The following is a 549867-nucleotide window of genomic DNA, read 5'->3' on the forward strand; positions in this document are numbered from 1 at the left end:
TAACAAAACCCAGAGTCCGCCCAAAGTGGCCGAATATTCTTCTGTATATATGTAAAAGTCCAGAAGGCTATAGTTTGAATGTACAGAAACTGAAGAAACTCACTTGATCATCACATGAAGAAAACTTCAAGAAAAATGTTTGTCTTAAACTTGGCAATGGGTGCGAGAGAAACAATCACTTTCAGAGAATCAAAGCATAACCAGACTGGCTCACTCTCATCTAGAGAGACTAGAGAAACTCAGCGCAGACATTAGCATAAAATGGACCCAGAGAGGTGGTGCGCCAGGTGCCTGTCAGAAGCAAGTATCAGGAGGCTGGGGATCTGGCTCAGACACTATGGTGCATGCCTTGCAAGCATGAAGATCTGAGTGCAGACTCCTGGCACCCACATACAATGCTGGGTAAGCATCAGTAACCATAGTGTTGGAGAAGCAGGGGCAAGTAGATTGCTGGGGCTTGCTGGCCAAGTAGTGTTACTGAACTAGTGCTGCTAGATTTAGTGAGATACCTTGTCCCAAAAAATAAGGTAAGAAAAAAATAAGGTAGATCACAATAGAGGAAGACACTCTATTGTCAACCTCTGGTTTTCACATACACACGTGTGTATATGTGCACCTACACAGAAGCACACACACACAACACACCTCTTTATCAGAATGTTATGGGATAGTTCTTCACTTTAAATTCAGTTCTCAGGAAGAGGAGGTCGGAGGACCACCGTGAGATCAAGGCTAGCTTGAGCTACGCAGGGAGCCTGGGCTGTACATGGAGACTTGTGCCCTCAAAAGTAAACTCATTTTTTTCTAAGACTGAAAGTTATTCCCACTAAAAAAGTTCCAAAGAAAATGAGCACCCTACCCAAATGTCACTAAACACAAAAGTGACATTTGACCTCGTGCATTAGAGCTCCAGTGAGGGTTAATTTCATGCATCAAGTTGACCAGGTTAAGAGACACGCAGCTAAGTGGTAAACAACAAAACACCAAAATATTATTTCTCAGTAGGTTTATAAGCGTATTTCCAAAAGAGATTAGCAGTCTGGGTAAAGATCTATTCTTACCTAGGTTGACAGGCACAATCCAATTCACCTAGCGTCTAGTAGGACCAGGGAGATGTCATTTTTCTTCTTTGTCTTGGCCTGAGATATCCCCTTCTATTGTCTTGGTGTTCGATTGCTCAGTCCTTGGGCTTCAGACTGACATTTGCTCCAATAGCTCTGGTTTACATTGCCAGGTTTCCTTGCTTTCCAGCCTCAGAGAGCACATCGGGAAATCTCAATGATTCCACAGGCGTGTAAGCCCATTCTTCTGAAACATCTACTCCTGTACAGCTCCACCCAGTTAGGTCTGTTTCTCTGGAGAACTCTAACTAATGCAACCAGAAAAAACCAGTAAATCTGACTGGGGATGTAGCTGTGTGGGAGAGTGCTTGCCTAGAACACATGAAGCTTTGTGCTCAATCCCCAATACCACATAAACTGGGCACAGTGGCTCAGATGTGAGCCACATCCATAACCTCAGGACTTGGAAAATGGAACGAGGAGGATTGGGAGTTCAAGGTTGGCTGTGAAGGTTCAGAGTGAATTCAGGGTCAGCCTGGGAATACCTGAGACTTTGTCTCCACAGATTAGAGGTCGACCCAACTGAGAGGATGGGAAATGAAGGAAGGAATTAACAGGCATGAGCTGGGATTGGGTGGGCTGTGAGCTAGGAAGGGGACATACCAGCAGCAGCCCAGAAACTCAGCATGTTTACTATATAGAGCAGGCAGCTTAGGTAATCTGGTAGGAGTTCTCTCTGGGAGAGAACTTATGGTTTTACTGCTGTGAACAGACACCATGACCAAGACATCTCTTATAAGGACAACATTTAATTGAGGCTGGCTTACAGGTTCAGAGGTTCAGTTCATTATCATCATGATGGGACCATGGCAGCATCCATACAGGCATGGTACAGGAGGACCTGAGAGTTCTCCATCTTCATCTGAAGGCTACTAGGAGAAATTTGACTTCCAGGCAGCTAGGACAAGGGTATTAAAGGCCAAACCCACAGTGACACACTTACTCCAACAAGGCCACACCTCCAAATAGTGAAACTTCCTGGGCCAAGTATATACAAACCATCACAGAGAGCAATCTCGGGTTGCAGTCATGTGGGAGGGGGAAGTCCCGAGTGGTGGTGGCTTTAATCCCAGCACTCTAAAGACAAAGGCAGGTGGATCTCTGAGTTCAAGGCTACCCTGGTCCACAGAGTAAGTTCCAGGACAGCCAGGGCTACACAGAGAAACACTGTCTCAGAAAGAAAGAAAGAAAGAAAGAAAGAAAGAAAGAAAGAAAGAAAGAAAGAAAGAAAGAAAGAAGAGAGAGGGAGGGGAGGAGGGAGGGAAAGAGGGAGGGAAAGAGGGAGGGAGGGAGGGAGGGAGGGAGGGAGGGAGGGAGGGAGGGAGAGAGGGAGAGAGGAAGAGTAAAAAGAGTGTCCACAGTAACTTAATTCACAATGGGCCCTGTATTAGTAATACATATATATTATTAAAATAGGTAATGTGTACATATTTTAAAATGAAATTCATTACATTGGCTTATACGGTGAAGGACGGGAAGTCCAACAATGGCTGTCTTACACTCGAGAGGCTGAGAATACAGTAGTTGTTCAGTCAGTGAAACTTGATTTCTCAGCATCTTCAACCTAGCACTGAAGACATGGGGACTCCCAGAGAGCTGTTGGTCTTCAGCAATGTTGGAAGCCCTAAGAAATTGGTTCTAACACTGGTGAAGGGACACTGCACAGCAAGATAAATTGATTTCCAGTGAGAAGAAAGGCAAGCAAAGCGCAAAGCTCCCTTCTTCCACAACCTCTTATCTGGACGGCCACAAGGTGTGGCCCAAACTTAACATGAGTCTTTCCAGCATCAAATAATTGAATTAAAAAAAAAAATCCCTCACAGGCATGCCCAGCGTCTTTAGTTGATTGCAGATGCAGTCAAATTGACAACAGAGACGGGATATCAGACAATCCAACTGGAAACGACAAAAATGTCTACCAATGGGAAAAAAACAAGACTAAATTATACAATAATGTTAAATTAGAAAAACCATGCAGCAAATAGAAACTTTAGGAAGAGAAAAACTATTGTTAACCCCAACCCTGTGTTCCCAACACTTAGAGGACTGAGGCGGGAGGAATTGACAGGAAGTCAGGTCAGCTTGGACTATAGAGCCAGCTGCAGGCAGAGTAGATAAAGATACAAAAAACAGCATGCTCTCCTATAGAACATAATAGTCTAGCTTCACAAAATGTAGTGCCTAGGGGCTGGAGAGATGGTTAAGAACACTTGTTGCTCTTGCAAAGCACCCTGATTTGATTCTCAGCACCCCCACCCACTCACCCACCCACCCACACATACACACACACACACACACACACACACATGATGGTTCACAACAATTTATAACTCCAGTTCAGGTCATCTGACACCCTCTTCTGACTTCTCTGGGCCCCAGGCAGGCATGAGATGCACATGCGTACATGGAAGCAAGATATTCATACACATAAAACAAGTAAATCTTTTTTCAAGAGGTTTTTTTGTTTTTTTTTGTTTTTTTTTTTTTTCTCAAAACAGTGTGGTCCATAGACTAGCATCATGACCATTAATGTTCCCTGGGAGCTCATTACAAATGCATCTGGGCTATAGAGATCACCAGTTATATGTGGCTCAGTTGGTAGAGTGTTGGACTAGCATTCACAAGCACACACACACACACACACACACACACACACACAAAGAATAATATTTACAAAAAATAATAATCCAGGCATAGAAAAGGGAAGCTATAGCCAGAACTACTTAGGTAACTAAGGCACTGAGTCCAACAGATGGTAACTAGCCTAACAGTGTAAGCAGACCTAATTTCCATTGAATAAATAGTCAAAAGGAAACATTTAACATGTATTTTGCTCTCTGCATTTTTTTTTAGCTTAAACAATAAAATACCAGCTAGGTGGTGGTGGTGGCATATGCTTTTGATCCCAGCTCTTGGGAGGCAGAGGCAAGTGGATCTCTGAGAGTTTGAGGCTAGCCTGGTCGACAGAGTGAGTTCCAAAACAGCCAGGGTTGTCTTATCTCAAAAAAAAAAAAAAAAAAACTAAAAACATAAATTAAAATAAAATATCTAAGGTCACTAGTGTGTACCAAAGGTAACGGATAAAAGCTGATAAAGGTATCATAATAAACATATTTGGTTTGTTTTATTTTATCTTATTATTTTTAAAGACTTGTTTTCACAGAAACCAGAAGAGGGCACTGGATCTCCTGGAGCAGGAGCATGGAGCTTTGAATGAGAATGTCTCCACAGGCTCATAAATTAGAATGCTTGGCCCCAGTTGGGAAAACTGGAAAGAGTTAGGAGGCATAGCCTTGTTGGAGGAGGTGTGTCACTGGGGGGTGGGCAGCCCGTCTTCCTGTCTGCTGCCATGCTCTCTACTAAGATGGTCCTGAACTCTGACCCTCTGGAATACAAAATCCTGATAAACTCTTTCTCTCATAAATTGCCTTGGTCACGGTGTCTCTTCACAACACTAGAAAAGTAACCAAGACAAGGAGTCACAGGCAACTGTAAGTCACCTGACATGGGTGCTGGAGCACAATCCCCAGGCCTCTGCAAGAGCAGCTGGTACTATAACCACTGAACCATCCCACCAGTGCCCTCCACTGTCTTAAAAAAATTAATTTGTTTTTCTTTATATTTGTTTTATTATATGTGAATATGTGAGTGTGGGTTCCTTCTCCACTGGTAACTCCAGTTCAAGGGGATGCAGGCCAGAAGAGGGCACTGCATCCCCTTGAACTGGAGTTACAGTCAGTTATAAGCTGCCCAATGTGGGTGCTAGGAACCAAATTCTGACACAACAAATTTCGGCAGCAACAGCAAGTACTCTTCACCACCGAGTTCTCTACAGTCCTCCCTTTGTATATTTCAGTCCACAGTAACTATCTTCAGACACTGGGTGGAAATTCAGCTGCTGATTCACAAACAGGCCAATTAAATTGAGATATGGAGTACTGGGGCAAGCAAGGCAAGCTGATTGACAAAGGCAGCTAGACGAGAAGATGGAGACCTCTTATCCTGGTATCAGCCTTGCTAGGGAGCTGACTTCAGAGTGGGTTCGTTTGGTTTGGTTTGGGTTTGGGTTTTCTGAGGCAAGGTTTCTCTGTGTAGCCCTGGCTGTCCTGGAACTCACCCTGTAGACCAGGAGCGGCCTCAAACTCAGAGATCTGCCTGCCTCTGCTTCCCAAGTGCTGGGATTAAACGTGTGAGCCACCACCATCCAGCTTAAGAGTGATCTATTCAGGGACTTAAGGAGTAGCCATAGGCTGACAGGCTGATGGGTTCGTTGTTGCAGGGGTGCTTTAGAAGATTCACCTCTGATCCTAAAGACCCAGGCCTGAGATCCTTTTCAATTCAGTAAATCTCTAAAACAAAGATCATTATTTCCCCAGACTCTTCTTGTCACTGATTCATTTGCTCACTTGCTGTCCCCGACATATGACACACTGAGCAAGCTGGGGTGGGAAGCTGCCCAGAGAACCTCTTGCTCATCACCATACTCACAGTTGAGACGGGGGTCCTTAGTCCCCCCTTCAAACTGAGTTACATGCTCTTCTCCCAATGAGGACCAAAGGTAGCCTCTGCTTTTGTTTGTTTGTTTGGGTTGGTTAGGTTGTGTTTGTTTGGTTTTTCAAGACAGGTTTCTCTGTATAACAGAGCCCTGACTGCCTAGGAATTCACTTTGTAGACCAGGCTGGGCTCCAACTCACAGAGATCTGCTAGCTTCTGCCTCCCAAGTGTTGCAATGGTGCCTATGCCACTATGTCTGGCTTGTTTGTTTGTTTATTTGTTTGTTTTTAAAGGTGGCCTCTTTAAATTGGTCTCTGAATCCTCTACAACCTCCAAGATATTTGGAGCTTTCCTTGCCTTATAAAATAAAAAAGTGTTTCAACTCATTTTGTACTAGGTCTTAACAGAGCATTTTTTCCCCAGTGATCCAAGGTGCCATTAATTTGAAGTAGTCTTAAAAGCTTCAAACTGGAGACTGAGAGATCTCATTAATTACTCTAAACACTTTTGAGGAAGACCAAAGAGATACGATGTTCCTATCAGACATCAGAACTTAGGAAGAGATACAGCATCAAGCTCTTGTGTATAGGACTGGAGAGATGAGGGCCTAAGTTCTGTTCCAGCATCCGTTTCCAGGGGCTCACAACCACTTGTAACTGCAGCTCCAAGAGATCTGATGCCCTCTTCTGGTCTCTATTGGCAATGCATCCACAGACACAAACCGACACAAGAGACTCATATACATAAATGAAAATAAAGAATGAATCTTTTTTTAAAAGACCACGTGGTCTTTGCTGGCTTAGAGAGGCAAGACACTTACTACAATAAACTAGAGAGCATAAGCAGATTTATATATGGAAACTGGATTAACAGGGTGTAGTAGATAAAAAGAGAAAGGAAAAAACTGACCATCGATTTGGAAAAATAATAATAATAATTGAATCCCAAGTTCACACACACCACGTGCAACTCAGCTCCACTTAAATTGGATTAAGTCATTAAGGGGCAAGTATAAAGTTATTAACAGAAGTTACATTAATCTGGGTTTTGCAGAGAAACAGACCAGGAGAGGAAGAGAAAGAAGATAGCTTTATTATAAGTGGTTGGCTCTCCTGGTTATGGAAGCTTTGAAGTCTGAGGGTCTGTTCTGGGCAAGCTGGAGGCCCAGGAGAGCTGACGACCTCCATCCAATCTGAGACTCAAGCCAAGAGACAAAGTCCCTACCACAAGGCAGTGAGGCAGAGAGAAAGAATTCTTTCTTACTGTCATGAGAAAGCGACATCAGAAACAGGCAGACAAGCTTGTCTCTTTCTACAATATTAGAATTCACTGAATAATAGAAAATGAGATTTCATGGGCTCCAATTCACCACTCACTACAGGTTTCAGTTGATTGCTTGGCCACTGGCCATCACTGCTTCTTCCATTCCAACCTTAATTTTTAAATTTTTATAAAATTATATTTATGTATTTACTTATTTGTATGTGCAAAGATGTGTGGATGCACTTGTCATTGACTACTTGTGAGAATTGGTTTTCTTCTTCTACAATGTGAGTCCTAGGAATTGAACTTGGGTCATCTGGCTGTGTGGCAAGCATGCCTACCTACCCACTGAGCCACCTTGCTGACTCCTAACCTTAATATTTAATATATTAACTCTCAGGTTACACATTACAGTTCATACAAATACACATACACACATACATACACACACATACACACACACATACACACACAACATTACACATCACATCACAAAATGTATGTCTTTATTCCCAGCACTAAAAAGCAGAGGCAAGTGGATCTCTGAGTTTGAGGCTAGTCTAGTCTACAGAACAAGTTCCAGGACAGCTGGGATGACATAGAGAAACCCTGACTCATAAAACCTAAGAGGGCAGAGGTTTGAAGAGTTTACAGGATTCAAAGAAACCAAACTGGAAGAAGAGCTGATATGGGGGCAGAGTGGGTACAGGTGGTTCCATGAGATGTTCATGTAAGAACCCAGCCACAGAGTTTCAGCACCCAAGCTGGTTCCAAGCAGAGTTGGCTCAAGGCACTGAGTCAGATCCTGATGAACAGCAATTCAAATGGACTGTGTCAAACGGTAGCATGCTAAGCACTGTGGGAATGAGACTGAGGCTGGGGGACAGACTGGAGTCTTCCTCAGGATTGAGTGTGTATGCGTCAGGGGAGTTAGGTGTCTCCTTTTATTATAAAAGTCAATCAGTGGTCTAGTGTGTTTGGTTCGTTCGCAGGCCTAGTCTTTCTGATATGGTTTTTACATGCCTGTGTGCCTGTGTGTCTTAGATAGGATTGCATTGCTGTGAAGAGACACCATGACGAAGGAAATTCTTATAAAGGAAAACACTTAATTGGGGCTGGCTTACAGTTTCAGAGGTTCAGTCCATTATCAGCATAGCAGGGAGCATGGCAGCATCCAGGAAGCTGTGGGGCTGGAGGAGCTGAGAGTTCTACATCTTCATCCAAAGGCAAACAGGAGAAGACTGACTTCCAGGCAGCTAGGACGAGAGTCTTAAAGCCCATGCCCACAGTGACACATTTCCACCAACAAGGACACACCTACTCCAATAAGGCCACACCTCCAAAACATGTACTCCCTGAGCCAAACATATTCAAACAACCATACCATGGGTTCCTGGTTTAATCTGGTAAGTTTATAGATGGTGGTATCTTATTTGCGTAAATAAATTCTGTACCAGCCTGTGCCTTATGGTTTGTGCAGGGCAGATGCTCAGGGCTTACTTGCACAAAGAGGTGGAGTCTTTGCCTCAGTGTTCATGCCTACATTGCAGCAAATTGTTGCTCTGTACACAGTCTGTACAAGGCACACCCAAAAGCTGTTCACTGTTCTCTACAATTCGTTGTAGCATACATGAAGCACAGGCTGATCTTACATATCCTCATCCTTCAATAGACTAGTAAGACCATCGAAGTGAGGAGGGCAAGCTTCCAATTCATGATTTAAATGATAACCGTCTAAGAAACTCTCTTTCAGACACACCCCAAAACACTAGCCAACTGAATATTTGGGCACTCTGAAGCCCAGTTAAGTTGGCATATAACATGAACCATCTGTCTTAGTTAGGGTTTCTATTGCTGTGATAAAAACACCCTGGCCATAAGCAGCAGGGGAGTGGGGGGGTATTATTAATGTGTGTCTGTGCTTCAACATTATAACAAGCCTGCAAAATCAAAGATAAAAACAGGCACTTAAGGGTCTCTGTAGGCTGGAGAGACAGCTCAGCAGTTAAGAGCACTTGTTGCTCTTCCAAAGTATTTGAGTTCAAATTCCAGCATCTAGGTGAGGCACCTCACACCTGGCTGTAATTATAGTTTTAGATGATTCAATGCCCTCTTCTGGTCCCTGATGACACCAACAGATATATACATATACATGAGATAAATAAATAAAATAAAGCTTAAAAAAACATATCCAGTGACACAAGCCTTTAATTTTTATCTCAGTGCTTGGGAGGCAGAGGCAGGTAGATCCCTGTGAGTTTGAGGTGAACATCAATGATCCACATATAAATTTCTGGGCCAGCCAGGGCTGCATGGTAAAAGAAAAAAAAAACCCCAGAGGGACCTCAGAACACAGCTAACCAGTTTAGCTTACCCCAGAGCATGGTGTCCTGGATTTCATCTCCTGTGCCACAAAAACAAACAAAAGCCAAACTAGAGAACATACAGCTCTTTCAAGAATGAATGTCAGGCGCGGTGCTACAAGCTTTCAATCCTCCCAGCACTCTGGAGGCAGACTCAGGCAGATCTCTATGAGTTTGAGGCCAGCCTGGTCTTATATAATGTAAGCTGAGCCAGGGCTACACAATAACACTCTGTCTCAAAAATGAAGAAGAGGAAGAAGAGGAAGAACTTGAAACAGAAAACTGGCTTAATAAAGCAATACTGGAATCCAGAGGGCAGTGGAAGCATGTGTGTGTGTGTGTGTGTGTGTGTGTGTGTGTGTGTGTGTGTGTGTGTGTGTGTGTGTGTACAGTTGTGATTTGTTTTTATTTTTCCTTGGAAGAAGCCACTAGACTTATTATTTTGCACAGTAAAGGTTTATATTTATCCATGGACTCTCCATTTTCTTTTGTTTTTAATTGCTTCTGTACTGTTTGTCTTGTTTTGCTTTTGTTTTCATCTTAGTCAAGTTCTCAATATGTAACCCAGGCTGCCCTGAAACTTGAAAAGATCTTCCTGCCTCAATCTCCCTAACTGGGGAATTACAGGTCTGTCCTAACATGCTTGGCCTGCTTCTTATTACTTTCTGTATCCTGAGTCTTCAGCTTTTCTTCTTTTGTGGGTGGTTGAGATGGGGTTTTATTGTTGTTTGAGGCAAGGCTGTCTTGTAGCCCAGGCTGTCCTTAAACTTGATAGATAGCCAAGAATGGCCTTAAGCTTCCAATCCTCCTGACTCCACTTTACCAGCAGTAGGATTGCACATGTGCACTGCTCTGCTCAGCCAGAGACCTTCCCTCTGAGAAATGTGTGTATAAATCTCTCAAAGCTAACCAGAAACCAAACCAGGAACTTCAGATATTACTGGTTAATTAAGACAATTTGCATCCACTTCAATACAGCTAAATCTCAGGAACCCAAGACACTGAATTTTGCAGGCAAGAAACATGTGGAGTGTTTAGGCCATTGTTAGCTGAGCCAGCAATGTGCAGGCTCAGGACTCAATAGCTCAGGGAAGAGAAACTGCCCAGCCCTGGCAGCTGACTTCCCATCGCTGCCATGTGCCATTGTTAGTGGAATTGAAACGCTGCTGCTTTGGTTTGATGCCGGAGATTAAAGTTATCTCTTGTGAAATGGAAAGAACACTTTTTTCTGTGCTATGCTCAGCTGGAGAGGTCCCAGAGTAAAATTGCTTGAGCCGTTAGTTATATTGTTCTTTTGCTCAATGCCATGGACATCCAGGCAGGGACTCCATAACCTCAGGCCCTAATGATTCCAAAGAGTCATCCTCCTGCTGAAAGTCCATTCCTGCTGATGTTATCATCGATGCTACCACCAGGAACCATCGAAGCAGGAATTCGGCTGCACTACATGCTGGTGGAGCTGCAATTCAGCTATAGCCTGAAGGCCACAGAGCTTGAACACTTCACTGCAGAAAGTCCTCGAAAATGAGAGAGTGACTCCTGATAGCTGGGTAATGGATGAAAGGAGTGATATCGAGGCTGAGAGAGCTGCATGATGTCTGGAGACCCATCATTTAATTCTTCCTGAGCAGAATCATAACCCAAGTCTCTTGGGATATACACCTGCTAGCAGGAGTGAGACTGGCGTTAGCTTCAGGCTCATCACTGTGTTTTGTACCCAGAACCAGTAGTCTGAGAACTATTGATAGAGTTGGTCCATGAGTCCCGCTCCTTTCAGGCATAGCTGAGTTCTCAGTAGTTTCTGGAATACTTCTGTGCCATTACCCTGATCCATCTGCCATATCTATCTCTGTCTAAAGAAGAGTTCAGACCTTTTCTTTGGGTTCTTCAAGCCCTGGATAAACCCATGAATATAAATAGATCCAAAGAAAGGAGAATTCACCTAACCTCTCTCAGAAAGACCAGAAAGAACTGAGGCCTAATTTGTGCCTAAGCATGCCTTTCTGTTACACTTATGTTACCTAAAAGCAATTCTTAAAGATGACTTTAAATTTTCAATTAAGCTTAAATAATTTATTGAATTGCAGTTCCACTGTCTGTGCATACGTGCATATACATCTCTAGACTGTGGCACATGCCTACAATCCCAGCAGTAGAGAGTTAGAGGCAAGGTCATGATTCAAGGCCAGCCTTGGCTACAAAGTGGATTTGGATGAGACACTGTCTCAGATGCCTGTGGCCTGCCAACATAAGTCTGAGTTCTGGGACTCACAAGGTAGAAAGAACTAACTTCTGAAAGTTGAACTCTAGCCTGCACATGGGTGGCATGGCATGTGTGCAAGAGGCAAGAGTAAATACACACACACAGAGTAAGTAAATAAATAAATTTTATTTTTAAATTTAGTATGTAATTTGCAAGGCAATAGATCCCCATATTATATAATTATATTTTTATAATTATATTATATAATAGATCACTATATTTACAAGGCAACATCAGATCCCCATGTTAAGTGAAATAAGCCAGACCCAAGAAGGCACAGATCACATGTTATTTTCATACATAGAATCTAGGGAGAGCTAACAAAGGATGGAATACTCTGTATCTGTCCATTGTGTCCCTCTGATCTACATTGTAGCTGACTCTGATGCTTTGTTGGTTTTTTTTTTCTGGCTGATGTCTGTTGATGAAAGTAGAATACTGTATTGGACTTGTCTCTCCCTTTATGTCCTTGTGGTGTTTAATTTCTGAAATTAAGTGTAGCAACGTTGTGTATGTATTTATACTTGTTTTATCTTCTTGCTGAATTGTTCTCTGTATCAATATTTAGTGACCATTTTTGTTTCTCCTGGGTAATTTTGGCTTGAGCCTTTTTTTTATTGGCTACAAACAAAGCTCCTCTTGCTTCCATTCAGATTCTGATTCTGTGGAATGTCTCTTTCCATTCTTTTACTTGATGTCTCTATGTCTTTTCTAGTGAGGTGAGTTTCTTGCAGGCAGTGAACAGTTGTGTTTTATTTTTAAATCAAGTTATCCAGTTAATGTGTTTTCATTGCAGAATTATGATCCAAGTTTATTCAAGGTTATTGTTAAAAGGTATATAGTAGTTATTGAATAAAATGCAAGTAATTTTTTAATTTGATTAGATCAATGTCATACCTTTGTTTAATTTTTTTAAAAAAATGTATGTAGGGCTCAGTGGTTATTAGCACTGGCTGCTCTTTCAGAGGGTTCAATTCCCAGCATCCACATAGTGGCTCACAACTGTCTACAACTCTGATTCCAGGGGAACCAATGCCATCTTCTGGCTTCTGTGGGCACCAGGCATGCATATATGGTACATGTAGGCAAACCACTCACAGACATAAAGTTAAAAAAAAATAAGATTTATTTATTTTTATGTGTATGAGTATTTTGCCAGCATGTAAGTCTGTGCATTATGTGTGTTCCTGGTGCTCACAAAGGCCAGAAGTAGGCAGCAGATCCCCTGGAACTGGACTTACAGATGGTTGTGAGCTGCCATGTGAATTCTGGGGAGCTAACACTGGTCCCCTGGAAGAGCAGCCAGTGCTCTTAACCTCTGAGCCATCTCTCTAGCCTTTTCTTTCTTTAATTAAAAAAATATTTTTAAATGTGTGTGTGTGAGAGAGAGAGAGAGAGAGAGAGAGAGAGAGAGAGAGATTTTGTAATGCAATAGTGCTTATGAGGAAGACAAAGAAGAGCTTGTTGAGTCAATTCTCTCCTTCTGCCATGTAGGCTCCAAGTATCAAACTCAGGTTATCAGGCTTGTTGGCAAGTTCCTCTACCCACTGAGACACCTGACCAGCCCCTAATATTGTCTCTTTAGAGTGGTTAGTTCATTTATCCTTGCTCTAAATGCTGATATGTATTTTGGCTTAAACCTACCATCTTGCTATTTTGGCTTATAAAATATTTATTTTATTTATATGTTTGAGTATTTTGCCTGAACATATGTAATTGTCATTTCCATCTCAGTGTCATAAATAATTTGGGTACACTTTAACATGTAAAGGAGGACCAAAGGACAGATGACCCATGTGTTGCATTCTGTGGTTTATTTATTGTTTTTGTTGTTGCTGTTGCGTGATTTTTTGAAAAAGGCTCTCACTGTGTAGACTTCATCTTCCCACAGTTCACTATGTAGACCAGACTGGCCTTGAACTTTCAATGATTTTTTTTTTTTTATTTTTAAGTGTGTGTGTGTGCAAATATAGAATTCAGAGAACAACCTAAAGTGTCATTCCTCTGGAACCATTGATTCTTTTGTTGACACAGTATATTGATGACTTAGAACTTGCCAAGTAGGCCAGGCTGGTTGGCCATCAAGCCCTAGAAATCTGTCTGTTTCCACCTCCCCAGTTCTGGAATTATAAGCATGCCTCACCAAACCTGGCTTTCTTGACATGGGTTCTGGCAATCTAACTCAGGGTTTTGTGATTACAAGGTACGGAGATGAATGTGTCATCTTTCCAACACACACATACACACCTTTTCATATTGGGGCTTAAACTCAGGGTCTTGCTCATAGTCAGTGAGAACTACTGAACTACATACCCAACCCTGGATCCTCCATTTAAAAATATCCTCTGGACACGTCTGTTAGGGAAGAACATAGCTGTTCTATCTTGTCCTATCTTGTGTTGACAATAGGCTTTTCAGAATGGCCACTCCCCTGAATTGGCTTGAGGAAGGTTTTTTGTTTTGTTTTGTTTTGTTTTGTTTTTGCACAGCCTTTTGTTTTACTTAAAATTCACAATGCACAAGATAAATTACAGTACAGAATCTCAAAGGTCTCCACTTCTGACATTTGTGCTGATAATTAGTTTCTCCTTTTTGTTACATTGTCTCTGTTTTACTTCAGGAAAAAAATACACCAATGTAAATACATCTTACCTATCCAGATTCCCATTTCAATGTCCTGATGTATAAATTCATGCTTGTCTTGAGCCTGTAACCACAGCTTAACTGTCATAGTCTATAGCTTGTCACCGTGAATTCTATTTATTTATTTATTTATTTATTTATCTATCTTTGTCTTTTCCAGACAGGGTTTCTTGGTTTCACAAGGTTTATTTCTGTGTAGCCTTGGCTGCCCTGAAACTTGCTCCAAAGACCAGGCTGTCCTTGAACCCATAGATCCACCTGCCTCTGCCTCCTGAGTGCTGGGATTATAGGTGTGTACCACCACCACCCAGCCATTCATTTTATTCTGACACTGTTGTAGTAACAAATAAATCTTCCAGAAGATAAAAATTAAAAGGAAATTTTTTGAAATCTACATGACAATGAACATTTGACCCTCAAACATTAGAACAGAGCCTTCACGGCTCCTGGGGCTACTGCCCAAGTGCTTTCTGAGAGAGCTAATGAATACTGACTCTTCTGCAGCTAGTAAAAAAAAACCTGGACTTGATGGTCAAGCATTGCAAAGGGCTCTGTTGAAACATGGTGGGGCTGAGTTTTACCCCAGGTCTCTTGCTTCTAGATATTGTACTCTTTTCCATATGTGTTCCAGGTTTTTGCCATGACTTAGTTTCCCAGAACTTGCAATCCAAACAAAAAAAGTGAACTAAATGGAACATCTAATTATATATAATATTTAATATATACATATATATGTATGTATATATATGTATGTATATATATGTATATATCATTTTTTCCTTAGCTGAAATTTTACAGTTAGTTTCTTGCTATGGCTTGCCTCTGACCTATGAAACAGTAACTATTCTTTGAATTGAACTTTGAGAGAATCTATTCTATCTCTGGTTTTTCTTGAACACTCCAGGACAGAGCCCTGGCTGTCTACAGTACAGCTGAGGAAGGTATCTGACCACTTAGACTTAATCACAGCACTTGGGAGGCAGAAGCATGAGGATGTCTGTGAGTTTAAGGCCAGCCTCAGCAGTCTACATAGCCAGTTTCAGGGCCGCCAGGACTACATAGAGAGATCCTTTGTGGGAAGAGTTGGGTTAACACAATCTGAAGTTGAAGCTCCCCCCAAGGCTCTGGTTCCATGCCTTTACGGGGGGGGGGGTAGGGGGAGCTTCAAGCCCTTGTCAAGCATGTTCATGGTTTTAGACAAGAAACAAACTGCATTTCTCCTCCATACATCAGGCCTGGGGGAAAGCCTTGGATCAGCCTGGCTCCCACTAGTCCTCAAACCAAAGATGGTGTTGAACTTCTGACGCTCCTGCTCCCACCTCCTGAGTGCTGGGGTATGAACATGCATTTCTATTCCCAAAAAGTTAGTTAGTTGATTCGTTTGTTCTTTCTTTTTCTTACCCTCCCTCCTTTCTTTCCTACTTCCCTTCCTACCTGCCTTCTTCCTTCCCTCCTTCATTTTCTTCCTCTCTCTCTTTCTCTCCCTCCCTCTCTCTGTCCAGTCTTCCCTCATTTCCTCCTTTCCTCTCTCTCTCTTCCTCTCCCTCCCTCTGCCTGTCTTTCTTCCTCCCTTCCTTTTCCCATTTCTCATACTGGGCATTGACTACAGGCTTTGCACACACTAGGCAAGTGCTCTATCACTGAGCTGTATGCTCATACTTGCTAACCTCAATACATAGGATAGTGTGTGTGTGTGTGTGTGTGTGTGTGTGTGTGTGTATATATATATATATTCAATCACTAGGATAAATTATACAAGAGTTAATTCTATTTATTACCCATTACCCTGTTATAAAAGAATCTTGCCAAAATTATATTCTCTGTAGTTCTCAGGCCATTTGATTTATTTTCATGAATTTCAATTCTCTTTTAAAGGTATTTTTCACTCATTTGCCCATGTTTTATTTGACCATTTTAATTAATTTAATTACTTTAGAGCTCTTGTCTTCTTACTCCAATAACAGCCTCATTGCTGGGTCTGTTTATATTGTCTATTTATTTCCTTAATTTTCAGCACCATTTTCCTATTTGTCTGTATACTCAGAGACTCTGGTCTCTGTCATACAGTACAAGTACTTGTAGAATCAGTTTAAGAAATCCATAAACACCTGTATATAAAAGACCTTCAGGGACTGGAGAGATCACCTACTCACGTGGTATAGGGCTGGCTCTGCAAGCATGAAGACCTGAGTTCAGATCCCCAGCACCTATATAAAAAGCCAAGTGTGGTGGCATCTTCCTGTAATCCCAGTGCTGGGGAAGAGATGAGAGGATTCCTTAGGCTTTCTGGCAGCCAGTGAAGCCAATCAGTGAGTTCCAGGTAAAGTAAGGGGCTCTATCTCAAAACACAAGATGGAGACACTGACCTCTGGCTTCTGCCTGTATGTGCATACACATGAACACCCATGAACACACGCGCGCACACACACACACACACGCACACGCACACGCACACACACACTTTCCCCTTTTCCTTCTATTTCCCTCTGTTAGATAGACAGGATGGGTAACTGATTTCCTCAAGCTAAGTAGGAAAAACCAAAGCAGAGCTGAAACACAGCTCTTGGGACATCTGGTTGACCTCTTTTTAGGCTGGTGCCTTCCTGAGCTTTTTGACTGAAAGCATAGTGGTTTCCTGTCTTCTGCAAACAACTAAGCGTTCCCCCGTGTCTCCTTTGACTCCAGCTTCAAGCTGGCAGGTATTTTTACGAAGGACTCCAGTTCTGTCTTTGCATCAGACATCATTCCATTCTGTGTCTGTGTCTGTGTCTAAGCATCTAAAGGTTTCAGATCTCAATCTGCTTTTCGATGTTGCTGTTTCATTTTTTTTTTCACTTCCTTTTGCTTTCTCTCTTTATTAAACAGGGTCTCCTATAGCCCAGGCTGCCCTTGAACACTGTGCTCGAGGATGACCTCAAACTTCTGATCTTTCTGTCTCCACCTCAAAAGTGCAAGGATTACAGGCATAGAGCTGGGGATCCCAGGCCTTTATGCCTGCTAGACAAACATTCTACCAACTGAGTCCTCTCTTAATTTTTGGAAGCCCGGAAGCTTGAGAGACAGCTAGCTTGACCAACAAATAACAAAGAGACCCCTTCTCATATGAAGAGGATGGTAAGAACCAGCAGTTGACATTATCCTCTGACCTCTACATGTGCTTGAACCTACAAAGATGTATTCATGAACCTACAAAGATGAATATATGCAAATGCACACACAAAAATGTTTCAAAAGAAAAGAATATATAAACAAACTGGTATTTCAATAAAATAAAAGGCAATCAGAACAAAGGGAAAACATTTACGTGACAGTGAATAAAACTCATATGTAGACCAGGCATGGTGGCACACACCTTTAACACCAGCTCCTGGGAGGCAGAAATGTCGGGGGGGGCCTGTCCCGGTGTGGGTGAGAGGGGAGATGCAGCTGCTTCTTCTTTCTTCTCCTCCTCCATCTGGTTCTTCTTGAGGCAGCCCCTATGCTACTGTAGCTGACCTGCAGCCAGCATCCTATGGCCAGAAACTGGCACTTGTATCCCAGCCCTAAGACCAGCAAGGGGTTAAGTAAATAGCTTTGTACTATCCTAAAAACTTCTTCTGAGGGTAAAAGACTGCAGGCTAGGGTGATTAACACCTGCCAGCCTAACAGCAGAGGATTAGGCAATGTGGCCTTTGTTCTATCTCAGCAGGAACTCTGGGCTCTAGCTGCTAGTCTGAGGTCTCAGGAAGAAAAGACACTTTAAAAAGTTGTTGTAGATTTATTTAAGTGTAAAAGGTATCCTATGCAGCTGAGGGGAAAGGTGAAAAGTCCTGAGTGAGGAAGAAGAAAAGATTCTAACAAAGTAAAAATTCTAAGGGAGAAAAATTCTAGGCAGGGGGAAAAGAAAAGGAAAAGATGAAGGGCTCCTAACTAACTAACTAACTAACTAACTAACTAACTGACTCACTCACCCACTCATTCACTCACTCACTAACTAACTAACTAACTGACTTACTTTTTTGTCTTTGTCTTCAGTATTTATACAGCATTCGCAGTTCATGATCACATGTTACAAAGTTCATCACAAGTTCACACCAAAATTCAGATCATAAATTGAAATAGAAGTTTACAACACAGAATGTTTACATGAATATCCACTAGGAGTAATTATCTAACTAGACATTCATCACCTGTCTCGCTCCACAGGTTCACAGAAAGTTTGAAACTATAACTTAAGAAATTAGTGAAGTTTTGTATAGATAAACCCAGGCAATATTTTCTCTTCTGTCCTGGTACCTATAATAAATTGTGGATTCCCTTTAGTGACCTAGGTTAATTGGTTTACAACTTCTTGGAATGTGCTCTGAGCAAGAGGAAGTCTGGTTACTCTCTCTCTTAGGGCAATTAACTGATGACACTCAGGAGATTGGCAGAGTTCTCATTGCAGTTTCAACTATGCCTGAGGGACTTAATAGCAGTCCCGATATAAAAGAACTTAATAATCACTGATATAATTTTAGGAATTCTTATGGGATCATCAGTAAGACTTAAGAAGTCATCTATTTGCCTATATAGTGTCACTACAAGACAGTACATCTTCGTGGATCTGCAGAGATCTGCTACAAAAGGGTGTGCTATTGCTTAGTGATAGTTGCATATGTCTAATAATAATAATGGGAAAAGCATATTAATAGCAGGAATCTTTCCTAAAATCACGTTCACCACAGCCTTGCTAATGGGGCACACTCGTCGCAGATTATATAATAATCCGAGGCAAGAATTTCAAGATGATCATCTGCTCATTATTAGCTTGTCCCATTATGGATCTCTTTTTTTGTTTTGTTTTGTTTTTCGAGACAGGGTTTCTCTGTATAGCCCTGGCTGTCCTGGAACTCACTCTGTAGACCAGGCTGGCCTCGAACTCAGAAATCTGCCTGCCTCTGCCTCCCAAGTGCTGGGATTAAAGGCGTGCGCCACCACTGCAAGGCCATTATGGCTCCTGACACAGAAGCAGACAGATCTCTATGAGTTCTGGGTCAGCCAGGATTGCATAGTGAGACCTGGTCTTAAAAGGCAAAACAAAAATTAAAAACCAACAAACTCGCAGGCAGATAATCACAAAACGATTTCTTTCTTTTTTCTTTGTAAAGACACAGTCTCATATAAATTGACCTCAAAATTCACTATCCATCCAATAATGACTTTGAGTTCCTGCTCTTCCTACTCCCTCCTGCCCAGTGTTGGGATTACAGGATGTGCTGCCATACTTGGTGTGAACTCAGAATAGAAACGATGGCTTCAAACACTCTACCAACCCAAAGGCGTCCCCAACCCTCAAACTAATTTCTAGAGAGAATATAGATTTCGGTATAATCTTGATTAAAGAGAGATTTGAACAGTTTAGTAGTTAGCTGCCATTTGCTGATATACATAAAATAGTTCATTGTTGAAATTTAAAATAATGATCTGGAGACACTTTGTATGAATGTAAATGTGGCTTGAAGGAATGGTTAAAAAAAACTCACATTGTGAATGATGGTGACTTCTATGATGAAATTAAAGTGTTATATTTTCTGCAATAATTTATCACATATGATGCACATGCAATGCTTAAGCATAACGTTGTAAAATTGAATTAAATCATCTTTGATAATTTGCTGACTTTCAGCCTGAAAACCACAGTTTTACCCACATTTCTCCAGTTTGTCATTGCTAAGGTATATTTGTCAAGGCAGGCATATGAATGCATTTTAACTAATGTGTCAGCTCAATTTAAAGCTTTTAAATGCTTACAAATTGGGGTGCGGACCTCCATTTATACTCTTGCCAAGGGCCCCAGGAGCACTAACCTGAGAGCAGTACCCAAAACCAGTACATTCCAGAACCAAGCACCTGCCAAGAACTGTAGAAGAGAAGCCTGGCTTAATGACAAAGGTCTGTTAGGACTAGGTGGTTGACACACATGCTACACCAAGGACAGGAGAGCCAGCTGGGGTAAGTGGTAGAAGTGATGGTCCTGGAAAGGAGGCCATGATCCTTGGAGCTGGAATATAGTCCAAAGAAGTGGCCTCGGGTCAGTGAAGGACAGTTGTAGCTACAGGTCTACAAAGGCAGGCAGATCTTCCTGGGTTCAAGGCCACCTTGGTGTACATGGTGAGGATCCAGGACAGCCAAGGCTACATAATAGGGAGGCCCTGCCTCTGGAAGATGAAAAATAAGCTGCAAGGAGAGAGGCTTGGGACCTAATGACAAAGGGAGAAGACCAGGCAGCCTTCCCTATAGAGGCCAGAGAAATAAATAGGTGGAACCTGTGCTGGAAAGGAGAGATCCTAGCAGGAGCAGGCAGGGTCACAGAGGACGCCGAGCTGGCTGACAGGTCTCAGGGATCACATGCAAGCAGGTGCTGGCCAAGGACAAGACTAGGGTTGGGAAAGATGTCAGTGGGTAGCACCATTGTTTAATAGGCCTGACAAATCCTGGGAGCCCGCATAAACTCCAGGAAAGAGAGAACCAACTGTACAAAGTTGTCCTCTGGCCGGGCGGTGGTGGCGCACGCCTTTAATCCCAGCACTTGGGAGGCAGAGGCAGGCGGATTTCTGAGTTCGAGGCCAGCCTGGTCTACAGAGTGAGTTCCAGGACAGCCAGGGCTACACAGAGAAACACTGTCTCGAAAAACCAAAAAAAAAAAAAAAAGAAAGAAAGAAAGAAAGAAAGAAAAGTTGTCCTCTGACCTCCACACACGTGCCATGTCCTGTGTTCACCTGCTCTCACGTATTTCCACGCATTTTTTTTTTTTTTAAATTTAAAGAAGGAATACTGTTAAGCTGGTCTCAGACACTTTGGAGCTGTGACTGAGCTGAAGGATCGAGCAGGTCAACAGACAAGAGGAGCCTGGTTCTCTCTGAATGAAAACGACAAGACGGTTCCTAGGTGTGGTTGAGAAGGGTTTTATTGTAGATAAGAGGGAGAGAGCAGCTAGAGGCATCTGGAAGATTCCAGACTGAACCAGCAGAATAGTCAAGGCCGGGCATAGAGGGGTGGGGCAGGGAGCGGGGAGTGAAGAGGAAAAGAAGAGAGGGAAATGGGGAGAAGAAAAAGAACCAAGAGAGGCCAAAATGGCTGGGTTATATGGGAATCAGAAGGTAGGGGGAAGGGAAAGAAAGCTCAGAGCCTGGAAAGGTTAACGGTAGGGAGCAGGGCTCAGGGAGTGTTGAGAACAGCCAGTACTCTGTAACAGAGACTTGCCAGCATCCACTTTGATATGGTTTTTGGTTTGGTTTGGATTTTCAAGACAGAGTGTATCTTTGTAGCCCTTGCCATCCTGGAACTCTCTTTGTAAGCCAGGCTGGCCTCCAACTCACAGATAGGCCTACCTCTGCCGGAAATAAAGTGTGCTGGGATTAAAGGCAAGGTGGCCACCACGCCCCACCCCCATTTGAAGTGTTGATAGGCTCCTCAGCCTTTTGTTCTGGAGTATCTTTGGGACCTATGCTCTCTAGGTTAGGAGCTGCTTACCTACACCACAGCAGAATGAGTTCCGGGCAGGCAAAGGCAGGGATTGAAGATTCCTGGCTCAAGTCAAACTGAAGCACTGACTCCCTTCTTCTATAACTGAAGGAGGGTCTTGGGTCAAATTTTTAAAAGTTTGAAAAAAGTCTGGGGACCAAGTCCCAAAGGACTGATCCTGCACTGTGGCCCACTGTCTGACCTCCTGCACTGTGGCCCACTGTCTGTCATCTTACACTGTGGCCCACTGTCTGTCATCTTACACTGTGGTCCACTGTCTGTCATCTTACACTGTGGCCCACTGTCTGTCATCTTACACTGTGGTCCACTGTCTGTCATCTTACACTGTGGTCCACTGTCTGTCATCCTGCACTGTGGCCCACTGTCTGTCATCCTGCACTGTGGTCCACTGTCTGTCATCTTACACTGTGGCCCACTGTCTGTCATCTTACACTGTGGCCCACTGTCTGTCATCTTACACTGTGGCCCACTGTCTGTCATCTTACACTGTGGTCCACTGTCTGTCATCTTACACTGTGGTCCACTGTCTGTCATCCTGCACTGTGGTCCACTGTCTGTCATCTTACACTGTGGCCCACTGTCTGTCATCTTACACTGTGGTCCACTGTCTGTCATCTTACACTGTGGCCCACTGTCTGTCATCTTACACTGTGGCTCACTGTCTGTCATCTTACACTGTGGCTCACTGTCTGTCATCTTACACTGTGGTCCACTGTCTGTCATCTTACACTGTGGTCCACTGTCTGTCATCTTACACTGTGGCCCACTGTCTGACCTCCTGCACTGTGGCCCACTGTCTGTCATCTTACACTGTGGCTCACTGTCTGTCATCTTACACTGTGGTCCACTGTCTGTCATCTTACACTGTGGCTCACTGTCTGTCCTCCTGCACTGTGGTCCACTGTCTGTCATCTTACACTGTGGTCCACTGTCTGTCATCCTGCACTGTGGCTCACTGTCTGTCATCCTGCACTGTGGCCCACTGTCTGTCATCTTACACTGTGGCCCACTGTCTGTCATCTTACACTGTGGCCCACTGTCTGTCATCTTACACTGTGGTCCACTGTCTGTCATCTTACACTGTGGTCCACTGTCTGTCATCTTACACTGTGGTCCACTGTCTGTCATCCTGCACTGTGGCCCACTGTCTGTCATCTTACACTGTGGCCCACTGTCTGTCATCTTACACTGTGGCCCACTGTCTGTCATCCTGCACTGTGGCCCACTGTCTGACCTCCTGCACTGTGGCCCACTGTCTGTCATCTTACACTGTGGCCCACTGTCTGTCATCTTACACTGTGGCCCACTGTCTGTCATCTTACACTGTGGTCCACTGTCTGTCATCTTACACTGTGGCCCACTGTCTGTCATCTTACACTGTGGTCCACTGTCTGTCATCTTACACTGTGGTCCACTGTCTGTCATCTTACACTGTGGTCCACTGTCTGTCATCCTGCACTGTGGCCCACTGTCTGTCATCCTGCACTGTGGCCCACTGTCTGACCTCCTGCACTGTGGCCCACTGTCTGACCTCCTGCACTGTGGCCCACTGTCTGTCATCTTACACTGTGGTCCACTGTCTGTCATCTTACACTGTGGTCCACTGTCTGTCATCTTACACTGTGGTCCACTGTCTGTCATCCTGCACTGTGGCCCACTGTCTGTCATCTTACACTGTGGCCCACTGTCTGTCATCTTACACTGTGGTCCACTGTCTGTCATCTTACACTGTGGTCCACTCTCTGTCATCTTACACTGTTGTCCACTCTCTGTCATCCTACACTGTGGTCCACTGTCTGTCATCTTACACTGTGGTCCACTGTCTGTCATCCTGCACTGTGGTCCACTGTCTGTCATCTTACACTGTGGCCCACTGTCTGTCATCTTACACTGTGGCCCACTGTCTGACCTCCTGCACTGTGGCCCACTGTCTGTCATCTTACACTGTGGTCCACTGTCTGTCATCTTACACTGTGGCCCACTGTCTGTCATCTTACACTGTGGCCCACTGTCTGTCATCTTACACTGTGGTCCACTGTCTGTCATCTTACACTGTGGTCCACTGTCTGTCATCTTACACTGTGGCCCACTGTCTGACCTCCTGCACTGTGGCCCACTGTCTGTCATCTTACACTGTGGCCCACTGTCTGTCATCCTGCACTGTGGCCCACTGTCTGTCATCTTACACTGTGGTCCACTGTCTGTCATCTTACACTGTGGTCCACTCTCTGTCATCTTACACTGTGGTCCACTCTCTGTCATCCTACACTGTGGTCCACTGTCTGTCATCTTACACTGTGGTCCACTGTCTGTCATCCTGCACTGTGGTCCACTGTCTGTCATCTTACACTGTGGCCCACTGTCTGTCATCTTACACTGTGGCCCACTGTCTGTCATCTTACACTGTGGTCCACTGTCTGTCATCTTACACTGTGGCCCACTGTCTGTCATCTTACACTGTGGCCCACTGTCTGTCATCTTACACTGTGGTCCACTGTCTGTCATCTTACACTGTGGTCCACTGTCTGTCATCTTACACTGTGGCCCACTGTCTGTCATCTTACACTGTGGTCCACTGTCTGTCATCTTACACTGTGGCCCACTGTCTGTCATCTTACACTGTGGCCCACTGTCTGTCATCTTACACTGTGGTCCACTGTCTGTCATCTTACACTGTGGTCCACTGTCTGTCATCTTACACTGTGGCCCACTGTCTGACCTCCTGCACTGTGGCCCACTGTCTGTCATCTTACACTGTGGCCCACTGTCTGACCTCCTGCACTGTGGCCCACTGTCTGTCATCTTACACTGTGGCCCACTGTCTGTCATCTTACACTGTGGCCCACTGTCTGTCATCTTACACTGTGGTCCACTGTCTGTCATCTTACACTGTGGTCCACTGTCTGTCATCTTACACTGTGGTCCACTGTCTGTCATCCTGCACTGTGGCCCACTGTCTGTCATCTTACACTGTGGTCCACTGTCTGTCATCCTGCACTGTGGCCCACTGTCTGTCATCTTACACTGTGGTCCACTGTCTGTCATCCTGCACTGTGGCCCACTGTCTGTCATCCTGCACTGTGGCCCACTGTCTGACCTCCTGCACTGTGGCCCACTGTCTGTCATCTTACACTGTGGCCCACTGTCTGTCATCTTACACTGTGGCCCACTGTCTGTCATCTTACACTGTGGTCCACTGTCTGTCATCTTACACTGTGGCCCACTGTCTGTCATCTTACACTGTGGTCCACTGTCTGTCATCTTACACTGTGGTCCACTGTCTGTCATCTTACACTGTGGTCCACTGTCTGTCATCCTGCACTGTGGCCCACTGTCTGTCATCCTGCACTGTGGCCCACTGTCTGACCTCCTGCACTGTGGCCCACTGTCTGACCTCCTGCACTGTGGCCCACTGTCTGTCATCTTACACTGTGGTCCACTGTCTGTCATCTTACACTGTGGTCCACTGTCTGTCATCTTACACTGTGGTCCACTGTCTGTCATCCTGCACTGTGGCCCACTGTCTGTCATCTTACACTGTGGTCCACTGTCTGTCATCCTGCACTGTGGTCCACTGTCTGTCATCTTACACTGTGGCCCACTGTCTGTCATCTTACACTGTGGCCCACTGTCTGACCTCCTGCACTGTGGCCCACTGTCTGTCATCTTACACTGTGGTCCACTGTCTGTCATCTTACACTGTGGCCCACTGTCTGTCATCTTACACTGTGGCCCACTGTCTGTCATCTTACACTGTGGTCCACTGTCTGTCATCTTACACTGTGGTCCACTGTCTGTCATCTTACACTGTGGCCCACTGTCTGACCTCCTGCACTGTGGCCCACTGTCTGTCATCTTACACTGTGGCCACTGTCTGTCATCCTGCACTGTGGCCCACTGTCTGTCATCTTACACTGTGGTCCACTGTCTGTCATCTTACACTGTGGTCCACTCTCTGTCATCTTACACTGTGGTCCACTCTCTGTCATCCTACACTGTGGTCCACTGTCTGTCATCTTACACTGTGGTCCACTGTCTGTCATCCTGCACTGTGGTCCACTGTCTGTCATCTTACACTGTGGCCCACTGTCTGTCATCTTACACTGTGGCCCACTGTCTGTCATCTTACACTGTGGTCCACTGTCTGTCATCTTACACTGTGGCCCACTGTCTGTCATCTTACACTGTGGCCCACTGTCTGTCATCTTACACTGTGGTCCACTGTCTGTCATCTTACACTGTGGTCCACTGTCTGTCATCTTACACTGTGGCCCACTGTCTGTCATCTTACACTGTGGTCCACTGTCTGTCATCTTACACTGTGGCCCACTGTCTGTCATCTTACACTGTGGCCCACTGTCTGTCATCTTACACTGTGGTCCACTGTCTGTCATCTTACACTGTGGTCCACTGTCTGTCATCTTACACTGTGGCCCACTGTCTGACCTCCTGCACTGTGGCCCACTGTCTGTCATCTTACACTGTGGCCCACTGTCTGACCTCCTGCACTGTGGTCCACTGTCTGTCATCTTACACTGTGGTCCACTGTCTGTCATCCTGCACTGTGGTCCACTGTCTGTCATCTTACACTGTGGCCCACTGTCTGTCATCTTACACTGTGGCCCACTGTCTGACCTCCTGCACTGTGGTCCACTGTCTGTCATCTTACACTGTGGTCCACTGTCTGTCATCTTACACTGTGGCCCACTGTCTGTCATCTTACACTGTGGCCCACTGTCTGACCTCCTGCACTGTGGTCCACTGTCTGTCATCTTACACTGTGGCCCACTGTCTGTCATCTTACACTGTGGCCCACTGTCTGTCATCTTACACTGTGGTCCACTGTCTGTCATCTTACACTGTGGTCCACTGTCTGTCATCCTGCACTGTGGTCCACTGTCTGTCATCTTACACTGTGGCCCACTGTCTGTCATCTTACACTGTGGTCCACTGTCTGTCATCTTACACTGTGGCCCACTGTCTGTCATCTTACACTGTGGCCCACTGTCTGTCATCTTACACTGTGGTCCACTGTCTGTCATCTTACACTGTGGTCCACTGTCTGTCATCTTACACTGTGGCCCACTGTCTGTCATCTTACACTGTGGCCCACTGTCTGTCATCTTACACTGTGGCCCACTGTCTGACCTCCTGCACTGTGGTCCACTGTCTGTCATCTTACACTGTGGTCCACTGTCTGTCATCTTACACTGTGGTCCACTGTCTGTCATCTTACACTGTGGCCCACTGTCTGTCATCTTACACTGTGGCCCACTGTCTGTCATCTTACACTGTGGCCCACTGTCTGTCATCTTACACTGTGGTCCACTGTCTGTCATCCTGCACTGTGGTCCACTGTCTGTCATCTTACACTGTGGCCCACTGTCTGTCATCTTACACTGTGGTCCACTGTCTGTCATCCTGCACTGTGGTCCACTGTCTGTCATCTTACACTGTGGCCCACTGTCTGTCATCTTACACTGTGGTCCACTGTCTGTCATCCTGCACTGTGGCCCACTGTCTGACCTCCTGCACTGTGGCCCACTGTCTGTCATCTTACACTGTGGTCCACTGTCTGTCATCCTGCACTGTGGCCCACTGTCTGTCATCTTACACTGTGGCCCACTGTCTGTCATCTTACACTGTGGCCCACTGTCTGTCATCTTACACTGTGGTCCACTGTCTGTCATCCTGCACTGTGGCCCACTGTCTGTCATCTTACACTGTGGCCCACTGTCTGTCATCTTACACTGTGGCCCACTGTCTGTCATCTTACACTGTGGCCCACTGTCTGTCATCCTGCACTGTGGCCCACTGTCTGTCATCTTACACTGTGGCCCACTGTCTGTCATCTTACACTGTGGTCCACGGTCTGTCATCTTACACTGTGGCCCACTGTCTGTCATCTTACACTGTGGTCCATGGTCTGTCATCTTACACTGTGGCCCACTGTCTGTCATCTTACACTGTGGTCCACGGTCTGTCATCTTACACTGTGGCCCACTGTCTGTCATCTTACACTGTGGTCCACGGTCTGTCCTCTTACACTGTGGCCCACTGTCTGTCATCTTACACTGTGGTCCACGGTCTGTCATCTTACACTGTGGCCCACTGTCTGTCATCTTACACTGTGGTCCACGGTCTGTCATCTTACACTGTGGCCCACTGTCTGTCATCTTACACTGTGGTCCACGGTCTGTCATCTTACACTGTGGCCCACTGTCTGTCATCTTACACTGTGGTCCACTGTCTGTCATCTTACACTGTGGTCCACTGTCTGTCATCTTACACTGTGGTCCACGGTCTGTCATCCCATCTCAGGCTCTTGCCTCTGGGTATTAGTCCTAGCCCTTCTTTCCTCAGCTGACCTGGAGGGAGGAGGGATCCATACACACTGTAATTCTAGCCAGAGGATTTCTTTCCGTTACATTTGACCTCCCAGAGGCAATTGACTCTCAAGTTCTTTTTTTCTCCCTGGGTCAGACACAGAAGACTAAGCTGGACATTTCCCAATGGAAACTCACTACTTTGCTGGAGGAAATGTTACATCAAAAGCCTGATCGTACAAGACCACAGGGATGGATGAGGCCAACAGGAATCATTTTTTATTCGGACAGAATTGAATTCAGCCTCAGGAGATTCAGCTGGCCCTGGTGTGGACGCCAGGTCATTTCTCAAAGACCCAGCCTTGCGTAGCCTGTGGGGCTGAGCAATTCATCCAGGCATGAGCAAATGAATTCAGGATGTTGGAGGCCTCAGCTGTCTCTTGGCCTCAGGGTGAGATGCTGGGATGAGCCAGCGTGATTCCCAAGGAAGCAGCAAGAAGTAACAATAGGACTAGGATCTACTGGTGTGGTTCCTGACTCATTTTATTCTCCCAACAAGCAAGACAGACTAGGCTTTGGCTGATGTGAGGGGCACAGATGAGATCTTTCTTCTTTCTATTCCTGCTACATCAGGTTCCAAATATATATCAAAGAGATTGAGACATCCTCAAGAAAAAAGAAACAAGCCAGGCAGTGGTGGAGCATGCCTTTAATCCCAACATTTGGGAAGCAGAGGCAAGTGGATCTCTGTGAGTTTGAGACCAACTTGTTCTAAATAGTGAGTTCTAGGACAGCCAGAGCTATCTAGTGAGACTCAGTCTTGAAAAGGCAAAAAGAAAGGGAGAAAGGAAGGAAGGAAAGAAGGAAAGAAGGAAGGAAAGAAAAAGAAAGGAAGGAAGGAAGGAAGGAAAGAAGGAAGAAAAAAGAAAGGAAGGAAGGAAGGAAGGAAGGAAGGAAGGAAGGAAAGAAGGAAGGAAAAAGAAAGGAAGGAAGACAATTAACTCTGTTCATAGCTGGGAAGTAGATTATTCAGATCTGTGTAGAAGAATGAGCCAATGCTATGGTTCAATCCTGAAATGACCCTCCAAGACCCTCAGCTTGAAGGAACATCTTGATCATTAACTTTACACATCTAGTAAGAGAGAACTTCAGTTGAGGAGTTACCAACATCAGATTGGCCTACGGCCGCATCTGTAGAGGCATTTTCTTGATTGCTAACTGGCGTGGCAGGGCCTAGTCCACTGTAGGCAGCATTATCCGTAGGCAGGTGGGCCTGGGCTATATGAAATAGCAGCAGAAATTGCTCAGTAAACATGTCCATTGCTCTCTCAGAGCACCCACACAGCCCACAACTGCCTGTAACTCCAGCTCCAGAGGGTCTGACACTCTTTACTGATGACTACAAGCTCATACACCCATAGCACACACACACACACACACTCACACACATATGAAGTAAAGTTCTTTTAAAGGGATGGAGAGTTGGCTCTGCAGTTAAGAGCATCTGTGGTTCTTGTGGAAGACCGGGTTTGATTCCCAGCACCCATATAATGACTCACAATCACCAATCACCTGTCACTCTAGGTCCTGGGGACCCAAGTGCTTTGTGGGTCCCAGGCATGTACATGTTGCAAATACATACATGCAGGCAAAATACTCACATAAAATAAATAAATCGTAACAATATTAAAAACAAAGAAGGCTAGCAGAAAGAGCCTAGGACTTCAAGCCATTAAGAATCCTTACTCCATGGTCTCTGCTTCAGTTCTCGCCCCGACATCCCTTGATGATGGATTCTAACCTGTAAATTGAAATAAACTCTTTGCTCCCTGAGTTCCTTTTGATCACAGCATTTGTGACAGCAATAAAAAGTAACCTAGAGCAGCCCTGGATTGAAAGTTTGCTGCCCAGTGTAGCAATATTGGGAAGGACTGTGGTTTGTACCTACAATGTCTCCCAAAAGTTCATACATTAAAGATGAGGGCTCTAGTGTAGTGCCCAGGTGGGACCAAGTAGAAGGTTTATGATGTTGGGAATCCCTTCAAAGAGGATTGTGGGGTTTCACTCCATCCTCTCTCTTGAACTGTACTTAGAGGAAAGGTTCTTTCCAGCTATACTTTTTTTTTTTTTTTTTTTTTTTTTTTTTTTTTTTTTTTTTGCCATAGGCCCTCCCATCATTATATGCTGCTTTGTCACAGACCCAAAAGCAACAGGCCCACCAAGCCATGGACCAAAATCTCCAAACTGTGAGCCAAGATAAACCTTTCCATTTGTAAGTTGAGTGACTCAAGCATTTTGTTACAGTAAAGAGAAGTTGACTCACACAGGAGGCAGTGAAAGCTTTAAGAAATGGGGTCTGACAAAAGGTCTGTAGGTTATTGGTGGTGATGCGCCCTTGAAGGGGAGTGTGAGCCCCTGATGTCTGTCTTCTTGGTTCAGTTTAGCTCCCTGCCCATGAGTTGAGTGGTTTTATTCTGTCGGCTGCCCCTCCACGTTATGCCTGCCTGTCCGGGGCCCTCGGTGCTGGGAGCCAAGTGACTCATGGGACAAAGCTCCTAAAAGCGTAAGTCAAAATCAATGTTCTGTCCTTATAAGTTGATTTCTTTCAAATACTCGAGATTCTCATTTATTTATTTTTGTTTTGTTTGCTGTCCCAGAGATGGAACAAGAGATGGTCTTGTGCATCCTCAGCAAGTATGCTCTACCATGCGGTGATATCTCTGCCCCAGGTATCTGATATAGTAACAGGAAGGTTTTTTTTTTTTTTTTTTTTTTTTGGTTTTTCGAGACAGGGTTTCTCTGTGTAGCCCTGGCTGTCCTGGAACTCACTCTGTAGACCAGGCTGGCCTCGAACTCAGAAATCCGCCTGCCTCTGCCTCCCAAGTGCTGGGATTAAAGGCGTGTGCCACCACCGCCCGGCTGTAACAGGAAGTTAACACAGCACCAGTGAATGTACACATTGAAGAAGGCAGGAGTCCACCTACTGTGGACCCTCAGCAACGCAAGGACTGTTACATACTGGTGGTGGGGCTGTGATTGTGAGTGCTTTTTTTTTTTTTCTTTTTTTTCTTTTGGAGACAGTTTAACGATGTTATTAAACAATTCAATTGCACACGTGCACACATACATACTCCCATAGTCCGTGACACAGCAATTTCCCTGCCAGGAATTTATTCTATAAATTCACAAATATGCAGAGGTTCGTGAGCGAGGACGCCTGTTGCAGCATTGCTTCTAACAGTAAAATAATGGAAACAACTGTTCATCTGCGGGCGTTCGCCTGCGAGGGGGCCAACTGAGCAAAATAGGGACACCGTAATGAAGAGACTGTACACGTACAGATATTGGGGAGCTGCACAAGATAACTTGAAAGCAAATTACAGAAGAGTGTTGCGATGCTACCCCATTGGTAGCCTTCTGATAAAAACTGATCCTGTGCATTTGATTGAAATGGCAGACATTTGGAATAACCCACGCACACGCATGAACTGCAAACCTTGGCTACCACTGAGGGACCTTTCCTTTGTACTTTATATTTTCTCTGGTGCTTTGTATTTACTTCATGTGTATTTTCATGCGTTACTTTTAAAACATAAAGAAACAAGTTAAAGAAGAAACAAGGGATCAATAAGAGGGTAACTTATCAAAAAGGGAAGACGGAATTTCCTGAATTTATCACTAGAAGGCAGACTCAGTGAAAGGGCCCGTCCGTCGGGTGTGAAAACTGGGAAAGGGGCTGATTGCTAGACGTGGTTTGCTGTGCTTGCCTGCTGACCTGGAACTCCTTGGGACTCAAACCGTTCTGCTGTAGGGCTTCCAGTTAGACGGCGAAGAGTCGTTTTCTTCCCCACTGAAAGCAAATGGCTCAGTTGTCTGAACACAGAAAAAGGGAGTTCTTTACAGCCAGAGCCACTGACAGGAATCTGCACCCTGAGAGAGTCTCCAGTCAGCTGAAACTGAACATAGCCTGACTCGCCAATCTCTGTCCTAGCTAATGGCAAGAGAGAGCTCCAGCTTGATTACCACCAAGACTCAGCACAAGACTCTTGACACAGTGGAGGTGATGGCAGTGTGTTGTCAGTATTCAGTGACAATGAGAGAAAGAAATCCTAACTCTGTGTCAGAAATGCACCAGAGAAAGACAAACTTGTAGAATCCCAGAATGCTTGAAGGGAAGTTACTAGACTCCAGTATATCTGAGTCTTAAGTTTTTGGCTTTTTTTTTTTTTTTTTTAAGATTTATTTATTTATTTTACGTATATGAGTACACTGTAGCTGTCTTCAGACACACCAGAAGAGGGCATCGGATCCTATTACAGATGGTTGTGAGATACCATGTGGTTGCTGGGAATTGAACTCAGGACCTCTGGAAGAGCAGTCAGTGCTCTTAACCACTGAGCCATCTCTCCAGCCCAAATTCTAAGTTTTAAAATGAACAATATCCAGATTTCGTTCACTCATCTGAAACTGAGTTCTTCCTGTGTGCAAGGCACAAAATGATGTATAGGAAATAATATACTGAGCAGAAGAAACATGGGATTTATTAGGTTGAATTAAATTAAAATACAATTGTCAATATCCAACATTTGGGAACCCACAAAAAATGGCAATTCCTTATGGATTGGCATAAATACATCCTGACGAGAGAAAAGAAAAAAATTCTATTACCCAGTTAATGGCTTAATTATAGTTATGAGAAAGAACAATGAAGAAGCAATCACATTGGATCCAACTTTATGCCTGCTCGAATGTGCCTGCATGTTGGTAGTCAAGAAAGGTTTCCCTTTAAGAGTTAATTCTGGACCAGGCAATAGTGATCCCAGCACAGGAGGCCAAGGCAGAAGGATCTCGAGTTCAATGTCAGCCTTGTCTATAGAGTGAGTTCCTGGACAGCCCCAGGGCTATACAGAGAAACCCTGTCTTGAAAAATCAAAAGAGCAGGAGGAAGAAGAGGAGGGGGAGGAGGAAGGGTAGGAGGAAGAAGAATAAGAGGAGAAGGAAGATGGAGGAGGAGGGAGGAGGAAGGGTAGGAGGAGGAAGAAGAAGAGGAGTAAGATAGGGAGGAGGAAGAGGCAGAAGAGGAGGAAGAGGAGGAAGAGGAGAAGGGGGAGGAAGAGGAAGCAGCAACAAGACAGGCGCAGGCTTGGAAATTTGGCCACACATTGTTTATTTACCATGAGGCCCTGAGCTAATTTCTCAGCCTCACTGAGCCTGTCTTTGCTGCTGTAAAATGGAGGTTTCACTACCCCATGGGGATGTTTGATGAGGGAACAAGTAAAACCCTGAGCCTTGGCTGACACTGGGAAGAGACTTCATAACTTAGCCTCTGTCCCTTCTAGGCAGTACGCAAAAAAAAAAAAAAAAAAAAAAAAAAAAAAAAAAAAAAGCACACACTCACACATGCACTCCACACACAACAGAAAAATACCTGGGTGGCATCTCACCCTCTCCCTAAGGGGCAGAAGTGCATAAGCCAGTGTCTTCTTGCTGTTTTTGATACTTGCATATATTCTTAGTTCCCAAACTCAGTCTCTTCTGGTGTTGAAATCTGAATTCTCAGGTGCCTGCCCTTCCTAGGACAAAGTCATCTCTATCTATGTTGGCTCTAGCCCCTAGATGTTCCCCTAAACCTCTTGCTATTATGCCACTAGTTTATCCCCTTCTCTCCAGGTTTTAGTTGCTAGAGCTTGCTCTGGATTCCTGGCTCTAAGAAGTTGAGAATAAAGCAAGGGGTTGTTGGCAGATGACTTTAGTCTCAGCACTCGGGAGGCAGAGGCAGGCAGATCTCTGTGAGTTCAAGGATCAAGGTGAGCCTGGTCTACAGAGTGAGTGCCAGGACAGCCAGAGCTACATAGAGAAGCAATGTCTCAAAAACAAACATTAAAAAAAAAAGTTGAGAGTGAATTGAATCCCCATATCCCAGACCTTTCTAGTCAATTCCAGAATATGACATGGAGAATGGGCTCAGCAACTGACCAAGCAAGGACTTGCATGTGACAGCTGCATGCTGGATTTGTAGGGGTCCTGTCAGGACCCCCAGGGCACGGGAGTGTCTTCTGGGGCAAGAGGAAGTCAAACAGCTGGGAGTTGTGCCAAGCTGCCTCAGATATCTGATATGGTTCTCTGAAGCTTGGTTTCTTGAGTCTCTCAAGGCAATGCTGGGGCTCAAGACTGAACCCAGTTGCTACTCTACACTAGCTGGCTAATCCATTCTTCCAGTGCCCCGCCTATCCCACAGGTGCTGGGCCAGCCCCACCATCATGCTTTGGAGTCCGTATCTGCCTGTCAGCCTTGGTAAACAGGGTTCCCTCAATGCCAGTGCAAGAGCTTTTACTCAACATACTGGCTGGAGACAGGCTGGGTGTGCCATCCTGGGAAAGACAAGTAATTATGAGGCTGGGACACCAGGGGCTCCAGGCTCTACTTTAATGGGCTTTCAAGTGTTCCTGCATCCTGCCATTTCTGGAAAGTAGGGAGTTGAGCATGTTGTGGGTCATCCCTGGTCTCATGCCTGTAAATTTTCTTCTTGGCTGCTGAAACATTGAGAAAACAGTTTCTGGAACCAATCGGGTCTTAGTTTTAGTTCTGACAAGCACACAGTCTTTCCAGATCCGTATTCTCATTGGTAGGACAGAGATTCAATAATAGCATTTAATGGGCACTTATGTACCAAGCTGTTTGCTTTCATTTTCAGTGTTCTGTAAATAAACCAGGAAAAACCACACACCACTACCCCTCCCTTCTTGGTGATGAGTATGGACGGGGTTCAGTTGGTCTCAGTCCATCCTGGGAATTCCATTCCTCCTCATCAGTGTTTGGTCTAAGGATGGAAATGTAACTTCATTCTGAACAGTTAGATATAACGCATGGTCTGGGTCTGGGGTTTTCCGAAAGCTTTCCAGTCTCTATTTACTTACCCTTGGATATCACATGCAAACATACCACCTGGAGCAACTGTAGCTATTTTGCAACTCTGAAGGCAGTGACCAATACATTGATTGCTGAAAGAATAAGTGTTGGTCCTTGATGTCTTCATTAAGTAGCCCAGTTAACCAATGATGAAATTCAATCATCTCTGGACGAGAGAGAGAGACAGAGTGAGAGAGAGAGAGAGAGAGAGAGAGAGAGAGAGAGAGAGAGAGAGAGAGAGAGAGAGAGAGAAGATGAATGAATCAGAGGACAATCTTCTAGAGTTGGTTCTGGATGAAGCGGGTTATCAGCCTTGGCGACAGTCACCCTTATCCAGAATTCATCTCATCAGTCCCCTGCTATGATGGTGTCACATAATTTATGAACTGTCTGTCCATTGATCTCTATCCTTGCTATAGGTGAAGCGCATCACTGTGCTTTCAGACCCAACAAGATCCAACTAAGAATTATCAGCTTGCCCAAGGTTCATGCAAGCAAGGGCACAGCAGAAACTATCGTTCAGCCAGGCAGTGGTGGCGCACGCCTTTAATCCCAGCACTTGGGAGGCAGAGGCAGGCGGATTTCTGAGTTCGAGGCCAGCCTGGTCTACAGAGTGAGTTCCAGGACAGCCAGGGCTACACAGAGAAACCCTGTTGTGCAAGTCTTGTTCAAGACCAGCCTACAAAGTTCAAGGCCAGCCTAGACAACTTAGTGAGACCTTGTCTCAGAATAAAGATAACTAGGGGTAAGTCTCAGAAGTACTGTGCTTGTCTGTTATATGTGATGGTGTGAGTTCAGGCTCCAAAACTGCACATCATAAATTCTTTTTCTTCATTACCTTTCCTCATTGAAGAAACATCACTTCCCAAAAGGACTCCAGTGACCTCGGGCAGAGGGTCTGGGGATATGACACAAGGTGCCCTAACATTTTTCCCAGGAGCACTTGTCCCCTTCTTTTCTTAGAGACTGCTGAGCCATTGAGCATTACCAGGAGGTGCTGTCCCCCAACCTCCACTCAGGTGTTAAGGGACACTGGATTAAGTGCCACACCTCACTATTTTAGCAGGTGCCTGTCAGCACTGCAAGTGTAAAATAAAGAGAAATGGCAAGAAATCCCTCATGGGACCCAGGTGAGCACAGGCAGAGATCAGACACTTACACTCTGCAGTGTGAACTTGTAAATTTTAAAGCATGCTTTTAAATGTGCATGCTTTTTGAAACAGCACATTTACTTCCTGGGAAAGGAAATAAATATGCAGATGGAGCCAGGCAGTGGTGGCGCACGCCTGTAATCCCAGCACTTGGGAGGCAGAGGCAGGCAGATTTCTGAGTTCGAGGCCAGCCTGATCTACAGAGTGAGTTCCAGGACAGCCAAGGCTATACAGAGAAACCCTGTCTCGAAAAACAAAATAAATAAATAAATAAATAAATAAATAAATAAATATGCAGATGTTATTTACTGTGAGCTTTACACACACACACACGAACAACCCAGATATTTCTCATGGACAGGAGGAAATGGACTAAGTAGAGCACATCCTTTAAGAACATATTTATTTTATGTGCAGAAGTGTTTTGCTTTCATGTGTGTACCATGTGCATGACTGATGCTACAATAGGCCAGCAGAGGGTGCCAGATCCTTTGAAACCAGAGGTAGAGAGCTGTGAGCTGCCATGAGGATGCTGGGAACTGAACCCCAGCCCTTTGCAAAAGCAGCAAAAGTGCTCCTAGAACTTCAGCCACCTCTTCATCCTCAGCTCAGAGAACAGAGTAAAAGCCATGAACACTGATGAAGTAAAAACGTGAGTAACGTTAAAGAACTCTGGATCTTGACGGTGGGCAATAGGCTATACTGCCTCATTTCATTAATATATATATATATACACATACATACACACACACATATGTGTGTGTTTGTGTGTGTGCGTGTGCGTGTGTGTGTATCTGTATATAATCATAGAAAAGGTGGAGAGGCACAGTTACACCAAAACATTGAGATGATTACTTACTCACGGAGTATTAGAATTTGGAGTGGTTTTAATTTCTTTCCTGCTTATTTCCTGTTTTCGCGTGACATGAAGAGAGTTAATGCCCACCTCAGAACAGAGCAACATAGTTATTAGGGAAGACTGGGGCCTAGACAAGATATCTCTTTTACACTGAATGACTGTGGACCTAACAAAGTTGCAGACAGTGTGCTGTGACTGTTCCTGCCGTGGTAACTGCACGGTATAAAGACTCAACTCCTAGGGCTCCCAAGTGCAACAGGAATCTTCTTGCATCTGACCGGCCCCGTAGTTCGAGCTAAGAACTGGCAGGAATCCAGCAGCAGCAGGAGCCCCAAACAGACAACCGCTGGGATGTAAGTACTCGGTGACTCTTTCAGAAGCACCAAAGTGAAGACAGCCCCTAGAACAGAAAGGAAGACACCCAGGAAATCCAAGAACTCAAGGATTCCAGCCCAAGCTAACCCATTGCAGCTCAGGCCCTACCCTCCTCCCCCAATAATCACCCCTCCACACCTCTTCCCGACACAAGACAAAGAATCAGAAGCCTCTTGAGCTAATGTATGCCCTGGAGTAGGGGAGAGTCAAAGAGGGAAGATGGGAATGTAGAAACTAATTTTTCCCTTAACTCTTTCTTAATAATTCTAAATCTACTGGAGAATTCAAAATGGGGCCCAGGGGCTTGAGGAGAAAGTGTGGTAATGATCTGAAAATGAGGAAAGTTTTATAAGTGGAAAGAATGTTTTAGTGGCAATAATGTGACACTGGCCAGGAGATGCAAAACAGCACAAGGGTGTCCGGCCTCTGTAGCAGCAGCTGTCCTGTCTGTACACTGGCGTTTCTTGGTGGCACTCCTGAGAAAGTTCCTTCTAGAGAAACTCTCTGCCTCTTTGGTCAAGGGACTCCAGCTTTCCTGCTGGCTGCTCCAACACCCACAGATACATTAGACATTAAGTGGCAGCTGCTATTCCACACCTTCCAGGAGTGAGCGTTTATCAGAGAGTAGGCTATACGCTTATACTGGGACACGGTGTAGCCACAGACATGATAGGGAAAGTACGTGACAGTGTTACAGTGGCCAGGATATGGTACAAGACATTTCAAAAACTCCTAGTCTTAAGATTATGGAAGCAGGACTGATGAGGTGGTTCAGCAGTTAAGAGCACTGACTATTTGAGAGACCATGAGTTCAGATCCCAGCCAGCAACCACATGGTGGCTCACAACCATCAGTAATGAGATCTGATGCCGTTTTATGGGGTGTCTGAAGACAGCTACAGTGTACTTACATATAATAAATAAATACAAACCTTTGGGCGGGAGCGAGAGCGAGAGGGAGAAACAGAAAGATTATGGAAGCTATGGCAGAGCAGGAAGTGTTCCTAGTCCCAGAAGAGAGGAGAACATAAGTAAAAACAGATTTTTTTTCTACCATCCCCAGGAGACCCCAGTTGCCCCCTTACCCATCATGAGTAGGATCAAGAGCATGTTACTGATCTCTTGTAGCACAGGTGGACCCACGATCAGCAGCAACCCAGCTAGCAGTTCTAGCCAGCCCACGGCTGTTTGGTAGTTTATAGGATCTGGCTGGTAGCCGAACACCTTCAACGGACACACCTCAGCAAACTGCTTGAACAAGTCTTTCTAGGAGTGGTAGGGAATGCCAGTCAGTACTACTCGTCAAAAAATGCAGTGCCTGAAGGCACCACAGAGACCTCCTCTGCCTTGTAACTGGCTCCCCTAACAAAACTACTACAAGTAGAAGCCAAATCTTAGTTTAAGAACCCAGTAAGGAGGGGGCTACCCTATGGGGCTGACCTTTGGAATCAGGAGCAGACACGCCTAAGTAAAAAAAGGGCTTCAGGTGTAGAGACAGCTTTATGCCCTCCCCAGACCTCTCCTAGATGATAACCCAGCCTCAAATCCCAGGAGAAGGGAACAGGACTTGGACCTTCCCATCTAGGGCTAGGGCCTGGGAAAGGCTGCAGATTCTCTTTGTGCCAGGCCTAGTTTCTCTTCTCTCTGAGTATTTGCAGGTGGGATGCAAAAGCTCCTTATAGAATGACTTGACACTTTCCATCCCACTGTGGCAGACACAGGAACAGCTGAGGGGATGTAAAGTAACACACCTCACTCAGACCCTTCCCCGGGCCAGCTCCACCCTCAGGTTTCCTGTGGTCAAACAGCAGCCCTGCCTCTCCTACTCTGGCCTCCAAGGAGGAAGCCATGTTGTCATCTACAGAGTTGCTCCAGAACCCTACAGCTGAATTAAAAGGGGGGAAAAAAAACGTGTTTTAAACTTATGATTTTGTGCTGGGCTACAGCAGCAGATACCCTGGAGTACATGTGGCCCAAGGGCTGCACATGAGACACACGTGAGTTTAAGCTGTCTGGATTTTACCATATCTATCCCAAAGAACCCACCATCTTAGGGAAGAAGAGAAAAAGAAAAATGAGTCGGGCAGTGGTGGCGCACGCCTTTAATCCCAGCACTTGGGTGGCAGAGGCAGGCGGATTTCTGAGTTGGAGGCCAGCCTGGTCTACAGGAGTGAGTTCCAGGACAGCCAGGGCTATACAGTGAAACTCTGTTTCGAAAAATCCAAAAAAGAAAAGAAGAAGAAGAAGAAGAAGAAGAAGAAGAAGAAGAAGAAGAAGAAGAAGAAGAAGAAGAAGAAGAAGAAGAAGAAGAAGAAGAAGAAGAAGAAGAAGAAGAAGAAGAAGAAGAAGAAAGGAGGAGGGGAGGAAGAAGAAGAGAAGTTCGGTAGTATGCAGGCTTGGGAGGAAGCAACAGGAGTCTTCCACAGAGCCTGGCTTCTCTGAAGATCTGGAAGTGCTGGTGGACCCTCTTGGGATAAGAAATTACACTCAGTGACTTCTATGCTTCCTTCCCAGACTCCATGGAACACTAAGGAGTCTAGGTTAGACTAGTCTACTTTGGGTCTTGTTTGACTAGCTGTGTCATGTTTTGGCAAATTACATTTTACCTTCATGGCTAGTTTCCAAGCTTAAAAAAGATGTCTAAGGGGCTGGAGAGATGGCTCAGAGGTTAAGAGCACTGACTGCTCTTCCAGAGGTCCTGAATTCAATTCCCAGCAACCACATGGTGGCTCACAACCATCTGTAATGATCTGACGCCCTCTTCTGGTGTGTCTGAAGACAACTACAGTGTACTCACATGCATACAAAAATAATAAATCTTTAAAAAAATAAAAGGATTTCTAAGGTGGTGCAAGCCATTAATCCCAGTACTCGGGAGGCAGGGGCAGGTGGATCTCTGTAAATTCAAGGCCAGCCACTATATACAGTGACTTACTGGCCAGCCAGCCACAGCTATATAGTCAGGAGATCCGTTCAAATAAACAAACAAAAACTAAATAAAAGTAAAATTCTGCTTCCCCAACCTCCCCAAACTGGAAATATGGGTGGTGGATGTGGGATGCAGAGGGGTACTAGGTCACTTTTTTACTTTGTCTTCCTGGACCTCCTGAGTCCCATCACTTCTCCAGCTCTAAATCGGCCTGGGGACAACATGTTCGGCCAGCAGTGGAAGTCCGGTCCCCTCCCACCTGGAGAAGGTGTAGAAAACTGGAGGGAAGGCCCAGGCGCCCTCAAGCCCGGGAACCGGGCACACACTGTCCTTCCCCGGGTGCGGCTCACCATCTGTTGTGACACGGGGGCCGAGACCTGAAAAAGCTTAGCAGCCCCAGTGAGCGCGAAGAAGACGCCGAGCAGAACTCGCAACACACCTAGCTGGAGCGGCATAGCAGCGGCCGATTTCCTGGACAACTCTTCTTCCCTACCCGGAAGACCATAGTCGCCCCGCCCCGCCCCGCCCCGCCCCCCATACTCTCAACTTCCAGCCCCGCCCACTGATGACTACCTCCACTAAGACCCACCCACTGAGGCCTCTCCTCACTCTGTACTTATTGTGGAGGGGGCGGAGTGCAGTGTGTGTGTGTGTGTGTGTGTGGTGTGGGGGGGGAAGGGGGGTGTCCACGTGACCTGGCCTTCAAGCCTACTGGTGCTGGAAGAATCTGACACCACCCAACCTGGAGTGTCTCTGGGTTTGCATCTGTATGGAAGTTGCACACCGGCCTTCAGAAAGTTACTTGTAAATCAGTGAACCCTACAATTAATGAGCAATAAAGCAATAACTTAAGTTTTTCTTGCTACCTATACCTAAAATACCTGCCCCTCCCATTGCTCAACTGAAAGAAAAATGAGAAAGATATTTAAAGAATCCCTTACTTGCCTGCACTGGCAAACACAGGACCAATTTTTTTTCTGGCTGTCAAGTTTTTTAACACATGCCCAAAAGGAAAATAATAATAACACTCTAAAAATGACTAAACAACGTTCAAGAAATTTTCACAACAGTTTAAAATTATATAAAACTAACACCTTAGGGTACAAGGGTAAGTGTTGACCTGCATATGTTTGTATACCATCTATGGCTGAGCCACTGAAAACTATCTGACCTTTTATGAAACTCTGCTACAGCCAAGCAGGATGTGCCTGTAATTCCTGCACTAGTGAGGATGAGGCCTGAGGACTGCCCAGAGTTGAATGCCAGCATGGACTTCACAGCAAGAACTAGGCCAGTGAGGACTACATTACAAAACCCAGTCTCCAATTAAAATTTGAAAAAAAAAAAAATTTCCTAGCACTGGTCTATAGAGGTCCAAAAGGAAGCCCAAAATTATGGCATCAAACTCTCCTGCTGTTCATACTTGCTTGCTGGCCACCTACTTGGATCTGCTTTCCAGGTACACATAACTCTGAGGGCTGTCGACATGGCTGGTGACTAAGTGCTTATGTTTTTAAAGTGCACCTGCCTACTTGTTCATGCAGGAGATACTGGTCACTGGCCTAACTTAACTCTATTTTGTCATGTTTTTTTTCCTGAGTCACTTTCTCCTGTGATTACCTCAGATTCTAGGAAAGACAGACTGACCCATAAACATAACATACAGTGAAGAACCAAAGCTAGCTCCAAGCAACAGGGAACCTGGCAGAGCAGATCACCCCTTAAATAAGGGTGAACACCACCATGATGAGGCCAAAACCAAACTGCTCCCCTAAAGCCCTGACAGTGGGAACTTCTCCAGAACAATTTGCAGCACCAGAGCTGAAAGAACAATCAATCAGACTACTGTCCTTACCAAGAAGACGGAATGTCAGGCACCCAACCCTCCACTGTTCCCTTTTTCTGTGACAGTTCAAACGTCCCAGTTAGTCCTTCAAACTAAAGTGACATTGTGTTGGACACCTTTAATCCGGCAAGCCAGGAAGCAGAGGGAGTTGGATCTCTGAGTTCTAAGGTCACCTAGTTGACATAAGTTCCAGGATAGCTAGGGCTATATAGAGAGACCCTGTCTCAAACAAAACAAAACCGACCAACAACTGCTGAGCTGGGGTCAATGAATCACAATCAGTTCTTCCCAGCCCAATCTTGCTCTGCCCTTCACTGCTCACCTCTAACTGCCATATGGGGACAAGTGGGTTGACCTGGTCTCTTGGGGAACTCCGTAAACAAGGCATTTCCTCTGAAACTCCAAGAACAATCGCCAACATAAAGGCTACATTTTCTCCCTCATGTTATTAAAATTATATATAATTATGCTCAGTTCCACAACTCTTAAATCCCTCGACAACGAAGGAAAAAATATTAAAACATTTAATCACTGAAAATACAGATACATTAGCAAATTGTATTTTAGGATACTTATACAAAATTTAACACAAAATTATACACCCTGACAATAAGCAATACGGATACTACTCTCCTTTGCTAACTTGTCTATCCTTGGAACTAAGGACGTGACTGCCAGTCTGAGAGCGGGACCGTGAGTCCGAGGGTCTCTCCGTTTGGATGCAGTCAAGGCTGAGAAGGCAGCATCACAGAGACAGGTGCTTGAGAAGGGCAGTAGCAGCTTCATTGCCTTTTCATGGAGCTCGGGATAACTTGTCTTTGCATTGACCCAAAACTGCGTGACAGACATTGATTTATGAACTGACTGGAATCTCATATCGGAAGATAACGCTGCGAGTTTTTCTTCTTCGGAGTCAGTGAGATTGTTATTCTGGTAACTGGTAAAAGGATCCATGAGCCACAGATTCCCCGAACGCAAGTCCTCCTCTGGTGGGTAACAATCATGGAATAGCTGAGAAAGTCCTTCCAGGTGCTCAAAAATGATGCTTGCTGTGTTTCTCACACTTACATCTGCAGAGTCTAAGAACTCAGAAAATAGAGGGAACATGTCATAATTGTTCTCTTGTGCACGCTTCAACCACATTTTTAGCTTTTTCTTAAATACGTCAACTTTATTATACAAACTGAAAAAAGTAGTCATGGTTCCTTGGAGACTTGAATTTAATTTATTTATAAGTGAAAATATATCTGCTAAATAGGCTAGCTTTGCAACCCATTTCTCATCATGGAAATACCTGGCCAAATCTGAATGCTTTTGATTTAAAAATATTTCAATTTCATGTCTCAGTTCAAATAATCTTGTTAAAATCTCCCCTCTCGACAGCCAGCGTGCTTCAGCATTAAGTGGTAAATTCACATGCTCAGAGCCCATCTCTCCACACAAAATTGTCAACATTTGTGAATCTGAGGCACTGTTCTTTACAAAGCTTAAAATTTGTGATGACTGCAAAAGAATTTCATGTAAGCATGGAGATAGCTTTTCGGCTGCTAAGTGTTCACGGTGAATGAAACAATGTGTAAATGTCACTGTATTCTTGGCAATTTCTTGAATTTTTGACCTTAACCGAGAACACCTGTCAGTCATGCTTGCGGCTCCATCAGTACAGAAACCAACACAATGGTTCCAATTCAGAGATCTGCTATCAATATATTTATTTATTAATTCAAACACTTCAAGATCTGTGCTCGGAGAAGGCATTTCAGTGCAAAATAATAATTCTTCTTTCACATCTCCACAGTCATAGTCGATGAAGCGGACGTAGCAGAGGAGAAGCGGCACATCTGTGGCCTCAGACGTCTCATCCACCTGAAGGGCAAACCACCTGGACTCCCGGAGCTTCTGCAGCATCTGCTCTTCAATGTCTTCAGACAGTCTCTTGATCCTGCAGCCAATTGTGCTATTAGAAAGAGGGATGGTTTTCATTTTGTCTCCAGCACTTGAACCCAAAACTTCGGAACACATTTCTACTAAATATGGTTTAATTAATTCTTCAGCAATCGAGAATGGCTTATTCCTGGCAGCAATTTGGAAAGCGATTAAATAAGAAGCTTTCACAAGTGACTCTTCAACTAGTAAACACTTTTTTAAAGAACTGTTTTGACATTTCATTTCAAGTAATTTTTCCTCAAAAAAGTCTATTGGCTTGTTCTCTAAATCTGAGTGTTTTGCCTTCAAATGGTTAGAAAGACTCACTGGCGTCACACTTTCTCCAGGTAAGACCTCTCCACAAATGACACACTGTGGGCTTGGTGAACTTTCCTTTGATCCAGAACAGATAATGAAACCAAATTTGATATACTCTGCATTGTAAGTCTGGAAAAAGTCTAGTCTTCTTCTCTTTGCAGGTGGAGAATCAGGTTCTTCATTTTTCCCATCTGGCTGAGGTAAATCTAAAGAAAACATTTGAACCACTGTTATGATATGAACATGTATAATATGATATGAACAGATGTGTTATGAAAAACTGGACAAAGAACTATTAACACAGCTTGACCCAATTTTGCCTATAAAATTTAAAATCTAGAAGTTGAAAAGAACACTTAGGGGCTGGAGTGCAGCTCAGCAGAAGAGCGCTTTCCCTGGGATGATGACAGCCTGAAGCAGATCCTTAGCACCAAGGCAGACAAACCAACCACTCTAAGGCCAGCCCTGGAGTTTGGCTGTGTTGTGTACACTAGAATCTAATCCCAGCACTCAGGAGGCAGAGGCAGGTGGATCTCTAGTGAATTAAAGGCCAGCCTGGTCTACAGAGTAAGTTCTTGGATAGCCAGGGCTACACAGAGAAATCCTAACTCAAAAAACCAAATAAAAAGACCTAATAATACAGAACAAAATGAAAATGAAGCACAAGCATCCCGATGTCCACAGAGCCTTTACTACTGTTTACATGTAAAGAAAGGTTACAGAAGTTCATGTAAAAGGTAAGAGCACCATTTTCTACAGAAATATAAGACAATCAAGTTTCAAGAAAGAATTCTCCTACCAAAGAAAAGGAACTATTAGAATGTCAATGATCACTTTAATCAGAGTAAGCTTTATCTATTTGTTTATTTAGAGACAGGCTCTTGCTATTCACCCCAAAATGGCTTTAAACTCAAGATTTTTCTGTCTCATTCTTCCAAATAGCTGGGATTACAGTAGCTCACCACACAGGCCCAGACTAGGCTTTTTACATATATGTCAGTCTATGGGAAAAAGTTATGATTAACAACAAAAGAAACTGGGACTATAGCTCTGTGGCAAAATGCAAAGCCCTAAATTGACACATTGGCAACACACATACAACACACACACACACCTTGGGCAGAGCTGGCTACTAAAATAACTAAAAAACACAAGGAATATGAGTTTAAAGCATTACCACTGATTGGGGCAACACTTTATAGCTTTTCTATGGAGGAGTTCACACAATTTTCTATCACTAACACCCCAGACCTATCATCTATTATTTCAGTAACCTATAATTAAATAATTAAATACAGAGTTTAAAAGAAAAGAAGGAAGAAAAGAAGAAACAAAAGATTGAATGAACTAAGGCTAAACTAATGCTTTTAAGCAAATATGTATGTCAGTAATTATAATGGCTTATCTATACATTTGAAAGAGCAGCACACACTTGTATAAAATATTTATCTCTACATACAATACTCTGTAGCATATAAATTTAAAGTATTTAATTCAAGAATTAATATTTTACACTCAAAATTACTGCCTTTACCTTTTTATTTAAAAAAAAAAAAGAAAGAAACAAAGTAGAAAACAAACCTCAGACAAGGTGCCAGGACACTTACCTGTCTGGCATGCAGCATGGTGGGTATGTGGTTTGCACGAGGTGGCCTTGGTCTGTGTGACCGGCTTGCACAGTATGCCTTTGTTCTTCAGAAGTGTGGCAGGCTGCAGAGACTGAAGTCTCTTAGCAGGTACCTGTGTACTTCCCTAGTTAGAAACAAATCAATAAGCCAGAGTGTTTTTAGTGCATTACCTATGACTATATTGCTATTACATGAAAAGCAATGTTATCCCTTTAGAAGATAGTTACAAACAGAAAGCATTCTGGGGGAGAAATTACCAATACCACTAACTCCTAATTCCCCTAATCAGCATTGATTCCATTTACTGACTTTTTAAAAATATTCTGGAAGAGCCAGGCATGGCGGGGGAGGAGATAGGGTGCAGAAGCAGGCGGATCTCTGAGTTCGAGGCCAGCCTGGTATAAAAAGCGAGTTCCAGGACAGCCAGGGCTGTTACACAGAGACACTTTGTCTTGAAAAACAAAGAAACAAACAAAAAATTCTGGAAGATGGATATGGCTAGCATGGGCAAAGCCCTAGGTTCAATCCCCAGTAACATGGACACATCCACATTCACATACACACAAACATACACACTCTCACATACACACACAAACACACACATATATACATGTACACACACACACAAATTATTCTGCCTAAAACATGAACCAAATAAAGAAAAAATTTGCTGATAAAGGTAATTATTTTTTAAAAAACTACATCCAACCTCAGACTCCATAAAAATTTTTATATATAATCACTATTGATTAAAGATCTCAACTGGAAAACAGAAATCAAAAGGGGAAAAAAAGCATGGAGAATTTCAAAATGACCAGAACAGAAAGGAACTATTCTTAAGAGCAATGTAAAACCAAAGCAAAAAAAAAAAAAAAATATTGATACAGGGCTGGAGAGATGGCTCAGCAGTTAAGAGCACTCAAAGGACCTGAGTTCAGTTCCCAGCAACCACGTGGTGGCTCACAACCATCTGTAATGGAATCTGATGCCCTCTTCTGGTGTGTCTGACGACAGCTACAGTGTACTCGTATACATAAAATAAATAAACAAATCTTTTAAAAAATATTATATATTTGACAACCTAGAAATTAAAAAACAAAAAATTCTTGTAAACAAAGATCTCCATAAAGCAAAGTTAAAAGAAAATAGTGAGATATTTATTTAAAACACATTTATTTCATTCAGAAAACATTTACCAAATGTTTACCATAAGTCAAGCACTGTCTAAGCCCTAAGGAGACAACAGAAAACAGACAAACAAGAGCTCTGCTCTGATGCACCTCACATCGGAGAGGAGACACAGGAACAAACATCCATGTGAATGGTGGCAAGAGTGGTAGAGGGTGAGGGGGTTGAGGGTGACTCCCTGCGAAAGGCGTGTGTGCAGGAGTGAAGCCTGACTCTCCGAGTTACTCAAGAGCCAGCCAGCTTGGAGGAAACAGTTCCTCTAGTAAAGGCACTGCCACCCAGCCTGACCACCTGAGTTCAGGCCCCAATTTAAGTCCTGGAATCTCTGTAGTAAATGGAAAGAACAGACTCCTCTGACACCCACATAAGTACGGTTAAGTACAAAATTAAGGAGAGAAGGTGTGTGCACAGCTGACAGCCCTCTATCCAGACTCAACTCTGAAAATAACCACTCCTCCCGGCTGATAGATCAGAATGGCAGCATATATGGCAAATTTCAGCTCAGTGCCCTGCTCTTGTTTAGCAAGCTATGTTGGAGGTGTATTTATGTGACTTTATATGCAGCTGCCTAGTCCCTCAGACAGTATTCTATTACTAAATGAGCCAGAAGGACAATATAAACTTTGTGCAAGTACAAACAATGCCATGACGCCTCCCTATCCTTACACATAAACTCATCCTACATGTGCTAGTGTTTCAACACACTGCTCTTGAAAAAAAAGCTGTTATCTAAATGTGTGGCCACAAGAAATATATGTGAGGTCATTTTCCAATATCCTAGTTAACGGATTACTTTACTTGAGGCTACTCCTCGGTCAGTGGGTACTTAACCTACTGTAGAGGGTTATTCTTTATGTTTCCCCTTGCCTGTGAACAGTCCATCATAACAGTTACCATTTTCCTATAAACAAATTCACTCATCAGTCATAGTGCACATGATTTAATCCCAGCACTGAGGCAGAGTCTGGTAGATATCTATGAGTTCAAGGCCCACCTGGTCTACAAAGTGACTTCCAGAATAGCCAAGGCTACACAGTGAGATGCCTGTCTCAAACACCACCATCATCATGCCCACAAATTCTGTCTAGACATAGTGATGCACAGCCATACTCCCAGCACTCAGGAGGCAGAGACAGAAGGACAATCCTAGATTCAAGAGCAAACTGGCTACATACACAGTGAAGACTACTCTGTCTCAAATAAACTTTGTATGTTTTCAAATGAATGTGCCATGAAACAACTAGAAATAATTTGCCCTGTTAAAAATTCTTCCCCAATCAGTTTTTCTCAGAGGAACTCACTTACTTACTGGTGCCTTTCCAGGATATTCTCTATGTCTGGACAAGCAGATGTCCATGTGTATTTAAAGCACAAATGAGAGTGTGCTATACGAAGGTTTATGCCTTCTTTCCAGAAGCCTGTACACATAGGCCCTACTCTTTTTGACAAAGGCATAGTATCCCGTGACATGAATATAACAGGCTTACTTTAACTGTAACCCAGAGCCTCTGCACCTTTGTGCAGCCTCTAGGTAGGCTATGTAAATAGAGGTGAGACTGGAAAGAGGCACATCTCAGACCCTGCTTGTGTACTCAAGAGTGATCTATGGCTCCAGCCACTGATGCAAAAATTGGGTTTCAAGCTTCTGCAATTACAAACAATGCAAACCAATTATAAACCACACCTGCATTGCTCTGCTTTTCCTGTCTCTGCGTCTGAGTGATGAGATTACAGGAATATTCCATATAGTCAAGTTTCATTTCTTGGAAACAGTGAAGATGAATATTGTTAAGAATTAATGTCCAGGTCTGTAAACCAATAGATACATACTCTTGCCTGTTTCTACTGTTTGTTAGGTCTTTTTTTATTTATCCTCTTTGCATATTTTTAAAATCTAGTTTTGGGGGCTGGGTATTATAGTTGGTAATAGAACACTTGCCTAGCACTCCAAGGCTCTGATTCAATCCAAAGCACACATGCACTCAAACGGCAAAATCAATGCCACCTCTGCATTTAGCCAGTTCTTCCTTTCCTCTCCCTGAGGCAGTCTCACTGTGTAGTGCCAGGTGGCATAGAACTCACTAGACCAGACTGGCCTTGAACTCACAGTTATCTACCTGCCTCTGCCTCTCAAGTGCTGGGATTAGAAGTATGGGAGCCAGCATGCCCAGACCATTTATCTTTTGAGTCTGGAATACTGAAGTTCCCTTTCAGATTCCTTAGTGGCTTCTGAGTTTTGTGACATATTTGTGACATTTTCCTCTACATATTTCTTAGTTCTTTTGTTTCTTACATCTAAATTCCCATTTGAACTTCATTTTGTTAAAACTGGTTGGCAGAAATGCAAACTATTTTCTTCTATATGCCTAGTTGTCCCATTATTATTTATTGAATAATTCAATTTCTCCTACTGATCTGAAATATCACCATTTATTCTCACAATATAGAAATATATTTGAGTCCATTTCTGATTTTTTCATGTCTTAGGAATGCTGTGGGTTTCTGAAACCTCAATACCTACCCCAAGTGACAAATTTCTCCAACAAGAACATATCTCCTAATCTCCCTAAACAGTTCACCAACTGGGGATTAAGCACTCAAATATGTGTCTAAGGGGCCATCCTCATTCAGACTCCTGCCAGCTAGGTCTGACTTTTTGCATGAGGGTTGCTGGGACTCAGCCTCAGCCTTCCAGAACAAGTGCTCTTGCTTAGCCAGCTCCATCTCTTGCTTGGTCTGTCTTCCATCTCCCATAGTCGCACCTTCATTTACAGTAACAACTAAACACTGTTTCTGTCACTGTGCTTGATGACTATCTGTTAATTTTTAAATTTTGTGTGTCACTGATTGCTAATAGTTTTACATCTATTTCTATGGTTTTCCTCTGGATGGGTGGTTGGGTGGTTGGTATCTGGATTTTCCTTGAATTTCCTGTTATTAATTTTCCATCTACTGATGGTTTGAATTACCTTTTTCTTAGTGTTTTTAGGAGATGTTTATGCACAACAATTTCCTATTATGCATGGCTTTTGTTTCCACAGTTTCAGTTACCCACATCACCTGTGGTATGAAAAAAACTAAACAGGAAATTCCAGAAACAAGTGATTCAGAAACTTTAAACAGCATGCCATTTTGAGTAGCATTCTGACACGCTACACCGTTCTGTCCTTATACAGTGGTGGGTGTTTGATTGGCTGACTTTATCTTTATTTTTAGTTGTGGCACTATCAGAAGTCTTGCCTGTGTTAGGGAACTGCTCAGTCACTAACGCAGACCCTGAGCACCTTAGATTGTTGACTCTCTTCCTTTCTCATCCCTTCCTTCCCTGCCTCTCTCTTTCTTCCTTTTCTTACTTCCCTTCTTCAGGGCATCAATAAGTAGTCCAGCCTGGCCTAGAACTTAGGGTGACTCTCCCACATGTGCCTCCCAAATGCTGACACTACATGTGTGCCACCATATCCAGCTCCCTTGGGTCTCTTTAAAATATCATGTAGACAATGGTTGGTTCCAGACAGACTTTTCTTACTTTGACCTTACATCAAGTCTCCACTTGTCTACTGGTACTTATTCTTAGATGATTAATAAAGTGTCCCAAGTATGTCTTAAAAAGAGTCCTTCTAACCCCACAGCCTCCTCTCTAGTGTCCCCGACTCATACAGTCCCTGTTCCGCTGACTGGTTTCAGTGCCTTCCCACCTGTCTTCCTGATGCTATTTCTGTTCTCTGCAGGATTTTCCTCTACATTGTTGCCAAAATTTGTTTTGTTTTGTTTTGTTTTGTTTTTTATGAGACAAAGCTGTCCTACGCTTTGATATGTATCTGAGGATGATGTTAAACTTCTCATCTTCCTGCCTGCTGGCTACTCGGTTTATGCAGACCCAGAGCTTCACGCATGCTAGGACCTTATTCTACTACCTCTCTCACAAAGAACTTGGAAAAACACAAATCAATACAGGAGGGTGAGGCAGACCAATGATAACTCAGGAAGTCTGAATGAGGACATTGCATTAAATAAAAACAAAACAACAACAAACCCAGCCTCCCTGATTCAGACACGTCACACCACGTGACTCCTCTGCTTCTAAACATCAAATACAATCTGGAAAATAACAATAAGGACAGTAGAAAGGAGCTTGTCTCCAAAATTAATCCTTCCCTAAATTGATTTTGATAGTGGTATTTTATCACAGCAACAAAAGAAAGCATCTAATAGAAGCAAATAAACAAATCTAATTCTGGATGATGGAGCTATGGCAGATCAGGGTTTGGCAAAGTGCACTGTGGCGGTCTGAATGTAACTGAGCCTCACAGGTCCACAGGGAGTGGCACTATTAGGAGGGATGGCCTTGTTGGGATAGATGTGGCCTTGGTGGAAGAAGTGTGTCACTGTGAAGACAGGTTCTGAGGGCTCCTATGCTCACACCATGCCCAGTGACAGTCTCCTGCTATCCTAGAATCAAGATGTAGAATTCTTGGCTCCTCCAGCATCATGTCTGCCTGCAATGCTGTCATGCTTCCCACCATGATGATAATGGACTGAACCTCTCAAACTGTAAGCCAACCCCAACTAAATGTTTTCCTTCTAAGAGTTGCTTCAGTCATGGTGCCTCTTCACAGCAATGGAACCCTGAGACATGCACCTTCACTTGTTTTGATTCAAAGTTTTACTGGGAATGCACTCACCCACATATTGTCTGTGGCCTTGTTGGAGGAAATATGTCACTGGGGGTGGGTTTTGAGGTCTCAGATGTTCAAGCCATGCCTAGTATGGCATTTTCTTTTCCTGTAGCCTGCTGATCCATATGTAGAACTCTCAGCTACCTCTCTAGCACCATGTCTGCCTACACAGCACTATGCTTCTTGCCATATGATAATGGACTGAATCTCTGAACTGTAAGCCAACCCTAATTAAGTGTTTTACTTTACAGGAGTTGCTGCAGTCATGGTGTCTTTTCACGGCAATAGAAACACTAAGATAGAAATTATATAGACTATCTTTATAAATGTATGTTGTTATGGTTTGTATAAGCTGGGCCCAGGGAGTGGAACTATTAGAAGGTGTGACCTTGTTGGAATAGATGTGTCACTGGGTATGGGCTTTAAGGCCCTCATCCTAGCTGCCTGGAAGCCAGTATTCTGATAGCAGCCTTCACATGAAGATGTAGAACTCTCAGCTCCTCCTGCACCATGTCTGCCTGGATGATGCCTTGATGATAATGGACTGAACCTCTGAACCTGTAAGCCAGCCCCAATTAAATGTTGTCCGTATAAGAGTTGCCTTGGTTATAGTGTCTGTTCACAGCAGTAAAACCCTAACTAAGACATGTGTTAATAATACTTAATAACTATATACAGTAAAAATCATACTTGTATAATGAATGGCATAATTATTAGTGGTACAAGTGGTTAATCACAATTTAAAATATGATTTAGTATAAACATGTAATATATAAATTTGTACAATTTAATGGCTTTCATTAATGAGTATACTGTCTGAAAATAATTAAGTAGATATTATCACCTTCCAACAGTTTAAATACTGGGAGTTAGACGGATTGAACTGGACAAGCTACCTTTCTACAATAGTGACTCCAGGCAAGACTTCAGCTAAAGTGAATGTGATCTGAACCCTCAACTAAGGGTATATAGGTAAATTTCCCATTGTTTGCCTCTTTCCTATGGAACAGGAACCCATATTTGGATCATCACCTTCAAAAATAGTAATTACTGGTAGAATATGGTTAAATGTGACAGCAGATACAGCCGGACTGCTTATCTATAGCTTAAAACCTCAATGGTTGCTACACCCTGAGAGGTCAAGCCTGTGTGGCAGGCGTCTTTACCTGCTGAGCCATTTTGCTAGTCTACCTGCTTTCATTTCATCAAGAACAATTCATGCCGGAACTGCCAGTTTCCCCACTTCTTCTGTTCTACTTGCCTGGCTATTCTTTTCTAAGCTAGGAAAGTGGTTTGCCTGGTTTACCATGCGGCTTCGGGGTTTTGAGTGTACCTCTCATCCTGTACAGGATACATCTTCCTAGTGTAACAGCATGAGATGACAGTGGTGGTTTGGTAATCTTGTAGATTTTCATCAACTAACTTCTGTTCAAAGGCACTGGATGTGGGGCACGCTCTCAGCCCGAGCAGCACCACCGTGTAACACTTCAATGACACTGCTACGTAAGACTTATAATTTTATCAGGAGCAAATGGCCAGCAAAGTCATCAAGTCAAGATCTAACACTGTATATGTAAGATTAAACACGTGATGCTGACGAAAGCTGACGGGATTTTATCCTCCTGCTGAGGTGATGATTGGCATGGTGCAATCCTCAAAGCCTACCAGGTCTCCAAGTACACATTCTTGGAAATTATTTTAAATTTGGGGAATTTTCACATTTTTAAAATTTGGGACATACTGTAAGAGATTAAGTAAATTCACACTCAGTACTATTTTCAGCCTCATATAGTTCAAAATTACAATGGCACCATGCTGAACTTTCCAAAGACTTTCTAGACTAAACCAAAAATACTTAAATTTTGGAAGAGGAAAAATAAGCAGAAAGAAGAAGTTAGCAAGCAAGCACTTAAACAATTAAGGGACCTGAATATAAACTATAAGATAAATCAAGAGTACATCCTTATTAATGATCTAGAGTCCACTGATGTAGTTCAGAACAGAAAATGTATTACTACTCAACCTTTTGAAAAGACTAAAATGGAAAAGCATTTATGTAATATGTGTGTATATGCATATATGTCTATGTATATATACTAGATTATAACCAAAATGAAAGCCAAAGTAAGTGAGGGTTATCAAGTAACATATTAACAAAACAACTCACATTTCCAATGATCTTTGTTACCTCTATAGGACCAGCACCTGTTACAAATCAGAACACACATTATCATTCCTGAGATATTCATAAGTAAACATTGAAATCAAAGCACTTGTTTTTTCTCATTAAAGTGGGTTAGAGTGTGGACCAGAATTTCTCAAATAAAAAAAAAAAAAAAAAAAAAAAAAGAAAGAAAGAAAGAAAGAAAAGAAAAAAAAGTGATCCAAAGGAATACTGTGGTGCCTGAGTAAGGTAAGATCCCCTACCTCAGGCCCCTGCTACTTCACTAGAATGCCTGGCAACAAAGAAGCAAGCAGTGGGGGTTGGTGAGATGGCTCAGCAGCTATACTGCTTGGTATACAAAGCATCAGGCCCTAAGTTTAGACCCCCAGAGCCCATGTTTAAAAACAAGAACAACAGGCATGTCTCTGCATCTGTAACCCCAGTTGAGACAGGAGGATCCCTGGACTCTACTGTCCTTTCCAACGTAGCCAGTAAATGAACTCCAGGTTCACTGAAACCCTGTCTTAAAAACTAAGGTGGAGCCGGGCAATGGTGGTGCATGCCTTTAATCCCAGCAATTAGGAGGCAGAGGCAGGCAGATTTCTGAGTTTGAGGCCAGCCTGGTCTACAGAGTGAGTTCCAGGACAGCCAGGGCTACACAGAGAAACCCTGTCTTGAAAAACCTCAGATCCCAAGTCAAAGGAGAGAACTGACTCTCAAAAGTTGTCCTCTGACCTTCACAAACAAGGCCTGGCATGTGCCTGCCCACACTTGTGCACATATAACATACATACATACATACATACATACATACATACATACATTGTATACAATAATGAAATTTAAATTTTCAACAACTAGATGGATAGTGATGGAAGACGTCTAACATCAATCTCTGGCTTCTATGTCCACCCACCTATTCAGAAGTAAGTATATACGTACACACCCCACCCCCAATACACACATAGTGGGGTTATATTAAGATTGTTCAAATTATTCTTATTTATTTTATTTTATGTGTATGAGTGTTTTGCCTGCATGTATGTATGTGCACCACATGCATGCCTTGTGCCCATGGAACTCAAAGGGGGACATCAGCTCTCCTGGAACTAGAGTAACAAATGATGAGAGGCTCCATATAGCTGCTGAGAGCAGTACCCGGGTCCTGTGCAAGAGCAGCAGGTGCTCTTAACTGTGCACAGCTCATTAGACTCCTTTCACAGGTTAACTATACCCACCCTTTCCTTTCCAACTCATCCCTCACCCTACACAGTGGGCATACTTTCTCAGTACTATAAAGGCATTACCAATAAGAACTCTTAACTAGGCAATACTTGCCTCTTATCCAAATGCCTCTGCATCAAGTCATACCTGTTAAAACACTGTTAGTGTTTCTGGTAGGTTGAAGTGCAGGTATTTTTGCCAATGATGTCACACTGGTTATAACCGGTGTTGTAGCTATCCTTGGAGAAGGGAGTACTGTCACAGCAGTTTGTGCCTTAGGAATAATTACCTGTGCTGGCTTTGGGAGCACAAAAACAAAAAAAAAAAAAAAAAAAAAAAAAAAAAAAAAAAGGGTAATAATACAAATTAGCATGGCCCCTGCACAAGGATGGCATGCACACTCATGAATTGTTACATAAAACTAAGAAAACAAATAAATGCTGATTAAAATAGACAACAAAGTTAGATACAGTATAAAAGGGTCACACAGGAATATAATTGTTTAACAAGTAGTTTTTCAGGAAGTAATACAAAGCTCCACCTCTGTGTAACATCAGCTTGGGTGATTCTGGTAAAGTCTGTGTTCACGGGAACTTAGGAAAAGCCTGATTCTGTAAAATTCTAATTTCAAATGACAATCTAAAGTTTATATAAGACATCCCAAAATTTAGTAATTTTAATATCTAACAGGTAAAATGCAAGGTATTATCAGCTTTGGGATTAACTGGAAGTTGATGAAGAAGCTGCCCCTCCATCTAACACTTTTTCTCTTTTAAGTTAGCATACAAAATAGGCTTCATTTTCAAATTGTGTATCATTGTATTTTACTAATATTCATCCTCATTATTCTGCCACGTACACATGCCGCCTTGTCCCTTTCCCCCTGCAATAGCTCCCCTGCTGCTATATGCACATGAAAGAAAACAGACAGTCTTTCTTCTTTTCCTCTGCTCCTTAGACCCTTCCTCCCCAACAGTCTCCCTTCTAGTTGCAGTGCTTTCCCTCAACTATACTGTAAAATGGGTTTCCCACCACCAACCTGACAAATCCTAGATGGGCTAGCCACAGAGAGGCTTGGAACAGACATATCTAAGGGAGTCCAAGGTAACTAAGAGAAAACTGTAAGAAGCCAAAGCACACAGATTCTGTCAATCATTAGTCCTCGAGGCTCTTGCCGAGGATCGATATACGGTTTGGATGGGAGAGTACTACTGAGAGACACATTTTAGGGACATCCTGCACATCCACTCATCTCGATTTTTTTTTTTTTTTTTTTTTGACCACATTAGTTGTCCTACTTGTAAAGTTATTTTATTTTTCAGGAAAAAACTTTGCTACCCATGAAGAACTGGTCTACTTTATTTTTCCTAAAATAATTAATGTGTTGCTCTTTTTTCTTTAGCTACAAGCAAGTTCTGCATCAAATTCTACCCCAGGCACAGCAACCATGTTAACATACTTACAGCCTCTCCCTTCGTTTACCATCTTTTTAATTTTTATTTCTAGTTATATTAACTGAGTAGTATGGATCCCTTAGTTTTACATACTTAGATTCACATTGGTTGAATCAAAAGCAACCCAAGTAAATTTTCCTATGAAATAAGTATGTATTTATTAATTTCTTGCTTTGGTTATGACAGCAAAAAGCATCAGAATTAATTTTCTCTCAAAGGCCGGCCAAGTGATAAATCTGTAGGGTATTTTCTTGATTAGAGATTCAGGTGGGCAGTGTCACTCCTGGGCAGGTGGTCCTGGGTTGCATGAAAAAGCAAGCTGAGCAATGGAGAACAAGGCAGAGGCAGCACTGCTTCACGGTCTTTGTTCAGTTCCTGCCTCCAGGTTCCTGCCTGGAGCTCCTTTCCCTGGCTTCCCTCAGTGAGAGGGAAAGATGAATAAATCTTACTGAGAGCTGTAAGATGAATAAATCCATTCTTCCCCAAGTTGCTTTTGGCCACAGCAATAAAAACTACGACATACTTGTCATTAAGGCACCTTAAAGAAAGCTTTCAGGAGTGCAGGCTGTAGGAATGCAAGGAAACTTTGTTTTTATTGTAGTATTTCACTGGGTGTGCTGACAGTATATCGTAGCACTGACCAAAAGAGCCTGTAACCAAGCTTAATTTACCTTTTCTTTGTGGAATTGGGTCATTCACACTATACTGATGGCAAAACTTCAAGAGGCAAAACAGGTTACAGAAGTATTTGATGTTGCCTCTCCATTTCAAGGACTCGGTTAGCTTACCCTGACGCTTACAGGCATCACACCTGGCTGTCTGAGAATCAAAGGAAAGACAAGGAAGGATTAAAATTATGAAAATATAATATTGACCAGAAACCAGAAACACTAATGAAAATGGTATATAAATTAGTGAGATTATAAAACAGAAGGTTTCCTAGTTAAAATACTGTAGTTAAAAACAGATATTATTTGTCCCACATAAGATGTCCTAACAATTTTTTGTTTGTTTGCTTGTTTTTTCAAGACCGGGTTTCTCTGGGTAGCCCTGGTTGTCCTTGAACTCATTCTTTATACTAGGTTGGCCTTGAACTCACAGAGATCTGCCTGTCTCTGCCTCCAGAGTGCTGGGATTAAAGGAGTGCCACCACAACCCAGCCTAAGTACCGTCTTCTTAAGCACTGTGATTGGTCTTTGGCCATTTAATGGTTAAAATATATAATATTCCTCAGCAAGAAGATTACATTTAGAATGAGGTATTAAGTAAATACTGATTTCACTAGAGTGCTGTGGGTGCTATGTAGTTACCACCTACTAGCTTCCCCGAGGGCATGCTACTAACCTCTCTGGCTTCACTCCTATTTATAAAATGGCAACAATACACCCAACTCTCAGGCTGACACTGGGAATGGAACAATCAACAGGAAAGCAGCAGGTCTCTACTACCCTTATCTAACTATTCCTGCTACCATATGCCTTTCAAAACTAGGAAAGTAGGTAAGGCCATCAGTTTGTCCTCATGAAGGGAGGACAAGGTCTGACCTTAAATTCCAGAGTAACCAGAATGAGAGCTACTTAAAGCAAAGTTATGTAAATTTCTAACCTAAAAGCTACAAACAAGGTCATCATACTTTGTAAGAGAGAATAAAAGAGCATACATATCTTTACTCTGGCTAGCGATTCCTCTCAGTAGTACAGTTTGTCTAGCAGGCATGGGTTCTAAATTCAAGCCCCAACACCAGGATAGTGAGGAAAGAGACATCCAGAAATCCCAAACTCTAAATACATTCTTTTCATATAATTTGAACATACTTTAATTGAAAATGATTAGCATTTATTTCAAAATAAGACAAAGAACATGTCCTATTTACCTGATACAACAGAGCTGTAAACTTAGACATGCATTCTTCACAGCAGAAAACCTGGAGCTTGCCTTCCAGTTGATTTTCCACAAAATTTGCAGACGTCTGTAAACAGTAACTGCATGTCTTACAGTAGTTTCCCCATCTTTCCCCAAAGTCTCGAGCCGAGAGGACCTTGCAAACTAACCACCAGCAAGGAAGCAAGGAGAGACAAATATGCATTAGCTTTAAGGAGGTGAAGTGACTGTCTGGTGTCTGAGCTCATCTCAGCCAGCTGTGACGCTGCAGGCCTACAAGCCCAGCACCTGCCAGACGGAGGCAGGAAGATCACAAGTTCCAGACCAGCCTCAGTTACTTTATCAAGTTCAAGGCCAAAAAAGAGGCTGAAGAAATTGCCCAGCAGTTAAAAGCTCTTTCCAAAGACCTGGGTTTGATTTTCTGACATAATTATTTGCCTCTATATTATAGGATAACCTCCATACTCACAAAACAAACTCAAATTAACATTTAAATATGCTCTAAATAAAGAATCATCCATATTTTGAAATATCAGAGGCTATAGTTTCTTAAACCAAGTAGCAGCAATTGATTAAATTCCTACTTTACAAATAGGTAAAACAAAAAAATTAAAATCCTAGCTAAACTTACAAACTTTTCTCTACTAATGCCATTAACTATAGGTTTTTTTCTTCACTGAGATTACTGGCATGCTTAAATATAAACTGTATAAATTCAACGTTTTAAGAATGCTCAAGCAGCTGTGTGGCAGTGACACATGCCTTTGCCAGGGATGTAGAGGATCTCTATAATAAGAGTTTGAGGCTAGCCTGGTCTATAGAACAAGTTCCAGGATAGCCAAGGCTACACAAAGAAACTATGTCTTGAAGAAAGAAAAGAAAAAAAGAATGTTCAAGTAATGCTTCCTAAACAAAGGTTTTGAAAATAAAAACCGATCATGAACTCCACTACATATATGTAATACTGAACCTCTTTTTACCTTCACTACAGAACGGCTTGTCAACCCCTGAGAACCGGACAGTGTCCTCTATGGTTTTCTGTAGCTTACAGTAGTCGCACAAGGCCTTAACTTTATTTTGCCTTTTGTATTCATCACAGCAAGCCTTGCCACAAAACATAAACATTCTACCCTGCAAAAACAAGCAAGCAGTCGTTAAACTCTAACCAAACATGGGAACATGGGCTGAAAACATGGTTCAGTGGTCAAGAGTGTACTGTTCTTACAGAGGACTGAGTTCAATTCTCAGTACCCATGATAGGCTGCCCACAATTACCTAGAACTGCAGCTACAAAGGGGATCCAATACCTGTGGCCTCCATAGGCACTGTGATCACACGTGCACATCTACACACACACACACAAAATTAAAAATACATCTCTCTCTTTTTCAAAATCTATCTAAACAACAGCTTTCTCATTATCAAGCCTTTTTCCAGACCAATGAGATGGCTCAGCAGGTCAAGGCACTTGCTGCCAAGTCTGACAGTCCAAGACCCATCCCAGGACCCATGTGATGGAAGGAGAGAACCAACTCTTGCCAACTGTACTCCACGTGCACACCATGCAATGCTCAGATGCGTAAATAAACAAATAGACACAAAATAAATATATTTTTAAGTCAACACAAACTGAAGAACTGTCAAACTGGAAAAACCAGAAATGCTCTAACTGGATGGTTTACATGAATCTCTTTCCGGCCGTCTCCTTACCTTGTAGAAAAGCAGCTCTGGTTTTGTGGCAAACAGAAGGCTACACTGCAGGCACGTGAGTTTCAAGAATGAATGGGTCAAAGCAATCTGGTGGGACTGTTTAGCAAGAGTCTCCAGAGCAGTTGCAGCAGGGTTGCTGATGGGGCTACTGAAGGACGAGGCAGGGTCATCTTTTCTTGCTGACACCGCAGACTGCACCGGTGTGCTCATCACCTCCTGGCCCTGAGATATGGGTGTCAATGAAGAGTTTCTTCCCTTTGGCTTGTTAAATACATTCTAAATGAATACAAAGCAAAGGTTTTTACCAAATAAGAAATAATGTAACATATTGTTTTAATTTCCTCATTTTAATAAGTTCATTCCACGTTTTTTTAACTTATACTTCTAACAGAAAGAATCTCAGTGGCATACCTTCCAGTACAGAAGGTTAAAAAAATGAAACATTCAAAGGTGATGAACCAGAACAAAAGACTCCTGCAGACTCTCCCTGAGATGCCTTCCTCAAGCCCTACACACACCACCAACCAGCTCCTGATGGCTAGTGCCTCGGTGGACACACTAGGCCTCCTCACACCCAGGAAAACAAGAAAGTCTTCACTCTTTCTGCACTAAGTGGGCAGAAATGGGAAGGGGAACAATCCAGGCTGAGAATCATTATGGTTCTGGCCCAGGACACAAGGGCACATGAGCCTGGCTGAGCTTTTGAGCTTCACCATTCCACCTCTCAAACCACACTCTAGCCTCTACTCTTTTAAAAAGGAGAGAGCCAAAATTAGTATGGTGGCACATAACTACAATCCCAACATTTGGATCCAGAATTCAAGGCTACCCCTGTCTACATATCAAGTTCCAAGGCTAGCCTAGACTACAGCAGGAGACCCTGAAAGAAAAAAAGAAAGAAAAAGGAAACAGGGAATGAAGAGAGCCAAGAGGAGGAAGTGGGAGGGGAGGTACTGACTCAAGGACCATGAATAAGAAAGCCCGGAGTCTGGCCTCAAACAGTCTCAAAGGTTTGAACAAGTGACCTATGACCTTTGAAACACTGCTTGAATAGACTGTGGGTTTCTTTACCCCTGCATTTAAAACTTTAACACTAAATAGGTGTCACATGCTTGTAACTTGGGAAACAGAGACAAGATGATTGCCTCACATTCGAGGCCAGCCTAATTTGGGCTATGTAGCAAGACTGTCTCGGTAAAGAAAAAAAATAGTCTGGCAAGATGGCTCAGTCATGCTATCATGACACATAAGCATATACTAAGTAAATGTAACAGAAAACAATTTAGGCTGGGCTGTGGGGGGTGGAGGGTGGGGGGTGGGGGGGTGGGGTGGTATATGAGTTTAATCCCAGTACTCAGAAGGCAGAGGCAGGTGGACCTGAGTTCAAAGCCAGCCTGGTCTACAGAGTCAGTTACAGAATAACCAGGGCTACACAGAGAAACTCTAGCTTAAAAAGGAGAGGAGAGAAGAGGAGGAGGGAGGGGAGAGGAGGAGAGGGGAGAGGAGGAGAGGGGAGGGGAGGGGAGGGGAAGGGAGGGGAGGGGAGGGGAGGGGAGAGGAGGAGGGAGAGAGGGAAGAGGAAGGAAGGAAGGAGAAGGAATTAATTTAATCTTCTACAATGTTTTGCCATAGAATGGATCCCTTAGTGAAGGAGAGAGGGGAAACAGCACCTTGCATCATACCTGGAAAGCCAACACGCAGTTGGAGCTACAGAAACTGCAAATAGTTCCATTTGACATTGCTAGGTGATACTGAGGGACTGCTGCAGTTTTACAACTATGACACACAACCTGTATACCTTAATGACAAAAAATAAAAAGACAAGGAATGTTATACATATGCACAAATGACGCAAAAGTCTAGTAGTAGAAAACAATCAAATACTTATTAGCATGGTCTTTCCTATGTCCTTTGAGGGCCAGCTCCCAGACTTCCCCGGGGATATCCAACATCTGCAGATATGCTTATGTCCATCTTACAGAATGGTACCAGAGTATCTGCATAGCATCTGTGTGCACTCTAACTGTCCCTTCCAGATCATCTCTAGATTACTTAGAATACTTAAAAAAAAATGTAAGTACCATATAAATAGCTGATATGCTATATTAGTTCTAGAAAAATAAATTTAAAAAACCATAAAATTCAATTTTATTTGCTGAGGGTTTCTGGTTTTTGTTGTTATTGAGATAGGGGTCCTGGATGTCCTGAAATTCACTATGTAGATCAGGCCAGCCTCAAACTCACAGAGATCCCCCTGCCTCTGCCTCCTGAGTGCTAGAATTAAAAGGTGTGCAACACCATGCCTGGCATTTGCTGAATACTTTTGAGGAGCAGTTGGCTGAGTGTAGTAGAACCCATAAATATGGACAGTCAACTATAACATAAAAAATATCACAGAACTTTACAGTAATCTCTAAATTTAACTACAACAACTAACTCCGACTAACTCCTACTCATCAAAGCCTAATGGAAAGGCCTTGGAAGATGGCTCAGTGGTTAAGAGCATGGGCTGCCCTCCTTGAAGACCTGGATTAGATTCCTAGCTCCCACATGGTGGTTTCACAGCATCTCTAACTACAGTTACTAGGTCTAACTACAGTTCCAGAGGATCCAAAGGCCTCTTCTGGCGTCCACAGGCATGCAGGCACACAGACATACATGAGGACAAAACAGGCAAATAAAATACAATAAAATACATTCACTAAGAAAAAATTAGCTTAAAACTTACTAATTATTTTTTCTTACACATGAAACCATAAAATATATTCTATAAAAAAGAGCATCAGTGAAAATCTATTTTCCTTTATTATCAGTTCTTCAAAAGTAAATCAGTCTTGTGTTTTTAGCCATACTAAATAAGTTTACTATATAACAAAATTAAGTAACAGCAATTGTGGTCATCTTTTTTTAAAAATTTTTCTGGGGTTTTGTTGTCAAGTTGTTTTTTTTTTTTTTTTAGATTTATTTATGAATATGAGTACAGTGTTGCTGTCTTCTGACACATCAGAAGAGGGCATCCGATCCCATTACAGATGGTTATGAGCCACCATGTGGTTGCTGGGAATTGAACTCAAGACCTCTGGAAGAGCAGTCAGTGCTCTTAACCACTGAGCCCTCTCTCCAGCCCATGGTCATCTGTTATATGTGATTAAATCTATAAATGTATCAAGTTTACCTGAAGAAATAACGGTCTTAATTCTGTAAGCAGATAAGCAGTTAATAGAGCAGAAAAGCTCTGTTCTTCCCGAGTCATTTGTAGTCTCAATCATTTCCGCAGACAGCCTCGATGAGTTCCCCAGGGCATAGAGGGGCTTCGGGGCCAGGTTCTATTAGGACAGCAATGATATAAGATGTATATAAGCGTAAGTTCAAACATAATTACATCATTGTTTCAAATAAAAAAGGGGCCAGAGGCCAGGCAGTGGTGGCGCACGCCTTTAATCCCAGCACTTGGGAGGCAGAGGCAGGCAGATTTCTGAGAATTGATGCTTAATTAACTCATATTAAGAGATCCTACACAAACTTCCTTATCAAGCTGAGAATCGCATAAGTAGGGACAATTATATAATGAACTATAGTCTACCCATGTTTTAACAAATAATAATGACCACCACTTATATAGTATTGACTTCTGAATGCTTACCATAAGCCAAACCCCATGGGGAAGCATTTTTAACTCTAAAATTATCACCAACACAATAGCAAACCTTTTAGTAAGGAAGTAAACGGTAAGGAAATATAGTACATTGTGATGTTTCACACAATCTGCTTACTAAAAATGGTCCCCAGAAATCTGGAAGAGTACAATGCCAGTCCCAAGTTTGGGGAGGACTGATACTTAAGTCACAGATAAAAAGCAGCTGTTGGTTTCCTGTGACACTAGGAACTTGACTGCATACATACAGCAGCAATTCCTAAAAATAAAATACTTTTTAATGATAAAAGAGCATTTCAAATTGCTCCAACAAATTAACAAATCAAAAATTTGCTCAGGAATTGTGTTTTTGTGTGCAGGTTCATGAGTGTGTCATGCACGCACATGTACACGTATGTGTGTGTGTGTGTGTGTGTGTGTATGTGTGTGTGTCAGGGGCTGATCCTGGTGACAGTCTTTCACTGGTCTGGAATTTGCCAAATAAGTGATGCTAGCTGGCCAGTGAGCCACAGAGATACAATTTCATCCACTGGGATCATACGGACACACCAACACAACCTGTTATGTGGGTTACAAGGATGAAATTCAAGTCCTCGTGTCTGCAAGCACTCTACCAACTGAACTATCTCCTTAGTCCCTAAAACAACAACAACAAAAAATTATTATCATTTAAGTTCTTATCCTTTATAAGAACTTAAAAAAAAAAAAAAAAAAAAAAAAAAAAAAAAAAAAAAAAAAGAGGTTAGGATGATGGTCCAGTGGTGAAAGGACTTGCCACACAGGTAAAAGGACTAGAGTTTAAGTCCCTAGAACCCACATAAATGCCAAGTAGGTTTGGTGGACTCTACCTAATTCCAGCATTTGGAAGGCAGAAACGGCATATCCAGGACAAGAGAGCTAAATAGACTAGCTGAAACAGTGAGTCATGAGTTCAACTGTGAAGTGGGAACTTAAGGGTTCTTTGGAGAGTCAGTTGTGTTGGATGGTGTTTTTCTGGGGCAAACACACGGAGAAGTGTTTTCTTGACGTGGACACAGGTTAAAGGCTGAGGCAGACTCGTGAAGGAACATTTCACTGAAGCAGACACAGGAGAAAGGATGTTTTGCTAAAGCAAGCACACGAAGGACACATGATGAAGGATTCTTTGTTAATGACACGTATGTATTGGTCTGTCTTATATTGTGTAACTGAGCTCTATTTGTCAGGACTCCATAGAGGGAAACGTACCAAAAAACTTCCGGTGGTGTTACAGCTTCTTGCCACTTCTGTGGACTCAGACTAACTGACAGAATGATGTCAGCTGAGACAGACTTAAGTACTGAGGCAAGACCCAAAGAGGACAGGAGATGTTTAAATGGAGTATGAACAGGACTCAATGGACAGTGATAGACTGAGCTAGACTTGTTTACAGAGCTAGCTGTATAACCCTTGTTCGTCTCGAGTCTTTGCTTTGCTGAGAGAGACACAGCTGAGAACTGTTCCTGGTATTCCTGTTGGCCCTGGTCCCTCCTGCTGATCTGTGCTGAGGCTGAGACCTGGCTGTCTCTACTAGGTAGTGTCACCGCTGCTGATCCACGTCTGTTATCTGAACTCTATTGAACTGGACTGCTGGTTATCCATGAAGTGTTTGTGAGTGGACCCAGCTGTTGCTGTTGACCTGTGAACTGTCGGTTTCCAGAGAACACAGATGGGAGTTGTTTCAAAGAACCATTTCTAAATAGGTCCACTTCCCCCATATCCTTTCTTTTCTACCTTTGGTGGGTGGTGGGCTAAAAGGGAGGCTAAAGCATTTAAAAACCATCATTAAACATAAACACTAAAAAAATTAAAGTTACTCAACTTAGAAACATTGCCTCAGCAAGTAGGTACAAAGCAACTGATGAAGACTCCCAACAACTCACATATGCATGCCCTTATATAACACATATAAACACATACAAAGAAGAAAAAGAAATCTCAACCAGTAATAATTAAAATGGAAACAAATATCATACTTAATGATACCATTATTTATTACAGAAAACAGTACCTAATAAGTACCGGAAGTATTACAACAGGATGATGGTACCAGATCAACTAAGAATTCATTCCAAAATACATCTTTTAAAAAAACCCAGGGGGCACAAGCCAGCCAGGCATGTGAGCCTACTGGCTGAGTCCTGAGCCCTACTGAGGGCCGGAATGATGTCTATGGCACAAGTTTCCACTGAAGGCTGTGCAGAGATCAATGGTCCATGCTGCAGCCTGGGACCATGTCAAGGCCTGGGGCCAAGCTGCTGATGGAAGCCATGTTGATACAGGTGGCCTGAGCTGCCACCTGAGGCCATGATGACTTTGGGTCCTTGCTGCTGCCAAGAGCCGTATCTGTTTTTATTGTTTTGTTTTCCGAGACAGGGTTTCTCTGTATAGCCCTGGCTGTCCTAGAACTCACTCTGTAGACCAGGCTGGCCTTGAACTCAGAAATCCTCCTGCCTCTTCCTTCCAAGTGCTGGAATTAAAGGCGTGTACCACCATTGCCTGGCAAGAGCCATATTTGGGTCTGAGGCCCTACTACAGCTGGGGTCTGTGTTGCTATCCATGGTCCAAGTTACCACCAAAGAGCAAGCAGGTATCTGTGGTCTGTGCAGCCACCTGAGGCTATGTCACTGTCCATGGGCAATCCTGCCCTCACCTGATCTGAGCAATCTATGCTTCCAACCTGAGGCCTTGGTGATGTCCTGACCCCCTGCTGCTGCTTAGGGCCATGTCATGTCTGAGTCTGTGCTGATGCCTATGGCCAATGTTACCATGAAGATCATTTGGCTGTCCATGGTCTGTGCTGTAGCCTGAAGCTACATTGATGTAAGTAGGCTGCACTGCCATTGAAGGCCTTAGTGAAATGAGTTACCTGCATTGCTGTCTGAGGCCATAGTGATGTCTGGGTCCTTGTGGCTACAGAGGGCCATATTGATATTGAGTGGCCTGTGCTGCCACCTGAGACCATGTTGATGTTAGTGGTCCTACTGCAGCAGGTCATGTTTGTGGTCTGTGCTGTCAACAGAAACCTACTAGACATCCATGACCCATGTTCCCATTGAGTGTGAAGAACAAGGAGGCTACTTCTGCTGTGCTATCGATGACTGCAGATGCACAGTTGAGAAGACATGGAAAGCTGTGACTACCCATGCCAAAGGTAACAGCCTACACAGGAAGTCACCAAAGAGAACTCTTTAAAAGTGACAGAAATGCCAAAGAGCAGCTCTCCACAGTGGCTTCTGATGCAGGTGTGAGAGGGGAAGGACACAGGTCTGTTTCAAGGGGGAGGCCTCTGAGAATTTGACTGTGCTCCAGCAAGTATAAAGACAACACAAAATGAACTTCTTTTTCTTTTCTTTCCTTTTCCTTTATTTTTATCTTTTACTTCTTTGGTGGGGGGAGATCACAAAGAGGACAGACATGGAAGGATTGGGAAGGGACTGTGATTGGGGTATATGATGCGAAACTCCCAGAGGCTCAATAAAAATGTTATGTGAAAAAAATGTTTCCTTTAGTTTCAATCAGTTTTTTTGGCTTTTAACTCTTGCTCACAGTTTATCTACAAAAGTTTTTGCTGTCAATATTTCATACAACAAATCATGAAGTTCCTTCTCTTAAGTTCTGAGCCATGAATAAAATTGTAAAGTGGCCTTAGTTATGTCAATTACAACCCTCCCTCCGTGGAACCTCCCCCATTCCCTGGAGAGAAAATCCCAGCAGAAGAACACCTACCGAGGAACTCCTGCTTTCACTGTGTAGCTCACCCCCCTGCACAGTTGGCGCAGGGAAAGCCTATGTGCGCCGCAGCAGAAATCCACACTGCACACAGGACATGAAGTAACCTGACAGGGACAGAGGTCAGGGCTACTTGATCCACAGCTCCCACAGTTCTCACAGCAGTTCAGTGAGGTTGCTACTTGTGTGAAGTTTTGAAACACAAGCATCACTACAAAGACCTTATGTCACATTTTCATCCATCCATCCATCCATCCATCCATCCATCCATCCATCCATCCATCCATCCATCCGTTCATCCATCATCTATCTTTCCTCCTCCTCCTGTGCCTTCTCCTCTTTCTCTTCCTCTGCCTTCTTTTTTTCTTCCTCCTCTTTCTCCACCTCCTTATTCTTTTAACTTTTTTTCAAGACAGGTTTTTATTATGTAATCCAGTGTCCTGGAACTCAGAAATCTACCTGCTTCTTCCTCCCAAGTGCTGAAATTAAAGTTGTGTGCCACTATGCTTTGCTTTGATATTTAATTTCAAATCAAATCAAGGACATAATACAGATACACACAAATAAGCAGAGCCACATTTTAAAAAATCTCTGACTTTTAGCTAGGAATGGTGGCATTATAATCTCTGCACTTGGGAGACTGAAACAGGAAGACTGACTCATGGTTGAGGCCAGTCTGGAGTACATAGCAAAACACTGGAGAGGGTGACGGGTCAACAGAAATGGATAGAGAGAGGAAGGGAAAGAGAAAGGCAGGGAGGAGGGAGAGAGGGAAGAAGGGAGGGAGGGAGGGAGGGAGGGAGAGAGGGAGGGAGAGAGAGGGGGGAGAGGTAGATAGATGTCATCTCGAGTAGAATTGCAATGATAGTGAAATGTAACGTGTACTTACGTCAGTGCCCTTTTGACACATACTGCACTTAGCCGAAATGCCACTGGTATATATGGTAACAACAGGCTTCTTTAGCTCATAAGAAAATAGGCATGACTGGCTGCAGAAATCTTTGCAGAGAGAGGAATTTTCAAACTGAGTTGTGATCACATCCATCGGATTTAAAATGTCTCTAAAATCAAATAACAAAGACAAATGTGCAATGATTCTACCTTCTTCCTCTCTGGGAGCGAAAATGCTATTTTACTAGGAGTAACTATTGCACAGTAGAAAACACCTGCATAAATCATCTGAAACATCCCTTTGATGATTAGTTCAGTTACTTCTCAGTTAGATGATTATAAGGGAAGCAATTATTGTCCCTATTACCTCAAGTGTAAAGTAATATCTAATGTGTACATCTGTACAAGAATTATTTTTAACAAAAATAGACTTCCAGCTCTCTGCTGGAATCGATGAGACTAGACTTAGAACCTATTCTACAACCCGAGACCACAAGACAGGAGTCCTCTATTCAATAGCTGTCAATAGCAGAATCATGACTAAAATTATAATTTTTTAAATTAAAATTTTCAAGATGAACTATGAAGAGATTAATATAAATATTTGTTGGGGGCCGACTTTTAGCAGGAAGCGGCTATCAGCTTTGCAGCCATCTTGAGCCATATACCCTGACATGAGAATTGAATTACAATAGCCTACAAAAGCTGAGAACACTCCGATAATCTTGGTTTAGATACCTTGAGATTAAAGGTGTGTGAGATTAAAGGTGTGTGAGATTAAAGGTGTGTAACCTAAGATTATTATTTAGAAGTATAGAGATCAGAGTTAGAGACAAGACCTAAGGGCATGATTAAAGGTGTAACTTAGAGGCGTGGCTTAGAAGTAAGACATATAAAATGCAGAGGCAGACAGTAGGATTCAGACATTAGGGAGACACAGCAGAGAGAAGACATTAGGGAGACACAGCAGAGAGAAGACATTAGGGAGATGAGAGAGAGATTCATACACATCAGACATTAGGTAGAATCTGCCCTCACCCTCGCTCTTGCTGAAACCCGACCTGCAGACCGAAGCAGCAGCTTGGGCCGGGATACAGTGTCCGTCCAAACGTGGGTCGGCCTGGGCCTCAACATTTTGCCTGGGCTGCAACATTTATTTTGACCACCCCAACTTGGGGCTAGTGCTGTCCCCAACAAATATTAGCATGCTATATAAAGTTTAGCTATAAATGTCAGAAAGAGTACTACTGCTGGACTGTCTACTACCACCAACCTCCCAAGTAATGACACAGAGACAATGATTATTGATTATAGCTCAGGCCTTAGCTTAGGCTCTACTAACTCCTATAACTCCATTAACCCGTGTACTCTAGTCTGTGTTCTGACACATGGCCCGTTAGCTGCCTCTCCTTTAGTCCCAGCACCTGTTCATTCCTCTGTGTCTGGCTGACCAATCTCTCTCCTTTGACTCTTTCCCAAAGTTTCTATCTCTCCCAGATGTCCCACCTTCCTCTCTTGGCCTGATATAAGCCATTCAGCTCTTTATTAAGCCAATCAGAAGGTCATGAAGATGTTTACAGAACACTGAGACAGGTGATGCTTCATAAAAATGACAATACCAAAGTCCAGTCTGTACTCAAATCTCTGCCAGTACAGAAATAAAACCTTTACACACTGCACAAGAGATTATCCCAAGAGAATAAAACACAATTTAGCAGTTCTGTGAGATTTCTAGAGCCATTTTATAAGAGCAAATTATTGTAATAAGCATTGAAAGCAACTCCCAGTAAGATAGAGGCTAAATACTGCCATTCTTCTCACAAGTACAAAAATGGAAGGAAACATTCCAGCAGAAACACTAGAGGAGGGAGGACACTATAAATAATGATGACTGCAGTATTACATACATAAATACACTGAATTATGACTATATGCCAGGCATTAAATATCACAGAAAATACTATGAGGGAAGTATTACTATCATCTCCACTTTCTAACAAAGAGACTAAATGAGGTTAAATTGCCTCACAGTCAATTGACACCAGAATTCAAATACAGAGCATCCAGAGTTAATCATTCCATCGGCTTGCGCTTTGTACAACGTTGTATGTATATGCGCATGTGTGCAGAGACCAGAGTCATCCCTCCTCAGGCAGCATCCACCTTGTTTTTCAAGAGAAGATCTTTAATTGGGTCCTGAGGCTCTCCAATTACCATATGCTGCCTGGTCATGTGAGCTCCTGATGTGTTCACCTCCCAGTGCTGGAATTGCAAACATTCACCACTATGCCCAGCATTTTACATTTTTTTAAATAAGATCTCACCATGTAGCCTTGGCTGGCCTGGAACACACTATGTGGGCTAGGCTGGCCTCAAGTCATAGACTCATCCACCTCTGCCTCTGTCTCCCAAATGCTGAGATTAAAGGTGAACTACTGTACCCAGCAGTGTGCCCAGCATTTTATGTGGGTGCCAGGGATCAAATTTAGGCCCCCATTCTTGTAGAGCAAGCTCTTTATCTTTGAGCCATCTCCCCAGCCCACAGATTGCTATTATTCATAACTACTGCATGGTAAGCCATGAAAGAAAAATAAAATAAAAATAAAAAATTTTCTAAAATTCACCCAAACTTAAAAAAATACACATACCTCTACAAGGTCCAGTGGTATCTTGAGAGTTCAAGGTCAGGGGCTGGAGAGATGGCCCAGTGGTTAAGAGTAATAGCTACTCCTCCAGAGGTCCTGAGTTCAATTCCCAGCCCCTACATGACAACTCACAATGTCTACAACTTCAGTTCCAGGGGATCTAACACTTTCATACAAATATACATTCGGGCAAAACACCAATGCACATAAAATAAAAACTAAAAAAATAAGATCATTTAATAAAAAGTTAGCCCCAACCAGCTATGTCTGACCCTGTCTCACAAAGCAGTCATAAAAAGCCAGTAAGTCCGCTCAGCTGGCAGAGATGCTTATACCAAGCCTGATAACCTGGGTTGAATTATGGGGCCCTCATAGTAGAGCCAACTCCCACAAGTTATTTTCTGATCTTGTGTGTACGTGCATACACCATGCACATACACATGTATACACAGACAAAGAGACAGAGACACAGACAGAACATACAAAATAAATAAATATAAAAACATTCTTTGCACCAACCAACCAACCATGAAATCTTGAAAATAAGTGGATATGCTTGCATTCAGATCAAGTAGTGATTTTGAAGAGTGTTTTTTCACTAAAAACAGAAATATATGATACTTAGGTGGCTGTAATGGCACTTGTCTATAATTCTAGTACTTGAGAGGTAGGGGCAATGAGGATCTCGGTTTCAAGGTTAGCTACACAGTCAGTTCAAGGCCAATCTGGGATACATGAGGCCTTGTCTCAAAAGCTGATGTTTAGGAAAGTTAAAATATCAATGGAATACTCTGCCTCAAAAAAATAAAGTTAAAATGTCTAGCCAAGGTGTTTAAGTGATAGAATCTCTATTCTAAAACTACCTCCTATGACACTGAAAATGGACCCAGGACCTCTAGCATGCCAAGCCAGTGTCTACAGCTGAACTTAGCTTTAAAACCAAGCTTTTCTTCCTTTCTTCCTTCCTTCCTTTCTTTTCTTTCTTTCTTTCTTTCTTTCTTTCTTTCTCTCTCTTTTTCTCTTTCTTTCTTCTGTGTGGAGCCAACAGAAGGTGGCTATCATCCTTGCAGCCATCTTGAGCCAAATACCCTAACAAGAGACTTGTTTTCAACAGCCTATAACAGCTGAGCACACTCTGATAACATCTTGTTTTATATACCCAGGATTTTCCCGTGTGTGTGTGTGTGTGTGTGTGTGTGTGTGTGTGTATGTGTGTGTGTGTGACTTAAAGGTGTGACTTAGAGAGGAGACTTAAAGGCATGACTTAAAGGCATGACTTAAGAAGTGAGACTTATAAAAGTCGAGAGGCAGACAGAAGAGGGGACTGGAAACTTGGAACTTGGAGACTCTAGGGACTAGGAACTCGAGACTTGGGACTTGGACTAGGAACAAGGAACTTGGAAAGAGAGAAGAGAGACTTGAGAATAAACGGGACTCAATCACACTCTGTCTGGTCTCCATTCTTTGCATCCACCCTCACTCTCTCTCTTACTGAACGTTGCAGCAGTACGAGCCGGGACAATTTAGCCCCCAAAGCTTGGGGCAGTGAGGGTTCCAACACTTGGCAGAGTGGTCCCCGACATTCTTCCTTCCTTCTTTCCTTCCTTCCTTTCTTTTTCTTTCTAGGTTTTTTGAGACAGGGTTTCTCTGTGTAGACCTGTCTATCCTGAAACTCACTGCATCTAGAGCGGCCTCGAACTCACAGAATTCTGCTGCCTATCTCTGCCTCTCAAGTACTGGGATTTAAGGGGTGTGCCACCACTGGCAGGCAGCTACACAAATGTCTCAAAAGAAAACATGTATGTCAAATTCTGGAGCTATGGGATGACCACTGTCTAAGATCCCATTGGTTCCAAAGGATAAAACATGGTGGAAAACTAGAAGCTTCACACTACATTCATAGAAATAAAACACCAGAGAGATAGGCAAAAATGTTTCTTCACCAAATGTCCTGTGTTTATGTGACATTGATGTTTCTTCACTGTTGGGAGCCGACTTTTAGCAGAAAGCAGCTATTAGCTTTGCAGCCATCTTGAGCCATATACCCTGACAAGAGACTTGTTTTTCAACAACCTACAACAGCTGAACACACTCTTATAAATATCTTGTTTATCCCACATATCTTGTTTTGCTGTTTAGTGCCCACAGCTACAAGGCGCACGTGGTATCCACGCCTGCAAGGCACACGGTGCACATGCTATCCACGCTATACATGCCTGTAAGGTGCATGAAATATCCACGCCTACAAGGCACGTGGCAAAAGCGTATCTTCCCCTTTATCCCCACTCTCTTGATAGACCCTGATCCACAGACTGGAGCAGCAGCTCGGGCCGGGTCATTTTGGTGCCCAATGTGGGGCAGAGCAGTCAGGGACATTTTGGCAACGAGAGGCAGCAAGAACAATAGACCCAGTGAGGGACTTTACCGGAAGAAGGACCTGCTGAAAATTCAAAAGTAAAACAAAGGTGATTGCCGCAGGAATCTGCCACCTCGAGAAAGGTAAGTCATGATAATGAAAATGGGGCAAGAAATAAGTCAGTCTGAACTCAACTCTCTGTTTTTGTTTTGTTGTTTGCTGCTCATGTGTCTTAATTGTCTGCTTTTGTTTCGTTGTTTGAATGTTGTCTTTCATGTTCAAAATAAAAAGGTGGTTGTAGATCCCAAAAAGGAGTTACAGGGAAAAAAAATATCTTTTCTTAAACAACTAATAGAGTTAGAAAAAGAGTATCAGGACTTAATTAATCAGCTACAAAAATTAAAGACAGGGAAGTGGTCTTGAGAGGCCAACTGCGAAAATCCCCCAGATTCTTGCGTTCCTCAACCCAGAGTCCAAAGACAGTCCCTGTCCTCTAGCTTTAGTTTAGCCACAGATTAGCCAGAGGAGGGAGACACCGAGGCTTTCCCTGTATCCGAGACCAGATATGCTCAAGGTGTTGCTTGGAGATATCACACAGGGTTTAATTTTCAAATTATTAAGGAATTTAAAAATGCAGTATCATAATACGGTGCCACTGCTCCCTTTATTCTTGCAATTTTAGAGTTTGCCGCAGAGGAGTGGCTGACTCCTGGTGATTGAAATACGTTAGTGAGAGCAGTTCTTAGTGGTGGTGACCATCTTATTTGGAAATCAGAGTATCATGAGAATTGTAAAGAGACAGCTAGGAGAAACATTCAGGCAGGCAATGGTTGATCCATTGATACCTTAGTAGGAGAAGGGCAATTTGCTTTTAGTGATAACCAGATGCAATATGACCCAGGCTTATTCGCTCAAATTCAAAATGCAGCCATGAAGGCTTGGCATAAACTTCCGGCAAAGGGAGACCCTGGTACATCTTTAACAGCAGCCAGACAAGGGCCTGATGAGCGATTTTCTGACTTTGTTCATCAATTAATGACAACAGCAGGGAGGATTTTTGGTAATACAGAGGCAAGTGTAGATTATGTGAAACAACTTGCATATGAAAATGCCAATCCTGCCTGCCAAGCGGCCATTAGACCCTACAGGAAAAAGACAGACCTTACAGGGTATATCAGACTCTGTTCTGACATAGGGCCCTCCTACCAACAGGGCTTAGCTATGGCAGCTGCCATGCAAGGACAATCAGTAAGAAATTTTTTGGCAAGTAAAGACAAAAAGGCCTGTTTTAAATGTGGCAAGCCTAGACACTTTGCAAGAGATTGCAAGGTAGAAAATGAGTTAACCCAGAGACAGCCCAGTAAACAACCTGGGCTCTGCCCACATTGCAAACGTGGAAGGCATTGGGCTAGTGAATGTAGGTCCAAAAGAGACTCACAAGGAAACACCCTTTCCCACAATCAGAGAAACGGGAACAGGGCCCAGCTCCAGGCCCCAAACCAACACAATCCAAAACAGGCTTATGGAACAGTCAGTTTCATATCAGTAAACAACAATCCCTTTCTGAACTTAGTCAAGCAACACCAGGAAGCACAGGACTGGACCTCAGTTTGGCCACCCACACAGTACTAACCCCAGAAATGGGACCTCAGGCCTTACCCACTGGAGTGTTTGGACCACCCTATCCAAATGTGTTTGGCCTGATAATGGGAAGAAGCAGTGCTACTATGCAGGGACTACAAATTTTTCCTGGAGTTATAGACAATGATTATCAAGGTGAAATTAAGGTAATGGCCCAAGCAATTCAAAATATAGTCACCATTCCTACAGATAGCTCAAAAAGAAGATAGCTCAACTATTGTTACTTCCATTGTTCCCTAATAATCACAAATATAAAAATCCTAAAAGAGGGGATCAAGGCTTTGGTTCCTCTGATGCATACTGGGTACAGCCAATAGTTAAACAAAAACCTATGATGACACTATGGCTGGATGGAAAGGCATTCCAAGGTTTGGTTGATACAGGAGCTGATATGACTATCCTAAAACAAAGTGATTGGCCTGCCACCTGGCCTCTGATCCCAACCTTAACCAATTTAAGGGGTATTGGCCAAAGTCAAAATCCACAACAAAGCTCTAAGGTGCTGATGTGGAAAGATAAAGAAGGAAATACAGGAAATATACAACCCTATGTCATCTCGGGCCTTCCTATTAATCTCTGGGGCCAAGATCTGTTATCCCAATTGAGATTAATTATGTAATTATGTAAGCCCTAATAAAGTAATCATGGTTCAAATGATAAACTCTAGATTTTCCCCAGGGAAAGGATTAGGAAAAAGTAAAGATGGGATTACTCATCCTATTGAGGTTTATGGTAACAATGAAAGAAGAGACTTGGGGTATTTTTGATGGGGGCTACTGATTCAGCTGCATCCCTAGGGCATTGTGCGGATCCCATCACCTGGAAGGGGGACTAGCCCATCTGGGTGGATCAGTAGTCCCTAACTGAAAAATTACAAGCTGCTCAGTTGTTAGTGAAAAATCAATTTGAAAAAATTAAAAAAGAGGAATGGTATCCTACCAAGGGATCTTCCAGAAATTTTAAATTTTTTAACTTTGGATTCAAAGGAAAATCTGCTGCAGATAGATTCTGACATTCTGATACCAAAAGAAATTTTGCAACAGTCCTCTGGAGAGACCCATTAACTGGAACCTGGAATGGGCCAGATCCAGTGCTTATCTGGGGAAGAGGTTCTGTCTACATATATTCTCAAATGGCAGATGCAGCACTCTGGTTGCCAAAGAGACTGATTAAACAGATAGACAACAATAACAAATCTAGGAAGGAGTAAACCCCCTGAGAAGCATTTTTTTTTCTTTGCAGAAAACATGAAAGCCTTCAAACTGAAACAGATCAATGAGCAAACCTGATTTGGGAAGTTCTCAGTGCTGAAGGAGACATCACCACCCGCATCTCCAGGGTGGCTCTATTAGACTCTTGGTTCCCCAACTTATGATTTAGTGAAGAACATTGTTTAGACCCAGGAGAAACCCTACTACCACAATTATTATAGTTGGTTTTGGGGTTTGAGATTGACTGAACAGGGATGGAAATTTCCTTACTTGTTTTGTTAAGATCAAAGCTATGATCAGTTCTGTATTTCTATAGATTCTGCTATAACGCATTTGTAAAATTCATTATCCTCCATAGATACTTTTTACTCCTCTGACAAAGAGAGTTGTTTATTGCCCTTAAAAAGGAGCATTGCTTTTGCACCAACCATTTAGGCTTTGTTAAATCCCTTGTCTCTCGGGTTCATGCTGTTCAACAGACTGATGGCTTTTATACTACAAACAATAGACACTATTCAAATGAAACCCATACAGGTCCATTATTACAGGCTGGAAGTAGGGGACTCTAAAACCTCTGTCATTAAGACTGACGAGGATTAACCCCTAATTTACGCGCTAAGCCAGATAGTCAATGACGAGTAAGAGAACACCTCAAGACCCTTTCCCCTAACTGGGAGACTCACCATCCAAAGACAGGAGCTCAACCAATGGCTGTTGAGTATCCAAAGATGCGAAAGGGAGGCTGGGTCCTTTGTTCCAACCTAAGACAGACACGGTTTCCATACGTTTTCCCAGCCTTCCCTTTTGAAAAAAATTTAAAAAGGGGACCTGTTGGGAGCCGACTTTTAGCAGAAAGCGGCTATCAGCTTTGCAGCCATCTCCAGCCATATACCCTGACAAGAGACTTGTTTTTCAACAGCCCACAACAGCAGAGCACACTCTGATAAATATCTTGTTTATCCTACATATCTTGTTTTGCTGTTTAGTGCCCACAGCTTCAAGGCGCACATGGTATCCATGCTATCCACACCTGTAAGGTGCACGTGTATATCCAAGGCACATGGTATCCAGGCCTACAGGGCAAGGCACGTGGCAAAAGTGTATAAATACCCCAGATTTCCCTTTAATAAATAAGACTTGATCAGAACCTCTATCTTGTCTCCATTCTTGGAGTCTTTTCCCCTTTATCCCCACTCTCTCTCTTGCTAGACCCTGACCCGCAGACCCAAGCAGCAGCTCAGGCCAGGTCACTTCACCTCTATAACAAAGCATTACTGTAAAGCAACAATGACCCCATCAAGAGCCCGGAGATTCATAAGAACAGAGGCTATTTCTGTCACCACCTAGTTTCTACTTTCTAAAGATTTAAACAACTTTTATATCCTATTGAGAAACAATACTGTTTTCTGTTCCTCAATTAGTTTAGAGAACTGTTAATTTTTTTAAGTAGTGTCTATCCACAATTACAGAACTAATGAATTACAATTCTCACCAACTGTTTATTTCATTTCATAGTAAATTTTAAACTAAAGAAGAGAGAAAACTGGTTTAGACAATACTTCTAATACAAGTAGTCACCTGTTTAATGCTAAAACCTTTACAGTAATTCTAAATTCCTGAACTAACTAAAAAGAGATTTCCTTAGAAAAATGTTTAAGAGAATAAAAGTGGCCGGGCATTGGTGGCGAACGACTTTAATCCCAGCACTTGGGAAGTAGAGGCAGGCAGATTTCTGAGTTCGAGGCCAGCCTGGTCTACAGAGTGAGTTCCAGGACAGCCAGGGCTACACAGAGAACCCTGTCTCGAAAATCAAAAACAAAAAAAACCAAAAAAACAACAACAACAAAAAAAAAAAAAAAAAAAAAAAAAAAAAAAAAAAAAAAGGAAGAGAGAGAGAGAGAGAGAGAGAGAGAGAGAGAGAGAGACTGAGACTAAAAGTGGCGGCAATATGTTTGAGCTAAAATGTACACTTTATGAAGCAAGGAAGCCAGGCATGATGATGCATCCCAGCACTTGAGGGAAAGACAGGTAGATGTCTGTGAGTTCAGGGCCAGCCTGGTCTACATAGAGTTCTAGGACAGCCAGAGCTACATAGAGACCTTAAATAAGAAATCAAAAGGAAGTGAAAGTACAAGCTTAGGAACTGTACTTGGAGCAGTGTGCGCAGGTTCTCTTGGGAAGAGGAGGCAGGCAGACAGCCGAGGAGAATCTGATGACGCATCCCATGGAACAGAAAAGCTGAGCAGACCCTGCCTTTCGGTACGTAGGCTGCCCCTGACGAAGCAGTTTTTTACAACCAAAACATAACACTTGAGCAGCTGGAACTGCAGGAAATGAGGTACTCGGGCCAGGTGATGGTAGACCAACCTGAAAGCCTAGCAAGACGAGATAAGAACAAACAAAATAAAAACAGAAAAGAGAGCAATTTCAGTTTCACTAATTCATATATTTTCTTCTCAATATTTTCTTCTCAAGGTAAAAACTTTATTTGTTAGTGTTGAAAGCCACTATAGTAAGAAAATAATAACTATTCTCCAAAACAAGGCATTTCAGCTCTTTCTTACCACAACCCTTAGTAAGTATCTTGTTTTAGTTTAAAATTAGTTCTCATATACACATATACTGGACAAGATCTTTTTTTGGGGGGGTGGGGGGGGCACGGTTAACAGAGTGTCACTATTTATTGCCCAGGATGGCCTCAACTTACGATCCTCCTGTCTCAGACTCACAAGTACAGTGATTACAGGTATGCACCACTTTTAGCCACTTGTATACATATATTTGTCCAATGTATAACTTAACAGAAACAGAAGGGTTTTTGTTCAACTGGTTTTTGTTTCATTTTGTTTTCAAGACAGGGTTTCTTTGTGTAGCCCTAACTGTTCTGAACGCACTTTGTAAACCAGGCTGGCTGGAACCCAGAGTTCCTCCTATATCAGCTTGCTGAATGCTATGATTAAAGACATGCTCTACCACACTCCACACTCAACTAGAAGCAGAAGTGTTTTTTGTTTTTGTTTTTGTTTTTGGTTTTGGTTTTTCAAGACAGGGTTTCTCTGTGTAGTCCTGGCTGTCCTGGAATTCACTCTGTAACCCAGGCTAGCCTCAAACTCAGAAATCCACCTGCCTCTGCCTCCCAAGTGCTGGGATTAAAGGCGTGTGCCACCACCGCCCTGCAAAACATATTTCTTTATCACATATATCCCCTTCTGATATATGCTTCTTTTCTAAAAAAGATTTATTGGTTTATTTTATTTATATGAGTACACTGCCACTATCTTCAGACACAACAGAAAAAGACATCAGATCCCATTATAGATAGTTGTGAGCAACCATGAGGTTGCTGGTAACTGAACTGAGGACCTGTGAAAGAGCAGTCAATGCTCTTAACCTCAGAGCTATCCTTCCAGTCTCCTGATATAATCTTAATGTCTGTCAGTTTTTAAAAGACCAATGAGCAAGCCAGCGGTGGCCCAGCGGCTAAGGTAGCTGCCTGCAGAGGGTGAGCCCGTGCCCTTTGCTCTCTCTCTCCCCCCCCCCCCCGTTCAAATCCCACTTTCCCCGTGTGACTCTGCCCGAGTTTCATGGGGGGGGGGGGAGTTTTAAGCCGGGCAGTGGTGGCACAGGCCTTTAATCCCAGCACTTGGGAGGCAGAGGCAGGCGGATTTCTGAGTTCAAGGCCACCCTGGTCTACAGAGTACGTTCCAGGACAGCCAGAGCTACACAGAGAAACCCTGTCTGGTAAAAAAAAAAAAAAAAAAAAACCAATGATGATTGGGTACCACACTGAAACATATACTCTAAAGGAGGAGAGAGGCTTACAAGAAGAGGTGCTTCCCTCAGTCTTACTAAACAATACAAACTGTAACAGACTTAGCTCGTCTTAATTTCTTACCAAGAGAAGTGTCATTGGCTGAAAACACAGCACTGATTTTTAGTTCACTTTCTTGAGGTCCATATTCCTTAAAAACAGAGAGGAGAGAGGGAGAGAAATACAGTATGCGTGAATAAACTAGAAATTCAATTGAACATCTGATCCTGTCACATGCGTCTTTTATACATCCTAATCATAGCCTCCTTCACAAATACCTCAAAAATCAGAATTATTAGAACAGATACAATCTTTACAAAGACCATCGTTCAAAATTATAAAACATTTGCAGTTATATCTATTTTTCAGAAGTAATCTTAATAGATGAGAATATGTAGCCATTCAAACGCTGAACACTACTGCTCTGTGTATGTTTGTGTCTATGTGTTTGTGTGGTGCATGTGTGTGGGAGTGAACATGGCACATGCATGTAGATGACTGGGGTCAATGTCAACTATTTTACTCAGTCACGCTTCACCTTATTTACACCTTATGCTCAACTTTTTAAATTTGTTACCTAAATTTTTATTGTAAGTAATACAGAAGTTATTACAAATTTACAAACCATTGTCTGGTTTTACTTCAATCCAGTTGGCAAACAAGTGAATCCAACAAACAGTGACATCTAAACACTGATTTTTTAAAAATCCATGAATTAAAGTTACTCAACAATAAATACCTAAATTTACATTTTAGCACCCATTAAGACATCAAGTTTCCAAAGGAGCATTGATCTGTAACCCTCTAATTTCCTGACCAGATCCCTCTGCCACTGCAGCAGAATGACCACTGTAGCTCTCCATTTCCACAGGAGTCTGAATAAGATGCCTGTAGGAATCTCAGTCACCCCTTACCTGGCTTCTAGTGACTTCTAGCAATAGGGTATTTCATATATGGTGTGGTCTCTGGATGATATTTCAGCTTTTCAGGTGGATACAATCTCAGATTGATGTACTTGCATGAGTACCTTCACACTACTTAATATAAGTAAGTATCACTCTCTTATCACAACAGAGTGGTACATGAGATTAAACATGAGTGGCATAAAGTTTAGATCTTAATTAATGGCTAGCTTTTCCCTCTGAGACAGTCTTCTGTACCTAGGCTGATCTTCAACTTCTGATCCTTCAGGCTCCACCCAGTATTACAAGCTTGAGCTACCACACCTGGTTTATGCAATGCTGGACCAAACCCAAGATTTTGTTCATTTTAGGTAAACATAGTCTACCAACTGAGCTAAGGTCTTAGGCTCTAAAATAGTCAATAGATTTACAATCTGTCACATCTATTAATAATCAATGAGATACAAAAATTTCAATGCAATCTGCTTATTATATATAAAATCATCACAATGGAGGCTAGAGAAATGGCTCGTCACTTAAGAATGCTTCCTTCTCTCCCAGAGGGCCAAAACTAGGTTCCCTGTACCAGCACTGAGCAGCTTCTAACTGCCTGTAACTCCAGGTCCAGGGCACCCACACACATAAAAATTTTAAGTATTATTATAAGCTAAATCAGTTTTATCCTTAGTATATTTATTTTAAATGTTAGAAAATGAAGCTGGCTGTGTTGGTTTAGCCTATTAAACTCAATACTTGGGGAGACTAAGAAAAAGGATATAAGTTGTTGGCCAGTCTGGCATATATAGTGAATTCCAAGCCAAGGTATATTGTACAGGGTGAGACTCTGTCTCAAAAACCAAACAAACAAAAGAAAAAACAAAAACAAAAAAAAACATAGAATATATAAGCCTTAAACAACAAAAAATTGTTAATATGAAGCTACCTTTATGCTGAGGTCAATTATCTCATGGTTTTTTTCTTGCTGAATGACCTGACATATTTCAAAACAAAAAGTTGTTTTGAGGGGTGGGAGTGGGGTCAGACTTGGGATGTAGCTCAACTGATAGAGTGCCTTGGGTTCCATTCCTAGCATCACACGATGTAGGTGTGACAATAATCTCAGCTGGCAGGAGGCAGGAGGCAGGAGGGTGAGGTCACTCTTAGCTAGTTTCAGGCTAATACTTACTTCTGACACATGCAGAGGAGTGGAAGCACCACAGTCACTTTCTCCATGTACCAGAGGAATGCTTAAGATTTAAAAATTATAAAACTATGCTGTCTTACCAGCCTGTAATACTATCTAATGCTCTAGATACAGCTCCCTGGAGTTTTGTTTTGTTCAAGGGGCGAGGGCTGGGGGTAGTGGTGAGGTTCATTTGGTTGGCTGGGTTTTGTTTTGTTTTGTAGAGACAGGGTCTCACTAGCCTTGGTTGGCCTGGAGCTCCCTGTGTAGACCAGGCTGGTGTCCACTCCTAGAGACCCACCTGCCTTTGTCTGGGTTAAAGGTGTGCACTCTCACACCTTATTTCCCGAGTTTTAAACTTTCATTGCTTGCAGTTCCTATGTTTCTTGTTCACTGGTTTCAATTCACCAAGTGAAAATGAGCAACCATCTTTATTCTCCCTTCTCCTCTATCTATAAACCACTTAACAAACTGTTATCTCACCTTACAGGAAAAGGCACCTATGACTAAATGCTCAGACTCCTGTCCCTCCTCCTCCTCACTCCACCCAGTCCCCTCTTACCTTCCACTTCTCTCCAGGTTCCTTCCTCTCTACTCATATATTAGTGAAGATTATTAAAACTTATTACTATTCTCCATTTTCCCTCCTGTCAAACTTTACAAGAATTTCATTCTTGGGCTGGTGCTCAGAGGAAAATGGCTCTTGCTGTGCAATGACCTGAGCCATCTGCTGATCCCATGACAGGAAGAATCAAGCCAGGAAAGCTGCCCTCTTACTTCCACACACCTGCCATGGCACATATAAGCCCACGCTCACACAAATCACATATATACACAGAATGTTAAAAACAAGTACTTTATTCTTTCTCTATGGTCTCACTTTGAATTCAATGCAATTGGGCTACTAGTTAAAACAATTCTAAAACAGCCAATCATTTCCCAGTTGTTAATCTAATGGCTGCTTTTAAGTGCCTTTACTACATGGTCTTCAGGCACACCTAACACAGCCAATAATGTCAACATCCTTGATTTCCTCCTTTCCTCACTCTCGTTTTTCAGATCTACTTATTGTATTTGTATGTGTATTCTGCCTGCAAGTGTGTCTGTACACCATATGTGCCTGGCACCCACAGCAGTCAGAAAAGTGTGTCAGATCTTCTGGAACTGAACTTACAGTTTTGGACAGCCATGTGGATGCTGGGAATCAAACCCAGGTCCTCTGTAAGAACAGTCCTCTTAACTGCTCTGCCATCTTTCTAGCCCTCATCACTACTTTGTTTTTTTTAATTTGTTCTTGCGCCAGAGATGTAAACCATTGTAGATGACCTGAGTTCTGTTCCCAATACCCATCAGGCAGTTCACAACTGCATGTAACTCCAGATTCTAGGGAATCTGCACTTTTGGTTTCCTCAGACACCTATACTCATATGTATGGGGAAAGCCCATTAATTAAGGTCGAAGTCTACCATGACCAGATAGCTCATCTGAGCTTGGTGCAAAATAGAGGACTCCCTTTAGCAGCAGGCTTCCTCTTTTCTGACCTTGTCTGGGGATCCCAACTCCCCACACCCTCTACCTGAGGAAAGTTGAATATTCTTTGGCAAGCATACAAACTTCCTCTTTTCCCCCAATAAGTACTTGCCCAGCAAGTACCTGGGATTCCTAGAATGCCTCTCCATACAAATGAGGCATTCACACAACTTTAAACTCTAGCCAATGATTCTCATTTACCTGAAAATTCCTTCCCACTCTCCAAGGTCCATATATATCCTGGGTTCACCCTGAATAAAGATATTTGCACAAGCTAAGATCATCTAAGAGAGATGTTTCATTGAAGACCATCAAAGGCCTTTGTCTAAAAGAGTAACACTAAAATCCTCAGAGAAAGTCCCCTCTCTCTTCCCCCCTCTCACACACTGCACTCACTCCCAGCTGGACCTCCAGTAGAACCCCACCCATTCCCAAACTCTTCTTCATCCTTCCAGCCTGGATGTGCAGAGGCGTCTGGACACCCTGAGAGGGAGGAAGCAGAGGACTGGGAACCACAGCTGGCCCCCCACCATACCACACATATGGGCATACCTACATATAGGCACACACATTAAAAACACAAATAAACCTTTTTATACAGAAATAAAGAAAAATATTTTAAAGTATTTAAAAGAAATTTATTGGGTCTAAAGAGATGGATAAATGCTTAACAGCACTTGCTGATTTTCCAGAAGATCCAGAGTTCAAGTCCCAGCATCCACACAGGCAGCTCACAGACATTTCTAACTCCAGTTCCAGGCCCCAGGCCTTCTTCTGGCTTCTGTAGCATGTATGCATGTGGTGCATTTACACATATACAGGCAAAATATCCATACATGTAATTTTTTTGTGACAATTTCATACTTTTCCCACCCTGCCAATTCCTCCTTGCTGGGGCAAAACAGCTGACAGAGTTAAGAGAAAAGATACTTATATTGGTTCACAAGGATACAGTGTTCTTCATGGTAGAGAGGAATGCCAACTGAGATTCCAACAGTAGCATCTGTATTGGAGATCAGGAAGTACAGCAAGCTATATAATCCAAGACCTAGCCATAAGCAACCTATTTCTTCATCTAGGCCACACCTCCTAAAGGTTCCAAAACCTCCACACAGAGCACCACCATCTGGGAATCAGTGTTCAAGCTATGACCTTTGTGGGTTGGGGCTCTGAAGGGAACATGCCTCACAAAGATTCATGCAGTTGGTGATTCTGTTTAGCAAGGTTACGGAATCTTTAGGAGGTAGAGCCTTGCTGGAAAAAGTGTATCACCAAGAAATGGCTTTTAGATTTTATTCCCAATTGCATTATCAATGAACATGTTTACATAGAAAGGTAAACATTTAATGGAATTCTACCCCAACACAAAGAACTACAGGTAACTGATGACTGCTGGAAGACAGATTGGCCTCTTCCAGGAATATGAGCCTTTACTAAAGGCTGTCCAGTGCAGAGTGCAGAGTGCTCAGCCTTGAAACTACATACATGAGAAGTCAGGTTGTATTTACATATCTGTGTGTGCACATACACACACATACACACACACACACAAACACACACTCTCTACAATAAAGAAAAAAGGGTTCATCAACTTGGAGAGGGACACAGGAGGGTCTGGAAGGAGGGTGCCTGGAGGGAACTGAAAAAAAGAAAAGGAGAGGAGAAAGTGATTTAATTCTATTTCAATTAAAATATTTGGGGGAGGGGGGCTGAGCAGTGGTGGCACACATTTTTAATCCTAGCACTTAGAGGAGGCAGAGGACAGTAGATCTCTGGGTTCAAGGACAGCTTGGTTTACAGAATAAGTTACAGGACAGCCAGGGCTACACAGAGAAACCCTGTCTCAAAAAACAAAACAAAAAAAATATTTTTTCCAGTTTTTGTTGTAAATTGTAAATACATTTTTCATACAATATATTCTAATCACAGTTTCCCTCCCCTAACTCCTCAAAGGTCCTTTCCTACCTGTCCACCCACACAAATCTACACCCTTTTTCTCTCATTAGAAAATGAACAGGTAACAACAAAAAGCACAAGGAACACAAACACAGAGACACACATTCACACAGTAACACAAAATCAGAAAACATACACACAAAAGATCTATTAAAAAAAAAAAAAGTCCAGAAAAAGTATTACAAGCTGAAAGCCCTCTAAGTATACCATTGAGTTCATTTTGTATCAGCCATCTACTACTAGGCATGGAGCCTGCCCTTAAGTGTGCTTCATAAACTCAGTTAGACTCTGCTGGAGAAGACTAATTTTCCTTGGTCTTAGCTTCTGGGACAGGGATGTGCTGGAACCCCATCTGACTTAGACCTGCGCAGGCGCTGGGCACGCCACCAGTCTCAGTGAGTTCATATGTGCATCATCTGCCCTGCTATGTCTAGAAGGCCTTCTTTCCTTGGTGACTTTCATTCCCACCGAATCTTACAATCTTCCTGCCTTTTCTTCTGCAAAGTTCCCCAAGCATTGAGGAGAGGGATTTGATGGACCCCTTTCATTTATGAATGAGTGTTACAAGGTCTCTCATTCTCTGAACATAGTCTGAACACTGTCCAGTTTTGGGTCTCTGTATCTGTTCCCATTTACTGCAGGAGGAAGCTTCTCTGATGACAGCTGAGAAGACACTGACCTCTGAGTATAGCAGTGACCTTAGGAGTCATTCTATTGCTACATTCCTTTAGCAGTCCAACAGTATTGTTTTCCCCCCCTAGGTCCATGACCTATCTAGTTTCAGGTTCTCTGCCACCCAAGCACTGTCAGAGAATATGGGTCTATCTCTTGGAGTGGACCTTAAATCCAGATAGTAGTTGGTTACTGACACAACTTCCTGTGCCACTGTTGCACCAGTGTGTCATGCAGGCAGGTCACCACTCTAGATTGCAGAGGTTTTAAAAAAGAGAAAGAAATCTGACCTCCAATTTAACAGTCTTGAGAAGCAGTGGACTCCTCAAAGGTGATTAGGCTATTAAAACAGACTGGTTTCTTTCTTACAGTATGGGACTGCTTACTGAAAGTGGGACCATCCCCTCTGGTTTGTTTTTTCTATATACATTTACTTGCCCTTCCATTTTTCCACCAGGAGATAACACAACACCATACACTCACCAGGAAGCTATCGGTAACAAGTTCAGTATTGTTAAGAACAAGTTTGTGGGAGGAATATGGAAGTTTAGAACTCTGAGCTACCAAAACCCTTGAATACTCGAAGCAGAGCTTTAATGTGCCATTATGGTAGGAGCCTGGGTGAGAAGAATAGGAAAATACATGTGGATAGTGGTAGCCTGACACATGAGGTTTCAAAGGAAAACAAGGACTCTCAGAAACTAAGATGGGCTCATGCATGGGATAGTTCGGCCAATAATCTGTTTTTATTCTACCCGAGAACCTGAATGAAGTTGAATTTAAAGGAAACAAACTAATGGCTCACATGGGAAATTCCTAGATAGAAGAGCTTCTAGGATGCTGCTGAGACAGCAGCTGTAACTATGGCGGTGTGAATGAGATGGCAGCGATAGGCTCCTGAAGTTGCATGCTTATTTTCTAACTGATGAACTAACAGAGAATTAGGAGGTGTGGCCTTGTTGAAGGAGGTGTGTTCCTGGAGTGGGCTTTGAGGTTTCCTGTCTCTGTCTGTCTCTGTCTACCTACTGACTGAGGATCAGGATATAAAACTCTAGGCTACTTATCCAGCACCATGCCTAATCTTCCAGATGACCTAGGTTCAGCTCCAGGACCCAGTCAATCAGTTCACAAACATCTAAAACTCCAGCCAGGGATCTGATGCCCTCTTCTTGTCTCTAGAACACTCAAACTCATGTGGCACACACATAAACACACACACACACACACACATACAGATTAAAAACAGTATTAAAATTAAAAAATAAAACATAAAATAATTTTAAAATTTAATTAATAAAAGAAAAATCTGGGGACGGGGCTAGAGATATGCCTCAGTAGTTAAGAGCACTGGCTCCTCTTTCAAAGGCCATGGGTTCAATTCCTAGCACCAGCATGGCAGCTCCCAACTGTCTGTAACTCCAGTTCCACGGGATCTGACACCCACACACACACATAAGCAGGCAGAGCACCAATGTACATAAAATAAAAGTAAATAAGTAACTTTTTAAATAGAATACAATGGCACCAGTACTCGGTGTTTGAAGGACCACATGAGTGAAGGATAGGTGCAGGACATTTCACACGAAAAATAATCAAATGGGGAAATGGAAGATAGACTCAAAATAAATTTAAAAAGCAGAATCCACAAAACTTGGCAAAACTTGGTTATAGGGGATAAGGCAAGAGGAACAATTTTCCAGTTAAAGGGAAGGTAAGCACGAAAGGGGATGTCAGTCGACTGGAGACCTCCACCACTCACTCACTGCACACACTGCAAACACCACCTTCGAACTTTCTCAGCTCACTGCCAGGGCAGAGACAGCATGGAATTCATGAGCAAGACAAAACCTAACTGGCATTTCTGTTCTGGAATAATCCTGCTGTGAGATGGAATGAGACATTAAATCTTAACTTTCAGTATGCTTAAATACTATTGCTTTGTTTCTACGATAAACTCAGTAACTAAAGATCATAAAACAAAGAACTGCTAAAGAAGGTTAAAGAAAAAAATTATTGCCAAAATAACTGACTCTCTGCTCCATAGATTATTTTTGTTTCTGATCTCTACCTTTACCAAATAGCCAGAATGATCTTTCCAAATTGTATTTGAAAATTTGTTTCATATTACTATCCCTGCAATGAAAACTTGGCATGGAGGACCATGCCAGTAATTTCAGTGCTTGAGAAGCAAAGGAAAGGGGATCAGAAGTTAAAGGTCACCCACAGCTACATAGTAAATCTGAGGATAGCCTGGGTTACATGAGACTGTCTCAAAAACAAAAACAAACTAACCCCATATTTGTCTCTCCATTGCTCTTAAAATCAAAATCAAAATTCATAAGGTTCTGATCTGTTTAATCATCTTGACTCAAGTTGCATATGGAGGGCAGGTTTTCTGAATTCTTACCGTCTAGGTTTGAACCCTACCTAATGTTTACTAACTGATCCATACACATGCTTGGCTTTTTGAGCTCTGACATGCTCATGTGTAAAATAAGAATAGTATCATAGATGTGCGTGTGATAGTGGCACACTCTTAGGAATACAATGATATTAATAATCACATAAATGCCACATTCTATTATATGATGCACATTACACCATCTATTAGTGTTGCTAATTATCATTACCATTACCATACTTACTATACTTAAAATAAATATAAAGATATATTTATTTTATTTGTATGAGTACACTGTAGCTGTCTTCAGACACATCAGAAGAGGGCATCGGATCCCATTACAGATGGTTGTGAACCACCATGTGGTTGCTGGGAATTGAACTCAGGACCTCAGGAAGAGCAGCCAGTGCTCTTAACTGCTGAGCCATCTCTCCAGCTTCTATATTTGTTTATTTAACAAAAACAAATATCACACTTACCATGACCTTTTCTCACCCAAAGAACCTAATTAACACACCGTCTAAGCCCTTTTAATCTTGCTTTAAGAGAAAACCATGCAACAGGATCATTTAGAAGGAAAGGAATTTTCTCACAGCTCTGGAAGCTGTGAATTCCAAAACACAGGGGCTGCATTTAGTCAAGTCTTCTAGTCACAATACAGTGTGGCCAAGGGTAGGAGAGTGTCCAAGGAAGAGCAAGAGAGCAAGCAAAATGCCCAACTGGCTTTTAAAATAAAGCCACTCCTGGTAATGGCAGAACCTGTACTTAGGATCGGTAGCTCTCAGCAATGGCACTGCAGCAGGAGAAAGTCTCCAGTGAGTAAAGTTTGAAGGGTCCATTCATTCCGGACTAGCATGAGAACTGCACACTCACAGTGCCGAGAATGCACTCCACTACTTAACCAAATATCCCCGGCCTCCACAGGACTCATCTCATGGACAAAAAAAAACTATCAGTTGGGTTGTATCAACTTATAAACTAGAAACTATCGAGTGCCATTCACTTCCAATTCTCCAGACTAATAATAATAATAATTTTTAGTATTTTGAAAGTCAAAAGAGGGGGCTGGAGAGATGGCTCAGTGGTTAAGAGCACTAACTGCTCTTCCAGAGGTCCTGAGTTCAATTCCCAGCAACCACATAGTGGCTTACAACCATCTGTAATGGGAATCCAATGCTCTCTTCTGGTGTGTCTGAAGACAGCTACAGTGTACTCATTATATATATAAAATAAATAACATTAAAAAAAAAAAAAGAAGAAAGTCAAAAGAAAATGCTTACATGAGCATCATCAGGTTCTTCTTTAATTCTGTCCAGAAGCCCTTGTTGTGCCATTGCTTTGTCACATCCACCATCCAAAGGTTCTTTCATTCTAATTGTTTATGCCGAGTTCTTCTCCCTTCTAAAACTAAGATGACTCCTAAAACATAATATAAAGGATTGGTACTTGGGTTTTATTTTCCTTCATACTAACATGTTAATAGCTTTAGGGTCGAGCATTTGAGCAACACCCTTCTGGGACTAGGGCTGTTCTTTTTGCTCCTGGATTAGCTACCTTCCAATGAGAAAAGTCTTAGACAAGCACTATGGTCTTTACTATATTGAAGGTTGTTGAGATACAGACTGCCTGAACGAGCCACGGAAGAAAGCTATCAAGTGGACAACTGGACTCAGTACTTAATTTCTGATTGTGTGGGCACTGACTTGAGACTCATGTCCACTGTGATTTCTCCAAGTGAGGCAATTGCCTCACCTTTGCCTCTAACTCGGACTGCACTGGCATCAAGAGCCAATTTCTCAGCCTAAAGCCACTTCAGAGCCCCAGACATCATCACAGCAGGAACGCTAGGTTCCCGTTTGCAGGTGGACCAACTGGACATTCTGGAGGCGACTCCCCTAACGTCTTCCTATAAACCAGTGATTCTCAACCTTCCTAAACTCGATTCATATTGTGATGACCCTCAACTATAACATTTTTTCGTGGCTACTTCATAACTGTAATGTAAATCTCTGATAGGCGACCCTGTGAGGGGTCGCGACCCACAGGTTGAAAATAGCTGCCATAAACACCTGTCTGGGCTCTCTTCAGATTCCCAAACTGTACAAATGTAAGACAAGCTAAAAAGGAAACCCTCGCAAAAGCCTTTCATCAATTCCAGCCAGCCACAGAAACAACAGGTTTTAAAAAACCCTGTTGCGAAGCTGGGTCCAGAACTTTCCGCCACTTGCCACAGTTATAACAATCTACAGGCGCGTATCCCTCCTTTGAATGTCGCAAGCTCGTTCCCGTTCGTAACCAGAATTCCCCAGCCTGTCCCCAAGGGCCAGCGGAAGAACTCAGTCTCCAACGGAGCGCGCAAGCCAACAACCGCAGCGAGCCTGAGGATGCTATGGCACCACCGCTGCGCAGCCCGCCGCGCGTCACGTGATGACCTTCCACTCCGCCCCCGCCAGAAGATGACGGGCACTGTCACGTGAGGTTACCCAGAGGGGCCTGCGGCGTCTGGTCACGTGAGGGTCACGCCCCCATTTGGACACGTGGTGCGTTGCCCCTCCCACAAGCCCACAGGCCTGAGCGGCTTTCTATAACCCCGTAGGATACCCACCTCCAAAGAGACTCCAGTCGGAGAATGCACAATAGCATTCAAGGTCTCCCGTGGGGACGATGACAAATTCCTTTAACTGGAATCACTTGAGCAACTGCAACACAACGCCTTGCCAACTGCGAGTGCGCACTCCTATTTATGCGCTAGACCTAAAGTAATTGGATGTTCCCAGCCTTCATTCCCGCCCTCTATTCCCATCATGCCCTAGACCTGGCCGTCCCAGCATGCTCACTTCCGGTATTATTGATTTCTTAAAGAGACAGAGATTGGGCTATGAAAAAACTGAGGGGCTATAGAGTTGGCTCAGTGATTAAGAGCACTGACTGCTCTTCCAGAGGTCCTGAGTTCAATTCCCACCAACCACATGGTGGCTCACAACCATCTGTAATGAAAGACAATGCCCTCATTTGGTATGTCTGAAGACAGCTACAGTGTACTCATATACTTAAGAATAATAAGAGCTTTTAAAAAAAGAAAAACTGGAAGGAGAAATTTCAAAGAGGAGATCAAGAGTGTTAGATGGTGCTGTATATGCCCTTCTCTAGATTTTTAATGATCATCTCCTTAGGTGGATGCTAGGAGAACTTAGCATCACTTAGACATTTATTAATCAAAATTACTACTAAGCAATTACGTATCATTCCACTTAATGGTGATGGAACCTCTAATATGGTATAAATTTTTGTCTGGAAAGATTAAAATTTGGGGCTTTTATCCAGTTTTGGTTTTGAGATGATATTATCCTTGGTTTGTGAAGCTGTTCTTTATTTTGACTGCTGCATAGTATTCTATTTTATGAGAAGCCATGATTTGGTCATTATGGCTGATAGACTTGTTTTTGAGACAGCATCTAGGTATGTAGTACAGACTTGCCTCTGTTCGTTATTCACTGTGTTTCTGTCCTTCAGAAATTCATTGAGGGCTGGGGGGAAGGCTCAATGGTTAAGAGTACTGACTGCTCTTCCAGAGGTCCTGAGTTCTATTCCCAGCAACTACATGGTGGCTCACAACCATCGGTAATGGGATCCGATGCCCTCTTCTGGTGGGTGTCTGAAGACAGCTGCAGTGTACTCATATAAAATAAATAAATAAATCTTTAAAAAAAAAGAAAGAAAGACAAGAAAAGGGGGGAAAGGAGCAGAGTAAAGGTGAGGCTGTGCCTTCCTGTTTAAAAAATAATTCATTGAATGTCCCCTTATTTAAGGAGGATGGTTGCAGATAGAACTAGTTATGATAAAGCCAGAGGCTGGGGCAATGGCTCAGTGGGTAAAGCTCTTGCTGCAGGAACATGAAGACCTGAGTTCCAACCTACACACATCTGTAATTTGAGCGTTTCTACAACAGCAGAGACTGTAGCGCACAGCCTCGCTGATAAGGAGAACGCCACACTCAGGATTCTTCTGACAGCATTTATTGAACAGCTCTCATGATGGTGAAAAGGGGAAGGACGCCGAGCTCAGAAAGCCCGCTGCTTAAATAGAGCTTTGTGAGACGTGCAGATCCCTCATTGGCTCAAATCTTTCATCCAATTGTCATACTCGGTTTTCACGCCATGCGCAGGCGCATTCTAAAGTAAAGCTTCCGTGAAGAACCAGGAAGCAGAAGCCTGCGCCATCTTTTAATGGCAAATGCGGCTCCTCACAAGAGACAGAGTCAGGAGGCCAGCTAACCTACAGTATACATACATGTGCGTGCATCTGCAGGCACAACACAAATGGTTTTAAATTTTTGAGCAGAGACAGAGTCAGGAGGCCAGCTAACCTACAGTATACATACATGTGTGTGCATCTGCAGGCACAACACAAATGGTTTTAAATTTTTGAGCTACGTATTTCTAATATACAGTGTCACAAAATTCTATTTCAAAAATGGAAGAATAGGGGCACAGCAAGGATTGCTCAGACCAAAGCAAGTCCAAAACCCAACAGGGAAAACACCAAGTCCTGAAGTTCTATGTCTGGCATTTTGATGGACTTAAGTGGGCTCTAGGAATCTAGGTAGCCCAGCCCTTCCAGCTCTGCTGCCAGCAGAACATACCTCTTTGCTGATCACGCTCCACTCCATGCAGACAGTTTTCCTTTATCTGTCTTTCTATTTTTAACTTTATGTTGGAGGCACAAAGGTCTTTTTGCCTACAGATCACTAGGGAAACCAGAATGTTAAACATGAAGGGACCACTCCTCGATGGAAGAGATAAAATGTCTATTTTCGCATTCAGAAAGCCAGGCGTGGATTTTGTTAATGACCTGGTGATCTTTTTGCTATCTGTGGAGGCCCCACTCCACAGACCCCACCCAAAATGTTTACTCCAAACTCTCCCCGTCCCTAGACCTTTATCTTTAGCTTCCAGTTAATAGAACCCATCGTAGGGGGATGTCATATGTACAGTATAGCCTGCTGACCTCTATGCTATCTTTGTCAGAGAACACAGCAGATTCTAGGCCTCTTAGCTAGAGCAGCCTTATGGTCACATGTCCTTGGCAAAGGCGTTTCTGTGTGGTATCACTTTAAGTGTTATTATGTGCCTAGATTGAAATGATGGTTTCCCATAAACCTTTTCCCCAGAAGTACTCTGTTTTAAATTTGTTCTCAGTGACCCACCTGCCATCAGATGGTCTGAAGCTTGACAAAATCAATCTAAGCTGAGTTTTCTTGAGTTCTCATTCTCACCTCTTTCTTCGTGGTTTGTTTTCCTGCCTGCTGTGACAAGTGAATGGATCCTTCCCCCCCCCACACACACACACACCAACTTTATTGGGGGAGCATGTGCATGTCCCAGAATATAAGTAGAAGTCAGAGGACAACTTACAGGATTTGGTTCTCCTTCCACCATATGGGTTCTGGGGGGACAACTCAAGTTACCAGGCTTAGCGCCAAGAACCTTTACCTGCTGAGCCTTCCTACTGACCCACATGCAGCTTTCTTTGATGTGTATCCCATGGTTCTGGCATCTCCAACATCCTGAGGTTGCCAGGTCTCCATTGCAACTTAGGCTTTATTTCCACAGCTTTCTTTCTTTCTTTTTTCTCTGTCTGTTGGTGATTTGCCTGTGTGTCTGTGTGTCAGATCCCCTGGAACTGGAATTACAGACAACTGTGAGCTGCCATGTGGGTGCTGGGAATTGAACCTAGGTCCTTTAGAAGAGCAGCCAGTGCTCTTAACCACTGAGCCATCTCTCCATCCCCACCCACAGCTTTCATGTAGTGGCTTTTCAAGTCCCCCTTGCAGGGATTTCAACTCTGCAGGGATTTTCATCATCTGACCTCAGTGGCTCTTGGAAACTGTAGTACAGGATTCTACGATTCCCTAAGCTTCATCTTTCATTCTGTCACTACTAGTCAGATGATGCTGCCATACAGGGTCTCTGAGTGGTGGGCCACAGTTGCAACAGCCTCTTGTGATGACCCCGAGGAAACACATCCCCAGGCTGTTGCTTTGGAGAAGCAGGGAACTCCTTCAGTAGTTCTCTTAGTTTAGGTTCATTCCTTTCTAATAAAATTACCTTTTCACAATTTGAAAGATTTGCCGAGTCAGGTGTTGACCTGGGGTGGAGCCCTTCTCCTACTGATGCAGGGCAGGGCAGTGGGTTTCTCTTTAACAGGTCCCATCTCCGACACAACATAGAATTTGCTTGAACTCTCTGTTTTGGCAATATGCACATTTTATATCTGTTTACCTCACTTCTTATACCGATTTTATGTACTGATTACTTGTTTTGTTGCCATGAAAAATGTCCTGAAAAGTCACTTACAGAAGGAAGGGGCTTTTTTTTGTCCCCCAGCTCCAAGGTGCATTCTGTTGTGGTGAAAAGATCATGACAAGAACAGGTTGAGACAGTTGACCACAAACAAGGTCAGGGAACATAGAGAAAAGATGGCTATTGCTTAACAGTCTTTCTCTTTTTTGGCCCGTAGTCAGGATGAAGTCTCATACCTCAGTCAACTCAACCAAGAAAATCCCTCACAAACCCAGATAACCTGTCTTCAAGTTGATTCTAAATCCCATCAACTTAATAGGATTGGCTGTTACACTCATGGACCTGAACCCCGCTGGAGCTGGACTCCAGCACTTAAAGAGCAAAGATCTAAAAAGAGAGAAGGCTGAGTGTGAAAGATACTAAAGGGCATGAGAGGTAGGAGGATTCTTATTTGAGGAAAAGGGTCAACCAAAACAAAAATGTGTGAAAACACCAGAAGAAGTTTACCCATACATGGGGTTATAAATTATAATCAACTATTAGAGACAGTACACATAATTTCTATTTTAAAATTATGTTTTTGTTTTCTATTGTTTGATAATTTTATGCATGCCTATGTGCTTTGATCAAACCCCTCCCCCCTCCATTCACTCTCTCTCTTTTCAAACACACTTGGTCCACTTAGTATTGTCTGCATGTGGGTGTCATCTCATGTCCTATCCCTGAAGAAAATAGACCAATTTTTAAGGAAACATCAAAGTGTTGTTATTTATGTAATATAGTGTATACTAAATACATGTTTTTAAAGTATCTCCTTTATATGATTGATGGGTTTTTTTTTGTTTGTTTGTTTGTTTTGTTTTTTTTTTTTTTTTTGGTTGGTTGGTTGGTTGGTTCGGTTTGGTTTTTCAAGACATGGTTACACTGTGTGCCCCTGGCTGTCCTAGAACTCACCCTGTAGTCTAGCTGACATCCACCTGCCTCTACCTCTCAAGTGCTGGGAATAAAGACATGTACCACCACCACTGCTGCACCTGCTGCCACTGCCACCACCACCACTGCCGCCACCTGGCTGATTGAGGTTTTTCTAAAATAAAACATTTGCTTTAAAAAATGGTTAAATTTTTTAAACCTCTGAATTGATTGTGGTAGTGAGTGCCTGAAATCCCAGCACTCAGAAGGACAAGACAGCAGGAACAAGAGTTCAAGGCTATCCTTAACTAAACAGCAAGTTTGAAGGCAGCTTGGACTACAAGAAATACTATAATGAAAAAAAAAATCCATGAGCCTTCAGTTTTCTATCTACAGAAGGAAGCTGGCAAAAGCTAGTAGAGGAGCTGGAGAGATGGCTCAGTAATTAAGAGCATTTATTCTTGCAAAAGACCTGGGATCAGTTACCAGGACCAACATGGCAGCTTTCAGTCATCTGTAACTCCCGTTTCTGGGGACACGGTGCCCTCTTCTGACACCTGAGGGCAACAGACACACACATGGTATACAGACACACTTGCAGACGGAAGATTCATAAACTTAAAATAAAATTTTTAAAAAATTAAAGCTAGTAGACTGCAGTGGGGAGAAGATGGCTTAGTGGGTAAAGTGCTTACTATGTAGGCATAAAGACTTGTGCTCAAACCCTCAGAATGCACATAAAATCAGATGTAGCAGTACATACCCCATATCCTATCACAAGGCGGATTCTTGGTTCAGTGAGAAACCCTATCTCAAGAAAGTAGGTAGAGACGCAATTAAAGACGACACCTGTGGTGGCTATTCTTGCTTTTCAACTTGTCTACATCTGGAATTAACAGAAACAAAACAACCAAAATCTGGAACACACTTGGGAAGGATTTTTGCTTAATGTGAAGTGGGAAGATCTGCTTGTAATCTGGATCCACTTATAATCTGGGAAGATCCACCCTTTATTCTCATTTTTTGAAGTGGGAAACTCAGTCCCTACTGTGAGCCATACCTTCTGCTGGAAGCCAAGATAGTGACAAAGAAGGAGGAAACTTTACTCTTTGCCTGCCTACTTTTGCCTCGAGAGCAAGTCCATCCCTTCACTGGCATTATAGCCTACTACTTCCAGATTCTAGATACCAGGCAGACACTCTGCTACTGAGCTATGACCCAGCTCTGAGTTCTTACCACCTCACACTTTTTTAAAATAAAAAAAAAAAATGTTTTCCTCCTAAAACTGGAGTTAGAGACCATTGTAAGCTACCACGTGGGGTGCCTGGAGTTGACCTGGATCCTCTGAAAATCAGCCAGTGCTCTTAACCACTCAACTCTCTCCAGCTCCCATTCTCCCCCATGTGTGAGCAGGAAGGCCTGATGGGCATTTACCATTTCTGCTCTCTACTGTGCTACATGTTCCCAAGTCAGAAACTTTTCTAGTTGAGTTTCTCAAGTATGAAGGAGTCAGGAGTTTAGTGCTTGACAGGCTATCTTGACTGCTGAGGGGTGTTCTGGGGGATCTAACCATCCTAAATTTGGAGGTTTTATCCTTTGTATGTTTTCATCTCTATACTACCACCGGTCACCTAGTACCTCCACATCTTCAGCTTTTCTGGAGTTTATGGAGTGGGTTGGCTCCTTAGAAGGGTGGCTCAGTTCTATAGGTGGTTATTCCCATAATTTTTTTAGTCTTCAAAATTATGTGAAGGGGTCTGGAGAGATGATTCAAAGATTAAAAGCACTCTCTGCTTTTCAAGAGGACCTAAATGTGCTCCCCAATACCTGAATCAAGTAAGTTGAAGCCATCTCTAACTCCAGCTCACCGGGTATCTGATATCCTATTCTAGTATTCCTTTGCAAATGCGTTCTCTGCATTCTTCTCTCTCACACACATAAACACACCCAGATACACACACACAGAGATACACACACAGAAATACAGATACACTCACACACATACAAATACTCACAGACACACACACATAAATACGCACTCACACAGATATATATATATATATATATATATATATATATATATATACATATACACGCAGATACACACACACACAAATACCTATACTCTCACACACAGATATGTACATGTATATAAAATTTCAAAATATTTTTAATATGTAATAAGCTCTTCTTTAATATAACTTTTCTTGATCTTTTTATGCCTTTTGTGTTGTATAAAAACTCCTTTAATAACATTTATGTTTCAAGACATCTTTTGTTTTGTTAAAACAGGATCTCTCACTTTGTAGCCCAAACTGGCTTGAATTTACATTGCTCTAAAACTTGAGGCAATCTGTAGCCACCCAGCGGCCACAGACAAATTGAGTTCGCCTGAAAGGAGAGCTGGACATGAAAAGGAGACAGAGGAGCGAAAGAAGCATGAAGCCAAGACAAAGTTCTCTGGTCAAGGCTCAAAGTATAATATTCAGCACTTGTATCTATAGGGAAAGCCCCACCAAACCCATCCTTTGTTTCAGATGGATTATGTCATAAGTCAAAGTCAGCAGGCAGTCTATTCTTCTAAGTTCCAGTAGGAAGTTGCACGCGCAGCCAGAGTAAATGACTCCACCGAAGTCTATTGTGGTAAATAAAGTCTTTCCAGACCGCTCAAGGCTGGGGAAGGGCACAGCAATCTTCCTGCCATAATCTCTAGAATGCTGTGATTACAGGTTTGAGCCACCATGCCCAAACGACATATTTTTGAGTCACAGTTTCATATATTCTTGAGTACGCTGGCCTTGAGTTCTGTATAGCTGAGAATGAACTTGAATTTCTGATTCTCTTCCCTTTGCCCTCAGAGCGCTAGGGTTACAGCTGTGTGCCATGGTGTTGGGAGCCAACTCCTAGCAGAAAGCAGCTATCATCTTTGCAGCCATCTCAGGCCATGTATTTGCAGGTTGATACTTTTGCACCCTGACAAGAGACTTGGTTTTCTAGCATGATATTTTTGCAAACAGCACATAACAGCTGAGCACACTCTGATAACATCTTGTTTTTCTCAGACATATCCTGGACTTACGGTTTAGTGACCCCCAGCTGCAAGGCACTCATGGTTAAGTGTCTCCAGCTGCACTCCCCCACTTGTGCTTATATACCCATAATTGTCTTTCAATAAATGAGACTTGCCGGGCAGTGGTGGCGCACGCCTTTAATCCCAGCACTTGGGTGGCAGAGGCAGGTGGATTTCTGAGTTTGAGGCCACCCTGGTCTACAGAGTGAGTTCCAGGACAGCCAGGGCTACACAGAGAAACCTTGTCTCGAAAAACCAAATAGAAAATAATAAATAAATGAGACTTGGTCAGACAACTGTCTTGTCTCTATTCTTTGTGTCTCTGGCCCCTTCATGCCCACTCTCTCCCTTGCAGACCCCATTGACTGACCCACGGGCTGGGTCACCATGGCACCCAGTTTACTTAGGATTTTACCCACAGCTTTGCTGATTCCAGAAAAGCAGTCCACCAACTTAGCTACAGCCCCACCCCTAAAAAGACATCTTTTTAAAATTTGTTTATTTTATTTCATGAGTATGAGTGTTTGTATTCCATGTGTGAACCTGATCCTCACAGAGGTCAGAAGAAGGCGTTATATCCCCTGGAACTAGAGTTACTGATGGCTGTGAACCACCAAGAGCAAAAGGTCCTCTTAAGTGCCGGACTGTTTATCAACACCTTCCTAGATATTTTAAAATGAGAATTTAGTTCTGACAATTTTACACATAAAGATATATTCTCTCCACCCACTGACTCTCCTGCCTTAGGCTCCTGGGGGCAAGGGTTATGGTAGTTTGAATGAAAATATCCCTCATAGCCAGTCCTGCAGATCAAAAGCTGCAGAATCTCCATGACACATGGCAACAAGATGTCTCAGAAAAGTCCCAGTGAGGATCCAATATTGATAGTGTAGCAGAAGCCAGAGGCTTCAAACCAGACCGATGACTCATTGCAATGAACACTTACAAGCAAAGGAGTGTGAACAAAAGGGTGTACTATTGTACTGTGTGATACACTGTGACACACTACAGCTTCTACCACAAGGTGGTTTTCTATGCTTTTTTGTTTTGTATATTTTGTTTTTTATTTTCTTTTGTGGGGGGGGGCAGCAAGGGTGGATATGAAGGGACAGGGAGATGCATGGGACAGGGGTGCATGATGGGAAACTCACCAAGAATCAATAAAAAAAAATCAAAAAGAAAATAGCCTTCATGGACTCATATGTTTGAATATTCAGACTAAGGTCTAAATAGCACCAGAGAGTGAACTATTGTGACAGGCCTGACCATGATGTGTTTGGAGAAATGTGGAAGATTTTGTGACTCTGGACTAGGAAAGTGGTTGGCTGCTATAAGCAGGGTTAGTGGGCCGTCCTAGTAGAAGCTTGGAAGAGTAATAAGGAGAGCCATATGTACTGTGGCAGCTCTCAAGAGGTATCAGAAGGGAACAACATTAGCAACTGAACTAGAGACCATTCTTGGTGATATTTTGGCAAAGAATGTGACTGCTTTCTACCCTAGTCCAGAGGCTAAATTGAAAAACAATTGACTAATTTCCTTATCAGACGACATTTCAATACGCCTTAATACTGACTCTGTCACAGTTCCTCTTACGAACATCTATCATGGAAAAGAGCAAGTGGAACTGAAATACAAGATGCACAGTTTGAAGCAAAAAAGAGCATCAGGGAGATTTATGTTGTAGTGAAGGCTTGTGCTGAAAGTGTGAAAAGGAGGAATTCAGGGAGAGATGCTCTCAGGGCAAGACCCCACCAGCTAAGCTTCCAACGTGTAGAAAAGGCCTGAGGAATTTTCTGCTCCTAAAAAGCAAAGAGGAGCTGTTGCTCATGGAGGGGCCCAGCCTCCACCACAAGATGTCATCCAAACATGATTGTGGCTTTAGAATCATGAAAGGTAAGTGGATAACGAAGTTGTAGACTCTTCCTCCACATTTAGGAGAGATGCTGATGACAGATATGTGGCAGGGAAGGCCCTGCATGGAGGTCCTGAGAGGCCATTGTGTGAAGCTGTGAGACTGAAGCCTGGATTGTGTTGGCAACCATAAGATGTTAGAGATGGCAAGGCTGTGAGCTACCTGCCAAGGCAAGCTGTTAACAGGATGTGCAAGCAGCACAAGAGGAAGAAATGGGTTGTGGCCAGCCATGCGGGAAGGCCACGGCCACTTAGCCCTTTGACCTTGAGCATGGAGCAATAGGATTTGGAGTTTCTCCTACTGGGTGTTAGACTGGCTTTGATCCATATCTCCTCACTATGCCAATTCCCTCTCTTTGGAAAGTGGAATGGTAATGTTTGGTAAAGTCTGTGCCATTGTGTATTGGAAATATGTAATTTGCTTTTTTTGAGTTTATAAGATATTACAATTAGAAGATTGCCTTGAGTCTCAGAAGAGACATTGGACTTATAAGCTGTGTTGAGACTGTGAAAGACAATTGTATTTTGAATAAGGATGGGGCTGGAGAGATGGCTCAGAGGTTAATTGTACTGTCTGCTCTTCCTGAGTTCAATTCCCAGCAACCACATGATGGCTCACAAACATCTGTAATGGGATCTGATGCCGTCTTCTGGTGTGTCTGAATATAGCCTATATATATTCTTTTTTAAAAAAATGTTCCCCTATAGCCTCATATAGTTTAATGCTAAAACGTAAGGGAGTGGAACCACTTGAATAAGATTAAAAGGTATAGTATTGGCCTGGAGCTATTGCTCAGCCATTAAAGGCTGGGCTCACAACCAAAAATATAAGAGGTGTAGTATTGTTGGAGGATGTGTTACTTGGCATGGACTTTGAGGTTTCAAAAGCCGACATCAAGCCCAGTGTGTCTCTCTATCTCTCTCTACTAGTGGATCAGGATATAGCTCTCAGCTACTGCTCCAGTGTCTGCCTGTTTGTTCCCCTGCCATGATGACAAAAGACTAAACCTCTGAAACTGTAAGTATGCATCCAACTGAGTGTTTCCTGAAGTGGAAGTTTCTGGTAGTGTCAGGTGATGCAGACTCACATGGTGTTTTGCTGAGGCAAGACCCACGGGAGGACTTGTAATGTTTGGAGAGCATATAACTAGGACTCAAGGGGCAGTGATGGGATGCTTACAAAGTGTCTTCGCTGATTTTTGCTTTGTTAAGAGAGGCACAGCAGAGAACTTTTCCTGGCGTCCTGGCTCGTTCTGCTCGCTCTCACTGACTTGTGCAGATTTGGCGGAGGCCTGGCTCTTTCTGCTGGATTGAGCCACCTCTGCTGATTCGTGTTTGGTATCCTGACACTACTGAACTGGACTGCTGGTATTCTGACAAACAGAGATTGGAATAGCCCCAAAGAACTACTTCTAAACAAGTCCACATTCCCTTGTCCTATTTACCATCTCTTATCCCCTACCTTTGGATGGTGGACTAAAAGGAAAACCCTCATTAAAAGTAGGTTTTGAAAAATCTAAGCCCGGGGCTTTGTCCGGCTCTGGCTGCGGCGGTCCGACTGCGAGAGCGGCGGCGGCGGCGCGGGGCTTCTGTGGGCGTCGCTTGGCCGAGACCATGGCTGGAGGCAAAGCTGGAAAAGACAGTGGGAAGGCCAAGGCTAAGGCAGTGTCTCGCTCCCAGAGAGCTGGGCTCCAGGTATTGGAGTTGGCAGGTAATGCTTCTAAAGATCTCAAGGTAAAGCGCATCACTCCACGTCACTTACAGCTTGCAATCCGAGGTGACGAAGAGTTGGACTCACTTATCAAGGCTACCATAGCCGGGGGCGGTGTGATCCCGCATATCCACAAGTCTCTGATCGGAAAGAAGGGGCAGCAGAAAACTGCTTAGGACGTGAGTCACTGACCTGCTCTCCTCACTGTCTATGACTAGGGCAGAGGGTACCAGTGCGCTGTGTGGAAAAGCATAGACAATTGCTGTAGACGAGATAAAAGATACATTTGTATGTTTTTAGACTCTGAAAGTATGATAAGTCCCCTTTACCTGTGGTCACAGTCATGTGTTGATTGGCCAGGTTTCTTCCTTGTATTTTATACAAAAATAGAATTGATAAAACATTTTTTACAAAAGTAATTTGTCTCACTACTTCTTCATGATGTGTTAGAAATATTTTGTTCACACCTGGGCATGGCCATGTTGCCTGCAATCCCAGCATTTGGGAGGTGTGGGCAGGACCTTCAGAATTCACGCTGACCTTTGCCTACATTCCAAGTTCTACGACAACCTGGACTACAAGAGACTCTGTCTCAAAAGGAAAAAAAAAAAAAAATTTTATATATATATATATATATATATATATATATATATATATATAGTTCAGACATTTTGAATTGCAAATTAGTTATTCAGAATAATCTTAAAGCAAACATTGGAATGTAATGTACCTTGATCGGTACAGTGTTAGTTTGACTCTCAGATACAATCAATTTTTAGAAATATATATTTATTTATTAAAGTATGCAGTATTCTGCCTGTATGTATGCCTACAGGCCTTAAGAAGGCACCAGATCTCATTACATATGGTTGTGAGCCACCATGTGGTTGCTGGGAATTGAACTCAGGACCTCTGGAAGAGCAGCCAGTGCTCTTAACCTCTGAGCCATCTCTCCAGCCCTCCTCAGAGAATGTTATTACCCCATTGGATGAGCATCCTGTCCATTGCCCACAGGAATGGGGTGCCGAGAAGACAGTTGAGGTGGTAGACACTGGAGTCAGGACACAAACCTAGGTCTTTCTGGCTTCAGACTGCATACCCTGACCTGAAGTGGTGCTGCTAAATCAGACTCTTCTGATTTGGTCCTGGAATTTTAGTCCTGGAATTCTAACTTTTTGTGGTCACTCATTGATCCCACTAACTTGCAGTAACTTATAGTCTTTAAAGATGATGTCTGAGTAACTACAAGATGTAAGTTAATTCACTAGTAAATACAACAGCCTAAACTTTATTTTTCTTCAATATGTCTTTGTGAGAAATTGATGTTTTATAATATAACAGTATCAAAACAATTCATTTTTGAAGAAGTATTTTATTATGGAAATTCTGACGAATGCACAGAAATAAAGAGACTAGCACTAGTGTGACGAAAAAAAAAAGAAAAGAAAAGAAAAAAAGAAAAATCTAAGCCCACAATTTCCTTTTATAAGAGTTTCCTTGGCCATGCTTTCTCTTCACATCAGTAGACATACTATTAAGACATGTGTTTTGAAGTTGGACTAAATGCATTATGATATTTTCGCAAACCTATAGGAGCCAGGGAGTAGAATGTGATGGTCTGAGAAAGAATGCCTTCATAGGTTCATATGTTTGACTGCTTGGTGGAACTATTTGGGAAGGTTTAGAAGATGTGACCTTGTTGGAGATGAACGTGCTCCTACTCATACATGTGCACATATGCACATACCACATAGATTTTTAAAAATTCATTTTCAAGCTACTTATGGTGGCACTGTTATGGCTAACAATGCTTTAAGTCAATCACAAGGCTTTAAGTTAATTACTACGCTTATGAGAGCTGTGGAATAAGAATGCCTCTAGCCTGTGAAAGCTGTACCCTGTCAGCTTGCCCAAGAACAGATGACTTTGCAGAATGTTACAGGCTCTACTGTTATAACTATTTAGTCTTGTAAAATGTTAACATGACTTCTGTCCATTCAAGATAACTGTCATACTGCTAATGTCATAATCTAGTTCCACTTCTGTAAAAAGCTTGCTTGCTTAAGATAACCAGGTTATCCCATTGGTAAGACCAATGTTACAGATTAAGCCCCTGCTTGCATGTAGACAGGATATATGCTAACACAACCCCCAGAATGTCACCTTGTGATTTTTGAACTTATAAACCCTCAAATAAGGTGGCTACATACTACATCTTGAGAATCCTGAATCTTGATTATAGTCCTGGTACTAGTATCTGAATAGAGCCTTTTTTTTGTTAAAAATTCATTTGTGTACCTGGCAGTAGTGGTGCATGCCTTTAATCCCAGCACTGAGGAGGCAGAAGCAGGCAGATCTCTCAGTTCCAGGCCAGCCTGGTCTACAGAGTGAGTTCCAGGACAGCCAGGGCTACACAGAGAAACCCTGTCTCGAAAAATAAACAAACAAAAACAAAAAAAAAAAAATCATTTGTAGTCAGATTTGTAATCTCTGAATGACCCAAACAGCACCTGCCTATAATCCCAGCACTCAGGAGGCAGAGGCAGGCAGATCTCTGTGAATTTGAAGCCAGTCTGACAACCTGAGTTCATTCCCCAAAATCTACAACAGGGGAAGGAGAGAAAAGGTTCCTAAAAGTTGTCCTCTAACCTCCACATGAGTGTGCCATGGGTGCACACATCCCCACGTACATGACATACACATGCTCAAAAATGTATGCAAGCATACACAATAACAATAAATAAGTTTTGCCAGGCTGAGGTGGCGCACACCTTTAATCCCAGCACTTGGGAGGCAGAAGCAGGTGAATCTCTGAGTTTAAGGCCAGCCTGGTCTATAGAGCAAGTTCCAGGACAGCCAGGACTACACAGAGAAACCCTGTCTTGAAAAAAGAAAAGAAGGAAGGAAGGAGGAAGGAAGGAAGGAAAAACAAGTAAAAAGGAGGAATGAAGTCTTTAAGAAAATAGATGAAAGTGGAAAGTATTAAATCAAGTGTGGTAACTCAGAAAACAAAAACGGGCTGGAGAGATGGCTCAGCAGCTAAGAGCACTGACTGCTCTTCCAGAGGTCCTGAGTTCAATTCCCAACAACCACATGGTGGCTCACAACCATCTGTAATGGAATCATATACCCTCTTCTAGTGTATCCAAACAAATAAATAAATCTTAAAAAAAAAAAACAAAGACAACATAACCTCTCCTGTAAGTGGATCCTAGCTTCTAAGTTTTATATATGTGCATTTGTGTAGAAGTGAATGTATGAAGAGCCCAGGGTAGTAGACCGGGGGGGGGACAATTCTTTAAGGGGGATGTATGGGGAAGTCTAGTAGAATATATGTGATATAGAAGTGTAAAAGGTGAGAAGGTATATAGAGGAAAAGGTCGGTAGTCGGGAGATGGAGGGAGAAGGTGTTCTGGTTAGGTTTTTTATCATCTTGACACAGCTAGGGTTATTTAGATGGGGGCAGTCAATGGAGAAAATCCTTCCAACCATATAGCCTTGGGGCCAGTCTTATAGGGGATGTTCTTGACTGATGTGGGTGGGCCCAACCCACAGAACGTGGTGCCAACCACCCTACCAGCTGTGTGGTCCCGAGTTGCATCAGAAAGCTGACTGAGCACACCAGAGGGAGGGAGTCAGAAAGCAGTGGTTTTCCAGGGCTTCTAGGCACAAGGAGTCATAATTACAATGAAACTCAACTAAAGTATATGTCGCTTCTTCCAAGAAGATGGGTTCTAGAGATGAGGCTACATATGTTATCTTAACGTCCTAGGGAAGGATCTGTGTGGTTTCAGTCAAACAGCATAGATGTCATTTGGGCTTTTAGCCACCTCTGGTCCTTGTTGGAGGAATCTTGGGGGAGCCCCTGGCTATACAAATGGTGCAAATGTCACCTAGACTGTTAGTCATCTATGGTCCAGTTTATGGAAGTTTGGTGTGGCCTGGCCCCTCGGATCATGCAGACCAACATTCCCAGTCTTCTGGGTGGAAAACCTGTTAGATAGCTTTTCCTCTAAAAAGACAATCCTACATGTTTAGCATTCCTGGCTTCCCTTGAGCTATCTTTGAACACAAAGACCTTTGTACTCCTAACAGATATAACCTGAGCAAGTGGAAAGCTGATTCCAGAAGCTTTAGGTCACTAAACAAAAATCCCACTGCTTGGAGTGAGCTACCTCCCTATGAGTTGTTGGCCAGGGAGCTTTCTGAGGTTCCCCCAACAGTATCAAACAGGTCATTGCCACTGTTTATGGTTGCCTGCCAGAACAGAACAGTAAGGCCCTGTTACTTAAGAGGCTACATACATTCCTTGATTGTAAGAAAAAAAAATAAGTTGGAATTGGATGAGAGCTTCTTCCCTGCCAGCTTGGCCTCATGGTGCTGGAATGCACTATGCAGCTTTCAGAGGGGGAGTTTTCATCAACAATCTTACAAGATGTAAATGCAATATAAAACAATATCAACCATCGAGGGAAGATGAGCCCACCATGATAGCAAGTCTGTTATGGGGTTAGCCAACTGCTTTCTGATTGAATTTGATCTCTACTCCACAGAAAAGAACTTACATCAGGTCCTGAAAATACCCTTAAAGGCTTGGGACTGGGGAGCTCATAAACCCTACAAAAGCCACTTTTCTTATCTTGGAAAATGAAGAGGATGCTGTCATGTGACAAAACTTTTCCTGGGGAGTCACAACACACACATTTCTTCACCTCAGATAGGGAACCTACGACAGACCAAAGTACTGATGCCACCAAAGTTTAACATGGTGAACCAATGGCTTTGATTCAGACTATTTACAGGAATCTCCAGCATTAAGAGAGAGAGAGAGAGAGAGAGAGAGAGAAATAGAGAGAAATAGAGGAGAGGGTAGAGCAAGTGAAGGCTATGGTGGCACATACCTTTAATTCCAAGCACTCAGAAGGCAGAAAGAGGCAGATCTCTGTGCGCTCTAGGCCTGTCTACACAGTGAGACTTTGTCTCAAAAGAAAGAAAGAAAGAAAGAAAGAAAGAAAGAAAGAAAGAAAGAAAGAAAGAAAGGAAGGATAGATGGAAGTTATAGTCAAAGACAAGATGAATAGATTATTAAACTTTATGTATATTTTTCTTTACTATTATGACTTAGAAGTAATCAAAATTATCTGCTCCTTCCTTAATTCTTTAGCTATAGCCCTCCGTCTCTACCTTTTCATTTTCTGAGACTGTATTTACAACCATGTTTTTAAAGTTGTAACTCAACATTTGAGCCACTAATGTTGCATTAGCCCGTAATTTCCATTTATGTATGCATGTATGTGTTTATTGTGTTTGTGTGCACATTTTGGAGGTGAAAGCACAATTTGAGAGTTATCTGTTCTCTTCTTTCACTAAATGGATTCCAGTGATAGAACCCTGCTAGTCAGACTGTGCGATAAACTCCCCAATAGGCTGTCATCCAGTTGCCCAGGCTCAACCCCCCCAGTTTTTGTTGTTGTTGTTGTTGTTCTGCAGGGTTTGTAAAATAAGGTTGGTCTTGAACTTTTAACCACACGCCTTCATCTTACAGGCCTGTGCCCTTACTCCTGCTTTGCATTAGCCTTTAAGGACCCAAATATGCCCCTGTGACGACCTATTCCCTAAATGACTGAACTAGGAAGGCAGAGTCAGAATCTCTCTGAGTTCGAGACCAGCCTGGTCTGCATAGTGAGTTCCCAGACAGTCAGGGCTACATAAGTGAGACCCTGTCCAAAAAAAACAAAAAACAAACAAACAAAAAAACAAACAAACAGGCAGCTAAGCTAAAGGTGACATGAAGGATAGCCTAAGAATAACCCCCTGCCCCCTGCAGCCTCTCCTGCTTAGGCCACACCCCCACGCCCCAGGGGGACTGCGCTGCGCATGCTCAGCCGCAAAGGCCTCCGGGAGAGGGGTGGAGCCGGCGGGGTTGTTTGCACTGCAAAACCCGAGTGGGCGCTTCCCGCCGCTGGGTTGGCGACAGATTATCCATCCTCGTGGAGCCGCTCAGGCCGGCTTTTCCAGAGAGGGGCGGCGTTTCTCCCGTCCTGAGGAGGGTGACGCGACAGGTGGGAAGCCCACAGTGTCGGGAGAGTCGTGACCCCGGCCTCCGGGCTTCTTGGCGTCCTGGCCTCTGTGCGGTGACTGAGCTTGGTGCGTTTGGTCTCTTGCAGCTTCTTTCTGTAACTGTCTTCCGTTTACACCTGTGGCTCTCTTTCCATTAAGCACTGTATTTTTCAGACTTAAACAGATTGGGTGTGTTGGCGCTTGCTTTTAATCCCAGCACTCGAGAGGCAGGGGTTCTCTGAGTTCGAAGCCAGCCTGGTCTATAAAGTCAGTTCTAGGCCAGTCAGTGCTACTTAATGAGACCTGGTTTCAAAACACAAAAACATTGGGCTGGGAAGAGATGGCAGCAAATAGTTTTATCTGTAGGGTTATGTGAGTGAAATTTGCAAGCTAGCGCCGGTGGTGGCTGCCCATTCCTAGCGGGGAGACAGAGGCAACTGGATCTCTTAGTCTACAGTGCTACTAATAGGACATTCAAGGCTAAACAGAAAAATAATCTCAAAAAACGAAAAAAAATAGGAATTTGCAGGCCAAAATTCAAAAAGAATTGGGGCAAACTTGTAATCACCCCAGTCAGTACAAGGATTTACCTATATTTCCCTAGATATCAGAAATGGCCATTTTGTGCTACTATGACATATTAATGCTTTGGAGATGCCTAAATTTTCAATACATAATATATAACACAGTCAAGTAGTTCTCATAATTTTATTACTTTTGTTTTCAAAGTCTAAGGAATCTTCCAGTCTAACCTCCTGAGTGCTGAGATTACAGCCATGAAGCGCACTACACTCAATGATTGTATTACTTTTTCTCCTATTGGTATGTGCCAAGATTCTTTTTCCTGAGGAGACATAGCACACATCTGTTCATCCCAGGTAAAGAGCCCACAGCAGGCCAGAGTAGCTTGGTGAACCAGTGAGTTTTATTGGGCTTCCAGGAGTATGGGTGAGGGGTTACTGAAGGGAGCAGAAAAGACAGCAACAGAACCAAAGTGCACCCAGCATGGATGACAGCTCACAAGCCTGGCAACCTGCACACTGCACAGCCTGCTGGCACTTCAACAGGCTGGAGAGGGTCCTTTCCTAGTGACTCAATAGGTCTAGTCTTCTTCAGGTCCGCAGGTCTGATCTCAGAGTTATATTTGGATCTTGGCTTGTCTAAGAGTGACTGTTTTTCACTCTGGGAGGTAGGGGCCTATTGAATCTGGTCAGTTTCAGGGACTTCTTGGAGCTATTTTTGAGTTAGTTACCTTTTAAGAAGCTTCCCTGTGGATGAAATGTATCAGTCTTGGAAGAAACTGCTGCATGACAGGTGCCCACAACACATGTCCAGTTCTTGTTTAACTTTTAGTAAGTCTCCCTGTAGAGGCTTCCAGCCAGCTTGGTAGATACCTGCTTTCGTCTCCTAGGCCTTTTGCTTTGTGTTCTTGCCTCCACACCCAGCTAGTATGCACCAACATACTCATCTGCTCTAGGCTCTGTATACTTCATAGTTCCCTTTCAGGTTTACATATCTCTACTGGGATTTTGGCCCACTGCTTCCTTCACTTAGGGGAAATTGAGTTGTTCAGTAAGCCAGTTATGTCTTTCTATTGATTTAAGGCTTCCCTAACTGCCCTTAGCAGTGTTTTGACTTGAGTTTACAAAATTTGACAATCTTTCATTGGATTTATTTCTATATTTGGTGTTTACTACTGCTCTCAATGGGATCAACACAATACTCTACCATTGAACTATACCACAGCATCCTATATCTGATAAATATGTCATAGAAAATAGTTATATTTGCATTTTCTGTTCCTAGTGCAAAGAAGTAAAATTTGTTATTTCTAGAGCTGAGAATCGGCCAAACCCAAGGCCTCAATCCCCAAACCCTAAATTTTTAAAATATTGACCTTGTTAAAGTTATAGATTCTTCGGGGTTTTCTGTATATGTAATCATGAATTCTATAAATGATGACAAAAAAATTACATTAGTCTTTTTTGTTTTGTTTGTTTTATGAGACAGGGTTTCTCTATGTAGACCTGGCTGTCCTAGAACTAGCTCTGTAGACCAGGCTGGCCTCAAACTCAGAGATCTGCCTGCCTCTGCCTCCCAAGTGCTGGGACTAAAGGTGTGCACCACCACTGCCCAACAGTCTCCTCCCCACCCTTGTCTATTTTACTAAAATCTCTAATACAAAAAAGGAATGGTAAAAGAGAAATTTGTTTGTTTTGTTTTGTTTTATTTTAGGGTCTCCCAAAGTAGTTCAGTCTAACCTGGAACTCTACAGCCAAGGCTGACCTTGAAATCACAGTGATGCTTCTGTGTCTACCTCCCATGAACTGAGATTATACCCATGAGCCACCAAACCTAGAAAGAACTTAAAAATATCAACTAACTTTCATTCCTTGGTTTAGTTTTTTGAGATAGGATCTCACTTTGTAGAACTGGCAGGCCTAGGACTCAACAAGAGTTCTGCCTGCCTGTCTCCAAAGGAGATTAAAAATGTTGACCACTATTCTCACCTAAAATACTAACTTTCTATTAAGCTATGATTCAGCCAAATTCCCTTGTAATGTTCTCCCCTTATCCATGAAGAATACCTTCTACAAGCCCAGTGGTCATCTGAAACCAGGCAGTGCCAAACCATGTGTGTTTCATTTAAAGATGACCCTTTATGAATTGGCTCTAGCTTTATGGAATATGAATTGTCAGCATTTCCACTCCTGTGCTTTGAATTTTAGGAGTTTAAATTTTATGTGTGTGGGTGTTTTGCCTGCCTGAATATCTGTATACCATGTGCTTGGTACCCAAGATGGCCTAAGTAGGGTGTTGGATCCTCTGGAACTGGAGTTACAGGGTCCTCTGGAAGAGCCTTCAGTACTCTAAACCACTAAGCCATCTCTCCAGCCCCTCTTTCAGATCATTTTTAAATTAAAAAAAAAAAAAAAAAAAAAAGTTACTTGAGTAAAAACACCATAGTAGTCAATCAGATAACTCATAGAACAATGAACAGTTTAATACACAATTTAAAACTTAAAATCCCAGCACTTGGGAGGCAGAGGCAGGCGGATTTCTGAGTTCGAGGCCAGCCTGGTCTACGGAGTGAGTTCCAGGACAGCCAGGGCTACACAGAGAAACCCTGTCTTGAAAAACAAAAAAAAAAAAAAAAAACAAAAACAAAAAAAAAACAAAACCTTAAGAGTTGCTTACCTCCAGCACTTGGGAGGCAGAGACATTTGAATCTCTATGAGTTCCTGGATACCCAGAGCTTCAGGAATAACCTTACTTCAAAAAGAAGGTAGGAGGACATTGTTACCTCCAAATTTTTCCAGGTAATATTTTTGGACTATGGTTCATGGCTGGTAACTCACACCATTTATACCAATAGTAAGAGATTGCTATATGTTTGTTTGTTTGTTTTTGGTCTGGGGGTGGACAGTGGGTTGAAACTGGCTGTCATGTTGCTCACAGTTAACCTGAACTCCTGACTTCCAAGCTCTCCTATTTTTGGACTTGTTTCTTTGAGATATAAGGAGACTGCAGAGAAGAAAAGGGCAAGTGAGATGGCCCAGGGTAAAGGCTCTTGCCTCCAAATCTGATAACCTGTTTCATTCCCAGGCCCTACATGGTATAAGGAGAGAATGAATTCCCGTAGGTTGTCTTGGTATGTGTGTTTCTACTACCACCACCACCCCGAAACAAATAAATAAATGCAATAGTTAAAAACAACAACAACAAAAAAAAACCTATATTGAGAACCTGGAAAAATGGCTTGGTGAGTTTGCAGTCAAGCCTCACTTCCCCACACATACCATGTGTCATGAGTACAGTCCCACACACATACACTAATTAAATATAATTGTTAGAACTTTTACTTAATTATATGTGTGTATGCCTGTGTGAATTTCAGCATACCACATGTATTCTAGAGCTGGAGGAGGCCAGAAGCTGGGGTTGGATCTCTTGAAACTGGAGTTACTGGTGCTGGGAACTGAACCCAGGTCCTCCATAAGAGCAACAAAGTGCCCTTAACCAGTGAGGCACCCTTCTAGTCCTAAATGTAAGTCTTAAAATATATATATATATATATATATATATATATATATATATATATATATATATATATATATATTTTTTTTTTTTTTTTTTTTTTTTTTAATTGGGAAATAACTGAGTGAATGGGAAGAAAGCACATACAGAATCCCGTAGCTTGCTGCTCAGTGCTGTTATTTGAAGGGTCCAGCAGGCTCTCCCTTAATTTGCCATTTTCTGTTGAATTGGCTAGTTGACTTGAGTACATTTTGTACATTATTTTCAATTCTCTATTTTAAGAGCATTGTCAAACCCAACAACCCAAAATTCAGGAGAAAAGAAACTCCACATTTTCAGACATTGGTAATAGAATTAATCATAACTTTTTTTTTGATCAATCAAATAGCCAATTTAGTCTACTTTCTAAAATTGCCTTTGAATATTGTGGGCTCGATTTCATATCCAGAAGTAGCCTCTAAAGTGAAAGGTGCATACATATTTTATGTAAATGAAAATTCCGTTTTCTTCCTATTTCTCCAACTCCACAGTTGACGATCTTTTCTGCTCTCATCTGACGTGAATAAAATGCTTCCTGCAGTTCCAGGCACAGCTGTCCGGCTTTCCTGCTCCAGTTGTAAAAGAGTTTTTCTGGAGGGACAGACAGCTTTTCAGAGGAAAGGGTCTGCTGAGCTTTTCTGCTCAAGACTATGCATCGATGGGTACCCTTTACCTGCTGTGTCCCCAGCTCCCCGCAAAAGGATGTGCTTAAATTGCTCAAGGTATGGAAGTCTAACCAAGGCCTTTTATTTTGCTGCATAGATCTTGGGCAGAGTCTTGGTTATCATTTTATGTGTTTTCATCTTCTCAGAAGATGGGAAGCCATAGGTAAATGACAAGCATTTGCTTCTGCTTTCAGTTCCTTTAAATTACTCAGAAGTAGGTTTGGTTTTTGAAGGGTTTACACAAATTACGTGGAAGGGAGGAGAAGCATTAAGAATCTCTTTGTTAGAGTTTGCTTTGTTAAATAAATTTGAGAATTGAGAACATAGAATGTGGATATGGTATGGGTTTTTTTGGGTTGGTTTGGTTGGTTTCGGTTTTGGTTTTTTGAGGCAGGGATTCACTTGAAATGATTTTCTCATGTTTACTCCCAGTTCCCTTGGAGGGTTTTCTGTTTTGAGACAGAGTCTCACTATGTAGCCTTTAGCTATCGAGGAGTCCATTGTGGCGAGCAGGCTGGACTTGAACTCAGAGTTCCGCCTGTCTCCACCTTCCAAGTGTTGGGACTACAGGAGTGTCCACCACATTGGACTACCTACACTTAGAAATAGGCTCACAGACCCTTTGCTTCAATTCCTTATTTGGTTGGTGCTTCCAATGCTGTCTTTTGTTTCAGTTTCTATTTTCTGGAAATCTACCTATCTTTTTTTTCTTTTGTTTTTTAAGTTTGTTTACTTTATTTTGTGTGTGTGTTTTCTCTACTTGTATGTCTGTATACCACATGTATACCCTGTGCCTGCGGAGAGCATTTGATCCCTTAAAACTGACAGATACAGGCAGTTGTGAGCCACCATGTGGTTGCTGGAAATTAAACACAGGTCCTCTGCAAGAGCTCTTGAGCACTGCCCCACATTTCTGGCCCTCCCTTTGCTTTTTCCAATTCTATAGTACTATACTATGTCCAGGTTTTTTCTTGGCTATAAGTTATAGGGCATTCTCTTCAGTCTACTTTCTCTTTCTGCAGAGTCATAAACCTGGAAGGGACATTAGAGATCACCCAGTGCAGACCTTTTCTTTTGGTTTTGAGGAAACTGAGGCCCTGAGGAGTTAAGGCACTGTGTTGCTATGGTTAGCATATACGTACTACATTTCTTCAGCCACAGCTTTGCTACATGTCACAGGCGTTGAAAAAGACTCATGCAAGAAAGAATTTGCTGTGTAAGTTGTTCTTTTAAGGAGTAACAATCAGGTATGATGAGCAGAAATAGACAACCTTGGCTTCCTCTGGAAAATATACACACACACACACACACACACACACACACACACACACACACACACACATATATATATATATATATATATATATATAAATAAAAATTGTGGATTGGTTAAAAAGTGATAGTCATGCTTAGACTGGGAGAAGCCATCATTATTCATAATAATAACATGTTTTTATTGGGACTTTTTAGATCTATTTTCCTTTGCATGTATGGGTGTTTGGCCTGCATGTTTATATGTGTATTACATGCCTGCCTGATGCCTGGGGTAATCAGAATAAGGCATTGTATTCTCTGGAGCTGTAGTTACAGATGGTTGTAAGCTACCATGTGGTTGCTGGGAACTGAGCCAAGGTCCTCTGGAAGAGCAGTCGGTGCTCTGAATCACTGAGCCATCTCTACAGCCCCTTTATTGAGACGTTTAAACATTTCACATTCCATAGCGTCTTTTGGTTTTCTCAGACAAGGTTTCTCTGTGTAGCCCTGACTGTCCTGGGACTTGCTCTGCAGACCAGGCTGGCTTCAAACTCACAGAGATCCTCCTGCCTCTGCCTTCTAAGTGCTGGGATTAAACGCATGAATCACTGCCTGGCTGATGTCTCAAAATTTAAGTCATTTTTTAAGGCTTCTTTTTTAGCAATGATTTAATACCTTTAATACTTAATTTTCTGTTTAATGAAGCAAAATGAAGGATAACTTTGAAGGTGACATTTAAAAATTACAAAGAGGAGACTTTTTATTGAAAACTATTAAGATATGTTTAAGAAGCATCATTTCTACACTTTAGTATTGGAAATAAAATGAAATTCTGAAGACAAATCATTCCAGTCCAAAATAGGCCTGAATGTTCAGTAATGTTTAATGAATTTACAGGCTAGTTCATACTTGTGCTAAGTTCTTTTTAGCTAACTGTAAGAGTCCTTCAAACATGATCAACTTTTTTTAAAAATTTTTTTCTTTTCTTTTGAATTGTAAACTTCATTATATTAAAAAAAGAAAAAGAAAAAGAAATCACACACCAGAGTTAAGCAGACCCAAAGACTATACAACTCAGTGAGTTGTGCAGTTGGAGTAGCTATTGAGAATGGACGCTGTGGAACTTCGCATTGGGTTTTAACATTTTTACTATCAGATATATTTTTATACACTTATCTACCACAGAAAATAAAAAAATCCATGACAGAGTTAGAACTAGCATGCATTTTAAAAATCGCCACCAATCTCATCAGAAAAACTGTCAAGTATTAAGAATTGATCAAGCTAGAGATGACAGATACACGTTTTCTAAAATTTCTAATTTTTCTTTAATAATTTATTTTTATGTGCATTGGTGTTTTGCCTGCATCTGTGTCTGTGTGAAGGTATATGAGGGTGTCAGATTGTGGAGTTACAGACAATTGTGAATTGCTCTGTGGGTGCTGGCAATTGAACCCAAGTCCTCTGGAAGAGCAGTCAGTGCTCTCAACAGCTGAGCCATCTCTCTACCCCCCTCTAATTTTTAATTAAAAGTTTGTCGGTAAATACTGTGAGTTGTTTTCCTTGGAAATGGCAGCCTTTCTTCATTTTCCGGAAAATATCTCCCTGATCTCCCCTTCTAAACCATAGTTTAGCATATAGTCTCGTAGACATATGATTTATTAAAAAGAAGGCCAAGGTTATAACTCGGATTTTCTGTATAGACTGCCTTGAGACTGTAGCCAACCACTGATAAACATGGCAATGCTTTATGCTCTTGTCCCCTTTTATCACTGTGCTGGTTAGTTTCTCTCAACTTGACACAAAAGGGTCACCTGAAGGAAAGAACCTCAATTGAGAAAATGCCTCCATCAGATTGGTCTGTAGACAAGGGCATTTTCGTGATCAGTGATTGATGTGGGGGGCCCACCCATCTGTGAGTGGTGCCACCCTTGGGCGCATGCTCCTCCTGTGTTGTCTAAGAAAGGTTAGGCAAGCTATGGACAGTCAGCCAGGAAGCAGATTTCTCTGTGGCCTCTACTTCAATTCCTGTCCTTCCTTCACTGGTGGATTATGATCTGGTAGTTGTAAGAGTAGATAACTTTCCTGGTCACAGTCAGTAGAAACAAACTAGGACAGTCACACAAATATTCAAGTTTATTCTGTTGTCTGCTTTTGTGTATAAGTGCATGCATTGCCCCTGGAGTCCAGAAGAGGGCACTGGATCCCCTGAAACAAGAATTACAGACAGTTGTGAGCTGCCATGTGGGTGCTGGAGATTGTCAAGGTTCAAATTAAAATGACTTGACACTGTTGTTTCATTGACAGCATCCTTAATTTCTGGAACTAAATTGCCTTGTTCTGTTTTACAGTAAATGCATGGCAGAAGGATCCCAAGAGCTCCCTGCCCAACCAGCATAGCCCAAACAGTGACTCTTGCTCCCAATTCAGTGAGAAACTGGGTCAGGACAATACAGAGAGCAAGAGGGAAAGATACCCAACGCCCTGCTCTAGGCCCCTCTCATGTATACACAGAAACTCATAAGTTACTATATATATTTATTATTCTATTAACAAGCATTTATTGTTTGTTTTTAGAGATATTTTGAATCTAAAGGATATGAAGAGTGTTCGATTGGAGGATAGTAGTTGTAACAAAAACTTTTGTAGCCAATCTTGTCTTACATCATATGAAGAAAAAAGAAAGCCATGTGTTACTGTATATACTGATAGCACTTCACCTAAGTGCAGCATGTGTCAGAAGACATCTAATGTAAGTTTCAATTGTTTTTAACTTTTTAGAAGAATTCTTGTCATTCTGCTTAAATGTCATTTATTGCTGTTGTTTTAGTCTTTGCAGTAATGCCTACCTTTCACATTTTCATTCTGCTGACAAGTTTTGTTGTGAGCTGGTGTAAGAGCTGTGGTCTATAATCTGTCCCACATACTTCAGGGGAAGCAGTGTGCTCACTTGAGTAGTGCAAAGACTACGAATGCATAGAAGCAGGTCAGCAGAAAGAGCTGCTGTCCTGCCAGCTAGTCCGTGAGCATGTTTGGTGTCATTGGGGAACTCTTTGGTTGATAGTTAATGAACATGACAAAAACCTTTGGGTGCTCCTGAGAGCCGAGAAGCTAGCCTTGCTTTGTGGACTAAATGAGGTGAACACAGTTATTGGTTTGATCCCTTTATGAATTAGGATTAATATTTAATTTGATTGTTACATGATGTTTAGTAATGTAATACATAATCCTAGTATTTGAGAGACTCAGGCAAGCAGATCTCTGAGTTTGAGGCCAGTCTGATCTACAGAATGAGTTCCAGAACAGCCAGAACTACACAGATAAACCATATCTTGAAAAACAATAATATATAACTCATACTGGATACATCAGAATATCAAGAAATCAAAATCTCCAGCAACTCCTTTGGTAACCATGGTTGAGTGTGCCCTGATCCTTTTCCTGACTGGATGGCATTGTCAGTGAAGCTGGTGCCATAAGAGTATCTTGAACTGTACAATGAGCGCTGCCTGTAGATTGTGTCTGTGAGAGCTGGAAAATACAGCTCAGTGGGGAGCTTACTGCCTAACATGACTGCTCGGCCCCTAGTGTATGCAGAGAAAGGGGCCTTCTGTCTGAAAGCAGGAATTTTAGGAGCTCTTTGTGTTTTAGTAACAGGATGAAGAGCCAGGTGTGATGGCTCATGCCTATAATTGTGGTAGTCTAGAGACAGAGTCAAGCAGATCTCAGTGAAGTCAACCTGGTCTATATAACCAAGTTCCAGACTAGTCAGGGTTACTTGTCTCAAAGGAAAAAAAAAAGTCTTATTAATAAAAGACTAAAATGAAAATTATCCTGTGCTTCCTGCGCGCCCCCCCCCCCTCAATTTTCAAGACAGTTTCTCTGTATGGCCTTGGTTAGAAACTGGCTCTGTAGACCAGGCTAGCCTGAAACTCAAGAAATCTGCCTGCCTCTGCCTCCCTAATGCTGGGATTAAAAGTGTATACCACCATGCCTGCCTTGTTCTTTTTTTTAAAGATTAATTTATTTAGGAGTTGGAGAGATGGCTCAGCACTTAAGATCCAGAGGATCCAGTTTAATTCCTAGTGCCCATGTGATGCTCATAATTACCTATAACCCTAAGTCTAGGGATCTGGTGCCCTCTTCTTGACACTGCAGGAACTACATGCACATGATGTGTACATACATTCAGGCAAAACACTCATGCACATAAAAAAACCTGACAACCTGAATACAATCCTCAGGACCCACATGGTGAAAGGAAAGAGTGAGCTGACTGTGTAGTTGTCTTCTGACTTTCACTTGATGTAATGATGTTTTAAGTTCCCCCACATATACAAATAAGAAATAGAACTTTATTGAGGATTTGTTTACATGTATGTGCATGGCTGTGTGTGTGCTTCTACATCTGTGCAGATGCCCATGGCTGTGTGCTTCTACATCTGTGCAGATGCCCATGGCTGTGTGCTTCTACATCTGTGCAGATGCCCATGGCTGTGTGCTTCTACATCTGTGCAGATGCCCATGGCTGTGTGCTTCTACATCTGTGCAGATGCCCATGGCTGTGTGCTTCTACATCTGTGCAGATGCCCATGGATGCAAAAGAGGGTGTCATATTCTTGGGACAGGAATCACAGAGAATTGTACATAACTCAACACCGGTACTCAGAAACTACCTGGGTCCTCAGAAAGAGCAGGGAGTGCTCTTAACTGTTGAACCATCTTTCCATCCCATTTCCTGGCTCTTCTATCAATATTCTGGTCTCCACAGAAAAGAAACGCTGTGTATTTTTAGTTTTGTTTGTACTGTATACCAAAAAGCAATTAATTCTGTTCCACTGTTGCTTTCAGTGATGTAGAAAGATGAGATGGTAAAACTCCTCAGTCTACAGCCTTTCCCTTTGTCCTGTTCTTACTGACCTTGCTGTGTTCTGCTTCCTGTTTGTATGCTGCTTCTCACAATACGATGTGATTGATTTTCAGTGGGGAGTAGGGGGGTTAATCTTTTAAGACAAGGTCTCTCTGTGTAGCCTTGGCTGTCCTGGAACTCACTATGTAGACCAGGCTGGCCTCTGAACTCACAGAGCTCCACCTGCCTCTGCCTCCTGAGCTGGACTTAAAGGCGTGCGCCACCATACCCAGCTATGCTTGTGATTCTTTATCAGGAAGTTAGCCTAGAACAGCGGTTCTCAACTTGTGGGTCTCCACCCCTTTGGAGGTCACATATCAGATGTCCTACATATCAGACATTTACATTATGATTCATAACAGAACAAAATTCCAGTTATGAAGTAGCAGTGAAATAGTTTTCTAGTTGGGAGTCACCACAGCATGAGGAACTGTACTATTGAGTCACAGCCTCAGGAAGGACAGGCACTGCCCAGTGTCTTACAGTAGATACTAAGTACCCTTTTCTTTCTCGTTAGCCCCGGTGCAAGGGCTCATGTTCAAGGAAAAAAACTATAATTTAATTTGTGTTCTTATTTAGTAGGCTTCAGTTGCCTGGGATAATAAACTTCTTTGGTGGCCTTTCTTTTAATTGTGTATACATTATTACTATTACTGTAGCTGTTAAATGATAGAATAGTTTTCAGATAAGCTTATCAAATTGCTTCATTTGGTTTTTGTAGCCTATACTCTCTTCTAGTTTTTAAGGAAGTGTAAAGAATTGGTTTTGCTTATAATATTTCAGCTAAAAGCAGTTACAGTAGTATGCTTAGTGTTTTTAGTATTGCAAATGATGTATCAGAAATATGAATATTATTTTTAATCTTTAAACAGAAACCACCCAGAATACTTAGATCTTTTCCTTGCAAATCACTGAAACTGTCAGATGAGATGATTGTGATTACTAATGACTTGGGGAACATAGAGGTTTTCTGCTCTGTTTGTTTTTCTTCATACAACAGTGCTGTGATGGAATCTTCTTCAGGTAATCCCTAACAGCCTCAGGTTGTGCTATGTACTGGAATATGGCTACACTTTGCTTTAAGTTATAGCTTTGATTAACTTCCATATTAAAGTAACTTAAAATTCCAAATGAGTGCTGGAGAGATGTCTTGGCAATTAAGAATGCTTGATGCTCAGTCATGAAGACCCAAATTCAGACCCTACCACCCATGAAACAACACTCACCTCACAAATACAATTATCTTTATCAAAAAAAAAAAAAAAAAAAAAAAATCCAAACAGACTGGTAATGTAGCTCAGTTGTCAGACTACTTGCCCAGCATGCCTGAGGCCCTGGGCTCAATGCCCACCAGGTGTGATGGTGGCAGGCACTCTCCCACTGAATTATAACCCTCAGCACAAACCACTTACTGTTAGTATTTTCTGCTTGATTATAACAATGATTTTTGTTTATTTTTGTCAGTTAATGTTTCAATGGTGCACAGTGCTTCAAAAGAGAATCTCTGTCCTAAGAAATATCCAGTTATAAGCAATATAATGTCATTAGTAAACAATCGTGTTGACCTGGTCCTGAACAATGGTCTCTTACAAGGTAAACAGACATTTAACATATTGTTTTATCATATTGTTGAGTCTGTCTGTCTGTCTGTCTGTCTGTCTCCTGATATGAAATAAGCTGTGAGCTTATGGCACTGTTAAAGTATAAAATCTTGAATATGTGCTTTAATTTGTTTCAACAGGTACACTTTCTTCTGTACCTACAAATGTCATTGTGAACGTAAGTTTTATCCTGATTTTTTTTAATCTTAAGTAGATTTTTGTGTGTATGTGTATTTTCATACATAGATATGTTTTTATACACATATATGTGCTATAAAATATTCTGGCTGAGAGAGAGAGCTCAGCAGTTAAGAACACTAGCTGCTCTTCAGAGGTCCTGGGTTCAGTCCCAAGCCACCCATGTAACAGCCCACAACTGTCTGTAATTCCAGTTTCAATGGATCTAAAAAGCTGTTGGCCCCTGCAGGCAGTGGGCACACAAGTAGTACACAGATAAACATGCAGGCAAAACACCTATATATAATTTTAAAAAACTTCAAAATTTTAGAGTATTGTTACATTTTTATCTGAGGATCTTTTGTTTGATTGATTGGGGTTGTTTTTTAAATTTTTTTTCTTTGGTTTCTCAAGACAGGGTTTCTCTGTGTAGCCTTGGCTGTCCTGGAACTCACTCTGTAGACCAGGGTGGCCTCGAACTCAGAAATCTGCCTGCCTCTGCCTCCGCCTCCCAAGCGCTGGGATCAAAGGCGTGCGCCACCACTGCCTGGCTGATTGATTGTTTTTAAGACAATATTTCACTATATAACTCTGGCTGGTCTTGAACTCATAGAGATCTACATGCTTCTGTCTCTAGAGTGCTGGGATTAAAGGTGTGTGCCACATGCCCAACTTCCTTTTGAGTGAATAGTTCTAGTCATCTGAGTAATAAAAATTATTTTTCTGCTGTTATATACCTAGAGCTCCTTTAAACATTTAATGCTGAATTTAGATGGCAAGTAATTATGTTAATGCTGCTTATAGAGACTGCTATAACTTATTCACTGTACTGTGTTACTGCAATAGATATGTTTTGATATTTTTCATTATTTGAAAACTGCTTAAACAAGTGTTATTTTACCATTTCTGTCCTAAGAACTCAGCCAGTGAGTCCATCAGTGGTGTTGGTAATAGTGCGGACCAACCAAGCCTCCTCCCACCTTCCTTAGTGCTCTGTGAGGACACAGCTGCTCCCAGTGAGGAAGTACAGAACAACAGTGAGACAAACCAGGATCCTACACACAGCATGAAATCCATGAAAGGAAATGATAGTCCGTGTCTCTCAAAGTCTACATCCACAGAACAAAAAATTAAGAAAGAGCCACGGCCTACTGGAGAGCCTTGGAGCCCAGGTCTCCAGCATCTGCATCCCACTACTGTGAATGATGTTGCATTCTGCTATTCTTGCTACTTGTTCTTCCAGAAAAAAGTTAGCTGTCGGAGAGAAGCTTTTGCAACCCAAGGAACTGCTGACTGGCAGAAAATGCTGGAAAATTTCAGAAAGCATGAACAAAGTGAAGTGCATTTAAAGTCGCTGCAATTTTGGAGGCAATACCAGTTTCCCGATGCCGTTCCATGTGACAGTTCATCTATTTATTCAAAGCAGATTGAAGGAAATAAAAGGTACCTAAAGCTCATCATTGAGAACATTTTATTTCTTGGAAAACAGTGCTTGCTCTTAAAAGGAAATGACCAGTCTATTTCATCCGTTAATAAAGGCAATTTTTTGGAATTGCTAGAAATTAGAGCAAGAGATAAAGGAGAAGTGTTTCGGCTTATGAGTTCACACGTTGACTTCTATAGCAGTACACTTGTCCAGGAGGAGATTATTGAAATAATAAAGGGTGAAATGTTGCACGACATCGTAAGTGAGATCAACGCCTCCTCAGCCTTCTCAATAATCTGTGAGGAGGTAGCCGGTAGTGCCTCTGAAAGACAGCTTTCAGTGTGTGTGAGGTACCCACAAAAAACACCAAGTGCTGTCTTTGTTAAAGAAAGGTTCCTGGGATTTGTTACTGCTGAGGAGGTGACTGGAGTCCACGTGCACAGGCGTATCAAAGCTTACCTGCAGCAGGTTGGAGTTGATTTTAATAAAATATGTGGCCAAGCCTATGATAGTGCCACAAACTTTAGGGTAAAATTGAATGAAGTTGTAACAGAATTCAAGAAGGAAGAGCCAAGAGTTCTGTATGTGCATTGTCACGCACATTTTTTCGAGCTGGCGGTGGTGAGCTTTTGTAAGGAGGTGAAGGAGCTCCGCTGTGCACTGAGAACCCTCAGCTCTTTGTTCAGCACCGTTCGTGTGTCTGCAGAAATGCTGGCAAGTTTGCAAGCCGTGTGTAAGCTAAGTCTGAATAAAACCTGTAAAAAACACAGGTCACAGTCATGTTGGCCAGCCCACGACCATTTGTTACTGGCTGTGACAGACTGCCTTCCAGACATCATCGAGATGCTGGCGTCTGTGTCGCACCGCTCCTCAGGCACAGCTGCGGCTGCTGAGCTGGAGGATTTGTTGGCGATGGTTACCAAGTTTGAATTTATATTTTGTTTGAAATTTCTTTATCGAGTACTCAGTATTACAGGGATTCTTTCTAGAGAGTTTCAAAGTGAAACTGTAGACATCTTTTCTTTGTTTTCAAAAATAGAAGCAATTTTGGAATGTTTATCTTCTGAAAGGAATGATATATATTTTAAAACTATCTGGGATGGAGCAGATGAAATATGTAAAAAGATAACCAGCAAGGGTTTTGATGTTGAGAAACCCTCTTTTCAAAAACGAAGAAAAATTCAAAGAACAGTAGATCCCAGCAACTCAGAGCATATGTTTTCTCCAACCTCAGCAGATGAACAATATAAAATTAATATTTACTACCAAGGTTTGGATACTGTATTAAAAAGTTTAAAGTTATATTTTTCAGAGTTTGACTATTGCAAAATGAAACAGATTTCAGAGCTGTTACTTAAGTGGAATGAACCACTGAATGAAGCAACAGCCAAGCACATCCAGGAATTCTATAAGCTGGAGGCAGACATCATCCCCGAGCTCCGATTTTACCGACAGTACGCCAGTCTCAACTTCCTCCCAGAGAATGGTGCCCTCAGCTTCAGTGACCTGGGCTGTTTGTTCACTCAGCACGGTCTCCACAATAATATTCCTTGTGTCACGAAACTGTTGCATATTGCTTTATCTTGGCCAATTACTTCAGCAAATAATGAGAAGTCATTTTCCATACTGCCTCATCTTAAAACATACTTACTTCGTACCATGGGACAAGAGAAACTTAGTAGCCTGGCTCTGATAGCTGTTGAGCAGGAACTGGTAAATAAATTGATGGAACCGGAAAGACTCGGGGGGATTGTTGAAAAGTTCATTAGTCAAATGAAAGAAGCATAAGACAGACATGCAGCCTTGAGCTGCATGTGGTTTTATTAGAATCCTAACAAAGTTTTGTTTGCTGGAGGTTCTTTGAGATAATCTATGAGGGATCTTACTATGTAGGCTGGGCTAGTCTTGAATTTGTAAGCTCTTGTGACCGTCCAACCCTCTTACCTAATTTTTCTCTTTTAAAGTATTCTAGTTGACAGATTGTGTGTTAGACACATCTACATTTAACACATTTACTGAGCAACTACTACATACCAGATAATATTATAAGTGCTGGAGATACAGCAGAGAATTAGGAGTCTGGAGTCCAATTGAACATAGTTTTCTAATACAAAAAGCCAGTAAGAAGCCAGACACAGCGGCACACTCTCAGAATCCCACCAAACTATTTTCCCCAGGACTGTGAAGTCCAATTGAACATAGTTTTCTAATACAAAAAGCCAGTAAGAAGCCAGACACAGCGGCACACTCTCAGAATCCCACCAAACTATTTTCCCCAGGACTGTGACTCAGTGGTAACATACTTACTAACTTAGGTTGCATAAGGCTCTAGCTTCAATTCCCAGTGCCAAGGAAGCCCTGTAATGCTGTCATAACTGCTAGCAACTGTGTGTATTGTTAAATAAAATTTTAACTAAGACCAATTGCTGGGAAGAGAATAATTCTAGAGAAGCAAAAAAGACCTGATTGGAACAAGACCCTGGTACTGGCAGAGGGACATGGGGTGGCTGGCTTATGAGTTTAAGGTTTGAAATACAGAGTAGGTGAACTAGGCAGTGGTCTTCCTTAACTGTATCAGCTCATTCCAAGAGGGAAGTTGGGAGTTTAGCAAAGCCAGATTGAGCTTTGGTTCTCTCAGCTACCTGGTTCATGTAAAGAGTAAAGGTAAGAAGTTTAAGTGGGTGGTATCTGACCTTTCAAGAGCAAGGAACTCATTCCAGATTCTCAGCCCCCAGCTTAGAACTAGGCTGTTCAGAGCTTCAGCTGAATTCTGGGCCCCCAGTTGTCACTTAAGTCAGTTGTGCTGTCTTTATTCTCCAGAAGAAGCCAAAAGCCAGAACAGAGGGAGTTCAGCCCCTCATGCCTTTCATACGTTAATAGAAGGACCTGGCGCAGGTGGCATTTCCTCTGGGCTGCACAGAGTAGCACCACCAAGACTAGAATCAATTCCACGGGAGTTACAAGCCCCTAGAGCCGTTCCATGGTCTGTCTCAGTTTCCCCCGCATCTCATCAACTCCTGAACTGCGTCTGCTGGCAAGTCCATCTCTAGCCTCCATGTCCTCGGGTGGATGTGCTGTGGACAGAACTTGCTAGTTCCCCAGTTGTCGTCTGGTTAGTTCCGTCTTCACTGCCTGGGCCTTTATCACACCACAGCCCATTTTGTGCCAGAGTTCACTTGGATTCCCTATGGTCTCTGCCAGAGGCCTCTTGCTTGCTCTGTTGCTAACCACTCACCTCTCACTCTCAAGTGTAATGCACCCTGACTTCACTGGCCTGTATGGATTTGGGGACGGTAAAAATCCTAGATATTCTTAGCTGTGCAGTGAAGGTCAGCGTCTCAAACTGAGTCCAGCAAGAGGGCTGAGCAGTCAGGGACAAGGCTGTCTTCAGGTGTGGGGTCCTGTGACTCCAGCATGCAGGAAGGGGCTCTACCACTTGGGGCTCTAAGGACTGGTACCTGCCATGGTGGGGAAGTTAAGGATAGGCTAGCAGAACTAGGCCATTGTGTACACTTCTAGAGAAAGCAGTGCGTAACATGCTACTAGGATAGAATACATCTTTAGTCCCAGTGCTTGGGAAGCAAGGGCAGGTGGATCTCTGTGACTTTGAGGCCAGCCTCATGTACAGAGTAGTTACAGGACAGCCAAGGCTACACAAACAAATCCTGTCTCCACCAAAACAAAAAACAAGAATGAACTCAGTAAAGCCTTACCCAGTCACATAGCTCTTAGAGAAGTCTTTTCTAGGATTACATTTACAAGTGGACATAGGGGTCAAGGTCTTGTGCCTCTTACACTTGAGGTAGCCTCAGGTAGAGTTTTACATTCCCACCAGCGTGTTTTCCATTGTTCCACTGTTGCTATCATTCTTCCTTCTAGTTCTGAACTCACAAACAGCTGTTGGAAATAGTTAACCTTATATTGAATGTTTATCCCATGTATTTTTTTACTGTTTGATTTTTGTAAGTCCTTTAAGCCATTAACTTTTCTCTGAAGTCAGCTTCCTCTTCCACAGTGTTAGGATTTTATTGCTGTAATGAAACGCTACGGCCTAGGAAACTCTTACAGAGGCAAACATTGGGGCTGGCTTACAGTGTCAGAAGTTTGGTCCATTAGCACCATGGTGGAAAGCATGGCAGCACGCAGGCTGACTTGGTCCTGGAGAGACAAGAGTTGTACACTCTTAATCTGAAGGTAGTCAGGAAGAGATTGTCTTCTCTAGGCAGCTAGGAGGAGGCTCTGGTGCCATATTGGGTGGAGCCTGAGCATAGGAGCCTCCAAGCCCACTCCCACAATGATGCACTTCCTCCAACAAGCCCATTCCTCCTAACAGTGCTACTCCTTGGTCAAGCATATTCAAAACACCACACACATGTAGTTTTTAGTTTTGGTTATTTAATTTCCATCTTGTCAGAATCAATATTGGTGGATTTCTCCCCTCATCGCCCCGCCCCATATTTGGTTGGTCACCCACACCCCTTCTGGAAAGTAGAACAGGTCAATTGCCTATTATGTAACTGAGTACTTAGCAAATTACATTTAGTGCTCTCAGTAGCCTAAGAAGCAAGTTACTGGGGATTCGAGATGGCTTAATAGTTAAGAGCACTGGCTGTTATTCCAGAGAACTCTGGGTTCAATTCTTAGCACCTACATGGCAGCTCACAATGGCCTACAACTCCAGTTCCAGTGAATCCAATACCCTTACATAGACACAAATGAAGGCAAAACACCAATGCACTTAAGATAAAAATAAATCATTCAATAAATTTCTTTAAAAAGCTATGAGTCACACAACTAGTAAAGATCAAAGAAAACAAGTAGTCTATGAATGGTGTGATGGCTCATACTTTTAATCCCAGCACTTGGGAGGCAGGACAGTGGGGATATCTGTGAGTAGGAAGCTGTGATGATCTACAGAGTTAGTTCCCAGATAGCCAGGACCACATAGATCTATCTCTAAATAAATTAATATATTTTTCTTTGTGTGTATGGGAATGACCCATGTGCCATGGTGTGTGTAGGTCAGAAGGTTCTTTATTAGTAAGTTGAATGAAAGCATCCTTTCTACTTTGCTGTTTCTGATTTGTGGGGGAACTTACAAGCTTATCTTTTTTGTTGTTGCTGGTTTGGTTTTTCAAGACAGGGCTTCTTTGTGTAGCCCTGGCTGGCTTCAAACTCAAAAGATCTGCTTGGGAGATCTTGGGAGGCAGAGAAACATAAAACAAACTAGCTCCCAGTCAGTCACAAGGTTCAACTCTCAACATATGTGCCCTGTGTTGGCTAAACTATGCTGTTTCTCAACTCAGGATGTTTTCAATTTTCTGGTGGGTTGATTTATTGGGATATAAGTTGATCCTAAACTAAAGGGCATCTATATCCAAACTCAGGCAAGTGTGACTATATGTGGATTGACCACATGTTCAGTCAAACTACTTTTCTGGCCCTTTTGGGCAGGAAGGGGTCTCACTATGTAGACCCTGCTGGCCTTGAACTCACAGAGAACCACCTGTCTCTGCTTCTGGTGTGATGGGATGGGATTTAGGATGTGTGCCACCACTCCCAGCCTTTTAAATTATTTGTATGCTGGATGGTAGCATTAATGTTGTAGCTCTCTTAGGGAATCAAGCTCAGGTCATCATGAATGGTAGCAAAATTCATATATGTAGTCTCACAGTCTTTTTAAGATGTACTTATTTTATGTATGTGAGTGCACTGTAGCTGTCTTCAGACATAACAGAAGAGGGCATCAGATTGCATTACAATGGTTGTAAGCCACCATGTGGGTGCTGGGAATTGAACTCAGGATCTCTGGAAGATCAGACAGTGCTCTTAACCACTGAGCCATCTCGTCAGCCTGGTAGTAAGATTCTTTATCCACTGAGCCTTTTTGTTTGTTTGTTTGTTTGTTTTTCGAGATAGTGTTTCTCTGTGTAGCCCTAGCTGTCCTGGAACTCACTCTGTAGACCAGGTTGGCCTCAAACTCAGAAATTCGCCTGCCTCTGCCTCCCAAGTGCTGGGATTAAAGGCATGCGCCACCACTGCCCAGCACCACTGAGCCATCTTTAAGGTGCCTGCATTTCTACTTTTTATTCATAAAATTAAAATAGTACAAAAACTTAGCTGGTGACAGAGGTCAATTGCTTAGCATGCACAGAGCTCTGGACCAGGCCCCAGAACTGCAAAATTAAAGACAGGGAAAAAGAAAAGATAAAAGAACCCACTAATAGAGATATAAGTGATTAAATATATTTCATTCATGAAAAGCATTCACTGAGCACATTCTAAGACTCAGCTACTTTTATTGCAACCTATATGTTGCCCTCTTCCTTCAATAGGTATACAAGTTAAAGTATTAGCAAAATAAATCTTTCAGGTGAAAGTCAGTTTTTTGCTTTAAAGAATTTACAACTTTACTCAAACCTGGCAAAGCCATCAGGTAGATTTCCGTGTCTCATCGTTGGGGATTCTGAGTAGGCCAGTCTGGGGCAAAGATCATGAAACTAGTTTTTAAAGTTCCAGAGGTGATTTTGGTACAGTCAACTTTGGGAATCAACTGTGTTACTGAATGACATTCAAATCAGTTATTTCCTCTTGAGAGTGTCGTCTTCTAGTCCTAACAAGAGATAAAACATAGTCTGTGAAAACATATTCTTGAGAGCAACTTTTGAGAGTCCAAGCCCAACTACTGTCTTTGCCAAGTAAAAACGTACAGAAAACCAAAGGAGAGGAGGAAGAGGGAAGTGAGAAGGATAGCAAGGTTGTTGGAAAGGAGGAAGAGGGATGTGAGAAGGACAGGGTTGTTGCAGGAAATCTAGTAGAATCATATCTAGGATAAACATTAGAATGGTTGCTCTCTAGAGGTGTTTTGACCTTGGAATCTTTGTAGAAAACAGTGGTTGTTTTCTGTTACCTGTAGAGTTGTTTTTCTGGAGGAGCCTTACAGCTTTTGTATGACTTTGGTCACGAGATGATCCGGCACACCTGGAACGTCTTGCATTTACTGCAAACTGTGCCCAGCAAGGACTAAATAGATTTCACGGGTGCGATGTTTTCCTTCCAGAAACATGGATTAGATTAGACGTTTTGGTATGAGGAATTTGTGTCACAATCAATAGGCTATTGCATGGCTGTTTGAGATTCAGTCCACAGAGGCTAGATCTCCTGCTGTTCCCTGCAAGGCCATAATTTATCCTTGAGTGACTCTCCTTGTTCAACCCATGGAAACCAGGAGCACCTACACCAGGTAGTGGTGGTGCATGCCTGTAATCCCAGCTCAAGGAGGCAGAGACAGGCAAATCTCTATGAGTTTGAGGCTGGCCTTGAACAGAATCCAGGACAGCCAGTGCTACACAGAGAAACCCTTTATTATATATAGATAGATAGATAGATAGATAGATATTTTATGTGCATGTATGTCTATGCACTATGCCTGCTGCTGGAGGCCAGAAGTTGGTGATCCTCTGAGACTAGAGTTACAGTAGTTCCCAGCAGCCACGACAGTGCTCTGAATAGAACAAGGTGCTCTAGAAAAGCACCCAGTGCTCTTTAACCACTGAGTCATTTCTTTAGCTCTTTGTTCTATGTATGATATATTGGTGTTCAAGTCTGAGTTTGATTCCCTTGAACACATGTAGTAGAAGGAGAGAACCAACTTGCACAAATTGTTCTCTAATTTTTACACACTGAACTGTTGTGGTATGGGAATGTACACACTAAATAAATAATTATTTAAAAATTAAAATTATTTTTGGTAAATGTCTCCTTACATAGTATTACAACAGTATTTTTTTTTCTTGAGGTCTTTAAAGTTTTCTGGTCCTTGTTAAATAATGGTATTTAAAGTTGTGTGATGGTGGCAATGCCTTTTAATCCCAACACTTGGAGGCAGAGACAGGTGGATCTTTATGAGTTTGAGGTCAGCCTCGTCTACAAAGCTAGTTTCAGAACAGCACAGGCTAGATAGAGAAACCCTGTCTCAACCCCACCCCTGAAAAGTAGCTGTTTTTAGGAATGGTGCATAATAGTCTACTCATAGAGAATTTCAACTGAATCAAGTAGAATAATTAGTTTCTGGTGTTCCTTCAAATAGTTTTCATTTTCCCTTGAAAAATGATGCTCCTCGAACTTTTGAATCTATAAGCGCCCTGTTTGTTTTTAATACACTTAATAAATATATTTATTTGAGCTGGAGAGATGGCTCTGCTGTTAAAGGCTAGGCTCACCCAAACCATAAGATTTTTACTTATTTTTATTTTATGTGTGCTTCATGGAATGTCTCTACAAAATGTTTATGTATTGCCCACAGTGGCCAGAAGAGGGAATCAGATCCCTGGAACCTGAGTTAAGGATTGTTAACTGCTATGGAGGTGCTAAAACTCAAAACTGGGTCCTCAGCAAGAGCAACTTAACCACTGAGCCTTCTCTTCAGACCTTCCTTGGTTGTTATTTTTGTTAAGAGTTACTGTATTTATGTGTCTGTGTGGCTGTGTGACTATATGCCGAATGAATACAGATGTCCTTGGAGTCTAGAAGAGCATCTTCTGACCTTCATGGGCACTAAGCACACATATGACATAACACATACATACATGCAGGCAGAAGACTCCTACACATAGAAATAAATAAAGATCTGGGCAAGGTGAAACACACATTTTATTCCACACTTGGGGAGTAGACGCAGGCAAATCTCTGAGTTGGAGGTCAGCCTGACTTAAATAGTTTCAGGCAAGCCAAGGCTACCTCGTGAGACTCTAAACAAGCAAACAAACAAATTAAAAAATTCCATCTTTTAAACAAAACAAAATACCTAAACATGCTTTGATGACACTCCTCCTTGCTCCCTCCTCCTTGAATCTAGTTAGGACTTTGACTGCTTTATCCAGCAAGATTTGTAAAGGTAGTGACTGAAAAAAATCACTGGAAATTTCCACAAGTTTGAGGCCACCTTGGTTTACAGTATGAGTTCTAGGACAGCTAGGGCTACAAAGAGAACCCTGACTTAAAAAACAAAAATAAATAAATAAAAATAAGAAAGGACACTCCTAGCTGGGCAGTGGTGGTGCATGCCTTTAATCCCAGCACTTGGGAGGTAGAGGCAGGTGGATTTCTGAGTTCAAGGCCAGCCTGGTCTACAGAGTAAGTTCCAGGACAGTCAGGGCTACACAGAGAAACCTGTCTCCAAAAAAAAAAAGAAAGAAAGAAAGAAAAGAAAGAAAGAAAGAAAGAAAGAAGAAAGAAAGAAAGAAAGAAAGAAAGAAAGAAAGAAAAGAAAAGAAAGAAAGAAAAAGAAAAAGAAAGGACACTATTCTAGTTTTAATTTAGGTTCTCCACAAAAGAAAATTTCCTGGGCTGGAGAGATGGTTCAGTGGTTTAAAGGTCTGACTGCTCTGCCAGAGGTCCTGAGTTCAATTTCTAGCAACCACATGGTGGCTCACAACCATCTGTAATGGGATCTGATACACTCTTCTGGTGTGTCTGAAGACAGCTACAGTGTACTCAGACAAATAAAAAATAATGAATCTTTCAAAAAAGAAAAAGAAATTTTCCCAAAGTATTTTTTTATGGTTAGCATTTTTTTTCCTTTTTTTTTTTTTTTTTTTTTTTTTTTCAAGACAGGGTTTCTCTGTATAGCCTGGCTGTCCTGGAGCTCACTCTGTAGACCAGGCTGGCCTCGAACTCAGAAATCCGCCTGCCTCTACCTCCCAAGTGCTGGGATTAAAGGCATGCGCCACCACTGCCTGGCAGTTAGCATTTTTTAAATTGGATAGTTTATTTACATTTCAAATGTTATACCCTTTTCGGTTTCCCCTCTGAAAATCCCCTATCCCCTGCTCCCTTACCCTGCTTCTCTGAGGGTGCTCCCCGACCTACCTACTCCCCTTACTGCCCTAACATTGGGCACTACATCTACACTGGGGTATCAAGCTTTTACAGGACCAAGGACCCTTCAGCTCCTTGAGTCCTTCCCCTAACTCCTCCCCAAGTATTTTTAATTATTTTATGTACATTGATGTTCTGTCTGCATTTGTCTGTGATAGTGAATCACATCACTTGGAACTAGAATTACAGACAGTTGTGAGTTGCCATGTGTTGCTGGGAATTGAACCTGAGTCCTTTGGAAGAACAGTCATTGCTCTTAACTCCTGAGCCAATTCTCCATCCCCACAATACTTTTAAATCACATATATATGTGTGTGTGTGTGTACACATATGCATATACACATATATATATACATACATATATATATGTATATATATATACACACACATATATGCATACACACAAACACACACACATAATCAAGCAGCTGGGAAGTGGTGACACAAGCCTTTAGTTTAAGTACAGCCAGGGCTATTCAAAGAAATGCTGTCTAGGAAAACAAAAAACAAACCCACAAGTCAAGATACAGAGCAGTAATTTAAGATATCAAAGTGGTAGGGGTGAGTGAGGGTAAGACTATGGCTTTGCAGTTTTGAGACCCAACCTCAAAGAATAGGTTGAGTATTCCCTCTGTGTATTATGAATGCAATGAAACTTACAATTTTTTTTAAAAAAATTAAGAGCTGGAGAAACAATTCAGTAGTTTTCATCCTTTTCAAAAGTAGTTTGGGGCTGAAGAGAAGGTTCAGTAAGTAGTTTAGAAATCTAGCTGTTCCAGAGGACCCAGGTTCAATTCCCAGCACCCTCACAGTTCACAATTATAATCCACTTCCTGAAAAATTACTTCTGGCCTCCATTGCACCAGGCAGGCATTCCATGCACATACATACATATATACTACTCATACACGAATTTAATTTTTTTGAGACACAGACCTAGCTGTTGTGAAACTATGTCTAGGCTGATGTGGAACTTCCAGAGATCCACCTGTCTCTGCTGCTCAAATGCTGAGATTAAAGGCATGTACTGCCGTTCCCTAAATAAGATGCATTTTTTTAAGAGAACATAATTTAATAATTTTTTAAAAACTCTGGGGAGTGATGGGTTAAGAGCACCTATTGCACTCCCTACACTTATGTGGTAGACGTGCAGCTTGGTCTTCATGTGGGTCCTCCAACAATTGGGAGTTGGTGTTACCTGCCTTTGTATCCCTTTCCCCTAGCTGGGCTGCCATGTCTTGCCTCAGTGGGCAAGGATGAACTTAGTCCTGATGAGACTTAATGTGCCAGGCAGGGCTCCCTCCTCTGAGAAGGGAAGGGAGGAAATGGAAGAAGGTGGGTAGGAGAGTGAGACTGGAAGGAAAGGAAGGAGGGGAGCTGAGGTCAGGATGTAAGGTAAATAAAATTTTTAAAATGTAAGAATTCAAATACTGTCAAAATATTTGTATGAAAAAAAAAAAAGCTTTTGTTGCTCTTCCAAAAGACTCAAGTTGATTCCTAGCACCCACATGTGGTAGATGACAATTATTTATAACTGCAGTTCTAGGGAATCCAAAGCACTCTTGTGGCTTCCTTCGGCAACTGCAGACACACAGCATACACACAGACATACAAAATAAAAATCTTAAAATCTTACTGGAAAAAAAACATATATGAGAAAGATTTGAGTTCCCCCTTGTCATTATCAGACCTTCAAAGTAGAACATACTTCAGTCTTCCTGCCTTACTATCCTCAAAGGAAACAAGAGCTATCTGTTTCAAAGGATGAGGAGAATGTGCTCAAGGATAGCCTTGGCTAGTTGGGAGATTGAATCTCAAAACCATCACCGGTTATTCCCCATTATAGGAACTAAAACACAGCTAATAATTTTGTGAAGACAGAACCAATGCTTTACTTCTATAGTCCCTAGGAAGCTGACCCTAGGAGTTTCTCTTGCCCTAACCTCCTGCTGATCATAGCACAGCCCTCCAATCACATTAACCCTAATTACTCAAGTCTATTCAATTTGTAGTTTCCTTTAAAGTAATAGGTAACTGTGGTGACTAGCTCACATCAACCTGACAAGCTGGCCATTGAAAAGCATGAACCTCCATTAAGAAAATGCTGCTAACCAGATTGCCTGTCAAGCAATCCCTAGTGCCTTCTTTGGGAGGTCGCATCCCTGGCTGATGGTCTCCACATCAGCTCCTGCTTCCAGGCTCCTTCCATTGAGTTCCTACAGGGTTCTGAGGATGATGGATTGTGCAGAATAACTGCAACCTAAAAATAAACTCTTTCCTCCTGAAGCTGCTTTTAGCTGTATTTTATTCCAATAGAGACCACAATAAATGAGACTTGCCGGGCAGTGGTGGCACACGCCTTTAATCCCAGCACTTGGGAGGCAGAGGTAGGCGGATTTCTGAGTTCCAGGACAGCCAAGGCTATACATAGAAACCCTGTCCTAAAAAAACAAAACAAAACAAAAAAAAAAAAACACACACAAGACAGCAACCAACTTGTCAGCTGCAGTAGAAAATGAGTACAGCAGAATCCAACTGGGACACAATTTTTTTTACCTTTTCTGTGTTTAACAAGGGTCTTGCTATGCAGCCTAATTTTAGGAAGCTATTTAAACAGTACAGACTATGGGTACTCTTGTTCAGAATGCAGAAACCAGTTCAAAAATCAAGGATGATTGCACTAATCCTCAAAATGTCTGATCCTATCATGGGAAGCAGACCCACCCTGTTCTACACAACCTTGTTTATCCTGGTCATTTTATGTACATACATAGGACATGTGCTGAGAATTTATGCTGAAACATAACTCAATTGAATACTCATTTAGGCTTGTCATATCTAAGGTAGACTTGGCAAAAACTCATTCTAGTGTACCAGCATCTCACTAGAATTGAATGATTTTTTAAATTCCAGAAATTAAGTGGCCACACAACTATTATACCAGCAGTATATCATCATTTTCACCAGACTTACTATGACTTTATATATGCTTGGCGCAGAATGGTACTATTAAGGGTGGCTTTGTTGGGGTAGGTATGTATGTCACTGAGGGTGTAGGCATTAAGACCCTCATCCTAGCTGTCTGGAAACCAGTCTTCATATAGCAGATAAAGATGTAGAACGCAGTTCCACCTGCACCATGCCTACAGGGATTGTCATATTCCTGCCTTGATAACAGATTGAACCTCTGAACCTGTAAGCCATGGTGTCTGTTTACAGCAGTAAAAAACTAATATGAGCCGGGCGGTGGTGGCGCACGCCTTTAATCCCAGCACTTGGGAGGCAGAAGCAGGCAGATTTCTGAGTTCAAGGCCAGCCTGGTCTACATAGTGAGTTCCAAGATAGCCAGGACTACACAGAAAAACCCTGGCAAACAAAACACAAAACACTAATATGGATCTTCATGAGTGTGCTACAGGTAGAGGGGCCTCACATACCCGAGTCACACCAAGCTATATGTACCACCCTCATCTGAGTGCCCTACAGAAACAGAAGAGTTCTTAAAGAGCCACACTGATTTAGCTCAGTTTCCAAACACAATACAGAGAAATCCACCTCAACAGCTTTACTAGCTGTTTATATTCTTTGTATTTTCAGTTCAGCTGGTGACTGGTATTTCTAAATAAAACAGGGTTCGAAAGTGTATTCTTCCATCCTGTAGACTGGCATGAAAGCTAAATGTTCCCCCATTTGTCTACTGAACCTTTTTCCAAGTTATTAACTTGTGCACACCGCAGTCTCCATGTTAAAGACAGGAGACAATTGATGGAATCTGTTCTGTCCTTCCAATCACATGGGTGCCAAAGATTCATCTCAGGTCACAAACCCTGGTACAATGCACCTTTAACCTTTTCCAAGTTGGAATTCTTTGTCGCTTATTAAGCTCTAATTAGTCTTGTTCTTTCCTGTTTGGTCACATGTAAGAATCCTCCACCAAACTAAGAGCTGTAAGAATGTTTTCTTTTTCCTTTGAGGCAGGGTCTCACTATGTCTTGGTGCTACATAGACCAGACAAGACTTGCCTGAAACTCAAATCTGCCTGCCTCACTAAAACGGTTTCCTTTCAAGACTTTATTGGGTGTTTTGTAACCCTGCTATTCCTCAAACAATAAATGTATACGACAGTAAATTTAAAACCATTAAACTTGGGCACACAATCAAAAATCCTAGAAAGGAGTCCTAGTTGAACAAAGACAAGGTTTTAAAATAAAATATCTTTATTAATGTCAAGTTCATTCCTCTTTCGTCTTGACTCATTTTCTGATACAGCTCACTTGTTCCTGTCAATTAAAAAATATGATTAATCCAACTTATCAAAACTCCAAATGTAATTTACTAAGCTATAACACCACCCTGCTAAATAAATCAAGGAATGTAGTAATTAGTGACAGCTTTGTAGTAGCACAAGCTTCAGGTCAGTTTAAAACACTAGATCAGGAATGTATCTCAGCTATCTTGGCTTAAGTGTCTGCCTGACATCTTTCATGAAGCCCTTTGTCAATTCTTTAAACTATATACACACCAAGTTTGATGACACCTGCCCGTGTCTCCAAATTTGGATATCATTTCACTTACCTAGAGTCTTTGTCAGTCTAAACAATTTGTGGCTTTCCTTCTTAGCTGGCCCATGTTGTGTGATGTCTTGAGAACATCTAATTCCACCTATAATAAAACAAGATTTAATAGCTCCATATATTATTAAATTAAGAAAAAGTACTATTTTGTAACACAGGCTCTGAACAACTATTGTAAATATTAAACACAAAATAGACATGTGTGTGGCAAAGACCAAGGTGACTGACTACCTCTGACATGAATGAGATTTTACAAGTCTAAAAATATACCTTGTTTCATCTCTTTTTAAAAATGGTGGCAGTATTTTTTAAGCATGCAAGTTTTTCTCTTTTAAAAGATTCTTGTTTCAATGTGTTGAGTGCCATCATAAAGGTACTAAGATCAAACCCTGGTCCTCTGGAAGAGCAGCCAGTGCTCTTAATCATCGAGTCCATTCTCTAGACATAGTATCAGTCTTTTAAAATTTTTACTTGACAATTCCTTGTTTGTTTTAATTCCTCCTAAGCTATCTCTTCACTTTAACTATTTTTAAAAAACTAGAACTGGTATCTTGGTAAGTTTTCAAGAACCAAAGAATTTTAATCTCAATGTATTTTAGCCATTAAGCCAAAGATAAATCAGGTTCTAAACCCACGTTTCTAAGGACACTTACTTCAAGTAAATAAGACTCCAAAATCAGCCAACATCAATCATTCTTACCTAAAGAATAATAAGAAAAAGTTAGTATGAAAGACAAGGGCATATAATAAAGGCTTGAAAAATGCTAGTTAACTTCCAAATTCTAAAGAGCAAAATTCCAGAGATTAAGGACTGGAATAAGTTGTAGCATTAAAAAAAAAAGGAAGAAACTTTATGAAAGGGGTCTAAGATTATTCTTTAAGTAATAAGTAGATGACAGAATCAGAAAGAAAACTATCTTCTTTAAAATGCAAAAGCCTAATACCTTCTTTAAAATGCAAAAGCCTAATTCCTATTTCACCAGTCTGAGCACAATTAAGTTTGACTGCAACCCATAATATACTATCCCTTATGTGAAGGTATGTGACAACGTTTACCTGACTAAAGCAGCTATCAGCTTACAAGTTCCCTGCTTCCCCAGTCAATTCAGTGACTTTCGTTCTTAGTGCTTTGACCCTTTTCCTACAGCAAGCACACAACACTGCAGTTCTTTACCCTGCAATCCTATGTTATTTGCTTCAATTTTTGTCCTCCAAGTCCTCAACTATGCATTACTGGGACAGCAAGGGAAAAAAAAGGTTTTTCTGAGGGAGAAGTCATTAGCCTTCATTATGTAGCTGGCACAGTGCACAAGAAAACACAAAGCTCATCCTTAAATTCAAGTTCCAGGTTGTTCTTCTCACCTGGATCATTACTGCCACAGGTATACAAAATACTTCTCTGTTGCACATTGACCATCCATAAGGGATACTATATCGTTTTGCATTCTTTCCCCTTTCTCCAATTATCCCTATTTTATGTCCAGGTCCTTTTCTTTTCATCTTCATTTTTTTTCTCTAGCACTGGTGTTCAAAAACATTATTTCTATGGTTGGTTGTTTACCAATCACTGTTGATTTCCACATTTGAGTCTAAAAAATTGCCAATCATTATCTAGCAGCAATGACAGATGATAAAAGCAGTCAAATCTTCCCGATTCTCTCCCTAGTAGGGAGCCATTAAGAACTGCACTAGCTAAACAGCACTAACATTATCAGCTACAGCCAAAACCAAGAAAAGGCCCAGAACAAACACCCCAGAGCTCTAAAACCTGTCCAAATCATTAACACAAAAGGCTGCAGCAGCGGTAAATGCAGGACTGTGGGTCATGTCACTGCAGCTAACAATGATTAACAATAGGACATGCACCCCCATTAAGGTTAAAGACCAAAACCAATCACACGCATCTCCTCATTAGAGAGTGAGAGTATGCATTGCTGATAGGCTGCAGGCAGCCTTGTATGAGTACCCATTACATTACTTTCATCTTTCAGAAAGCACCGGGATCTGCTCCAAGGGCCTAACAGTACGATAATACATTCTGGCATCACACTTCTGAACTTAGTTTTCATTGAAAAAAAAAAACAAACAATAATTTTGGTTGCAACAAAATTTATGAAATACAATGCAAGCACCTTAGTATATAGTATTACTGGAACCCATTTAATTCCCAGCTTTTTTTTCTGAATGTTTTAAAAGCCCAATATACTATAAAATTCACAACTTATACCTTCATTCAAATTAACTATCAAGACTCTACTTAAGTCAATAGTTTCTCATTTTCATGTACAAAAGCCTAATAATCTTAAAGCAGACCAAGGGGGGGAGGGGAATCATCCCACCCCAAGTCCATGTTCAAATATAATCTCTCCCAATTTGTTTCTGTTCAGAAATAAGTCTGAGCTTTTGTTAACATTCAAATTTGCTGAGTCACGGTAACAAGCACATGCTACCGATTTAATAGACTATGACACTTCAATGCCCCCAGCAGGGTTTCAGGAAGGTTAGTGATATTCATGTCATACTGTTTGATCTGTATTGTATAAGGAGCTAAGTCACCACATTGCTTTCATCTATCAGTAATCACAAGTTGCTTGCTTGGAGTAACTACCCCACCATCTGACTTGCCTGACCAAGAGCAAGCCATTTCTCTTGATTCATCGAAAGGAAATTCTCACAGTCCTGAAGCTTTCAGCCGCACGTATGCAAAATGAACCAAACTTTCCAGTTATAAAGCAGAAAGCACTACAAGTGGTAGCTGTTTTCTCATGCATGCTAGTTGAACACCAAGGTTAAACTGAATTGAGGTCTGGAACAACAGGTGATAGAGAGTTCAAGTCCTAAGCAACAAGGAAGGTGCTTTGAAGACTTAAGTATCCCTGTGATTATGAAACCTTTTGGACTATAATCAATCACATCCCTAAGCTAGGGAAGTTCAAAGAGCTCCTCTGAACAAGTGCACTCACTCTACAGAATAAATACGACGAAGTCTCATGGTGGGGGAATGAGTCCCACCATGTTTTCAAATCTAAGTCACTGTTTCACACTAGTTTCCCAAGATTGGAGTATAAACATATTCAGACAAGCCACATAACTTAACTATTCGAAAGATTCCCATCTAAGCCCAAGTTAGTAACAAAAGTCTTCCCATGAAGCCCAAACCTGTAAAATTTTGATCACATTACAAAAAGGGGAAAAAAAAAAAAAAAAAAAAAAAAAAAAAAAACCAGAAAAAACCCACCACCCCGTGTCATTTAGTCTTAATTCACTCAACTTGCAGTACTGTTAAGATTGAATAATGAAATTAGACATTGCTGACCAAATGAGAGGTCAAGTTTGCTACTAAGGAGAGTAATCATCACATACTCCAGTCTTCACCAAGGTGCTCTGAGCACCCCAGGTCAATTATGATTTGGTTCCCTCACCCACCAACCAGCTGTGTTCAGTTTTATCTTCAGTTACAATGTAACTAAAGAAAACCACAAAACTGAGTCAAGACACAGGATTCAAGTTTGCACTTTTGAGAACTGCAACAATTCTTCCTAACAAATTACAGATCTAACCCCAGACCCAGATTTTAAACTAACCTACCTTACCATACAAGTATTAGGTGCTGCACTGTAATTTCACTGTCAGAAGTGTGATGTCAGAATGCCCACTGAATAAAAGCACATAGCAAGTCACCAAGTTAGATTATATTGCTTGTTACCTACCTGTATGCAGTCGGCAATGAGAATCTTGGAGCAAGCAGGAATACTACATCCGGGTCCTAATGTCCATTGCCATTTGCGGTACTACGTTCCTCACAGTTACGCACTGCAGAAATGCTGGCTAAATGCAGTTATGTAGCAGGCCACTACTTTAATAGTGCACAATTGCAGTCCAAGAACACCACAAAACATTCCGCCACAGCTTTGTGGCTTGTCCAAGCCAAGTACCTAAATTTTTATCTGCCATGATATGCCACTTGTAAGAATTGCACAGGAACATTACAATTTCCCAAATTATGTTTATATTAGTGGTACAACACACATTGAGTGGTGGGTTTAAGGTAAGTCTCACCACATAAATAAAGATGTCAATGGGTTCAGCTTATTATAGCATGCCTATTACACTACTGTCTTATAGAATCTAATTTTAAAAGGAGAAATTTTCTAAGTGTCCTCTGTAAACAAAATTTTGATAAAGTGAAGGAGGAAATGAGGGAAAAATGGTTTCTTCAAAGGGGAAATGTCCAAACTACAGCCTGACATCCTCCCCTCCCACCCTAAGTTTCCCTATTAGCTTTTGGTTCAACTGCTCAAGATGATTTAAAATCACTAGCAGGCTAAAACCATCACATATAAGACTTATTGAAAGTCTCAGTAGCTTACAACCCTTGGTACAGTTTCACGATCATGTTGGTTGACACTATGCAACCTTCATCTGCTAAACACTGTTTAGCAGCTCTAGAGCCCACAATAAAGGCTATCAAAAGCCACAATCTGAGGAAATTATCCTTTAAGCATCCTTTCACCACTCTTCAAGGGTATACTACTACCAAAGCTTATCTTAGGGGTCTGTGCCAGCATCCCTTATAAAGAAAGGCATGTAATCTGAAAAATAAACTGAAACATTAATTTTACAGGCAGATTTTCCCACTTCCCCTCCAGCCCCCACCCATATACATTCCAATTCACCCTCCATGGGTGTCCCATGAACACCCCTCAGTTTTCTCATTATTATAGTCCCTACTATTACAATTCAACCAGAAGAGCTCCTTCTCATCGAGACCTTTGTTTCCATACAGAAAACCTTCATGGATCACCAATTATTAACTTCAGTTGGGCCAAAAATAACGTTCTGATTGCTATGATTATAATAGAACTACCTATTTCCAAGTGTGCTGGTGATTCAAAGTAATTGTACTAAGGATTTTCCCCTTAATACACTATAAACCTGTCAGTCATACAACCATTTGATGACATGCTTTTTATAATCCAGTAGTGTTTTACTTTCAAAAATTACAACTTTCCTATGCATGAAATACTCAATTGTTTCCACAATAGGTCTCCTTTTGTACTCAAGCACAATACTCAACCTCAGCAAGTGATTTAGAATTTCTTTTGCCAATTAGCACCAAAGATAGAGGTGAAAAGGATGAAGACATTCCATAGTGAAAGTTCTATAAAATGTACAGACTGGAATGGAAATGTAACTAAGATCAGAGCCAAGCTATTCAATTCCTTTCCGTACTGTTAGTTTTCCTCGACATATTTACACTGGGAAGAATCAAGCTCCCAACAGTAAACAATCTACTTTATTATCAAGTCAGAAAGTCTCTTGCTCTAATGAAAGGAAGGTCAATGAAGTTGACAATCAACTGACATCATCAAAACATCCCCAAGCTTATGGTGGGAGGAAAGAGTATTTTTACTATGTAGCCTGAGCAACTCTCTCCAGGTTTAATGCTACACTATAAGACTGATATGAAAAACAGTTCAACTCCATAGTGAGAAGATTATTGGCAGTCCTACTTGGTAACAGTCACCACTAGTTCTCCAAGAGAACCAATATTTTCAGACTACAGCATTTGTTCAATAGAATACAGGGAGGTATTTGTTAAAGAGTACATAAGGCTAAACCTTCTATTATATAGTTAAGTAACTAAACCTTAACTCTTCAAGTTAAAATTCCCGACTAAATCCCATCTTTTAAATCACTTGAAGTAATACATGAAAAGGCTCCATGTTTAACAATCTTTAATTCAAATGCAAAAGTTTAGTACAAGCCATTTGTAGGGCTTGGGATTTAAAAAAAAAAAAACAGGAAACAATAGGGGAAATGCAACAAGATGATCCTTCCATTTTCAAAAGCTTTCAAGGAAAGAATCATAGCTAGGGCCGTAAGGGACCCATTTAACCAAACCCTTTTTCTCTCACTACCAGTAGTTTTCACCCACTCCATAATAATCTTAGTACATGTTCCTGAATTAAAACTTACAGTTCAACTTTTCTAACATAACCATTTAAAGATGCTAAGCACCAGCCTGCTTCCTGTAATACCAAACAAATCCGAATTACTTCAATATGCATTGCTTTTTAAACGGGGGTGGGGGGCACCATCTGTAGAAAGCAATATTTAGCCTCCAGTTACATGTCCCAGAAATGGCATATGCCACTCCAAGGCCTACATACACTCATGCTTTCCAAGTGAAATACCTAGCCTAATGTGCATAGAAGCATGGATAGCAAAGTTGAAGATCAGTATTGTAACTATTTTTTTTTCTATTTATTTGAAGCACAGTAAAAAAAAAAATGGTACACTTTGGAAATTCAGTGGCACAAGGTACACTGCCATTAACTTGAGAAACATTATACAGTTAAAAAAAAAAAAAGTAAATGAAAAATTGTTTTCTCCTGTTTCAAACACTGCGTTACATAATTTTACCTGCCCAAACAGGCCATTTACAAATATCAGGTCAATAAACTGCTAACATCCATAAAAAGGTAGCTTTCTTACTAAAATGCCAAGAATTAAAGTGGTATCTAAACAAGAAAAGACAAAACCAAACTGGAATGAAAGCCTAAATATCTAAAATCGGGGTTTTTTATTTGGACCTTCATACTCTTCTCTCCCTCTACCATATCCTGCTGGAGTTCCAGGGCCCATTCCTCTAGGACCCTGTCCACCCACAGGACCCGCACCTCCCTGCCCAAAGCGCTCAGTACGCTATTGGAACAGTAATTAACAGTTCATTAAATGTAGTTGATGTCCATGTGTGTTAAGTAAATATTTTAGAAGGTTCCGTAGTCAACGTTCGTCGATACAATCACCAATGAGTCGATCCACAGGTACCGGGAACATAGAAAGGAAAAAAGGGTAATTTGAAAATTAGTTTACGGTAATACATGCCTTGTGGTATGTTCCCACTTGAGCCATTCTCATACACCTGTTTCAAAGAATAGATCTTCCCTGTAGTGCTAAAAAAATTCAAAAATTAGTGCAGATGTGAAAACCCATTCCAAAATGAGTTCTACAAAATTCACATCAGATTAATCCACTGACACGCTTGTCCAGGTATGAACACAAAGTCATCTCCAAGCCTACCAAGTCCAGTCAGACAAAAGCAACTTGCTCAATGAAGGACAAAGGCCTACTCACCAGGTAGTGGCATGTGCTGCATAAGAAACCTTGTGCTTTTCAAGATCTTAAGACACATCTGCAAAGTTGCAGAAATCTTAAAAGGTTGGAATGAAGTTAATAAAATGCTACCAGACTACAAAAAAGAAAAAGCACAAAAAAAAAAAATAGTCGTTTTTTACTTAACCGGCACAGTAACTTCATCAAAAACTCATTTTGCCGCAGTCTCACAGGCATACCACACTTCAGAGCCATCACTACTAACCAGAGACACATGCACAGTATGTTTCTGCATTGTTACAAACACAATATACAGCCCACCTACTTCAAAGTCCAGCTTTTCTTAGTTTTGTAAAGTGCACTGTCACTTTGTTATGATTCCATGTTTTAGGTTATCTCTCAAAACAGCCTATCACCAAGCTAGGGTGACTGCAATAAAGCAGTAAATGACTTCATTAGCCATCTAGTTTTATGTACTTTGACTTTAAAACACAAAGTAAAATAAAACTCACATATCCTAACAGCAGAACCCTACAAGCATTCCAATTAAAATTCTACTCAAAATAGCCCAGTTACTGGTTACTAATCAAAATAAAAATAAAGATGATGCACCAGGCTTTAACTGCTCCTACAATTTCAACTTTTGAAAAACAAAATCCTACAAATCTGCTTGAACAGACTTTCAACTGTTTTTTTTAGTCTGTAAAGCTTCTACAAAAAAACTAAATATTTGAGGCTTCAGTTATATTATAATATCTAAGGAACCAGAAACTGTTAAACGTATAAACCTATGTCACAGAACCTAAACACATGTCAAACTAGTTACCTAATTTGATATATACACCTTGTGCCTTCTAGAAAGTACTTTTAAGACCAAAAAGTTAAGTTCAATTTAAGAAACCTATCAGTGTATCCAGCTAACTAATTCTCACGAAGCAGTAAGCAGGTTTTAAATGAAGTCTCACACTAAAGCCTTAAATTCCTATATATAAAATAAATTCTATGAGCTACAAATGCAGCTCCTTTGAGACAAAAGCCTATGGGTGAATTATTTAGATTCACTTTAGCTACAATTTTCCCACCAAAACGCAGTTCTTAAGGATCTGTAAAGCCCTACCCCTACAGCAGCCACTCAGACCAAAATTCATTTAACTATTTTAAAGCACCTGACAGGCTATCTCCATATAGATAAAGCATGATTGCATCAAGGGGTTCAGAACAAATGCACACCACCATCAGTATGCTTAAATTAGAGTTGACTTTTGCTACCCTGTAGCAAAGTTGAAGCATCAGGTTTTTTATTGTTTTTTTGTTTTTGTTTTTGTTTTTTTTTTTTGATGTACCTACAAAGAGACCCAACAGGTGGGAAACGACGAGTCAAAACACTAGACAGTTCCCCTTTTCATGGGCTAGAAACAGAAACCACAAATAAGGTCAAAGGCCTACCTGTCACACTAATGTGCTTAAGACTACAAGCCTCAAGTCTGACTCCTACTTATGGAAAACACCACAGAATGACACTGTGCCATTCCTCACTTGGATGCAAAACCATATACAATTATCTAACATCTAAAATTTGGATTTGCCATGCACTGAAGGTTCAAAAGTGCAGAGACAATAAAATGGAAAATACCTACATACTTATTGCCAAAGATAATTCCACATACTAACATGACAGCATTGACTCCTTGGTGGCAACCATATCTGTTTAGGTTACCACACACAGTTCTACATTGCCAAAGTAGCCCTCAGTATTATATATTTACACAATGGGGGAACTAAAAGTCCAGTCAGCTACTTTAAAAAAAGAGAGAAAAAGAGAGAGGAAAATAAAATACTGAAGTTGTGAAATAAGAATCTCCTTTGTACTATGTCCCACAGGATACATTACCATGTCGCTTCCCATCATGGAACCACTCATGGTTGCTGGTGGAACTCCAGGATTAGCTTCATAACCTATGCCACCACCACCACCTAGTGGTGGAAATTTCTGGCCTCCTGAACCATAGGGATCTAGGAAACAAAAACAGTGGTTACCCCAACAGAATGCTGCTGCTGTGCAGTGCTGTCCATAACTAAAGTCTCTCACTTACCTCCCATGTTCATTGTTCCACCACCACCCATTCTCATGTCTCTTTCTCTCTGGGGAGGGAAAAAAACACAAAAATAAACTTATGACGACACGTACACAATGTACTCAAGTAGAAAAAAATGTGAACACAAAAAATTTATCCAGTGGAATACAACCCCCCCCCATACACTTCTAATTCCAATGTTTTAGAGGTAGAGGTAGGCTAGTCTGTTTAACTCCAACCTACTGTACATAGAGAATTCTAGGCCAGCCAAGTCTTAAGAAAGACTTTGCCTCAAAAACCACAAAATAATTCAAGGCTCAAAATGCCTGTTTTTCTACTTCATTGTGGCATGCAGCATCCTAAAAACTGGTTAGACTATCAAAACAAGCTACGTGGTATTTGATCCAGTAAGATCTAGTAGCAGTTTGTATACGCAAAACAAAACAGAGCGGCTACCCTAGCAGAGTATGCACTTAGAATGGATAGCTGTCATGCTACTGACTACAACGGGACACTTACTGGGTCCATGTAGCCCATCCTGCTGTAACTCTCTTCTCGTTGGCGTCTCATTTGTTCCTCCATCTCACGTTGGCGAATCATCATCTCTTCCTCTCTTCTACGTCGTTCCTCCTCTTGCCTACAAATATTTTTCAGGCATATAAACCAGTGTTATCCATACCTAAAACTTAAGAAGCCAAGTGTAGTGGTAGTGGCCCTTGCCTTCAAACACAACACTTAAGAGAGGGAAATGGGCCAGGCAGTGGTGGCGCACACCTTTAATCCCAGCACTTGGGAGGCAGAGGCAGGCGGATTTCTGAGTTCGAGGCCAGCCTGGTCTACAGAGTGAGTTCCAGGACAGCTAGGACTACACAGAGAAACCCTGTCTCAAAAAAGCCAAAAAAAAAAAGAGAGAGAGAGAGAGAGAGAGAGAGAGAGAGAGTGTCTCCAGTTGGAGGGGCCACACAGTAACACCTGCTTCACAAAGAAGACTACTTGAAAAAGAGCTGAAGTTTGTCTTTGAATACAAAGTATAGGTTAAACTCTTAATGTTCATAAAAGAATAAAGTCTAGATTATGATTCTAGACATAGCAGCAACCTAGCAAATAACCATTTTTAAAACAAACTTGCACTTAGCACTTCTTGTCTAACATGTCAGAATACATGAGAAATAAAGGCTGAATTCAACACTATACCTCAATTGCATTTCTTTACGTTTCTGCATTTCTTGACTATGAAGTTCCTCCATTCGCCTTAATTCTTCCTGGCGTCTTATCAGATCTAAATATTGGAAATTATTTTAGATTTGTGTTAATGAGGCTCTGACCACTTTAAAATGCCAACTGATCTTTACCAATAAAATTCTGAGACTTTTTCACCTTGGCGCAAAAGATTTGCTTGGTGTTCATGGTAGGCATCTTCCATTTCACTTTCCAACTTGTCTTTTGCATCCTTCATGTTTTTTTCAACTTGTTCCCTTTGCTGTTTTTCCATTTCATCCAAGGATTTCCATCGCTGAGAATATTCATACTCAAATGTGCCATGCTGAGCAAAACGAGGTGGTGTTTCTCTCTCCCTGACAATACATAATTTATACAGAAATAATTTTGAGAATGCAGTATCATTGGACTTCCCAAGAAAACCAGAAACAAAGCAGGGTAGTGGCAGGCGGATTTCTGAGTTCGAGGCCAGCCTGGTCTACAGAGTGAGTTCCAGGATAGCCAGGGCTATACAGGGAAACCCTGTCTCAAAAGAACCCAAAAAAAAAAAAAAAAAAAAAAAGCCAGGAACCCATAAACCTGGCATAGCTATTTATATCTTTAATCATAGCATCAAGGCATTCGGATCTGAGTTCCAGAACAGGCATCACTACACAAAAGAAACCCTTACTCAAAAACAAAACAAACAACCCCCTCCCCCCAAACACCCAAACCTTAATAGTACCTGTATTCCTATTGCCCACTGTTAAGGCATTTGTAGAACATGTAATATAGTAATGTACAATGCCCTGGATCTGATTCCCAGCACCAAGAATGGATACAGAAACCACAAGAGGGTAGTCCTTTCCCTACCCTATCATGTTGTTTTTAAGGCCCCCAAACTTGCAATCCTAGCTAATCTGTGTTAAACACCATGCATAAGAGTAATCAATTAACTATACAATGAAAGGGGCTGGAGAGATGGCTCAGCTGTAAAGAGCACATATTTTCTTCTAAAGGACCAGGGCTTGTGTCCCAGGCCCATAAAGCAACTAAATAAGAGTGGAGGATATGACACCATCTTTGCCACAGTGGCAATCAGGCACACACATGCAGGCAAACCATACACACTCATTAAAAACTAAACTGACATTGCTTAAAGAATTCTTCATTCACATTTCATTTTCCTGAATCCTTAGCTTACTTAAGTCTAATACCATCTTCTTTATAATCCCCCACCCATTTGTGAGATAAGGTCTTACTATGTAGCCCAGGAACTTGCCTCCTAGACAAATGCCCACATAGCCATGGGTTATTTACCTAAATTGTATTAATTCTAGAAGTAGTTAAGTTACAATATAAAATAAAGCAAAAGGCCAAGAAGTCATGTCTGATATATAGACCATGTGTATAAACCTAAAGTGAGAGGAAAAACTGGGGGTCAGTGCTGGCACATGCCTTTAATCCCAGCACTAAGGAGGCAGATCTGAGGCCACCTGGTCTATAGCTCTAGGATAGCCAGGCTTAGGCAAAAAAACAAAACAAAACAAAAAACAAAACAAAACAAACAAACCCTGTGTTGGGGGTGAGGAACAGAAAAAGCAACAAAGAAACACTATCTACCCCCTTTTTCCATAGCCAATTCCTTATTCAGGCTTACTGTTCCCACAAGTAGATCCCATTCAACTTCAGCATGCATCTGGGACATTTGTGAATGTACTTTACCCAACAAATGTGGTTGCACATGCTTTTATTTCCAGCACTCTGGGAGGCAGAGAAAGGTGGGAACTTAAAAAAGGCCAGTTTGGAACTTACAAAACCAAGTTCCTGGACAGCCAACAGAGAAACCTTGTTCTCAAAAAAAGAAAAAATAAATAAAAAATACATCCGAAGCAGCGATATATATATATTAAGCATATTCATCGTAGTTATAAAACTGTGTGGCTTGATGGCTCACACATATGATCTTGGCACTTGTGGGACAGAAGTCAGGTGATCTTCAGCATTTTGGTCAGCCTGGTCTACATAACAGAAAATTCTAGACCAACCAGAAATAACCAGAGTTTCTAAAGTTCTAAGCAAAATTAGGAATCACTAGTTTCTTTTAGAGCACCAAAAAGCTTAGTCTTACTTTTGATACATTGGATTCTTCTGGGCCAATTTTTCAGGAAGACCATCTTCATCATCTAACTGTTCAAGTGGTTCCACAATGACTGGGCGAGGAGTTCTAGTAACAGAAATGATTCAACTTAACTTCCAATTTTATTTCAACTACCCCTCAAAATTATAAAAAAAAATTTAGTGTAAACTAAAGACAACTTACGTTGTCAGTAGGAAAACACCTTCACTGCATCTTTCAAATGCTTTTCTTGCTGCGGGCTTGGAAGCAAATTCAACAATGCCTTTCCCTGTAGATCTTCCTCGATCATCCACAATTACAACGGCCCTTTCAATAGGACCAAACTGGCTAAAGGCCTCTTCCAAAAGTTCATTGGACACATAAGGAGAGAGATTCCGGACAGACAGGGCGGCAGCATGTGTGGCAAACCGAACACGAAGCTGTCTACCTCTCATAGGAGTATCATCAAGTTCAGCTTTGGCGATTTCAGCCAAGGCTCTAGATTCCTGTAAATACCACAAACAATTTAAACTCCAAAACGGGCTAGTGTTCAATTTGTCACAACCCATGCCATTTCCACCGCTCAAGAACTGTCTTCGCGAAGTCCTCCCAACACCACGAGGGCTAGGTCTGTCCCAATGCACACTATGCTAATTCCTATCGATGATGAAAAACCCGTTAATTCTTCCCATTTAAAACCATTCCTTCAAAATTTTACAATTAAAAAAATATTACACTCACAAGTTTAATGAACCCGAACCCTTTGCCTTTGTTGATAAAAACTTCTCCGGGTTCTCCGTATTTAGCAAACAGTCTTTTGAATTCATCCTCTGTGATATCAGCTGGTAGGTTCCCCACAAACAACCGACAGCGCTGTGTATATGTTTTTTTCTCCAGGCCTCCGCAAGAGAGACAAGTTGGCTTTAAATCCCTAATGAAGAAATCGGACGGAATTCGCACACCAGTCAAAGCAGGAAAAAAAACCAAAAAACCTAGTTGTCCCAAAACAGGCCATCATGCATTAGTAACGATTTTCTCTTTTTCCATGAAAACTACCAAGTTGTACCATACTTGGGGATCCAACAGGAACACCAACTCTAGTCAATCAGCAGAGAATATACAAAATGCTTTGAAACACACCCGCCTGTATCAGCAAACGCCAAGCAATACAATACTCTGACGTCAACAAACAGATCTAAATGGAGAATAGAAAGACAGCACCAGGTTCCCCTGTTTTCTCTCTCCAACAGCACAGATGCCTCCGATATGCACTAGCTGTGTCCCAAGGGACCGCTAGCTTCTAGCTGCCCACTGCCACGAAGTACAGGCGCCCTCCCGCTGGAAGCCAATCCCTAGCGGACTACACAGACCCCCGCGCGGCTGCCCCGCCTTCGCAAGCATGCGCAGGAGCGCTTCCGGCAAGGGACAAAATGGAGGCCTACCAGGCCGCGGGCGGGGGGGAAAAAAAAAAAACGCCGAGGGTAGGCAGGCGCCGCCATCTTAGGGAAACGGACAGCTTGCTTGAGAGCCTACTCACCTCCGAGTCGGATATCTTCTCCTCTGTGCGCGGTCCCGGTCCGCCGGGAGGGGGCCCCTGATGGTGCTGCTGGTGGTAGGGCGCGTGGTGCTGCCGGCCCCCACGAGGCTCCCCGCCACCTCGGTGCGGTGGCTTCGGGTGGCCACCAGGAGCGCCCATTCCCGGACCACCTCCAGGCTTAGGCCCACCGGGCATCTTGCCGCCTTTGGGACCGCCAGGGCCTGGACCTTGCTTAGGCCCCGGACCGGAGCTACCAGCGGGCGGTGGCGGAGGGCCACCGGTCTGTGGAGGGGTTGTTGAGACTCCGCTTGTCGGCGTCGATGGGGGAGGCGGTCCGGGGGCAGTGGAGGGGACGGCGGGCGGCGGAGTCGGGGTAGGACCCGGGCCTGGCGGGGCGCCGGTGGTCGGGGGATTGGCGGGCGGAGCGGAGACGGCCGGTGGAGGCGCACTGCTCACTCCGGGCGCAGAGCCGGGGCCTTGGGGGACGACGGGCTTGGATTCCTGCGGCGGAGGCGGGGGCTGTTGATGGGGCGGCTGGTGTGGCGGCGGCTGCTGGTGCGGTGGGGGCTGCTGCGGCGGCGGTTGCTGCGGCGGAGGTTGCTGCGGCTGCTGGTGCGGAGGTGGAGGCGGGAGCGGTGGCTTCGGGCCGCCAGGGCCCGGGCCCATGGGGCCGCGGTTCTGGTTGAGGCCCATGCCAGGCGGCGGAGAGCGGAAGTCATGGAGGCCGCCCCGGCCACCGCCTCCTCCACGCCGATGAAAGCCTCCACCGCCACCACCGCGGCTCCGGAACCGATCCCGAGACATATCTGTAGTCAAGGGGCGGTCGAGGCAGAAGCGGAGAAGTCGCTCAGGGAACGTGGTTGCCACCTTGCTTAGCACAAAATGGCGGACGACACAAGCTGCGCGCCGCCTTTGTCCTCTTCTTAAATAGGACAGTTCGGCCTGGCCCGCCTTCCGTAGATTGACAGCTCGAACAGCCAATAGCAAGTACAGTACTTGATGATGACACCTAAGTTTTCCCTATTGGCTCCCTAGTGAGAGGCGGGAGGTAGGGAGGACTAGGGTTTCCTTTTGACCTATGAACGGGTAAGGAATTGTCCATAAGCGTTTGTGATTTGTTGGAAGAAATTTGAATGGGCATGCCCTGCAACTTTCTCGTGAAATCAAATATCCAAGGCCCTATCAGCTCTTGATAGAACTGAAAGGCTATTTTCTTTCCTCTTATGAGTAGTCCGCTATTCTTGTCCAGAAAAACATGCTCACTGGTTTAAAGTTATAAATTGAACTCCTGCTGTCTCTTCGTCCCACGCCAGTGAAGTTTGAATAAATTTCACAGAGTTTAATCACAACAGTTTTATTTTTATTGAAACCCCATCAGAGCCTAGCATATTGGCAAACACTTGAGCCCATAATTTGGAATTTGGGAGGAGGAGGCACAATAATCAGGACTGCAAGTTTATCTTTACATTATCAACTACATTGAGTTCGAAACCAGCTTGGGATATATGAAAGGTTAAACGAAACAAAAAAAAAAAAAAAAAAAATTAAGGCCCAGTAGTGTTAGCACATGACTTTAATACCAGCACTGTGGAAGCAGAAAGTAGAAGGGCTCTAAGTTCGAACCCAGCCTGGGCTGCATAGTAAGTTCCAGGACAGCAAGGGCTACACAGAGAAACCCTGTCTCCAAAATAATAAATGAATAAATAAAAGTAAAGATTTAAGAAAAAGGAAAAAAAGGAAAAATAGTCGATAGCAACCCGAGTTTGTTGTAATACTCTAAAATTTGCCATTAGGCTTAAGTGAATGCAGTCTCTGTCCAAGAGGGAAAAGAGGTAAGAGAACTGAGGACACAGCCTTTGGGGTTATGGCTTGTGTGACGTGCAAAAGGCTCACTTTAATCTCCAGCCTAGGGGTAAATGAGGTAGATGTGACTCCATGTGTGCATACAGTAACAATTTACAAGCACAAATCATGGGGGAGGAAAGTGAGTGTTTGTTGGTTTTGGTTTTTCAAGACAGAGTTTGTCTGCACAGCCCTGGCTGCCCTAGAACTAGCTCTGTAGACCAGGCTGGCCTCGAACTCAGCACTCCACCTGCCTCTGCCTCCCAAGCACTGGGACTAAAAGTGTGCATCCACCAGGTCAGCTGAGAATGTTTTTCTTTTTATTCCCTCCACGTAACACTTAATGGACACATAGGCACTTTAAAAATTAGCTGGGTTCTAACTGGGATTGGGGCTGGTGCATGCCTGTGATTCCAGCAGGCATGCAGTAGATGCAGACACAACTCTGAGTTTCAGTCCAGCAAGAAAGCTACACACTGAAACACTGTTGAAAAAAAAAAAAAAATGCAGGGCTGAGGCCATAACTCAGTAGTAACGTGCTTGCCTAGCCTGCTTGAGGCCCTAGATTTAATTCTCATCCCACAAAGACAAAAACTAATGTTTTGTTGTTTTGTTTTTGTCTTATGATATTTAGGTATCTGTAAGTATTGGTATGAAAACAACCAACTGGCAGCATCTCTTTTCCTTCAAATTTCCCAAACCCAATTGTGTTGAGGCAGCAAGATGGTTGGTTCATCAGATACAGGTCCTGCTACCAAGCTTGACAGTTTGAGTTCAGTCACTCAGGCCCACCTGGTGAAAGGAGAGAACAAACTCCTGCAAGCCAAGCTGACCTTCAGGGTCCACACATGTCACAGATACATGTGTCTACAAACTATAATCCCCAGTCTTCCCTCATATCTGGGAAAACCCAAGGTAGGCAACTCTCTACCATTAAGACACCTCCCCCCACGCCCATAGCTTCCTGATGACCACTAGTTATACCCTTTAATGTCCCTCCTAGTTATTGTCTCTCTTTTCCTTTATTATTTTAGTTTTGAGACAAGGTCTCTCTATAACCCTGGCTGTGCTGGAGCTCACTCTGTAGACCAAGCCAACCTTGAACTCACAGAGATCCACCAGCTTCTGCCTCCTGAGTGCTGAAATGGAAGGCATAAGCACACACTCAGCTTTGAAGTCCTATATCCAGGAATTTGTTTCATCTGTCTTAGATATTGTGATTGCCTACAAACATAAGAATTTTGTTCTCGCCGGGCGGTGGTGGCGCACGCCTTTAATCCCAGCACTTGGGAGGCAGAGGCAGGCGGATTTCTGAGTTCAAGGCCAGCCTGGTCTACAGAGTGAGTTCCAGGACAGCCAAGGCTATACAGAGAAACCCTGTCTCGAAAAACCAAAAAAAAAAAAAAAAAAAAAAAAAAAAAAAAAAAAAGAATTTTGTTCTCTCCTCTATACTAACCTGATAAAACGACTCCAAAAACTCTCCTTTCATAGAGCCTGAGGTTGTTCCATTAAATACTACTTTGTTTTGTTGTTTTACTTTTTACAGTTTGGGGAGGGGGCATACATGCACCTCTCTCTCTCTCTCTCTCTCTCTCTCTCACGCACACACACACACACACACACAAACAAAAACAAATGGCAGTCTAAAGTTACCCAAATGTTATATCCCAGAAGACAAGAGGTGTTTAGTCAGAGAAGTCTAATCAGTATATCAGGAAGTTTGTAATACATTTAAGAAGAATAAGAAGTAAATAAAGAAAATTATGACTCAGTTTTGAAATGTGTAGTAAATTATTGTGCTTGAGGGCATATAGAACAATTTTCACCTTGTAGCATTCTGAATGCAGGTGATCTTACCATCCAAACACTGTAATTAAAATACATGAAAGTTAAATCCTTTGGATTTAACAGCAAATTGAAAGAATAATCTGGGATATTACTTCATGCCTATAATCCCAATGCCCAGGAATTTATGGAAAAGGTCTGCAGTTTCAAGGCCAGGCTGGGCTACACAGTTCTAGACCAGCCAGGGCTGTATAACAAGACTCTTTCTAAAAAAGTGTGTCTAGGTGGTATATGCCATTATGCTCATCATAAAGATAATAAATTTTTTTTTATTCAACCTTTATTTAGGGCGAGGACTAAAAGCTTTATTTGGGGGTGGGAATATGTCTTACCCAACATTTGTGATTCAATGCCCAACACTGCATAAAAACCAGCATGGTGGTAGTGGTAATCTTTTAATCCTAGCACTCTGGAGGCAGAGGCAGACAGATCTCCTGAATTTGAGGTCAGCCTGGTCTACAGAGTGAGTTCCATGACAGACAAGGCTACACAGAGAAACTGTGTTGGAAAACCAGAAGGCAGAAACAAAACAAAATAAAAACAAAAGAGCCCAGCTTGGTTCAGTCAGTCAGGCTCACCTGGTGAAAGGAGAGAACCAACTCCTGCAAGCCAAAGCTGACCTTTAGGGTCCACACATGTCCACAGATACATGCTCATACCTGTGATCCCAGCTTTTGGGAGTCAGTACAGGGAGATCTGAAGTTTAAGGTCATACTCAGGTATATAACGTACTCAAGAGCAAGCTGAGCTATTTGAGATCCTCTCTCAAAAACTAAAATCTGTATTCTGTGGAATCAAAACCATTTGGATTAGAGTGTGCCAGCCCCTTAGGTCTCACCAAGGCTAGGTGACCCTGCAGAATGAGAGACAAAGCCATTGGAAAGTAGACTAGACCCAGCTTTATTCAACATTCCTACCAGCTATTGGGTATTGGTTCATTTCCATTAAGTCCTGCCTTTTGAGAGAAGAAAGGTAGTGGGTACAGTGACATTTTAGAGACATTGTCTAGCCTTGTATTCCAGAAAGTACAGCATCAGAGAGCAGGACCAGTAGCCTATAAGGACAGTAAGGATAGCTACATCATAGGCAGGATCACTGGCCCTCTCAAACCCATCGAGACACCCAAATGGTTTTTGGGTTTGTACCAGCCAAGCCTGTCCTGCACTATGTCAGATAACTTCCTCCCTTCTTAAGATTTTCCTCCTCCCTGCTTTTCCTGCTACTGCCCCACCTCTTCCAGATGTTCCAAATAGTGTACACAAACACACAGCACCAAACTAAGAGTAGGCATGTCATGTCATAGCCACCAGCCTCTGGCCTTTGCCTTCCAAATGCTGGGATTACAACTTGTATTTAGTTCTTACAATAGTTACTCACATTAACAGTTTAGAAACAGTGCTAAAATGTGTACATACCATGAGGGCAGTATCTAAGCCGTGTGTGTGTGTGTGTGTGTGTGTGTGTGTGTGTGTGTGTGTGTGTTTAATTATATACTTGTGTGTATGTGTGTGTGTGTGTGTGTGTGTGTGTGCGTGAGCGTGTGCCACAGAATACTTATGGAGGTCAGGGGACAACTTATGGGAGTCAATTTCTCTTCTTCCACAACACGGGTTCTAGGGAAACTAACCTTAGTTGGTGAAACTTGACAGCGGGCACTCCTATTATTATTTTTTTTTTTTCGAGGCAGGGTTTCTCTGTGTAGCCTTGGCTGTCCTGGAACTCACTCTGTAGACCAGGCTGAAATCCGCCTGCCTCTGCCTCTGCCTCCCAAGTGCTGGGATTAAAGGCGTGTGCCACCACCGCCCGGCTATTTTGTTTTTTTTTTTAAACAAAAGTTTCACTCTGCCACTCAAATTGGCCTTTAATCCTTGGTAATACTTCCTGACTCTGTGTCTTGAGTGCTAGGATTATGGGTATGACCCAACTCTGCCCACTCTGAACTTCTCTTTTAACCAGCAAAGCACAGAGCCCAGTGTTAATATCCTCAGAATGTACTGGAATGAATGAGTCCATTGGCTTTCTTTTTTGAACCATTGAAGAATGTCCCCAGGTATCAATTATTAATTTTAGATATTAAACACAGATCAAGCTAGAGTGTAGTGGCAAACATCTTTTAATCCCAGCACTCAGGAGGCAGAGACAGGTGAGTTATAGGCTAGCCTGGTCTACAGAGCAAGTTGCAGGACAGCTAGGGTTACACACAGAAATCCTGTCTCAAAAAAACAATGAATAAGTAAACAAATAAAATTCCAACCCCATTTTGAAATGTGTAGTAAATTATTGTGCTTGAGTGGCATATAGAACAATTTTCACCTTGTAGTATTCTGAATGCAGGTGATCTTACCATCCAAACACTGTAATTACGATACATGAAAGTTATAATTATCCTCTGGTTTGAGGTTTTATGAGGCCTAGAAGGATAGGAAGGGAGATAATATGCTTGGTGAAGCACAATTTTGCTTCCTAATAAATATTAACTAACTGAATTTGCATCTTCAACTGAGCCCGGAGGGCATGTGAAAACACAGCATCGGTCTGCGCATGTTAATTTAACTTTTCAGGTTTCTCGACCTTCCTCAGGCCTTTCTCTTTTGGATGTATTGCCATGCGTCTCTGGAGCTCCATTCATTGAACAAAAGACCTGAGATTACTTGGTTTGGGGACAAAACGGGGACAAAAGAAGGAGGGCACCTAAGGTTCTGTATTCACCATTCTACACTGCTGGTCCAGGGGGGCCCAACTGGCAAACCGTAACGGTGCAGTGAAGATCCTCACCACTAGGCGTCTCAGCGGCCATGTGACGTCCTCCAGCTCCTCGGTGGTCAGCGAGCTGCGCACACTCCATTACTCCATTGTCATTGAGACTCCAAGCAAGTAACCTTTCTGAAGGATTGATTTCAGTGCTTGGGTCAAATTTCTCAGCAGATATAATCAGTGTCTAGATCGCCTCTATAAATAATAGAAACAGTGGATTAACAGCTTTATCTCACCACTTTTGTTTTTGTTTTTTTTTATTTGGGGACAACATGCTGTATTTACAACATACTTAATTATTTCTATATCATCCGAATAATTCTTTGGAATGTGAGACAGGTAAGGAAAGGTTTTCCTTTAGCAGTAGCTTGGGGTGATTCGTTTGAGTGGACTGAGTTCCAGAACCTTTTATTCCCAGAGGGACCTAAAAGTCTTCCTAGACATTTATGTTGTTACGTTTACTTAAAAGCATTCTTTAATGCTCCAAAATTACACTTACATTTTAAAGGTGATGGGGGAAAAAAATAAAAGCTAGAGTATAAAAATTACCAAATGGAAGATGATGACTAAAAAGACATAGCCCATATATACATGAATTTTTGCCATAAGAAAATATTAGAAGCTGGGTGACTCAGGCCTTTAATCCCGGCACTCAAAAGGCAAAGGCAGGTGGATCTCTGAGTTCAAGACCAGCCTAGTCTACAAAGTGAGTTCCAGGACAGCCAGAACTACACAGGGAAGCCCTGTCTCAAAAACCAATAATAATAGCAATAACTTATTATGTGTGTGAGTGTATGTGTGTGTGCGCATGCACGTGCATAATATGTAATTGAGTGTGTATGGAGGTCAGAGCTTTGTGGTGTCAGCTTTGTAGATCTTGTTCTTTCCTTCCATTTTGGGTTCTGGGGGCCTACCTCAGGTTAGAAGACCTGCATTATTGGCAGCAAGTGACTTTACCACATTGTTGGTCCTGTAGCATAAATTCTAAATCCAGGACAAATGTAGTGTACCCATTTGTCATCTTAGCGTGATTAGTAACAACCTTGACTTGAAAATATCCCATGTTGTCCTCCATAGACAAGGTGACACATTTTCTGTTTTGCTGGGGACAATACTGGTTTAAGTGATGTTTCCTGTTTTGGGGACATTTTTCTGGCTAATAGCCACTTAGTATCTTGCGGACAGGCCAGTTTTTCTACTTTGTACAAGTGCATCATTGAGATTAGCCACTGTTCATTCAGTAGCTGAGATGAGATTTCTTTCTGTTTTCTTTTCTTTTTTTTCCTCCAATGTTCTGATCTTCTGCCTCTGCCTCTCACATCCTTGGCATGTGTGTGAAAGTATGGACGTGCATTTGAGTGTTTATGTATATGTGCACATATGTAGGGGTGGAGGCCAGAGGTCAACCTTGGGTGTTGTTCTTCAGGGCAGCTATTTGCCTTTTTTTTTTTTTTAAAGTTTTTAATATGTATTTTATTTTCTTTGTATGAATGTACGTATATGCATCTTGAAAATATATGTATATACATATGTATATATGTATATATATATGTATATATATATACACACACATATATATACACACACATACACACACACATATATATATATACACACACATACACACACACATATATATTATATATATACACAGACATACACACATACACACACACATACACACACACACATATATATTATATATATACACAGACATACACACATACACACACACACATACACACACACATATATATATTATATATATACACACACACACATATATATTATATATATATATATATATACACACACATACATATATATATATGCACACACACACATATATATATACACACACATACACACACATACACACACACACACACATATATATATATATATATATATACACACACACACATTCACATAGTACACATATACATGTGTATATGTACCTTGTGCATGCCGGGTGCTGCAGAGGCCGGGGGAGGTGCTGATTCATCTGAAGTTATACTTGCATGCAATCGTAAGTCTGGAAGCCAGCTGGTGAGCGCTGAGAGTTGAACCCAGGTAGTCTGCAAGAGAAGCAAATGCTCTTAGCCACTAGGAAATTGCTCCAGGCTCACCTTGTGTTTTGGAGCCAAAAATCTCTCATTGGGATCTGGACTTGCAAATTAGACTAGGACTTCTGCCCTGTGGGCCCCAGGGAGCATCTTGTCTCCACCCCCTACTCCCCCATCCCCCTCACTCCATTCACCCCACTCCCCCACTCCCCCACCCCACCCCTGTTGCATACATCACCACACTCACCTTTTTACTGGGACTCTGTCAGAATTGAACCTAAATCCTTGTTTTCAAGGCAAACCTTTACCAACTGAGCTATCCCCCTTAGCTTGCTATTTTTAAGCAGTGTCTCATTTCACTGTATAGCCCAGACTATTCTGGAGCTTACTGTATATCTAATGTAGCCTTAAACTTGAAGCAATCCTGCTGCCTCAGCCTCCCAAGTGCTGGGTGCTAGAAGTAAGCCACTTTGCCTAGCTAGCCATCATTATTGTTTTTTAGTTTATTTATTTATACAAGATCTAGCCATCATTATTGGTTTTAAGTTTGTTTGTTTGTTTGTTTGTTTGTTTAGACAAGGTCTCTCTATGTAGACCTGGCGACCTTTGAACTTCCAGAGATCCTGCTTCCAGAGAACTGTAATTACAGGTGTGTACCATCATGCCTGGCTACAGATTTGTTATTTGAGACAGGCTCTTGTGTAGCTCAGGCTAGCCTTGAAATCTCTATGGAACTGAGATTCATCTTGAATCCCTGGACCTCCTGCCTCTTCCTCGTAAATACTGGGATCATAGATGTGTTCCATGACGCCCAGCTCTGTATCCAGGCCTTTAAATGCTGAATTGTTCAACCTAATGGAACAAGCTATATTCAGTTAGGCTTTTTCTTCATACATGGTGTGGATCACCATTTCCCTCCCACCTGTGCTACTGAGGGTGTAGCTCCATGGTAGAACATTTGCCTAGTAGGGGTGAGTCTCCAAATTCAATGTTTGGGACTGGAAATAAAAATCAGCTATGGTGGGCTGGAGCGATGGCTCAGTGGTTAAGAGCACTCACTGACTGCTCTTCCAGAGGACCTGAGTTCGATCCCCAGCAACCACATGGTAGCTCAAAACCATCTGTAATGGGATCTGATGCTTTCTTCTGGTATGTCTGAAGAGAGTGACAGTGTACTCACATACATTAAATAAATAAATAAAATAAATCTTTAAAAAAAAAAATCAGCTATCACTTATTTGATGTAGGGGTAGCAGGGCAGAACTAACAAAAATAAGAGCTTATATGTTGTTAGTTATCATCAATTTCTTGTTTGTTTGTTTGTTTGTTTTTGTTTTCTTAAGACAGGGTTTCTCTGTGTAGCCCTGGCTGTCCTGGAACTTACTCTGTAGATTAGGCTGGCAGGAACTCAGAGATCCCCTTGCTTTTGCCTCCTGAGTGCTGGGATTAAAGGTGTGCACTACTAACTCCTGGACAGTTTTAAATTTCTTAAACAGATTCCCTTAATAGTCCTGCTAATTTTCATCTGACAAGAATAATTTTTTAAAAATTAAAAAAAAAATTAACTTTTCAGAATGTAAAGGAAAGACTAGCCACTGCACTGGCTCCTCCCATAAAAAAAATTAAATTTTTTTTAACGTGTGTGTGTGTGTGTGCCTGTGAAGGTGTATGCCATATTTGTATGGGTAACCGTGAAAGCCAGAAAAGAGTATCATAACACTTCTGCTGGAGTTATAGGTAATTGTAAGTTCCTGAGTTGGGTGCTAGAAACCAAACTCAAACTCTCTGGAAAAGTTCTTGGCCACCAGATCACTCCAGCCTATCTTTTAGTTAAAAAAAAAAAATCAAAAATTTTAAATATCCTTTTTAAAGCATTTATTGTGTATTCATGTATATGTGACATACATACAAGCACATGTGGAAGTTACATGACAACATACAGGTCAGTTCTTTTCTTCCTTCCTTCGGGTCCCAGGGATAGAACTTAGATATCAGGCTTAGCCACAAGTGCCATAACTGGCCCCGACATCTCATTGGACCTTAAATATCCTTTTATATTACAGGGTTGATTTTTTTTTTTTAAACTACTTGTGTTCACAAAAGAGCATATAAATAACAGCTCAAAAGAACTAGTTCCTAGAGTTAAATTCTTATATGTTTTTGGTGGGTATCCACAGTAATCCCAGTCACGTAGGAGGATGAAGCAGGCAGATTATCTGTGCATTTGAGGTCAGCCTGGTCTACAGAGGGAGTTCCAGGATAACAAGGACAGAGGAAGCCTGTCTAACAGAAAAAAAAAAAAAAAAAGAAAAAAGAAAGAAAGAAAGAAAAGAAAAGAAAGAAAGAAAGAACGGGAAAAGAAAAAGAAAAAAAGAATAAGAAAACAAACCAACCAAAAATGCTATAAATATAAAAAGGTAAATTTGAATGCAAAAACGAAAATATAAGAAAGACTGTAAGTTATAATTCTCACTTTATTTTTTCTTGTATATGTTAATCGTGTGTATGTGTGCATGTTTGTGTGCAGGTATATAGGTATCAGCATGCGAATGTAGGTGCCTAAGGAGATGGAGTAGCAGGGAGTTTTTCAGATGCTTGACCTGGGTGCTGGGAATCATCAGAAAGAGCCAATACATGCTCTTAATCAAGAGCCTCCAATACTAGAGACGGCAGCTAGGTCCTCGAACATGCCAGACAAACGTTGTGCCTTCTACATAGCCCCAGTCTTCTTTTTACTTCTTGAGTAAGAGGTACCAAGTTGCCCTGATTGGGCTTGAATTCATCCTGCAGCCCAAGTGAGTCTTTGAACTTTCACAGTCTTCCCAAGAAGGTGTGATAATTACAGGACTGCAGCCATCAGTCCTGACTGTAATTTCTTCCATTTATTTTCCTCAACTGACAACAGTGGGGACAGTAACTCCCTCACGGCGTTATTCTGAAGGCTAGACACTAATAATTTTAGGAAAAGCTGTGGTTCCTGGGCCTAGGAAATTTTAGGTACTCAGTAGGTAAGTTCTATAGCGTCTCCCTTCTCTTGGAGCTCATACCAATCATGGAATGAGAAGACAGATCCGGAATCCATGTTTCCAACATCTGAAAAATGCTCAGGCACTAAGACTCCGGGTGAATGTTAAGTCCTGATGTTGCCTGTGTTCAAAGCAAAGGCAGTGTTAGATAAAGGAAGCGTCTAAATGTGCTACTCCTGGGCTTACATTAAGCCTCTCTGTTGTTCGAGCACAGTGGATGACTTATACTTTGTAATCTTTAGAGTTGTTCCGGGCACGTTACTCAGGCGAGAGACCGCAGCCGCGCTTCTTCCTGAACCCCACGCTCTCACAGCCCGAGTTAACTGCATCTCTCTTCTCTCCAGCATCTTTTGTGAATCCCTCCCACAGCCCAGGATTCATGGCCAGTGGTCACACTGGCCTCAGGATTCATGGCGGACAGCAGGGAGGGGCCGAGTAAGAAAAGAGGGGGTTGGATTCTAAACAAACACAAGTCTGAGAGGGCAGAGGTAAAAGAGGACTGGGGGGGGGGGGGGGAAATAAAGAAGTGTTAAGTGGGTTTTCCGGAAAAGATCCCCCAAAGGCCAGAAGTTGGGCTTGCAGTCCCTTCAGGCAACCTCCACCCCTCCCCCAAGCCTTCTTCCCCGTGCTGAATTTAGAGCGAACCACGTGCTGGCTGCCTGCTCAGCGCCCCAGGGAGAGAGGATCCGAGTAAACTGGAGGATCTGTTTGCTCCGGCTGCTTTGCACAGTTGGCCACTGTGGTTTGGTAAGAACCTCTAAGTGCTGATGCCCTGAAACTTTGAGCACTGTCTTTGTAAAACTGGACTGAATGCAAGCACATTACCTATCCCTTGGGTCACTGTTTCTTCTCTGCCTGTTCCCTCCCTTATCGCTGACCAGAAACAAATGGCCTTTCTCCTTTCTCTTCTTGCAATCCCTCTCTTTAAATAAAACCATCACAGCCTCATAAATCTGTAACCTTTGATTCTAGATAAACTCAAAATCCTTGTAAAGGTTCATGATTCCCCAAGAATGACACCCCAGACTTAAATAGTATGTAAACACAAAGAATGTTTTGTTCTGCAGAAGTCCAGTATGCTGGGGTCTCCCTATTACCAAGATAGAGAGACAACCCAGAGAGCTTGCAGGCCTGATTTAAAGCACGTTAGCGAATTGAATTCTGGGATAGGTGACTCTCTGTTAATCTGTTGGGTCCATCTCCACAGACATTCCATTGCTGGGATGTAGAGGCTGGAAACTTGCTGGGAGGTCTAGAAGCTGTTGGTTGAGGAAGTAGCTGAGGAAGTCTGGAAACGGCTGCTGACCCCATTGTCCTTGCCTCTGGCCAGGTGGCTGGCCAGCTTCTGAGGCCTGGACTTGCCTGGAATTGCATAGTTCTTGGAAACAGAGATTTAACTGCCAATTTGAAGTCTGTAATGGAATCACTGTAGCCTTCTCACCCTTAAATCTAAAACACTAATATTTCCAATCTTCTACTGGGATATTTCGCCCAATTCCATAATAAAATTCCTTTAGGCTATTTTCCATACTCTCAAGAAATTGCCTATACCCAGTCTCTTTAAAACAACAACAACAACCTGAGCTGGAGAGGTGGCTCAGTGGTTAAGAGCACTGACTGATCTTCCAGAGGTCCTGAGTTCGATTCCCAGCAACCACATGGTGGCTCACAGCCAATCCAATGCCCTTTTCTGGTGTGTCTGAGCAACAGTGTACTCACCTACATTAAATAAATAAATAAATATTTAAAAAAAAACAAAGCAGGCAAAGATGTCTTACGAATAAATACAAATTTAAATAAATATTTATTTAAATATAAATAAATAAATATTTTTTTGATATTAGTTTTGAATCTAGAGCCTCATAAATGCTAGGTAAATTCTGTACTGCTGAATTACAGCTACACACACACATTAAAATTATATACATTTGTAGAAACTTAAAAAGCTATTTTGGTTTTTTGTTTGTTTGGTTTTTTTGTTGGTTTTTTTTTGTTTTTTGTTTTTTTTGTTTTTTTTGTTTTTTTTTTTTTTTTTTGGTTTTTCAAGACAGGGTTTCTCTGTGTAGTTTTCTGGCTGTCCTGGAACTCACTTTGTAGACCAGGCTGGCCTCGAACTCAGAAATCCACCTGTCTTTGCCTCCCAAGTGCTGGGATTAAAGGCGTGCACCACCACTGCCCGGCTCCTACTTCGGTTTTAAACTCAAACATTAACTTCCCCCAGGCACACATCTCAGGAGAAGGACATTGCAAAGACTCCAACAAACATTCCAGAGGAAAGGGCCCAAGATAAGGAAGATGAGCCCTTAATACAATACACTGATAAACACGTTTAGATTTGTTTACGTGTATGAGTGTTTGCCTGCATTTGTAGATATATACACCAGATGCCTGAGGACTGGGAAGTTGGGAAAGAGTGTCAGAATGGTTGTGAATCACCAAGTGGGTGCTGGTAATCAAACCTGGATTCTCTGAGACTGAGGAATGCTCTTAACCACTAAGACTCACTGTAAAGCCTAGGCTGGTCTCAAACGTTTGACAATTCTCTTGCCTCAGCCTCCTGAGCCTTAGGACCCTAATGAACCACCATGTCTCCCAGACTCCTTTGGGGTGCTTTTTGGATTTTGTTTTTTAATATTTTTTAAAATTTAAAAACATGTAGAGGATGGCTCTGAACGCCTGATTTTCCTGCCTCTACTTTCCCAAGAGTGGTGTTTTTTACTACATCTAACTAAAGAGCACTTCAACACTCATTGAGATGATAAAGTGGGTTATGAGGTACCTTGTGTGTGTAGGTGTGTGTGCATGCGTGCATGTGTCTGTGCAAGTGCTCTCAGAAGCCAAAAGGTGGTGTCTGGTGCCCTGGAACAGGGGTTATAGGTGGCTGTGAGTTACTCAACATAGGTGCTGGGAACTGAACTAAGGTCATTTGGAATAGCAGTAAGTGCCCTTAATTGTCAAACCATCTCTGCAGTTCTGGTGCATACCAGTTTATAGGATAAGAAGGTGAAAAGATGAATTGAACCAAATCAAAAGGATTCTTAACACACATTGGTTATGTAAATATGTTCAGGCATATATTTTTTATTTAAGTTTTTTTTTTCTTTAATTCCATGTATATGAATGTCTGCATGTATGTCTGTGTATCATGTATGTTCCTGGTACCTGGGGAGGTCAAAGGAGGTCATTGGATCCTCTAGAACTGGAGTGGTAGATGGTTGTGAGTCACTATGTAGGTGCTGAGAATTGAACTCAGTTCTCTGCAAAAGCAGCAAGTGCTCTCATCTAAGGAGCCATCTCTAATTTCAAGGCATTTATTGAATGTAATTATGGTTCATCATCTCATGTGTGAAAAGTACAGCTTTACAGGTAAGAAAGGAGAAGGTTAAATCCAGAGGTTGAACATGGTTTCGCCTTAAGCATGCTCCATTGCTATTTTACCTTTTTTCCCCTTTAAGAGTTTATCTTGGACTGGAGAGATGGCTCAGCGCTTAAGAGCACTGACTGTTCTGCCAGAGGTCCTGAGTTCAATTCCCAGCAACCACACGGTGGCTCACAGCCATCTGTAATGGAATCAGATGCCCTCTTCTGGTGTGTCTGAAGAGAGCAACAGTGTACTACTCACTTATATTAAATAAATCTTTTTTTTTTAAGAGTTTATCTTTGTTTAAATTTTATTGTTATTTTCAATGTATATTGAGTGATTTGCCTGCATGTATATATGGGTACCACATGTGTACTTGGTGCCCACAGAGGCCAGAAGAAGTCATCAGGTACCCTGCAACTGAAGTTATAGACAGTTACGAGCCTCTTTATAGGTGATAAGACCCAGATCTGGCTTCTCTGCAAGAGCAATAAGTACTCAACTGATGAACTATCTCTCTTTTTTGTAATCTTTTAAGATTTATTTATTTTATGTATATGAGTACACTGTACCTTTCTTCAGACACACCAGAAGAGGGCATGGGATCCCATTACAGATAGTTGTAAGTCACCATTTGGTTGCTGATAACTCAGGACTTCTGCAAGATTAGACAGCCACCATTGAGCCATCTCTCCAGCCTGATGAGCTATGTTTTTAGTCCCTTAATTTAACATTCTGTTTTAAAGCCCAGGCATGGTAGCACAAGCCTATAATCCCAGCACTCAGGAGACAGAAGCAAAGGCAGGTAGAGCTCTATGCATTTCAAGTCAGTCTGGTCTGCATAGTGAGTTCCACCATAGCCAGGGCTATGCAGAGAGATGTGGTCTATGTGCATGCTTGGTGTCTGCAGAGGTGAGAAGCATCCAAAGCCTTATTACTAATTTATTATTATTATTTTAAGACAGAGACTTACTCTGCCACATAGGCTAGCCTGCAACTCATTGTGTGCCCAGGCTGGCCTCAAACTCAAAAGCCATCCTTCTGCCTTAACCTCCCATGTGCTAGAATTATGGGTGTGAGCTACAACACCTGACTCGTCTAAGATCGTTAGGCAATCTTTACAAAATAATTCAGCTGCCTTTCTTCCTTCTCCTCCTACTTGAAAGGAAAATTCATTGAGCATTCTGCAAGGGCAGCAGGCTGAGCAGTAACTAAGGTTGCCTGCAGCCCACAAATGCTTCTTGATCGTAAATCCCTTCCTTCTCTGATCTATAGCAGGCTACAATGCTCAATAGCTCTCACCTCTCCCCAGGGCACTTGCAAATGAGGGGCTTCTGGAATCCAAGCTTAATTAACTTTTTGTAAATCCTTCTCCTCTCCTCTTTTCTTAATAGGGCACAGTGCTAATCTTTGTTCTAGTGCCCTTTGGTGTTGGCTGGCCTCTGCCTTTATGCACAAGGCCAGTGGTTTGGCTGGAGAGCACACTTGGCAGCATGAACCCCATTGCTCATGAGGTATAGGAGCAGGGGAAATGGCTCTCTGCTCCATTCACTCCAGGGAGCTTCAAGGAACCAAAGGTTCACAGTTCACATAGTGTCTGTATTTGCTTCAGCTGGGCTCTGAAAGTAAGATTTTTTTTTTTTTTTTTTTTTTTTTTTTTTTTGGCTTGCAGCAATTAATTTTAGTGAGGTGCAAAAGGACATGTCTCCTGTATTCCTCAGAGGTTCCCACTGAGTGTTTTAGGGTTTTTACTGCTGTGATGAAACACTGTGACCAAAAGCAGCTTGTGGAGGAAAGGATTTATGTCACACTTCCATGTAACAGTGTATCATCAAAAGCATTTATCTTACAAACTCAAACAAGGACAGGAACCTGGAGTCAGGAGTTGATGTGGAGGACATCCAGGTGGTGCTATTTATGGCTTTAAAACTATATATATACTGGGGCTGGAGAGATGGCTCAGCAGTTAAGAGCACTAACTGTTCTTCCAGAGGTCCTGAGTTCAATTCCCAGCAACCACATGGTGGCTCACAACCATCTGTAATGGGATCTGATGTCCTCTTCTGGTGTGTCTGAAGACAGCTACAGCATATAAAATAAAGTAAATAAAATATAAATAAATATAAAATAAGTAAATAAAATAAGTAAATAAAATGTTTTTAAAAAGGTATTGAACTCAAGTTGGAAGAGGCTAGTCCACTAGAAATGGAGGGCCGTGATCCAAGGAAACAGAGCAGCGGAGGAAGCTGATTATTGGTGGTCTGAGCATTGGAACCACTGATGATAGCTTAAGAGAACATTTTGAGAAATGGGGCACACTGACAGACTGTGTGGTAATAAGAGATTCCCAAATAAAACATTCCAGAGTCTTTGGTTTTGTGACCTGCTCTTGTGTTGAAGAGGTGGATGCTGCAATGTGTGCTTGGCCACACAGGGTTGATGGATGGACATGTGGTGGAACCAAAGAGAGCTGTTTCTAAGAGGATTCTGTAAAGCCTGGTGCCCATTTAACGGTGAAGAAAATTTTTGTTGGTGGTATTAAAGAGGATATAGAGGAACATAATCTGAGAGACTACTTTGAAAAGTATGCCAAGATTGAAACCATAGAAGTTATGGAAGACAGGAAGAGTGGGAAAGAGAGAGGATTTGTTTTTGTAACTTTTGATGATCATGACACAGTTGATAAAAGTGTTGTTCAGAAATACCACACTATTAATGGGCATAACTGTGAAGTGAAAAGAGCCCTTTATAAACAAGTGTTGCAGTCTGCTGGATCACAGAAAGGTAGTGGAGGTGGATCTGGCAACTTTATAGGCTGTGGAGTGTTGCAGACCACTCTGTCAATATTGGAACCCGCACTGCCAAAAGCCTTGGGGGCTAAACTGTTAGAGCCCGCACTGCCCCAAGCTTCTCTGGTCTGCGGGTCGGGGTTCAGCAAGAGAGAGTGTGAGGACCGATTCGAGGAATGGAGACCAGACAGAGTGTGATTCAATCCCGTTTATTCTTCAGTCTCTCTTCCTAGTCTAAGTCCCAAGTCTTGAGTTCCTAATCCCTAGTTCCTAGTCCCTAGTGCCTCCAAGTTCCAAGTTACTTCTTCCAAGTGCTAAGTGCCTAATGTCTAATTCTCTTTCCAAGTCTCGAGTGTCTAATCTCAAGTGCCTACTGTCTAATTCCAAGTTCTTCCTCCAAGTGCCAAGTGCCTAATACCTAATAATTTCTTCTGTTTGCCTCTCACCTTTTATATGTCTCACTTCTAAGCCATGCCTCTCAGTCACGCCCTTAAGTCACGCCCTTAAGTCTCGGCTCTAAATCACACCTTTAAGTCTCACACACCCAAGGGAAGATCCTGGGTATCTAAAACAAGATGTTATCAGAGTGTGCTCAGCTATTGTAGGCTGTTGTAATCAAGTCTCTTGTCAGGGTATATGGATCAAGATGGCTGCACGGATGATAACCACCTTCTGTCAGCTCCCCACAGTGGAGGAAACTTTGGTGGAAGAGGAGGCTATGGTGGTGGAGGTAGTGGCAGCAGGGGTAGTTATGGAGGTGGTGATGGTGGATATAATGGATTTGCAGGTGATGGTGACAACTATGGTGGTGGTTCTGGTTACAGTAGTAGAGGAGGTTATGGAGGTGGTGGACTGGGATATGGAAACCAAGGTGGTGGATGTGGTGGTGGAGGAGGATATGATGGTTACAATGAAGGAGGAAATTTTGGTGGAGGTAACTATGGTGGTGGTGGGAACTATAATGACTTTGGAAATTATAGTGGACAGCAGCAATCGAAGTATGGAGCCACGAAGAGCGGCAGTTTTGGTGGAAGAAGCTCAGGCAGTCCCTAGGGTGGTGGCTGTGGATCTGGAAGTGGAAGTGGTGGATATGGTAACAGAAGGTTTTAAAACAAGACAGAAATGGCTACATTCTTAGCAGGAGAGGGAGCAAGGAGTTGTCAGGAAAACTGCAGCTTATTTGAGACAATCGTCCCAAATGTGTTTAGAGGAACTGTAAAAACCTGCCACAGAAGGAACGATGATCCAGAGTCAGAAAAGTTACTGCAGCTTAGACAGGAAACCCTTCCTGTTCAGGACTGTCATAGCTACAGTTTGCAAAAGGTGCAGCTATTGATTAATGCAATGTAGTGTCCATTAAATGTACATTCCTGGGGGCGGGGGGGGGAAGTTGTGTTAACAAGGTAGCCATGCAGTTAATCAGCTAATTAATGCTGGGCTAATGTTGCCCTTAGCACAGTGGCCCCCAAACCATCCTTTCCCACCGTGCTCTTGATGATGTATAACAGCTATCTGTCTTAATTTGATAAAATCTCAACCCTCAACTGCATTCCTTTTTAATACTCTGTGGGCCTAACTCAGGGATATGGGCACACAGCATTTCTTTATGCTGTGCAGTCAAATATGGGATTTCAAGGACATGCCCATGTGACATTGGATCTAATTCTATTTGCTTTCTGATTTCTTGTCCTTTTTTTTTCACACCTCCCTCAAACAGTGTCTCGTGTAGCCCTTGCTATAGAGCTGCTAAAGAATGATGAACTTGAACTTCTGATCCTCTTGCCTCACTTCCTGTCTTAGGGATTTACTGCTGCAAACAGGCACCATGACCAAGGCATCTCTTATAAGGACAACATTTAATTGGGGCTGGCTTATAGGTTCAGAGGTTCAGTCCATTATCATCAAGGTGGGAGCATGGCAGTGTCCAGGCAGGCATGATGCAGGAGTTGCTGAGAGTTCTACATCTTCATCTGAAGGCTGCTAGGAGAAGACTGGCATCCTCAGGCAGCTAGGAGAAAACTCTCAAAGCCCACCCCAACTGTAACATACTTCCTCAACAAGACCACACCTCCCTGTGCCAAGCATATTCAAACCACCACATTCCACTGCCTAGTGTCCATAGGCTTGTTCAAACACGTGATTCTAGAGTACTATCTAAACATAGCATAATATAAAATACATTTAATCCAACTTCAAAGTCCCTTTAGTCTATAGCAGTCTCAATTATGTTAAAAGTCCAAAGTTCAAATTCTTTTCTGAGATTCATTCAATCACTTAACTGTAATCCCCTGTAAAGTCAAAATCAAAAAAACAGATCACATACCTTAAACATCACATACCATTCCGAAATGTCATTGTGAGTAAATCCTGGAACAAACAAGACTAAAAAGCAGCTGGGCAAACTTGAAACTCTGTATCTGCATGTCTGACGTGAAAGTCTTCTTCAGATCTCCAACTCCTTTGTTGACTGCAACACAATTCTCTTTTGCTGGTTCCACTCCTTGTTTGCAGCTTTCCTCGCAGATATCCCATGGCTCTGGCATCTTTAACATCTTGGTGTCTCCAAAGGCAACTTTGACATTACATCTTCTTGTTCCAATGTCTGGAATCTACACACGATCTTGTGGACTCTTCCAAAGGGCTTGGGTCACATCTCCAGCTCTGTCCTCTGTAGTACTCTAGACTCTGGTTGGTTTCACTCCACTGCTGCTGCAGTTCTTGGTGATCACCCCATGGTACTAGAATCTCTAGTGTACTGGGGTCTTCTGCTGCAACTAGGCTTCACCAACAGCCTCTCATAGGATCTCATAGGCATAGTTGAGGTGCCAAGCCTCAAATTCTTTGCATGACCCCATCAGTCCTGGGCCACCAACTGCAACTGAGGCTGCACCTTCACAATGGCCTTCCATGGCATCTCACAGTGCCAAGCCTCAGCTGCTCTCCATGACCCCTTTCATACCTTTAAAACCAGTACCACCTGGGTGATTCTTACACATTATCAAGTCCAGGTGCAGCATGAGGCACAACTTTGGCTATTTCTGGAACAGTTTCTTTGTGTTCTCAAAAAACACTTCCCAGAAGATTTCACCTCAGTGATGGTGGTCTTTTCTTAATCACCACTGATTCTTAGCTATAGCTAACCAGCATCAATTGTCCCAGTAGTCCCTTCTTTTTTTGACTCTAAAGCCAGAGCCACATGGCTATGCTGCTGAGTTCTGCTTCTTGCAGCAGCTGGAATATGACCCCCTGATTCTGTTATTACCAGCTTTCTTCACTGCCTGAGCTTGGCTGTCCTGGAACTTGCTCTGTAGATTGATCTTGAACTCAGATCTGTATGGCTCTGTCTCCTGATTGCTGGGATCAATGGAGTGTATCATCATGCCTGGACTTAAGTTTTTCTCTGCTTGGAACTCACTCTATACCAGGCTGGTCTTGAACTCAGAGATCTGCTTGCTTCTGTTATCTGGAATTAAAAATGTGTATCACCATGCTTGGACTTAAGCTTAGCTTTCCTTTTTCTTTCATCCCCCAACATAGTATTTTATTAATTATTTGGGAATTTCATACAGTACATCCAGTCCCACTTGCTTCCCATTCCTTCTTTCCATCTTTGAACCCCCTGCAAAAACAAAAATTTTAAAAACAAAAACCAAATCCAATTTGTATTGCTCATATAACTCACTGGAGCATGGTCAAACTCCTAGTAGCCAGCCCCTTAAAGATAACTGAGTCCGGGCTGGAGAGATGGCTTAGTGCCTAAGAGCACTGACTGTTCTTCCTAAAGGTCCTGAGTTCAATTTCCAGCAACCAGGAGGGCATCGGATCCCATTACAGATAGTTGTGAGCCACCATGTGATTGCTGGGAATTGAACTCAGGACCTCTATCTGGAAGAGCAGTCAGTGCTCTTAACCACTGAGCCATCTCTCCAACCCTTATTTTTATTGTATACAGTCTGAAGGCCAGACAACATCCTTATAAGCTATTCAGTGTCCCTCAGGAGACATCCATGTTTTGTTTGTTTTGATTTTTGATTGACTTATTTATTTCATGTATGTAAGTACATTGTAGCTGTTCTCACACATACCAGAAGACAACATCAGATCCCATTACAGATGGTTGCAGGCCACCATGTGGTTGCTGGGAATTGAACTCAGGACCTGTGGAAAAGCAGCCTTCTTGTGTTGATTTTTGAGACAGGGTTTGTCTGTGTAGCTCTGGCTATCCTGGAACTTGGCTAACTCCAAAATCAGATTTCTGTTTACTCTGTCCTGAGCACACTGAGTTTCAAGACCTGTGCCACCATACCTGACAATTACCATTTTTTTTTGACCTGCCAATTAAGCTGTAGTCTGTCTGACCAGCAAGCTCTGATGATCTACTTTTCTCTGCCTCTCCAGAGTCGGGATTATAAGCATATTCCCCATGCCCAGTTTTTTAAAAATGGGATTCTAGAGCTCAAACTCAAGTCTTCATGACAGCAAGCATTTTACTGCCTGAGCTGTCTAGCCCCTGGCTTTTACCACTTTATAACAGATATACCTACATCTGGTAGACTGGCATTTCTTAGTAAACCAGTCTTCCCCATTCCCCTCTTCTCGAGAGGGATTGTATTAGTTATGTTTATGTTGCTGTGATAAAATACAATGGCCAAGGCAGCTTATAGAAGATAGAGTTTACTTGGGGCTATGCTTCCAGAGGGATAAGAACAATAAAAACGCATCATGGTTGTTAGGCTAGGAAGAGTCATAGCAACAATTAGTAGCCGTGATGGCAGAAGCAGGAATCTGAGCAATTACAGTTTCAACCTCAAACATGAAAACAGAGTGCAAACTGGAAATAGGAGTAGGTTGTGAGTTCTCACCGCCTCCCCACCCGCCCCCAATGACGTACTTCCTCCAGCCAGCCCATATTCCATAAACCTCTCAAACAGCCTCCCACCACTGGGGTCCAAGTGTTCAAATGCTTGGGCATATGAGGGACATTTCTCATTTAAGCTACCACTGGGATCAAACCCAGGAATCTGTCCCTGGTGGGCAAGCACGATACCACTCAGCTACATCCCCAGCCCTCTACTGATATTTTCAAAATGGCTACTGCATGATTTGCAAAATAAATTGATAGGGAGAACATCCATTTGAGATACAAGATATACCGATGACTTTAAATGTAACCGAATACCAAACATATCACTGATAGGAAGTTAGATCCTACATTGGAATTCCCTGTTTAAAAAATCAATTACTGTTGCTGGGAATGGTGGTAGAGGGCTTTAATCCCAGCCCTTGAGAGGCAGAAGCTGGTGGATTTCTCTGAGTTTGAGGCCAGCCTGGTTTGCAGAGTGAATCCAGATCAGCCAGGGCTCTGTTACACACTATTTTGAAAAAACTAAAACCAAAACCAAATCAACCAACCAATCAAACAAACTACTACTACTATTTATTTGTTTACACTTTAGGCTTGAGGGATTGCTTAGTGGCAGAACACATGCCTACCTTGTATAAAGTTCTGGGTTTAATCCTGGGTATTGCAAAAGAAAAGAGGAGGAGAAGGGGGACGGATAGAATAGGAGGAATAGGAGGAGGAGACAGAGGAGAAGAAAGGGGGTTGGAGACAAAGGAAGGAGGGAAGATGAGGAGGAAAAGTGCTATTACTTGACAATTGTCAGTGTATGAACTGATGTATATCCATCATTATCTTGAAGGGGGCACCCAGACATGGATGCTTGATCCCCAGGTGACTCAATACCAAGCCCTGCTTCTGAACCAACACTGCACTTGGTTCAACAAGATATCAGCCCTCAATCCCGGGAAAAAATGACCCTGCAGAACCCCTGAATGACTGTCTTGACCTGGTCCAGTCTATCAGGCCTGATCTCACTGATGTCCCCTTGGTAACACCAGATGGGTGTATTGTTCACAGATGGGAGCAGTTTTATCCAAGGCAGGATCAGGTACACAGGAGCTGTGATGGTGACCCAAGTAAGACTATCTGAGGACAATCTTTAAGCAGGGAAACCGTGACCCAAGTAAGACTATCTGAGCACAATCTTTAAGCAGGGAAACCTTAGCTTAATAAGCTGAGCTTTAAGCTTTGATTCCTCTGGGAGAAAGACAAGACTATGCCATACACATTGATTGTCTACTTGCTTTCACCATGGCTTACTTATTGTCTATGAGGCTCTATACATGGAAAGAGGACTGCTAACCTTAGCAGGAAAAGAAATAAAACTGAGAAGAAATCTTTTTTTTGTTTTGTTTTGTTTTGTTTTGTTTTTTCCAGACAGGGTTTCTCTGTATAGCCCTGGCTGTCCTGGAACTCATTCTGTAGACCAGGCTGGCCTCGAACTCAGAAACCCACCTGCCTCTGCCTCCCAAGTGCTGGGATTAAAGGCGTGCGCCACCACCGCCCGGCCAGAGAAGAAATCTTAACCCTATTGGAAGCTATCTGGCTACCCAAGAAGATACTCCATTGCAAAGGACATCAAAAAGGAGATTCCCCCAAAGCCAGAGGTAACAGAGTGGCTAACTTGGCCACCTGGGAAGTGGCCCTGGAAACAGTGGGACCTCTCCAAGTCTTGGTAGACCAGCTGGAACCCAGCTTACTGGACCACCCAAAGTAACACCACCCCAGGTGGAAGTAACAGAGCAGAACAAGAACTGCCCACACAAGCTAAGCAAGGTTTGCAGATGTTGCCAGACAGCTAGGCTAAGAAGGCAACTTGTTACAGTCCTCCATCGAGCCATCCACCTAGGGACCACAGAGCCTGCTGATCTCCTCAAGGTCGGGTATGATGCTCCAAAATTGGAAAGACTGATTAATGGCACCACTTTTAGATGTACCACCTGTGCTCAGATAAACCCCAAAACGGTGTAAGATCCCACATGCATCCAGGCTCCAGGAAGTAGGCCTGGGGAACATTGGGAGTTGGACTTCACTGAAATTAGGCCTACTGGTTTTGACTATAAGCATTTGCTGGTCTTTGTAGACACTTTCTCAGGTTGAGTGGAAGCCTGCCCCACCCAAACAAAGCCTGTCCCAATAGGTGGTAAGACACTTGTTCAGGAAATAATTCCTAGATTTGGACTGCCCCTAAATTTGAGGTCTGACAATGGCCTGGCCTTCATGGTCAAAATGTCTAAAAATTTGACAAAAGTATTAAATATTAATTCAAAATTAAACTGTGCAAGTAGGCCACAAGATTATGCCAGGTAAAAGGGATGACTAAAACTCTCAGGGAGACTCTGATGAAATTGGACCTGGAAAATGGCAAAAATTGGGCTAACCTCTTCCCCTTTGACATGCTCAGGGCTCGGTGTCCTTTTATTTTTTTCCCCTTATTTCCTTATTTATTTATTTATTTATTTATTTATTTATTTATTTATTTAATGTACATGCATGGTCCATCTGCATATACACCTACATGCCAGAAGAGGCATCAGATCCCAGTATACATGATTGTGAACCACCATGTGGTTGCTGGGAATTGAACTCAAGTACCTCTGAAAGAGCAGCAGACAGTGCTCTTAACAGTTGAGCCTTCTCTCCAGCCCCTCAGTATATTTCCTACCGGGAGAGAATTGCTCCTTTTGAAATTATGTTTGGGAGACCACCTCCAAACTCCTCCACATGCTGAGGTATTCTCCTGACAAAAATATCTAATTACTCTCTTCTCAAGCTCTTGCAGGCCTTGCAGGAAGCTTGCTAGACCATTGACTGGATGGTGAAGGGAATCCTGCCATCCTCCACTTCTGACCCACCCACCAGTTCCAGCCAGGAGACTTGGTTTGGATAAAGAGGATCCCTACCCGGGCTCTGGAACCAGCCTGGAAGGGACTCTACTCAGCTATCCTCACTACCTCAACTGCTGTGGAAGTGGCTGGTGTTGCCCCCTGGATTCATCACTTCCAACTAAAGAAGGCTGCTAAGGACTATGAAAGACAGACCATTGATTGGGCTTCAGACTGTTAAAGATAAGACAGACTTGAAATCATTAACCTAGAATACTATGCCTTTGCTTTTCCTTTCTCTTTGTTGGAGACAGGCACCTACAACCTTCACTGTCCCCCTATCTGGACTTGGGAATTAAGAGTAACAGACATAGAGAAGGACGTAGTCACCTGACTACAAATGAGCATCCATAATCCATATAAATCCATATAATCCACTTTTAAAGATGTGGGCATAAAAGGGACAGTTGTAGGGACTTATCTTTTGAGAGAAAAAATACAGTCTCTGTTTATCTGGCCCCATGGCTGACCACCTTACTATCAAGCACTGGCTGGACCATTAATTAATTAATTAATTAATTAATTAATTCTTATCCTGTTTGGACTCACAGTAGGACCCTAGATCTTTAACTTTATGGCCAACATCAAACAGAAAATAAGTTTAGTTAAACTACTGGTCCTTAGGACCAGCTATGCTCCCTCTAGAACAGGTAACAGGGAAACACAGTGCAAAGTTTCTTCCATCTTGGATTTTTTTAAAAAGAATTTTTAAAAAGATTTATTTAATTGTATCTACAGTGTTCTGCCTGCATGTATATTTGCATGCTAGAAGAGGGTGCCAGATCTCATTCTAGATGTGTGTGAGTCCCCTTGCATTTGCTGGGAATTGAACTCAGGAGTACTCCCAACCTCTGAGTGATCTCTTCTCCTGTCATCTTGAATTCCTACTGAGGCCATTTTAGGTTTAACTAGTATTCCATCTCCTTGATTGGAACCTGTGTGGAAAATTACCTAACTTTATTCTAGTAACCCAAGGCCAAGATGACCCAGCTAACTTATCTCAGCTTCTGCTAAACTGCTTGCTTGCACAAAATCTTGGCAGGGAGATAACATGATAGTGGTTTTTTCTTTAAAAATCTGTCACTCTAAAAACTTGGTACCACTCTTGGGCCACCCAATAGCTGTGTGTAGTCCCAGCTGGCTGGAATAAAGACTTTCAGTTGGGTATAGACTGTGTCTGAGTGGTCTTCTCCAGTGTAACAATACAGTGATAAACAGAGGGCTCAGTAGGACTAACAAGTTTTATGGGTGCTGCCATAGTTGGTTTTTACCACATGGCTTCCTTAACCAAGATGGTGGTGAAGTCACATAGTATGCCATCTATTGTAACCTGAGCTCATCAGAAACACACCCTTTTTTTCTTTTTTCATTTTCTTTCTTTCTTTCTTTCTTTCTTTCTTTCTTTCTTTCTTCCTTTTGTTCTTTCTTAAGATTTGTTTATTTATTATGTATATAGTGTTCTGCTTGCATATGTGTCTGCATGTCAGAAGAGGGTACCAGATCTCATCACAGATGGTTGTGAGCCACCATGTGGTTGCTGGGAACTGAACTCAGGACCTCTGGAAGAGCAGTCAGTGCTCTCAACCTCTGAGCCATCTCTTCAGCCCTCTTTTTTATTTTAAAAAGATTTATTTATTTTATTTATATGAGTACACTGTAGCTATCTTCGGACACACCAGAGGAGGGCATCAGATCCCATTACAGATGGTTGTGAGCCACCATTTAGTTGCTGGGAATTGAACTCAGGACCTCTGGAAGAGCAGTCAGTGCTCTTAATTGCTGAGCTGTCGTCTCTCCAGCCTTCCTTTTTTTTTTTTTTTTTTTTTTTTCTTTTTAAAAATATTTTCCTAAACAGGAGTTGAAACCAAGATACATACAAGCATGCTGTAGTAAATTAAGATTACTTAAGTATAGATTTTTAAACTATTCCATGGTGGTTTTGTTTTGATTTTTGAGACAGGGTTTCTCTGTGTGGATGTAGCTGTCCTAGAGCTCACTCTGTAGATTTGGCATGCCTCGAACTCTGCCTCCCAAGTACTGAGCTTAAAGGTGTTTGCCACTGCCTTGAAGCACTTTCTGTTACAAGTTGTTTTGTTTTTTAAAGATTGATTTATTTTATTTATATGAGTACATTGTGGAGCTGCCTTTGGACACACCAGAAGAAGGTATCAGATCCCATTACAGATGGTTGTGAGCCACCATGTGGATGTTGGGAATTGAACTCAGGACGTCTGGAAGAGCAGTCAGTGCTCTTAATCACTAAGCCATCTCTCCAGCCTTCCTTTTTTTTTTTCAAAAATATTTTCCCTCCTCTCTTATAAGTTTTAAGCTAACGTTTTGTTACAGATTCTATAGATTTTTTTAAACTACATCCATTAAATTTACATATCCTGAGATACAGAAAGTATACAGTGATCTTACTAATCTTGAGGCAAAGTTTATACTTTGAAGTGATATCTATTCAAGTCTTTTGCATTTATCCAGTGCTGGACACGAGGTATAGTGCATTGTGTGTAAATATTAGGCAAGTATTCTACTGCCAAGCTATAGCCCTTCCCCCTTTGTGTTCAGTCGATCAGTCTTTCTAGTAAGCAGAAACCTTTAAGCTTGTTTACACAATGACAATCCTTCTGTTTACCTAGCCAAAGTCCTTCTCTTTAGGACAGTATCAGCAGCACCGCCATTTTGGGGCACTTTGGACCCTGACACCTTCCTCCAGCTAGTACTTATCTTTCTAGTTTGGGGAGGTTGGATAGGTGGAATTTTATTTTATTTTATTTTATTCATTTATTTTTTTGAAATGGTCTCTGCACTATGTAGACTGTCCTAAAATTCACTATGTAGACAAGGCTGGCCTTGAACTCACTTCTCCCTTAGAGCTGGGATTAAAATGCCCTGCCCCTGTTATAAATTCTGATTATGATATAATTGGTAAAATTATTCTTCAGAAGTACCACACATTTTCTTGAGGTGGGGCTTGAAGTAGCCTTGACTAATCTTAACCAAAATTCCTATGCAGGGGGCTAGAGAGCCAGCTCAGAGGTTAAGAGCACTGGCTGTTCTTCCTAAGGTCCTGAGTTAAAGTCACAGCAACCACATGGTGGCTCACAACCAACTATAATGAGATCTGGTGTCTTCCTCTATAAGTAGAACACTGTATACATAGTAAATAAATAAAGAAAGAAATAAATCTTTTTAAAAAATCCCTATGTATTAGAGGATGACCTAGAACTTCTGATTCTCCTACCTCCACCTTCCTAGTGCTGGGAATTAGCTCTGCCAGGCTGTATATGTGAGTATATGAAGCTCAGGCTTCATAGGTGCTGGGTAAGCACTCGATTAACAAAGCTACATTCCTAACCCAAATTATACTATTTATTATTATTATTATTATTATTATTATTATTATTATTGTAGTAGTAATAGTATATATAGCCCTGGCTGTCCTGGAACTTACTACGTAGACCAGGCTAGCCTACAACTCACAGAGATCCACTTGCTCCTACCTCCTAAGTGCTGGGATAAAAGATGTGAGCTACCCTGACCAGCTATTATATCACATTATTAATATATAATGATAAGTGAAGATTCTCTGTTCCTAAAGAAGTGACTTAGTCTGTAGGATCACAAAGAGGTTGTAAAGGTGGCTGTGACATTTTATGGTCTGTGAAAGAAGAGGCAGAGGCAGTAATTTGGTTGTGGCGGAAACTTTGGTAGAAAAGGAGGCCACGGTGGGGAAGCTGGTAACAACAGATCGGTGTGGAGGTGACGCTCGCCACCATGGCAGTCTTGAGGCGTGAACGTCGTGCTGCGGTTCTGGTTCTAGAAGAAGGACCGGGCTATAGAGATCATAGTGGTGGTGACGGGGGAGGGGAAGTCTGGCAGTGCTAGCAATGTATGTAACTGTAATGATTTTGGAAATTATAGCAGACAACTGGGATTCAATTATGGACCCTGAATGGGGTGCCACTCCCTATGGTGGGTGTTATCCAGTTGGCGGAGGAGATAACAGGTTTTTTAAAAACATATTTTCTTGGAGCTAGAGAGGTGATTTGGTGGTTAAGAACACTGGATTATTTATTCTTCTAGAGGTTCCAAGTTCAAGTTCCAGCAATCCTGTGGTGGCTTACAACCACCTATAAGGGGATCTCATACTCTCTGCCGGTGTGCAGGCATACACACAGACAAAGCACTCATGTAAAATAAAGAAATAAACCTTTAAAAATATTTTCTTAGCTAGACACTGATGGTGGTGATCACCGTTGATCCCAGCATTCAGAAGGCAGAGGCAAGCAAATTTCTGTGAGTTCAAGGCCAGCCTGGGCAAGGTTCAGTACAGCCAGGGCTATACGAGAAACCCTGTCTCAAAAAACCACTTTTTTTCCTTGAACATTTTATTATTACTAGTAAATTTTAAGGTTTATTATTATTATTACTATTATTATTATTAGTATTAGTAGTAATGGTAGTATTTGTGTGTGTGTGTGTTGGGTGGGGGGCTTGTGGCATTTCAAATCCACTGGGAGAAACCAAATACTTAGGCTCAAGTCAAACTTAGATTAAATGTATTTATTTTTTTTTTTTTTTTTTTTTTTTTTTGGTTTTTCGAGACAGGGTTTCTCTGTATAGCCTTGGCTGACCTGGAACTCACTCGGTAGACCAGAGACCAGGCTGGCCTCGAACTCAGAAATCCGCCTGCCTCTGCCTCCCAAGTGCTGGGATTAAAGGCGTGCGCCACCACCGCCCGGCTTAAATGTATTTATTCTTACAGCCAGCAGAAGGGCGGTAGCCTTAGAGCCAAACAGCGGTGCAGGAGGGGGCTTAAGGTAATCAGAAAGATCTGATCAGCAGAGATAAAAGTATGTATTACAAACTCCATAGAATCCTCAGCTGAGCAGAAAAATCGTTTTACTCCCCCCAGTTGTTTCTTATTTTCCCACTACATAGTAATCAAAAGACCATTTCATCCGTTTCCCAAAAGGGTAAGTAAGCTTTTCAGGAGCAAAGGCAGCTGTTAATACATCATAGCCCGTCATCCTATTATCTACCTGCAGGCCACTAAATCTCCCAGGCATTCCAGAGCAAAAGGTGAAAGGCCCTTAAGGGGCTTCCCAGGGGATCTGTGTAGATTATTACTTAGGTCTGAGCCCTCTAATGACTGGACTAGAGCAGTTCATTTATGGGCAGGCAAGAACACAGTGCCATCAGGTTAGGGCTGGCTCTCACGTTCTCATGTATGAGTGTTTTGCCCGCATGGATGCCTGTGCACTACCTTTGTGGAGTGTATGCAGAGGAGGGGTTGGATCTACTGGAACTAGAGTTACAGATGGTTACACGGTGAGCCACCATGTGGTTTCTGGGACTTAAACCTGGGTCCTTTGGAAGAGCAGACAGTACTCTTAACTGCTGAGCCATCTCTCTCCAGTCCCCCCTGCACAGCAGAAAGTTCTGAAGAGCTGAAGAGGGTCGGAACTGGTAGTGGAAGACAGAGGAAGATGATGCCAGGAAGCGGAAGGTTACTCTGAGACACTTGTGAATACATGAGAGCTGTTTTTTTCCTCAACCTTTCTGATGCTGCGACTCTTTAATACAGTCCCTCGTTGTGGTGACCCCCAACCATAAAATTATTTCATTGCTACTTCATAACTGTAATTTTGCTACTGTTATGGATTGTAATGTAAATATTGGATATACAGGATATCTGGTATTTGACCCCTGTGAAAGGGTCATTTGCCTTCCCCACAAGAGTCACGACCCACTGGTTGAGAACCACTGTATTAGAGGAACTTTAAAAATCAGCCACAGAAGAAATTTTGATTAATGCAATCTACTGACAATTAGATACAAATTCCAGAGGCTTTTCTTTCTTGTATTTCTTTAAAAAACAAAAACTATTATTAGGTGTATTACCCTATAAAGTGTGGTAGTGGGAACAGAAACAGAAGTTAAGACACTTTTACATGCTCTGGCACCTTGTGCTTGTAACTACAGTACTTAAGAGCCTAGGGCAGAGGCTAGTGCAATGGCTCAGTGGTTAAGAGCACTGGTTACTTTTCCAGAGGTCCTGAGTTCATATTCCCAGCAAACATATGATGGCTCAAAACCATCTGTAATGGGATCTGATGCCCTCTTCTGGCCTGTGGATGTATATGCAGCAGAACACTCATACATTAAATAAGTAAAATAAAATAAAATGAGGCTGAGGCAGGAGGATTCATAGTCTCAGGACAGTGTTAGGTGTTCAGTGAGACCATGATACCTCTCCCTTCCACATACAGAAACAAAACAAAGATCAAAGAATGTTTTCCTTTTCAACTGGTATGGTGTCCCACGCCTTTAGTTCCTGCACTCAGAAGGCAGGGCCAGGCAGATCTCTTGAGTTTGAGGCCAGCTTGGTCTATGTAGTGAGTCCCAGGATAGTTAGAGCTACATAGTGAGACCCTAAATCAAAACAAACCACAAAAAGAATGTTTACCTTTTCCGTGTTTTTGTGGTTCAGTTTTCCACATTTTAGTACAGAATTCTCCTTAAGATTTATTTGTGGGAACTGGAGAGATGGCTCAGCGGTTAAGAGCAGTGACTGCTCTTCAAGAGGTCCTGAGTTCAATTCCCAGAAACCACATGGTGGCTCACAACCATCTGTAATGGGATCTGATGGCCCCTTCTGGTGTATCTGAAGACACAGCTACAGTGTACTCACATACATAAAAGAAATAAATGTTTAAAAAAAAAGATTTATTTATGTGGATATTTTATCTGCGTGTAATATACATCTGTACACCAGACAAGGCCATCTGGTTTCATGAGACTACAGTTAGAGATGGTTGTGAGTCACAGCGTGGGTGCTGGGGATTGAACTCAAGACCTCTGGAGTTCAATTAAAAATAAATAAATATTTATTTATTTAAATTTAATGAAAAGTAAAAAGAAGACGGGTGATCTAGCTCAGCGGTAGCCTGAGTTCTGGAGGAGCAGTCAGTGCTCTTAACCGCTGAGCTGCCAGTAAATGCTTTTAAATGCTGAGTGTATCTTCAGCGCACCCCACCCCTCATCCTTTCTTAGACAAAATCGGGATATGGAGCCCTGGCTAACATAGAAAACTCTACATAGACCATCCTGTCTTCCAACTCACAGTGACACAATTGCCTCCCAAGTATTGGGCTTAAAAGGCCTGTACCACCATGCCTGGCTCAGCCCCTGCTTTTTGGCTATACAGAATGCCACTACATTTTGTAGCACAGACTGACCTTGAACTTTTTTTTTCATCTTTTTAAAAAAATCTTTTTATTTATATGGATACACTGTAGCTGTCTTCAGACACACCAGAAAAGGGCATTGGGTCCCATTACAGATGACTATGAGCCACCGTGTGGTTGCTGGGAATTGAACTCAGGACCTTTAGGAAGAGCAGTCAGTGTCCGTAACAGCTGAGCCATCTCTCCAACCCTGGCCTTGAAGTTTTAATCTACCTACTTGAGCCTGGTCCAGTTCCTTTGTATCTTTACAAATACATTTATTTATTTGTTTGTTTATTTATTTATCTATTTATTTATTTAATGTGTGTGTGTGCGTGTGTGTACAGAGCCTAGCAAAAATAATCTCTTTTCACCAGGTAGACAGTTTTGGGGCGCTTAGTTCATGTTAATGACATCTGTGTTCTTGCCTACTGAAACACTGTGGGAGCATGCTCATCCTGCATTTCCAGATTAGACTGTGGCTGTCTGAGCAGAGTTGGCGAGAATGAGAACCCTGGTGGAACTTCCCTGGGTGACTCTGGTACAGTTGTTGGTGACCTGACTTGCCTTCACATGGCTAATGAGGAAAAAGATAGAACACTTCAAAAAAAAAAAAAAAAAAAAGAAAGGAGAAGAGAGCAGAGGGGAGGGTAGGGTAGGGGAGAGGAGGAGAGGAGAGAACAAGGTCTTGAGTTGTTCTGAGACAGGCCCGAACCGATGACGTCCAGGATCAGGCCTCCAAGCACTACCAGGTCCAGCTTTATTTTTGTTCTTTTAGGTAACAGGCATTCTAACTGACTTTTAGTTTATTTGAAGAGATATCTATTCAAGTCTTTTCCCTTGTTTTCCTCAGGTACTACATATAGGATGTAGTGCCTTGTGAATACCTGAGAAATATCCTTCCTTCCTTCTTTTCTTTCTTTTTTTTTTTTTCAAGACAGGGTTTCTCTGTGTAGCTCTGGTGGCCCTGGAACTGCTTCTGGAGACCAGGCTGGCCTTGGACTCAGAGAGCTCTACCTGCCTCTCTGCTTCTCGAATGCTGGGATCAAAGATAGGCTTAGACTGGTATTCTCCTACCAAGCTATAGCCTTCCCCTCCCCAAATCTTTACTTGTTTTTTATTGCAGAATTGTAAGCTTTTGCTGTTTTTGCTTGTTTGGGTTTTTGTTTTGTTTTGAGGCAGTGTCTTACTGTGTAGCTGAGACTAGCTTAGGATCTGCTCCCTTCCTACCTCTACTTTCTTTCTCTTGACTCTTGATGTAGATCAGGCTGGCCTTGAACTCAGAGTTCCTCCTGCCTCTGCCACCCAAGTGTTGGGAGGAAAGGTGTGTGTGCTGCCGTGAAGGGCTTTGCCTCCACTTTCTTCGTGCTGTGATTATACTACAAACGCTGCAACTGGCTTTGTGTATATTCCCCATTTAGTCCAGACATCAGTCACATATAAAGACGGTTGTCTTCCACCTTTATACGAGCATGCTCCTGGCTAGTTGACAGTGTTGTGTATTAATGTTTGTAATTTTATATCTGTTAATGTTTTGCCTCCATGTGTGGCTGTGTGAGGGTGTCAGAACTTGGCGTCACAGACAATTGTGACTTGCCATGTGGGTGCTGAGATTTAACCCAGTCCTCCTCTGGAAGCACAGCCAGTGAGTGTGCTCTTAGCCACTAAGCCAGCTCTCCAATCCTGACAGTGGTGTTTTTTTTTTTTTTTTTTTTTTTATTATTATTCACAAAAGTTTAAATTTTAAGGAAGCTCAGTCTATCCATCTTTTCCTTTGACTGTGCTGCAGGCAATGTGTACAGTAAATCACCAAGAAATCAAATATTGTGACGTTTTTGCCCTTAGTTTTTCTTCTAAGAATTTTAGATTTTTTTTCTTAATTTTTTTTTCTTGTATGTGTAAGGGTGTATTGTCTACTTTGTGTCTGTGCACCACATAGAAGCCTGGCATTCACAGAGGTCAGAAGAAGGCATTAGATCCTTCAGGACTGAAGTTAGAGATAATTATGGGCTAACAGATGCATGCTGGGAACCAAACCTTGTCTCTCTGAAAAAGCAACCAATAAATACTCTTAACTACTGAGCCACCCCTCCAGCTCTTAATTAAAAAAAAAAAAAAATAAGTTTTATGCCAGGCTGTGGTGGCGCACGCCTTTAATCCCAGCACTTGGGAGGCAGAGGCAGGTGGATTTCTGAGTTTGAGGCCAGCCTGGTCCACAGAGTGAGTTCCAGGGCAGCCAGGGCTATACAGAGAAACCCTGTCTCAAAAAAAAATATATTTATTTTATGTGGATGAGTGTATTGTCTGCATGTGTGCCATGTGTACCACGTACACAGATCCTTGAATTACATGAAGTAAACCACCATGTAGGTGCTAGTCCCCTGCAAGAACAGTAAGGGCTCTTAACTGCTGAGCCATCTCTCTAGCCACATAGCTTAACCTTTCATGTTGAGGTCTTTTCCTTGCCTTACTTTTTGTACATGGAATAAAGTAAGGGTCCAACTTTCCCCGTTAGTCCCTGGGTGTCCTGTTTTCTAGTCACAGAGTTGAGGACTATTCTTTCCTCACCAAGTGCTCTTTACACCTTGGTCAAACGTCTTCTGACAAGGAGCTGGACACAATGGTGCAAGCTTGCAATCCCAGCACCTGGTAGGTAAAGGCATGAGGATCACAAGTTCAAAGTCAGCCTGGGCTATATAAGACCCTGTCTTTAAACATATAAGATTATCAGCTGGGTGTGTTCCATTTCATCGCAGTAGCATGTTGTCTTTTGAAAATCTGTTATTACCATGGAATAGTAAACTTTGAAATCTCTTTAGTCACTTCCTCACTGCGTTCCCCTTTAAAATATAGCTCATATGTATTTGTATATGTGTGTGCCTGTGTGAATTTCTGTGCACCCTGTGCATCTGCATGCCTACAGAGGGAAGAAGAAGTCGTCAGATCTGCCAGAGCTGGAGTTACAGGGGGTTGTCACCCACCACGTGGATGATGGGAATCGAACTCAGTTCTTATACAAGAGCAGTAAGTATACAAGGCCATTTCTCCAGCCACAGGCCTCCTTTTTATTATTAGTTTGAGACAAGATATCGTGCAGCTCAAGCTACCTTCCAACTTGCTATGTGGGTGAGATCAGCCTTAAACTCTGGATCCTCTTGCTTCTACCTCAAGTTCCTGCATTACAGGCTACCATGATTGGCTTTATTGATGATACTATAAACAATCTTGTTTTGTTGATTTCCTTCCTTTGGATTGTTTAACGTTAAGAAATAAAAATATAGGGGCTGGAGAGATGGCTTAGCAGTTAAGAGCACTGACTGCTCTTCCAGAGATCCTGAGTTCAACTCCCAGCAACCACATGGTGGCTCACAACCATCTGTAATGAGATCTGGCGCCCTCTTCTGGTGTGTCTGAAGACAGTGTACTCACATACATTAAACAGATAAATAAATCTTTAGATTTCCACTTATATAATTATGTTAAACTCTGAGATTGTTTTACATCTTCCTCTCTAGTTTGGATGGCCTTTCTTTTCTTTCTTTCTTTCTTTCTTTCTTTTTTTCTTTCTTTCTTCCTTTTTCTTTCTTTTCTCTCTTTCTTTCAAGTATAGAATAGAGTTTATTCAGGACATGGGGAAAGGAGTTGAGGGAGGGGGGAGAGAGAGAGAGAAAGAGAGAGAGAGAGGGAGGGAGGGAGGGAGAGGGAGGGAGAGGGAGGGAGAGAGAGAGAGAGAGAGAGAGAGAGAGAGAGAGAGAGAGAGAGAGAGAGAGGAGAGGCTGGCCATGAGCAGGTGGAGAGAGAGGAGGGAAGAGAATGGGGGGGGGAGTAGGAGTTGGATGGATTTTCTTTACTTTGCTTGCTCAGTGGCTCAGCCTCATAGTTCCATTGTTATGATGTATGAAAGCAGGTGTGTTTGTTAGGGAAAAAGTTTGGATTGGCTATGCATGTGTAGTGGTGCTTACCTCATATATGCAAGCTTTGATGCACTCCACAAACAAAAAAAAGAAAAAAAGTGCCAGGCAGTGGTGGGGAGCCATCTCTCCATCTACTTTTCTCTGTTTTTTTTTTTTTTTTTAGAATTATTTATTGCCGGGCAGTGGATTTCTGAGTTCAAAGCCAGCCTGGTCCACAGAGTGAGTTCCAGGGCAGCCAAGGCTATACAAAGAAACCCTGTCTCGAAAAAAACAAAACAAAACAAAACAAAAAGATTTATTTATTTTATTTTATTTTATGTACATGAGTACATTGTAGCTGTCTTCAGACATACCAGAAGAGGGCATCAGATCCCATTATAGATGGTTTTGAGCCACCATGTGGTTGCTGGGAATTGAACTCAGGACCAGGAGCCATGTCTCCAGTCGCGATTTGTTTTTATGTGAGTCTTTGCATGTATGTATGTTCACAATGTGCATGCCTAGAGTTCAAGGAGACCAGGTAAAGATATCAGATCCTCCAGAACAGGAGTTACTGATAATTGTGAGCTGCCATGTGGATACTGGAAACTAAACTCAAGTCCTCTGCAAGAAGAGCCAGTATTTTTAACTGCTGGGCCATCTCTCCAGCTCTTCAAACCAAAACTTCAAGTTGGTGTGGTAGTGTGGACCCTTAGTTCTAGCCCTCTGGAGGCAAAGGCAGGGGGAAGGTCAGTGTGTTGAGTCCCAGGTCAGCTAAATAGTAAGACCCTGTCTCAAAACACAAAAACAAAACAAAGAAAAAAACCAATACAAAACTTTCAAACACTGTTCTTGACAGAGCAAGTCTATAGTCTAGTCAATGGGTGGTAGTAGAACAGTATGTTCCAATGGGAAAAGTAAGAAATGTAGACATCTGTCAAAAAGCCGAAATTCTGATTCTTGTTTCTACATTTTCAAAATGAAGTCTATTTTTAGTATTTGAATCACTAATAAGTGATTGCCAAATGGTCATGAGTGTCCTTTTTTCCTTTTCTTTCTTTCTTTAGAGATTTATCATATATGAGTACACTGTCACTGTCTTCAGACACGTCAGAAGAGGGCATCAGATCCCATTATACATGGTTGTGAGCCTCTGGAAGAGCAGTCAGTCCTTTTAGCCACTGAGCCATCTCTCCAGCTTTTAGTGTCCTTTTATCTTTTATCTTTAAGTTAGGGTATCTTGATTTAGACCAGGCTGGCTTTGAACTCACAGAAATCGTCCATCCCCTGCCTCCTGATTGCTGTGACGGAAGGAGTGCGCCAATAAGCTTGTTTTTTTAAAAAAATTTTTTATTTTTATTTTATGCAGTGGTTTGCCTTAAGGTAGACCTGTGCATCATGTTCATGTAGTCACCAAGGAGGCCAGAAGGGGGCATCAGATCCTATGAAACTGGAGTTGTAAATCATCATGCTGGTGCTAGGATTAAACCCTTGTCCTTTGGAAAAGCAGCTAATGCCCTTCTCTCCAGCTCCATGAAAACCTTAATTTGGAAATAAGAATTTTTATTCCACTAAAATCAGTGTTGGTGTGGTTATTGTTACTATTTTAGGGAATAAAAATATCTGATGATTATTTAACTGGCTTGTAACATTTACTGCCACTTGGCCAGGCTATATCTTAACATTCCAAATGATCTTAACTTACCAGCACTGAATGTTTGTATCTTTAACATATAAGCACTAAACTTTTGTCTTATCCACTAAAACTTGAAGAACAAGGCTCATAGAAGCATAATGGTAGTCATTTTTTCCCCCTTTGAGATGGTGGTTTTTCTGTGTGTTCCTGGCTGTCTGGGAACTCATTCTGTAAGGCCTCAAATGTAAAGATTCAGTCTGGTTGTGGTCTAGCTAGTCCAATGATGACTCTCAACCAACCAAAAGTCCAAGAATCCAGTAGTTTTTCAGTCCCAAAGGCTGGGTATCTTAGCTGGTCTTCAGTATATGCCAGAATCCTGAAGAAGTAGGCTCCAATGTCATTGAAGGAGTGAACTTGCTAGTCAAAGGGAGGGCAAGCAGGCAAAGAGCAAGCACTTCCTTCTTCCCTGTCCTTCACGTAGGTGGCCATGAGAAAGGGTGGCCCAGATTTCAGATGGGTCTTCCCACCTTAAATACTTTAGTCAAGAAAAAATTCCCTCACAGGTATGCCCAGCCGCTTGGGGTTTAGTTAATTCCAGATGTAGTCAAGTTGACGACCAAGAATAGCCATCACACAAGGTCTCCTTATATAGCCCAGGCTGACTTGCAACTTATTCTGTAGATGAGGCTGGCCTAGAACTCACAAAGATCCGCCTGCCCCTGTGTCCTGAGGACTGGGATTAAAGGTGTGCAACACCGTGCTTACCCCTCTGCTTCTACGGTGAAACTTCTTGAAATGATGGTCCGTACTCATGGATTGTATTTCTGTTTTAAAAAAATATATATTTGCTTACTGTGTTGTGCTTTAGCCAGGACAACTGGCAAGAGTCAGTTCTCTCCTTCCACCATGAGGTTTCCCAGGTTTGAGTTCCAGTGCTGTTGCCCCTTGAGCCATCTCAGCAGCCCACTGAAAGGCTTTTCTGTTGGTCTCTGAGACCTCACATTCTGTCTTTCCTTATGTTTTATGGAGCCTCTTTCTCTTCCTGAGCTATAAATGTCAGCCTACCTCAGGGCATAGAGTGTTTTATAGTCCCTGGGAAAGCCTCTCTAGGCTAAGGTTTATACTGCCGACTTCCTGTCTTCCACTTCTAGCTCTGTTGTCTCTTCTGAAGCCCAGGCCCCAATATCCAGCCTCCTATTTGACACTTTTCCTGGGATGTGTAAGACACACATCAAATTCAACATGCAGGAGACATTCTTCTTTTTCTTCCCAGTCCCTCAAATCTACTCTACTTCATTTCAAATAATAGCCCTACACCAACCACAAAGTTAAGGTTAACAAGTAATCAATTAAGCCAGTCCTGTCTCTCCTCTTCCCCTATTCATTTAGCAATCTTATTGGTTAAATCTCAAAAAAAAAAAAAAAAAAAAAAAAAAAAAAAAGTTCTCTGAGTTCAGTTAGTTTCCATTGTCTCTGCTGCCAGTGTTTTTGACTGTTATTGTCTCCCCAGACTGCTACAGTGTTTCTTCATTTATAGCCACCCTTGTTCCCAGATGGTTAGCAGAGATCACATGACTTTCCCACAAAGTCTACAATAGCTTCCTCACATATGCAAAATAAAATTAAAGTCCTGCACATAAAATAAACAACCACAAAAAAAAAAAAAAAAAAAAAAAAAAAAAAAAAAAAACAACCCACCCTTGAAGCAAAGATAGCTGCTTGTGATTTCTGTGCTCAGAAGGGTGAAGGTGGGAGGATCAGAAACCCGAGGTGACCAGTTTGCTATATCCAAAACCCTGTCTCAAAAAAAAAAAAAAGAAAAGAAAAAAAAAGAAAAAGAAAAGAAAAGAAAAGAAAAGAAAAAAAGAAAAAAGGTCAGTCTTTCATCAACTGTCTTTTTTTACTTCTGACTTCACCTTCCATTTTCTTGGCTGCATATCGGGTTCTGGGAGCATTGGCTGTTTCTGAGCACTTCAGGTTCATTTCTGTAGAAAGGCTTCTTTTTTTCCTCTTCTCACTTTGTAGGACTGGCTGGCCTAGAACTTGCTATGGAGACCAGGCTGGCTTCGAACTCACAGAGATCTGCCTACCTTTGTCTCTGGAGTGCTGACATCAGCTGGGTTTGACAGGTTTTATTCTTGCTCCCTTTGCTTGGAATGCTTTGTATCAGATACTTGGTACACTAGACTCTTGGTCATTATTTAAGTTTTAGGTGACAAGTTTACCCCAGAAACAGTCTCTAACTAGCTGATCTAAAGTAACTTCCTTCCTTCCTCTTTGTATTCCGGTATTGTTTATCTTCTTAGGGGTCTCTGAGGTGTATCTCATCTATGTAACTGTCAGTTTCCATTGAAACCTATTTCAGTCAAATGGTTAGAAGTCTGTTTTAGAAATTCATGTAAATGCCCTATTTTTAAAATAGTGTCTCCATTTAGAGGCAGGCATTGCAGGTGGAAAAACCTGAGACCTTGGGTTCCATTTCCTTTCTTCCCTTCATGTTTAGCAAACTGCTGGTCAGTAGTGAGTGGTGCATCTTCTAGCCTGGCTATGATGAGCCTTTGCAGACCCTGTAGGCAAACAACAACACTTTCTGAGGTCTATTACTTTGTTTTAGACCTATATAATTTACATAGCCACTGACTGCCCATCAGCTTGCCAGTCATGATTTTTAGCTCCCCCTTGTCTTCTCTAAGATCTGTAGGAACTTCTGGATATATTCTGTATGACTCAGGATTAAAGGACAATTCTTTTTTGCAGGGTTCCTCCAGTAATGATCTCTATATAATTCTTGTCTATAAAATCTGGATTTGCCTGGCTTGAGCGAATCTCTGAGCTCGATGTAATCCTCTTCTTTTCCTGTCTACACTTGGACATCACTTTCATATGTGTGGCCAGTGTTTGTCATGCAGCCTGAGTCTGCAAGTTGTCTGTCATAGTAGGAAGGAAGCCTTTCTATATTGAAGAGTTGGAGAGGGGAGACTGCTCAGGCGTCCTGATGGACAACCCCTCCCCCCCCTTTTTTTTCTTTTTACCCTGTTGTTGAAAGCCAGGCTCTGTGCCACAGCCTTGTGGTTTAGCTGTTCTAGATGGAAGAAGTGTGTTCTCTGGAGTGTGAGAGAACTCTAGGCACAACTTGCACAACTAAGTAGATTGAATGCAACAGAGGCAATCCAGCAAGTTATTGTTATTTATTTATTTATTTTACTCCTTTAAAGCCTATTTAAATCTTTTCAGATTGGAGAAATTCTTCTCAGGGCTATCCTGCAAACAAGAGCCTGACTTAAGATGTTGAAACTGAATGACCTTGCCAGGCAGGGTGGCGCATGCCTTTAATCCCAGCACTTGGGAGGCAGAGGCAGACGGATTTCTGAGTTTAAGGCCAGCCTGGTCTACAGAGTGAGTCCAGGACAGGCAGAACTACACCGAGAAACCCTGTCTCAAAAAAACAAAAACAACAACAACAAAAAAGAAATTGAATGAGCTTGATAGTTGCAAAATACCACAACCCCCCACACCATTATATATTTAAGATTTATTTCTTTAGATGTCACGAAAGTGGATTTGTAGGTGAATAATCACTTAAAATGCTGTAATAGAATTTTAAAATTAGAAAGGTAAGATGAATAAATAACATAAGAACATATTGGCCTTCTGAGATGGCTCTGTGGGTAAAAGCACTGGGTGTAGAAACCAGATGATGACCTGAGTTGGATCTTTGAATAATGGAAGGGAAGAACCAGTTCCTGAAAGATGTTCTCTGATCTCCACACACGTGCCTGCATTAACCATTCCCCCAACGCATCATACACACACATACACACACACACACACACACACACACACACACACACACACACACTCAACAAATAATATAAATATACTTTAGCTGAGCTAAATAGTGGTGATGCACACTGTCTTAGTTAGGGTTTTACTGATGTGAACAGACACCATGACCAAGGCAAGTCATTATAAAGGACAACATTTAATTTTAATTGGGGCTGGCTTACACGTTCAGAGGTTCACTCTATTGTCAAGGTGGGAGCATGGGAGTATGGGAGCATCCAGGCAGGCATGGTACAGAAGGAGCTGAGAGTTCCACATCTTCATCTGAAGGCTGCTAGTGGAAGACTGACTTCCACAGGCAGCTAGGGTGAGGGTCTTAAAGCCCACACCCACAGTGACACACCTCCAACAAAGCCACACTTCCAAATAGTGCCACTCCCTGGGCCAAGCATATTCAAACCATGACATTGTGGAGTGAGGTCTATTATGGTTGGAAAGGGTAAATGGAAGCCTTTAGAGTTGCCTCTGCCAAAGAAAATTGTGAATCAAAAATAGTATTGTATTCCTGGAGGAATTGCAGAAATTACTGCCACTATTAAGGACTTGAAAGATGCAGGAGTGGTCGTTTCCACCACATCTTCCTTTAACTCTCCTATCTGGCCAGTGCAGAAGAACCAGAAGCTCAGACTTCTCCCTGGTCATTTTGGGCTTCTAATGTCTTTAAACTAATAGGCTAAAAAAAGGAATAACAGTGTTAGGAGGAGTGATAGATCCAGATTACCACGGGGAAATTGGATTGCCTCTCCACTATGGAGGTAAGAAGGATTATGTCTGGAGTGCAGGAGATCCCTTAGGGCATCTCTTAGTACTATCATGTCCTGTGATTAAAGTCAATGGGAAACTACAACAGTGTAATCTAAGTAGGATGACAAAGGACGCAGACCCATCAGGAATGAAGGTATGGGTCACTCCTCCAGGAAAAGAGCCAAGACCTGCTGAAGTGCTTGCAGAGGGTAGAGGAAATACAGAATGGGTAGTAGAGGAAGGTAGTTATAAATACCAGCTAAGGCTACGTAACATGAATGTTTCTGTTTTATTTAAGTACACATTTGTCTTCCAATTTCTTTAACATCAATTGGTATTTAAGTTGAGATACTAAAAGAATGTGCCCAAGGGACATTTCCCCATGGTAAATTTACAAATATGTTTGCGATTGTAAGAGGAATAGTTATATTATGTTAGGCATATTCATAATCTTGTTATTGCTTCTTGTGGACATGAGATATTATTTGTGTCAAGTTGACAAGGGGTGGATTGCAGTGGTTATTCCTGGTTGTCAACTTGAGCATATTTGGAATGAACTACAATCCAGAATTGGAAGGCTCACCTGTAATCCTGATCTTGAGGCTGGAAGATACAAGCTTCTGGATCTTGGCATGGAGATCTTGAGGCAAAGTGGCTATGAATCCCAGAATATTAAGGCAAAGAGGTCCCTAAGTTCAAAGTCATCTGGGACAAAGCAAGTCCCAGATCGAGGAGTGGTCGTATACCACTTTAATCTGGGCCACACACCTTCTGCTAGAGACCTACATAAAGACATTGGAAGAAGGAAGACTCTTCTTCACCTGCTTGTCTTGTGGGACTGAGCAACTGTTAGATCCTTGGACTTCCATTCACAGCTACTGCTGACCATTGTTGGGCAGGTGAACTACAGACTGTAAATCATCAACAAATTCCCTTCCTATATAGAGACTACCCTTAAGTTCTGTGACCTAGAGAACCCTGACATACACACACCTTTAATCCCAGTACTATGGAGGCAGAGGTAGAAGGATCTTTTGAGTTGGAGGCCAGCCTGGTCTATAGAACAAGTTCCAGGACAGCCAGGGCTACATAGAAAAAAACATGTCTTGAAAAACCAAACCAACCAACCAACCAACCAACCAACCAATCAACTAACCAACCAACCAACCAACCAACCAACCAACCAACCAACCAACCAAAAAACACCTTAAAAATAATAATGTTGGGCTGGAGAGATGGCTCAGTGGTTAAGAGCACTGGCTGTTCTTCCAGAGATCCTGAGTTCAATTCCCAGCAACCGCACGTGGCTCACAACCATCTGTAATGGGATCCAACGCCCTCTTCTGGTGTGCCTGAAAGCAGCTACAGTGTACTCATGTACATAAGAGAAAAAAAATAATGTTGATATGGTATGTGGTAGTTTGAATAAGAATGACCCCCATAGGCTCATAATTTTAATGCTTAGTGATAGGAAGTGTGTTCTTTGCAGAGGGCTTTGAGCTTTTAAAAAGCTCATGCTAGGCCCAGTCTCTCTCTTTCAACCAGTGGATTAGAATCTAGCTCTCAGCTACAGCCCTGCACCATATTCCCTGCCATACTGATAAAGGACTAAGCTTCTGAAACTGTAAGCAAGCCCTCAATAAAATAAGGATGAAAATAATAAATTTTATTATTAATAATACATATTAATATTAAACAGTAATAATAATGACAATTATTATTAGTTTCTCAAGGCAAAGTCTCTCTATGTAGTCCTGGCTGTCCTGGAACTTGTTCCATAGACCAGGCTGGCTTTGAACTCACAGAGATCTCTCTGCCTCTGCCTCCTGAGTGCTAGGATTCAAGGTGTGCACTACCACACCCAGCTGCAAGCCCTCAATTAAATGCTTTTTTTTGTAACACTTGCCTTGGTCATGATGTCTCTTCATAGCAACAGAACAGTGATTAAGATGCCATACCTGGAGCCAAAAGTGTTCTAAGAGATTTGCAGGTGTTTACTAATTTAATCTTCCAGTAACCCATTTCCAAATGAGAAAATCAAGTCATAAAATAAATGCTATTTACACACAAACTGTACTCAGACATGTATCAGATATGTATCTGTCAGACAGATTTGGTCAAAAGGTCATCGATTTGCAGCCTTTGTGAAATTTCAAGTATCCCAGGAGTACATATCTTTGCATTTTGTCTTGGTCTTGCTTTTAATGACCTTGGACGAATCTCTTGATCTCTATGAACTTCTTTGTAAACTTTGGTTACTCTGCAGTGCTCCCTACTTGCTTTTCTTTTCTCCTTCTATATAAATAATTGCATCGATGTCCCGGCATACTTGTACAGTATCTGGAATGTGCAAACCACAGGTATTATTCAAGACCCAACTTATTGGACCTCTAGAAACTTCCTGTTGTAGCAGAGAGCCTTAGACTGAGAGTCAAGACGCCTGTCCATCAGTCCTCTTGCAGTTACTAATCCTTTGTGTGATCTTGTGCTATTCTCATCTTTTTTTTTTTTTTTTTTTTTTTTTTTTTTTTTTTTTGGTTTTTCGAGACAGGGTTTTTCTGTGTAGTCCTGGCTGTCCTGGAACTCACTCTGTAGACCAGGCTGGCCTCGAACTCAGAAATCCGCCTGCCTCTGCCTCCCAAGTGCTGGGATTAAAGGCGTGTGCCACCACTGCCCGGCGTGCTATTCTCATCTTATCTGGGCTTTGGTTTCATCTTAAACTGTGGAAATGGGCCTTGGGGTGTGTCTCATTGGGTGAATGCTTTCTTAGCATGAGTGAGGGAGGTCCCCAGCACTGCAGAAGAAGAAAAATATAGTGTAGAAAAAAATCAATGTGTTAAAATCATTTTTTAAAAAAAAGTCCAGCATGTTTCTCATGATAGGAGGATGCATGAGTAGAGGAAGAGAGGGCAAGGGTGAAGCTGGGTCTCCCCACTTTCAGTTGAATATTAGAAGTTCCACTTTTACTGTATTTTTTTCCCTTTTCTTATTTTAGACAGTCTACATAGATCAGGCTGGTATCTGCCTTTCAAGTGTTCCCTTCAGAAGTTCCATTTTTAAGCTGTTGGATTTTATTAGAAGGAGTATTCTACAGCCCATAAAAAGGTGGAAACCATCCAGTCTTGTATTTAACTGCAATCCCTGAAAACATCTTTTCTTAACCTTTCTATTTGCTTTATTTGCTTTTTTTTTTTTAACCTTGGACATGTTAACTAAAGAGTCTAGCATATTAAAAAATTTATCTGGCAGATATATATATATATATATATATATATGTATTTCTATCCATAAATGAAACAAAAGATAACAGGCCTAAGCAAGAACCAAGGACCAGCATGGAAATGTTCAGCCATTTCAGTGTTCAGGCAAAGTTCCTGGGTTCAAAAAGCTTCTGACCAACACACAGAAGTATAGTTGTAGAATGACTCTCATCCTGTGAGTACAGGAGCTTCTAGGTTCTCTTTGAATAAGTATTGCCACGGAGAATGACAATTCTTCAATCAGAGACTTACATCCTTGGTTACATAGCAACCTAGCCCAAACCAACCCAACTCCAACCAACCTAAACTGATTTCCTTGTATTTCTTACTATATGTCAGTCTGTTGTGCCTAAGCCTTCATGAAGAATCCCATGTGAGGACTTCAGCTCTCATTCCCTTCAGCTTTCCTCGACATGCTTCAGCGAAGATAGTGCCTAATCTTGGGTTTTCTGCTTTGACAGTTCAACTCCTATCCTTTAGGTCAGACTTCAAGTTCCTTCAGTGGAGGCAAATGATGGCACACAGAAGTTGCAGGTCATCATCGTGCGACTTGCCAGGAGAGCGGCCATGTTCTTGAACTGATTATCAAGGCTCTTTACCTTTTATGTTCTTTTGCCCTGAAGACAGTTTTGTGTGTTCAGAATCCTGGAGGAATGTAATTCCAGACTGGGTTCTAGTTCCTTACCAGCCGCTCAATATCTTGAGGTAAGTTAATTTACTTCAAATGACCATACTGCCACGTTAACTTTGAAAGCAATGGAGTAGATGGTTTCTAAGATCCTTGTTTTAGTATTCTAATGGCAAGCAGGTACTGAAAAAAACTATCTTCAATTGTTGGTTCTGTCTTCAAAACCACCAGTGGGATCTGATTTTAAGGTTGGAAGTTGTTCCTTGATAGTCTTCGCCCTTTACTTGGCAAGCTGTTGGTTTCTCCTTGAGATAATAGTCTTGTTTTCTTCTTGGTTGGGTTTCTTCATGTCCAAAGGTTCACTGAGAACTTCAGCTTCTCAGCATTTTCTCCTTTTGGCAATATCTCTGTAGTCAGGTGTAGGGTGGTGATGTGAACCCCTCACTGACATTTCACCCAGTCCTCCAGATAGTCCTTCCATTAAGATCTTTCATTCTGACATCATCCCTTCGTCATGGTCCCTTTAAGGGAGCGGCCATAGTTGAGTGGTGGGAGCAGCTGCTGGCAGCCAAGAGACTAACAGGATTAGGCCTAGCCTGGGCCACTCACCGCGCACGCTCAGGACCGGGGGCTTGGTGGGAAAGGGAGGAGGGGCTTGTGGCGCGCCTGCGCATCAGGGGCGCGCGCAAGGGGCTGGTTTGGAGATCCCTTTAAGAACCCACAGGCGGAGGAATTTCTCTGAGAGAAAATAATCCTACTCACGGGGCCCCTTCGGAGGCCATTAACCCCCCGAGTCCCGGCCCCCCTCCGCCCCGGCAGGCCCTCGCGCCCACGCGCCCGCCCGTGGGACCCCTGGAGCTGCGGTCAGCGCACGGGCCTCCGCCCCCTCGTCACTCCCGCTCCAGGCCCGGCGGGGGCCAAGGGGACCGGACCGCAGCGAGTGAAGCGCCGTGTCTGCAGTGTGGGCGGGGGCCGAGAGGGGCCGCGGCCGCCGCGCCGGGAGCCGCCGCGGTTCCGAGCGGGGCCCAACATGGCGGAGCGGGAGGTGGAGACCGGCCCCCGAAAGAGGGTAGGTGAGGTGAGGCCGCGGGCGGGCTGCGGGCTGCGGGCTGCGGGCGGGCCGGCGGGCGGGGGGGCGGGGCGCGGCCGGCCCCGACCATCCCGGAGCTCTCGTGTGGCGCGGTGGTCGACGGCCCGAGGGAGGGGCGGCCGGAGGCGGCACCGGGGTCCTCTCTGCAGGTGGGACAAAGCTCGGTGGCCGGCGGGGAGGGGGAGGGGCGGGGGCCGTGGTCCGCTTGGGTCCCCTCCCTTTCCCGGCGTGTGGGTGGTGGTGCGTATTCGGGGAGCCGGGGGACGCAAGGTGTCAGTCTCCGCTTCTGCATCCTCGAGGAAAACGGAGTCTATGGAAGTTTCTCTGGGGAGAGGTCAGGTGGGGGTAGCGGTGGCGGGAAGAAGTGGTGGAGGATTGGTTGTCTCCTGAGGAGTAACCGGGAGGGTGCTGCGGGGAACACCGAAGCCAATTCATCTTCCTGCCTCCACTCCCCTCCCTCCCCCTTGACCGTTATCAAACCCCAAAGTGGACGTGGTACTCTTCACCTTAGAAGAAGTAGGGTTGTCGTCTTGATGTTGGGGGGACGTGTTTTGATAGCTACGGCTGTGGTCTGGCTTCTTTACCTGCAGGTAGGAACGTAGAAGAGTGACAAGTTTTGTCGTTAGGTTGTTCCCAGCCAGCCAGCCAGCCTTGCCTGCCTAGGTGAAGCCTTGTCTACACAGGAGTTGTAAGCCTTTTAAAAGTTTGTCTTGAAACTTTTCTTTTTATATTTTAAATTTAATTGCGAGTCATTTTCTTCAGATGGAGAACAACACTATCCATTGAGTAATGTTTTTCAAGACTTTTTTTTTTGTTTGTTTTTTTTGTTTTTTTAAACTACCCCTCACCCAGCATTTTGTTAGCTTCAGATTTGTCAATTTTCTTATCAGGAGTCTTCCTTTTGGAAATGGTCACCAAAGGATGAGTTAGTTGTTGAGCCAAGCTGGTTAAAATATTACTACTGAATCTTAACCAAAATTGCGTTTTCATTCAGCATAAATGTCTATTCAGAGATGCATACTGTTAACATACTGAGTGCTGACTGTGTTCCTGACATGGTGTGAAGTGCTTTGTGAAGAGTCCAACCTCACAGTAACCATGCAGCCTATTTGTGGCTGAAATGGAGACTTCTTTCCTATCTTATATATTAAATAAGTCTTCAAGGTCCAGAGTTTCGATCTGAGATTTGAATACAGGTTTTTAAATGCTTGTATTGGTTGCATTTAAGTTTGTTTGTTGGTTTGTTTTTTATTCTTCCAGTCCTGGCATTGGATCCTGCGCCTTAACTTAACATCTACTAGGCAAGTCTATACCATTGAGTCCTCTAGTCTGAGGACTAGGTCTCTCTCTCTCTCTCTCTCTCTCTCTCTCTCTCTCTCTCTCATATGTTATGTATATGAATGGTACACTGTAACTGTCTTCAGACACACCAGAAGAGAGGGCGTCATGTGGTTGCTAGGAATTGAACTCAGAACCTCTGGAAGAACAGAGAGTGGTCTTAACCACTGAGCCATCTCTCCAGCCCCTTGTTTCCCTTTAAAAATGTAAACAATGCCTTAGCAAATGTTTCTCTATAACAGTTCATTAGGAAATTGTTTATAACTGTCAAGAAAAGTAAAAATACAGTTTAAATTCAGGGTGCAATTGCATTCCCAAACCCCTAGGTTCTACTGTTGACAGTTTTCCTAGATCCTTGATTTCATCTAGCCATCTCTTTACCCAGTCATTCATTAGTCTTTTAAGTACACTGCATTTTAGCATTTTTTTTTTTTTCGAGACAGGGTTTCTCTGTGTAGCCCTGGCTGTCCTGGAACTCACTCTGTAGACCAGGCTGGCCTCAAACTCAGAAATCCGCCTGCCTCTGCCTCCCAAATGCTGGGATTAAAGGCATGCGCCACCACCACCTGGCGCATTTTAGCATTTTTAACAATTAAAATTTAATGTTGGTAGTCTTAGATTTCTCTTCATATATTAATCATAGAACAGGTTAAGCTGTATAATATATGTCCAAATAGGTCATTTACAATAAATACTGATATAGAATGCAAATGTTTTAAAATTCTGAATTGTTCTCCAATTTCTTCTGATTAGTAGTAAACTATCTTCATTATCTTGAGTGAATGCATATGACATGTGTGGTCTAATTTAAATATAAAGGATGAATAAACTATAGTGTAAATTCAGAGATACTCATTTACTAGTAAGACTGTTGTCATTTGCTTTATAGAATGTCTTAAAAAATCTAATCACTTTGCTGAAAAATTAGACTGTTTAAGTATATTCTTTTTCATGTATATAAATATTACATTTAACAGGTGGAAAAGGGATTGCAGGGATTTTTTTTTTTTTTTAAAGCAGCAAATGACCATCATTTTAATCTCAGCACTTGGAAAGCAGAGCCAGGTGGATCTTTGTGAGGCCACCTTGTTCTACACAGCAAGTTCCATGGTAATCAGGGTTGCATAGTGAGACTCTTTCTAAAAAGTGACCTCTTTTTTTCTTTTCAGTGCTGGGGATTGAACTCAGGGCTTCATGCATACTTCACCATTGAGCCACAGCCCAGCTTTCAAACATTAGATTTGACACTATGAAAGGCATGGAGCACTTGCACAGGTTTTACATAGTAAATTGTGGAGGATGTTTGCATTCTCTCTATATATAGATTTAAAGATTTATTTATTTTTAATGTGCATGAGTCTTCAGCTTATATGTGTGCCTGTGTATTATATACATGCATTGTCCACATGCATTGTCAGAAGAAGTCAGAAACTCTGGAACTGATAGTTGGGAGTCACCATGGGTGCTGAGAACCAAACCCAGATCCTTTGAAAGAGCAGCCAGTGTTCATTTATTATTTTGTATGTACGAATGTTTGCCTACATGTATGTTTGTGCCATGTGCATGCCTGGTGCTTTTGGAGGCCAGAAGAGGGCATTAGATAACCTAGAATTAGAATTTTAGATGGTTGTGAGCTGCCATGTGGGTGTTGGTAACTGAATCCAAGTTCTCTGCAAGAGCAGCAAGTGTGCTTATCTACTCTCCAGCTTCTACATTCAATATATGTATGTGTGTGTGTATTAAATTTTTAATGCATATGGGTGTTGTCTGTACTACATTACAGTGCTGTGGAGTCCAGAAGAGGGGGTTGGATTCCCTGAGACTGGAGTTCCAGACAGTTAGGAGGTGCCAGTGGGTACTGGGTTTTGAACTTGAGTCCTCTGGAAGAAGAGCCAGTGCTCTTATCTGCTGAGCCATATCTCCAGCTCCACATCTAATACTTTCAGTAGCTTTTGCATCCGTAATCCATTTTATTGTTGATAGTTTGTTAAAATGTTCAAGAGAGTTGATTTCTATAATACAAATGCCTTCTCTCACATCCAGAATGTTAAATCCATTATAGGCAGATTGATGGGAGTTGTTTAGTACAGTTTTCTTTTTCTTTTTTCTTAATTTTTTTGAAACTGTCTTCTGTAGCCCAGGCTGGCCTTGAATTAGCTTTGTATCTATGGTTTACCTTGAACTCCTGCCTCCTGCGTCCACTTTCCAAGAGCTGGGACTACAAGCATTTGCTTGCAGGCCTGACATTTAATACAGTTTAAATGCAATTGAGCTTTGTTGCAGTTATCTACATAGACTTATTCAATCTGAAATTTCATGGATGAAGTGGGATATAAGATTCTTTGATTTTTATCAGCTATGCTGTTTGATGAGATCCATGCCCTACCATGGGAGCCACACACCTTTAATCCCAGCACTGATTGTTTTAAAATATTTGTGTTGACTACCTTAAATTGTATATAGGTGTCTCATTTTCCTGTTTGTGTGCAGTTAGAACAACAGATAGCAGATAAACTATATTGGTTTAATATTTAATCAGTTTATATATGAAATTCCAGTCTCTCAGTTTGGGAACTAGGAGAAAGGAATATGTGGATGGATTAGTAGTACCATTACCTTCTGTGTTACACGGAGAACCAAGTTCATATCTTTCTGTGTATGGGAACAGGTCAGCATTTCTTCTCTTTGTCTCACATTTCAATGTAAGGTTATTTTGGGGATATTATTTATGAGTTATTTTAAAATTATAAATTTTTTGTCTTCTAAGGTTTTTACATTGATCAGGCTTATAAGTAGTTTACATATGACTCTTAATTGTGTTATGAAATAACAAGTCTAAATCTGATTGACATTTTTCATTGTAAAATAGCTATTTTTTAGTTTACGTTACAAAATAACTTCTGTAGTTGTATTTATTTTAATGCTTAATCTCTATATATTAAATTTGAGATACTCAGTGTGCTTAAATATAGAAAGCATATGCATAAACAGTATGCTTTATGTATTTGTAACATACACTTACCTTATCTCTATATGTGTCGGAATGCTTGCATATATCTGAACTTAGAGAAAGTTTGAATAGCACTTGTCAGACTTTAAGAGATAGAGATAGAAAGATGAGAGTGCAATAGTATATTAGGCTAGAGAGGTGCTCTCACAGTAAAGAGTACTGGCTGCTCCTACAGAGGACAAGAGTTTGGCCTAGTACCCACATGGTCTCACAACCATCTCTATTTCCAGTTCTAGGAGATCCAATGCCCACTTCTATCCTCTGCAGGTGGCAGGTATATTAGGTTCCTGGACAATACATGCAGAACACCCCTATACATAAAAATAAATAGATCTTCTAGCTAGATGGATGGCTCAGTTGTTAAAAGAGTGTTTACTGCTCTTCCATAGGACCTGGGTTCAATTCTTAGTATCTACATCAGGTAGTTTATAGCCACTTTCTGGTTCTACGGTATCCAGTGTCCTCCTTTTGGGCATGTGGTGCATATAAACTTATATAATCACACATACACTCATACACATAAATAAAAATGAAAATTAAAAACAGTGTATTACAAAGTATGGTCTGTAGTATTATAATAATATATAAACATTGACCTGCATGTAGATAGGAGTAAGAAATTACAGGAATAGGTAGATAACTTTAGATTGGATCAGAAACTTCTGTTTGGCCTTTGTTTTAATATTTTATGATAAAAATAAAAGTTTTCATTTGTTTTTGTTTTTAGACAGGTGTTTTTTTCCTTTTCTGGTTTTTTGAGACAGGGTTTCTCTGTGTAACCCTGGCTGTCTTGGAACTCACTCTGTAGACCAGGCTGGCCTTGAACTCAGAAATTCGCCTGCCTCTGCCTCCCAAGTGCTGGGATTAAAGGCCTCACCGAATCTAGAATGGTCTTATTTCCAGATCTTTATAATTAACCACATCTTAAAAAAACTTTTTTTGCAAATAAAATTACATCCTGATTCTTTTTAAAGATTTATTATTATATTTGAGTAAGGTGTATGTGTTTAGTGTGTGGAGACCAAATTATACACACATATATGTATATATATATATGTATGTATATTATATGTCTACATACTTATATAAATAATATATAATGAATACAAATGTATAATCTAATATATGACTGTATATATACACATCTAATGAATATACATATATATTTTAATGTAATGAAATTGAATAGAATGAAATGAATAGTTCAATATAATGAATACATATATTCATTCCATATAATGAATTAAGCTAGTTAGAGTAAGACAAAAATCACACCACACTTAATGCAGAATCAAAAACAATTGAATTTACAGAAGTAGAGTACAGTTTTCAGATCCTGGGAGGTGGGAAGATCTTGATCAAAGGATAGGAAGGTGCAGTTAGGAGCAGTTGGTAATGATGAATATGTTAATTAAGTTTTTTTCCCCCATTTTACTATATGTGTGTGCATGTGTTCACACATGTATGTGTACTGTGGTGTGTCTGTGGAGGTCAGAGGACAAGTTTTGAGAGTCAGTGCTCTTCTTTCAGGGGTCAAACTCAGGTATTCAGGCTCAGCATCCTTACTTGTCGAGCCATTTTCTTGGCCCAAAGAGTTAAGAGACTTTTTCCCTCCTCCTCTTCCCTTTCCTGGTCCTCCCCTCCCCTCCCCTCCCCTCCCCTCCCCTCCCCTCCCCTCCCCTCCCCTCCCCTCCCCTCCCCTCCCCTCCCCTCCCCTCCCCTCCCCTCCTAGACAGTATTTCAGTCTGTAGTCTGAGGCTGCCTTCTAAGCTTTCTGAGTGTTGTAATTATAAGAATAAACCACTATTCCGTCCTTTTTTCAATTTAAGGCTGCTTTTGTTTGGTCTGTTTTTGGAAGTTTTAGTATCACAGTTGGGAAATTAATAGCTTTCTTTGGAGACAGGATTTCTCTGTGTAGCCTTGGCTGTCCTGGAACTGATTCTGTAGGCCAGCATAGCCTTGAATTCACAGATATCTGCTTCCCTCTGCTTCCTGAGTGCTAGTATTGAAGGTGTATCACTACCACTGTGCTGGAAATGAAAACTCTTACAATGAAAATATAAATTGACTGTATATTACTGCATTGAAACATTGATTCACAGTAAATCAGGTACCTTTAACTCTTCGCCTCATGATTGCATGTTTAGGACAAGACATATAGAAAAGGGGTAATTATCTCATGAAAATTAGAATGTTGATCAGATAAACCTTAGTTTTCTCATCTGTCCTTTTAGATTATAAACTATTCTTACAACCAAATGTATTATATGTGCCCAAACTTATACAGACCAGTGAATTCTTGGTTGCAAGAGAGGATTTATTTTTGTATCTTTCATGGCCACCATCTTCTTTGAGTTTGTTAATTCATTTGATTCAGTTATTCCACCCTGTATACATCAGACATTATTATATATCCAATAATTATATGTAATTACAATTGACAGAAAGCAAAAAGAAAAAAATATATAAATCTTAACCTTTTTAAAAAAATATTTATTTATTTTATTTATAACTGTACACTGTTGCTGTCTTCAGACACACCGAAGGAGGGCATTGGATCCCATTACAGATGGTTGTGAGCTACCATGTGTTGCTGGGAACTCAGGACCTCTGGAGGAGCAGCCAGTGCTCTTAATCCCTGAGCCATCTCTCTAGCCCCAAATCTTAACCATTTTAACTTTTTTTTTGTTTTTTTTTTTTTTGTTGTTTTGTTTGTTTTGGTTTGGTTTTTCGAGACAGGGTTTCTCTGTATAGCCCTGGCTGTCCTGGAACTCACTCTGTAGACTAGGCTGGCCTCGAACTCAGAAATCTGTCTGCCTCTTGCCTCCCAAGTGCTGGGATTAAAGGTGTGTGCCACCACCGCCTGGCCCATTTTAACTTTCTAACTCTCTCTCTCTCTCTCTGTCTCTCTCTCTGTCTCTCCCTCCCTCCCTCTCTCTGCCTCTCTCTGCCTCTCTCTCCCTCTCTCTCTCCCTCTCTTCCCCTCTCTTCCCCCTCTCTCTCCCTCTCTCTCCCTCTCTCCCCCTCTGTCCCTCTCCCTCTCCCCCTCTCTCCCCCTCTCTTTCCCTCTATCCCTCTCCCTCTCCCCCTCTTCCCTTCTCCCCCTCTCCCTCTCCCCCTACTCCCCCCCTCCCCCTCTCTGAGACAGGGATTGTCTTTGTACTTGTGGATGTCTTAGAACTCACTAGTATGTAGATCAGGCTGTCCTGCTACTCAGAAGATTCATCTGCTTCTATCTCCTGAGTGCTAAAATTATAGGCATTTGCTACCATGCCCACAGCCTCATTTTAAGAATTTAAGATGGCTTTATAAGTATATTCATGATGTAATACAACTGTTACCAGTTATTTTAGCCCAGATAGAAAACTTAAACACTTAAGTAGTAATTCCACACAGTTTTTCTCCTCATCCCTGGTAAATTCTAATCTACTTCTGTGAGGTTGCCTATGATGTTTTTGTTTTGTTTTGTTTTGAGACAGGGTTTCTCTGTATAGCCCTGGAACTCACTCACTCTGTAGACCAGGCTGGCCTCGAACTCAGAAATCCACCTGCCTCTGCCTCCTAAGTGCTGGGATCAAAGGCATGTGTCACCACTGCCTGGCATGATGGATGTTTTATGTATTTTTCCTATGGAGTCTGAAAGATTACTCAGCACAACCTTTTCAAGGTTTGACTAGATGTCATATGTATCAGAATTTCCCATTCTTTCATATGCCTGAGGAAATAATCCCATCATTTATACCAGATTTTATTTTTTTTGTTCATCAGTTGGCCATTTGGATTTGTCTGTTGTAATTCTTGTAAACATTGTTGTAAAGTATGAGTCCCGGTCCTTCATTGGTTTGGTTACATACTTGACAGTGGATTTGCTAGGCTACATGGGATTCTGTTTATTGTTTTGAGGCACCATAGGACCATTGTACCTACTTGTTTACTGTTTTGTACCCATAAGGGATGCGTGGAAAAAACTGCAGTCTCTCCATGTCTGCATGGGGACCTCTTTTTTGTTTGTTTGTTTGTTTGTTTGTTTGTTTTTGGCAATAATCATACTTGTGAATATGATGTAACATCTTACTGTGATTCAGATTTGCTTACTTGCTGTCTTAATTTTGAAAAGGCATATTTTTTTTCTAGTTTATTTTGAAAGATTTACTCTTATTATCTGTATGTATGCTGGTTAGTTTCATGTCAGTTTGACACAAATAAGAGTCCTTAAGAGAGGAGGGAGCCTCAGTTGAGAAAATGACTCCATAAGATTGGGCTGTAGGTAAGCTTGTTGGGCATTTTCTTAATTAGTGATCAGTGGGGAAGGGCCCAGCTCATTAAGGGTATGGCTACCCTGGGCCAGTGGTCCTGGGTTGAGAAAGCAGGCTGAGCAAACCATGGAGAGTAAGCCAGTAAGCAGCATTTCTCTGTGGCTTGTGCATCAGCTTTTGCCTCTAGGTTGCACAAATTGTATAGCCACAAGCCTTACTGATCTTGGCTTTTTGTGCACAAAACCCATATTCTGATTGACACGCTTCTTTTAGCAATAAGCAGAGCTACAGAAGCCAGAAAGCAAGGTTAGTATAGTTAGGGACTTTTCCAGAATTATAGACTATGATAGATTAAGTCTTTGTTATTGTTTTGACAAGTGTTGGAGTCTGTGTCCTGGGCTTTTTGTCAGAATGAGTGGTGCCTTGGTGGCATCAGTTATCCTAAGGTCTTGAGACCTGTTAGAGTTTGTTTTAGGTAGGGTTTTATTGCTTTGAAGAGACACTATGACCAGGCCAACTCTTATAAAGGACAACATTTAATTGGGATTAACTTACAGTTTCAGAAGTTTAGTCTGTTATCATCGTGGTAGGAAGCATGATGGATTTCAGGCAGACAGTGGTGCTGGAGAAGGAGCTGAGAGTTCCACATCTTGATCTGCAGGCAGTGGAAGGGGACTGCATCACACTGGGTATAGATTGAGCATAGGACACCTAAAAGTCTAACTCCCCCCCCCCCCCATTGAAGTGGAAACTTAAAGGTTCTTTGGAGTGTCAGTTGTGTTGGATGGCGTTTTGCTGGGGGAAACATGTGAAGGAATGTTTTCCTGAAGTGGACACAGGTGAAAGGCTAAGGCACACTTTTGAAGGAATGTTTTACTGAAACAGACACAGGAGAAAGATGTTCTGTCTGCTAAAGCAAGCACGTGAAAGGACACGTGATGAAGGATTCTTTGCTGATGATAAGCATGGATTGGTCTGCCTTACATTGTGCAGTTGAGCTGCATTTGTTGGGACTCCGTAGAGAGAAATGCACCAAAACACTTCTTGTGGTGTGCTGCAGCTTACTGCAGTTTCTTCCTGCTTCTGAGGATTTGGGCTGATTGGCAGGGCGATGTCAGCTGAGCAAGACACATGCTGAGGCAAGACCCATGGAGGACCTGTGATGTTTGGAGGGAGTATAAATAGAACTCAGTGGACAGTGTGAGGCTGAGCTAGGCTTGTTTATAGAGCTAGCTGTGCAGTGCTTCTGGGTCTCTCATCTCTTGAGAGAAGCACAGCTAAGAACTTTTCCTGGCATTCCTCCCTGCTGACTTGTGCCTAGGCTGAGGCCTGGCTGTCTCTGCTAGTCTGTTACCACTCTTGCTAACCCAACTCTGCTGAACTGCTGGTGTATGGTAAAGTGTTTGCAAGTGGATCCAACTGCTGCTGCTGACTCCCTCCTTTGAGCTGAACTGCTGATTTCCTGACAACTTAGATAGGATTTGCTCTAAAGAACTGTTTCTAAACAGTCTACTTCCTCCATATCCTTTCTTTTACACTACCTCTTGTGGGTGGTGGTCTACAAGGGAGGTTAAAGCGTTTAAGAACCGTCATTAAAAGTAGACCTTGAAAAAAATTAAAGTCACAGCATGCTTCCTCTAACAAGGACCATATCTCCTAATAGTGCCACTACCTATAGGCCAAGCATTCAAACACATGAGCCTGAGGGCCGTACCTATTCAAACCACCACACAGTTCCTGCCCTGTTTCATTTCCTGTCCTGAATTTCTTCCTTGATATACAGTAATGATGACACATAAGCCAAGTAAACCCTTTCTTCCCAAAGGTGCTTTGGTCATGGTGTTTCATCCTAGCAGTAGTAACCCTGAGACAGTGTGTGTGTGTGAATATATGCAGGTACCTAAAGAGGCCAGAGGTATGAGATCCTTTAAGAGCAGGTGGTTGCTAGTTGCCTCAGTGTGGGTGTTGGGATCTCAACCTTGCTTCTCTTTGTTTTTATTGCATTTATTGTGTGTGTTTGCTCAAACATACCCCGTTGCACATGTGAAGATAAGAGGACAACTTTTAAGTAACGGGTTTTCTGCTCTCACTTCCTAGTTCTTAGGAATTGAACTCAGGTTGTACTGTTTGATGACATGTTCCTTTACTCACTGAGCCATTTTGCTGGCTCTTACATTTTTCACTTTATTTACTCTGTGTGTGTGTGTGTGTGTGTGTGTGTGTGTGTGTGTGTGAGAGAGAGAGAGAGAGAGAGAGAGAGAGAGAGAGAGATGCATGTGTGCCTAGTACAAAGTGGAGGTTACAGGACAACTCTTAGGAATCAGTTTTCTTCTCCTTTGTTTTTAGGTATGGTCTCTAGGCTACTTGGTATGTATATTTCACGCCACCTGACACATGAGCTTGTGGCTCCTGTATTACCCGTAGGAAGTGCTTAGATTTGGGTTGTGGTGATTTAATCAAGGACATAAAACTTGTAGACATGTTAGCCAGTGGAATCAGCTTGCTGGCCTGGATTTGCATTTTTCTTTCTTTTTTTGTTTTCTTTCTTTAACTTTATTGGTTTATGAATTTCACATCATGTACCACAATCTACTCATTCTCCCTTTCCCCTCATACCTGGCCTCCACTTTGCAACCGCTGCTGCCCCCTCTTCCCCCAACAGAAGAAAACATATCTTATTATAGAAGTCTGTCACAGTGTGTTCCACAAGTACACCCTTTGTCCACACTTTTTTGCTCGCAGATGTTGATTGCAATGATTCATTGGTCAGGTATGAGGCCTCTGGCTTCTGCTACTCTGTCGATACTGGAACCTCACTGGGACTCCTTGGATATTTTGTTGTTGCCTTGTGTCATGGAAGAGCCTGTAGTTTTGGATCTATGGGACTGGCCCCTTCATGCACTTCAGCAGTTTACTGGTGGGTTAGATGGTGGAGTGGACCAATTCAAAGCCCCAAATCTGGACCTGAGAGGTATCTGAGCTGGTCAGCTCTCCTGCTCTTCATGCCCCTGGCTGTCTCAGCAGCAACCCGCTATACCAGGGCAAGTTCTGTCTTACTGCCTAGGTGAGGTGTAGGACCCGCTCTCCCCCAAGTGTTGAGACTGCTGAAAGGCATGGCCAGTTCTCCCACTCTCATGACACTGGGGCCAGCTCTCCTGCCTGCTGTAGATGGCAAGGGATGAGGGAGGGGAGGAGGGTGTCCCTTCTTGTTGTGTGTGGCCCAACAGATAAGAGACAGGACCAGCTCACCTGCAACCCTCACATGCAGTGCCAGCTCTGTTGCACTGCTCAGGTGAGGTACAGGCCCACTCTCTTGAGTGCATTGGCAGGTGAGGGGCAGGGACAGCTCTCCTGCCTGCCATAGGTGGCAAGGGGCAAGAGTAGGGAAGAGTATCCCTCCGTTGCCCATGTTGCTGCACAGCAGACAAGTTGCAGGGCCTGCACCCCTACCATCAGGGTCATTTCTACTGTGCTGCCCAAGTGAGGGGCAGGGCTAGCTCTCCTGCTCTCATAACCCTATCAGGGCCATCTCTTCCACCCACTGCTGGTGGCAAGGGCTAAAGTGAGGAGAGGGGATTTCTCCTTTGTTGACACTACTATACAGCAGACAAGAAGCAGGGCTGTCTCTCCAATACTCATATGTCCTTGGGGGCTGGCTCACTCGTTAACCCCACTATGCTGCCCAGGTGAGGGGCAGGTCTTGCTTTCTGAGTGCTGCTGCAGGTCAGGGGCAGGGTCATCTCTCCTGCTTTGATGACTTCAGGGCATTTTTCTGGTGAGGATGATGATGTTGAGTATCTTTGTATGTTCATATTGGCCATTGACATACCATAATACCCTCTTTGGTAAAAATGTATATTTAAAGTCTTTGTTCTTTGTCTGGTTCTTAACAGGCTTTGTCCTTTTTTGCTGAATTGTAGAAATTTTTATATATGTATTCTTCATACTAAACTCTTCCTTGAGATAGGATCATGCTGTATAGCATGGCCTGGCTTGGAACTTGTCTTGCTTGAGCTAGCCTGGAATTTGTGAGTTCCTTAACCTCCCAAGTACTAGATTACAGGTATGTGCTACCATTACACCTAGTTTCTGGCTATTGAACTCTTCACAGGTGATTTGCAAATATTTTCTCCCATCCCTGAGCTATATTTTCATACTTGTGAACATATTTTTTTGATGCACAAAAGTTTAGAATTTTTGTTTTGCTTTTGTATAGCATGTACTTTTTATTTCACTCATGAAATTATCACCAAGTTCAATTTTAATTAGATTTTCCTATAAGAGTCTAATTCCTTCCTAGCCTTTCCCCCTTCTCTCCCTCCTACTCTTCATTCCTTCTCAGTTTGGCTCCCTCTCAAGCTGGTCTCACTTATAGAGATTGTTCTTCCTCTGCCTTTTGAGTGCTGAGATTAAAGGCATGTACCACCACAACAGGCTTCATCTTGGTGCTTAATGTTTCTTCTTTTTCTTTTCCTTCTCCACCCTCTTTTTATTTGAGACAGGGTTTTTCTACTGTGTAGCCCTGGCTGTCCTAGAACTCATTTTGTAGACCAGGGTGGTCTCTAACTCAGAGATTTGCCTGTCTCTGCCTCCTGAGTGCTGAAGTTAAAGGCAAGTGCCATCACCTAGATTTTTATTTTCTTAAATGAGTATTTTAGATTTAAAATTTTTTACATGATAAATATAAATATTTGCCTGAGTCTGTGCACTACATACATGCAGTGACCATGGAGGCCATGGGAAGGTGTCAGATTTTCTGACACTGGAGTTCCTGAACTGCTATGTTGTTGCTGAGAATTGAACTGGACTCATCTGGGGAAGAACAGCCTGTTTTCTTAACCATTGAGGCATTTCTCCAGACCTCCCAAAATTGTTGGATTTATTTGGGATTCTGGTTAAAAATACTTGTTGCTCTTGAAGAGAAGCAGAGTTTGATTTCCAGCCCCATGTGGTGGCATAGCGTCATTATAATTGAGTTCCAAGGCACCTGATGCTCTCTTCTTACTTCTGTGGACACCAGCCATATGCATTGTGTACATACATACATATGTACATACATACATGCAGGCAGAACTTGTATACACATCACGTGAAAATAAATCATCTAATTTTTAAAGAAAGTACGTGTGTGTGTTTCCTCAAAGGAATCCTTACCTTTAGTAGTACTTGAAAGGCTGTTTTTCTAGATTTATCTCTGCTTTTAATTCTACATATTACTATGCTAGTCTTAGAGCCGGGCAGTGATGGCGTACGCCTTTAATCCCAGCACTTAGGAGGCAGAGGCAGGTGGATTTCTGAGTTCAAGGCCAGCCTGGTCTACAGAGTGAGTTCCAGGACAGCCAGGGCTACACAGAGAAACCCTGTCTGGAAAAACAAACAAGCAAACAAACACCCCCCACTATGCTAGCCTTAGAAATAACCAATTCTTTTTCTTTTTCCTTTCTTCTTTTCTTTCTTTTTTTTTTTTTTTTTTTTTTTTTGTTGTTGTTGATTTTTTTTTTTTTTTTTTTTTTTTGATTTTTCGAGACAGGTTTTCTCTGTGTAGCCCTGACTATCCTGGAACTCAGTCAGTGCTGGGATTAAAGGCAACTACCGCTCAGTTAGAATGAACCAATTCTTGAAGAGTTCCTTGTACTTTTTTTCTTTCTCTCTTTTTTTTTCTTGTACTTTTTGTTTATAAATAACATTTAAAGACAAGACTCTAAGTTCAAGAGAAACTTTTTCCTCATTTTTAAAAACTTGTGTGTGTGTGTGTCTTAATGTTTTGTGTGAACATATGTGTATGGGGTACATGTAAAGGTCAAAGGACAACTTTCAGAGGTTGGTTTACTTTTGTGGTGGGATTCTTGCCTTTCATCAAGTGCTTTTATTTACTCACCGGTTCCCAGAGAAGCTATAAGTTACAGTTAGAGATTGTCCCAGTTGCTTATTTCCTGTTCACTTTGTGTCTGTATATTGGTCGTTATTTTTCCTTTTCTTACTTCAAGGGAGTAGTTTTTATTTTTGTGCCAGGATGCCTGGCTAAAAATTTCCTCTTTAAGATCATTTAAAATGGGAATGGAGAGATGGCTCAATGGCTAAGAACACTGTTTTTTTTTTTTTTTTGGAAGACCCAGATTCAATTCCCAGAACCCACATGGTGACTAACATCTGCCTATAAATCTAGTTCCAGGGGATCTGACACCCTCTTTGGCCTCTTGAGTGCACCTGGCATACATCATGCTTATTATATATGTGAAGGCCAAACAATCATATATATAAAATTAAAAAAAACAAAAACAAAACAAAACCCTAAAAGATCTAATCAAACCTATGCCTGATTTGCAGAGGTTTTTTGTTTGTTTTGTTTTGTTTTGTTTTTTTGAGACAGGGTCTCTTTGTGTAGTCCTGACTGTCCTGGAACATGCTCTGTAGACCATACTGGCCTTGAACTCAGAGATCTGCTTTACCTCTGCCTCCCAAGTGCTGGGATTAAAGACATGTGCCACACCTTCAGGCAAGAGATATTTCTGCTTGACATTTGATCCTGTTGCTTTTCTCTTCACGGAAGTCCTGTTATTTTATATGATAACATACTAATGATTTAGCTGAGAGCCCTGCTGCTTTGTAGTCATCCTTGTTTTCCAGTGGAGATTGTGTCCTTAGCCTGTTGTTTTCTTGCACGGTTTCTTCTCTAGTAGTAGTAGTAGTAGTAGTAGTGTGTGTGTGTGTTTGTTGCATTTAGGTGTGCATGTATGCATGTCTGTGGAGACCAGAGATAATAATTGAGTGTTGCTCCTCAGGAGCTGTTCACCTTGTTTTTGAGACAGGGTCTTTAATTGGCCCAGTTCTTTGCTGATTAGCATGTGTCTTTCTGTCTGGGGAGCCCTGTTCTGCCTCCCCATCACTTACTGGCGCATGCCACGATACCTGGCTTTTTTTTTTTTTTTTTTTTTTTTTTTTTTTTTTTTTTTTTAAATTTGTTGGTCCTGGGACTCCTATTCAGATTGTCTTGCTTGCAAAGCAAGTGATTTACTGACTGAGCCATCTTCCCTATGATAGTATTTAAAAAAATACATTATGTGATTTCCTTACTCTTTCTTTGCTTTTGTTTTGTTTCTGAAACTCAAAGTACTATTTCGCCAAAGTTTATCCTGGGGAACCAATGAGTGTTAGGCTTGCTTACTTACAGAGCATGGATGAAGAAGTTTCTTGCTGGAATGTGGACCCCAAAGCAGCCATACTGGAAAGTCTTCATACAGCATAGAATAATGGCTTTCTCCCTAGAAGCATAAATGGAGCCCTTTCAGGTAACTGTAGTCTATACACTCACTTCTCTGGAGACCTTGAGGCCATTTTGCAATTAGGGCTGAGTACAAATGGCCAGGAGTGTCTAGAAGGTTCAGTGATTCTCTCTTCCCTCTCCTCCTATGAAGAAATGTGAATAGTCCATTTAAGCTTGATTGTGATGGACGTATACAAGCAGGCACAGCTGATCTGAAGATGGCTGTTTTCCTCAGAAACCCACTTTCTACAACAGTGGCCCATTTAGGCATTTGCAGGGAAAATACTGTTTCATAATAGGTATGCAGATTATAAATTCACTCCATTGCTTTTGTCTCCTTAAGCCTGTGATTTTTTTCATCTTCAATATAATACTAGTGAAACTCTAATAATTCAACTTTATTAAATATGACTTTAATTGTCTTAAATTTCTACCAGCAACCAAGTAAGCTGTTAGAGGTGTTTTGTTAACAGTACTCTATTTTTTTTTTTTTTTTTTTGGTTGGGGCATGGTTGTTTTTTTGTTTTTGTGTAGCCTTGGGTGTTCTAGAACTTGCTCTCTAGACCAGGCTAGCCTCTTCACAGAGACCTGCCTGCCTCTGCCTCTTGAGCATTGGATTAAAAGGCATGGGTCACCACCACTGGCTATTACTGGAGTAAGCAGGTAAGCACAGTGCAATGGGAAGAGAAGACCCTTCTGGAGTATTCCTCTAAATGTTATTTACTTACATAGTTTAGCACTTTGCCCAGTGGCAAAGGGAGAAGGTTTAGAAGTGTTAACTTTGTTACATAAAACAAGGCAGAGGAGAATAGCTTTCAAGTTGAGGAAAAAAAAGTTATTTGTGTGAGTGTGCATGTGCTTATGTGTGCACCATGCCACAAATGTGTGATCAGAGACTAACTTAGGGTGTTATCTCCTTCTGTTTGTGTTTTGGAAATTAAACTCAGATCATCAGGTTTGGCAGCAGGTCCTTTTACCCACCAAGTACCTTGTTGCTTGCTGGCTCCTTAATTTGAAAATACATGTATTATTTATTTTTACTTTTTATATACTTGAGTATTTTCCATGTATGTATGTATGTATGTATGTATGTATGTGTGTGTGTGTATGTATGTGTGTATATATGTGTACAGTCTGTTTGCCACCCACAGAGTCTAGTAAAGGGAATTGGAGGCCAGTAGACATAATGGAATCTTCTGGAACTGAAATTATAGATGGTTAGCTGGCCACTTGGGTGCTGGGAACTAAACAGAGGTCTTCTGCAAGAACAGCAAGTGCTTTTTAACAGCTGACTAATCTTTTCAGTCTTACTTATTGTATGTGTGTATGTGGGGGTGGGGAGGTGAATGTGTGAATATAACATTCTCTATGGTCTGCTAAAAATACAACCCAAAACTTGTGGAAAGTTTTGTTTACTTCAAAATATCTCCCCACTCTTCAAGATCTCTTTTTCTTTTTTGTCATGGCTCTTGCTGAATATATACTCCGCTCTGGTCTTGATTGTAGGGTAACCCTTCCTTCTTCAGCCTCCGCAGTGCTGGGATTATTGGCATGAACCACCACAGTTTTTATTTTTACATATGATTATACAGAAGTATTTTTTAATTAACAAATTTTGGCATTATAATTATCTTGTTATTGATTCCTAATAACTGAGGTGAGATAAAACATTCTGTTTAAACTCAATTATTTGATGTTGTACTGATATGTATGGTTCAGTTTGTGATGTAGCATGGTGTTCTTTCTACATAGACTGCATATACATGTATGCTTTAGCTGTTTGAAATCATGTTTCTACAAATTAGGGCAAGTTGATTGATGAAATTGTTTAAAATATGATTTCATTTTAGTTGTACTAATAGCTGGCAAGTACTATATATCTAGTAAATATAGTTGCAGATCTTGCTAATTTTCATTTTGATGTTTTCATGCATTTTAAAGTTGTTTTAAAAACTTCATGTTATAGAATTATGTCTTACTGATGATTATGCTAAATTGTATGCCTACAAAAAGCTTTCTTTGAGTCTACTTTATCTGACATTGATATACAGACATATCATAAAGATGTTGTAGGTTTGGTGCCATGGAGGGTTCCAGGCCAGACTGGGCTTCATGATACCCTGTCCCAATAAATTAAAAAGAAACAAAGGAATCTAGGCAAATAAAGTACAGTAAACCAAAGGAAGTGAAGGAAATAATAAAGCTGCAAGATAGTCATGTGGTAGCTCACCCTCATAATTCCAGCACTTGCAAGGCCAGGGCAGCAGCGTTACTTGAGTTCAGACCACCCTGGCTACAGACTGAGACTCTCAAAAAGCAACTAGATGGGTCATTGTATAAAAGAGCTTGTGCGAAATTAAGTTCAATGTGAAAAATGTTCTAAGTAGACTGATTGAAGAAAAGGAAAATAAAGGCACAGTTGCTTTATTAGAAATGAAAATAGGGAGCAGGGCAGTGGTGGTGCATGCCTTTAATCCCAGTGCTTAGGAGGCAGGGTGACAGAAAGAAACCCTGTCTTGAAGAAGTAAAACAAATGCTTCAGTAGACCAGTTTATCAGAAATAAGAATTTAAAAGTTTTGTATCTGTTAACTGTTTTTGTTTTTTTGCAGTGCTTTGAACCCAAGACTTTACATGTCCTAGGCAAGTAGTCTGTCATTAAGTTTCATCTCCCATACCAAAAATCCTATGTTTTAAAAAAGCTATTCTTTTTTAAAATTTTATTTATTTATTTAGGCAAGGTCTTACTATGTAGCCATGGTTGGCCTAGAACTCATTATGTTCTAGGCCAACCAGGCTGGCCTCAGATTCATAGAGATCCTGTCTCTGCTTCTTTGAGTTCTGGGATTAAAGGCATACTTTAAATTTAAAAATTACATTTATGTATTTTAGTGAATGTGCACACATGCATGCATGAATGTGCCATGATATGTATGTGGAGGTCAGAGGACAACTTTCGGATGTTATTTTTCTTTTTCTATCACCATTTGGAACCTGAGGATTGAACTTAGGTGGTCAGGCTTGTCAGCAAGTGCCTTTACCTGTTGAACCCTCTTGTCAACCTTAAGCTGCTTTCTTTTGTCCAGTGAAGGAATATGCCAGGATTGAGGCAGCCATACAGAGAAAGAAAGTTAAGGCTTAGGTTTTACCCTTAACCTTGATCCCATTTGCCTGCCTTAGGCAAGTCACCAGCTACTGACTTCTGCACCCTAGGCAGAGGCTGGGAGAGAAAAGGCCTTTCAATGCCATATTCTACCTAGTGTGAGAGGGTATTAGGGATGATGAGGGCTGTTTGGTCTGTGTTATACTTAGTGTATGTCAGGGGTTTGTGTCTGTGTTAACAAATAGCACTTGGGGGTTTTGTCCATTAAATTGTTTGTCTAGGTCTAGGCTTAGGCTTTATATGAGGTTAAGAGCGTAAACAATTGTTCATAGACATCTAATTGGAAGGGCAGTGCTGGGACAAAATGCATCTGGACTCTCAGAGGTGATGTAGCACTTAGTATATGTGTGGCACAACTGTTGGTCATCCAAGCCAAGTGCTTAGGGTTCAGTGGCTCTCAGTGGCTCTTTAAAACACCAGTGACTGACTTAGCTTTGTATTACAGTTATATGGCCCAGTGTTACTTACTATAACCCACAGTTACTATAACCCTTGGTAAAAATTGAATACTTTTACTCTAAATTAGAAATAAGGCAAGGATGTCCACTTTACCACTTGTACTAGGACACAGCCAATTCAATAAATAAAAAAGGCATAGTGATCAGAAAGAAGTAAAGATGTTTTTATTTATAAACAATGTAGTTACATATACAACCCTTCCCCCCCTCCCTCCCTCCCTCCCTCCCTCCCTCCCTTCCCCCCTTCCCCCCCCCCCCAATCATTTGGTTTTTCAATTAAGGTTTCTCTATGTAGCTTTAGCTGTCTTGCAACTCACTTTGTAGACCATGCTGATTTTGAACTCAAGAGATTTGCCTGCCTCTGCCTCCTTAGTCCTGGGACTAAAGATGAACACTATCATCGCCAGGGATCCAAAAATGCTGTTAAAATGAATGACTTTCACACGATTACAAGTGAAAGCTTCAAAGTAAAAATTTCAGCTACATACTTACATACCAGTAGCAAGTGATTGAAGTGAAATGCTACTTTTCAGTTATGTAGATTGAGGTAGGAAACAAAAACATGAATGATTTACAAAATAATAGTAAGCTCTGGACATTAAAAACTATGCACCAGTTCTTAAAGGAAAAAAAAAGGCCTAAATAAATTGGTAGAACTCTCATGCTCATTGATTCCATTTGTATCCATTCTCATTGAGTTGATTTATGGATGAAAAATTATTTGTAAGATAATATTGAAGTTTCATCTCTGTCATGTAGAGAACCTGGAAGTAGTCTTTTGAATTCTTACAATATTTAAAATGTATAAATCATAATGAATAAGTTTTAAGAACATTTTTATTCATCTTTAAATTTTTTATAGCACACAATTGAAAATCTGTGAGCTACAATTTATTTCATGAAGATTTTTTTTTGAGAATAATTTATATTACTATGACAGTTGTGAGAGGATTGGAGAGTAGAAATGACCATAAAAACAGAAGCCAAGAATATAAAGCTTTCTGCAAATCTCAGGTGACAGTGGTGAAATGTATTTATAATACCAGTATTGTGAGACTGTAAGGAAGGGAGCACTCATGTAGGTTAAAGTTAGAACAGCTGTTTTCGGGAGCAAGTTGGCAAATATCCATGAAAATTATAACTACCAGTGACTTTTAGTACAGTTATTGCACTCCTATAAATTTATTGCACAACCATCAAAGAGATACCTGTGATAGTATCCATAACAATTGGTTGTGAGTTCTGAGAACCAAAACCAGGTCCTTTGAAAGTGTTCTTAATCACTGAGCCAACTCTTCAGCCCTTAAACAACTTATTTTGATCATATCCACCCCTAGCTTCCCATTCCCACTTCTTCACCACTCATGGCCTCTCTTCTTTTTTGGAATTCTCCAGGTCTAATGTATACTGCCTATTGGGATACAGACTGATTTTATTGGCTTGATCTTAAACAGGTAACTAACTATAGCTGTAGTGAGTTCATAAATGCAATGCTAAATAATGGTAACTTTTTTTTTAAACTATTTATTTATTTATTATATGTAAGTACACTGTCACTGTCTTCAGACACCCCATAAGAGGGCATCAGATCTCATTACAGATGGTTGTGAGCCACCATGTGGTTGCTGGGATTTGAACTCATGACCTCTGGAAGAGCAGTCAGTGCTCTTAACCACTGAGCCATCTCATCAGCCCTAATGGTAACTTTTTATACTGGGTTGGCATGTTAGCTGAGTGTGTGAAGGTGCCTGCTACCAAGCCACAATCTAAGCTCAGTTCCTAGAACCCACCTGGCAAAAAGAGAGCCAGTTCTTGAAAATTGTACTCTGGTTCCCTCACCTTTCACATAAATAAAAACATGTTAGTTTAAAAAAACCAAACTAACAAAATTTGGTGGAAGAAGCTCATGAGATTGGTCAGTGTGTAAAAAACAAACAAACACCCCCCTCTCTCCATATAGAAAGCCAGATGTGGTTGTGTTCATCTGTAATCCCAGAACTTCAATGGTGACGTGAGAGGTAGATACAAGAGAATCGTTTGGAAATTCACCAGCCAGTTATCCTGGAATACATAGAGCAGCACTAAGCATGGTAGAAGGGGGAGATTCCCAGCTCCTGAAAGTTATCCTCTGACTGCCGCACACAGTGTGCACATGCCCTTGTATGCTAATAATAATTAAAAAATATGTAAGAAAGGGTATCCATAACCTTTTAGATTTAAGATACTAGAAGGTTCCTGGAAAGATGGCTCAGCAGGTAAGATCGAGTACTATTTTATAGGACCCAAGGTAGCTTCCAGTATCCATGTAGGGTGGCTTAAAGCCTCCTATAACTCCAGCTCCAGGGGATCCAGTCCTCTCTCTCTGGCTTCTGTGGCCATGCATATATGTGACATACATTCACACATAAATAGTAATAAATCTTTGTTTTTCATAGTTTTTTTTTACGACTCTCTACATTTCTTAAGTTTATTTCCAATTTTTTTCACTGTTTGGATAGTTCTGAAGTTCACATCCAGAGCCTTGCCAAACAAGCCAGGTAAATATTTAACTACTTAGTAACAATTACAGCCCCCCAGAACCTTTTGTATGTATTTTTGTGAACCAGAATTTTGTGGGGGTTGGCATACTGGAATTTGGACCTAGTGCTTTACATATATTAGGCAAATGTTCTGAGCTATATCACGCAGCTTTCTTTTTACTTAAGGATTTTATCTTTAGTGTGTGTGTGTGTGTGTGTGTGTGTGTGTCTGTGTGCACTTGTGTGCTCACACATGCACTCACTTAGAGAGATCAGAAAGCAAATTGCAGGAGTTGGCTCTCCTCTGCCACATGTGACTTTTGGATAAAAAGATTTATGTGACTTTTATATATGAGTGCTCTATTGTATACATGCCTGCAGGACAGAAGTGGACATCAGAAAAGAGGGCATCAGATCCTAGCATAGATGGTTGAGAGCCACCATGTAGTTGTTGGAAATTGAACTCAGAACCTCTAGAAGAGCAGAGTACTTAACTGCTGAGCCATCTCTCCAACACCACCTTTTTTTTTTTTTTTTTTTAAAGATTTATTTATTTTATTCATATAAGTACGTTGTAGCTGACTTCAGACACACCAGAAGAGGGCATCAGATTCCCATTACAGATGGTTGTGAGCCACCATGTGGCTGCTGGGAATTGAACTCAGGACCTCTGGAAGAGCAGTTGATGTTCTTAACCACTGAGCCATTTCTCTAGCCCCCACCTTTTTTTAAAATGAAAATACTTTCTTTTCCATACAATATATTCTTATTATGGTTTCACCTCTTATTTCCTCTTATATTCTCCCCACTTCTCTACCCATTTAGCTCCATGCCTTGTTTCTGTCTTTGTTTAGAACAAAACAGGCAAATAAAACAAGCCAGAAAAAAAAAAAAAAAACCAACTAACCAACCAACCAACAAACCATGAGAAGTGTATATTCACAGAGAGACATATCTATACACAACAATAGCTATAAAAACAAAAAATTGAAAATCATAATGTATAATAAATGACCAGTAAGGCAAAAAAACAAAAAACAAAAAAAAAACCAAAAAAAAACAAACAAAAAACCCCAAAAACCCAAACAAAGTAATATGAGACAGAAAATCTCCAAAATTAATACCATCAAGTTGTGATTTGTGTTGGCCATCAACTTCTGGGCATGGGAGCTGCCCTTAAGTGTGTTATGCACACCTACTGAAACTGTTGAAACACACTGAGTTTTCTTTCGAAAGTGATTGTTAGTTGAGATTGCTCTTGCCTATTCTATCTCAGCACTGGGATTCCATCTGGCTTGGAGATATGCATGTCCTATTGCATGCTGCTAACAGATTCTGTATACGAGTCAGTCCTGTTGTCTACAAGACCCTGCTTCTTTGGTGTCCTCCATCCTCTCTGACTCTTAGAATCTTTTTGCTTCCTTTTGCATAATTCCCCAAGTCCTTAGGAGACTGGTTTCACGTTCCATATGTGACTGAGTATTCTAAAGTCTCCTGTCCCTCTGCACATTGGCCTGTTTGGTTCTCTGTACTAGTTCCCAGCAAAAGGAAGCTTCTCTGAGAGTGGCTGAGTGAGATACTGATTTATGGGTAGAGTGGAATGTTTCTGCATATTATATGGGACCTATATGCACTTTTTTTTTTTTATAAACTTGCATATTTTAGTTATTGGCTAGATGTTACGTGAGAGATACTTGGGTTTCCCCCCCTTTTTAGGATTGTGTGGCCTTGCTTAATATTACATGGTTTGAGTCTGTTCATTTTCTTGGAAATTTAAAATTTTGTTTAGAATGGAATACAATTCCATTTTATATACACAGCAGATTTTCATTACTATTCATCTGTTGGTGGACAACTATTATAATTCTTTGCTATGGTGAATAAAGCATCAGTAAACATGGGCTTGCAAGTTTCTCTGTGGTATGCATGGAGTTCTTTGGGTATGTGCCTATGAGTGAGATAAGTAGTCCATGTGGTAATTCTGTTTTTAATTTTTTGAGGCATTTCCAAACTGCTTTTCACAATGGTTATATTAATTTGTAACTCTATCAACAGTGAATAAGGGTTCTTTCTCTCTATATCCTCTCCAACATTTGTTGTTAGATTTATTGATGATAGTATTCTGACTGAGCTATGGTGCTATCTCAAAGTAGTTTTAATTTCCATTTCCCTAATGGCTAGGGATATTGAACACTTAAAAATGATCATTGACTCTGTGTGTGTGTGTGTGTGTGTGTGTGTGTGTGTGTGTGTGTGTGTGTGTGTTTGTTTGTGTGTTTTGTTGGTTTTTCTTTTGTTTTATTTTTGAGACAGGGTTTCTCTGGGTAGCCCCAACTGTCCTGGAACTTGCTCTGTAGACCAGGCTGGCCTTGAACTTAGAGGATCTGCCTACTACCACTGACAGGCTGTTTTCAGGTTTTAAATTAAGGTCTTTGATCCAGTAAAATTTTCTTTAAAAAAAAGATTTACTTTACATGTGAAAACCTTTTGTCTGTGTACATGTATGCATGCCATGTATGTATATGCCTGTTGGATTCCTCTGGAATGTGTGGTAAGTTACCATGTGGGTACTGGGAATTTAAACCCACATCTTCTGCCAAGAGCAACGGATGCTCTTCATTGCTGAACCATCTCTTTGACCCCTTTTTAATCAAGTTTGAAATGACTTTTGTACAGGTGAAGAATATAAATCTAATATCACTTTTTTGCAGGTAAAAATCCAGTTTTGTAAGTACCATTTGTTGAGTAGGTTTTTAAAATGTTAAATATTAAGTGGGCATAGCATTTGTTTTGTTTTGTCTTGTTTTGAGACAGGGTCTTTCTACATAGTCTTGGTTGTCCTGGAACTCACTACTAGGTAGACCAGCCTGTCCTCAAATTCACAGAGATTTGCCTCTGCCTCCCAGAAGCTGGTATTAAAGATATGAGCCACCATGCCGAGCAGCATTGCTTGTTCTTGTTTGTTTTTTAATTAGTTTATGCATGTACACTTGAGTACACTGTCGCTGTTTTCAGACACAGCAGAAGAGGGCATCAGATACCACTACAGATGGTTGTGAGCCACCATGTGGTTGCTGGGAATTGAACTCTCAGGACTTTTGGAAGAGCAGTCAGTGCTCTTAAGTGTTGAGCCATCTCTCCAGCCCCCCAGCATTGCTGTTTTAAATATGGATCCTTTATTTCATTGGTCTACCTGTCTACTTTTATGTCAGTACCAGGAAGTGTATCATTATAGCTCTGTAGTATAATTTGTTTTGTTTTGTTTTTTCAAGATTGGGATTAAAGGCATGCACCACCAATGCCTGGCATGATAAACCCTTTTTCCAAGATAGGCAGAGGCAAGCGTATTTCTGAGTTTGAGGCCAGCTTTGTCTACAGAGTGAGTTCCAGGACAGCCAGGGCTACACAGAGAAACCCTGTCTTGAAAAACCAAAAAAAAAAAAAAAAAAGAAGAAGTCTTTCTCTTTTGGTTAGATATATTCCTAAATACTTTTGTGTGTAGGAGAGTGTTATTTTAAATGGAATACTTTCTCTAATTTCCTGAGAGTAGTAAGTAGCCTGTTGATACACATGAAAGCTATTTTTTTTATTTATTCTTTAAATATTTATTTCGTACCATTTATTAGGTCCAAGAGTTTTTTAGTAGACACAGTCTTTAAATAATTATATCACTCACAAATATGAATAGTTTGATTTATTCCATTTTTATCCCTTTTGTTTTTTTCCTTTTAATTGATACAGTTAAGGCTTTGAGCACTATATAGTGGTCATCCTTGTCTCATTTCTGATTTAAGAGGAAATGCTCTCAGTTTTTCTTCATTTAATATAATGTCTATAGGTTTGTTGTAAATGGCTTTTATTATTTATTAATTTGGGATGTTTCATCTATTCATCTAAGTCTCCAAGGCCTTTTAAAATTTATTTTTTAATTATTTTTTATTTGTGCTTTTCGTCTCTCTTCACCTCCTTGCTGGCCCCTTCCTTCCTCCATTAGTCGTCTGTTTTCGTGTCACACATATGTACCTATCTCTATATATTGCTAAATCTAGATTCTTCTCGAGAAAAACATGCTATGTATTTCTGTCTTCCCTATTCTTACTAAACTCTTGCCAACTACTTGATAACTTCCTCACTCTGGTATTGATACTACAGTTCTGGGCTTTTCAAGCGCAGACCTGCAGATGTGGATGCTTTGTTTCCTTTTTTTTTTTTTAAAACACATTATATTTCTTTAGTTTTAAAACAAGACAAATTTGGTAATCATCTGTAATAATCATATTACCATTACAGTAATAATTAGATTATAAACCATTGGTGTTCCTTGCCAGCTTCAGTTTATTGTTAATGGGTGTGTGGAGTTTTGATGACATCTGTCTTTGGTAGGTAAGAGTGCTATGGCTGAGTAATGATGAGAAGAAAAGTAGAGTAGTGAAGGACACGTAGAGCTAAATATTTCCGGGTTTTAATTTTTTAAATTACATTTGAAGATCCTAGCATATTAAATATATTGTGTTCTATGTACTCATAGAAAAATACTTGTGAAAACCAAGAAGTAGCTTTATTGGAATCACAAAGGTGAGTCTCTTGGCATCAGTTAGTGTCATTTCCCGGTGTGATTCTAAGTTGTGTTAGTGTTATCTTTAAAAAATCTTCTATCACTAACTGTCTTTGAGAAATGCTTGCCAGCTGTTGGTGGCTTATGGAATCCCAGCACTTGGAAGGCTGAAGCAAAGATTATCATGAATTCCAGGAGTTGCCTCTGCTTTATTTCTGTTTGCTGTTTTAAAAATGTGGAATTACCTCAGACTTGGCTCTATTTCTGTCTTAGACCCTACATGCCCAACAGGAGGCATCACTGTAACACAATTGACTTTTGATTTTAAGATCAGCAGGAATTCTGCTGTAGGAGAAGGGGATTCCAAAAATAAGATTGAAATATTTGAGAGTAATGTTATTTTTTTCTCCCTCTCTCTTTTTCAGTTTGAACAGAAAAGTGATGCAGTTTTTGATGAAATTGTAGAAAACTGTAAGTACTATTTGAGAAAACAAGTTGTCTTTAGATAGTTAGGTCTAGCTTTAGCATGTACTCCCCATTAGAGTGTTTAGTCAGTAGTATTGAATTGTGTGATGGTCCAGTTTGGTTTAGCTTCAGTGTCATAAAGTTGAGGTGTTTAGAGTCTATTTTTTTTTAAGTAAATATTCTTTCAGTTTAAATTATGTTAAAATATAGCAATACTTTGTATTGATATGAATGGTATAGTTTGTACTTAACATTTTTTACAGTTTTTTTCTTAGCTTTCAGTCTTTGTAGATGCTGTATGATAGATTATAAAAGTAATACATTCAATTACAGTGCACAATGAATAAAGTAGAAAATAAATATCTTTTATTATTATTTTCAAAAGATTTAATGAGCTTTAAGAGTTTAATATATATCTTTCCAGACTTTTTCTATAAATGTATACATACATATAATATATGAGATTTACATTCAGGAACCACATGAATATTATTCCTGCTTTTTTAAATTTACGTGTCTAGACATCTTTCTGCATCAGTGAAAAAAGATCTAGTGTATGTCTTTTTAATTGCTACTGGGTATTTTATTACAGGGCTATATTGTAACCAGCTTCCCTTTTATAAACATACAAAGAATTTTGATTTCTTATTATAAACAGTAGTGAATATCTTTTGCTAAATATATTGTTTACTTGTTCAAGTATTTCTGTAAAATAAATACTAAGACTAGAATTGATGACTTTTACAGAATGTTTCTGCACTTTTATAAGCATGGTAACTTTTGTCATCTAGAAATCTTTTCTTTCTTTCTTTTTTTTTCTAGACAGGGTTTCACTGTGTATCTCTGGCTGTTCTGGAACTTGCTTTGTAGACAAGGCTGGCTTTGAACTCAGAGTGATTTGCCTGCCTCTGCCTCCTGAGTTATGGGATTAAAGGCATGTGCCATTACTGCCTGCCTGTAAACCCAAAACGTATTTCTTTTATTTTACATTCATCTCCATTTACAGATCTATGAGTATGTTTCTTCTCTCTCGTGCATCACCACTGTCTGGTGTTTCTTCTCTTTGTAATTAATTTGCTAACATTTTTTGAATGATAGCTAATAATGACTAATTCTTCTACTCTTCAGTAGATTTAGCTATTGAATGTCCTTGTTTCAAGCAGTAGAGTCTAGGTAGAAGAAACACACATTGATTGATTGATTGTAGCCCTAAGGTTTAAGTTCAGGGCTTCATATAAATAAGCCAAAGAAGTGCTCTGTCCCTGAACAAATTACTCCATCCTCAGAAGAAACATTTTAGATGTACAACAAAGTATTTCACAGTAATAGTGATGAAGTAAAGAACAATTTTAGAATCTTCAGAAAAAGATCACAGGCCTCTTGTCTTTGTAGTGCTTCCAGAAAGCAGTTTTGTTTGCTTGACTTTTAGGTGGGCGGGGCCTCGTTGTATAGTCCAAGCTTGTCTGAATTCAATATATGTAGATAAGGCTGGCCTTGAACTCACAGAGACTTTTGTCTGCCTTTACCTTCTGAGTGTTGGGAATGAAGACATTTACCACTGTGCCTTCCTTGACTGACTTTTAAAAAACATTTTTAAAATTTTGTGTCTCTGTGTGTTTTTGTATGTGTATATGCGTGCAAGTCTTGGAGGAGACCAGAAACATCAGAGCCTCCTGATGTTGTTCTTTACAAATGGTCTAACATAGGTGCTGAAATTGAACTCAGGTTTTCTCTAAGAACAGTATATGCTCTAACTGCTGAGCTATCTAAACTCTTTATTGACTTTTTAAAATACATTTTATTTAATGTATATGGGTATTTGGCCTGCATGTATGTCTGTGTACTACATCCATGTTTGGTATGTGTTAGATCCCCTAGAGTTATGGATGGTTGTAAGCTGTCATGTGTGTGCAATCAAACACTGGTCCTTATAAGAGCATCCAGTGCTTTAACCACTGAACACACTATCCGCCAGAAGTTTGTCCGTTTGGAGTTCTCTAGATTACTTTTATATAATTGTGTTTAAAAGTTTCTGTTTTGGATTTATTTGACAGTATTATAAAATCTCGTATTGAAAAAATAAGCTTAAGTCAAAACATTGAACAGTCCTTTCAATTTGAATAATTCAGTCAGCAAACAGAAATGACAATTTTGTAAACTAATTTGATACTATTGTCAGTTTCAATAAAAGAATATACATACTAGAGTAATATGAATTGAATTCTAGAGTAGAGATTTCTCTGTTTTCTTATTACTTTCTTTTATATATATTCATTAAAAATTGCAAGTTATATAGAAAGATTGTGATCGGTGGCCAATTTGATTTCTTTTATCTTTGAACTCATCATTGGTGGTCAGGAAAGCAGTAAGATATTAAAATATAGCAGCTAGAATTTAACCTCCCTCTACCATAATATCTTATTACTATTTTTTCCAACACACACACACACACCCTGCACGCACGCGCACACACACACGCACACACACACACACACACACGCGCGCGCGCACACACACACACACACACACACACACACACACACACACGCATGCGCATATGTAAATTTTTTCTTGAGGCAGGGTTTTTTCTGTAACAGAGCCCTGGCTGACCTGGACTTGATTTTGTAGACCAGGCTGACCTTGAATTCAGAGATTTACCTGCCTCTGTCACCTGAGTGCTGGGACTAAAGGTGTGCCACAGCTTTCACTGTATTTTTAAAAACCAAATAATTTCAAAATGTCCGCTGTAAATATACCTTTGCTCAATTCTGTGTGCTATTAATAGAAGTGAACTAAATGATTTTTTTTTATATTCATTATTTTGTTTTGTATTATTTCTTTTTTGAGACAGTTTTACTATGTAGCCCTGGTTGGCTTCCAACTCCCAAGAAATCTACCTGCCTCTGCCTCCCAAGTGTGGGATTAAAGACATGTACCACCATGTCCAGCTTCCATCAATGATTTGTGGAAAAAAATCTTTAAGTTAAAGTTCCTGAGATCTCCAAATCATCATTAAATAACAGTTAATACCATTGATAAATTAAGGTCATTGAGAACAAACTTAACAGTTTCAAAGGAAAACTGAGACAATTGCTAATTTGTTTATGAAATAGTTCCTTAGATTCAGAACACTTGTTTTGTTTACTTATACTAGTTTGTGAAAAGCCATATGTATATTTTTCTCTCTTGAATGGTAAAGAAAAGTTATATTGGAAAAATGAAGATGCGACACCTTGGATAGTTACGTTATAGAAGGGTCAGAAATCTGCTGCTGTCTTTGAAGACTTGGATTCCATTTACATGCGTCTCGTTCTTTTAAACATACTGTCAGTTTTATTAATTAGGAAACAATGGGTTCCACTCCTATTATAATTTTCTTTCATTTAATTTTAGTTGTAATTTATATTTATTATTGTATGCCCAGAGTTGGGGGCCAGGTGTGTCACAGCACACATTGGAAGGTCAGGGGACAACTTTCAATTTGGTGCTTTCTGTTCACTTTACATGGTTCCAGAAATTAACTCATGTCTGTAGACTTGCTCAGCACTGCTTCTCTCTTGTCTTTTTGAAACATGATCTCACTCTGTAGCCCAGGCTAGTCTCACACTGTATAATTCAGGCTGGACTTAATCCTGCATCCTACCTTAGTTCCTCCAGTGCTGGGATTATAGATGTGAGCCATCATACCTGGAAGACATCTATTTCTCATAATACAGAAGCCCCTGGTGATAATATGGCTTCATGGTTGCTGAAATCCAGGATTTTCAGCTTTCTGTGTTACACGGTTTGTGTGTGACTTCCATATTTATTTATTCTAGGATGACTGCTTTTTTTTTCCCCCAAACTGAGATAAGATATGGAGAAGAACAAAAAAGCACATTTCTAAACAGATCCGGGCACTTGAGTTGTCAGGATCACACTGTGTATCTCAGGCTGGCCTTAAATATGTGATCCTTTAGCCTAAGCTTCTGATGTAGTCAAAGTATCTATTGTTTTGATGAGACACCATAACCAAAAGCAAGTTGGGGAATTATACTTCCACATCATAGTTCCTTATTGAAGGAAGCCAGGGCAGGAACTCAAACAGGAGAGATCTGGAGGCAGGAGCCCCATCGAGGGGTGTTGCATACTGGCATGCTCTTCATGGGTTTCTCAGTCTGCTTTTTATAAGTAGAATCGAAGACTTCCAGCCCAGGGATAGCACTGCTACAGTGGGCTAGGCTCTCTTCCATCAGTCACTAATTAAGAAAGGGAGTAATTTTCTCAACTGAGGCTTCCTTTTCTCTGATGACTTGTGTCAAGTTAGTTAGCACAACCTCCTAGTATAGGGATTACAGGTGTGTGCCACTACACCCAAGAGCCTGTTGCACCACATCAGTGTCTTCACCCCATTAAATAATTAAATTGATTCACTTTTTTTATAGTGAAGATCAAATTCAGGCCCTCACACATGCCAGGCAAGCACTTTATCATTAAGCTATATACTCAGCCTTAGAAAATGTTCTTTAGTTGTATTTATTCTTAAAATTGAGCTATGTTAGCTGGACATGGTGGTGCACTCCTTTAATCCTGGCATTTGAGAGGTCAAGGTAGGCAGATCTTTGTGAGTTTGAGGCCAGGCTGGTCTACAAAATGAAATCCAGGATAGCCAGGGCTATACAGAGAAACCATGTCTTGTAAAACAGAGAAACATTAAAAAAACAAAACAAAACAAAAACAACAACAACAGCAAAAAACCAAAGAAGAGCCAGGCAGTGGTGTTGCTCACCTTTAATCCCAGCACTTGGGAGGCAGAGGCAGGTGGATTTTTGAGTTCGAGGCCAGCCTGGTCTACAGAATGAGTTCCAGGACAGCCAGGGCTACACAGAGAAACCCTGTCTGGAAAAACCAAAAGAAAAAGGAGGAGGAAGAGGAGGAAGAGGAAGAGGAGGAGTTGGAGGAGGAGGAAAGAAAAAATTGAGCTGTATTGATAGGGCAGATCTATTAAATATTGATACTGTGTCATCAACTACAGAAATTGATAATGGTTAATACTTATGTACCACTAGTGAATAAAGGTCCACTCACCCCAGATAGCAAACTGGTGACAGTAGAGATCGGGTGATAATCTGCATATGGATACCACCAGAGTCTTAGTAAATGAATTATCTTATTTATCTATTCATCCATCCATTCATCACCGAATGAACTGTCTTATTTCCTTCCCCTCCCCCTCCCCTTTCTCTCTCCCCCTCCCCCTCTCCTTCTCCCTCTGGGGCAGAAATGGTATTACCAACATTCTACCCTAGCATGGGTGACACTCACAAGGTAACAACTTAGAGTCTTGGAGTTCACTCCAGTGCTTGTAAGCAAGCAGCTCAGTAGGTAGAGGGTGGGTTTTTTTTTTTTTTTTTTAATTTTTAAATTTATTTTGTTTCCATGCAGTCTGGCTGGTTTCTGCTTCTTCTAGGTAACTTGGCTGATGTGTCTCCTCTAGACAGCTCAATGCTGTCTGTTTTCCGAATGAGAATAGTTCTTCTGCTTACATAAGCTCTGTGAATTAGAGAGGTAGGGATCTAGTATATCTGATGTGTTTCAGGGACTTGATAAAGCTCTTGAGTTGTTAACTTCCCAAGTATAGAGTCTCCATTTAGAATATCTTGAGTCTTCACTTCCCTGTAGAGACCAGAGAGATGTTCTCTAATTAACATATCCAGTGCTTCTAATCATGGGTACCTAAACTCCAGTGCACCCTTCCCACCCACCTCCATAATTTAAGGAGTGGGGCTGAATGTTTTATCTTAGGACATTGCTATACAATAATACTCTTTAAAATACTCTATAGTAGGCTGAGTGATGGTGATGCAGACTTTTAATCCTAGCACTTGGAAGGCAGATCACCAGATCACCATGAGTTTGAGGCCAGCCTGGTCTACAGAGGGAATAACAGGATAGCCAAGGTTACACAGAGAAACTGTCTCCAAAAAAAAAAAAAAAAAAAAAAAAAAAAAAGCAAAACAACAAAAAATCTTCTTAGTAACTTAATTTTTATTTCTTTCAGTAATTGTTATTTAAGTCATACTGTTTCTTTAAAAGTATTTATTTTACTACTGATACAATGATTTATTATTATTATTTTGAAACTAGTTATTTCTAAAGAGTCCTGGATGTCTGGGAAGTCACTGTACATACTGGGCTGGCCTCAAACTTATAGAGATCCACCTGCCTCTGCCTACTGTATGTGTATGGGGTATATGTATTGTGAATATAGGTTGCCAGAGAGGTCAGATACTTCGACTCTCCCCCCCCCCAGCAGCTGTATTTACAAACAGTGTGAGCCACCTGACTAAACTAGGAACTAAACTCTGGCACTTTGGAAGAGTAGCAGATGCACTTAGCCACCCAGCCATTGCTTAGCTCCTTTTATTTCTTTGTTTGTGCAAATTGAATTCTTTGCAATTCAGAAATAGGTGGTAGGTGCTAGGTGCTGAAGCAGGAGGACTCTAAGTTATATCGATCTGCCTGCACTACATAGTGTGTTGTTGCAGGCTGGCTGTAGCTATAATAGGAGTATCTCAAAGAAAACTAGGGGCTTAGGAGATGGCTTGGTTAAGAGTCCTTGATATTTTGTAGAGGAGTTGGGTTTGGTTTCCAGCACCCTCTTCTGGCATCTACAGGCACTATGCATGTGCACAGCACCCATATGTACACATAGGCAAACAACCTGTAAACATATACTTGAGGAAATAAATGCTTTTGATTTTTCTTTTTCTTTTTTTTTCTTTTCTTTTTCTTTTTTTTTTTTTTTAAGATTTTATTTATTTATTTTACATATATGAGTACACTGTAGTTGTCTTCAGGCAAGCCAGAAGAGGGCGTCAGATCTAATTGCAGATGGTTGTGAGCCACCATGTGGTTGCTGGGAATTGAACTCAGGACCTCTGGAAGAGCAGTCCGTGCTCTTAACCACTGAGCCATCTCTCCAGCCCCCGCTTTTGATTTTTCAAGATATATGTCCTTGCAGTACTGGCTGTCCTGGAACTTTCTCTGTAGATCAGGCTGGCCTCAAACTCACAGATCGGCCCAGCCTGCCTCTGCCTCCTGAGCAGGACTCACCACTGCCTGGCTAGAAATAAATGTTTCACAAGCCCCAAAATAATAATAAACATAGCACATAATAGTGTGTGTGTAAGGAAAGGGTGAAACTAAAGTATTAAATTTATTTAGGGACATAATAATTGGTAGAAAACTGAGATGTCATTATTTGAAAGACAATACAATTCTCAATGTTTTAGTATATTAAACAGTTAAACTATATTACAGTTCAAAAAGACTTGGTAGATATCTGTAGAATATTTTATCCAGTAGAAGCAGAATGTGTATTCTTAGCAGCACATGGGACTTTCTTTAAATGTACATTTTCAGACACAAAACAAATATTTGTTCATACGAAAGAATCTAAATTTGTCTTTTCAGATTAAAGTACAACAAAACTAGAAGTCAATAGCAAGATAAATGCTAGAAACCGCACCAGTACATTATTTAAAGTAGCTTACATTAAAAAAATAGAGAGCTAGAGAGATGGGTCAGCAGTTAAAAATACATACTATTCTTGCAGAACACTGTTTTTGCATATTTACCTGAGTTCAGTTCCTAGTGTCTACATATGTGCAGTTCACAGTCTCTGTAACTTCAGCTTCAGGGGAGTCCAGTACCCTTTTCTGACCTCCAAAGACAATTATATTCATGTATATATGCCCATCTACACAGATATAATAAAATACATAATTAAAAATAAATTTTTTAAAATTTAAAGGTCAGTCATGTTAATACTTTAATCCCAGCATTTGGGGGTTGGAGTTGAGACATCTCTGTGAGTTTAAGGTCTGCTTGATCTATATAACATGTTATAGGCCAGCCAAGGCTACATAATATGAGAATCTTTAAAAAACAAAAAGCAAGGGCTGGAGAGATGGATCAGTGGTTAAGAGCACGGACTGCTCTTCCAGAGGTCCTGAGTTCAATTCCCAGCAATCACATTGTGGCTCACAACCATCTGTAATGGGAATCTAATGCTCTCTTTTGGTGTGTCTGAAGACAGCTACAGTGTACTCATATAAACAAAGTAAATAAATCTTTAAAAAAAAAAGCAAAACTCCAGAAATAACTCAAATAAATAACCTAATGATATACACTTCAAAATTTCAAACCTTAAAGTAGTAAACAGTAAAAAATAATAAAGATTAAAGCAAAAATGTAATGAAATGGAAACTAAAAGAACAGTCCATATAATCATAGTTGATTCTCTGAGAGAAAAAGACAGGTATTGAAAAATCCCCAGCCATGCTAATGTGAAAAGACAGAGAAGTACCAAACTAATAAAATAAGATGAAAAAGGGGACGTTACTACAGATTCTAGTAAAAAAGAGTTTCAAAAAACTGGAAAATATTATAGAGGAAATGGATGAATTCCTAGACACATAGGACTTTTCAAATTAAACAACACAGATCCAGAGCAATCAGTGGAATTGAAATGGTAGTAATAAAATGTCTCCTAACAAAGCTCAGCCCAGGAGTGGACACATTCACTTCTGGATTATACTAAATCTTAAGTGAACAATTTACATCAGTGTTTCTCTGTTATGTAAAATAGAAATGGAAGGACCACCACCAAACTCATTCTCTTTTGGACTGGATAAGGGTGTGCACGCATGTGCGCATACCCCCCTCCCAATATATTAATTATTCTGATCAGAGTCAAAATTCTCTTAACACTTTTGCAAGCTGAATTTAAGAACACATCAAGAAGTCCATATATCATGAACAACTTTATTTTATTAAAGGTACATTACTTAGTCTCAAATCCCGGGAAAATGGTTAGCTGAGGTGCCTATTTAATATGTCATAGTGGACATGGTCTCCGGTGTGTCTGGCATACTCACCCTCTGCTCAAATTTCTACAGCCTCGAGGCTGGGCTGCCCTTCCCCCAGTGGCGTCTCTATCTAATTCACTTATTTTGCTCACTTGGCCCTTTTGTCTATATTTTACTCTCCTGCTTCTCCCTCCTTCCTCACACCTGGCTCAGGGTCAGGTTCATTTTGGAGTCTCCAAGATGCCCCTGCCTCTGGTAGTGCTCTCCCTTTATCTACAATAAAATTTCTTGAGACTCTACCATACCTAGCAGCAGTCATTGTCTTCCTTCATCAGGTGCTGAAACCCTGCTTCTTCCTGACAGGAAGTATAATTCAGAATAAAAATATACTTAAAGACAAAAACCACATGGTCTCAAATGATGCTGAAAGTCTTCATAAAAAGTTCAGCATCCCTTCACAGTAAAAAGTAACTAAGAAGTGAAGTAACATGTTTCCATGTAGTAAAAACTACATAAAGCAAACAGATACTGAACATTCTGTGAAACTGGGAAAACCTGAGATGACTTCCTCCAGGTCTGGAATGACACAGAGATTCTACTCTTAGTCGTTAGAGAGCCTAAGAGCAAATATAAGAAATACAAATAGGAAAGAAAGAAATCAAATTAATTCATATTTTCAGGTGACAGGATCCTATGCTTAAAAGATCCTAAGGACGCCAGTATAAAACTCTTAATATTTGAGAAATATTTGTGACAGTGTTTTAGGATACAAATTTCACCTACAAAAAGTTATACCTTTTTATATATGAGCAATAAACGTAACCAAGAAAGAAAAAGGAAAAAAAATCTCATCCATAATAATTTGAAAACAAAACCAGAAACAGACCAACTCTAGAAATAAACATAAGCAAGAAGTGAAAGACCTCTATAATAAAAACCATGAAGCTGGAGAGATGGCTCAGCGGTTAAGAGCACTGACTGCTCTTCCAGAGGTCCTGGGTTCAATTCCCAGCAACTACATGGTGGCTCACAACCATCTGTAATGGGATCTGATGCCCTCTTCTGGTGTGTCTGAAGACAGCTACAGTGTACTCATATACATAAATAATTAGAAAAAAAACCTAAAAACCTGTGAACACTGAAAAAAGGTAGGAAAGACACTAGATTTGGAAAGGACTCAAATAATCATGAATTGGCAAAAGTAATATTATAACAACAGCTATATTAGCAAAAATATTCTGCAAATTCAGTGTACTCTCCATCAAAATCCCAGTGGTATTCTTCACAGAATTAGAAAAAAATTAATATTGAAACATAAAGACTATAAATAACTAAGACATTTTTATGTAGAAAGAACAGTGCTGGAGGTATTATAGTATCTGGTCTCAAATCATATTCGAGTCTAGTAAGAAAACCAGAATGGTATTGGCACAAAAACAAACATATAAACCAATGCAGTAAATGTGAGGACCCTGAATACAAATCCATAATGCTGTAACCACCTGCTTTTTCTTTGAAAAGGCTGTGACAAAAGAATATTCGGAAAGAGCCTACTAACACAGTGGTGGGAAAACTGGATTTCTACATACAGTAAAATAAAACAATATCCATGCTTTCTGTGTTGCACAACATTAAGAATTGATTAAAGACTTTAATGTAAGAATCCTTGAAATTGTCAGAGAAAAACATAGGAAAAACATTTAAAGATAAAGGGACAGGCCAGGTTATGGTGGCACACACCTTTGATCTCACACTGAGCAGATATATGCAAGCTCAAGGTTAGCCTGGTCTACAGTGCCTATTTCTAGGACAGCCAGGGCTACAGTATCAAGAATTTACAGGGATTACAGTGAAATTGAAAGTGAGGGGAATGGGTATTTGGTAACTGTATGTAAGACAGAGGTTAGTATTTAGGAAATATAGAAAACTGCAAAAATCAAACACCAAAAACAAAACAAACAAACAAAAAAACACAAACCACATCATCTGTTCAATAAATTGGCTGATGTATGGGATAGTTCTCAAAAACTCTATTCCTGAAGTGGTATTCTGAGATAATATGGCAATTTTATTTTCATTTCTTTTAAACTGGGATTTTTGTAAATTGCTGACATTACATTTTAGTACCAACTATACCAGATTTTAATATCTATTCATCCCCAAATACCCATGCTGTTTTCTGTGTTTTTGATGCTATCTGTTGCAATTAATATGTAGTTAATATGTAATATTGTTAGTGCCTAGAGGTATTGATTGGGTAAGTTTTCTATACCAGTTAAAGAATGAAAAGAAAAATCTCTAGCATCTCAGGTAGCAGCAGAGAAATTCTCAAGTATAGCAGACCAGCAAAGAGTGGATTTAGAGATAAGGAAACAGGTGTGCACAGATATAGCAAACACACAGAGAAAAACCCTATAAAGAAGAAGAGGACACCCAGGAGCTGGAAAATCCATTCTCTTTGAGGGGTTGGGTTTTAAAAAAAATCTCCCAATCTTCCTTCCTTAAAGCTTAGTGGCTGATGGCCCCACAACTTGTTAGGTAAACATGTCCTGGTCTGCCTTGATTGGCTATCATGTCTTTGAAGAAATCTCAATCTTTAAGTCCTTTCTCTGGGTTATAGTCAGATTATTTAGGGTCTTTTGGTTTAATAAAGATTCTTCATATTTTTGACTATTAATCCTTTTTAGATACACGATTTGCAGAAATCTCAGATTCTGTTGTCTGTCTTCTCACTGTGATTGTTTATATATATAAATGTTTATATATATATACACACACATACATATATATGGACATATATATATAGAGGGGGGGCCTTTCTTTATATAGAGACATATGCACATTCAGGCACAGGTACACACATACTGGTGTTTTGAGTCAAGATTTCATTCTAGCACAGGTTGGACTAAAAAATACATAGTCTATCTGCCTTCTATCTCATAATAATTCTCCTGCCTGAGGATCTGCCACTAGAGCTCCATATATGCACTATAAGCTGATTATATGTGTGTTCTTCTTACCCCACATTCACATTGACCAGTAGTAAAAACAGGGATGGAGGGATGGCTCACTGGATAAGAGCAGTGTTTCTTACAGTGAGCCTCAGTCTGAAACAATTTTAAAATTCATTGCTCTACTTTAAAAAAAAATGGAAGATAGTAAACATTTTAGACTTTAGATGTATGTCTCTGCAGCAATACAGCTGTGATATGATTCAACTGAACTGTCACAGGCAGTATGTAAATGAGTATGTGAATGAGTGTTTGTTTCCAATTAAAGTTTATGGATGCTTTCTTTTTGTTGTTGTTGTTGTTGTTGTTTTTCGAGACAGGGTTTCTCTGTGTAATTCTGGCTGTCCTGGAACTCACTCTGTAGACCAGGCTGGCCTCAAACTCAGAAATCCGCCTGCCTCTGCCTCCCAAGTGCTGGGCTTAAAGGCGTGCACCACCACTGCCCGACTTTGGATGCTTTCAATTTCATATAATTTCCTTGTGTCAGGAAACATTCATTTCATCTCACCACCCCACACTTGAAATTTCATTTGGTTTCAACTCCCTGATAATTAATGACATTGAGCCTCTTTTGTAATTCTTTCTCATAATTGTTGAAAGAATTCACAAAAGACTGATACCTGTTACCTGTTTTTGTTTTGTTTATTTGTTTTGAGACAGGGTTTCTTTGTATCCCCAGCTGTTCTGGAACTCACTTTATATAGAACAGGCTGGCCTTGAACTCAGAGATCCTCCTGCATCTGCCTCCCAAGTGCTAGGACTAAAGGTGTGTGCCACTGCTCCCAGTTGCTGGGGAAGAAAACTGAAGTTGCTGGTTAAAAGGGTAGTTTGAGCCCCAAATTGGAGATAATTATTCAGAGGTAGTTGTTTATTCCCAGACTTCTATATTTTAGTAGTTTTTAATCACTGTAATTTTATAATTTTGAGTATGCATTTAGATTTGATAGTATGCATTAACATCTTGAATGTTTAGTTCTTGGGCTGGAAAGAATAGTTCAGTGTAAGAGCACTGGCTGCTTTTCCAGAGGATTTGGGTTCAATTCCCAGCATCCAGAAGACAGATGACAACCATCTATAACTCCAGTTCTAAAGGATCTGATGCCCTCCTCTTCTGGCTCCCCATACATACCAGGCAAGCACATTGGTGCACAGACATATATATATCCATACACATAAAATAAAATTTAAAAAAGAAAAGAAAAAAAATTGAGTTTCTTCTGTGAATTGGGACTTTATAGACTAGACAAGTCAGTAAAAATCACACGTGTCTCACTTTACCCTTCATCTCACCTAAAAGCAACCTAGAGTTGTGAAGATGGATTTAGTTAAGACAGAGCCATTATCTTGTCTGATCATCACATGATTCGAAATGCTTAATAATAATTATTAATTCATAAATGTTTAAGGAATTTATACTTCATGTTTAATGGTTTCTAGTTCTACATGAACATTGACTAATTGTTGAAACTATGTTTATAATCTTACAGTCTGACAGTCCTTTCATTGCATACATTGTTATTTGTGGATATAACTGGACAGTGAAAACACTTGTTGCACAGGTATGAAGAACAGTGTAGGAGCCCAGAGTCTACTAAAAACCCAGGTGGGTTCCCTAGTTGTGGTGGATTGTATTAGTTAGGGTCCTCTGGAGGAACAGAAATAAAAAAATGAATATACATAAATATTTATACATATACATGTATTTATACATATACATATCTATATACATATATAAGAAACACACACATACGGGACTAATTAATGTGGCTTAAAGGGCTGTCAGCTAGTCTAACAGTGACTGTGTATCAACAGAAAGTTCAAGAAAATCCAGTAATTGTTGTCCATGAAGCTGGATGTCTCAACTGGTATTTAGTATATGCCAGAATCCTGAGGAAGTGGGCTCTAATGCCAGTAACAAGTAAAGAAATGAATTTGTCAGCAAGAGCTCTAGAGCAAGCAGTCAAAGAGCAAAAGCTTCTTTCTTCAGTGTCCTTTATATAGCCTGCCACCAGAAGGTGTGGCTCAGATTAAACATGGATCTTCTTGCCTCAAAAGGTCTGGATTAAAGGTGGGTATTTCCATTTCAATTGGTTTAATTAAGAAAAGTCTTCACAAGTGTACCCAGCCACTTGGATTTTAGGTAATTATAGATATAGTCAAGCTAACAACCAGGAATAGACATCACAAGGTCCACCTGAGCAAGGTGACTTGGGTAGTGTAGCAAAAATGATGAGGTCTGTTTTTTAGCTAGAGGCCCTGATTTAATGTATAACATGGAGAGTGATTGAGGAAGAGTTCTGTTGTCAGCCTTAAGCCTCTACATGTATGCACACATGTGAACACAACGTACATATAAAGTCTATTAAATACAGTATCTGGTCATTTCAGAACTATTTTCCTGAAAAAGTGATAATTTAAATTTTTATATGAAATATACTGTAGTGTCAGGGAAAAGTTAGCAATCCCCAAAAAAGAGACAGGAGCTGATCCAATGCAGCCAGAGTAGGGCCTTTTTATTTGAGCTAGCTTGAGACCCTCTGAGTACCACTGTGATGCAAGACCGTTTGGTGGAGAGGGAACCCAGAATATCTATCAGGGCAAGGCTTTATAGAAGGGCTGCAACCTGGTTTGTGTTGTGGGTGTGTGTGGGTGTGGGTGGGTGTGGTGAGTGTGCAAAAGCATCTGATTGGAAAGTTACTATGGCCTTTAATATAATTGGCTGGTGCTTGGGTCATATCATAAACTTAATTCCTGTTTCCATTGATGGTCATTAGGCAGGGGGTGGGCTTGTAACCTGGGAGTTTAGGTTTGTTGAGGAAATAACCTGGAGATGCTGGTCTTGTTGGAGTGTAACCTGGAGACTGGAGCTAGGTTTAGGTTTTGTTGGGGGTGTTACTTGGAAGCTAATGTTATGAACCACCTGTTAGTTTGTCTGAGTTCAGACTTGGGTCAGGTTCTCTAAAATGGAGTCTGAACTTAAAAGATTTGGCCTCTTAATATGAAGATTATTTCATTTTTATACTGATTGTTTTTTGCATTTTCAAGAGTATGTGTTTTTGATGGGCACAGTGATAGATGCTTTTAATTTCAGTACTAGGAGGCAGAGGCAGGCAAATGCCTGAGTTTGAGGCCAGTCTGCTGGTCCACAGAGCTATTTCTGGGACAGCCAGGTTTTCCTATGTAGGAAAATTGTCTTGAAACACAAAAACAAACAAAAAGAGTATTTGTTTTGTGCTTATTTCTATTTCATTTCATGTGTGAGCATTTATGTTTGTACCTGCCATATTTCCTGTGTGGAGATTCTAGATTAATTTTTGGGGTTAGTTTTTCTTCTACAGCGTCTTCTGTGTAGCTTTTGGAGAGTAAGTTGTCTTGGGTCATCAGGATTGGTGGTAGGTGTCCTTTCCTAGTGAGGCACTTTTCTAGCCCAAGTCTGCTTTCTTTATATAGCAGAGAATAATAGCAGCAACCCCTTGTGAACCCCTCTCTCCCTCCCTCCCTCCTTTTCTTCCCTCCCTCCCTCCCTCCCTCCTTCCTTTTCTTCCCTCCCTCCCTGCTTTTCCTCCCTCCCTCCCTCCCTCCCTCCCTCCCTCCCTCCCTCCCTCCCTCCCTCCCTCCCTCCCTCTTTCCCTCTCTCTCTCCCTTCCTCCCTCCCTCCTTTTCTTCCCTCCCTCCCTCCCTCCCTCCTTCCTTTTCTTCCCTCCCTCCCTCCCTTCTTCCCTCCCTTCCTCTCTCCCTCCCTCCCTCCCTCCCTCCCTCCCTCCTTCCCTTCCTTTCCTCTCTTCCTTCCTTCCTTTTGGTTTTCCATGACGGGTTCTTTGGGTAGCCTTGACTATTCTGGAACTCACTCTGTAGACCAGGCTGTCCAAGAATAACTCACAAAGGTCTTCCTCCCCTGCCACCTCTGCCTCTGCCTCCCCTGCTTCCCTGTTCCTCTGCCCCATGCTGGTATCAGATGTGTACAGGCTAATTTCTAAAAGCTAAAATTATGATTGCTAGTACTTTATTCTGAAAATTACACTTTATTTTAAAGATTTTGTTCTACGTATGAATGTTTTTCAAATATCATATAGGTGTACTGGGTATATGCCTCATGCCTGCAGGGGAGCTAGAGACATCCCTAGATCCTCTAGAACTGAAATTACAGATGGTTGTGAGCCATCATGTACATGGTGGGAAGTGAATCCTGATCCTCTGAACAATAAGTTCTTTTAACTGCAGAGCCACCTTTTAAGCTCATAAGAATTTTTTTGATTAAACAGATTACAACTCTGTAGTATTCTTATGGGAATGATCCACTAAAGTGGTAATAACTAATAAAGTCAGGAAGAAAATCTTTATCCAGTAAAGAATTTTAAGGAATTTGATAATATTTTATAATGAAGTCAGATGAGAGTCATCTTTTACTTCTCCTTTTGCTTGCACTTAGTCCTTTAATGTTATACTACTGTTTTGTTATCATATCCAAGAAACATTTCAGAGAGCCACTACCAACTAAGGAATTCATCACCATGTGATTGAACACCACGAAGGGCTGCCACTTTCATGTCTCACATGATTGAATTCAACCTGCATATTTATAAATTTTTTTTAACAATTTATGTATTTATTTACTTGCATTTTATATGCATTGGTGTTTTGCCTAGATGTTTGTATGTATGAGAGTATCAGATTTCCTTGAATTGGACAGTTGTAAGCTGTCATGTGGGTGCTATGAATTGAACCCAGGTCCTCTGAAAGAGCAGCCGGTGCTCTTAACCACTGAGCCAGCTCTCCATTTTTACTGTTGATTGGTGTGCTGTTTCAGGGAATTGAAGGAAGGCTCATAGCCATCTAACTCGAGTGCCAGGGGTTCTAATTGATACCCTTTTTTAACCTCTCTTGGCATCAAGCACAAATACTGTGGCTCACAGCCTTCCATAACTCTTAGTTTCAGAGGATCAATTGATATCTTCTGACCTCTGGACACCGGACATTCACATGGTGTACATGCATACATATATACATGCAGGCAGAACACTCATGTAGAAAATATTGATAAACCTAAAATCTTAACAATTTTCACGAAAATAATCAGTGAGTGTTTCTTTTATGTGTTGAATCTAGCCTGGTTTTCTTAATTTAGAGAAGTGTTCCATTGAAGAGTTATCTATACTTAGAGTTCTCAGGGTCACTCTTTTAGTCTGTTTGGGGATCACTAGCTTGAGCACTCTTTTTTCCACTAATAACAGATTTTGTTAAGGTAGTTACTTTTAGTTTTACCAACTGTCTTAGTTTGGGCTTCATTGCTGTGAAGAGACACCATGACCAAGGCAACTCTTAATAAACATTTAATTGGGGTTGGCATATAGATTCAGAGGTTCAGTCTGTTCTCATCATGGCAGGAATCATCCAGGCAGATGTGATGCTGTAGAAGGAGCTGAGAGTTCTATATCTTGATCCAGTGGCAGCTAAGAGAGAGAAGAGACTGACTTCCAGACAGCTAGAAGGCTCTCAAAGTTCACTCCCACAATGACACACTTCCTCCAATAAGGCTACAACAACTCCAGCAAGGCCACACCCCCTAATAGTAGTACTCCCTGGGCCAAGCATATTCAAAGCACCATACAAATACTGTTAACCAGTTTTCAGTCTTCATTTGATTAGTTATGTTGGTATTTGTTATGTCATTTTTCTCCTTATTGGATATTCTATTTTCCCCACTTCCACACTAGGAATTGAGCAACCTGGCTTTACATGCTAACCTGTGTAGCCAGCCTATAATTGTTTCATCTTAATGCCCTTTCTGATTTCTTTCTGTCAGAGTTGTAAATGTTGAAGTAACCTAGGATCTTTCCTTTTTAATCAGAAATAAAAAACTTACTGAGTAATTTTACCTAGTTTCCTGAATTGTAAGTATCATCTCCCCAAATTTTTTTGGAGTTAGTTGTAATTAGTCCCAAATTTCTTATTACTTGCCAAGTATTTCATCTTTAATTATAGACTAATGTATTCAGCTACCTTCTTGATATCTCCATTTGAAGATTTAAGAAAGACATAAAAATAAAACATTTACCTATGTTTTTTTTTTTTATCATCCCCCCCCCCCCAATCTTAAGAAATGACGCCTTGTATTCTTGGGTCATTGCATACTCACCATCTGCTATTTCCATGTTTCTGGACCCTTCTACCTTCTGTTGTTGTACTGGTCATAATTACCAGTTTTCCCATGGATCATTGCAGTAGGTACCCTGTTCCATTTTTTGCCTCCTGTTAATCTCTTTTTAGAGGGGTGGGAGTGGTTGTGAAAGATTGAAAACAGGGTCTTAGTATTAGATTGGTATTAAACTTATTATGTAGCTGGGAGTTTCCTTATACTCCTTATTCTGCCTCCATTTGCCAAATGCTGGGATTATAGATATGTATTATCATTTATGCCTAAGGTTTAATAATTGCACCTGTTCATGGGGACTGTCACAGGAGAGTAAAGTCTGAATATATGATCATAATTGGCATAGGAAGATATTTTCTTAAATTTTGTTTTATGTATGTTTACATGTATGTATGTATGTATGTGAGTGTGTGTATATTTGTGAAGATCAAAGGACAACATTTAGGAGTTGGTTCTTCTACCATGTTGGTTCCAGGGATAGAACTCAGGTTACCAGACATGCCTGCCCATTTCTCTAGACTATCTTTTATGGTTTTTGGACTTAAAATGACACAAGAATAACAAAGTTGGAATCCAGGTTCTGAGGTACTTCGTCATACCAACAAGGAAGGAGAGAATCTCTTCCTTGAAGGTTGGGAGGTGTGAAGGACTACAAGAGTGAGTTTGTGGTTTTTGGGGATAACAGACATTTGTACTTAGCATGACTACAGTCATAGCTATGAGTACATTTGACCATTTATAATGTGACTGATCATTAACTTACACATCTTAATTATTTTTGATAGCTTAAATAAGATTAGGATTTTATAATTATATCCATGTTAAGTTTTAGCTTTAACGTTTGTAATTTTGAACCGAAGACCCGTTAGTATCAAAATAAATTTTAAGATCCTTTTCTTACAAAGCATAGTTTCTCCAAACAGCTATAGTTTAATAAAGTTAGCATAGACATGATACATATATCTTTAAGTCAGTTTCTGTTAGCCTGAATAGTTCATTATTACCTTAGGAATTTATCTACATCTAAAGTAATTTAGAGGCCTAGTATTGTCTTCTTAGTCTAGGGAAAATAAAATAAACGATCTTGAAAAAAAAAAACATCAATTTTTCTAAATGAGTTGAATATAAGTTACACATAAGTTAAGTTAAGTTACATAAGTTAATTTGCTATAGCAAATTAAGATTACTTACACATTTATTTTCTACTATTAACCCTCTATGTTACAAGTTTTAAGCCAGCTTTTACTGCCCAGGGCTTTATAGATTCTTTGAACCACTCCCTAATGGTTTTAGAAATTCTGAGATAAAGAAAGTTTGGTAGCCGGGCGGTGGTGGTGCACACCTTTAATCCCAGCACTTGGGAGTCAGAGGCAGGCGGATTTCTGAGTTCGAGGCCAGCCTGGTCTACAGAGTGAGTTCCAGGATAGCCAGGACTACACAGAGAAACCCTGTCTCGAAAAAACAAAACAAAAAACAAAACAAAAAAACCAAAAGGAAGTTTAAATTTCAATAAAAGCTTCAAAGTTTGCAAACAAAACCTAGGAAAAGGGTTGGGGAGGTCTTCAGAGAGTCAAACATCTTTGATTGTACGTAACTGTTAGGAACCTCTATATTGGAAGTTGTTTACCTCTTAGTTGTCTTTTTTCTGGGCCTTTCTGTTATGTTCTCCTTTTCCCTGCCATCGTCTCACATGGCCAGCCTGACCCGGAACAGTCTTCAAAGTTAGCTTTCTAGTGGTGTAGAACAGCACCTGACAACTTCCCCAACACTATCCATACCAATTCAAAAGGCATTTGAATTCTGTAAGACTGAATCCAGCGTTCAGAAGGAGGGACTGGAGAGATTGGAGAGCTTAGGGATAAAGACATTGTTTTGAAAGCATAGAGTAAAGAAAGCTTAGTGGTTAGGGATTTTTCAGATCATTTGAATCATTCAGACAATTGCAGAAATTGTCACAGTCTGAGACTTTGGAAATCAAGTGTGCCATTTTCTGGCCATTGGGACTGATTATTTAGTTTGAACTGAGGCCAAGCTTTATTACAGTTAACAATAGTCCTTCTATTTAGGACATTTTTTTTTCTATGATTGCCATTTTCAGTGGCTGCTGCTTTGTACCTGACTGTGTGTATGTGAGTATAGATGTTCATGTTCCACTTTGTGCATTTGGAGGTCAGAGGACAAATTTTGGGAGTATGTTTTCACCTTGTGTTGTAGATTCCTGTGATCAAAATTGGGTTGTCAGGCTTGTAGGGCAAGTGCTTTACCCATTACACAATTTTACTGATCCTGCATTCAAACTTTTTTTTCCCCCTTTGTCAGTAGAACTTGGGAATTTAAAAAAACATGTCAACTCCTTACTCCTGAAAAGGTTCAATCAGCTGGATGGTGGTGGCACACTCTTCTAAATGTCAGAACTTGGAATGCAAAAGCAGTCAGTTTTCTGAGTTTAAGGCTAACCTGGTCTACAAAGTGAGTTCTAGGATAGCCTAGGCTACATAAAGAAACCCTGTCTTGAAAAATAAAAAGAAAATTAAAACAACAACAAAAACAACAAAACCAGAAGAAAAGGAAAAGGTTCACTTTATATCCTTGGCTGGAAATCCACCTACCAAGGGCTAAGAGATGGATGGGTGCCACCGCATCTGGCCACCTTATTTTTAAAGTAGTTACCTAATAGTCTATTTTTGGTGTAATTTGCTTCACTGGTGAAAAGAGACACTGTCTACAGTATCTGTCTACCCACCCACCCATTTATTGACAGACTGATGTACCTCACTCTGGCCTCAAACTAACTTTCTTTCAGTTTGCATTCATTCTTATCACAGTATTTAACTATAACAGTTGGAAAATATTCTTTGCTGAGAATTAAACAGTACATTTTTAACAGTACATATTTTTGGGCTTTCCAAAGCCCATAAATGATCTCTGCCACAAACCTCTTCTCTATATTTTCATGGCTTTGGGTCATACTTTGCTAACCTTGTACTGAGAGCATTCTTGTTTTACTGCCAATCTGTATGTAGCTCATTGTATCTCTAATTGGCATTTCCCTTATTGACTATTGGTCTCTCCCTATCTGTGGAATGTTTGTTAAAATTTTTGTTTTTATATGTACTTGGTTGTTTCTTTGTTGCACTTTGTGGTATAGTGCAGTGAAGACATTTTAACCAGTTTATCCTTTGTCTTTTTGTTTTGGTTTTCTTTATTAGTGTGTCCAGTTAGATATATTTTTTTTTGTATTTTTACACTGAATTTTTTTGTCATTTAAAATACTGGTTTTTACCTTCTGACTTAATAATTGTAACATGGTTTCTCTTTTCTTTTAATGTTTGAACTTAGATAACATCTGAAGTTATTTCCATGTGAGTTGTATGTCAGGTTTTTCTGAGTGGCTGCTGCTTTCCACCATAATCCTTGTCTGTTAATGTAAATAGATAACAAAAGTTGCTTGCAACATTACTTGTTAGTATTGATTTCTTATTTACTATAGAACTTAAGTTGTTGACGTCGTAATGTACATTTCACACATGTAACAGTTACAAAATAGACAGTACATGTCTTGTTAATAATGATTAAATGATGAATAGAGAAGATGACTTAGGCTTCTAGTTCGTTTATAGGCTGGTAGAATGCTGGGTTGTGTACCTTCCAAATCTCTTAATATGAATTTTAAGTAATTGGAAATGCCTGTAGTGTTGCTTGTCTTGTGCAGCCTTTCAGTCCCTTCCTGTCTTTACTATATACCATGAGAAAGTAGGCATGTGCACTCTTAAGTGTGCATTTCCTCTAAGATTTCAGCATCTGAATCAGGTGCACACCTTTAATTAATCTCAGCATTTGGGGGGCAGGGACAAGGCAGATCTTTTGAGTCCAATGCTACCCTGGTCTACAGACCTAGTTCTGGGATAGCCAGGGCCACACAGGAAGCCCCCCCCCTACCCCCCCCCCAAAAAAAAGATTTTTAGCATATTTTACCATTTCATTTTTAATTTTTTCTTTATTATTTAAAAATGAAAACAAGGTTTCTCTCTATGTAGTCCTGGCTATTCTGGAACACTGTATGTATACCAGGCTGGCTTCAAACTCCCAGATCCTGCCTGCCTCTTGAGTGCCTGTCTCTAAGATTTATTTTGAAAATTTAATGTGGCTGGGCGGTGGTGGCGCACACCTTTAATCCCAGCACTTGGGAGGCAGAGGCAGGCGGATTTCTGAGTTCGAGGCCAGCCTGGTCTACAGAGTGAGTTCCAGGACAGCCAGGACTGCACAGAGAAACCCTATCTCGAAAAACAAAACAAACAAACAAAACAAAAAAAAAAAACAACAAAAAAAAAGTCAGTGCTGTTAACCACTGAAACATTTCTTTAGCCCCACTAAATCTTATCTTGGAAGAAAAGAGTAAGTTAAGGTTTGGGTATAGCTAAAGAAGAACAAAGTAGGTAAGGCTTTTTAAAAACAAATTTGTGAAGGAAAAGTGAATCTTTGTTTTATAATAGGACAGATTTCAGCATGTAGTTATGAAGGCTAACAGGATAGCTAAAGTCATTTTTATGTTTACATATTTAGCTTAGAAAACCTTAACTTTATTAAATCTGTGTTAGTGTTAGTTCAGAGAAACTGGGATTCTGGGACTAACGACCTATTATATCATAGTGAGTGTTTTGGTCTTAACTCTGCAGAACACACACTATAAAAATTATAACTAGCATTTTCATAATTCTTTGTGTTTATTAATTTGTGAGTGTCTCTTTATACATAACTGTCACTAAGCCTCACCACAAATTAATTTCCAAGGTGAGTATTAGATTGTTTTTTTATATAGACCAAGAATTTTGTGCTCTGTAATTTTAACACAAATGGTGTGATTCTGAAGTTTCTGCATATCATCTCGTCTCCTTTCTGACTTGAAGTAGTCTTTCAAGTTTAGGCTCCTGTTCCCTTAAGCGTCAGATAGGGATATTCTCATCAGAAATGTTAAGTGAATACTATTGTAATTTTCCTATATTTTGTTTGACAAAGAGGAAGTACATATGATGAAATGGAAGACAGACCTTATAACTGCAGTCATCCTCAGCACTGTTACTTGTCTAAACAGTTTCTTACTTTTTAAGGTGGTGTCATGGATACAGAAATGTCTGAAGATACAGACCACAACTTAACTCCCACCCTTGCCAGCATGTCTTATGGAATGCCGAATCAAACAGGATCTGAAAATTCATTGCTGGATGAAGATGATTATTTTTTGAACTCTGGGGATCTTGCAGGAATTCCGGTCGTTAGTAGTGACAATGAGGATGAACAGGATTTTAGTTCAAAGGACAATCTTGTCTCTTCAGTTCATACTGATGGTAGTTTGGAAGTAGAGAGAAGAGCTTCTCATCATGAATCAGACAATGAAAATGAAATACAAATTCAAAATCAATTAAAAAAAGACTTTCCTAAACAGTTCGATCAGGTTTCTGTCTTTAAATCAATACGAAAAGATTTTTGTTTAGGGAGAGAAAACAGCAAAGAGACATTTTCTGGAAAGGAGAAAAATAGAGACCTAACTTATCATGAACGTGAAAAACGCTTGGATAAACCCCATAAAGGTTTGGATTCAAGGTTGAAAAGCAGTTTTTTTGATAAAGCAGGTAATAATTGTTGGAATAGTATTATAAAACACAATAGTACCGATAATAGAACTTTTATTACTCTTTATGTTAAGGGAAATATGAACAATTTTAAGCTCCTTGTAAGCTCTCAGTTTTACTTTCTCTTATTTTACAAAGTGATTGAATTTTTCCTCATAACATTTCATTGTCATATAACTGGTTAAAAAATATCTCTAAACCTTATTTTTTTCCTTCTTGGCTTGCAATATTTTGATGAGAAGGCAAGATAATTCAATCACCTGTTTGGTTTTTTTGGTTGAACATTAAAATCTGAAGTTGGAATTAGCATCTTTGTGCTGGAAGCACTGGTTTAAATTGCTATCCCACCTGTTAGTCTAAACTAGGGAGTTGAAACAAATTTCCCCACTGTTTTAGGAGTTCATTGAAGTTCCTTTCGATTCTCTTTATACTGTGCACCCTGTACTCTAGCTCCAGTTCTGCTCTTGATATATCACACTTTTCTCACGTGCTTTCCTTTCTTGCTCTCTCATTAGTATGTCATTTTTTTTCTATGTATATATAAACTTGTAAAATTATTTCTTACTCAGTGAAGCATAATTCACAAATCTTTCCTACTTTATAGTTATTCCTAAGGATGTTCTCCTTATATTCTCACAGAATTTTGTTTTATGCTTTAATATTTATAGTATTTGTTGCCTTGTTTTGTTTCTGTTTCTTGACAGCCAGATTTTATCTTACTCTTCTTTGTATTCTTGGGACCTAGGCTTTTACAAGAAGATTGTAATCCTCTCTCAAATGTTAAATTTATGTTTAGGAAAGCAGGTACACTGTGTCAATCCATATATTTCTCTTCAGAAAATCCTAGGAAAAAGGTATTTTAGAAAGAGGAACCAGTATAGTGAAGGAGGGCAACTATATTATATACAAGGCTGTGCAAGGACATACTTTATTTCTAGCGTGTGTGTCACACACACATCTTAATGGATATTGAAATTTTAGGAGTCCTTTTTCCAAAGGAACATAATGTCTAGTAGTAGAAGGGACAACACAAGGTAGATAGTAGAGGTGCTAATGATGAATTGAATAGCCCAAGATTGAATGTGTAAGATAAGATAGTGTGAGAAGAGTTTGTCATGGGATACTGTAATATTTAAGTAACTGGAGTGTTAAAGTGATTGCTTTTTTCACATTTGAGAGAGACAAGCTGGCCCAGAGCTCACTGCAGTTCTGCCTTGTCTCTTCAGTGTTTTAACTAACAGGTGTGAGCCACCATACCTAGCCTAACTCTGTCATACCCCTCACCCTCCAGAGTGCTTGGTATTAGACTCTGGACCTTTGTGCATACTAGACAAGTCCCCTACCACTGAGCCACATTCCTAACTCACAGGAAATTCTTGGGAGAGACTTAGTGGATAAGGAAAGTTTTTCTACAGAGGTGGGTTTTGAACTGAGCAGAGTTTGAAAACTATAAATACTGGGGTAGACAGCAGAGACTTAGTGAACTTAGTAGAACTGCAAAGGAGAACAGTTTTCAGAGCATAGTGGATCAAGTCAGCACTTTGTATGAGCGAGGAAAGGTGTGTAGTAAGGGGAGACCAAGTTGTGTGGAACTTCGAGTGGAGCTTTTTGGGTTCTTTGGAACCTAGTTCACTCTTACGAGCATCTTTGTTGGAACAGAGAGATGATTTCAAATAATAGCCTTTTAGATCATTCTTTATGAGACTTGTTATTCATATACATGTGTTTGTTTGTTTGTTTTCTTTCAATAGCTAATCAAGTTGAAGAAACATTACATACTCATTTACCACAAAACCCAGAAACAAACTTTAGGGTAAGTTTTCAGTGTGTATGTAGATTGCTGTTAACTGTGGCAAGTGTCAAAGTTTTCTTTATGTCACTTTTCAAAATTCTGCTTGTGTTAGACAGAGCACTGATTTTTTAAAAACTTATTTGCATAATGACATCTTGGGAGATATTCTAAAAAGCCTTGAATCTTAGGTTCTTTGTTTACATTATTTAGACCATCAGCTTTTAGGCATAGGGACAGTAACATATGTCCGTCCATGTAGTTCATTTCCAGTGAGCTTTATTTTGGGTATTAACCCTGAAGAGGAATAATTTTTAAATTTGAATATTTATTAATCCTTTATATTGTGTTTTAGGACTCCAGCTACCCATTTGCCAATAAAGAATCCATTGGTTCGGAACTTGGGAATTCGTTTGCACCAAATATTAGAATTAAAGAAGAACCTTTGGATGATGAGTATGACAAAGCAGTGGCGCCTCAGCAGGGACTACTAGACAGAGTTAAAGACGAACCTGACAATGCTCAAGTAAACGCCTCACCCCTCCTGCCTCCTTCTGTGTCACAATGAGCTTACTCATTTGAGACAGGAAGTGCTTAAAGTGAAATAGTTCATTGACAGGATGAAAAGAATCTGTGATTGAAGTAGCTTGAATTGTTTTGCAAGGTTGTAGCAAGAATTACATGAAAATGTTTCTGAAGGGGAGTTAAGGCTTAGAATCCTTGTCTTTAAATAGCAGTGTGGCTTTTGTGGGCATTTTAGTACAGGATTGAGAGGCTGGTGAGTCTTTGAGGTTTCAGCAGGTGAAGAACTAGTAGGAGGGTGGTGGCACGTGGGCTTGTGGAATGACTTAATTCATAGACACGACTCAGCTTTTTCAGTTACTACTAATGAAGTACAGGTTAGGTATGCACTTAACTCTCTTTCAGGAGGGCTAATGGACATAATTATCTTAAAGGGTTAATTGATTGAAGAATCAGTTTATTGGAAAGGAGGCCTTGGTGAATGACTCATGATTCCATGTTTGAGATATTTGGGTAGTAAGAGCAAGGCCACAACTGTGCTGTTTCAGGACTGCTCTGGAAGTCAGTCAGGAATCCTGCAACAGAAATCATACACTCAGTTAAGTTACCCAGGCAGTTGATGGCATTGCAGTATTTGGATCGGAAGAAAGAAGCTGCACTGTGGGCTGTGGTTACTGTGAGATGTAGGAAGGGATTTAAACAATGAATACATAATAGTAGTAATTTTTTTTGAAAGTAGTCTATATTTTGTTCATATGGCATGAAGTTAGTGAAAAATAAAGATAGCACAAATGAGCTGTTTCTAGGAAATAATATCTAGTCTTAGGAAGCTTATCTTTTTCTTCTTATTACTTTATTCTAGAGGGTTTGTGAACAAGGCATGTATGGAAGAGAACTTTTATTTAGGCATCTTTAAGCAGGGTTTCTCAACATCAGCACCACTGATATTTAGAGCAAGACCATTCTTTGTTATAAGGCCCTGTTCTGCTTTTCGCAGGCTCTTTAGCATCCTTGGTTTCTCCCTATACTTGGTGCTGGTTGCAGCTCTTTTTCTCTAGTTGTAACAGTCAGAAATATCTTCAGACACTGCCAGGTCTTCCTGAGGAGCAAAATCAGTTATTATAGATAGAGAAGCACTGGTTTAGGTTAGAGAGAGAGGACTAGGTGACTAGAGTGTAAGAGAGGGAAAGCAGGTGGTTTGTGAAATGAGCTGACACATAATTACCTTTCAGAAATGGTGTTTATTGGGAGAGACCATTGTAACCACAGAAGCCATGTGAGGTTGGAAACCATTCAAAAGTAATAAGACAGTGTATCAGAAACAGCATAATAGGGCCTTAAAGGAAAAAAAAGACTTGAGTTTCATTAAAGAAGGATAGCTTAAAAGTAGGAGTAAGAGAAATGGTTGCCATGATGTGATAAAGGGGGAAACTTAGAAAGAAACCTTCAGAGAAATAACCTAACAAAGGAAAATCTGTGGTTTTTTGTCTTTTAATGGAGTGGCAGGAAGTTTCATACTACATGATTTAGTTTAGCATAGCACATGTGTGGGTGGTGTGGAGAAGAGAAAAGAGAGAGAAAGATAGTTCAGTGAGGTGTGTCCTATTTCTTCAGACTGTGGGATTTGACCTCTGAGAGTGACTAAAGTGTAGGCCCACAATCACACATAGTTGACAACTCAAGCAAAAAATTGACAATACTAAGGAAAAGGTAGATGAATTACGATGGTGGTAGACCTATAGAAATTGGATAAATAATGAGTGCGGTGGCTCAACAAAGACAGTAGAAGGAATATGAAAATATGTCAGGATGATAAATTAAGTGTAGTTTATAGAAAGAAGAGAAATGCAAACCTTGGGTATCTGAATTCGGTGTAATTGCCTGATTGCCAGGGAAAATTCATGTGGCCATGTGTTCCTGTGAAGATTATATACATCTTTGTTCAGGGTAGATCTCTAATCTCTCCATACTCCCCCTATGAACATGGAAAATTCCTAGGAAATCATTATGTTGAGAGAGTACTAAAGGCTTCTCTTTCTTTTTGTCTTTTTTTTTTTTTTTTTTTTTTTTTTTTTTTTGTCTTTTTCTCAGAGCTGAAGACTGAACCCAGAGCCTTGCGCTTGCTAGGCAGGCGCTCTATCACTGAGCGACATCCCCAACCCCTTCTCTTTCTTTTCTACATGACCCATTGAATTTTCTTCCTGATAAAGGCTAAGGCTAAATAAGTGGGGTTTAGAAAGCATTGGGAAAGTTATTAGTATTGTTGTTTTAAAGCAGAACTTTCAGTGGCTAGAGAAGATCAATAGGATGGGATGGATAGCAATGCCTGTGTTTTATACACTTACTAAAAATTACAAAATATGGTATAAAATTCTAAATATCAAGTTTACAATGTTTATTGGGAAGAACTTCCTCAGAGACGTACTACTTACTTGTTGGTCTCCTGAGTAGACAGTACTATGGGTAGGTCATGGTGAATGCAGGATTACAGAGCAGTCTTCATCCTGTCTCCACAGTAGAGCACTCCCAGCACATGAGTGGCTAAAGGTAGGTTTCAGTTGTCAATCATATAGATCCTGTTATTTGCAATATCAAACATTTGGTAGTTCTAGAAATCCTCCAAGGGAGGAGGCTGGTTCTTTCCCTTTCACTCTCTTCTTCCCCTTCCTTCCTACATTCTACTCCCTACTTGCTCCATGCATTTTTGTACCTCTCCTTGATCAATGGAAATCTAGATTTCTTGCTTTTCCAGTACTGTGTAACACTTTATTAATTTTACTCTTTCTATAGACCAAAAGTAAGAGTTACAAAGTAGTATTTATTTGATCTAGCAAACTGTACTCATAAAGTACTGACAGTTCATGACTCTGATAATGTCATAGTGATAACAGTGATTTTTCTCTGTGCTTCAACTTTGTAGTATTGCTTTCAGTTTGCTTTTTACAGTTTAAGATGGTCCAAAATACTAGGATGCTGAAATGTCTGCATCTGTGTCTCACTGCTAATCCATTGCTTTTAGTCACTTGTCAGTCACCTTGCTTCTCTTAGCTGACTTTTCATTGTCTGGCTTTTCAGTTTCACTCATTCTAATCTCATTGCATTTTACTATAGTGTTTTCTGTAGTTTAAAAAATAGTTGTTGCTGTTTTTAAGGTACTATATTGTTTCATCCTCGTAACAGGGGTGTATGTGTGTGTGTGTGTGTGTGGTCTAAAGTAATAAGCTAAATTTCACAGATTAATTTAGTTATTCAAGGCTATATAGCCAGGAAAGAATAAGTCTAGGTTTATAATCTAGGTCTAATTTTCACTAGATTATCTTTCTGTAACTATTTTTTTTTTTTAAATGTTTAGGTAGGGTTTTCAAATTGAAACTCTTTAGGAGAGACAAAGTCCTCTTTTTCTATCTTTTCCATAGGATCTGAGAGTTAGATGTCACTAACATTGGAATCTTCATTTTTTTTCCCTACTCACAGTAATAAAAAAAGAACTAATTTGTAGTCTTCTGTTGGAATAAATGAAAATAGGCTAGTAAATTGCTTAATTAGTCTAGTAATGATTCATAGACTCTTTGAAAGTAATGTAATCATGCAAATGTTGGACTTGACTTTATTTATATTATTTATTTGGCCGTGGAGGATGTTTTTTGTCAACATTGTTGCCCTGTGGTGTTTATAAGGCCTTCCTTTGTGTTCAGCAAGGGAAAGATAAAGTACTTTTTATTTTGACCTCTGGTTTTTTAGTTAGTTTTATTTGTTTTGTTTTGAAAGCTTTGAGGTCTTCAGGTATTTATTTCTCATAAATCCTGATTTAATAGTCATTGTAGGAGATGGACATACCAAGCATTTCTGCCTTGAAGATGTAAGTGTTTTATACAGAATATTTACAGACTTCTCTCCTCTTCCCTCTACCATTAATAATACATACCAATGACTTAAATAAGTCTTGGAAGTTTTGGAATTGCTATCACAGAATAAGAAAAGTGGACTAGCAGTCTGCCAGGTGTGATAGTGAATGCTTTTAATCCCAATACTTGGATACAGTCAGGCAGATCTCTGTGAGTTAGAGGGCAGCCTGATTTACATAAGTTCCACTTCATCTAGGGCTGTGCAATGAGATTCTGCCTTTAAAATAAAAGTATATATCACCAATGCTGCTACTTTGATTATCAGTATCTTTATTAGATTCCATATTATATGTCATATAATTGATGATACGTTTCTTACATATATTCTGTTCATTATGTCAAAGAAACAACTATGGTAGACCAAACTCTGAATTTGAAAACAAAATTATGGGAACCTTGTGTAGTTAATAACATAATACAGATTATTACATATTATTAATACAGTATTAGTACTTAACTGTTGTTGGATTTTTGGCCCAAAACATGCTAATTTATTTTATAGGAAATAAGATGAAGTAATAGAAATGGGAAATAAATTAATCACTTTTTTAGAGAATTAATAAAACTTGTGATAGTTGAGTGGAAATGTAGATAAAATAATAATTATAGAAATGACAGTACTAGTTCTATGTGTCAGTTTCCCATTTGAGAGCCACTATTCCCAGTAGCAACTAAAAAGTAATTGTAAAATAAGAGATGACTTGAATGAATGATGAGACTAGTTTTTTTTTTTTTTTAAATGTGAGAAGTGTTAATGATGTCAAGTATTCCTAAAGTAAGATATAGGTTTGATGAATACAGTGGTGACTAGATTCTGATAGTTTGCGTAGTAGGTATACACAAACACACATACTGTATGTACATACTTTTAAATGTATATGGGGATGTTCAGTGGAAAACAGTTTGGTTAAACATTGTATAGCTTCATCAGAATAGTGTGGTACATGATTAATCAGGCTGATCATGATATAGAATAGATAACCCATGATAGACATTTTTTTCACAGTTCAGTATATTCATGGTAAGAAGAAAAAATTTTCTATTTAGTGAAAGAAAACTTCCCAGTCCCAAATGGACCTAAGCCGGCATTAGCAAATTATCAGTGGCTAGTAAGATCTCATCCATCTTATATTTAAGCTTGTTTAAACACTACTCTTACAAATAAAGTTTTATCAGAGCTTGGCCATATTCATTTATTTATGTGTTGTCTGTGAGTGCTTTTGCTCTACCAGGCAAAGTTGGGCAGTTGTGACAGAGATCAGACCATGTGGCTTCCAGAGTCAAAAATATTTACTATCTGGCCCTTTGCAGATAAAGTTTGCTGATCCCTGGATTAAAGGACTGTATTATAAACAGTGAAACCACTTTATTATTTTTTTATGGAAGTAAAACTTTTAAGAGATAGAAGAAATCACAAAGGTAAAAATTGTCAGAATTTTTGCATAAGTGGAAACCTTAGTACATAAAAAATTTAACTCTAAAGAAATGTTAATAAATGTTACTGAGGTTACTATTGTCATCATAATGCACTTGTATGCAAACAAGATTTAAAGATTCCTGCAAGTTAAAGCAAATAGGAAAACACTTAATTGAGATTAGTTTTGTTTGAGAGCCATGCATGATGCTGTACACCTTTATTGCCAGCACTTGGGGATAGAGGCAGGCGGATCTCTTAGTTCGAGGCCTGACTGCTCTACAGAAGTAGTTCCAGGACAGCCAGGGCTACATGCAGAAACCCTGTCTTGAAAAACTAAAAGAAAACAAAAACAAAAATTACGGTTTTATTTGGACAAAACCAATCTCACAATGTCTCAAAAACTTTTTTAATGGATCTTGTGACTTAGTGATTCTACTTTAGGAATTAAGGATTTCATGGTGACATTTCACTGAGTCTGATGAATACATGCAAACATTAAGTAGACCTTTAGGAGCAGGGCCTGAGGCAAAACGTAGAAAAAAGTGAAAAGTGTTAGTCCTGCCTTTATTTACAGTTGTATTATGTTAGCTATTGAGTTTTACATACATTTTCGTTTTTAAAATATTCAAATTAGTCATTTTAGTAGTATTCACCTGTAATCCCAGTACTTTGGGTGCAGCAGGATTACTCTCAAGTTTGGGCTTCGTCTGGTCTATTTAGCAAGTACCAGGCCATTTATGGCTGTACATGGAAACTCTGTCTCAAAGACAGAAACAAAACACACACACAATAAGATTACTGTGTTAAAATACTATTATAATTGTAGGAGGTTTGGGCAATCTTCCTGTTTGTGTCTGAGTCAAGTGTACATATTCATGTCAGCTTCAGCTGCTTAATTTGATATGTGACTACACATATATAATAAATACCAGTATTGCTCAAGGCTGTATAGTGTATTAAATACTCCCACCACCAAAAGGGAGTAAGTCTGAGACACCCAGAATTTTAAAAATAATTGGTCTCTGTAGTATTTTGCAAGCTTTGTTGTGATAAATACCTTAAAATTTAAAAAAAGCCAACTATTGCTTACTGCAGTTATAGTTGAGCAATATAATTGTAAAGATAAAGAACAGCCCTGAAAAATACATAGTGGAACTCTGGTGTGTGGTGGCTGTGTCTGACTTAAAATGTTTACTTGTATTTAAAACTCATTTAAGGCTAGAGAGTTGGCTCAGTGGTTAAAAGCATACTTGAGAGGACCTGTGGTTGTTTCTTAGCACCTACATAGTGGTGCTTGCAACCATATATAACTCCAATCCCAGGGATCCAGTGTCCTCTTTTGATCTCCATGGGCACCAGTCATGCATGTGTTCTACACACACACACACACACACACACACACACACACGGTAGGAAAAATCTCATACATAAATAAATAAACCTAAAACCTTTTCCTTATAAGTCATTTAATACAGTTTTTCAAGTGTTTGTTTGGAATTCTCAGACTACCCAGACATCTGGTTCTTGAACTCAAGTCTTATAAATGCTGGCATTTAGCCAGTAGATGTTATTTTGGAGTAATATGCAAGAATACATAATAATTGAAATGAGCAGAACATGAATTCATAAGAAAAATTTGTTTAGAATAATTATAACTGTAAAGAAACTAACTTTTTTTTTGACTAGAGAAAGGAAAAGACTGGAAAGAAATATACTGGAGTCACAGAGGCCCATTAGAGGTGATGGAGGGGGTGGTAGTTTTTTGTTTATTTCTACTTATTTAAATGTTCTATCGTGATTGGGTATTACTTTTATAATAAACAGAAATTTATAATATTGTAATATTAAAAGAGAATGTCAAAAATAACTTAGAAATATCTGCTAGTGTGCCAGGCTGTTTTGGTAGCTAACATTCATTTTTTATCCTTCTTCCCTCCTAGCGTCTACTAGTTTATTTTGCCCTTATTGTTAAGTGTAGTTTGTTTGCTGTTTTGTATTTCATTATTCATTAATATTAATGCTGTAAACACCTCTATAGCAATAATAAAATGTCTTGATTTCTTGAAGAATTTGTTATTTTCTCTGTATTTATTTATTTTTTTCTTTTTTAAAGGAGTATAGTCATGGCCAACAGCAAAAAACTCAAGAGGGGGAACTGAAGATTAGTGCTGTGTTTTCAGTCAGTGGCAGTCCTCTTGGTAAGAATCAGATCAGAAGAAATGAATTGTATTTATTCTGGCCAACATCAGTGAGAGGCCGTTTCTACTTGTATTAATAAGCTAGGATGTCCTCTGTTCATTTAGAATCCTTTATATTGTATATTTCATAATTAATACTGGATTCCAAACTAGCTATAGAAGAGAAAGTACCAATGTATAAAATATAAGATAAAATAAAAGTAAATTTTTTTGCTGTGAATGTTCTTTTCTTTTCTTTTTATTTTTTAAAGCTCCACAGTTGACTACTGGCTTTCAACCTTCTCTGGCATCACCTGGCATGAATAAAATGCTTCCTTCAGTTCCAGCCACAGCTGTTCGAGTTTCCTGCTCTGGTTGTAAAAAAATCCTCCAGAAGGGGCAGACTGCTTATCAGAGGAAAGGGTCTACTCAGCTTTTCTGCTCCACCCTGTGTCTCACGGGATACACAGTTCCACCTGCCCGCCCACCACCTCCTCTCACCAAGAAAACTTGTTCAAGTTGCTCAAAGTATAGCAGAGTTTTAAATTATCTTTTGTTTTTTTATTTTGCTTAATGCTTGTTTCTTAACCTGTGTATTATTTGCATTTCAACTTTGCTGTAGGTTTTTCTTGTAAAAAAAAAAATCAACAACGCAAAAATACATATTATTTAGTGCCACCATGTTGCTGCTTTCTGGGAAGTACTCAATCTCTTTTAGTTCAACAACTGATTTTTAGACCAATCCTTTCATCTTTTTAAGTTAAGATTTCTTAGATTCTACTATTCTAGCACTGAAGCATTTTTTTCAAGAGTTTTCTGTGTAGCGATGGCTGTCCTGGAATTGACTGTGTAAACCATGCTGGCCTTGAACTCATCCAGATCACCCTGCCTCTGTCTCCTGAGTGCTGGGATTAAAGGTGTGCACCACCACCATCCAGCTCTGCATGTATGTCTTTGTACCACATGTGCACTTGGTGCCTTCAGAGGTCAGAAAAGAGTGTATAGCTGGAGTAGCAGACCATTGTGAGCTGCCATATTGATGCTGGGAATTGAAATCAGGTTCCTTAGGAAGAATAGCTGATGGTCTTAGCCTTTATGCTATCTCTCCAGCCCCTTATGCACATCTGTTTGTGTTCATTTCTCAGGGATAACTGAAAGAGTTAAATTTGGTTGTATTATAAAGTAGCATTGCAATTTAAATTACTGTATTTCATGTATCCCAGTGTAGAGTAGACTTTAGTTTCCTTTGGAAATTCTGCTTTTGTAACCTTGCTACTCCTTAAAGAAGAGAAACGCCACAGGTTTTTGTTGTTGCTGTTGGAGATTTTCTTTTAAGGTTATCCAGTTTGATATTTGCATTTCAACAAACACAAACAGAATCACAAACAGAAAAATCTAACATCTAGAAACTTTTTAGTAATGAAATAATACTCAGAAAATTTTGTGGTTTTGAGCATTCCAAGACTTTCAGATCAGGAATGCTTAATCAGCAAAATCTCTGCATGTGTTCCAAAATCTGGGGAAAAAAAAAAAAGTGAAAGTTGAAGCAGTTGTCCTGTGGATTTAAGAAAGGGTGTGTTCAGTTCGAAACAGTTAGTGTGTGAACTTCCTGATACTAAAATTTTATCTGGTGGATGTTTCTCTATATGCGACTATATGCGTCTATATGCGACTGAAAGTGATAAAGAGCTCTGCATGTTGATTAAAAAACGAGATTAGGAAATTTTGTGTCGTTCTATTCAAAGTTAAAATTAATTTAACAATAATATTGATGTTTTGGCGATTCAGAATTTGAGTAATAAATTCAAGCAATCTATTAGAAACTGTAGTGCTTGTAGTTAGTATATTTAAAAATTCTAAGTACAAAAGCCATGTGTGTGGGGCTGCAGAGATGGCTCAGCGGTTAAGCGCACTGCCTGCTCTTCTAGAGGTCCTGAGTTAAATTCCCAGCAGCCACATTGCATATGTATTCATATGCATAAAATAAATAAATAAATCTTTAAAAAGCCAGGCGTGGTAGTGTACTCCTTTAATCCCAACACTTGTGAAGCAGAGGCAGGTGGATCTTTAGAGTAGGAGGATCTGAAGAAGAGGTCTACAGAGTGAGTTCCAGGACTGCCAGGGCTACACAGAGAAACCTTCTTGGTGAAAAAAGCATAACAACAATAAAAAAAAATTAACCTAAGGAACCCCACCCCCCCACCCCCATCTGAGTTTATGTAAAGTATTCTTATAACAAAAGTGACAACTGATGTAATACGTTAAGTAACTTTAGCCATTTCACCATGAAGATATCCTTTAAAGCATCATATATAGTAAATATACAGTATTACCTGTCAGTGTTGAATATAATATAGCAGTTGGGTTTACAACTAATAGTCTGAGTAGACACCTAATATTATTGAGTGATTTTTTTTTTTTTTTTTTAAGAATTATTTATTTTATGAGAGTACACTGTAGCTGTCTTGAGACATACCAGACAAGGGAATCAGATCCCATTACAGATGGTTGTGAGCCACCATGTGGTTGCTGTGAATTGAACTCAGGACCTTTGGAAGAGCAGTCAGTGTTGTTTGTTTGTTTGTTTATTTATTGGTTTTTCGAGACAGGGTTTCTCTGTATAGCCCTGGCTATCCTGGAACTCACTCTGTAGACCAGGCTGGCCTGGAACTTAGAAATCCGCCTGCCTCTGCCTCCCAAGTGCTGGGATCAAAGGCGTGCGCCACCACTGCCCGGCCAGTCAGTGTTATTAACCACTGAGCCATTTCTCCAGGCCCCTAAGTGAATTATTTAATGACCTTAAGTTTAGAGAAAAGGTATTAAATTAGTATTACAGCTATGTCTTCGGTCAGGTGATTTTCCCATACTATTTATGGCTAAATTAATTTACCCAAGGCAGAGTTCTTTCTTTCTACTGGTTTGTGGTTTTAAAAACGAATACTTAGCTGTTTTGTCTAAGCTTTTATATTCTAGTACATGCACTATTAGGTTATTTCATGATTGAGTTAGACTGAAAACTATGATTATTTTAGCTTTCTTCTTTGCTGTTTTATTATGAAATAGTTTGAGTAGTTGATGTAATAGCTTTACTTGTTCATCTTTAACCATCTTAGGAGTCAGGAATTTCTAAGACATCAGTGATACTTTTTTCCCATGAGAACCATAGATATTTCTATAAAGATTTATCATTTTATTTTTAACAATATAAACTCAATGTCTCACCTTTTATGTATATATTTTTAATAGTATGCAGATGAGGTCATGTGTGTGCATATGCACATGTGTACAGGTGTATGTACATATATGCACACAAATATGAAAGATAGAGGATAACCTTATCCCCAGGAATGCTATATGCCTTGTTTAAGACAGAATATCACTGATTCATTGACTTGGAGCTTAGCACTTATTCTAGGCTGACTTAGAATCCTTAGGGACCTCCTGTTTCCCTCAGGTATCCTCTTGTTTCAGGGATCCTCCTGTCAGGTCTTTTCTAGCATTGGTATTACAAGTGCTTATCACCATGCCTGGTTTTTTTATTTGGGTTTTAGGTATTGAACATAGGTCCTCATGTTTTCAAGGTTATGCTTTTACTGACTAAACTGTTGTCCTAGCCACACCATTTGGATGATGGATGGATGGATGGATGGATGGATGGATGGATGGATGGATGGATGGATACACACACACACACACACACACACACACACACACGTATGTGTGTATATATGTATATATATATACACACATATATATGTATATATACACATGTACATATATATGTATATATACACACACATACAAATATATATAAACATACGTATATATACATATATGTAGGTATATATGTGTGTGTATATTATAAAAATAGTAAATTTAGTGTGTAGAACTAAATTTAACTATAAGTATGAAGATAAATATTAAGAATGTAGTTAGGCATTTTCTGGTTTAGTAAAGTGTCAGTTGTAGGTTCTCAGCTAAGATCCATGGCTTCACTAGCCCTGGGTAGTTGGTTAGGTTCCTAGTACTAAGCATGATTTTCTTCTTATTGAGAAGGCCTTAAGTCCAGTTTAAAAGCTGATGGTTGCCCCCAAATGTATGTGTGCCACTGTTGCACTCTTAGGGTTATCATGCTGAGAATATTTTTATCATCGTTTAACATCTAGTTTTTTTTTTTTTTTTTAAGAATTTATTTATTTATTTTGTGTAAGTACACTGTAGCTGTCTTCAGACACCCATATGAGGGCATCAGATCTCATTATGGATGGTTGTGAGCCACCATGTGGTTGCTGGGATTTGAACTCATGACCTCTGGAAGAGCAGTCAGTGCTCTTAACCACTGAGCCATCTCACCAGCCCATGTTTTTTGTTTTTTTAAATAGGAGGAATGTACATGTTTTAAATGGTTTCAAATCCTATATAAAATAAGTAGTTTAGGAATATAATTTTCTTAATTTTGTTAGGTCACATTTTTTATTACATTAAAAGAATTTTTTTTAAAAATTTTCTGTAGCTTTTCTGTATATATGCTAACAGAAATGTGATTGTTTCTTCTTACTCTGCCATGAGATACAATTTAATTGGTGTATAAATTCATTGAGATCAATGAGAAATGTTATGTCCATTGCCTTGATCTATGTTGGAAATCTAATTATTGGGGCTTCATTCTTCTTTGTCTTTATTACTGATGCTTACATATTAAATTTTTTAGATGTGAGCATTTAGATTTTATATAGCAATGCTTAATAATATATCACATAGGACTAGGTAAATAGCTTATTTATAAAAATGATTGTCTTTTGAGGATGTGAGTTCAAACCCTAGTACTGGGAAGGTAAAGAGTAGTAGAGTCCTTAGCTCAGTGGAGCAGCCAGCCTCGTTGAGTCTTTGAATTCCAGGTTCAGTGAGAGATGATGTCTTGGTAGTTCGGAAGATGATTCAGCGAGTAAAGACTTAGTACCTGAATTTATTCCTGGAGGCTACAAGTTGTCTTCTGACATACAGACTTAAAGACACACAAGATAAATAAACTTGAAAAAAAGGCAGAAGGAACAACACACACATACACACACTCTGCATATACACACCACAGATGTACACATGTACACTCACAAATTTAAGATGCAATGCCCCTGTAGGCTGGAGAGATTTAGTATTTGAGAACGTTGGTTAGTCTTTCAGAGGATCCAGCTTTGATTCCCGGGACCCTTGTGGTAGCTTACAGCCATCTAATTCCAGTTCCAGGCAATTCAAATACCTCTTCTGTTCCTTGAACACACCAGAAACTCAAGTGGTGCACAGGCATTCATGTATGCAAAGCACTCATACAATTAAAAATGTTTTAATTAAAAAAAGTTGCAATGCCTTTTATTGTAAGCCTAGTTTTATTTGGTTGCGTTAATATACTAACTAAGATGGTGGTAAATGTAATATCCTGTGCCTTATTTTATCTCTGTTATCATTTTAGAGACATTTTAAATCCAAAGGATGTGATCAGTGCCCAGTTTGAAAATAGCACCACCAGTAAAGATTTTTGTAGTCAGTCATGCTTGTCAACATATGAACTGAAAAAAAAGCCCATTGTTACCATAAATACAAATAGCATTTCGACCAAATGCAGCATGTGTCAGAAGAATGCTGTTGTAAGTTACCTTTTCATTTTACTTGGATGAGTAAGTTTAATGCTTATGCTTAAAGAACAATGTTTGATTCTTTGTGTTTGATGTTTTGGCTTTAATTTGTAATTCTTAGATTCGACATGAAGTTAATTACCAGAACGTAGTTCATAAACTCTGCAGTGATGCCTGTTTCTCTAAGTTTCGCTCTGCTAACAACCTCACTATGAACTGTTGTGAGAACTGTGGGGGTTACTGTTACAGTGGCTCTGGACAGTGCCATGTGCTTCAGATCGAGGGACAGTCTAAGAAGTTTTGTAGTTCAATGTGTGTCACCTCATACAAACAGGTATTTGATCTTTTTAATCTTGATTTTTCTTCATTTCAGGGTAGTTGAAACCTTTGGGTAGGATTATGTTTGAAACGGTTCAAAATAATGAGATAAGTATTTGGTTAAGTTTTTGCATGCAAATGATATTTGCCAAATGGATATTTATTAATTCTTCTGAAATAGAGTTCTATATGTCCCAGTTTCTGTACATGCATTAAGAAATGCATCTTTTAGCCAGGTAGTGGTGGTGCATACCATTAATCCCAGCACAGAGGAGACAGAGGTAGGCAGATCTCTGCAAGTTTGTTTGAGGCCAGCCTGCTCTACAGTGCTAGGTCAATTACAGCCATAGTTTCCCAGGGAGAACCTGTCCCCAAAACTAGTAAGAAATGCATTTTTAGACTAAGGCTCTGTTGTGTTCAGACAGGGTCTCACTATGGAGCCATGTCTTCCTGGAATTTGTCATATGACCCAGGCAAATCTTGAACTTGTAGCCCTCTTGCCTTTGCTTACCAAGTGCAGGAATTATCTGCATTTACTGTCATGCCTACCTACCTAGGGCATGGCTTTTTTTCAGATGCGGTTTGTGTTTTTGAGTAGTAATTTTTAAGTGACCCAAACATAAAGCAGAATTATGTCTCATAGGGGTATCCATTGTTTTCAGTATGTAGCCTTCTGAATTTTCAAATATATTTTGGTTTTTAGTTATACTTGTTCTTTAGCAAAAAGTTCCAGATTCCATGTATGTCTGTGCATGTGTATATGTATGTATATGCACACACATATATTTTTCTTAAAAAATGGAACCACATAATTACAGTTGTAAACCAGAAAATAAAATCTTAGTAGAGTGAAGGGAATTTTTTTCCTTAAGCAGAACAAATGAGGGCTGTTCATTACTTTGTAAATTAGAACTTTGCAGAGAATAAACTGGATAAAACTATGATAACAATCTTCTATGCTGTTTGGTTTTTTTGTTCCATGTTTCACCAGTAAATTTTGGTTAAATATTAGTTTCATAATTGGTTAACCTAAACAGTGGTTCTCAACCTATGGGGCACAACTCATTTGGAAGTCAAATAACTCTTTTACAGAGGTACTTTAATACTATTGGAAAACACGGATATTTACATTATGATCCATAGCAGTAGTGAAATTACAGTTCTGGCTGGGCGGTGGTGGCGCACGCCTTTAATCCCAGCACTTGGGTGGCAGAGGCAGGTGGATTTCTGAGTTCGAGGCCAGCCTGGTCTACAGAGTGAGTTCCAGGATAGCCAGGGCTACACAGAGAAACCCTGTCTCAAAAAACCAAAAAAAAAAAAAAATAAAAAAAAGAAAGAAAGAAAGAAAGAAATTACAGTTCTGAAGTAGGAATGAAAGTAATTTTATGGTTGGGGGTCACCATAATGTGAGGAACTGTATTAAAGAGTTGCAGCATTAGGAAGGTTGAGAACCACTGCCTGATGGGACAGTAAATACTCTTTTTGTAGTGGCTTCCTATTTTATTTCATTTGCTGATCGGACTTTTTTTCCTTTAATACATAGTGAATTTATATATAGGCCACTAAAATCAGTGAATACTGCCAGTCAGGTTTTACTGCATTCTAGTCTTTTGCTTTTGGGGGAGGGGTATTTTTGTTTTATTTTGAGAGTTAGGCTTTCACTATGTAGCTCTGGGTGGCCTTGGACTCACTGTAGAAATTCAGCATTTTTAAAATTATTGGTGATTTCAGTTTAAATCTAATTTTTGAAAGGGTTTAGCCGTCTTGCATAATATATATTCATGTTTTTCTCTTACAAATGAAAAAAAATTTAAAATTTTCTGAAGGCTGTTCTTTTCCTGATAGTATATATCAGGTACTAAAAGTTGAGTCATACTTCATAAAAGGAAAAATAGAATAAAACATATAATTTTAGATTAGGTTTTTAATTTTAATTTTGAAAGTTTGCTTTTCATATATTAAAATTTGCTGTGTTAGGGACACGTTTCTCAGGTTCCTACTCTCAGTCTTCCAAAAGTACAAGGGGCTGACATGGTGGTGCATGCCTTTAGTTCCAGGGATTCGGGAGTTAGCGGAAGGAAGGCAGATCCCTGAGTTGGAGGCCAGTTTGGTTTACATGGCTAGTTGCATTTAGAACTATATAGTGAGACTCTCTGTCTTCAAAGTAAAAACACAAACAATCCTTCCTCAACAAAAAAGACCAAATTATAGAATTTTAATTTAATGAGTGATAAGACCAATCTATTATGTTTACATACAGTTTTTCATGGGGAAAACACTTAGACTACATGGATTTTAGATTTTTTTGGTTTTTTTTTTTTTTTTTTTTACCTGCTAATGGCTGTGAATACTAGGCTGTATAAAGGAAGAACAAAAGCATTAACACACAGCCTGGCTCATTGTAGATGGTTATTGCTTCTGTTTTCCTTTCTTTAATTCTAATTTATTCAAACAAACATTGAATTCAGTTTCTGTCTTGTGGGAAGACATACTTTTGATAGATAAATAAATGAAAAGATGGTATGATAGAAGTTTATGAGGTTTTGTGTATCACAAAGCATAGCTGGCAGGACTAGGTGTGTCAGCAAAAGTTCACAAAGATAAGTTTTGACTCAAGTCTTGCGGTTACTGTTCTGATCTGGGAGTTACAAGATGTTACAGATCAGTCATATGCTAATATACACACATTTTAGGGTCACGTTTACAGTTTATCACAGAAAGGGAAGATCTCAAAATCTTTTAGTTCAAGCTTGAGCAGTGTTTTCTTAAGTGTATGACAGGTACTTGCCCTTACTTTCTGTTAAGTCCCTAGTTAAGTGGTGATTGCTCTGTCAGAGTCATTGTTTTCTGCTCTCATTTTGCTGCTTACAATATGCATTCTTAAGGAGAGGATTGTTACTGAGTTTCCTAAGTTTACTGATTTCCTTAGATTAGAACTGTGCTGCTTTAAATAGTATCTCTCATAGGAAGCTCTTCACACTTTTGGCTAATATATAAAAGAGAGCCAGTTGTGTTGTGTAAAAAACAATGTTTATCAGTTATTAGATCTTAAATTAACTACTAGGTTATAACTAACACTGTTTTCTAATGAGATACACTAGAAATAAAGAAATATACCATGGAGCCATGGTGTATCTATTGCTCAGTGAAATGCTTTTCACTTTTGTATGCATACATACATAATATGCATACTCAGAATTTCAGAATAACATACTAGTTTCCTTTGTGAAGTGTCTTTCTGAAGATTGAACTGTTGATTATTTGAAGATTACTGTTTAAAATACTTCATGAGTAAGGGGAAAAAATTTATCATGCAGTGTTCTGGGAGTGATTCCTACCACCACACATAAAAAGTAGTAATATTTCAACAGAGTTAAGTTAAACATTTCAAAGAATTATGCTTTATGAATTTGGTAAAAATGAATGTTGTTTTATTCTGTTACTAGAAATCAGCCAAAATAACACCATGTGCGCTTTGCAAATCATTGAGATCCTCAGCAGAAATGATTGAGAATACCAATAGCTTGGGGAAGACAGAGCTTTTCTGTTCTGTTAATTGCTTATCTGCTTACAGAGTTAAAATGGTTACTTCCGCAGGTAATACTGCTTTCATAAACTATAAAATGTAATCGTTGGAAAATTAGTTACTACTTTTTTGCTGGCCCAATTTTTTGTCTAAATTTAATTGATTTTTAGTACAAACATATTTCACACTTTTGTCGTAAAATATTACCTGTTACCTTATTTACTTGTTTGCCTATTTATGTATCCCCCTTACTGAATGGATTACAAATAATCTTCCTTAATGTATTTTCTTTATCCATATTCAGTATATTTCAAGATCCATTTATTTTTTAATTTCAGGGTAGCTTATGATTATTTGAAATTTTAAAACTTTTTAAATGTTCAGTTACTTTATGATAGATGTGGCATGATGGAGGTTAGCTTCAGTTCCTATAGCTTAACCTGAAAATTGAATTTTTGTCTGATACTTAATTCCTCCTAGGTTTATGTGTGACTCATTAGCTTTTACTTTCATTTGCTAAGGTGTACAAGTTCAGTGTAACAGTTGTAAAACCTCAGCAATCCCTCAGTATCATCTAGCCATGTCAGATGGAAGTATACGCAACTTCTGCAGCTACAGTTGTGTGGTAGCTTTCCAGGTAGGACCTTGGGAATCTTCCTCTTCCTCAGTCAGTGAATCACCTATAGTCATACAAACTTACTGTTTCCTTGTACCAGGGTTATTTGTTTCTATTATAGCTTTTCAGCTTAGATTGTTAGTTCAGCCTATACAGTCACTTAACTGTCACCCATGAAATTTAAATGGCACTACTGAGAGAATACTAGTTTTGAAGATTATTGGATGGTTTTTTTTTCCTACATGAATGAGACTTACCTCATTCAGTCTTAAGGTGTTTAAAGACAAGGTACCTAGCTTGTTGCATTACTAGAGTCTTTCTTGGCATACAGAGGGGCATAATTTCTAGTCTTTGAACAAGTGATTAAATAGACCTATTCTTATTGTTTTACTTTTTTCAGAATTTATTTAACAAACCAACTGGAATGAATTCTTCAGTAGTGCCCTTGTCTCAGGGTCAGGTAATCGTGAGCATCCCCACAGGTTCATCAGCATCTGCAGGTGGAGGGAGTACCCCTGCTGTGTCCCCCACCTCCATCAACAGCTCCGCTGCTGCTGGGCTCCAGAGGCTGGCTGCCCAGTCCCAGCATGTTGGGTTTGCCCGAAGTGTAGTGAAGCTTAGGTGTCAACACTGTAACCGTCTCTTTGCCACAAAGCCAGAGCTTCTTGACTACAAGGTAAGTGTGGGTTCATAGCTGCTGTGCAAGTGCATGCACATTGGATTTTGAGTTAAGGTTAGCCGTGACAACTCACTGAGAACTTCTTTCTATAAAATACAGAGGAAATAAAACAGCACAGTAGACATTGATGATAAGATTTTGAGTATAAACTCAAATGTATTTTTGATTTTCTGTCTTAAAATTGTACCATTGGGGTTTTTCATTTTTGAGAAAGGGGCTTACTATGTAACTCTGGCTAGCCTGGAACTCAGTATATAGACAGGTTGGTTTTGAACTCAAAGAGATCTTGTCTGTCTCTGCCTTCTGCGTGCTGAGATTATAGAAAGTTTTGAAGTAAGAAGGATGAAAATTTCTGTAACATAAACCAAATGACTAATTATTACTCAATATTTCTTTACAGGGTAAAATGTTTCAGTTCTGTGGCAAGAATTGTTCTGATGAATATAAGAAAATCAATAATGTAATGGCAATGTGTGAATACTGTAAAATTGAGAAAATTATAAAGGAGACTGTGAGGTTCTCAGGTGCTGACAAGTCATTTTGTAGTGAAGGTAAAAAGACAAATCTTATTATCTTATTATTAGTAATCTTATTATTAATCATGGTGATGGTTTCTAAAGTAGTCATTAGTTGAAGGGATTACTAAGTCTGTTTTGTCCTTTGTACAGACACACAGTATCTTTTTATTTATTGACAGATAATTTGCTATTTTTATCTACTTAATATTATGTAGCTATTAAAATGAAGTCAAAGATCTTGTAAAGTACAGTACATAAGTTGGTGACACAGGATATATTTGACCCTGTCAGCTTGATGGAGAACTCAAAGACCTTTATTTAGGTCTTCATTTTTAGATGGAAGGTTTTAAGTTCCTGTAGCACCCTCAGTTTGTGTTTCTGAATAGGGATATCAAAGTGAAATTAAGTTATTTCTTTTTTTTAGATTATATTTATATCTAAGAATGTTTTACTTGACTCTAAAATGGCAGTGTTATCATTCTTGACCAGTGGCTTTCAAATCATTTGACTGTTGTATAAATTAATTACATTTCACATTGCATCCTACTATAAACCTAGGATATTTTCACACTCCGAATGAAACAAAAACTTCATGAAATGAAACTTACTATATATAAATATATATATATATGAAATATATAACATATTTCAGTCAACACACACAGCTAGCTAGTTTTGATCCTGTAACTGACTTCATGACCTATCAGTTGGTTAAGCCCCATGTGTGCAAACATAGTTATTATTCAGCCCATTATTAATTTTATCTTTTCTGATTTCTTAGGTTGCAAATTACTTTATAAACATGACTTGGGAAAACGCTGGGGAAGTCATTGTAAAATGTGCAGTTATTGTTTACAGACATCTCCCAAATTAATACAGAATAATTTGGGTGGAAAGGTGGAAGACTTCTGTTGTGAAGAATGCATGTCTAAGTATACAGTTTTGTTTTATCAGGTAAAAAAAAATTCACATTCCTAGGTTTAGAGAGAATTAGCATTAGGTTCTTTTTCTTAATTCATATACAGGGACTTAAATTTATTCCTTTTGTTTTTAACTTATTGTAGAAGATACAGCTGATTTATGGTGTTAAAATATGTTAATAATTATTTTACTCACTTATTTAAATACATGAATCTGAATTCTGAAAAAATTATTTAATTAAAAAAAAAAACCTTCGTTTTTGTTTTTGTTAAATTTATTTATGTGCACAGTAGTGCATATATGTCAATGTAGGTGTATGCATGCCATGGCTTATGTGCTGGAAAGAGTTCATATGAGAACTTGTGTGGGCATTGTTTCTCTTTGTACCATGTGGGTCTGAAGATTGACTTCAGGTTATCGGGCTTGGCCATAAGTGCTTTTACTACTGAGCCTTCTTACAGGCCTAGAACTTCGTTTTTCAATTGCTACTTATTAGGGTATTCTACATATATGAGTTGGTTTTTTAAAAAGAGATTTTTTTTTTTTATGATGTCATTGTTAGGATTGGAGTGATGTCTCAGTGGATAAAGTAATTGCTATACAAGTGTGAAGACTGGATTTTGGATCTCCAGCACTCACATAAAATTCCACATGTAATTCCAGTGCTTGGATGCAGAGCCCCAGAGAGTAAGCTGGACAACTAGAGTATAGTTAATGAGCTCTGAGTTCAACTGACAGACATTCCTGTAGTGAATAAGATAGAGAGTGACTGAGGAAAGAACCCCTGCCTGTGTCAGTGTTGGCCGCCCGCCCTATGTTTGTTTAGATAGATGGTAAAATGTTCAAGCACATGTACTAGACACACACAGACACAAACTTTTTAAATCATTAGTATATGAATATTTACCATTTTCGGATAGTCACCTTTGACTTGATGATTTAAGTTCTATGAATAAAGCCTTGAGAGCTGGCTCAGCAGTTAAGAGTACTAACTTCCAGAGGACCTGAGTTCAATTCCCAGCAACCACATGGTGGCTCACAGTCATCTGTAACGGGATCTGATGACCCCTTCTGGTGTGTCTGAAGACAGCTACAGTGTACTCATGTACATAAATAATTTTTAAAAAGCTCTATAAATGAAAGCAAATATGCTATCTTGTCAAATTACGCATAAGTATATAAACAAATATATTAACTTCAAATTTAAAAAATTTGTAAGTTCTAAAGTTCATTTCTTGTTATCCTGATTTTATTCTGTCAGGCTAGAGATATTTTGTTTGTTTTTTAACTATTTTTTTTTATTATGCGTGTACTGGTTTTTCTGCCTGCAGGTATGTCTGTGCATCATATTTGTGCCTGGTACCTTCAGAGTTCAGAAAAGAGGCTGTCAGATCCCCTAGAACTGGAGATCATTGTGAGCCACCATGTAGGAGCTGGGAATTGAACCTTAGGTCATCTGGAAGGGCAACCAAGTGCTCTGACAGCTGAGCCATCTCTGTAGCCCCTGATAATTTGTTTCTTCTTTACTCTTTTCAATGTGTTTCAGATGGCCAAATGTGATGGTTGCAAGAGACAGGGTAAACTCAGTGAGTCATTGAAATGGCGAGGTGACATAAAACACTTTTGTAACCTGCTTTGCATCTTGATGTTCTGTCATCAGCAAACTGTATGTGATCCACCTTTACAAAACAATACAGGTAAACTGCAGTGAGGAGTAAGTGAACTCTTACCTGTACAAAGAGCTAATTACTTTATTTCTACAGATTAAAATATATACGTTGTCAGTAATTTTATGAAATACAAATCTTATTGTGTTCAAATACTATTAACAAGCTGGGCATGTTGTCACATGCCTTTAATCCTAGCACTTGGGAAACAGGCAGGCAGATCTCTGTGAGTTCACGGACACCTAGGACTGCTTAGAGAGACCCTGTTTCAAAACAGCAGCAGCCACAACAGTAACAAAATTAAACAAATACCATTAACATTTAAATAATTTATTGAATACCTGAAAGCAAATGATTTTATCTATCAATTAATGATCAATCGAGAGAGATAGGATTTCTCTAAGAGAGTCCTAGCTGTCCTGGACTAAGCTGGTCTTAAACTCATAGAGAGCCACCTCCCTCTGCCTCTGAGTGCTGGGACTAAAAGCTTGTACTACTATACCTGGCAGGCAAATTTTATTGTAGCTTTCTCTCAGAATACTGACTCGGCCCTACTCAATTTTCTGGAAAAGAGTGATGTTTACAATTTTAAAATTCTGTATACACTTGGCTTCCATAATGAAAGATTTCAGATTGCTTATAGCAAATGAAATGATGACTGAATCACATGGACCTTTAAATATACTATGTATGTATGTATGTATGTATGTATGTATGTATGTATAGTCAGGCTAAGGGGGTGATCAAGACTTCCAGAAGAGTATGAGCCATATAGTGAGTTTGAGGCTAGCCTGGGTTACATAGTGAATGAGGCCTGTGTCAATCAACAACCAACTATATACATATTTAGGGCATAAAAGTCTTAGAAGCTTTGTGATTTGGAGCACAAATTAGTTCCGTTTTGAAACCCAGAAGAGTCCAAGTCTAGTACCCTTGTGAGGAGAAGCAAGGGCCTACTCTAGAAGCTTCTTACAAAGTCCTTCACTTACGAAGGTAAAATTTTAGAAACATCTTTGTCTTATATTCTCATTAAATCTGCTTTGTGATTGTCATGGGTTGGAATTGTGCCTTTGGACATTTTTGTTGGTTTTAAGTGAGATAGATGCATTTCCATACAAAGGTAAAGGGCATGAGGAACTAGCAAGTTTCATTAATCAAAAACTAGCAATCAGTGCAGTAATTTAAGTGGGAAAGAAAAGGTATTACACTTGATCTTAACCAAAAGGCCAAGAAGTGATAAAACAAGTGTCATTATTTCAGAAGTTTCACTGCTCCATAGCTACTTACTCAATCATAGAAACATTGGTGTCCTTTGAGCTGTTGCTTTCTATGTAAAACATAAATAAATTATGTGAGCTTTGTTCTTTCCTTCTCTTTTAACCAGCAAGTATTTCCATGGTTCAAGCTGCTTCTGCAGGGCCACCCTCCCTCAGAAAAGATTCAACTCCAGTTATTGCTAATGTGGTATCTCTAGCAAGTGCTCCTGCTGCTCAGCCCACAGCAAATGCCAACAGCGTCTTACAAGGTATAGCTTGATTTGAATTGCCTTTCTTATTACTTGAATTAAATATTATATGTGATAAGTTATTTCTCCACTGGGAAAATGAGCCAGTTCTCCACTGGAAGAAAAAAAGCCATATTAGAATATATTAAAGGTAAGTCAATTGGGAAGCTGCTGTCAGGTGAATTCACTGACACTGCCCCCCCCCCCATACACACATAAAGACCAAGGCCAAGGAAGTCACCATAGGGGTGAGTGAGAGGTGGTAAGAAAGAGAGAAAGGGTGCATATGTAAGGGGAGGGGCAAGATCCAAAATGCCTGGATTATATAGATAAGATCCTCTGGAATAAAGACAGCCCATCCCTTGGGTGGTAGGTTCAGGGTTGGGGGCAGGATATATACCAGGTAGAGACTGAGGAATGCTGGGAGAACCTGGAGGCCAATTCTGCTTTGAGATGTAAAATACACACCTTAATCCCTTGTCCCTAAACCAAACTGTATGTAGCTCCTGTATGTAGCTTGCAGCATCACTGATGTGCACCATGCTGTTTTCACAAGCTCTCCATCTTTTTTTCTTGTTTTATACTTTGAAGTTTACTGCTTGCTTTTACCGAATTAAGTGGAAAGTTGCATATCATCATGACTAGTGATTATGGGCTGATAATTGGCTTTAATATTTGATGTTTAAATTTAAAAATCCTAAATTTTTGTTTGAATTTCTATTAAGGTGCAGTTCCAACAGTAACAGCGAAAATCATTGGGGATGTAAGTTAATTTGTTATTACTATATTTTTCATGTCTATTACATAAAGGTCTGAGCTAATATACTCTATTGAGTAATAGAATTGCTTATGAATACAGTTTCCATTATCTAATCCGGTCTTTTATATACCTTTATTTCTTTGAATGCTTGGTAGTTACCTTTATATAATGAATTACTGAAAGTTTTTTAAAATTATGTGTAATTAAAGCAAATGTACTGGTGCCAGTCATGTAATCTTAGAGACTGACTGTGTTGGGGGTTGTTAACACCCACACTAAGCTTCTTCACTCCCATTCCACGTTAGTCATACTATATATAACTTTTTTTCTACTCGACAATGTCTACATTGTCTCTTGAGTGAAGAATAAAGAAAGAAAATAATGAACAAAATATATGATGAAATAGTGATGTTTCTTGAAAATGTCCCTAGCCTCTGGGATAATTTTTATGTTTAAGTTACTTTTTAATTTTTTTATGGTGGCAAACTCTATGCCCCTGAACTGTAGTTTCAGCCCTTCAAGTTACTTTGAGTGATCACAAGTAATTCCATAAATGTTGGTTACATCTTTTAAGACTGTCTTAGCCTCTAAGTCAGTCAGGAAATAACAATTCTTATTTAAAACTTCCCATTGTACTGATTATCAGTGTTTTACAATAAACTTATTGGTATTTTTCTTGATAAGCAAATATAGTAAGTACATTGAATCAGTTGATAGTTATTAAAATATTCTTTGGTTACTATTAACACTTCAGGCATATGATGCATTTGGTTTACTTACATGTTGGTTCTTCTATGGAATTCTAATGATACGTCTTTTAAAGTTGAAATTTTTCTAATTACTCAAAACATTTTGAAAATCTTTTGGTTTCTGATTTTTTTATTTTTATTTTCTTATTTTTTTTTAACTAGGCAAGTACTCAAACAGATGCCCTGAAACTTCCACCTTCCCAGCCTCCAAGGCTTTTGAAGAACAAAGCTTTATTGTGCAAACCCATCACACAGACTAAAGCCACCTCATGTAAACCACATACTCAAAACAAAGAATGCCAGACAGGTATGTTTCGTGGGGTCTGTTGTTTTATTTGGGGCAAGGGAATGTAGCATTTGATTACCTTGAGTACACTGTTTCCTGCTTATATGGATTGCCCAGTATAGTTTGCACAGTTTGCCTGTGAATAAGACCTTTCTCTGTCTGAGGCTTAATAAGTTAGCTGAAATAAAAGTCAATTCATATACTATGAACACAGTTAACTTCTTTATTAATAACTAATGTAGGCTTACTATAAACTTTAGAATAATGTAGATAGGATTTGAATTCAGAGATGTATTTGTTTTTTAATGTGCTATTAAGTTTATACAAATTAATATTATCTTTTCATTTGTGTATGTGTTCATTTAGTGGTATGTATATATAGCTTTATGCTTCTTGGCATATAACACCTATCCCCGTTTTCTCCTACTATTTTAAAATGTCATTTGCATTGGTGGTGATGGTACATACTTTTAATCCCAGCACTTGGGGCAGAGGCATGTGGATCTCTTGAGTTTGAGGCCAGCCTGGTCTACAGAGTGAGTGAGTTCCAGGACAGCCAGGACTACAGAGAATCTCTGTCTCAAAAAAAAAAAAAAAAAAAAAAAAAAGTCATTTTCACTAAGGTTGGTGGTGCATACCTTCAGTCTTAGCATTTATGAGGAGGCAAACAGAGCTCTGACTTTGAGGCCAGCTCTGTAAATAATCTGAGGTAGAGTTATAAGGATCCCAGTGGTTTTTTGTCTGTCAGTTTTTAGTTACAACCTCCATCTTGTGAATGAAAGCTGATTGGAGCATAAGCTTCTTCTTGGCCACATACATCAGGAATTTGTTTGTTTTTACTATTTTATGTATCTGAGTACACCGCTTACATGTATATATGTGTACTGTGTGCATATACCTGGTGCGCATGGAAGTCAAAAGGACTTTGGATCATCTCTGAAAGGAATTAGAGACATTTGTGAGCGTTCCTGTGGGTAATGTGATTTGAATCTGAGCAACAAGTGCTTTTAATTGCTAAACCAACTCTCCAGCCCTCCTATTGAGTTTTCAAAGCTTTAACTGGCTGTTGAGAGTACAGAGAAGTCCATTTATTATTAACACAGCCAGTCAGAATTTAGCAGTCTTTTCAAGTTGTACTAAGCTGAGCTTAAGTGCTGAAGCAGGTAGAAATTTTAATAGAGTTTTTTGAAGAAATATTTCTGTTTGTTTTCCACACTTAAGGCAGTTGCCCAAGAATTACTCTTTTATATAGTCTTCATCTTCTTTGATTGTTTGCTTGTGTTTAGATAGCTTCTTTTGCTGCCAACTATAAGTTCCAGAATTTTCAAAGTAGAAAAGAATCCTAGATGCAAAGGTGTCATCCTATAGGCTGTTAATCCTGAATAAGATGCACACAAGTTAACTGAGACCCACTTAGGATGTTCCTTTCTGTGGAGTTGAAGATTCATCCTTTGTTTTACCTATATGGGCATGCATGTGTCATGGTGAGCGCATAGAGGTCAGAGGACAACTTGGTTCCTGGGAATTCTCATCATATCTTTTGAAGTATCTTATTATTATTTTCAACAATGGCTGTACTAATTCATAGTGCCCACTAGGATGTTAGAGAGGCCCCCTTTCTCTGTGCTTACCAGGATTTTTTTTACTTCTTTTTTGATAGTAATCATTCTCAAAGGGATAAGAGGGTATTTTATTTTAATTTTTTGTTTTTTGTTTTTTTTTTTAAGATTTATTAATTTATTTAATGTATATGAGTACATTGTCACTGTCTTCAGACACACCAAAGAGGGCATCGGATCCCATTACAGATGGTTTTGAGCCACCATGTGGTTGCTGGGAATTGAACTCAGGACCTCTGTAAGAGCAGACGGTGCTCTTAACCACTGAGCCATCTCTCCAGCCCTTTAATTTTTTAAAATTGATTTTTATTTATGTATTTGTGTGCCTTCTTGCCTGTATGTGCACCAGGTACATGCAAGTGTCAGCAGAAGCCAGAGAAGCTATTGAGTTCTCTGGAACTCAAGTTACAGATATGAGACCCCTGATATAGGTGCTGGGAACTAAACCCAGGTCTGTTGTAGGAGCAGCAAGTGTACTTACCTGCTGAGCTGTCTATCTAGCCCTGTCATTGTAATTCTGACAGACAGTTCTCTGGTGATCATTATTAACATTGAATATTTTTTATTGGTATAGTCACTGTTTGTCATTATAATGAAATACCCAAGGCAGATAATTTAAACAGAAATGGCTTATTTAGCACCTGATTTTGGAGATTATCACACAATGTTTGGGGATGCAATTTCTTGGCTCTTGTTACCCTATGGTGTGAGTAACATAGATGTGAATATCTTTGGGAACGAGCAACTGATTCCTTTACAAGAACAGATCAACTAATACCCTATACTTCCTAATAAGAGTATGGCCCTCACCCCGGTGACCTTAGGTTCTCCTAAAGGTTCTACCATCCATCAGCAACACCATGTGGACAAAGTGAGACCATTTGACCACTTACAAACAGGTTATTTGGGTTTTTGCTGTTTACTTGTTTGAATTTCTTCTGTATTCTAGATATTAATCCCTTGTCAAATGTATAGTTTGCAAATATTTTTTGCCATTCTGTAACTTTTCTCTTAGCTCCCGGATTGCTTCTATATATAACATTTTGAGTTTGATGTAGTTTCTCTGGCCAGTTATATTTTGTTGTTTTTGTTCCTGGAGTCATACCTTTAAAATAAAAACCTTTTCTCAGAACAGTATACTGAATTTTTAAAAATTATCTAATACTTTAATTATTTTGCTTGTCTTGCATTAAAATCTCTGATTCATTTTGAATTTTTTTTCTTTTTTCTTTTTTTTTTGTCTTCTTTTCTTTTATTTTTTAAATTTAGTTTTTTGAGCCAGGGTTTCTCTGTGTAGCCCTGTCTGTCCTGAAATCACTATGTAGACCAGGCTTGCCTCAAACCTGGAGATCCATTTGCCTCTGACTCCCAAGTGCTGGGATTAAAGATGTATCACCACTGCTTGGCACAAATTCTCTTCTTTTATGATGGAATTTCACTAAGTCATTTCTAACTCATTTTTTCTGTATGTGCTTTTTTCATTAGAAGACACTCCAAGTGAGCCCCAAGTTATGGTGGTACCAGTCCCTGTGCCAGTGTTTGTTCCCATACCTCTTCATCTTTACACCCAGTACACTCCTGTCCCCTTTGGGATTCCAGTTCCTGTGAGTAATCATTGAGAGATGAAATCTAACTTAGCTTGCATTTTCCTCATTTAAAATTTTACAGCTGTGTAATAAAATGTCATACTTGTCGGTTAAATATACCTACCTCATTTTGGTTGGCTGCTGTTATATTGCCTTTGTTACTTATTTAAGAGAGTGTAGACATTTTCCTTCACTCATACCTTATCTTCTGAAAGAGTGTTATGATGTAGCATGGTTTCTCACACATGTAATCCCAGTACTTGTGAGGCTGAGGAAGCAGGATTTGTGCTCCAGGCCAGTTTTGGCTGCAATGAGACTCTGCCTCAGCATAACACAAACAAGGGCTGGGGAGTCAGAGGAACTGGGTTTGAGTCACAGCACCCATGTAGTGGCTTACCTACTTGTAACTCCAGTTCCAGATCTACTGCCTTCCTCTGATCTCTGTGGTCACTAGACATGCATGTGGTACACAGACATACATGTAAGGAAAATATTCATACACATAAAGTAAGTGTGACAGCAGCTAAAGAAAAAAAGAAAAAGTTAGTTTTGAGATCATTCAAAAAGAAAAATCAAAACTATTTATGTTAGAATTCTAAATTCTGGGCCAGCGAGGTGGTTGAGTTGGTAATGGTGCTTGCTGTTCAGTCTAGCTAGCCTGATCATCTGAATTCAATCCCTAGAACCTACATAAAGGTAGAAGGATCAAAGTGACTCCACACATTGTCCTCTGACTGTGGCAAATATATCCACCTGAAGAACATACTAAAAAATAATAACAACACTACTAATAATAGGAATGCTACTATTACTGCTACTAATAATGACAGAACAAAAATTAAGAGTCCCAAACTGTAGAAGAGGTAAAAGAATATTCCTGTCATTATTTCTTACTTTCTTTAAAATATATTGACAGTTTTGAAACGAAACTGATTTTTATGTTGTAGGTTTATTCTTTTGAAGGACTCAGAAGCACTTTGAGTGTCTAGAAAAGTACTTAGTAGTTGTTGTTTTGTTTTTCATAATTATTTTTGGTTTTCAGACAGTGCCACTAGGTAGCTCTAGCTGGCTGCAGATATAAAATGTACTCTGTAGACCACACTGCCTTCAAATTTCAGAGGTCCACCTGCCTCTCCCCTTCCATCTGCTGGCTTTAAGGCATGTGCCACTATGTGCAACTTGCTTACTAGAGTTTGGGTTTTTTTGTTGTTGTTGTTGTTTTTGTTTTGAGACTGGGTTTCTTTGTGTATCCCTGGCTGTCCTAGAACTCTCTCTGTAGACCAGACTGGCCTTGAACTCACAGAGATCCACCTGCCTCTGCCTTTTGTTTGCTGGTATTAGAAATGTGTACTACCACCACCTGGCTTAGATTTTTACTTTAATCATTCTTGTCTATTAAAAATGAACTACCAAGACTCATAAGTCTTATCAATGAGAATATCTTCCCCCCCCATCTCCATTATTTTAGTACTTACATCATTACACAGATTCAGACAAGAAATTTATTGTGTAAGAAACCCTCAGGCTGGGGAGATGGCACACTTGGCATAGTACTTGCTGTAAAAGCCAGGCATTGTTGTTCACACCTATAATCCCAGTGTTTGAAAGTCAGAGACAGGAAGATGCCTAGATCTTGCTGGCCAGCCTCTCTAGCCCGTCTACTGTTTCTGTGTTCTGGGGCAGACCTTGTCTCATAAAAATAAGATCGTAAACAACTGACCAAGATAACTGCTGTGTACCACCCCCCCCCCCACACACACACACACATGGGAAACATAAGAAACCTTCAGTCCTTGTTTTTTCAGATGCCTGTTCCCATGTTTATTCCATCCTCTATGGATAATGAAGAAAAAGCCACTGAGGGCATTGAAGACATTAAAGAGAAACTTGCCACGCATCCATTTGAAGCAGATCTCCTTGAGATGGCAGAAATGATTGCAGAAGATGAAGAAAAGGAGAAGACTTTATCCCAGGGAGGTTGGTGCAATTTAAAAAAAAATTTTTTTTTTTGAGATCACTTATAATTCTATAATTTTGTTGTAACATTAAGTTTTATATTATTTTCGTTTTTTGTTTTTTTGTTTTTTGTTTTTTTTTTTTGGTTTTTCGAGACAGGCATTTTTGTATTTTGTCATTACATTCAAACCTATGTTCCATGCCCAAGAATCTTTAATATGTAATCAACTGCATGCTGATGTTGGCTAATTAGAAGCATAGGACAGACGCCTTGTTGTCTCAGTTACCTATAGAGAAGTCTGATTCTGTTAGTTTGGAATAAGGATGATACTAGATGATGTTTATTTGTGTGTGTTCTCACAGTCTAGACAAAGTTCTAGTGTATTGTGTGTTTTGCTGCATTTAGTCTTCATAACCAGCCTGTGAAGGGAGTATTGGTTACCTTATATTTCTCATCTGCCGGAAGCCTCCCAGCCCTGAGAGGGTAGTGGCAGGGGGCACAGAGTAGGACTCTAGTGATGGCTTTAAAGTCTGAGGGTCTCAGGGTTTTCTGGCTCTCTAGCCTGTACTGAAATGCTGATGATAACTTTTAAAAAGTCCTAAAAATGTCTTGTTCCTTCTGAGGGTAAGAGACTTCAGTAGGCTTAGGTGATTAACAACGGTAGCCTAACAGAGGAGGATTGGGCAATGTGGCCTTTGTTTTGTCTCAGCAGGAGCTGCTGGGCTCTAGCTTATGCCTGCTAGTCTGAGGTCTCAGGAAGAAAAGACACTTAGAGAAGTTATTATAGAGTGTTGGGGCCCAAGCTTGAGTCCCTGTTCGGGCGCCAAAATAATGTTGGGGCCCAGGCAAAATGTTGAGGCCCGGGCCGACCCACGTTTGGGTGGCCACTGTCTCCCGGCCCAAGCTGCTGCTCCGGTCTGCGGGTCGAGGTTCAGCAAGAGCGAGGGTGAGGGCAGACTCAAAGAATGGAGACCAGACAGGGTGTGATTCAATCCCGTTTATTCTTCAGTCTCTATTCCTCTAAGTGTCTCCTGTCTGATTCTCCCTCTATAGTCTCATGTCTGGTTCTGTCTTCTATAGTCTGTCTTCTGGTTCTGATCTGTTCTGTCTCTGCCTTTTATATGTCTTACTTCTAAGCCACGCCTCTAAGTTACACCTTTAATCATGCCCTTAGGTCTTGTCTCTAACTCTGATCTCTATACTTCTAAGTCATACTCTTAAGTCACATACCTTTAATCTCACACACCTTTAATCTCAAGATATCTAAACCAAGATTATCAGAGTGTTCTCAGCTGTTGTAGGCTATTGTAATTCAAGTCTCATGTCAGGGTATATGGCTCAAGATGGCTGCAAAGCTGATAGCCACTTTCTGCTAAAAGTCGGCCCCCAACAATAGAGTTTATTACTAAGTGTAGAAAGTTTCCTATGAAAGGTATCTAAGGGGAAAGCAGAAAGATCCTACGCGGGGAAAGGAAAAATTCTACTCTATCTCTCTGTTCTATCCATCTATTCTCTCTGCCTCTCATCTCTTTCCCTCAGTACTTACACATCTTTCAGAATACATGATCACATGTTACAAAGTTCACCACAAGTTCACACCAAAAATCAAATCATAAATTGAAATAGAAGTTTACAATAAAGAATGCTTACATGCATATTCGTTAGGAGTAATTATCTGGCTAAACATCCATCACCGGTCTAGCTCCACAGATTCACTGAAGGTTTAAAACTATAACTAAGTTATTAGTGAAGTTTTGTATAGATAAACCCAGGCAATATTTTATCTTCTGTCCTAGCACCTGTAATAAATCATTAGTTCCCTTTTAATGACCTTTGTTTAATTGTTTTACAACCTCTTGGAATGTGCTCTGAGTAGGAGAAAGTCTGGTTACTATCTAAGAGCAATTAACTGGTGACACTTGGCAGACTGACAGAGTTCTAATCGCAGTTTTGACTATCAGAAAAGGACCAAATAGCAGTCCTATTATAAAAGAGCTTAATAGTCATTGATACAATTTTAGGAATTCTTATAGGATCATTATTAAGACTTAAGAAGTCATCTATTTGTCTGTATAGCATCACAAGACAGTACATCTTCGTGGATTTACAGAGATCTGCTCCAGAGGGGTGTGTTATTGCTTAGTTATTGTTACATATGTTTAATAATAATAGGAAAAGCATATTAATAGTAGGAATCTTTCCTAAAATAAGTCTCTTACAACCTTGCTGAATAAGGGCTCACTTGTCGCAGATTATATAATAATCCAAGGCAAGCATTTCAGGATGATCACCTGCTAATTATTAGCTTGTCCCATTATGGCTCCTGACAGTCATCTTGAAATTGAGTATTAGTTTTGTACCAGTTATATAGCTAGGAAATGATAGAAGCAGAATTTGAACCTCAGAACACATAATTAAACAGAACTTTCCTGATTATATTCCAGGAAGCTTTCTAACCTTGATTCTACATTTTTAATTTGTGATTGCAGGAAGAAGTAGGAAAAAATAGTTGTTGAAATGTGAAGCACAAAATCACTTTCATATGTCTTGAGTAAACTAAGAATGTTCTTTGTGTTTTTTGAGCCAAATACCATTTTTCCCCCTTTTATTCAGTCATTGGTAGATTTTTAACAGATAGTGAAGTTTTGAGGTTTTTATTTGTTTTTAAGAAGTAGTATCTCATGTGGCCCAAACTGGTCTTGAATTGCTGATCTTTCCAATCCCTGGTCCCCCACTGCTATAATCATCATTTTGGACCAGCATGTCCAGCTAATTGTTGGGTTTGATTTTACATAATAGTTAATAGAAAAAAATTTTCATCATTATTACATATCAAGAAACAATAACGTGAACTTTGCTGTTACATGGCCATCAGGCTTGGGTCTTCTAAGATTTGTTTTGGTTTTAATTATGTGCAAGTGTGTATGTTTATGTCATGCATTGGTTTGTGCACTTAAGTGCAATGCCTGAGGAAGTCAGGAGCATCCCCTGGAGGTGGAGTTACAGGCATTTGTAAGCTGCCTAGTGTGGATGCTAGGATCAATTCCTAACATTGATCAGGTCATCTGCAAGAACCTAATGTGCTGACCAACAGGTCTGTAATTTGTACATAGTGTCATCATATTATCCTTATGTCTTATGTACTTTCTCTTTAATGTGTTATCTTATATTCCTAACTCGTTTGCTACTGAATGCCTTAGAATATAAGAGTATTATTTCTATGCCTGGACAGCTTCTAACTTCTCATAGTATATCTAGTTTAAAAGTTAAGATAACTCAACTTAAAAAAAAAAAAAAAAACCTTATTTTAAATTGGCCTTTATAGGTAGGTGTGGTAGCAAATACCCATTCTTTTAATATGTGAGAGGAGGCAAGAGATTCATGTAGTCAGTCTGAGCTGTAATGTCTTGGTAATGTAATTTCAAAAACTAGTTAGTATCCAACAGGGGGCTGGGGTGACTTCTGTCACATTACTATTTCACATTCATTGGGTTCTCCATTTACAGATGGAAAACTTTGCCTTTGTATGTCATTGAGTCAGAAAAGCTTTAGAAAATAAGCTAGTGTCAAGACAAACACTTAGAGTTACTTTAGTGTAGGTAAAATGAAATGGATAAGAAATACGGGAAGGAGAGAGGGATTTGGGACTAATTTTTCTTTGATTTTTATTGAAAAAGCAAAAGCCAAAGGTTTTCTTAAGTCAGTCGAGAAAGCATCCTTTTCTATGCTGACTTTCTGAACTTCATTTCACATACCTCGTCATTGAATTGGATCATCATCAGCTCCAGGTCTGTGTGCTTAATGCTCACATAACAATTACTTCTAAGTCTGTTGGCCTTCAGAGGCAAGTGGAAAAGGCATATTTGAGTGGAACAGCTTGACATTTTTGCATGGATGTGTAGCAGTATGAAAGGATTTCCAATGGAAAAACAAACACATCATGAAAAGTAAAGCCCTTTTCTCTGTGGCTTCTCACATGATGTCCAGAAGGGTAAACAGTGCTGACAGTGTGAATGACAGAGCTACTTTTATTACGATGTTTGAGTATATGATGAAGCAGGCCTTGTGTGGAGAAGTCTGTTTACCTAGAAGCCTCTATTGAGTAGTACTTATCAAAGTCACTTCATTTGAGATTTGTTTGCTTTTTTCTTTAGAATCTCAAACTTCTGAACAAGAACTCTTTCTAGACACCAAGATATTTGAAAAAGGTTTGTAGTTATTAATATATTTTAGTTTTTAGAAATACTATCCCCTGCTAACAATAGAAACTCATAAGAGTATCCTTGGGCTTAGTGTTTTATAATTTTACCTAGTTTGTGAGGGACAAGAATTGACTGTCCTGCTAATTTGTAATACAAATAATAAAAACTACCTCAAATATTTTAAAATTTAAGATAATGCATTGTAGTATTTACTAAGAATATGAATCTAATTCTGTGAAGCTGTTAAAGAAGTTACTTGATTCTTTGCCCATTGTGTGTGTGTGTTGCTTCCTCGCAGAAGCATCTGGATCAGAAAACTGCACAAGTAAATATAGCTATACATGTATGTGATCAATGTGTATTAAGGTTAGAAGACATCTGTGGGTATCATTCCTCAGGCACCATCTGCTTGAAAAAAACAAAGCCTTTTTTTCCTCACTGGCCTGGAACTAGCCAAGTAGGCTAGTCTGGCTGTCCAGCAAGCTCCAGAAATTCACCTGTTTTAGGTGCTGGGATTACATCCTGACACGTTCCCCCCGCCCTTTTTAAAAATGGGTTGTGGGGATCAATCTCAGGGCCTCTTGCTTACATAGGGAATACTCTACCGATGAAGTTCTCCCTCTAACCACAGTTACTTTTTTAGTTATGTCCTAATAATTATCTTCTAACCATATTTTGGTTTTTAGGATGTAGGAGTTCAGGAGAGTTTCTAAATATGTCAAGAGAGCATGTTTGATTTCTTCACTTTCAGACCAAGGAAGTACGTATAGTGGTGATCTTGAGTCAGAGGCAGTATCAACTCCGCATAGCTGGGAAGAAGAGCTGAATCATTACGCCTTAAAGTCGAATGCTGTACAAGATGCTGACTCAGAACTGAAACAGTTCTCAAAAGGGGAAACAGAACAGGATCTGGAGGCAGACTTTCCATCAGGTTTGTACAGCTTAGACTACTGAAGGTCATCTATTTCAAAAGATTGGGAGAGCTCCAAGTTTGCATTATTAAGCAGTTGTGAAGTGTTAGGGATTATGTAGGGCTGAGGAGTTTTCTGCCTTTATAAATGTGGATGTCTGTTACAAGGTTCTTGTAAGTGGTTACTTTGATTGTTTGCAATTTTTAAAGACCTTTTTAACAGTAACCATTTTTGGTCATTTTCCCTGCTAAGGACCTTTCATTCATATGTTAAAATCCTTTGTGTATCTTAAATATATAAGAGAAATTCTTTTATCACAAAGACTAGACTGATGATTACTAATACTTGTTTTCTGGTTTTTCTTTAAGTCTGTATATTGCATACCTCACATTGTGCTTTTTGCTGTTTTTTATAGAATCTTTTGACCCACTTAATAAAGGACAGGGAATCCAGGCACGTTCTCGAACAAGACGAAGACACAGAGATGGCTTCCCTCAGCCCAGACGACGAGTAAGCAGAAGCTTAATTTTATAGTTGTATTTTTTTGTTTTAGCAGTATTTATTAATTTTCTGTTGTCAAAGCTTTGTAGCAGCTCAAATTAACTATTTTCATTTTTTTTTTTTTTAGTTTTTTAGTTTTCTTGTTTTTGTTTCTTAGTGTTAAAAAAAAAAACCATACCATTTATTACATATTTCTTTTAATCAGGATGTTTTCTTTGGTTTTTAAACTTACAGGTTTTGATTTATTACTTTAAAGAGCTTTTATAGGTGCCTGGAGAGACAGGTCAGTGTTAAAGAGCACTGTTGTTCTTACAGAAGACCAAGGTTTGATTACCGGCACCCAGTGTAACAGTTCACAACTATCTGTTACTTCAGTCCCAGAGGATCAGAATGTCATCTTCTGGTCTCTACAAACATTGTGTAAACATACGTGTAGGCAGAATACCCATAAACATAAAATAAAACTGACGGGAGCTTTTTATAATAGTTTTTGAAGGGCCAATGAGATGGTTTTAGAGGGTAAATTAAAGGTGCTTGTTCCCCAGTTTCATAACCTGAGTTGGAACCTTGGGACTCACCTAGTAAAAGGTGCAATATGACTCCTCTAAGTTGTCTTCTGAACTTACACATTTAGACCGTAGCACATACAGGCCTATATTTGTCCACATGCATATGTGTACATGCACACACATATAATAAAAAGTAAATAAATGTAAAGTAGCTTAGTAATCCCGACACTGGAGAAATGACTCAGCAGTTAAGAGCTCCTATTGTTCTTGCAGAGAACCTGCTACCCCAGGGGATCCAACACTCTTTTCTGGATTCCAGGGACACCTTCACAAACCTGAACTTAGCCACACATACATATTATTAAAAATAATTTAAAGTTTTTAGTCCCAGCACTTGGGAGGCAGAGGCAGGAGGATCTCTGAGTTTAAGACTAACCTGGTTTACAAATCCAGTTCCAGGACAACCTAGATTACATAGAGAAACCCTATCTCAAAAAACAAATAGACAAAAAAAAAAAAAAAAATTGAAATTTTTTGTTTAAAGTCTCAGTTTGGCTAGTTTTACAAGTTCTAATAAAAAGTTAACTTTTATATGATAAGATTACCAATTATATTCACATAGGCCATTTTTCATGTTAAAAGGGTTTTTCCAAAAAATAAAAGAGGGAAAAGCCAAAGAGATGGCTCAATGAGTTAAGGCACTTGCTGCCTAGCCAAGTTCAGTCCTTCCTTCCTTCTCGCCAGTTACCAGTAATCCTGAAAACACACACACACACACACAGAGTAAACAGAGTAGTTCATCCTTTTTTATTGAACACTATTTTCACATGGTATGCTTTGACCATGCTTTCCCTCCTATTGCTCATAGAGTCCTCCCCACCTCTCAGCCACACAGAATGAAAATTCACAAACAAACAAAACAATGAAAGGAAAATTAAACAACCAAAAGGCCAAAAATAAAAAAAGCAAAATTTTAAAAAAGTTTACAAATACAAAATACTATTGAATTTGTTTTGTATTGGCCAAATGCTCCTGAATGTACAGTAAAGTATGGCTGATGGACCCAGAGAGACTCCATCGAGAGAGCTGACTTTTTCTTTGCCAATGGGTTTCAGTTGCAGAATACCTTCTTAGTTAGTGATGGGACCCTGTGTATACTTCTCCCTCTCAGGGCTGGGACTCCCGTCTGGCTTGAACCTGTATAGGTATTGTGTAGAGTGCTATAGTCTGTGAGTTCATGTTAGTCCTGTTGTGTCTGTAAGACCCTGCTTCCTTATTATCCATCACTTGTGCCTCTTAAGTTTAAAAAGAATAACCTTTTAAAAAATAGCCTCAAGTTTTAAAAATTGAGTTTTAGTTGTATTTAAGCTCAGAAGTTTGATGGGCTTTGACAAATGATCACTGCAACCACTGCTAACCAAGAACAGTTACATTATACGAAAATGTCTTAGTCTTTTGTAATCAGTCTTATCTCCAGATATTGACAACCAGTCTGTTATATAAATTGATGGAAAATGGTACTGTTTTGCTGTTACTGAAATTGTAGATAAGTAGTATCAGACATTATTGTCTTCCTAGTTTAGCTTTTCTGACATCAGAGAGCCTTTGAGGCTCATCTATCCGTTTTGTTTCTGAGTAGCATGCATTGTAAAAACACACCAAAATTTGTGTTGCTGCCTAAGAAGTGATGCAAATTTTGGACTGTCTAGAGAGGTGTTAGGATTGCTGTAGTGTAAATTTTCACATGAACATATGCTTTTATTTTTCTTGAGGAATAATATTTAGAAATAAAATTACTAGGTTTTATGCTAAGTATATTGGGTGTTCTGTTTTACATTCCCACATGCAGTGTAATATAGTCTGTATGCACCATGGTTTTTGCTAACACTAGCCTGTCTAGTAGTTTGTGGGACTGTTGGTTTGTTTTGCTCCTGGTGATAAAAGGTTAGTGAACATGTTTTTAAATTTGTGAACCATCTTTGGCAGGATCTCTTAGTCTTTGTGCACAACCTTTTTGGGATGCATGGTGAATGGTAGTTGTCAATGACTTATACTTCTTTTGTTTTGTATTTGTTGGTTTTGTTTGTGTGTTTTTTAAGAATGAGGTATTATTTTATTGTGTTTTTGTTGGGTGGTTGCCCTGGAAATCAACAGTATTTCTGTCTTCTTCTGCCTTCCAAAAGCTGAAATTACATGTGTAATCTCAATGATAAACGTGTATATTTTTTAATATGGGTATAATATAATTTTTTATTCAATCAGGAGTTTTTTCATATGACTCATTCCTTGATTCCGTCATTGATTTTATTGCACGGTTTGGAGTTGAACTCAAGGCTGTGTACACACTAGACTCTCTGTCACTAGGCTGTATTCCTGTTTCCCCTTTTCTTTCTTTTTTTGAGACAAGGTCTCATAGAACCCAGGTTAGCCCTAACTGTTCCACATAGCAGAAGGCAACTTTGAACTTCTGACCCTTCTACCTCTACTTGTTTGTCCTAATTTGCTTTCCCTTGCTGTGATATAAAACATTCTGACTAAAAGCAACTTTGGAGGAAATGGCTCATTTGCTTTACACGTACATGTCATATAGTCCATCATGGAAGTAAGCCAGGGCAGGAACTCAAGGCAGAAACCTAGAGGTAACGTAGAGGTATGAACTGATGCAGAGGCTGCAGATGAGTGCTGCTTAGTGTTTTGTTCTTCATTGCTTGCTCAGTTGGCTTTTCCAAACTCAAGACCACCTGTTCAGATATGGCACCATCCCCAGTGAGGTGATCTCTCCCACATCAATCGCTAACAAAGAAAATGCCCCACATATTTGCCTACCAGCCAATTTGATGAAAACATTTCTCAAATTTAAGTTTACCCCTCCCAGGTGACAGTCACCTGGGAACACAACCAGCAACCAACAACCGTCTTTTCTTTGTTTTCTTAAAAATAAATTTTAATTTTGAGAAATTCTGCTTTTCTAGTTTCGATAATTCATGCTTTAAAATATTCTTTCCAAAAGTCATTACCTCATAAGTGGTGTCTAAAATAATCTCTTATGTTTCCTTTTACAAATATTATGGCTTTATCTTTGATTTTCTGGTCTATTTTGACTTAATTTTTCTGCATGAGTTCAACTGAAGGTCAAGGCTGAATTCTTCCCACATGGCCATCCAATTACTACAGCATCACACGTAGACAAGACTGGCTTTTATCTCATCAAACTCCAGTTTCACTTTTCTTTAAAAGTCCAGTTTTGAAATCTCCATTCTATTATATTGCATTTTTTAAAAAAATACTTTTATACCATTAGCATGTTTCTTTTTTTAAGAAGGATTTTTATTTTTTACAGTTATGTTTGTCTGTATATTCATTTGTGTTCAATTTTCTGAACAAGCTGGAGATATTAGATCCCTCTGGAGCTAGAGTTGCATGTGGTTGTGAGCTAGGTGTTGAGGCCTAAACTTAGGTCCTCCTAACCACTGAGCTATCTCTCTAGCCCCCAATGCCAGTTTTTTTAAAATTATAGCTTTACAGTTGAGCCTCAAAGTTATCCTGGATCCATATAAATCATAGAATTGACATCTTTAGTAACTGTGCTATTTAGTCTATTAAGATACTATCTCCCCAGTTTATTTACTTATTTTGTGTGTCAGTGTTTATTGTATACCTGGGTGGCTTGCAACATTATATTTATTGTTCCTTGTAGGCTTTCTTTTAACTTTTCTTCAGTTTTAACCCTGGTTAGATAATGGACTTTATCAGGTGAACTTTTTGTATCTAATGATACAGTATCTGGTTTTTGTTGTTTTGTAGTCTATGTAAACTGGTGAAATACATTGATTTTTCTTTAACTGACTTACTTTTTCCTAATATATTCTTTTTTTTTTTTTTTTTGTTTTTTTGAGACAGGGTTTCTCTGTGTAGCCCTGGCTGTCCTGGCACTCACTCTGTAGACCAGGCTGGCCTCGAACTCAGAAATCCGCCTTCCTCTGCCTCCCAGGTGCTGGGATTAAAGGCGTGCACCACCACCGCCCGGCAATATATTCTTTTTATATAATGCTGGATTAAGTTTAACAAATGGTTTGTTAGGGTTTTAAGTTCTTTATTGCTTCTGCCTTCTCAAGCGTTGGGACATGTGCCACCATACCTTGCCTTGTGAGACGGTTTTAAATTATAAACCTGATGTCTTTGGATTTAGGTTATCTGATCTTTTCTAGTACAAGATTTTTATGTATCTTGTAACAATATGCATATGCTGGGCATTGAACTCCAGCATGCATGTGAAGCAAGTGCTTCATCACTTGAGCTGTATACCCAGTCCTTTTAATTATCTTTTTTTTTTTTTGAGACAGGTTGTCAATTAGTTGCCTAGGCCGCCATTAAGTTCACTATGTAGATTAACCAAACTTTTATTTTGAGATTCTTCTAAGTCTTGTACTTTTCATGTACATCACTGTATTAAAACTTTTTAAATAAGTTACCAAACTATTGATATAACAGTGTTCTACATAAGTTTGTTTTTAATTTATGTTATTTTAGTGTATAAGTGTTGATCTTTGTACCACATGTGTGCTTGGTACCCAAAAATTCCAGAAAAGGGCATTGGATTCTTTGAAACTGAAGTTACAGGTGGTTGTGAATTTCTATGTAGGTATTGGCAATTGCAGCCATGTCCTCTGGAAGAGCAGCCGGTGCTTTTAACTGCTAAGCCCTCAATCCAGTTACCAGAATTCTATTTAGATTTTAGGTATCAATTCACAAGTTAAAATCAGCAATAATGTTACAAATGATACTCCTTTTTTATCTCTATAGTGACAGTGTTTCTTGGTATTTTAAATTCTTAATTGTTTTCTTAGTTATTGTAGCTGAAGAATTACCATTGTTTAAATATATATATATATTTTAAAAGGGCCAATTTCTATTTTATCGTTTTTTTTTAAATCTTTTTTACTGCATTGTTTTTTCCATTATTTTTATTACCTTATTTAATGTTTTTGTTAGCATACATTAATTATATATATCAATGGATTTTATTATGATACATACAAGCACATGGTGTATTTAGATGATATTCTCTTTCTGTCTCCCCCAGTACCCTTTCTGGTCCTCATCCCAGAAATTAAATTAAATTGTTCTCTTCCTCTTTTCAGCTAACTTCTTGATTTTCATTCTTTGTTTTCTTAGTGACCAGATGAGTTTCATTCGGGTTGCCTACAGGAGCAAACTTCCGCACCCATGGATTGTTAACAACCCAGACTCCTGAGGATGTGTGGGCCTACATCAGCTCCTTTCTCTTAATCTTATTACTTTGCTTTGGCCTTTTGGAGACAGAGTAACACTGTGTAGCCATGGCTGACTTGACCTGGCTAAGTAGATCAGGCCAGCCTGAAAATTGCAAGAATCTGCCTGCCTCTGTCTTCCACATTCTGAGATTACAGGCATGTGCCATCATGGCCAGTCTTTAGTATTATAATATAGAAAGTTTAGATTGTGGATCTTACTTAGACTTCTTATTCTAGTTTCCTTCCCTCCCTCCCTCCTCTCGCTCCCTTCCTACTTTACTGGGGCTAGTGCCCTGAGTTTCACTCATGCTAGACACATGTTCTGCCTGAGTTGCACGACAGAGCTCTTTGACTTTTGTAAAAGCTTGTCAGTACTTTGAACGTCTGCATTTGTATTACCTCCTTACAGGGTTTTATGATTTTCACTTAAAATTATAGGATTTTCTAGTTGTAGCTGTAATTTCTTTCTTGATCTATGCAATATTTACAGGTATACCATTTATGGATTTGGGAAGATTTTTCTTGACTTCTTCCAGTATTGGCTTTAAGTCTGATTCTTGTGTGAATGATTTACAGGGGCCTATTTTATAGCTTGGAATATAACCTATTCAAGTGAACTAATAATAGAACACTTGATAATGGTTATATCTCAGTTTCTTAAATGTTGGTAATTACTATAGTAATTTCTTTTTCATATGAATTAGATTAAATAATTTCTTGGAGTTTTGTGAAAGGGTCCTATATTGTCTATACTGGTCTTGAACTTTCTATGTTGCTGAGAATGACCTTGTACTTTCTGATCCTCTTGCCTCCACTTCCCAAGTACTGGAACAGGTGTGTATCACACCACACCTAAATGAATAAGATTATCTTAAAAAACTATTTCAGCCCTGAATTCTAAATCTTTATGATATAAAATAAATTTTTTACTCAATAGGATTATTCTCTTTGCATCTCTGAGAACTTAGACTAAAATTTTCAAAGTAAATTTAATAGGTTGAATTTTTGGAATTCTCACAGGGGAGGAAAAAGCCTGTAGTACCTGTGGAGCCCAGGAGTCTTATTCAGGGAGCCTTGCAAGGGTGCTCAGTGTCCGGAATGACACTGAAGTATATGTACGGGGTGAATGCCTGGAAGAACTGGGTTCAGTGGAAAAATGCCAAGGACGAGCAAGGAGATCTGAAGTGTGGGGGTAAGTTCTCAGTATACATTGTGTTCTGGTGTGTGGGTATAAGAAACAGAAACAAAGCTGGGCCATGGTGGCGCACGCCTTTAATCCCAGCACCTGGGAGGCAGAGGAAGGCGGATTTCTGAGTTCGAGGCCAGCCTGGTCTACAGAGTGAGTTCCAGGCCAGCCAGGGCTACACAGAGAAACCCTGTCTCGAAAAACCAAAAAAAAAAAAAAAAAAAAAAAAAAAAAAAAAAGAAAAGAAAAAGAAAGAAAAAGAAACAGAAACAAAGTCATAAATGTATTCAAAGGTGATTAGAGCTTGGTTTTACACAACCCCACTTGATTATTGTTATTTACCTTTCTTATTTGTCTCATCAGGAGGTGAACATGCCTCTGCCAGTCCGAGTTCTGACTCATTAGGAAGTGTTCAAGACCAGGCACTCTCTCAAGAATCCTCAGAGCAAGGCTGTAAAGGTATTTGCTTCTGTCTCTTTGCTATAAGTTATTTATAATATAGAGGTTTAAAATTTTTTTAAGTGTGTGAGTATTTTGCCTATATTTATATCTGTGGAACATGTGCATGCCTGGTACATGCAGAAGCCAGAAGAGGGCATTAGATCCCCTAGAAATAGAGCTACAGGCAGTTATGAACCATCATGTAGGTAATGAGATAAGAATCTGGGTCCTCTGGAAGAGCAGTCAGTACTCTTAAACACTGAACCATCTCTCCAGCTCCTAGTGGTACTGTTGATTTAAGTTTGTGAGCTGACCAGATGTGGCTAGGTGTGCTAGTCCCAGCACTACAAAGGAAAGAAGATGGAGTTCAGGGTGATTTTTAGCTGCACAGTGAGTGAGGTCAAGGCCCCCCTAAAGAGAAAGGGTGCTGAATTAAGTTTTAAAATTTAAGATTTTGAGTCTTACAAGTAATTAATTTCATACCCCCATTTGTAAAGATGTTACTATGTATGCAACTGATACTGAGTTTATAAAGCACATATAATTTTTATTTTTAAGCATATATATAATTCCAAATAATCTATCTGTATAATAAACTGTATTAAACTGTAAGGATTTTATGACATATTAGATTAAAAAAAATCAAGAAAATACTTGCTGCTTCTGTAGAAATATTTTCAGCCATTGAGATCCCTATGTCTTTAGAAAAATTTTGATATAGTTTATGTGTATTCATGTTTTGCCTGCATTCATGTACATGCACCACATGCGTGCCTGGTGGCTGAGGAGGTCAGAAGAGAAGGTCAGATCCTCTGGAACTAGAGTTATAGATGCTGTGAGTTACCACATAGGTGCTGGAAAACCAAATCCAGGCCCTCTGCAAGAACAACAATTCCTCTTATCTGCTAAGTCATCTTTCTAGTCTCAAGATCCACAATGCCCTTTAATATTTGTTTTGTTTCAGTGTCTAGCCATTTGGAGTTAAAAAGTTCGAATATAGCACTCATGTACTATGACACTTTAATTTTCACTTTTTGTTGATTTGATATGCTAATTTAGACTGTTTTGTGTTTTGTTTTTTATTACTTTGTGTTGTATACCAATAGAGTCAGTATGGATGAAGTGAGGTTTGTTTGTTTTTTAATAAAGAGAGTTTTAACTTGGCACTTAATATTTTAGAGGGTTAGAGTTCATGACCATCATAGCAGGCAATATGGTGGCAGGCAGGCATGAGTATTAGTAAGCTTGTCCCCGGTTACATACCTTGTCCAACAAGGCTGCACCCTCTAATGCTTCCCAAATAGTACCACCAAATGGGGACCAAGCATTCAAATATATAACCTGTAAGGACCATTTTCATTCAAACCACCATATTCTACTCCCTGACCTCCAGGCTTGTAGGCGTAGTATAATGAAAAATGCATTCAGTCGAACTTGAAAAGTCTACACTGTTTCAAAGTCTCTTGTGAGACTCAAGGCAATCTTTTAATTGTAACCTGTAAAATCAAAAAGCAAATTATGTACTTCTAATTTTCACTTTTTGTTGATTTGATATGCTAATTTAGACTGTTTTGTGTTTTGTTTTTTATTACTTTGTGTTGTATACCAATAGAGTCAGTATGGATGAAGTGAGGTTTGTTTGTTTTTTAATAAAGAGAGTTTCATTAATTAATTTATTAATTTATTAATTTATTAAAGAGAGTTTAATAAAGAGAGTTACATTGACACAGAATATTTATTAATGTTTCAAAAGGAAGGAAAAGGGGCATACTGAAGAAATACTGAACCAAACAAAGCAAGACCAAAACCCAGCAGGACAAACTTTAAATCCTATAGTTCTATGTCTGATGTCAAATGGTTTAGATGTCTTCACCCTTCCAGCTTTGTTGACTCCAACACACTTCTCTCTCCTGGGCTGATTTCATTTCCTATCTGTAGCTCTAATGGCTCCAGCATCTCAAACATCTGGGGTCCTGTCCAGTGCAATCCAGGCTTTACATTCATAGCTTTACAAAATGGCTTCTCTGGTCCTCCAGAAAGGGGCTCCCCTGCCACATGCCTGACCTAAGGGTCTCTTCTTAACAGCAGAGGAAGACTGATGTCACAGCCTTCACCCCTGTATCCTTTATGACTCCAAAGCCAGGACCACATGAACAACACTGCTGTTGCTGGGGATGGGGCTTGGCTCCCCTGCCTCTCATTTGCATAAGCTTTCATTTGTTGTTCTTTGTTTGCTTGTTTGTGTGTATATTTTGGTTTGGGCTTGAGATTTTCCAACTATACATTCTCTCTTACAAGTAGGTGACTATCAGGTTTTGACTATTATTGCTAGTGGGCTATTCACTGACCTTGGAGTTCACCAGTTCTGATCAGAGTAGGTGGTTGCTACTTTGTGCTGGGATGAGTCACAGTCTCTATAAATCAAGTGTTAGCCTTTGTGCTCTAAAGGATCTGTAAATGCCCTGCTGTTGGGAGGTTGTGCCTATAACCATTTCCCTGTTGTGTAGCTTCCTTCATTGAGAGAACAAAGAGAGCCAGGTGCAATATATCTGTAGTCCTATAACTGCAACTATTGGGAGGCAAAGGAATGAAGATCGTTTGAGTTTACAAGTTCAGCACTAGCCTTGACAACTTAGTCAGACCCGAACTTAAAACAAAATGTAGGTAAAAAATGGTAGGAGTGAAAGTGGACTGATGTCTGGGCAGTGGTGACACACACCTTTAATCTAGCGCTTGGGCGGCAGAGAGAGGCAGGCAGATTTCTGAGTTCAATGAGTTCAACAGCAGCCTGGTCTACAGAGAGCTGTAGGGCAGCCAGGGCTACACAGAGAAACCCTATCTCAAAAAACTTGAGAGAGAGAGAGAGAGAGAGAGAGAGAGAGAGAGAGAGAGAGAGAGAGAGAGAGAGAGAGAGAGAGAGAGAGAGACAGAGACAGAGAGAGAGAGAGAGAGAGAGAGAGAGAGACAGAGAGAGAGAGACAGAGACAGAGACAGACAGACACAGACACAGAGACAGGGAGGGAGGGGAAGGGAGGGGGAGGGGGAGAGAGGGGAGAGGAGAGAGAGAAGAAAGAAGAAGAGAGAAACGAGAGAGACCACGAACATAGACTGGTAATATTGTTTTAGATTACCAAGTCTCAGTGTGATAGGAACAGAAGCTGTCCAACCATTTCTTAACATTTTTCCACAAAATCTGCAGTAATGTCTGTTACTCACCAGATATGCTGAGTACAGGGACAGTCCCAGGATCTTCCTTTACCTTGTGTAGAACAAACATAGAAGAATCCCAGGTGGGGTTTTTTTTTTTTTTTTTTTTTTTTTTTTTTTTTTTTTTTTTTTTTTTTTTTTTTTTGGGAAAGTGTAAGACTGTTGGAATGCAGAAAATCAGTGATGAAAGAGTTCATCACTGTGTATAACACAGATCAGTATATTCCAGTGGGATTTATACAAACAGGTATCTCTTCTGCTGGAAATACAGTTTTTCATTCCTTCACAGTCTGAATATGTAACACATGAAACTTGTGCTTGGGCTTACTTTATGTTTTTCTGTTCCCCAATTTCTCTGAACCATCTCACTTAATGACCAAACAACAGCAGTGCTGTGTTGTAACATCTCTAGGAGCATGATGGTCTTCTATGTCATTGGAAATATCCTTTATTAAGTTCTAAGAAAGAGAAAGCTATGCAGCTCTGTGGATCTTCCCAGTGCTTTTAATACACTAGTAGGCCTGGGAGTTCTTTGAATTCTTCAGAAGTAAATATAGTATTGGGTTTTTCAAATTTACCTGGTCTTGGTAGAAATCCAGTTTTCTCTAACTCCCATATAGAACTAGATTTCATATATCTGAAGCTGGCCTTGATTTCTCCCCCCCCCCCCCGTGTGTGTGTGTGTGTGTGTGTGTGTGTGTGTGTGTGTGTAGCCAAGGATATCTTCAAACTCGTGATCCTCCTGCCTGTGCTCCTGAGTGCTGGGTGCTGGGATTACAGGCATGTGCCACCATGACAGTTTATGGTTTTGCTCCGGATTGATCTAGGGCCTTGTGCATACTAAGCAAACACTCTCCCTGCTTCAGTACAGCCTTAGTCCAGGAAAAGTATTACTCAGTGTTTTCTGGAAAATCTCTTGCATCTTCAAATTGGCATTGTTTTCCTGCCTGCCTTATAAATCTTCATTTTTTTGTGGTATAGCCTGTGTTGCTTCCTTCAGACTTTTAACTGGACTCTTCCCTATTAGGTCTGTCTGTCTGTCTGTCCGTCTCTCTCTCTCTCTCTCCCTCCCCCTCTCCCCCCCTTGCTTTGTCTCTGTCTCCCTCTCCTCACTGTGTAGCTCTGGCGGTCTGGAATTTGCTGTGTACACAGGCTGAACTCAAAACTCAAAAGAGATCTGCCTGCTTCTCCCTCTTGAATGCTTGGATTAAAAGCGTATACCATTACACCCAACTTCTTTTGTTTACTTTCATAGAGTTCTAGTTAAACAGACTTCTGACATAGAAAATACCTGTTAAACCTCATGTAGTACCTGTATAGTATCTTATATAGTACCTGTATAACCTTATGTTATACTTTATCTTTATTTCTCTACTGGAAAAAAGGCTCTATTCTTTGATTGGTTTTTTTGATTCTGCACAGGGTTTTCTGTGTAGCCCAGGCTAGCCTAGACTTCAGAATCCTCCTGCTTCAGCATCTTGAGAACTCCGACTATAGTTGTGTTGTCATGATTTCTTTACAATATCTTTGTGATCCAGTAAAGTGTTTAGGGCACAATGATACTGGTGTTGATTCAGTAAACAATAGTCTTACTTTGTTTCTTAAAGTTAATGTTTCAGATGTGTTTTCTCCCTTTCCACAGTCCGCTCTATGAAACTGAAGGAAGATATTCTGTCCTGCACTTTTTCTGAGTTGAGTTTGGGCTTATGCCAATTTATCCAAGAGGTGCGGAGACCAAATGGTGAAAAGTATGACCCAGACAGTATCTTATACCTGTGCCTTGGAATTCAGCAGGTACCAATTTCAATAACTTACGCATTTGATTGTGGTTTCATCATCTAAGATCACTTCTGGATTAAGTTGAAAATGAATGTATATTGTCATTTAGTTTTGTTATAAACTTTTTTTTTGTAGTGAACAACTGCCTCAATTTAAAATGTAAAAGTCTTAACATCTAACCTAATCTAAACTAAGAATGTTGGTAGGCTAACAGATATAGGAGTCATGTATTTTACAGGTAAATGAACAAAAAGCGTGTAAATTGCAGTCTACCTAGAAGCAACTGTGACTGTCTGCACGTTTAAGTATTTTATTTGCACTTTTGAAGTACAAAGTAGAATAATAGATACATGACTACATTACATTTGCAACAATCACTTGTTCCTAAGAGTGCTTGCTCTAAGAGTCTCAGCAGCTAGAGGCAGTGCATACTTGGTACAGCAACTTGAGGATAGGATTTTGGAATGTTTTTTCCTTTCTTTCCCTAATTTTTTCCTAATTTTAGAAAAGTTTTATTCAGTATCTCTTCAACATTTGCATATGGCTAGACCTGATTGGGCTCATGCCTCTATAAGTCTCGTATTGGAGATGCTGAAACAGCAGGGTTACAATTACACAGTCATAAATCAAACTCACCCATTGCAGTTAAGTTCTGACATGTTTATAAGTTGCTGGATATAGTTAGTGCTCACCAGGTGTGAGAGTTAAGTAAATAGAGGGTAGTCATAAAATTGAGTATATTATTTAACCAATATGTTTGTTTACTAATTAGAATGTGGATATGGTAGCATATGCTTACCATCTCACCTTAAGAGGATGGAGCAGCATGACTGCAAGTTCAAGGACAGCCTAGGCTATGTGATGAGGCCTTAATTTAAAAAGAAGTAATGTCCAGTGACACTTTGAGTAAACAAATATAAATTATATGTATTACTATATAATTACATAGTGATATGAATTTATAACATGAAATAAAAATGTATGCAATGGTAATTGTCTCTGGGTGGTATTAATCTGACGGTTCTTGAACAAGGTGGTTGTTTTTGTTTATTTTGTTTTTAATTACATAATTAAGTGCTAAGGTGAGTAGCACATACCTATTATCCCAGCACTCAGGAGGCAGAGGTAAGAGGGTCTCCGTGAGTTCTAGACCAACCTTGGTCTACATAGCTAGCTCTAGGACAGTCAATACTACACAGACCTGTCTCAGGAAAAACAAAAAACAAAACAAAAAAAAAAAACCAAGAAAACAAACAAGAAATAAGTAGCTTGTGGTCTGGAGAGATGTGTTAGCAGTTAAGAACGCTGACTGCTCTTCCACAGGTCCTCAGTTTCTTCCTAGGCACATGCGCATGCCTTTTGCCCACAGGGATCAGAAAAGGAGGTTTGGTCAATCTTTTGGAACTGGAGTTATAGACAGTTGTGAGCTGCCATTTAGGTGCTGGGAACTGAATCCAGGTCTACTGCAAGAATATCAACTGCTCTTAACTGCTGAACCATCTCTCCAGCTCCTCCTTCATCATTTTTACTTTGTTTTGCTCTGCTGTATGTGTGTGTCTATGCCTCTGTCTATCTGAAAGAGAGGTATGTGTGTGTACATGTGTGTACACGTGTGGGGGTGCACATACATGCCCTGGATGTCAGGTGTCTCCCTGCATTACTCTTGCTTTATTCCCTTGAGACAGGGGATCTCACCAAATTTGAAACATGATGTTTGAATTAGACTTTGACTTGTCAAATTCTGCATGTCTGCATGTCTCCACACTCAGTGCTAGGGTTTCAGGCCCATCTGGCCATGCCTCTCCTTGGACTGAGGTGCTGAGGATTCAAACTCAGGTCCTTATATGCTTGTTCAGCAAGTGTTTTATCCACCAAGCCATATTCGTCTCCTCCCCCCCCCCATTTCACTTAGTTTTTATTTAGCACAGTAGGGTCCATACAACTTGTTTCTTTCAGTGAAGGATACCCTCTAGATTAGTTTTAATATCTCTCCCCCTCTCTCTTTCCCTCTCTTCTTTTCTCTCTCTGTCTCTCCCTCTCTCTCTCCCATCTTTTCCCTTCCCTTCCCTCTCCCATCTCTTCTCTTCCCTTCCCCTCCCCTCCTCAACTCTCCTCTCCTTCTTCCCTCCCCTCTTCTCCCCTTCCCAAGAAAGCAAAAAGGATAATGGGAAGTTTGAGGCCAGCCTGGTGTACATAATCTAGCTTCTAGCCTGCTGGACTCCTAGGGACCAAACCTCAGGAATTGCTTGCATAGCAGATGCTTTACAAACAGCATCTCAGTGCTCTAAATATATTTTTTAAAACATGGAAACATAAAAATTATATATTACTGCAGTATCAGTCTCTCCCACATAGACAGGCATAGGAAACACAACACAGCAAAGTAAAAATGATGGAGGAGGAGCTGGAGAGATGGTTCAGCAGTTAAGAGCAGTTGATACTCTTGCAGTAGACCTGGATTGAGATCCCAGCACCTAACTGGTAGTATCTACACATTCACATTGTAGATCAAGCATGCTTACCTCTTTGAACCATTGTACAAATGTTAAAACTCTTCCCCTCCCCCCTTTAAAGAACATTTATTAATTTATTTTGGGGCAGGCGTGCCATGGTGGCTTTTGGAGAGGCCAGGGAACAGTTTGTGGGGGGGATCTGTTCTCTCCTATGGGTCCTTGGGAGTTGAACTCAGGTGATTAGTTTGACAACTAGTGCCCTTACCTCCTGACCCATCTTCCTGGTTTGTCTGTTTTTTCTTCATCTTTCGAAATGCACAGCACATTACTGTCATCTGTAATCCCCTTCTGTGTCACAACACTCCACAGAGTCTTGTTTCTAACTAGCTGAATATCCACAGTTAGAAAGATAAAAAAATGAGAACGTTTTGTCTGTCTTTCTGTACTAAGCATATTTCAGTTGGCATAATATTTTCCAAGCCTATCCATGTTACTTACTTAAAATGAGTGCATACTCTTTTAAAGGCTGATAGTATTGCATTGTATATGGGTACCACCTTTTTGTTTCATCTTTTTTTTTTTTAAGATTTATTTATTTTATATATGTGAGTACACTGTTGCTGTCTTCAGACACACCAGAAGAGGGCATCAGAACCCATTACAGATGGTTGTGAGCCACCATGTGGTTGCTGGGAATTGAACTCAGGACCTCTGTAAGAGCAGAGGCCTCTGAGCCATCTCTCCAGCCTTTGTTTCATCGTTTTTATGCACATTATATTAGTTAACTTTTCTTATCACTGTGACAGCATAGCTGACAGCAGTAACTTTGCAGAAGGTTTATATTGGCACAGTTCAGAGTCCGCAGTCACTATAATGGATGAAGTGTGGTGGTGGAAGCTTATGGCTTTGTCTCACTCTGACCACTTAGACAGCTCTGTCCAGAAACTGAGCTAGGCTGTTAACATCAAAAGGTGTGTCTGGTAGGCCCTGTATCCCAAAGTGTTCCACAACCTCCCAAAATAGTACCCATCAGCTGTTGACCATGTTTCTAAACACACAAGCATATGGGAACATTTCACATTCAGATTTAACACATAGTGGTTGACTTCATATTTCAGTTGTGGGTAATGTTGGCATGAACCTAGAATACTAACAGTAGGTTGGAGAGAAGACTCAGTCATAAAAGTGCCTGTGGTATAAGCATAAAAACCTGAGTTTAGATCCTCAGAACCCCTGTAAAGCTGGCATGGTGTCTGCCTGTACCTCCCCAGTGCTGGGAGGTAGACCCTGAAGCTAATTGCCAGCCTGCCTAACATAATCAGTGAATTTCAGATTCCATAAGAGCTCTTTTTTCACAAAGTAAAAGGTAGAGATTGAATGAGAAAACCCTCCCAGCATTGACATCTGAGCTGGATGTTCAGGATGATCAGGGCATCCTGAAACTGGAGTTGTTGCAGGTGGTTGTGAATGGCCATGTTGGTACTGGGAACTGAGCCTGGATCCTCTGCAAGAGCAGTGAGGGCTGAGCCCTCTCTTCAGCCTTTACAGTCATATTTTGAAATCACTTTTTAGATCTAGAGTGACTTGTTGCCTTGCCAGCAGTTTATAGAATCATGTCCATTTGTTTTGTACTACTATGTTTAATTTGCATTAAATATGTTTTTAAAATATGTTTAAAAAGTGAGTTTACTTTGTGGCATTCATGTGCATGCACACACACAGTAGAGGGGCAAAACTAAACTCATTCCTTTTGTAGAGCAGTATATGCTCTTAACTGCTGGGCTGTTCTCTAGTCCAAGTATTTTAATCTTTATGATATTTTTATAAATGGACATTTGTTTGTTTTTTTTAACTTTCTACTTGGGTTGTTCAGAGAAAAAGGGTTTGTTGTCTATGTCCACAACCTCTGAGCTCACAGGTCTGATCACTTGTTTGTTGTAAGTGCATGTATGTGAACCTGTTATCTGAAAGGAAGGGTAATGTTTGACTCTATTTCCTGTGAGAATGGTTTATATTTTTCTCTGGTAGAGTTGTGGTTAGGGCTTTCAACACAGTGGTGAATAAGAGCGGCAAGGAATGGCGTTCAGATCTCATTTTTTTCCCAGGTTGGAGACCTTGGGAACCATGCATTTTATGTATTTAAAAATATGTATCTGGTAAGATTAAAATATCCTATATTTTACTGGTAGTTGGCTTTGTTAGCTTAGTTTTAAAGTCTGTCTTCTGCTTTTTAAACTTGGGAAAATGACTTTGTTAAAGGGACAAAAACAGGCTAGGGATTGAGTTCAAGGGTCAGTGCTTATCTTAGATCTTGCATGCACACAGCCTGAATTTAATCCCTAACACTACAAAAAAAAAGAAAGAAAAAGAGCAAAAAACTACTATCTAATAACAAAATGAATCAGGCAAGTAAAATAAGTTGCTTCTGAAAAGGTCTTAGTCAAATGGATATTGTAGTGATGGATACTTGTATTGACTAGGATAATATAAATGCAAATAATTTTCTCCAGCTTATACATAGCCAGAGATGAAAGACATTGTAATGGATGTTAGATAATACCTTTAAAATACTAAAGGCTCAAGCTATAGACTCAACAAATGCTTCCTGCTCTTTCAGAGGGCCAAAGGGCCCGAGTTCAGATCCTAGCACTTAGGTCAGGTAATTTACCACCTGTGATTCTAGCTCTATGGGAAGCAACACCTTTGGTTTACATCTGCACTCACATGTGCATACATGTACAGACACAAAAATAAATCTTTAAAAACAAAACTAATGCTACCTACCTTGTATTGTTCTGTAACTATATATTTTTTGTCTTAATTGATTTATATCTTATAAATGATAAACTGTGCTCTCGGTACATTTTAAACTGTAAAGTATCCAAACATTTTGTTTTATTTCTTGTTGTGATGGTTTTTTGGGTTTTTTGGTTGGTTGGTTGGTTGGTTGGTTGGTTGGTTGGTTTTTTTGAGTCGTGGTTTTACTGTATAGTCTTGGCTGTCCTTGAACTCAGTTTGTGGGCCAGGCTGGCCTCAAACTCACAGAGATTGACTTCTCCCTCCTGAGTGCTAGGATTAAATGTGAGCTCTACCACCACCACCTGGCTGTTTCTTACTCTGTGATACTAATAGTTGACCCTTTCCGGTTAGGATTACCTGTATACACCTTTAATCCCAGGACTGCAAGGCAGGTAGATCCCTGTGAGTTCTCAGTATGTTCTACATAGTGAGTTATAGGATAGCCAGGGCTATATAGAGAGACTCTGTCTCTCCCTCTCCACACACACCCTAACCCCCCCCCCCCCACACACACACACACACAAAGGATCATTCAAGATCCTTGTTCTAAGTGTTGAGAGCTGTGATTGGAAGGTCCTAAGTAAGGTTTCTTTTTCTTTCTTAATAATCTCTTCATTTTTATTTTATGCATATGGGGTTTTTGTTTGTTTTTAAGATTTATTTATTTTATGTATGTGAGTGCCTTGTCTGCATGTACACCTACCCTCATGCCAGAGGAAGGCAATCAGATCCCATTACAGGAGGTTTAAGGGATAAAACCATTTTTTACAATGTTTTCTAAACTTGAACTTTCTTTATACCAGTATGTGTTACTTCTTTTATCTTTTAGTACCTGTTTGAAAATGGTAGAATAGATAACATTTTTACGGAGCCCTATTCCAGATTTATGATTGAACTTACCAAACTCTTGAAAATATGGGAACCTACAATACTTCCTAATGGTAAGGGGATTGTTTTTAATTATTTTATGATATATTTGTATAAATTGATTTTTAAAAATATTTCATATATTGCAATATAATGTTTTTTTAAATACAGTATCGATTTTAAGGAGAAAGTCTTACTTAGATTTATTGTTGAGCACTTTAGTAAAATGCAACTGTCAACAGTGTATGAAACTAGTATACAGTGTAGATTAGAGGCACTAACAACTCAAAAACATGTATTCAATTGTTACATTTCTAGGAATGTTTTTCTGATAGTATCATGAAAGCTACATACTAATCACTATGGATTTAACTCAGATGTGTTCCATCATGCAGAGATGATCTTTTTGGAATGTTGGTGATCTGTGTTTGTTTTAGCCTTGTATTTTTAACCAGTGTTGTTAGAAAAGTCTGTGCTTCACCCCAGCTCTTAGGCTGTGATTGGAGAAGTTAGGGTAATAACCATGAATGTGTCCTTTCTGTTGAGCTCTGGGGAACCTTTGAAGCATTCAGAGCCACATGCTGTTTTGATGAATTTAGCAGAGAGGTGGCTAGCAACATAAATTTGGAAGTAATAAAGTCATGTTCATGGATGATCTTCCAAGAATGGAATATAGAAGCATCACCAGAGAGGACTGAAGAGAGAGCATTGGGTTAGACCTGAATTGAGGGATATGGAGAATCCTCTACAAGGAACAATACAGTTTGTTAAGACCTTGGCCTTTTCAATACAGCTTCCAATCAGTCCTGAGGTGTTAGTCCCGTGGCTGTTAGTGCAAGTTAAGAATGGGAGGGAGGGAGGGAGGGAGGGAGGGAGGGAGGGACAGAGGGAGGGAGGGTGGGTATATCTGCACCCTAGTGACTGTGGATTAACGCATGGAACTGACTAAAGGTAAACTTGATGGTCTGGGCAGTAGCTGCTTATTTTCCCATGGACCAAGTCTAGCTTTGTCCTGGTTCTGTAGTCTAAAGCTTAAAAAAAAAAAAAAAAAAAAAAAAGGAGGGGGAGGGGAGGGGGGGTTATTAATTAATTTATTTACTTTACATCCTAATCCACATCTCCCACCTCTCCTCCTAGTCCCTCCCTCTCACCTCCCTGTTGAATTTTTAGATGGTTGGAAACTTGAAAGAAAATATTTTGTGATATGAAAATTGCATAAAATTCAAATAACAAAGCCTTATTTTCTATGGTTCTTTGCTTTCTATAACAAAAAGTTGTTCAGAGAAAGTGGCTTTTTTGCGAAAGATAAAACAGAGCAATATAGGGCTGGGAGTCTGGCCGGTGGAGTGCTGTTCTTCCTGGTGCTGCTTCTGTTTGCCTGCAGAGAGAAGAGGTGGGAGAGAACGGTACTCGGTCAGTACTTGGTCGTCGCCTTGCTGTGCTCCTCCTGTGGAAGCAGACATGACATGGCTCTTTGTTCTTCTCCCCCTGTCTAGGTTACATGTTCTCCCGCATTGAAGAGGAACATCTGTGGGAGTGTAAACAGTTGGGTGCTTACTCACCCATTGTCCTGTTAAACACCCTCCTTTTCTTTAATACCAAATACTTCCAACTAAAGAATGTTACTGAGCACTTGAAGCTTTCCTTTGCCCATGTGATGCGACGGACCAGAACTCTGAAGTACAGCACCAAAATGACATATCTGAGGTTCTTCCCTCCTTTACAGAAGCAAGAGTCAGAGCCAGGTGTGTTGTTGTTAGTAGATCAGGTTTCTGTTTGAAGTGTTAAGATGGTTATCACTGAAGGTCATGGAGGGCACACTGAAACTTTTAACATTTCATTGCTTTTAACATTTGAGTATTTTTCTGTTTCCAACTATGTTACAAGCTCTCAAAATGAGAAAACTCTTTGGTTCATTGTAATTTTATTAACTTAAGTTAGAAATGCTGACTTAATTGTGTCGTGGCCCCTGATTTAGTTGAGTAGATCCCAAATAATCTACGTTTAAAACTTACCAGAGTATTTAAATCTGTAACCAGGGTAATGAGGTCACTATTTTCAGGTACCAGTCAAAAATTAACAGTTAAAAGAATCATGTTTAGCTTTTAATATATTGGACTAAAATTTTTGACAGGAGCATCTTTTAGTCAGTTCTAAAATTCTGAAAGAACTTAGAAGCTGGCCTAAAGTGGGCTGCTGTTAACTACTGTGGTCCTGGGTCAGCAGTAGCAGCTTCAGTAAGTAGATTATGATCATGTGTTTCAAAAACAGACTAAGTGGCCGGGCGGTGGTGGTGCACGACTTTAATCCCAGCACTTGGGAGGCAGAGACAGGCAGATTTCTGAGTTCGAGGCCAGCCTGGACTACAGAGTGAGTTCCAGGACAGCCAGAGCTACACAGAGAAACCCTGTCTCGAAAAACAAAAAACAAAACAAAACAAAACAAACAAACAAAAAAACCAGACTAAGTGACTCCAGGTCTTCGAAGTCTGAGAAATACTGCTATTCTAGAACTAGAAAGTAACCTTTTGGTCTCTGTTTGGTTTTGGTCTTTTTAAGCCTTGTCTTACTATATAGTAGCTCAGGCTATCCTTGACCTCATAGTCCTCTTAAGTCAGCCTTTCTGAGGGTTGCAATCGCAGCTCTATGCCATCGTGCATACACAGCATATGTCCACACAAAGACGTTCTTAATTTACATCAACATTAAATTCTCCCAATTGAGTTATGACTTTGAAGAGTAAATTACATACTGGAAATGTGAAGAGTTACATTTTCCGAATCTAAACTCTATGACTTGTTGGTATCTATGCCCTATACTCATAGCTTGTTGCTCCTTTAGCTTCAGAAATACTGTATCATCTTGCTCTTTCCACTGGTGTCTGTCTCTGGCTGAAGCGTGGTGCTTATGTGATCCACTTTGTAGTTTTGGATCTTGCTTTTTGAGACATTTCACTTTGTATCCCAGGCTGGCCCAGAACTCAGCTGTATTTCCCAAGCTGGCCTCAGTCCTGAAGCCACACATCCTCCTTGGCATCCTTAGGGTTGGGGTTGCAGGCCTGGTTCTCCTTCTGAAGGTCTGCTTTGTCCTCGTAGATAACATTAGCGAAGGAGGGAGCGGCAGTGTGTTATTTCTACTTTTGATTGAGTACTTGACAATGTTGATAATAAGTTCAACTTGTTTTTAAAGTAACTTGTAAAGCATTTCTATGTAGTAAGCTGGAGTGAATTTATTTTAAAGCAATAATACTAACAGCTGGAGAGAAAGAGTCCTAAACCATTTGTTTAAGGGTGACTATAAAAAATGGACTTTGGAGGGACCAGGAAGCTATGGTAGTTTAGAACACTGGATCTTCTCCCAGAGGACCTCTATTCTGTTCCCAGCACCACATGGCAGCTTAGCAGCTGCTTGTAACTCTGCTTCCAGAGGGATCTGATGGCCTTCTTTTGGCCTCTCAGGGCACAGCATGAAGGTGGTGCACAGGCATACTTACAAGCAAAATACTGACACACATAAAATAAAAACAAAGACATCTTTTTAAAAAATGGGTTGGGACTATGTCTCAGTGGATAAAAGTGCTTAAAGTGCAAGCAGGAGAACCTGGATTAAGATCCCCAGCTCCCTTGTAAAGCCAGCAGTGATGATGTATATCTCTTACGTCATTACTGAGGGGGCTGAGACAGATAGATCCCTGAAGCATGCTGGCCAGCTAATGTAGCATATGACTAAACTTCAGGTCAGGGAGAAAACCTGCCTCAAGAATAAAATGGAGGGGCAGCAAGATGGCTCAGCAGGTGACAGTGATTGTTTCTTAACCCTGATGACCTAAATTTTGATCCCTGGAACCCAAGGAAAACTACAAGGAGCGAGTCGGTGCTACAGAGTTGTTTTCTGACTTCACATGGGTACACATACGCACATTTGAGAGTGGCTTGGGCTCTTACATCCACATAGTAGAGTTCTGCTTAGATTGCTAAATGAACAGATGAGAAGCAGCAGCCATTTCTTAGAATATGCAAGTGGAGAGAACTTGAGCAAGAAGTCAATCTGTGCTAGTACCCAGGAGAGATCCATCCACAGAGATGCTTTGGTTTATGCGCCGTGGCACACAAGTTTTCTTTGTTTAACAGGGAACATACATGTTACAGGACAAGCCTAGTGTTTAGCATGTAAACAAAACACCTGGCACATAGTTGCCTGACAGATATTGCTGAATAAATGAAAGAGCAGGAGTTCCAGAGTCTGGCTGTGGAGCAAAGCTCACACGTATGCTGACACTTAAAAACCTTTGATTTTTTTTTTTTTTCTTTCTGTCTCAAGATAAACTAACTATTGGCAAGAGGAAACGGAATGAGGATGATGAGGTTGCAGTGGGTGTGGAGATGGCAGAGAATACTGACAACCCACTGAGGTGCCCTGTCCGGCTTTATGAGTTTTACCTGTCTAAATGGTAAGGATCTTTCTGTGCTGTATACAGGGCGCTCACCACCCAGCACAGTTTGCACTTGAAGTGACTGGAAACTGAAGCATAGCTGACTGTGACACAGGGTCTGCCTCTGTTTTCATATTTTCTCTGTCCTTCTATCTGCCTGGATTTGAACTAAGAAGCCAGCCATGTTATCTTAATGTTTTTCCTCTAAAATTTCTCCAAAGGGGAAAAACGTCACATTTCCTTTGACCTTCTGAAGCACTGTTGTTCATCCTGTATGTGGAGTCTTATCTATAGTGATTTACTTTTTTATATAGAAAACAAATTCTGAGGCTAGCTAGTTTTTGGCTAAAACCTTCAAGGAGGGGAAAGCTTTGAAGAAATTAAGTTTTGTATGTTAAAAGAACCAGCATCTAAACAGGCCCATCCCCATGCTGGGGGTATACTCTCCCCTTAGCCACAGTCTTAAGTCCATAGTTTAAAGTTTTGAATTAAAGAAACTCTTATTATGTATGACTCACACTAAAAGTACTTTTTTTGGTCAAAGAAATAATAGCATCAAGTGACCTATGCAAATTGGCCCATTTGATGTGAAATACATGGTTTGTTATTTTTGTTTTGTTTTGTTTTGTTTGAGGCAGGGTCTATGTTTCCCAGGCTGGTCTTGTCTTAAACTTGATTTGTAGCCAAGGATGACCTTGAACTTCCTGATCCTCATTCCTCCACCTTCCAAGTGTTAAGACTACACATGTCTGCCCACACCCGGCTGTGCTTTCTCTCCCTCACATTCTACCACTTTCAACCCTGTTCTGGGTTGCTCGTGGGAGGAACATACCTGTTATCCCTGTCTGTCCCTGTGGTTCTGGTGTTACTTACGAACTGAGACAGGGTGTCAAGAAGTTCAAAACTGTTAGCTAAGAAAGGATGATATATATTTCTGTTTTCCGATCTCAACTTTTTTTTCTCCCTTTTGCTTGTTCCCTCCTGTAAATAGTTCTGAAAGTGTGAAGCAGAGGAGCGATGTGTTCTACCTTCAGCCTGAGCGCTCCTGTGTTCCTAACAGTCCCATGTGGTACTCCACATTCCCCATAGACCCTGGAACCCTGGACACCATGTTGACGCGAATTCTCATGGTGAGGGAGGTACATGAAGAACTTGCCAAAGCCAAATCTGAAGACTCTGATGTTGAATTATCAGATTAAAATGGAAGTAAGGTTCCTATTTTCATGCACACTGGTATGCACCAAGCTGTGAATGCACTCAGCTGTTGGAAAGATGTTGAAATCCAAGTCCTCTTGACTTGCTTGTTTGGTGGGAAAAATGGCGGCTTCTGAGCTGTAGTTTGGCTGCAAATGAAACCTGAATGGAGAAGTGGGAGTGAATTGGCAGGGAGAGTTCATAGACATACATCTTCGAAAGACTAACCAGTTTCTGAGTGGTGCATAATCTTATTTTCTTTGGGAATAAGAAATTATGGAATATTTTTAAGGAAAATGGTTGTATAAAATTCTACCATAGTAACCTTAGTTAAGCGGGTAGCTTCGCAGTGAGACGCCGGCTGCAGTAGGTTACTTGAGCAAGCTGTCCATGAAAGTCAGGAGAGAGTGCACAGCTAAGAGTGCCATCAGATAGTGGGACTCAGCCGGAAGATCCAATAAAAATACTCGCGTTTTTATAAAAAGATAGTGGTCTGGATTGATTTTCACTGCCAACCTACTTATGTGAAGGATAGAAGCCTTTAGTCTTTTAACTGAAGGCCCCTCACATCAGAGGACACACCCTTCATTACTGTTAGTGAGCCCCTTTTCATTTAGGGTCTTGCCTTCTCAGCTGTGGGTGATTTAAGGTAAAAAGGATGATATTCCAGAAGCTAACTATGTACACAGAAAATCTGTGGAGCCCATTACACCCTGGTGTCTTGAAGTATTTATAGAAAGCCCACTGAAATGCCCACTTCTCTGGGTGCTGCTGTCTCGTGGCCGCAGCTGTGCTGTGCACAAGTGGGGCCTCCCTTTGTGTCCAGTTTTCCCACTGACAGCCTTTCTTCCCTGTCTCACTTTTCTGTTCCCAAATGATGCTGCTTGTCCTTTGTACCAGCTTCTGGAGGCCCTTGTCATTTCAAAAGAAATACCCTGACTCCATAATTCTGACAAACGTGGGTGATCCCACAAAGACACAGTATTATGTAGCTGTCCGAATTCTGGTAGTAGGTTCCTGTTCCTGTGTAAAGGCATTTGGAAGTTGACCTTATCGCCCCAAGGAACTTGAAAGTTAGGAATTCTGGAGCTGGAGTCTGAGGTGACTGACCTTACATATCCATGTGGTCTTTTTACTGCATTATTCCAGATTCTAGCTGCCTAGTTCATGAGGATGGCAAGGCATAGGTGTGTGTGACATTACCAGGCTGTCTCTCTCATCTCCATTCTCACTTTTTTTCCAACAAAATTTTGAATCAAGCATTTAATAATAATGGATAATTATTGAGCTTCTTTAATTGAAGTTAATTTGAGCTTACAGCAGAACTGAGAGAAGTCATAAGCTTCTCCAAAGTGTCATCTTAAAAGACTTCAGTATGTCCCATGTTATAGGTGGGAGTAGCCAGTTGTTTGTTTGTTTGTTTTTTTTAAACAAATAAAAGTCATTTAAATACAACAAAACTTTAAAATGGGCCTGTGACATTGTGTACTTGGTGGTTCTGTCCCTCTGCTTGTAACAAATATCCTTTTTGTTACTAAGAATTGTGTGAAAGACGTAAACCTGCCCCAGGTCTGTGTGATTAATTCCATCTGTGCTGTTATTTCTGACGGGGAAACTTCTTCCTTCCAAACCTTGACTGGTTGGAGGGAAAGCAGTTGCCCTGTCTGATAAGTCACCAATAAACCATCCAAAACACTAGATGTTCAGTCCTGCTGTATCAGTTTTGATTTGTGTAAACACTAACATTTCCCATCTATAGTTGTATGAAAAAAAATACTGTTAGCTTAGTAGATAAATTGTTATAAAATACCAAAAAAAAAATAAAAAAAAATGTATCTTTTAAGAGAACAACCACTACCCAGATAAATGACTGTATCGGGGCTCCAGCTGCATGTTAGTGAAGGGGCTTCAGACCCTAAACTAATTTTAAAAACTGGTTGATCATCAGTCATTCCTCATGAGTGTAGCTGTTTGCTGTGTCAAATTATTTGCTTTTTTTATTTTGTTAAAATTGTGTAAAACCATACTTACTCCCTTCTCTCTCTAAGGGGAGTGAGGAAAAAACCCAACAACTAGCACCTGAGCTCGTCCTGTCCGCTGTCCTTGGTCTTTAACTGTCTCTGGATTTTCCCTTTGCGGGAACCACAGAACTATTCCCTTAGAATAAAATAGTATATTTGTATTTGATGGGTGAGTTCTTTTTCTTTGTAGTTTTAAAGAACTTTAAATATATTTTTTATTTGATCTTATTGGTATGATCTAAGAGATATAAATTGGGGGGGAAAAAAAAAGGAAAGCAGCTTTCAGGAAAGTCCCTTGATTTTTATTCAGTCAAGTAAAGGCACCACTCCTCTGCCGTCTTCCTGTGGCTTGCTTGCTTTCTGTCAAGACTTGTTTCCATTTATAGGTAAATTTTAACCATATTAAAAGTCCCAGTAGCTAGACTGCCAGGTGGCATGCACACATGGACAGACCTCGTCAAGGTCATGTCACTGTGAGTGTTTGTCATGCAGGAGACTCGACAGAGTACAAGCTTGCTCTCACATGTGTATGAGGGGCTCACTGAGGATGTGGGACTAAAGAGTGTGTTTTCTTAGTCTGTAGAGGGGTCTTGGGTATTCCACCAAATTCTTTGTGGACCATTTGTGTATGCTATACAACATTCCTAAATCTATAAAACTCTTTTCCCAAAACTTGGAAAGTAAAATGTTTCTGTAATTGAGGTCAAGCTTCCACATGAATAAAAAAAATCCTTCCTAGTAGCTGTCTGAAAGCTGAGGAGATTGTGAGGTACCAATGCCCCACCTTCCTCTGTACTGCTAGTGTTCATCATGGTACTTTGTCCTGTCCTTGGTGTTTTTAATTGCGAGGCACTGTAACATTGGAATGGTTGCAGGCTCTGGGGTCTTTCTGCTTGCTGTCTGTATGTAACCCTAAGTAAATGAAACAAACTGTGCTCACTTTTCTCCTCTGTGAAGTGAAACTATAACAATTCCTTAGTTGTTAGGCATGGCACATTTTAGGCTTTCAAATATAAGCTGGCTCTTAAAGAGGCCCAGGCATTGCAGGTGTAGCTAGTGCTTTCCCGTGTACTTCAGTCGGTGGCAGGGAGGCTGTGTCTTCGCTCAGTGTGCTGACCCATGACTGTCTCTGGGTGATTGGTAGCCTGACATTCCATGAGAAAAGATGAGCCTGTGATGACCACCACTCTGGTGCCAGGCGAGCCTGGATGGACTACCAGGACTAGAAGCAAGCCTAAGACTACAAGAACCCCACATGGGAACCACAGGTCCCAGGCAGGAGTGAGCTCAAGACAGATGGCCACTTGGGTGGGCTGATAGAGGGGCAAGCCTGAAATGACCACCAGACTGGCACCATGGAGCCTAGACAGCAAGCTAGCCTGAGATAAACATCAGACTGGCACCCTGCCCCCAGGCCTGGGGCGGGGGCTAGACAGACCATGCTTGAGATGACTCCTGCCTTGTGGTGCCATAAAGCATGAGTGGGAATACCAGTGCTTTAGTCACTCCTGAGAGGATCCCAGACACTCAGAGACACTGGGAGGCACTAAGAGAAGCAAGTGAGTGGTGGAGAAATGGAAGAGAGAGAGAGAGAGAAACAGAAGGATGTGGGCACAACAAAGAGAGGTAGAACTGGACACTCAGGATAGCGGGGAACAGCCTGATGTGAGTAGCCAGTGGTGCCACCTGGAACCATCCATGGTGGGGTTATGGCCTGTGCTGACACTGGGGGCCACATCTGGGTCTGTGTCCCTGCAGCAGCAGAGGTCTGTTACCACCACAGGCCAATGGACTTCCTGGTGTGGGCCACCATCCATGGACATGATATCTGAGGGCTGTGCAGAACTGGTCCTACCCCTCACCTAGGCATCCTGGAAGAGCTGGTCATGTCCCTCACTGGCTGCAGCACTCCAGAGAGCAGGCCCTGCACCTCACCTGGGCAGCAGAGTAGAGCTGCCCCTAGATTTGGGGGTCTTAGGTGAACTGGCCTGGAGGGTATTTTGTGTGGGAGAGCAGCTCTTGTCTACCATGCAGCAGTGTCTCCCACCCTCACCCCTTGACACCTAGGGCAGGTGGGAGAGCTGGCACTGGAATAGTGAGAACAGGAGAGCTTGTCCTGCCCCCAACCAGGTGCAATACTCAGGAGAGCTGGCCCTGCGCCTTGCCTGAGCAGGATAGTAGAGCTGGCCCTGGATGTGGGCGTTAAAGGTGAGCTGGTCCCAGCAGTGGTATCACAAGAGAGCCAGCCATCTCTGCTTCTTGTTGCTGGGCAGTGGCGCTGATGAGAGAGAGAGAGAGAGAGAGAGAGAGAGAGAGAGAGAGAGAGAGAGAGAGAGAGAGAGAGAGAGAGAGAGAGAGAGAGAGAGAGAGAGAGACTGACTCTTCTCTTCCCTTCCCTTCCCTCATCCTTCACTGTGATAGACAGGATTATGAGTGGGAGAACTGGCCATGTCCCTCACCTGCAGCACACAGGAGAGCAGGCCCCTGCACCTCCCCCTGGGCAGCAGAATAGAACTGGTTATAGGGGGTTGCTGCCAGCCCAAAGGACTTGAAAGCAGGAGAGCTGACCACATCTGATACCTCAGGGGTTTGAATTGGCCCACCCATCTACTGCTGGAGTGCATGAAGGGGCCGATCCTACAGAGCCAAAACTATAGGCTCTCCATGACACAGGGCAACAACCAGATATCCATATCCGAGAGGAGTCCCAGTGAGGTTCCAGTATGGACAAAGTAACAGAAACCACCAGAGGCCTCATACCAGATCCATGGGTCATTGCAATAAACATTTGCAAGCAAGGAAGTATGGACAAAGGGGGGTGTACTGTGGGACACACTGACATACCACAGCTTCCAGCAGATGCTCTGTTCCAGGGGAACTTGTAAGGGTAGAGGGCAGGTGTGAGGGGCAGGGAGATGAGTAGGATTGGGGTACATAATGTGAAATTCACAACCAATAAAAATTGTGAAAAACCTTTTGAAAAAAAAAAATCAAAACAACCCATTTGGTATGTACCCACTTGCCACAGTGTGGTGTGGTGGTCAGAAGACATCTGGCTTGAATTGCTTCTCCTTCCATACCATGGAGTTCTGAGACAACTCTGGTTGACAGGCTTGGTGACAAGTACCTTTATTTTATCAGCCCTTGTTTTAATTATTAACATTGTGTGTGTACATTACACATACAACAGCAATACATGTGGTGGTCAAAGGACATGACCTGTTATCACGTGTGTTCTGTGGTCAGCAAGAACCTGTACCCAAAGTCATTTCACTGGCACCAAAGGTATGTATGTGTGGGTATATGGGTATGGTATTTATATATGTATGGTATGTATATGGTATGTATGTATATATGTGTGTATATGTATGCCTTTATTTGGATGCATATGTGAGGGACAGGATAACAAGAGTGAGTGGCTTCTCTCCACCACATGGTGTGTTTCAGGAGAGAACTCATGTCTTCAGGCTTGACCACAAGTGCCTCTGCCTACTACACTATCTCCCTGGCCCCAGGCTTTTACATTTATTTATAATAGACATAAGTTGCTTGGTATATACTAAGGTTTCAAATGCATGTGAAGAAATAGACAACATTGTAGATCCTGCAGAATGTTGTAATCTGCAGATCATTTCTGCATCTCAGAGTTAAGTATTCAGTACGACTTGGACCAGTAACTCTAAGCTCACTTCTGACCCACAAGCATGAAGCAGAGAGGGACGCAGATTGGTGTGAGCTTTTGAGACCTCAGAGTTTGCCCCCAGTGATGAGCTTCCTTCTGTAAGGCCATACTTCTAATCTATCCAAAATAATTCCAACTTTGGACCACGTATTTAAATATATAAACCTATGGGATGGTTTTTATTCAAACCTTCACATACTGTCGTTTTGGGGGACTTTTTGCCCTTTTGGGGGGGTAGCAATTTTTTTTTATTAATGTATGTGGAGTGGTGATGTGGAAAGTAGAGGAATCCCCAAGTGAGTAAAATTCACATGGGTGTGCCTGTCAAGGACTCTAGGACCAGTAGCAAGCCATTAACCCATATGCCCAGGCTTAAGAGATACAGTAAAACTTTTCTCAGGAATTCCAATTGTGAGCAAAGACCACTGCAGCTTCTTCCTACTGGATGTTTACAGCCTGAGACTGTTCACCTGCAGACACTTCCAACCCCCGCCCACTGTGCTGTGTATGAACTTACCCAATGAGCTTAATGAGATTCCAGTAGTAGTAGTTAGAGATACCCCCCCCCCCCATCATAGTTGTAAAAGTATCTTCATCCTATGTTGTCTAGGAGGCTTACCATCTCCATCTGCTAACCTAGGCCTAGTCCTGGAAGCTTCTAAGCCTCCGTACAGTCTAATATAGACCTAGACTCTTTTCAGTCCCTAAAACTTATTGCTGAATAAGCTCACCCTTTCTTGATTTTCCTGAACACTGGCAGAATCAACTCGGATGTTCTGGCTCAAACTCCTCTGCAAGCGAACTGATTCAGTCTAGCTTCTCTCTCAGATTCTAACTGAATTGCTCTGCTTGGCTTCAGACTATGGTAATCTGTTCTAATCTTCCGGCTCCTCATTCTCTAGCTCTGGCTGTCTTTACCTGTATTTAGCAATTCTTTCTCTGCAACCAGTCTCTGAACAACTGTCCTGCTAAGATTGTCTCCTCCTCCTTTGTCTTTTTTTTTTTCTTCCTGTCTGCACTCTCTTGGCCTCTCTTCCTCCCTCTTCTCTTGGACACATCCTACTTGATCAAGTCTGAGTCACTTAGTGTGCTTATCACTTAGTGTGCCTCCTCCACTAGAAGTCACTTTGAAGCATGGGTGTTTCCTTCTACAAACTAACTCTGCCTTCATTGTTGTTCTTTTTGATCATTGCTCCAAAAGGAATCCCCACTCCCACCTCCCAGGGCTGACCTCGATGGTGTAAGGATGACCTCTGAACTTCTCACCCATTGCCTAAAGCAGAACGTAAGACTGCAGGTTTGTGCTCCTGTATCAAGCAGAGAGCCTTTTGCACTCTAGCCACTGTTAGTGAGGGGAATTTTTTTTTATTTTCTTTTTTTATGTGCATTGGTGTGAGAATGTCTGATCTTCTGAAACAGGAGTTACCGTCAGGTGTGAGCTGCCATGTGGGTGCTAGGAATTGAACTAGGATTCTCTGGAAAAGCAGCCAGTTCTTTTTAACCTCTGAGCCATCTCTCCAGCCTCTTTTGCCTTAAGTTGGTGGTATGGATGGTGTGTTCATCTGCTGTCAGATTTATGGCATTTGAGTGAGCTGCCCTTCCCACAGCTGTCTGGTGGTCTTTTTTTGGAAAAAGACAAAAACCAGGCTCCGTGTACTGCACTTGTCAGTAGCTTAAGGGCAAGGCCATGACCCAGAGGCATCTCTCAGTTGCTATTCACTCCTCTCAGAAACTACTGTGAGATAGATTTTGGGGAAGCAGCAGCTCTAGGAGGGAGCTGTAGACATTGTAGACCACCCCACCCTACCCCGCCCCGCCCCGCCCCACCCCACCCCACCCCACCCCATCCCACCCCACCCCGCCCCACCCCCTAGAGCTTCCTTCCTCAGTAGAGCCTTAGCTCCTTCCAGTCCAACCCACTACTGATAGCAACTGGATGGGTTGGCCTCACCTTTGAGGTATGCTGTAAGACCATTGCTGTTGGTTTCTGGGATTGTCAAAATATTTGGGGATACCTTTATTCTTTGGGGTTTTTGTTTTTAGTAATACCTCCTTTGGAGAAAGGAAGTGGTAGTGATTTTATTATTTTAATAGGAAACAAAATTGTATATTACATTCTTAAATTTTCAATCACATCTCTTATAGAGATTTACCATTATTAATGGTGGTATTGGGGGTGGGGGATCAGGCACATATGCTGGAACTTCATTTTAAAGGCAAGCCTGGAACTCACCGTAGAGTCTGTGCTAGCCTCATTCATACTCCGAAATTCTGTTTCATCCTCACCATCGCTGAGCTGCCATGATGGGTTGTGGTGAGTCCATGCTTCCCACCCTCCTGTGGTTTTAATAACTGTTCCTCCACCCCATTTCTTGTGTTTTTGCTTTTCAAAGAATTATTTTATGTATATGAGTACACTGCAGCTGTCTCCAGATTACACTAACCAGAAGAGGGCATCGAATCCCATTACAGATGGTTATGAGCCACCATGTAGTTGCTGGGAATTGAACTCAGGACCTCTAGAAAAGCAGTCAGTGCTCTTAACCACTGAGCCATCTCTCCAGCCCCTGTTTGTTTGATTGTTTGTTTTAAAAGAGGTGTGTGTGTATGTGTGATTGTGTGAATACTAGAAGATCCCCCTTGGAGTTAGAGTCATAGGAAGCCACCCAGTGGGTTGCTGGGATCTGAATTCCAATCCTCTCCAAGAAGAGCAAGTGTTTCTGATGGTCAGCCATCTATTCTAGTTCATTTTTTTTTTTGAAACTAGATCTCTCTGTGTACCCTAGTTTAGCCTCAAACTCATGGCAATCCTACATCAGCCCTCTGAATGCTGGGATTGGAGGCATATACCACTATACTTGGTTCTATTCGTGCTTTCTGATTGGTTGGTTGAAATAATCTCCCTTGGCTGGTTAAGAGGTTATAGGTTCTTGTCCTGACATTTTAAGGGTTTTTTCAATATTTACAACATGGGGGTATGAGCATTCTATAAAATGATCTTACATAACCATGATTACGTCTTCATGGCCAGTCCTTCAGATGCCATACAGGAAGGACTGTTAGTTGGCAGGATGGGAGTGGTATCTCCATGTTCACTTCCTTGCTCACACTCAGGTGGCTGTTAGCTGCTGGCTTCCTTTGCTCTGGCCCTGCTAGTTGTTTTCAGCTGCCACTGGCTAGGGTCACTGTCTATTGTGACACACAGATGTGCATCCCAGCCCTGGTAGGACTGGGATATGACATTCATGTTGGTGTTCTTGAAATGCTGAGAACCTAAAAAGGAACAGTATTACCCCCAAATTCTTAGGATATCCTGAACCTTAGGATACTCTGTGACCGTTAGCACAAATCTTATATGGTCACAGGTAGACAGAAGTTATTTTTGTGTAATAAAACGTCAGAATCAAAGAGCATCTATGGCCAGCCAGCTCTCCACCCATGGCAGACTGGGGCCCTGCACCACCAGCCAGTATGCTGAGGCAGCCTTTGGGATAACAACCATAGATGTACACCAACACAGGTCACAGATGTAGCATGAAATAGCACAACCTTGTAGCCACGCACACAATTAAATAGCATGTTTAATTATCTCACAACAGATAGTGCAGTAGTAGAAATTAAGTCCTTTTTAAAAAGTCACTCTTCCCGAAACCCACTTCCTCAGCTGCCACACTGTGGCTGAGGAACTGGTGATCGGGCTGGAGGGATTAATAGTCTTTCAAGGAGCTGAAAGTCCCCAAGTTAGAAATGCCTTGAGAGCAGCCAAGAGACCTATGAGGAATGGACACATACACTCAAGCACTCACACGTGCAAAGGACACAGAAAAGACATGGATGGAAGGATGCGGAAGGTACCACAGTGGGGCAGTCACACATATGCACTCACATGCCACAGAGTTGCAGTCTGTAGCTGTCTCCTCTGGGAGAATGCGGGTGGCCTGAGCCTGGAAGCAGGTACTGGTAGTCATCCCCAGCAGCCCCCGCTATCCCTGATAAACCAGCCGAAGCTGAGGGGCCAAGCAGCAGCTCTGCGTCACCGCCAGCAACAGTTGGCAGCACGGATTTCTTTTGGCCTGGGGAAGGCAGGGCATACTGTCCCAGAGAAGCAAACAAAAGAATATGCCCAGGGCTAGGCCCCTGCCATCAGGAGGCTGGTGGCTCTTGGTTTTGTGCCAGGTGCAGGGGAGACACAGTAAACCTCATTATGTGTGTTCTGGGACCAGCTGCACTGCTCTAACAGCAGGAGAGGCTATGGGCTGTTTGTGTCTGCTCTCAGGCAGGGAGGCATGTGCAGAAAGGCCCTGAGATGAGGACATTTTGGGGGGCCTACCACATAGGCTTATAGAGAGAACCTCTTCATTCACAGCTTCATTCAGGGGATCCTATAAAGTATCTGTGGATTCAAGTACCAGTAGTTCTGATGGGGGCTTTTGGGATGGAGTGACCAGCACATGCTGGGAGAGCAGCTGCCCTCAGACCCAGGAGGTCAGGAATCAGCGTAGAGGTGCTCTGGGCCCTAGCACTGAGGCCCAGCCTGTTGAGACAGATCAAGGGGCTACAAGATCTCCTCTCGTGGGCTCCTGGTCTTCAATGGTGTTTGCCCGTTTGGCACAGATCCATTCTGACCATGCAGGAGTTTGCCCTTCTCCCGGTCTGGCCATGTAAAGATGGCATCATCGCTGTCCAGCTCCGACTCAGAGTGCATCAGGCTACTGCTCAGTGTAGGGCCTTTCTGTTTGCTGCCTGCCAAAAAGACAACCCGGTGTTAGGTAACCTTGCCCGGCCTGAGTCACAGACCATCCTCATCTCTTCCTGGAGAGGAGGCAGGGAAGGCCAGGCATCCCTCCCTCTGCTGGAAAAGCAGGTGGAAGGAGGGCCTAGCCTAGCTAGGACAAGTCCACAGAGAACCACGCCTGAAGGTTAGACCTGGACTGTCTCCTGCTATGCCTGAGCTTTGGTTGGGGTCACCCAGCTGTGTCCTGTTCCTCCCCTGTCCTGAGACCTAGAGCTACATACTGAGACCCTGTCTTAAAAAAAAAAACAAAAATTTAAAAGCAACAGTGGGAAAGCCTGACTGGGAGACTCTCATCCCAAATAGCCATGTCCTGATGAGCACCTAGGACTGAAGACACTGCGCAGCAGTTCAGAGCAGCAGTTGCTACTCTCAGAGGGCCTGAGTTTTCATTTCCAGCATCCACAGCATGTGGCTACTGTAACTACAGCTCCAGAGGATCCAACATCTCTGGATTCCATGGTCATGTGCACATACACTCATGGAAATGTGCATAATTACACATAGATAAAGCGAATCTTTGTCGAGACAGGGTTTCTCTGGGTAGACCTGACTGTCCTGGAACTCACTCTGTAGACCAGGCTGGCCTTGAACTCAAGAGGTCCAATTGCCTCTGCCTCCCTAGTGCTGGGGTTAAAGGTGTGTGCTACCATCTAGCAAAAATAAATCTTAAAAAAAAAAAATCTAGCCGGGTAGTGGTGGCGCATGCCTTTAATCCCAGCACTTGGGAGGCAGAGGCAGGCGGATTTCTGAGTTCGAGGCCAGCCTGGTCTACAGAGTGAGTTCCAGGACAGCCAGGGCTACACAGAGAAACCCTGTCTCGAAAAACCAAAAAAAAAAAAAAAAAAAAAAAAAAAAAAAAAAAAAAAAATCTAGAAAGCTGTCTGAGACTCTAAAGGCCTCAGCATTCACCTTCCCAGCCTTCCCCTCACTGTAGAGGCCCCAGGGATGAACTAGTCATGCTACAGAGATGGCTGAAGTGGGAAGAGCTCACTCCAGCAGTGCTCTGGACCCTGGCACTGCCTGACCACAGGAACTAGCTTCCCACCTGTTAACAGTGGAGACTGTCATGGAGTCGTACTTGAGTCAGGCAGTCTACAACCTTACCATCCATCACTCTCATAAACATCGGCAGCATCTTGGCAAGGATTGATGGTCAACCTGACAACTGACAAGTCTCCCAGGACTGAGTATCCAGACCCTGAGCACCTACACTCAGGATCATACCCTGCTATGGGTCTCATCCATGTGTGGCTATGCAGTGGGCCATGGCTTACTCAGTTTTGTGCATTCCAGGGGGTACAGTTCATCCAGAGCCTCAGGGCACCCGTGCAGCAGAGCTACAGAAAGGGCACTGGCAACATGGGGCTCTCCAGTGTGGTGGGGAAGTGACCAGTGGAATGCCCACTTGTGATTCTTTTATGATGATCCTACCCTGCAAGACCCTTCCTCCTTTGCCTCCATCCCGGGCACCTGGGCCTCTCTTTAGGGCTGAGACCCAGTTCTGAGATGTTGGTCCTCACCGCCGAGGAGTTCAATTTCATTCTTCTCTCTCTGAACAGCCTTGGTAACAGCTGCCCTGATTCTGTCAGCAGCTAGACAGGAATCATCAGCCTTGACCTTGTCTGCTCCTCTGCGCACTGTCACCACCTCCTCAGACCACTAGAAAATGTTTCTCCCTTCCTGCCTGCTTTATGTTGTCACCAGACCCAATGAACTTACTACGTTTTCAAGCACTACAGTTAGTATCACCCAGGCAGATGCTGGGCCCTAAACCCCTTAAAGTACCCACTGCTCTTAGAAGCTCAGCAAAGACCTGCTCACCCACACAGCATGGCTCATTCCCTCTGAGTCGCTGCCCAGCACATCATAGCTTCTGCCCTCTCCCCAGTGCCCTCCCAGCAGTGGGGCCACACCACATTGCCTGTGTCTGGAATCATCTGATGCTCAGCCTGCACAGCCAGCTAATTGTTTCTTCTTTAATTTTTTGAAGCTCTCTCACTCATGTCCCTCCTTCCATGCTGAGAGGGGGGTGGGGTGATTCTACTATGTAGTTCTGAAGCTTGAACTCAGGGTGTCAGGGTTGGGGACTTTAGCTCAGTGGTAGAGTGCTTGCATGCATCAAAGCTCTGGGTTCAGTCCTCAGCTGGGGGGTGGAACAAAAACTGACAAAATAAGGGCAGAGGAAAAGTGAGTTGTGATCTGGGCTCTGCCTGGAAGCCACTGACAGCAACCACAGGACCACTGAGCAAGAAGGAAACGAGCAGGTGAAGGAACTTGGAGGTGAAAGGGACATGGTGACAGGGCTCTTCATGGCCCCTCAGTGTCAGCTCCCACGGTCCTACCTGCTCGGGAGGTTGGCTTCAGCTCCAGGCTCTCCTGATCTGTGGCATCCAGGATCTTGTATCTGCTTTTCCTCTTGGGTTTTCCTTTTTGCCTAAAAAACACAAACCCCGTCTCTGCTCAGGAGGGTTTGAGGCATGTGAGTGAGGATGGGGCCGGCCTACCCCAAGCACAGTGGCTCCCCTCACCTCTCAGCCAGAGCAGGCGGAACCTCAGAAAGTCAAAGTAGAATGTTTTTTTTTTAAATTCTACTTTTCTAAGTTTTAAGGGAGGTCATATGTCAGGTTCTATCCAAGCCCTGCCTCAAACTGCTCTCAGACAGGTGATATAAGTATACTGTGCCTGGTGCCTTACCCGGGACTTAGGAGAGGGGTGCTGGAGGTACAAAAGAGAAAGCTTTCCGAGTGCTGTGGCACACAAACCCATACATTTGGCGCAGTAACTGGCACCACACACTGAAGTCTTGTACGTGCCAGGCAAATATTCTACCCCTGAACTATGCCCTTTTCTTGAAATCATGTTTAACAGTGACAGACACGCAATAATTGTAACATAGAATAAAGACTACATCTAGTTAGGCTTTCTCAGATAAAAACAAACAAACTAGAACAACCACTTATGAACTCAGCTGTGTGTGAAACCCTCTTGTGTCCAGGTGTGAGGCTGGGCCATAGCATTTCAGAGGATGTACACCTAACCACACCCTACCAGGGTCCCCACCTTGAAAATCTCTACAGTGACACCCCTTAAATGAGGGCATCTGCCCTCTGGTGTTGGTAATGAGAATTTTCTGCCACGGGTCTTGGGGTGGTCAACCCCACCATAGTGACTGGGAGCCAAGTGCAATCCTATAAGAAAGATGCCAGATACCTCATGGGAAAATTCTGTGACACAAAGCCAAATGGACTTCAAAGAATTCATCTTATCTCCCCCTCAAGACACACACACATCACCACCCCATCATTCTCTCTCTCTCTCTCTTTCTCTCTCTCACTCACTCTTTCTCTCTCTTACACACACACCACCCCATCATCCTCTCTCTCTCTCTCTCTCTCTCTCTCTCTCTCTCTCTCTCTCTCATACACACATATCACCCCATCATCTTCTCTCTCTCTCTTTCTCTCTCTCACTCACTCTTTCTCTCTCTCACACACACACCACCCCATCATCTTCTCTCTCTCTCTCTCTCTCTCTCTCTCTCTCTCTCTCTCTCATACACAAACACCACCCCATCATCTTCTCTCTCTCTCTCTCTCTCACTCTTTCTCTCTCTCACACACATACCACCCCATCATCTTATCTCTCTCTCTCCCTCCCTCTCTCTCTCTCACACCACCCATCATCTTATCTCTCTCTCTCTCTCTCTCATACACACACCACCCCATCATCTTATCTCTCTCTCTCTCATACACATATACCACCCCATCATCTTCTCTCTCTCTCTCTCTCTCTCTCTCTCTCTCTCTCTCTCTCTCTCTCACACACACACACACACACACACACACACACAACACCACTCCATCATCTTACCTTCTGCAACAGCAGACTGTAGTCCATGACAGGATCCCCAAGGCCACAACGATGACAAAGGACGCAATGATGACATAGAGCACACTCCATTCTGCAGAGGAAAGCAAGGGTGCGTGAGAGGCTGCCCTACCTCGTTAGTCACAAGGTGGCTTCATGATGGCTCCCTGGGGAGGATGAGTGGAAGCCTGTAAGTTTCTAGAATGCCAGGCTCCCAGGCCTTGCTCCAGAGGTACTCTGAGCACTTTGCAGTATGCAAGGATACACCTTTTCCCCCTCAAGACATGGCCTCGTTGTGTAGCCCTGTTGTCCTGAAACTTGCTAGACCAGGCTAGCCTTGAACTCACAGAGATCCACCTGCTTCTGCCTTTCAAGTGCTGGGATTAAAGATGTGTGCCTTTAAGATGGAGAATGTGGGTTTTCCTGAGGCCGTGGCATGCAGGCACTGCAGAGAGAGAGAGGCCTGTCTGGCAGCACACTCTCTAGGCTATGGAGCGTGTGCAGCTGCTCTGAGCGCTGCAGAACCCTCCGCTAACGTTCAGTAAGTGTGGAGGGAGAAGAGTCCTCTCCAAGCAGAAAGTTCTGCCTGTTCATCAGCCTCCAGCACCTGCCCCTGCAGCACAGCCACCTGCAGCCAAGCTGGCTGCTACAAAGCCACACACTCACCACAGTTGCTGTCTCCATCCCTCAGCTGCACCTTGATGAAATTCTCCATCCAAAATGGGTCACAGACACAGCGCTTGGTGAATGAGTCACAGTGTCCATGGTCGGAACAGTTCAGCTGACATGCTGAAGGTGGCAGAAAAGTCGTAGAAGTTAGAGAGCTAGGAGGACAACCAGCTTCAAGGGCTCATGAAAACTGAGGTCCCCTCATTTCATGTTGGCTTCATATGCTAGGCGGGTGCAAGACCCTGGCCAAACAGCTCTAGGGAGTCTCCTTTGCCATCTGAACTGGTGACCCTCAATCCTGCATGCCTCCTCCACAGAGTAACATAATTCCAGAAACAGTACATAAAGTATTATCAGACTAAGTCTGAAATCTTTAAGAACCCACGTTTTCTAAAGTAGATGTATGTATTAAAACCTTAGGGAAGAGGCCTGCAGTTGGCCCAAACAGCGGCGGATTCTGAGGCAGCGCTGAGGGACCGGCTGGAGCGTGCGGTGTGAGGCCAACTATCTGTCAGTTCCTTAGCCTCAGAGTCTCGGCTCCATTAATACTGCCAGCCTTCAAACCTTAGGGTGATGGTGAATTAGAAGTAAGGCTGGACAAAATAAAGATATAGTTATTCTCTTATTCAGGCTCAGGGTTCCCCTGAGGGCCCTGGGGTGAGTCCCGTGGGAATGTTTGCAGGGGGCCTTCGCTCACAGGTCCCACAACTTACTGGCTGTATTGATTTCCAGAGCTCTGAATATCAGGAAGTCGGCCTTCTGCTTCCGTAGCTCGCTCTTGAGCATGGCTGCCACCTCATGACCTTTGAAGAGCTGGTGAGGAGGGTCGTTCTGAACAAAAAATAACATCTTGGTGCTGCAGAGACAGACAATAGTGACACTGCTTAAGCGGTCCAGGGTAGCAGCCCGAGCCACATCTACAAAGCACCTTGTATCTGTGACAGACATCATACTCAGCCTGTGGTGACATGCACTGCCACAGCAGGCCAGTGAGAAAGGTGCTTCTGTCCTACCTTCATCTTACAGAGGACAACACAGGGAGGGCTCAGAGGAGCTGACTTACATGCCTAGGGTCACACAGTTAGTTATGGCAGAGCCAGATTCCCCATCTGTTACACAGGACCCTAAAGCTTACTCTTGACTGCTGGAGGCTGCAATCCAGTCAGCAGTGGGGGCGGGAGGTGGGGAGAAGGGAGTCTGGCTGTGGTCCCATCCCTGCTACCAGCCTTTGTGAGCTAAGACAGCTGGGCACCTAGGTTTGTACCCAGGTTATGTGTAAAGCATGCCAGTGCTTTGTGAATGTAAACACTGGGAAGATTATCTGTAAGCCAAACAACGGTTACTGTGACAGCAAAAGGACAGACCCTACATAGTGGGGTTGCTGCTTTGAAATGACATCACTCCAAGCCCAGAATCCGTTTGCTTTCTACCTGTTGTTTGAAGTCATGACTGTTTCCTCTGCTTTAACCTCAGTCTCTCTGAGGGCCTGCCCATCAGCACAAAGCAAACCTTCCCTGTCATCGGGCCACATGGGTTCTAAGTACACCCAAGATACTGACCCCTTAATGTGCAGGGCAGCCGAGGGCCCTAAGTATCCCAGGGGCCCTAGACCAGCTGCTGCCAGGACAAGCTATTTCAAAGTATAGCAGCACCTTCCACACATGACACGATGTAAAGTTTGGGCTGTACTGTCCGTGACTAAAAGCTAACAGTGGGGTCCTACAAACGCCAGACCACAAGCTTTACCATAAAAGATGGGGGGGGGGAGGGTCATTAATTACCATTCCCTCCTGTAATCCACGGGTTTTACTGCTGCCTTTGCCGGTAGCTCACACCTTTACCGTCTCTACCATGGTACCAATCTCTACTAAGTCATATCAGCAAAACTATGCCGAGATCATAGACCCCAAACCTTCCAGAGATGCCACAAGCCAGTAGGTCTCAAAATAAACTTCCTGTAATCACCACTGATCAGATAGCAAGGGTTCAATGCCACTCTAAGATACTTGAGGGAAAGTCACCCTGGATTCAGTAGTCAAATGAGCTCCCTTGTCATCGCTAATCCTAAGTCCCAGGCCGAATCACTGTGCGGGCCCCACTCACCTTCATCTCCACAGGTGCTGCCCCAGGGACAGCTCTGTCCCCACAGCTCCTTCTCAGTCCTCCTCACCACAGCCTGAGTGAGGATTCTCACTTTGTTGCTGCTGGACACGCCCAGAAGCTCCCAACTGCTCCCCACCAACCCCTCTTAGCCACCACACCACTCACCTCCCTGAAAACAAATCTCAGCTTGGGATTTCCTTGCTTTTAAAACAAACTAAGTTGAGTTCCTTTGTATGCAAGTTCCTAGTCTCCTTGGCCTCATCTCTGAGCACATCCTGGGTGTACTTAGGAAGCCTACACCGCCCATCCCACCTTGGGCCCACCACCCACATGCTCCCATCTTAACCCTTAATTTTCATATGCTGGGCAAGGCAGCCTTTATTTCTGGAATGTCTTTGGGCACACCTCTTCCAGCCCTCCTGGGAAAACTACTTGCCGTGGCTGTTTTCTGGAGGCTGCACAGTGGACCCTGCTCTGTAGTGAGGACAGTTATCTCCATCCCAGACTACAGCTTACACAGGATCTCTTCTGCCCTGCTTCCCAGAGCCTGTCTGAGCATATACTGCAGGACCCAAGCCTGACCAGCAGTGGTTCCTCATGAGTGGTTCCTGGTCAGCACTGTCCTCAGCCTAGCCCCACTGCTGCTCAGCTGGGAAGCCTGAGGACCCCAAGGCTTCCCTTTGCTCCCCACATTCATTGTCCAGCTACCTCTGCTCCGTGTATGGCTGAATCTTTTGCACAATGATATCGGAATCCAGGACCCCCAGGAGGACCCCAATCTGGCGGATGAACATCCCCTTCAGCCTCTCTGTCAGCTGACTGACGTTAACATCCAAGATGATCTCCACCAGGTTGCTCTTCCTGGGATCTGGGAAGCACGAGGAAGATCAGTCATGGCTTCAGAAGTGGGAGAGTCAAGACAGACCTGTCACTGTGTCTGCTTTGACATCGAAGAGGAAGTGGTGGCAGCAGTTAGACATCCTTCAAGTGGGAAAGAAGAGAGCGGACTCCTAGCAAAGCCACGGGAGCTGGCTTGGAAAGTTTCCCACCACCCTGAGAACTGCCGCACAAGTGCCAGGACGAAGCACAGGCCAGGAGCCAGGCTTCGTGGAGGGGCATGGGGGGGTAGAGGGAGATTAGACTCTGTGGTCTTTGTATCACAAGCCCTACCACTGCCACGCACAGCTAGACTCTTCGGCTAACTATGTGTCAGTGTGTGCCCTGAGCCTGCCTGACTTTCAGGGACATGCTGTACTTTGCTTATAAATATGGGAGGGACCAATTCGTGCACCCCGTCCCCCAACCATCCCAACCAGCGGTGTGAATGCAGCAAACACGGGAAAGTCTAAGTAGCCAAGAAATGGCCTCAGCACCATACTGTTAACCTCTAGAACCTGGATGTGGTTATGCTTGCTGGCCACATCTGAAGCAACCATAGGTTGCTCAGAAAACCTTGCTCGCAGACTTGAATGGAAGAGCCAGGGTGCACTATCTGTAGCCTGATTTTAAACACAAACGAGATCCTGCATGTCTCAGCCACTGTCCTTCCTAGAGACCAGGCAAGGGCTGAATGTTTTACCAGGACCCTCCCCAAGACAGAGGCCATGCCTGAGGCTGGCCTAGGGGCCATCAGCCCTGCCCACTCCCATTTTTCCCTATCACAAAAACAAACTTCTGTTTAAGGAGGGCATTTGTTACTGAAACCCTGAAAAGTATGAGGATATCACTTCACCTTCCCCATCATCTGATGAAGCCTAGGGTCAACTTACAAAAATAAACTGTTTTCTGCATTTAGATGCAGATGAGACAGCATGACTCAAGCTGTTCCTGGGCTCAGATTCCCATGGAGCCCTGAGCTGCTCTCCTTAGTCATGTACAAGAGAGAAGGTGCTTGGGGCACAGGCTCTGTCTGACACTGCCGGAAGGCTCTGAGTGAGCCTGCCCTCTCTGGGGCCGGGTGTCTGCTGCGTTGGGATGGAGGGCTGGCAGGCTAGGCTCACCAGGCTTCACTTCCACGGTCGTCCGGTCTGTGTCGCTCTCACCCTTAGCATCTGTCACTTTCAGGTGAAATGTGTATGTTCCCTCCACCAGGTTGGAGAGGAAGAGGACAGGGTGATGGTCTGAGTGATTCAGCACCTCCTGTGGGCGGGAACAACATGGCTGTGTCTGGGACAGAACACCACTCCTTTCTTGGAGTTAGCTACTGCTTGAGTCACACAGTGGACAGTCACAGCACCACCCTCCACAGCTCCTAGGATCAGGAGATACAAGCCCTGAGCACACCAGTTTGTAGAATGACCCACAGGAAGGCATTTGACCCCCCTGACTCCAGAGCACAATCTTGGTTTGATATAGGGGCTAAAATAGATCCTGGAGGGTAGGCTCCGGACCTGATCACATCCTGGCACACTCACCCCTGCGGCTGGGCTTGTCTCATCTCGAGTCCACAGGTAGCTGACTATCCCTTTGTCATCTGAGGACCTCGAGCCATCCAGTTCGGCCGTGCTCGTGGGCAAGGTAACCACCACATTCCCAGCGATCTTGGCTACTGGTGGTTTGTTTATTTCTAACCAAGGAGACATCAGTGAGATAAGGTGACATTTTGGGAAAGAGAGACACCACGTGTGACACTTCTGAGGGGCTCAGTACTAAGAGTACCTTAAATAGGGGGCTGGTTAGTGCTTATCCAAGAATGAAGAGCAAAAGCCACTAGACCCAGAGGCCCCTGGCTTTCCTGCAGCCATACAGAGGGAACAGCACGCTTTCCTGCTATGGCTCTGTAGCAGTTCTCTGCTTTAAAGGAATTTAGTGACTAGAAATGAAGGCTTAGAACTGGAAGCTCAGGTTTCGCTAGTTAACACCATAACCTCTTCCTTTGAGTATTGCTCTTGGGGTATCTTTCCTTGTGCTTCATAAGAGAAGAATGTGACCTCTCCGAGCTGTGGTCCCACAGACTATGGCATAGAAGCTCGGCTTGCCAGAGGATTCCTCAGCTTAGTCAGCACAATACTGTTTAGAAGTCACCCACTGAGGAGGTGGCTTTTCTACTACCAGCCCATGACCTCCCCAAGTGCCCCCAGTCCCTGTGAAGCCAAGGAAGATGTTAGCCAGAAGCTGCAGTGCAGCAGCCATCCCAGCTCCTGCCAGCAGGTGTCACTGTAGTTACCAGAGTCACAGAAACCCCAGGACTTAACATAGAGGCAAAATCAAACTGCAAAGAAAACAGTCAGTACTTCCAATTTCATGAGGGAAAGAGGGTTTAAAATTCACCTTACAGTTAATCTCAAAGCTTGTTGAGAAAATCACAGCTGCGCCCCCCCTTCCTATTTGCCTCTCTCAGTCCTGTATGACATGGCGGATTCCTGGGCTATCAGACCCACGAGGCTGCTGCACACGCACACAGCAAGACGCACCTTCTTTGACAATGACATTCACGGAGCTCTGGCTCTGTAGGTTCCTCTCATCTTTGACAGTCAAGGTGAATACATAAGTCCCCACTTGCAGCCCAGTCACAGTGGCAACACTGCTGTTGGCGTTCTCCAGCTGCACCCCCTCAGGACCCCTAGACAAGAGAGTAATCAGAGGGCGGAGTCGTACCTGTCTGCTGTTCCCCTGGCAGCAGGAAGAGCAATTATTGCCTCAGCTGAGACAGGAACAATTGTTTGCTAAACTCTGACAGGAAATGTTTAAAAATATTCCATTTGGAGAAAGTATCACTTGGTCCTAAAACAGGCTACTTCTGGTCAGAAAATTCCACTCCTCAGCTTTTAAACACATCTAGGCTTGTCTTCTACACACGCTTCTAGAGCATCCCCACCTTTCATTATTCTAGCTTATGTAACAGTCAGTCCTCTGAGCGGCTCTGTGAGCAATAGGAGGCTCTAAGGATGAGGTTTTGGAAAAGCATTTCTTGTCCAGCAGTTGGCTTGCTCTTGCTAGCAAGGAAGCACAATACACTTCTTCTTATCCACACTCCTGAACTGCCCTCCACCCCACCCTGATGAAAAGTCAGGGAAGGATGCAAGCCAAGAGGGCCAAGGGCTCTCAGGATAAAGCCATCTTCTCTATAACGCAGTCTCTTCTAGCCCTGGACAGCGCCACAAAATACCAGGACACTACATCCTGCCTCCTTCCCGCTGCATCTCACAGCACAGCCGCCTGCAGCAGGCTTCCGGCCAGCACACAGGAGAGGGCTGCATACAATCAGAGCCCTGCACACCCACGCATCTCTTCCACTAGGGGCAGCTAGAGAAGCTCCTAGCTCTGCTTTTGAAACTTACTACCTCTGACCCCAGTGGCCTCTCCGGAATCAGTCCCATCTAGGAAGCTCCACTAAACACTATTTACACTGCAGCCACCACTGAGCCTCTGCTTGGGCCTCACCAGGTCTGCCTGCAATAAACAGCTACAGGAAGAACACGTGGAGCTGAGAGAGACCCAGCTCTCCACAGCAGCTGAGGAAAGGATGTCTAGTGCCTAACATGCACTTCCTAGGGAGAAATTAAAATCCATTCCCACCCACCGCGCGTGTGTGTGTGTGTGTGTGTGTGTGTGTGTGTGTGTGTGTCTACGTGTACATAGATGTTAGGACCAGACCCCAGCCTGTCTTTGTGGCTGCTGTTTTTGGAAATAGAGAACTTTTCAACGTTCCCCAGAATCCCTTCAGTTCATGCAGAACCCCGTATACAAGTTAAATTCCATTCTCTATGGTTCATAAAAGCTCCAAGAAATTGTACAAACAGGAATAGCTTAAATAGGTAATTTCAATTTAAAAAGTATAATCTTGGCTGCAGTCTTTGCTCTTTGACTAACTTAACTGAAAAACAAAGTCTCAGGAGAACAGTAATACAGGCATGCTTTGCTTTGCAGATGAAAGTTCAGTTCCTCTCAGTAGCTGCCTCCCACCCCTCAGTTAACCTTACTAGTTAATTTTGAACAATGGTATCTTTCTGCTCCATTACCCCTTCCAACCTGCCTTTCAAGTGTAATTCAACTATGCATTTAGCAGATAGGTTGTACCTGCAAAAGCCCAGGATCCCACAGTGTTACCTGAGGCAAACTGATGAGATACATTCTCTCTTTAAAAAAAAATCAGAAAATTTCTTAAGAGTTGAACCTTAGGGGCTAGAGAAATGGCTCAGCAGTTAAGAGCACTGTCCCCTTTTCCAGAGGTCCTGAGTTCAATTCCCAGCAACCACATGGTGGCTCACAGCCATCTGTAATGGGATCTGATGCCCTCTTCTGGAGTGTCTGAAGACAGCTACAGTGTACTCACATATATAAAATAAATAAATCTTTACAAAAAAAAAGTTGAACCTTAGGATTATAAACCTTTCTTCCTCACTCTCCAGGCAAGGCTAGTAGAAATGAGTCAACTCTCAAAACAAATCAAACCTCGCTGTTCCAGCAGTCTCTGCCCAGACGGGCCTATCAACACTCACCGGCTCTGCTCCCAAAGGTAAGAGACGACTCTCTGGTCATCTGTGCTCTTGCTGCCGTCCAGGGTTGTGCTGTCCACGGGTAGGGTCAGCTCTTTGTCTGGGCCTGCATCTGCCTGAGGAGGCTTGTTGTTCTCTAGGACAAAGATGCAGCCATCAAAAGCAGCACTCCAGGTGGCACAGGAGAGGATCCATTGGGGCATCTGCTCTGGTAGTCATGGGAACTCTGCCTCTTAGCCCAGAGCAGTGCAAGATATGTGGGGGAGATGGATGCCGACAGGGGACTCAGAGGAAAATAAGACTGAATCATGTCAAACAATTCTGAAGTTTTTAGAGCTCACTGCCTCTGAGATCTAACGCGGTGGGCTGAGCAGAGGGAGACACAGCTTCTACACAGGGAGGGCTTTGCAATAACCCTTTAAAATCAAGTAGCATTTGGTATAGTGGTGACTCCATCTCCCAGGCCCTCACCGCCACACAGTAACTAGCAAGGGAAGGGCACACACAGAAGCTGAAAGAAAAGTAAAGCGAAGGGGAAGGCTGTGGTCCTCAGGCTCTGTGGGGTAACTGCCTGCCTTCTACCTCTCTGCCCTTATGGCCCCAGGCCTGGCAGGATCCAGGGGAGGAGCTTACCAGGCTGCACAATCACTGTCACTTGGGCGGTGGCCTGCTGTCCTGCGGTGTCAGTCACTGTGAGCTGGTAGGTATAGTCTCCTTCTTGCATGGCAGACAGCTGCAGGGCCGGCGTTCTGACTCCCTACATGCAGAAATTCAGGCATGAGGAATGACTCCTGGGATCTCAGCAGTGCACAGTGTTCACTCGGGAAGAAATGCTTCAGCCAGGTCTTTAAACCTCACTTGGTAATGGGGGTGCATCCCCGTTCAGCACAGTGAGTGACCATTGGCAGGACAGCATGAGACATTGTACTAATAAGAATTTCTATAGATTCGGTGGCAGCGGAGAAACCTATCAACATACATGAACTAAAGCCAGACAAAACATGCTTTGCGTCGTGCCTCTAGAACCCTGAAGATGCAGAGCCTTTCCTGCCTATCAGAAGGAACATTATAAATAGTTGGAGGGAAACTTCCAATGCAGGAGCTTCCTATAGAAAAACAGCAAACCCTGGTGGCCTAGGGCTGAGTCCTGCTTGCAGGCGTTTTGCTTGGCCTGTAGTGCTGACTGGTTGGAAAATTCCACCCAAGAGTCTCATTTATGTCTGCTCCTAGCAAGACTGTCAACTAACACTAAGCCCATATCTCCATGTGACAGCAGCCAGCAGGACTCAGGGGCAACAGCCGCCCAGGTTACCCCACTTGTTCAGGTGCCCTGTCTACTTTACAGACTTCTGGGGAGGACATCTTGTAGCCTAGACGATCTACTCCAATGAGTGTATGAAGGTCTGCACACTGGTGGCATCTGTGTGGTGTGACTTTCTGGGCTGTGTCACCCATAAGGGACAGATTTCTTACCTAGCCTCCTAATACTAAAAGTTTCAGATAATCTGTTAATTGGAGGCCTAAAACTTTCACTAACCAATTTTCTGAATTTGTTTGGGGATTTTAAAAATCTAAATGACAAGCCTGACTTTGAGAATAAAATGGGGCAGAGATAGAGCCTGCATAGCTGACGGAACCCAGAGACCCCCAGCCCCCATCCCAGAGAGAAGGAGTGAGGGCCTCTTACCTGCATCTCCACCACCTTCCCCTTGCTGCTCGGGCTGAGTGACCACTCATAGCTGGCGATGCCATGGTCATCAGTGCTCTGGTTTCCAAAGAGGGTGATGGAGTTCTGAGGCAGGGTAATCACTTGGTTGGGGCCTGCATTGGCCACAGGAGGGTAGTCCACAGCTTTGTTCACAGTGAGGCTTGCTGTGGTGGAGTTGGTCGCCCCATCAGAGTCAACAACAGTCAGGCTGTTGGTAGAGAAGAGTTAACAGGGAAGACTGAACATCAGGGCCCGGCAATATCAAGGCGGCGGGATTTCCTCTCCTACCCATCCTGCTGCAAAAGCAGATTAATGTTAGAACTACAGTTGACTGAGGCTTTCCTGTGTACCAGGTGATGTTCCAAATGCTTTATATCTATCTGAACATCCACAAAAACTCTCTAAAGTCTAACCTTCATGCCAGGCAGTGGTGGCGCATGCCTTTAGTCCCAGCACTTGGGAGGCAGAGGCAGGCGGATTTCTGTGTTCCAGGCCAGCCTGGTCTACAGAGTGAGTTCCAGGACAGCCAGGGCTACACAGAGAAACCCTGTCTTGAACCCCTCCCCCCCCAAAAAAAAAAACCAACAACAAAAGTCTAACCTTCATGTTTCTCCACACCCACATGAAGAGACTGAGAGTAAATTGCCCTGGGTCACACTGCTTGACAGCAGTGGCTTCGGGATCTATAATCCAGGCAGCAGTCAGTAGATGCCAGCAGCAGTTTGCACTGCTACCTGTGTCTATCCATGTGCTGAGGCCTTCCTTATAAGTGATGCAGAGTACACATCATGGATACCAAAGCACAGAGACCCTGGCTGGCCTCGAACTCACAGATCTGTCTGCCCGTGCCTCTGCCTCTCTGCCTCCCTCTCTGCCTCTGCCTTTCTGCCTCCCTCTCTGCCTCCCTCTCTGCCTCCCTGCTTCTCTGTCCCCCTGCCCCTGCCCCTGCCCCTGCCCCTGCCCCTGCCCCTGCCCCTGCCCCTGCCCCTGCCCCTGCCCCTGCCCCTGCCCCTGCCCCTGCCCCTGCCCCTGCCCCTGCCCCTGCCCCTGCCCCTGCCCCTGCCCCTGCCCCTGCCCCTGCCCCTGCCCCTGCCCCTGCCCCTGCCCCTGCCCCTGCCCCTGCCCCTGCCCCTGCCCCTGCCCCTGCCCCTGGAGTGCCAGGATTACAGGCATATACCTTGCCCAGCTCAGAAACCATTCTTAAGGAATAATCCCTGGCCTCCATTCCTACAGCGCTCACAGACAGCACACCATTCTGCCTACAACAGACTCTCTGCCATTGTCTGTTTTAGCCATGTGCACATCACAAAAATGGATGTGGACATGGGGCACAGAGCTCTGGTACAGACCATGAAGGCTGGCTCCAGCAAGGCCGGAGCTTGAGATGGCAAGGAATGAACACTCCTACACAACATGTCCATAGTATGTGCAGGGAGAAGCAGGATTTGAAAGGGGAAATATTCTTTTATAAGAGCAGACTTCCACCTAAACGATGCCTTCCAGCTGAACGGCCTAAAGCTCCTGTGCCACCTCAGAATGTTAATGCAAGTGAGCAGGGAAGTTTGGGATCCTCCCATTTTACTGATAGAAAGAGGAAAATCTTTGAAAAGACATGCAGTTTGTTTAAATCTCACCAGCAGCCTCAGACATAGCCAGATGTCTGTGGGGCTTCCTTTCAGTCTTACCTTTGACCTGTGGTCTGTAGGGCACTCTGGGTATTATAGCCTTTACAAAAAGACATAGATGCTTGCACTCGTAAACAAGAGGATCATGGGACTCTGCCTCTTTCCCCGGCCCCTGACTTCTCACAGGTGTCTGTGATTGTTGATGCACTACAGACACATGGGCCAGTGCCATTGTTCTGACTATTCTGGAAGGTTCCCTGGCAGGCCCTCAGAGACCTTAAAGAACAGCCCCTGGCAAACTAATGCCATGTAAGAACAGGAGTGAGCAGATATGCGAGCAATCAGACAGAATCAAAGTGCTAATCAAGTCTGCTCTCATCATATAGATTAAAAAAAGTGTCACTCCATACCCCCTTCTGCCCACAAAACCATAGGTTACCACTATGGTGAAAAGCTCAGACTCTGAAGTCAGACTACTATGTGACCTTGGGCAAATTACTTAACCTCCTTGTGCCCAAGTCACCTAATCTGTAAAATGAGAATAACCAGAATCCCTGTTTAAGGGATTAAATGAGATACTGTGTGGTAAGAGACCAGAAAACCACTTTGCACATAGTACATGTTTCAGAAATAGTGGTCATTACTGCCACCTTTGGGTTTGTTTGGGTTTATTTTTTGTTTTCTTTTGTTATGTTTGTGTGTGTGTGTGTGTGTGTGTGTGTGTGTGTGTGTGTGAGTGCGTGCGCGCGGGCCTTGCTATTTAGCCCAGTATGAGGTCCCTGCTTCAGTCCCCCACATGCTGTGGCTACATATCTGGGCCACTGTGTCCAATTTTGTCATTATTTTTTAAAAAGTATCAACCTAACTCAAGGTAAATTCTATATTAAGTGGGAAAGTTCCAATAAACTTAAGGTAAACATCAACTCAAAATTCCTGTTTAAACCAAAGAGAGGGCTCCAGCCTGCACTGGAAACCGCTGTCCCATCCTGTGCTTTAAGAGCCAGTAGAGTGCCATCAAGTCAGGGCACATGTACTGAAGAGCTGTGCTACGACATCAACTCCGTGTTACCACAGCGTCTAGAATTCAATAACCTTAGACCCACGGAGGACAGGCACCATGGGACTGACACACACACACTACAGTCTTCAAATAATATATACTATTCTTTGAATGCCCTTCTTAAGCTGTTGGCGTGCTATCTACTTTATAGACCTCAGTTTCCCATGAGGCACTCTGTATCTCTCCAGAGGAGAGTATGTCTCATCCTTCCTTGTATAGTCAGTGTCTCAGCAGCATCTGCCACTGTGTGACTCACGCCTATGTGTGAGTGTATGTATGTGTATGTAAGTGCATGTGAGTATGTGTGTCTGAGTATGTGTATGTATATAAGTGTCTGTGAGAGTGTGTTAGTATGAGTGTGTGTGAGCATGCATGAGTGAGTGAGTGTGTGTGTGTGTATGTGTTTATACATGCATGTGCGTGTATCCCGGGGTGAAGTGGGATGAGCCATGACTGGAGGATTAGAATATCTTTGACCTCTACTGTGTGACTCAGAGGTTACTAAATACAATCAACTCTATCTAAGCCTATCATCTACATAAGTGCATGATTACATTATGAGTATACTACAACATCAATTATGCAAATATACAGAATGCCCTAGAGTAAGCCCAAAGCCTCGTTCATAAAACACATTCTAAACGTCAATGCTAATTCTTGAAAGGACTGTCTTTGAATCGAATTTTTCAAAAAGTTTCAATAAAGAAAGATTCCACAAATCACCTTCAGACTGCTAGTAAGAAGTAAAGCTTGCTGGGTGTGGTGGTGCACACCTTTAATCCCAGCACTTGGGAGGCAGAGGCAGGCGGATTCTGAGTTGGAGGCCAGTCTGGTCTACAGAGAGAGTTCCAGGACAGCCAGGGCTACACAGAGAAATGCTGTCTTGAAAAACCAAAAAAGAGAAGAAAGCTGCAGGCATCTTCCACAGGGAAAGCATTTCCCTGAGGGAAAGGAAAACTTGTAGGTGTCGGTGCTGAGAAGGCAAGAGAAATGGGACCTTTCCCAACACGTAAATCCTGGGAGATGTTTGCAGTCCTTTAGACATGGCTTTTAGAGGAAGAATGTAGAGGTCCTGTAGAGATTATGCCCTAAGAAGCATCACTGTTGTGACCACTCACACACGGCTGAATTCTCCACCAACCCCAATGCAAACTGATATTTTCAGTCACTCCTACAAGGTCAACTTGAAGCTGAATCCTAATTTACCTGAAGGTGTAGTTCCCGGGGACGAGCTTACTTAGTTTTAGTATGGCTGTGTCTTCAGAGATCTTCTCTTCTCTCAGAGGCCCCTTAAGTTCCTCCCAGTGGTACTGGACAATTTTATCGTCATCCGTGCTCTCTGGACCACAAAGAAAATCGGTTATAACACAGAATGCTGGGCCTCAGCACTCACCCAGTTTACACGAACCAAGCAACCACTCGGAAAGCTCATGCTGGAAAAACAAAGTTAGACTCTCTCTCCAAAGCAGTTTTCCCCAGGAAGACTGGGTCAGTTGGCCTCTTGTGAATGTTCCTGTGCTGTTTGCTAAGGACTCTAACTTAGGAAATCTCGAGTTAAAATGCTATTGTACAAAAAAGAAATACTTTTAAACACATAAAAATATATTGAAACCTCACTTTAAAAGAAATGCAAAATAAAACAACTCTTTGATATACTATTTTTTAATCCAGCATACTGGTTGAAAAAAGGGTTCAGGGCATCAGGATGGCTCAGCAGACTTGCCACAAATCTGACCACCTGAGTCAATTCCCAGACCCTGTGTGGAAGGCAAAAACTGACCACAAGTCACCCTCTGACCTCCAATGCATGCACCACCCTCCTCTAGCATATACAATAAGAAGATGCAATAAAAAAATTCTTATGTTTCACAATATGGTAAAAGTATAAAGAAAAGGGGCCTCACATTAGCTGAATTGATAACAGCTCCTTGCGCTATGCAAAGTACTTTGGGGACAATTATCTTTGCTCCTGAAATAATTCTAGAAATTTATCTTACAGATACACTTTCATGTGTGTTAAACATCTTGTTGACAAGATTATTTGTGGTAGTCCTGTTCATCATAAGAAGAAAGCAGTCTAAATGGTCGCCAGCAAACACTGCAAACAAGCACACAGTCACCCATGACACTGTACACTCAGCAGAAGTCATCTTTGAAGAAGGGATAAGCACTTCATGCTCTGATTAGAAAAATTCTCCATAGACGGAGATGAGGTCATCATAAATGACAGTGTGTGTGATATGTGGCTGCCTGAATAAGGGGAAAGATATTGCATGTTTGGTTTACAAATCCACAGAAAGCCGGGCAGTGGTGGTGAACACCTTTAATCCCAGCTCTTGGGAAGCAGAGGCAGGTGGATTTCTGAGTTCCAGACAGCCAGGGCTATGCAGATAAACCCTGTCTTGAAAAAAAAAAAATCCACAGAAAAACTCTCAGCAAAGCCAATGCCACTGGCTTCCTGGAGCCTGGGAGACAGTCCCTTCATGGTGTCTCTACATAGTATTCAACTTTGACCTATTCCAAACTAAATGCAACACATGTTATCTGAACCCTTCTCCCCCTTCCTCTGACACCTGCTTCTTCCTGGTCCCTTCCTCTTAGCAGAACCGTTGACATAAAATGCTTAACCTTTTGAGTATCCTGTGCCAGAGCAGTGGCTAACTCAGCCAAAAAAAACAAACCATGTCAGCACCAAGACAGGCAGCATGGTGGGGACCAAGCAGACCGGAGGGCAGGACGGAAGCTACCTGAGCACTTTGATGTGGAGCTATTTCTTATTCTGTTTCCCAGTGCTGGGGACTAAGCCAGGCATTGACTGCTAGTCAAACACTGCATCACCGAGCCTCACCCACAGCTCCAGAAACCTCGGTCCATGGTCACAGGTAATAAAGAGAAGGGGCTGGAGAAATGGTGGCTTGTGCTCAGCACAGGCTGCTCTTCTACAGGACCGGAGTTCAGTGTCCAGAACCCGTGTCTAGAAACTCACACCATCTGTAACTCTGGCTCAATCTAGGGAATGGAATGGCTCTGGTGTCTGTGAATGCCTGCACTCTCATGCACACATGTGAGCATGCGTGTGCACACACACACACACACACACACACACCATGAATAATTAAAATAATAGAATTAAATCTTCAAAAATCATTAAAACAAATCCAAAGGGCTACAGTCCCAGGCAGGGATAGAGTGAGCCTCGCAGCCTTTGGGCAGTCTCTGAATATTCCTAGGGCAGCCCTCTTGGTTACTGATGTAGCCAAGAATTTGATTTCTGCAACCAAGAAAGGAAACATCTAAGCAAATATGAAAACTAGCCACTTTCAACTAAAGAAATTCTAAATATATACCCAATCTTCTTTTCTCTGAGTAGAAATGTTACTTTAAACAAGACTTTAACTGTGGCCTGGCTGGGGAATTTCTAATCAGTTGCTCTGCCTGGCTGACCTTCAGTTAGAAACCCTGACATAAGTAGACATGGATGCTGCTGCCCCGGCTCGCAGTGAGCACCATCCCACAGCCCTAGATACTCACGGCTGCCGTCGATGACAGTGGACGTGGTTGGCAGCGAGATCTCCTGGAACTGAGGTGACACCACAGCAACCGGAGGCCGGTTCTTACGGGGCTCTTCGAGAAAAGGACCCAAAAAGAAATTGGGAGAGAAATTTTTAAATTGTAGGAGGGGTAGACTATGTCTGTGTTGTTTACAAATTAGTAGTTTCACACAGGGTTTCTCTGTGTAACAACCCTAGCTGCCCCAGTACTTGCTCAGTAGACCAGGCTGCCCTGGTAACACCTGGTCAAGCCTGTTGCAAACCTGACTGTTCCTAAGACCAAGTTAGCACCGAGCCTGCTAGCAATGTCGTCTGGACTGACCTTCAACACACAACTTCCTGAGAGCTGGACTGAAATAAACGCATCACCACATGGCCCTGTGCATTCTGTCAATGCTCACATCTATCAAGCTTATGAGAAGTCCTGTGGGTACCAATCACTACTTTTGGGTCAGCTCAACTAGAAGTGGACAGGACATGAGCACTAAAACTTTAGCAAGCAAAACATCCTTTGGCACAAGCCTGCTAGAGATGTAGTGACCGCTCAGCTGTCTGAGATGACCGTGTACCTCAAGCCCTCTGGTCCACCTGAGTGAATGTGAGATGCAAAGCACTCGCTTCCTGCTGCTGCGTGACCGGGTGGCCCCCACGCTGAGCTTAAGTACATAGCCTTGATGTTTCTCCTGCCTGCTGAGCACGGCACAGGGCTCACCTGTGCTGTCAGCACCTCCCCATCGACTCCACCCTAGTCTACCGCTCACACATTCAATGTCTGGTGAAGCTTATTTTAGGTTCAGAGTTCAAGGAATAAAACTCTGTAGTGCCAACACAAGAAGAAGGTGGCACTGGTCCGTGCCAGAACAGACACTCATCTCTAGCTTCTTTGAAATGTCTGTCCAAGTGCAAAGTCCAGCGCCTTGCTGCTGTCCTGTACTCTACCAACAGGCTGGTTTTAAAAGAACCATGGTATGGATTTAGGATTGCGTTTCCAATGTGGGAGAGAACTGGTAGTTTTAAATGAGGAACTCTGGCTTCTGGAATTCACTTGGCCAGCTCTCCTGTGCTTCCAGCTTCCTTAGGTTTCTTAATTACAACAACATCTCTCAGGCCTGACCACTTGGAGCTTCTGGTAGACAGGCCATTCATTGCTCTGGCTTTAAGGAACAGACCAGTGACTACTGCTCCTGAGCCAAGCACAGTGCACTTTGCTACAGTTGCTATGCTGGACTAGGAAGTGCCCAGTAAATAGAATATGACCTCACCCCACCCCCACCCCCAAAGAATAGGAATCTCAAAGCCTGAGGTCAAAGCTCTGGCTCAGGAGTCCTGCAGCGGGAGCCATGGCAGTACCTGGCTTCACTGTCACGTTCACATAGCCTTCCCCATGGGCATTCTGGCCATCCACAGTCACCTTGAATTCATACAGGCCTGGAGTCAGCTGGCAAAGGAAGACAAGATCCTTTAGATGATGGCAAGGAGCCAGAGCTGTGCTCTGGACAGCAGAGGACCTGAGCCTTCCCTGACAGACAGCAGAGGACCTGAGCCTTGCCAGGATGAATCCTGCATCCTTTTCTTGCCCAAAGTGGAAACAAGCACACTAGCTAAAGAACTGAAGATGGGTTAAATTAATAAGAAATATGCTTTTTTTTTTATGTGATTCTCATTACTGGCTGTGCCTAGAACAGAAGGGTTTCAATTTCCCTATACTCCCATTTTCTTCTCAGAGGAACCACTAAAGACCCAACCATGCCACTTCACAGTTATCACATTTAAAAATTATGTCTTCAAAGAAAAACATCTTATTAAAAATAAAAACAACAGCCGGGCGGTGGTGGTGCACGCCTTTAATCCCAGCACTTGGGAGGCAGAGGCAGGCGGATTTCTGAGTTCAAGGCCAGCCTGGTCTACAGAGTGAGTTCCAGGACAGCCAGGACTACACAGAGAAACCATGTCTCGAAAAACCAAAATAAATAAATAAATAAATAAATAAATACAACAAATGGAGGGTGCTGGAGAGATGGCTAAGTAGTTAAAAGTATTGACTGCTCTTCTAGAGGGCCTGAGTTCAATTCCCAGCACCCACATGGCAGCTCATATCTGTCTGTTAACTCTAGTTCCAGGGGATCTGACAACCTCTTCTGGCCTCCTTGGCCTGCAAGTGATACACATACATACATACATGCATACATACATACATACATACATACATACACACATACACACACACACATACATAACACACATACATACACACATACATACACACATACATACACACATACATACATACATACACACACATACACACACACATACATACATACATACATACACACACACATCCATCCATCCATCCATCCATACATACATACATATACACATACATACATACATACACACATACACACATACATACATACATGCATACATACACACATACATACATACACACATACATACACACATACATACATACATACACACATACATACACACATACATACATACACACATACATACATACATACACACATACACACATACATACATACATGCATATGCAGGCAAATCACTAGTATATAGAAAAATAACTTTAAAAAGAAAACAAAAATCAAATAGTCTGGCAGTGTTGGTGCACACCTTTAATCCCAGCACTCAGGAGGCAGAGGAAGGTGGATCTCTTAGTTCAAGGATAGCCTGGTCTATAGAGTGAGTCCCAGGATAGCCAGGGTTACACAGAGAAACTCTGTCTCTAAAACCCAACAAATAAACAAACAAAACAAAACCAATCAAGCAAACAAACAACTAAATAATTCTTAAAATCTGATTTTCCCTTCCAATTTCTGCTAACTGTAGAAACAATACAAAGAGGGAGCCACCAGGGTCTCATCATCCCAACATGCCAGTGTTCAGTGTTGTCCCCTCTAGCCCCTGGTCACAAAAATTAGTTTTATCCAGATCTTTTCTTTTCTCCTCCTCCTCCTCTTCTTCCTCTTTCTCTTCCTTCTTTGTTGTTGTTTGGTTAGTTGGTTTGGTTTGTCTTTTTGAGACAGGGTTTCTCTATGTAGCGCTGGCTATCCTAAGACTTGCTGTGTAGACCAGGCTGGCCTCAAGAACACAGAGATACCTCTGCCTCTGCCTTCTAAGTAATGGGATTAAAGGCATGTACCAGTATCCCTGGTATCAGCTTGCTTCTTCAGAGCCAGTCATGTACCTGTTGGGGTCTAGCTAAAATATTAAGGTATCATACATTTTATTGTTATTATTCCCTTCACTTAGCACAAGTAACATTCCTGGTTATGATATAGTCTCTTTAACAGTTATTCATTTTAATGACTATAGACCGGTACATGAATATATGTATCATAATCCACACAAGCACTCCACATTGTTAGACACTTGGGTTGTTTCCAAGTTCTTCCTGTTATGATTAAAATGAACATCATGAGAGAAAATAAAGATTTTCTTTTTTTCATTTTTTTTTTGGATGAATACTAATCAGCCCATCTCTCCTCCAAATGCTTCCGTCCCAAGCGCCCCCCCCCCCCCGTCTGCCTTGCTCCTTCCACGTCTTCTGCCTTCCTGGCTTTAAAAAACAGCATGCCCCTGAATCCCAACCTTATTCCACATGCTCTCCTCAGCAAACCTCAGCTTGACTACAGATTTATCTCTCAAACCAGATTCACCTCCTGGTCTCTGGTCCTCTCCTCATCTGTACCTCAAATCACTGCTCCAAATGAATGACTCACCCATAAATCTCCCCTTGCTTCTTGTTCCCCCAGCGTTCCCATCCACCCGCCCTCATCCACACTGCCAGTGACCTGGTTCTCCAGCCGTTCATCACAGCAGTTATGAAGCATGGCCTCAGAGGTGGAACGTTCTAGATACAGCCAACCACTTTATGGCTTTATGGCTTTGCGAACTCTGGCCAAGCCATTTCCTTTTTAAATATTTTTATTTTTTATATGTGAAACAGAAATTAATACCTATTATCTTGAGATTTTATGACAATAAAGAAGAATCACTCAGTAAAACAATTAGCAGCATGTCTGCTGCACCATCTGAACAGAAGAAATTGCTTCTTGTTTTAATTTTTTATTTCAGAGTTTTTATTCAGGATAATATCATTTCCTACCTAAATTTGTCAGTAGATTCTGCACTTTTCTTCCCACTTTGAGTCTTATCTCCACCTCTGTGGAACGCCATATTTTTTAACTGAAAATATGAATGTGTCTCTCACAGGTTCTCTGCTCTATAGGAAGACTCGCTGATAAAGCCAATGAGATGGCCAGCAGGCAAGGCACTTACTGCTGTACCTGACAGCCATACACACAATATAAAAACTAATGAAGAGATTCAAAGGCATTCAAAGCTCGGCCACCAGGATCTGTTTCTCTGCTGCTGGTTTACACCTCTCTCTTCACATGCTGGACCGTGTGGCAGTCCTTCCTCCACAGGTTCTGCCTCAGTGTTCTGGCCCAGTGCTCCTTTTGCTAGAGTATTCTTCTACCCTTTACCTAGGAAGTAGGCCCCTGTCATGACTCAGGTAAGTTATCTGTAAGAGACACACTGTAAGCCACAGGCCTTCAGGTGCCCCAGCACTGACCAGGAACCCTCTGCTGTAATTATCCACTTCTTGGGTCACCTAAACTCTACTGTTCTTGACTATTAATGTTATGATTCTGGCCAGATGTGGTGCACACACCTTTAATCCCAGCCCAGCAGAGGCGGAGGCTGCGGAGGCAGAGAGAGGCAGAGGCAGAGAGGCAGGGAGGCAGAGGCAGAGAGTCAGAGTCAGAGTCAGAGTCAGAGTCAGAGGCAGGGAGGCAGAGGCAGAGAGGGATTTCTGAGTCTGAGGCCAGTCTGGTCTACATAGAGAGACTATGATAATTCACTGGGTAATCCTGACTGGCTGCTACAAACATGCAATGACCTGCCACTGGATACAGGAAGTGCTGGGCCAAAGGACACGAACACTTATTGCTCATAAAAAACTACACCAGCAGATAAAGTCATGTGGACACAAATAACCTCGCTCATCTCTGGAATTCTGAAATGCTTGTGCCACCTCACAGAGCTGTTAAGTGTATATTTTCAGCCATCACTACCATACTGGTACAGTCTTCTCACCAGCAATGAAAATTTGAGAATTATATGCTAAACAAACACTGGCTGTCCGCCATGGAGACTTTTTGAAGGCTTCACAACTGAAAGACTGTTCCCGACTTCAGTGTGAACAGGAGACTCGGTATTCTCTGTTTCAGAAAACCACCTCCTCTCCCTTTGGCCTGCAAGCGAGAGGAGACAGATTCACCTTGGACAGTTGGAGGCTCTGGGAATGTTTCCTCTCCACCTCTCCACTGTAGTCTGTAGGATGAGTGATCAGCTGCCAGTCGTAGGTGTAGGTTTCTCCTATAGAAGGACAGTGAGAAAAACCATGCAAACATGCACCTACACACAAAAGGCTGCCAATAACAAATCGCTCTGCAGCCTGCCAATAACAAACCTCCTTTAAACCCTGAGAAAGCCTTAGTTTTAAGATTCTACCCCAAAGCCTGGAGGGAAGCCAAACTCTTCCTGAGAGGGTTCTGTTGACTCAGCTACAGCCAGGGTCTCTCAACAGTGCTCTTCCTGCCCCATACCCATCCTTGGGCCATCTTCAAAAAAAAAAAAAAAAAAAAAAATCAGGTTGTTCATGGTCTGTTTCTCACTGAAAATACATGCCCTACCAAGCGCTACAGATGAACTCACTGGGAACAAAGGTCATTTTCTCACAAAACTTCTTTTGCAACAAAGAACAGCAATGATTTCTAAATAACATGGTTCAAAAATAGCTTTTTACAGAGTGCTAACAATGCTCGTCTAGCTGAGGTCATCACACCCTGGTGAGTTAAAAGAGCTACTTCATTCCTGCTGAGCTAAACAACACACTGCAGAAGATGGAAGGGCATGGCCCATTTAAAACAGGCCCCACTGAAATTAAGTAAGATCAAATGAAGCATTAAATGGTCCTTGTTTGCAACTTAGACTATCACTGCATAGCATGAAGCAGATCCTGTTATCCATGTGGAGTCCCTCAGTAAAGGGACATTAAACTGGAGACGGATGCATTTCTAGCTGGGAAAGGTGGGATGAGGTAGAAGGGTCATTTCTCACTCAAGAGAGAAAACAGGTCATGGATGCTTAGCAAAACTCAGCCCCCTTTCCCTTACTGACCTCCAATACTGAACTCAGTGCCCGCCCGAAGCTTCATCTTCCACAACTTGAGAAGTAATTTTTATTTTATAAGCCTTCCTGTACAAAACTAGCATGACTGTGGCCTTTTGTCATCCCTACCTATTCTCAAATATGCATACACAAAAGTCAAGTGTGAAGGCAGAGGAGCAATAGCCAGGACTCATGCTAAGAGATAATTCTTCAAACTGTAATTAAAAAAAAAAAAAAATCCCCACACAACAAACACATTCACAATGGTTTGGGAACTGATAATTTTGTATATCAAAAGCTAAAAACAGACTTCAAAAAAGGATGATATCCCTGTTCAGAGAACCTCAAGGAATGAATTATGCATCATAGGCAGAAATCCACCCTTGGGTGGGAATGGACATGCATAGGGGACAGGTGTATCGACAGAATGTTGACTGTCAATCTAGGGCAGGGGTTTGAAACCAGACCCTCCATCCTACAGAGATGCTAGTGAGCCATCACAGGGCAGAAGAGGATGAAGAAGAACATGAAGAGGTCCTTCCTGCCCCAGTGGCCCCAACTTTTAAAGTGTAATCATCTACTTCAGAGGACTAAAGAACCTGTTCAGGGAGCTTGAAAGAAATGCATGTTTTGGAAAGCAGCATGACAATAATTCAGAAATATGTGCACAAATAGAAGTTAGGGGAAAATCCTGCAGAGCAGGGCCTGACTTCCACAGAAGAGCAGAGCGCTACTTAAGGAAGTGCTTCCCTCACCTCCTTCTTCAAAGGTGACTGAACTCATTCACCTTGAACTAAACACTCAAGGAAACAAAGAGACAGTGGATTGAGCTTTTCATTCCTTCATGCCTGCCTTTAATCCCAGCATGTGAGAGGCAGAAGCAAGCAGATCTCTATGAGTTCAAGGCTAACCTGGTCTACAGAGTGAGTTTCAGGACAGCCAAGGCTATACGGAGAAATCTTCTTTCACAACAACAACCAAACAAACAAATGACAAGGTAGGAGAGATGGATAGCTCATTTAAAAAAATTAAATCTTAAAAAAAAAAAAGGCAACCCAAGTATAAAACATCTGGAAAATCTGGGACACTATGAAAAGATCAAATCTATGAATGATAGACATAGAAGAGGGAGAAGAAACCCAGGTCAAATGCACAAAAAATATTTTAACAAAATCATAGAAAATTTGTGCAACATATCAAGGTACAAGAAACATACAGAGCACTAGTGGTCTGGACCAGAAAAGAAATTCCCTATGACACATAATAATGAAAACACAAATATACAAAACAAAGAAAGAAAATTAGAATATACAAAGAAAAAAGACCAAGTCATGTATAAATGTAGGCCCATCAGAATAATACCTGACTTCTCAATGGAGACTCTGGAAGCCAAAATGGCCTGGACAGATGTTCTACTAACTCTGAGAGACAGATGCCAGCAAAACCATTGAACACAACCAACAAAGGAACAAAAATTCCACAATAAACCCAAACAAGCAATTTCTATCTATCAATCCAGTTCTACAAGGGCATTCATTATAAGGAAAACTTTAGTCTGAAGAGGTTAACCACACCCAAGAAGACACAAAGAATAAATACTCACAGAACAGTAAATTAAATCGGGGGTGGGGGAGAGAACTACAACTAAGAAATAGCAAGAATCAATAGACACTGTTCATTGAGAACTCTTAATGTTCTTGATTCCCCAATAATAAAGACATAGACTAACAGAATAGAACTGAAAATAGAATCCATCTTTCTACTGCATCCAAGAAACACATCTCACTATCAAGGATTGTTGTCATGACAGGGTAAAAGGATAGAACACACACACACACACACACACACACACACACACACACACACACAGAGAGAGAGAGAGAGAGAGAGAGAGAGAGAGAGAGAGAGAGAGAGAGAGAGAGAGAGAGAGAGAGAGACTATCAAAGAACCAAAGCAGAAGAGATAGATTAGGATGTTACATGCTCACTAGAGGAAAAATCCACTGAGAGCATATTTCAATTCTAAACATTTACGTACCAAACATAAGGGCACTCAAGTTCATAAAAGAAACATTACTACAGCTACAGTGGGCGGATGTACATACAAGCTCACAGTCATTGTGGCAGTACATACAAAAGCTGCACAGGTTCAAGCCAGATGGGGTCCCAGCACTGAAAGAGGAAAGTGGACACAGGGTCTCTCCTCTAATCAAGAAACTAACTTGGCAAAGAAAAAAGTCAGTTTTCACCAAGGGAGTCTCCCTGGGTATATCATACTAAGGGCAAGCCCCAGACCCAGGAGTAGCTGGCAAACACAAAACAAACTGAATGGTATTTGTATGGCCTTTTTGTTTCATTTTGCTTTCTTTTGGGCTTTTTTGCTTATTGGTCTTTTGCTTGTTTATTTTATTTTTGTTTTGTGGGGCTTTTGTTGTTTCTTGTTTTGGATTGGGTTTGTTTCTTGTTTATTTTATTTTTTGTCTTTGCTTTTGCTTTTAAAAGAGAGGGGGAAACAAGAACATAAAATTGAGTGGGTGGGGAGATGGGAAGGAACTGGAAGAGGGACTGCATGAAAACAATCTTTTCAATTGAGAAAAGAAATTGGAGTGAATTGATGGGAAATGTCATTCAAGAGCAATAATACATAATGGAAAGGATCCAGCTTGGGAAAGTCTACTCTGAACAAATGCACTATTTAGTATAAGACTCCAATATTAAGAATGCTGAATTCAGTCAGGTACACACCTTTCATCCGAGAACTCGAGAAGCAGAGGAAGGCAAATCTCAATGAGTTCAAGGCCAACCAGGCCTACACAGTGAGGCTCTGACTCAAAAACAACAAAGAATACATTTTTTTAAAAATGTATTTTCATTATTTAAATTATGCATAATGGGTGTCTTGTGTGGAGGCATGTGCAACAGAGTGTAGGTGCTCTATGGGTCCCAGACCCAATAGAGCTGGAGTTACAAGTGGAGTTACAGTGTGGGGACTGGGAATGGAACTCAGGTCCTCTGAATAAGCAAGTTCTTAAATACTGAGCAGTGTCTCCAGACTCAGCAACAAAGAATAGAATCAGAAACCCCCAAATATAAAATGAAAGGGCTTACCTGAAAGAGGAAGCACGCTCTACTTGTTCAGCCTTTAATATAAGTAATACAAAACTCAAACCAACCACTCCCAATGCTCTACTCCTGTCATAGGAGGTCTTAAGAGATTATGTTTGTTATATGAGTCAAATTTGGTATATTGACATACATTTAAAAGATGAAATGGAGGCTGGAGAGATGCCTCAGTGGTTAAGGGCACTGACTGCTCTTACAGAGGTCCTGAGTTCAATTCCCAGCAACTACATGGTGGCTCACAACCATCTGTAATGGGATCTGATGCCCTCTTCTGGTGTGTCTGAAAATAGTAACAGTGTACTTACATAAAACAAACAAACCCTAAAAAGAAGGAAAAAAAAGAAAGAAAGACGTAGATGGTAATACTCCAAGGTTTTAAATAGTGAATTTATCACCAACTCACTTATATAACTTTTAAATATAAATTTTGTGTACCATGTTGAAATTTGTACTTTTTCTTTAAAATCTTTTTGTTACATTTACCTCTCCACCATGTAAATATATGTGTCTGTGCCTATCTTTGTGTGTCTGTGTCTGTGTGTGTGTCTGGTTGTATGTGTGTGTGTCATTGGACAATCTGTAGGTGTTAGTTCTCTCCTTTTACCATATGGTCTGTGGGACTTGAACTTGGGTCATCAGGTTTGGCAAGAGCCATTATTATTCATTGAACCATCTTACAAGCCCTGACTTTTTAAATGTTTAAAAACTATTTATGTGCATTGGTGTTTTGACTGCTTATCTCTGTGAGAGAGTTGGAGCCACTGGAACTTGAGCTACAGATGGTTCTGAGCTGACATGTGGGTGCTGGGAATTGTACCCAGGAAGAGCAGTGATACTCAATCACTGAGCCATCTCTCCAACTCCCAGCCCTGACTTTTTAAGTAACAAATCTATAGTAGCAGTGTTTTTGAATACCTTCAAGTTCTGTATCTCATATGACAGTTGCTTAGCTAAAATAAACAGGTTAACTTGAATCTCGGTTCCTTCATCTTCTCCCAACCAAGTGTTTTACCACCGAGTTATATCCCAGCCTTGCTGTTCTTCTGTATATGGATACAACACAATCTTATATAAAAGATTAACCTACCTTGACCCTAGAAGTGTTGCAGGTATGGCTGCTGTGTCACATGTGCATCAGTAGGTGGCAGAGAGGACAGAGGCTGTGACTATGCTGAGTGTTCTGACCTATGATCATCTGAATGATTAGAAGCCTAACATTCCCTGAAAGACAGCAAGCCTGAGATGACCACCAATCTGGTGCTGGGGCCTGGGTCAGGGAGCTAGCCTAAGATGAACACCAGTCAGAAGTCTCGTAGGCCTAGGGGAGCAGACCATGCCTACAATGACCCCTGCTCAGTGTCATAATGCACGAGTGGGGCTTAGCACTCCTGAGAGGACCCCAGACACTCAGAGACCCTGGAGAGCCACTAAGAGAAGCAAGTGAGTGGTGGAGAAATGGAAGAGAGAGAGAGAGAAACAGAAGGATGTGGGCACAACAAAGAGAGGTAGAACTGGACATTCAAGGTAGCGGGGAACAGCCTGATGTGAGTAGCCAGTGGTGCCACCTGGAACCATGGTGGGGTCCTGGCCTGTGCTGACACTGGGGGCCACATCTGGGTCTGTGTCCCTGCAGCAGCAGGGGTCTGTTGCCACCACAGGCCAGTGGACTTCCTGGTATGGGCTGCTGCCCAGAGACATGTTGATATCTGAGGGCTGTGCAGAACTGGTCCTACCCCTCACCTAGGCATCCTGGGAGACGTGGTCATGTCCCTCACTGGCTGCGGTACTCAGGAGAGCAGGTCCTGCACCTCACCTGGGCAGCAGGGTAGAGCTGGCCCTGGTATAGGGGGTTACTGGTAAGCCGGCCGTGAGGGCATGATGGCAGGAGAGCTGGCGGCTGCCTAGTTCAGATGAGACCTCTCATGCCCTCTTGGCTTTGAATTGTCTCACCCCAGCATTTACCCCATGGGTGAACTGCTGGAGTTCATGAAGAACCTGGTCCTACAGATCCAATACTGCAGGAACTCCATGACACAGGGTAACAACAGGAAGCCTGAGAATCCAGTGAGGATCCAATTTTGACAGAGTAGCAGAAGCCAGACCAAGGAGTACCAGACCAAGGAGTCATCATAATGAACACTTGCAAGCAAAAAAAGTGTGGACAAAAGGATGTGCTGTGGTACACACTGTGACACACTACAGCTTCTGCCATGAGATTCTTTTTCTCTGTTGTGGGGGGAGGTTGCAAGGATGGAGGGTAAGTACTAGGGCAGGGGGACATGAGTGGGTTTGGGGTGCATCATGTGAAAGTTCATAAGGAACTAATCAAAAGTTTTTTAAAATGAAAAAAAAAAGACACTTACTAAAGAGCATCAGCTAGGCACTGAACAAGGTCACATATATAATGTCACCCTTTAAGGTGACACTGTAAAATAGGGATTATGGTCCTATCTTTACTGAGAAATAAAAACTCAGGAGTAATTTGCTTAAATAATTAAGCCAATGATTGAGTGAATTAGGATTTGACCCAGGGCCGGGCGGTGGTGGCGCACGCCTTTAATCCCAGCACTTGGGAGGCTGAGGCAGGCGGATTTCTGAGTTCGAGGCCAGCCAGGGCTACACAGAGAAACCCTGTCTTGAAAAACCAAAAAAAAAAAAAAAAAAAAAGATTTGACCCAGGCTTGACATCAAAGCCTACAGGACCAGGCTGGAGGGCAGCTCTATAGCAAAGCACTCATCTAGTGTATGTGGAACCCAGAAGTGCTAAGATCACAGCTGGGCAGCACATTTGCCTCCAGTGCCCATGCAAATGTGTGCCCACGTGTACATCCCATCCTCACAGTGCTGTTGCAAAAGCAAATGAACTGAGGCTTGTAGATACCAATGCAAACGGAAATGCTTCCCAAAAGGCATATCTTACCCGACTCTGGTTCTGGGAGAACGAAGGCGTTTAACTGAACTTCATTCTTAGGCAGGGTGATCTCGACGCTCTTCCCAGCAGACACCACCAGTTCCTTTATAACTGGAACAAAGTGGCAGCAGCGTACTGAGCAGCACATCCAGACGACACATCTCCCCTCCTGAGTCACCCCCAGCCACCGTCTTCATCTGCTACTTGTCTAGTCTCTAACCCCTCAAGTTTGATTCTGTACCTACTTTCCATTGGAAAGGGTCTCTCAAGGTCATCAGTGAGCTGCTGCTTAGCAAATCTAAGAGGAGGGTAAATCCTACCTGTCAGGCCCGTGGCCTTCACTCCTGCTCATTGCCCTCCCCTCCTTGAAGCACTTCACTGAACACCAGATTCAGTGCTCCGACTTCTCCACTGTACGTCACCTAATGTCAGTCTCCAGATGTGCGTCATAGACACTGTTTGCCAAAGAGTTCAAATTCTGTTTCAACGACACGTTTATTGAGTGAATGCTTTTTAAATAATATATAAAAACAAGAAAGGCAGAGGCCAGTCAGAAGGCTCACCTTTCTTTTCAATTGCTAGAAATACTGACTCATTGTTCCCAGTTAACGTTATCCCCAGCTTCTGAATTCCTCTCCCTCTTGTGCCCCACTCACTCCAGCCCATCGGTCTTGCTATGACACGTACGTCACTCTTTCTAAAGCACCCACAGTGCTACTCTCCTATGAGACACAGCTCTGACACTATTTGCCACCTGTCTTGTATGTGTTTGAGTCTCTCAGCATTGGCATTATTGATATTTTGTACCCAATAATTGCTGAGGGCTGTGAGAGCAGATGGTTCAGACCACAGAAAACCACTGATTCAGTCTTATTCCTCTGGCAATAATTGTTTACTTGATATGAGGCCTCAATTCCGGAAGACCTTACAGCAAACAACAGGCTAGTCAACTCATATTCCAAGGCTGGGTGGAAAGGGCTTCCTGGACAAACGGGAAGCTTGAGACTTCTCTGTCTCTGCTGGGGAACATTGCACTTAGAGAAAAATGAAGCCATCCTTTATGAAAGCTGCAGCTTGCAGCTGTCCCAGGAGAGGGAATAAAAGCTCTCTGGTATAACTCTGAGTGGTGGAAGGGGAGAAAAGAAAGAAAGGAAGCCATTATACTCAGAGAAAGTATAACTGACCAAAACCAGCTAGTCAATACAGCACAAGGCAAATCCTTCAGTTACACAGACGATCTGCAGGCATTTGCCTAAACACAGAGATCACATGCTGCTTCCGGACTGGACTATCTCAGTGCCATGTTCTATCACTACTAGCAAAGGAGACCCTGGGAAATGGAGAATGGCAAAAACCGTGATCACTGGTTTTGCTTCGCCTCTGATGTTTTTGGGGTTACCCACTAGTCACTGATGAACTGTCTCCACCTACTACCTCAGCTCCGCCCCATAAAGCAGGCTTGTTGAGGAAACTCTATGTCTAAGCTCCTCTCTATGATTGCTTTGGAAATAAAGGTGTTCTGAGAATCAGGCTGGCAATGCTTGACCCACAGCCAGGCCGCTGGGAGGCAGACGGGCGCACCAGCGCTATTTCTGCAATCATTAAGTGCCACTCATCAAATCTTCCCCCACTATCATTTTGCTTGTTTGTTTGTTTTAGATGGTCTCAGTCAGCTCAGGATTATCCCAAACTGACAGACAAGGATGACTTGAATTCATGCTTCTCCTGCCTCCACCCCCAAAAGATGACAAGTGTGCACCACCACTCCAGGAAATCCCCTGCCTTTAGGTCCTAACAGAATCTAGCTCCGAGAAAATGAGCTCCATCAAGTCCTCCAAGTTGGGCAGCTACTGACTTAGGGATCTGGGGCTCCAAAGCCCACAGTTTTGGAGGCACAGACAGGGCTATTTTATTTCTAGTGTACAGCAGTCAGGCATACCTCCCATTCTCTTCTCTAAATGAAAACTAAGTCAAATCAAATACTCCATGTCCTCTCATCTCCAAGGATAGGAGCCGAGGACTTACCTGGGTGTGGTGCTGAGGTGCTCTGGGAAGAGGTCTGGGGTGTGGGGGTGGCATAGCTGTAGGAGGGGGCCACTGGAAGTGGGGCATCAGTTGGACTGTGCTCAGTGCTTCTTACTTGCTGAGTACTGGATGCAGGACTGGAATGCTCGGATGGTTCAGGATGGATGGACATATTCTTGGGCCAATCAGGAGTCTGTGTAGTGTGGTTACTGGTGAAGGAACCAGGAACTGTAACATTTTTGCGGACCTGAAAAAAGTATGAAAGATGAACTGCAGCAGGCAAGAACCACAGATTCATGGGGCCAGCTGGGCTCATGAAATGATATCAGACATTGAGGAAATTAATCTTACCATTAAAATTCAAATAGTGTTAAAGTTTTCAGGTAAAGACTCATTGGCAGAATGTCTGCCAGACAAGCACAAGCCCTGGGTTTGGTCCCCAGAACCACAAATTAAAGACAAAAGGTAATGGAATCTTTTTCCATACAAAAAGTTCCTTCAGCTGGGCATGCTGACTCTCACCTATAATTCTAGCACTCAGAAAGTTGAGGCAGGAGGTTGCCAAGAATTTGAGACTAGCTTGGGTTACGGAGTTAGAGCCTGTCTCAAAACAAATAAACATAGTTTTCTTTAAAACAAAATAATCCTGGAGCTGACGTGAGCTCTGCTGCTCTCCCAGAGGACCTGGGTTCAATTCCCAGTCCCTACATGGTAGTCCATAGTCATTAGATTCCAGTTCCAGAGGACACAACAACACTCTTCTGGGTTCTGTGGGACCAGGCACACAGACAGTGTACAGATGAACAGGAAGACAGGGAAGGACAGGCAGCACTACTGGCCACTTTAAGGAGCCACACTGGTGAACAGTCAAAGGATCATATACAGAGAATGGCAGGACCAGGAGTCTGTCTATAGGTCACGTTGCACTGCTGGGTTTGAAGAAGTACAGGGGCAACAAGGACACCATCACATCAGCCAAAGAGGAGTGCAGAGCAGCTAAGCCAGGGTGGGGCAAGGACTCTCACGAAGCAACTTACCGGAAATATAATTCATATGACATAAACTCACACATCAGAAGAACACAAGGTCAATTTTTGGCAAACATCCACACCCACATGACAACAACCTAGAGACAGAATGTTGCTATTAGCCCCAAGATTCGCTGCTGTCCTCTCTAACTTCCTGCCTCCTCCAGACGCAGGCAGCCAGTGACTTGTTTTCTGTCACAGGAAGACTCATCTGGGGTTTCTTATACTTTTTATAAAAGAAACCACGTATATTCTATTTTTATCTCTAGCTGTGTTCCCTCACCATGGTTTTGAGATTCATCCATGGCACTGAATGTATTGGTAGTCCATTGGGTTTGGTTTTGTTTTAATTATTATTACTGAGTAGCATTCCCTTACAGAGATGCACCAACGTTCATTCCCATTCATTTACTGAGGGAGATTTACGTTGTTTTCAGTCCCCAGGTGTTACAAATGAAGCTGCTATGAATGCCTGGATACATATATTTGGATACAAACAAGTTTTTATTTATTTGTTTATCTAGAGACAGGATCTTATTCCATAGCCCTGGATGTTCTAGAACTCTAGATAAATAGACCGGGTTGGCTTTGAACTCATAGAGATCTGCCTGCCTCTGCCTTTGCTTTCAGAATGCTGGGATTAAATGTGTGGGCCACCACATTGGCCCTATTTTCATAGATTAATATTTAGGGGTGGAACTGCTGACTGTGCTTCTCGACACTGAATTACTGGGTGAGTTGCTGTGCTGGCTGACATTCCCATAGCAGAGAGCAGCAATGCCAGGCCCAGTTTCACCGCACTTGGCGGTACTGCACTTTTACCCTGCTTTTCCAGTGACTGTGACAGGAACCTTTCTGTGCATCTCACTAATGATGTAGGACATAATTTCCTGTGTTGCTGACCAGTCACCTTCCCTTTGCTAAGGCCTACTCAAATCTTTGCCCATTTAAGGCTTTATTAAGGTACAATTGACACATATATACTTGGTCAGATTTAGACAGATATAAGCACCTATGAACTCATCTGTTCAAATGAGCATACTTTTCACTTCCAAAACTCCCTGCCACCTACACTCCCCAGCAGCACCCTGCACAGACTCCGTCCCTAGAATGTTACATGAGCGGAATGACACAATGGCAGGGTTTCACTCTATAGCCCTTGCTTCCCACACTCTATGCTCCTGCCTTGGCCTCCCTAGAGGACCACTCTAGCTCAGAGAATTTTCCTGCGCCTTTGCTCCTCCTCTTTCTTCTCTTTCCACCTCCCTCTGTCTTCACTGTTAAGGAACAAACCCAGAACCTCACATATGCAAGCCCATAAGTTTCCGAGAAAATTATGGTGTGTCCCTGCTGATGGGGCATTCCAGACATCCTATGACCTTACCAAAATTTGCTACAGATGAAGGTGGGGGCTTTAAGAATAACAACAACAGGGCTGGAGAGATAGCTCAGCAGTTAAGAGCACTGACTGCTCTGCCAAAGGTCCTGAATTCAATTCCCAGCAACCACATGGTGGCTCACAACCATCTGTAATGTGATTTGATGCACTCTTCTAGTATGTGTCTGAAGATACCTGCAGTGTACTCATATAAATAAAAAAATAAATAAATCTTTAAAAAAAAAAGAATAACAACAACAATAACCCCATGGTTTCCCTTGTAATTTCCTAATGATTAAAGCTGAACATCTGCTCTGTAATTGCTAGAGACCTGAACAGTGGGTTTGCTGGGCTGTCTGCTTAGTGCGTTACTAAGTTTCTAGTTATAATACATCTTCTAGTTAGTTAAGGTCCTCTAACTTGGGTGCCGTTTTTTTTTTTTCCAAAATTGTTTTTGTGTTAAATACTAATACAGCTGGGCTATATTAGTTTCCTAGAGCAGCCATAAAAAATTACCAGTAGTTAAAACAACAGAATTTTCCAGGTGTGCTGGAGCATGCCTTTAACCCCGGCACTCAGGAGTCAGAGACAGGCAGATTCTCTGACATTTTCCACATGTCCATAATGAATTTTGTCACTCTCCATTATCCTCTCCCATCCCCCTTCCTCTTCTACTGAAACTCTTGCTCCCAACAAGTCCAGATCCGACTTCCATGTCCCTTCCCCACTGAGTTGAATGTGCTTGACTGCGTGGCCACAGCTCAGAAGTTATTCATGGAGTGTGGGCAGCACTTAGTCGATGAGGATAAGGAAACAGTGCCCCATCCTCCACTGACTGCCCACAGTTCCTTATAGAGGGAGAAGCCTCAGGAGCCCCTCCTCTACACAAGACAGAATGGTGACAGGCCAGTCTTCTGGGCATTAGGAACCACACACAGATGCAGTGAGTTTATGAGAGCGACTGTCACACTCTGTCTAGAAGACACATTTTAGTCACAGACTCTGTTCTCTGACATCTCAAAGCCTAAGCCTTCAGACTTTGACCACATGCTTCCAGGGTTAGGAGATGGATTTGGTGTAAAAGACCATGGACCTGAAGCTCTGCCTTGTGCAGCCTGTCTTCACAAACCTGCCTCTGTCTTCCTCATTGCTATGAGCTTCCTCCCAGGCCTCCTGCAGTCTTCCCATCATGCTTTAGTCAGGGACTACAGCTTACAATCATGGGGTTCATCATCTTCGTGGTTTATTGTTTTGCATTTTGTTTTTGTTGCTTTAAAAGGTCATCCTGCTAAATGTCTAAATAGTTTTACTGTGCACCCTGGTCCTGGCCACCATGAAACAGTCAGGCTTTCCCTTGGCACTCTCCTGCCAAGATGCTCTCAGGCAACATTTTTTTAACATGCAAATGACATTTTATCACCTCTGATCTCCATTTTTCAAAATTGAACTTTCCTCTAGTTTCTATATCTTCTGGGTTCTTTCTAGTTACTTTATGTCCTTTTTCAAAAAAAAAAAAAAGTCTTCACCACTATTATCTGTGAAGGTTCAGGAGAGCACTTCACTCTGCCATCACCACTGAAGATTCCTCCTGTGGGATGGATTTCAAAATATTAAAGATCTAATATGTGCAAAGCCAAAATAGATCTGAGATTTGGGGAAAATGAGTCTGAGTGTTTTCCAGTGCTTCTAGCCTGAGTGAAAGGCTGACTGTACAGTAATGTCAAAAACTAAGACAGACCACGGGAGCTCACGGGCAAGTTGTGTGAGACACAGTCTACACCACCTCTAGGACAAGGCAGTAGAATCTTAGACTTGGGCTCCTATTCCCAGGCAGAAGCTAAAGCCACAGGAAAAGGAAAGCCACAAAGAAAAAGCACATGAGCAAAGGAAACAAAACCCAAAGCAGAATCTGGGAAGGCCGATGCATGGCATGACCCCAGTACTACTGTCAGAAGGGACAGGAGTGGGCAGGGGCACACAAACGGGGAGAAAGCTGGTGTAGACTCCAGTTGGTATCTGTGGGAAAGCTGGAAGTAGACTGGGGTAGTAATGGAGAGGCAAGAAGATGGCCAGCGACACATTTGGTAGTGCTGAGCAGCCTGAAAACAGAGCAGGAGCAAGGAAAGCCTACAGTGAGTCTCAAAGGAAGAGGAGGGGTTCTGCTACAGTGAACAGCTAAGCATATCTAAGCAGGAGACCTGCACTGAGTCCCGGCACAGCGGACTCTCATTCTGTCTAAACGGGTCCTGCACAGAGCCGAGGAAAGGGATAGTTTTGTAAGCCTGATGACCTGAATTCAGCTCCCAGAACCAGGTCCATGAGGTTGTCCTCTGACCATCACATACACTGGTATATAGGTGTCCCCTACTCCACATCACATACATACACACATACATGCATGCATACCATACATATATACACAATAATAATGATTTTCAAAAATTAATTAAACATTTTCAAAAAGTGATCCAGGATGGTGGTATAATTAATTTAGTGGTAGAGACCTAATCTAGCATGTGAGAGGCACTAGGTTTCCAACCCTAGCACAGGGCCTTTAATGAAAAAGAAAAGAAAAGGGAAGGGAGGGGAGGGGAAGGGAGGGGAGGGGAGGGGAGGGGAGGGGAGGGGAGGGGAGGGGTCGGGAAGGGCTGGGCAATATATGGTGATGTACACCTTTAACCTCAGCACTTGGAAGGCTGACACAGGAAGACCACAGGAGATTGAGAACCGCTTGGGCTATGTAATAGTCTGTCTACATAAAGGACCCTGTCTCAAAGGTACCAAAGAGTTAGAGATACAGCACTTGTCTCCGGTGCACAGGCCATAGGTGTGATCTCCAAGCACCACAAAACAATAATCATCATATGTCATAGACATCCAAGAAGCTGTAGGAGAAGGTAAACATACAATTGTTCCTTCTAAACCATAATTTGGCTGGCTGTGGTTTCAGTTACTAGAGATCAATGCAACCTAAAATATTAAGATTTATTTATTTTTATTTATATGAGTACATTGCAGCTGTCTTCAGACACACACCAGAAGAGGGCATTGGATCCCATTACAGATGGTTGTGAGCTACCATGTGGTTGCTGGGAATTGAACTTATGACCTCCGGAAGAGCAGTCAGTGCTCTTAACCACTGAGCCATCTCTCCAGCCCCAGCCTGAAAATATTAAATGGAAACTTCCAGAACTAAACAACACATATGTTTTAAGTTGAGCATCATTCCCACAGCATCCGGGTGGAACCTGAGTCCCCCCTTGCAGTGTATCCACATAGCATTTGCTATCTTGGTTATTAGCTCAACTGTCACTGTAACACAGTGCACATGTTCAAGTAATCCTTACTTTACTAAGTACATTAATTTTTCTATTCCATTATCATTTATGTTAGTCTTTGTTATAGTTTGGGTCTGACATATTCTCCAAAGATTCAAGATTTGAAGGTTTGGTTTACCAATAGAACCTTTAAGAAGTAGGAAGTAAGGCCTAGCCAGAGGACGTTAAGGGGAGGAGCTACTGGAGCCTCTGCTGCACACGCCACCATGATGGGCTGTGCCCTGCAGACCCAAAAGTAAAGTCAACCAACCACAGACAAACTTCTGAACCTATGATCTACAATAAACTTTTATTCCTCATAATCTGATTAGCTCAGGTATTCAGGTATGGTGATAGAATACAGTCCCTGGTGGTGCCTAATTTATAAATTCAACTTCATCACAAGTATGCTCATATAATAAGACAATATAGTTTATACAGGGTGGAAACTACTGTTGTATTCAGTACAGATGTAGGAAGAAGCCTCTGAAAATGATTACCACAATATCTAAGATGAAAAAATGCACCATGGTGATTTTTGCTTGTGTTGTTGTTTTGAGATAAAGTTTCTTGTAGCACAGGCTAGCCTTGAACTCATGGTGTAGCAAAGGATAACCTTGAACTTTTATCCTCTTGCCTCCACTTCCCAAGTGCTGAGAATATAGGTCTGCTCCACCATGCCTTGCTTTTCCCTATAGAAAGTGTTGTAAAACGTAAAGAAATTTAATAGAAAGTATTTAACTGAGACAAAGAGAAGGAGAAAAGACCAGAAAGAAATGAGCAGAGCATCAGTGACTGACAAACCCAGGTTGCTACACGTATTTGGAATGAGAATTCCCAAAGGGAAGGAGGGTAGAGAAGGAGGGTGATGAACATCTGAGGAGACCTGGTCTACTACTTTCCAGTCTAAAGGAAGTGGCAAGCCCACATCTGTCACAGAACTGAGATGTGCAACAGGCCCCGAGCATGAAACTACCAAAGAATAACTACTGAAATGCTTAGAATGGTGCCAAGGAGAATTTCATCTAAGCAGCCAGAAAAATAAGACACGCATCTACTCAGGAATACAGATCTTAAGATTCTTCACCAACTAAGACATTATCACTCTTAAGAGTGCATACTGTTCTTGCAGTGGAGTAGAGTTCAATTCCCAGCACCCATGTCAGGTGGCTTGCAACCATCTACAACTCCAGCTCTAGAGGATCTGATGGCTCTGCCCTCCACAGACACCTGCACTCTCATGCACACACACAGCCATACACATAATAAAAGTAGATGTCTTTTTAAAGTGCCGAGAGTAGAGATGCAAGGATTTAAATGATGAAAATACCTTAATAATAAATAACAGCATTTAACATAAAGGTGTATACTATATACTTTATGACAATCATTATAATGATACCACAAACAATTAGAACTTTGCCAGGCACTGTGGCTCACTCAGGAGAGAGAGGCTGTGAGCTCATGGCTAGACTATACAAAAAGACCCTGTTTCAAAAAAAAGAGGGGGAAGAGGAGAGAAGGAGATGGAGAGACAGAGGAAAAATTAAAGAGTCTCAAATTAGTGACCTTACATTAAATCCTAAAAAAATAAAAATAAAGAGTAAATGTATTGAGTCAAAGAAGTGCAATAATAAAAATTACAATAGAGACCAACCAGGTAGTGGCACACACATCCTTAATCCCAAGACTCAGGAGGCAGAGGCAGGCAGATCCACACAGATAAATCCTATCTCAAAAAACAAAACTAAGGAGCTATAGAGTTGGCTTAGTGGTTAAGAGCACTGACTGCTCTTCCCGAGGTCCTGAGTTCAATTCTGAGCAACCACATGGTGGCTCACAACCATCTGTAATGGGATCTGATGCCCTCTTCTGGTGTGTCTGAAGACAGCTACAGTGTACTCATATAGATAAAATGAATAAATAAATCTTTTAAAAAACTAAACAAACAAATTAAAATAGAAACCAATAAAACAGAAAACAAAAATAGAGAAAAATGAGTGAAATCAAATATGAGAGCAAGTGCAACCAGAACATGAAAACAGAAATTATCAACCTTGAGAGGAACTACGGGTTTGCTGATGTTAGAATGGTAACAACGAAGTAATACGAACAACTTTATCCAAAAAATTCACAGGGCAAATTTTAGGGCAAAAAAAAATTTTAGGGCAAAATTCACAAGCCTTTGAAAGACACATCTGCAAAGGTCACCCAAAAGTGGATGGGAGCTTAACCTATATCTGTTGTACAGTGACTTCCCAGTTTAAAAGGCTCGGACCATGGCTTTACTGGGGAGTGTACACTTAAGGAATAAATAAGGAAGAATCCTATACAAACTAAAACCATCACTAATTGTAAGAGGCCAGCATCACACTGACAGTAAAGCCAGATAAAGATACCAAAGGGAGGCAGAGGAGGGAGACTCCAAGGTCATCCCTGTTATAAAGCAAGCTTGAGGCATGAGACTGGTTTTTTCATTTGTTTGTTTTGTTTTGTTTTAATGTGTAAGTTCTCTGCTGCATGTACATCTGCACACCAGAAGAGGGCATTGGATCCCATTACAGATGGTTGTGACACACCATATGGTTGCTGGGAATTGAACTCAGAACCTCTGGAAGAACAGCCAGTTTTTTTCTTCTGGTGGATTTTCTTACTCCTATTACACCACAGAGGATCCCTTGCTGCCCTTAATCTTCTCTGTCCTCTCCAGCATGGCCACTGTCCAGGCTCTCAGTCCATTAGATAAAGGGGCGTGGTGAGGAGCTTGGGACGTGACACAGTTTCTAGAGTGCTAGACTGCTTTAATCCCCAGCACCACATAAACTGTGATCTCAGAACCCTAAAATAGATGCAAGAGAATTACAAATTCAAGGTCATCCTCCACTACATCACTCAAGGCCAGCATGGGACAATATTTAAGAAAGAAAACAAGAAAAGCAGGAAGGGAAGAGAGAGGAGAGAGGAAAGAAGAAAAAGGTGGGGGTATGTGTATCAGGAAGGCAGGAGGGGCCAACAAGACGGACAGAGGGAGGAGTCAAACAAGAACAAAGTAAGTTTGGGGGACCTCTATTCCCAGCCCTCAGAGGCAGAGGCAGAGGCAGGCAGGTCATGGCAAGTTTGAGGCTTAGCTGAGCTTAATAGCAAACTCCAGGGAAGACTAGAGCTATGACCTACTAAGCTTGGGCCATGAGCTAATATCGAGAAGGAAAGATATAGACATGAAAATGTCACTGGGCAAGGGGGCTTCTACCTGTAATACCAACACTTGGTATCAATGTGAATTCGAAGCCAGCCTGGCTCATAGTAAATTCCAGGACAGGATTACACAGCAAGACACTATCCAGAGAGACAGAATGGATTAATACAAAACAAACAGCATCCTATCATTATGCACAGTGCTCTTTCTTTAGGAGTCATCGCTCAAGATTAGCTCCCCAGAAGCAAAAAGCTGGAAGCTTTTTAAAGTTAGAATTTTAGTTTTAAAGAAACAGCTTATCATTTATTTGTGTGCTTGCTTTTAAGGAAATGAGAGAAGGAAACTTGAAACAAAGTATTTTACTTCAAAAAAAAAAAACCCTATGAAGCAATACTGAAATTGGGGGCAGGCTAACAGAAGGTAAGATGGCAGAAGTTATTTTAGAAGGACCCCAATCTGAGCAAATTTTATTCAGAAGCTCTATGGAATGAATGCTGTGCACACTCCAAACTGTGTACTGAAATCTTTAGCCTCAAGGAGATGGTACTGAGGACACGAGGCTGTTGGGGGTGAGGGCTACCTTTCTAAAACAGGCTGATGGAGTCTGTTTCTCTCTCCTACCATGTGAGGGGAAACAAGTGCCTATGAAGAACAGGCTCCTCACTGCATATATGCTGAAGCCTTTATCTTGAACTTCCCCACCTCTGGAACTGTGAAAATCGGACTCTGTTGTCCACAAGTCACCCTGCTCATGGTGTACTGTTACAACAGTCCAAATGAACTACAACCACGAGCTGGCTAGCATGGTTTCAGTGGTGCATACAGCAAAGCAGAATATTAAAGACTCACTTAGGACAATACAAGGGAAGTTGGGCTGTTCTGAGGTAAGGGGAAATGGAAGGAGCTGTAAGTCAGAAATTAAGGCTTCAAGAAAGGAAGCCAGGCTGCAGGGACTTCTGCCATGCCACAAAACAAGGGAACAGCCTGCCTAATTTTTCTCATGTAATAAGCCATTTGTGTAAGATTACAGTGGAGAGAGGAGAAGCTTAGTGGTACATGTGCTAAGTCTGAGAAGAGTCTAAGTCAGAAGGAGCGAGACCCACACAAACTATCCAAGGCAGATGCCTGGAAGCAGACCTAGGGCTATAAAAGAAAAAAAAAAAAAATGGCAAAGACTGTTAGCTTGTCTGTTAGGTAACTAAAAATTAGAATTTGAAAAAAGCTAAGCCCCAAGGGATTCCAAATTTGTCAGAGTAATAACCAGAAGAATAAATGAAGTCTTGGCAATAATTTCACAAGCTGAAAGGGTTTAGAGGAAATTTAAAAATTCAAACCAAAAGCAAGCAAGCAAAAAAGCATGGAGAGCCGGGGCGGGGCATGACAAACAACAAAAGAACACCTGAGTGCAGGAGCCTGTCCTCTACAGTTATGTAAGTCTCCTCCTCGATGCACACACCCCTTGCCTTATCTTCCGATAAGAGGCAAGCTCAGGCTTTACAAAGAGTCAGCACTGGAGCTCTCGGGAAAGCAAGCAGCAGACAGCTGAACAGATGGAAGGCTGTGGAAGCCTCGGTAAATGGCTGCAGTGGTAGAGAACACCTGAGCCTTCCTACAGCCGAACTGTCATCCATGTGGACTTCCCTCCCGGCCTCCTCCACAAAGCAGGACTGGTGGCAACTAATTGCCTGGGGCTAAACCACATGTGCAGTGCCTGTTTCAGGACCCAATTAACCTGCCTCCTTGTCCCTTCTGCAACAATTCAAAGGTTCTTGACACAGAAAGTCCAGTGCTCAAGCCAAACAAGACCAACTTTCCCTCTTTCAAGTGGAGGAAAGGGAACAACGGCATTCCCCACCTCAAATGCAGACAGTCCACGGCACCTGCTCTGGGCATCATGATCTGTGTATCCAAAAGAATGAACAATTCACCCTGACAAGCCAGGGACTGTACAGTGTTGTGGACATTTCAGGAGAGACCACAGCAATGCAGGTTACAGTTTCTCTTAACTTTGGATGCAGAGTTACTTGACTTGCCTCAGAAAACAGAATAAACTAGAAACACTGGTGCTGGCCAGTCCTCTGTGTCTAGGACAAGAACTGTAGTGCAGATATATTCTTCTACTTCTCCCTGTTGATTACACAGAAGTTTGAACTCTCAAGCTGTCTCCTCAAAGAAAGGCCTGCCAGTTAAGTACTTGGAATGCACAACTTACCACCTCCCAGAGCTTTCCATGGCCTGAGGGGTGGGGGTGGGGGCATTAAGCTCCTAAGAACAGCATGGAGGGTCTAACAGATTCATGGCTGGGAAGACAGACTGCAGTTCTTGGGCGATAACATTCTGCAATGTCTCTGTGCGGGACTACCTGCAGCAAAGACCTATTCCTACTGCTGAGTTCATGTGCAGTAGTCCTCCTCCAGAGGTCCGGAAATCCTGGTCAGTAACAGCAAATTGAGTGCTGCTGCCACAGGTAAACAAGAAGCAGCAGCCTCCAGCCGACATATTCCTGTAAGCACACATCCCGACCACTAAGCTGGACTTCTTTCCACCCTATCAGGGTGCACTCACCACTCCTCCTCTCTCCAGGGAGTTGATGGCTGGCTTTCAAATTCCCTTCTCACCCCAACTCCCACCCAAGGAGTAAGAAGGTTCCAGTAAGAGACTTGATGGATCACACTGCTCGGGTCATAGACTTGAAGGGTGTCTAGTCTTTTTTTCCCTTTGTTTCTTCTTGCTAATAGGGATACTAACAGTACTGCATAGACTTGTTCCGTTAACGTTAGCTGTTGCTGTTGACGCCATCATGTTAAAGATCATCTCAGCTCCCACAAGGACAACTCACTAGTAGGCTCTTCGAGGCTTCCTGGGCTCTTTGAGTGACCTGTCCCCTGAACCTTCACCCAGCCAATACTCTGTTCTGGAAGATATCTGTACTCCCCCTGAACACCTACCCTCCTGATGTATTCCTTGTCACCAACAAACCTCTCCATTCTACTTCAGCAGTGTCTTCCACAGCCACACTTCCATCCTGTGCTATCAGAACTACAGCCCCACATCCTAAATTCAAGCATCCTACTCTCTGCATATGGCCTCCTGCCCTTCCCATAGTCTCCCTGTTCCCTCAATATCTGCACCAACCATGGCAACCACTAAATGACAAGCTTCTCCATGTAACTGTCAGCCCCTCCTGTCTTTGCCTTCTTTCAGAGCTTCTGTAGACTCTGTCATCCACTCCCTTGAAAACCTTAATTTCCATGCCCCAATTTCCTTCTGCACAAACCACCTAGCAAATTTCCTAACTTGGATGAGTCAAGCCACCAGCCTTCTCCTGGCAGGTTTGCTGGGAGCTACTGAGAAGGCTCACACAACTGGAGAGAGGCACATACAACTGTATGTTCACCATCTCCAGCTTCAAGGCTACCTAGAAGGATTTCCATTCCTTACTTAGTTTGCCATCTTCTATCTGTCACTAAGGCTATTTCAGACCCCTACCACCCTCCCCAACCCTTAATCTTCCCTCCTATTGTGCACCTGTCCCCATCCTGCTTCCAGTTTCCATAAATAATCTACCACACTTCAGAAGAAACAAGACATGACTTAAGAATTTCTTTTAGCAAACCTATAAATACCTGCTTTAGATATCCATGAAATCCTTCCTCCATACCACAATGACGAGTGTATCCTGCTTATGGCTAATCCCATGCTTAAGGATGATCCCAATGCTCCTCCCCACTTCTCCCCATCCTATAAGGCAGCAGCTCTAAAGTATGGTCCCTGGACCACAGCACTAGTGATCTCTGGGAACTTAGAAAATCAAATTCTGAGGCCCCACTCTAAACCTGTGGACTTTATGATTCTGGAATTGGGGCCTAGTGATCTGTTTTGAACACAGACTTCAAATGACACTGATAGATGCCAAAGTTTGAGGACCCCAAGTCTAAGGGAATTCTTGTTTATCTTCTTTTCTGTACCTTTTACTTATTTGATAGCAAAGTACTTCTCTAGCCTGAAGAGCTTACTTTATGGAGCTCTATATATTTTGTCCTGTTCCAGTCTAGTCATTGCACAGTGACACCTGACTAGAGCTGTCCTTCTTATCTGTGGTTTCCATGGTTTAAGTAACCGCTGGTCACTGCAATCATACATACATATGTACATACATACATACATACATACATAAGAAAAAGTCCACAAGATGAAACCTACCTGTAGGTAGACAGTCATAGGCTGTAGAGGAGAACCTGGTGCTAGTTTTCTGCTACCCGGACACAGCATTGAACTGACTCTTAATGACTTACACTATACCCATAGGTCACTGCAGTTCTCGTCCACATCAGAGAAGTTTCTATGTACAGTAGATGATGATGACTTAAACCCACAACTACATGGAGAGAATAAGAAACTATAGAATGTAGTATATATGGAACACATATACTACACCCTGTCCTCCAAAAGTCAGAGAAAAGGGAGAAGAAAGAATATAAGAACCAGATGTAGTGGATAACTGTAAGGAAATAGTGTCTTCTGGAAAAAGGCCAAGTGAAATATAAAGACAGACCTATTTGAATTACCTCTGATTTCTAAACAGAGACTCGAAAAGCCAGAAGGGCCTGGACAGATGTCTTGGAGACTCTAAGAAACTAAAAATAGCCCAGACTACTATATCCAGCAAAACTTTCAATCACCATAGATGGAAAAAACAAGATATTCCATGTCAAAACCAAACTTAAACAGTATCTATTTACAAATTCATCCCAACAGAAGATACTAGAAAACTCACCAAGAAAGCATAGGAAATAAATAATTTCTCAGCAAAGCCAAAAGAAGGGAAGCATGTGCACACACACATACACACACACACACACACACCCCACCAACATCAAATTAATAGGAATAATAATCATTGGTCATTAATATGACCAATTATTATGACCAACTGGGGACTCAATTCCCCAGTAAAAGGACACAGGCTAATGGAATGGATGTGAAAACAGAATCCATCATTCGGCAGCATACAAGAAGCATACCTTGAAAGGACAACAATAACTCCATTTGTCTCCTTTTAAGGACCAGGCCTGATTTCAAAAAAGGCCATAAGGCACACAGCTCCAGGGACAGTCCATACAATCCAGAACAAGATCATAAAACCCTCTCCCAAAGAACAGCCTAGAGATAACCACAAAAATGGGAAAATATTTTATCTCAGAATGGGCCATCTGTGCTGGGCACCCCTATCTTGTCCTATGGTTAAAAGTTTATGATATAGGAATATAGACCACTGACCACCTGTGACCCCTAACATCCACCAATGAAATTTTAGATTACCTAATCCTTCTAGAGAGTTTCCCCGGTTCCCTATAAGATGGCTTTTGATGCCTTTGTCTGGGTTGCCATTTCAAAGAATGGTTGAACCCCCCAACCCCCACCCCCTGCTGGTTGTTTCTGTAGAATAAATATTCTTTGTTTTTGCATATTATCTGAGTTGGTGTCTTCCTTCAGTGATTTTCGTACCCTCACAATCTCAGCAATAAAGATTCATTACCTCAGAGTAAAGGGTTGGAAAAAGACGTTCCAAACAAATGGACCCAAGAAGCAAACTGGTGTAGCCATTCTAATATCTAATAAAATAGACTTCCAACCAAAATTAATCAAAAGAGACTGGTAAGGACACTTCAGACTCAAAGGAAAAATCCATCAAGATTACATCTCAATTTTGAACATGTATGCCCCAACTGCAAGGGCACCTACTTTTGTAAAACAACAACAATTACTAAAGCTTAAATTACACATGAAACCCTACACATTAATAGTAGGAGATTTCAACACCCCACTCTCACCAATTGACAGGTCACGCAGTCAGAAACTAAACAGAGAAATAATGAAACAGATGCTATGAATCAAATGGACCTAACAGATACCTATAGAACCCAAACATAAAAGAATATACATTATTCTCAGTACCTCACAGAACCTTCTCTAAAACTGACCATATAATCAGTCACAAAGCAAGTTTCAACAGATACAAGAAAAGTGAAGTATGCCCCTGAACCTTATCAGACCACCATAGATTAAAGCTGGACTTCAACAACAGAAACAACAAAAAGCCTACACACTCATGGAAACGGAACAACTCTCTACTGAATGACCACTGGGTCAAGGAAGAAATAAAGAAAGAAATTAAAGATTTCCTAGAATTCACTGAAAATGAACGCACAACATACCCAAACTTATGGGACACAATAAAAGTAGAGCTAAGAGGAAAGTTCATAGCACTAAGGGCCTCCATAAAGAAATTAGAGAGACCTCATACTAGCAACTTACAGCACGGCACACTTAAAAGCTCTAGAACAAAAAGAAATAAACACACCCAAGAGGAGTTGGTAGCAGGAAATAATCAAACTTGGGGCTGAAATCAATCAATTAGAAATGTAGAGAACAATGCAAAAAAAAAAAATCAAAGAAACAAAAAGTTGGTTCTTTGAGAAAATCAACAACACAGACAAACCCTTATCCAAGCCAACTACAAGGCAGAGAGAGAGAGACAGAGCATCTAAAACTACAAAAATCAGAAATGAAAAGGGGACATAACAACAGACACGGAGCTGGGCGGTGGTGGTGCATGCATTTAATCCCAGCACTTGGGAGGCAGAGGCAGGCAGATTTCTGAGTTCGAGGCCAGCCTCGTCTACAGAGTGAGTTCCAGGACAGCCAGAGCTACACAGAGAAACCCTGTCTTGAAAAACCAAAAAAACAAAACAAAACAAAACAAAAAACCAAAAAACAACAACAACAACAAAAAAAACAGACACGGAGAAAACCCACAGAATCATTAAGTCATACTTCAAAAACCTGTCCCACACAAAATTGGAAAAACTAAAAGAAATAGTCTAGTTTCTCAATAGATACCACTTACCAAAGTTAAACCAAGATCAGATAAACAACTTATACAGACCTATAACCCCTTAGGAAATAGAAGCAGTCATTAAGTCTCCCACCCCCACCCCTCAAAAAAAAAGCCCAGGGTCAGATGGTTTTAACACAGAATTCTATCAGACTTTCAAAGAAGAGCTAATGCCAAATTTATCCCACAAAATAGAAACAGAAAAAAAATTACCAAATTCATTTTTTGAGGTTATACAATGGACTATTATTCAGTTATTTAAAAAATGACATCATGATCTATTTTTCTTCTAGTCCTAGGCACTGCAGGGCCAAGTCCAAGACATGGTCAAGTACAAGAACCACAGCACACACAACCAGTCCCACAAATGGCACAGGAATGGCATCAAGAAACCCCAGTCATAAAGATTCGAATCTCTCAAGGGGTTTGACCCCAAGTTCCTGAGGAACATGCACTTTGCCAAGAAGCACAGCACAAGAGAGACCTGAAGAAGATGCAGGCCAACAATGCAAAGGCAGTGAGTGCACACGCAGAGGCCATCAAGGCCCTTGTGAAGCCTCAGGTTGGAAGAAGATTCTGAAATAGGCCCAAACTAATAAGAATAGCAGGGCCCTGTGATTCCTTTTTCCTAACCTAAATAGTTAAAAATGCTTGTCAGCAGGTTTGGGCCCAGTTAATTAGTTACAGAGGATATGGAGTTACAGGACAAAAGCCTGTTGAATCATCCAAGGAACTAGCTGGCCATGAAAGATAAAAAGTATGCAAGGACATCCTTAAAAGAGCAGAGATATGTCCAAATGAGTAATGGGCCATCTGGTATTCTTCCACCCTTCCCCCTTTTGGGCCCACTAAGCCTTCCAAGAAAGTAGTTTAACCAGATGTTCTACTAGCCTAGATAAGCATTTGCCTACAGGAACTGTACTCTGTCCTGATTGGCCTGCACAGCCTGCTAATGTTCAAAAATGTAAAGCAACCAATCATGTGTACCCATATGTGAAAATCTCCCACTTCCCCCACCCCTTGCCTATAAAAGCCCTAAACCTTTGAGCCTCTGGGTCAGCTCCTCTGTCTCCTGAGTGAGATATGTGCTGACCCAGAGCTCTGATATTAAACTGCCTCATGTGTTTGCATCAAGTCGGTCTCTGGTGAGTCCTTGGGTGTGTGCCGTCCTGAAACTTGAGTGGGGATCTCCCTTTGGGGGTCTTTCAAGGTCACCAAGCCCAAGATGCCAAAGGATCTCAGCAGAAAACTCAGCTGTTTGGCTTTCATCGTTCACCCCAAGCTTGAGAAGCCGATTCGAAGTTACATGGCCAAGGGTTGTAGGCTCTACCAACCAAAGCCCAAGGTTCAAACCAAGGCAGAGGCCACAACTCCAGCTAAAGCCCAAGCTTCAGCTCCAGCTCAGGCTCCTGAAGGTGCCCAGGCCCCTGTGAAGGCCCCATGAAAAAGGCTCCTGCCAATGAGAAGACAGATGGACTGCTGTGACACACCTACCCATACACTATTTGCAGATGACCAGTGTCCTGTGCTGTTTTTACAAATAAACTTGAGGCAAGATCTGGGTTTTTTTGTTGTTGTTTGTTTTTGTTTGTTTGTTTTTTTAAAAAGGACATCATGAAATCTTGAGGAAAATGCATAGAACTAGAAAAATATCATCCTGAGTGAGGTGACCCAGACCCAGAAAAGCAAACATGATGTGTTCTGTCTGGATGTAAAGGATAGCCAGTCTACAATCCATAGACCCAGAGAAGTCAAGTAACAAGGAGGAGCCAAAGGGGGACATATGACTCTCACTGTAAAGGGGAAATAAAATAGATATCGTGGGTGGATGGGGGAGGGGTCTGGATGGAGGAGTGGGGTAGATATCACAGTGGACTGGGGCCAGATGGGGAAGGAAGCAGGAGGGATCAGGTGCAAGGAGGATACAGGGAGAGAATACTAGGAGAGACAAGTGGAACTGGGGGTCATCTCTGGGAGAATCTAAAAACCCAGTTTAAAAAAAAAAAAAAAACGTCCTAGGAATCTTGAAGGTGATCCTGTCTAAGACTCCCAGAAATGAGGGAGACAGAATCTGAACTGGCCGTCTCCTGTAACCAGGATTCCAGCTACAAAACCTTCACCCTACAATTGGTCCTGCCTACAAGAAGTGCTGGGGGGCTGGAGAGATGGCGCAGCAATTAAGAGCACCGACTGTTCTTTCCAGAGATCCTGAGTTCAATTCCCAGAAACCACATGGTGGCTCACAACCATTTGTAATAAAACCAAATATAACTTGGGGGTGGGGGGGAGAGGAAGTGAATGAAATGATTCCTAGAGTTATTCTACTATACTTATAGATTGATGCCAATTGACATCAGAGAGGCTTCAGCCAGCAACTGATGGAAACAGATGCAGAGACCCACAGAAAGGGAGGGAGATTGTAGGAGCCAGAGGGGTCAAGGACACCACAAGAAAACCCAACTAACCAGGGCTCACAGAGGCCTACAGAGACTGAACCAACAATCAGGGAGCCTGCATGGGCCTGACCTAGGCCCTCTGTACATATGTCACAGTTGTGTAACTTGGTCTTCTTGTGGGACTCATAACAGTGGAAGTAAGGGATGTCTCTGACTCTGTTGCCTTTTTGGGGGACTCTTTCCTCTTACTGGGTTGCCTCATCCAGCCTGAACAGGAGAGGATTGCCTAGTCTTACTGCAACTTGATATCCCTTGGCTGGTTGATATCCATGGGAGGGGAATGGGAGGGATGTAAACAAATAAATAAACAAACAATTGGTACAGTAGAAAAGTGGAAGAGAGTGAATATGATCAAAACAAATTGGATGAAATCCTCAAAGAACTAATAAGAAGTTAAAGAAAATCGTAAATTCCAGAAACGAACAATTTATAAGTTTTAAGTAACATTACTCTTATGATAAGCATCACAAAAGTCTCATCATTTTGTTTCATCTGAACTGGGACATAATTCTTTTTCCAGTGCATCCATGCTGTATATACTTCCTAACAGCTACACAATGAGGTATCAGATCAACTCCCCCATATTGAAGGCTTATATTGAAATAACACATAGTTTACATAATAGATGCCCAAAAGTGAAAGAATAGTAATACCAGAATGGAGGCTGAGACAGGTGGACATCTGTGAGTTCAAGGACACTCTGAGCTATTTGTAGAACAGCTAGGCTACACACACACACACACACACACACACACACACATACAACCAAAAAAAAAACCAAACAAACAAACAACAGCAAAACAGAATAAAATGGTGGCAGGAGCTGGAGAGATGGCTTAGCAGTTAAGAGTTTTTGTTCTTGCTGAGGACCAGGGTTGGATTCCCAGCACCCACATGGTGGCTCACAACTGTCCAGAATTCCCATTCTGTCCTAATGCCTCATTCCAACCATTGCAGGAACCAGGCACAGATGTGTGTATACACATACATGTAAGATGAAACTCATACAAATAAACAAATCCATTAAAAAAAAAAAAAAGAAAGAAATGCCATGCAGCTGTCTATACTGAGAACCAGTACTATTTTCAAGGGTCGACTGAGGGCCTCAGAACATACTTTCTTTGGATGAGGAAAAGCAGCCACCATTCCCCGCTTAAACTCCTTAAGCACTTAGCACTGCTTAGTAGAGCACGTGTGTAACATGCACAGGGTTAGGGTCTGTTCATGCCATAATCACACACCATTCTTGTGTCAGTGTCCCCTGAAGATCACATTTTATATGCCTTCACACTTCTAGTGCTTAGAGAAGTACCTCATATTGGTGGTAGGTTTCCATAAATGGCCGTGAACTTATTAAATCAAGAATCGTATTCTCTAATGCTTCAGTCAAAGTTTTTACTGAATAGTCAACCTGGATTCCAACCCCAGACCTGGTGCTCAGTAGCTGCATGATTTCAGTATTACCTACTTGGAAATATTGCCATGAAATTAAACAAAATGACATAGTACAGGGATTAGCACACACAGTGCCTGGCAAGTAGTAACCTCCCCACTCTGGTTTGGACTTGACAGAGACAACTAGGACAAAACAAATACAAAAATAAGTCACAGTAACAAGGCAGACTGAGCACAGAATGAGTCACTTGTTTTAATCATCATGCAGGAAGATCAACAATGAAGAAACATAATGAGCAGAATAAACTCTGTTGGTGGCATGTCCCTTAGCAGATAAGCTTGGTGAGACTGCTAGACTTCATGCATCCCAGCCCAGCAGGTCAGCTCTCGGTCGACAGGACCAGGACGGTTCATTCAGACTGGAATAGAAACCAACTCATAAGGAATGTGTTTATAGGCAGGAGACGGAGGAGGGAAACTTGACTGCAGCTACACCAATGACTGTTTTGCAATCTGGCAGAAAATACTGCAAAACCATTGGTAGAGGCTCACACCCACACAACAGCACTTACCTGTAGCCAAGAACTAGCTTAGAACAGATAATGAGCAGCTTTTTGCTCTAACGAAAACAGTTGTCAGACCTGTATAAAATGAACATTCCTGGGACCTGTGAAGAAACACCAGCCAGCTTTACAGACACGCCAGCCTGTGAGCACTGGCCACAGGCATCAGTGGCTGTGCTCATGCCTGGATGTGGAGGAACAGATTTAAGGTCTATTCCCTGGGAACCTGCTTACCTCTGCAGAGGCGCTGGGATTCACAACACCTGCTGCCTCCGAGCGATTCACTTTAGGATGCTGTATTGCTACATGTGTAGACGCCACACCGACACGATCTCTCTTCTGACGTTCCCTGAGTAAGCTCTGGTGGTCACTAGAGGGTACAGAAAGGGTGAGGGGAGCCCTGGGAAAGCGCTGCCTCCTCCACGATGTCCTGCCCCAGCCTAGCCTCAGAGGATGTGGTTCATTATCTTCAGGCAGAAGGTCCAAATCATTTGCAGTTTGGGATTTTTGAAAAATTATCAGCATGGAATTGGAAGAGTCTGTCCTAAAAGGCTGGCAGATGTGGGGCTTGCTGCAGTCGGCCTGAAAGCACATCCCTTCAAGCCACCACAGAGCGTGACAGGCAGAGTCCTGGCAGCAGGCAGCCCAACAGGCTTGGAAAGGCAGACTTCCTTGAAGAAGCCGGAGGTGATTTTCTCCCTCAGCTTTCAAGCCAACTCCATAAAGTGTCTTCCCCTGATGGCATCTGCTCTCATTAGCATCTAAAAACAAAGAATGAAGACACTTTAGGAAGAACCCAGACAGGGATTACTGTTCAGTAAAGAGTATCTGAAGCAGTATTGAAGACAAGTTTGTTGTTTTGTTTTACTGAGACAAAATCTCACTACATACCCTGGCTGATCTAGAACTCACAGAGATCCGCCTCCAGAGTACTGTGATTAAAGTGTGAAGTGGCATGCTTGGGTAAGAAGACAGTGTTGAGTAGAACAGAGTGGAGAACACATTTTGTTTTCAGGATATTAGCTTATAAGAGAATTGCTTCACACCCATGGAAGAGATTCCCTTTTCAATGAGTTTCTACCATGTAAAGCCTTTACAAAGAGTCCCAACTAATAAAACAAAATATAAAATAAAATGTAAGAAGGACTCTTCTGATGGAAGTGCAGAGTCCCCAAACTTGACCTTCTAACTTGCTTCCAAGGTGTATATCAGAAACAGTAAACAAAGAGACCAGAAGTGTAGGAAGATGAACAAGCTGCAACATTTTCCCACGGAACTAAGAGCAACACAAGCTGAGTGCTCCTGACTGCATGCAAGTCACAGATATGGTATTTTCTCATGAGTCGTCTGCCAGTCACATGATTTTGCATCAACCAAAGTAGTGATGAAAATTTCCAAAAATTGTAATTGAGAGAAATTATCCTAACTGAATTTTCTATATGACAACTCATACCATACCACATAAATACAAGGAAACACACAATGGTGTCCTACTATAAGTAATCTAGATAATAACATGATCCCAGATTCTCAGTTGAACTATTTTAGGCATGGAATTGATCCTCTTCAACATTACCTCTGACTAAACCCGCTGTAAATGGAAGTTGTCTTAAGTCTGTCTTAGGGTTTCTATTGGGATGAAACACTCTGACAAAAAGCAGCTTGGGGAGGAAAGGGTTTACTTCACTTACAGTCCCATGAAACATGGCCATTACCAAAGCAGAGAGGCAGGAACTCAAGCACACAGGGACCTGGAGGCAGGAGCTGATGCAGAGGCCATGGAGGGGTGCTGCTTACTGGCTTCCTCAGCCTGCTTTCTGGTTTTTAAAGCTTTTTTTTTTTTTTTTTAAGATTTTATTTATTTTATGTGTGAGTACACTGTAGCTGTCTTCAGACACACCAGAAGAGGGCATCAGATCCCATTACCAATGGTTGTGAACTACCATGTGGTTGCTGGGATATGAATTCATGACCTCTAGAAGGGCAGTCGGTGCTCTTAACCGCTGAGCCATCTCTCCAAGCCCCAGCCTGCTTTCTTATAGAGCCCAAGATCACCAGCTCAGGAGTATCTTCATCCATAAGTCTGAGCCCTCCCCCATGAATTATTTATTAAGAAAATGTCTTATAGGCTTGCCTGTCCCAGCCCAATCTTAAGATGAATTTTCTCAATTAGGCTTTCCTCCTCTAGAATGTGTCAAGTTGACATAAAACTAGCCTCCAACCCACCCACCCCGCCCCAAGTACTGGAGAGTAAACAGGGCCTCGGACATGTGTGTAAGTACTCTACCATTGGGCTACCTCTTCATCCACTTTTAATCTTTTACTTGGAGGTACAGTCTTACTAAAGGGTTCAGAGTGGCTCTGAACTCACTATGCACCAGGCAGACACTGAACTTGAATCCTCCTCTCAGTCTCCCTAACAACTGGATTATAGACCTTGCTGTTTTTCCTCAAATTTACAATGCAGCCAAGGATAGCCTTGAGCTCCTGATCCTCCTGCCTCCACCTCTAAAGTGCCAGGGTTGCTTGTAATCATGCACTACAATGCCCAACTGAAAACATCTCTTTAAACTCCCTATTGACCCACATCAGGGTGCTCTCTCCCACTGACTTAGTCCTGCCCCTGAAATTATAACATAGAAAACATATTTGAGAGCTGAGAGATGGCTAGGTAGTTAAGCATGGGCCACACAAGGGGAGGACCAGATTTTGGATCCTAAGAACTCAAGTAAGTGCCAGGAAGGTGTGCCTCAGAAGGCAGAGACAGGAGATGCCCAGAACAACGCAGCAAGCCGTATCTGTGAGCTGTCAGGTTGACTGAGACCTTCTTCCCACTGAGTACACTGGAAGAGTGATGGAGGATGATTCCTGACTCCAACCTCGGGCCTTCACATATACGTCTGCTCAAACACTTGCAAGCATACATATATACATGTATGCTGCACACATATAATAGTGGAAAAAAGAAAATGTAGATGTGTATATGTGCATACATGTGTGTAGATTTGAATTACAGATAGAAACCATGCAATAGGATTGAAGTGTTGAGGAAATGAATGAATACATCTGCATATACACATAACTGAAAACATTCTCTAACTAAAGCAACAACCTGTTAATTGGCCAAAACCAATCTGACTCCCACGAAATATTCACTAAATATCCAACAGACTAAATGTGGACACTAATCAACTGGGAAATAAAAAGAAGATAAAGGCAGACTTCTAGACTACTGAGTCAGAAGTTCTATGTATAGAAGCCAGTCTGCCATTATTCTCGGAAAAATGAGAGCTACACTGGCACCAACCTAACACCAGATAGGGCGATTTAGATAATCAGAGTAAACAGAACTTCCCTAAGAAAAGACAAGGACTTAACAAAGCCAAAATAAAAAAGAAGCCACTGAAATACCCTTTGTGTCTTTATCTACCTCTCCACAGTCATTCACAGCACTAGGCTTGGTAAGAGCTGTGTCTACAGTCATAGTGTGAGCAACAAACTGTGGCTTGGTGATTTATAAACATTGGTAAAAGCCAGGCATGGTGGCACAACACCTTTTTTTTTTTTTTTTTTTTTTTTTTTGGTTTGTTTGGAGACACGGTTTCTTGGTGGGATTATCAGTCTGGGATTAAAAATATGTGCTGTGTGCACGTGTACGTGAGGGCACATACACACACACAAACATAGCCAGAGCTACACAGTTAGATGCTGTCTAATAAGTAAATAAGTCAGTAAATATTGCTAGCTATCTTTGTATCATCAAAACAACTCTGAAATATTCCAAGACAGCAAGGATGTGGAAAGTCTTCAGATCTATTTGCTTCTTTATTAATCACCAGAGACACCATCACATCAAGACTCATGAAAGGTGATGAGCATGTCGTGATTTCCATGAACAAGCCATCCCATTGTCATCTCTAAATCACTCTCTAAGATTCACAGGCAAGCAGCTGTAGAAATGAGAGGCAATAGACATATATGTGATAAAGCCTTTAGCATGTCTCCATGACAAGAATTATGAATTCTAAACTTACCTGGCCTTGGAGACTTTGAAGTCAACAGTTTTGCACTGTGAGGTCCTGATCCCTAAAGTCACTGAGTATCAATCACTTGACAGCAAGCATCTCTGGGATCAGCTTCAAGTCCTGTCTGTTGCCCTCAGTCCACGGAATCATCCTAGCACAGAGACATCATAACTGGCATTCATGTAAAGAATCCAGTATCCACTGCCAGACAAACCAGCATCAGCCAACTGCTAACTAAGCTCAGAAGAATATGTATGAGTGACACATAAGGAAAGAGTCTTCTGTGAAAGGATGAGAGCACTCTCTGTCTACCTGCCCAACTCTTAGAAACATGAGGCTCCGACAGACAGTCTCCTGTTAAGGAGCTACTGAGGCACGGAGGGAGAAGCTACCATGGGTAATATCTGTATAGGAAAAGATTCAAGACAACAAGAGGAATCTGAACAAGGTGATTAGAGTAACCAGCATACCAATATGGTGCTTATGTCAATAGGAAAAGATGATTAGGATTAAGTAGAGTAGCTGCACCCGGCTTTCAAAAGAGAAAACACCAACATCTGGAGAGATCACAAAAAGAAGTCTGGTACACACAGCCACTCAAGAGAACTGAAGTCAAATGGTTCAAAATATTGAACAGCAAAAGGAGATCTATGAGGAACTCAGGGAATCGTAGGAAGACTGTTGAGCTGGTCCTTCCAAAAACACAAGCTGAATGAAGCCTTTGAAGACAGAGTTTGCAGTGAGACACTGAACTGCCAGACAGAGTTACCCATTACCAAGAAGAAAGTTCCTTCAATTATGAAGTGACCGATCAAAGCTCAGGCTGTTGGCAGGTGTGGGGGCTGGGATCTAGGGGTCTGGATAAGAAATATTGGTGTAATGCTTGAATCTGAGAGGGCATTTCTTTTTGTGTGCATGACAGATGATCACTAACCTGTGGACACTACTCCAGTGTTTCACCAATGTAAAGAAGTCTCTGGGGCTGGAGAAATGGCTCTGCAATTAAAATTATGTGCTGCTCTCGCAAATGATGAGAGTCCAATGCCTAGTACCCAAATGGCAGCTGAAAACTGCTGTGACTCCAGTTCCACGGGATCAAACACCCATTTCTGACCCTCTCAGGACTGCACTCAAGTGAACCAACCCATACTCAGACAGACAGACAGACACAGATACACACACATACACACACACACACACACACACACACACTAATTAAAATAAAATCTTTTAAAAATAACCTCTGGGGTCTGGCTGGTGTGTTTTTGAATCATGTGTGCACGTGACAGAGGAGGTCAGAAGCTAACTTGCTGGTCGGTTCTCTTCTTCCACTATATGGTTCATAGGAACGGAACTCAAGTCATCAGGATTGGCAGCAAGCAACTTTACATACTGAACCATCTTGCCAGTCTGAGGAGTCCTTTTTAATACAGCCAACTTTTAACTATTTTAATTAGTGTGTGTGTGTGTGTATGTGTGTGTGTGTATGTGTGTGTGTGTATCTGTGTCTGTCTGTCTGTCTTTCTGTCTGAGTATGGGTTGGTTCACTCGAGTGCAGTCCTGAGAGGGTCAGAAATGGGTGTTTGATCCTGTGGAACTGGAGTCACAGCAGTTTTATGTGTAGATAACCTGAAGGCTCCTCTTGGTTTCCTGTGACTGGTCAAATACACTTAGGGTATGTCAGGGACCTGCCCCTGTGTGTGTGTGTGTGTGTGTGTGTGTGTGTGTGTGTGTGTGTGTGAGTTCCATGTCTCAGAAAGCCCTTCTCAGAAGATAAAAAACCAAAAAACACATTATTCTGGTTTTTTGTTTTCTATTTTTGTAAGTTTTTTTTTAAATCATTATCAAATGGGAAAATATTGTGGTTCTCAATGTTTTGGTGTATTTTTGTCTAAATTAAAATATCTTTTGTGCCTTATTATACTTAAAAACCTTAAGGAAGATTCCACATTTATTAGTTATCAAATAAAACATGCAAGAAAGAACCCCTATTACCACGTGAATATGTAAATGTCTTCCGGGTAGTCCATCCTTCACTTCCATTCCCATCCACGTGACGGTTAGGGGGAGCTGACAACAAAGAGCTCAGTCCTTTGTGAAGAAGATGGAATTCACTGGAAAACCCACTTATCACCCACAAAATCTGAGGAAGCCTTAAGACACAGCAAACACCTTGTTGAGCTTCAGAGAATCCATACCTTATGAATATAGTATATTTGGAAAGTTTTTTTCCCCCAAAGTTCAGTCCTTAAACAATGTAAGAAAATTCATGACAAAGAATAGCTCAGTTGACAAGAGTGTCTGCTCAGCACGCACAAAGCTTCAGCACCACATAAAATCAAGCATGGGGACAGGAGGAAGAGGAAGGAAGACCAGAAGTTCAAGATCATCTTCAGCTACATAGCAAGTTCAAACCCAGCCTGCGGTATATGAGACACAATGTTGAAATATTGAGAGAGATGGAAGAGAACATATCATTCATTAAGTATGGTTGTAGTAAATTACACACAAGCAATTTATTCTTTTTGATTATCAAAAATGAAGAATTTGTACAATGATATGGCTCAACAGGTAAAGGCTGGGTGAACTTGAGTTTGGTCTGTCAAACCCATGTAAAGGAAGATGAGAATAGATCCATCCACAGTTATCGCCTAACCTCCACATGCACGACCTGACATGAGTGTGCATGCCCATGTATGTATGTACACATGTAAACAAATATATAAATGTAAAAACATTTAGGACAATTTACAGAAGTTGGTTCTCTCCTTCTACCATGTGGGTCCTAAGAAACAAACTCCTATTGCTGGGTAGTAGGCTTCTTTACCCACTGAGCCATCTTGCTGGCTCAGCTAAGCTTTTCTTACAGGGTCAGATAGTATTTTAGATTCTGTGGGCCTTAATTCTTTACTGTAACTACGTCATTGTCATAGAAGAACAAAAGCAGCCATGCCTTTCTAATAAAACTTTATGTACAAAACCAGGAAACAAAGATAAGTAAGGACAGCGAAGAGATGAATATGATTGAAGCATGTTATATGCATGTATGAAAACACATAATAAAACAATTATATATCATCAAAATGTCCTAAAAATGTTTTTTAAAACCAACAAAACAGGGAGCAGACAGTATAGCCTGGGAGCATTCAGTAGACCCCAGCTCACTGAGTCTGTGATAACACACCTTCTGACTTTATTGTTGTTGTTTTGTCTTTTGGGAAATTATCTCATTCCATAGTCCAGGCTGGCCTTGAAATCACAGCAATCCTCCTAGCTCAGCCTCTTGAATACTAGGACTAGTATAGAGTGAATCGACATACTCCACTCCACTCCTTTCCTGTTTTTGTTTTTGTTTTGTTTTTCCAAGACAGGGTTACTCTGTGTAGCCCTGGCTGGCCTGGAACTCATTCTGTAGACCAGGCTGGCCTCGAACTCAGAAATCCACCTGCCTCTGCCTCCCAAGTGCTGGGATTAAAGGTGTGCACCACCACCGCCCGGCTTACTCCTTTCCTTTTTAAATACTTGTTTTTCTCATTTTTAATGTGTGAGCACGTGAGTAATATAGATCCCTGGAATCAAGTTACAGGCAGCTGTGAGCCTTTCTGACACGGATGCTGGGACCCAGGCAAATGCTTTTTAACCTCTGCACCATCTCTCTGGTCCTACTCCTCTGCATTCTTGGTATTTTGAGGCAGTGTTCTTTTTCCTTGTAATCGCTTTGAATTTATTAGGTTTATTGATTTTCCAAACCACATTTTATTTTTATTGATTTTTTCCCTCTATTATCTTCTGTTTGCTTGCTTGTATTCTGTTAATTGTTTTTAATGTATTATTCTTTTTTAATGTTTTATAGAGGTATAAATTGCCGGGAGCCAACCCCCTCGCCCCCGGCTTGGGGGTGAGAGAAGGGGAGAGAGAGAGATGCAGCTGGTTCTTCTTTCTTCTCTTCCTCCCACCGTCTGGTTCTTCTCCGAGGCAGCCCCTATGCTACTGTAGCTGACCTGCAGTCAGCATCCTGGCCCTAAGACCAGCAAGGTGTTAAGTAAATAGCCCTGTGCTATCCTAAAAACTTCTTCTGAGGGTAAATGGACTGCAGGCTAGGGTGATTAACACCTGTAGCCTAACAGCAGAGGGTTAGGCAACGTGGTCTTTGTTCTATCTCAGCAGGAACTGCTGGGCTCTAACTTACAAGAAGAAAAGACACTTTAGAAAAGTTACTATAGAGTTTATTTAGTGTAAAAAGTATCCTATGAAAGCTATCTGAGGGGAAACGTGGAAAGGTCCTGAGTGGGGAAGAAGAAAAGATTCTAACAAAGTAAAATTCTAAGGGAGAAAAATTCTAAGCAGGGGGAAAGGAAAGGGCGATGGGGTCTAACTGACTAGTCTAACTCACCATTCTAACTGCCTCATTCTAACTTCCTATTCTAACTGCTCTATTCTAACTGAACTGTCATCTCTTTGTCCTCAGAACTTATACATCTTTCAGAGTACATGGTCACATGTTACAAGGTTCATCACAAGTTCACACCAAATTTCAAGTCATAAATTGAAATAGAAGTTTACAACACAGAATGTTTACATGAATACCCATTAGGAGTAATTATCTAACTAGACATTCATCACCTGTCTAGCTCTACAGGTTCGCAGAAAGTTTGAAACTATAACTTAAGAAATTAGTGAAGTTTTGTATAGATAAACCCAGGCAATATTTTCTCTTCTGTCCTGGTACCTATAATAAATTGTGGATTCCCTCTAGTAACCTAGGCTAATGGTTTTATGACCTCTTGGAATGTGCTCTGAGCAGGAGAAGGTCCAGTTACTATCACTCTTGGGGCAATTAACTGATAACACTCAGGAGACTGGCAGAGTTCTCATTGCAGTTTGACTATGCCTGAGGGACTTAATAGCAGTCCCGATATAAAAGAACTTAATAATCACTGATATAATTTTAGGAATTCTTATAAGATCATCATTAAGACTTAAGAAGTCATCTATTTGTCTGTATAGTATCACTACAAGACAGTACATCTTCGTGGATCTGCAGAGATCTGCTACAAAGGGGTGTGCTATTGCTTAGTGGTTGTTACATATGTTTAATAATAGTAATAATGGGAAAAGCATATTAATAGCAGGAATCTTTCCTAAAATTATGTCCACCACAGCCTTGCTAATGGGGCACACTCGTCGCAGATTATAAAATAATCCGAGGCAAGCATTTCAGGATGATCATCTGCTCATTATTAGCTTGTCCCATTATGGCTCCCGACAATAAATCATTAGTTTTCTATCATAAAAATCGAGCCTGCCAGATTTGGTAGCACACATTTATAAGCCCACCACTTGGGAAGCTGAGGCAAGAGATCACAGTGAGCTCCAAGCCAGCCTGGGCTACAGAGCAAGATCTTGTCTTTAAAAAGCAAATAAAGAAACAAAGTTTAGTCATTATTTACATAAAGACCTACACAAACAAAAATAGCATTAAATGCTATTTAATGGTGCTTACTTACTTTTTCCACTCTTGTGACCAAACACCTAAGAAAAAGTAGTGTAAGGAAGGAAAGCTTTTTTGTTTGCTTCCAGTTCAGCAGAGTGCAGTGCACCACAGAGGGGGTTGGTCTATAGTGCCAAGCAGTTGACAGAGAGAAGGGAGAGCCAGCGCTCAGCTGGCTTTTTCCTTTTCCCCTTTCTATGCAGTCTGGGACCTGAGCCCCTGGGTGATGCCACACATACTCAGCATGGGTCTTCAGTTTAACTCCCTCCCTGAAAATGCCTTAACATATACACTCTATGTGTGCCTCACTGATGCACTAAGTGCTTACTAATCCAGTGTGGCTGCTAGGAATTGAACTTCGGAAGGGCCAGTGCTCTTAACCACTGACCTGTCTCCTCAGCCCCAGTAATTAGCCATCTTAAACAGATGCCAGCTCTAACGTTAGCTCTGAACAGCAATTACTAGAAATTTAACCTATGAAGGATAACTTAACCTCTCCAAGATTCGATTGCTGCTGCTCTTGGAAAACAGTCGTTGAGAGGAGGGGGCAGGGGCATGAGGGAGTCAATATTGCATTCCACAAGTAACGTGGATAAAAGGTGAGGTGAAAATAAACTCCAATTTTAGATCAGTTCCTCTTCCTGCCCACGCCTCCATAGGCTGGCTCTGCTCCCAGGGCTTAGGCAAAGCAACATTAAATGCTTACAAAAAAGGGCTTACAGTTGGTAGAACCCAAGACTGAAAACCCTTTGAGAACGGCTGGAGCTCACTGTTGGGAGGAACATATAAAAATCTCAGCCAGAGTGGGAGCAATGCGCAAAGCTAATCACTGTCTATAATCACGGCAAAGCAAAGAAGACAGAACTCCCATATGTGTTACCTGGATGATCCCCAAAACAAGAGGCCCTGGAACTAGCAATGCTTATTCTTATCACTCCTCAAAAAAGCAGAATTCTAATAAATCTGGCACAAAATCTAGACCAGGTTCCATAATTCCAAGTAGCAGAGTGGAAAAGTCTGCAGAATAAATGAATTATTGCCAGGAGGAAATTCACTAAATACTTTCAGTAAGCTGTGAACAACTCTGGAAATATTTAGAGACACTGCAGTTGCCTCTGGCATTCTTAAAACTCAGGCAGGTAACAAGCCTGATTCCAGAAACAAATTTGGAAACTCTACTGGCTGGCAACCATGGGGGGTGGGGGGGTGGGTAGGGGAGTAAAGTCAGAACACCCACTACCTCAAAAACCACACTGAGACAGTGCCTGGGAATTAAACCAGATCCCTCACACTGCATCCAAAGGGAAGGGCTGTGATGGTGGAAATAGAAGTAAGGACCAGCGTTGCTTCAGAAAAGAAAAAAAAAAACCCAAGCAGCTGATCAGTTCTTCCCTTGGGTGGGGGTTTGTCTGCAGAAAACAGTGTGAAGACAGCATTGGTTAGTAAAATCTGCACGTTTTAGTGACTGTTTTAATTTATCAGAGCAAAAATTATTTTTGAAGTCTCACAATTCAATGTATAGAATTCATTAAATATTTTCTCCTGGACTCATTAATGAGATATTATCCAGCAGTAAAGCAGAAACCTAAAATCGGTACTGAACCTGTGAACTGCGGCTGCATGCCATCTACTTCCCAGCAGCCATCATCAAAGGCATGCTGTGCCTCAGCCATGCTGACTGCCACAGAAAACTGGGAAACAGGCACACTCTAGAACTGCTCAAAAGCCATCTTAGAAGCACCCACCTTTCTTTTGCTGTCAGGCTGTCTGTTGCCTACACCCACTGATGAACAAACACAAAAATGGTGCCACCTTCCTCCCCACACCAGTTCTCCTCTGCAGAGCATGCTGGGAAGGCCAGGTGGGGGGTAACAGAAATCCTTCAGCAGGGTGCAATTAGGTATTATGAAGGTTAGAAAAAGCTAGAGTAATACCATTCTCCCTCTCTTTTTTCTCAAAAGGACCAACGCTTTTTTCCCCCTTAACTGCACACATTGGACTAAAGGTAGCAGCTGCCTCACAAAGCAATCCTTTGAAAAGAAAATAATTGCTATGCGCTGCCTTTGCTGTGTGCCTAGATTGTTAAGAGCACAGTTTGTTTAATGTTATGGTGTAGGTAACTTGCTGAAACCAAACTCTCTGCTAAACAAGAGTCTTTAGCCTTTGATTCCTTCCCCTTGGCTGTAGCGTTTCTATGATCCTACAGGCCATTATGACAAACTTCCCAGGACACAGCTGCCCAACACATACATCTCTGCTGCTATCTGCATTAACCCTTGCTGATCTGTAAAAATGAAAAAAAAAAATGTTTTCAGAGTTGGAACGATGGCTCAATGGTTAAGAGCACTGGCTGCTCTTCCAGAGGACTGGGATCAATTCCGGGCACCCACATGGTAGCTCATACTGTCTGTAAGGCCTACATTTCTGTCCTGGATGGTCTCTGTCTACCTCATGTCGCCTTCATTCTGAAAGTGCTAGGCCTGTACCTTGTAACTTTGGATTCACAGGCTCTGCAAGATGCTTGACACTCAATAAACATTTGTCGCTTTTCCTTAGTTTTTAAAGTTCAGTCAGTGTTTGAACAAATTTGTTAGTTCATAAAACTGAGCAAAAGCTGTCACCTCTCATGTGGAGTCACTTGAGCTTCGGTCATTTGAGTAAGATTTTCATGCTGATGAGTCTCCTTGGAAATCAGTTTGGAAGTTAGGTGTGGTAATGCTGCCTGCAATCTCAGCACTCAGGAGACTGAGGCAGGAAGACCTGAGCTAGACCCTGCCTCACAAGAAAGAGAAGGAGGGAGGGGCACTGAGGAATGCACTTAAGCAGAAGCATGATGAATGTGTAGAGCAAACCTGAAGAAATGCTCCATGGCTGAAGAGACTGAGTAATGAACCAGCTAGGAAACAGGCTTTCCTGTCAAGACCCTAAGCTGGAAAGTCCTTTCAAAGCACAATGTAATTCTTTCTTTATGAAAGGACCAACCAAGTCTCAATTCCTTGAGCTGTCTATTTCAGACCACTCCACTTCACTTCAAGATGAGAGAGGCTTTTACCATGGAAACTTCTGAACAAAGTCCACAGTGGAGAATAGCTTTCTAGTTTACCTGGGCAGAGAGTCGCCCATTACTGCTAATACCTGTTCCACTCCCCTGCCCTTTGCTGACAAAGACAAGTTTTAAACATCTCAAAGTTCTGGCCACCTATGAGAAAACATGGAAACCATCCTATCTTGGTTTTAATTCTGATGCCTCCAGCTTCTGCCCATTACTTACTAATACATGAAAAGTTTGCATTAATTGGATATAGTTGTCATTACATTTCAAAGGCCCATCTGTCAAGGTTTAGCCCAGAGGCGTTTTTTACAACCAAGTGTTAATCAAATCACTGGTATAGCTGAAAATAGCTCTCTTACCATAAAGTCACCTGCTCAGAAACAATCCAGTCATTAAGGGCTTTATAATATTTAAAGGCAGAATGAAGGCAAATGATTAAAACATGTACTTTAAAAAAAAAAAAAAAACCAAACCTGTAACTAGGGAGGTTACGTTGCTGCATGTGATGTACTCAGAATCCGGCTTTGCTTTTTCTCCCACCACCTTATGACTAAAAGACTCTAGAGAATGCTGTCAGTGAGGAGCGCACGCCTCCAAGCCAGCGTGAAGGGAGCCCACACCTCTCCATGTAATACTGTCTTTGTATTGCAAAAAGCACAGGTATCAAATGATAACATAAGCTTTGATTTGTATATAAAAGTGTGGGCTCTGTAGAGGAAAGAAAATGTAAAAAATAAAAAGTCCCTAGATCTGACGCCGAGGACCTAGCAGCGCCCTGTGAGGGCCCTTGTCCATGTTATTGTTAAGAAGCTGCAGTTGATTGCCAGCTCTGACTGCAGTTATTATGAGCTGATAAATTATTTGCATTCAACTACAATCACACCAACCTCCTTCTGAAACCCACACAAAGAACCTTGAATCAGAGCCCTGTTTTGTTTTGGAGAAGGTTTTTCCCCCCACCCCTGGTTTGTTTTCTTGTTTCTAAAGAAAAGGTCATTTAGAAGGCTACAGCAGAGTTGTACAGATTAAATAAATTAGCAATAAGCATGAAAGGAAACAAAGAAAAATATAGCTAGCTATAAAGTGTTATTTCAGCAGATATGGCCAATAAAGAAAAGGTTTGTCAGTTTATTCATTGAAAGCCTCTCTTCTGTAGCATTACGTAAGTGTCATAAAAATAATTAAAAAAAAAAAAAAAACATCTGCAGCAGGCTGAACTGGGACATATGAGGACTCGACACAACTGAGCTTCCAAAACTTAAATATCTCAAAGCACTTTTTTGCTTATAGCAAATAAAACGGAGAGCTGCAGATGCTTCCTCATCTGTGTGTAAATGAAAGCGGAGCCGTGTGAGTAGTTAGTATTCTTAGAACTGCTGAGAGCCAGTTTATTTAAATTAAATCAAAGCCAATCTGTATCTGTACAAAAATAATGTTCTCAGGGCTCTGACTCTCTAGACGCTACAGAGCTGCAGCAGTCCCCCTCCATAGCTCCCTCTGACAGAAAGAAGTGAAAATCAGAGCTGGGCAGACTAAAACCACTTCAGAGGGATCCAGGAGAGGGAGGTTCAAAGGAATCAAAATAGCCTGTGTCTCACCAGCCACCTGCTATGGAGCAGGGCCGGGCTCTTCTCTGCCCTATTCTTTGTGCTCCCAGGGTACATCTTGGAATTTATCATGTGTCTATCCTTTCTCCCTCTTCCCTGCTCCATACTGTGAACTCTGATGGTAGGAACTAGGCTTATTTTAGTCTGGTATAGTATCTGTTGACCTGAAAAGTACCTACAGTATGTAATAACACCTAGATATTAGCTCTCAATAACTATTTGAGTTGCATATGTTAGAGAAGGCTGGAAAGGTAGCTCAGTTGGTAAGATGCCTACTGCAGAAGCATAAAGACCTGAGTTCAGAGCCCCAGAACCCATGAAAAAGAGCCAGGGGCAGTGGCTGGGGCCTGCAAGTCCAGATCTGACAAGGGAGCTAGTGGAAAGTCGTGAACATCCTGAAGCTCTCTGGCCAGCCAGCCTAGTCTACTTAACTGATGTTCTGGTTCAGTCAAAGGTTCTTTCTCACAAAATATAGGTAAGGCCAGGCATGGTAGCGCTCAGAAGGCAGAGGGAGCAGATGTCTGTGAGTTTGTAATCCTAGTCCATATAGTCGATTTTCAGGCCAGCCATAGTTACATAGTGATGACCTTATCTTAAAATATATAAATAAATATGTAGAGAGGATCAAAAAGACACCTAGCATCAACTTCTGGCTTTACCTACATACGCACACATGCATATATACTCCTGTGGTCATATATACATCCCACACCAAAAAATAACATTAAAAATAATAAATATCTTAGGAAATTTATTAAAAATGCAGCTGGTAGGGACACAGGGCTAGAGTACTTGCCTAATATGCTAGAGACCTTGAATTCAATTCCCAGTACTTGAAAAATTAGCATATTTGAAACCTCCAACTATAACAAAATACCCCTAAGGAGCCAAGGATTACAAATACAAGCTCAGAGGGCTGTGATTTTTATATGATTTTTGTGATTTTATATGATTTTTGTGATAAAAATCACAGCCCTCTGAGTGCTGGCGTTCATGTCCCCCTATCTAGCACAGACATGCAGTTTCAACTGGCTTTACTTCCATGACTTATATTTTGAAACACTGCTCTTTATCCTGTACTTTCAATTTCAAGCTTCATAATTTACACATTCTACTGACAAAAATAAAAATCTGGATGAGTTGGTCAAGGATCCTGACCACTAATTATCTATTATGGACTCTCTCTAAACACAGAGAGATTGTTGTCTGTATCTAGGAAATGACATCATTTCTGGGTTCAGTCAAAAGAAAGAATTCCAAGATTGATTCTAGTCAGGGCATCAAAACACAACATGTGTGTCTGTCTCTGACACACGACAACCTCTGGAAGCCTGTGGTATACAGGGGCTTTCACCCTCTACGGTTTCCTCCCCACTGACGGAGGCAGCCATGCTGCAAGTACTTCCTACAGAAGTACGGAAGGGTGGAGGCGAAACAGCTCAATCAAAGCAGTTTGGGAAAGCAAAGGAGAGAACACTTGTCAGAGAAAAGCTCCAGGGACAGACAAGAAAACTTCTGCTTCTGCCTTACCCATGCTGGGTAAATAATCCTGCTCCAGATCTGCCTTCCTGAGCTGAGAGGCCGAGCTTCCTTTAACCTTCACAGAAGGAACAACATTAAAATCCACCTTGTTATTTGGAAAGCACCTTGTGAGAAATGTCAATGTACAGCTTCTGAGCACCCCTGGGGAGCACCGTGGAGGGCAACTCTGAAAGCCAAGCAGTCAGGAGCTGGTAGAGGGGAGCACGAAGGGAGAGGAAAGCTGGGCTGCTACAGTGCAGACCAAGATGCCACAGACAGACCCTGCAGGGTACGGATTACTTGATTTTATAAAATGGAATATGGCTCCTGAGTGCCTGTCTACAAGGCACTTCATTTATTCTGATTAAGACTCCTTCACGCTGGCAGCCCATCCCCACAACCTCCAGCTGACACAGGTTGCTTTTGGTCAATAGACACTGAGTTGTGGGGTAGGGAACGTTTTTAACAGGTAGATAGCAGTTCCCTTAAAATTGTAAAACCTGAATCAGAAATGAACACTAAAAAGGTAAAACGAAACCAATGGAAACCCTACTCCTCTTCTCACCATCCCCTTTACTACCGACAAGAGCGAGAACTTGGGAGCACACATCTCAACTCAAATGTGTTGTACACTGAATCAAAACATAACATCAAGCCAGCTGGAAGAAAGTTCCTAAAGACATAACGTCTGCTGAGTGAGTTTTCAAGGGGGAACCAGGCAAGACACTCCAGCACCGTCTTTAGGGACAGAGGCTCCAGCGCTTCAAAGGGGTCTTAGCCAGGGTTGCTCTGTTTCATACTCCATAGACAATGTCAGTGATGTTTAACTCCTCATTCAAGGGTAATTCCTTCTTATCTTATGGTATTGTCTAGTTTCCCTTTGTTATTGACATGATCCTGGAGATCTTCACCTGAGTAACAAACTTGAAACCTAAAGGACAAGAACACCCTGATTCACGTAGACCTTTGAGTATTGATTGGCCGGCTCTATCCAGTGCCTGTGAATGGAATCATCTAAAATGGAACAAAGACTATAGCTGTAATACTTGTTCTGTCTGTCCAGATAAATACACTCACTGCTGACTAGGGATGTAGGCTATTCAAGGTAAGAGTAAGTAGCAACATAGCAATACTCTGTCTCAAAACATACAAGCTACTATCCTGACCAAAAGACAGAGCCAACATAGTCTAGCATGGGGCTTTGCCAAGCATGAACATGTCATGTTGAGGGAAGGGAAGCAGGGTGGAGGCTATAGTTGCAGTGTGGCAACAGAATGCAGTCCTCCTCTGGAGGGAGAGTAAGAGTAAACACGTGACCTGTGATGTTCCTCAGAAACACTACAACCATGGAGTACAGTTCATTCACACATGGACTTGAACCATGTTAAGCTTATGTAGAAATGAGTGAGGGTCTACTTTGTCTGACAATGCAGAAAGTCAGCTGCCTGTGCATTATACTTAGAATAGATTCCACTGGGCAGAGACTTAAATCAGCACAGATATCAAACTTGCTGCAGCTGGGTTACTCTGAAATTAAATAAGACTTTCACCAGATTGAATCATATATGAGAAAACATTTATTGAGTGAACCTAGAAATAGCATGAGCCCTTTGCATGAATATTTCTCATAACACCCATAACAACTCCAAGAGAAGTACTTCATCCCCACTTTATAGATGAATAACTTGATGGAGTTTAGCAATTCCAACCAGTCCATAAGAAACCCAGGACAGGGGCTGGAAAGATGGTTCAGCAGTTAAGAGCACTGACTGCTCTTCCAGAGGTCCTGAGTTCAATTCCCAGCAACCACATGGTGGCTCACAACCATCTGTAATGGGATCTGATGCCCTCTTCTGATGTGTTTGAAGATAGCTAGTCTCAGTGTACTCATATACATAAAATAAATAAATCTTTAAAAAAAAAAAAGAAGAAGAAGAAGAAGAAGAAGCCCCGGACATATTCCAGCTTGTCTGACTCTTATGTCCTTGCTCTTGGCTGAGGTGTACCTCTTACTTATTAAAAAACAGATAGTCAAGACTAATTTTTTTTTTTTGAGACAGGGTCTCACAATGTTGTCATGGCTAACCTGAAACTTGCTATGTAGACCAGTCTGGCCTTGAGTGCACAGAAACACACCTGCTTTTGCTTCCCAAGTGCCTAGCAAGACCAATTCTTTTTTTTTTTTTTTTCTTTTGGTTTTTCGAGACAGGGTTTCTCTGTGTAGCCCTGGCTGTCCTGGAACTCACTCTGTAGACCAGGCTAGATTTCAAACTCAGAAATCCAGCTGCCTCTGCCTCTCAAGTGCTGGGATTAAAGGCGTGCACCACCACTGCCCGAAGATCATCTCTTATATCATCTCTCTGAAACATACGCAGCACTATCTGCAGTCAACAGTAGCCATGGGAACTTATCCACATGGGCTGACTCTTACTTCAGACGCCCCTGCGGGGAGGGTCAGATTCAGTTTTTATTTTATTTTATTTTATTGAGACAGTGCCTCACTATGCAGGCCTGGCTGGCTTAGAACCTGCTATGTAGAACAAGCTAGCCTCAAACTCACAGAGATCCACTCACCTCTATGTGCCCTACCCCTAGGAGTGGGAAAAAAGCAAGAACCACAGGCCCAACCTCAGGTTTGTTTTTGGGTAGAGGATCAGAAAGACAGCTTAGAAACCAGAGCCACTGGGTGTAGTGGTGCATACCTATAATCCCAATATTCAACTTTAAGTCCTGTCTGAGCTATGAGACTCTGCCTTAACCTCTCCCTCTCTCTCACACACAAAACAAGCAGAGCCTAGGGCCTGGGGTTGTAGCCCAGTGGCAGAGTGGTAGAACGATGCTTCTCATGTGTGTGACCCTGGGCCCAACACTCATGCACACATTAAACAAACAGACAAAAGTAAACCAAGAGCCCATTAATTTTAACTCAAACTTATTGGCACTGCTTGGCTGGAAACAGGCATCTGGAACACCAACCACATACACTCCTGAGCACATTCCAGAAGTTTCTGACACAGTGCTTTAAATTAGCAGCTACGCTAATCTACCGAGGTTTTTATAAAGTCGACAAAAACAGGCCAAAGGCTGAGCTTTGACCTATCATTGTGTCATTATTCTAAACTCCATGGTTGCCTTGCTGCTTTTCCCCTGAAAAGACTCCAGGGAGAGTCCATGTGAAACGGCTCTTAACTTGTGGTAGGTTTACTGTCAGGTACTCCAGTTCCCCATCGCTCTTCACTTTCTTACACAAGTTAGTAAATAAGTTTATGCTGTGTTTGCATAGTGTTTCTAAAGGGCAAAGAAACCCCACTAAAAAGTGCTGTTTTCCGAGTTGGAAGGATTGAAGGTGATTTCCTCACTACAGAATGTCTAAGTTACAGATAATGATCTCCTGTCACCAGGAGAGAGGCCAATTGGGGAGCTCTGACCAGTCTCATAAACTTACATCAATTAAGTGTGATGTGACACGATCCCTTAGACTTGCTCATACCAGTTAGCTGAACTCTGGAATCAAAAAGCTTGCATGGGTTGTGCTAGCAGCCAGAAAACTCCCCTTTTCCCTGCTGCCAAGTACTCAAGTCATTACCCTACAATCTAAGGAGACAGATTTAGGATTAATAATTTATTACCTTCCTGTACTGCAATGTAGTTAAGAATACAGGACAGTTTGGCAGGAGAAAGTTCCTGCTGAAGGCTCATTGCAAGAAGAGATAGTCCATTAGTCATCCACCTCAAATTGGGTGCCCAGCATATAGAAGATGATAAATGGGATACCTCAAAAGGCCCCCAAAAATGCTTTTCCATGAAAATAAGACCAATGCATGTTTAAAATATACCACAACCTTTACTTAAAAAGATAAAAAAAAAAGCACACATGACTTGCTGTTATTGGGATAAGAGGGTACACAGACCACAAAGTACTAAAAAAAAAAAAAAAAAAGCAATAAGGAAGAAAGTGGGGTCACACTCTTGGCAGGCATTTGGAACACTTATCTGGGCTCATGAGCGAAAGCACACAAGAACAGAAAGGCATCAGGAGAGGAAGAAACCTCTTGCTAAGCCTGGAGCCAGCCATCTTTGTGTCCTATCTGCAGTCTTTGTGGCCTCTGAGATTGTTAATCTCTCTATGCAGAATTCTGTACTGATTAGAATACAGTTAAGGAACACAGAGATCAAAATATTATCTTTGCAGTGCGAGTGGTTGCAGAGGCTGGAGAATATGGCAGGGATGTGTAGCCATGGCCTTTCTTCTGCTTTCCATACTCAACTGGGCACATGCAGGGTGTCCTGGGAGGGGCAGACCAGCTAGAGCACGGCAGGGCAAGAAGCCCTCAACACTGGCTGCTATACACAATAGGGGTCAGTTCTAACTCATGAACCAGAAAAAAAAATCTCTGCCATTTGTGAAATGAATTAGTCAGAGAAACAATAGATACATTTTCCTCTTTGGATATGAAGAGCCCACATAATAGGCTGTTTGAAAAAATAGAGAAGAAAAGACCAGTTTACCCCAACATAAATGCTCAGAAAGGGGTGCTAAGGTTACTTTCACAACAGAACTTGTTACCTACTATATGTTCTGTATTAGAGAGGTTACTCTGAATAAGACAGCTTCATGGAGCAGACAGATATATGCAATAAAATTATCATAATAGACTCCTGTTCCTAATCAAGTTGGAGAACTCACCACCCCACCATAACCAACACGTACTATACAGAATATACCATAACCACTACCCAGAACACGGAATACACACCATAACTGCCATCTACCATATAGAATATCTGTGACAACATAAGACTGCAGTCCTAAGAGAAGGAAAGACCCTCCTTGAAATGACCCCCATGAATGCCCAGTTCTCTGTTTAAGGACAGTTTCCCTGCTCTAGCACAGAAAGCTGGAATCTATGCAGCACAGAGGAGACTTGCTGATGTTGAAAAGCAGAGACATTTAGACTTTTGGCTAAAATTTGAGGAAGTTGCTGTAAAAAGATGGGGTGAGTGCAGCAGTCTAGTGAGAACCAGTCTGTGGTAAGGGCTGCACTGCAAACACCACAGAGTAGGATCCCCAGGTGCTTACAAGATGAAGAGTACAGGATAGAGAAGCAAACGGATCATTAGGGGTCAAGCAGTGCTGGGGTAGGAGGCAGAAGCATGCTGGAGCTTGGCCCTGCTAGTGTTAAGCAATTATTTTAACACCATCTGCTAACAGAGACACACAAAAAAGACTTGCCTACCCTGGGGTTCTCTTCCCAAAGCCTAACACTACAACATAGGATGCAGGGTACAGAGAGAGCTGCCCAGCCATCACAAGAGCTTCACAAGGAGTTCAGAGCAGAAGTCTCAGAGGATCTGAAAGAAACTTAAGTTTGTGTGGTTCAGAAAACATTAGGCAGAGTGAAAATGACACATGCAGCAGAATGGAGCATAAAAACATGATATGAATGATGGTCTTTGGATATGGAGGAGGAAAGAAATGAGAATGACTCAGAATCTCTACCTCAGAGTATGGGTGGAGATGCTCTTTCTATGTTTATAGGGAATAAAGAGAAGAAAGGCTCTGGCTTCTGTTTGACATATTAACTTAACTGTAGTTATGAGGCATCCAGTTGGAGATGTGTGACATACAGGTGGCTGGGTAGTTTGCTGCTCAGCAGTGACAGATCTGGGAGTGGTAATCACAGTTATCAACCGAAGGGATGACTGAGCCTGCTAGAGTGCATGCAAGAGTGGGGATGATGGAACAAAGCCCTGAAGAACAAATAACTTAAGAGAGAAGCTGGGGAGGGACCGAGGGGGAAGTAATTGAAAAGTACAGAACACAAGGAGGAGGACAAGGAAGACGGTGTACATTAGGCCAAGTGAAGACAGGGTCTCGAGAAAATAAACAAAGATGCCAAATGCTGCACAGACTTTTCTAAAGGGTTATTTTATTTTTGAGAGGGAGGGTTTTTGAGACAGGGTTTCTCTGGATAGCCCATGCTATCCTGGACTTTGCTCTGTAGACCAGGGTGGCCTTGAACTCAGAGATCCACCTACCCCTACCTCCCAAGGGCTGGGTTTAAAGGCATGAGCCGCTACCACCTGGCTGTTATCTTATTTTTAATTATGTGTATTTGTGTATTTGTATGTGGGTGTGTACACTTGAATATAGGTGCTCATGTGTCTATGTGTGTGTGTGTGTGCAGGTTGATTCCTGTATGTGTGTGTGTATGTGTGTGCAGGTTGATTCTTCTGTGTGCACCCCCACACGCACACTTGAGTGTAAGTGTCCATGTGTCTGTCTTTGTATGCAGATGCGTGCACTTGAGTACAGGTACCCATGAGTTCCAGAGGCATCAGAGCCCCAGGAGCTGGAACCACAGGTAGTTAGTGGTGAGTAGCCAGGTGCTGGGAACTGAACTTGAGTTCTCTGGAAAAACAATAAGTTCTCTTAGCCATGGAACCATCTCATAGGCTTACTGCAGACCTCAGGTAAGAGGGTCTATGAAGGTCTCCAAGTAGGAAGGTCACCATCACCTTAGCGAAACCCAAGATGTATGTAGAAGCTAAACCTCATTAGATTCAGAAGGGGACAGAAAAAGGAAGAGAGAAAGCAAAGACAGCCTGCCCAATCAAGAAATGACAAAGCAAGGAAGACTAAGTCAGAACTACATGGAGAGCTGCCACAATGTAGAACCTGCCACAATAATACCTGTGAAATGAGTGAGTAACTTAAAAACAGAGTGAACTAAGGAATTCCCACCTGCTTCATTGTTCTGTTGTCCTCATTGTGTCTGTCTGTCTGCCAACTGAATTCATACTAGGCCTAAAGCAAGTTCTTCTCCATGAAGTCTGCTCTGATTTTCTGATCTTCAGTAGCCTACTCTACTATTTTTTTAAAAAAGAGGATTGGTGGAGACAAGCATGTGAGAGGCCCTGGGCTTGATCCCACTGCTGACAGGGGAAGGAGAGGTCAGATAATGAGGGATGCTGAGAAGAAGACAGAGGCATTAGTATATAAATGTTCAGAACACCATTACTTAGACAAAAAGTAGAAACCTCTGATGTCCACCAGCTAATGAACAGACAAGTCAAGTCAAAGCTGGAAGTATGGGGCTGGAGAGATGGCTCAGTGGTTAAGAGCACTGACTGCTCTTCCAGAGGTCCTGAGTTCAATTCCCAGCAACCACATGGTGGCTCATAACCATTTGTAACAAGATCAGGTGCCCTCTTCTGGTGTGTCTGAAGACACTACAGTGTACTCATATACATAAAATAAATAAATATTTTTTTAAAAGCTGGAGGTATACCTGAGCAATTAAGAGCACTTACTGCTCTTGCAAAAGACCAAGGTTCAGTTCCTAGCACCCACATGGTGTCTCACAATCATTTGTAACTCCAGTTTCAAGAGATCCAAGAGTCTCTCCTGACTTTGGTGCGTACCAGGCAGGCATGTGGTGCACATATACGATTGCAGACAAAACACTCACACATATAAAACAAAATAAATAAATGGGAGGGGGGATGGAGGGATGGCTCAGCAGTTAAGAGCACTAGCTACTCTTCCAGAGGTCCTAGGTTCAATTCCCAGCACCCACACAGTGGCTCACAACCATCTATAATTCCAGTTCCAAGGGTTCTGACCCCTCTTCTAAACTCTGAGGGCACTGGACACATGTGCATATACATAGTACAGGTAAAATATCTATACACATAAAATTAAAGTTACAGAGTTCAAGGCTATCCTTAGCTAAATTGCAAGTTGGAGTCCAGCCTGAGCTACATTGAATCCTATCCTAAAAGATAAATAAATAAATGGATAAGCACTGTAAGAAAAGAATGATCATCCATTTATAAAAACAAACATACCAGAATATTAGACCACTTAACAAAAACCCTTGAAAGAAAAAAACAAAACAAAAACAAAAAACATGCAGTGGTATATTTTAAGTCCTGAAAGTAAACAATTCCCAACCAAAATTTCTATATACAGCAAAGTTACTCTTAAAGTTAAAGTTGATGAAGAAACAAGGATCTTTTGAGAAAAACACAAACTGAAGTCATTCATGATGGCCAAGCCAGCACTGAAGAAGACACTAAAAAGAGCTATAAACACGGAGGATAAAGGGAGTGCCAAACAAAGAGGCACACTTAGGAATGTCACAGAGGGCTGGAGAAATGGGTTTGCGGTTAAGAGCACTGGCTGCTCTTCCAGAGGACCCAGGTTCAATTCCTAGCACCCAAATGGCAGCTCACAACTGCCTGTAACTCTAGCTCCATGGGAACTGACAAAACACCAATGCACATCGAATGAAGATAAATAGTTTTTTAAATCTTAAAAAAAAAAAAAAATTCACTGGGCGGTGGTGGTGCACGCCTTTAATCCCAGCACTTGGGAGGCAGAGGCAGGTGGATTTCTGAGTTCGAGGCCAGCCTGGTCTACAGAGTGAGTTCCAGGACAGCCAGAGCTGCACAGAGAAACCCTGTCTCGAAAAACCAAAAAAAAAAAAAAAAAAAAAAAAAAAAAAAGAATTTCACAAGAAAAACAGCTGAACAAAAAAGAAGCAGGAATATATCATGTCCAGCACCATAAACTAGCAAGCACCTCATACAAATGGTAAGAAAGACAAACACAAGCAACAACCTGAACATTAACTTCATAGGATACAGAATCACCTGAGAGACAAGCCTCTGGGCACATCAGTGAGATTAGGTCTGAGGTGGGAAGACCCACACTAAATGTGAGCAGTATCACTCAATGAAGGTCCCAGACTGAATGAGCACATTACTCTCAGCTTCCAGGGCTGTCTCCAATGGCCCGAATTCCTTCCCTGCCACTATGATGGATAATAGGTCCTTGAACTGTGAGCCAAAGTAAACTGTCCTCTAGATTGCTTCTAGACAAGAAAAGTAACTAAGACATCTGTGTAACCAAGAGAACAACTGACAAACCTATAGCAATTAGCAAATGTCTCTCAGTGACCCTAAGTATGAATGGTCTTAACTTTTCAATTAAAAGACAGACGCATGCTAGCCTACTAAAAACTATGATTTCAGCTGGGCGTGGTGGTGCACACCTTTAATCCCAGCACTCAGGAGGCAGAGGCAGGCGAGTCTCTTTGTACTTGAGGCCAACCTGGTGTACACAGTGAGTTCCAAGACAGCTAGGGCTATACAGAGAAACCCTGTTTCAAAACAAACAAAACCAAGATACAACTATCAGTGTTCCTTAGAAACACATCTCACTGGCAACGATATCTACAGACTGAGCATCAAAGGATGGAAGTCGAGTACCAGGCAAATAAAAGTCAAAAACCAAGCTGGCACTCTTGTTTTATAACTGATAACATAGACATCAAACCAAAACTAAAAAAAAAAATAAATTGGCTTTTTGTTTTTTGATAGAGTTTCTCTATGTAGCCCTGGCTGTTATGGAACTCCTCACTAGCTGGCCTCAAACTCACAGAGATCCACCCAAGTCTGCTGAGCACTGAGACTAAAGGTATGCACCACTATGGCCAAATAGAAAATACTTTTAAAGGCTACTACATATTAATAAAAAAATAAAAATGACATAAAAATCATAAATTACACACAACAAATGTTGAGGCTTCTAATTTAAAAAACAAACCACTAATGGAAATGAAAGGACAGATCTTGACATAGTAACAGTAGGTGACTTCATATCTCACCCATAAAAAATAGGACATCAAGGACCAGCAAGATGGCTCAGTGGATAAAGGAACCTGCCATCAAGCCTCAGCTTGATTCCTGGGATGCATGTGATTGGTAAAGAAAGTCCTCTAACTTCTATATCAACACTGGCATACGTGTGCACACACAAGCACACACAGAAAAATACATGTAACCAACAAACAAAAATAGGTTATCCAGGCTAAAAATCAATAATGAAACTTCAAGGGATGGAGATATAGCTTAGTTGGCAGAGTGCTTGTCTAGCACTAGGCCCTCGGTTAGATCCCCAGCAATGCATAAACCGGGCAGGATGATACACTTTTACAAATCTAGCACTTAAGAGATAGGGGCAGGGGGATCTGAAATTCAGGGCCATCCCCAGTCTCACAGTGAGTTAGACATCAGACTTGGCTACATAATAACCTGTCAACAAAACAAATTGTCATTTTTCTTATTCGAAACCTGTTTAACTTGTGACTTCCACCATGAAAAATAAATAGGAGTTCAGGTATTTTTTTTTTATATAAACAGCTTTAATGTAAAATATAAAACAAAATAAACTTCAGAGTTAATCTACACAATAAATCAAGCGGAACATTTTCAGAATGTTCTATCCAAGAGCAAAACAAAAGTTCTTCTCAGTCAACCAGTGGAACATTCTTTAAAATAGGTCATAAAGTAGTTCTTATGAAATGCAAAAGAAATGAAAAAACTTCCATCTTAACACAACATAGTGAAATAAAACTTGAAGTAATTAACAAGAAAACCACAAGTATTACATAAGCTTTTAAAGACTGAACACAGACTCTTGGGTCACTGAAGATGTGAGAGAGGAAAGTTCTAAGAGAAAAGCCAACAGCCATGAGTGCTTATGTTAAAAGACCACAGACATCTCAAATAAATTATTTATATTCTTAGAAAAACAAGAACCATCCTAATCCAAAAGTAATGGGCAGGAATAAATAATGAAGGTCAGGGCAGAACGCAGAGAACCAGCCGATGCCTATCAAGAGACAAGCGGAGGAAGATAATGGGGCACACACACACAATCAAGCTTTGTTCAGCCACGAAGAACGAAATTAGGTGATTCCAGGAAAGTGGATGGAACCGAAGAGCATCGTGTCATCAGAGTCAGAAAGGCAAGTGCCTCTGTTTTCTCACGAGGAATCTAGGTTTTACACATGCTATATGTAGTGTACAAAAAGGCTATAATGAAATTCATTCTGTATACTAAAATAACTAATAAAAAAAATTAAAACTTTGGACTAGTGAGATGGCTTGGTAGGGTAGGTCTTAGCATATAAGCCTGAAAAGTGCATTTGGCTCCCAAAAGCCATGTAAAAGATGGTTAGCAGTGAAGCAACTCCACACAGTTGTCCTCTGACCTCCATACGTATCCCAATGGTATGCATGTGTTCCTATGTACACATCATATACACACACTAAAAACAATTTTTAAATTGCTTAAAATTTTAAATTGTTTAAATTTTTAAATTACTTCATATTTGCTTTTTATTAATGTCTTTGAAATTTTTGTTTTGAGCTTCTCTAATACATGCATATAATATTATACATGCATATAATATATTCATATCATATTATTTGATATAATGTTTCAATAAGTAAATACAGGCTACCGCTTCAACTTTTTTTCTAGATTATGAAACATAATAAAATGAAAACCAGGTGTGGTGGCTCATGCTCACGATCCCAGTGCTGGGAAGGATAAGACACCAACTGCGGCAAGTCCAAGGCCAGTCTAGGTTATCCCGTCAGTCCCAGGATAGCCTGGGCTACAAAAGCTAGCCCCTGTTTCAAAGAAACCCCAAACCAGAGCCGGATATAGCTCAGTAACAGAGCACTTACCTGGCATGTACAAGCACTGCAAAAAGAACAGGAAATGAAGAGTGGAAGAGTATGGATGTGACCCAGGCCTACTGGCACAGGCTTGCAATCCTGGGATACTTTAGCTGAAGCTGGTGCAGGAGAGATGGCGCAGCAGTTAAGAGACCTGACTGCTCTTCCAGAGGTCCTGAGTTCAATTCCCAGCAACCACACGGTGGCTCACAACCATCTAGTCATCTTTGTAGACCTCTCCCCTCATTATATTGCTTTCACAGTTTAAAGATAATCCCCTATGGCTAATGTAGTATTCAGCCTACAAATACTTTTATAGTACATTTATGTGCCAAATTTAATACTTGCTTAGAATACCTCACATAAGCAATAAGGGCCAAATTCCTGCTCTTAAGAAGTTGACTAACTCCTGAGGAATTTCCAAGTTCTTAGGGGAATCTCACATTCGTTTCCAAATGATAATCACCAGGTCCAAAATGCTATTTTCAAACCACATAGCAGTAAAATTATACAGAAAGCACCAACTCAATAGCCCACAAGGAAGGAAGGGTAGCTCTTATCACACAAATCATGGTCGCTCACTTCCGGCAGTGGGCTTCACTACTGAGCCCAGAGCAGAAATGAAAAGAAGCCACCTAAATGAAGTCAGTGTGCACCTGGAGCTCTACCAAAGAGGGGTCAACTGGTAAGTGGTACCCAGGAATGGGCGGTAACTGCAGAGTTCCCAGATTTCTCATTATTTGTTCAGGAAGAATTCATATAATCCATGAGCTAAATGGTAACAGATTAAAAAACAAAACACCTTGTATCAGGGGAGGGGAGGGGACGTAATGCTCAGGTAAAAGCTGAGTATACACAAGTAACGGGCACCAACTCAGGAGACCCAGACAGCTTCACCTGGGTCATTTTATTGTTGCATTGCCTGATAGATTTTCATCTCCTTATTTAAAAAAAGAGAGAGAAGCTGTTGTTCAAAAACAGTGGAAAACATAGAAGAATAAAAAGAGATCTTAACAAATAAACATTTGATTATACATTTTATTTTAGATTATTTTCTATTATGTGATTTTTTTCATTTTATACCATTGGTGCCATAGTAAACATGTAGTTATTTATCTTGCTTTTACCATTTTGTGTAGGATGTCTCCCCATATACTCATTCTTCTAAAGTAGGAAACATTGGATAATATCTGTACTAGTTACTTTTCTGTTGCTTTAATAAAAAACACCATGAGCAAAAGCAACTTGGGGAGAGAAGAATTGATCTCAGCTTACAAGTTACAGTCTATCAGCAAGAGAAGCCTAGGCAGGAACTCAGCAGAAACCAAGGAGGAGAGCTGCTGCCTGGCTTGCTACCTCCAGTTTGCTCAGCTACCTTTCCTGTACACAGCGCAGGCCCTCCTGCCTAGGGATGATACCACCCATAGTGGGCAGGCCCCTCCTATATCAGTTAGCAACTAAAACAATCCCTCTCTCAGTATCCATAGGCCAATCTGACAAACAATTCTTCAGTTGAGGGTCCCACTTCCTAGGTGATTCTGGTTTTATGTCAAATTGACAGCTGAAAGTAATTATGACACTATCTATCTCATAAATACGAAAAAACCGCTGGGTCATTGGGCAGGAGATAGCAATGTTTCAAAGTACAAAATAAACAAGTGTCAATTACTGTTCTTATTCCCAACAACTATCTAAAGATATACTTAAGATAAATTTCTTTTGTTTCTTTTTTGCATTTATTTATTTTGTTTGTGCACATATGTATGTGTGTGGGTGCACATATACCATAGTGTATGTATATACACATATTCCAGTGTGTGTGTATATATACATGTACCACAGTATGTGTGTGTATGCACATATGCTACAGTATGTATGTGTGTGTGTGCTCATGTGTCACAGTGTATGTGTATAGTTATGTAAGTGCTGTGGTGCATTTCTGTGTGTGTATATGCCCATGTGCCACAGTGTGTGTGTGCGCACGTGTGCATGTGTGACGGCTAAAGTCAGCTTGTAAGTCAGTTCTCTACATCCACCATGTAGTTTTGGGGACTGTCAGACTTGTCAGCAAGCATTTATCTCCCTGGCCCAATCTGGCCTGGAACTCACAGGAGTCTTTCTGTTAAGAGATTACATTAAAGAGCCAGGTGTAGTGGCACACAGCTTTAGTTCCAGCATTAGGAGGTAGAGGCAGGTGGATCTCTGTGAGTTCAGAGCCAGCCTAGTCTACATATTAAGTTCTAGGACAGCCAGGGATATCTTGAAAGACCCTGTCTCAAAACACACAAAAAAACAAACAAACCAGAAAACAACAAAAGGATTACATTATAGGCATGAATTACCATGCCTAGCTCTTGAGCTATATATGCATATACATACACATATACCAAAAATATATATACATACACATATGTATATATGTACATTTACATACACATATACCAAAAGCTGGCCACCTGACATAGGTCCTGGGAACCAAACCCAGGACCTCTGGAAAAGCAATAAATGTTCTTAACCACTGAGCCACCTCTCCAGTTCCTCTCAACTCCCACACCAAAACCAACTCTTTATTTTTTATAATTGCATGTGTATGTTTTGTTTGCATGTATATATGTGTACCATTTGTATGACTGGTTACCTGCAGAGGTCAAAATAGGGGGTCAGATCCTCACAAGTGAAATTACAGATGGTTGTGAGCCACCATATGGCCTCTAGCAAACAATCCTGTGTCCTCTGGAAAAGCAGCCTGTGCTCCTAACCACTGAGCCATCTCTCCAGCTCTAAAACTCTTAAAAGAGGAAGTGAGTCAAGGGATATGGACTTGTTAGATCTCCGGATATTTATGCCTCTCTGTTTGCTGCTCAAGTCTTCTAGCACTATTTGAGGGCAGCCACATCTCCCTTGGCAGCACTATGTTTTTCTTTGCTTTGTTTGCAGGGTGGAGTTGAACCCAGTGCCTTTCAAATACTGGTCAAGTGTTCTAGCACCAGCCTATATCCCAAGTACCTAGGTATTTTCACTTTAATCCTCATCAGGACTGATTAAACATAATTTCTTATCTAAATCTGAAACTCCCCACAATTCTATTCATAACCAAGTATAAGGGAAAAATACAAAAAGACTCAGAATTACTTTTTGAGACTTTGCATTCCTCCCCTTGAACTCTGAATCTTTCAAATAATCTTTCAAGGTCCTGGGGAAAAACAACAACAAAAAAAACTTTGGTCTTCCAAGAATCATTGATGGTCAGAAGGAACTGTGGTGGAACGGAAGAAAACAGACACTACAGCAAACAGGCTGGGTCAGGGTCCTGCTCTGCCCTGGCCTCACTATTTGACTCTAGCCAAGTAACTTTGCTTCTCTAGGTCTCTATTCCTTATTAATACAATGAGTGTAACCTATGTATTTCAGAATTATCATAAAAATTAAGTGAGAAGATATGCAATGTTCCTACAAGTCTGCTATGTTGTTGGAACACTTTCAAAGAAGTGATTTTCCTACTGTGATAGAACTAAATTAATTACTTAATTCAAATTATCTCACATAAAACGATGCCCAGAATTAGCCAACAAAGCATCATTTTATATAAAAACTAAAGATTTGGGTCCGCTTTCTATGTACTGCAACCTCCACCACTATAATCATGCAATCACCATCTACTGCAAGACAGCAAAACCCGTCATCAGTGCTATGAAAATTGCTTAGTATAGTAATTACTTGATTTTCAAGATCATGACAACAACAGAAATCTTCATAGCTGTCAGAGCACAAGCTGAGTAGTCAGCCATGACAGTGGTCTCTGCAGCAGAATGTTTTGGGTCTTTGTCCAGAATAAGGGCACACTCAGAAGATCTCAAAATGCTGCCTTCTTACACTCTATATTATGTCAACAAAGGAATGAAAAAAGTAAAGACACAGAGAGAGCGTATGTTTAAATTTGGCTTTTGGCATCAAGCAGGTGAAATAGTCTTGAGTAGGGCAGTTTACATTGTCAAGTCCATCAACATGGTTCTCTTCTACTAAAAACAACAACAAAGCATACAGAGCCAACAAGACAGCTCAGCTGAGCAAGCCTGACCACCTGAGTCTAATCCTCAGAATCCACACAAAGATGGAAGAAGAGAATTGGTTTCACAAAGCTGTCTTCTGATCTCTACATACATAGACCATCATTGCAGGCACGTGCAGCCCTTTCAAATTAAAGTAAATAAATGAATTTGTTAAAGTAGTAAGCATCTACCAGGCATGGCAGCTCATATCTTCAATCTTAACATTCAGGAGACAGAGGCTGGCAGATCACTGTGAGTTTGTAGCCAGTCTATGTATCCAGTTCTATGCCAGTCAGAGCTAACACAGTGACATCCTGTCTCAAAAACAAAACCAAGTGTTCATTTCTCTAGGTAAGAGAGCCATGCATCACTTACTAAGCAGGTATGGTCACACAGCATCACATGCTTTTACTATATTATCTCTCATGTCAAGCTATGAGGCAGATCTAAGGTTAATAGAGTGAGGCAAGGGGATCATGAGGTCAGGGCCAGTCTGGGCTACACAGCAAGTTCCCACTTAAAAAGATAGAAAGACTTTAGGTAATGTGCCCTGGGCCTTAACACTTAATGTGCATCAGTCATGTGACAATGTCCAGCTCCAGGACCTCAATCTATCCAACTCTGAATATTTGTTTATTTGTTTTGTTTTGATTTGTCAATCTACCTTTATAAAACTGAATACCAAGTCTCCTTTATGAGAAAAAAAAAATCCAATTCTTATCTTGATTCCAAACCAAACCAAACCAAGCAGGGTATGGTGGCACTCAAGAGGCAGAGGCAGCCAGATCTCTGAGTTCCAGGCCAGCCTTGGCTACACACACACACACACACACACACACACACACCCTAAAAACCTGTCTCAGGAAAAACAAACAAACAGACAGACAGACAAAAGCATACCCAACAAGTAAACACCCACCAAAATGATGGCCATTTATGTCAGCAGATGGCTTTTCTGCCTTCCGGCAGGTCTTTAAAACAAACCCATAGAGTCAGGATGCTGATTGTTTGGAGGGGATGCAGTGTGGAAGAGGTTAAATCTTAAATCTCAAAAATGATACCTGTTGACAACCACAGAACGCTGAAGTAGAAGAAACTGTAAAGCAGGTACAGGCTTCTCAGTGGCTTCACTGATGTCTGCCAACAATATACTGGCAAAACCCAGGAAGCAGGACTTGGCTTGACTCCCAGTCTCTTCTCCATGGCCTTCCAGAGAGGCGGAACCAGTACACTAGAAAGACAGAAAGAGAAGAAATTATATGCCAAGCAATTAATAATTGATTCCTGGAAATGTGGAATGCTAGAAAAATGTGACAGATCAGGAGAAAGAGAAATTTCAAGTGTGTCTTTCAATGTTCATCCCTGCCAGTAAATTTTCAGCCTGAGCTTCAGCTTAGCCTATAATTATCAGTGTAACAACAGAGCAGGGATATATAAAATGAATCTGCTGTTAACTGATTTTATATCCCATTGTTGTCTAATCTAACGTCTGTGTGAGCATGGGGAAGAGCACCAACCTGAGGAAGCAGCTCTGATTTTCTACTTCAGCTTCTACTAACTGCTCTGTGATTTTGACCAAAGTACTTCGTTATCTGTAGAGAGGTTGGACTTCCTCTAACTAATCCTGATTATACTGCCCAGCCTTGCTATGGTTTTTCAAGGTGCAGCAAGCACTGCCCAGTGTGCTACCATCCGTACCATCACTATCTTACAAATCTACCCAGTTCACACTTTGACATCACCTGCCTGATCCAAGTCATTTGCAATTCCTGTCTTAAGTTCTCATATACGTCTCCCCATATGTTTAACTTAGGCACCGTGCTGGCTACTCTAATCTGGTGGCAATAGGATGGAGGGGAGAGGAAAGCGAATGACGCTAATTTTCCAGAAGTTTCTTCCCTCTCCTACAATTCTTGACAACATGAGTTGACAGGGTTCTGAAGAAACAATTCAAAACTCTGGAGGCTAGGCATGGCATCTCATACCTGAAGTTCTAGCTACGAGGAAGGCTAAGGTAGAATTATTTAAATCCAGGACTTCAAGGTCAGCCCAGAGAATATAATGAGACATTGTCTCAAAAAAAATAAAGATCTGGTGCCAGTAGTGGTGGTGCATAACTCTAATCCCAGAATTTGAGAGGCAGAGGCAGGTGGATCTCTGTGAAGTCCGGGCTCCCTTGATCTAGAGAGCAAGTTCTAGGACAGCCAAGGTTACAGAAAAACCCTGCCTCAAAAATAAATAAATAAATAAATAAATAAATAAATAAATAAAGCAAACAAACAAATTAAAAATCTTCTGTCCTAAATCTGAAGCTGTCATCCACAACAGATAAACAACACAGGTTGACAACCCTAACCCTCACTTCCAGCCAGCATACAAGAAGACCAGCTTTGTCTGCAATGGATTTCAATGCCAATGCCAAGAAATAAAGAGACACAAACAGACCATTCCAAATCGAGGCAATGCCTTTCCCTGAGCCATAGGCACCAGAAGGACTCTTATCTCTCTCATTCTCTTCTACCCATTCCTATCCTAGTCTTCCTATAATTGTACACTAGGGAATAGGGGGCAGAAAAGAGGTGTGTTGAAAAGATCGTGAGATGTAGCCAAAGAAGCTATACTCAGAAACTTCACTAGCCTCCCTGGATGGCGCAGAGAGTGTGTGTGTGTTCGTGAGTGTGTGTGCGGATCTTACCCAACGTTTCTGCCTACCACAAAAGGATTTAAAACTAAAGGTGACTCAACACCTGTCATCAATATCCTGGCAGGTGGGTGGGAAGAGCAAAAAAGAAATGAAAAGGCTTTGAAAACAGAAGTAATAAATACCATTGGACTAGCACACTGGTTACAAGTGCCTGGGAGACGCAGAGCTAATTGCATTTGCACTCCCAGCCATTTATTCGGCTCAAACCTACAATTGCCTATGGGCACAAATCACTGCTAGGGTCCAGTTAAAGGCTCGCTGACCAGAGGCAGGAACAACAAAACACTGCTAAGATCCAAAATGTTTGTTATCAAATCAAAGGGTAGCAACCCAGGGAGAGAACACACACCCCCACAATACTTGACAAATGAAAATCTCGAAAAGCTCCCAGTAGTTCTGGCATTTAGGGCGTTACAAGTACACCCGAAATAAAAGCACTCTGTTGCAGCAGCTGTTCAGACAGAGCAGGGGGTAATGTTTACTTAATACTTCAGGTTGATGGGGAATGTATCATAGTTCAGTCTGTCAGCTACATACGTGGAACTCCATTTATGTACCCAGCGATAAGATATGTTTGAATAACGACAGAGCCCGTCTATTCAGCGGGTGTGAGTAATCAAGAATAAAGCTTAAGGAAGAAGGAAAAAAAAAAGTCCTAGATGTTTGAGAAAGTTACAGAACAGACTGCCATGAATAGCTTTGCTTATATTTGCAGACACTGTTTTCCAAATAGCTGGAAAAATGAACAGATTGTTCTAGGAGGTCGTCTTTCCAATTTGTTCCTAGTTTCCAGTCTGTTAATCACAAGATAGCACAAGGAGAGTCAGCTAATGCGCTTTAACAGCTTCTATTGTCGGTTGGGCACAACTGAGGTGAGACCAGGCAAAGCATTCCTGGAACCCCACCTGAGGTCTTCTACTTTGACTTCCCTTCACTTCGCTTTTGTGCTCACTGCAGCCACTGCAGGACCCTCTAAGGGGCATAATTGTCAAAATTCTCAAGGAGGAAGGTTTTCGCCAACGAGCCCCGCCCCGCCCCCTTTATTCTGTATCAACTTTTTTTTTTTCTTTTAATCTCGATGGGAAGATCATCAAACACCAGAGACAGCAACTCGGACGAGGCTGCAGAGGTCGCGGGTATCAGAAGGACCGCAGTGCCTGGAGCCTGGTCTGCCAGTCTGTCAGGGAATAGAGGGAGCTGCCTGACCAGGCCTGAGCCCCAAAGCGGGAGTTCAGCTTGGGACTCTGGCACCTGCAAGGCTAGAAACAGCTGGTTTGTCCTGTCCCAGCCAGGAGCGCCATCTCCGGGACCCGACGCCCGGTCAGCGTACCCCGAGGCATCGCCCGTCCCGCCTCTGCCCCTCCCCTGAGCTCATGGTCCTCGACCTGGCAGCCAGCCGCCCCGGCCACCTACCGGGGCTCAGGGCCACATAGAGGGGTGCCGGCTCTCGGCGGCCTCCGCCTCCTCCCGATCCATGGGCTCGGGGGGCCCCCAACCTTCTCTCCCCTCACGCAGAGGAGGAGGAAGAGAAAGAAGGAAGTGCTGGCTCCCCACCGGGACAGCTCCCTCTTGCCTCAGCCTCCCTGGACAGCGACCGCGGCCGGAAACGCCGCCTTCTCCCACCTCCCGGGGCTCAACCCGGAAACACACTCTTCATGCTGAGCCAGTCCTCCAGCCCCCACCCTCCGGAAGCGCAATTCCAGCCGCGAGCCCAGGGTGGGAGGAGGGGCAGCGCTGAGGGGAGAGCTACGCACAAGCGAGGACGTCCGGGCCCTCAGCCTTTTGCCGCGAGCCCTCGCGGGGCGGCCTGCACCTTTCTGCCTTAGCACGAGCACCCAGGCCCCAGACTCGGGCAATGCCCACAAACAAGATGGCCGCATCGGAGGCAACCCCCTACTGCTTAGCGCCCTGCTGTGCCATTGGTCAGAGTGCGGAGTGAGGCCAGCGCCGATTGGTCGAGAGCGATGCGGGGGTGGGGGTGGAGCTGTAGCAGCCTGGAGCCAAGAGTGGGCAACGCGGCGTGAGCAGCAGCCCCAGGCTCCCGGAGCATCGCGCCCGGAGAAAGACTTCGCCGCTCGGGGCCGCAGCCTGGTGAGCTCAGCCCCCTTCAAGCCCTCCCCTGCATCTCAGCCGGAGCCTCTCCAAACAGACGCTGATCGATGCCGAGACTCCCCTGGGACCCTATCGCGACTCCATCGTGCCATATCTCGACATCACCGTACCCTGTCGAGACTCCATTTTGTCACAACCCCTTTCAATATTTATCTATCTATCTATTTTTTAAATTTGCCTTATCATATTTGGGGGCTGTCCCCTTCATGTCGTGATTTCGCTGTGATCTCTCCGTGACATCACCGCGCCATCGTGAAGTGTGATCTCATCGCTGCCCTGTCGTTCGACTTCATCAATGTCGTGTTGTGACCTGGCTGCGGCGGGACAGGTGGTGACCGCCAGGATCCCTTCTCCCCTTCTCATCTCTCCATCACTGCAGGCCCGCTTCGATTATCCGGCTTTTGGATTCTGTTATCCTGAGAGCCACCCGACCCCTCTTTCCTTCTCCAGCCAGTGCCGGCACCCACAGGCTGTTAGCGGGACGGGCAGGGAGAGTACAGGTAGCACAAGGGGTTAATGCTGCTGCTGCTGCTGCTGCTGCTGCTGCTGCTGCCCCTGCTCTTGCAGCCTCTGCAGCTTCTGCAGCCTCTGCCTGAGGGAGGGAAAGAAGCGAAGGCAAGGAGGCTGCGGGGGCGATTAAGAGCCCTGGCTGGAGGGGTGGGTCCACAGGGGATCCTTTAAAGCCTTCTTTAGAGAGCTTGCCTTCTCACTCCTGCTGAAGCCAGTCTACTTTCTCTGAAGAAGGGAGGGGAAAGGAACCCTAGAATGTCTTTTTCATCCTTGTCGGCGTGAGTCCGGATAATCGAACTTCACCCGTGTATGTCTTCATTCCTCCCTGTCTGTCCTCACCACTCACTCCTCGTGTACCTCCTGGAGAGAGATAAAACCCGGTATCTGGTGCCAGGGCCTGCTGAGCAGTCGGGCCAGCTCCTTCCCACTTCTAGACTGGTGAGGAAAGCTGTCCAGCTGAGCAGCATGCCTGGTCCTCATAGCCCACTTTTCTGGAGGTGACCTTGGACCAGGGTCCCTTCTTCATCCTAAACAATTTGCAGGTCCAGCCTCTTAAAGGGGCTCCCCCAAGGGAGGTCAGTCATGAGGAAGCCACCCTTCCAAATCCACCCTCCCCTCCCTCTGTGCTAATCCCTCCCTACATCCTCCACTTCCACCCCCGCCCCCGCCCCTCCTCTGCAGAGGGATGCTCAGTCCCTCTTGTGTTCACAGTTGGGCAAGGCGGGCATCATGGCCTCGGATTGTGAGCCAGCTCTGAACCAGGCAGAGAGCCGAAACCCCACCCTGGAGCGCTACCTGGGAGCCCTCCGTGAGGCCAAGAATGACAGCGAGCAGTTTGCAGCCCTGCTGCTAGTAAGGACCTGGAAGGTGGGAGGGCTGGACAGGAGGGCTCCCCTATAGAATGGGGTCAGCAAGTCCCCAGGGATATCTAAGTGGTATTGGCAACCTGGAGGCACCAAAAAAGGCCCAAGACCTCTACCTTTGTACTCTGCTCCCTTGGGAATGGGGGAAGGGGAAAAGAGAGGTGAATAAGGCTGTGGCATAGGACCACGGAGGAGGCTGCCTGGATTTGCTTTTTGGGGCGTCCCAGAGCAGATGGGAGCTGACTCATAGGGTAACAGCAGCAGGTTGTAACTAGTGCAGAGTACTTGTGGGCTGGGGTAGCTTTTCTTCGACCTGAGAGAGTAACAGGATTGGGAGTAACTAGCAAGAGGTTCTAAGAGATGACCGACCGGAGTGGTAATAGGTGTGTTAAAAGTAAAGGGTCTCAGTCCGCTAGAGGAACCCTAGCTGGGGACGGTGGAGCAGGAGCTGCAGTGCTTGGGGTGGGGGGGGGGGATGAGTTGGTGTGTGGGGGGTGAAGGGAGGAGGGAGTGCAGCAGTTGCTTGTTTGCCATGGCAACAGGGAGAAGGCTCTGGAGTCAAGGGCTCACACTGCAGCAGAGGAGGTGTTTAGGTGAAATGTAAGGGGAAATGTTTTGACATGCGGAGCAGCGAGACACAGGAGCCATTTCCCATGAGAAGGTGGCAGAAATGGATCAGAGACTTCTCTGGAGACGAGTACTTAGGGAAGGACCCTGAATCCTTGGAGGATTTTAAACACTGAGTTCTGAAGCCCCTTGCCTCTCAGGTCATGGGCGTATGGATTAATGGCCAGGTGATCATTTGCCCAGATGAGTAGTTAGGGGCCACCAGACAGCCTCCTTTCCACAAGACAGTCATAGATGACAGCGATCCCAGAGGTCACACCTGTCTGTCCCCAAGGAGAAAGGAGGAGCTGGATAAAATGACCCCAGAATGGATCCTATTGCATAACCCACTCCTGCCAGCCCGCAGTGCCAGTAAACAGGGTAGGGACAGTCTTTGCTGCACTTCCTTTTATTCTGCTGATAGTGTATTACCTCCCCCCATCATAGGTAACCAAGGCAGTCAAGGCAGGTGACATTGACGCCAAAACCCGACGTAGGATCTTTGATGCCGTTGGGTTCACCTTTCCCAACCGACTCCTGACCACTAAGGAGGCACCTGATGGCTGCCCTGACCATGTTCTCCGGGCCCTGGGCGTGGCCCTGCTGGCCTGTTTCTGCAGCGACCCTGAACTAGCCAGCCATCCCCAGGTCCTGAACAAGATTCCCATCCTTAGCACGTTCCTTACAGCCCGGGGGGACCCTGACGATGCTGCCCGCCGCTCCATGGTTGATGACACCTACCAGTGCCTGACAGCTGTTGCAGGCACACCCCGAGGGCCCCGACACCTCATTGCTGGTGGCACAGTGTCTGCCCTGTGCCAGGCATACCTGGGGCACGGCTATGGCTTTGACCAGGCCCTGGCACTCCTGGTGGGGCTGCTGGCTGCTGCAGAGACACAGTGCTGGAAGGAGGCGGAGCCCGACCTGCTGGCTGTGTTACGAGGCCTCAGTGAGGATTTCCAAAGAGCCGAAGATGCCAGCAAGTTTGAGCTCTGCCAGCTGCTGCCCCTTTTCCTGCCCCCAACAACTGTGCCCCCTGAATGCCACCGGGATCTGCAGGCTGGGCTGGCACGGATCCTAGGAAGCAAGTTGAGCTCCTGGCAGCGCAACCCTGCACTGAAGCTGGCAGCCCGCCTGGCACATGCCTGCGGCTCCGACTGGATCCCAGTGGGCAGCTCCGGGAGCAAGTTTCTGGCCCTCCTGGTGAACCTGGCGTGCGTGGAGGTGCGGCTGGCTCTCGAGGAGACAGGCACAGAGGTGAAAGAAGACGTGGTCACCGCCTGCTATGCCCTTATGGAGTTGGGGATCCAGGAGTGTACCCGCTGTGAGCAGTCTCTGCTTAAGGAGCCACAGAAGGTTCAGCTTGTGAGCATCATGAAAGAGGCCATCGGAGCTGTCATCCACTACCTGCTGCAGGTAAGGACCCACTGGCCTGCAGAGGAAGTCAGAACATAATGGGAGGTGGCATAGCTGCAGTACATGCTGGCTGGTTCTGTAGCAAGCACTCTAGGAGTAGTGTGTGGCCGAGCCTCCTTCCCTCTCCCTCCCTGCCGTGGGCCTCCACACAAGCGCCATACCACACACCATATGTGCACTCTGATCACAGCACACACACACAACACAGTAACCTCCCACTCACATACACTCTCCAGTACACACACTCTACACATCACACACCACGTCGAAGCCAACCGTTCTGCTCACTCTAAAGCATCGTCTCACATACCAACCAACTTGTCTACATATTTACATGCTTTCCATGTAAACTTGTAGGATGCAGGAGAAAAATAGGGGGCAGGGAGTGGCCTGGTTCCTGCCTCTGGAGTTTTGGCTAAATCTGTTTTCCCCTATCATTCATCCCCTTTACTCTCTGTATTTGCAAGACTGCTTCTTCTGTTCTGTTAGGATTCAGGCATGATTGGTCTCTTTAATGGCCTGCTTCAGACACTGGACTTATGTCTAATAAATCATGCTAAGCTCTGATTTTATTTTCTGATTTAACCCAAACGTAGGTGACCTCTCACTACTTAGTGGCAAGTCTTTTCTCTTCCCTGCCTCAATTCAGAGCCTCTCTAAAGAAATGTTAAGTTTCCCTTGGTTCCCCAGCTACCTTAGAGGTACAGAGTTAGAGATAGGTGACTTGAGTCTTTAAACATTAGACATGCTGTCTGAGACCCACTTGATTGAGTTGTCCACACTGAAGTCCTGCTAGATGACCAGCCCCTGTGGGGTGGGTCCCTCCCATGTACTAGGTTTTGAGTAGAGGTAGGCTTGTTGCCCCTGCCCCCTTTAAGTTATGTTTATTTATTTCTTAGATGTGGAGGGACGATGTGTGCATGCCATGCACACATGTGGAGCGTGGAAGCTAGTCAGTTCTCTTCCCTTCACCCTGTGATTCCCAGGAATCAAAATGAGGTTGTAAAGTCCCCACTGAGCCATCTCACTGGCCCTCGGTGCCCACTTGTAATGGGCACACAGGCCAGGGTTTCCCTCTGTGTTATTGGCAGGCAGAGAAGGGTACCTGGTTCAGCTCTGTTTCACTGGGGTCTTGTAACAACAGGTGGGGCCAGAGAAGCAGAAAGAGCCCTTTGTGTTTGCCTCGGTGCGGATTCTGGGTGCCTGGCTGGCGGAGGAGACCTCATCCCTGCGTAAGGAGGTGTGCCAACTGCTGCCCTTCCTTGTCCGATATGCCAAGACACTCTATGAGGAAGCTGAGGAGGCCAGTGACATTTCGCAGCAGGTGGCCAACTTGGCCATCTCTCCCACTACACCAGGACCCTCTTGGCCAGGGGATGCTCTCCGGTGAGTTTATGGTTATGGGTTGTCCAGACAGACCATTCCAAAGAAAAGGGTTTCCAGGATTGGTGGCACATGCCTGTAATCCCAGCAGTTAAAAGGCTGAGGCAGGATATTCTAAGAGTTCAAGACCTGTTTGGGCTACATAGAAAGTACCAGTTCCCCCAAGGCTACATCAACAGAGCAAGACCCTGTCCCCAAAAAGAGAAAAAGACGATAGATAGATAGATAGATAGATAGATAGATAGATAGATAGACAGACAGACATAGAGATACATAGATAGATACATAGATAAAAGTGTCAGATAGGGATGCCCTCTTTCCCGTAACCTGGGCTCCCTGATGTCATGAGTGTCCCCTTAGGATCATTTTTTATTTGCTTCTTCCCACAGAACTCCTGAACTGTCACATGCCACTTGCCATCTCCAGATTTTTTTTTTTTTTTTTTTAAACGGTCTCATCATGTAGCCCTGGCTGGCCTGGAAGTTCCTGTGTAGACCAGACTGGCCTCAACCTTATAGAGATCTGCTGCCTCTGCCTCCCAAGTGATGGAATTAACATATGCACCCCACGCCTGGGTGATCCCCAGATATTTATTAGAAACAGAACTTAGGTTTACTGAATATCTGCTACAAAGCAAGGTATTTTGCTGTATACTTTTCTAAAACAATTTCATTTGGTCCACATAGCAAGTCTCATGATGTATAAAAATTTCATCCACACTTTTAAATTAACCTGGCTGAACTTGCTGGCTTACACCTTTAATATTAGCACTTGGGAGGCTGAGGCAGGATCGCTGTGAGTCTGAAGTCACTCTGGGCTACAGAGGAAGACTCTGCCTCAAAAATTACTTAAAAAATAAAATGACGGAAATGACCTCAGAGGTTGAGAAAGAAGTACATAGGCCACAGTCAGACCGTGGGCCCGAGCCCTGTGACCTGGGGCCTGTGTGCCTGACGTCTGAGCTCTTTCAGCAGTACTGTGAAAGTGGGAGTGAGTCCACATTCCCTGATTTCTACGGTTTTTTTTTTTTTTTTTTTTTTTTTTTTTTTTTTTTTAGTCAGGATGCTCTGCCCTTATCTCTCCCACCTCACATTCATCTGTCCCCACATGCCAGGCTCCTCCTTCCCGGTTGGTGCCACCTGACTGTTGAAGATGGTCCCCGGGAGATTCTGATCAAAGAGGGAGCGCCCTCACTTCTGTGCAAGTACTTCCTGCAGCAATGGGAGCTCACATCCCCTGGCCATGATACCTCAGTGCTGCCCGACAGTGTGGAGATCGGCCTGCAGACCTGTTGCCACATCTTCCTCAACCTGGTGGTCACCGCTCCAGGGCTGATCAAGTGAGGGACTTGGGAGAGGCTGGGAGGAGATCTCTGGAAGCAGAGGGAGCTGCCCTGGCACCCATTGTCAACCTCCAACCTAGTGTCCGTGTCTTGTAGGTTTCTCTGAGTGTTAGCGTAAGCGGGTTTCAGAACAAACAAAGCCAGTGCCACTTGAGGATTTGTTGTAGCAGACCCCCAGGTGTCCCAGGGCATGTCTGTCTGCTCCAGCTACTTGGCATCTGACCAAGCCAGATGGCAGGGTTGAAAGTCAGAAGTTAACACTTCACCCTGCTTCACAAAATCCTGCCAAGCCCTGGCCTGGTAAAGCTAGAAACCTCAGATGCCAGGTTTTCCAAAGGGCTTAGTAGAGTCTACTAACCCTCTGCCTGCCCCATCCTCTGCTCCTTCCTCCCCAGGCGGGATGCCTGCTTCACATCTCTTATGAACACCCTGATGACGTCACTGCCCTCACTAGTGCAGCAACAAGGGAGACTGCTTCTGGCTGCCAATGTGGCCACCTTGGGGCTCCTAATGGCCCGGCTCCTTAGCACCTCTCCAGGTAAGCCTTGGGGACAGAGTACCTGAGTGGACTTGCAGTGTTCAGAGTGTAAGCCTTCACTTTCAGAAAATGGTTTAGCAGAATTTTCCCATCGAGAGGCAATTTCTCCAGTATTTCTCCATCCTCCACCCCCACCCTTCTTCTCAAAATGATTAACATTCTCTGCCTTTTAAAGACTTTTAAGGCAAGACCTGGTGGGAGTTCAGTCCAGACCTGTTCAGAGACATAAGCATAGGCACCTGGAATCCCTGGCAGCCTGGGAACTCTGAAACCCCTATTTTCAAGGTGGAGCTGCCCCCATCCAGGCCCAGAGGCACAAACCCAGTGTGCTGCATTGAGATTTTTACCACTTAGCACTCCACCCCACTCAGTGACACGAGTCAGCACTATTCTCTATGCACAGCTTCTCCCTGGTCTACCTCCCTCTGGCTGTGTGTAGGGGGCAGGGCGTCCCCTTCAGCCCCTGACAGCCCTCAGTGTCTCCCACTTTGACCGTGGGTGTCTGCTTGGGTCCCTCTGTCCCCGCCTGTTCCCTGTGCCCCATCTGTCAGGTTGGAGGAACTGAGCAGATGCCTGGGAACAGGGTGTAATGTGCCCATACCCTCAGCTGCCTCTGTTTTCTGTGTGGGGATCCCAGCAGGGTACCCTGCCGTGGAAGGGGAACATAGCTCTGAACTACGAACCCCTTTCATTTAGCCCCCAAGGAGAGTCACCATGCTATGGATCCAGAGCTGGCTCACCCGCAAATGCTACCACATTGGTTGGACAGTTTCCTAAAAGTCTGAAGAGGGGTCTCCTGAACCCCTGAATGACAGGTGCACGCCAGAATTGTATTACTGTTCAGGATCCCCTTTGGCGCCCTCTTCTGGCCAGAAATCAAATTAGTTCATTCTCAGCCTGGTGAAGAAGCTCTGGGCCACCAGCTGCTGGGGGCCCCTGCTGTGGAAACCCAGAGGAAGGTCCTTTTTTATATATGATATGAGGTTTACTCCCATGCATTTAGAGGTTTTGATGATGGAGTGTACCTGGATTATTTAATTCTTATGACAAATTGCTAAGATTGGCTTGCTACTGGCTCCATCTTGATAAAGAAACTGAAATTCAGAAAAGTTTAAACACCCAGTGTCACACTAAGTGTAGAAGGTAGGCTTTGAACCTAGGCAGTCTGAATCCAGATGATGCTTCTATTCTCTGAGTGTGTCCACACAGGAGGGATGGGAGGCCCTGGTCCAGTGCTTGGCCTGTCTGATTTATTCTAATACATTCTCCATTCCTTTCAGCTCTCCAAGGAACCCCAGCCTCCCGAGGTTTCTTTGCAGCTGCCATCCTCTTTCTGTCACAGTCCCATGTGGCACGGGCCACCCCTGGCTCTGACCAGGCGGTGTTGGCCCTGTCCCCTGACTATGAGGGCATCTGGGCTGACTTGCAAGAGCTCTGGTTCCTGGGCATGCAGGCCTTCACAGGTTGTGTGCCGCTGTTGCCCTGGCTGGCCCCTGCCGCCCTGCGCTCCCGCTGGCCACAGGAGCTGCTACAACTGCTAGGTAGTGTGAGCCCCAACTCCGTCAAGCCTGAGATGGTGGCTGCCTACCAGGGTGTGCTGGTGGAATTGGCGCGGGCTAACCGGCTATGTCGGGAGGCCATGAGGTTGCAGGCGGGTGAAGAAACAGCCAGCCATTACCGCATGGCTGCCTTGGAGCAGTGCCTGTCTGAACCCTGAGGGGCACCCAGTGGGCATAGTCCCCGGGGCGGGCAGCGAGGGAAGGAGGGAGGAGGCATCTTCCCTGAAGCCCCCAAACTGGACCCCTTCTTCAGACCCCCACAAACATCCCAGCTTTCTGGCTTTTCTGAGGGCTAGGGCATGATGCCCACCTCTCAAGTATAAGAAACTACATCCTGCCCCCAGCCCCCTTGGGGCAGGGATTGGCTTGGAACAGAGGTTGGCCCCGCCAGGCCGGGGAAGGTTGGAGAAGCCCCCAGGAAGAGGGTAACTAAGTGTCATTATACCCAGCGTCTGGCTCCCTGACAGGAGGGAGGTCCCAGGGTAGGAGCGGGCTGGCAGGCGCTGACTGCCTCAGCCCATGTGCCCTGCCGGCCAGGGCGTGGCCTCCCCAAGACTGTGGTGCCCCTTCTGGCTCCCCCAGGTCAGGTCCGCCCTTTAAATTGGCCGTTTGGCTTTTGCCTTTGGTCCTCTTGGACAGAGAGCAGGCTCAGGCCACTGACATCACAGTTCTTCCTTTCAACTCTAGTGACCCAGGTCTGAGTTGCCCCTATGCTTCCAGGGCAATTTGGAGTAGACAGACCAGTGGGGGGTGGGGAACCTCGTTCCACCTATGCTTCCTTGAAGGGACCTGAGAGCCCTTGGTCCCAGGTTTCCTGAGCTTTTGTGTCATGTTACAGCAGAGTGAAGATGGGGGTTGGGGGTTATTTATTTTGCTTGTCCTTATCCCTGCTTGGACACCTGAGCATCAGATCCCTGTACCCCTGGTGCCATCTGGCCTGGCTGGAGCCAGGAACAGGAGGACACACCACCCTAGAATCCGCATGTTTTCCCTGTGATTGCACTCCACTGCCACCGTGGTGCCTGGCTTCAACTCCTCTCCCCCAGTCCCTGCTAAGACTCTTCTCTGCAGGGAGACGCGACTGGCGGCTCCAGCAGGAACTACCTTTCTGAACCCGTGGAGACCCACATACACCTGACCCCTTGCTGCCTCCCCCCCCCCCCCCCCCAGTGCGTTCTGTGATCGCCAAGTTCAAAGCTGTGCACATGTGGACACTCAATAAATGTTTATTGGTGATGAGAAGCCTCCTTTGTGGTCCCCCCTGCACCTCCTCTGCCTTTCAGGCTCCTGACCACTGTCTGCTGGGGTCTATCCTAAATACTAACAGATGTTCTCACTCACCTCCCCCAGGAGCTCGGAAGAAAGCATGCAGTTCTAGTTCTACATGCAGGGAAGTTTTAGACACACACTACCCTAGTACAACAGGTTCATAAACCCAAGTGTTGATGTGGCTGGGCCTGGTGGGGTAACTCTCTTGTCAGCAACTTGTTTCCAGGGTCAATTAAAACAAAACTTGTTATTGGGGTATGTGGTTGGGGGTGGGGCACATGTGCCATAGCATTCATGGAGGTCAGAGGACAACTTTGGAGTTCGTTCTCGCCACTGTCGTGGATTCTGGGGATAAATCTCAAGTCACCATGTTTATGTGACAAGTACCTTTACCCACTGAGCCACCACACAGACCATGTTCCAACTTCTAAAGAGATCAGAAATCCTAAGTTTTGTATGGCATCCATCTCAAACATGGAAAACTTTATTTTCAGTTAAGTCACTATTGGCCTAACAAGACACAGAAGCCAAGGGTGGCTTTCAGGCTACCAGTTGTTGACCTGCATTTCATGCCAAATAAGAGGAAGGGCCAAGTACCCTTTGCCAGTCCAGGCTGGAGCCAAAGCTGTCAGGTTGGAGCCAGAACAGTTCCACCCCGACCCCTACCCTGGTCTGTTCTCTCTACAGGCTCCATCTAGGCCCCCAAGCCTGTAATCATCTACAGAGTACATCCTGTTGCTTACCTGTGGTTGGCTATGCAAAGCAAGGATATTCATTTGAAAACAATTCAATTCTCAGGTAAACCTGAGAAGACAGACGAACCTGTACCAAACAGTTTAATACCCAGGAGACAATGGGACTTAAAGGTATAGCAATGACTTCTATGGAGGCCAAAACAAAATGTGCCTGGGATCTCAAGTTCCCTAGCCCCTTGAACAAGTCCAGAGAACTAAACACTGGCTCTGGGAGCTGAGGGTTAGAAGGCGGCTTGCCAGGTAGACAAGCAGAAGAATGGTAGGTGTGAAGACAGGCGATTCCTAAACCATGGTCCAGTGGGAAGAAGCAGAGGATGAGGTTGGACCAGATCATAGTGTGCAATACCCAGCATTTATTATGATGATGATTATTATGGTATTTTTAAGATAAGGTTTCTGGGTGTAGCCTTGTCTGTCCTGGGACTTGTTCTGTAACTTGTTATTTTGCCTCAAAATAAGAGATCTGCCTGGCTCTGCCTCCTGAGTGCTGGGATTAAAGGTGTACCCAGCATTTTAAATATGTGATCATGCCAAAGGACCAGACTGCAGATTTTGGAGCAGATTAAATGGAATCCAGTTTGCATTTTAAAAAGATGGCTGACTGCAAAAGGAACGTCTGGAGTTGGCTGGGTGTGACGTATGTCTGTTGGAACCTAGCACTCTGGAGGCTAGACCAGGAAGGAGGTTTAGGGGCCAACTTGGGCTATATAGCAAATTCTGGGCTGGGAAGGAAGCAAAGAGGAGAGACTACTGAGGCAGGAAAGGGAGGGCTCAGACAGAGGGGAAGAAATCAGAAATAAGCCAGTATGATGTATAGGCAGGAGTTAGGAAACGGGACTTAGAAATTAGTACTATGTGAAAAGGAGCGAAGAACGGGGAGCCAGTGATACCCCAGGTTACCGACTGTAACCGCTGTGTGGATGTAGGACCACTCTGTCACGGCAAGCATTGGGAGAGAGACAGGTTTATGAGGAAATCGGTTTGGTGGGTGGTTTGTGTTGTTTATGGAACATCCTAGGAGTGATTTTCTCCCCTAGCCTAGAGCATGGGAAGACGTCTGAGAGGATAACAGATTTGAGAGCTGTCAGATATTCTTTAGAATCATGGGAGTGACAGACAGTCTGGGGAAGTGAGGGAAGGGCCACAGAGCCAATGATTACTGTCCATGGTTCTTCTGGTTGAGTTGCTCTCCTGCATGCCAAGGCCAGCAAAGCTTGAGAACACAAGGCAGACTGAGACCTGTCCTCTCATGAGGCTCAGTGAGAGGGTTCCAGACTGGAGTGAGCAAGAGGCTAAGCTAAAACTTGCAAGATTGCTGGCTCTGTCTGGGTACTTCAATTGACAGGCAGGGGAGTGTTGAGCTGCAGTAGTAAGCTCCAACCACTAGATGGGGCCTCAGCATCTTTTGCGAGATTTCCCGTCATCGCAAACATTTGCAGACAGACCCGTTAGGAGAGGAATGTGGCTCTGTCAACAAAGGAGGACAAAAAAGTTTTTGTGTGTTTGTTTGGTTTGGTTTGTTTTAAAAGAGGAGAAAATGTAAATCTTGGAAGAGAATAAGCCAAGAATGTCAACTGAGAGTCCATATGTATTTGAGCATACATACCTCTGTGTACATGTCTTATCAGTGTATCTGTACCTGTTGTATACCCTGTTTTCCCAGGGGTATCTCTCTTCCTTCCTCATGTCTTCATCCAGGTGTATGTGTCTCAAAAAAAAAATAGGCCGCAAGAGCTCGTCACCTGCATGCTTTACAATGTGAAGAACCCTTGTCCCTGAAACAGAAGGGCCCAGTCTGAAACCCTGGTATTCCACAGCTCTACTGATCTCCAAGGAAGAAGTAGACATGGAGCACGTGTCCCTCCCTAGAAGAAATAAGCAAAATTGCTCATTTGTCTGATGCGCTCCTCAGATTATAACTGGGCCTTATGTGTAGCTATGCTAGGTCGCGTTCACATAATTGTTTTATGCGTGGAGGTGCTGCTACATGAATGTCTGTCTGTACAGCACAATGCCTGTGAGGGCCAGAAGAGGGCATCAGGCCCACCAGATTCACCAGGACTAGAGTTACATACAGGTAGCCATTCTTGCCATGTGGGTGCTGGAATAGAAGCTGGATCCTCTGGAACAGCAGCCATGCTCTTAGCCTCCGAGCCATCTTTCCAGCCCTCCTCCTCCTCTCCCCCAACATCCTTAGACTTCTCGTGAAGTAACTCACAGAGCAGGAAAGGAAAAGTGACCAGTGCTGGCTAGTCAGCTTCATTCCTGGAGTGGGCCATGGCCATGGATCCCAGAAACGTTTTGGGTAGGAAAGGGGCATGGCCCAGGTAGAAGATGCTCAGCAAAGGAGTTGGAAGTGGATCACAAGTACAAGAAACTCAGGTCACTTGTTAAAGGTTCATTGCCAGGGCCTACCCAGCACAACCCAGATCACACTAGGAATTATTAAAACAGATTGCTGGGGGCTGGAGAGATGGCTCAGTGGTGAAGAGCACTGACTGCTCTTCCACAGGTCTTGAGTTCAATTCCCAGAAACCACATGGTGGCTCCCAACCATCTATAATGTATCTTGTGCCCTCTTCTGGTGTGTCTGAAGGCAGTGACTGTGTGTTTACATAAAATAAATAAATACATCTTTAAAAAAAAAAAAAAAAAAAAAAAAAAAACAGATTGCTGTACTCTACCGCAGTGTTGCTGATTCAGGGGGTCTGAAGTAGAGTCCAAGAACTGGCACTTCTAACAAGTCCCCAAATGTCATTGGTGATGAGGGACTAAGTCTATGAGAAAGAGAGTGAGGAAGCTAAAGCTCTGAGAAGGGCCATGTGTTTTCTGAGGTACCTATTCAGTCTCTTTCATGGTGGGTGCTTATGGATTCTAAGTAGAAACACTCAGGCTTTGATGTGGTGTTTTATGCCTCTGATCCCAGTACTTTTGAAGCTGAAGCAGAAAGTTCATGAGTTCTAGGCTACTCCTGAGCTATATAGTAACACCCTATTTCATAAGCAAAAACAAAAACAAACAAACAAAACAAAGAAAATTGGCACGGTTTAATGTTGTATTCAGTGTCCTTTATGGTGCTGCAGAATTTGCTAGGATAAGCAGGTGGGGGTTGGGACGGCAGAGGAAATGTGAGTTCAGCTTTAACTTATAAACGTTGAATAGCTGCAGGAGATGTCCTAAGGCAGTGGCTTTCAACCTTCCTGATACTGTGACTGGTTTAGTACAGTTCCTCATGTTGTGGTTACTCCCGACCATAAAATTATTTTCATTGCTACTTAAATAACTGTAATTTTGCTACTGTTATGAATTGTAATATCTGTGTTTGCTGATGGTTTTAGGCAACTCCTGTGAAAGGGTCATTTGACTTTTCTAAAGGCATCACAACCCACAGGTTGAGAACTGCTGTCCTAAGGGATTGTCCAGTTGGCATCTGTGTGTTATGGTTTTGGATTCCTAATCAGGTTGACAGACTGGGAAGGACACATTTGGGGGTAACAGGGAAACAGATGGTCATTAGACTTGGGAGGGGAATGGCCTTGCTCCTGAAGAATGTAGACAAGGGGTTGATGAGATGGTTCAACAGGCAGAGGCACTTGACACCAAGCCTGATGACCTGAGTTCAATCCCCAGAACCCAAGTTATGAAAAGAGAGAACTAAGTCCCCAGGTTGTCCTCTGATCTTCACACACACACACACACACACACACACACACACACACACACACACTTTAAAAATAATGTAGACAGGAAGAGGTAGAAGCTGCTCTAAGCATGAACAACTGACATTAAGAATGGACTTCTTGGGTCTGGAGAGATGGATCAGCGGTTAAGAGCACTGACTGTTTTCCCAGAGGTCCTGAGTTTAATTCCCAGCAACCACATGGTGGCTCACGACCATCTGTAATGGGATCTGATACCCTCTTCTGGTGTGTGTCTGAAAACAGCCACAGTGTACTCATATACTTTAAATAAACAAGTAATTCAAAAAGAAAAAAGAATCAATTTCTTGGGGGCTGGAGAGATGGCTTAATGGTTGAGAGCACTGGCTGCTCTTCCAGAGGACCCGGGTTCAATTCCCAGCTCTCCACCAACTGTCTGTAACTCCAGTTCCCAGGGACCCAACCAACACCCTTATGCATGCCAGTAAAATGCTAAAGCACATGAAATAAAAATAAAATTTTGGGGAAAAAGCTGGTAATGATGAGAGGAGGTAAAAATGCAAAGAAAAAACAGAGTAAGAGAAGCTGGTGGCAAGAGTGAGGGAGGCCAGTGAGGCAGAGACAGAGCCCATCCCAAGCCTGTCGGAAGAGCAGAAGGGTCCTCACGCTGGGCCCAGGTATCATCCTTATCCCCCATCGTGGGTTCTGGACTTTTTCCCACAGGAGTCCACCGACCTGTGAGCTATGGACTGACACCTATCTCTGAGATTAATTTCAGATGTCTCATGACTGAGGTCAAGGGTAGAGGATGAGGGAAGTAGGTCCAGGCATGGATAACAAACACAAACCCACACCAGATCTTAGATCTGTCCTGACAAGGGAGGCTACATAGTCCCCCCGTTCCCCCCCCCCCCCCCCCCAGCTGCCTCCCCTGCCATCCTAGCTGCTGGTTCTGGCCTTTGGGAAGCTCTTTAAAAAAATCCTCAGATGCTAGCTAGCTTCCTCCTCTCCTCACAGTCCCCGCACCCCCATCCCGTGTGTCAGGCTGAAAGAGATCCAGTCTGAGCTTAGTTCCAGCCATGTGCATTCTGGGATGCCATCTAGAACATAAGTTAACCTTCTAACCTCTCAATGGTATCACTTTTACCTTCTCATCTGTTTCTTGACTAGAAACAGTTCCTCTCTACCCTCCCTTACTTTTGTTGCAGAAACAGAGCTTGGAAAGGAAGCCAGACTTGCCCAGAATCACACAGCCACTCAGGACTGAGACTAAATTGTAAGTGACCAAGTCCAAGACAGAAAAGAATAATGAGCCTGAGCACAGAGAAAGGCTGGAGAAGGGCCACCCCAGCACTGCCACTGAAATAGTTGTTTGACCGTAGGCCAGAAAGTCACCTAGCCTCTCAGTGCCTTGTTCCTCACTTGAAAATGAGGGTGACAAAGGACTTGGTGAGTCAGGAGACTTGATATTCATGGTGTGTGGTGAGTGGGCACTGTGACTATTTCTATCTCTCTCCATTTTCAACATGAAAAAGAAAACGTTCTGCTTTTTAAATTCTCATTGCCATTAGGATTTCTCCCACTTGCCTTTTTTAAATCCCCATCTCTGCTTCTTAGAACGGAAGAAGGGTTAAATCTGGGGAGAAAGAAGAGGGATTGGTAGTAGTGATTAAGTAGTGTCATGCTTGACAGACAGAGGGAGACAGCACCTGCCATGGTAACACTCAAATACATAGACTGCATAAGTGTGACAATGCACCCCTTCTACCCTGTGTCAGCTACACACCAACCATCTCTGTGCCACGGGTTGATCACAGCCAGTCCAGGATCCTGTGGCTTCAGAAACATGTTGGCCTCTTCTTAAGGGCAGATCATATCAGACTCCAACTCTCCTCGGACTAAGTCGTGTCCTCAACATCCAAGGATCCTGGCTTGGCATTGAGGGTTACCAGCTCAGCAAGTCTAAGAGAAGCCAGCATCTTTAGAGAGTTTTCTGACCCCAAACCATGAAGGAGAGACTGCTAACACCCCCCCCCCCACACACACACACACTGACACAAGTGTGCACAAGAGCTGATGGACTTGAATTTGCCACTCACCAGTGTCTTCCACATTCACCATTAGGTGGTCAGAGAAAAGACCATTTAACAGGAAAGAAAGCTGATACCAGAAAGGAGGAATGCTTTGCTCACACTCAAAGGCGAGCACGTGCAGTTGTTTAAGCATTCATTTAAAAAGATTTAGAAGGGAGTGGTGAGATCGTTTATTGGGTTAATTCAATGGCCACCAAGCTTCAGGACCTGAGTTCGAACCTTCAGGACCCACAGGATGGAAAAACTGACTCCTGCACGTTGTCCTCCAACCTGCACATTGGCATCTGGCACACGCGTGCTCCCCCACCCCCACTAAATAAATTAATGTAATAAGCAAATGTAAATAGGAAATGCACGGACCCAAGCGGACACAGACCCCTGAGTTGCATTCCAGCCTCGAATCCCATTTGATCTGATCGCAGCTGCAAGCTTGGGAGGCCACAAGGAGCTCACATCATCAGCAGGGCTCGAATTCATTCACTCCTCACCCCACCGGTTCCCACCAGAGCCACGCCTCCCTTTCGGCAGCCAAGGGAAAAAGGCTGAGATAGGCCATAGCTTGTCTCTTTAATGCGCGCCCCCAGAGGCCCGGCGCGCCCCCGCCACTATAACTAGAGTGCATGGAGCGGGCTGAGCTCAGAGGGCGGGCGCTGGGTACCCGTTGCCCGACTTTTTTTCCAAGTGCCATCAGCTCCCGTCCCGCCCATCTCCATGGACGCACCCGCGGGCGTCCCCCGCTGAGCACACCGTACCCTCTGGACTCCCCGTAGACTTACCCGCCCCCACACCTACCAGACGGTGATCACCCCGCGGGCTGTGAGGGCTCCCGGCTCGAGTTCTCGCCTTGCCGTCGGACGAGGGCTGTGTCTCCGCCACGCCTCACGCCCCACACAACCCGCCCCATGTTGGTGCACACATACTCCGCCATGGTGAGTAATCTCGGGTCCCGGGCACACTGGGCAGAGGGCATCGAGGAGCCTGGCTGCTGGACCCTTCAAACCTCCTGCCCCCTGCACCAACGAAATCGCGAAGGTAGGGGACCGCAGGGCCTCTTGGCAGCCGAGGAAGTGGTGGCGGAGACCCCTGGTTGGTCTCCAGCCTGGGGCCGCTGCGCCCGCGGGGGCCACTCGCCGGTGGACAGCTGCAGGACACCGGCGAGCTGGTGGGGACCTCGCGGGCTGGTGTCTTTTCGGCCGCTCATGGGTCACCTAACGCACGCCTCCCCTTCTGCAGGAGCGCCCCGACGGGCTGGGCGCAGCGGCTGGCGGGACCCGCCTGTCGTCTCTGCCCCAGGCAGCCTACGGGCCCGCGCCGCCACTGTGTCACACTCCCGCCGCCTCTGCCTCCGCAGACTTTCAGCCTCCCTACTTCCCGCCGCCCTACCCGCAGGCGCCGCTGCCCTACGGCCAGGGCCCGGACGCCGCCGCCGCCTTTCCACACCTCGCCGCCGACCCCTACGGCGGCCTAGCTCCCCTGGCGCAGCCGCAGCCCCCGCAGACCGCCTGGGCCGCACCCCGCGCGGCCGCCCGCTCCCACGACGAGCCGCCCGGCTTGCTGGCGCCACCCGCCCGCGCCCTGGGTCTCGACCCTCGCCGAGACTACGCCGCCGCGGTGCCCCGGCTCCTGAACAGCCTGGCCGACGGCGCGCACGGCCTGGCCGATGCTCCCCTCGGTCTTCCCGTGCTGGCGGCGCCGCCCGGTCTGGAGGAACTGCAGGTAAGCCCAGAGTGGGCCATGGTGGGTCGGGATGGGCAGCGATTTAGCATCCTGGCTTGGAAAGCAAAAAAAGTAACAAAAGCAGGAGCCGGGACTCTTCTCCCTGGTGCAACTTTCCATCTCCGCCTCGGACAGGGAGTCCTCCGTTAGATGCTGTCTGGCCAAAAGGTGGCCTCGAACTGAGTGTTTGCGGTGCCTGAGTGGCAGCGACCTCGTGGAACCACTTCTTTCTCTCCCCACTGTCGGGTTGAGGCACAGTGGGCATCCATACCCTGTCCCAGTCCGCCGAGGCAACCTGGACAAGGGTTAGGAGAGGCGCAGGAGTTGTCTATTAAGGCAATGTGATCATCTAGGCAGACCCGCAGCTTGGACGCAGATGGTGCCGAGCCCAGGCGATTCCTGGTCACGCCTGTCCCCCGTAGCCGCCTCAGGCAGCCGGTGGTGCGCGTAGGGCGGAGCAGACGTGGACTAGGGACAACCTGGCGATTAAGTCCATACCGGCCCTCACGGCCAACCTCTTCTATTTGCAGGCGATAGATGACCCTGGAATGAGCCTCCTGGACCAATCCGTGATCAAGAAAGGTAAGGAATGGAGTGCAACTTCCAGGGCAGAGCCAGGCGTGATGGTGCAGGCCCTGGGTGCTCAGACCCATTTTCTTTCTCCCTGGTTGTTGTTTCTTGTGCGCCGCCAGGCTGAGTGGCCATGGAACATCCTTCCTCGCCCAGGAGAGGGGCAGTGGCGCTGGCTGGCTGATTTTGCTCAGGAGTTTGCCGCCTGAGGTGGGCTTGCACTATCTAGGTTACAACTGCTTGGCCTCTCCTCTCGGAAGGAAGGGCGGAAGGAAGGGCGTCCTTGTGGATCTGGAGTCGATTTGCAGAACGAGTTAAACCACTTCCCTGTTTCCTAAGAAATGGGAAGGGGAGCGCTGTTGCCACAGATTTTGTTCAATGGTTTCCCCTTTATTGAGCTTTAACATTTTGGAGTCTGGCAAATGCTTTCTGCTCCTTTCTTCCCAGCAGAACCTGGGGGGGGGGAGTGTGGGGGGTCCATCTTCCCTCACCTCCCAGGGCAGGGGATTTTCTTTCTGTCGAAGCGATGACTAGCTTGTGAAGGGTTGTGTGCTCCTGGTCAGGTCTGCTGCCTCCGGGAGTGTCTGTGTCTCTGAGCTCAGGGTCCTGTGCAGACTATATGTTCCTCTGCTGGGCAGCAACGTTTCTTGGTGTGTGTTTGCTGCTGTGACTGTATGTGTGATTTGTATCTGTGCATGTTGGGATATAGTTTCTGGTTTGGGGGTTCTCTGTATACCTGTGTCCTGGAATTTGTCGTATGGTATTTGGGGTGTTCTAAGAATGTGAGGGGCTCTTCCTGGTAGCTTGTTGTTTACTTCCATATCTGTTTGTCTTTTGAATTAGTAAAAGGCAGGAGAGGGAGACACCCCCTGAGTAGAGTTTTGGGCCTGAAGACCAAGGTCTGACCATGCCTAGAAAAGGTAAGACAGAGGCAAATCAGACAGAAACAGAGACCCAGACCTTGGGCAAGCTTCTTAGAATTGGGGTGGGTGCCCAGAGGAATTCAGAGGCACTTGGGAGCCTGTAGTGCCCAAGGGCAGGCACACCTCCCGCAGGATTTGGCTGGAGCTGTTTTTCCAACAAGTGAATTCAAGCCCAGGCTGTTTGCCCTGCCTAGGTTCTCAGGGGAGGCTTGTGGTGGGAGTGGAGCTGGTACAAGGGGCTGGACTTCCAGGAACGAGTGCTAGGTATGGAGTTCAGGAGATTAGTGAACACAGTCTCCCAGAATTTGGTGAGGGGTGCCTCCAGGAATCTAGGACTGTCCCCAGAAGCTGGGAGTACAAGGAAGAGGCTCACAACCCAATGGCCACCTCACCACAGGTTTGCTGTCTGCACTTTGGTGGTTTCCTGGACAGCTCTTGTTTTGACCGGGTAGAAGGGAAAGTTGGATCTGGAGTCTACAATAACCTGCAACTGGACTCTTTGCAAGTCCCCCAGATCCTGGCTCCTGCCCAGGCTTAAGGGCAGGGAACCCAGGTTCATTGACTCCCCAGAGACCTAAGCTCTGCGTTTTAGGAAGGTTTCCCAAGATAGAAGAATCTACTGTTGGCCTGAGTACTTTAGGTCTTGGGAGTTCCTTGTAGGTTTCTGGGGCTTGCAGGGCTGCCCAGATCCCAATGTGTACACCCGGGAGTGAGTTGAAGCACCCACAGAAACTAATTCAGCCTGAGGCACTGCAGCAGTTTGGGAAAGGGAGGGAATAAAGCTCGGGGCAACCTGCGGAAAGAAGAGCCTGGATCCACAAGCTTGGCGATCTGCTGCCCAGTGGGCCTCTGAAAGAGAAAAGGGGGCCAATGCCCTGGGACAGCGGGCTCCCACGACCAACCCCAAGAGGAGTGGCTTTCGCGAGGCAGGCAGCACTACCACTGGATGTATTCCCTGGGGAGCCTCGCAACACGCAGGCTTTTTTGTTTGTTCGTCCCCCTTGGCTCCCGGGTTCTACACTGTGAACCTGCTTCGGCTTCCCCGGGTGGGTGGCCATAGGTGACAGGTTAGCACTGCTGTTGATCCTCAGGCCCTTTCACCGTTATCTGGCGGCTTCTGAAGACTCCAAACACTGTTTTTGTGTGGTGAGCGACCGCCCACTGCTCAAACTCTGCCTTTGTGAAAGAAACTTGGTCTTGGAACCCTGAAGTGTACCGGCACGAAGGGATCTTGCACCGCTAGGACTTGGGGTCCAGCACACGAAACCCTTGCGGCCTCGGGCCCCCCAGCAGAAGCGGCCCTCCTCCTGGGGATGTGGGCAAGCCTCAGGTATCCATCTCACCAGTGTTGCTTGGCACCGGAGCCTGGACAGCGTCACAGCCCAGATCTGCACATCTCCGCGGACTACAGGCACTTGTCCTGGACCGGAGGAGGTAGAGTCATTCCCGCCGCATCACCCCATGCCCCCATATGACTTCTAGGCCGGCGCATTGCAGTCACCTTGTGAGTTGGGGGTGGTCCGATTACTCTGAAGAAACCCGAGGGCAAATCAGCAGCACTCCATCTTCTGCGCTCAGCTGTCGCCTTTAGTTTTAACAACCTATTGCAGACAGGCAGAAAGCAGGGGGACTTGAGAAATGGTGGCATTGCTCTGCGTCTGTGCAGGACGTTTTAGGAGCTCACAGCAGAGGCGGTCATCCCCCAATCTCCCCCCAGGTCAGAGGCTTCCTAAAGGAAGACATTTAGGTGCTCGGTCAACCCCCAATCTCCCCCCAGGTCAGAGGTTTCCTAAAGGACAGACATTTAGGTGCTCGGTGTGTATCTGCTCTGTGAGTGCTGGGTTTTGAATTCTAAGCATGCTGGGACAGTTACTACACCTCACTAAGCACAGCTGGCACAAGCGCCTTACCTGTGGGGGGCGAGTGATGGGCAGGCGAGGGACATTGTGGATATTAGACATGGGGTGGTGTGGAGATTAGAAATGCGGCTGGGTTTTAGATTAGAGAGGAGATGGAGGGAGCTGGTTGGGTATGAGACTGGAGCGACATCCCTCGCTTCTTCCAGAAGACCGAGGCTGGTAGCCTGAGTGGGCACGCAGGTGGTCTGGATCTCAGGGGAGTCTCCAGAATAAAGACTAGGAATTAAACAGACACCCTTCCCTCTGCTCCCTTTAGCTCTGGAGGAAGGTTTAAAAGGAAGGCTAGGGGCTGGACCAGTCACTCCAGGACTTGAGAGAAGGGGGGAGGCACTCGTCTCTGTAACAGAGTGTTAAAAAAAAAAAAAAAAGTAATTAAAACAAGTAGAATATTTTAATTTTTTTGATAATTTCACACATGTATATAATGTGTTTTGGGTATTTTCACCCCCACCATTGTCCTCTCTGGTTCCCTCCTACTCATGCTGAAACCTTTCTCACCAACACACCCCCTCTTACTTTCATGTCTTTTTTTTTTCTTCGTGACCCACTGAGTTCAACTATGATTGCCTGTAAGAGCATAGGCGTGGTGTGTTACCTACTTATCATTGGCTGTACCTCAGCCCTAGCGACTATTAACTACCCATAATCCTTGAGGGTGGGTTACTGCCTCACAAGCCCCTCCACCACAAGAAGTAATTTTGAAAAACATTTTTTACATTTTTATTCATTTCTGCATGTGTGTGTATAAGTGGGTGTGGCAGTCGAAGGACATCTTATAGGAGGAGGGTTTCTCCTTCCACCTTTATGTAGGTTCCAGGGATCAAGTCCAGGCGATGAGCTGGACAGCAAGCACCTTTACCTGCTGAGCCATCTCCCTGGCCCCATAAGTAGTATCTTTCTTTATGTATTAATTTAAAATCGGGAACAATGGAAACAAATCCATGAGGAACTATTTGATTTTTATGTAAAGTCAGAATCTAGCCCAGCATTTCCACAGTTCTTCATTTGCCTGCTAGGACTTTCACACCGTACGGCAACTGAAAGAACCATGGCCTGCATAGAAATAATGTTAAATTTGCCTGAGGATGGTCGGAGGCATGGAGTATATGAGGATCTAAGGGGTGCACCATCACCACCCAGCTCAATTGAATGGTTTTAATTAATTAATTAGTTTATTAATTTAGCATTTGTAAGGTCAGAGGGCAACTGACTTATGGGAGGGAGCTGGTTCTCTCCTTCCACCTGTGAGTTAATGGGATTGAATCTGGGTCATCAGGTGCAGTGGCAAGCACCCTTCCTAAAGGTTTTTAACAAATGTATAGAGTTGAACAGTCACTACCACAATCCATTCAAGACATCTGTCACCCCTTGAGAAATTCCTTCGTTCCTATCTGTAGTTAATCTCCATTCTTGCTTGAAGCCTTACACAATGCCTGATCTGCTTTTGTCCCACACATTTGCATATTCAGGACCTTTCCTATAGACATGTGACTGTACAGACTTTGGCATGCAGGTTCTTTTTAGCAAATGCTTTCAGGGTTTGTCTCTACTGTAACATGACGGTTATTGGGTTTGGGCTTTTGTTTGGGTTTTTAGTGCTGAGTAGTTTTGTACTGTTGCTCTGAATGGCTTTCATTTTAACCTTCTTGGGGAGCTGGAGAGATAGTCTGGTGGTTAAGACCTCTTGCAGAAGTCCAGAGTGTGATTCTCCACAGCCATCCGTAATTCCAGTGCCAGGAGGGATCCAAAGCTCTCTTCAGACTCTCTCAGGTACCAGGCATGGATATGGTGCACGTACTTGTATGGAGGCAAAATATTTGTACACAAAAGAGGTTAAAATAGGGTAATGGTGGGTAATAGTGGCTTTGATCCCAGCATTTAGGAAGCAAAGGCAGGTGGATCTCAGTAAGTTTGAGGCCAGCCTGGTCTACATAATGAGTTCCAGGTTAGCCAGGGCTACATAGGGAGACCTTGTCTAGGGAAAAAAAAAAAAAAAAAAGGAAACAATAACAACAATCCAAGAAGTTAAAATAATTCAGCCTTCTTTTTTAGACTTAATTATTTATGTGTATGAATGTTTTTCTTGCATGTGTGTGTACCACATGCAAGCCTGGTACCTGTTGAGGTCATAAGAAGGTACAGGATCCTCTGGAGTTAGAGAAATGGGTGGTTGTAAGCCACCATCTTGGGACCTAGGAATCAAACACCAGCCCTCGGTAAGAATAGCAAGTGTTTCAAAACCTTGAGGTCTCTCTCCAGCCCCTGAATGGAGTTTTCTTCCCTGGTGAGATGGTAGGGACGCTAAGTTCACCCCCTTTGTGGCTGTTATGAATAATGTTGCTACAGACGTTCATATAGATGCCTTTGGTCGTCGTGATTTTCCTGCTCCGGGGGAAATTCCTAGGAATGGGATTGCTGTGCTGTGTGTTCCATTGTATTTATTTATTTGTCAGGTGAGTGTATGTGTGTGTGTGTGCACATGCACATACACAGCATGGGCACACTCTTAGAGGACAATTTTCTGGAATTGCAAATTCCTTTCACGACGTTGGCACTGGGGATTAAACTCATGTTTGGTGGCAAGTGCCTCTTACCCACTGAACCTTCTCTCCAGCCCCTGGTCCATTTATGTTTAATTGTTAAGAAACTTCCAGTAGGCAGAGTCTGTCTAGGGAAGCTAAGGGAGGATGGAAGGGAGAGTGGACAGAAGGAAATCCAGGAGTGCTCGGCTATTTCCTCAAGTTGTTGGGCTGTTTTACATTCCTACCAGTCACGTGTGGCGCTTGGGTCTCTCCACCCCGCCCACCTCAGATTGTCTATCATAACCACTGAGTGCTTCATACTTCTCTAACTTGTGTTTTCCTAATGACTAGTTTATTTTAACTTGTGTTTTCCTAATGGTAAGTCTTTTTTCGTGTGTTTATTGACCAGTTATTTTTTTTTAAAAAAGATTTATTTATGTATATATGAATACACTGTAGCTGTCTTCAGATATACCAGAAGAGAGCATCAGATCACATTGCAGATGGTTGTGAGCCACCATGTGGTTGCTGGGAATTGAACTCAGGTCCTCTGGAAGAGCAGCCAGTGCTCTTACCTACTGAGCCATCTCTCCAGCCTCAGGCTTTTGATTCTTTTAAGATTTATTTTATATATATGTATGTGTGTGTATCTACACATAGACGAAGGTTACCCTGAAGCCAGAGGCATTTGATTCCCTAAAGCTGGAGTTATAGGCAGCTGTGAGCCAAACAATATGGTGTTGGGAATCAAATTCTGGCTTTCTGGAAGAGCCATCTGTCCTCTTGTTTTAAAAAATTTACTTTTATTTTATGTTCATTAATGTTTTGCTGACATGTATAAGGGTGTCTCTAGAAGTGGAGTTATAGACAATGTGAACTGTCATGTGGGTGCTGGGAACTGAACCCAGGTCCTTTAGAAGAGCAGCTGGTACTTTTCTCCACTGAGCCATCTCTCAGCTGGCAATATGGCTTCTTAACTGCTGAGCCATCTCTCCAGCTTTGGAGGCCTAGAGATGGTTCTAGAGATAGCCCAGAAACAAAATGGCTTTGTTTTCTTTTCTTTTGTTTTATTTGAGATAGGGTTTCTCTATGTAGTTCTGGCTGTCTTAGAACTTAATTTGCAGACCAGGCTGGATTCAAACTCGCAGAGATCTATCTGCCTCTGCCTTTCCAGTGCTGGGATTAAAGGTGTGTACCACCACTACCTGGCTTTGTTCTAAAACTTTTAATGTGCGTGAATGTTTTGTCTGCATATAGTTCTGTGCACCATATGCATGCAGTGCCCACAGAGGCCAGAAGAAAGCATATGGATCCCTTGGAACCAGAGTTACGGATGGTTATGAGCCGGTTGTGGTATGGGTGCTGGGAATTGAACCCTGGGTCCTCTGGAAAAGCAGCCAGCACTCTCCACACTGAGCCATCTCTCCAGCCTCAACCCAAGGTTTTCTGACAGGATTTCTGTTATGTTGTTCAGGCTGGCCTTGAACTTGCTATCAAACTGCCTCTCTTTCCCAAGTGCTGAGATGATAGTTGTGTGCCCACCATGACTGGCCATCTTTTTATTTTCTTAACTGGAGATATAGAAGTTCTGAGTTTCCTTGATGTCCAACTTCTCATTGTTTTCTCTTGTGCTGTGTTTTAGGTATGGTATAGCTAGGAATTCTTTGCCCACCTAAAGATCTTGAAATGTTTTATTCTGTATTTTCTTCTAGAAAGGATTATAACTTTAGCATGTTTTCTAGAAGAGTATTACAATCCTAACACTCAGTAAGTGTTTGCTTAGCATTTGTGAGGGCCTAGGTTAGATCTTCAAGACTGGGGGGACAAAAGACACTCACCTGGTGGTTACCATCCTCCCAGTCTGAGTTCCAATACCCTTGCCTCATGGACTTATTCCACATTCTCTGATGGCCACCTGTGCCAAGGCCCTGAGCCCACAGACTCCTAGCTGGTGGGAAGACAGCTGTGGAAACAGACAAGGACATCAAGAGCTGTAAGGATGGGGACAGGTATGCAAGGGGTTGGGGTAGAAGGGGGCCAGGAGACTCTACCAACAAGATGGTGCCACAACTGAAGCTGAGTAGGGTGGACTTGAGTGATTGGGTCTGAGACCCAGGGAGCATGGTCAGCTGACTGCAGGCTCGGGGCAGGTGCCTGCTCCAGGGAGAGGCTCTTCAGACTCCAAGTCTCTTGTTAGTGTTATGTTACGTGTCGGGTAACATATGTACTCACCTTTTCAAGGTTGAGCCATTCATTGTGGTGGCCCACTAGCCACAAAACATATAGAGCTGTGGGTATTTGAAAAGTGACTGGCCTGAATGGAGGAGGGATGGCTGTATGAATACACTGCACATTAGAGTTCGAAGACTAAGTACGATGAAAGAATGTATTCCATCTCATTAAATATTTTTAAAATATTGATTACACATTGAAATTACTTTAGCTCTGATTAGGATAAATAAAACGCTAAGCCTTTATATGCTATTTATTATATTGTAATTAATATTTTATTTATTTATTTATTTATTTATTTATTTAGAGACAGGGTCTCACTCTATCACTGGCTGGCCTAGAACTCGCAGAGACCCACTTTCCTGCCTCTGTCTCCTGAATGCTGGGGTTGAAGGTGTATACCACCTTACCTGGCTCTCATTTTCTTCTTTTTAAAGATTTATTTTTATTTACGTGAACGAGTCTTACCTGCCTGTGTGTACATGCACCACATGAGTGCTCTGAGGCCAGAAAAGGACATTGGATCCCACTGAACTGGGGTTACAGATGGTGATGAGCCACCATGTGGTTGCTGGAAAATAAACCCAGGTCCTCTGCAAGAGCAGCCGGTGCTCCTATCCACTGTCTCTCCAGCCTCTCATTACTTTGTTGCTGTTGTTGTTGCTGTTTGTTTTGTTTTTCCAGACAGGGTTTCTCTGTGTAGCCCTGGCTGTCCTGGAACTCACTCTGTAGACCAGGCTGGCCCCTAACTCAGAGATCTGCCTCCTCTGCCTCCCAAGTGCTGGGATTCATTCAAAGTGTGTGCCACCACGGTCCTGCTCATTACTTCTTAATGTTCTTCCCTAAATTATGTTTCTCTGAGTCAGTTTTTAGTCTAGATCCTAAAAGACCAAGGGGAACCAGGCAAGATCCAGAAAGGGATGCAGGAGCCAAGACATGAAGGAAGATGAAGTGGGCAAAGATAGATTAGGGACATGACCTTTGGGAGCAGTGGCCCGAGTCCATGACCCACTTCTGCTCAGTGGATGATGTCATCCTGACCTCTGAACTTTCAGTCTCTTCCTTCTAACCGTGGGATATGGAGAACGGTGCTGCCCGTGAGGAGATTGTGGGGTATAATTGGCACTATTGATAGAGAGCGTCACCATATCTGGCTATGCGCTAGGTTTGATTCTCAGGGAGCTGACCAGGCTGTGGTGGGTTGCAGGCTATGATCTGTGTTTCAGAAAGACTTCTCTAGACTAGAGCAGGGGACCAGAACGAGGGCTGCACAGACATTCAGACAAAGAGTAAGTGTCTGTGTAAGTGAGAGAGGGGCCTGCTTCTCAGGCAGGTTAAGAATGCAAGCCATAGAACACAGTCTGTGTGGGATGCAGCAGGCAAGGAGAGGCCAGGAGTATTAGAGAGGTTTCTGCCCTGAACCTTGGGATCATGTAGGGTTTTTTTTGTTGTTTTTGTTTTTTTGTTTTTGTTTTGTTTTGTCTAGGCCTAGGGCCTAGGAGTTCTTGATATGGGGGTGCTGGGAAAGTGTTTTCTGAACATTGGGGAGGCTATGAGTCCTGTGTTTGAGACCCTGGTCCTGGGTTTGCTACTAGTTCAATCAACCAGCTACCTGACCGCAGGCACACTATCTCACCTGTCTGGGCTTCAGCCTATGGGAACAAGGGTAGCTCCATCATGGGTTGTCCTGTAGGTTCAAGGGGTGAGGCAGAATCTGCATGCATGCAGCCTTGAGTGCAGACTTCACATTGATGTTCACACACAACACACACAGGCCTTCCCTCCCAAAGCCCCCTTCCTTGGATGAGAGAACCAAGAGACCTCTAAAGAACCATGTGCCTGGCCCCCTCCTTCCTCTGCAGTTAAGAAGGAAGATGGAGACACTGCATGAAGAACTTCCTTCCTGAGCCAAGAGTTTAGAGAATCCTGGTTCTCCTTACTCTACACAGAGAATATGAGGTCTTATGGAGCTTATAGATCCTTATTTCCTGTCTTCTGGACTTGGCACAAAGGGGAAATACTGGAGGCCTAATAGAGCCCTAACTTCCTGTTTCCAACATGTAGGGCTCCAAAACCCCACGATGGGAGGGGGAGACTCATAGTAGAGAAAGGGCATTGGGAATCTGGGTGATTTCCCAGACTCTGTCACAGTGACCCAAGAATCCCACCTCCTTCTCTGATGGTGCCAACACTGGGCTCAGGAAGGGGATACAGGAGCAAGAGCCAGACAGCTCTGGGTTCAGTGTCACGCCCATCAACTTACTTGGGCATGTCACTTTCACCACACTGTGCCTCAGTTTCTCCTTTTGTAAAGCAGGGATAATAGAACCCTCCCTTTGGAAAGTGTTGGAATCATTCAACAACATACACAGTTGGTGAGTCAACCTGCCTGCCCCTCAGCTGACTGATGGATGGCTGTCCTGTGGTCGCTGGCTCAATGTTCCCCCCCTCTCTCTTCCCTTGCTTCTGCTCCACAGTCCCCATTCCTTCCAAAGCCGGCAGCCTCTCCACCCTCTCACTGTCCAAAGACAGCCTGGTTGGCGGTATCAGCAACCCCAGTGAGGTCTTCTGCTCCGTGCCTGGCCGGCTGTCGTTGCTCAGCTCAACATCCAAGTACAAGGTGACCGTGGGGGAGGTGCAGCGGCGACTCTCACCTCCTGAGTGCCTCAACGCCTCCCTCCTGGGGGGTGTCCTCCGAAGGTAGGAAGGCCAGCCCATAACCCTACATAGCACCCCAGCTAAACTCTTTAGTCACTTCGGACATTCTCACAGCATCAGAGGAAGGGTCAGCTTCACTCCAGGCCCGAATGCCAGTTCCACCTCAGGTTCTGATAGAGCAGTGCTCAGGGGCCCCAGATTGTACATGGTCTGGAGGCAGGGCCAGGGGCAAAGAAAGATGTGGGTACAAAGAATAAGGCCCATTCACTCTTCTGGGAAGAGTAGACCTTCCTTTATCTTTTTCTCCGCAGCAGCACAGGCCTAATTGGTCTGAGTTTGGAGTGAGCAGCATGGTGGGCCATGTATTTCTTTCTGCATGCTCTTGTGGCCAGGAAGGGACTCTGCTTCAGGACTAAGGTGTAATGATCTAAGGACTGCATGTGTATGTGTGTTCAGGGATGACATTTCCATAGTGTGGGGTTCTGCAGTAGTGCATCTGGAGCTAGTTGGGTTTTTGTTTTCTTTTCTTTTTTCTTTTCTCATACATGTTTTTCTTTTTCTATACAACTAGGTTTTTAGATGTGGGTACCTCTATTTTGTTGGGGGGATGCATTTGTGTAGCTAGAGGGGGTATCTTCTTACTCTCGGTCTCTGAACATCTGGTAGGGACCCAGGTTGAAGCTCTAAGATTCTGTATAAAATCTCTGGGACTCTGATTTGACGTGAACATGTGTCTCTGCACGTTTCTTGGGGTCCATGTTTGTGTGTCTCTAAGGTTATATGTGTGTCTCCATATTTTTGGAGACCCTGAGGGTGGGCTTTTCTGTGTATATGTGTGTCCGTGTGTATCATCCCTGTGTGTCTCTGTACACAGTTTTATGTGTTCCCAGCCTCCCCTGGGCTGCCCTTGCTCTTGAGAGGACTTGGGTGGGGGGAACAAAGGGCTGCTGCAGTGGGTGCTGCTCCTCACCCCAATCTGCACAAGAGTAAGGGTCAGAATAAGGTTGGGATTTGCTCAGAGACCCTAAAAACAAGGTCATACCCAAGCCTTAAGAGGGGCAAATAACAGGGAGCAAGGAAGGTCTCCTGGAGTCACTTAGCCCACAGGCTTTTCTCTGTCTGTATATGTTAAGGGCTAAGTCCAAGAATGGGGGCCGGTGTCTGCGGGAACGGCTGGAAAAGATTGGGCTCAACCTGCCAGCTGGTCGTCGGAAGGCTGCCAACGTGACTCTGCTCACCTCACTGGTGGAAGGTGAGCAAGGCTCGAATATACGTATGGATGTGAGGGACATGTCATCTGGCGGGACTTCCTACTGTAGGATATTGTTTAGTCATGGCTGTGAACACTGCTATATCTAGGCACGTACTCCCCGTGCTATGTATGTAGGTATGTGCACGTGATTCACATGGACAGTTGCCACATATGAGAACTTTACCACCTGTGGTTAGAAACAGCTGAAAAAGTTGCACCTGCCCTGAACAAATGCAGAAATCTTTTTGGCCATTACTACCAACAATGCAGATAGCTATTCACATAGCATCTGTATAGCTTTAGGTATTGTAAGTCACCAAACAATAATTAATATATTAATTATTAATATATTAATTATTAATATATTAATTATTAATATATTAATGTAATATATCAATAATTAATGATATACAGGAGGATGCATGTAGATTTGTATGCAAAAACGGTGCTATTTTATGTAATGGATTTTGGTACCCATGTATTTTGATATTTGTGGGAAATTCTGAAACTAATACTTTTTTCTTATGTGTCTGTACATATATGTGCACATACAGTAGAGCTCTCTCTCTGTCTCTCTGTCTCTGTGTGCGCGCGCGCGCGTGCGTGCGTGTAGAGTGGCTGGCCAGTATTTGGACATGGTAAGGTGAAGGGGTGCCTTCCTCTTCCCTGGAGGTTGGCAACTCTGGACTCTGGCTCTGTGATACACATTGGTCCCAGCTCCATCTTTGAGCTGAGACTGTTGGAAGTAAAGTTGAAACTGAGAAGAGAAACCAGACAGGGCATCTCCTGATGCAGGATGCTCCTTAGCCTAGGAGAGAGGGAGTTCAAGGCTAGGCTCTGGTCTCAGAGGCACACCCAGGAAGATCTCCTCTTTCCCCAGGAGAAGCTGTGCACCTGGCCCGGGATTTTGGTTATGTTTGTGAGACGGAGTTTCCAGCCAAGGCAGCTGCGGAGTACCTGTGCCGACAGCATGCTGACCCTGGGGAGCTGCATAGCCGGAAGAGCATGCTGCTGGCTGCCAAGTGAGTAAGGGCACCGTGCATGGGTGCAATGCAAAGAAACACACACCAGGCCTGTACATCAGACACGGGATTCAACCACACGCATGTTCACACAGTGCATATGGCACCACATAGCAGTCCATGTTTATGTTCACATTGGAATGGTTGTACATGCCATTCAGGCACACATGAGTAGATATCTTTTTGTTGTTGTTGCTGTCCTGTTTTGTTTTTTTCTAGACAGGGTTTCTCTGAATAACTGCCCTGGCTGTCCTGGACCTACCTCACTTTGTAAATCAGGCTGGTCTCGAACTCACAGAGTTTTAATCCAAGTGCTGGGATTAAAGGCGTGTGCCACCATGCCTGGCTTATTAAGTAGATAGCTTTAGGTACCATGTTCATCACAAGTAACGCTCATGAACACTTCTACAAGTTCCCAGGAGTACACACAAACACCATATGTGAACATATCTATTATACACATACATCTTTTTAAAGAAAGATTTATTTATTTATTTTATGAATGTGTGTACACAGGCTGTCTTCAGACACACCAGAAGAGGGCATCAGATCCCATTACAGATGGTTGTGAACCACCATGTGGTTGCTGGGAATTGAACTCAACCTCTTAACTGCTGAGCCATCTCTCCAACCCCAATATGCAAACATTTTTAAAGGTCATCTACAGGCTTACAGACCTTGTGTGGGTGCTACATTCAACTACATGATAGGTGTGACCACCCTAGATCCTGGCATGGGTCCAAGGCTCCCCAACAAGAGTTATTCTGTGTTTGTGACCTTCTCAAGACCTGAGGGTATTCCTGACCCTGTTGCAGGTCCCATTGTCATCTCTCTCATCACAGACAGCATGCTAACACTTCTCATCTCACCCCTGAGCCTTCACTGGAACCCTTCTGTTCTCTGTCAACCTACAGGTTGTCAATGGCTCCCATTGCTGTTGCATTATCATCACATCAGATTCTCCAAAGGTGCCTCAGAGCCTGCTTAGCAAACTGGCATCTCAGTAAAATATACTATTAGTCCATTTGGGTAGCTATAATAAAATGCCCTGCGCTGGGCAGCAGCTCATTTCCCACATCCCTGGAGGTGGTTCAAGATCAAGGTAGCCTGCTTTCTTACATACACACAGCACTTTGATGCTGCTATGATCTCCACATGGTAAAAGGAGCAGAGCATCTCTCTGGCCGTCTTCATAAAGGTACCAATAGCATGTAGAACAGTGGTTGTCAACCTGTGAGTCTTCACCCCTTTGGAGGCACATATCAGATATACTACATATCAGATATTCACATCATAATTCATAACCATAGCAAGATTACAGTTATGAAATAACAATGGCATAATTGTATGGTGTGGGGGGTTACCACAACATGAGGACCTGTATTAAAGGGTCACAGCTTTAGGAAGGTTGAGAACCACTGGTCTATAGGGTTCTATCCCCAAGATCTAGTCACCTCCCAAAGACTTTATTGTCATATCTCAGGAGAGGTTTTAATATCTAACTTATGGAAAGCTACTATTTGGATGTTAGTAGTCTCACTGAGGGGGAAAAATCAGAGGGGTGACAACAAAGGGACAGAAGGGTTTCCAAAGTCTGAGGGCCATCATCTATAGGCTAAAGTCTAATGCCTGAGAAGCTGGACCACTCAAATGTCCAGGCCAGCTGACCTTTGTGGGTGTGGCCTTCAATTCACAATTCCACCCTCTCCATGGGGCTTTCCTTCTTTAGGCAGAAAGGAACCAGCCTCACAGGACAATTCAATACAGAGTCCTGGAAAGCTTCTTCCTGTGTTGAGCCCACTTCATTCATGAATATGAATCAGCTCTTGCATCAAATGCTTTTGGGACCTGAGTTTGTCTAAGACGCATGGCCGGGCACCAAGACGAGTGATAAGGGTTCCTCTAACCTGAGTCACAAAGGAATGGAAGGAAACAGCCATGGGCTGGACCTGGATTTGTCTCATCTCAGTGACTCTGGCAGGTCACCTACTGTGTCTGAAACCTTAGGGTGAGGATAATGGTATAGATTTGTGGGATGATATAAAATGATATATACCATGTATGTGATATTGATCTAGGCATCAATATATGCTGCTAATTTAATTATGAAAGGCAGATTCTGGGCTGTTCTCATGCCTTCACAGACAAGTGTTCAAGAAAGCACTGGGTTTGGGGAGGAAGAAGGGATCACAGAAAGTTTAATAGGCAGTTGAGTTGAATCCCATAAACAGGACCGCTAAGGGAGTCCTGTTTATGGGTATCAGCATGTGCTGTTTATAGGTATGCAGCACTGAGCTGCTAAGTTAACTTCTGTGAAAGATGGTTTCCATTTTTGCTAAATGGTATGATTGTTACTCGTAAGCAGTTGGGAAGATCAAACTGAAGAGATAATGTAAGGAATCCAGCTAATTGCTGGGTGAGGTGGTGCATACCTTTAATTTCAGCATTTCAGAGACAGAGGCAGGTAGATTTCTGTCAGTTTGAGGCCAGCCTGGTCTACATAGAGTTCTAGGAGAACCGGGGCTACGTAAAAAGATCCTGTCTCAAAAAGTCAACAAGCAGGTCCTCTTCTGAGTTTAGAACCTTGTTCTTTAACCTGTAACTATTCTCTTTCCCCACCAGGCAGATCTGTAAGGAGTTTGCAGACTTGATGGCTCAGGACCGCTCCCCACTGGGCAACAGCCGCCCTGCACTCATCCTGGAGCCTGGGGTGCAGAGCTGTCTGACACACTTCAGTCTTATCACTCATGGCTTTGGAGGGCCTGCCATCTGTGCTGCTCTTACTGCCTTCCAGAACTACTTGCTAGAGTCGCTCAAAGGACTGGATAAGATGTTTTTAAGCAGTGCAGGCAGCGGGCATGGAGAAACCAAGGCCTCAGAAAAGGATACCAAGCATCGAAAGTAACTTGTCTCTTGTTCCCAGGCTAAGTGACTCCCAGAGCCTGAGATGGGGCCTTGGTTCCTGGGGATAGCCCTGAAAGGACTAAAATGTGGGGTTCTATTCAGGCCAGAGAGAACATTTTTCCAGAAGCCCAGAGTGGGACCTAGTTGGGTAAAAGAAGAAGGCCTTTCTGTTGTTTCTGGTAAGGACTCATATGCAAAGCTGGCATGGAAAAGTCTGGCTCATGGGACAAAGCCCTTCTCACTGAGATGCCTGGGCAGCCATGGGTGCCCTGAGGCTGGTAACAAATCAGAGGTGCTACTGAAGAATTAGTGACCTTCACTTCAGTTTCCTAGCCTCAGAACCCAGAAGGAAGTTCCAGTGGGCTCTTTGGATCCCTCAAGGCTCTTGAAGACGAGAGGCTGGAGAGTCCCCTAAGGAACAAGATGGTATAGAACAAATCACAGAACTTGAACCCAGGCTACATTCCACAGTCCTGTTGCTGCCTGTCCTATTTATTTATGTACGATTTAATTAAATCTGAAAATTAAAAAAGCCTTAATAAGTTATTTATCCTAATGATTTGGGGATTCATTTTACTGATTTCTGCTCATGCACCAGAATGTCCACCTGGGCAAAGATGGCGGGTGCTGTTCACAAAGGGCAATGAGTCCGCTGAGAAGGAAGGGTAAGTTAGACAGTGGGTTCTTCTGAGTATGGGTACCGATGTTAGGAGTCTACGTGCCCTGCCACGTATGTGTGTGAATACTGTGTGTATCTTATTTATTGTGACTTGCTGGGCCTGTCTGTTTGGTCAATGCAATGTATTACCATGGCTGTAGGTAGACAGTTTGTGACAGTGTGAGATAGGTGACTGTTTATGTTTGTGTGTCTGAACTGGACAGATGCTAATTGAGCTCTCTCATCTTCTTGAGGATTTCCCTCTCCAGGTATCTTTCCTGATAGTCTTTCCCTCTAAGTAATCACCCGCTAGACCACACCTAGCACACACATTCTAGGAGTCACTGTACAAAATGCAGGGCCTCTCTCTTTTGCAGGTAAACTTTTGTTTTTTGTTTTCCAAGACAGTGTTTCTCTGTGTAGCCCTGGCTGTCCTGGAACTCACCCTGTAGACCAAGCTGGCCCAAACTCATGCCTCTGCCTCCCGAGTGCTGGGATCAAAGGTGGGCGCCACCACTGTCCGGCTGGTTAAACTTTTTTGAAAGACTGCTACATCCTTTCTTTTATTTCCTCACTCCCAATGCACTCTTGCCACTGCAAGTCTGTTTACATGTGTTTAGCACGGCCATCGGTGGTCCTGTCAAAGCTAAAGCAGCTTTCTTTTGGATTTGTTGGGACTAGCCAAAAATTATGGGGTGAGTGGGTGGGGGGAACAGGAGAGAAGCCCAGAGGGTAGGGAGAATGAATAGAAATATGCAGCTGTGGAGGTGGGGCGGGGAACTTCTAGAAAGTTCCAGAGACCTGGGATGTGAGATGTGCCCAAGACTCAATGGGGATGACCTTAGCCATAATGCCTAACAGTGGGGAGATGGAACCTGAAGAGACCATCTCTAGCACATAGATGGGACCCCCAGTGGAGGACCAACCTACCTTCAAATTTTTTGACCCAGAATTGTCCCTGTCCCGAGGTCCCTGGCACATAAGCAGCAGAGACTCACTTGTCTGGCCTCAGTGGAAGATTATATGTCCAATCCTGTGGAGACTTGATGCTCCAGGGAAGGAAGATGTGTGTGTGTGTGTGTGTGTGTGTGTGTGTGTGTGTGTGTGTGTGTGTGTGTTGGGGAGCACCCTCTCAGAGGCAAAGAGCAGGGGGAGACTAGGAAGAGGGACAATATTTGGAATGTAAATAAATAAAACAATTTAAAAACCTTGTTTGGGGGACAGGTGTTCACATAGTTCAGGCTGGCCTCTACTGGAGCTGCAGGTGTGTCACACGCACATGCTGCACTTGGTCTCTGGAACACCGTGTGGTTGGCAGCCTTTCCTGGTTTCACTTCACTGGCCAGGTCCCATTTTATCTCCTCTTCCTCATCTTTTCCCACCTGACCTCTCAACCTTGGTCCTTGGGGCCAATATCTCCCTAGATGGCTTCACTCCAGTTGGGACTTTCTATGCCATAATATATGCTGTCTCCAAGCAGCAGGCTGGGATGTGCCATTGTCGCCATTTTTCCTCAGGCCTGCTACAGCAGCCGCCCACCTGGTGTTTTCACTAGTGCACCTCCATCCCCAGGCTGTGCTATCCAATGAGCCGGAGGTGGCTGCTGGCTTTCTCCTCATTGCTCACTTACAGCAGCCATACTAATTTCTTTCTACTCCCAGCATCATGTGTCAGGGCCATGGCATATACTGTTCCCTTTGTCTGAGATACTCTTCCCTTAGTGTCTGCACATGCATTGTTAGACAAAGATGTTGGGGTCTCTGTTAGGAACCCAAGGATGTGCCTGACTCAAGACATTGTTTTGTTTGAGACAGGATCTCATGTATCCCAAGCTGGCCTCCAACTCTCTGTGTAGCTGAGGATGACTAACTCCCAAGACTCTCCATTCCAGAGCTAGGAATATTACCATACCGGGTTTATGCAGTACTAGAAACAACCCCAGGGCCTCTGTATGCTAGACAAGAACTCTAACAACTGAGCTATCAAGGTGTCTTAAGCATAATCTATATATACAAAAGAATATGAGAATGTGGACATATACTCTCCTTTAACCAAAACTTTTGGTCTGGCAAGATATTTGAGAATTAAAATTATGAGACTGCCAAGCATGGTGGCACATACACTTAATGCCAACACTCAGGATAAATAGGTAGGTAGATTTCTGTGAGTCTGAGGCCAGCCTGATCTACATATAGTAAGTTCCAGGACATCCAGAGCTATGTAGACACCCTATCTCAATAAACACACAAACAAACAAACTCTCAGACTATGTGAGGTTGAAAGTAAATGAAGTACAAACAAATAGTACTTATACAATATTGGCCAGTCATATAGTAATAAATCAATCAAACATTGGTAAACAGAAGAAACCGATCTCTCAACAGTTTTTTAGTTCTGGGTAACTTTTCCCAAAGAAAAGGCCAGATAGTCATCAGTCCTATTTTAGGATAAAATTATAGCTGAGTAACTTGCCTGATGCCTGTGATATCCCAAAATTTTAGTTTGTTCATAACTGTTTGAACCAAGTCTCCTTTCACTGGACCTCACCGGCCTGCCAGAGAAAGGCCTTCAGGCTTGACCCCAGCAGGGGGAGCAGGATCTCCCTGTCCTCCAGGCCTCTGTTGTGCCAGCATCTGGTTAGACTCATTGCACTGCAGAAGCAGCAGTATTGCAGTGTGAGTGTTCTAAGAACATCCCATGAAGCCTGGGCATTTGATTCTTCCTTCTTCGCCTCCTATGTAGCTAAAGAGCACTTCAGCTTCTGACTAGCTGGGATTAGCCAGAGGGAAAAGATGACTAAAAACCCATTTATACAATGCTTACACTCTTCCTCTTGTGTGATGCAAGCTCAGAATTAAGCAGGGAATATTTTGACTATGTATGGATCAGGATTTTCAGAATGAGTGCACTTATGTTTAAAGGTCTTGGTGTTGAGAAATAACCAAAGTAGTAAGATGAAGTTTCTCAGGATCCAACTAAATGGACCCTGAGTTTTCTGACAAGCCAAAGAGAGGAGGGAACCCAAGGAACTGAGATGGGTGTGGATTACAAGATGTCTAGTACACCAAAGCAAACAGCTGGGAGTTTGAGGCCAGAATGGTTTGCGTGGCAAGTTCCAGAACAGCCCATGCTATAGACAGACCCTGCCGCAAAGCCACAGGGACTTCAAAAAGATGTAGGAAGCAGAAAGGGCAGAAGCTGGTGACTATGTGAAGACAGCAAGAAGATAAAGGGTGGCAGGAACTGCATCAAGAACAGAAAAGGGGACAGGAGAAAATGAAGTCTGAACAAAAGCTTGTGTCACGATGAATGAATTCATGTCAGCTTCTCGGTTTGGACAAATGCACCATGGTTATGTAAGACACTACGATAGCAGACACTGGGCAGGGAGGGCTATAAGGAAACCCATCGTTATAACGTTTCTGTTAAACCAGTTATGCTCAAATCAAACTCCTGTAAAATAAACGAAGGCCAGTGAGGTGGTTCAGTGAGTTATAGGTGGTTGTCACCATGCCTGATGACCGGAGTTGAATCCCATGCTGAGGCAGAAGGAAACCTGGCTAAGATAAACTACTAGATAGGCCTGAAGTGGGCAGGTGGTAAGGTCAGCTTTAGACAAGCTCATGTGCTGATGTCCTTAAGCTAAAGCTGATGTTGCAGCATCTAAGTTGATTTGTAGCTCAAAAGAGACCTAGGGGAAAGAAGCTGGGTCTAAGAGCTTGCAGGAGGCTCCCTGGGGACATGGATACTGAAAGGCAGTGAGCCTTCCACTCCTGGTGCATCCTGTTTGTGGACTGTGGTTAGCGATGGTTGTGGTTACTGAGCACTTCACTGTAGTATGGAGTGTATCACTACACACATATCACTGCATATAATACTCAAGACTATCAACCTCCTCTTTCAACTATTTTATAGAATATGGGTTTCAACAGGGCCCCACCCAGGGAGCGATGAGAAGCACCCATGCAGGCAAATGCCTAGAGATCTAGAAACCCAGAAGAGTCAAAGCTCTTCATGTGATGTTGGAGGTGGAATTACTTGTAATGTGACTCATCTCTCTGCCCAGTTCCCACTACACTAAGCACTTAGCATAAATGAATAAAGTAAGCCTATGAGGTGCCAGAACTGACTTTTCCTTCAGTATTATGAATATAAAAGACAGACAGCTATCTCAGAAACAGGAGATGCTTCTCTCCGGCAAACCAAAAACCTAGCTATATACGGTATTAATATTATTTTTGAGTCAGGGTTTCTCTGTGCAGCCTGGACTGTCCTGGAACTAGCTCTGTAGACCAGGCTGGCCTCGAACTCAGAAATCCACCTGCCTCTGCCTCCTGAGCGCTGGGATTAAAGGCGTGCGCCACCACCGCTCAGCTTCTGTATGTGGTGTTACCACAGATGCTAGGTGTGGTAGTGCACAGAGGCAGGAGGATTGTGAATTTGAGGACAGCATGCACCATATGACAAGACTATAAAAGTCAGGAGTAGTGCAGAAGTGGATAAAGAAGGACTTAACCTTAGTCTAAGGTGTGTGAAAAGTCCTTAGTGAGGACAGAGGCAGAGGCAGGTGGGTCTCTGTGAGTCCAGGGCCAGCCTGGTCTACACAGTGAATTCCAGATCAGCCTGGGCTGAACAGCGAGATTCTGTTTAAAAACAAAAAGAAAACCCATGCATAGCTCTTGAGGGGAAGGTATGCAATGACCAATCATCCCAGCCTGACTACCCGTCTGATCCCCAGAACCCACATAAAAGTGGAAGAACCAATTCCAGAGAGTTGATGTCTGACCAAGACACATATATAAACACATTAACATTATTTAAAATAAAAAAAACTCTACCTCCTTTAGGGGAAAAAAGACCTTAAAAAAACAAAACAAAACAAAAACCCTAAACCAACCCCTTAGGTTATGAGTAGCCTTGATTTTTGTGTGATGCTGTAGATCAAACCCAGAGCCTGATACTTGTTAAGCAGGCGCTCTACCACCGAGCTACCCTGTGTATGCTCGTATTTTACTTGTTTTTGTAAATAACTTGTTCATTTTTATTTTACGGGAATTGGTGTTTCACCTGTATGTGTATCTGTGTGAGGGTGTCATGTCCCCTGGAACTGGAGTTATAGATAATTGTGATCTACCATGTGGTTGCTGGGAATTGAACCTGGGTCCTCTGGAAGAACGGACAGTGTTCATAACTGATGAATCATCTATTTAGCTTCTACTTATATCTTTAAAAACAGGGAAGGAAGCTGGGCTGGGCTGGGCTGGAGGGCTGGCTCCAGCAGTTAAGAACACTAGCTACTACTCCAGTCACAGGGGATCCAATGTCGTTCTCTGGCACCAGGCTCAAACAGATATACATGCAGGGATGAATCCATATACCAAAAATAAATAAAAAGCACACAGGCAAGCAGGCTGGGCCTGACAGCAAAAGCCCATAATCCTAGCTCCTAGAGAGGCAGAGGCAGGAGCACAGAAGTGAAAGGAGGATGGAGCTCACTGGCCCAGGGGCCTACCAGTGCCAGGCTCTGGGTTCCACCCCCAGAGTCCCTTTGCTAACACTCCAGTACAAAGACTGAGCACAGTGAAGCAGGCCTGGATCCAGTTTCTGGAAAGTAGAGAAAGAACAATACAATAAAGGGTTGATGATCATCCTTCTTGAACACAGAGTTCAAGACCAGCCTGAGCTACATGAAGTCCTGTCTCAAACAAAGAAACATGTAAGAAATGAGTGGCTGAGAAAGTGATCAGAGTGAGATAGGATGGAAACTTTCTGGCTGTTTTTGCACTATCGACACTCTTACTAAGTACACTGAAATTAATCAATGGCACAAGATCTAAGAGCTGGGACATAGTTCAGTTGCTAAAATGCTTGCATCCTAAGCACAGTACCTGAGTCTGAGCCCAAGAATACCTGTTTTTTTTTTTTTAAACTTATTAATATTTATCTTTATTTCATTTTTGTTAGTGTTTTGCCTGAATTTATATCTGTGTGAGGGTGTAGGATTCCCTGGAACTAGAGTTATAGAGAGTTGTGAACTGCCATGTGGATGCTGGGAATCAAACTCAGGACCTCTGGAAGAGCAGCCAGTGCTCTTAACCACTGAGCCATCTCTCCAGCCCAAGAATATAGGTTTTTAATAAAACCAAACATGGGACTGTTGGTGCAAGGTAGACTGTCTATTCCTGAGAATAATACCCAAGGTTGTCCTATGGCCCCCACACAGCACACACATATTTCAACACAATACAATACAACACAACACAGTTTTTTCTGTCTTGTTTTGAGACAGGATCCCTCTACATGTCCCTGGTTATCCTGGAACTCACTATGTAGACCAGGCTGGCCTCAAATTCAGAGATCCACTGACCTCTGACTTCTAAGTGCTGGGATTAAAGGCATGCACCATCCTGTCTGGCCAACAAAAAAAGACTTAAGCTTAAAGGCCAAAAGATCCACTGCTTTAGATAACAAGCAAGAGAGTGAAAAGCTAGAGGAAAGAAGCTGGACAGTGAACAGAATTCTGGGGCTGTGAGCTGGCAAAGCCACTTAGATCATTAACATAGGGAGAGACAGAGGGACCATCCTGACAAGACTACAACCACCTTTCGGTTCCTTTGTAATGTGAGGTTGGGTAAACTGAGGCCAAAACCAGAAAGCTCAATTTAGCTATATTCAGCTTTATTTTGAATTAACCATCTATCAAGAGTGAACGTCAAAAGAGTAGAAAAAAATAAAAGGAGCCCATCAAAAAAAGGTTCCCTGGTAAGTGGGAGGGAAGGACGTGCTGTTAGGAGCCCCGCTTAGAGAAGGTAATGTCCTCCAGATTGTGGATGCCATCTTTGTCAATGACCCGAACACTGAAGGTAGGCAGACTCAAGATGAAGCGCTTCTGGAGCTGCAGGGACACGAAAGAAATCAGTCAGCAAGCAGTTATTGAATACTAACTATGTGGCAAGTTCTGTTCTAAGAGAAAATGTCAAGTGTAAAAAACCTCTCTTTTTTTTGAAACTGAACCAATATTCCACTAGGGGCAGCCGGTACTATGTCATGAAGTGTCTAGACAGTAGCTGGAGGCTGACTGAAGGTAGTGACCAACATCTGTGAAATGTAGCTGTGAGCCTGCCTCTGCTCAGTCAGCTGGCACACAGGACAATCCAATGTTTATCCCCACAGCCTGCTACCAATCAGTCTACAAGAACACACTTGCCTCTTTAAAAAGCCTTCAGGTAGTAAGCTAGCAAGGAACTAAAAACAGAGTCCAGAACCACACCGGCCACCTTAGGTGTCAACAGTGTATGTAGTCATTTCCCTGCATTAGAAGGACAAGATAAGGGAGTGTGTCTGAGTGTGCAGCTGCAGGGATGCTGGGATGATGTCCACCGAATCCTGCTGGCTCTCCCAGTCCAGGTAAAGGCCGTTCTGGAGAAAATAAAATCTCAACAGCACCTGATATAGTTCCTTTTCTGGCTAACCTTAGAATATTTGTGGGTAATACTGTCTCTCAGCTAAACGGCTAAGAAACACACGGGCTGACCCTCAGCATCTCTGGTGGAAAGGAGATTTAAAAAGAGAAGAGGGAATGGGCTGTGGTGTAGAAGTTAATGGGGTCCTCCACAAGGCAACGGAACCCAGCAGCCAATGCTCTCACCGGTGCTCCCCCTGCTCTCTTTGGACACTTATGTCATTCCCATTCTTAGGCCATGAGAAAAATAAAAGGATGAAAAAAATCTAACAAGGCCAGTTTTTGCCACTTTACCGTATATCCTTACGCTCTTACTGCAATCATCAGAGTTGGGGTTCTTAGCCTTCAAAATCAAAGATTTCCCCCTACCTCTGACCCAAAACTTCCCAGGTGCTTTCTATGTTGGTCCAAATGCAGTGTTAAGGGAATAGGGAATAGGGTTTCTAGGTGGCACAACAGGGAGTGTATGAAGTCCAGATTGTCTCTTACAGCACCTGTTATCACCTGTATTAAAATCACTTGGTTGCCAGTTAAAACAAAAGACTCATCTCTACCTACCTATAGAAGATTCAGAACTGGGTGTTGATGCCTACCAGGGAAAAGGAAAGTTCCCCCAAGATAATTCTTACACACAGTGAATTTTGAGAATCACTAGTCTGAATGAACCAGAAAGGAATTGTAATTAACTTAACTTTAGTTAAATTGTAAAACGGACATAAACGAGGCAGTGACCCATGAGAGAATAAGCCCATCCCCCACATCAACCTCCATCACTGGCATCAACTTCACATTTGCTCAGAGGGTATTTATTATTACCTTCTGGCAAGGAGAAAAAAAAGCAACCAAGAACAAGAATGGTACTTCAGACTGAGAGAAGCCATTCCTCCAGGATCCCCTGGGAGCTACTCACCTCCTCCAGACACTTCCTAAGAAGCTCCACTGCTCTCTCACGTGAGATAGCTGAAAGAGAACACAAGAGGCCGAGCACTGAAGGCTGTCTGTGTCCAGCACTCAACAGCTTGTTTGAGCTTCCTCAGGTCAGAGTGCCACACAATTGGAAAAGATAAAACATGTCCAGCCTTCTAGCCTGCAACTGACTTACTCTACATGCAGAGGAGGGCGCCCCAGACCCAGTGCTCCCACGGCAGAAAGCCATTACAAATCGATTTGCTACAGAGAAGGGTAAGCATGACGGAATTCTGTCTCCCGGCTTGGACCCGCCTCTGAAGAAGTCCAGCAGCCAGCCTCTCTTTTTCATGGCTCACCCTCACCAGTCCTTTAGTCCAGGGCTTAAATCAATTCCATCTGCCTTTGCCAGCTGCAAGTCAGGGAGAGGGAGGACAAGGCCGGAGTTCCATCCTCACTCTCCCAGCTGGGCCTCAGCTAACAATGGGAAGACAATTAAGAGGATGGGACTGGGACTTCTAGACGGGATGCAAAGGGGCTGTTGTTAGGCATGGCAAACTGGGATGACATATTATGCATTAGGCTTCAAGGGTGGCTGCTGGTTATTTTGGTGGGGGAATCAGCTGTATTATTGACAGATGCCAAATCAGGAGACAAGTCACCAGGAGGCCAGGCTAATTCTTTTCAGGATGTGGCCTGGAGCTCTAGCACGGCTGAGGTTGAGTGAGAGGGCAACACCAAAAAGAAAGACTATGCCAGTTGTCATGATGCTGACAGGAAGATGGGAGCATAAGGAGCGAGTGGTTAACTGCTGTAGTATATCCTGTGACAGCTGGACTCAAGTCCTCCCTGACCACAGTGGCTACAGAGGAGCATGAGACCGGGGTCAGAAGACAGAACTCAGCACAAAACCACTGCTTATCCCAAGTTTTGTTGAACCGTCAGTTTAGGTACAAGAGAAGAAACAATTTTATATGCAGGAGGGAGTGGTCTTCAAAAGCTTTGATGTTTAAACAAACAATTCCTCGCAAGTTCAAAACATAGACATAAGCTGCTTGGCTCACTTTCTACAGCTGAGATAGAACAGTCACCTAGGGAGGAGGATGGATGTGAGCGAGGCTAGAGAGCCGACCAGAAAGCCTCTCACTCACGCTGGCGTCTACTTGCAGCATCTTAAAGCAAAGCAAAACCCAGCACCAAACACAGGAGTATCTTATTTTGATTTGCAGGAAGACTTTTATCAATAAGGTTTTTTTGTTGTTGTTTTTTTTTTTTTTTTTTTTTTTTGGTTTTTCGAGACAGGGTTTCTCTGTGTAGCCCTGGCTGTCCAGGAACTCACTCTGTAGACCAGGCTGGCCTCGAACTCAGAAATCTGCCTGCCTCTGCCTCCCAAGTGCTGGGATTAAAGGGGTGCGCCACCACCGCCCAGCATCAATAAGGTTTTTGAAGACTGCATTGATTCACAAAAGAGAAACCAGCTTCCAGAGAGGACTTGTCCTCTACCTAGGGTGTAGCCAGCCAACTCCAAGGTTTGACAAGACCGAGAAGAGCTAAGGGCAGGGCTGTGCACTGCTCTCTCCCTAGAGTGGTAGTACTTACTCGGTGTGTAGTATCGGTCAAGGATGCTGAGAGTCAGGAAGGCACCATAGCCATGAGCTGCAAAAGGAGCCTTGGCCAAGGCTGCCAGGTAGTCCATGTAGTAAAGTGCTGGCCCTTCATGCTCGTCATAACCAGCCAGGAGGAGGTTCACATGATATGGGGTCTGCAAAGGAAAGACATAGCAACCTGCTGATGAGGGCAGAACAAAACAATGCAAACAGGAGTATTTTGGCTCTTGACAAATAAAATTTAGCCACAGTGGCAACAACAAAAAAAAAACCCACCTACCTGGAAGATTTCTAGTATGGTCAGAGATAAAGCAAAAACCTTTTCTGTTTCTATTTAAAGTCTATGGAAAACGAACCTGATTTGGGCAGTTGGGAAGGCACAGCAGATAAGGAAGCTGACTTACAGCCAGGCCTGATGATCTGAGATTGATCCCTAGGACCTGACTCCCACAAGTTATCCTCTAACACACACGCACGCACGCACGCACGCACGCACGCACGCACGCACACACACAGAGGGGGTGTTAAGAGCCTGATTTAAAACCACTTCAAAGGCTTATATGTTCTTGGGTTATTCTTTACTTTACTTGGTTTCACTCAAGAGCCCAGGAGGCTAGGTATGGTAACATCAGGGATCCGGCCTTCTCTGTCCCTAGGAATCAGGCAACCGGAGGGAAGATGGTTTACACCTTGAATGGTCAAGTGTTGGACAGCCTGAATCAGTCCTCATGGAAATTATCTTTCATAACAAATTTCTTCTGGGGAATAGCAGAATGTGTGTGTGTGTGTGTGTGTGTGTGTGTGTGTTTTCCTCAAAACTCTTGCTTCAGCAAGATGTGAAGAAAAGAAGAGGCTATGGGAGCTCCTCTGATTCCAGATACAATGATGAAAGAGGGCCACCAGGAAACCTCCATGAAGAATGGGTTGGATCAGTCACCTTCATGACCCCAGCCCTCCTCCAGTGGCTAGTGGATGAGGAAGGTAAACGTCTGCTCTGAGAAGCAGATAACCAGACAGACATACATACACACACACACACACATACATACACACACACACACACACACACACACACACACACACACACACACACACACACACGTAGAAGGAAGTCATCAGGAAGCGAAGAGCGGCTCATGCAGGAGAAGATGGTGTACGTCCAAACAAGGATTGCTCTGTGTCCTCACAGATGAATGAGGTCATGCTGGGAATTCCCTCTGCAGGATCTGGCCTGACTGATATGCAGTTCTATAAATGTACCTGTTAGTGTCCTTATCTTTTTGTCTAGTTTACTAAAGTATTAATATAGGTTTAAGAAGTAAATATTTTTAGGTTGCAAAACTTGATTGTTAATCTTTATATGATTATACCCAAAATCTTTGATTTGGAAGAAATAAAGGCCTATATTATGTATTTAGTCCTGAGTTTTTGTTTTTGCTTGTTTGGTTTTGTTTGTTTTTGGTTTTGTCTGGCTTTTCCAAGCCACCATCCCCTTCTCCAATGTATATAGTCCTGTTAATGTTCCCTTTCTCAGCTTTTGAAATGCTGCTCACTGTTACTTTGTTCTCATTTATAAATAAACCACAACATAATTTGAAAGAAAGAAAGAAAGAAAGAAAGAAAGAAAGAAAGAAAGAAAGAAAGAAAGGAGGAAGGAAGGAAGGAAGGAAGGAAGGAAGGAAGGAAGGAAGGAAGAGCCAACCAACCAACCAAGAGCCTGGACTCCCAGCACTTGGCAGGCAAAAGCAAGTAGATCTCTGTAAGTTCCAGGTAAGTCAAGGCTACAGATTGAAATCCTATTCACAACAACAACAACAACAACAACAACAACAACAACAACAACAGCAACATCAAGAGACTAACAAACACAATTATGTGTCAGGCCAGAGATGGAGTCCAATCATGCCATTCAAAATAAGCCAGCTTAATGAGCCCAGGAGTTCAGGCCTGGGGCCAGCCAGGGCAACACAGTGAGGCATATCTCAAAAACAAAAAACCCAAATACCTCACACCACCAAAAGACTGCATCACAAAACAATGTACCAAACAGTAAACTGTATGTTCTATAACTGAGAAGGGACTGGGAAGGACAGAAGTACACAGGTATCAAATATGTAAGTTGGAGTCACTAGACTTCTCAGCAAGGTCCGTGATAACAAAAAGCAGCCTCAGCAGCCTCAGAGGAGATGTAAATAGCATTTTTCTTTTTTAAACTGCATTTATTTATCGTGTGTGTGTGTGTGTGTGTGTGTGTGTGTGCACGTGCATGTACAACATTTTTCTTTTCTTTTTGGAAAACTCCATTTGCTTAACTGTATTTGTGTGTTTGTATAGGTTGGAGGGCAACTCTGTGGGGTTGGCTTTCTCCCTCCACCATGTGGGTTTTGGGACTGAACTTAGGTTATCCATGCTCCATCAAAGACTTTTGACTTTTCCTACTGAGCCATCCATCCCATTAGCCCAACATTTTTCTAATACAACAAGACTCCTTTAAGATGAATAAAATCTACTTTTCATCAACAAAACAAATTAAAGAATGGTTGTAATTTGCATTTAATATTTTCTTCAAATTACCTATAAGTGTAAAACAACAAATTACTACAGTAAATCTTGACTAAGTCTGCCTTGCTTACATTTCCAAAGGAATAATTACTTTTCCTATATCAGCTGAGTATTTGCCATATTAAATTCATCCTGTCTATGCTCCAGGCACTAGTGGTGGGAATCCCATTTTGTGGGGTTTCTTTTTGTTTGTTCTTGTGTCTGCTTCAGTGGCATCAGTGAAGCCTTGCCTGTGGTTTGTGCCCATTGCTATACGTATGCCTGTGTTCAACTGAATGAAATATCATGGAACATGAAGTTGCAATAAACAATGGTTCTAAAGGGACACTACGTAGTCTTTGCACACCGATCACTGCGGGTACTGGGCAACCTGAAGATGCTCACGGTAGAGCACATGAGTGTGCCTACTGGAATCCTACTAGCCCAACTGTGCTAGTAGGTAGAAGAGTTGCTAATGTCTCTTGAAAATTACATGAGCTTCAACTTCCAAACAGGTGCCTATCCATGGAATAAAATAGTAGACAGCTCAAAAAAAAAAAAAAAAAAGATTTAGCCATTAGTAGTCAGGACTTCTGGAAAATTAACTGCTGGCCCATCATATTTCCAGTTAGATGTGCTGTACTCAGCCATGCTTTGGACTGTGCTTGGGGTGGGGATATCACCTACATTTCTAGTATGTTAGCTACATCCTAACCTTTTGATAATGCATACTTTGAGCAACAAAAGCTCTGTTTAAATTAGCTAAAGATAAAAATAAAAATATATATAAAGTGTAAAAACAGCACTACAAAGTCTGACAGACTTAGTTAAAATTAGGAGACGAATTGGGGATAGGGAGATAAAGAGCCAAGTGTCTTCAATTACTATTCTTCCCCAAGAGAATGCATGATAGTTTGTGTTCTCTTTCTCTCTCTCTCTCTCTCTCTCTCTCTCTCTCTCTCTCTCTCTCTCTCTCTCTCTCTCTCTCTCTCTCTTTCTCTCTCTGGTTTTTGAAACAGGGTTTCTCTGTGTAGGTTTTGGCTGTCCTGGAACATAAACTCTGTAGACCAGGCTGGCCTTAAACTCACAAAGACCTGCCTGCTTCTGCCACCCGGCATAGTAAACTTCTTACCTGTTATAAAGTAAGTTTAATCTTTTCTCTAAGTGTATAACTCACTCTTCCCAACTCCATGTAGCTAGAATACCCTTGGAACAATTAACCAAAATGGTTTTACCAAGTTATATGGTATATTAGGAATCCATATAGACACTCAAAGAGGCCTCAAGCAGCAGTGTCCAGGAATATTCTATCTAATGAAGCTGTTGCCCACAGTACGAGATTAAATCATGTTTCAGAACAATTCACATTATTTAAGAGCCATCACCAGAAGATTTTACAAGAAACCCCATGTAAACACAAGTTCAGAAGCAGCTGTGTTTCTTAGTTCATCTACATAATATAATTTATTTGTGCTTAAGTATCTCATGTACACTCAGTGAGGTTGGTAGTCAGAAACTACAACTTGTGGTATAGAAGACAACTCCCAAATACTGTGTGACTTCGAGTTACCGACTCTTGCATGTGTGAGATGTTGGAGCATAAATAAGTGGTGTTATCTAGACTAATTAAGTCAATACATCTGTGTAACAACTTGCAGTTTCAGAAATTCTGACAATGTTCCATCAAAGACTTTTGACTTATACTAGTTTCTTTTTTTCTTTAAATTTCAAACAAATTTTTATATGTTGTCACTGTTTTCCTGAAATTAGACCAAGTATTCATTTGTGTGCTATTCTAAGTGGTCCTACACAAAAGTTAATAGCTCTGAGTTCCTACAGTTCTGTTCTATTTAACAACTTACATAACCGTGACTTCCTGTGGTGTAATAGGAGAAAACAGTATACAATTCACCTATCCACAAATACTTTATATAGTATAAACTCTGTGAAGGCAGGAGTACTTCTGTCTTGTTCAATGACAGACAGGTATACAGCCTGTAGCTAATAAACATTTTTTAAATGAGTGAGTACTAATACATCAGAGAAAACATCATATGTTTAATATACATGTGGTCAATGCTTAATATTACAAGCAAACATTAAGAAAACAACTAAATTACACAAGGATGCGATGAACCCTATTTTTTCTTTTAAAAATATTTATTTTAAATATATGTGTGTATGTCTGAGTGTTATGTGTGTGTACCACATGTGTACAAGAGCCCTCAGTGGTCAGAAGGGGTATTGGAAGTGGAGCTACAGATAGTTGTGAGCTGCCATGTGGGTTCAGGTTCTCTGCCAAAAGCAGTGCTCTTAACTACTAAACCTTCTCTCCAGCCCCAAAGGCCCCGTGTCTGAAAAGTGTTTCTAGTTTGAGTCAAATGCCTGCATCCCCATAAGCAAGCAGATTTGTTGCTTCTCTTCCCAACCTCCCTCTAGACACTAGTTGCTAAGGAAAAACCGCTTAGGAAGCAAGTCAGACATTAAGTAAATAAAGAGGACTAAATAAAGAGGAAACTAACAGCACAAAAAACACCTCAGGAAGAATCAGGCCATGTAACAAAGGGCTGGACATGAGTTTGAATTCTGGTTCTATTAGTATATGTGTTACTTTAGAAAAAGTCTGAATTCTAGAGTCTCAACTAAAATAATGCCTAGTACAAAAGGGCTGCAGTGGAGGGTCAGAGATAATGCATGGCAAATATCTGAAGCATAGGTACAGGCTTGATAAGTGGGAGACACTATCAAGGAAATAAACCAATTTATGAAATAAAAAGTGAAAGAAATTAGGAAACCCAAGCACTCCTGGCACAAAGTAAATTCCTTCCAGGATGTATCTTTATAAAAGGATTCAGAGAGATGTTTACTAAAAGTGGCTAGCACATTGCCTGGAACATGCAAGTAAAGTAGTAAACGAAGTTTTCCTACTCTCAGCAGGCCTTGGTGGTACCAGCATTTGGGAGGCAGAGGTAGGCAGATGATTTCTGAGTTCAAGGCCAGCCTGGTCTACAGGGTGAGTTCCCGGACAGCCAGGGCTACACAGAGAAACCTTGTCTTGAAAAACAAAACAAAACAAAACAAAACAAAACAAAACAAAACAAAACCCAAAAGTTTCCTAGTCTTTACTTTGTAGGATTCTTTACCTACACCCTAAGGTTGACATCGATATTAGACACCTACAGTGTTATCTTACTGACAGTATTATCATCAGTCTACCTTAGGGCCACAGAAAAAATGCAGACCCACATTTGGAAACCTAGTCAACACATATTAAGTATTTTCCTACTGTCTCCTGCAGATGTGTCCATCCTAAATATTAAACATCACTTTTTAGCCTATGTACTTTTCCTTGCACAGTATCACATGAAAGAATCTGCCTAACTATTTAGAAGTGCAAACACCAATGACAGGACCCAAAATCCTGTCTTTTACCAAGTAACCTCTATTCTGTCAAAGATGTAGGACAAAGTTAGGAGGTCTGCCAGCAAAGACCCGTGTGTGCATTAGATGACTAGACATGTTCTATAGCAAAGGCTGAGACTGGATGTTGTATATATTTTAACCAATGCAAATACTCAACTGTCCATCTTGTAAATGAATCCATACATTTAGTTAAGGCACTCCCTATTAACAGTCTGAGAATCACTACCAGAGGTTTATAAATACCAACACACTTAGTTTTAAATTGTGTATAATATACAAAGGAAAAAAAATCAAATAAATCATTCTGGGGACTTAAAAATAGCTTTTAGCCTCTAGAATAAGATATTGCAAAAATTTTGCCTTTCTCTTTTTGGGAAGCAGGTGGAGAAAGGGTCTTGTTAGACAGTCCTGGCTGTCCTGAAACTCACCAGGTGAATTAGGCTGCTCTTGAACTGGCTGTGAACATTGTCTCATCTCTCCAGTGTGGGGATTATAGACATGCATCAACATACTCAGTCAAAAAATTTTGCTTTTGGGCCAGGAGGTAGTATTTCACACCTATAGTTTCAGCACTCAGGAGGTAGAGGCAGAGGCAGGCAGACCTCTTGAGTTTGATGCCAGCTTGGTCTACAGAGTGAGTTCCAGGATAGCCAGGGCTACACAGAGAAACCCTGTCTCCAAACAAAACAAAACAAAACAAAACCAAAAACCAAAATACAAAACAAAACTCCGAACCTCTTATTCCAAGTGGCGTGTTGAGGTGAGGGGTTAGACAAATATATTCTCCCCTCTTAAAAAGTACCTAAGGACACGGTAAGCTTATTTACCAAGTGAAGAGATCCAGGCCATCTTAAGATTTCCTGAGGCTTAAATACATATGAAGCACCCAGTGCAATGCCTGATACGCAGTAATATCAAAACCTAACTGCCTCTACCTGCTCATTCTTAAGATTCAGACAGGTAATTCGAAGATCAAGAAGATGCTACCACAGGGAATATAATTATCCACCTTTTTATGGTTGCCAAAGAGATAACATTTAACTGTGTATCACTAACTGTGGAGAGTGTGTATCATACACAGAAACTTACTTCAATTAGATGGAACATTCCCTTCCATCTAACTTTTGTGCATATCACTCTTTGTCTGTTTCCTCTATCAGGAAAAAGAAACACTGTAGTGATTAACAAGTGCTTGAAATTCCATAAATTTTACAGCTAAGAAAAACAGTTGTGACAAACACTGAAACAACAAAATCAGCGACTACAGAGTCTGGGCGGTGACAAGCAGCGGTGTGACATCTGGCGGAAGCCAAAGTCACAGCAAGGGGGAGAGAGGTGGGCGTGAGGAAGCATCCTGCCGAGCGTGGACACAGACAAGAGAGAGGAATTGACAGTCTTCTTTTGGAGCCAGGCCAGCCTCTGCCACCTCTAATTGAAGAGGATGACATTACTATGACTGAGGGGACCTGAAGAACTGAAGATCAGTACAGTTTCTTTGGGGCCATGTTAACACTTTGGAATCTAAGCAGTGTGGGAAGCCTACGTCTATGCCTGGTGGGTCAGTAATGTGGAAGTAGATACTAAACCACCATGGGACAAACGAGATGAGCATTTTAATCAATGGATTTCTAAATATTTTAAACATACAATATATATTAAAAAAAATACTGTGGCCATTTTGGGGGTGGGGGTGGTGGTGGTGGTAGGAATTAAAACCAGGGTCTTGTGCATGCTAAACACATGCTTCAGTAGAGATCCTCCAGCCCGAGGCTTGGTATTTCTTTTAGTACGGGAGACTGCCAAGATTCCATCTTTTATCTTCAGCTATCTCATAGAATGTAGTTTGCACGCAGGGCAGGGCAGGGCGAGCTGAGCTCTCTGAGCTTATCCAGCATTCCTCTTACATGCATGGGCTTAATGTTCACAGAGGAGACTGTGGTGCACATGGGTCCCAAGCATTAGTCAGGACCAGAATTCAGGCCTCCCAATTATTAAGTCCTATATGCTTTCCCAGAAAACCATTCTGCCTCCACAAAATGGAAATAGGGTTAAATTAGGTAAATTCATTATTTTCTGTGAATTTCATACTCAAATGTTCCCCAACTTTTTATACCAGCACCTATGTTCTGTATCTCACTTACCACATCAGTTGTGACCAATAATCTCTCCGGTCTTAGAGAGCAGGTGAATGCCACAGCTAAAAGCTTCCAAGCATCTGTAGCAGCTGTTCAATAAATACTTGGGACACCAATTGCTTTGTCAATATCTATTTTTACCTTCATTACTAAGCAAATTGAATCAATTATTTTTCTACACCAGTGCTCTGAACTTTAAATCTAGAGCTTGTTTTCAATAACCAACAGAATTTACTATGTTTGGGTGGTTTCAGAGCATAATTTAAAAATTCTAATTCTGCCATTTTAATAGCAGATTAAAAATATTTGTCTATACCTAAGTGCCGCAGTACACACATGGACACCCGTGGAAGTCTAGTTATGTCTTAATACCATTTAAGTTCCATAAATCACACCCAGGTATGAAGGCAAGCACCTTTTACCTGCTGAGCTATCTTGCTAGCCCTAATTACAGATTCTCACATTAAAAATAAAATTCACTCCAAATGTTTTATAATTTAACAGCGTCCAATCATTGTGATTAGACAGTTTTACTTAATCTAAACTATTGCAGCCTCTAGTCCTAAGAATCATTCCACACATAAGAAGTCTTAGTAACCCTCGTTGGCCTTGACCTTGTGACAATCCTCCCCAAGTGCTGAGACTACAGGCCCAAGCCAACACATCTAAAGAAGACCACGTGCAGAGTCAATCTTTTCTCATTGTAAATCGTTAATCAAATCCAATAAAAGTTTAAAAGTTCCCTGAAGTGGTGGCGCATGCCTTTAATCCCAGCACTTGGGAGCCAGAGGCAGGCGGATTTCTGAGTTCGAGGCCAGCCTGGTCTACAGAGTGAGTTCCAGGACAGCCAGGGAGAAAAGAAGAAAGAAGAGAAAACAAAACACAGGTCTGGATTGGTGGCTCAGTGGTTAAGAGTGCATACTGTGTCAGGTGTTGTGGAACATGACCTTTAACCGCAGCACCCAGGAGGCAGATGTATATGGATCTATGTGAGTTGGAAGCAATCCTGGTCTGTACAATACAGAGAGTTCCTGGCCAACCATGAGTATAGACGGACCCTTGGGTGGTGGTGGTGGTGGTAGGGGGAGGGGTGGAGGAAGAAGAGAGACGAGACAGAGACAGAGACAGAGACAGAGACAGAGACAGAGAGAGAGAGAGAGAGAGAGAGAGAGAGAGAGAGATGATTTTGAGGACATGAGGTCAATTTCCAGCACCTATGGCTGCTTACAACTGCTCATGACTCCAACTCCAGGGGATCCAGTATCTCTGGCCTCCAAGGCCACTTGCACTCCCCTCTGCCTGCCCCCACATACGCATAATTAAAAATAAATAAATTTTAGCTCAAGAGGTGGCTCAGAGGTTAAGAGCATCTGTTGCTCTTGCAGAGGGTCTAGGTTTGATCCCAACAACACGGTAGCTCAATTCCTGAGGATCCAAAGCCCTCTTCTGACCTCTTCAGGAACCAGGCACACATGTGGTGCACAGATACACACGCAGGGAAAACACTCATATATATTAAATAAAATAAGTAAGTCTAAAAAACATTTAAAATAGATTAAATCTGGGGCTGGAGAGATGAGTCAGTGGTTAAGAGCACTCATTCTTGCACGAGACCCAGGTTCAATTCACAGCAGGCACACAGCTGTTCACATCATTTGTAATTCCAGTTACACAGAATCTGACAACCTCTGTTGACCTCCACAGGAACCAGCTATACATGTGGCACACATACATAATACATAAAAAATCGACATCAAACAAAATTTAAAAAATCTTAAAAACTATAACCAGCTGGGTGGTGGTAGCAGAGGCAGGTAGATCTCTGAGTTTGAGGTCAGCCTAGTCTACACAGCAAGTTCCAGGATAGCCAGGGCTACACAGAGAAACCCTGTTTTGAAAGAAACAACAGTCTCAAACAAAAAGATATAAACTATTTCAGATGTAGCTCAGTGATTAAGATTTTCCCAGCATGTATGAGGGGCCCTAGTCTAATCTCTAGTAACTAAATGTCTATAAATGTTTGTGCTACACTGAGAACAAAGGAAGCAATACACTTCAAATGAAATAATCATGTTGTGAGGAATCACAGCGCTTACCTGTATTAAAAGTTCCTAGAAGTGAACAGTAAGTGTTAAATAAATCTGAATTGTAGGAGCCGGAAAAAAAAAAAAAAAGAAATTAAATAGCATGTAATTTCATTGTTTATTTTAAGAAAATTGGACTTTAAAGTCTACCCTACAAAATGCTATCAATTTTATTTCTCTAAAAGCCAAGCTCAAGTTTGGTTGATTCTATTAAAAGCTGTAACCTTACTGTAATTAGAAGTTGAGAAATTTAATGAGTTGAAATGCAACATGGCACAGATGCCTTATTATACCAACTAGTTAACACAGTATTTGTTTTCTACATTAATTTTACTTGCTAATCAAAAATACTGCTTTCTCCCAAATAACATTAAAATAAAATTGCTGACCCTGCAATGGCAAAACCACCAAACGTTTGCAGCAAGGCCGCTTGGGTCCTTTCTCAGGAACCAGCAGTTTCTAGGACAAATGTAGGGTTCCATGTACAGTCAAGTGGTCCCTAAAACCCAAAGGCAGAAGCCATGCTTTGCTACAGACACACACACACAACACCGGGTACATATTAGATGTCTATACTGAGCATGTTCATAATATCTGGGAATGCTGAATGCATAGCAGATTCATCTGCGTTGTCAGACATTAATGGTCTCCTGGGAGAGAATACTTAGAATATATATGGTTGTCTATGTTTTCAGATGCCAACAGTACAAATGAAAGTAATAATGAATTCCTGAGGAAAAAAAGACTATTTAGGAAGCATTCTGTGAGAACAGTGTTCCGATCAATACCTCACATCCAACGTAAGTTATACTACAGCCACAGTGGATATGTGGCTCATAATTTCCCCATTCCCTCAATTCTTTCCTCAAACAGTCCAGGGAGCAGCAATAATCTAACCAACAGCCTCTCAGAAAGGCCCACTGCTCTTTTGTTTCATGCTTTTAGATTTATTTATTCTTATTTTGTGTGTATGTGTTTGTCTCCGTGGTATGTATTTATGCATACTGGATGTATGCCTGGTGCCCAAGGAGGCCAGCAAACGGAATGAGATCCACTGGAACTGGAATTACAGAAGGTGGTGAGCTGTGAGACAGATATTGAAATCTAGGTTCTCCTTAACCAGTCAGCCTTACTCACCAAACTACAGATTTTTATATACCAAAAGAATGTGTCATCTACTTACATTTTTAAAAATGTTCCCACAGCACCGTTGTACACATGTATTCCAGCACTTCCATTTTGCAGTGCAAGTGACTTTTTACTTCTCCATTTCCCCACCTGAAGGCACACACTGGACTTTGTACCTGTTTCCTCAGCCCCAAAGACAGTGCAGGCTGAAGACCCACTGAACTAATGACTACCAGTGATTAAAAGAGCAACTTGGCTATAAAACCACCCCTATTCAAAGGGACCCAGAAAGGGAAGTATGAGATTCTAGTATAACATTTCAGTTATTCAGAGATTACTATATTGGGGTTGGGGATTTAGCTCAGTGGTAAGCTTTTGCCTGACAAGCATAAGGCCTTAATTTTGATCATCAGCTCCCAAACAAACAAACAAATAAACACACACCCCCCCCAGGCAATCAGGAATTATAACCTGTCTCTTCCCTTTTTTCTTTCCAGTCTGTTAACTATATTTACTAGAGTGTTAAATTCTCATTTTTAACTTAAAAACCGCTATGCTTCCTTGTTTAGTCTTTGTCTTTTCACAGATTACCCTTTTACGAATAACGTAAACACACAAAGCATACATGTATAGCTTAATAAATATAATATATATGTAACTACTTCCCAGGTTAAGAAATAAAAAAAGTCAACTCTTCCTCCACTTTGAAGCCTTTTTTCACTGTTTACATGCATTTTTTGGCAGACAATAAAAAGCGTTTTGGGACCAATCTTTATATCCATAACACTATGTGCTTCTGCAAAGATAAAAAGACTCACCAAGAAGCCAGGGCTTATTGTGTTTCTGCCTGAGTGTTAGGGTTTGCCCACCATTGTGCCTACCCTGACTGGTTTAAAGTAATCTTAAAAGATAGGGGTAAGTTGGTATTTCTAATGGTAAACACTTGAACAATAAACTGTGTTCTTACTAAGCAGACATAGCATTCTGTTGTTCTAGCCTTAAGTCAAACCTTCATAGGAAACCACATAATTTTTAAAGATATGGGTTTTAAAACAATATAAACTTAAACCAATTACTTGTATTTCTTCACCTCCACTGTGCTTAGGAAAGACATTTTAAGTGAAAAGGTGGCATTATGGGACTGTACAATTCCAGCCTCCAATAGGCTTGTTCCTCTCAGCCAGAACAGGGGTTCTCTCTGCTCACAGCAGGCATCCAACAGGGTAGCACATATATGCTCTCTGAGTGAGAAAGCAACACCTTCTCACATACAACCCCCTGGAGAGAGATGGGGAAGGGGAGGGGGAGGACTTTACACCTGCAAACTCCTAACTCTATCAGCACTGGGGCTGGGAAAAACACCACATTTTTTTTTTTTTTTTTTTTTTTAAAGAAGTGGGGGAAAGGGTTTTCAAATAAAGCCAGTAGCTTCAAAGAAGAAGAAGAAGCCATTTTCTTTTCCTTAGGAGCCAGTAGGCATAATAATTCAACAACCACTCTTTGTCTTCTTAATGGACTTAGTCAAGCCTTAATGACTAAATAAGCAAACTACTTAAAAGGACAGCTGTCAGAATTTTCACTCTGGTAGAAAAACACTATAAGCAGAGTGTTATCATATTAATTAAGGTACCTCAACTTCAAGGCACACCTGTCCCTGGGCCTTTGGATAATCAAAATGACCACTAAAAATAGAACGGTAGTATCTCCAATGGGGCAGACAGGAGCCATCCCCAATCCTAGGAGACTGCTGTGACCTGGGATATACATATGTTTTGCAGTACAAATGAATACCTATCTAAATGGAGCCCTGTTCCCAGCTTTCAGTCTGTCCTATCAATGACACAAACACACTTAACTCCTGGCCCACAATGAAAGTACAGTTAGCTGACTGACTGAGGCAATTGTGGGGGAAGAAAACTACTCCCCCACAGAAAATTGCTACTTGCACCAAAAGTCCAGGAATTGATTAACATCTTCATTCTGTTTTTCTCTCCAATTTCCCCATCACCAAGAGTAAGCCAGCTCTGTCTGTCAAGATGCCCAGGCTGTGTGGCAGTGGTGTCAAAGGCTGCCACTTGCTCCAAGGCACTGCCATCTGCAACAGCACAACATTTTGTCTCAGGAAAATAAACACATCTGCCTTTGTCAGTGTCCTCCCACTGTGCCACCCATCTGGAGCAGGTGAGCTGGAAGGCAAGCCTGGGCATGGCAAGATGGGGGCGAGCGGGGAAGATGAGGCCTCAAGGGAGATGGTGCAGAGAGGAAATGGCAGTGCTTCGTCATGTCACATCCTGCTAAACACATGTGCCAAAAAAGCACGTGAAATTACCCTTGTTAGTGATATTTTAATCACATGTAACAAATAGTTGGTTGTGTTTAGAGGATAAGATTTGCAAAGTCAAGGCTTCACCTGGGCTAGCTGTTCGCTGGATCACATGACCCAAGGATATCAATAAACAGGAGACAGTCTCTGTGCCAGCCATGTAAGGCATGAATAACTTCAGTGCAGAACTGAAGTCTCACAGCAACAGGATTCTTTTAGAATACAAGCTCGAGCTCGCTGCACCTACACCCCATCCCCGCTACCCAAAACAAATACACTCATATGCAGAGCAGACAGAGTCATCACTTCTAAGTGACTAATTGTCTTTCCTACATTTCTTTTCCTTTCACTGAAAAAACTACATTCAAGTGTTGACATCAGATCTTTGTATGTTTATCTTCCCGGAACCAGGATTAAACTAGGGCTTAGCTCCGTAGGTTTCTGCTCTACTGCTGAGCAACCCCTGCCCCCCACTAGCCCTTTACATCTGCTATCTGATCCAATCAGCTGCAACTCTCTCAGCACTTTCAACTAGCTCATAGTAGAGCAGATGCTAAACCTCCCATGGCAGGTTTTAACTATTAGATTTTAAACTACAGAGAAAAAAAATGGTAAAGCCACTTTTCAGGTTAAACTTTTACATCTAATTCCTGCATGTGAAAGATGAAAGGAAAGTCAATACGAGTGAATAAACTGAGGTTTTATCACACTAGGTTTTCCTGGTGTTTAATGGCAATTTATGGAACTAGAGCTGAAAACTATGTTTCATTATTTCTACTGTTTATTTACTAAGCATTCACAAAAGTGTGTGGGGAGGGGAGGGAAGGGACGGACGGACAAACGGACAAACGGAACCCCCCCCCAAAGGTTTGTGAAACGTATCAGATAAGTTCTATGAAAACACTGACCATTCAGTGAGTAGTAAAGCCCAGAAGACTACACACTACAGAAGCCAGTGTTCTGCTGAAGCTGCAACACAAAACTGCATATTCCCCAAGGACACTAGAGTGGGCTGGTCATACCTCAGTCTCACATCACTGACATGGAGATGGTATATGGAACAGTTAATTTAAGGGGATCAGATAATAAAATCATATAAATAATGCCACAGTGGGGCCAGTTGGCAAAATGACTCGATGGAATGAAAGTGGTTTGCTACCAAGCTAATGGTCTGAGTTCAATCCCTGACCCAAATGATGAGAGAAACGGCTCCCCAAAGTTTCCTCTGAGCTCCACAGCTATGCCATGGGTTGTAGAAGCTCAGTAACAGAGGATGCAGTTAGCATGCCTATGGCTAATTAAACCCCAAAACTAAGAAACACAACTTTCTTACTCAAGAAAAACCCAGAAGACACCTTCCTGGACTTTCTTATTTAATAAAATGCATTGAAATATTTGATTAGGTCCTAGGTTCAATAATGGTGGCATATGGCATGGGTGGGAGGGGTTAATTAATTGGAATTTAAATAACCCTTTATAGTTAGTGGTGTTCACACATACTGGGTAAATCTAGAACAAATTTTAACATGTAACAGATGTTCAATGTTAGATTATTTCTACATTGTCCATTAATACTAGTAAATTCCTATAGCCCCCACTTTAGTATGTCATCAGTTCAATTAAAATAACTCAACAATTCCCTACAAAGATAACATAGCCATTAAATTGCTTAAACCAAGCAATAATAGCATCATAAAAACAAAAAAGTCGTTCAATATATATATATTTTATATAATGTACAGAGCTTTACATGATTATGTTTTAATCCTTATAATAATCCTATGAGGTACTATTTTTTTGTAAATAGGAAAGTTGAGCTTAGAATTTGTTCAAAGACATACAGCTAACAATTGTCCAAAGACTACTTAACCACAATTCCAAATTGCCTGCATTTTATATAAGATTGATTATATACTCCCTAGTAAATGTCCTCCAACCAGATACCACAAGTAAGCACGAGTCAGGGAGCATGCATGAGTGAGCATGTGAGCATGAGCGCACACACACGTGTGCGCGCACATACACATGCACACACACACACACACACACACACACACACGCGCGCGCGCACACACAGTATATGAAAGTCAAACAACTCAGAGCTGTAGACATCTATATAAAGTTTCTTATATATAAAATCTGGATATGAAGTTTCTTATATATAAAATCTGGCTAACCTAAAATATGTATCATGTGCCAAACAATGTTACCATGTAAATACATCAAACATAGTGAATTCATATTAGGAGTATATAAAACTATTATCCTTTCTCTCTCTAGAATAAAATAAAGTACTAGGGCTAGAGGGATGGCTCAGCAGTTAAGAGCATTTGCTGCTCTTTCAGAGGATCTGAGTTCTCAGCACACACATTACCCAGCTTATAAGCACCTGTAACTCTAACCCCAGGGAATCCAATGCCCTCTTCTTGCCTCCCTAGGTACCTACACACACATGTGGAAGCATGTGCACCCCCCACCACCACCATACAATCTACTTTGATACAGGACTAGAAGAACAAAGAAACACGAGGCAGAAGTAGTCAACACTTAGATCCTTGTCCTTGTCTACAAGGGGTATTTACTTGTTCAAAACATCAAACATCTCTGTTAGTGGAGATTAGGTGAATTCACTATATGTGCATGAAGCAAATTTCCACTCTTATCTCAATTCTAAAAGGAGCTTAATTCACTTAATGTCTGCAGCATTTAATGGTAAAGCTTTATTATGCCCAAAGGTGGAATTTCTATTCCAGTTCTGCTTGGTAAATCAGAGGAACATTCTACACAGGGAGCCATGACATGTACACTCCTTCAGTAATTCAGGCACTTCTGGGTGGTAAGGAACCTGGTATTTGACCCACAATTCTCCCTCAAGGATTAAATAAGATCCCTAATTTTTCACCCAGATCAAAACAACGTATGTAAATCTGTCTTTACCTTGCAATCCATTATGTCTCTGATTTCTTTTCAAATATAATGATCACTTGCATGAACATCCTGCACAGACATACATGCAGGCAAAATACACACACACACACACACACACACACACACACACACACACACACAATTGTTTATAGATCAGACTGCAAAACACTTGATCAAAGCTAGCACTAGGACAGGCTCTACTTAATGACATGCTTGGGGTCTAATATTAGGCACTAGAAAAAAAAAGTGCTTTAAAGAGCTATAGTAGGTCTGGAGAGGTGGCTCAATGGTTAAGAGTCCATATTGCTCCCAGCATCCATGTCACACATGGCTGATATTTATAAATATCAGGTGGCTCACAACCTGATATTTATAGCTCCAGTTTTGGAGTGATCCAATGGCACTGGCCTCCTTAGGCACATGCACTCATATGCACACATTCATACACAGATACACAAACACATCTTTAAAACTAAATCTTCTAAACAATCGATAGCAAGCAGGTTTTTAAAAAATTTAATACCCATATTTGTTTTGATGACACGTGACTAAGTTTAAGAAGGTAGATGAAACCCCAATCACCAAGAGCACTAATTTTCTAAACTGCTACTGAAGAATCAAAGAATTGACCTTAAGGCAAACGGTCAAATTATGGTACAATTACCGTCGCTTTGTCTGACCTGCTGTGTGCCCTGAACTAGTCCCTCTGCCACTTTATGCTTCTCACTGAATCAGCAAGAGAATCAACTACAATTTGTCTCAGTGGAATAGTGAGTAGATTAAATTATTAAGCAAAATGCTTTGGGCAAAAGTCATATGAATGTTAAATATTATGATTTACAAACATTCATTTTCCTAGCACTCCTGTGGGGTTAGGAAGTTATCTAGATATCAAAGATGAATAAATAGGCACAGGGGGTAAGGTCACATGGCAAGGCTCCATTTACTTAGTCCCCATGGGGAAAATGTACAACCTTGACAATCACGTGAACTTTCTTGGCACATCCTACACAATCTTTAAGCTCTCAATCTTTAAATCAACAATGCCTACTCTTATATCAGATAGAGAATGCTACAATATACAAGATAAATAAAGATAACTCTCCATGCTTTGGCTAAACAGTCCCAGAACAATATACCTCCATTACTGTGTAGGGACCTTCAGCTACAGTTTAACAAAAATAAAAACACTTCAAAAATGTGTGGCACTCTCTTACAAAATTCTACATATTCTTACCATACAAACCAGCAACCATACTTCTTAGAATTTATGCAAAAACTGTAAACAAACCTAAAGAAATCCCAGATACAAACTGCCTCAAATTGGAAGCAATTAAGATATATCCTTCAGTAGGAAAAGGATAAATAACCTGCAGTATATTTAGACAAAGAAATACAATTCAGCACTAAAAAGAAATAACCTAGCTGGGTATAATGGCTTAAGCCTTTAATTCCAGCACTAGGGAGGCAGAGACAGACAGATCTCTATCAGTTCAAGGCTAGCCTGGTCTACAGAAAGAGTTCCAGGACTTCCAGGGTTACACAAAGAAACCCTATCTTGAAAAACAAAACAAAAACAGACAGACAGACAGACAGACATTGTCAAGCCATGAAAAGACATGGAAGAACTTTATTTTATTGTTTTTTAGATTATTTTTTACTATTTTAAATTATTTGCATCTACACCTGTATGTAGGTACATGTACACACGTGCAGGTCCCTGAAGAGGCCCACTGGCGTCAGATTCCCTGCAGCTGTACAGACTACTGTGAAGCGAGTAACATGGGTGCCAGGAACTGAACTCAAATCCTGTGGAATACAGCAAGTGTATGTAAGCAGAGCCACTTCTCCAGCCATATGTGAAGGAACTTTAAATCATATCACCAAGAAGCCAGTCTGAAAACCTAACTATGATATGGATTAGATGCTATCAGGGGTTCAGCAGAGGAAGAGAACAGGTCGGGCACAGAGGACGTTCAGGTCAGTGATACTGATGGATTTATGATACATGATACTGAAGCTTTAGGTCCTTACACATTTATCTAAACTCACAGAATATACGTCTCTGAGTCTATCCTAATGTAAACTATGAACCCACGCTGTCAATATAGGTTCATTAGTTGTAGAAATATATCACTCTGGTAGATACTGATAATACAGGGCTGAGTTTATATGGGGAAAATATTTCTATTTTTCTCTTAATTTGCTGTGAGTCTAAGATTGCTTAAAAAAAAAAAAAAAAAAAAAAAAAAGTGTCCAGGAGAGGGGTGGTTTATCACAATCCTTCATGCTAGCACACCACAACAAACAAAATAAAAAACCTTTCTCTGAGGCCAGAGAGACGGTTCAGCAGGTACAGGCAACTGCCACAAGCCTCCCAACCTGAGCTTGATCCCTGCGGCCCATAGAGCGGAAGGTGAGAGCCTCCAGACACACCCCACTGCACACGCTAAATAATGTTGAAACACTTTTAATTTTGTTCTTAAAATAAGGTATATTTTCACTGACTAGCCTGGGCTAGCCTAGAATTAGCTCCATAGCCCAGGTTAACCTGGAGTTCACTAGGCTTCATTAGCTTCCTAAGTGACAGAATTAGACTATAAAAAGCAACAATAACCAAAGAGAAAAGAAACCCAAATCTTAGCAATGGGAAGAGTTGAGGAAAGTCAAAAATGGCAAACAAAAGTAGTGTTCACGTCAAACAGAAGTGCAGCTGTCTGCTGTTGCTGAAGGCCACTAGCTGCTCACCCGACTCCGGAGACAGTCAGCCAGGTTTCGGCGTGTGAAATTAGCTGCTGCCGTAGGGGACAATTCATATCCTGGTAAAGACATAAAGGATCACATCTGAAGTAAAACAGAAGAAAATAACAACATTCACCCAAATCACTTCTCTATACCTTTTCTTTTTAGAGACAGGTCTTAAACTTGCGATCCTCCTGCTTCTGCTGTCTAAGTGCTGCCATTACAGGTGTGCACCACCACACCTACCCTAGCTATATGGTCATTGTTAAAAGCCATTTTTGCTTATTTATGTCTTTTGAAACATGATCTCATATAAATGGGGTCTCAGTCATCAGGCTGGCCTCCAATTCATTTACAACTGAGGATAGTCTGGAACTCCTGACCCTTCTACCTCCGTCTTCCAAACTGTACTTAATAAAGGAACTAACTTAAGAGTCTTTAAGGGTTAATTTAAACAAACACAATTTTTCTTTTAGGCATTGACTTTTAGCACCTAAACACATGTAACAAGCATCTCTTCCTTAGCTGTTCAGCCCTCTCTCAGGACAATCAATGAGAAGCATTAGCGGACCCTTCACCCTAAATATGTGTAATCTCAAGGAGCATACTTTTAGGTCTCTGAATGGCAGCATCTAAGTATTGATTGCATACTAATTTTCTTTCTTTTTTTTTTTTTTTTTTTTTTTTTTTTTTGGTTTTTCGAGACAGGGTTTCTCTGTGTAGCCCTGGCTGTCCTGGAACTCACTTTGTAGACCAGGCTGTCCTCGAACTCAGAAATCCGCCTGCCTCTGCCTCCCAAGTGCTGGGATTACAGGCGTGCGCCACCACCGCCCAGCGCATACTAATTTTCTACATTACTAAGCACAGTGCTTAATATTGATAAGAAAGAACTCAAAACATATTTAGGCAATTGGGAGAATAATGCTAAATGTGCTGCTTAAAACACATGTATGACTGGATGTTAATTTAGTCATTTCACATAAGTAAGCATATACAAATTAAACCAAAGCTATATTCTAAGTCTTTATGTTTTCCAAGATAGGGTATCTGCCTAGCCCATGCTCTCCTGGAACTCAAGCTGTCTCTCCAGCCCCAAAAGAATGCTTTTCAAGTACAGCATCTTATAATTACAAAGAACTTTAAGTTCACAAAGCATTTTTCTCTTTTTTGCAGTGCTAGGATCACACCCAGGGCTTTCCCAATGCTCAGTCAGGACTCTGCCAAAGAGCTACATCCCCAAGCCAGTGAAAACCTTTTCTTTCTCTCTTCTCCCCGTTTTTTTCTTTTGTTTTTTGTTTTTTGTTTTTTTTAAAAAGACAGGGTTTCTCTGTAGTTTTGGCCATCCTGAAACTCTGTAGATCAGGCTGGCCTTGAATTCACAGAGATCTGCCTGCCTTTTCCTCCCAAGTGCTGGAATTAAAAGCTTGTGCCATCACTGTCTGGCTATTTTGTTTTGTTTCTTGAACCAGGTCTCATGCAGCCCTCATACTTTCTTTGTAGCTGAACTGCTGAATTTGATCTTTAACCTCTGATTCTCCTGCTTCCATCTTCCAAGCGCTAGGATTACAAGCATGTACCCCACTCCTCGTCAAAACATCTTCATTAATATCTCATTTTAGACAAAATAAAGTTGCAGAGAGGACAAATGGCTTGTTATATACGATACTGTAAAGCCATGGAGCTGGAGAGATGGCTTAGCAGTTAAGAGCAAGAGCTGCCCTTCCAGATAGCCTAGGTTTAATTCTCAAAACCCAGAACCCTCTGTAATTCCAGTTCCAGGGGATCTTCTGGCCTCTGTGGGAACCATGTGGTGCACCAACATGTGTGCAAGGGAAACACCTACACACATGAAATAAAACAAAGAACTTAAAAAAATCCTGATTTCTATCATTCTATAACCAATATATCAGTGTTATAATAGAATGTTTGTAGAAAATCTTTAACAGCACAATTAGAACTTAGGGACTAGACTTTTGTTTGTTTTAGTTTTTTGAGAGAGGGTTTCTCTGTGTAGTCCTGGCTATTTTGAAAATTCAATTTGTTTAGACCACTCTGGTCTAAAACTCAAAGGTCATATACCTGCCTCTAATTTTTTTTCTTTTAGTAGGAAGATTCAAATAAAAAACTGTGATCTCATCAATCTAACAGTGAATAAGACTGTCAGTAAATAACACCCATCTTCAGTTCAAAATTAAGCATAAACCAATGGCTACAGACTGAATAGTATCCTTTAAAAATTCATACGCTAAAGTCCTAATCATAGACTCTCAAACTGTGACTGTATCTAGAGATAGTATGCAAAGAGACAATTGAGTCAAAAATGTGGTTATGAGGGTGAGCTCTAATGCAGTGTGACTGGTGTCCTTGTAAGAGGAGATTTGGATAGACCATACAGAGGAAAAGTCATGGGGGAAGATGGTCATCTACAAGCCAAGAAGAAAGCCTCAGAAAAATTCAACTCTGCTAACTTCTTAAGCTCACAACTGTAGCCTTCAGAGCTGTGAAAGAGTTCTGTGGTTTAAACTGCCCAGGCTGTGGTACCTTGTATGGTGACCCTAAAAAACTAATGCACCAGCCAAAGCCACCCTTTAATCTTACCCACCATTCCGCATTTTATAAAGCTGCACGTTTTTCTGGATATATTCTGCAAACTGTACAGTGTCTCCAGCCTCTCCAACACATAGGAGTAAGATTTTTTCACTCATCTTAAACATCTTGTCATGATCTGCTCAAAGGAAAAGAAATTCATATTAGAAACTACAACCACAAAAACTAAAAGCTATCTATATATGCAATTATAAACCGGTCTATTAAGTACTATACTAAAAAATTTTACCAACCATTGTTATAGTTTCACTAGCAAACAGGTCAACTATCTACATATTTTATTAATGTTAATTTATATTGGAAACTATATATGAAAGCAGACTATTTAAGATACAATTGCGGGGAAAGGTAGGGCTGGAGAGATGGCTCAGCAGTTAAGAGCACTGGCTGCTCTTGCAGAGAACCCAGGTGATCCCAGCACTGACATTAGGTTTACGATAATCTGTAACCACAGTTCCAGGGAAGCCCATACCCCTGTCTGACCTCTGAGTGTATTGCATACATACATCTATACACGTAAAAATAAATACTTTTTTAAAATTATGATTTGAGGCTATAGCTGTATCTCAGTGATATAGCATATGCTGAGTGTGTGTGAGGCCCAGAGTTCAATCTCTACCACTTACTCACTTACTTAATTAATTAAAAAATTAAGCTTGGTATGGGTCATATGCTTTAACCCAAACAAGCTGGTGTTGCAGGATATTTGATCACACTATGACCCTCAAGACTGTGTTATTTACTGAAAAAAATCTGTTTTTAGTATCTCAGCCCTTAGAAAACACATTTAAGGACTGGAAAGATGCCTCAGCGGGTAAGAGCACTGACTGCTCTTCCAGAGGTCCTGAGTTCAATTTCCAGCAACCACATGATGGCTCACAACCATCTGTAATATGATCTGATGCCCTCTTCTGGTGTGCCTGAAGACAGCTACAGTGTACTCAAATACCTGTAATAAATAAACAATTAAAAAAAAAAAAAAAGAAAAGAAAAGAAAACACATTTAATTTCTCTGCCTGGAATACAGACACACCATCTGTACACACCTTTAATCCCAAACAATAAAGGTAAAATTTGTTTGTAGAAGGAAGCACTCATGTTTGAAATTGATGTTTAATTGAGTGGCAGACAAAGTGACAAATAAGAGAAAGACTTGACAGAATAGGATACACCCAACTCTCAAGAGAAGGGAGAAGAAAGAGAAACTATTTAAGGTGTGGGGAGCAGTTTTACCAGGTCATTTATACAGAGACAGGTAAAGAGAGAACAAGCCAGAGAATGAGAAGGAGCCAGGAGATTATAACAGATGGCCAGATTACATAGGATAGAAGATCCCAGGATTAGGCCTAGGTTAGTTAGCAGACAGAGGCAGTAAGCCTCAGAGATGACAACTGTATCAGGCGAATAACATACTTTCACACTCTGAAGGCAGAGACAGGCTGAGCCCTATAAGCTTGAGAACAGCTTATTTATTCTACATAGTACACTACAGGACAGCCAGAGCTACATAGTGAGACTCTAAAAAACACTACTACTAATACAAATGTCACATTAACATTAAAAAACAGTGAAAAGAATGGATTCTACAGTTAAATTTAAAGAACCATCTCAAGAAAGAGGGAAAAAAAAATCAGCTGAGAATCCCAATTACTTTATAAAGTAACCCAGCTGCATATCCAAAGAAAAAAGAAAATCAGTTGCCAAAGCAGACACTTTAAGGAATGTGCTAACAGTGAGCTATCTAAATAACTAATGAAAGCCATAATACTCTAGCCTTATCTAGCTAAACCAGGCTTAGTCAGATTAAACAGATAAATACTCAGGTTGTAATTGTTGCCTAGGGAAGGAAACGCAGTATTTAGTCTGCAGCTTCAGAGCAAAGCTTTACTCTGCTATCTTACCCCGACTTTCACTTTTTATTTTTCTAATAGTGCTGAATAATCTCCCCTGGGAGACATGTTTTCCTGTATGAAAGCTTTTGAAATGTCAAAATCTCTTAATAGGATTTAAGGAACAAATGAAACTATCAAATACTTTACAAATGTTGGAGAGTTGTAGACAGTAATATTGTGGATATTTGGACTGGTGGTAGGATCCCACAGAAAATATGCCTATAGATAATGTTGAATTGCCTTAAAATTCCCAAGTAAACAAATTTTAATTTGTTACACATTCAAAGACTGTTAATTTGCAAAGTTGTTCTAAAAGGAAGATTCATTTAGACATATGTTACAAAGAAAAAGACCAGAAGGGTATATAGTCTAAATTCTTGACAGTGGCAAGAATCTGAGTGATTTTTATTTCCTTCCTTTTGCTTATCAGTATTTTCTAAATCTCTACAGTTAACTTTTGTAAGAAAATATTACTGAATAAATCTGCCTTATTTTTAAGGGAAAAAAACGCAGATAGGCAATATGGCTCAGCAGGTAAAGGCCTTACCCCACCCCACCCCCATCCAATCTCCAGAACCCACAGTGGACAGACAGAAATGACTCCTCCAAGTTGTCCCTGGACCTCCACACATGTGCTGTGACAAGGCTATGTGCATATACACACTAAACATTGGCGCAAAAGTAACCTTTTAGGGAGAATAAGTTTTATGTCACACTTCATTAAAAAAAAAGCTAAGATTTAAGACATCAAACTATTTATTAAATCAATGTAAATCAGGCCTACTTATTTTAAACAGTGAACATGCTCAGTGAATAGCAAAAGATAATGCCTCAAAACAGAACTGATGGATATTTATGGCCCTGAGTTGTACAAGAAGCTGCCTGTACAGCTCGAGAAAGTTCTTACTCTCGACAATAAACTCTTAAGATCCACAAACACACAACCAAATGAGTATCAACATGTAATATGCAGTCAAACTGACCAGAACCCATTAGACATACGTTGTGGTCAGACACAGTGGGCAATGATTTGCCTGTCTAAACTCTGGTTATCAACCATGTAAAATAGTGACACTATCACTTACTGATGCCTATCTCACAGATAAGGAAAACTGTTACACTCAGTGTTAGACAATGCAGTCTGTATCACATATATTGTAGGAATTCAGAATAGCAACTTTCTGGAGACATCAGAGTAACTTAAAAGTCATTCTGTTGCTAGGCAAGCAGTGGTGGTGAACACCTTTAGTCCCAGTACTAGGGAAGATGAGGCAGGAAGATCTCTGTGAGTTTGAGGCCAGCCTGGTCTACAGAGTGAGTTCTCAGACAGCCAAAGCTACATAAAGAAACCCTGTCTCAGAGAGGAAAACATCATTCTGTTTAGGCCAAGAGAAAAAGGGCAGGAAATGTAGCACATGTACAACCACATTGAGAGCTGTATTAGCTTTATAAGCAGGTGGGTTTTGGAAAATGTCTTCTACCTGGTATCAACATATTTTCCCAAGTGGCATTATGAAAAAAATGACAACAAGCAGTATGAACCAGTGTGGTGCTGCACACCTAGTACTCCAGGTCTTGGAGGCTGTTACATGTATCAGGTTAGTCAGAGCTACATAGCAAGACTCCATTTCACAGAGCCAAAAATCCTTCCCCTAAAAGTATTTGCAAAAAAAGTCTCCCTCAAAATTACTACAGTTCCGCATTCTTGACTTCCACACAAATGCCTTCAGACGACTGTGAACTCCTACCCCAAGCTTTTCATGCCAGAAACAGTTATCAGTTGAGTACAATTATTTCCAGTTCTCTTTTCAAGAACTTACTCAAACTCATCTTTTCCATACTATAATCTTTTTCGTCTCTGCGCCTATTCTAATGACTTACTTCTTAAATTGTTGATTTAAAAACTAGCCTAACACTAACTAGTAATACTTCTAACACATAAAAAACATCTTGTATTTTTTCCTGGGTTTTTCTTCAGTGTTTGATTTCTTTTTAAGAGAGCAACAGGAAAACAAATCTCAAAAGCAAAACAAAAACTACTTGGCAGTGGTTCACTCTTGAAATCCTAGTAGTGGGTAGGCTGAGGCAGAAACAGACAGAGTGTGTGTCTCTCAGTATGTACTCCTACAATGTCTCTGAATTCATTATGTAAACCTGGCTAGTCTCCAACTAGAGATCATCATTCCTCTGTCTACGGGATGGAATTATAGGGATACAGTATGCCTGGCTCTCCTTGTCTTGGCTTTTCTTCAGATTTTAGCTAAGAGGTTGCATCCCATGTAACATCTAGTATGGATAAAGGCATAGAGTACATTCTCCTTTTCAAAGTCATTCACATATTCACTGTGATGAAATAGACAGTACATTAACTTGATGATAGCCCCACCTACACTCTTCATGCTAAAATCAATTGCTGTCAAAGGCCTTGCTATTCAAAGAATGGACAAAATTACTCTCAAAATAAATCTTTTGAAGACTGGTTTACAAACATAACTTCTACAAACTAATCCTAAAATGTCATAAAGTCTCTTGAGAAACAATTAATACCATAGATGTTTGATTTCAAGTTCTTCAGAAAGAACAGAGTGCTAGCAAAGTTCACAGTAGTGTGTCTGTGTCTGTCTCTCTCTCTCTCTCTCTATCTCCCCAGATGGGAGCTCCAGGCTCACACAGGTAGGTGCCTTCTTTGTGAAATCAGTTGTGGCAATTGTGCTTTTTCAGCTCTGACAACACACTTCAGGAAACTCTAGATCTAATCATTTTTCTTCCTGGAATCTAGAATTGCTATACACCTTCAAAGCTTCTCCTAATGTCTAAACCAGAATCTATCTCTCCCTCATGATTGCTCCCTAAAAATAGTCTCCTTTTCTTATTAACCCAAACTTGACTGTTCTTTTCTCGACCCAGCAATAACTTTCTAGTTTGTGTTACAATTATTTGAATACATATCCAGTTCTTACTGAATTACTAACTTTGTGTGTGCATTACACATATGAATGTATGTTGTACCTGCCTCACCCAAGACAGAGAAAGAACATCAGGCCATCCTCCACCTTATTCTCAGAAAGCAGAAGCACCCTTTGGGTTTGACTGACTGCTCAATGAGCTCCCAGGATCTGTGCTTCCTGCTTCCAAGTAGGATTACAGGCACACAGCTATGCCTGTTTGATTTTTTCTTTTAAGTGAGTACTTGGAATTTAAATTCTTCATGCTTGAATAGCAAGCACTCTGACCTACTCAGCTATCTTCCCGACTACTATACTATACTATACTATACTATACTATACTATAGTATTCTTTTTTTTCTTTCTCTTTTCAGTACCTAGCACTGTAAAGTACACAGAGAGGCATGAGACAGGTCAAATGAACTTTTAATCCACTGAACAAAAGCTAATACCTTTCAAACATGATTGATAACATGTCTATGATCAATCATGAAAACACGCAGATTCTGTGGTCAACTGTCACTATAAAAGAAGGAGTGTAGTTGTTAAGGGTAAAAGGTCATTTTGCATAATGTCTACTAACTTGTTTTTGGAGTACTGAGACTGGAACCTGAGGCCTTGTACATGGCAAAAACATATGCTGCCACTGAACTGTATCCTCGATCCCAAATTACACAGATTTGAATCTAGGTTCTACCACCTGTAAACTTAGAATCTTTTTCCTTCATAAGTTTAAAAAAATATTTATTTATTTAGAGACTCTGTTCTGCGCAGGAGCACACCAGCCTCAGAACAGAGGTACAGGTCAGTGGACAACTTGCAGGAGGTTGGGGTGGGGTCTCTTCCTCTGCCATCTGGGTTCTGGGATCAAACTCCAGTTGTCAAGCCTGGTCAAAAGCATCTTTACTACTGAGTCATTTCAACATCTCCTTAAGAAAGTTTTATACAAAAAAAAAAAAAAAAAAAAAAAAGTTTTGTCGGGCAGTGATGGCGCACACCTTTAATCCCAGTACTTGGGAGGCAGAGGCGGGCGGATTTCTGAGTTCGAGGCCAGCCTGGTCTACAGAGTGCGTTCCTGGACAGCCAGGGCTACACAGAGAAACCCTATCTCAAAAAAACAACAAAAAAAGTTTTATACATTTTATATATATATATATACATATATATATGTGTGTGTGTGTGTGTGTTATATAATCTATATATTATGTATAAGTAATGTATATCTTAGTTATACATATTCTGTCTCCAACTAACTCTGCAAAAAGGGTACATAGTAGAGCCAATCATTTAACAAATTAAAATATTAACGCTGGACACACCTGTTACATATATGCTTCAGTTCGTTAAAGTATTTGTCCAATGCTAACTCGCTCACTCAATCCTCTCAACAAATTTTGAGTTGGGTATTAGTAATCTGAGAGATAAGAAAGAAAATCTGGGCACAGAAAAATAAGGTACAAAAATCATAAAGCAAATAAAGAGACGCCATCTAAGTTGCATTAACTATTTAACTACAAGGAAAACCTAGCAGCCAGTGAAAGCCGGAAGACGTTCTATGCTGAGCAACTGAAGACAGCGGAAGCAGAGAGGAATTGCCAAACTCTGGAGAGTCTCACTCTCCCCAAGATCCCACCTTAGGGCGCCCGCAAACTAACCTCTATCTGTGATGAGCGCAACTTAATTCAGACATCTGAGGCGCCTAGCGCCGCGCACACACTTGAGCTCTCATAAACTGAATTCCCCACCCTGGGCAACTCTCACTTGGCAAGCCTAATCTGGCCAAGGCAAGAGCACGGCCCTGACCGAGAATCCAAAGCTAGGGTCTTAAGCTTGTCTGCCAGCTTCCCAGCCTCTAAATCCTGCAGTGCCGGAAGGGCAGAGCACGTTGAGCTCCATCTTCCAAGCTGCCCAGAGGGAGGCCCACCCTACCCTTCACCAACTCCCGCCGACTGCCCCTACACCCAGGCCGGGCCTCCCCCGGCTTCCTCTCACCGTCCTTCATCTGGACAATATTGCTGGCGGCCACCCGGTCAGAAGCGACCAGGACATAGTCTGGGCCCTGGATGCCAATGAGGTATTCCATGGTGCCGGGAAGCGGGAGGCTGCAGGATCCACAGACACAGGTACTTCCCGGGTACACGGCCTCACCAGTGATACAGCACACCCGAACTAAGCTGGGTGTGACGCAAGACGCGCGACCGCCCAGTCATTGGCGAGGCCCAATGACGTCAACTCTCGCGAGAGAGCGGGCGTGAGCTTGGGTGCTTTTCGCACTGTGATTGCGGAGGAGGCTGGTCCAGAGGTGTCTTAAAGACATAGCTGTGGGTTGTGCAGCGTTCGGTTTCCGTATCTACCTATTCGAATTTCAGAGTTTGTACGTAGATAAAACCGCACCCTGGGTGAGACGTGCCAGCACATGTGAGTGCTACTGAGGAGAAGGTCTTCAGGTTTCTGGTTTTCATTTCCTTGCTCGTTAAACAAACGGAAATCTTTCCCTGCAAGCCAGATTAAAGAACAGTCATCCTGAGCCGTAGAGTTAAGAACCACGGGAGCAACATAGGAAAACAAATCTCAAAAGCAAAACAAAAACTACTTGGCGGTGATTCACTCTTGAAATCCCAGTAGTGGGTAGGCTGAGGCAGAAAGCATGTCAGCCAAGCCTTACTACCAAAGTTCAATCCCGCGAATCCACCTACGGTAGAAAGAAAGAACGGGCTCCCCAAAGTTTTCCTCTGACCTTCACACTAGCGCGTACTATGCCCCCTACAAATAGAAACAAAATGTTTTAGATTTAAGCATTTTATTATACTTCTGCTTCATTACATTTAAATTTTTTTAATTAATTTACATTCCAGCCATTGATCCACTCCCACACACAGTTCCTCAACCCAACAAATTTTTAAATGTTCACTCTTTTTTTTTTTGGATGGTCCAGACAGGATTTCTCTGTGTAGCCTTGGCTGCTCTGGAACTCATTCTGTAGACCAGGCTGGCCTCAAACTCAGAGCTCTACCTGCCTCAGCTTTCTGAGTGCTGGGATTAATTTTTTTTGTTTTTTGGGGAGAGGGGAGGAGAGGAGAAGAGGGGAAAGAGGAGAGGGGAAGGAGGAGAGGGGAGAAGAGAGAGGAGAGAGAGTCTTACTACTATGTAGCCTTGGCTGTCCTGGAACTAATTTAACTGTGTTGACCAGACTGACCTCAAATTCACAGAGATTTGCCTGCCTCTGACTCACCAGCTCTAGAATTAAAGTCCTGGACCACCATGCCCTACATGAACTATTTTGGAAAGAGTAAGATAGGGGGGTTAGGAATGGACTGGAGAGATGGATCAGTGCTGAAAAGCACTGGCTGCTCTTCCAGAAGACCTGGGCTCAACGTCCAGAACCCACAAGGAGACTCGCAGCGGGCTATCAGTAACTCTGATACATCTCTGCCCTCTGAAGGCACTTCACACACTTGTACACAAATACATGCAGGCAAAACCCCCATAAAACATAAAGTCAAAATAATTATTTTAATAAAAAAAAAAAAGGTAACAGAAGAGAGACTACAATTAAACTACATACAGAAATGTCTTAATGACCTTATGACTTTGTACAATTAACATACTTGGGCTGGCTAGTCTTCTGTCAACTTATCACACAAACTAGAGCTATGTGAAATGAGGGAACCTTAATTGAGAAAATGCCTTCATTAAGACACAGCTATAAGACCTTTCTTAATTAGTGATTGACAAGGGAGGGCCCAACCCATTATGGGTGGTGCTGTCCCTGAGTTGGTGGTCCTGGGTTCTGTAAGAAAGCAGGCTGAGCAAGCCATGGGAAGCAAACCAGTGAGCAGCACCCTCTCCCCCCACCCCCGATATGACCCCCACCAAGTCCCCAGCATCAGCTCCTGCCTCCAGGATCTTGACCTGTTTGAGTTCCTCTCTTAATTTCCTTCAGTGAAGAACAGTGCCGTGGAAGTGCAAGCTGAAAAAATTCCTGTCCTCCTCAACTTGTCTTTTGGTCACAATGTTTCATCACAGCAATAAAAACCCTAACTAAGATCATACTTTAATAATAAAAACCTTTTGCCAGTCGATGTGACTCACCTTTAATTCCAGCAGTCCAGAGGCGGAGGCAGGGGGATATCTGAGTTTGAGGCCAACCTGGTCTACAGAGCAAGTTTCAGGGCAGTCAGGGATACACAGAGAAACCCTGTCTCAAAAAAAACAGACAAAACAGAGTATATTAAATATACGTTATCTTTCAAATGTATCCAAAGAAATGTCTGCACAATAACCCAAACGTTTGTGCACAGACATCCGTTGTGTCGTCCACTGCGGCATCGATGAATGGAAGGCCAACTTCCATGTTTAAGTAGAAATGTTTTATATATGCTGCTATTCACCTATTCCAAAGAATGAAATGGGGCGGAGGCGATGGCTCAGTCGGTAAAGTGTTTGCTTCACAAGGTTGAGGAGCTCAGTTCAGAGCTCCGGAACCCACAGGCCTCGCATGGCGCCATGTGCCTGAAGCCTAGTGATGGGGAAATGAGAGGTGCAGACAAGGGGGTCCCTGGGAGCTCATGAGCCAGCCAACTTAGCATGAATGTGAAGTCCTAGGCCTCAAGAGATCCCATTTCAAAAGAAAACAAAAAAGTGGAATGTGCCTAAGGGGACACACACACACAAGGAATGAAATTAACTGCCCTATAGCTCAAGATATATTTCACTGAACTGAAAATGAATTTGCTTTCCTTTCTGTAGTGGGATGCCATTTTATTCAAACAGTGAATATTCGTCTGTGAATGGAAAATATTTAGGAACATTTCAAGATCAGTTATATGCAGTTATTTAGTGTGTATGATTTAATGGGATGATTTTTCATCAGGCAGTGGTGGCACAAACCTTTAATCCCAGCACTCGGGAGGCAGAGTCAGGCAGGTCTCTGAGTTTGAGGCCAGCTTGGTCTATAGAGTTCCAGGATGGCCAGGGCTACACAGAGAAACACTGTCTCAAAACAAAAACAAAAACAAAACAAAAGGGGAACAATGTTTTTCCCTGAGGTTAACAGATTTCTTCTGCCTCTCCATCCTGATTTCTGGGATGACAGGCACACTCCACTATGCTCAGATCGCTTTCTATTGTTTCTGTTTTGTTTGAACGCTTTACTATTCTCAAGTGACACTTGTATCTCTGCAAGTTTTGGGGTGTTCAAGTGTACGCTAGGGACTAAGGCCAGGGCATTCCTTATTATGTTAAACACACACTTTACCACTGAGTTACACCACAGCTAATTACTTGCAAATTATTGCATGAGACGGGGTCTTGTGTAGCTTAGGATAGCTTTGAACTCTTTATGCACCTGAAAGTGATTTTTGAACTCTCCTGATCCTCCTACCTCTACCACCCAAGTGCTGAGATTTCAGACAAATGCCACCACACCAGGATTTAATTAATAAGAAAACAGCCACCACTATAATTTATAAGCCTTGCAGCAATTCTGAAAAGGGGGAACTACCTCATTCTTAGGCTGTGGCTCATACAACTGAGTCCTCGTGTCAAATGGAAAGTAGGTTGCACTTCTATCTCCAAAGACAACTATGGGATCCCCTTGTCTCTGTAGAGATTCTAGTAATTACTTCAGTCTGCATGTTTCTCCCAGGTTTCTGCGCATAAAGGGACGTAGAGCCTGAGGAGGTTGGAGCAGCCTATCTATCATGGGATGCAGGCCAGGGGCAAGCGAGGTCATTAAGCCAGCCATCTCTATGAACACAACTGCATCCATCATTCTCAAAGAACTCTTTTCTTAAGCATCAGCAGAGAAAGCCCCACTGAAAGCCCCTCCTCCCTCTGGGTCAAATGCCTACAATTGTGTTCTTTAAATGCTAAAATTATACAGCTATGCTACATACAACCTGCACACAAATAATGCAAAGTAAACCGATAAATATCACTTCTTCCATCAAAGGGAACCACCCATCAAATGCCTGTATCTGTCGTGTTTTTTCTTTGTACATGCCAATATGAATTGATTCTCTCACAGAAGAGGCAGAACTTTGAACAGGAAATCTGATATACACACACCCACATAAACACACACCATATATACACACATATTGTGTTTATATATGTTATATATGCATGTATATGTGATGCATACATATATAAATATATATAAAGCAATCTCTTCAGTGAACACTTTTATCTTCTCCAAGACTTTTGAAATTCCTTTTAGCTTTCAGTCCCTAGAGATGCCTTACTTTCTTGTTAGTTTAGAAAAGAGGGGGAGAGCTTTTAGGAACTAAATTATGGTGACAGGAGAGATGGCTCTGGCTTTGTGTTGAAAGCATGAATACCCGATTTCAAACCCCAGAATCCATGTAAAATATCTGGGTGCTTTTTATCCTAGTACTGGGGGTGCAGAGATGGGTGGATCCCTGGGGCTCACTGTCCTGCCAGCCTGGCTTGCTTTCTTATACCTCTGCCACACTTCCTCCTCAACAGTGAAGGTGTTTTAAAGATGTTGGGAACTGAGAAGAAATGGAATGGACCTTTCCCTCTGCTTTGTGCTATGAATTATTTTCAAAACAAGGCCTCGTTGTGTAGTTCTGGCTGTCCTGGAACTCGCTCTGTAGACCAGACTGGCCTCAAATTCACAGAGATCTGTCTGCTTCTGCCTCCTGAGTGCTTGGATCAAAGGTGTGTACCACCACTGCTTGGCTGTGCTATGCACTGTGAGCTTTATTTAATGCTTGTGTTAACTGAGTTGGCATGCTTTGTGACTGTGTTAGCAGGCCCCACGAGAACCTTTAAGGGGAAGGAGTTTGAGTGGCTGGGCAGCCTTGCCTACATGACTAGGGTCTGGTGCATGTTCTTGGCACTTGGGGAGTGTGACAGACTGGTTTCTAGAAAGCTGTGGGTCATGACCTGACAGAGACACTATGCTGCCTGTTAGAGGCACAGCAGTTGTCACGGGGTCTTTAGGTGGTGAGAAAGAAAGCTGGGTAGCCAATAGGTTTTGAGTCGATATGCATCTCAAAGACTGGGTAAAGTTATGTTGTTTGACACTTAAGTTCAATCTTTCCAAAAGAAACCCCAGCTTCAAGGCAAATAAATAATAATGGTAAAGACCTAGCTAATTCTTGTTTATCTTTCCCACTGGCCTTGGCTGATTGAAAACCAGAGAGAACCAAGAAATTGAAATTCCCCACATATTTAGAGAAAGCTGTTGTAGGAGGTCATGATACAAGTCTACAGTTTATTCTGTGCCTGACTATGCAACCCATGCAAGTTCTGTAGCCTTGCTAACAATTAATGACAAGAACAGTCTTTAAAAATCTTTATGTTGGTTGGTCAACAGTACACACATGTGAACACACCAGCCATTTAGTCACAACTCTGTCAGCTAGTCAGATCACGTTTCAATGGACACATTTCTGAATGCCAACCATCAGTCTTACTTAAAGTGATCCCACTTTCTGAGATTCTGTCAGCCAGTTCATACCTGTAAAAACCTACTGATACCTGAAGTCCATGCTGTTACCAAACTATGATCAGTGGTATGCTTTTATTGGTGGAAGGTGTCAGCAACCAGGATATGCTTAAGCAAGCAAGTAATCAATTAAGCTTCATAGTTTTCTGTTTAGGTATTGAGTGATGATCTCATCCATTGACACAGGAAAGATTTTCAGCTCTGAGTGTGCGTAGAGCATGAAAGGGCTCTGGAACATTTTCATGCTCCCTTCCAGGTAACTGTCATCCCTAACTAGAAGGCTTCATTTTCACTTTGGTCAATAGCTGACTGACAGAAGGATGCAACAGATTGGAGGCTGGAGAGATGGCTCAGAGGTAAAGAATCCTGGCTGCTCTTCCAGAGTACCCAGGTTCAATTTCTGGCACCCATAGAGTGTCTTACAACCATCTGTAACTAGTCTCAAGGAATCTGACGCCCTCTGCTGGCCTCCTCAGGCACTTCATGCACATGGTGCACAGACACATGCAGGCAAAATAATACACATAAAAGGGGGTAAAAAAAGAATATAGAAGACCATCTTGTTCCTGCAGGGAACTAATTCTGTGGTCCCATTTGTAGCTTAAAAATATCTCCTATAGAATCATATAAGATTACATTCTTTCCAGCATTTTCTTTCCTATCCTTCCCTGCTTGTCTTCTTTCTTCTAAAAATTACTCCCTCAATTCACCCCCTCAAGACTGGAGTTTGATTTCCAGCACCCATATGGTGATTCACAGCCATCTGTAACTCTAGTCCTAGGGGATTTGATGCTCCTTCTGATCTTCAAGGGCACCAGAAACACATGCAGTGCAAATACATGCATAAATACACAAATACATACATACATACATACATAATACATACAGGCAAAATACACACACACATAAAATAAACAAACCTAACTTAAAAAATACACTCAGCCAGGTGGTGGAGGTGCACATCTTTAGTCCCAGCACTTGGGAAGCAGAGGCAGACCTGGTCTAAAGAGCTAGTTCCAAAACAACTGGGGCCACACAGAGAAACCCTGTCTGGAAAAACAAACATAAAAAATTAAAAAAAAAATAGATCTCTCATTAAGAACCCTGTCTCTAACTCTACTTCTAGGAAACCCAACTGAAGCCAATACGAATGGTTCGAATATTTTTATAATATTAGATAATTTTTTTCTGAAATTGAGTCTTGTTAACAGGAGGACTTATTTGACAGATGTTTGTGTCATGTGAAACATGTGATGCTTTTTATACATGTGAACTGGAGAACAAAATCCATAGGGGAGTATTTTTTTTTGTCCTAGGGTACTACACACTGCCTAAGCACTTTGAGAACTGTCTTGCCACTTCTAGATGCAAGACAGCTCTTCTATGGGCAGTTCACAGCAAGACAGGAAGCAGTCATTTGTCAGAACTGGGCTTGACCGAGTGGTCATCCTCAAGCCTTGTTGTCTCCTGCCTCATCTGCTTGTGCAGTGGTATCCTCTGATTGATCCTCAGTGAAGCCAGGATCACTGTTCACCCTGCCCTTGCTTTCTAGGTTGGTCTTGATGTTCAACCACCAGTATTCAATAGCTACGCTTCCCTTGAATGTCACCCTTATCTCTTTCTTTTTCCTTTTCCTTTTTTTTTCAGTGCTGGAGATCAAACGAACAGCCTTGGGCATGCTAGACAAGTACTCTACCATCCCTTTCCTTCATCCCTGTCACAGCCTCTGACATAAGCTACCTGCCCCTAGTGTGATGCTCTCAAGAGTATTGGTTCTTATTAGACTCACTGAGTGTAAACACTTACTTCATACCCAAGTTACTCATCCTATTTTACTTTATCTCAGTGGAACCACTCAGGCTGTCTAACTGAGTCAATATTCCAAGGCCACTTTTTATCATCCAGAGTCTACGTGTGATCAGGTACCTAAAATCATAAAAGGCATTTTTAACCTTTTAAGTTTCTTTCTTTCTTTCTTTTCCTCTATTTTAAAAGACAAGTTGAAGGCTTAGAATTTTCAAAGCTTAATTTAATTGTGGTTCTTTATTGCTTCAACCTCCTTTTGAGCCCACCAACCACCAGAGATAGGGGGAAAGAAAGGTTAATAGGAAAAGGGGATTACAGATCTGTTTAGAAATGGTTCTTTGGGGGGCACTTCCAGTTTTCTTTGTCAGCAGTCCAGTCATTCACGAATCAGTAGAAGTGGCTCTTTCCAGAGGAAACTAAGAGGCTCTGCAAATCAGCATGAGTCCAGCAAGAAGCAGCCAGGGTACCACCAGAAGTTCTTTGGCAAGCTTCTCTCTATGAAGTCATGACAAGTGAAGACCAGCCGCCCCACCCCCTGCAAAAAAAGCAAGACAAACCAATGCAAGAGTGTTGTCAGCCAAGACCAGTGTCAGAGAAGCCCAATGAAGACCAGCAAAGAGTTGCAAAGCAAACCAATGCCACACAGAGTCGTCCACTGTCTGTTGGGAAATACTTATACTCTTTTCCAAATATCATGTGTCCTCTCAAGTGTCCACATCAACAAAACATCAAATTCCCTTTCACCAAGTGACTTCCAGAAAAACACATGTCTGTTCCCAGCAAAACATCCTCTCACATGTCTGCTTCAGCAAAACATTCTCTCATAAGACAGTTTCTAGAAAAAACATCACAGGATACAACCGTGAAATGAAACCAGAAATTCCCACTTCAACAAGTTCTCACTATGTAGCTTTGGCTGGCTTGGAACTCATAAAGATCCACCTGCCTCTGCCTCTGAGTGCTGAGATTAAAGGAATGCACCACTTTGCCCACCTTAAAATTATTTCTAGAATTTGATGTGTGTTGAGTGTTTTGCTTGCATGTACATAAGCATACCACATGTGTGCAGTGACCATGGAAACTAAGAAGGGCATCAAATCCTTGAAATTGGAGTAACAGACAGTTGTAATTTACCACATGGGTGCTGAGAATTGAACCCTACTTCTCTGCAAAAGCAGTAAGTGCTGCTAACTGCTCCACCATCTCTCCGCCCCCTCCAAAGGAACTCTTTGGAAGTACTTTTGTACAGGAATTCCCATCAGCAGCCTTCTTTTCTATAGAGCATCTGTTTTGCAAATCTCTGGCCTCTGTGGTACCTTTGTTTTATTTTTCTTTACTTTTCTTTTCTTTCTTTCTTCCTTTCTTTTTTTTTTTGTTTTTGTTTTTTATTTTGTTTTGTTTTGTTTTTCAAGACAGGGTTTCTCTGTGTAGCTCTAGCTGTCCTGGAACTCACTCTGTAGACCAGGCTAGCCTCAAACTCTGAAATCCGCCTGCCTCTGCCTCCCAAGTGCTGGGGGACTGAAAGCATGCACCACCACCTCCTGGCATCCTTCCCACCTATTTATTCAGCACCATCTGAACCAGGACAAAGTTCTTCCAAATGTAGTTCTTCTGATGATTATATAATGGCCTCTATGTTTGTCAGGAATGTTCATCATATTCCAAAAAGCTCAGTGCCTCCAGTTGAATAGACAGTACAGTGTGATGGTTCAAAGCTTATGTTATATTAGCAAATCAAACAAGCCTGAGTTTGAATCCTAGCCCGACCATATAGTAAGTAGCTGGGAGAACTGAGCAAGATGCTCCATTCTTTCCAGTCTCAGTTTCATTTTCTCTAAAATTGAGGTGTGATCCTGACACTACTTAAGCTCTTAGAGAGTTAGTGAAGATAAAGTTACACACAACAACACACTTAGCTCATTGCTTGGTACATTGTGATTATTCAATACATATCTTAATCTTATCATTGTTGAACTTCCAGAGTTATCCCTACAGTTATAGAAGGGGCACCCCAAGAAGAGCTCTCCGTCAGTGCTGTCCATCAGCGTGGAAGGTCCTAGGGAATGTGTCAGAATAATGTCCATTATAGAATAGAGTGACCCAGAGGTAGGTCAAACCATAGGGATGAAAGGGTACTAAAGTACAGAAAAGGAAAGGTAAGCTTTCAAAGCTGCCTCTCCTGGAGCAACAGGACAAGGAAGAAGACCAGGGGTGGATACAAACATGTTTGGGGGAGTTGTGGATTAAAGCACAAAAGAATGAAGTACACCGGTTAGGTCCTCCTGGTCCCATCTCAGTAATAAAAGTCTTAAAAGACAGCCCCAGAACAGAGAAAGCCCCTTTGATTTCAGACTCCCTCTCTAACATTGACTTGCTTTCAGTCAGAAGGCTTGGTGATGAAGCTGTTCATAGGAGAAAGGTCACACTGAACATCACAGACCCACAGACTGCATACACTTCATAACTGAGGGGTTGGGGCATGATGATGCCCACTTGTAATCCCAGCATGCTGGAGACTGAGGCCAAAGGATCACCTAGGAGTTCTGGGTCAGCCTGGACTACAGAGTGAGACACTATCTCAAAGACAAAACAAAAAACTAAAAGCTTTGAAACTGAGTCTTATACTCCAAGCACTAGCTTCTCCACCTGGAGAAGAGGGCCCCTCGTTAGAAAACTGGCTCTTTGCCCACCTCCTGCCCCCCAGCTCCCCTGGGACATATGATTGGCTTAGAGTATAAACAGTGGGGGTAACTAGTGTCTTTTCAACAGTTTCTGGCATCCCAAAGGCTTCCAGACAGATGATGCCTTCTTATTTCTTGTATTCTCCCCAGGGGCCAGGGCAGTCACATCTGCTGATGGTCAACAACACAACACTCTCCTTGCAGGCCCCATAGGAACAGGCACAGCTCCCATAGCGCTGAACTGGCCTGTGATGAATCCTCTGCCTCACCCTATCTGGAACTGACTGTGCAAACACATCGCTGGCAAACAATTGTTATTTATCATTTGTAATTGCTTCAAACTCCTGCCCAGAGGCAGGAGAATGGGTCTAATGACTTTCGGAGAATTCCATTCACCTAGGAAGTCTGTAATAAGTCAATGTCGTGATGTTGGGATTTAAAAAAAAAAAAAATCACAGGGGACTCAGGAGACTTCTACATAAACATCGAAAGTGACACTTGTGCCATCTGACTTCTGGTCCCGCGAGGAGATGAGAGAATACCATGAAACCTCATGTGTTTCCATGATTTGAGACATCTAAGGCTCACAGGCCTCTGCTAATCTCTGTCTTATCTGTCTCCTCCCATTCTCATCCCAAATTCAACTTCAACATGGAACCCAGTCCATACCATTTACCACCCACTCAGACTCTGAGCAAATGGAAACTGGTGAGCCTTCTTGCTCAGGGCCCTATAACCTATTGGCTCCTTCCCTACAGCAAGCACCCCACTTCCTTATGCCTTCCCTATAAAGGGCTTTATCATGGCAACAAGAGAAAGATGACAATGTGCCCTGGACCTAGAGGCCAAGAACTGAAGTTTGGATTGCTGAGACCGGGCAGGAAGCCTGAATCTGGCCTCCTCACTGCTCATCTTTTGAGAGCATTTGCTTCCCTTTGCTTCCCTGATGCCTCTGCTCTGAGGAAGTGTGGCAGGCTGTCTTGCTGCTGGCACCTGCCACATTGTAGCATAACACCAACACTAATGGCAAAAATAATCACAGTGACAACGACGACGGCTTGATCTACATGCAGAAGGCACTGTCATCTCCTTGGGAACCTCTCATCCCCAGGCTTCATGCTGATGATGTACTTGGCCCTTGGCCCACAGTACACACGGTCACAGTCACAGTGGTTTCCTCTGAATGGTTGACATTGTCATTCCTGTTATAGCAATTGCGGATAACTCTTGGTTTATTCTTGCAAAGTACATTTACTGAGGACAAAATGAATATCAGTTTCCATCAAGGTTATAAAGGAGTTACACATCTGAAAAATACTTTTAAGAAATATTTTAAGAGGTTGGGGATATAATTCAGTGGCAATGCATTTCTTTGGCATGCACAAAGCCCAGGTTCTATCCACAGCACCAAGAGGAAAAGAGGAAGAGGAAGAGTACATGAAAAAGGAGGAGGAGGAAAATGAGAAAGAGGAGGGAGAGGAGGGGGATGAGTGTGCAGAGGAGGCAGGATCAACATATATTATACAGACAGTTGTAAATGGGTAGCTTCACGGTGACTAGAAAAAAACAGTGGTATACAGTAAGTGCTCGATGACTAAGTTTAGATTTAACGGAATGAATAAGTAAGAATGAATTATTATACAAAGGGCTTAGGACCTGAGACAGGGAACAGAATAGCTTATTAAGGGAACCAGGAAGGGAGCTAGAGAGATGGCTCAGCAGTTAAGAGCACTGACTGCTCTTCCAAAGGTCCTGAGTTCAATTTCCAGCAACTACATGGTGGCTCACAACCATCTGCAGTGGGATTCGATGACCTGGTATGTCTGAAGACAGCTACAGTGTACTTGTCATACACATTAAATCAATCAATCAATCAATCAATCAATCAGTAAATCAATCTTTTAAAAAATGAACCAGGAAGGCTTCTAGGGAGGTGATTGAGTTCTTTTTCTTTCTTTTCCTTACCACCCTCCCTTCCCTCATTTTTGAGGACATGGTCTCACGTAGTCTACTATGTACTGAGGGTGACCTTGAGCTCCAGTTCCTTCTGCCTCCACTTCCCACATGCAGGGATTTATGGTTGTATGCCACCACGCTTGAGTCTAAACGCTGAAGGCTGAAAAGGCAGCATCCAGTGCTGCCTGGACCTGGACACTTGGGTTGGAACATCACCTGTGCTTGAGGGAACATTGCTGAGCCGCTATGTTCCAGACCCTGGTCCCCATGAGGCCTTGGTCCCCATGTATACGATGAATTAACAACAGTAACCTTCTTCTGGTGTTATAAAAGAAACGTCAGTAAACATTTTCTATATAGCCAAGTATCACATAATTTCCAATAAATGAATGTGACAGGCTGGGAGATCCTGAGACTGGCAGGGTGGAAAGCTAAGGGCATGAGGAGTAGGGCTTTTCCAACAATGTATTGACGTTTCAGAAGGATGGTTTCCTCTGGAATCTGGGAAACAGCACAAGAGAAGTATTTGTCAGGGTAAGTGGTGTTGTGAGCTGTTCTTTTTTTAGGCTAACTTTTTATTTGTGAAATCATTTCAGATTTACTGAAAGTTGCAAAGTACTGAACGTTCTGGTACACCCTTTACAAGTTTCACCAAATGGTGATATCTTAAAGGGGCCATTGTGTTCAAAGTGAGACATAATCGGACAAGTACTAGAAAGCTCATTATAGCAGTTGCTGGGGAGGAAAAGCAGGAGGAAGAGGAAGGGAGGAAGAATGAACACACATGGACCAGGAAGAGGGGGGGATATCAGCATCATCCCGGTGGGCAAGATGAAGAATACAAGTCCAGTCATGGGGTAGATAGGATGGCATAAGTATGTGGAGACTCTTGAACAAAGGCAGCAAGTTATGGATGCCCTGGAAGAGAAAGGACCAAGAGTAGAGTCAGGGGCAGGAGAGAAAGGACCAAGAGTAGAGTCAGGGGCTGACCATCTCTCCATGGGAATAAGTAGACATTTCTATGAGCGGGAATTTCTCTAAGTAGTTCTGGAGCCTGGGAAGCTTGGAATAGGACAGGCAGTAGCCTGGCTTCTCTTCAGTGCCACAAGGCTGTGTTCTGTACATTACCTAGCAGAGAGGGGGCTTCCTTCAGTTACTCTTGGTGACTAGCTAGATATGATCAGCTGCCTGGCCCTCATCCTGGGATATGGGCCTAGATGAAATAGATTCATTCTAAGCCTTGAGGCATTCCACATTTGCACTGAGAGGCATGATGGGTAATCTGCACGATGGTATCAAATAGACTGGTTTAGAATCTCAGCACTGCCATTTAATGACCGTGTAACCTTGGACAGACATCTTTTCTATGCCTCAGTTTCCTAATCTGTAAAAAGGAGAGAGCTCATAGTAATACTGACCTTGTAAAGGGGGTTTAGTATTCAATCTGTTTGTTAACATACAACTCAAATCATCACAGTTCCTAGGACATTCTTAAATCCTATTGTGTTTAAATAATTTGATTAGTTCACTTAAATTTGCTTTGATTATTTAACACTACTGTGGTTCTCAGTTTATATATCTGAGGAAATTATCTCAATAGGGAACATACAGAGATTTTGTATTGCCCCCAGTATATGATTACATGTACTGTACTAACCTAGGTAGGTATTAATCTAGTATGGTAGCTGGAATAGTTAATTCAATACAGCTTTTTGAGACATCCTCATATATCCAAGGCTGACCTCTTTCTGACATGTTGGATGATTCTGAGTTCTACTTTTTCTATCTCTTCCTCCCAGGTGCTGGGATTACAGATGTATGTTTCACATCAGGTTTATGGAGTCCTGGGGATTGAATCCAGCCAAATGGCCTCCTAGTCAGTGTTTTATAATTCATCCTTCTCAGTGTGTCAGTAGTAACCCTATATGGTCAAACACTGTATAGCAAACAAACAAAAACAAAATCACCAGTTACAGTACTAGCGTCTGTTCTATATAGATGATTCTGTGTAGGTCGTTAGAAACAGCAGTGCCTGAAAGTCTGCCTTATGGGTGCTATATGCAATGAGATAGAGGAAAACTGGCTGAACCCTGTCATATGCACAAGAAGCACAGGTTGATTTGCCCTGCAACTGGAAGGCCATCGGTGTGGTTTCCTTTGTGGTTCTTCATTCTCCTCCCCTCTGCTGGTGTGGATGGATGGAACCACAGGCCTTGTATGTGCTAAGCTAGGCCATTGCCTGTGAGCCGTATTCACACATTCCCACCCTCCATTTTTATGTTTTGAAAAGAACACTACAGACTGTTTTATTTTGATTGTAGGGAGGACAGGGTCACTCTTGGTAGCCCATGATGGCTGAGACCCCTAAAAAGATTCCTCCCTTAGGCATACCAAGGACTTGTAAGCCACACTGCCTGGCTTCTCGGGAATCCTTGCCTCTCCATATTTCTGTACCTCGCTTCCAGGTTCTTCCAGCAAACCAGTTTCCTTTGTTTTCACATAAGTAAATGTGGATGGCCTCCCTCTTTAGAGCACATGGAGTTGGAATGAAGCTGTAACCAGTCTTGGCCAAGAATCTCCTAGTCCACTGAGTCACCAGTAGCCAGGAGCATAAGAAAATGAGTGGCGTCTCTGCAGTGTGATTCTCCTTCCTGGCACCAGAGCTCCTTCCTGAAGTTAGATTAAACTGATGAGCCTTGTCAAAATATCCATCAACTTGTGACAGCAGGTTTGCTTGCTTTTTTGTTTAAGACAGGGATTCACAATGCAGCCCAGGCCATCCCCAAACTCCCTATGTTGCCTGGGAGAGCCTTGAACTCACAATTCTCCTGCGTGATGGCATCATAGGCAGTGTCACTGCAGTAGTGAATGGCTTAGTTTTTGCTGCCTCTATGCTAAGTTTCTAGGGTTCTGAGGCAACTACCAGGCAGTCTGATCATGTCAATGGATCAAGTGCATGCATGCACACACGTGTGCCTGTGTGTGTGTGTGTGTCCATGTCCTGATACAACTCAAGGAAAGAGAAATTCTCTCCAAGTCTATATTAGGAGAGCTGCCCACCTAGCACATCAGTCCTTAAAGATGGGGCTGAGGTGAGAGAAAGGGCTGAGCTTGGAGATCCTAGCATCGGACATTTGTGCTTTAGATTTATGTTAGCCACAGTTTGTAGAAATTTGTCCAGTCTTGCAATCACTACATACAGCTGAGGCCTGTAGAAACCCCACGGAGCTGACATCTTTATCCCCATTACTCAGCTGATAAAATTGAGGTTAGAAGAAGTGAAAATTGAGGTTAGAAGTGACATAGAAAAAAAAAAAAGCAACATGATTGGTCCAACATCACACAATTAGCTGCTGATCAAAGAGTGGAACTTAGGCCTGTTGCCCTCCCTCCCCCACCTCAGAGTTCCCCTGTATTGCTCCACCAAGCAAAGCTTTGGGATTGTGTCTAGTAGAGAATCCAGAGGCAGACAGAACTCACAGGTACCTAGAGGTGCAGAGTTAAGCAGTTTCTCAGTCCCTGGAGGAGAGGTGGCCTGATGAGGCTGGTTGGGGACTTCAGAGAATGAGGAATCGATCCACCATTCTATGTGAGAATGGATTGTAGCCCCAGCCTGCGTGTGTCAATGGATCTGATTAGCACTTGCGTGAGTCTCCAACTATCGACTGGCAGGTGAGAATCGTTCTGGGACCAGCAGGGAGTCAGTCCCCTCTGTTCCCAGTCCTGCCAGTTCACCCCCTCCACAGAGGCATCTTCCTTCTTCTCACTACATCCCTGCCCCTGGAGGTCTCCAGATTCCTCCAACCCACAGACCCACTGGGAGCCATGGTTCCTGTAGCTGCTGCAGGCTAAGGAGGGGCACATGGCTGGCAGGAATCTCACTCAGCCATGCCAGGTTCAGCCCTTAAAAAGAGCCAGTTGGAATGAATGGGTACATTCACCTTAGAGCCTAAACCACACAAAGGAAAAGGCAAGGGCCTTTTGTATCATGTTACATGATACATCTGTATCATGTAACCTTGGGCAAATCATTTGTTTTGCAACACTCAGCTCCTCAGCATGATGATGATGAAGATGAAGATAAATAACTTAACCCCTCCCCCCCCCAGATTGTCTGTGTTTGATAAGGAAGTATATGTGAAAGTCCTCTCTGGCCGCTGGCACATATGACCTAACATGTCAGATGGAAATTCAATCTGCAGTGCTCCTGAGGATGTTTTGCTGTGGGAAACCCTCTCTAGTTGACCCTGCTTCTGCCTCTGTTCTCTTCATTTGAATGCCACACATAAGTGACAGATAGTAATTGCCTCCACATTTGGCCAGACCTGGAGCAGTTCTGTCTTCAAGGAACTTCAACCCGTAATACTGAATTTTCTTTGGGGGCGTTAAACTGTCAAATAAAGAAACAAGACAGGCTCAGCTTCTCATGCCCTAAGAGTTCCTTAACCCCGGAGATTGTATCCAAAGGTTGGCATGTGCTATCTAGAAGAGGGTGTTTTAGGCATTTTTCTGCCTGCCAGGATGGGGCCAGGAGGGAGCCAGTGGCCAGAGGCTGTGGCCTCTTTCATTATCCCCAACTGAAGCAAGTTCATGTGACAGGGGTGCTTTCTTTCTGGTTTCTTCCCTGTTCTTTCAAGGCTGGAACTCTGCCAGGCTCACAGTAACCCTGCCCCTTTGCCCTGATAGCGCCAGACTTCTCCCCTGGGGCCTACTAGACTTGTGTACTGATGGCTGGCCCTCTGCCCCACGTTCCACAAACCATCTGTTACAGGAGCTTGCCCTTAGTCTTGCCTGAGTAAGGCTCTTTTGGACCATTAAAGTCCCTGATGTCACAGCAAGAGGGAAAGCGTGGGCTGCGATGACAACCGAGAATTGTACTCAGGACCATGGACAAATGCTAAGGTTCCAGGATGTGTGGGGTCTTCCTAACTGTTCAAGCAAACAGAAGGGCATCATGAGCAGCACCATGGACAGACACCGCCGGCTGCCTTAGCCTAGAAGATCGGTCTTAGAGGAGTATGGTTTCCCAAAATTATTTTGATTATAAGAAATGAAATCCTGTGCAAGCAAACCCATGCACATTTGGGAGGCAAAGGAAAGTGAATCTCTGTGAGTTTAAAGGCCAGGTGGTTCCAGGATAGCCAGGCTACATAGTGAGACCTGTCTTAAAAATAAAGAAATAAATAAAAATAAAATAAAACAGAGCTATAGAGATGGCTCAGAAGTTAAAAGTGTTGGCTAGTCTTCCAGAGGCCACAGGTTCAGTTTCCAGCACCCACAGGGCAGATCATAACTGTCTGCAACACCAGTTTCAGGGGTCTGACATGTTCATGCAGGCAGAACACCAAATGTACATAAAATATAAATAAATATAAAATATAAATTTAAAATAAAAAATAAGCACACAAATGCACACACATGCATGCATGCCACACACATGCATACACACACAATATATATATATATATGTATATATATATATACATATATATATATTTAATTTTAGTAGGACAGGATGGTATTCACTTTTAATTTCGAGGCTGAGGCAGGTAGATCTTTGTGAATTCAAGGCCAGCCTAGTCTATATAGCAAGTTCCAGGTCAGTCAAGGCTACATAGTAAGACCCCATCTCGAAAATAAAGATCAATCATTATTATTATTATTATTATTATTATTATTATTATTATTATTATTTTACAAATGAAAATTGGTGGTGAGTTTGCTCAGCGTGTAGGAGCACTCGGAAGTGCAAATCTGGTGACCTGAATTTGCTCCTAGGAACCCATGTCAGAAAGGCATGTGGTGGCACATATCTCTAATCCTAGCAGTCCTATGAGAAATGGAAAAAAGAGACAGGAGACTCACTCGGAATCTCGCAGGGCAGCTAGCCTGAAGTACAGAGCTCAGCACGGCCAAGAGGGTCTCTGCCTCATGGGAAGAAGTGACTACCAAAACATGTCCTCTGACCTCCACATGCACACACGTCAAACATGCATATACATGATACTGAATAAAATAAAATTTAAAGAAGCAAAAAAGAGGTAGAAATCTAGTATAAGTTAGTCTAGAAACTAGTATAAGTTATTCTTTGCATGAGTCTGGGGTGGCACAGAAAGTCACAATTTGTTCCGTTGAGCACAACGAACTTAAAGGCACAGTATCCTTTTTTTGAGATTCTCTCTGTCTCTGACTGTCTCTGTCTCTGTCTGTCTTTGCCTCTCTCTCTCTCTCTCTCTCTCTCTCTCTCTCTCTCTCTCTCTCTCTCTCTCTCTCTCTCTGGCTTTAGCTGATCTGGGACTCACTATGTAGATTAGACTGGCCTTAAACTCAGAGATCTACCTGCCTTTGCTTCCCAAGTGTTGGGATTAAATGAAGTGCCACCACACCCAGCCCTCCTTTACTTCAGGAAAACAAAAATGAGGCTATTCAAGTCATCTATTTCTTCTTGAGTGAGCTTGAGTTGTTTAAAAAAAAATCTTTTTATTCAAGGTTTTTGATACATTGACACAAGCTTCTTCACAGTATGTTCTTTCAATTATTTTTTTTTCTTGAGACACAGTCTCATGTAGCCCAGGTTGGACTGGAACTTGTTAACTAGCCAAGGATAGCTTTGAACGTCTGGTCCTCTTGCCTCTGCCTCCCTGGTGAGTAGTTGCAGGCACATGCCATTATGCCTAGTTTATGAAGTGCTGGGGTTCCTGTGTGTTAGGCAGGTACTCTATCAGCTGAGCTGTGCCCTAGCTCTCTTGTCCTTTCCGTTTTTATCAGTCTCTTTTATATTGACAAACCCCTCTCTGCTTCCTGGTATTCATTTTGGTAAAGTGCATCTGCCTAATCAGAAGCAAATTTAGTTAAATCGTTTTTAATTAAATTGTGTTTTGCTTACTTCTGCCTCCACCTTTCAGCACAGAACATTGTAGCTTCACTGTGGCAACTTCCCAACAGGCTCCAGGCTCTGGGTTCCCACGATGGCTCATTCTGCTCATCCCTGCCAGAGGAAGCATCTAAAAAGGACTTTTAGTGGCTCCCTATTTCTTCTGAATAATTTCCAGCCCCCTCCATTTTCCTTTAATTCCCACCCCCACCATCTTGTCTGACAAGCAATCATAGCTCCACAGTCATTGCCCACTCCTCCCCTGCAGAAACCTGCCTCATTTCAGCTACTCGGGTCCACTCTTCACTTAGATCAAACCCAAAGGATTACTTTTAACTCTGTGCTTCTAAAACTCCAACGCTGATGAAGTAAGAAGACCTGATTTGGAAACTGTGGTCAAGCTTGGAAAGGATGGTATCCCTGATTATTTTAGGTCAACCTCACACAAGCCAGAATCATTGGGAAGGGGGGACTCTCAATTGAGAAAATGCCTCCATAAATTTGCCTATAGGTAAGTCTTTAGTGAGTTCTCTAGATCAATGATTGATGTGAATAGGCCCAGCTCATTGGGGGTGATCCCATCCCTGGGAAGGTAGTTCTGATGACTTAAGAAAGCAGGCTGAGGCTGGTTGATGGTGCACATCTTTACCCCCAGCTTTCAGGAGGCAGAGGCAGGTGGATCTCTTGAGTTTGAGGCCAGCCTGGTCTACAGAGTGAGTTCCAGGATAGCCAGGAGTCTATATAGAGAGACCCGTCTTGAAAGGAAAAAAGGAAAGGAAAAGAAATGAAGAGAGAGGGGGGAGGAGGGGGAGGGGGAGGAGGAGGGGAGAGGGAGTGGGAAGAGGAGGGAAGGAAGGAAGGAAGAGAGGGAGGGAGGGAGGGAGGAAGGAAGGAAGGAAGGAAGGAAGGAAGGAAGGAAGGAGACTGAAAAGGCTATGGAATCTAGCCAGTAAGCAGCACTCCTCCATGGCTTCTGCTTAAGTTCCTACTTCAGGCTTCCTGCCCCAAGTTTCCTTCATTCTGAACTACAGATGTAAGCTGAAATAAACCATTCTCTCCCCACATTGCTTTTGGTGATAGTGTTTTAGCACAGCAGTAGAAACCCTCAGAGAGAAGACAGGTGGTAACTTAGGGGCTGTATGAGCTCAGTATTTGAGCTGCAAAATGGGGTAAACAGTTTCTCATGTGGTGACCCCCTAACCATAAGACTCTCTTGTTGCTACTTCATAACTATAATTTTGTTGCTGTTATGAATCATGATATAAATATCTGATATGCAGGATATCTGATATATATATGACCCACAGGTTGAGAACCACTGGGATAAACACCCTTGATTTGCAGAATCTTCTCTCTCTCTCTCTCTCTCTCTCTCTCTCTCTCTCTCTCTCTCTCTCTCTCTCTGTGTGTGTGTGTGTGTGTGTGTGTGTGTGTGTGTGTGTGTGTGTGTGTGTTATACCTTTGTGTACATGAGGAGCCCAGGGAAGGATTTTGGGTACCCTGTTCTGTAACTCTTCATCTTATTTTGAGATAGGGTCTGTCACTGAACCTGAAGCTAGGCTGCCAGCCAGCAATCCTCAGTGATCCCCCTGCCTCTGCACCCCATAGTGATGGGGGGTTATGGGCATGCACAACCACACATGAGTTTTTACCTGAGCTCAAAGGATTTGAACTCAGTTCCTCGTGCTTGTATAGCAAGCACTCTTATCCCCACACTACCTCATCAACCGTTTGTTTGGCTGTTTTTTCTTGTTGTTGCTATTGTTTTTTGTTTGGGGGGGTGGGATTTGGGGGTTTTTTGTTTTGTTTTGTTTTAGTTGGTTGGTTGATTGATTGGGTTTTTTTGGGGGTAGGGCGAGTCAAGATAGGGTTTCTCTGTATAGCCCTGGCTGTCTTGGAACTCACTCTGTATTCCAGGCTGGCTTCCAGTGTACAGAGATCCCCCTGCCTCTGCCTCCTGAGTACTGGGATTAAAGGCGTGCACCACCACACTTAGCCTTTGGGTTTGTTTGGGTTGGGTTTTTTTGTTTGTTTGTTTTGGTTTTTTGGTTTTGTATTATGGTGCAGGCTGACCTTGAATTTATGACAACCTTGTCCTAACCTCAGGAGGATTACAGACACGAGATGCCATGCATAGCTCAAACTCAACCTGTGTGTGTGTGGATGGATGACATAGTCAACCATTGGTGTTATGTTAGAGAAGAGGCCTGAGTCTTGGGGAGACTTTCAAGCCATTCCCACAAAGTGTCTAGTTGTCATTTGCTATTTTTAAGACTTATTTATTTTATTTTATACATAATTTTTTTCAAATGTATGCCTGTGTACCACCTGTGTGCCTGTGCTCTCAGAGGTCCAAAGAAGGCATTGGGTTCCCTGGAATTGGAGCTGTCATGTGGGACTTGAACCCAGTGTCTCTGCAAGAACAACAAACACGTTTAACTACCAAGATATCTATCTTTTCTAACCTCTGTCTGTTTTCTATGTATCCCTGGTTAGCCTTGAACTCACAGAGATCCACCTACCTCTGCCTTCTGAGTGCTGGGTTAAAGGTCTGCTCCACCATGCCTGGCCATTCTAATGATTTTTAACTCAAACTTAACTCTCACCCTCTGTGGTATTTACAATGTCTGATCTCTCCCTAGTCCTGAGCCCCCAGTCTGCTGCCTTCTCTTTGACATCCTTGGTACACAGCTATCTCCATTTTCTCCATTTTTTTTTTTTTTTGTTTGTTTTTTGTTTGTTTTTTGTTTTTGTTTTTTTTTTTTTGTTTTGTTTTGTTTTTCAAGACAGGGTTTCTCTGTGCAGCCCTGGCTGTCCTGGAACTCACTCTGTAGACCAGGCTGGCCTCGAACTCAGAAATCTGCCTGCCTCTGCCTCCCAAGTGCTGGGATTAAAGGCGTGTGCCACCACCGCCCGGCTCTATCTCCATTTTCTTAACTCCCACATCCACTTGCCATCTTCTAGAAAAGAAATATGATGGTGATGGTGATGATGGTGATGGTGATGATGGTGGTGATGATGATGGTGGTGGTGGTGGTGGTGATGATGGTGATGATGATGCTGGTGGTGGTGATGATTATATAAGGTAGGTTGAGAGACCAGACACACATGTGTTTATTCCTCACGCTATGTAGTTAATCATAAAAAAAAATTTAAAAACTCACTCTTAGCTGCTCCACTATATTGCTTATCAAATGAGACAGAACTTCAAGGGTTCTTCAGTCCAATGAGTATGCAAGGGGATTACGCATGTGAATCCATTACATTTTGTAATGGAGTCAATATATATATTTTTCTGCCAAAACACCTTCCTTCCTCTCCTCTGTTCTCTGATTCCTTCCATTTCCAAGGCACAGCACAGGCTTGCCTCTTCCTGAGGGAGGTCTTGGATGGTCCAGCCCACAGGAGTATCTTTGCCCTCTCCTTGGTCTTATGAAGGGCTGTTTTCTTCTGCTGTGGTCACAAAGCTGAAATTCATACATGCAGACACACACATACACAGACATACACACATACACACACAGACACACACAGAGACACAGAGATACACACACATAGACACAGACACATATACACACAGACACACACACAGACACACATACATACACAGAGATACACACATACACACACAGACACACACACATACACAGAGATACACACACATAGACACAGACACACATACACAGAGATACACACACATACACAGACACAAACAGACACACACACATACGTACACAAACACACATACACACACTTACACAGAGATACACACACATAGATACAGACACACACAGAGACACACACAGAGACACATACATACACAGGCACACACACCACACATACACAATCTTTCCTCCTCCTTCCTACAGGACACATGAACTTATCTAAACAAAGTTTAGGAGCAGTGGTGAGGTTTGTTTTGGTTTGGGTTTTGGTGTATGTTTTTGTTTGTTTGTTTGTTTGTTTGTTTGTGGGTGGTGTTGAATCAGGGTCTCACTATGTAGCCTTGGCTGACCTAAAACTAGCTATGTGGACCAGGCAGGCCTTGAATTTACTGAGATCAATATCCTTCTGCTTCCTGAATGCTGGTAAGAAAACCATATATGACTCCACCAAGCCAGAAGTGAGATATTTGTTTTAGACAGAGTGTCACTATGTATCTCTGGCTGTCCCTCTGTAGACCAGGCTGGCCTTGAACTCACAGAGATCTGCCTTCCTTTGCCTCTCAAGTGCTGGAGTTAAAGGCATGCACCACTACACCCACCTTAGAGGTGAGTTTAAAACATAGTGTGGTTTCTGGTGCCCTGTGTAAGCTGTGGCTGTGGCCCTCAGACACAGCCTGCTTTTCCCTCCTGCATCTTTCTCTCCCAGGCCTCTCTCTACTGGGCGGTGGGGCAAGTGGCCATGGTGACATCAGCACCTGTGCTAACGCTCAGGGGCTTCACCCTTTACTATTATTATTAATTATTTTATTTCTGTGTAGATGGTGTTTGAGTGTGTGTGTGTGTGTGTGTGTGTGTGTGTGTGTGTGTGTGATTGTGTGTGTGAGTAGAAGTGCACGGCATGCTATGGAGGTCAGAAGACATTCCTCTTTGCCTTCCACTCGTTTGAGATCAGTGTCTCTCTTCTGTTGCTTACTATTGAGTGTGCAAAGCCAGGTGTCCTGCAAGCTTCCAAAGTTCGCCTTAGGAACACTGGGATTGCAGATGCTTGCTATTGCACTGTGCCTTTTCTGGAGGCTGGAGAGATGGCTTAGCTGTTAAGGGGACCCAAGTTCACCTGTCTAGTTTCCAGCACTCATGTTGGCAGTTTCCAACTGACTCCAGTTTACACACACACACACACACACACACACACACACACACACACACTTTTAAAATATAATAAAGTTATATTGCTCAAATCATTTTCTATTTCTATGTACTGTAGTTACAACACATATTCTTTCATTTCAATCAGAACCTGCCCTGATCCAACTGCTTGGGCTGGGCTCTGATGCCTCCAACTCAGTTCTTGACATTCTTTTCCACAGGCCTGAGGGCCCTCGCAGGATGGACCAATGAATGGGTGTGACATAGCCAGGCCATAAGAAGTCACTTCTTCCCTGGTCTCCTTTCCACCCCTCCTTCTGATCTGGGGACAGAGGGACAGAGGTACTTCCCCCTCCCCAGCTTGAAATCCCATTGAAGTCCCAGCAGGCAACTGCTTTCAAGTCTAGATTCAAGCCCAGAACTCTCCAGGAGGCCCAGTGTGGTCTCAGCCCACGCTGTCTGGTAGAGTACTGCCAGGTGGCCACAGGAGCAAGCTGTGGCTTTCTCCGATTTTAAGTTCTCTCTTCTTATCTGCCCTTTCATCCCCCAAACCTTCCCTTCTTTTTTAAAAGTCTAATTCTGAGCAGCCGGCTCCGTTCAGCCTGACTGGTTTGTTATGGCGTATATAATCTGCACCAGGATTAATTACCTAATTACTGACAAACGTCCGCTGGCAAGATTCCGCTCCGGCTTGTCAGCTTGAAGTGTTTAATTATTTTAATCATTTACTTTCATCTTCAAAATTTATGCTGCCAAGGGAGTTGCAGGGCATCTTTTAATTATGATTTGGGGTTTCTGCTGGGCCGTGCTATGTTACTGGGGAGAGGGAACGTCATTTTGTACCATCCCACCAAAGCCTGAACACCCTCTGACTCCTGGTGTCTGGCTCCCTGTTCCAGAGCTGGGAGGTAGGAAGCTCTCAGGCCTGCTCTCATCCCACTCCTGAATCCCCAGAACATGATGTGTGTGGGCATGGAGTGAAGGTTTGTACCTCAGGACTACTTATTATGTGCTAGACTACATGGTATGTGTTTGTTATGAACAGTGTTCACAAGTGTGAGCAAAAAGGATGTCGAAGCTCCTGACAATTGGACTGATGTGGAGACAGCAAGGAAGGGGTTCATTTTATTCATTTTCATGATATAATTTATTTTTGAACGTTTTATCGCTATATGTTAATTACATATAATAATGATACGACTATGGCATTGTTATACGTGCACATGCTGTTTGATCATCCTTGCCCACTGCTACCGTCCTGTGTCCCCTCCCACTGGCTCTGCTCCTCTCCACTAGCCCCTCTTCAGTCTCCATGTTTTTTCCCATTTTCCTTTCTTTCTTTCTTTTTTTTTTTTTAAATGATCCGATGAGTTTTCTTAGACTGCTTACAGGAACGTGGACGCCTTAGCAGTGGCTAATTACTAAAGAAATGTGTCACTCTCTTTCTTGGTTTTATTATGTGTTTATCTTTTAAAAACAAAAACAAAACAGGATATTTCCGGGCTTGGTGGCACAAGCCTTTTAGTACCAACACTTAGGAGGCAGAGGCAGGAGGATCTCTGAGTTCAAGGCCAGCCAGGGCTACTCAGAGAAACCCTGTCTCGAAACAAAACAAAACAAAACAAAACAAAACCCCAACAAAATAAGACCCTGTGTAACCCAGCCGGGCTTCAAACTTGACAGGCAGACAAGGAAGACGCTGAACTTCTGATCTTCCTGCCTCTATCTCCTGTGTACTGGGATGTTTATGTGATGCTGGAGATGAAACTCGGGGTTTCATGCATGCTAAGTCACTGAGCTACATGACCAGTCCCCAGGATATAATTTTGATATTATAATTGAGGTTCTCTTAAATTCAAATCTCTGTAAATTGTTGTAGCTAGGTCTACACGAATATATGTGCTCTGGAGAACTTAACAATGCCCAAACCAATCTGTGTCTCTCTGAAACAGCCACAGCTAACCCCTCTCACTGTACATGTACTGAGTCTTCGCTTTTCACATACATTGAATTCCATGCAATGGAATTCAACCTTTTGTCTATGAGCAGAAACATCCTCTAAGGCAGCGAATCAACTTCTTCCGGCCAATTGGTGCGTGCCTTTTCCTGGGGAGCCTCTTTCTGTTCACCCCACATAGAGCAGGCCAAAGAAACAAGTTGGTCCAAATCCACCTTGGTGAGCCAGCAAGTTTACGGAACCCACAGGACATAGGTAGTTCGTCTGCATCATCAAAGCACAGCTTAGCATGAGTTTCCTTTGTGGGTGGTCTCCCAGTTAACCTTCTACCTCTTGTAGTCTCTACTCCTTCCGTGACCACCTACATCTGGGCAAAGTCAGGCAGGAGAGAGGGAAGCAAGGGTCTAGCTACCCCTCCCCCAGCAGAGAATGTCCCAGCAGGGCTCCTGTACTACTGCTGAGTTAGGTCCAGGTGAGAGGTTTGCCACACTTTCCTCTTTTATAAACTCTGCCCTTTAATTTATTTTGTTTTAATCTTTCTTCCTCGGTCCTTCTCCTTTTATGCCCCCTTTTCTTCCTATCTCTGCTCTTCGACATGACACTCACTCTGCCCTTCCAAAACTCATTCCTGAGACCCTGCCATTCTGGGTGGCAGTTTCTTATAGACACACGGTGCTCACAGGATAGCCAGAGCTACACAGAGAAACTTTCTTGAAAATCAGAAACAAACAAACAAAAAAAACCAAGCAAAACCCAACAACAACAACAACAACAAGAAGCCTCTTTGCTCACTTATTATGACTATTAAAAAACAAGGATGAAAAGTTAAAGCCAGAGCCAGACAGTCCTGTGTCCTTCAGAGAAGACATGCTGGGGGCTGGCAAGATGGCTCAGGTGGCAAAGTGTTTGCCACACAAACACATTTCTGGAACCCACAGTAGAAGGGGAGAACCAATTCTGAAAGATGTCTTTTGATCTCCACATACTTGGACACACACACACATTCACACAAACACATGCATATACACGCGTGCCCATGCACACACACACACACACACACAAACACATGTACACACACACATGCACACACCAAACAAGAACAGAAGGAAGAGGAGGAGATTCTTAACCCCTATGTCCTCACAATGTTACCTAAACTAGAGATAGGCTCATCACAGAGGCAGCCAGGTTAAAATAAGGTCATTTGGATGGGAATTAACCCAATATGATTGATGTCTTTATAAAATAGGTGAACTTTGAACACAGTCCCCATCCCCATATGGAGAGAGAGAGAGAGAGAGAGAGAGAGAGAGAGAGAGAGAAGACAGAGACAGAGAACATCAGGCAAAGATGAAGACAGAGATGAGTCTATACGTCTACAAACCCAACACTATAGATTACCAACAAGCCACCAGAGGCCCCGGGGAAGACACAAAACGAAGGGAAGCCCTCTGACGGACCTCTTCACACACAAAAACATGACAGAAAAAAATTCTTGTCCCTTCTGCCTCTCAGTTTGTGGGGCCTTGCACAAGCATTAAGAAGCCAGCTACATCCCCTAACGGGAGTTCCGGTTGATTCTGTGGAATCTGTGTCACAGCACTGACAGCAGCCTGTGTAGGATCCTTAGTGTGGGAGCCACCGAGGGTTAACCCAGCCCCAGGCTGGGAGTGACAGAGGTGACAGCTCAGAACTGGAAGACTAAGGAGATGAAAAAGATCAACTTAATGAGCAATGTCACTAATGAGGCATTAAATAGCCAGGGGCTGCTAGCATGGCCAGCACCAGGGCAAGACAAGCCGAAGGGTGGCGGGAGCTAGGTCAGGCCCGGTCTTAATGTGTTGTGATTTGTCTTTTGGATGGGTCCTTCCACGGAGCCGAAGGTGGAGAATCTTCTCCCATTCTCTAGACCTGAGACCTAGACCTGCTCATGACATCACACTCCCTAACACACAGTTCATGTGTGAGTCCACTGCCGCGTGCATCTGTCCCTAACTGTGCTGGACTTGGCCTTGTGCCAGGCTCAGCAAGCCACTCTGATTGTGCTTCTCTTTCTTACAGCCACCCTTGGTCACCTTTGAGCTTCCGGGTGAACAGCATGCTTATCTCTGAAAAAGACACAGAAAGCCTGAATTCCACAAAACTTCATTTATCTAGGACCCTGAATGTTCCCTGTTAAACACCCCTCCCACACACCTCTCTTTCCACCTCGTCTGAGAACCCTGTCCCTCAGCTCAGAGCCAGATCTGCCCAAGTTCAAAAGCCCTGCCTAAGGATCACCTTCCTCCCCTACAGACACTGGTTCACGATGCCAGGTCTTGGGATTGGTGAGGGGGCATCTATGGGGAGTACAGACCTTCTCTTAGTCTCGCTCTCCTGCAACTAAACCTAGATGATCCTGTGTGATGAAGGGCATGGGCCAGTCATAGTGCAGTGTGGGTTTGTGTCTGGATGGCCTTATAGTGACGTAGATGGGAAAAAAAACAAGACCTGTGTCTGGCCCCAGTTCTGCCGTTAATGAAAGCCACCTCCCATCTAGGCCTCGATTTCCTTGCATGAGGAATAAAGTGTAATGTCTACTTTATAAAACTATAGAGTAGGGCAGAGATAAAGCTCAGGTGTTAGAGTGCTTGTCCAGCATAGATAGAGCCCTGAGTTCAAACCTAGCCCTGCCTAAACAGAGTGGTTGGTACATGCTATAATCCCAGCACTTAAAATGGTCAGAAAATACAAGATCATCCTGGGCTACATAATGAGGTCAGCCTGGGCTATATGAAACTCTGTCCCCACTAAAAGATGAATTAAACACATGTATATATGTATACATAAAAATTTTAATGTAAAAATAAACACTGGAGACTGAGGTAGAGTTTAATAATAAAGTCTGGGCTTAGCATGCCTGAAGTCCTGGGTTCAGTCCCTAGCACCAACAAGTGAATACCCAAATTAAAATATAAATGAGAAAGTTCTAAACGAACATGACATCAATACAAATGCTTTTACCCTTGGCTCTGGGGATCTCCCACCACAACATGATCCTCCCCTTTCTTCTTTATCACCTTTTAAAAATAATCTCCAGGAAGTGTGGGCCTCAGGCTTCACTTTCTAAAAGAAGGCTCTGATCTGTCTGAGTCAACAGAGCTGCGCTTGGCTGTGCTGTTAACTGGCTGCTCAGGCTTCTAATCTTCTCTGGGCCTGTTTTCTCATGGCAGAGGATTCTAACTGCATAACACAGACCTAATGGTGACATGAAGAGGTGCCATGGTGTGTGGGTACAGGGACTGGCATGGGGGGAGTGCCCAGCTATGAGGCAATGTTAGACACAGAGACTGAACAAGAACTTTTAAAAATTTATTTGTTTATGTGTTTGTTTGTTTGTTTGTTTGTTTAGGAAGAATATCACTATAGAAGCCTGACTGGCTTGGAGTTCACTCTGTAGACCAGGCTGGCCTTGAACTGCTAGAGATCTGTGTCTCTCTCCCAAGCACTGAGATGAAAGACTTGTACCACCAGCTTAAATAAAGATCTTTGTCTGTTAGTTTATCTGTTGCTATCAGACACCTGAAGAGTTAGAGAAAAGGAGGATGTAGGCTGGGCACTAGCACTGCCTGCCTGTTTGCCTCCTTCCCTTCTTCCCTCCCTTTCTCCCTCCCTTCTCTCCTCCCTCCCCCTTCCTTCCTTCCTCCCTTCCCTCCTTCCTTCCTGCCTTCCTTCCTTCTTTCTTTCTTCTTTCCAACTTAGTCTCCATCTGTGTTGACAAAAAAAAAAGAATCTTTATAGCTGGGCAGTGGTGGCACACGCCTTTAATCCCAGGACCTGGGAGGCAGAGGCAGGTGGATTTCTGAGTTCAAGGCCAGCCTGGTCTACAGAGTGAGTTCCAGGACAGCCAGGGCTACACAGGGAAACCCTGTCTCGAAAAAATAAAAATTAAAATTAAAAAAATAATAAAAATAAAAAAATAAATCTTTATGCCTAGCCTTTTTGAAACAGGGCTTCCAATATCCCAGGCTGGCCTCAAACTTGCGATATGTAGCTGAGGATGACCTTGAACTTCAATCCTCCTGCCTCTGCCTTGCTGATAATGAAATAACAGGTATGTACCATCATGCCCTGTCTATGCAGTGCCAACAGCTGAACCCAGGTCCTTTGCAAATGATGGTGCACACCTTTGATCCAGGTATTCCAAAGGCAGAGGCAGAGGCAGAGGCAGATGGATCTCTGAATTCCAAGCTAGCCTGGTCTACAGAGTGAGTTCAGGGACAGTCAGGGTTACACAGAGAAACCCTGTCTCAAAACAAACAAACCAAAAAGAGCAGTGAGTGTTTTTAAGCTCTGGGCCATCTCTCCGGCTGTGCATGCCTTCTTCTCTAGAGCGAGGGTTAAGCCCATGGCAGGCAGAGCCTGCTCACATTTGTGCTCATTTCCACCTCCTCCGCCTCCCATCTCACAATGTTCCTGGTTAATTGCTCACTGGTGTTCACATCCTACAGCTCTCAGCTCTCCTGGAAACCTGCTCTGACTATCCTTCCTTCCCCACCTCTTCCTGCATGTGTTTTTAGATTCCTGTTCTCTACTAGAACATGCCCCCCATACAAATATGGTCAAATCTCTCCCACCTTAAAATGTCGACTCTTCCAGGCAACGTGGCCTTCCACCATTCTCTCTCTCTGTCCCTCTCTGTCTCTCTCTCTCTTTCTTCTTCCATTCATTCTCTTAAGAGCGTTTCCCGCCCCCCCTCCTTCCCACCTTCTCCTCATTTCCTAAATCACTACAATCTATCCCTTGCTTGCTTCCCCAGGACACTCACAACTCATCAAGGACACCAGCCTTTTATTTTGGAGCAGACCGCTTAGTCCTGCAGGCGGATGCCCAGCAGTATTGGCTGCTGTTGACGGTGCCCTTCTATAAACTCCGCAGTGCTGACTCCATTATCTTCTCTCTTGACAAATACTGACACTTCTCACCTTTCTGGTCACCTAAGGGGTGAGGGACTGGGGACTGAAGCAGGGCCTGGGATATGTTAGACAAGCAAGCATCTTACCACTCAACCATATATCCAGCCTTCTCCCACCTCTCCTTTTATTATTACATTTGTTTATTTAGTGGAAGGGACACACATGGGGAGCTCAGAGGACCATGTTCAGGAATCAAATGTTTTCTTCCATCATGTGGGTCCTGGGTATCAAACTCAAGTTGTCAGGCTTGTCAGCAAGTACCTGCACCCACTGTCAGCAAGCACTGCACCAGTGCTCGGGCCCCTCTTCTTAATGGCCTCTTCTTTTGTTCTGTTCCTAGGGTTCCCGTGTCTAATCAATATTAATTATGAAGCTTCTAATTCTTAATATTCTCTAAATGAAGAGAACCCTCTTTCTCTTCTTTAAAACTTAGAAATCTCAGCTTTGATCTGAATTTAAACAACTTCCAGTCAGGAAGTGGTGGCACAGACCTTTAATCCTAGCACTTGGGAGGCAGAGGCAGGTGGATCTCTGAGCTCGAGGCCAGCCTGGTCTACAGAGTGAGTTCTAGGACAGCCAGGGCTACACAGAGAAACCAGGTCTTGAAAAACAAACAAAATAAATATATAAACAAATACATAAAAATAGACAACTCCCTCTACTTGGCCCTATATCTAATCTTTTCCAACTCACTATACACATCTCATGTAAATAGTCCTTTCAAAATACAAATATGGCCAGGTGTGGTGGCACAAGGTAGAAACAGGAAACCTCAAGAATCCAAGACTAGCTTGGGTTACAAAGCAAATTTAAGACCAGCCTAGGCTACCCTGGGCATTTATCTGGACCATGACACCATCCTCTACCCTCATTTCCTGTCCACACCTATCTCCTTCTTGTCCTTCAAGTCTGAACCCAGCCTTTTCCTCCTTAAAGCAATCACCTCATCAACCTCCCATCCCCCATCTACCTCCCACCCCCCATTACCACCCCATTTACCACCTGTCACCCCATCACCACCCCTCTACCACCCATCACCCATCTAATACCCACCACCAATCTACATAACATAAACAATGTATAAGTGTCACTTGGTGGTGGCACATGCCTTTAACCCCAGCACTGGGGAGGCAGAGGCAGGCAGATCTTTAAGTTCAAGGCCAGCCTGGTCTTCAGAATGAGTTCCAGGACAGCCAGGGCTACACAGAGAAACCCTGTCTCAAACAACAACAACAACAATGAAAACATGTAAAGAAAGAGTCTGGTTGGAAAGCCAGAATGACTAGAATAACTGCCTGACTCTGACTCATGGACACACTTGACGGGTACCACAGGCCCCAGGTAAATTGTGTTGCACACATTCCTGACCACAGTCCTGGCTCAGGGTAAGTGGTTGTATCCCCACTTTGCAGATGAGTCAAATTCAGAAAAGTTGAGTGACTTTCCTGAACTCTCATAGCAAATGACTGGCAGGCAAAGGTCAGACCCAACTCTGACCCCAATCCCTCTCTTGACCTTGATGTTCCTGTGCCCATCTTTGCTACCAGGATGGACTGGAGGGACAGAGTCTCCCATGCCAAGGATCCAGGAAGCCCATGAGTAGTTCCCACACTTAATGTCGCCATGGCACCCATCCTATGTGTGCTGACAGTTTGACAACTTATGCGGCAGCTGGTTTGCTTGGAGGAGATCTCCGTTAATTAAAGTAGTACAAAGGAGAACAGCCTGAACCATGTTGTTGGGTAATTAATGCAGAAGAGGGCCCAGGCAGCCAGAATGCTCAAGAGCTACCTGCCAGAACCAAGCGCCATTCATTGCCTCCAGCCTCCAGCTACTGCTCTGTTCCTCTAGCCACAAGCCGCTGCTGTCTGATGACCTCATGGATGAGAGGACAAGTTGTCCTCTGGGCCAGATCCTGGATCACTCCTCTGGTTTCCCGAGCCTTTTTGAACTGTCCATCTTGCCTGGGAGATAACTGGTAAGACAAGCTGGCACTAATGCATCCAGGACGCAGAGCTTGGGAATAAGAAGTAAGTGTTCCCAGCTACCTCTGCTCCAGCAGGCTGTCTGTCAAAGGGTGTTGCACATGTCTCAAGACAAGATCTCAAATCAACCTGTTTCAGGATCCAGCACACCGGCGTGAAAAGAATGTGGACCCAAGAGTGGCATCCGCCAAGGGCTTCCGTTTGCCTCCCTTTTCAGACCTTCATCCTGGTACCCAGATCTCACTAGGGATTCTCATTTCATTCTTGTCCTTTCTTCTATTTCATTATTACCATAACCCCAGCAGTGCAATGAGAAAGAAAGTTCCCCGTTTTGCAAATGAATCCACTGAAGTTCTGAGCGTGAAGCCACTTGTCAAGGACAAAGAAAGTTTCCCCTTCTTTCTCCAGAGGCTGTGTTTCAGCTGGGATTTCAGCCATCCAACCAGCCATATCTTGTTTTTCTGGTTCTCATTTCTTCTTTCTCCTTTTGGAGATGGCTTAGTATGTTTCCCAGGCTGGTCTCATATACTTAAATTATAGTAATTCACCAGGCTCTGCTTCCCAAGATCTGGGACTACAGGTGTGGACCACTGCCTCTGATCTTGCTTTTCTGTTTTTAACAAACTTCACTTGGGAGGCAGAGGTAGATGAATCTCTGAGTTTGAGGCCAGCCTGGCTACACAGAGAAATTCTATCTCAACACACACACACATACACACACACACATGCACACACACACATATATGTGTGTGTATATATATGAATTTATACACACACATATACAGATGAATTTATACACACACATGCACACACATATATGTACATATGAATTTATATACTCACACACACATGAACATGCACACACATGTATACACACATATATGAGTTTGATGCTGTGCATTTACTTTTGTGGCAGCTGGAAGCATCAAACTTGGGGCTTGTGTATGCTCGGCAAGTGTTCTATCTTTCAGTCACATAAATTTCCCATCACTGTGTATTTGACTTTTGTTCTAGGAAACACCCGCCCGCCATGAATTCTGGTTTCCCTCTTCTCCATTCAGACAGTGAGTACTTGTAATGTGGCCCCTTCAACAGACCCTTCCCCTACATTGGTACCTTGTCCAATATCTGCTTCCCAAAACCAGGAGGCCCATTCAGGAAGAACCACCCTCAGCATCAGTTGCTCAAAGTTTTGTTTTGTAACCTTTGAGAGTCTGCTCATCAACGGACTCTTCTCTGTTGCTCACTTAGTCAGTTGCCCTGAATTCCACCAATGGTATTTGCAGGTCCCTCTCACTGTAATGTCCCTAGGCAGATGGCCCTGACCTGTGTAAAGAAGACAGCTCAGCATAAACTGCCTGGTGAACAAGCATCCTCCTCCACAGTTTCTGCTGTATTTCTTGGCTGCAGAGTGAGTCCCTTGGTTGGCGGTTGCTCTGTGTGGAATAACAAACTGTCTTACCTTCAAGTTCCTGCCTTGGCAGGACCATCAGTGATGGTCCATAATCTGGAATTGTGAGCTGAAATAACCCTCTCCTCCCTAAGTTGTTTTCTGTCCGTGTGTTTTTTATCACAGCAACAGAAATGAAATGAGAACAGATGCCATAAATATATTTTTTTTAATTCAATACCTTTTTATCATAGAAACTCTCAACAAACTAGAAATGGAAGGAAATGACCTCAGCATAATGAAGCCTATACACAAAAGGCCCATAGTGATAGCACACTTGGTACTGGTGGTACTGGTGGTACTGGTGGTACTGGTTTATCCTTAGGAGAAATCCCAGGCTGTTGGTGTGGCTCAGTGGTAGAACACTGGCCTAGGATTCCTAAGGAGCTGGGTTCAATGTCCATCAAAGAGAAAAAAAGTTCTGTAAAGGTGAGAGGAGGGAAGAGAGTGGGACTCTCTGCCTCTGTCTTCACACTTGCCAGCCCTCCCAGGCAGGGCCACACAGTGTGGCCAGAGGGACAAACCCAGAGTTCTCCCTTAGCAGAGTAGGTCAGAAAGGTGGACAGGAACAGCTGGACAGATAGACACCCTCCTCCTTGAATTGAATTCTAGGCCCTGAACCCTCTATCTCTTCCTGCTGCAATCTGGACGTTCCAGTTGGATGGGGAGGGTCATCTGTAAAGCAGCCCCCCCCCCATCAGCCCCAAGTGAAGATTTGGAAAGCTGGTTCTGGGGTGGGGGCAAATGGCTGCTGGGATATTGGAGGACGCATGCAGCTGAAGCTTTTCAGGGGCGGGGGGTGGGGGGAGGTAGAGACAGAGCCTCCCTCATCCCCACCCCTAGGGCATAGAAGCTGCAGAAGTGTCAGAAATAGTGACTTAATGACAAGCCTGGGGGGTCTACCTGCACAGATGAGCAGGCTGGGAGGTGGGAGCTGTGGAGAAATTGGAAAAGGGACACAATCATTTTTCAATGCACATCTACACACACACACACACACACACACACACACACACACACACACACACACACTTAATAGAGAGCCGAGGCTTCCTTTGCTATGGCTCTCCTTTTCTACAGAGGACCCATGGGAGAGAGGTTGTAAAGAGGCAGAGAGGGGAATGCTATCTCCCTTGGGTTTTGCCACTGTCTGCAGGATAGCCTGGGGGGACATTGCCAGCCTTGCAGGCCAAGACCACCTAGTGTGTGGGGGTGGATGGAGCCTGAGAACCAATAAGGAGGAGAAAGGTTGGAAAGCTGCCTTGCACTCCAGCAGGTATTTAACCAGAACCCTGAGCCTCTGGCATCCCAGCTCAGCTCCTCAGAATAGACCTGACTATAGCCTGGGAAGAATTATCAATACCCTGCTCCTAGCACCCATAGGAATTTAAAGAGACAGACAACCTGCCTGGCCCAGGCATGGTAGTACACACCTATAACCCCAGCTACCCCAGAGGCTAAGACACCAAGATGAAGAATCTGAGTCCTGCTGGCCAACTTGGCAGAGAACAAGACAGAGAGTTTGTGCAACATGTGAGGCCCTGGGTTCCATCTCCAGCATGAAGGGAAGGATGGATAGAGGACAACTCACTAAGCCCAGCTCCTGTGCAGACAACTGCAGCTCCAGTGCAGGAACAGAAGTAACCATGGGGCTGGGCTGACTTGAGCCACTGGGTCAGGGAGGGACTGGGAGCCTAGGAGCATTTTACAACCTGACACCAGCCCTCCTGTCCTATACCAAAATTCTCATCAGTTTGGGAGAGCGGAGGAGCTCCTGGGCAGGGGAGGAAAACCTGTCCTTCAGCTTCATCCGCTGTTCACACTTGTTCACACATCCGTCACGTGAGACTCTTGTACAGGACCACATGAACCTTTGAGGCAGTATTCAAATGATGCGGTAAGTTCAGTATCTATCCTGGGTGAACATAGAAGCCCAGGAGTCTCTTGATTCTTTCTGAGGATTCTAGGCGATGTTTTTCTATCCCTTAGATCCCAAACTGCTACTCAAGGTACTCAGTTTGTCTGTGAAGGTCATGGGCTGTACATTTCTAGGGTGCTGGTTACAAAGTCCTACCAGGAGATACCCATCTCTGCACTTCTTTCCAGTCACTGTTAGTCTTCAAGACCACTGGCTCAAGTTCAGATTCTTCATTTCCAAAAAGTCCTGGTGACCTTAATCAAAGAGTCACGTGCAACACCCGATTTAAGCTTCCATCCTTTTTAATTTGTAAACTTTAAAATTTTTGTTTCTGGCATGAACCTGACCTGACTTTGTCAATGACAACAATCGAATGTTTAAATTATGACTTCTAGAACACTACATCTCTGGAAGCATTGAATTAGCTCCTGAGCACTCTGGCTGCTGGGGTCACCTCTGTGAGCTACTTATCTGAAGATGACACCTCTGAACTTGACTCATATAGAGATTGATAAGTCTGACTGGTCCATCTGCAGACAGTGTGTGTGTGTGTGTGTGTGTGTGTGTGTGTGTGTGTGTGTGTGTGTTGTGGGTTCCAATGTTTAGTGTCTTTCTCTAGCTGTCTCCCACATTATTCTTTGAGACAGTCTTTCACCAAACCTGCAGATTGCTGATTCAGTGAGACTGCCTGGCCAATGAGTTCTGGGCCTCCTTCTGTCTCTGCCTCCCCAGCACTGAGTTTACAAGAACATGCCACTCTACACCCATCTTTTCAGATGAGTGCTGGTGATTCTAACACAGGCCCTCCTGCTTCCACAGCAAGCACCGGGAACTGTCATGAAAGGTGTAACTCAGTGGCATTAAATACACACACAGTGCTGTGCGACCGTCTCTGCCCTCCACTCCAGAGCTTTCTCACCCTCCATAGTTGAAACTCTACCCTTTCCTGGATAATTTCTCCTCCTTCTCCTGAGTCTTTGGCAATCCCATTGTGCTTTCTGTGTTCAAACATGACTACCAAAGTAGCTCCTGTAGAGAGATTTCAACAGTATTTGTTGTCTTGTGACTACTTGATCTCATACAACTTACTTTCTTCAAGGTTCAATTGTAATTGAGTGATCCAGAATCTTTTCCTTTTTAGAGCCAAATAATACATCTGGATGTTTTCCACAGTTAGGCATTGTAAATAATGCTGCAATAAATACACCTATGTTCTTACTTAAAAACTATTTTCGGGTATAGCCCGAAGAGGGGTGGTTGGGCTATAAGACAACTCTCTTTCATTTTCTGAGCAACGGCCATACTTTCCCACGTGACTTCACATCCTTGGAGGAAGTGCACATGGTTCTGGTTTCTCCCTTGTCAGGCGTCAAGTTCCCAATTAAATAATTTATCCTACATCCAGCCAATAATGCTGATATTACATTGTCTAAGATTGCTTGGCACTCCTAAGGCTTGTTCGAGCCCTCCCAACTTCATTACACCGTTATGGCTCAGGGACCTTCCAGCAGTTTCAGTGAAAAGAGCCACAAGGCCCAGAAAGATACCGCATGGAAGACTTATGGGGCTGGCCAGATGGCTCAGTGGGTAAAGTGCTTGCTGCACAAACGTGAGGATCTGAGTTCAGGTCCCCAGAGCCCATGTAAAAGCCAGGTGAATTACCCCATGCCTGTAACTCCAGTGCTGGAGAGTTCAGAGGAAGATCCTCAGAGGCAGCCGGCCCAGCCCAGTCAGTGAACTCGGCAAGCCCCAGGTTAGGTGAGAGACCCTGTCTCAAAAACTAAAGTAGAAAGTGACCAAGGAAGGCACCTAGGTTGTGGTGACATTTGACATCCACACACAAATACATACACACAAGTATACCACATGAAAAAATTACACTAAAAAGATCAAAGACACCCAAGCTGATTAAGAGTGAGTCGTTTTAATAATAGACCTTGCTAATCACAATAATAAAATTTGTTAATTTTAATATATTATTTATTTGAATTATAATACTTCTGCAATTATGTTTAACAATTAAATTGCTGTTTATAAAATTGCGAGGTGTATTGTACAAAAGGGTTTAACAGGGCCAGAACAATCTTTTGATTCTGAGCTCTGAGTCTGGAAATCTATCACAAAGAGTTTGAAATATGAGGAAAGAGAGGTTTGTTGTATTCACTATGGAAAAAAATTAAATGGACATTGTGGTACATACATGTATTTCCAGCACTCAAGAGATTGAAGCAGAAGAATGGCCACGAGTTCAAGGCCAACCTGGTGGGATACATAACAAGACTTTAATACCAAAAGCAAAAAAAAAAAAAAAAAAAACCTAAAACAACAACAGCAAAACCCCCTACCCTGGCTGGTTTTGTCTTAGATTCTTCAAAGACACAGCCTGTTTCCTTTCTTTCTGTGCATTGATGTTTTACCTGCATGTACGTCTGTGTGAGGGTGTCGGACCTGCTGGAACTGCAGTTACACAGTTGTGAGCTGCCATGTGCATTCTGGGAATTGAACCCTGGTCCTCTGGAAGAACAGCCAGTGTTCTTAACCACTGAGCCATGTCTCCAGCCCACAGCTTGTTTCTATCCAGCAAGTTATAAGGGCCCAGCTTCTCCATATGCTTAATAAAACTTCCCTTTCCTTTTTGTTCATAGACACTCATCGGGGTACAATGGTAGACACTCATCGGGGTGCAGCGGTAGACACTCATCGGGGTACAGTGGTAGCCCTCGTGGCCTAATCGTGTTTTTCTGTTGGCTAGTGACTTTCACCATTATTCTTTTGGTTTTGGTTTTTTTTTTTTTCACTTTTTTTTTTTTTTTTAATATTTTATTTACATTTCAGATGCCATCCTCTTTCCCCATTTCCCCTCCGTAGAAAACCCCTATCCCATGGCCCCTTTTCCTTTTTGCTTTTATACATTTTTTTAAATGTTAATCAAAGGCTTTATAAGTTTGGTAATGCTCAATCAGAAGTGTAACCCAGTACCCAACCTAGATATACCAACTATCTTTGACTGGTGGAGACACGTGAACATCTGCCTCCATGTCCCCCCCCCCCCCGTTCTCTCTCTCATCAGCTAGCTTCACCCTTCCTGTTAAAATAAAACTTTTCTCTCAAAATGCAATTAGAGCATAATTATTCCTAATTGTACCAGTGAGGTACAAGATGGTCCTAATACCCAGTCCATCATTTTGTTGACTAACCAGAATTGGTTTTGGTTTTTTATTGTTGTTAGCTTTTTGTTGTGTGTGTGTGTGGCTTTGGTTTTTGGTTTGTTTTTTTTTTTATTTTGTTTTGTTTTGTTTTGTTTTAAAGATAGGATAACTCAGTGTAGCCCTGGCTGTTCTAAAAACTGTAGACCAGGCTGGCCACTAACTCAGAGATCTTCATGGCTCTCTGCCTCTTGAATGCTGAGATTAAAGGTGTGCACCACCACCCCCCCATCATAGTTAATTTTAACAAAACAAATTTTTAAACAACATAAAGTTGAAATTCTGATTATAAAAATTACTCTTGTGTTGGTACATGGTGGCACATGCCTTTGATCCCAGTACTTGGGAGGCAGAGGCAGGTGGATCTCCCTGAGTTCAAGGCCAGCCTGGTCTACAAAGTGAGTTCCAGGACAGACAGGGGTACACAGAGAAATCCTGTCTTGAAAAGCAAACTAAGGCAAACAAACAAAATTATTCATGTGTATTGATATATATATAAAATTTAAATCGCACCCAAATAGCACCATCTAGAGGTAAGCACTGTGAACACTTCCGAGTTTCCTTGAATTCTTTTCTGCCCTTTCTAGACTGAGTTCAAGTTATGTAACATTTGAGAATTTGCATTTTTCCCCCCACTTCGAAATAGGACTTCCCTCAACCTTTCTTTAAACATTACAGATGCAACAATTTTCTTAACCACTCTGCCGCTGACGGATGTGTGGCTGGTCTTGGCTATATTTAATGTGGTAAATAATGCAATAAGAGCCAGGTGTGGTGGTACACACCACCCAGGAAGAGGGATGTGGTTCAGGAGTCCAAGAGTACGCTGAGCTACATAGGGAGTTTGAGACCAACCTTCGTAAGACCCTTTCTCAAACGAACAAAACACACACACACACACACACACACACACACACACACACACACACGTAATAAAATTGCAGTGGTTTTATTTACATCACCCCTTTGTTCTGCCCAGTAAGGTTCAGAGCTTTGAGGACATAGAACTTGTCTTCTATTCCATAAATATGTACAGCTATTACATGTCAATTAAAAAATAATAAAGGGATGGGTTGTGGTGGCTCAGGCCTTTAATCCAGCACAGGGCAGAGGGGCAGAGGGGCAGAGGGGCAGAGGGGCAGAGGGGCAGAGGGGCAGAGGGGCAGAGGGGCAGAGGGGCAGAGAGAAGCAGAGAGAAGCAGAGGCAGATGCATCTCTGTGAGTTCAAGGCCAAGCTAGTCTATAAAGCAAGTTTCAAGACAGCCAATGCTACGCAGAGAAACCCTGTCTCAAAAACCAGAACAAACACAAGTAAAAATAAATGAGGGCTGGGGCTAACACTCAGGGTAGAGCGTCTGCAGACCAAGTCTGATGACGTGGGTTCAATCTCAGAACCCAGCTAAGGATGAGAGGAAAGAACTGACCCCCACAATGCTGTCCTTGGACCTCCAGACACGTGATGTGGCATGCATACATGTGTATGCACATGCAATAACAGTAAATAAAAGTGTACAAAAATAATTATATTAACAATAATAATTTATTAATGGGATCTCAAGCACTTCTCCAGCTTTCAAGACCCTCCTCCACAGTGCCACTCCCCATTCCCAAATAGTGGAGGAGGCTTATGTGCCAGAATTGAAACAAAATACAAGCCAGCTACACAGCCCTGCCACCAGCAAGGCAGGCAACAATGACACTGGTTAAGTATTCAGACTCTGAGCTGGCCATGCATGCTTGCTTATACCTATAATCCCACACCTTGGGAGGCTAAGGCAGGAGACAACATCCTCTCAGGACAGTGCTGAGAACACAGTAAACTTTAACTCTTGTTATGGGATGAACACTGTGCTAAATATTGGACATGTGCCAATGTATTTACTTAATCCTTCTAGCTTCCCTGTCAGGGACATTATTCTCTATGTTATAGTTGAGAAAGGTGAGGCAGAGAAATTTCTTTTAAGGGTCAGTGGCAGAATTTGGATTCAGGTAGCCTGCTCTGGAGTCCAGACTCTACTTACTTACTTAATTAACTTATGCAGAGTCTTACTCTGTGTGCATAGCTGGTCATGTTCTGTCTGCCCCTTGTATCTTTCCATCTGTCTGTCCTCGGCCCTGCTCACTCTAAGTCTCTTCTTAAACACTATTATCTTCTAGAAAGTCTGTCCGAGGCCCTAAGCTAAACTCTATTCTCCACTACACACATACTTTTCTGACATGTATTATATTTCTTATAATTGTTCTTTTTGAAAAAAAAGAAAAGAAAAGATGATTGAAAAACATTGTGTACTGGCTAGTTTAATGTCCATCTGGTGGGAGCTACAGTCGTCTGAAAAAATGGAACCTCTGCTGGGAAAAAAAAAAAAAAAAAGATCTCTGTAAAACCTCCAGTAGACAAGCCTGTTAGCTTTTTCTTAATAAGTGATTGATGGGGTATGCCCAGCCCACTGTGGGTGGTGCCATCCCCGGGCCAGTGGTCCTAGATTTTAAGAAATCAGCCTGAGCAAGCCATGGATAGCAGCTTCTTCATGGCCTCTGCATCAGCTCCTGCCTCCAGGTTCCCATCCTGTTTGAGTTCCTGTCCTGATTTCCTCCAATGGTGAACATTGATCTAGAAGAGTAAGCTGAATAAACCCTTTCCTTCCTAGGTTGCTTCAGTCATGGTGTTTCATCACAGCAATAGTAACCTTGACTAAGATATATTGCATGCATGTGTGAAATTCTCAAAGGATAATTACAAATATTCTATATTTTAAAATGATGTGGGATGATCAGGCATAGTGGTAGACACCTTTAATTTCAGGACTCAGAGGCAGAGGCAGAAGGAAGGATTTCTGTGAGTTTGAGGCCAACCTGGTCTACACAATGAGTTCCAGGACAGCAAGAGCTACATGGTGAGACCCTGTATCAAATTTTTAAAACAGGAAATAAAAGGAAGGAAAAAAGAAAAGAAAAAATGATGAGGTGCTGGAGAGAGGGTCACTTTCTTAACTCCCAACTGTGGCACACAATGGCCCTTGACTCTATTACAGGTGACACAACACCCTTTTCTAGCTCTGGCTTCAGGAGCACCAGGCATGCATATGATGCACACACCACACACACACACACACACACACACACACACACTTGCAGACAAAACACATGTGCACATTAAAGAAAAAAAATTATTTTAAAGAACTTTCTGCTCTTCTAAAGAACAGGAATTCAGTTCCTAGCACCCAGGCTGGGCAGCTCATAACTCTAGCTCTCCAGATCTAATTTAATAATGCCCCCTCTGGTCTCTGTGGTTACCTGCACAGACACACACACACACACACACACACACACACACACACGAATACACCCAAAGAGAGAGAAACATACATAGAGACATGCACACAGAGAGACACACACAGGCACACACACATAAATAAAAATAAATAAACCGTTTTTAACATGACATTTAAAGGAAAAAAAGAAAAGGAAAAGTTCCTTATGGAAAAATTCAGAGAGTATTTTCATCACCCAGCTTCAACAATTATCAGCCCACAGCCAATCTGGTTTCCTAAGTCCTCAATTACTTTTCCTCCTCTTATATTATTTTTAAGCAAATAATCTTTTTATTTCATCTGCAAATGTTTCACTCAGAAGGTGTCTTTAAAAGTTATAAGGGTTTTAGGGTTGGTGTGGTGGTTCATTTAGATCCCAGCACTCCGGGAGTAGAAGCAGGAGGATTCATGATCATCTTTGGCTACATAGTGAGTTCAAAGCAAATCTGGACTATGTGAGATCCTATCTCAACTCCTACCTACCCAAAGGATGACGACTTTAAAAATCATAGTTAAAATATCATTATCCTTCTGTTGTTTTGTTTAGTGTTTGCAGTGGTAGTGGTATCTCACATAGCTCAGGCTGCTCCCAAACTCTCTGTAGCAGAGGCTGGGCTTGACCCTCCACCTCTCTCCAGAATGCTGGGATTGCAGGTGTGTACCATCGTACCCTGCTCAGTAATTATCATTCTTTTAAAAGGTTAATTAGAATTGTTTTCTTTTCTTTCTTGATTTGAGAGGTGGGGTAGGTGAGGGGGATTGTTTCAAGACATGGTTTCTGTGTAATCTTAGCAATCCTGGAAATCACTCTAGACCAGGTGGGCCTCAAATCCACAGAGGAAATTCACAGCCTCTGCTTCCCGAGTGCTGGAATTAAAGGCGCGAACCACCACCTCCCAGTTTACAATTGTTTTCTTTTTTAAGTTTTTACATTGAAAAGTTGCAAGCTTACAAATAAGTTGACCCCAACTTTTTACCTAATTCACTCAGTTGTTAGCATTTTACCACATCTGTTTTCTGAACTCTTGGTAATTCTTCTAGGCTCCGCCCAACAGCTACCTAGCAACAGCTTGCATCTCCACGGGCCAGGAGCCCGGCGGATAAGACCACTAGTTACCATATTCACTCTCTCCCTCTCTCTCTCTCCTTCCCCCTCCCCCTTCTCTCTGTTTTGAGACAGGGTGTTTTTTTCTCTGTGTAGCGGCTGGCTAGGCACTAGTATTTCTGAAGAGTAGCCAGCAGGTGCTTCTCAGTCGGATCATAAATGTGGATGTACTTGGTTTCCTCCTGGCACCACATCCCTCAGGTTCAGCATCTTTGGCAGGAATGACACCCATTTGTCTCATAAAGACAGCAGATTTTGATATTGGATTGAGGCCTTGAGTGTGTGTAAACTGGATGAAAAGCGAGATCAGATCTGTTTTCTCCATCTATTTCCCCAAGCATGCATAACAATTTTGAACTGGGGAAGCACAGCCACCTAAGTGGGCCCTTCCTCCATCCAGCTCAGGAGGAACCAATTGAGATCTCAGAAGGGAACAAGCTTGGAACAGGGCAGTCTCCCAAGCTTGTCCCGCCTGGGACGTTCCTTCTTTTCTGAGACTCCCTTTTGATGAAGCTCGCCCCCATCACGATTTCAAAGGAAACAGCCATCCCAAGAAAGAAGGCCAGCAAAGCGCCTTAGCTGTCCAGAGCCCAGGGGCTGGGGGAGAGGAGTGGGAGGCCCTATTTGCATTTTTTCCATTAACAAGCTGGAGTTGAGCTCACTCGCCTGGGGAGATAATTTGAGAGGAAAATCTTTGCATATATTATTTAAAAGCCCGCCGCGTTAGGCGGGTAATAATGAAGAGTGTGGCGATTAGGTGAAGCCTGCAGGGGGCAGGGGGCGAGGTCCTTTCCTCCTTACCCTCCACCGACCCGCATCTCATCTCCTCCTCAGTCCTGAGAACCAGCCTCCTTAAAGAAGCCTAGGCAGGCAGGTGGAACAAAGCTCAAGAAGCTTTAAGAATTTGGCTTGTTTTGTTTTGGTTTTTGAGAAAGACCAAAATGCGTTGTGCCTTGAGCAGGAAGAAGGGTAGAAAGAGTAGGATAATGGGAAGGGACGATGTCCCAAACAGAGACTCAGGTGCTGAAGAGTGGAGTAAGGAACTCCCGGAGGTCTCGTTGGGGGCGGGGCTTTTAAAAACAAGCCGCCGCCTTGTGGGCAGAAGCAGGATCTCTGAGTTCCAGGCCAGCATGGTTTACAAAGTTCCAGGACAGCCAGGACTGCTGCACAGAGAAACTCCGGTCTCTAAAAACCAAAAACTAAACCAAAGTAAAACATGACATGTTAAAGCGGGGTATGGTAGCACACACCTTTAATCCCAGCACTTGGGAGGCAGATGCAAGCGATTCTCCATGAATTTGAGCCTAACCTGGTCTACATAGAGCTCCGGATTGCTGAGACTATATAGACGTAACCTGTCTCAAAAGCCAAACAAAACAAAACAAAACAAAATGTTTAGTTCTGTAGTAAGTGGGTAGACATATGAGTTCCAAGGCAGCCAGGGCTACATAGTTAGGCCCTATCTCAAACAAATAAACAACAAAACACTGGGATTATCATAGAGGGACCGTCAAACTCTGAGTGCATATATGGCTATTATTCTATTTTAATTTTCTTTCTTTCTGTGTGTGTGTGTGTGTGTGTGTGTGTGTGTGTGTGTGCGCGCGCGCAGTGCAAGGGTACACACACGTGAGTGCACTCATACGTATGCGTGTGGAACCTCACATACCACAGCACTCATGTGGAAGTCAGCAGATAATTTGTAGGAACTGCTTTACTCCCTCCCCGATGTGGGGCCTGCGAATTGAACTCACAGCATTAGGCTTGTCAGCAGACATCTTTCTTTACCCAGGGAGCCATCTTTTGATGGCTGGGCTATTATTAGAATAGAGAGCAGTACTTTGGGTTACTACAGTAACAGATGCCCGAGGATAGGTTTCCTTCCCTGGGGCGGTACCAAGGCCACGGTGTCCCTTACCATTCCTGTCTTTCTGGATGATGGACTCATCCAGAGGCCAGCCTCCACAGTCCACACTTCTTGGCCTTGGCTATAGCTTTTCCACGGAAAGGTGGAGGCTCAGTTATTTTACAGCCAAATACCAGAAGTGCAAACACCATTTTTAAAAAATGGCAAATACTGGGGGCCTGGGGAGTGTTGCTCAGCAGTGGTGGCGCTCGCCTTTAATTACAGCACTTGGGAAGCAGAGGCAGGCAGATCTGAGTTCAAGGCCTGCCTAGTCTACAGAGTGAGTTCCAGGACAGCCAGGGCGACACAAAGAAACCCTGTCTTGAGAAACCATAGACATACACACAAAAGTTCAAAGTCTCCTCAGCTGCATTACAAAAAGGTAAGGTACTAAATAGAAGATTCCCTAGGATAATCTGTTCCTTCTAGCTACCTCTGTCTTCTCATGTGTCAGATACACACACACACACACACATACACACACACCAGCATGCATGCATGCACACACACACACACACCAGCTGGAAGGCCTCATTAGGAATTAAGGGAGAATCCAGGCGTTCTGTACTAAAGAAGTTCCACCATGGAGCTCAGTGCGGTGATTGTACCTGAGGCATGGCAATAGCCAGGAACTCTGCTCTATCTGGGTGAGTCTGAGAACATGGAGGGGCTCAAGGGTAGGATGCTGTGTGGTCCTGGAAGGCTGAATGAGGACATCACATATTCCAGGCAAGGAGCTAGCACCATACAGCATCTTATCTTCCCCATAGGAGGAAGAAAGCAGTTAGCTGGAGCGGGAAGCAGACACCTGCTGTCATGTCCTGCCTCCTCCTCTTCCACACTCCGGGAAGATGATCCTGAAGTTAGGGGATGCTTTCTGAGTTTGGATGGGGCTGTTTCTCTGGCAAGAGGTTCGAGGCCTTGACTCTTTTTGGTAAGGGAGGGATGAGAATGTCGTCTGGGAATGCGTCTTGCCCTCTCAGAAGATGTTACCTATGAGATAGGGCATAGAAAAACTTGCCCATGGGGTGGTACAAGGATGAGATGCTGGCAGTCTCCTCTCATCCTTTCCATTTGCTGTTCTTTATTCCCCCCATCCCACCCCCCTTATTCTGTCCCGAGAGTACTTCTCTTCACAGCCATCTCACTTGAGGGAATAACAAAGATGCCCTTTGGGAATAAATTAGAGAATGAGATTGTCACATCTTGTAAATTCAAGCAACTTTTATTTGCCTTACATTATTAATAACCACAAAAAATACAGATTACCATTTCAGAGGCTGAGGACATTGCTTGGTGGTAGAGTTCAGTTCCAAGTGAGTGTGCACGTACGGACACACACATCTGCACACGCATCTACACGCACATACAAACCTGACTATGAAACAAGTTAATAGAAACTTCAAGAGATTGACTTATTTAATTTCATATTACATTTTTTACTGTTTTTTTTTTTTTTAGACAGGGTTTCTCTGTGTATCCCTGGCTGTCCTGTAGACCAGGCTGGCCTCAAACTTAAAGATCTGCCTGCTTCTGTCTCCCTAGTGCTGGCATTAAAGGTATGTGACACCAGGTGGTGTTTGCTTTTTCACATCTCACTAATAGGTAAGAAGCCCAGGGTTCTGAAACACTAGAACAATTTATTCTAGAGATAGTTTTCTTAGTGATACACAGAAAAGGAAGGGAATAGGTTGTTGGGACAAAGCATGGTAGAGTCAAAGGTTGGACAGAGGCACTGAGGGCGAAGGAGAATGGCCTGGGCCTGGGGGAAGCTGTTTGGGAGCAACATGTTCAGATCAGCATGGGCTCTGGGTCGGAGGCAAGGGGAATGGTTATAAAATAAAGGGGCTTGGAGGGTAGATGTGAGGACTCACAGAGTTCTAGATGGTAAAAATGCAGACTGTACATCCAAATGACCTGGGTTTGAGTCTTGCCTCTTCCTTTTACCAGCTGTATGAGTACCAACACCTTTGTTTGTTTGCTTGTTTGAATCCATAAATGGGGACAACAATAGCATCTTCCTTGTAGAATGTTAGGAGAGCAAATGGGTGAAGACCCAGAAGCCTCTGAGAGCAGTGACTGTCCTGACACAGAGCCAAAGCTTTATGCAGGTGCTCTGAGCCCCACCCCCTTAGTCTCTGTCTTGTTTGTTGTGGGGATGATCTCAGGCCACAACAGAGAAGGAGCCTGGAAAGACCGGTGCTGAGAACAGCATGAGCCAGAGCTGCCTGTGAGCACAGGCAAAAGGCAGGGTGAGGATAGGAGGGGGAATGGGAAGTCAGGGATCATGGTGCTGTGCAGGGCCTGGGATGGGCCTGAGAATTCCCTTCACAAAGACAGGGCTGAGAGGGCTGGATGGGGCTGCATAGGGTTGAGATGGCATGGGGAAGGGCGTGAACATGTATGGTCATAGAAACGTGGAGGATTGACGGTAACACAGGAGGCACCAAGGGAAGGATCGGTACTAGAAGAGAGATGGTGTTGAGGTTAGACACTGAGGAGTCAGAGTGGACGGGGGAGTCTAGAGACCCACCTAAGTTCCTTAGGATGTTTTAAAGTTATTTTCAGATTTACTTTATTTATATGAATATGTACCATGTAAATGTCTGGGAATTACAGAGAGTTGGGAGCTACTGAGTGGGTGCTAGGAATAGAACCTGGGTCCTTCCAAGTGGGGATGGTGTACGACTTTAATCCCAGCACTTGGGAGGCAGAGGCAAGCAGATCTCTGACTTTGAGGCTAGCCTGGTCTATAGATTGAGTTGCAGGACAGCTAGAGCTATATAGAAAAACCCTGTCTTGAAAAACAAGCAAGCAAACAAACAGACACACAAACAAGAATCAAATCAATCCTGGGTCCTCTGCAAGAACAACAAATACTCTTAATAGCTAAATCCTTTATCCGGCCCCAAAGATTTTTTTTTTTTATCTCAGGTTAGACCATAATTCCAATACATGAACCACAGAGAAATTTCTGAAGGTTTTCCATAATATTCCTTCCCAATTTTACTGACCCCAAACCCTGTAGGATCTGGACTGGCCCCCCATTTGCATGATGTGAACCTTGGACTGTGTTGTTGGGGTCCAGGATCCCATAGAACTAAGTTCAATAGACATGATGCAGGGTCTTTTTCCTCTGCTTGTTTTTCTATGTGTGTGGTACATGTGTATTTGGGGGGTGCATTCCCACGAGCGAGCGTCTGCAGAGAATGCTAAGTGTGCTGTCTATCATTCTCCATCTTAGTCCCTTGAGACAGGGTCTCTTACTGAACCTGGATCTAGGTTGGCAGCCAGCAAGCCCCGAGATTCCCTGGGTCTTTGTCCCGGCAGTGTCAAGGTTATAGGCACTCGTGGCCATGACTGGATTTTCACCTGAGGCTAGTGGCTTGTACTCAGGACCTCAGACACACACAGCAAGTATTCTTACTCTCTGAGCCTCCCCAGTCCCTATTCAGGTTCTTTTGAGAGAATCCTTATGGCCATCCCTGGGCAGATGGTCTAAGGTAGTGGTTCTCAACCCAACTCCCTTTAGGAGTCAAATGGCCTCTTTGCAGGGGTTGCCTAAGACTATCCAAAAATCCAGATATTTACATTATAATTTATAGCATACTTCATATAATTATGAAGTAGCAATGAAAATTTTATGGTTGGGGGGGGGGAATCACCATAACATGAGAAACTGTATTAAAGGGTCTCAGCATTAGGAAGGTTGAGAACCTCTGGCATAGGGTGTGTAAGAAAGCAAACTGAGCAAGGGAGGAGAAACAAGCCGGTAATCAGAGTGTTCCTTCATGGCTTCTGCTTCAGCTCCTGTCTTGTGTTCCTGCCCTGACTTTCCTCAGTGATGGACTGTTGTTACCTGGCAGTGTAAAACAAAATAAATCCTTTCTTCCTCGAGTTGATTTTGGTCATGGTTTTAGCATAGCAATAGAGACCCTAAGTAAGACACAGGTCGGTCTAGGTCATAAGAATGAGCATCCATCCTGGCTGTACAGGTCATGCCCCAGTTCATGCTGGCTCAAAAAGAATCCTCTGGGCTGGGGGTGTAGCTCAGTGGTAGAGCACCCAAAGCTTGCTCAAGTGCCTGGATGGTCTCTAGCACCTGAAATAGAGAAATCCTCTGCCTGTGGGATGATCCCTGGGTTCTGAAGCCCTCAGTGACCCTAGCCCCTACCTCCCTAAGACAAGTCCCCTCCACGTTTCCTAGGACACCTCTTTCCCTGTCAAGTGTCTTCATCCCCCAGGTGTTTAGCATCCAATAAACAATTTCCTGCCAGCCTTTTAATTCTCTATCTCCACCCCAGGCACAAAATAAGTTTTTCCAGTGTCTAGGTATCTCATATCTTTGTGTTTCTCAAATCTAGTGTCTGGAACACTGAATCTACAAGATGGTTCATGAACAAGTCCTCTTCATATGCTACTCTGTCATACATACTCAGGAAGTTACGATATATGTGATACAATAAAAGTCTGAGAAGGTCTGCAGGAAAAATGCCTAGCCAGCATCTTTAAGCCTGATGTTTCCCACAGCCCTTGACATTACAGAAAGTTTTCCTGAACACCTACTGGTGCAGACTTCTGTCAGCACTGTCATGGTACCACCACTGCTGTTCCCCTGGTCTGGGTCTCTTGCTAGACTGTGAAGTGCCTGAGGGCTGGCTGGGACTGAATCTGAATTACCTGGTCCCCAATGTCTAGCACAGAGTTTGGCACGTGGTTGTCAGAGATGCTTGTCTAAGTAGAAAATTTTCCCATCTGTAACAAAAACAAGGATTCAATGAATACCCCAGGGCAGGCTCCTGGCAGCACCATGAAGGAGGTACCTGGTCACAATAATAATAATGGGAACATAGGGACAAGAACCTGCTGGCAGAAGGTTTCTGGACCTTCTGTGAATGTGATATATCCTTAGGATTCTAGGACAGTGAGGGGAGGTCCCTCAGCATCTGTGGGCAAAAAAACCCGAAGGGGTTTTAAAGACCTGGAGCAGCCTCTGTGGGTACAATAGCTAAGGGAAGAGAACCAGAGAAAACCAGAACCGCTGTAGCCTAAGAGAGTGTCCTGTATGTCACAGGCACACTTTGAAAAGGCCAGGCCAGCACACAACTTTAGAGGAATCATCCCTTGTACTGTCATTGTCTGGAACTTGGGGCTCTGAAAGACAGTTCTGTGAAAAATAAGGCTAGTCTGCCCTATTCTGCTCCCTCTGCTGAAGTCTCAGGAAGGTGGTTTTGTTACTGTTTGTTTGTAGGCGGGGTGTTCATGTAGCCCAGGCTAGGCCAGAAGTTGTGTAGCTGAGGATAATCTTGAATCTCTGACTTTCCTGTCTCCATCTCCTAGTGCAGGGATTACGTCATGTAGCACAACACCGATTATTTCATGCGGTTTGGGGACTTGAACCCAGGGCCTCTTTTTGTCATATAAGCTGTCTCCAGCATCCCTGAAGGCTGTTGAGAAAGGTTTTATGAACTTGTGGGAACCCTAGCATGATCCTAAATCCAAGGGAAGCTGTGGCCGTGTCTGTCCGACAGAAGCCCATCCTAGAGTTAGACTGTGCCTGGGGGAGGGGTTAATCTAGTTCTTCAGGTGTGAGATTACAGTACCTGGATCCAGGTCGTCCTTGTAAGACTACTTACTGGCAGGGAGAGAGAGAGAGAGAGAGAGAGAGAGAGAGAGAGAGAGAGAGAGAGAGAGAGAGAGAGAGAGAGAGAGAGAGAAGGCCCGGCCCACCCCACCCACCTCACTCTGCCATGACCTTGTGGAATAAGCGGCTGGGTAAGGAGATAAAAATTGAGCACCACTTGTGTCCCAAGAAACAGGAAGAGCTGCGGTGGTCAGCTGGGTGAAGAGCTCAGAGGGCAGACTGATATTCAAGCAGGGACGGGAGGAGTCTGAGGGAGGCAGAAGTTTGGGGGGTCCTGAGAATAGGTGAGTACAAAGGCCACAGAGATAAGGAGATAGCTTCTCAGATGGTTAAGAGTTCTGGGGACAGCCTAAGAGGACACAAGGTTTAGGGGGAGTTCCTAGCCCTAGCTGTTTAACAAAAATGCTAGGTTTCCACTAGTCCGGTTAACTCACACCCATGAATCCAGTTTCTCCTGTGTTTCTGCTTGGGGGCTTTTGTCCCACGCATCCCTTCACAGCAGTGAAGGATGCAGCCCTCTCTCACGCTCCACCTTCTTCAGGCAAACCCTGGGGTTAATTCTTCCCTCCCCTAGAGCAGGGGTGTCGCCTTGCTTTGTGCGCCTAGGCTCTGGAGGCGAGAGCCAGGGGACAGCTGAGGTGAGGAGGGTGACGGGGGCGGCGGGGACCAGGCACAAAGAGGGGAGGGGGCTCTGGCTGCAGCTGTCCCGCGATGGGCCGAGACAAAGGGCCTGCTGGCGGCCAAGCTGAGCCGTTTTCATGCTTGTTGGGATTAAGCGCAGGGAAAAGCGCTCGGGACCGTGATGATCAGGAGCCCGGTGCAGCCCGACGCGTGGGGCGGCCGGCGCCACCACCCCTGGCTTTGTGAGAGGGCCGCCCTCTCTGGGAGGCCACCCCTTTGTCTGCGCCCCTCCGGGGGACCCACAAACGTCAGCTGAACATACCCCCACCACGCCCTCGCCGGTCCTTAATGACTGGACAGGTCCCTAGGGATTCAGCCCCTTCCCAGACTCTAACATGCCAGACCTCAAAACAATGAACCCTCTCCAGCCACTCTGGTCTCATTCCGCCTGCCAGTTGCTCAACCCAAGGAATCTTTCCTCACATTTATGGGTCATGTAACACACAGATTAGGAGATGAACTAGCTCTAAGGCTAAGGGCTTGGTTGGAAGGAGTAGAATTGGAGCGGTGGAAGGATCTGAGAAGTTCTGGGATAGGTCAAAGTCTAGCTGGAGAATCAGGCCTGAAGCAAGTCTTATTCCTGAGGGGTTGGGGAGTCGCTTCGCTTCGTACTGGAAGGTCTGTGTCCTGAGTGAGCATTGGTGCAGGTGTGTTCATACACAGACATGGGTGCTTATCTGCCAGCACCTGTGGGTATGGAGATCTACCAGCATGTGTATGAGGTCTGGCTCAGATCCCAGAGCAACTCCAATGTCCTTCTGCCCTTTCTGACAAGAAGCATCCATTAGATTCACTGGGCTGGTATTGAGAACCTGCAGCAATGTAGGGTGGTTGGTTTTTGTTGTTTGTTTTGTTTTTAAAGGCACGATCTCATTTGTCCTAGGCTAGCCTGGAACTTGCTATGTAATTGAGGATAACCTTGGACTTTCTAATCCTCCTGCCTTTACTTCCTGAGTTCCTACAGGCACCCCACCCCCACCCCAATACCCCCGCTCTTATGAGGTGTTCAGGATCAAACCTAGGTTCTGTGCAAGCTAGTCGAGTGCTCTACCAACCAACTGCGCTGCAGCCCCAGCCCAGCAATGCTCCCCCCACCCACATCGATTTTATTTTACCTGTATGAGTGTTTTGCCTGCTTATATGGGCTAATACTTGTGGAGGCCAGAAGAGGGTGTTGTACACCCTTCCCCCGATGAACTGTAATTACAGAAAGTTGTGAGTTGCCAAGAGGGTGCTGGGAACCGAACCCTGGTCCTCTGCAAGAGCAACAAGTGCTCTTAACTGCTGAGCCATTCCTCCCTCCCTAGCAATGCTTTTTAATACACAGCACAACTGCTCAGCTACAACCCCTGCCTCTGATGGCCTTCAGAGGAGGAAGAGGAGGAGGAGGAGGAGGAGGAGGAAAAGGAGGAAGAGGAGGAAAAAGAGGAGCAGCAGCAGCAGCAGCAATGGGCACTGCTCCTCCCTGGTCCCATCGCTTTACTTCTTTCTATATGAGGTACTAACACTGGGGTCTAGTAGACAGGTCACAGACTGCCATCAGGGAACAGTCAGTCTCCTTAGAGGTCACCGCCTCACTGTGTTCTATAGGTTTCAGGCCCTAGGCTGTGGAGGCCACTTAACATACTTAGGAGCCTTCCAACACTCCCAGCTTTGTCTTCTTCCTTCGTTCCCAGATACTTCTCGTACCCCAGTTTTTAACCACATCCCTGCTGATCATTCTGTGGGGGCTGATCCAGTTGGGGATCTGTCCTCGTTAGTTGGGTTTTTGTTTTGTTTTTCCTTTTGTCAGCTTACACAAACCTAGACATATCTGGGAAGGAAAAGGCCTCTAAAAGATTGGCCTATAGACCAGTCTGTGGGGAACGCTGTTTTGATTAATGAATTATGTGGGGGGGTGGCCCTGCCCATTTTCAGTTCTAGGGTATAAGAAACCAGGCTGAGCAAGCCACAGGGAGCAAGTCAGCAAGCAGCACTCCTCCATGGCCTCTGCATCAGCTCCTGCTTCCAGGTGCCTGCCCTGCTTGACTTCCTACCGAAATTTTTCTGAATGATGGATTGTGATCATGACACGTACGCCAAATAAACCCTTCCCTTTCCGATATGCTTTTAGTCATGGTGTTTCCTTACAGTGGCAGAAACCCCAAGACCAGGACCCTGGTGAGAAAGGTTTGAATGAATGGAACCCTCCTCTCTCTCCATAGGTAGGGCTACCTACCCCTTGGCAGTCCCTTGATGCTTCAGGTCTGGGCCTGCAGCCTGCTATTGGAGTCAGTATCACCCCATGCTATTCCTAAGCAAGACTCTTCACGTGACGTCCAAAACCTGGTTTGGATATCCTTGCTGTGGTCATAGACTGTTGTTCTTCAGGAGGGGAAGAAGGTGGCAATGACTCTCTGCCTGAACCTTCCCAAGTGCATGATCTGCTCCTTATTCCCGTCCATCCCCGGGGACTAAAAACATCCCCACCTCAGCAGTTAGCACATGGTTCCAAATTTAGAAATCTCAGGCTGAGACCTGCTTGGAGGATTGATGTCTCCTTCCCAGACTCAGAGTGGCCTCTACATTAGGCTCCTGAACACACGTCCCATTTATCTTTGCAGGCCAGGGGCAGGGTGAGACCCTGGAGGGGTCCTATGCAGAGTAGGAATTTAATCTTAATGCCTACAGAACATCCCATCATAAGGTCCATCTGGTCCATCTTTATAATTGCCACAGGTGAGGAAGGTAAGTCTACCCCAGGTCTGGAGGTATGGAGTAGCCCCAGCTACTACCCAGAAGTAGCCTCAGCCCCTCCTACCTGATGGGGAACTACAATCCTGGATTTGATTGGTTTAGCCATGGGGTCCTGCCTCTTGGCCCCGAATTCTGCTTTAGTGGTTGTGGCTTTGGCCAGTCCCCTTTTCAAACCTACCCCCATCATAATAAAACTGAGCATATCCCTAGACCCAGAATGACTAGTAAAGTCCTATAACACACTACTGTACCTCACCGCTTTCTCAGCCTGGTCCTCACCTTTTGCTCAGCTCAGTGTGCTGGTTTGGGTATGCTTGGCTCACAGGAAGTGGCACTTAGGAAATGTGGCCTTATTGGAGAAGGTGTGGCCTTGTTAGAGGAAGTGTGTCACTGTGGAGGCTCCACCCAGTATGGAAGGAGAGTCTCTTCTTGGCTCCTCCAGATCAAGATGTAGAACTCTTGCACCTCCAGCACATGTCTGCCTGCCCACTGCCATGTTTCCTGCTATGAGGATAATGAACTGAACCTCTGAACCTGTAAGCCAGCCCCAATTAAATGTTTGCATTTGTAAGAGTTGCCTTGGTCATGGTGTCTCTTCACAGCAACAAAACCCTAAGACAGCCCCCTAGTTCCCACTTCATACCCTCCCCATCCTGAACCAGAGCTCAAACCCAGCGCCTCTCTCCTGCTAAACACCCCTCAGCCTTCAAAGAACTTGTCAAAGTTTTTATTGTTTTTACAATTGTTTGTTGACTTGTGTGCATGAGTTGTGGGTACGTGTCCACATGTGGAGGAGATCAGAAACCATCTTGTGGGAGTTAAGTTTTCTTGTTCCATCACATAGATGGCTGAGGATCCAACACATCACCACGCTTGGCTCCAAGAGCTCCTTCCTAGCTACACCAAGGCATCTCACAGCCCCAGAGAACTCTTCATGGAAAGGAATATTACATTTGTTTGTTTTTATTTTGAAACCGTGTCTTATAGCCCAACTTGGCCTCCAACTCACTCCAACTCCAGGCTGGTCTTAATAATCTTCCTCCTCCTCTTCTTCTGATTTATTATATATATTATATATATTATATACATAATAAATAAATATATATGAATACACTGTCACTGTCTTCAGACACACCAGAAGAGGGCATTGTATCCCATTGCAGATGGTTGGGAGCCGCCATGTGGTTGCTGGAAATTGAACTCAGGACCTCTGGAAGAGCAGTCAGTGCTCTTAATAACTGAGCCATCTCTCCAGCCCTGTTCTTAAACTTCTGATCCTCCTGCCCCAAACTCCTGAGCTGAGATTACAAGCTCCCAAATTGAGATGCTCCAACCATAAGTTTTGTTTGGTTTTGGGGGGTGTGTGTTTATGTGTACGTTTTCCTGGTAAGGGTCTCACTTGGGAAGCCCTGGCTGCTGTGGGACTTGCTGTGCTCTTCCTCACAGAGCTCCCCATGACTCTGTATGTCTCCAGTGCTGGGATTAAAGGCATGCTGGGGTGCACACTGGACAACTCTTGCTTTTTTAATTATAGACCTTCCCCCCATTTTTAAAAGAAAAAGATGTTTCAATTTTTAGATCCAACTTCCTTAATAAAAAAAAAAACCAAACAACTGCTTTTCTATTAAAAAAAATTTAGGTATGGGGCCAATGAGGTAATTCAACAGGTAAAAGTGCTGTGTAGCCAAGGATGGCCTTGAACTCCTGATCTTCTGCCTCCACCTCCCAAGTGCTAGCATTACTAGATATTTACTCCTTAGCCTGAATTTTATTTGGATTTTTTTTGCAGTGTTGTAGACTGAACCTGGAGTTGTGCACATGCTAAATAAGTACTTTGCAGCTACATGTTTAGTGCCTGAATTTTTGAATAATTAAGAAGTAATCATATAAACCATAGTAGAAGACAATCATCTAGATTGCTATCAGCTGGTATCTCAGTCAGGCGTGGTACTAAATATTATGGCTGGGGCACACCTCACTGGGAAGAGTACTTGTCTCAAAAATGCAGGTTCTGGGTCCAATCTGCAGTACTACAATAAGATAGAATAAAACTACATCTGTGTCACATGTAAAGACCATGTGTTTTTGTCTTGTTTTTGAGACAGGGTTCCCCTTCCTTTCCTCCTCCTCCTTCCTCCCCCTCCCTTCCTACCCCTCACTCCCGGCTCCCTGTGGAATGGTGTTTCACTTGCATGTATGTCTATATGAGGGTGTTGGGTCTTCTGGAACTGGGGTTACCAACAGTTGTGTGCTGCCATGTGGATGCTAAGAATTGAACCAGTGTCCTCTGGAAGAACAACCATGCTCTTAAACTCAGCCATTTTTCCAGCCACCAGAGTTTCTCTGTGTAGCCCTGGCTGTTCTGGTACTCACTGTAGAGCAGGCTGGCCTCAAACTCAGAGATTTGCCTGCCTCTGTCTACCAAGTGCTGGGATTAAAGGCCTGTGCCACCACACCCAGTATGACTCTTGGCCTTTTGCAGTCAAGGCACCCTTCAGAGCAGGGGTGTGTGGTGTGTGCCCTCAGAATCTGTTCAAATATAAGTGTGACTTAGGACAAGAGCAATCCCCTGTGGTGCTATTACAGCAGAGGCCAACTCTCCACTGTCAGCCTTGGGAGACCCTGATACTGCTAGGCAAATTCTGATATTTATTTATTTATTTATTTATTTTATTTATTTTATTTTATTTTTGTCCACAGTATCTCTCAGGCTTCCAGCACTTGGCCCCAACTTAAAAGTGGAATTCAGTGTGAAAGAGACCGCCAGGCAACAGACGGAACAAAAACATATCCTCGAATGATTTAATTTCCTGCCTTAGTTTATTTATGTTGGATCGGTCCAGAGGCCAGGTTCACATCCATCATGCAAGCTGTATAGACGTCCCAGGGTCCACATTTCACCTACCCACACATCAAGGATGGAACTGTTTGGAGATAGTGAGGAAGAGCCCTCACTTTGTAGATGAGGAGACTGCGGGCCAGACACAGCATCAGTGCTGTCCCTGTCACCTGCTGCCACTCCTCCTTTGAGCCACTGCCTCACCCACTAGGATCCTGTATTATCTTTGCACCCAGAACCAAAACAAACGGCTCCACTACCTATTGATCCACCCAATACGAATTCATTTCCGCGGCATGAAGCCTTCCCTAGGGGCCTGCCGATCCCCGTTCTAGGGGCCACGTATCCTAAGAGCTTCAGGAGGTTGGAGTGACCCTGTCCTTTGACTGATTGGAAAGCTGAGTTCTGGGTCCTCTGGATAGTCTGATTGAGGAAAATGAACCAAATCAGTTGGACATTCACTGCTGCTGAAGCGAGGTAGGCAGAGCGAGGGAGCGGTGGAGAGAAGGGAGGTCCCCTAACTCCTGGCCTTGGCGCATCTGGTCTATGACCTGCACGCTTATACGCACAGTCCCGTTCAGTGTGCTTAAACCAGTGTGGCTTTAGCCTCTCCTCACAGTGGAGCAGGAGGGTGTGTTCTGGAATTCTCCTGTTCTTCAGAGAGTTCTACCAGTCATTCTCTCCCACCCTCACCTCCCACGGAGCCAAAGACCGGGTTCAAAACAAGTTTCTTCTCTTTCTTTCTTCTTTTCTTCTTTCCTTTCTTCCTTCCTTCCTTCCTTCCTTCCTTCCTTCCTTCCTTCCTTCCTCTCTTTCTCTCTTTCTCTCTTTCTTTCTTGTTTTTGTTTTGTTTGGGTTTCTATGTGTACCCTGGCTATCCTTGAACTCACTCTGTAGACCAGGCTGTTCTGGAACTCAGAAATCCAGTTGCCTCTGCCTCTCAAGTGCTGGGATTAAAGGTGTGCACCACCAGAGCCCTGCTAAGAGGACAGTTTCTTCTATCATTCTTTATCTCCACTCCCACCCCTGCCACGGCCTCCACCATTATGCCAGTTCCCTCCTTGATACCAATTCTCCACAAACCGTCCTGGCCAAACAACCGTAAATGCACAGGAAGGCCAGTGCAGCCAATACATCTCTGAACCGGGACTGGGTGTGCAGCTCAGTGGTAGGACATTTACCTAGCATGCACAAGGCTCTGGGTTCAATCCCGGGTACTGTATGTCACAAGCAAAACAAACAAAAAGCAACCACCCCAGATAAAAAACACAAAAAAAGCCAACGTTAGGGACAACAGTCTTAGAGCAAGATCGGAGGGGAAGGGATAGGAAAGGTAGCCTGGGAAACTCCAGGAGAACAGATCAGCCACAGCCCTCAGATATATGACAGTGAGATAGGCTTCTTGCTCCTGGAAGCTGTGAGGTGAGACTCAGTAGAGGATCAGGCTAGGGTAGACTTTGGGAACACAGGGGATGGGTGGACGCCCTGCAGGTGCAATTGAACATATATTTATACATACCTGCTCTTAAGTCTCTGCAAATACACATGTTCCTAGCACATGCTTCTTATGCCAGCACTGGAACATGTAAGTCTCAACACACAGAGGTTCACTCACACCCACACAAGCCTGTACATTTAAACGGATACACACACACATACATATATCTTTTGCCTCTACATTCGGGAATATATATACACATTCCTGGATACCTAGCCACACATGCATACATAAACACACATGCAACATGTAACACATACAAGTCCATTCACACATGCCTTACATACCTGCTTACATGTCAGCATATACCTAATCACTTAGGCTTACTTGCACGCATGCCAACTAATATTCACATACTTCCTTGTGCATAACCACACATAAGCCTGCAAATATACACACTTGTGCACACCCTTAGCCCTGGTCCTGGTGCCTGCAAGGTGCTTCCCTCTGTTGCAGACAGCGGATAAGTTCCTTCCGGTTGTCTAGGATAGTGTCAAAGCTCTCTTGCAGCCGGGCCTGCTGGTCAACCAACTGGTGCTGCAGAGCCCGAATCCACTGGAGCAGTGCCAAGCGACGGTACATCACCAAATGCACATGGTGTTTCTCCTTCTCCTGTTCTTTGTAGCGCTCCTGAGCCTGCAGCTGCTGCACAGCCTGGGCCACGGAGGGCAGAAGGGGATCCAGAGGGCTCGGACCTCGAGGGGTGCCACAGACAGGTTCTGGACTGCTGCTAAAGCTGTCGATGCTCAAGGAACTGCTGGCATAGCCAATGTCCTCCAGAGGCGAGCAGACACTGCTGGCACCACTCAACTTCTCTGGCTCAGCACCAGGGATCTCTGCACCTTCCGGGGGACTGCGGACTCCGGCCTCAGGGAGCCCAACGGCTTGGAAGACCTGGTTATCAGAGGGTGACTCAGAGGAGCTCCTTATCAGAATGGGATCCATTTTGCCTGGCATGCCATGCCAGTTCTTATTGGCATCCTTAGCACTCTCCACAAAGTTGGAATTATTGTCTGGTTGGAGGTCCGGTTGGCATACTCCAGGAGGCAGGCTCCCCAGGTACTGGGCCCCCTCTGCCAGGCCTGGCTGGATGGCTGCAAACATCTGGACTGTGAAGAAGCAGAAGAATGAGTCACAGCAGGACAAGATGGAATGGCAACCTTGAGCCCAGTAAGTAACCTCTTCATGGTGTCCCTCCCTTCTCTCTGATTATTTGGTCTGTTTCTCTCACAGGGTTTTCCCTTTAAGGCTGACCGTCTCTTTATTCTACAAACTTCTCCACAGGTCACTTCATCCTGTTATAGCTTCAAGAACCATCTTGTGTAGGTAACTCTCAGATCTGTGTCCAGCCCGGATTCAACCCCTACCGAACCCTGTGACCTACCACCAGTTCTTCAAATTCTACACAGCCAAACAGGGTCTCCTTACAGGACCCTCGGGCAGGACAGCTCTGCCAAGTCCATCTAGCCAAATACCCAGGAGCACCCTGGACTACTAACCCTCCCCCCATGCCCATCTCACTGTCCACATTTTGACCAGCTCTCCTTTGGTTCTGGTCATTTTGACCTAAGTGATTGGCACAGCCTTTCCACTGACCCTCCTTCAATTAAAAAATATAAATTTAGGGGCTGGAGAGATGGCTTAGCAGTTAAGCGCACTGGCTGCTTTTCCAGAGGACCCACGTCTCATTCCCTGAACTCAAGTCAGGTGGTTTACAACTGCCTGCATCACCAGCCTCATACCGACCCACTCCTGTGGCCTCTCTGTTCACACACATGCATGTGTGCCTACATACGCAGACACACAGACACAGATATTCTAACTTTTTTTTTTTAAAAAAGATGTCCAGTTAAATAACAAATAACACTTCTAAAAGGAACATACGTCTACATCTATATAGACGTATAGATATAGACAGATATATTTCATAAGACCACCGAAAACCATGAACATTTACATAATGATTCATAACAGCAAAATTACAGTCATAAAGTAGGAACAAAAGCTGAGTGCTGGTGGCGCACGCCTTTAATCGCAGCACCTGGGAAGCAGAGGCAGGCGGATCTCATGAGTTCAAGACCAGGTTGGCCTACAGAGCAAGTTCCAGGGCGCCAGAGCTACACAGAGAAACCCTGTTTGAAAAAGGGGGTCACCACAACACGAGGAGGAACTGTTTTAAAAGGCCGCAGCATTGGGAAGGTTGGGAACCACTGATCTAGTGTAAAGCCAGCAATAGCAGGTGTCTGTAATTACCTGCAGAGAGAGAGAGACACTACCGTGGGATTCCTGTACTTAAGAAGACACAGTAATCGGACCAGAAGGCGGCTACTGCAGAGGACCCAGGGCTCTGATCTCTTTCTCTTCCTCCACACCAAGGAACCCCTGTCTCCTGAACCCACAATGTCAAGCTGCCTCTCTTGCAAATCTGTCCCTTGCCCACCAGTGCTCCTGGTACGTGTTCATGGCCTAGTTTGCTCCATCCGGATCCCTCCCGCTCTTTCTTCCCCAATAATCGCTTTTGCGTACGAACTGACAGGAGGTTCTATTGACCACATTTCTATGACTGGACTAACTGAGGCCTCATGAGTGAGAAATACTATTAAGCCAACCAAGCAGCCACTAGGAAGGTTCCCCTGTAGGTGGCAGGGCCCCTCCCCACACCCAGCAATGGGCAAAAGTCATGAAGAGAGACTGAGGTTGGGACAGATGTTTCACCTCTTTGGCTTGTGCGAAAAGTCCTGAAGACACCCCGTCCTCCTCCCCCTCCCCCACCTCCACTCCCGACACACACTCTATTTTGAAATTTTTTCTAAATCTAGCCAGGCTCACAAAGGAAGCTAGGGTGGGGTGGGAATGGGACTAAGGATCCAGGTTCGAAAAGTCGGTAAAATGAGTCCAGACATCCTAAGATCAGGATTTCTCCCAAGCTAATCCACCTTGTAGCGTGAAGGAAGGGGGCGGCTGTAGCATGGGCATTGGCAGCCTCGCAAGGGACAGAGCACTGTGACCCTAATCTCTACAGAGGCATCTCCTCAACCCGCTCTCCGGCGGCTGGGCCCCAAGCCCTCCATCAGGGCCCGGACTCACGGCCTAGAGGCACCCGCTCCTGCGGGGCTCGCTACGGTTCCTCGGGGCCTGCTCGCTGCAAGGTGGGGGCTCCTGGACCTGCGCTTGCAGGCGTGGTGGCGCGGCTGCTTGCTCCCGGCACAGCGCCCCCAATCCCGGCCCGGACTGCAGGGTCCAGCGGCGGCTGCGCGGCTGGGCGGAGCGGCCTGACTCACGTGGGCCGGTTCGGTTCTCCGCGCAGGAACTGCCTCCTCCCGCGGTTTGACCCGAGAGCCTTCTAGGTCCGGTGTCATCTCCTAATCACCCTGGCCAGGCGCCACGAATCCATCGGTTCTCTTTGCTGTAGACATGGTGACGAAATGCTTTCTTCCTGGGTTTTCCAGTGGCTCGGAAATTGGCGAGACCGCGGTGCGGGTCCGGTTCTGCTGCAGCATCGGTTGCGGTCCTTTGCCAGCTCCAGCTCGGCACCTTTTCTGCCGAGAATTCCCTATTCACCCCACTTACTCTCTATTTTGGGATCTTTGAGCTCCTTTCTGACTCTTAGACCTGGTTTTTAAAAGATCCCTTCACTGTACTTTACCTATCTGATTAAATGCACTTAGTGACAGCTGGGTGGATTTTATTGCTTTGTTTGTTTGTTGTTTTGAGACAGTCTCAATATGTAGCCCTGGCTGTCCTGGAAAGCACTACACAGTGAAATCTGCCTGCCTCTGCTTCCCAAATGCTGGAATTAAAGGCGTGCTTCATCACCGCCAGCCAGTTTTCTTTAAGATTTTATTTTTTATGTGTGTGTATATATTAGTGTCAATTTCTCTCTCTTCTCTCTTCTCTCTCTCTCTCTCTCTCTCTCTCTCTCTCTCTCTCTCTCTCCCTCTCTCTCTCTCTCTCTCTCTCTCTGTGCGCGCACATGCGTGCGTGTAACTAAGAATGGAACCCCACTCAAGGTAAGTCACAGTTCTTCCTTTAGACATGAAATTAAAAGACAAGAGAGTAAAGACTTCAGACTATGCCTGCAGCAATCATATTTCTTATTAAGTGGAAGAAGCCAGTCTGTGTACCAGGAGAAAAATGATACTAACACACAGGAACTGAGACAAAGACATATGGCTGGCCAATGTCCCAGTCTCTGCTTCCTAAGTTTCTAGTTTTGATGCCTTCCCATGAAGTTCATATCTTGCCATACCCTACCTGAGTGGAAATTATCTCACTGGTAGTCAAAAGATTCTTGAATTAACACACTAGTACAATAAGGTAATCCTAGATTCTGCTCACTCACTGCTGTTGTGTAGCTGTCTCTGAACTGAAGCATCAGAGGGAGGGTTGTGAGATTCAGAAGATTCTCGAGGGCCTTCTACAAGGTTGTGAGTGAGGCAGGGGTTGCTGGGGCAACAGAGACTCTTCAGTGAAGCTGCCTGCGACTTGTCCTGGAGGATCCAGGGATGCAGATTTTGAGTGGTCACCCAGCTGGATTCAGGTTTTCAGTGACCTAGCTGCCTTTGAGTTATCAATGGCCCTGTGAGTGAACCCCGACCATAAGCAACCCTGGTCAACTCTTTGGTTCACCAAGCTAGACTTTGATGGGACTGTTCTTTCAGTCTGACATCACTGCCCTCTCTGGTGGGAGTGGTGTCTGTTCATGTCTCCCCAGAAGGGGACTGCCTAGTCCTCGGTAAGCACTAGCAGTTCATGTGCCCTTGATAGTCTCCATGAGGACCATAGGGCCTGTAATCCCCCATCATGTGGAAGTTGAAAGGGTCTGAAACATAAACAAACCATCTCTGTGTTCCTGGCTAGAAATGTTCCTCTAGTTGTCCAAACTTCCTGACCTGCAGAATCTAGACTCTCAGAAACAACAAGCAAACCTGCAAAGTCTTCAACCACATACAGTACCAAACCCTTCAACTACGTTTTATATATATATATATATATATATATATATATATATATATATGCATTCTGACTTTCAAAACATAAAGAATTGTAAGTTAGGTACTTGCAGCTGCAGCTATTGAGAAGGTACAGGCAGGAAGAACATTTGAGA

The 549867-nt window shown here is 42.6% G+C and overlaps 10 protein-coding genes, 1 long non-coding RNA gene, 1 other non-coding gene and 4 pseudogenes across 30 annotated transcripts; 9 read left to right on the forward strand and 7 right to left on the reverse strand.

Annotated features, from left to right (window-relative positions):
- Window positions 1-36425: 36425 nt before the first annotated feature.
- On the reverse strand, window positions 36426-40705 carry Tmem35b (transmembrane protein 35B). The gene is made up of 3 exons (XM_034502963.2): window positions 40552-40705; window positions 38358-38538; window positions 36426-37298 (listed from the first exon to the last, which is right to left on the reverse strand). The coding sequence occupies exons 1-3, from the start codon at window positions 40654-40656 to the stop codon at window positions 37129-37131; spliced, it is 456 nt and encodes a 151-aa protein (XP_034358854.1). The 5' UTR covers window positions 40657-40705; the 3' UTR covers window positions 36426-37128.
- Window positions 40706-42555: 1850 nt separating this feature from the next.
- On the reverse strand, window positions 42556-91262 carry Zmym6 (zinc finger MYM-type containing 6). The gene is made up of 14 exons (XM_076934181.1): window positions 90101-91262; window positions 80261-80327; window positions 78515-78740; window positions 68511-68682; window positions 63392-63542; window positions 61899-62014; window positions 60217-60492; window positions 59487-59637; window positions 58499-58671; window positions 57298-57444; window positions 55319-55487; window positions 53951-53988; window positions 45899-46043; window positions 42556-44497 (listed from the first exon to the last, which is right to left on the reverse strand). Exons 1-14 carry the CDS (start codon window positions 90188-90190, stop codon window positions 42642-42644), a joined length of 3777 nt encoding a protein of 1258 aa, XP_076790296.1. The 5' UTR covers window positions 90191-91262; the 3' UTR covers window positions 42556-42641.
- An 11266-nt stretch (window positions 91263-102528) lies between these two features.
- On the forward strand, window positions 102529-103145 carry LOC117709042 (histone H2A.V pseudogene; annotated as a pseudogene).
- Window positions 103146-108629: 5484 nt separating this feature from the next.
- Zmym1 (zinc finger MYM-type containing 1) lies at window positions 108630-125318 on the forward strand. Of its 10 annotated transcripts, XM_076934187.1 has the most exons (9): window positions 108632-108873; window positions 112685-112834; window positions 113355-113585; window positions 114551-114744; window positions 117360-117534; window positions 120564-120714; window positions 121156-121284; window positions 121433-121470; window positions 122386-125318. In XM_076934187.1, the coding sequence occupies exons 5-9, from the start codon at window positions 117382-117384 to the stop codon at window positions 124681-124683; spliced, it is 2769 nt and encodes a 922-aa protein (XP_076790302.1). In that variant the 5' UTR covers window positions 108632-108873; window positions 112685-112834; window positions 113355-113585; window positions 114551-114744; window positions 117360-117381; the 3' UTR covers window positions 124684-125318. The 10 variants fall into 10 exon arrangements, with proteins under 10 accessions (XP_034358386.1, XP_076790302.1, XP_076790303.1 ...); XM_076934186.1 differs by lacking the exon at window positions 112685-112834 and having other exon boundaries at window positions 108637-108873; XM_076934182.1 differs by lacking the exon at window positions 114551-114744 and having other exon boundaries at window positions 108735-108873; window positions 112704-112834.
- A 17751-nt stretch (window positions 125319-143069) lies between these two features.
- Sfpq (splicing factor proline and glutamine rich) lies at window positions 143070-152321 on the reverse strand. Its single transcript, XM_034502498.2, is given in 11 exon segments — window positions 143070-144056; window positions 146359-146480; window positions 146561-146609; window positions 147062-147179; window positions 147737-147821; window positions 147920-148116; window positions 149871-149966; window positions 150063-150364; window positions 150600-150746; window positions 150748-150789; window positions 151396-152321. Coding segments are annotated over 11 exon segments (2100 nt in total). The 5' UTR covers window positions 152200-152321; the 3' UTR covers window positions 143070-143918.
- Window positions 152322-167782: 15461 nt separating this feature from the next.
- LOC117708654 (heterogeneous nuclear ribonucleoprotein A3 pseudogene) lies at window positions 167783-170131 on the forward strand (annotated as a pseudogene).
- Window positions 170132-198845: 28714 nt separating this feature from the next.
- On the forward strand, window positions 198846-313951 carry Zmym4 (zinc finger MYM-type containing 4). 4 transcript variants are annotated; one of them, XM_076934189.1, is made up of 31 exons: window positions 198846-199174; window positions 220078-220136; window positions 226182-226227; window positions 249344-249865; window positions 251617-251678; window positions 252010-252180; window positions 259612-259696; window positions 259948-260203; window positions 265143-265317; window positions 265427-265639; window positions 269070-269220; window positions 269671-269786; window positions 270166-270441; window positions 270845-270995; window positions 271744-271916; window positions 273430-273580; window positions 274935-275075; window positions 275780-275817; window positions 276726-276870; window positions 279954-280072; window positions 281860-282031; window positions 286166-286219; window positions 286965-287144; window positions 287540-287634; window positions 294428-294599; window positions 294957-295052; window positions 299884-300035; window positions 306102-306213; window positions 307636-307884; window positions 310459-310588; window positions 311562-313951. In XM_076934189.1, the coding sequence occupies exons 4-31, from the start codon at window positions 249352-249354 to the stop codon at window positions 311767-311769; spliced, it is 4557 nt and encodes a 1518-aa protein (XP_076790304.1). In that variant the 5' UTR covers window positions 198846-199174; window positions 220078-220136; window positions 226182-226227; window positions 249344-249351; the 3' UTR covers window positions 311770-313951. The 4 variants fall into 4 exon arrangements, with proteins under 4 accessions (XP_076790304.1, XP_076790306.1, XP_034358066.1 ...); XM_076934191.1 differs by lacking the exon at window positions 220078-220136 and having other exon boundaries at window positions 198872-199183; XM_034502175.1 differs by lacking the exon at window positions 220078-220136 and having other exon boundaries at window positions 198921-199174.
- Window positions 313952-314814: 863 nt separating this feature from the next.
- LOC117709743 (small nucleolar RNA SNORA17) lies at window positions 314815-314938 on the forward strand (annotated as a pseudogene).
- Window positions 314939-320768: 5830 nt separating this feature from the next.
- On the reverse strand, window positions 320769-412646 carry Kiaa0319l (KIAA0319 like). 3 transcript variants are annotated; one of them, XM_076934192.1, is made up of 22 exons: window positions 412177-412314; window positions 409121-409290; window positions 377014-377540; window positions 356549-356795; window positions 354533-354634; window positions 347598-347695; window positions 343634-343721; window positions 342264-342356; window positions 339939-340071; window positions 336027-336255; window positions 334973-335096; window positions 334343-334475; window positions 332315-332463; window positions 331316-331467; window positions 330902-331040; window positions 329610-329769; window positions 327512-327654; window positions 326796-326918; window positions 326133-326223; window positions 324605-324696; window positions 322097-322210; window positions 320769-320973 (listed from the first exon to the last, which is right to left on the reverse strand). In XM_076934192.1, the coding sequence occupies exons 2-22, from the start codon at window positions 409260-409262 to the stop codon at window positions 320882-320884; spliced, it is 3171 nt and encodes a 1056-aa protein (XP_076790307.1). In that variant the 5' UTR covers window positions 409263-409290; window positions 412177-412314; the 3' UTR covers window positions 320769-320881. The 3 variants fall into 3 exon arrangements, with proteins under 3 accessions (XP_076790307.1, XP_034359070.1, XP_034359069.1); XM_034503179.2 differs by lacking the exons at window positions 320769-320973; window positions 412177-412314 and adding an exon at window positions 412518-412646 and having other exon boundaries at window positions 321031-322210; XM_034503178.2 differs by lacking the exon at window positions 320769-320973 and having other exon boundaries at window positions 321031-322210; window positions 412177-412436.
- On the forward strand, window positions 352700-352831 carry LOC117709709 (small nucleolar RNA SNORA17). Its single transcript, XR_004606951.1, has one exon. It is a non-coding gene; the product is annotated as a small nucleolar RNA SNORA17 (small nucleolar RNA).
- On the reverse strand, window positions 376456-376892 carry LOC143442346 (uncharacterized). Its single transcript, XR_013110449.1, has 2 exons — window positions 376789-376892; window positions 376456-376635 (listed from the first exon to the last, which is right to left on the reverse strand). It is a non-coding gene; the product is annotated as an uncharacterized LOC143442346 (long non-coding RNA).
- Ncdn (neurochondrin) lies at window positions 412634-422328 on the forward strand. Of its 4 annotated transcripts, XM_076934193.1 has the most exons (8): window positions 412750-412854; window positions 413255-413375; window positions 414097-414237; window positions 415302-416270; window positions 417415-417656; window positions 418768-418992; window positions 419391-419533; window positions 420814-422328. In XM_076934193.1, the coding sequence occupies exons 3-8, from the start codon at window positions 414115-414117 to the stop codon at window positions 421248-421250; spliced, it is 2139 nt and encodes a 712-aa protein (XP_076790308.1). In that variant the 5' UTR covers window positions 412750-412854; window positions 413255-413375; window positions 414097-414114; the 3' UTR covers window positions 421251-422328. The 4 variants fall into 4 exon arrangements, with proteins under 4 accessions (XP_034359072.1, XP_076790308.1, XP_034359071.1 ...); XM_034503181.2 differs by lacking the exon at window positions 413255-413375 and having other exon boundaries at window positions 412634-412854; XM_034503180.2 differs by lacking the exon at window positions 413255-413375 and having other exon boundaries at window positions 412770-413203.
- Window positions 422329-429794: 7466 nt separating this feature from the next.
- On the forward strand, window positions 429795-447069 carry Tfap2e (transcription factor AP-2 epsilon). The gene is made up of 7 exons (XM_076933537.1): window positions 429795-430022; window positions 430102-430584; window positions 431115-431166; window positions 441228-441450; window positions 442542-442660; window positions 443541-443682; window positions 446305-447069. Exons 1-7 carry the CDS (start codon window positions 429795-429797, stop codon window positions 446585-446587), a joined length of 1530 nt encoding a protein of 509 aa, XP_076789652.1. The 3' UTR covers window positions 446588-447069.
- Window positions 447070-453901: 6832 nt separating this feature from the next.
- On the reverse strand, window positions 453902-486156 carry Psmb2 (proteasome 20S subunit beta 2). The gene is made up of 6 exons (XM_034504087.2): window positions 485960-486156; window positions 479126-479248; window positions 476530-476600; window positions 457212-457374; window positions 455617-455666; window positions 453902-454139 (listed from the first exon to the last, which is right to left on the reverse strand). The coding sequence occupies exons 1-6, from the start codon at window positions 486048-486050 to the stop codon at window positions 454032-454034; spliced, it is 606 nt and encodes a 201-aa protein (XP_034359978.1). The 5' UTR covers window positions 486051-486156; the 3' UTR covers window positions 453902-454031.
- Window positions 457898-458204, forward strand: LOC117709612 (selenoprotein K pseudogene; annotated as a pseudogene).
- Window positions 486157-543224: 57068 nt separating the features above from the next.
- C5H1orf216 (chromosome 5 C1orf216 homolog) lies at window positions 543225-548061 on the reverse strand. 2 transcript variants are annotated; one of them, XM_034503835.2, is made up of 2 exons: window positions 547848-548061; window positions 543225-545869 (listed from the first exon to the last, which is right to left on the reverse strand). In XM_034503835.2, the coding sequence occupies exon 2, from the start codon at window positions 545862-545864 to the stop codon at window positions 545172-545174; it is 693 nt and encodes a 230-aa protein (XP_034359726.1). In that variant the 5' UTR covers window positions 545865-545869; window positions 547848-548061; the 3' UTR covers window positions 543225-545171. The 2 variants fall into 2 exon arrangements, with proteins under 2 accessions (XP_034359726.1, XP_034359724.1); XM_034503833.2 differs by lacking the exon at window positions 547848-548061 and adding an exon at window positions 547697-547833.
- Window positions 548062-549867: the final 1806 nt, after the last annotated feature.

The sequence above is a fragment of the Arvicanthis niloticus genome, chromosome 5, assembly GCF_011762505.2.
Source record: "Arvicanthis niloticus isolate mArvNil1 chromosome 5, mArvNil1.pat.X, whole genome shotgun sequence".
Classification (NCBI taxonomy): Eukaryota; Metazoa; Chordata; class Mammalia; order Rodentia; family Muridae; genus Arvicanthis; species Arvicanthis niloticus.

What these genes read in the sequence shown, in the direction of transcription:
- Tmem35b (XM_034502963.2), bottom strand. Translation starts at nt 40,656, where the DNA reads ATGCCGCTCCAGCTAGGTGTGTTGCGAGTTCTGCTCGGCGTCTTCTTC. An exon ending in CCCCCGTGTCACAACAGATG is followed by an intron (nt 38,539 to 40,551) that starts GTGAGCCGCACC and finishes TACCACTCCTAG; the next exon opens with AAAGACTTGTTCAAGCAGTT. An exon ending in CTTGATCCTACTCATGATGG is followed by an intron (nt 37,299 to 38,357) that starts GTAAGGGGGCAA and finishes TTTCTGTTCTAG; the next exon opens with GGGCTGTCTTCACTTTGGTG.
- Zmym6 (XM_076934181.1), bottom strand. Translation starts at nt 90,190, where the DNA reads ATGAAAGAACCTTTGGATGGTGGATGTGACAAAGCAATGGCACAACAA. An exon ending in CAGAGCTGCTTTTCTACAAG is followed by an intron (nt 59,638 to 60,216) that starts GTAAGGAGACGG and finishes TTGTTTTTGCAG; the next exon opens with GGTAGAATGTTTATGTTTTG. An exon ending in TAACAAAGATCATTGGAAAT is followed by an intron (nt 46,044 to 53,950) that starts GTGAGTTGTTTT and finishes GTTTCTAACTAG; the next exon opens with GGAAGTACACAGGTACCTGC.
- Zmym1 (XM_034502495.2), top strand. Translation starts at nt 113,392, where the DNA reads ATGCTTCCTGCAGTTCCAGGCACAGCTGTCCGGCTTTCCTGCTCCAGT. An exon ending in ATGTGCTTAAATTGCTCAAG is followed by an intron (nt 113,586 to 117,359) that starts GTATGGAAGTCT and finishes GTTTGTTTTTAG; the next exon opens with AGATATTTTGAATCTAAAGG. An exon ending in TGTGATGGAATCTTCTTCAG is followed by an intron (nt 120,715 to 121,155) that starts GTAATCCCTAAC and finishes TATTTTTGTCAG; the next exon opens with TTAATGTTTCAATGGTGCAC.
- Zmym4 (XM_076934191.1), top strand. Translation starts at nt 199,136, where the DNA reads ATGGCGGAGCGGGAGGTGGAGACCGGCCCCCGAAAGAGGGTAGGTGAG. An exon ending in CAGAGCTTCTTGACTACAAG is followed by an intron (nt 270,442 to 270,844) that starts GTAAGTGTGGGT and finishes ATTTCTTTACAG; the next exon opens with GGTAAAATGTTTCAGTTCTG. An exon ending in AGGAGATCTGAAGTGTGGGG is followed by an intron (nt 294,600 to 294,956) that starts GTAAGTTCTCAG and finishes TTGTCTCATCAG; the next exon opens with GAGGTGAACATGCCTCTGCC.
- Kiaa0319l (XM_076934192.1), bottom strand. Translation starts at nt 409,262, where the DNA reads ATGGAGAAGAGACTGGGAGTCAAGCCAAGTCCTGCTTCCTGGGTTTTG. An exon ending in AGACAAGCCCAGCCGCAGGG is followed by an intron (nt 331,041 to 331,315) that starts GTGAGTGTGCCA and finishes TCCCGCCCACAG; the next exon opens with GAGGTGCTGAATCACTCAGA. An exon ending in GGATGGAGACAGCAACTGTG is followed by an intron (nt 326,224 to 326,795) that starts GTGAGTGTGTGG and finishes TTTCCTCTGCAG; the next exon opens with AATGGAGTGTGCTCTATGTC.
- Ncdn (XM_034503180.2), top strand. Translation starts at nt 413,171, where the DNA reads ATGTCGTGTTGTGACCTGGCTGCGGCGGGACAG. An exon ending in TCATCCACTACCTGCTGCAG is followed by an intron (nt 416,271 to 417,414) that starts GTAAGGACCCAC and finishes TTGTAACAACAG; the next exon opens with GTGGGGCCAGAGAAGCAGAA. An exon ending in GCTCCTTAGCACCTCTCCAG is followed by an intron (nt 419,534 to 420,813) that starts GTAAGCCTTGGG and finishes CATTCCTTTCAG; the next exon opens with CTCTCCAAGGAACCCCAGCC.
- Tfap2e (XM_076933537.1), top strand. Translation starts at nt 429,795, where the DNA reads ATGGTGAGTAATCTCGGGTCCCGGGCACACTGGGCAGAGGGCATCGAG. An exon ending in TGGACAGCTGCAGGACACCG is followed by an intron (nt 430,023 to 430,101) that starts GCGAGCTGGTGG and finishes CCCCTTCTGCAG; the next exon opens with GAGCGCCCCGACGGGCTGGG. An exon ending in CCGGTCTGGAGGAACTGCAG is followed by an intron (nt 430,585 to 431,114) that starts GTAAGCCCAGAG and finishes TTCTATTTGCAG; the next exon opens with GCGATAGATGACCCTGGAAT.
- Psmb2 (XM_034504087.2), bottom strand. Translation starts at nt 486,050, where the DNA reads ATGGAATACCTCATTGGCATCCAGGGCCCAGACTATGTCCTGGTCGCT. An exon ending in GCTTTATAAAATGCGGAATG is followed by an intron (nt 476,601 to 479,125) that starts GTGGGTAAGATT and finishes TGTCTTTACCAG; the next exon opens with GATATGAATTGTCCCCTACG. An exon ending in CTGACTGTCTCCGGAGTCGG is followed by an intron (nt 457,375 to 476,529) that starts GTGAGCAGCTAG and finishes TTTCCTTTGCAG; the next exon opens with ACCCCATATCATGTGAACCT.
- C5H1orf216 (XM_034503833.2), bottom strand. Translation starts at nt 547,736, where the DNA reads ATGCCCATGCTACAGCCGCCCCCTTCCTTCACGCTACAAG. An exon ending in CCCTTCCTTCACGCTACAAG is followed by an intron (nt 545,870 to 547,696) that starts GTGGATTAGCTT and finishes GCTTCTTCACAG; the next exon opens with TCCAGATGTTTGCAGCCATC.